Source organism: Strix uralensis, chromosome 1 (assembly GCF_047716275.1).
Source record: "Strix uralensis isolate ZFMK-TIS-50842 chromosome 1, bStrUra1, whole genome shotgun sequence".
Classification (NCBI taxonomy): Eukaryota; Metazoa; Chordata; class Aves; order Strigiformes; family Strigidae; genus Strix; species Strix uralensis.
Genome location: NC_133972.1, coordinates 134,354,084 through 134,793,147, shown reverse-complemented (window position 1 = coordinate 134,793,147; position 439,064 = coordinate 134,354,084). Strand labels below are relative to the sequence as shown.

The window sequence follows — 439,064 nt, the reverse complement described above, 5'->3', positions numbered from 1 at the left end:
GATTTTGAATAATATATTTCTGGTTTTAATGATTAAATTAATTTACATGATCTTTTTTTACATATCTCCATCTTTACCTCCTAACATACATACCCTCAAGCCTCTAAAGTGTCCATCATTTTGATCCCTTATAACTTCATACAGTTCTTGTCCTGGTTTAGAGATAGTCTTGAATAATGATGAATAACAATGATAGTATTCAATTTTATAGGAATGAAAATGGAGTATTTAAATTAGAAAGGGAATTTTTATATCCTATATAGCTTTGGATTTACCTGCAAGTACTCTCTGCATGACATATTTCAACGAGCTTGATCCTACTGCCTCCTCTTAAATATAAATAAGTATGTTTAGTTCTACAATTGCTATTCTTTATAGTGCTTCCTCTGGTACAGTTACTAGGGGTATCTGTATTCATAATGGTTTGTCTCTGGCCACTACACCTGGAAACAAAACTACATGCAAGCCTAGAGTCATAGAATTGCAACTCTGAGGATGTGTGTCAGTGACTGCACTATTTTGAAAGGGGTTGCTTCCCATGTAAATTGTGCACAACAAAATTGCAAGTGTGAAAGTAGAATGAAATTGTTATTTTCTTTTCCTACTCATGAAGGAGTCAAATAGCTGGTCCACAGACAGGCTTGAACCCCCACCTGGTTTAAGCCCTACCCAGAGCTTTACTTTTAATAAAAAAAAAAAAAAACCTGCAGAATTTACACCACACTGCAGTGTCTGCCACCAGTACTCAATTGCCTCATCATCAAAAGATGGTAAATTGGCTGGTTTGGATTTGTAACAGTAGTGTAACTACTGTGAGTCACAGTCTCCTCTTGCAGAGCCAGGGGCACTGTGGGAGTGCCCCAAACTGATCACAATTCACTGTACAAGGACAGCTGAGGGATGCTTTCTGTGAAACGGGCTCTGGAGCTCCCCACCAACCCAGCTGTGTCAGGAAAAGGCAGGCACACCTTCTGCCTTAATGGCTGCTTCCTAAAGGTTTGTCTTAACTGGTCCACACTGCAGCATCCGAATCTTTTGCAGATTGCACTGGGAGTCAGTAAAAAACCCCTGTTGTGCCCCAGACTTGTAAGGAGGAAACAGAAATACAGCCTAGATTTTCAAGCCTGGAAATGCTGAGCGTGGGCATGGCAGGGGACAGGCCATGGTGTGCTCTAGCAATTGTTATATTGTATCTCCTGATATCCTTAAACCCTGTCAAATATTCCTGAGTTTATTAGGGTAGTACCAAGGGGCCCCAATCATGTATCAGAGGTCCATTATGAGAGCTGATACACAAACACATTTAATTAAAAGTTGTCAAGACTTGTATGGACAAACAAAGGGGAATTCTTACAGCTGCTCAAATTTGCCAAGCTACATTCCAACAGAAACTGAGTCAGTATGAGGGAGCAACTGAGAACCAAAAAATATTTCCTGATAAAAATAAGTGGTTCCTCAACACGAAATAGGAAAACAAGGCTATATTTATTACGTTAATGCAGTGATCTAAGTCACATAATTTGAAAAATTCAAAAAACATTTGTATGATCCCTGAAAAATCATATTTATATAGTTTATTAGAAGATGACAACTTTAATCTTTGCACAATTAGTTTCTTCTCCCCATTGCAAACCATTTTTAGTTTCAGGAAAATGATTTTCCATACAACATTCTCAGTTCTTTATTCTTCTGCTTTCAACAGCTTCCTTAAAAGACAGTTATTTACTTATTCAATTTCCTTTCCCTTTTGCACATGCAGCATCTTGAGTAATGACTCACCATTTTCTCTTGGGCAGGTAACAAAATCCTTCTATAGCTTATGGGAGCAATGAATATCATGACAAGCTGCAGTAACTGTATGATAGTTATTGTTCCATGTTTGATGGTAGAATTTCAATATGTATGGGCTCTGAAACTGGCAACTGATAGGAAAATTCTTCCCATTTAGGTGAATGTACCAGTATTTAACTAGCAAAAAATTCTGTTAACGGGGGACTGTTCTCAAATACTAAGGAGGATCATTTCTCACTCCTATCCCCTGCTACCTATCAGAAAAATAAGCAAGTGTTGAGGCAAAAAATCAAATCTTTGGTGTGCAATAGTGTTGTGGGAATGTAGAAGACTTCAGGAGACCAGAACATGGATTTTTGTTGCTGGTAGCAGCACTGAGCTTAACAGTGCTAGTTTATTAGTATCACCACAGCCAATTTAGGGAGCTAGTAGAATTTGCCATACATAATCCTTGGTGCCTTTCAAGGTGAATTGAAAGATGAGTAAAATGGGAAAGCGAGAGGGAGAGAAATGTTACCGGCAGTGGCAAAACAGCTGTGATGAGAGGGTATACAGTACTCTCACTTACTATCCTTAACTTGTAAACGAGCATTCAGTCCTACTGTACTTTGTAGTTATACATGGTTACAAGTGGGGGAAATTATACAAACAGTTGTGAATGCCCCCTGCCATAGTTCCTGCTGCAACAAATTATTTGTATCATTATTTAGCTTACAACAGTACCTATCAATATCAGCCAAAAACCAGGACCCTACTATGCTAGCTGCTGCACACACAGAGAATAAAAGTAAATCCCTCTCCCGGTGTGTTTACACCTGAGGTAAAATAGCAAATGCTTGTTGCCAGGTTGCTTCCTGCAAACCAGATACACATCTTGAGCAGCGTCTAGAAAGAGGAATTGGCTTTTGTCTCATTTGGCCAGCTTTCAGGTGTGAATTAGGCACGTAAATAACTGCACATTTGCATCATGGATTCTGTCTTCACTAAGAAACTGAAGAAGCAGCTCAGACATCTGGTACTGCTTGGCAGATTGTCACAACACTACAGGACAGAGCTACTACAGTGAAAACAAGATATTGCACTGTCTGACTGAAAGGGTTTGTTTGTCTTTTTCTTTCATATCCAGAAGACATCCTGGGAATTTTCTAGGCTGTTGTCTTCTAGTCCATTGGATCCCAAACTGAAAACTTTACAAGGCACCATCTACATAACATTCACTCATGCGAATGAGGGCTAAAACCATAATACATGCTCAGAAAGTCCAATTTTTTTTTCCTCTTTGATAAGTATCTGTATTCAAAATGTTGCTTAGTGATGCCACAAAACCAATTCTGCATTCTTAAAGCAGTGAGCATGAAGTGATACTATAAAGCCCCTTCAGCATCTACTAAAACCTTCCTTTTTCCTCTCCTGACCCCTCAAATATCCAGGAAAGACTAGTAGAATTAAACATTTCACCAAGGAAGCCTATTAGATTAAGATGGCTTTCTTTAAAAGAGTTGACATTATTTACAAACAAGGAAAACAGAAAATAACAAACTCTGACACGTTAACTGTAAAAATCCTATAAAGCAGTCCAATAGAAGTCTGAGGAGCAATTATCAAAAAGCTTTAGAACTAATAATAAATCTTGTTCAAATACACAAGGAAGAGGAAGCCTGTAAGGCTAATAGGTAATGAAGGCATAATGGAGCACACAAAATAAGGCCACAGCAAAAAAGTTAGATGAGGATTTCACATCCATCTTTGGCACGCAGGATTCTTCAATATCCAGGAGCTCAGGCAGAGTCCCACACTGAAACACAATAGCAGATGCACAATGGTATTGCCTCAAATTGAAGTATGAGTAGAAAAAGTTTTTGGTCAGTGACATAATGGATAGTAACAAAACTCCAGGACCAGTGCTAAATGAACTCAATTATGAAACAGCTGAAATAAGCATTACAGGGTGTAACCTCTCACTTAAAATTGCCTCAGTGTCAGCAAACATGATGTGCTTCCAGGAGGTATCCAGGGAATATCAGAGGAATAATGCTGTACTGCACAAAATGCTGTAACAGTGAATAGCATTACCAGGCATCTGGGTAAACCCTGAAAAACTTTCAGTAGTACCTAGGAACTCCGCTCAAAGACCATGACCCCATTATGCCAAGTACTGCAAAAGCACAGAGCAGATTGCTGTAGCCCAAACAACAAGCAGGAAAAGTACACAAAAGCTGCTAAATGAGATACAGTAACACAGACAGACTTTTGTCGACCTTTCAGTTGGATTTCAGAATGCTTGTATTATGGCTTATAAATTAAGTGTTTAACATACACAGGTGAAAATAGAAATGCCAGGGGAAGAAGAATCAAAGGAAACAGGCATTGGCAAGAAAAGGAGCAAACTACAAGACATTGCATCTTCTTGCCTTATTTGTATTAAAAGTAATCTTTCATTGGTGATGAGATGCCCCAGGCAGCATTCCTCTGGCCCTGACTCATACTGAGGTACCTATCTGTAGATGTGACAGCTTCATTTCTTTGCAATTTACCTCTGATTCTTCAATAATATTTAGTACTCACCACAGGTTAGGTTTTCTTAAATTTTTGAAACATGTTAAAAATTTAATATTATGATATCTTCCCTTCTGTCAAGTTTTAAAAGATTACATCATTTATATAGTATCATGATATTATTACATTATTTTCAGCATACTCAGGACCTGGTCCACTGCATATGGTTGGGAGTCCATACTATGATATATTTGAGAAGAGCTGATGAGACTTTCATGAAGGGAAGTAATGTTTCACATATCTCTGCCAGTTCTGTGAAGGAGTCAAGGAGAGGTAGGCGAATCTTGTGGATACAACTACTTAGATCTCCAGAAGACATTCATAAAAACCCCCTTGAAGAGCTCCTAGAGAGAAGAGCTGCTTTGAGATAAGAGGAAAAATCTTCATATAGCTAACTGACTGAGTAAAGGGAACAGCAAATGGTTAATTTTCACAAAAGAGAGGAGTCACCAATAGAGTCCCTGTAGGAGACATATATTCAAGCTTATATGATTTGGCATATTCATAAATTATCATGAATATCATCATGACAATGTTTAAATCATTCAAAGAAGTAAAAATGAAGGCTGACTAAGAGGAGTTGCAGAAGGACTTCACAATACTGTGCAATAAAATGCCAAATAAAATTCAATAAAGACGAATGTGAAGTAATGTCAGGAAAAAAATGAACAATTCTAACTTTATAAAGTGAATGAGAAGCTCTCAGCTAGCTATTACCACTCAGAAACGGAATCTCAGAGTTACAGTAAATAGGTCTATAAAAATGTCAACTCAGTGCCTCACAGTGGTAAAACAAAAAAACAAGCAAAAATGACCAATAGTTTGGAAAGAAATAGGAAAGAAAACAAAAAGATGTAGTGATGCACTAATATGGAAAGCAGTAATCCCAGACCCAAAGAGAGCATAATGGAACTAGAAAAGTGTCATCATTGGCAACAGTGATGATGAAAATTAGGCAATTGCTGTTGGGCAAGGAACAATTAAGTCAACCTGGATTCCTCAAACTGGAAAGAAGATAACCGAGGGGACTGTGACAGGGATCTATAAAATCACAAGTGGTACAGAGAAAGTGTAACCCCCCCACCCCAACCCCCGGGGAGAGATTTTCAGATATTATGCCTAATTGAAATTCTTGTTGTAGGACATCATGGATACCAAAAGTTTCCATGGTCTCAAAACAATTACACTAGTTTGTGGAAGACAAATACATGAAACACAAAGATAAACCTCTGAGTGAGAAAATTCCCATGATCCGCTTTGGAGGCTGGGAGATCACATGTGCAACAAATGCATTACCAGTTACCAATGTAAAACCAATTATTACACCGTTCATCAGATTCATAAACTGGAAGATTCAGAGGAAAATACAAACTTCATTTACCATTAGCTCAAGCCATATATAAATTCACTGTATTCACCCATGCATATAAACTGATAGTATAGGAATCTACTTATTGAAATCCACATCGAAACTAATGTAATTTCAATAAGACCATCTTAATTTTGAAGTTGTTTCTAACACAGTTCTGTGTTAGTGCAAAATTATAAACTTGAACCAATACAACTAATTGAAGCCAAAGTCACTGGAGAATATGTAGGTATTCAAAAGTATGAATTAGAGTCACAGTCATTCACTAACTGCATTAGAAAAATCAGGTCCACAACTTCAGCGTAAGTGGGAAGAACTGCCTTCATTGGAAACTTAAGCGTCTAGGTTCATTCAAAGTAAAAACAAATAAGGCTGACATTGGTGTATCGCATGTAAACATACATACTCAGACAACTGCCTAAGAGCTGGATGTGCATTCAGTTTTGCTTCACCTGTGACAACATCCATTCCTCCTCTACTAGACACAGAACTACACCTAATTAAGCAGCTGAAAAAAGAAAACTGCATTGTGCCAATCTGTTAGCAGGCAATTTCAAAGACCCTGTGAGTAAAGTACCCTATCAAGTCTAGCAATGGTCCCTCCAGCTGTAGAACATTTCAACCACTATAAGAAAACACATTTATGTTCCACTCATTAGCCAAACAAACACAGAATTTCAAACTTCATGTTTGCCAATAACTCATACATGTGTATACTGCAGCTCAGAGGTGGAGTAGCTCTGAATGACTTTTAAAGTGTAGATGAGAACAAAGACGTAGATAGATGTAGAAGTTGTGGAGGTCAGGGGATGTCCCAGAAGACTGAAAGAAGGCTAATGTCACTATCATCTACAAGAAGGGCTTAAAGGAGGATCCAGGACATTATAGACCCCTCAGTCTTACTTCAACCCCTGGGAAAGTTATGGAATGAATCCTCCTGGGGGCTATCACAAGTCAAACGAAGCATGTGATTGGGAAAAGGCAGCACTGACTCACCAAAGGCAAATCCTGCTTGACAAACCTGCTCACCTTCTATGACAAAGTAACCTGCTCAGTTGATGTGGGGCAAGCGGTGGACATTGTCTACCTGAATTTCTCCAGGCTTTTGAAACAGATCCCCACAGCCTTCTCCTAGAGAAACTTATGCATTACAGTCTAGACAAGTGGTCTGTGTGGTCGGTGGGGCACTGGCTGACAGGCTGCACCCAGAAGGTGGTAGTAAACAGCTCTTTTTCAAACTGGCAACCTGTCACAAGTGGAATCCCCCAGAGATTGATGTTGGGCCCAACACTGTTTAATAACTTCGTAAGTGATCTGGATGATGGGATCAAGTGTACCCTGATGAAGTTTACTGATGATACCAAACTGAATGGGGAAGCAGACACTTGGGAAGGGAGAGCCACCCTGCAGGAAGACCTGGATAGGCTGGGAGTGTGGGCTAACAAGAACCTTATGAAGTTCAACAGGGACAGTGTGAGGTCTTGTACCTGGGAAAACATAATCCAGGAGTGCAGCACAGACTGGGATCTACCTGACTGGGCAGCAGCTCTGTGGAAATGGACCTGGGGGTCCTGGTGGACAATGACCTCAGTATGAGTGAACAGTGTGCTGCAGCAGCAAAGAAAGTCAACAGGATGCTGGGTTACATCAACAAGGGCATCACCAGCAGAGACAAAGAAGCCATTATCTCACTCTACTCAGCACTTGTCAGGCCACACTTGGAATACTGTGTTCAATTTTGGTCCCTGGTATACAAAAATATGTGGACAGGCTGGAGAAGGTCCCGGCCACAAAGATGATCAAGGGACTGGGAAGCCTGCCATATGAGGAAAGGCTGAGAGAATTGGGCTTGTTCAGCCTTGAGAAGAGAAGGCTTATCACCATGTTCCAGTATTTAAAAGATGGCTACAAAAAAGATGCAGGCTCCATTTTTACAAGGAGTCACATGGAAAAGATGAGGGGTAATGGGTACAAGTTACTCCTGGGGATATTCCCACTGGACATAAGAGGAAAGTTTTTCACAATGAGAACAATCAGCCATTGGAATAATCTCCCCAGGGAAGTGGTGGATTCCCCAACATTGGATAATTTTAAGATTCAGCTGGACAGGGTGCTGGGCCATCTTGTCCAGACCATGCTTTCGCTAAGAAAGGTTGGACCAGATGGTATCCTTGAGGTCCCTCCCAATCTGGTATTCTATGATTCTATGATACAGGAATGGTGAGAGAAAGGGGCCTATATTGCTTTAGAAAGCCAAGGGTCTGGAGAAGCATTGGTTTGGTGCTGACCTATCAAGAGGAAACAGGCTCTTTAGCAAGAGTTTCAGGTAGGATTCTTCTGTGGAACAGAGAAAAATTCTCCTGTCTGACACACTGTTTCTATGTGGCTGTGAATTCAACCTAACACTGAAGGAAGCTATGCACTCATATCATGGAAAAGGTGCACTGGTGCTGGCTTTGCCATGCTTCCTTCCAGGGAGGTGCTCCCAAAGGAGGGCCATGCAGAGGGCCTGAAAGGGCAGATGGTTCTGCAAAGACCAAGTGGTCCTCTGTTTTTCTTCTGGCATTCCAGATACATCAGTATGCAGAAAGGTCAGAAAAGATGGCCTCAAGACAGCAAAGCAGATGTGCTTACAGGGCAGTGCAGGTGCAGCAATTCATGATCTTATGTTCAAAAGAAATATTCTAGAGTTCTGTCACCTTCAAAACCTTTCTCCTCTTTTCTTTCAGAAATATCATTAGTATAAGATTACAACAACACATAATACTAAATTGTGTCTTTCTTTGAAATGCCTGTGTTCCTGTTAGCTATGCAATGAAATTGGTTTGTGTAAGTCTTGACACAGCAGAACTGGACACAAAAATGTAGTGAGGCATCCACAGACTCCTATTGAGTATGTGAAGAAGTGGCATCTGGAAGCCTCTGAAATGCCAGACGTCAAGGTCAAAGCAATAGAACAACTACACACAACATACAGTGCCAGCAAAGAAACAACATTATGCTAACCAATAAGTAACAGGTACAGACATAATCAGCATACATCCTAAGCACCCTAAGCAAAGTTAATGGAAGCATCTGTGGAAAAATTATAATCAGAGAAAATTTAACTCCAAAAAGCAAAATGTCTTTTAAGTAAATAAGTCTCATGTCAAAGTAAGGCAGTGCCAAAATGATCAGTCAGAGGAGATGAGTGGGGGCAGGAGGTGGCAGCTTGCCATCCAGCAGCAGGGTTACATAAAAGTGCTGCTCTGTGCTTTGGGTTTTCTACAAGGTTTTTATGGGCACTTATGTGCCTAATTAAAAAAGATTGTGAAAGACACCAAAATGGAAACACTCTTCTAGGCACACTTAAGCAGGGGAGGAGAAACAGTAAAAAAAAGAAAAGGAGATTGCAGTTGATGTCTTCTTAAGCCACAATCCTGGGACTCCAAAATGGATGCAATCTGTCCTCTGGTTTCTACACTTCCTTTCCATTGATGGCAACTCTGCCAAATCACAGGAGAAAGTTAATGGCAAAAAAGATCATCTGTTTCTTCCAACTGGTTTGTTGAGTACTTTAAAAATTGGCAGCCTGAAAACGTTTCAAGCCATAAGGGGAAATATTTCATGTACCCACACATCAAAGTGTTTCTAAAGACTGAGCATACATCGTTCTGAACATGTCTCAGGTGATCAAAACAGAAATGCATTTTTAAGGTGCTGCTTACAACCAACAGGCAGTAGGTCAGGGACCACAAAACTGGTAGATCAAACTGAAGCATTGACTTTACAGCTAAATGAGAAGCAAAAAGGGTTCTCTGGGGGGCAGTGAGCAGAAGGAAATATTAGGTGGGGAAGTTACTGGTACTATAAGCAGCAGAAAGGAAATCCTGCTAAAAGAGAAGAGTTATAGTAAGAGACAGAACTATACATCTAAAAGGAGAAGAGGAAAAAAATAGGGAGGATTAAATAATAATCTACAAGAGATAATTTTTGTTATTGTTTTAAACTCAAGGCATTGCAAGGTATATGCAAATGGAATGAAGTGATCTTTGGGAAAAGATGTTTACGTAAGGATGATTTGTCCTGCTTTTTGCTCTTACACTCTAATGGGAAAATTGAGCCCCAATTAATTTGAATGTTTAATTTTAATCCAGGGTTGCAATCCTGCTAACTATCAAATTTTCATGTATTTGGAATACTGTGCCTGGTCTGTCTTTCAAATACTGTTTTCTGTGCTCTGCACTGAGGGGAATTTCACCCAAACATTTTCTTAGGGAGACTACAGTCAGTTTCATAGTTAGCAGTGAATTAAAATTTAGTATGTTCTGAGAAGTTTCCCTTACCTTTCCTTTCTCTAGCTTTCATTTCCATTATAAAGTTATGGTCCCACAGCAGTATCCAGCATGTTATATATACAGATGTCCTTTTGGAGTCCTCCCCTTCCTGGAATCTGTGTGTCAGCATGTAAAGCCACCACACACTCTTCAGGACTATGTTAGAGAATATGGAACAGGTGGAACAATGCGGATGTGCTAACTTTGCCTAACAGTCCTGCACTTAGCAGTGCAGATCACCCTGTGGTGAAATAATACAGCATTATGTGAAATAGTACTTATAGGTCTGTCCTGTGCAGTCACCCAAGGAAACAGACGTGATAGAATTGTATTTATTATCAGGTTACTCTCTTTTCTTCATAGAATGGAAATAGCCTGGAAGCATGATAGAAAACAGAAGCCTGATTGACTCAATCTCCTATATGAGTGCCATGTAGCAGATTTGCATTGCTCCTGAGCATTCTGCTGAGACACTTTAATACACGAGTTTGAATGGTTTCACAATGCAAACGTTGAGTTCCAAAATGAGCAAAGTGACACAAGTAGTAAGGACCTGCAGCGTCAACCACCAAAAATATTCTTGACACTGGAACTGTGCTGGTAGATTAAGAAACAGAGGAACAGAGTTGAGTCAGCTCTGCTGAAAGCCACTTGAGAGCATACCATGTTTAGCTTTCATTACCTGCTGCACTGCTGATTTAAACTGTTGGTAAACATTGTTTTCAGAACTCAGAATTGCTCCCAGGCACTGCTCCTTAGATAACATTTAATTTTGCTGCCTTTCTAAAACAGGGAGAATTTAACACCTCAGAAAACAGTCTAAAAGTGGTCAGAATGGATCAGCACAAAGCAGCTGACCAGCTCAGCTTGGGCTTCCACTCTGCACTGGTTGCATTAATGATGCTCAGAGTATTCTTAAAGCTTTTGTACAGGTGAGAGTAGGTACCAGAAGCAGCACAAGGAAAATACTACAGCTAATGCACTGGAAATGAAGAAGAAGGGCTCTAGAGTGAAATACAGAAATGGATCCAAGCCAAACATTTTGAATCCAAATTGCTCCAAATGTTGTAGGGTTTTTGTTCAGATTCAGTGGTTTGAGAAGCATTTGCCCCTAGATGGTTACTGGAAGGAAACCAAATCATCAAGAAGAAACTGGTCTGTGATTAATTTTGTTCAGCTGCTCAGAGGTAGACAGTACTCATACATGTGAAAGAAACAGACTGAAGAGGGAAGCAAGATCCTGGACATACACAAAATGTTGTTTCGTTTAATGAGGCTCTTCTTTTTCCAAAGGCATATGAGCAGGTGTATAATAATGTTCCTTCACTCTGTCACAGTAGGGCTTCAGTGGATTTCAGAGGATTTGAAATTTAGGATGGTACAAATAATTGTGATGGTCAGCAAAGTCCCAGTAGAGCACAACAGGAGTAGTAGACATGAGAACACATCTGACAGTCTAAAACACATTACAGTCTGTACAGTTACTGAAACTGCAGAGCTAAAACTGAAAGAGGCTTAGACATACAATACCATTGCGTGCATTTATTTTTTGTTCTTCATTCAGAATAAAAAATAGCATAAGGCATGAGAACTAGCAGGCATCAGATATCCCACCTCATATCCTGCCCTGGCAACTCTGTCACAATTTCCTCCAGCTGAATCACGGTCTCAGACATACAGATGGCCTGCAGAATTGCCGTCCTCACCTACCAAGGGTAGTGTGATCTGCCAAAGAGAAAAAACACATGATTTTTCCTGTTTCTGATGTCATGGCTGATCGGTCTGCACGGGGGGAAAGAAAATGCAACCCGCACCCAGAACCCAAAGGCACTGAGAAGCCTATGTGGTGACACCAATAGCCAGTAAAAGCAGCAGTGTCTGTACTAATGTTGCTCTTGGGGTCTCCTAGGACCATCTTCTCCTTCCTCACTTCAGGCTGCAGTTACACTTTATGCAGCTTCCTGCATTTCTCCTACAGGATCTGAAGCAGAATATGTTGAACACGCTACAGTTTACGATATCTGCATTACCTGCAAGCATGCAAATATGTCTGTTGAATACACTTATTATGTGTCTTGCATGGAGAAGGACAAAACTGGATGGTGAAAGTTTCCTTTTCGCTTTAATATTTGTGAGACACTGATTCTCACTCTTAAGAATTATCTTTCAATGTTTGGGATGCGGAGCACTGCAAACCAATGTTCTAAGTCTGATTTGGTGTAACCAAGTGGCAGAATAACTAATACATGTGGGCAGAGCCAGGGTCCAGAACACTAGCCTGACCATTTCTGCACAACATTATATTTTTATTATACATACAACCGAAGTTTGGTCTAATGGGCGTAACAACGAGCCTTGATCCCAGAACATGAGACCTGCCACCATGTTCTACTTGTTACCGGGAAGGCTTTGGTCCATAGAAGCTGTCTGTTTATCTAATCTCTGCTAGCGCTAACACAGTTCACAGACCAAATTCATGTCAGCTGACAGTAGGGTGAGACAAGCATCAAGAATCTTAGACATCTTTACCTGACATTGAACATTCTTCACCATCAACAGCTCTTTCAGTTTTTCCATATGTCAGAGCGGTACAAGACAAAGCCAATAGGTATCAGCCCTACAATATTAACAGACCTGTGAGATCTGTCTCCCTCTCTCTTCTACCTGTCTTACCTTAGGAGGAATAATACGGGATATAGCTCTGTCTGTCCCACCATCGTTCTTACCATCACGATAGACAGTGATGGGAGAAAAACTAGAGCTGACCTTCCTTTGCAAGGTTTAAAACCACAAAACTCAAGACAAGCAGGTGAATGGAATGGAAATAGTATTGTCCATTGCCTTGTATCCCTCTTGTGTTATTTGGCCCACACGTCCACAGCTGGTGTAAGGGCTTTCTGAGAGGACAGGAATGTCCATGCTGGTACATTATCCCTGTTGTGAGACAGGAAAAAATGAGGCTCTGGAGCTGTCAGATCCTATGTCCTCTGCAGCATTTTAAATGAAACAATTTTTCACTCTCTGAGTCCTTGTAAACAAGTTTTATAGTGCTTTCAACTTGAGTCTATCGCATGTTGCTGGAGAATTGCAAGTGTTTAGGATTTAAACCCTTTTCTCTGAACATCAGGCTGGAAGAACAAATAAAGGCTTTATCTCTAAAAGCTTTCAGAACCTTCCAAAACAAAGTTCTTGCATTTTTCAGTACAAGCTGGCATAAGACACCTGGTGAACAAATTGCTCCCTCAAATGAGAAAAGCTCAAATGAAAAATAAATACAGTTTTAAAGTTCTCTGTTGCATTCATCTTTCCATTTACATCCTCTGTTCATAATTGCAAACACTTCAGGCACAGACCTGTCTTTTCATGCCTGCACTAAGTGTCTAATCCAAAGTACACCACCATTAATGCACAGGCTTCTGTACTTCAACAAGTTTAGATTAGACCTTATATAAATAACTATATACAGAGAAGTGCCTAGCAAAATATTTGGAAGCTTTGACTCTTTGAACTTTGCACAATTATTGCACAATAATCCTCTCTGCTACCACTAGGCTAGTTCTTCCACCTCTCTCAGTGCCCTCCTATGCATGTATGTGCCATAGAAATGTCCCCATGAAACTCACTGCAAAGGAAAGAGGCAGTGACTGTATGTTCACAGGGAGTTTGAAGGCTCTGCATGAAGCACGTATAACGCATATGTGCATATAATGCATATTCTCCAGCCAAAGTCCAGAAACCAGTTCATTGACTATGGGTTTTAGAGCATGCAAATCTGGACAGGATCTGCCCTGCTGAATGTTGTTTTGAGAACTGCTCATTTGTACTTTTATTTATGGAGCTAGAATACTGTATTGGAAAACCTAATGAACTCCATACCTAAATCTTGGAAAAGTCTGGGCAACATCTGGAGGCAAATGTCATTTCCCTTAGTGAGTTCCCCGGACACTGAATGGGGACACTGTGGTGGGTTGATCCTGGCTGGAGGCCAGCTGCCCACCAAAGCCACTCTATCACTCCTCTCCTCAGCTGCACAGGGGAGAGAAAATATAAAGGCTTATGGGTCAACATAAGGACAGGGAGAGATCATTCACCAATTACCATCACAGGCAAACCAGACCCAACTTAGGGAAAATTAATTTAATTACCAATCAAATCAGAGTAGGCTAATGAGAAATAAAAAACAAATCTTAAAACACCTTGCTCGCACCCTTCCCTTCTTCCTGGGCTTAACTTTACTCCCAATTTTCTCTACCTCCTCCTCTCCAGCAGCACAGGGGAATGGGGTTGTGGTCAGTTCATCACACGTTGTCTCTGCTGCTCCTTCCTCCTCAGAGGGAGGACTCCTTACACTCTTCCCCTGCTCCAGCGTGGGGTCTCTCCCATGGGAGACAGTCCTCCACGAATGTCTCCAACATGAGTCCTTCCCACAGGCTGCAGTCCTTCATGAATTGCTCCAGCATGGGTCCTTTCCATGGGGTGCAGTCCTTCAGGAACAGACTGCTCCAGCGTGGGTCCCCCACAGGATCACAAACGCTGCCAGCAAACCTGCTCCGGCGTGGGCTCCTCTCTCCACGGGGCCGTAGGTCCTGCCAGGACCCTGCTCCAGCATGGGCTTCCCATGGGGTCACAGCCTCCTTCGGGCACCCACCTGCTTCGATGTGGGGTCCTCCATGGACTGCAGGTGGATTCTGCTCCACTGTTAACCTCCTTGGGCTGCAGGGGCACAGCCTGCCTCACCATGGGCTGCACCACGGGCTGCAGGGGAATCTCTGCTCCAGTACCTGGAGCACCTCCTCCCCTCCTTCTTCATTGACCTTGGTGTCTGCAGAGTTGTTTCTCTCACATACTCTTCTCTCCAGCTGCAGTTGTGCAGTTTTTTTCCTCCTTCTTTAATACATTGTCTCAGAGGCACTAACACCATTGCTGATGGGCTTGGCCTTGGCCAGCAGTGGGTCTGTCTTGGAGCCAGCTGGCATTGGCTCTATCAGACACAGGGGAAGTTTCTAGCAGCTTCTCACAGAAGGCAACCCTGCATCCCCCCCACTACCACAACCTTGCCACACAAGTCCAATACAGACACCAAATCCAAGTGGCTGCCAAACTGGCAGTTTGTGTCCATGTCCTGCAATTCTACAAGGAGTGAATCAAAGTAAGCATCATGGGCACAAACTCAACTGCACCAAAATCAATGCAAAAACTCCTACTGGCTTCGAACATTCGGATCTGAGAGAAGGACATTCTAGGAAGAGCGTATTCTTGTTTACTGGCAAAGTTTTTTGTTTCTTTCCAGAAACAGAAACATTCTTAGTGTGACACCTAGTGTCAGCAACAAATGTTACAGACCCATCAAATGCAAGAGACCACGGAAACAACTAAGTCAACTACACTGAAAATTCAAGTAACAAAAATTACAATGAAACGTTTTAAATATGAACTAACATCTAAAATAAAGAAAATTCGGGGATGGGGAGGGGGGAAAGTTTGTATTTATAAATAAATCCATTAAAATACATAATGGGCATCCTCTCTATTCAAACCCAACTCTGACTTTATTATTTCTCTGGTCACCTCAGTGTATCTAGTTCTCTGGACTCTGCTTATACAGCACCTACCACAAGACAGTCAAGTTTTATGGAGTATTTCAGGTGTCATTGTGGGATGCAAACCCATACCTGCTGGCTTGAAAGGGCACAAAAGAAACTACAGTGAAGCAGACTTTAGATGTCAACACACTGACTTGAGCTATTGTTGCGTTTGTATATTTTTAGGTCCTCGTGAAACAAATTCAAACAGGAAGCAAAGATAATACAAGGATTATGAGATGATGTTCCAAATGTTAAATTATCTTCAAAATCAAGTTACTTGCACCTCAAGAAAGGTGTGGGAGAATGCCTCTGTATCATTTTTCAAGTCAGCAATTCAGGAAAGCCATTAATTCTAAACAGTAATTACAATTGATTATTAATCAAGGTCTAGCACTTTTGGCCTAGATATACTGTAAATATGATTTGTTACCATAATTATGCTGACAGGTTACAGTTTTACCTTACTCTATCTGCTTTAAGTCAGCTTTACTAATGTTCAAACTCAGAGGATAACATTATCTGAAAGTGGACTTGATCACTGCTGGTGTCTTATGACCAATTTTTGGTAAATGCATGCCAAATACAAAGGGAAGTATAAATTGTGTGCCAAAGTTTTGCAAACTGGAGGCTAATCTGGAAGTTAGGCTTCTAGAAGCTGAGTGATGGCTGGATTTCTTGATTTAGCAAACTGAAACATTTATTCTAAGGAGCAAACTTTAACTTTTTCTGCAGAGAAGAATTATATCTTGAAAAGGCACAGTGACATTCACTGCTATCTCCTGGAAATGCTTCTGAGGTACTCATGCTGGAGGTATTCAGAGCACTGTCAATGACTTAGCAAAGTGTTAAAACCATAGGGAGATCACTGATCTGATGTCAGTTCTCCTACATAACGAAAACTTCCTTCCAGAATAGGTATTTTCCTTAAAGTTTCCATTTTTATAGAATAAAGTTTCCCACAAAAGATGACTGCAATAACAAGTCCCTGTGTACTTACACATACCAGCTCAACTGCTGAACAACTGTAGAGAAAGCTCTTACGGCAGCAAACTTAATCCCATTAATAAAAGTTCTATTGATAAAGGTACCCGTACACAAGCTCACTGCTGTGATCATATTGATCTGACAATTTCATTTTATGAGCAAATGTAGTTAGAATGCAGCAAAAGCAGCAACCCTCTACAATATCACTACAAGCATTATATAAAGGGAAAGAAGCAAAATATGCTGTCATATTTGTAAATTACATACATTAAATATACGTATATATCTATCTATATCTGAAAGTGGATATTTTCTTTTTAGCTGCCTCATTGTCAGGTCATTATTTCCTGATTAGCTGGCTAAGTTCTTGTAGGGATCATGATTTAAAAAGACCTGGAGGAATGAGTTCAAGGAAGCTGTTCTAGACACGAAAGTCAAGGCTATTATTAAAATGTCTCAGTGCAATGGAGCCTGTGGACATAAAATCTATCTGCCCAATATTTGATGGTGGCACTATTAAAAATGGTGAGAGCAAAAGAAAATCTTATGTCCTAGAATTTCATGGAGCTCACCTTTCTTGCACTAAGGCAAACAGATACCTTCTCACCAGGGTCCTTTACCACACAACACACAGATCCTCCTCATGGATCTGGTTTCCTACAGCTAAGAAGAGCAAAGCAAAATCAGGACAAAAACTGTCCACACCATCTACTGCTGCCAGCCTGTGAGGAGTCCACCAAAATAATAAACCAGTCCCAGAATCTATGGCTTTTCAGCATACCTTGGCATGAAATTGTGCTTTCCCTCTGCAGGAACTGCATGGGTTAGGCAAGCCATGCTGGTAGCGTGTCCTAGGAGTCTTATTTCCAAGGGCTGGAGAGAACACCAAGTGCTGGGTATCCCCACAAATAACACTGATCCCCCAATACTGACAGAGCTTTCCATCACTGTCAAGGTGTGGGTGTGAGAACTTTTGCTTCCTTCAGTGTCCTCATCACTCCAGTGTTAAACAGGTCAGGAAACCTGTAAAGCAGGGGCATAAAGAGATTTATTTTTTACTGGTTGCTCCCAATGGAGGCTGTGATTCCAGCCAAAACCTTTTATTTAGCTGTAAGAGAAATACACATACTCATTTGTGGAAACTGATTTTTTCAAGGCTATTTTAATTGGAACTGGCTTTGAAAAAAATAGAATAAGACCATAGCCAAAAAGTACTTTGAAAATGTTAACAACAGAAGCGATCAATTTCTGATGAACTCTGAAAATATTTTTACTAGGTTTAAACTAGTATGTGAGATGGTCAGCAGAAATTAATTATCTCAAATTATTAGGGAACTGCTGGTAACCAATAAGGTGTCTGCTTCCTCTGTGTAACACATATAATGCCCACTGCATGGGCAGTGTGGAACACATTTACTCTTTAATTATGGTTACAACAGATTTATTCTGATGCATCAATGAGTAATCAGTCCTCTGTTACCTGCATGAATTTGAAAGATTTCTATGGCTAGTAATGAAATCACAGAGCAGAAAAGTAAGATCTCAAAAGGGTTTGTATTTTCTCATTGTTATGAAGATTGTGGAAGGTAAATGAATTCTGACTTGAAAGTTTTCTCTCTCTTAACTATTACCATAGGTGAAAGTACAGCCAATACAGTTTTTGAATGCTTGGATGCAAACCTAGAGCTCAAAGAAACAGCTCAAATGTTACTTCAAAATCTACCTCACAATAGACAGTATTTTAACACAGAATATTTCTTTTAAGAGAGCTTCTTCTTAGGGAAAATAAGGAGATTCCCAAATGAAAGGGTTCAGTCACAGAAATACCACATGTCAGTGATGTGAATGAAGAAGTTATTCAGAAAGCATACATGCACTGGTAGTGAGTAACCCCTTATACCACTTAGTATATATGATGACACACATTGAAGCCTTTATTCATTAACTCAGTCTAACATAGGCTGAAATATTTTCTTAATTTTTTGGACTCACTCATTAAAATCAATGTTAAAGCCCTAACTGAGTAAAGATGCTGCATCAGGTCCCCAAAACATATGCTTATCTGTAAGAGTATGTTTAAATCTCATTAAGTGTTCTTTAGAACCCACAGTGTGGCTAGAGCATTCACTCAGTGACTGAAATATAAATAAATGTTCCTGACATACTGTCAGGAAGAATGGAATATATATTTTACTTTTTCATTTAGGAATTTTTAAAAAGTGTTTATACAAAACCACCATTATGAGCAACTCTCTAAGACTTCTGTACTTTTAAAAATTAAACTTTTCAGCTTTTTCAAATATTTTCATCATTGTTTCCAGATATTCCTCTTCCCCAAACCTGACACTCATCATGAATGATTTTGTCCCTTCCCAGACTGCATTTTTCAGTTAATTTCCTTCTAAATTAAAACAGTTAACCAGTTCTACTGGTGTTCTAAACTGGCACCAGTTTGACATTTCAAAATACAAATGTTGCTTTTAAAAAAATTTGAAGCTCAAGTGTCAGGAGCAGAAACCTATAAAGCAGGTTTAAGAATCATAGACTAGTTTGGGTTGGAAGGGACCTTAAAGATCACCTAGCTTCGACCCCCCTGCCATGGGCAGGGACACCTCCCACTAGATCAGGTTGCTCAAAGCCCCATCCAACCTGGCCTTGAACACTTCCAGGGATCGGGCATCCACAACTTCTCTGGGCAACCTGTTCCAGGGTCTCACCACTCTCACAGTAAAGAATTTCTTCCTTATATCTAATCTAAATCTACCCACTTCCAGTTTAAAGTCATCACCCCTTGTCCTATCACTACATAATGTGTGGGGCTTGTGTGTGGCAGGGGTTTTGGTAGCAGGGGAGGGGCTACAGAGGTGGCTCCTGTGAGAAGCTGCTAGACACTTCCCCAGCTCCAAGCTGGACCTGCTTTTGGTCAAGGCTGAGCCAATGAGCGACAGTGACCACACCCCCCTCTGTGATATTTAAGAAGGGGAACCTGGGAGGAGGAGTAGTGTGGGAAATATCTATGCAAACACCGAGGTCAGTTGAAGAAAGGAGGTGGGGGAGGGACACTGGAGCAGAGACTCCCCTACAGCCCATGGCGGTCCATGGTGGAGCTGATGCCCACCTGCAGCCCATGGAGGACCCCATGCCAGAGCAGGTGACTGCACCTGAAGAAGGCCGGGACTCTGAGGGAAGACTGCGCTGGAGCAGTCTGTCACTGGGAGGATTGCAACACGCAGAAGGGACCCATGCTGGAGCAGTTCATGAAGAGCTGCAGCCCATGGGAAGGACTCACATCAGGGAAGTTTATGGAAGGCTATCTCCCATGAGAGGGACTTCACACTGGAGCAGGGGAAGAGTGTGAGTCCTCCCCCTGAGGAGGAAGGAGCAGCAGGAACAACAGGTGACAAACTGTCACAACTCCCATCCCTGCCCCCCTGCACCACTGTGGGGAAGGAGGTGGAGAAATTTGGAACAAAGCTGAGCCAGGGAAGAATGAAGGAGTGAGGGAAAGGTTTTTTTGAGATGTGGTTATATTTCTCACTGTCCTACTTTGATTGGTAAATCAGCAATGGTGGTATTCAAATTAAATTGATGTTCTTTCTTCCCCAGTTGAGCCTGTCTTTTGCCCGTGACTATAATTGGTGAGTGATCCTTCCCCATCCTTGTCTCTATCCCGAGCCTTTTGTATTTTCTCCTTCCCATCCCTGAGGGGGAAGGAGTGAGTGAGCAGCTGGATGTTGCTCAGTTGCCCTCTGGGCATAAACTATGACACATGCCCTTGTAAAAAGTCCCTCTCCACATTTCCTGTAGGCCCCCTTTAAGTACTGGAAGGCTGCTATAAGGTCTCCCTGGAGCCTTCTCTTCTCCAGGCTGAACAACCCCAACTCTCTCAGCCTGTCCGCATAGGAGAGGTGCTCCAGCCCCCTGATCATCTTCATGGCCTCCTCTGGACTTGCTCCAACAGGTCCAGGTCCTTCTTATGTTGAGGGCCACAGAGATGAATGCAGTACTCTAGGTGAGTCTCATGACAGAAGAGTAGAGGGGAAAATCACCTCCCTTGACCTGCTGCCCACGCTTCTTTTGATGCAGCCCAGGATACGGTTGTCCTTCTGGGCTGCAAGTGCACATTGCCAGGAACATTGCCATGTTGAGCTTCTCATCAACCAACACCCCCAAGTCCTTCTCCTCAGGGCTGCTCTTAGTCCATTCTCCATTCAGCCTGTATTTGTGCTTGGGATTGCCCCGACTCAGGAGCAGGACCTTGCACTCAGCCTTGTTGATCTTCATGAGGTTTGCACGGGCCCACCTCTCAAGCCTGTCAAGGTCCCTCTGGATGGCATCCCTCCCCTCCAGTGTGTTGACCGCACCACACAGCTTGGTGTTGTCAGCGAACTTGCTGAAGGTGCACTCAAATGCCACTGTGCATGCCATTGACAAAGATGTTATACTAAAACTTTGTCTAGATCACTGCAGGAAACTTGGCATAAAGGTGACTGATGTCATGTTTATGTTTCTTAATAAAAAGATCTTGATGATTTGATAGTATTAAGTTACTTTAGTACTGCTATGATGTGTTCATACTTCCTACTTGTCCCAGGACACTGTCATCATCCACAATCCAACATACTTTCCCTCTGAAGGGTGTAATTTTGCATCTGTGAAATGTTCTTCTGTTAGCACCACTTCCTTCTTCCTCAATCCCAGAAAAATCCTTTTCTAGAAACTCTGTGATGCCCCAAGACTAGAAGGATCAGCTTAAATGGAAATGGGCAAGAATATTAGCATTCTTTAACTTCTTGCTTTCCAAAGAGATGGAGCTATATTGCCTACTGCTATCCCACGCATAACTGACCAATAGTTCAAGAGGAAAACAAAGGATTTCCAACTGTTGCATTTCATATACGGGTCCCTGTTGGATGTTCCAGGATATCTGGGTTGACATCATCATAGTTTAGTAGTAATATGATTTTAGTCTATCCCTGCTTGATGAGTGAAATGCTATTTCTTTTTGCACTGTTGAAACTACGAAATCACCCAACAATTACATTCCCCCAGGATGGATCAGAAAGTGCCCATCCAGTTTGCTGGTTAACACTTTGGTTGCTCATCCTGGAACAAGCTACTTTTAAAAAATCCGCTCACATGTAAATGCCAGTTTTCAATCTGGGCAAGAATTCAGTCAGAACTGTCCTGATCCAGTATTAGTCCCAGGATAGTGTGCCTGACACATCTGCAAGATTCTGTAGGCAGTAGTCTTTGCTCTGCTCCCCAAAATGCCATCCAACCTTTGATGTGTGGCCTGTCAATGAATGCTTCACAGTACTTTCCATCTTTTTTTTAACAGCTTCTTTCTTTGAGGCAAGGATGAACAAATAGTTTTTGAGTTTTCAGAGATGGTCATGCAACAGCCATAGAAGAGAGACTCTCTGCATATTATGGAACTGTGAAAGGTCTATCCACAGTTTAGTCCACAATAAGTTACTATTGATTATTTAGGAATTTCAAGCTATTATTTAATACATTAATTTTGCCCCACTTTTGTACAACCTGTCTCTACCACAGACCAGAATATGCAAAACATCTTTAATCCTATACCAGAAGCTTAAATGGTGAAGGAGCATCCCCCTCAGACTTGCATCAAAGCTAAAGCCAGCCACCTGTCCTTCACAGAAACAATTATTTATGAAAGAAAAATTAAATAGACGTTGATCAAGAGTTCGCTTAAGCTAATGGTGCAATGGGACATTAGTGTGACTAATGGTAACGGGCCCTCTGGATGAGTTATGTGGTAACAGCACTCCAGCTGCTTTGGCTTTGCAGAAACCAGTCAGATGGCTGAGAATCACTTTTCTGGTCTTTCTACAATTAATCTCTGTTGAATGAAATAACAGATTAAAATTATGAGCAGTTCTGAAACTAGAGGGGAAGGTTACTACTATGTCTGTGTTAAGCATTAAAGTACCTTACAATCACCTTGGCTGTTTAGAATTCAAATAATCACCAACTTCTCAAGACTTACACTTAAGATTGCATTCACTTGAAACAAAGGCCTGATACAGCAATCCTCATTCAGCAAAAGGCCACTGTAACATACAAGTTGTATCATGAACATGTCAACTAAACATAACTATGCCCCAAACCTCTTCACAGTTATTAGCAATGTAAATGCTACAAATAAAACCCACAAGGCTATTAAATTACAATGCTATTATATTATATTGCTAGCATGCTCTTGATCATTTTCTAACAAATTATTTTGAACCAAAACTGCCCATTACTTTTCACTGTCCCATATTTCTGGCCAGCATCTGGGTTCTCAACAGCCCAAAGTTTCATTTTCGAAAAGCCTTTCTACTCAAATCTCCAAGTAAAGACTTCAGGAGTAGGACTTCTTTTCAGAGATTTAGGGAACAATGAAATGTGGTCTAAGGTATGATCATTCAGTAATCACTATGCTGCAAGATGCTGATGATACAGATGAGCAAGATAAATACCCTGCTTCACAGATAACAGATGTCTAACCAAAACTTTTCTGGATTACAGTATAGATGGCTGACAAGTAATGGTGTGAAGTCAGTACATTCTGAAATAAAAAAATACTGAATTTTTAAAGAATTACTGAAACAGTGGAACAAATTCCACTGTAGTTTAGCAACAGTATCTTATTCCCCAATGTGCTCTTACTGAGCAGAAGCTTGAGTATAGTCTGATTATATATACAAGGGAAACGCTACCTTCATGTTCAGTAGAGTGGTTTTGAAAGAAAAGAGTTCATGTAATCACCATTTTATCATCTATCCAGAAGTATTCATTTGTATTATATCCTGACTCTCTTCCTTCCTGAAAACAGATGAAAAAGTGGCAATGGAATTAGGACAGATCTGGACAGGTTTTTAGAAATATAACTAGAGAAAGAAACAATATTTGATAAACCTATAGTGTCTTACAAAACTTAAAGTGTTGAGGTTTCAAATTTTCCCCTGTTAGTCACTGAAAATATAAAAATATTCATGCAAGAATGTAGAATGGAAAAGATGTTCAATGGTCTTTTATTCAGAGATCTTATCTCGCCATAGATAGTTACATGATAATGCAAATAGGAACATACCTAAATAGACTTTCTGGTTTCCTTCCATTCCTGTTCTGCATGAGGTTTGCTTTGCCTCTGGGTCGGGTCTTACACTGAGAAATCACTTGGGAAAAACTAACCTGTCATTGCTGCAGAGGGTTTTCAGATGAGAATTTTCAACACACTGGTGCATTTTACCTCATTTTACATAGATGAAAGTGCCAGCAAATACAAGGCAAGGATGAGTTAGGTCCGCAACACACCTGCTATGTTAGACCGTCGCTCTGGAACATTTCCTGGAGAGAACAGCAGCACAATTGCACTGAGCCAAACACAGACTGCCTGGGAAGCCAGAGTGGTTTTTAGTGCGACCTGCAGCAGCACCTGAAAGTTAAAATTCTCTGGCAGACCAGCATGTTTTCCCTGCTGCTTCACTGAAAAAGAAGGAAGGATAAAGGCTCAAATTATATTGTAATATGCTGAAAGTTGAAATCTAGCATAGAAAATTTTTTTCCCCATGCTTCAAACTAGAAGGAAATAGGGGTGCATACAGAATATATGTCCTCCACGGTTTAAATAAATGCAGCTCCATGCTGCCACAGCCGAGAGCTAGGACTGCCCTTGTTAGCTAGATTAAAGCAATACTGAAAATCTCTACACTACACCGTAGTCACTCTTGCATGTGCAATAGAAGCATGACATGATAAAGATTAGGGAGTGATATTAAACTATCTTTGTGCCTTTCTGCTCCTTTTTCTAAGTACTAATGAGAAAAAAGAAAAAAAAAAAAGAAAAAAAGACTCATTCAAGGAGACTGATGAGCAGAACAAAACACCTCCCCTGCTATACCTGCTGTTCTCTTTTCTCTTCCTCATAGCAGCCCTAGACAAGGGGAATCCAAATGCCAATTCAAACCAATTTAAATCTATCTGACTATACAGGTCACATCGAGTGGAGCAGAAAACCTGGCCTTGTATTTACTGAATTAACCTAGAAACAGACTGCATAGCCAAAGCAGCCTGGAATCAGAACATGATGCCCCATCATTCCTCCTCACACACCCCATAGATGTTTTGCCCACAAAATTTGAGACATGCTGGGGACAATCACGTATTTAGATACCTATACAACATTGTGCTCAAATGTAACAAGAGGCTGATCAGAAGAGCATAGATTAAGCCCTTTCAGTATCTAAGTGCACTTCATCTATGTCATGCAGTTCAGGAATGATCAGCTAGGCAAAGTCTACCAAGTCTCAAAAGTATACCATTAAACACCAAAAAGGAAGAGAGAAGGAGAGGAGGAAAGACAGAACCACATAACTAAAAGGGCTTCTTTCCTCACTGCCTCAGAATACATGTTATGTACATGTACATTACATACAGTAGAAAATTAAAGAATTTTATTCTAGTGAGGGGGTCTCTACTTCCCACCTTTAAGGTCCATTTATTGGGTAAAATCCCAAACACTTTTCTCTGGTTTAGCTAGCTCCCTGCTAGGATGCTTCCACAATTAAACCTTCATCTTGAGCTGTCTTTCACTGAACAGGACTAACTCCAGCATCCGAATATACATAGACAGTCCACGAGATTCTTTCAAAAATGCCCCTGATCTTGACTTGCCTCATTGACATTTACCACCTTACTTTAAAAATGCTGATGTCCCTGGGACTGGTAAACAAAACTATCTCCTATAAGAATGGTAAACAGAATATGCTAATGGTTTCCTGGTACTTCAATATAAACAGTTAACTCTGTCCTGCCCATCAGAGCAAGATTCAGTTCTGAGTGCCTTGATTTCTTTAGATATTTTATGTACCATGTTTAACACAAGCTATCCTTTCCTCAAAACCAGAAATGACAATTACGTGTTCCATTAATTTTACTCGATATTAATATGATGGCAGCCAGATAGCTTGGAAAGGAGAGTGGATAGAGATGGGTATACATCCCTGATACTGACTGAAGGAGTATTACCTTTTTAGAGGTAATTCTAACCTCCAGAAAAAGCCATCAAGAAGGATTTGTTTGATTTCAATAGGAAAGAGCCCAGCTCCCTGCCAAGCTGAGAGAATGGGGTGGAGAAGACAAGAACTGGATTTTTGGATTCTTAAGGGAACACTTTCATATCTCAAAGTTCATAGAAAGTTTTCAAGAAATAAAACAAGGCCCTGAACTTTGATAAAAGAGAGGCATATGGTGCCAACTGACTGTGATTTTTATTCTTATATGTAAAGGCTGAAATGTTCAGTTGAAGCTTTGGGCAAAACCTAAGGGGAGGGGGGTGGGGGCGTGGAAGGAAGATGTTCAATTGCAGAGGCCTCTGGGAGCAGTTTATGAGGAACTGCCTTGGCAGTAATTCACAGTAGCCTGAGTGCTGAAAAACTGTTTTTTGAAAAACTCTCTCAGACCATGTTGAGAAAGCACCAGAATGTAGTAAATGCTTCTATTGATTTTGCATTATTAAATCCTGAAAAATAACCCACCTTTGCATGATATCTAATTTACTTGATTTAGTACGTTAATAATTCTGTCCCCAAGACTGAAATGAAAATCACAGCGATTCTTCACTCTGGAATTAGATGTCTGCAGAGGAATTAATTTTTTCAGATTATGTAAATTATTTAAGAATGTTAAAAAGCCCTGATTTTAAACTGTTAAACTGCTTCACCGTTTCCACTGATATGAGCTGCTATTCTCTTGGGGACTACTATTTTTGGGTCCTGACAAAAAGTCGGTAGGAGGCAGTGGAGTCTAAATGATGGTGAGGTTTGGAGTGGGGCCATAATGGGCCTTAGAGGAGACAGGTCTTAATGATGCATATTGAAACTGGAAGATCAGATGTGCATTTGGGACACTGATGACCAAGTGAGTGTTATATTATTGCATGTGTTTGTGCATTTGGCATCCACATTAAAATACAACCAAGGTCATAAAATCTAAAACTTTTAGATTGTACTCACCATATCTCTGTAGCACAGATTGTCAGAACTGAAGATGACAGTCACACACTCTGTCCCTTAATGCAGTAATGTGACTTTCTCTCATGTAGCGTATCTCTGTTTGGAAGCATACTGAGTTAATTATTACACCTTTAATTTGTAATTTAAATCTGTTGGGTTTGCATGCAAAAATCACCTAGCTTGCATTCAAGTGATGGATACTCTACTATAACATAAAATAAATATTATCAAGGAATTAATGACTTTTATGTTGAATCCAGTGTTCAGAAACTATATCCTCATGCATTTAAACCTGAAATCTCTTAAGAGAATACATTTAATTTCCATATCTGGAAACCAGTTGTGTTTTTTTTCCTGTCTCAAATACAGTAGAATAACTTTCAAGTAGAAAAGAATCGAGTTCTTTAAATGACTGCTCAACTCTCCCTTTCCGTCGTGCTTCACTACTGACCTCTAATGAGCAGTAAGCATATTGCCTGGATTCCTTACCCCTTTACAAAGAAATGCAATATTAACACAAGTTCTTCCTCATACAAGTTTATCCTTTCAGAGTAAGCAGAATCACTTGCAAGAGTTGCTGGGTTAGATTCCTGTATATACTATTATCCTATTATATACATATAATACAACTGGGAGATGGTATTTTTTTAACCACTGTGAACTAGTAAAATTTCAAAGTTACTAGCAGACTAAAGGCAAATCTGCAGACATAGGACACGCCACTCAAAGTCTGGAGTGCTCCTAGATTCAGGTTTGCAAACCTCATGTGAATACAGTGAATACAGTGAAGCCCCAGTGTTTGTGAGAAGCACCTTTGTAATATATTGCAAAAATAGCACACTGTTGAAATAGTCTCACACACCTCTGCCTTGGTATGTGCTTGACTGGTCAGGAATTTTGGTCCTGAGGAATACTGCACACTGCATCAAGCACATGACATTGAAAACCATATTACATTTTCAAAGTATAACATAGACTTCACACGGTTAACATGTTTTCAGTTTTAATATTAATTTTAAATGCATGTCAATTGTATTAATGTTTTAGCTGTTTACCCCTCATCCTACTTCATAACATAGTTGTTACCATGTAATTTGACAGTCTTGTAAAAATGTCTACATTTTTGTAAAAATGTTTACTATTTTTATAATGTCTTCTAAAAATGTCTACTGCTCTTCGAATTGCAGTCCTTCCAACTTCAGCCTACTAAGGTTATCATATTTTTGCACTATGCAACTATCTTTACATGGTATTGAAAGAACCTCCATTCAAGGATAAGAATAAACCAGAAATGTTTCCATGTCCCAAACAACTTCAAATATCCAGTGACTGACAATATTGTCTAATTATGGACATTTCTCCAGGACTCCCATATCCTTTCATCCAGGGTTCCAGGAGCCAGGAGAATTTCACTAGCTCCTGTCGTTTGTAGTCAGTCTAATACAAAATTTCTATTTGTAGCGACTGAGCATTTCAGTCCCCAGGAAAAACACAGTATACCTGAAAACTGCTACAAGGTATTTCCTAAATTGCTGTCTTTGTGACAATAATAACATTCACAGGATTTAAAAAAAAAAAAAAAAAAAAAAAAAAAGAACAGATAAAATTTTAACAGTTTCAGCTGCCATCAAAAAATCAAAGGAGGACATAATATTTCCCAAATTAGAATAAGAACTCGTTTTTAAGAAGAGACAGGGGAATACCAGTGCAAGTGAATTACAGGGACAGTTGGGTGCTATGAATTTCCAAAGAAAATATTGTGAAATGAGGGTAAAGCTGCACTCCCTCCCAGAGGGCTGTGGCCACAGTTCATTTGGACCAGCAACACACAGCAAGCTCAACCAAAACCAGATGCTGCTTTAAAAGCCATTTCACAACAGCTAGCGCAGAACAGCTCTGCGTGCCGTTTTCTGAAGTATTTGTATTCTGAAGTAAGCAGTCCTAACAGGGTATTATTCCAGAAGTGCTATTGAGTTTTAATTTCACTATGTCACTGCATAATAATTTCCCCCTGTTGAGGAGGCCATAGGCAGTTTTAAACTTATGCATAGATTGAGGATTAGTAAAAGTCATGGAAGCAGCAGCATGTTACTTACACCCCTGGGAAAACGACAAACAACACTACAAAAAGACACATATTAATGAGCTCTCTGCCTACATAGCACTGAGAACAGACACTGAAAAAAGCTGAATCACTCACCAGGAGCTGGGAGCACTCTTTTCCCTTGGTGCTGCCTGTTTAGGAAAGGCAAGAAGACCTGGATGGAGATTTTTGTCAGAACTATCACTGAAATTAATGCTTTCCAATTAATGCTGCAGTGTTGCACCACACGACTGCAGCAGTACACTACTGTTACTGTCACGGTGTTATGGTCTCTGTGCTTCAACAACAAGGCATCACCAACACTTCATTCACTGTTTGGTTCCTTCACAAGGTGGTGGGAAGCTCTTACCCATCCACTGAACCTAGGCAGGAACTGAGTCACAGTTATGCTTCTGGAGCCAACTTCGGAAGCTATCAAGTCTGCAACCTTGCTGCACTCAGCAGGAGCTTAAACTGGCAAAGAGGGAATCATGCCTTTCCTCAACCTCAAATTGAGTATCACTGTTGAGTAGAAATCTCTTCAGAGGAACTTCAGGAAGTTTTCTAACCCCTATTCTGGAATAGTTTGGATAGAAAAGAAATGAGTGAGTTTATGGAATTATAATTGCAAATGTGCAACTTTTAGAATTTGAATTATTTGTTTCTCTTCCTTAGAGACAAAAAACATACCCACAGCAGAAAACCACTATGGTTGTAATTACTTTCAAAAACTTCAAAATCAAGTAACTAGTATAAACTGAAAAATTAACACAAAAGAAGTGTTGGATATGTGCAACATATCTAATCATTAGGATACAAAGAGGACAATAACTGCTAACATAATTTTTGAAAGTAACAAAAACTAATTCTGCCCTTACTACAAATAACAGCTCTGTATGGAGAAATACGTAACTTGTATTACAATGTTTTAACATTTTTCTAAATAGACCATGAAAAACAGAACGGTTAATTCCCCTTTTGTTTTTAGAGACAGCTTAATAGCAATATAATGTTTTTTTGTATTTCTCCAAAGCTCGAAATTTTGTCAGACATAAAGGTGAATATTTATGTAACCAATCCTAAAGGCATTTGTATTAATATATTAAAAAAGCTCTTGATCAATAGCCTTGAGCAAGATACTTTTTTTTCTCCAAAATAAGTGACACTTCAACCCTACTCTTATTAAAAAAGTAAGAAGTGCTATGTAGGTGTCCTAAAATGTAAACACATGCTTATCTAGAATAAATAGGACTTATTTGTTGCTATGGAGCCAAAAGATAGACTAATTGACTGGGTAATGACTCAGGCCTCAGCGAGATGCTGAAGAGTAGATGAGATGTCAAAATTCCTTGGAGGGAAAGAAAAGGTGATATATTAAACACTGTTTGATATTACATAAAGATTTTTATTGCAGAATGACAGAGAATGCACCTATGAATGCAAATGCAACTTAGGGATTTCAGTGCCTGCCCCATGAAGAATACATTCTGTCTGTTAAAGCTCTTAGTTACGTATGTCAGATCTAAGCTCAAACTAACTTATGTTATTAGTTTTGGGAACCGCAACCAGTAATCACATAAAGGAGAGCTTCACCCCAAGACAGAGTTATAGGGTGCAACCTGGGCACTGTCAACAGTCTCCTATATAGTGGGGCGGTATATCAGTCCCTAGAGAGGCTGTTGCAAAACCTGCTCTGCTCTCAGCCGGTAATAGATACAAGTCTGTTTCCATTTCTAAGGTATGAACGCTGGCTTTTTGGTTCACAGTTTTCCATTTAGCGTCCCCATACAAATCCCAAAACACTGGACAAAAGGACTTCCATTATACAAACCAGAAATAAATCTGGAAACATTGCTTCAGGAAAAGAGGTGAGTTAATGTTTAATTAACAGCAGTGACAGAACATTCTCAGGATCAAATGGAAATGTAAGAATACCTCTAACTTTGAGAGCCAATGATCACAGAGACTGACAAATACCTTTCTCTACCAGAGCCTCCCCTTTGCCAGTCCACAGAGGCAGGCAGCTCCACGCAGCACCATCTCAGACAAAACCTTCTGCCTTCTGACAAGAGTCTTTTTCTGATCTTTGAATGTAAGCAGCCCAGATCACCAAAGTCAGGCAAAATGAATCCAAGCCTCCTCCCTTTTCTAATCCCCAGGAAGTTCAAGAATATTTTCCATGTTTCTTATGAACCATAAACACCATTCTTAAGCAGAAACCTGAACGTATTGGCATAACATTTTTAGCAACAATAGAAGTCCTCAGGACTCTCTGCTGCGGGTCAAGTTGTGTACACTAGGACTTGGGCATCTGAGTACTGGGGTTCTGAGTCCCAGACAGGAGACAACTTGGCCAGCAGCAAAGAAGCCATTGTCAAAATCTGGACTGAGACAAAAAAAAACCCACTTCCACTTCCTATTAAACCCTCATTTGCTCCATCACACTTCCCTTTTCCTGCAAAAGCATTACTAACAGCCACAACTGGAAAGAAGAAAGAGTATATCTAACACAAATGTTTGGTACACGATAATGAGAATTCATCTCATTATTTTATTTTGTCTCCCTTAATGTTATGTTATAGCATAAGGGTAATTTCTTGACAGGTGAATTACATAAACATTTATTTTAAAAATTTCATTTCTCTAATTAAACTGCACTTATCCAATTACCCATTAAAGCGGTTTGTAATGCAAATGCACATTTCTTACATGGTATTCCAAAGCAATGAACTGGAAAATGACACCTTGCCAAAATGGCACATTCACACATCTGATAATAGAGTTGAAAGTCCAAAAAAAAAAAAATCACCCAAAACCAAAACCCAAACCAATGCCCAAACTAACTCCAGTAGTTTAAACCAGCTTTTGTCATTATTTCAGAATCCAGTAAGGTGTCTTCAATTCAACTTTCTCTTGAACAAAACAATTTTATTCTTTACCAAATGCTGGTAAATCACAAGCCTGAAGAACACCCCACTTATTGTCCAAAACATCACTAGAGGAGCTCTAAAGAGCAGAACAACCAGACTTATCTGGGACTCGTTCAAAGGACACTGAAAACAACCTCCCAAATCACTCTGCACTGATGGGTGCGGACAGACTTCAACAGGCTCTGACTGTGGTGAACATGGTGTGGGGCCAGCATGTCGCAGAGAAATCTAAGAATGATGAACCAGCTCCAGGCCATGGAGCAACAAAGCTGCATTAGTGCAGCTCTGTGCCCCAGTTATTGTGCAGTAGCAAGAGTCAGAGCTCATTAGCTCAGGAACTGTGCTAAGCTCATTTATACACACGCTGTCTTCAAAACTGAGCTGTTAAGTCTGTGAAATGCTGAACTGTAGTTGTGAATCTACTAGGTCAGACTGTATCTGCACTTTATGCCACTTCTCAGTAAGCAGATGCCCCCTCTGATCTCATTCAAGGTCTGAGGAGTGCAAAAAATTGGCTCTCCAACCTAAACATCATATAGATAGTTATACCTCAGAAAAGAACCTGACCTTTTATCCCTATGCATACAACAGCCCCATTTAAAACCTTTCCACCAATACAAAATATGTGACTACAACAGCAGACTTTTTTTTTGTCTTTTTTTTGGACAGTATAGATACTCGAAATAGTCTTTCAAAAAAGACTTTCAGACTATCTCAAAAAAGACGAGACTTTTAAATACAATGGCTGAGTGTACAGGGATATGTGCGGGTATTACTGTACAGATCTTCTGTGATGAGTGTCTTTTATAGATTTTTCACATTCCCTTGTGTGATCTGAATCTGTATCTGCTTTATTTTGGCACAAAACCAGAGATCACTCTTTGGCACTTAGTTACACTGACAGTCAGCTAGGAACTGTTCTCATTTACAACAGCCTTCTGAGTATTGCCTACAGGCCACTTTTACAGGTCTGAGTAGCCTCAAATCTCCATGTTGCTGCAATAACTGTCTTCTCAGAGCTACTCTTTGATTATACAAGTGCTATGGTCACACAACACTTAAGAAAGTCTACCCTAACCCAATCCTATTGGGACTGCACATTCTCTATAACACCACTGTGTCACATCTTACACAATGATCTGCTTTGTACCTTCAGGGGGAAGAAACACAAGATATACCAGAAGCTCAGTGAAAGTCTGCCCATCATGATCACAACTGTGATCACGATGGTACTCTAATCCCTATGCAGGGAGATTATAAAACTTTTTCCCAGAAATTCCTTCATCTACCCCAGTCACACAACAGCAATTAAAAATAGAAACAAGATACTTTCAGTGAACAAAAGATACAGCATATAAATATCATTCATATGAGTGCTAGAACAATAAAGATGAAGTGCAATCTGTTAGAGGTTCTCTTCTAAAAGAAAAAACTCAAGTCCCCACTCAGAATTGTGCTTCTGGATTTAAGAAGCTAAACCACCTCCCTGCTCACCTTTTCTTTACTTACAAATGCTGAGAATCTTATCAAGCATGGACTGTCCTGGTTTAGCCAGGATAGGGTTAAGTTTCCCCAGCAGTGGGGGGGGGAAGCTCTAGCCAGTTATTCATATGCCATGCTGATGTCACATCCAGGCGCCAGAGCGCGGGAAGAATCGGTGATCATGTGGGTTGGCCCAGCCGGTTCTCTCACTGCTGTATCGGTATATACCTTGCTCTGTTCATTGTTATCACTGTTACTCTTATTGTTATTGTTGTTGTTTGCTGCGTTGCTGTTGCACTGCTGTATTAAACCTTTCCTTATCTCAGTCTCGGGGCTTTGTATTTCACTCCCTTTGTGGGGGAGGGGCAGCGGCCGCGTGGTCTCAGACCCCAGCAGGGATTAAACCATCACAATGGACCCACACATTTGCTTGACAGCCAGCTGTTCAGAATGTCTCTGGTGACTTTATCTAGGTTGCAGGTCGACTACGTTGTCAGAGGCAAAGTCATCTGAAGTGTCTTGAGCAGGCCAGCTTTAGTCTAAAAACAGTATACAGTCACATCTTCACTATCCACACCGACCAGTTTGACTCAGCTTGTCTATTAATCACATTTACCACGTTTCTGCCTCATCCAGCCCCTGGAAAATTGAGAGCTGGTAGTACTTAAGGAAAAGATGAGTGAGGAAAGAAGGCACACAGTCATATTTCTATAAAATGTGCACATTTATGAGCCATACGCTCAATAAAAGGACCAAAATCTACTGTGTAACAGAAGTATGGTCATAACAGCATTCCTAATGCTATCTGGTTTATTGAGCTACAATTTAGCCACAAAAGAATTGCGCCCATGGGTCCACTGAGTCATTATCTCAAGTTGGCTCTTTTTTCACATCTGTTTCAGTCCAGCAACATATGTATCACACAGTTCTGCTCCAGTGCACTCTGACGTGATTAATTTCTGTGACATGATCTCTGCCATTGCTACCGGGATTGTGGTGTTCAGGTTTGTACTGCCTGCTCAAGTAAGAGAAAACATTAACTCTCTGCACTGCAGCACAACTAACTACACTTCAGACTACTCTTCCTGCAAATTAGCTCAGTATCACGACCAGGCAACTGCAAGTCGTCTTCCTAAACCTGACAATAAAAGTCCCTTTCGTGCTGCAGTGACTGCCCTTAGTTCACTCTGGCCCCATGCCAGTCCAAGCCCGTAGGATCTTGTGGACCAAAACAGATCCTCCAGACCCTCGGACCACAACTTCTGTCCTCCAGATGAAGGATACAGAACAAGAATGCTAGACTAGACTGCTACCATTGGGTTGCTCTTGTTTATTCAGAGAGGCTTTCATGGTTTTTTGGACAGAACTCCATAACCTTCCCTCAAAATGACAGAAAAATTTTGTCTGGAAGTGAACTTTGTTATTTAAATTTGACAGGATGACCTCCATTCTCAATTGACAATTCACTGCCTGTTAAGTCAGGATTACTCTAGCCCTGAAACAAAGCACAAAATTTGTATTTGCCCTGTCATTAGTAAAAAATATTAACCTAGCCAGAACATCTAAAGCAACAAGAAAACAGTATGGTGTGGAACTAGGAATAACTAACACAATGATTTATGTAAATTGGGGTAGACAGAGTAGGTTGTTCCCCTTTGCCTTTGGTGCCAAACAGCTAATCTTCCCTCACAGCTCTGATGTTTCTGTCCAGAAGGATTAAACATATTAATATACAAGCCTATTGAAAACATTTAGAGTTCTTTCAGTTATTTCAGTTTAAAATAAGTAAGTGCTCGACAGGAGCAAAGACCAAAAATAAAGCCAGTGGAATACCAAGATTTTCCTGCAGTAAAAAATAATGAACAGAGTCTCGCTGTCTAGGGAAAAAAGTTACATTTCCAGAAAATTATGAGGTTCCTAATGAAAACAGGCTTCTATTTTGTGGAATTGGAAGTAATGAATCACCTTTCAAACTAAAGGACATCCAATTTAACATAAGAGGGATTTATATTAGTAACATTACCTTCCCTACAACATGAATATACCACATACGGATTGCAAGATTTTTTAAGGGGCTGGATGATTAGTTGGCAATTCAAAAACAGTCACTTGCTGAGCCAGCTTAAGGTAACATGAGCACTCCAGGGTCCCATGTCAGGACATAACCTGATCACCTACAAAGATTAGAAAGGAATGTTCCTCACATGCTAGTCCTGAGCAGCTGGCTCTGTGTATCACAGATCTTGATGCTTGTTTTTTAACCTTTTCCTTGAGTAGAAGTTTATCAGCATTTCTAGATTAGGTACACAACAGAATTGACTCTGTATGCCAAATCCTATTCTCTTATCTTTTTACTATTATGTGCTTCTTTGGTGAAAAAGAAAACAGTCCTATTATACACTTCAATATGCAGATGCCTTCCAAGGTTATTTAATTTACAATAAATGTTTTGCTTCCAATTTATTTTCATGGTCCACCAGACACTGTAAATGAGCACGTTATACAAAATAAAAATGCATAGCTTTACACTCAGGCAAATAAGCTCAGCATCATAAAGTTATTCAAATATATTTAAAATATGAAAGACTTTCTTGATTATAACTTGTGTGTATATATTTCTTACATAATTTAACTGGATTTTACTTACTAGATAACATATTTAAAAGCCACCCTTCAATGCTGTAGGCATCATAGATAAACTTTTAAAAGCTACCCATAATACACAAGCAAGATAATAAATACTCCTCAGACCAAATCAGATTATTCACTAACAACATAAAGTAAACAGACCTTCCTACTCCCCGTAGCTTCCATATTGCCACTGGCAACACCAACTAAAAATCCAGCTGCTCACAGTCACAGGGGTGAGCAGAAGGGCCAGCTTTGCAATTGGTCCAGGATGCTCAGGTATTTTACAGACCCTGGTACAGAAAAAGGAAAAAAAAAGAAAAATACTTCACCTGCCACTTTCTCTTCTTATGCTAATAATGCCTTAAATTCCTCCTTTGGCAGTATATGCTAGCATGGGATGGGAAACATTCCCAGACACACGTTGGCATATGTATTTATCTGTAAGTCAAAATGAATACTTTACCATCCATTTAAAAACTTGTGAAGATCTATGAGAAAGCATTTATCCAGAGTCTGTTTTTAGAAAGACTTTAATACACACATATATATACACACATATACACACTCACACACAAAACCATCACATACAAACATACATTAGGATTACATACAATCTATGTTTGAGCCTGAGCTATTTTACACTGTACAAACTCAAAGATGGTATCTATACACCACCTTTTGAATGTGAACAAAATGGCTATGGATAGCTAGAGAAAAGAAGGAAATAATTTTTAAGACTATGCTCCTAACAATGTTGTGCTCTACTGACAACAAAGCAGACATACCAGTGACAAGTTTCCCTCCTTTTCCTTTTTCCTTAATGGGGCATTTAAATCAAATTACACAGGGGACCTGAAATAAACACACGTCCAGTTTTAGAAAGAGAAAGCAACTAACAGGTAAATCAATTTTGGTAGTGAAAGATGATTCTTTCAGCTAAGGGAACATTAAAATAGGAAGAAGCAAAACTGAAGAGGCACACTCCCAGATTCCTCCCAACAGGTACAGTGCTACTCATACAAGAGGACTAAAAACCACTGGAAATGCAGTGTTCCTTATCTGTAACAATAGTTCTACAAGGGCAAGCTTGCATCTACTGAACAGGCAAGCAAAAGGTGGTTGATACAGTTTAAGTGTATCAGCTTTTTTGATAATTAACCTGTGTCACCTCAGTTAAGGTTAACTGTCAAATAGGCTGATTCATTTAAACCGTATCAGCAGACAAAAGCTGTCTGCTTATTTAGCAGAAGAGTAACTGCATTCTGTAACAACAAAAATACTAATAAAACACAGGCAAGAGGGCAAGGGAGGACTAAAACGAGAGCCTGGAGAGGGCTGAATTGAAATATGTGGAGGTGGCAGCAGAATGACTCACTTTCAAAATACTGGGAATCATTAAGCATTTGATCACTGAAGGCAAAGTTCGCTATGTCTTAAGATACCCCTCCTTCACCACAGGATCCTGGGATGAAGCAAAGCTAAAAGTGGGCAGACCCATCTGAAGAAAGACACTCCACGCATGCAAAGGAGTGTTCTGGTTTGACTTGACCTCTGTGCCGTTTTCCCCCATGGGGCAAGAAGGGAATGATCTTCCAGGTAGAGATGCAAACATCATTTCCTCTCTCACAGAAATAAGACTTCAGAGCCTTACCTGCTTTCACAGAGACCAAGATCCTACACTTTCCCCAACAGGATCCCTCAGCCCATTTCTGTCATGGCATTACAGTCATGTTGCTTCATCCTCTTCTTCTGTTCTCCATTAATCCAAGTGGAAATGGCAGCCCACTAGGAAGAAGAGAAACAGCCTTAATCTGTTCTATACTTGGATACTACAAGTGGAGAACGCACATAAATAGGGATTCAAAACATGGACTCAGCTCTGCTTGTGGGGCTAAACAACCACCTCTAGGCTGCTCAAATTTGTGACATGAAATTATGATGAGAAACCCCATGAACTTCTGGAGTAGGCAGACAAATACCTGTCTTACCCTTGTGCCACAGCAAAGGTCACTGATGGGCCTGATGGGCCTATTTGTCTAATGGAATATTAAATGTTCATTAATACTTTTGTTTGGATTAACTAACCACAGTGCCCTCAATCTAAGTTTCTCCTCATCTTCACTGCATGTGAACTTGTCAGATGCAGCTTCTTGGGGTCCCACACTCCCTTTAACATCTCAGTGTTTTCCCCTTTCAAAGCAACAACCAACTCTTCCCCAAGATCCTGTTGGACACACTGTGTTTGCTAGCACCACATTAATCTCAGCTATGGGTATGTTCTACTTTTCTTAGTTCTTATCACCTGTCCTCCCCATGCGGAGCAACTTCATGGAGTTAGGGACTCTGCTACCTTATATTTTTCTGGTATGTTTCACATGATACCCACATTCCAACTTATGCTTACATTATGTAAAAATGTAATTAAGAACAATTAAATCTATTTAGCAATGTATATTTGGTTTGGATATGGGTTTGAGCAAATAAAATTTTGTTTGGATCATATTCACTCACCTAAGCACATAAAATTCCCTAACTCTATTCTTATGACCTTTCCTTGCCTATTTGTTCCCTGCATCTCCATCCTTCTCCACTCCATCCCAAAGTCCAAGTACCTTTCCATTAATAAAATATTTTGCTCTAAATGTACCAGCATGCAAAAGGTTCACAGGCTGTTTTTCTAAATTAACATTCATGCCATTTTAGTACCCAGCCATGAGTAAAGCAAACAGGTTCTTGAAATAAGATACCTTCTTTTCAACATTAGGCTTAACACTTGACTAGACCAGTTAATGTGTTGTGACAGGCATTGTAGGTTCATGTTACCATCTTCCTGTACATCTGCATTTAAGTTTCACAATGCAGTGTAACTGGACCTTCACAACATCACCTTTCACCTATTGGCAACAGATAATGGCATGATTTGTAAAACAGTTTATTACAAAGAAAGAAATGGCCCGATAAAATCAGAAATACAAAGAATGACTTTGCAAATGAAAGTCAGTGGAAATTTTACCACTAACAAATGAGTTAGTCTGAGTTTGCAATAGAGAAACACATAGTAAGAACTTCGAGGAAAAAGCATCAGAATTGTAAGTCTTTACCCTAAAGGAAGATATAATGGTAGTTTTCTCTTACACTCCCCAGGAGAGTACAGTCCAAAACAGCTAACATAATTTGAAGACCACAAATCTATGGCCAAAGACTTTACAGAGGTAAATCAGATTTTACTGAAACCAAGAAAAGCTACAGTTGGTATGATCCAGCTCTACAAGCCACTCAATACTATCCTGGAGCCATCACAGGAACTATGCTTCTGAATTTCACGCAGGAAACAGAAAAGCAACAACACAGGCCAGATTCTGTCGCTACCATTACTCCATTAAGTTATTTCACATTCACATCGCTGTAGCAGCTATGAACAACAGGAACTGTACAATCCCAGTAAAATATAGGCTCTCCCCCAAAGGAACTCGTACGTAAGGCAGCATAGAGGACCACATACGGACGGTCAAGGAGTACCAGGAAACAGTATCATCCTATTAATGACTGTGCGCCAGTCCTCACCATGGGCTAATTTTTTTGTGGGCAAAAGAGTTTTAAGGTGGAATGAATAAGAAAGAAGAGCATGGCAGAAAGTACACCAGTGCTTATTATAAAATTTAACATATGGGCAAATGAAGTCAATTTCCTAACTGATGAGAAACAATAACTTCAAGCCTGATATGGAAAGTCAGATATCAGACAAATGACAGGCATCTGTCAGCTTGTGGAGCTGGAACTTGCTCACGCTCTGAATGTCAGTCTTCTATTCTTGACTGTGTAATACACAGATCTTGGCACCCTGCCTCCACTCCACACAAAACGAGGGAAGGGAAGCTGAAGGCCCTTGAAAATCATGTAACTTTAGCATGTGTAATATTGGTAGATTCTGCTTGAAGTCCTTTTCAATTTATTTTTTTTTTAACTTGCTATTTTAAATGTCAGTCTTCCTGGAATTAGTCTTAAAGTTGACCAGCTTGACTAATCTGATGAAAAAAGGAGCAGTCTTGAAGTTCACAGCCATGAATTATTGAGTGAATGACAACCCTTCAATACAACTGATTTTCTATATCCACAAAATAGAAAATTTTTCATCGGGATAATGGCGTGCTTCCACTACAAAACAAAGTCACTCCTCATAATCTACAGGATACACTATCATGACCACCACACCTACAGGATACTCAAATTGTAAGGTGAATTATTACAACCTGCTCCCCAGAGGAAGGCCAGATGGAAGTGACAGCTGGCAACTTAACGCCCCACAAAGAACTTCTGCAAATCGGCTCATAACAAACACGTGTATTCTAGCTTCCTGTTCCCATTCCCTTCAAATCAAACACCTCTGGCTCCCATTCCCCACCTCTGTCGGCTTTTGAACTTAGCCTTTGTTCCTGCCCAGTTCAGACTGCTTAATACACACACCCATAACATTTTTAATATTTACATATTTCATCACAGCAAATATTAATTACATGCATTTAGTCAAAGACATTGCTTCCAGTTTGATTGCAAATTTCAACAGGGGCAATAAATGTCCTCTCTGGAAACACTGTTACAGAGAATAACAGATAAATAAAGCACCTTTTTTCTGAGAAAAAGGTGCCTGCTCTGCCTGTCTTGGCTGTGTTACATCAAGCAAAAGAAATCATGCATTTCTGTCACTGACTTTATTCTTTTGATTACCAAATATGTATCCCCAACCCCTACACCGTGGGAGGACAAGATTAATAATACAGTAAGTGCACATATTGCTGCACTGAATGTTCAGTACAGCCAAGTGTCTTCTTAAGTTAGGCTGCACCTAAACAAGAGTTAGCATGCCTAGCTACTTCAAATAAATGAAGCAATTGCCCTTTCAATTTAAAAAGTTTGGCAAGAAACTGGGTTTTACTTGTCAGTAAGTGCAACCAAGTATAAATCTTACCAGTCCGGTATAATTTTTTTAATAGAAATTTCTGAAATTATTACAGTGAAATATACAGAAGTATTTAAACAAACAAACAAACAAACAAAAAGGGTTATTTAAACAAATGGTAAAATGAACCACTCTTGGAAGTGTTCTGCTCCAGTAGGAGGGAGACACATACCTGTGGGAAATCGAAGCAGAGCTAATGGAAGCACACAGCTGGCAGAAAATGCTTACTGCAGAACACTTTAAAAATCCACAACTTAAGAAAGAAGTATTCAAATACACTATTTAGAGTCATGCACAAAAAGCTGCCCAGAAAATATGCAGGAGAATGTTCATTATCTATCTCAAAGGAGTCATGAAATACAGTGAGTTTTAGGCCAACTCCACTCAGATCTGTCCATGCCCTACTCATATCATCAAGCTTCGAAGATTAATGAATAAAACACGGAATATTTTAACTCTGAAATTCACTTGCCTAACGAATATAGGGTAGTGAGTGTGCCAAGATGCTATGATTAAGTTATATTTCTTCAACTGCTCCATGTATCACTGAAAAGTGAAAGAGGCTTAGAGAGAAATAGAAGTAAACTTTACTTCACGAAAATAGCAATCTTAAATTATGTTCTTTTGCCTTGTAAAATGAATGAGCAGGCGAGGGTCCTGCAAATGCTAACACTAACTGATATATCTAAGAATTTGTCTCTATACTAAGAAGTTACAGCTCTTGTCTGTGTGTGTTTACCCTTGGCAGATGTAGTCTCTAGAGGCTGGGATAAAGTCTCAGGAAGTGTGCAAGCTCATGTTGCAGGATATGCCCCCAGAAGGATTTGCAAAGATATGATCATGAGCAAGTTCTGGCATCTGATCAGTTCTGGTTAACCAAAATTTGTAATTTGGAAGAGAATACTACTCATCTTATTTGCTACCTTGCCCCTACACTACAGCCAGACTGAAACTAGCTGCAAGGGATCCCTAAGCAAGTGCTCTGTACTGGAAAAGCCTCCTACAGGGAAAGTTCTAGCACTTATAGGAGTTTTTTAACAATACTAGCTACTGTCTACCTATTTCCTGCAGCAGCTTTCAGGTTTTAAGTTATTTTAAACATATCTAAGTGAAGCTTCTTCATTTTATTTCTGGAATGACTGAGTACGTAAAAGACTCTGGAGGCTGCAGTACATTTTGTATGTTAATAAACTTGAGTGGTATTTATTTATAACTGAAGATATAAAGTTCATTAGAAAGGACTCAGTTCTTTAATTTGCCAACAGGATGACTGCCAATCAGCAAGTATGTGCTGGCCAGCCATGCCAGAACATGCCAGCCTTACAGCTCTGCACTAACCAGACGCTACACATTATCTGAACATCCCATGGGGATGATCACAATACTCAGTGGAAGATGGGAGGCTACTCAAGTGGAGGTGGGAGAGAGTTTTGGAGACAAAGGAAACAAATCTCTAGGAATTTAGGCATCGTGTATTCTGCTGCTCCGGATAATTTGTTTTCTTTTCTAATATAGAAAATTCACAAAATTATTATATTAGAAAGTGTGAAGGTAAAGCAAGGCTAGTTCAGACATGGCATATGGGGTAAGCAGCTATGGATGGTGGCTGATTTGATAAGAATATTCCAGGTTGATTCTGGAAAGCTGCTAAGTCACTCACAGTAAAGTACGATCCATCAGGACAACCTATTAAGCGCATTGCTATTTCTGTTCATATCTGCACATTCTCCAAGCATAAGAACATCCTAATTTATGACTAATACAGGTTTTTCTGTTTTAAACAAACAAAACTCCAGAGATCAGCAATTTTTGCAGTTCAGATAGCTCATTTAATATCGCTGCTTTGCTGCAGCCTGTACAGCAGTTTTACCAAATGCAATTGTAGGCTAGAGACCATTTTGATGCTTTCCCCTTTTTGCTACAAAACTTAGGTTTCTGGAAAAGAGAAGGCAGTACACTGGCAGGAAAGTACCTTCTTCTTCTTACTTTTCTTGCTAATTTCAGTAGCAGGTATGATGGCAAGTGCTGGGAATGGCTGACTAAGCCTCATTCTTTTGCTGCCACTCTAATGAGGATTTTATTTTTATCCAGGATAACTGAAATAATACTGATCCTGCTTTGTTGGTAGTCTTTACCTACAACAACCTGTGTTTTGGACTATTTGAACGCCATCAGTTGCTTTCAATCCATCTGGAAGGTATGACTTCCAGTTTAAAGGTCTTTCAAGTCTGGTTTCTGATCGTCCTTCCAAGAATACACATTACAAGTAACAGTTAAACTGTTACAGGTGCACAAAGGAATGTTTGCTCTTTTTTTCTGAGCCTCTTACACTGTAGGAGACAAATCCACACATTCCTGTGCTGGTGCATAGTGACATGACAAAAGGCCTCACTTAAATTCCAAATAATCTTCACAGTTTATGCAAAATCTAATCACCAGATGCAAAATTTTGGTCTGAGAAGTTTGTTTCATTCTCAACTGTAATTACACTCACAGGGATCAATTTAGCCAAATCAGACCAGGCAAAATCTGCAGTAAAACCTTCAGAATCCAAGCAATGCCGTAACAAATCCCAGACTACCAGGCCATACTACTGATCCAAAGGCCAAATGCTATTTGAGTTACTCACTGGGGAGATTGATACAAATCAGCTGAGAGCAAGGAGAACAAGCTTTTGCCCTAGACTTTATAATAGATAGCCTCTATTTTACCTAAGCAATTTTGAACTAAACTTCACTTCAACTTTAGCTTTGCCTGAACTAGACATGTTTCACCTGGCTCAAGTTCTTTGTGTCCCTCATATTCTGGATAATTGCATCTTTCTGAATACCTCTCCAACAAATGGCTGCTTTCCATTTGTCACTATCACCAACTATTTAGAAAAATGTTCAAAGTTTATGTAAGAATGCACAATCTAGTAACAGGTGTCTACTGCCATAAAAGTATTGTTAAAATAAATAAATAGACATAATTCCTTCTTAAGAATAACCAACTCAAACACACCTTTCTTTGCTTCAGATTCAACTAGCTATAAGTGGAACACCACCACAGACAATGCAGTTGTTTAGGTTTGAATAACTGCGACACTCTTTACCTTCTCTTTCCTCCCCCTCTTCCCAAAACATCTGGTTTTCTGTAAGTGGTTAGTGAATTTTGGCTGACAAATGCCAATGGCTGGATGTTGATTCTCTGTACTGCCTGTAACCCCATTAGAAACCAGAAAGCTGATCAGCAGTTCAAGTGTCAACTTGATAATCCAGAAAACAAACAGCAAAACCTGTTCATCACCTTCTTTGCCCTAAGTTCATCCAAGGCACATTTTTGAACGCAAAGTCTGCTGGTGAAAACATCTTCTCCAGCTGACTAGCAAGGTGCTTAGTTCACTCGCCATGCATGAAAAAAAATCATCTGGACAATCAAAAACCTTAAAATTCCAAATACCAAAGTTTCCTATTGAAAATCTTAGACTATCTTAGAGTTTTTAACATATTATTTTTATCACGTCCTAAGAATTCCCCACCTCTTTTCATTGCAATGTATTGTCATAGAAATACTTTTCTCCTCTAGTTGGAGAATGGGCTTTCCCATAATGATCAATTGAAACTCACTTATTTCTGAGAAACACACATAATCCAATGGACAGCTGTAATTCAATTAAAATGATTAATATATGAATGACATAGCTCAGGAACACCAACAGAGTAACATCGAGCCCTCTAAGTCTTCAATTATTCTTTTATACTTTTTTCATACAAGAAATGTCATGGCCTATTAGGAGTGTAACAGCTGACTTTATGACAAATTCAGATAAAAACTATGAATGGAAATAAATCTGCCAATAGAACACACATCTTAAACTCAGAAAACCATAGCACTGAATTTGGCACAAGTGAAGGGGGATTTAAAATGGCTTATTCAGCTATGATATAGGAAGTGAAAAATATAGGGCTAAATTAATGGTTGCTTTAAGTAGATGTCACTCATTCTTGCATATTAATAATGCCTCTTGTACTGAGCATCTCTTCTCCCTGCTACAGATAGGTCATATATTTGCACTTCTTTTAGAAATTAGGAGATTAGAGACTGAATCATCTTCTTGTGTAATTGTTTCATTGCTGCTTCTGCTTATCACCTTGGACATGTTTCTTTCTGTCAAATAGCAGAGTCACTGTGCTATTGAATGAATCAGGCCAGGAAACCAGCTGTGACCACATTAATGCAAAGGTATTTATGGAAACGAAATGCACAGTGAAAACACTCATTTATTTTCCAAGCAGGGCTCATTAATCAGTGGCATTCTTCTAATACAATGATTTATGATATGCAGTATCATTTAAATTTAGTTTACCTGTAGTCTCAACAAGCAGTCAATTAGGACAGTTTGGAGTAGGGGTAAATGTGAGTCTTGCCAAGAGGAAGGATTTTTTATTTTCTGTTTTAAATAAGCCTTATCCAAGTGGAAAGATTCCTACTGACTGTTGTGGGATTCATCTTATACCTCTTGCCTTATGTGACTTCTGTTTTTATTCCTCCTGTTTTTTTCTGGCTTTTCTTCTTTGCCTTACAAACTTGCTCCTTTCTCATTGTTACATTCTTCTTCTGCCCTATTTCTTTTCCTTCTACAAACAAAACCAATTATATTTATCTTCTTGTGGATTACTGCATACCCTTACAATGAACTAGACATGTAGCTCTAAAACAATGGAGCAGATTAAAAAAATTACAAGCCATTCCCACTTTGTTTACTTTTCTCTTTATCATCTTTCCCAAAATGATGTTTTAAAATTTGCTTCAATTTTTATTACATTTCAGATCAGAAAGGATTGTCATATTATTTGCTGCAACAGTCACCCTGGCAAATTTAAATCAAGTTAAGCATTACTGTCTCTAGAATAAGTCTCACCAAACTCTCCCAAGTGTCTTGAATGGTACAACATGGATCACATAGCTTGTACCTGAATTGTCTTCAGGTGATCCCAGTAGGAAAACCAGGTCTACTGCTTTCTGCTAAGTATATCTGAAAAGCTGCTTAGTCCAAAACCATGCATGACGATCAGAGGTATCAGGCAGAAATACAAGAAAAAGTTTCTCTGATGACTAGAGGACAATAGCCCCTCATCTAACGTTCTTCTTCAATTTAGAGTTATCTGTGGACTGAGATGAAAAAGTCTTCTTGCTACAGAAGATCAACAGAAACCTCTGAATAACAAGATCATGCAGAAGGCTAGTGATCAGCATGAATATACAACACTGCTATGAGCATTTGTATCTCCGTGTGTATATTTTAATCCTTCAGGAAAGTCTTCTTGGAAAAAAGAGCGTACAAGCAGGTACTGAATACACCAAATATGAAGCGCTGGCAGCTGTGTGCCAATGAAAACAGAAGCAAGGAATTTTACAGTCCATTTACAGTCAAAAATTTTGGTCATGGTAAATCATTAGCAATATCCTTCTAAGTGTCAGTGCTCACCCAATTGCTTCAACATTTTTAATATCTCTTTTCTTATCAAACTGCCACTTCCCATGGTATAGCTTTAGGAAACTGTATCCCATATTAACCACAAAAAGTTGTCTTATTTCACAGTAATTACTACTCACAAGAACATAGTCACACAGGCAGTTATTTTCTACTAATTATTATATTTTTGGTAATACCAGTCACAGATCATTGATTTTTTTTCTTGGTTTCCTTAGGACGACTTGTTCCTTACATTGTACTTTCCAATTTGCTGAAATGTTAATAATTCATCCTGTTAGCTTTTCTGTAATAAATTGTACATGTTCATGAGTACGCTTGCTCCTCCCTAGCAGCTTTTGAACTTGTTTTGCGGTTTCAGACTCACTAGACAAAAGGAAAGCATCTCAGAAATATTAAGTACTTACACGTCATGTGAAAATAAGACTTTGGTAGAATGCTATAACCAAGTGAAAAATTCAGATACTCAACTGTACTAGATACCGATTAATTTACATGAGAGATACCAAGAAGTAGGCTTTGTTAGTTTTGATGTTCACAAAACCAGTTGCTTTTACTTCAACTGACTAAAGTACCCACTCTGCCATCCTCTTACTTGACTAAGCACTTAAGTTCAAGTCTCATTCAAAATTAATGATTAATGCTCTTCAGTAAATTATTACTTCTGGTTAGCTTCGTTGCTTCACTCAGTTCACAACACAGCACCAACCTTTGTTTTAGGAAAAGCCTTCTCCCTCCACACATCCATTTGCAAAGCCTCTGATTTCCAAAACTGTTTATTTTGATCTGAAACACTGTATTTATGATCAGGACTCAAAGGTGGGTTTTGCTTTTTTGTTTCAGAGTTTTACCCTTACGCCAAACTGCTATGTAAGTAAGTCTCAATCCAAATCATTAAGTAACAAGAGGCGTCCTGAATTCCTGTGAAAAAGAGGCTTATTTTGTCACCGGCTATTTTAAGTATTTTAAAAGCTTAAAAAACCCTTGAGGGTTCATCCGTTGATGTACTTCAAACTCCTTTACCACGTTGGTTGAAAAGGCTTTCTCTGAAAGGCTTAACAAGCTATTTCCCCTAATTTGGGCATTTAACTGGACGCGTTATTAACGCTTGAGCACAGCGGAGAACGGTTTAAGAAACGGGAGAGGCTGCTTTAAGCAGAGTCTCCGTACAAATAACCCACCCCCGCTCAGCCGGCTTTACTTTCCCAGCACGGGAGGGCGGCGGGGAGACCCCCCACCCGCACGGCGCCCCGAGGGCCCGGCCTCGCCCATCGCATCACCGCCGGCTTTTCCCCGGCCGCCGGCTCGAAGCGCCGACCGGAGAGCTGGGCGGGCCAGGGGCATCCCCACACCCTTCCTGCTCTCCTTTTCCTCACTGAGCTACAAAAGCCCGGGGGGCGTACAACACTCCTCTCCGCTCCGGCAGCCGCCACCTTGCCCGCCTCCGCTCCCCTCTCTCCTGCTCAGGGCCCGGGGCCCCTTTCCCTGCAGAGCAGCGAAAGGAACGAGGCGGCTCCCTCCGGCGGCGGAGGGCGGCGGCAGCCGCTGACGAAGGGCCTAAACCGGTCGCCACGACGCGGTCCCTCAGCAGCGGGGGGGGGGTGGCCCCGCCCCTTCCCGGCGCGCGCGCCCGTCCGCGCGTTCGAACCCTCGCGAGAGGCGGCCGCCGCTCGCTCCCGCGTTGCCACGTTCAAAGGCGCCGGCGGCGGGGACCGCGCCGGCCACGCGCGCCCGACACACCGCCGTCCCGCCGCCAATCGGAGCCGAGAGGCGCGCCGCCTCGTTCCCGGGGCGCTCCGCGATTGGCTGGCGGCGGGCGGGGCGGGCCGCGGGGCGCTCGGCGCTGCGCTGCCGTAGCCGCAGGGCGCTCCCGCACGCGGCGCTCAGGTGGCGGCGGCGGTTTCTGACTCGTTCTCGCTGCGGCCCCGCCCCGCCCCCGCCGCGCGCGCCGCCCCCCCCCCCCCCGTCGCTGCCTGACAGGAGGTGCCATGGCCTCACGCAAGAGCTCCAGAGGCGCCGGTGGCAGCCCCAGCCCCGGCTCCAAGAGAGGTGAGCGGCGGCGCCGCTGGGGGAGTGAGGCCGTAGCTCTGAGGGGGAAGGGGTGGGGGCTCTCCCGCGGTCCCGCCGGGGCGGGGCGGGCCGGGCGGTACCGCTGCGGGGCGGCGGCCGGAGCCCTGGAGCTGGGGGAGGGGCGCGGGGTCGATGTCGCCCCTCACCGCGGCGGGGGGTCGATGTCGCCCCTCACCGCGGCGGGGGGTCGATGCCGCCCCTCACCGCGGCGGGGGGGAGCCCCCGGGCGAAGCGAGAGGGGCCTGCGCCTTCCTCTCCGCCTGCGCTTCCCGGCGGGCTGAGGTGCAGCCTCCCCTCGCCCTTTTGCCGGCTCGCGTGGGCCGTGCTCCTCTGGCGGCCTGGGAGCTGGCGGGTGGGGGGGAGCAGGGACAGATGGCCGAGGTCTGTCCCTCGCATTCCCGTCGTTCCCCTTCTCGGGAGTTCACGTGGAGGAGAAACTCGCGTGGCCGGGCCTGACCGGTGGGGACGCCCCTCGAAAGCTCCCCAGAAGGGTTGGGGCAGGTTGTCTGCCCGAGGCGGGTCTTGACATCTGTAGGCATCCCGGGAAAGTGCGCTCAGACCTTTTCCTCGTCCAGAAGCTGGGAGTAGAACCGGGATGCTCCATATCGGATGCTAGTGAAGCCGTTGTTACTCTTGTGTTCAGACTTGGATGTTGGAATATCTCCTCAGGCTGACCTGTTTAACACCACTGGTCCGAAGTAGCATTACATGGTGTAGCATTAAGCTGAGGGTTTCTGTGAGTATAGAAGCAGGGAGGAATGATCTTGGAAAAATTCAAGCAGAAGGTTTTTTGAGACAGCTCTCCCTACCTTCCCTCCCCCAATAAAGACCACCTTAGCGTATCTGACGATTCATAAACTACTATGTGTGGACAGTTTAGGTAGGGAAAGCTTTATGTGCAGTACCATTTTTAAGCATAGCAGAACATGCCTGAAAGAGGAAAAAAACTATGTACTTCTGGAATCACTATGCAACCATGCACACTGCACTAAAGAAAGGAAGTGCTTTTATCAGAGATTGAATGTTTGCTCATTCTAAATAATTTGGTTTTGAGCTTGACATGCACAGAGCTCCAGTGATGAAATGTGGTGACGTCACTGAAATATCTGTTGTTCCTCTTTGAATATAGCAATAATATGAAGAATGGTGTTAATGAAAGGATGAACCATATAGTTTACCTATCACATGATGAATTAAGAGGAAAAGGTTTCAAGTCTATTTAAGCATGAAAAGTTTAGAGATGATATTACAATGTTCATAGAAGTGTGGGATTGGTTGGTTTGTTTTTTTTGTTTTTCAATTGCTAACCTATGTAGTAGAGTCTATTTTTGCTTGGGGTGGAGGTGCTCTGATCATCATCCAGTATTAAATACAGATTTTCAATTATAATGTATTAAGAACATGAGTCCTTGGTATAATTTTGAATACTAAACATGGTTCTGTTAATCTTTTAAATATCACTTTAAAGGTTCATCAACATTTGAAAAATAAATTTATCAGGAAACTGAATCTCTGACTTAAGTATTATGTAGGTTTTTATTTTCAGCCTGAGTAAAATTGTATCTCTTTGCATTAAAAGATTGTGTATCAAAAGGTTTGTGTAATTGCACCAGGGACTCTTTATTTACTGTTATCTATGAGGGGATGAAGCAGTATGAGTAATGTGTTAGGCACTCTCCTAAGATGTAACCTCTTAAATTTAGACAAATGTTTTGTTAGTTTCAGCAACTCTTAGTTAGAATTCTTTGGACAACCGTAGAAATTACAGCATGAAGCTGATGCTGTTTTCATAGTTGCAGCTGCAGAAAGAGGTAATGGATGATTACTCCTGTGTGAATAAAGGAACAGCTAGAGGAGCAGCATCTTCAGAGCAGCCTGTAAGCCTTCCACAGTTGAGTTGTGTGAAAATCTGATGAGGACATAATTTTGAGATGGCTAGTAATAGAGACTGTGAAGTATGGAAACCTCGAGTTTGAGGTGGTTCTTGATAATGTTGTAGTATTCACTTTCACAGCAGTTCATGGCAGAGGATGTGGCTTTTTGCCAAGGTGTTGCTCATAGCTCTGAAACCACTAAGTTGACAGCTCATCTAAAAATCTGTGCACTGAAGACAATGCCTGCATCTGAACGTAGTAATCTGCTTTTAGGTTTCCGCATCAGAAAATCTTGACGGTAATCTTACAAACAGATTATGGCTGAAGTAGTTCTAACTGTAGTTTATATAGGTGTTTTCAGATTCACTGAAATGTCAGATGTGGAACTAAATATTTTTTAGAAATAGAACTCTAAGTTTTACTTTCAAAAATCATATACTAGAAGCTGTCAAATCAGTCCTAATAAAAATAAATCTTTGTATTTAAGCTTTGCACTGCTACTGATGGATGCTTCTTTGAAAGTGACATTTGCAGAATCGTATGAATACGCCAGTGATTTTATTTGGAGTACAGAAGTGAAAACCAGGTCATAATTTGACAGTTTGGGGATACTTAAAGAGGGAAGCATGTGTTCGTTATTATCTTTACTGGGAAGTTTGGCTTCTTGTCACTAGCCTACAGAATCCATTGTAAAAACTCCAGCCTCTCTAAAGGAAGAAAATAAATTTTAAACAGCTAGATGAAGTAATAGATACTTACAGGAATATTACTTAAAGCTTCATTAGATGAGTGAGTTTTGGTACAAGAATAAATGCATGTCACCTGGTCATGGATTAACTCCCTCAAATTTCATGAGATAGGAAATTTAGAAATGTCTTGGGCATTAGCAGGTGGTTGTGGAGAAGCCTTCCAGTAAGAGTGAGGATCAGCACCCCAGCTACTTTTGGAATACAGATGGCTGAAAAAATATGAATTAACTTTGTAAGCTATGCTTAATGGTAGATGATTATAAGGCATCTATCATTATGTTGCTGTGTGGGTGTCTCTTGTCTTATAGTACATAAGCAAGGACTTAAACATAATTCTCACTGATCATATAGTTATGCAATAATTGCTGTCTGTTTTCTTTGTATTTCTAATGACAAGTGGGAGAGTAGTTCTCCAGTAAGCTAGGCACTATACAAAAAACACATTTCCATCACAAGGCATCGTCTATATCTACAGACAACTGTATTTTTTATTAAAAAAAAAATAAATCCTATCTCTGCTAGTTCTGAGGCTGTATTGTCATCACACAGATTGAAGTCAAGGAACTCTACTGTTGCTTTGATAAATTTTCTTTAATCTCCATAATAATGATTGACATTATCTTCTGACATCTCTTACTTTTCTCTGCAAGATTCCAGAAGATTTCTGATTTCACTTTTTCCTGTTTTAAGTATGTAGTTTCCTTATATATCTAAATGCAAATGTATTGCCAAGCTTTTAACTCCTTTTACTCATCTTTTGGACCTTCTAAGGTCCCTTAATCTAATCCCTTCGTTAATTTCTGTTTTTTTCAGCTTTCTTCAAATTCTTTTTTTTCTGTATACATTCAAGTTGACCCAATGTCCTTATCCAAATGCAATGTTGTGCTAATATTACTTCTTTTTCAGTTAACAGTATCACTTCTAGAAAGATAGTTGTGCCTCTTAATTTGCATGAACTTTGACATTTTATCTCATCTCTGTTGTAAAGACTACTTTATGGCGTACTTTCTCTGGGTGAGGCTCTCCATTAGCTTTTTAATTTACCTAAAGAGCAGAGAGAGTTCATCAGCTAAACAGGTCACTTTTTTCCTGCTGAAGCTCTTTTGTTGGCTCTCAGGAACATTGAACTTCACATCATTGTGATGTGGGATTGCCCGTGCCTTCTCTGGACTCTCTCACCTACCCAGCTTGCTGTGATATAACATCTCCTTTTCTTACTCTATGGATTCTATGTAAATATGCTTCCATCTATCTAAAAATCCTGTCTCTCTAATTTCTGCTTTGAACTACTGGACAGCGTGCTTGCTTTATGCTCTTGACTTTACAATTGTATAGTGTACCATCTGATTTCTTGTGTTACAGTCTATCCATTATCTCCTTCTTCATTTTAATTTTAATCCTTAGGAAGAAGGGTATTAAGGTGTTGGAGGTCATAAGTGAGATGTAAACTTGGGATGCTCTGTGGGGCTTAACAAATGTTTTGACTGGTCTGTCCAAGTCTAACTCCTAAGGTTTGCTGAACTAATACAAATTCTCATGAATTCAGTTAATGTGCCGCTCGGTGCTTTGATTATTTAAACTCAACGTTAGAATGTTTTCTTGTAGCATCTTTGGTATTCAGGAGTATACAATGGAATGTTATTACTTTTTTAGAGTTGCTGTACAACTGTTGCAGACAAATGAGAAATTCTTTGTGTCTCACTGGTGGAGTCTTTAAATACTGTTTTAGAAATGTTGCAGTGATTTCTTCACCAAGCTTATCCTATTGCCTAATTTAGTTGATTACAACTAGTTGAAGATCTTGAATTTTTACCATTAGTGCCTGATATTACTATTTTTTTAACAGTTTGGCACAGACTGGTAAAAAAAAAGTCTTCTTATTTGAAGTAAGATGGATTTAACCTGGAAAGTTGATTATGACTTGAGAGACTACTTCTAGATCTCAGAATTTTAATGGCGTTTGTATACCTGGTATCTAACAGATAACTACGGCTTTCAAAGTATGAATAGCTCATGTCAGTGACAAAGTATCTAAATAACAACTGTGTATGTTTCTTCCCTAAATCTTCAGGAAAGCCGAAAATATAGTAAAACAAGTAGCAAACCCGTGAAAATGCAGACAGCCACCTCTCTGTGATTCATCTGTCTGCCTTGTGTCTTGTTCAAGGTGGCCTTTTTGAAAAACATTTTAACTTACTGTAAAATAATCTGCCAAATGAAATAATGGTAGCAACAGTAATGATCCAAACATTTGTAATTTACATGGTGTGTTGCACCAGTGCCATCAGTGAAATTAACTGGTTTTGTTGGTTCCCCCCGCTTTTTTCCCTTTTCCTTCCCCTCCCTTCCCCTCCCTTCCCTCCCTTCATTTCTCTAGAATTAGAGTTAAATGAGCTCTAAATCCTGGAAAGGCAACCCTGTCATCTCTTAGGTTTATCTGTATGAAACTTTCTATACTCCATTGGCTATTGAAAGGTATGGTAACTGACTGCCAAGGTCACTCTGCAATGAAAAACGATCAATTTGAACACAGTATATGCTTTTATGACTTGTTTTTCCATATTGCCTGGCATTTGGATTTCTTCCCTTTGCTTTTTCTCAATAAAGTATTATTCCAGGTTTTAAGATTGATACCTAAGTGTAGCAGGATTGACATAAAACCAAAGAGAGCCTGATACTTTCCCTCTATCAGTACTTTTTCTCCCTAAGAATTCTGGAGCACTGGGAAATTCCTTTTCCTGCTTCCAGAGGTGCTGCCACTTGATAAAGAGATCAAGGAAAGTTCTGTCCCTTTTGATCCAGTGTGGGCTAAAAGATATTATTCATGGTGCTTCAAATATGGAGGAGCCTTGTACTTAACATCTGCAAGGATGTCTGCATTCATATACTTTTTGAGCATTTCATTAAGAGTTTAAATGGTATGTAAGAGAGGTAACGTTTTCAATAGCCTTTTGAGGCTAGAGCGTGTTTAAAATACTAGGTGGAGAACCTGAAGTATCACTAATAATCTCAGGGAGGCAGAAGGTTGGAGGAATATATTTTCTCAGATTTTGGTAATTACTCTCAGAATGCACATGAAAATTCCTCATCAGAGGTGGTAGCTGGTCTAGGTTCAGACTCCAGGGATGAATAACATATTGGGGGATTAAGGATTTAATTTTTTTTTTTTTTAAATTCAATTTTATAGGTCTGCAGTCAGTTTAATCTAGTTTGAGGTTGCTCTGCAGTCTTCCTCTTTTCAATTCCCCTTCCCTATACCTGAATTAGTAGCTGTGCAGGTGCTAGGTGAACCACACCAGAGAACTGATATACCAAAAGCTGACTCTTCTTTTTCCCCAGACTGGCTGAGTGCACAGCTTTACAAAAAGTCATTTGGGTAGAAGGGAAGAGATGACCATGAGTGGCTGGACATCAGGGGTGGGTGAGGTTGAGTCTAGAGTTTTGTGTTTGATCATGTCATCGTGGAGCCATGGTGTGAACATGGAAGGTGAATGGTTTGGTTGGATATTCTAATGTAATGGCTGGATATTTAAGGCTTCAGTAAAGACAACATTTGCTAGCAGTAGAAGGCGTGTATGTTAATATTATTTCTAATTACAGAGTGCATAAAGAGGTGAGATTTCAATATTGCTGTTTCTTTAAACTGAAACCCCCTTTACTGATCACCTGCGAAAAGAAAAAAGTTCATTTTCAGCTGGACCTTTCTGAATCACTTTGAAACATGTAATAACTGTTCCTGTGCTAATTCTTATGTTGAATTCTTCATTGTAGAGAACTTGAGCACTGAAGTTCTGATTTACCCCAAGTGGTTCTTTCCTGATGAAGATCACAAACTGGTAATCTGTGTGATAGCCTGCAGCAATCTTTTTCCTAACTGCATCCTACGGGCTAGCTCTTTGCATGAAAGAGTTTTAAGCTATGCTTTGAAGTGGAAATCATAACATTATTGCGTGTCTTTAAGCACAGTGAAAATTAAGTATGCAGATAAGCATATACTGAGTTTGAACAGACTGTAGTATGTGTGGTTCAGCTTTGTTAGAACTTTTTAAATGAAACAAATTTTAGTCTCCTTCAATTGGAGTTGCACTATTACTATGCATGTACCTACGCAGTGTAACAAATGCTAGCAAGTTATTTGTTTGAAGACTTCCTTTATAAAATATTTAACAGCTAGGGGTTTTGTAACTACTGAGTAGTGGTTTTCTTGTTTTACAATTTTATCTCCTGGGGTTCTGTTTGATAATCGACAATTAATTACTAATGTAACATATCTCACTTTCTTCACTTTTTACACTAGTGTTTTTTAAGGTGGTTTTTTTTAGTATTACTAAAGAAAGTTCACATAGTTTGTAACTGTGGTGTTATTTTTTCCATAGTAACTGGAGGACACAGCTACATCTTTTGAAGCAAGAAAGTTGTGAAAAGAGCAATACTCTTTGCAACTGAGATCTAACAACATACTTTAACAAATATTTGTAAGACTGTAGGTATGAGACACATAAAAACTCTTTTGAACTCTGTAGGAGTTGCAGATGCATAGCACCTCCATGAGCTAACACCTGATTAAATTGACTTAGTATAAGACTTGAACCTTTGATAAGTTTTAGGCATTAAGTAAAGGATTTGAAAATGTTCTTTTTTCTATGAGCAGAAAGCTGTGAATAGCAAGAGTTGTAGGTACTTGCATGGCAACTAGTTTTATTTGTCTTTATATGAAACTCCCTCAAACCATGAGAAAAACTGAAAGAACTGAAACGATATCATCTGTTTTCTTTTTGTGGCTTAATTAGGACTTGTAGCTGAAACAAATTGATGTGACCCACATTACAGGATAGGAAAATGGAACAAGGAAAAAATACCCTAAAATTGATGGCAGCATGCTATACACAGATATGAGGATTTTCAACCTTATGTAACAGAAATTTTTTTAAAGGTCACCACCAGCAGAATTTGCATGTTCTGGGTTTAAGTATTTCTTGTATTTCCTCTCCACATTTACCTTTCCTGAACTCTGCTCTGGCCTAAATACAACCAAATATTTAATTAGCCTAGAAATTTTGTAGGACTATTGACCTCATTAAATCATTCAAATAGAAGATAGGTAGATCGTATCATTTTAGATCTTCTTATTTGCAAATGTTCTGTGGGAGAGAGCTGGTTAATCACAACAGCAGCTACTAAAAATCTAAGTCATCTGCACAGTTAAAATTGGTATTAGTTTTGTCTCCTCGTCAGTGTTCTTGTGATACAGATAATGTTGGTCCTGTAGCAGGGACAAACTAAAATTTCTTTATAACCTTGTAGTCTTAACCTTGAACTTCTTGGCTTGATGTCAAGTCAAGTAAGCTTATAAGAGGCAAGTTCTACATTGAGTTTTGGACATTAATTCTATTTTGTGTTTGCACATACATAAAAACAAAACTTGAGAAAATTGACTAAAGTGTTTGGAGAAAAATATCAGAATGTAGGAAGGTGTACTTTTCTGTACAAATCTATTTAGATTAGGTAAATAGATAACACAAAATATTTTTGTACCGTCTTTACAGGACTTTTGTTTTTTCCCAAAGTGCTAACTCTCTAAGCCTGTTATTGTACTATTTTTTAAGTTTGTGGATAAAAGGTTGTGGTTTTTTTTTAAAAAAAGTAATCCAAACTATTCAGATAGTATGTGATGGATGCATTAAATAGTGCTTTAAATATGTTCCTGTTGATAGTCAGTATTCATTATAAAATTTTTTGAAGTTGTAAGCAGTGTTGTTACTAGTCATTTAAGCTGTGTGCACATCTGTGTGTATTTTTTCCTTGTAATAAATCCTAATTGAAGAACTATTAAAAAAAATGTACCAAAAAGAATAACCCAAAACATGTCTTGGACAAAATTTTACTAGCTTTTGAAAGTAATCATCTTTCTAGCATGTTTAGAAAAGGAGCAGGTGCAGATTCAGGATTTTTTCTTATTAGCATATATCCCTGTATTCATTTTTACCTCCTCTGACTTCAGCAGTTATGCTTAGATAAACAGAACTCCAGAGGAAAGTTGTTAGCAGCAGCAGCTCTGTTACGGTGGCAAACAGCTGGTCTCTCCAAATCTCACTGAAAAGTGTGGAGCTAGCACTGCAAGTAGAATTCACTGTTGTGCTTTATTTATGTAAAGTGCCTTTGACAAGTCTTACAAAACTCTGCAACCTCCTAGGACAGAATTTCTCATTAAGTTTCTTTTTGTCTTTAATTCATGACTGGTTTCTCTTAGAGAAAAAAACTTCAGTTTCTTTAAAAAAACAAAACAAGCTAGTCCTTCTTGAGATGTTTCTTTTATGAATAGATTTCTTCTGAATACATTTTCTGGGTTTTTTTGTGTATATATGTCTTAGAATAATCATTTAAATAGAAAGCAATCAGGATTTATTCACTGTTTATAGTCAGAATAAATGTAACTACATAAGAATAATAGTTTCAAAAAAAACCACCCTGGGAATGATTCTTGGCATCAATCTGCCAGATGATAATCTTATTCTTCTTTTGTGCTGGATTTTTTTCTGAAGAATAGTTAATTCTGATTTAGCAACAAATCACTTTAGCTTGCAGGTAAAAAGCTCTTCTAAATATTCTGGTGCTTCCTGTGAACCAGAAAGTTATCTGTAGGCTTAAAAGTACTTTGAACTATAACAGCTTATATTCAGAAATGGGCTTTTAGAAAGTATTGACCATCTCTCTTTATAAACTGAATTAAAAAAAATCTAAAAACCTACATGTATCTATTTTACTTGAAGTGCGTTTTCAGATAGTAGGATTGCAGATCTGATTCTGTGTAGAACAGGGCTGGAAAGAGTGGTTTCTTACTTCGTGCAACACATTAGTAAATTGGAGCTCTCACCCAGCATAGAGAAGAAAAAGATTCAATTCCATTTTCTTCTTGAAGAAGAAAAAGTGTCGTTGACTTTCAGTGTCGCAGCTGCTATTTATGGGGTATACTTGAACAGGAGTGAGAGCGTATATTTTAAATTCTGGTTGTTGAAACTGTTCCAATGCAATGTGAAACAGATTCAGCCTGCTGAGAGTGAGCATGACGATAGGCCGGTTAGGTCTGGAGTCCCCTTTCTTAGCTAGAAAGGAGGGGGAAGAACTGGGCTTTAGTGTCTGTTCTGTGGAGCTCCTCTCTTACAAATTGCTGTTGTGACCAGTTAAGGTTTGGCTGTGCACAAATAAACAGCTTCATCGTGAAGGACTAAAATCTCTGTTCTCATACCCTTGGGTATACTTAAAAATGTGTTTTAGACCTCTGAAGAAATTCAAACATTGTTCCCAGAGGAGAACTGAAACTCTGATCTTTCACATCCTGATTAAGTGCTGAATTTGAGGAGATGGTTCAGTGGAATTGCTTCCTCTATTGAGGGTAGGAGATTCCTTTCACTAGGGAAGTGCAACACAGCACTTTTGATTCTAGAGGGTTTTTACGTATTTTTTGATGCATCTCTTTTTTTCTTTTTTTTTCCTTCTTTCCCCTCCAGCAGGCCACCTTCAGCATCTCTACTATCAGCCTGCTTAGCTGTCGAATCCTGAATTTATGACTTTGCTCTTGTTTTCAGTATTTATGTTCTTCATTGATTCTTGTATAGTAGGATGCTTTACTATGATAAATCTTGTAGGGGTTGAAAATTAAGGACCATGAAGGTTTAGGTGAGGATTGATTATATGTGAAATAAGGAGAAGTTCCTCAAACACTGAAGTAAAAATTTGTGAATTGGCAGCAGGAGAGCAAAAATTGCCTTTCATTTGGCTAATTTATTATTTCAACTCTAACTTCTGGTCTATTTGTTTTCTTTGAATTTACAGCTTTTTCTGTGCCATCCATTTCCCTGTTCCTAACTAGTAAGTTTCTGATTTAGTTTATTAAAGTCCTTTGATAATGTGCACAGGTATCTTTATAACCATGTAGACAAGATTATATAAAGTACAGAGCAGAGATCTACTTTTTAATGAGAATAATAATTAATAATGCTACTTGGTTTTCGTTAATTTCCATTAAGGTTGCAGTGCTGACTATTTCTTAGATACCAAAAGAATCAATTTTGTATCACAAAGAATTTATATTGAATTTATTAAAAGTAAACCTTTACCTTAAACTTCAGATCTTATCTCTGAAGACCCTGCTGTTATGATCGTTTGTAAAACAAACACAAATTTCTGAGTATGGATATTTGTGAAAATATAAGGTTGGATTATTTTATAAGTGATACTGTAAGTATTTTAGTAAAAAATCTCTATTCTATATGTGAAGTAAACAGAGAGAAAACAGTAGCCCCGTCTCCCTTACAAAACGAAATAGTTTGTAAAAGCACATCAAAAGCACAGATTTGTCCATTAAAAGTATGCTATTCCACCCTTGGCACACTGAATGAAAATTAAAGATGAAAATCTGTTTTACTTCAGCGATAACACTTGCGATCATTATGGTGTGTGAACTTCTCAGAATGGAACAGTTCAACATACATGCTTACTGAGTCTAGATTTTAAAATACATATGAAAGAAAGTGTGTATATACATACACATATATGAGCTATAGCTGTGAGGGGGGGGAAAAAAAGCTCATATTTTAATAGGCAGGGGGAAACAGTATCAACAGAGAATGCTGTAAACTTCCCTTTAATAGATATTTTACTGAAAATACTTGTTACTGATCTCACCCAAAAAAACTTTGTGTAAAAATGTTTAAAACAATTAACTGCAATTTCACTACTGAGAATGGCTTGCAACAGTTGTTTTATCATTAATCATATCGGAAAAGATAATTTGGCAAAAATGTCAAGTGGTAGTAGGCCATGCTCATACAAGAGAGGTGGTTTTCCGTTGCACTGCTACTAGTTCAGCTCTGTTGGTGGTAGACTGTTCTATTGTAACTTATTTTAGTTTTTGACTTCTCTCCCATATCTGGTTTTTATCACTCTGCATTTTGCTTTTAAAATTAGCATGTTCCGAAGGCTTCCTGTGATCTAGCTGATTGATCATTTTTACTTCTGAAATGCAATTTTTAGATATTTCTCTGAGGTCAGTGTCTTGCTGGGTTTCCTTTTACTGTGCTTTTCTAATTTCTAGTAACTGCCTGCTGGTGTGCACCTTTCTCTTTATGTGATAATCCATAATTGCTTCTGTATTACTTCCTACTGCACGTTTGTGGGAAATAATTACACACATTAGTAAAGCTTAACCTAATGCTTTGAAGCCTGCCTTCATTTTTGTGTTCGTAGTTGACGTTATTTTTTCTCTAAGCTTCTTTGCTTGTGCTTTGGTAGTGATCTACAGGTGAAATTAACATTGCTAGTCTTGATTGTCAATTATGCTTCACGCTATTTTGGTTAATTTTAGAGGAGTGCATAGTTGTTGCAAAACTAACTTGAAAATAGTTTTTAAATTTGAAACAGTTATACAAGTGAGGTGAAGAATAATAATTTTGAATGTTAGTGAAGCAATTTGAGTTGCTTCAGTAAAGAACCAACAGACAAACCCGTAGTCATAGCATTTGAACACAGTAGAACTAGACCTCACAAGACGTCTGCACTGTTGGCTTAGCTATCCTGATCTTGAGTTGTATTTTAAATATATATCCATTAAATTTAGCCTTTGTCTCTCACAAAACTAACAAATTATGTTTTTGGTATTTTGAACTATAGCATTCAGAGACATACATATGTAAGCTGTATTTTTCAAGTTGCGCTTTAATATATGTTGTTCACGGGGTGTATAATCAGTTTTGTGGCCCTTTTGGTCCATCTTCCTTTTGATGAGTCTGAAGAGTTTCCCTGTTTTAGCTGTAGCCTCCTCTTTCAGGAACAAAGATGTTTGTCATTTCTTGGGAAGATATGTTCTTGTAATCAATGGACTTTTTTTTTTTTAAAGGGCACAGGATAAGGCTGTGGGTACTTGGTTAAAGGTCAACATATGTGTGTTAGTTCAGATTGGAAGGGTACATTTGGAACTGATTTCTTAACTGTCTCCACTCACTTTACCTTTATGTCTTCTGCTGTTGTCCCTGAATATATTAGGGTTGAGTGAAATGAAACAGAAAGGTATGCTGCAACTGCTTATGGGTATTCAGCCAGGTAAGATCTAGTTTGGAGCAATCCCCCCAAAATACGTATAAAGTGGACTTCAGGTTCTCAGCATCAGTTGAGTGCTCCATGAATCCACTTGTAGTAAGATCTGGTATCTGCAAATGCAGGTGCAGCTGAAGTAAAGTTGCAACAAACTGCCTAATCTAATGCTTGTCAAAACACGATAGGTTTTATATGCAATAGACTACATATCATTGCGCATAAAATTATTTCCCTTAATAACCTGTTGATTTCTCCATATATTTGGTGGGTTTTACCCTTCGTTTAAATTTTTCTCCTATCTTGCTCTAAATTGCTTGTGCATCAAATAAGTTGCTGAAATGCACTAGTCAGGAGGTCTTTCTTAAAGCATCTGTTCTGTTTGGTGTATTCAAGTGGCTTTAAAAACAGTTAAAAGATCCACTAGTTACAGAATCAATGGGCTGTAGTTCCTTTACATCCATTTGAAAAGTCTTAAACTCGGATGTTATTTCTCACTTTTTTTTTCCCTCCCTTGACCTATTGGGAATTGCATTTGGTAATTAGCTGCTGGGTATTAAAATGACAGGAGGTATATGTTGTTTTCCAAAGTAGCTGTAAGATTCTACTGTTCACTCCATCTACGCCCGATGAGTATGTTATTTAAAGAAGTGTGGGGGAAGAAGGGCAGAGTGCTAAGTCCTCAAGTTTTTATTATGGTTCCTGTTAATGAGAAACAAACTCACGTTTCTGTCTTCCTCCCACCCAAAAGGAGTTAGCTTTTGCTTGAAATGCAGTGGGAAAAGATTGCTAAAATTGAAGATGTAAATAAGTTGAAGAGTGTGTTAATGGATTTTTTTTTCCTCCTTTTCTGGTGCTTAAGAAGAGTGTATGTTGACCATTAATCATTTGTGTTAGCTTTAAATAGTGCAGGTAGTGTGCATATTGTCAGAATTTAAAGGAGAGGTGAGTGAGATGAGTTAGTCCTTTCTGGAAAGGGAGGGCAACAAAGCAAAATCAACACCTCTGCTACTTTTAACAAATACGCAATAGAAGTGTTGCCTGTTTGCTAAGTGGTTTAGCTTTATGGCACGTGGTATATTGCACTCTAGGGAAACAGGCTTTGCTTTGGCAAAACTATCAGTAACCCTCCTTTGGGTCTGCTAGAAGCAAATATGAGGTGTACCAGGGGAACAGTTCTGATCTCAAAAGCCTTTGGCAAGAATGCGTGTGGTTGGTTTCAAGTAACTCTTCTAAAAGACTCAAAACTACATTTTAGAAATTAACTGTCTGTTATTCTTGAAGTAGCTAGCAAGTTTCAAATGAGCAGTCTCTACAGGATACTCGGGAAGCCTGGTAGAGGAGTGCCAACATGGAGAAAGTTTTTTGGGTGAGGGCCAACTTAACAAATGCAAGCAGGCAAGCTTTGTGTCCAGACTTGTGTTTCAGCTTATGCTGATGGATTTAATGTCCTTAGAGCTCAGGCACTGAGGCATACATTGCAGCAAAAATTCTACAGTACAATGTGCTTGGTTTCATTTGCTGCTGTGTTTGATGTTGGAGGATTAAGGGGAGGGAAAAGGATCAACTACCCAGGATGCTCTGTTAGGAGGAGTAAGTGAATTTGATTGTCGTCAGAACTAGATTGCCATATGAGTTCTGAAAAGCGCTTGGCTCCTGAGGATAACTGCTCTAAAAATAGATCTGGAGGAGAGGTTTCTCTTGGGTCCAGTTTCGGGTTCCAGCTGAGCTGGCTTTAGGAAACTTGTTTGCTCCTGTTGCAAGACTACAGTGAGGATAAATCATTTCTTATTCTGCCTTCAACATTAATTTTTGGAGATATCGACACACTCACTCTCTCTGTGGAAATCAAGCACTAATGTTATGGCTGACGACACAGGTATTATCCTAACCTTTTTGTGAACAAATGGAGAATGCGTGGTCACAAATACTGGCTATGTGTGATTTTGAAATCAGCAAAATAACTGGCTTATTGTGGTATGTTGGTGTTTTCTAGGCAGTTTGCTGTTCTGAGACAGGCTGCCTCTCTGATTATACGTTCTCTGGAGTAGAGGTGTTTCATGAGTTTACGGCAGGTGGTTAATTGTAACAGTTTTTGTTTGAGTAGAGTACACATTAACATGAGACATTGTTTTGTCTTCAGATATCTGACATTAAAGTTATTTTTGAAGTATGTGAAATTAATAGGTGTCTTTAACATAAGCTAAAGTCAAAGGAAAAAGGTTTTCATACATTTTTATCTAGGTGTGACTCTTAATGTGAGGTGGGTGAGGTATAGGACATTAAAAGATTTGCCATTGAGGAATAGAGCACACTTTAAGACTTTCTGATGTCTGCATAAAGACATCTGGTGGTGTAAGCACAGGCTTACCAGATATGGCAAGTGACCTACTTCTGACATGGCTGGCAGCATGTGCAGGGAAAGGGCCTGTATTGAGAATTAACTGTCTGGGATGAGCTCTAAGCCAGCATCACTCCTTACAATGTTTTGTTCTGACCCTATGCGTAGGGTTACCTGTGTAGACCATAGGTAAATTTTACGTTACATAACTTCCATTTATATTGAAGTGTTGCCTGATTCTTATGCCATGGTTGAATTTTTAGCAGACTTTTTCAAGAACTTTGAAAATAATTTTCCTGTAAGATAGGAAACCAGAGCATAAAAATGTATCTTTGTGACTGTTGTGAATGATATTTTTATAGCAAAATCTTTTTTTGAGGCATTTGCATGAGAAGTCTTTTAGTCTGGAAAAAATATGAACAGCTATGCTTGATTATTTAAATAAGTTGTCTTTTCTTTCATTTTCCTGTTCTTCTAATAAGTAAAGCCCTTTTCTTCAGAGGCAGCTAGCAGTAAACAGTAGAAAACAGTAAGGTAAGAGTGTGAAATACAGTAAGATTCTCCTGTTTGCCTCTTCTAATACCTAGTTTGCTCTAGAACAAAGTTGTAGTCTGGAATAATTTAAAATGTTTTTAGCTTTAAGGTTTAATTTTAAATATATGTAAAGCTTCCATTGACTGGCATGGAACACAGGAGTAGTGAAGTTTTGCTGTTACATAATATAATTGTTTATTTCTGAAAATTAACATTTCTAGCTCAAGAGTACTTTAAATAATTTTCATATACAGTTGATCCTATTTCTGAATGTACTGGTACATGCTGCTTGTCTTTGCCTCTATTTTCAGGCTACCTGTACATTTTTCCCACAAGAGAGATGTTATGATGAGTTATGTATATGGACCTTGCACTTATGTAATTAGGGTACTGTACTGTAGCAAGCAATACGTGCCTGATGTGAGGCTAAGTTGTCTCAGTTTCTCTCTGAATATTGTTGGACAGCCTATACCAGCTCTGTGTTTAATATAGAAAAGAAACTAAATAGTTGGTATTTGATCTTTGTACAGAGTAGTTTTAATAAAAGAATAATTTTTTTTCACTAAAATGCTGAGCTGAGTAAGAGCTGACATGAGTCAGTTGTTTGGTTTGTTGGTTTGTTTTTTTTTTTTTTTAATTGTTCTGAACTCGTAGCACAATGAATGTAATGAAAGGTTAGTTTATTACAGCTTGAACCTGATTGCAAGCAGGGTCTGAAAGTACTCTTATATAATATCTGTTACAGAAATAAGTCAGTCACTGATTTCTCATGACTCATCTTTCAGAGCTACTCCATTTTATTCTAAAAAACAACCACGTTGATATTTAGCTGTTGAGAGTATTTTTGTCTATAAGCGTTGATAAATACATCAAATGTTACTTGCAAGTAGTATGATAAACTCCCTACCTTATTACATTATCACAATATTAATGTAAAAGTTCTTCAAGTATTTCAAAATATGTAAGGAAGAGTTTTACTTCAGTAACTAGGACTGAATGGGACTGAAGGGGCAAAGGCTGGTGCTTAGAAGAGAGTGGAGTGGAATATAGGATGGTAGACATGAAGCTGCAGCCGAGTGCCAGTCTTGCAGCGACGGTATCAGGAGACAGAAGAGCAGACCTTGAGCTTTGGAGAAAGGCCACAGGCATCTTTCTGGATGCACATTTATTTACTACATGTATCTCTCTTTCCCTAAAATGGTCCTAAAGCAATGGACCAAGCAATTTATGTCTTCTGTAGTGGTGATGCCCATTTGAAACCCCCTACTCATATGCCACGTTGAGGGCTTTCTTTTCCCAGTGGTTTGTCTATATCTACTGCATTTTTTATATACACTTACTTCCCATATGTGTAGTTATAAATGAAGCTGTGATTTGCATTAAGTCTCTGTGTCATCCTTTTACTTGTATGTTCCATAGGACTGGAAGTCTGAAGGTACTCAGCATGTAATGAATCTCTGCTTGATTCTAAGCAACAGGGAAGATACTTTTAGCTGATGGAGTGTCTGAACTTGGAGTCTTACCCTTAATATGGTTTAGATTTAGAGTCTTCTTAGGCTATTTGAATGTTGATTCTGTGAGCCAATTCAACTAGCTTTGAAACTTGCTTCAGAAGAAATGTTCTTCCAAACTGTTTCTGCTGGTCATATTGCCCTCTGGTGGCAGTTTGAGAACTGTTGGCACAAATGCAAAGCATCTCAAAAATTTTAAGCTCTGTATAAATATACACTACAGGGGAGAAAGGGGGGATTTCCAACTAAGTTGTTCAGACAAATTACATATGGGTTTTTGGTACTTGGTTGGTTTTAGGGCTTTTACTTAGACAATCATCGAGCTTCCCACTGTAATTCACAGTGATATGAAAAGAAGTAACAGTGGTGAAGTTTAAAAAAAAAAAAAAAAGAAAAAAAAAAAAGAAAAAAAAAAAGAAAAAACACAACCAAAAAAATGTTACTCAGCTGTCTTGTATTCTGTGTACTCATAAGAAACAAGATTTATAATTATATCCTCAGTCATAATTCTCTAACTCATACAAATCCATTTTTTCTACTGGTTTGCTTTATTTTAACAGAGACTAAGCATGGAGGAAGCAAAAATGGAAAGAAAGAAGGCCTCTCTGGAAGCTCATTTTTCACCTGGTTTATGGTAATTGCTTTGCTGGGAGTTTGGACATCAGTAGCAGTTGTCTGGTTTGAACTTGTAGATTATGAAGAAGTTCTAGGTAAGAATTTTAAATCTTAAGATGATTCTAATAATTATTATGATATGTATTAACTGGAGGCCATTTTAAATTTCTAGATAGCTGATTTGACTACAGCAGTATTTGCAAATGACCTACATAATAAGAATAGGCAATGTAGTTCAAAAAGTACGTTTTAATGCTGAACTCTATTATGATGATAAAATGGGATTCTTAGACTGAAAAATTATTATTATTAACATAGTGCATTTATTAAAGAATTGAAGAAATCTCCAAGGATAGATCTGGATCTCTTTGTAACATGTATACTATAGATCATTTGAAATGTCAGCTAAATATGCATTGTTTAATTTAAGCTCTCAGAAACTTGCAGCAGTGGTTGAAAGTGGGCAGCTAATGTTACCACTCCTCTGATAGACTGTGGTGCCTACAGAGTCAGAACAACTGTTCAGTCACCCTCTCATGAATGACCTCAGTTTTAAGGTGGTGGTTGTATCTCAGTAATGACAATGTTAAGATAGTATTGTTAATATAATATGTAACAGTGAAAATTAATGTCTCACATGTCCATAGATAGAGCTATTGTCCCTGATGTTGCAGGATTCAACGTGCACTTTTGCAACTGCTGGTTTTACAAACTTTACAGCTTTACAGATCTGTTGGTACATGGTTTTTTGATCTGGACTGATTTTAAGAGAAGCTTCTAGTTTGAAATTTAATTTGGTCTAGTAATGCAAATAATGGTTTCTATATTTTTACCATGCATGCAGCCAAAGCAAAGGATTTCCGTTATAACTTGTCAGAGGTCCTACAAGGTAGGATATTAGAGAAATAAGCTTGGCTAAAAATTTTGGTTTACTTTTTTATGTTTTTAATTTTTTAGAGAACTACTGTTCTTCTACAGTGACATGAAACTCAGTCATTTCTCATCTGTCTCATTCTTCATGGTTTTGAAGAATTCTTATTTCTAGAGAATTACATTTATTCCGACATTCTGCTGTGTTTAACCGTAAACTGATAAGATCCTTTCTAATTGATTGCTTCTGTACAGTGGTGATGGCCTTATTTTTGTCTATTCTAGACACAAGTTTGAACTTTTTCTTCCATAAAACTGTTCTCATTTTCTAAGTATCATATTAAGAACTATATTTCATTTATTTTAATGGCAATCAAGTTCTGCCTGCATTTAGAGAACAACAAGTGTAGGAATAAACTGGAAAACTATGAGGACTTCAAGTTCTTCTGCAAACTGTGCAGTTTCAATCCTATTAGAAGTTATGTCTGAATTTTATCAAAACTAATTAGATAAGCTCTCTACTGATTTGGTGATTCCAGGACACTTCTAATCCTGGATACCACGATTCTGTGCTAAAAATTCTTTTTGAATAGAAACTGGGTTTTCCTTTTGCGTATGCTTAGGGCTGGTAGAGCTGCAGTTTCAAAAATAAAAGTGAGAAGTCTGATGTATTAGTCACTTATAAAAGGATGGACAGCTCTTTTGTCTGCGGTGATTGTTAGACAGTTAATACAAATTATGTATGTTTTTCCTTTATTCAGGAAGTAGGTTGCTTACCTTCCATTAAACTGGCACTTAAAATTACATACCTATCTCTTTTTCCTGAGAATTTAGAATGGCAAGAAGCATATAATCAGAAAACAAATAGTGATTATTTGATTAATTCTCGGTTTACTATTTCTTTTCTCTCAAACACGTTGAATGTTCCTTGTGAACTTAAATTTTATTCTAAGCAGAGCATGTTCACGTAAAGCACATCACTTAATTACAGATTTGCTTTAAATCTGCAATCACCAAAATAAATGTGTGGAAAAAAGACTAATTTGTGTTCAGTCTGAAGTCTAGGAAATGCAGAAAGGAACTTAAAATATTTGTAATATTTCCCAGGAAATTTAAAAATACGGTTAAGAAGAGCACCGCTAAATAATTTTAAAAACCCCTGGTAACAGCCTGGCATTGACAGTCAACCAGTGCACATTGACAACGCTGTGCTGGAAACAAACTGCTGAACCCCTAATTCTCTCTTCTTCCTCTCTTTGCACTTCTAGGCAAGCTTGGGATATATGATGCTGATGGAGATGGAGATTTTGATGTGGAAGATGCTAAAGTATTGCTAGGCAAGTACAAACACAGGCAGAATAATCTATTAAATTCAGTTTTCATATTCATATCTGGTTTTTGTTTAATGTCAAAACAGAATTTCTGTTTTTCCTAATTGGAGAACTTAAATTGGTTTAATTGTAGTAGGTTTTTTCCTTCGTGCAAGTTGTAGGATTAGGTGTGCGACTTGGTGTAGCAAGTTGTGTTCTTTTTCTCCTAATATACCAATGTAAGTAGAAATCATCCTGTAAGTAATCAAATGCTTTTGAAGTTAGATGGTTAATGTTGCTGTATTGACTGTTGAAAGAAGGTTGTGATTATTAATAAATTTATCAGATGCAGGGCTTAAGATGCTTCGAGTTAAAACGCTTATGTTAACATGTTAAGTCAGGTTCATTTTAAAATTACTTCCAAAAGGCCTTCGTACTACATAGATGACTATTTCTTTAGCATATTTTTGTACTGGCTTTCCTCTATTCTGAGTTCTCCACAAGTCTGTTCGTTTTCTTTGCCCTTCAGAAATCCTACATGACATGTCTTTTTCTTCTTTGATGTTGAAACACTGGTTTTAGGCTTCTGTTCCTTGTCGTTTGGGAGAATGAAATTTCTCTTTGAAGAGACATAGTGGGCAGAAAGACGATCATTAGACATGCTTTGTGAATTGCCCTTCTACCTACATCTAGTAAAGCACTACCATCTTCAATTTCATGGTCAAGCATTGGATAGATACTTCTTGCATACCTGATGTTAGAAAGTTTAATTGATTTGTTCAAATGTAAACCTATTCTGAGCACACAAACCTCGCAAGTTAAATAAACAAAACAACAAAAAACCCTAGCATAGTAATTGATAGCTTGAGCAGAGTCAAAGTGGAATGTCTCAAACTAATCAAAGTTATCAATAGTATATTAGGGTGTTATGGCTTGTTGTTTGAAACTCATACTTCATAAAAATCAGTTTATTGTCAGTTCATTTTTCTCCACTTATGTTTGTAGAAATAAGTGAGTCTTTTTGGGGAGTTCATTTGTTTACTCCCTTCATGGTCAAAGAAAACCCATGCAATCAAAATTACTGAACCAGTTTGCAGTGGTGTGAATGTGAGAGGCACTCAGAAGAATTTGTAGTGCTCTGAGTGACTTCAGAGCTACAAATTATGTTAATTACAAACGGTGAATAAGATAACACTTTGTATAGTTACATTAGCTGGGTCACGTCAGTTGGATTCAGACTGCCAAGGTGGTAGCCAGAAACATGCTGCTGCTTTGTTACGTGTCTGTTTTATGCAACTTGATATAGCTGGGAATTCTGCCAGTACATCACAGTGTTTCTATTATAAGCTTGTCTTATCACACATTTAAACCTTATACTTTGAATGTGACATTAAAAGGTCACAGATCAAAAGTTATTTTTATTATTTTTGAATACTTGCTTAGAAATATGATTTAACCTCATTTAAGTTTATTTTCTGCAATACAATGATAAATGGTAAATTTTGAAAAGTTACATGACAATGATAAAAATTGTGAAAATAAAATATATTTTTCTACTAACTAGCACATATTATTAACTGAAATTCCCAGTAAATTATTGTGTTTGCTTGTATTCTACATTTAAAATGCACTAAAAAATGAACACCACTATACAGACTGAAATTATTTCATTGATGCAGAAACTAGAAGACTAGATTTCCCTCTTGAGGAATTTGTCTTCCAGAACTAAGTCTTTGTAGTAAAGAAAACCGTTTAGTAAGCTTATATTCAACTGCATTAGGGTAACTTTCTAAATACTGAATGCATAGCTCCTTTTATCTTTTATTTGTGAAGATTTTGTTTCCATGTATGCTGTGTTTGAAGAGTTGTTACTTTCTGGGATTTTTCTCTGGGTCAGACTACCATAATAGCAAGTGGTTTCTCTGCTAGTTTAATATTGACTTAAAAAGGAGATACTACTGTTTGATGTTTAACACTAGAAAGTCATATGCTTTTTTCTTTTCTGTTCTTTAGCTATTACTAAACTACTGTATATTGAAATTGTGGCATGTACAGTGGTTTAATGTTGTCCACTTCCATAATCTTTAGTTTTTGCTACAAATTTAAAGATTTCATTTGCTTAATAATGATAAATGTATTTTAAGTTAATTTAATTTAAAAAAATACTTCTACCAGCATGAGTTTATTTTATATTTCAAAGAATGGTTTAGTAGCTGATAACTTAGTAGTTTTCTGTACTACTTGGTCACACCTAAATAGAAGAATTAACATTTATTATTTTATTTCTTGTATGTATAAGGTATGATAGGGTCTGTTCTTTTTATTTGTTGAAATCAAAGGAAGTTTGTTGATTAAGTTCTCTTGAGGTATTCGTGCAATTTTAAAAACAGTGTGCAAGAAGTGTGGTCCTTGCCCACCCCCCCATGCCCCAGGTAAGGGGGGGGGGGGGAACCCACCTAAAACCCAGCCAACCAACCAACCCCAAATATTTATTGAGTTAGTTTTGTATCCATTTCTAAAAAAATTATCCAGGGTGGAAATGCAAACTTGTTGAACTTAGACTACAGTTACCTTGCAGATGCTTTCTTTTTCACAGGTATTTGTGATGTTCTGTTTACTGAATTCCTTTTGGTAATGGGAAGAGAGGCTTCTTAATCTGCTCCTTTGAAGGCTGCTGTTATCAGTAATTCTCTTCCCACTTTTTGTCCACTTCACTCTGATTGTTCTTTGAAGGAAGTTATTCTACTTAGGAGGAGTGTTATACCTCTGTACTTGCTTTAGTACAGAGGAACAGTGGTTGTAGTAGTATTGCCAAAAAAAAAAATGCATGTGTAAGGAGTACCAATGACTGTTATAATAAAATCTTTGGAGCCAAGCCATTTGTTATACTTCAGTCCTTTTTAACAAGCAACGATACCTTGAGAAATGCCACTTAAATGGCTGCAGTAGTTAGTACCATCTTGGAACTGCAGCTACAGAAAGTCAGCAATATATTGTTCATGTGCATTTAGTTTAGAGTAGTCTGACTATGCAGAAAATGGAAAAACAGCTAACCTCTTTTGTCAGTAAACAAGGGGTAGTAAGCATTAGAATCCAAGTTTCTGTGAATGAACTTTTTTCCCCCCTGGTTTGCCTACAGTAGAAAAAGATGTTTGCAAGTAGTTTGACAATGATTGCATTTTCGGAAAATTTGGGGTGAGATAATAGGAGCTAGAGGAATGCTTTTGTACAGTTCAGCTGCTTAGGATAAGTTTCATACTCTTCTCTCTTTTTCTCACATTCTACTGTAGCACCTTCAAATATTCTTGCATATGCTCATTCTTATAAAAGAGATGTTTGCAGGGTAAGAAAGGCTTTTTCTTGTTGAATAAATGTAGGCAAGCCCTTCGCCCCTTTGGTTGTGGTAACACTGTGGAATAGATAAAGATTTTGACTCCCTTGATCGCTGATTTAAATTGTAATGTTTAGACTTCTCTTGAAATAAAGTAGTTATTTCCTGTGAATCACTGATTTAGCGTGGTATGGCTGCCTGATTGGGCAGTTCCATTTTTGTCACCATTTTCAGATACTTCTTACCACGCTTATGTGTGCTTATCAGTATGTGGATTTTACTTTGAAAAGCAGTTCTTTTTGATTATGGGGATGAATGAAGACCAAAAATAATTTGAGTATTAATTAGTTTAGGTTTTTTTATTTTAAAAGAGATAAATATATGTAATAACGTGTTACTTTCTGAAACTCAGGCTGAAGTGTCTTTTTTTTTTTACCCTTAGATTCAAAAGCCGTTATATTAATCTTGGATAGATTTTGTAAAGAATTGTAAAGAAAAGATTTGGGTTTTGTTGTGTGGTGGTTTTTATGGTAAAGACTGTAAGATGTATTCTTCCAGTTTCTGTGGTTCCCTCTGGTGTCCTAATCTTTTAAAAAGAAAATATCCTGCTGTACTCCATGTTATATTTTATAAAAATAATTGCCCAAGAGTCTTATTCTTGACTTAGTGCAAAAACAGGGGCATCTATATGGTTCTTCATGTGCTTACAGAAATGCTGTCTAAAGCCTGGGGTCTTTTCTGAGTGGTGGTTTGATTGTGGTTTTTTTTTAATGCCAGATTCTGGCAGAATAGAATGGTACAAATAATTATAATTCTGTGTTTATAACTTAAGAGGGTTTTGGGGGTTTTTTAGATTTATGTTTCTATTCTTAAATTGAGATTTCATTCTTCAGTAAATATTCTTACTTTGGTTTATGTCTTTACATCTTGCTTGGTCCAAATTTTGAAAACAAATTAGATGACTGACTATCGTGCATAAAGTTAAGTCTATAAAATTTAATTTTTATAGAACTAAGCCATGGAAGAAGTTGGAGAGGGATATTTATAATACCTTGATTGCCTCCTGGATTCAATCTGTCATTTTTAAACCTTTGGGCTATCCAGTGAAAAATTAAAGAGAATGGCTGGTCACTCAAGTAGAGGTTCTGGACATCCAGGTACAAGGATGTGGAACATCATGGACTTGGAAGTTTCCTCAGAATTATCAGTGATACTTTCACTATGTCCTGTAAGAAAAACGTGTTGAAATGTGTTCAATGTCTCTGCCATGAACTCCTTTATCTTGAATGTTTCATTAACCTGCACCTAATATTGCTTTGTAGTCTGCATGTGCAACACGTTCACTTAATTTTATGTCTCAACAGTCTGTCTTCACCCTTAGCCCACTTTTCTGCTTCTTCTTTCAACACGAAGGTTTGTTCTGGTTAGAAGTGGGGGAAATTCCTCCCTCTCCTGCTTTAAAGCTTACCAATAATTGACATTTGTCATTGCTTGGTCATTCTGTTGTACTTTTTCCAAATGGAAAAGTTGAAATGTTATTTAGTAATAACTGTAAAAGTGGATTTTAATTACAAACAAAACAAACAAACAAAAAAAAAACCCAAAAAAACAGGAGGAAAACCAGAGAGCATTAAGCATGGCTTCTTTGTATTTTACAATCGCCAGTTAGATCAGTGGGTCTTGTAGCCCAAGATAGCAACTCCTGGTTTCAGAGAGTTTAGAAGTGATGAGCTCTTCACTGCTCTGGCTCTCTCTACTGTAGCTGTCTTTAGTCTGCTTTAGATTTTCTATGTAACAATACAAGCACCCTTTATATTGGCTACCTATTCATTTTATCTAGTGTTCTGTGTATCCTCAGGTTTGGAATTAATTCCTGAGGATGAAGTGTCTCATGTAGAATACATATCATAGAAAAAAATTATTGAGAACCATGTCAAAAGAACCCAAACAAGCAAACAAACTGCAAAATAACCCCACCCCCCCCAGCAATTAGAGTCCTCACTTCTAAGCAAAATCAGAATTCTGCATGGTAGAATAAATGTTATCCTTAACAGTATATCTATGACAAGTTTGTTTAAATACTGTTTGCTTTTAAATGTTATTCTCAGCTATCAGTTGCAAGCTCTCAAATTTGAACATGGTGGTTTTAAAAAAAAAAAGGCAAATTGGATGATTTTTAAGTAGTGGAGGATTACTGTTAAAAAAAAACTGTCTAAAGGTAAATGCTGTGACAAGACAACTGAATATAAATGGATTTGGTTTTAGAACTGGGAAGAAGGGAAATCAAAACTGCCACCTTTTTTTAAGATTTTGGCATAATACTGTGCATGCTTATTGTCCAAATTATAGTCTGTACTTTGAAAGACTCAACTTTCTTAACATCTTTTTATTTCCTAATTAGCATTCCTGTAAAGACTGCTGTCTGTGACATGAGATGTCTTTCACAGATCCTCCTTTTACAGTTTCCTCTTTCCACCTAACTTCTGTCTCTTTTTTTTTCCTTCCCCCTCTTTCTCTTTCTTTCTCTCTCTTTCCTCTATTCTTGTGTAGGCCTGACCAAAGATGGCAATAATGAAAATATTGATTCCCTTGAGGAAGTCCTTAATATTTTAGCAGAGGAAAGCTCTGATTGGTTTTATGGCTTTCTCTCATTTCTCTATGATGTATTGACTCCTTTTGAAATACTAGAAGAAGAAGAGAGCGAAGCTGCAGATGATGTTGATGGTACGTCACAGAATGAAGGGGTTCAGGGAAAAAAGACTTGTGTTATTTTGGATTTACAGAACCAGTGACTGAGAGACTAATTTGATTGGCTTTCGAAAATGTCCATGAAATCATAACAGGAATTTATGGCATTGAGGGGAAACTCCCAAATGGACGCTATAAAGATTGAACTTAAGTCAGTCATGCAATGTAGTTCACTAGTTGAAAGCCTTTCAATGACTTTTCCATTTTTGTGACAGGATGACAAATACCACACAGTTGTGTAAATATGTAGAATAAAACATGTATCTGCGGTCGTGTAGTTGGTTTCTGTATGTGCTTCAATTTGTGCATTTTGTGCACAAAACTTACAAAGCTAAGTGTAATAACCTCTACTGTTAACACTATAACATTTGTCTTTCTAGCAAACATTAACTGAAGCATTTTGTAACAGCCTTGATTGTATTCTAGCATGACTGCATTATGTAAATACATACTTATATGTTAATCCTTAATATAGACATGACAATAGTTCTTCTGTGGAATATAATTTTAATAAATAATTTATTTTGTGATTCACTGATTTCTCAGATAGATTTTTTTTTTTTATCTGTTCAAATAAAAGCACCTCATTTGAAAGTGCTTGAAAATTTTACAGAAACATTTATTTCTAAGTTAGCTAACATCTGTTGTATTCAGAAGATATGATGTCATTATATGGTTTATTCCCACTGATGTCTGTTTTCAAACTAAGTTTTCACTCATTTTTTTTGATATAACAATCACACCACAAGAGCTGTTCTAAATTTGTTTGAGGTTTTTTAAGGTGGGCCTTTCATGGAAGTGGGAAGCTGTGATTATGTACTTCTAATGTAATACTGAATATATTAAAGACTAATTGGAAATTAGAATTTAATGTCTTCTATTCCTTGCTAAATTCAAGAACTTAATGCAGTTTTGCAAATTATAAACCAGTTTCACAGGAAAAGGATTACAACAGTTATTCCAAAAATATGTTTCATGTACATGAATTCTGCCTGCTATCATAAGGTTATTGGTAGAGAAAGGGGAATTGTAATTGTGTTCTGCAGTTTGTAGCAGGTACTAAAAGCTGAAACTGAGCTGTCATTTTAATACATGAATAGTGTACTCAATCAGATTATTATTAAAACTATATGAAATTGTTTATTGTGATACCTTAAGTTTGTATCGGTTTCCCATATAATGTTTATACTCAAGTTTTAACACTAGTGGATGCAGGCTGAAATTTAACCTGCTTTTAAACTAAATGAATTTTCAATTGCTTTGGCGTGGCAGTTTTAAAGCAATTTAACATGCCTGTTTCAAAAAAGCTTTCCTTAAATCGTCCGACTCAGGGTTCTACTCAATCTTTAAAAAGTAATAAAAAAGAAAAAATGTTAATGTTAAGCAAGCGAAGTGGGGTTTTTTTTAAAAAAAAACCAAACTTGTGAAGTGTTAATACTGCTGCTTAAGATTTACAAATGGAATAGAGCAACAAGAACATTAGTAACATTTTCTTCCAAATATTTGAGGATTAGTACATAAGAAGGTTAATAACACATGAATTTAATGGTTTTTAGGATGAGATATATGAAGTATAAGGCAAAGAAAATAAAAAAAACCCATACATTATGAAAATGAATGCTAGAGTATCTGTGGAATATTACTGAGAAGTTTCTTAGCAAGTGGAAGAAACTTCCAAAGTATTTGAGACATAAGAAATGAACAAGCTTGGTTTGTTTTGTTTAGTGTTTTTTTCTCTTTTAATTTTAGAAGCAGATTTGAATTAGAAATGAGTTTCCTCACTATTGTGAGATAGTATCTGTCAGTATGAATTAGAAAAATTGTCCTGGAACATTGAATTCTGTTGTAGATGGTTCAGCAATGGAACTAGATAGCCAAAAAGAGGAGGAAAACATCTATTATGAGAATTCTGTATCATGAAATTTATACCAAATAGTTAAAATACACACTGATAATCTGATGAAGTTTAAAGTGAAATAGAGATAGATGTTTTGCTTGAACCATGAGAAAGCTGCAGGCACTGAAATGGGTAATGGTCACATCAGTAAAGAGTAAATTAATTTCACTTGGGCTAGGAAGATGAAATGCAGGCCAAGAAAGTTCTGATTTGATAAAATCAACCTTGTTGATTTTATTAAGTGTGTAAGTTCTCTCAAAAATAATTACAGTGGGAATAAAGAATTTGTGGGAGGAGAAAAAGGGGTGGTGGGGGAAGACATAGGGGAAATGCTAACAGTGACTTACTTGCTAGAGTGTTTAGTTTCTGGAATGTAGGGGTTTTTTTTCGGAAGTGTTCACTCTTGCCTGGTGGCGTTCCTGTTGAGTTAACAATTAAACCCTCACCAGTGGTGAGCAGAGCTATTAAAGCTCTCCTAGAGTTAGGGGTAGCAGAGTTTGATTTTGATGTATGGCATTAATTGTGATTGCAAGCAGGACTTGACTAGTAAGGGTGGTAATAAGATTTAGATGAGTCTTCAGTTATATCAGCATGGTGTCTTTTTTTTTTTTTAATAAAAAAAGCATTTTAATAGCAAAAAGGTTGAACTGAGTATGATGTGCAAATAAACAAGGAAAACTGAACTGTGTATCAACTCTTGCTTCTAAGTCCACACAAAGTGTTTGAAATTAGTTGAGGAAATTGAAACCTAAACTTTTAGTTTGATTTTTGGTGACTATCAATTATGTAAAATACAGTCAGTATATTAATGTTTTAAAAAAAATCCAGAAAACTTTTAAAGTGGTTTTAAACTGTAGGTAGAAAGCTGTAGCAACTTTGGCTTCTGATATTATTTTAGAATAATTATTTTAGAAGACAAAGCTGCTGATTTCTACCTACTGTTTTTGTTTTGAGAATTTAAAATAGGAGCAAATTAGTAGCAGTGTTTTTAATGAGGAAAATACATTATTTAAGTGATAGGAACTTGCTAGGTTTTGTAGCTAGTAAAGAATGAAAATTGAGTGATTTTATGTTAAATTGGACATGGAGCTTTCATTAGCTCCCTTCATATTCCTTACAGGTAATTTATATTAAATTTTACAGAGCTTCAGAAGTAAATGTTTGTGACTAAAATTATAGTCTTCCAGATTGGCCAGTGGAAATATGTGGAATGTTTTGCTTTTCTGTTTTCTCGTGTTGGTAGATGTTTGATATTTTAACTGCCAGTCTTCAGCCGAAGTTTACAACCTTCACACTACATTAACCTTTGTATCATAAGATCTTGCTTGCTTTATTGTGTTACTAATGTAAAGAAATTGTAAGGAAAATACCCTTAATACCCATATATGTGTCATGGCTGAGAACTTATGGAAGGTTTGAACCCCAGATTTCTGTGACCACCTTCAACAATATTTAATTTGGAAGTAAGACAGTGTTTAGGGGGGGGGGGGTGGGTGTGTGTGTGGAAATCACAACATTCATAATATACAGAATAACTTAGAATTGAAAAGAATAAACAGAAAATTGTTTGCTTATCTGTTGAAATTCATATTGCAACAACTTTTTGCCAATACTTCCCCTGGTGAGCTTTTTTGAGAGCGTGTTCAATCTTTCACTCTTGAAATTTGTTTCAAGGTCAGTGAATAAGGCTTACCATCTGTAGGTTTCATTTTATGGTAATTTTGCATTATTAGTTAGTCTCAGTTGACTGTCCTTAGAAGAAATTGAATTTTTATGACAGTTATTCATACAGATTACAATTGGATGGAGGGGTGGAAGAAGAATGCATTGAAGCGTTGGAAGGATTTTCATTTCATTTCATGGTCAGATGGGGGGGAAAAAACCCACCTATATTGTAAACGTGATTTGATTAGTATTTGAGAGCTGGGGGAAAGCCATTATGTACAGTTCAGTCATTTTGGATAGATGCATACTATTTTCCCTATTCAGTTGGCATCAGTTAAGCAGCTATCATAATGATGGCACAGCAGCATGAAATACATTAAATATTGTCTTCCTAATAGTCAGTTAGGATGAATTCCTCAGCATAAAGGCAAGACTTGCTTGTTCGTTTCTTACATCTTCGCATACAAGATGCAACATATGCATCTGTGACTTCAGAAAAGAAAATGCTTTCTGGCCCATGTCTCTGATTTGGATTTTTCCTCTAAAATTAGGCAGTTAAATAAGCAAGAGATATTAAAGCAACTTACTGAGAATATATTGAGAGTTTTTCTTTTTTTTTTTTAATGCTAGTTTAATGAATTAGAAAAGCTCTCTTGTGTTTGGGAGGGTTACAGGCTTTGGTATGCCCAGTGCTCTGCATACAGGTAATGAGTTCAGTTTAAGGTGAGTAGGTGCTAGCTTTCTGTCAGTAAGCTATTTTGTTTAGCAGACCTTGTATATCCAATGTAGCATATTATAAATGCAGAATAATAGTAATAATTATGTGCAAGTGCATACACAAACAGTGATATCTTTTTCTGACTTGCAGTTGTTCTGGAGAAGGAAAACAAAAAGGAGAGAAAAAAGATTAACTGTTTTGGCTTATAGACTTGTATTTCTCTTTTTAGTTCTGCAATTTTACCATCTTTTGTTAACTTTCTGTGTGGTGAAGGGGGTTTTTGATGGGACCTCGTGAATTCAGGCAAAAGTCTAAACATAAGCCCTAATGTTAAAAGCTTGACACTTTCTGTTCTGTTACCCAGGCCCAAATTGCAGAAAGGTAGCAAGTTCTGTCAGCTGCTTAGTGCTAACCTTGACCATATGCTTTCTATGGTAAATGCAAAGTAGCCTCTTCCTCTCTCACATGTAAGTGGATAAGCCATCTTAATTAGCTTGCATTTGTTAATGATGCTGCAGGTTAAAAGGGTTTATGCAGGTAGATGTTGTGGTGAAATTGATTTACAGGAATTTTTCCATGTGGCAAAGCCTTTTCTATAGCAAGTCTATTATTTTCAGTATTACTAAATGAATAATGCAAAATTTGCATATGCAAAAATAAATGTCAGTTTTCTCAATATATTGTTAAATATGAGAATGTTATTTGTCAGCATCTGTGGAACTGCTTAGAAAGACTGAATGCTTTGTGTCATCTATTATGTTTTTTGCCAATGCTTATCTTTCTGAATAAAAATAGTATTCATATATTTTTCTTTTCATGCTGAAATTCTAAAGCTGTGTTCTCACTTGGAGGTTCTTTTTGTGGAGGTTGAAGATTTTTATGAGGAAGAATAGAGGAAACAACTGGATCTTGTAACAGAGTTAAAATGCTCTGTAATATTCTAAGTTTCAAAGAATCAGTTAAGATACTAAGTTATCTACCATTAAGCGTTATGTAAAAATAACCACTTGGACATAAATAATTAATTTTTAGTATGACTATGTAAAGCATTTCTTTGGCAAATATTGGAAACCTATCTGTCTATGTTAACTTTGAAGTCTACTTTTTAATTCACTGACTCCAATAGTAGCCATGTCTGACATTCCACTATAACCACATATGTGGTTATAAATTCTGTATTTATTTTTGTACTGCCAGCACTGGACATTTATGTTTCAGGACTGAGTGGAAAAAAGAATGAACTTAAAAACTAGCTCAAAAAGAGTGCAAAGACACTTGAATTGGAACTTAGAATAAGAGTCCACAAGTTTAGTTCCATGATTCATAAAATTCTGGACGTAGGTTTGTGTTCCCCAAGGCTGTAAGAGCCTAAGTCTTTGCCAATGAGTTTACTTAGATGGCAGATTTTATCACGTGCTCCAGGACATTGCTATCTTGGAAAAGTAAAGTCTTTTGCACCCGTGTCTTGCTTCAGCCTATTTGGGGTTCATAAATGAGACCTCCCTGTGCCGTAGCCATTGGGGGAACCCATTCCAGATGGAAATCAAGATGCAGCAGGATTTCTGTCTTGTGATTATTACATAATATTAAGATTTTGAAATATATTATTCTACATACTTTTCCTGTAAATGGGTCTATTCATAATATGTTACAGAATCACCGAATCATCAAGGTTGGAAAAGACCTTGAAGATCATCCAGTCAACCATTAACCTAACACTGACCATTCTCAACTACACCATATCCCTAAGCACTATGTCAACACCTCCAGGGATGGGGACTCCACCACTGCCCTGGGCAGCCCATTCCAATGCCTAACAACCCGTTCTGTAAAGAAATACTTCCTGATATCCAGTCTAAACCTTCCCTGGAGCAACTTGAGGCCATTCCCTCTTGTCCTATCGCTTGTTACTTGGTTAAAGAGACTCATCCCCAGCTCTCTGCAACCTCCTTTCAGGTAGTTGTAGAGGGCGATGAGGTCTCCCCTCAGCCTCCTCTTCTCCAGACTAAACAACCCCAGTTCCCTCAGCTGTTCCTCATAAGATCTGTTCTCCAGACCCTTCACCAGCTTTGTTGCCCTTCTTTGGACACACTTGAGTAATTCAATGTCCTTTTTGTAGTGGACTAAACATGATTTACAGAATTGTCATGCATTGATAATTTGCTGAGAATCTTACACTTTTCATTGTATAAAAGCAGTTTGAAACAAATTACTGCTTGCCTGAATATTTAACAAGTAAAATATCAATAATCAGTGAACAAGCTATTGTGTAATCTTTCCATGTAGTGCATATATTTCTATTTAAAAATAATTTCAAATATCTGTATGATAATTTTTGTGTATACAGATCTTCGTAAAATTTTCTGTTTTCCCTGTCAAAGCAAGCTTTTAAGAGTATTTCTTAAAATATCCAGTAACATTTACTATGAAAAGAGGGGAGGAGCTGGAAATTTCAATATGGCTTTGTGCAACTTTGAGTACCTTTTATTATTTATATTTTTATTTGTGCTGTGGTGTAACAAAGTTGAAGTCTATTCTTCCTTTTATATGAGAAAATCGTTTACTTATTCTTCCACAAACTGCTTAGAAGTAATAAGATTGAATAATGAATATAGTCAAGTTAGAACTCTGGACTTCAGCAATGATGGTAATCTGTGAGAGAAGAGTGTAAAGAGGCTTTCATATCCCAGGTTTGTAAGGAAATTGATCTAAAAATTGTATTTCTACCTGGCTAACCTATTTTTAAGAAATTTTGGCCATAATGTCAATGTTTGATATTTTGAAAACATGTAAAATAGAAATTAGACGAAAGTTGATTACAATAACTTCAATGGCTGCATTCTTTAAATCTGTGAACTTTTTTTTTAGTGTAGGATATGAGGGTTTTATTTTTTAAGAATAAATGTTGAGATATATTGATGCAGTTTGGGTAGTTACTGTTTTCTGGAAACCTAAGCTTGATGTTCAGATGTCCAGTGTAGATGCTTTATATGTCTGAGAAGCCTAATGTTGAGACATGGGAATATCTCTTCAAGTTTAATAAGATTATGAGTTCTAAAAATATATTTACCATAACTTTTCTTAACTTTCTAGTTGGATTTTGGGTAGCAGTGCACATGACTTGTTAAGATAGTTGTGTTTATGGGGTTTAGGTCTTATGCCACAGCAGCATGATGGTGATAATCCAATCTCTTTTTATGGTATTAGAAACATGAAGCTAACTATTATCTGTATTTTGGGGAAGGATTTTGCCTTCATGCGTCTTGTGGAACTAGGTATAAAGCACAATCAAGATGCTAAATGAAGTTTAGCTACAGTGTGGAAAGAGGACAGCACCTGACTTTGGAGAATAAGGGTTTTTTTTTTTTAAGAAAAGTCTTAGCAGTCTTAAATAATCTAAAGTAAAGCAGTATTTTAACTGAACTGAAATGACAACTGCTTTTTGGAAGATGAGCAATACCTTTGCCAAAATATATTTTCTATTGGATAAAGAAACATAAATTGTAATTCATTGTAAGAAAATACTCCATTAATATAACCTACAGTACATATGTACTTGAAGATCTTTTGCGTTAATATGTTTATTAAATATTTATAAAATTGTATTGAAAAATGAGTTAGTGGGTTTGAGAGAACTGACACAGTACCTAGCAGAGAAATCAATTGGGATGTTGGTCATAATTATGTGGCATCACACTGTCTGGAGAGAGCTGAACTAGCTCTAAGAAGTTAAGAAGCATCTCAAGTAGTGTGCATCTGGTAATGTACTTTTCTTGGATTAATTAGTCTTCCATCTCAGTACTTGTGGTGGTCTTGCTACTGAAGATGCTTTATTATTTACAAGTTAGTATTTGGTATCTCTCCATAGCATTGCAGTGTACTATGTAAAGATAACTTTTTACATAGCATGGCAGATTGGAAAATTTTATGTCATGTTTGTTGAACATCACAGATATGTTCATAACCTGTTTCCATTTTGCAACAAATCAGGTGAGGAGCCAGGAGGGGTAGCCAAGAAAAAAACTAAAGTCAAAGGTATTTTTAATGTTCTTTTTCTTGTGGAACTTTACGCAGATAGTGATGTCTGAAATGCATGCGCATTGCAAATACAGATTGCAGGTTATAATAATGTTTACTAATACTAGCTGTGTTGGCTAAGTGTTGTCTAATGGTGCAGCAAACTATTATCCTCCCCATTTTTCAGTAAGATTTTTTTTGCTACAGATTGTGATTTAATGGCAATGTGAGTGCTTTCCTAACTAGAGATTATATTTTGTTTGTGCAAATTTTTACAACAGTTGTCTTGTTTGGATTTTAAGTAGTTTATGATAACTTCATATTCTGCATGTTTAAAAAATGTTCTTGTGTATATGCAGATTTTGCTCTGTGTGAAATCCTCCTTTAGTTATCTTTCATGTCTTTCATGAATTCATGATACGATTACTATATCGTAATTGAACTTGAGCATCTTAATTTCTGCTTAAGTCTGTACTTCCAATACTTTTATCTATTTCCTTCTTATGGGAGGAGAAATTTAGATAAAGTTAATAACTTCCCCTTTAATATTATTTGCAGGATTGATTGCAGTGATGATACTTATAAATTTTCCAAAAGCTTATACTAGGATAGCTTGCAACCGATTTATGCCATATATTTATTTATAATTGCGTTGCTGTATAAACAGGACATAATGGTCTGAATGTGTTGAGTGCAACAGAGAGACTAAAAAAGCTAATTAGCCTCATCAAAACACCAAAGTACCAGATGTACTTCAGGTGCTTAACTTTTTATATGTTCTTAGTTATCTGCACACAGCATTGTGCTGTGTAAAGAAGTCTCTGTTGCATTAAGGACACTTAGACTTTAATGTGTTTTTTCTAGCAGTATGTGAAAAATTCATGCTGTTTGTAATACAAACTATTATTAGGAAAAAAGTGCATTTGCTGAGGGAAGCTCTCATGCTTATATGAATGTGACTTAGCATCTTGCATGCAAGTTGAAATTTTTAGAATTTGTTCCACATTGTGCTTGGTATGACTTGGTTGCAAATTGTGTGTTTCCAAGAATGTAATAAATGGCATTTAACAATTCATTCCTGAGCTTTGGATTATTTTTCAATGTTTGATATGAGAATGAAGAAATGGTATGATATATTTCAAGTGCTTTATCCCAAAAAAGAGTTGGAAGGAAATGTGATGTTACTCCTTTTAGACTAAGCTGTGTGATTGAATTGTTCACTCCACAGAAATGTTACACAGCAAGAGGCAGATGTTACAGGACAAATGTTGCGTGCCTGCTTTTTACCTCAACAGACTGCAGTTTCTCTCAAAAGTTTAAATAAAAATAGAGCTGTTGTATTTTATATATAAAATATTTATTGCTTTTTTAATAATGTGGGAGTATTAATATTAAAATTAAATACAAATATTGCATACAGAGATTTAATGGAAAAATTTCTAAATTTTATTGAGTTAAAAATTCCTTATTCTGGAGAATAATGCTGGTATTGACAATTTTTTTCAAAACTGTGGGCAAAGTGGAAGTAAATACTGAACATTTAAATTTCAAGGATGCTGTTCTGACTGTTCTTCTGATGTGTTATCTAGATACCATGTCACAGCCAAATGTGAATTGAAATAGAGAAAATAAGTGCAAGAGAGACAATTCAAAAAGTAAAACAAACAAAAAAGTGTTGCTAATAATGCTACATATGGAAAAGCAAAGATTTAGGAATTAATTTACAATTGTTACTTTGTTTTCACTGAATATGGTCAAACCAAGTTAACTTTTTTGGAGTTTTTTTAATTCACTAGGACATTGCTGTTTCTTCTTAATTATTGTGTACTTATTTCTTATTTTTGTAAAATATATACTTCAGATATATTTTTAAGTCTTGGCTTAATCTGAGGTAATGTCAGTAAAATGTTGTAATATACATTAGTATTGTTATAACACTTTCATTTGTAGTTGTAGAAAGTTGAGAAAATTGTGAAAAAAATTTCTTTTGGAGGTGCTCTTGATATTTATAGATCTTACAGTTGTCATACCATTGTCAAAGATTCAAAATTCACTATGATTTTCATGCTCACAGACAAAACTGGTTTTACCATTCTGCAGAAGTTAGTTAACAGTAAGATAACAGAGGCATGGTTTTCACTAGATTAATGCTTTATTCGGATGCCGGTGCAGAAAGCTAAGGTTATTGGCTGGCTGCATGGTGTGAGATATTGCTAAAATTTGAAACTAATTTGTTTAAATTGCTTAAAGCTTATATAGTTAATCATACAAGTTTAAATTGGCATCTAACAAATATTAAGGAAGAATTCGATCAAGGCTTTTAGATAGTTGTTCATAAGATGTTTTCTGATCCAAGAATGGTTCTCTTATTGAACATTTCCTCTTTTTTAAATGAAAAACTAAAAAGTAAAAGAAGCTATTAAAGAACCGCTCAAGAAATTAAGGGAGAAGCAGGAATCCAAGAAGGAGGAAATCAAAGATGAGGAAGAAAAAAAGAAAGCCAGGAAAGGAAAAGATGCTACTGATCGAAAGGACAAGAAAGCTGTTGATACGAATAAATTAAAGAAAGATTCTGACAAGGCTAAAAGAGACAGAGGAAAGGAAAAGGAAAAAGGCCTAGCTAAAAATGTAAAATCCAAGGAGACTACAAAAAAATCAGCCAGTGAAAAGGATGGTACTATTCAGGTGGGAAAAGACAAAGAAACAAAAAAGATAGTTAAAAACCCATCCAAGGAAGACAAGAAAGAAAAGAAATAAAGAGAGTTCTGGTTCTGCTAATGAGGAACAGACCTCAAGAATGAGAAATTCAGCATATTTATATGAATGTGGTAAATACGGCAATAAGAAGATAAGGTTTTCTGGAAATAAGTGTGAACAAAGGCTATATATAATAATTTTTTGAAAACTGTTAAGCGTGTGCTGGCATTGTAAACACAAAGCAAAAATGTCTGCTGTGAAACTCAAATATGTACATATGTTAATATGCCTGGTTAACAATGTGTATTGAAAATGTCAAACTGATGCCAGTTACTTCAAGCATACTCTTATTCTGTGGGTTTTTTTTCCTTTCTTTGTTTCCTTATATTAAAATGCTATTTTATTGATGTGGGAATGAAAGTGTAATGTCGTGTATCAAATGCAAGTTTAAAGCAATATTAAGAGGATTATCTGGACACATGTAGTGGAAATCACAGGAAGATATTTCTGTTTCACTAAAACAACCAAGAGGAGCATTGATAGAATGTATTGTCATAGGAATTTATCAGATAAATGTAAATTATTCCCTGCTAAACTTTTTTCCCCTAAGTAGACCAAGAAAACTCTTTCCTACATGAACACTCAAACCAACTTCAGTGTTACATTTATTTATGAGACTTTAGTGTATATCCAACCAAAACAATGCAACACTTTTGTTTATTGATCCTGTGACAATTCATTCTGCTTTCTTCTTTCCTTTATTTATTTATTTTTTAGCTATCTTTAGGTCTGAAAACTTGATTCATTGTCACTTTTTAGATAACTGTGTCCTGATTTTTCTGAGTTTTTCAAGCCTTCTGGTAATGAATTAGGCCACCACTAATGGGTTTGATTCCAATCACATTTTAAGAAGTGATATGCTACTACTACTACTGTATTCTGGTTGAACTTGATTAGAGAACAGCTTATGTATTTTTGTAACTATTATTTTCTTCAAACACTTTTCAAGTACGTGATACTTCTGTAAGCAAGCTCCTGTGTTTGCTCTTATAGCTTCTGTATTTTTAGCACCAAGGAGCGATTTATCCAGCAGTCTCGTAGAATAAACAGAGTTACAAAACATTTCTGCAGAGATATTTCAGTATGTTATTGAATCTATACTTGCTTTCAAGTTTATGTGGGAAAGGAATAATTTCTACTTTTACTAGACAAATAATATTGCTTAGTATATTGAAATATTAATTGCACAATAAAATTACACAAGATTCAGAACAAAATTTGAAGTTACAGTTGAAGATTTTATTATTGTTATACTGCAGTATTATTTTAAAGAAAACAAAATTAAGGAGTGAAATTGAGCATGAGCAGCATATGCATGTGGGTGATGGTGTAAGATTAAAGTCCTGAAAGTTGATTCTGTTTGTGGTTTTGCTTAAACTTTGTGTATAACAGTTGTCAATACACTTACTTCAGACTTTTGATACAGCACATACATGTCTGTAAGATGTTTTGATCCCTAGAGGTATAAGATGTGGTAAGAGGATAAAATATAATCTGATAATCTTATTTTCCTTTTTTTTTTTTTTTTATTAAGAGGAAATTTATGAAAAATAGTTCAAATGAAAGCTGTAAAAAATAGTACAGTAGCTTAAGATTCTAGCTGTGATAATTAACAGAGATGATATACTGAGCTATTTTCTAAATATATATGTGTGAAGAAGAAGGGAAAGTTGTGTGTGTTGTGAACATTATAGTGCTTAGCAAAAAACTTGACAGAATGAAGATCTAATAAATGCACTTGAATAATGAGCATTTTCTCTTAGGTTTCAGTGATGGTAGACATGTTTACTCATCTTTGCTCTGATAAGTGTTAAGATACATATTTGACAGAGGAGCACTCAAATCACATGAACAGTGGCACAGTGGTATACTGCACATCACTTCTTATTTTCTTCCCTAGTCGGACAGAAGTTGTAACTCTGGGAGTGAAATTTCAAATGAGTTGCCTTCCTGATTAATATATTATTGTATCTGTAGCCCTGGTTCTAAACTATCTGGTTCTAAAAAAGTTTGTTTGGTTATTTTGTTTTTTTCCAAATAACATTTTATTTGAGCAGCACTCCAGGCTATACAGATAGCCACACAATAAAATGAGATTTTTTGCCCCAATGATCTGTTGTGCTGTTGTACATCTCTATGAAAAATTATTGTCATTAAACTTAACATGGCAAGTTACCACATAAGCTCAAAAAATGCACCACACAAGTAAAAACTGAGTGCAAATTTATTAAAAAGATGAGAGAAAATGGTATCTTGAAAAAAGTAAATGACTTACCATATTACATACTCAACAGGATTGAATAGGAATCAGTGATAAACGCATAATAGAAGTGTATAAAAAGCTTGAAAACAAAGTTGAGAAATGTGCAAGCAAAACAAAGAAATATTCTTGCTAGTCCCATCTTTCCTTTTACACACTCTAAGTGCTTGTTGGCTGTGAAATATTGATTATCTTTTGAAATACTTAGAATCCATTTATTATTCATGAAACAAAGCAAGTGGTCGTCTGGAATTGGAGATGTGGGTTATTGGAGAACATGAACACTTATTTAAAGAGGTCTATATGTAAGGGAAGTGAATTGTATTTGTGAAAGCAGGGTTGCTGTTTCTATGTTTCCAAATTCTGAAGTGTGAGACAGTGGCTAATATAAGTAACCAGGTTAGTCTCCATATGTAGTTAAAGATAATTGTAAGAGGAAGTAACTTCTTACTCTTGTAGCCATTAATATTACTGCAGCAAAAGATGAATGTAAGTCTTAATATTTTTTAATATTTCAGGGTTATTTTAATGACACAGAAGAAAATTGGTAAAAAAATTTAAGTGTAAATTTGGCTTTTTTCTTCTAGCTTCTGGTTTTGACTCCATAGTAGCAGACTTTTAGTTACAGTACTTTCAGATACAGCTTAACTACTTTATGTGATTTAAATAATATAAAAAGGTGTAAGTAGAATTAATTCTGTTATTCCTGTTCCCATTACTTTTATAGAGTAATGGAATAAATGTTTTCTCACGAGTCAAAATAATAAAATCTTTAGTGTACACAAAGTTGTTTTGAGGCATACTAGACCTAATTGACTGCAGTAGAAATCTAGCAATTATTTTTTTAAAAAAAAAACTTTACTGGCTTGAAATATAATACTCATATTGTTCTGGTTAAAGTTACTAAAGATTGTTATCATTACAGGAGTGTTCATTGTAGTGTAGCCTCTGCTTTCCTAAATATTGTTTTTCTCTTGATTTCTGTGCATATAGCTCTTGAGAAACTCATTTGTTTGGGGCAGTGTGTTAAGAAGGTAGTTTTATCTTAATTGACCTTGGAACTTATACCTAAATATGAACCTAGGAAAAATTATGTAGGACTATAGGAGAATTACATTTGGTAGTGACTTCAGGCGATCCTTATTCCAACATCCTGCTTAAAACAAGGTCATCTCAGAGGTATGACCAGGTTGTGCTGGCTGTTACCCAGCGTGGTCTTTAAAACCTCCAAAGATGGGAATACACAACCTCTCTGTGCAGCCTTTTCCATGGATTTGACTGTCATGATGGGGTGTGGGTGTGGGTGCATGTGTGTATGTGTAAATTTTTCTAATATCTAGTCTGAACCTCTCTTGTTTAAGTCTTGCTTGAATCCTTCATAAGGGGTAGTTGAGAGGAGGATTAGGCTGATACCAGTACATTCTTTCTTAAGGATGTAGTGTCTTAAGATGTGGCATAATCTTTCAAGGCTATGAATTATCTTTATCTACTACCATGGTGTTGATCATTGCTGTTATTGGTTGCTTTCTTTTAATTGTGTTTTGATCTAGAAAAACTCTGTGGTATAGATAATAAGCATGTGACTGGTGAAATTCCACCAGTCATACTTTTTCTGTGGTAATTTAGTTGTCAAAAGAAACTGGAGATTGAGATCACTTTATTCTGAAGAACCTACAGTTCTCTTCATCAGATCTTCTAAGAGTTAACACATGAATTTAAAATACCTGTTCTCATTCTGAGCAGCATGTTGTAAAGTTCAAATTAGTTCTTCATAAAACCTAAAAATGCTGATCACATGAAGCACTTTTTGCCCAAAGAGAAAAACAGTGAGGAAAAACCTGCTGCCTGTTTTTCTCCTGGATACTGAATAGATGTTGAGAATAGCATAGTCATTTGTTCGGTCACTTTGAAATAAAGGCAAGTGCTTAAATTTCTGTCCCTTCTTTCCCCTTGTGTGTTTGTCTTCAAAACATTTGTTTACTATCTGAATACACTTTAGTCTTTGTATATATCACTGTATATCAGGACCACCCTGTAATTGTAATTAAGTGTTTGAATGCATTTTGGAGAGTTTAACATTAGTTAATTTAATTTAGTTTCTTAGTTTATAATTGAATCAGATCAAAAGGAGCATAAAGTTAACTTTATAACTGAAAAATGCAGGCCTTAAAGAAAGATCTGTCCCAGCACAGCCAGCATCACCAGAATCTGAGGAGACCATCCAGCCTGCTGAGAAGTCGTATGTGGAATCAGGTAAGGCCTTCCATAAACCATAGGTGAAACAATGCTTCATTTGAATTATAATTCAATTTCCTCAACATGTAAACTCATTGTGTTATTTCTTTGGGGAGAAAAAGGAATCTTTAATCACTTTTATGTGCTGCTTATCCACTATAGTTTATTTAATGGGAATCACTGTTCATAACTTTTATATAATGACTGATCATGAAAAGTTTATAATTTAAATGTATAGAAGGCACTCTTGTCAGCTTTCATGATTACCACTGGAACCACATCACATCAGAATAACTTTCTGCTGATGTACAGTTGTGGTTTTGATACACATGCAACAGTGTACCCAGTCAGAATAACAGCAGATTTTCCACCTTAAACAAAAACAATGACAAAAAAAAAAAAAAGTAAGGAAAAAAAAACCCCACCAGCAACCAACTTTATAAGGTTAATCAAATATTCACTTTTCTACCAAAACCAATACAATACAATAAGTACAGTTTCTGGTGTTGAAAACAATAATTTAAACATTTTAAAAGCCACATAAGTATTAGTAAAATTTACTAGGTTCGAGAGGAATTCAAGAAAAGATGTTTTTACATGTCAGACTTCAGATACGTGATTCGCATTTTAGTGTTATTCAGAGAATACGTATTTTTTCCTGTTCCTTGAAGAAGCTTATCTTGATGTTTATGTGAACCTAACACAATAAGCCACAAATGTGGGGCATATTGTCAGTAAAATAGAATATAGAATTTGTTTTAAAAGACTTGCATTACTTAAGTTATCATTTATAAAATATATTGTTAAGTTGTTATTTCCTTTTTTTTTCCCCATAACTGATACCATTTTGGATATATATTTGAAAAATGCAGCTATGATTTGGCTTTGTGCTGTTGAGTTTCTCAATTTCAGGACATTTATACGAAGGCAACACTTCATAGAAATCCCTGTTATGTCCTGGTCCGGTGTGTTAGATGACAATCACTTGTCCCTGAACTCAGTTTGTGATTTATTCTGGTATGAGTTGCCAGGGGAAGACCTTGATATTGTAATGTTAGTATGTATTTTCCCTGTTTATAAAGTCAACAAAACACCTCTTCTGCAAGTGACATTTTGTTGTCAAATATGACATGCTAGTGCTGCTGCCTAGATTGTAGGAAAGTAATGGATAAGAGTGTTAGTAAAATAATTATAGAAGAGAGTTCTTGGTTTAAATAGTTATCTGAAGTTATTAATGTTAATGTCACTGAGAAAAAAATATGTGCAGAAGATCCAGTGTAGATAAATTCTTCCATTTCATCTTCAGAATGGATCTGATGTGATTGATGCAATACTTTCCATATTGAAGAGCAGGCAAAATGAAATTGTTTCTCTTAATTGCACGAGTTGCAGAGGTGCACCAAGTCAAACTCTATGGAACTTTATGGAATGGACTAAGAACTTTATGGAGGCTACTGAAAGCTGCAAGCCTTGAGCTAATGTTTAGACTTTGCCATTTGCACTTACCTTCACTGCAATTTGTAATCCTTTTAGAGCACAAGAATGCTGACGTAGAATTGGAAGAGGAATTTCAGTCTGTTCTTCATGAAGCTCTCCATTCCCAGCCTGGTAATACATTAGCACTTAGAAATCACTGAAGAGTAATAATAATACTGCCATAGGCTAGATGAATCTCGGAGTCTGGTTTTGGTATGCACTTAAAGCACTTTTGCCTGCACAAAGCATTCTACTCAGCTAATTTGTCATTTTCAAGAAAATTCAGAAAGTTCAGACACCAAATCTTAAAACTGTGGTCTCTTACCCAGGGGTGTTTGGCAGCAGTAGCTTAAATCAGCCAGTTGATAAAAACTTTCTCAAAATACTGTGTAGAGTGGAAGAATGGGTAAACAGAGATGGCTTTTATGGTGATTCTCTCCATGAGCAAAGAAGGCACTGGCAAGTCAGTGCGGATACTTTGGGTTTATACTGCTGTAAGGTACAAACAAGTCATCTGGTCGCCCTCCTCATCCCCTTCAGGGACTAGTTGAAAAACGTGAAGGGTATGCTGAAGACTGAATATTTGCTGATAATAGAATTTACCAAAGAGTATGTATTCTCTAACAATCTGTATTATTGATCAGGAGAGAGACACGAGGATGTAGTTGAAAGTATAAATGACCAGTGGCAAGTGAAGGAAGAAATACCTGGAGAAACTATTGAAGCACCTACAACAGATGATTTGCTCAGAGAATTAGAGAATGAAATGCCAGAAGCATATGAGACGCCAGACTCAGTTCAGAAAGGTATCTGAATGACTAAATATATTTAAAATTAAATTTTGCCAAAAATAAGGATAGACGAAAGGAAATATGTCTCATTAAAAACCTGATTCTTGATTTCTACGTGCAATACTTAGCAAATGTCAACACGGCAAGTATTATTTAGCAGATAAATATTTTTAAAATCAAAATGGGATATTTTAATGCCATGTGTTTTGGAACCCAGGTAATTATATATTTTTGTTTACTTACTGTATATTGGCTTGCAACCAAACAAATTAATCTGTGCTCCAACTATGCATATTTCCCCTCTGTAGAGGGACTTCTATAATATCTGTATGGAGTCTGCTTCTCAACTTTCTAGCTTATTAAACTAAATTTTAAGAGTTTATTAGCACAGACTTTTGTAGACAGACTTATTCTCACTCTACTTTCCTCTAATGTGGATCTCTTAAGAGAATGTTATATATGAACTATATTGCAAGTCCTGCTGAGAACATAACATCATATAAAGAAGGTGCTCATAATATTCTGTTATAGGGTGTGCGGTATCATGTATTGAGTTAAAAAGTTTAAAGTGTGTAAATACATGTTTGTTTCTCAGATGCCGATCTTTTGGCAGATGAACTTGAAGTGATAGAGCCTGAACCATATGAAGCTCTAGGTATAATTTTGTTTTTCCAAACATGGTAATATTGGTTTTCTGCCTACATGTAGCAAATTGTATGAGAAAGCAAAATGGAAAAGGCTAGACTGGTTTAGTAATCCGTAATTTTGAATTTTTTTTTTTCTCCAAACAACTGTTTTTTGATTGTCTTGGATGTTTTTACTCTGACTGAGATGACATATTTGCCATTGCAAATGGTTCTTAAAAAGAATGGATGATAGGTATGGAAACTTTGCTTTCATTTGTGCAACAACTTCATTTTTAGTTTTTTATGTGTTTCTGTCTTTGTGTATGATTGGATCTGGATAAGCAAGAGATCTGTGTTTGTACAGTCTTAAGAAAGAGAGAATGAGATATATTGCTTATATTACTATCTTCTTATAGTCTACAATGCTAAGGTCCTTCTAGCCTGTTATTCTTGTCATTAGTCAGAAACCTGTGTTCTCACATAGAACCTGTCACCTTTCAGAAGCATCCAGTTTGTAACCTTCCCTTCAGGACTGATTGTTTCTTTATGGCAGATTATACTATTGGAGAGTGAGTCAGCACCAAGGACTTTGTTCTGAGCTATCCTTGACACTGTCTTTCTGCACACCCTAATTCATCTTTCAAACTTCGTGAAATTTGGCCTGGACTAATCCAATTAGCTTATAGTTATCTTCATATTGTTTGATACTACATACAATGGCATTAGCTCATCTTTCCCATTATGAAGAAACATTAGGTGGATATTACAATTTCCCTGCTATCTGATAAGTATTTTCTTCTAGATGATAATAACGCTTCTTTATAATACACGCAACCTCATTAGACATTGATTTCTTTTTGGACTAGGCTTCTTACCTTTGGCTCAATGTTAGTTCTGAACTTCATAGTTTTGTTTGATGCCAAATAGGAAAGAAAAATAATTTTATTTGTTTGATACAGCTAAAACTGCTTATTCCTATCTTCTTGGGAGATTACTGCTTTCCAGTTACTGATTTAGAATCCAAGCTGCAATGCTTCCAAAGTAAAAGGATAGTTACTTTACCTTCAATACCATGTGTTGTCAGGTGTATCATACTGAGTGTATTAATAACATCACAAAAAATTATAGTGACAGAAGAAAATAATCCATGTATTTAGCTATGCAATGAAAAGAAGTAAATTGCTCTAAATCTGTGATGCCAGAAGTAAATGTACAGATTTCTCAAGGTGTGATTTCTGGCTCTTATCTTGTCTTCTGTCTTGTCTATCTCTTATCTTGTCTTCTGTAGATCACCACCAGTGGTCCTCCTGTAGCTACTTTAGAACTTTGAGGATAAGGGAAGATTACATTTTTTTTAAATTAATATTAGAAGATCTATTAAAAAATATTCATGGAGACTAATGGCTCTCATGGATATAGTTTTCATACTGAGGGTATAACAGAGGACTGACAGGTGACCCACCACTAAGAGGTGGCCCAACACCTTCCATTGGATTGCCATGTGTCAGGTTGCACGTGTCTGTAAGGTTTTAATTTGTCAGTTTTCAACTAGGGAGCTACACTTAACAATTGACAAGACACACCGTGGATGCAAGTTAAAATAATTGAGTATTAAAAACACTTCATATTTTTAATTTCAAACTTTATTTTTCATATTTAATTTACAGTTTCAGATGAATATGTTATGACTGTGGAAGAGACAGTAAGTGATCCAGAAGCACCAGGTTTGTATATTTTAATGAGTTCAGATTATAATATAATCACTTACACTTTTTTAAACGTGCTTCAAAGTAATGCGTCGTGTTGACTAAGTCACAGTTTTATTTTCAAACCATTTTTTGTGTAGTTTCAAATAAGCCTGATTTTTGCAGCTGTGTTACCATTGCAGTTGTGAACACAATACTCCACAAATCCAATCCACAAATACTTACTTAAATATCTTGTTCTGTCCAGAGTCTCTCAGTCTAATCAATGGATTGTCAAAGACCTACTTGTATTCCTAATTTTAAGCCCAGATACAAATATGCATGAATTTATCTTGTGTGACTTAGTGTAGCTCCTGGATGTGTTTTACAATGCAGCTGTCACTTTCAAATCAAACATTGTAGTATTAACTCAGTATGTTTAGTTCTGTTATTCTTGAGCTAAATATGTGATGTTTTTAACTTCTCTTGTGCTATTTAGCTGTTGCATGAAAATTTGATTAGAATATAAAATATGAAATATTTTTATTTAAGGTGACTCTGAGCTAATGCTAGAAGATGCTATTGAACATTACACAGGTACAGTCCAAAGTCTTACTTATTTTTATTGCAGTTTTATTGAATTGTGGCCCCAAACCAAGACAAAAAAAAACCCCAAAACATTGGAACTTATAGATAGCATTGGTTCCTTAGTAAGTTATTACATCTATATTTTTATTTACATTCTGAAAAAATACAGAGATCTACATGTAATACTTTTCTGTACGTCAGCCAAATGGGCAGAATAATATTTTGTGGGTTACATTTCCAGGAGAATGGATATTTGTATTTTAAATTGCATATAAATGTTTCTGTGAGTAAAAAATAAATTGAATTTGCCAGGGACGTTGAAGTTAGTGTGGCAAGTATCAGAAAAAAAGTAGTAAAATCTTTCTTTTTTGAAAGCAAACAAGCTATAACAAGTGGATTCCAAAATTCCACTGTAGAAGTCTGCTGTATATAGAAATGATTTATGAGTATTTCAATTCTGAATTGTAGGTAATTTGTAGATTATTTCATGAACTGTATAATAAAAGCCTATTGATAGTGCTTTATCTTTTTAAAGTCTATCTTGTGATGCCAGAAAATGATTCGGTTCTTTTCACAGGATCTTTTAGAAATCTTCACCTTTGTTGAATTCTTACTAACTTTAATACAGTATAAAATACTATAGTTTAGAATATCTCTTTTGTCCTGAATAAACTTGACACTGTGTTATTTGTGTGTATTTATTGCCTCAAAATTCTATGAATTTTCATATTGATTTTTTTTTTCTTTAAACAGAGAATGGAGTGCCTGAGGATGATAATGAAGACCATGGTATGACAACTGCTGTATTTAGTGAAATGACAGTACCAAAGTCTTTCGTTAATATGAAAGTGAAATTACTTTGTCTTAAAATTTTCTATGCTGTCACATTACTTTGCAAGTTCTCAATTAAGGGGTTTGTTTTTATTGTTTAACCCCATATGTATGTAACCAATCAACAGTCCTTAACACTGGAGCAAGTGTAGAATATGCGTCTAGGTTATTTTATTACCTTGACATTAGCTCCAAAACTGCAGTTCACATCCACAAGAAGATTCACTTTAAAGCTTCAGATGCAAATGTCTGAGAAATGAGCAGATGTAGAAGCTTCTCTTTTCTAGAGTCAGCGTGTCTTCTCCATCTCTATCAGATGTGTTTCCCCTCTTCTGGCAGACTCTCTGATGTAATATTTTCTCCAATCCTGGTGCTTTCTAGAATTCTCAGAAAGCTGAGAGGGCAGTGCCAAGATGATTGTTGGCCAGAGCAGTTGAGTTTCTTTTCCAACTCTTGCTTTGTAAGACTTGGTTCTTAACTCAGATCAGCAACCAGCTCTAATAAGATTGCAGTTCCTGTAATCACTTCTACCTTGCCCTGTTGTCGTGGTTTGAACTTGATTGGCAGCCAAACACTACGCAGCCGCTCGCTCACCCTCCCCCTGCCTGGGGGATGACGAAGACAATTGGAGGGATAAATGGAGACTTGTAGTTTGAGATAAAAACAGTTTAGTAATTGTAATAAAATAAACCAACAACAATAATTGAAGGTACAAATGGGTAATGCACAATGCGATTGCTCACCACCCACTGACTGATACCCAGCCTGTTCCCGACTAGTGATCCCGAAATACCAATATCCTGCAATTGCAATCCTGGCAATGAGAGAGAACCCCCTCTTTCATGGCCACCCCTTCTTTATATACTGAGCATGACATTACATGATATGGAATATTTAATTGGCTAATTTAGGTCCAGTGCTCTGACCGTGCTCCCTCCTGGCCTCTTGTACACCTGCGCACGGGCAGGACATGAGTTGGAAAGTCCTTGACCTCTTAGCAACAGCTGAAAACATCAGTGTATTATCAGCATTCTTCTCATACCAAATCCAAAACATAGCACTATTCTAGCTACTAAGAAGAAAAATTAACTATATCCCAGCTGAAACCAGGACGATGGTGTTGGGAGAAACTGAAGGCCTGTGGTAAGCTGCACCCACTTTGTCTGTCTAGCGTATTGAAAGGAGGAACCATTTCTTCATACCTTCTGCAGTTATTGCTAGTGCTAAAAATTCTTCAGTTGAAATGAGTGCATGGCCCCACAGTGAAGTATATAAATGGATTGATGTAATTACATGATGAAGAGTTTTATACAGTTTGTAGCAGTGAAACTAGAAAAAAAGGCAAGTTTGAGATTTTTCATCAAAAGTGAAAAGTTCTGGATTTTTTTTTAAGACTATGCTGTAAGAACTCTTTTTTTAAAAAAGATGGATGGGGAGCCAAGTGACTGTTAGTGCCTTTTAAGAGAAAACAATAGTATAAAGATTTATTTTTTTTAAATCTTATGTAAATAATCTTTTTCTGATGTGGGCTAGTGCCTATTAAGATAATGAAATTATCCAAAACACTGGATGAACATTGAACTTTATTTCTAAAATTCACAGTAAATGTATATTGAAAATTTAGACAATTAATGGATAGCATTTTGTCTGCTTTCAGACATTACCTGAAGTAATAAATATTCTTAACCTATTTCTTCTTCAGAGTTACAAAAATTAAACTGGCTCTTTTCTCAAAGATTAGGAATGTAGGTGAATTATTATAATTGTACAGAATGATAGCTTTCTTGTTGTCATCGTAGTTTTCAGTATTTCATCTGTGTAGAGAGAAATGCTTGAAATTTCAGCATTATGTTCAATTTGGTATTTGGTTTATGTCTGGAATTTCTAATACAAGCTCCAGTAAAGGTTCACATATCTATTCAGGCCCCAAAACTGGAGGAACTCTTTGAGAGTTTTGCATTTATCAGTAAAGAAATGAACTGGATGCTTAACCAAATTTTTAGGGTACTTTGTGCATAGGAACCATCCAGGAACTTTATTTTTCTTTCCTTTCAGAACCAAAACATGAAAAGCAGACTGAGACTGAAGATACAGGTATATACATATATATATGTATGTATATGTGTGTGTGTGTGTGTATGTGTGTGGGGTGTATGTATACTCCCACACACATCACCCCATGTATATATATTTATATATATGGAACATATTAGAAAATCTTTGTTTTGTATGTAATTAAAGTAGAAATACCTGTAAATAAATGTTATTTGGAATATAAATGCTTTTCAAAATCAGAGAAATGTTTTGGAAAATTTAGTATAAAAATAATTAATCCTGCTGTTTAAATACACTGAAATATGTAATCTGTGTGATCTTCAATCATGGTATATTGCCAATTATGGCAAAAGTGAGTTACAGTCTGTGTAGTTATGAAGTTAGTTTTTTGACTATGAACTGGGACACCTTTTAATTATACCATCCTCAAGGATTCATCTTTAAGGTCTCAAGTCACCTGGGGTCTCAAGTGACAGAAAGTGGGACATATGAGGCTTTTTGTGGACATCTGGAAGACAGTAGTTCAGCATAGACACTCAGCTTTGCTGCCCGCTGTGAGCCTTACTCATAACCTTCTACCCAGTGCTTAAGATCATTCAAAATTTACAGGCTGTTTATACTAGTTTGGTTTTGATGCTTACTTTTTGCTAGTGTCTTTGTCTAGTTAGCAGAAGTGGTTAAAAAATTGTCTGTTTGCAGTCTTCTCTCTGGGTCCCATATACTTTTGTTGTCTTGGAATACCAGCTCTTTTGAGAGTCAACTGAGACAGCAGATTGAAAAATGCACAATTATTTAGTTTAGAATGAAGTCAAGAAATTCTCTAGTGTAAATAAATTGTAAGTATCTCTTTTGTCACATTTGCGATCATAAGCTTAAGAGGACAGTCAAATGAGTTAAAAGGTGCTATATTGAAAGAAAATAAAAATAATTTATTCTTCTGTGGAATCCATAATTTAAGTTGAACTTGCTCATTGTGCTCAGGAATGGGAGTAGGACCCACCAAGGCATTGCACATTTATCCAAACAAAAAGACTTTTAAAGTAGAAGTTTGTAGGGTTTTTTGGTTTGTTTTTTAATGTGTGTAGCAGATGGAGTCAATGCTGCAAAAGGTGAAAGTGGGGATACTGATTATGCTTAGAAAGATTAAGGAGTGTTTTTAAAATTTCAGTTTTTAAAGTTACTGGGTCTTAATCCAAACAACATCTGTTCAAAAGGTGCAATTTTGAAATATTTACCTAATGAATACAGCAACTCTTTAGTGAAACAGGGAAAGAAAATTTAAGAAGTAATTTCTTATTTCCCTCAAATTCATCAAATTTCCTGTTTGTTCACAGTTAAACATGGTGTGCTAGCTGTATTCTTCTGTGTTGTATGTAAGTTTCATCAGTTGAGGGCTTGACTTCATTATTGCTCTGAATTTAATGTTTTCTTAGCTGGTGAGGACCTGGAGGAGGTGAATGAAGCCACAGAGCCAGGTATATATTTTGTAATTGTGACCTTAAAGTGGTTTGATGAAATATATGCATTTTGAAATCCAATGTTAAAAAACAACAACCGCTGATTATATACTTTTTATACTTTCTCTTATAGATGAAATTATTGAAGATACTGATAAAGAGCTGTCAGGTATGAGTTTTTATAGTTTGTGAAAGAAAACATTTTTTCTTCCATTTTTATTTGTTAATATAATTAAAAAACAAAAATTGAACCAGAGAAATGTGCTATATAGAATCATAGAACAGTTTAGCTTTAAAGATCATCTGGTCCAACCCCTACACCTTCCACTAGATCAGGTTGCTCAAAGCCCCATCCAGCCTGACGTTGAACACTTTCAGGGATGGGGCATCCACAACTTCTCTGGGCAACCTGTGCCAGTGTCTCACCACCCTCACAGTGAAGAACTTCTTCCTTATAACCAAGGGCTGCTCTCAAGCTCTTCATCCCCCAGTCTGTACTGATACTGGAGATTGTCCTGACCCAGGTGCAGGACCTTACATTTGGCCTTGTTGAACTTCATGACATCTTATGAAGTACTTACGAGCTTCAATTTGAGGAATGGATTATGTTAATGTCTCGCATTACTACTAAAAAAGATTCAGTTGTAAATTTTTGTTTCTTGTGCTGGTGTCAGAGAATTTTAAATGACTACTGGGTCAAATGTAATTCAAAGACTTGCTCTGAGAAGGTAAAAATATAATTAAGCAAGATTTTTTTCCAGACATGACATGACATGTGTATAGGATTTGAGGCTATATTTATTTAGGTTTTCCATTTGAAAAATGTGTTCTAATATAATTAAATGGGGAAAAAAACATTATTGTTTTACACAAATAACAATTGTAAACAAAATCACTTTTAGGGGGTGTAATAGCACTGGAAGTCAGTAACAAAGAGGAGCTAAACTTTTGGACATGAAATATATTCAGTACCTTTTTTCTACTCTTAAGTTAACTTAGTTGGTTGTTCGGCAGTTTGTCTTCCTTTTTGTTTGATACTAACTTGATTGGGTGGCTGATGGGGAATAAAAACAAAATTGTGAACATACTGTGTGTAACTTTCAACACTTATTTTCTTTGTTACAGTAGAAAGTAAGCATACAGAAGATGTGGCCACTGAACCAGAGCAATCAGGTTTGTATATTATCTTTTGCATAAGTTTGCTACTTTAAAAAAAAAATCAAAAAATGAGAATGATATATGTCATAGAATAGAATTCTATACTGAAAAAAAAAAACCCCAACATTCGTAACTTTTTCTGCAGCTTTTTTCTTACAAGGATAAACAACTGTGTCGTTTGATTCTTGAGGTTTTAATGACAATATTTTAGTAGCTTACAGAGTACTCTTCAGTTTAGAAGCTGAGAGTGCTCCCAGTTCAGAAAAACTTACAGCAATAAAAATGGCCATATTAGGTCATGGGAAGCTAGTCAGTAGTGCATACTCAAGAAAGAGAGTATATGTAAAAAGAAAGAAAATAAAGTGGAATGTCTCCCCAGCTTTGAGTATTTTACCTATGGGCTTTCCAACTCAGAGAATTTATTTCCCTCTCTTTGATTCTGTTTACCGTCTGCAGCCAGCATCCTGGCTATTCTCAGTTCTTTTCCGGTGAGGCTGACTCCCTCCATGCACATACCTCTCTATTCATGCAACCTTCATTCTATAGCACTTGCTATTACCTTTAGTAATAGCACTTGGTCCCATGTGACATGTCTAATTTAAACATACATATGAAATTAAAAAGAACTGAATTTTGAAGTAAAATATTTCACAATTACAACTGAGAACATAGTAAGTATATGAATGTTTTCTAAGCCCAAGCTGTAGTAGCATGTGAAACTGTGGGAGATTTGTGCTTTGGCTAGTACAATTTCAGAATTTTTAAGTATCATTTTTGAAACTATACAATCCTGCAGTTTATTCATTGGCCTACTAAAGTACTAATACTTCCACTGGAAAAATTCAGCTGAGGAAAATTTGCATCTTACTTCTGCAAAAGTAGTATTACAGAGCACTGTTGATAGGTCACTCTTTTGAGCATAAGGGAAAAATATTCACCTTTTTGTAAATGTTTAGAGAACTGTCCAGTTTGAATTGTTTGTACAATTTTGACTTGCATAAATGCCTGTTCAAGATGAGGATTATTCAAATTATGATTTAGTGGGTGAGTTAATCTTAAATGTTTGGGTTTTTTTCCCAAAAAAAGAAGCTATAGCTACATGGAAAGTTTGCAAACAAATTACTTTGTGAAGAGGAGTGAAGGGATATCATTATTGTCATTTAAAGTTACTTCCTGTTTTTTAAGAAATAGTTTTTGTCTTGTACTGGATAAATGCTAGTAATAATTACTGGGTTATATAGAAGCAGTCCAAATAAAACTGAACAGTTTTAATTTACAACTTTGATTTTAATTATTTGAGACAGACCTAGAAAATTTTGCTGTTAAGGGAAATATAAAATTTCAGGGCTCAAAATATGTGCATGCTTCCTTTCTAGAGTAACTGATCATGTGTGGTGATACTGTCACTTCTCTGTGTATCAGTCAGATCTATTGGAATCCGACTGTGACGCACTCTTTGGGCACTGATCTGGAAGCAGGACTATTTTGTCATGCCATCACATTTTTCTTGACATAACTGATTTTAAGAACAAGAGCACTTCCAGCTCTTCCATCTGTTGCCTGACAGTAGTCAACACAGAGTTTACCAAAACCATTTCTTCTAAATTTGAAGATTGCATATTGTTACATTTAATCTGCTTTTTGGACTTAATTGTTACAAGTTGCTAGTTTGTTCTTTGTAACAAAGTAGTTGTATTGAGTGAAACACTGGGTTGTATCTCTGTGCAGTAAATCACAGAACCTGCAATCCAGGAGCCTGGAGAGCTGTATTATTGTTTTGTTCTCATTAACCTGAGCACCTTTGTGGGTTAGTTAATCTTTGCAATATGCAGAAGCTCTTACGTGGTGTGGTGCCCAGGTAGTTCTGTGGGGTTTTGGTTTTCCTTGCAGGAAAGGAAACTTGGTTCTTGGGCATACCAAAAGCATCCAGAGAAGTGAAAAAACATGGGAGGTCTTTGTGGTTGCCCAGTACAGATTGGAGGCATGGTTTAGTTCATGTTTTAATTTACATGTTGAACCTTAACTGAGGTGGTTTGAAATACTCACATCAATACATAACTGTTGTCTGTGACGTCTTTCTGACCTGTTTATCATAACAGCCACATGGTGTGTTGAAATGTTTGAAGCCACAGGTGTTCATTAATAGATGCCTTATCTAAAAATGTTTTGTTTCATAATGAATATGAAATTTTTTTTAACCAAAGCTTGTAATCAAAGTAGGAAAAAGCAGTAGTTACCTTTGACAGCATAGGCAAGAAGTTCAGCAAAGGTAGTGTTCAGTTGGATTGTTGTGCTTTAAGTTGGAACTGCAGAACAAGAAAAGATGTTTTCTCTTAGAAAATGTAGCTGCTTAGAGTTAAAATAACAAAAAGGCCCTTACAGAACTACTGCAAAATTTCAACAGTAGATAATTCCACTGCACAGTGTCAGTTGTATTGATATGAGGATATTGAGATGATCTCTTGACTTACATACAGTATTTTAAAGCTAAATTCGGAATCCAAGTACCAACTTGAAATCTTTTGGTTTTGTGGACCATATTTCTGTTACTTTTTGTGCTGTAATTAATGTATCTATCTTGCAGCAGTAAATTAATTTCCTACCTTCACAAAAAAAAAAATCTTGTGTATTGTACAGTTGTGGATGGTTTTCCGAATATTTTGTTTAGAATCATAGAATCATTTAGGTTGGAAAAGACATCATCCAGTCCAACTGTAAAACCAACACTGCCAAGTCCGCCACTAAAACATGTCCCTAAGCATGTCTAACATCTTTTAAATACCTCCAGGGATGGTGACACAACCACTTCCCTGGGCAGCCTGTTCCAATGCTTAACAACCCTTTCGATGCAGAAATTTTTCCTAATATCCAGTCTAAACCTCCCCTGGTACAACTTGAGGCTGTTTCCTCTTGTCCTATCATTTGCTACATGAGAAAAGAGACTGACACTTACCCCGCTACAACCTCCTTTCAGGTAGTTGTAGAGAGCAGTAAGGTTTCCCCTGACCCTCCTTTTCCGCAGGCTAAACAACCCCAGTTCCCTCAGCTGCTCCTCATAAGACTTGTGCTCTAGACCCTTCACCAGCTTCGTTGCCCTTCTCTGGACACGCTCCAGGACCTCAATGTCTTTCTTGTGGTGAGGGATAGTGAACACAGGTGAGGTCTCACCAATGCCAAGTACAAAGGGACAATCGCTTCTTTAGCTGCAGGTGGACTTTCAAATAAGATGGTGGAATTGAACCTAGTTGTCCACTCTCATTTTATTGTGATATGAAGAGAGTTCATACTGTTTTTAAACACTGTTAGAATAAAACAAGTTATATTTTATTGAAATAGTATTTATTTTTGATCCTTTCAAAAGGTTTTTTAGATTTATTGTTTTTAACTTCAGTTGTTTTCAAAACTAGTGCAACACACTTCTTAAATCATGAGATTAGGGTATGTTAGGTATGTTAGCTGACAAGGGCTTGTTAGCTCTATCCAGGTATATCTTGTGGAAATAATAATAGCAGCACTGGAAGGAGCAAATATTTTCTTTTTCCCTTCATGGGGAAAAAAGTGAGAGAATCAATCAAAAATTATTTATTCAGTTATTAAGCACACGAGTAACTATTAGAAGTGGTACCATGTATATGATTCTTCCTTTAGGAAGTAGAAAAGGAAAATAAATTGATCAGCACAAAATCTGCAACAGTGTACTCAAGAACCTTCAGTAATTTGCGTAGTTATGTGGAAACCACTTTGAAGGCAGAAGAACTATTGTTTATCAGTTTTGGTAAAAAGCTGATTGTGTCAGCACCTAAAGTAGAATTCACATTGCGTCTCTGAAAATTGAGAAAAGAAATGGGACATAAATAAACTACTGACCAGGAATAAACATTATTAAACACTATTAAGTATTTTTACCTGCCTTTTTTGGATGTGAAAATTTCAGTTTGAAGGCAACACTATTCTCACATTTTCCAAGGATTTTATTTTATTTAATTTGTGGTAGAGGATTCAGTATGGGAGGTTTTTGTTGTCAGAAGTCTTTTCTCCTTTGTTCATGCGATTTCATTTCATCAGGCATTCAAAGCTAGTATTTCCTGTTATTTCAGCAATAATAATATTAAAGTTCATTGTACTAGAGACTCAAGAACTCTCTTCTGAATGAAGAACACCTATGTGTTCTCATGTGCACTCTTTACATATATAAAAGATTTATCTATGTAATAAACATAACTTCAGTTATTGTAAAAGATACTCAGAAATGTCACTATAGAGTCCTTATTCTCAGGTAGTATAAATTCATGCAACTTCATTTAAAGCATGGTATTGGTTTGTAATAAGGTTAGGAGTAGTTGTTTGACTTTTATCTGAAACATAGGAACTTACTTGTTTTGGAAAGAAAACAAGAGACAGTTCAGAGGATTAATTTAGTTGTCAGGAACGTTCTCATACAACCAGTGAAGAAATCAGGTGTCGGATTTGAATATGCTGGAGTGCAAGTCAAAAGTTTTTTGCTACCTTAAGGGCATATCACAAAACAAATAACAGTAGGCAACTGCATCTTTAGGTATCTGTATGTACTGTTTTCCAATTCTCCACATTTACTTCTAAAACTATTACCAATGTTACTTTCCAGCAGTAAGTTATTTTAACTACAGTTGTAGGCTGTGTTTCTGTAAACTAATGCACTTGAGTGGTATGATAGGCCAACTTGAAATATTACTGATGTAGGATGTTTGGCTAACCCTGTTTTACACTGTACATAAATTGCAGTGGTTGTGGTTGAGTGATGCTTGTTGGAGACGTGTATTTTAAGGGAGACATTACAGTTTTTTGGGATACATTTACTCTTTGTATTTGAATTTTGATCCCTCTTGTATATGTTCAGATTTAAAATATTTAAGCGTTGTTTCCCCTTCCCTCCCTTTCATCTTGTATCCTTGACATTTTTATAACCCCGCATTTATTTTACCAACTGCTGAAATCCCTTATGTTTAGAGAGGTTTCCACTTTACAACTTCGACCCTTCCTGATTCCCTGGCTCCTCTTTTCCAACTGTATGTGTCCTTGACTTTTTTTTTTTAAAAAAAAAAGATAAATTTGTTTTAATGTATTTGTGACATGGCCTAGATTTCCTTTACAAGGTAAATGAAGTGCCATATGATGAGAAAAAAAAATGCTGCTTAGATAAATATTTAAAAGTTTACATTTCCCACCTTATACAGCAACTTTGTGTATATTCACTATGATAGCTCCTAGAAATTATAGCTTTCTCAAATTAACTAGTGTTATACAAAGTTGCATTTTTTAGCATTTAAGATTTTTTTTTTGTTTTGTTTTAGAGTAAGTTGTGTTTTGGTTGGTCCTTTAATATAGATTTCCCCTTATTTTTTCAGATACTTAGAGCTTCAAAAGAAAAGTCCCTACATCAGGAGGACCAGCCCTAACCATACGCTACAAAAGGGGAGCAGATGCTTGTAATAGATCTTATGATGTAATTACCAAGCAGTTCAGGGTTTGGGGAACAAACACTAAGATATTGTAAATGGGTTGTAGCCAACTGTCATTTTAGTAAGCTTTTTTAACACTTGGATGTTTAATTTACATTCTTGTCTGATTTTTTTTTTCTTGGTCAAGTTTAGTGAATTCATTATTTTTCTTCTGTGTTTGTGACAGAGTTGCAACTTTGAGCTGCATTTCATATGTGCTGTTCAAGCAATTGTTAATCTATTTATAACGTAGCAGCAAGTACATTTTTTCAGATTTTAATATATATCTTTTGTTGTGGATTCATACAGTATGTACAGAGCAGTTTGGTCAAATGAAACATATAATATTATGAATTTTTAAATGTTTTATAACTGCTGATACAGCATACAGCCTAACTGCATTTTATCGAAAACACTAATCAGGCGCACACTATGCTGTGAAGTTTGACTTATATCTCTTTGCACTGATGTTATGTCAACAGTTACACTACATAAATTTCAGGTGATTTTTAAAATAATCTAACAAGATACAAAATGTATGTTTAATTCATATTAATAAAAGGGCAGATTACTAAATTACTTTTTTCAGAAACCCTTTAGGTGTGAATTAGAACTCTTTATTTATGTACATTTGGGTTTTTTTAAAGCAAAAAAGCCTAGAAACTACATAATAGCCTGGCAGGGAGTCAGTGTAGATTGCAGCAAAGCTGAGTTGCCAGAATCAGGTAGAGCTCAGTAGAATTCTTCTGGTTTGCCTACCAATATAACGATCTCAAAGCTGGGTTTAGTAAGCTTTATATTAAGTGAATTATTTAGAATAAGTCAAATTTGCATAAATCCTTGACTTGTAAATTTTATTTTCAATTTAATTTTTTTTAAAAAAACCCCAAACTTTAAAAATTCAATCTTAAGAAAAAAAGGATATCAAAATTTAAGACCTGTGATCGTAAACGCTCTTTTAAATGGTACGTCTGAAATTTAAACTTCGAGTGATTTAGAATTTTAGTATATCAGGTGTACTTTTTACCTGTTCTGTGCTGCTGTTCCACAATTATGAAGACATATTTTATTCTTCAGCATTTTGCGTGTGTTCCTTTTTGGCTCAGGAATAATTTCTGTGATTTTAGGAAGTTGCCAAGCCTGATATGGGAGCTTAGAAGAAATACAATAAGATAAGTTTTTAAGAAGAAAAATCAATTTGGTAACCCTAACAATGGTTACCTTTTGTTTGACAGGGAGATGTTAAATTTCTGTGACACTGTTTTGAAGTCAGGTTTTTAGTTGCTTACATTTATAGTGAAAAGGGCATCATATATGCTTGCCTTTTTTTGTTTGGGATTTCAGTAAGACTCCATGTAAGTGAGTGTTACATCTGATGAACAAACACAGATGTCCCAAAGTGATTTCTTCAGACTTTTCAGGAAAGCAATAATACTCTTAGACTGTGATGCAGTTTGGGATGGGATGTACTAGTAAAATTACCTGTGATTGTGAATTGCAGAGCAATAATTTTTACAAAGCCATATTTTATGAGGAAGCTTGGGAATAATTTTAGAGTGGTGAATGGAGAACTTTTTATATAACAGTGGCAGCCTATTCCTAGAATTGTGGGACTGTGAGAGTGTATTATGCTGTGATCAAATTTTAAGTATTTTGTACCTGGGTATGTGATTTTATGTGCTTCATGTTTACAGAAATATGCCAAGCTGAGCAAGGTCAAGCAGACTATTAAAAAATGTATATTTAATCTGTTTTAATGTTTGGCTGCAATAAAACACAGAAGAATATCTTTGTCTTTCTAGTGTCATTATTTCCCAAATGTGGTAGATATTAACTATGGGGATAAATATTTCTCTCAGCCACTAATTAGTGTTATTATTTTTCAAAGTAATAATTTTTAATATATAAAATATATATTTGAAAGTATTTACAAGGAGGAAGAAATCTAGCAAGCAGAAGTAATTTTTATTTCTGGATGGTATTATGTGAAGGAAATGGGCATTACATTAAGGTCTGTGTCTTCTGAAGTTGTTTATTATAGAAATATAATTGGAGTATTGTGTAATTGGAGTATTAGCTATTCTGCAATCAGTTTGGCCTGAATTTTGCCCATGATACTTAACTTCTATTCATAATATAAAATGGATGAGATATGACTCTTTAACAAACATGAGGCAAGTATGATATTTACCTTTCACAGAGAAATAGTCTAGTTCATGGTCTGTAGTTTAAATCAGAAATCTAACAAGGTTGTTGTGTCTGTACAGTTCTCTGTTTGAAAACAAAAATCTTCCTTGACCTTTCAGTTTTCAAACACCTCCAAATTTTTATGATGTTATATTGCTGAATAAAGAACTGTAGTTTAAGAAAAAGTCAAAAAGATTACACTTTCTTTGTATTTTCACATTGCTATGTTGCTTCTTGCTAACTCCACAATTCTATGAAATCTTGGGTTCAGTTGGTTTTTTTTGGAAATCGCAGGAAGAAATACCAGTAAGGAAAGCAAAACTTAAATAAGAGTGGGATACTAAAGTTTTATGTTATTACTGAAAATTTACTACAATTTTAAGTGACTTTTTCACATTCTGAATAATTCAAAAGGTGTAATATCATGGCACCTCTTTCTAAGAAGTAAAGAAAATGGGTAAGATTGGATATAGGAAAGATACTGAAACATGTCGTGTTTTTACTGAATATCATTGTGTAATTGTATGTGTTTCAAAAATTATATATATGTAAATAGCAAATTGTATTGTACATTTATAGTGTTGATTTGGATTCATGTCAAATCTACAAGGTTTGAAACAAATTTTGAGTTGTGATTTGGGTCATTGTCACATGCATTCACAAATATTTACACACATTGTAATATGAAAAATAATTTTTTTCTTTATAGTAGAAACCTTCTTGGGAATACCTGGTGCATACATTACATGGTGATGGCAGTCCTAGCCTGTAGAGATAGATCAAAACAGTTTTGTCTGTGATTTTGATCTAGATTTGTTTTGCTGGAAATAGAGAAACTGAGTAAAGGATGAGAGTGGTTTGAAGAGCTAAGACATTTACTTTCTGTTTGAGCTACAATTGGTTTAAGTTGATGACAAAATAGTCTCAAGATTTACGATTGTATCCTTGTCTTTGAGACAGGACATTTTTAAACCTTTATCAGAAATAGCTTAATTAAAACCATTTGTACCATCAAAGTAATCTAGGGATCAGTGTGGAGGGAACAAAGCATTATGTGCTGAATATGATGCTGAAGTCAATTCTTAGTTAAGTATGGTGAGAGCTGAGAGAAAAAAGATCTTCAGAGCTAACAAGATCAAGTTGTGATGAATTTCAAAAGCAGCTACATAGAAGGAGAAGCTGGAGTATTTAAAGATCATTGGAGAGGCTGTGGTGAAATCAATGGCAGCTAATTTAGCAGAATACAGGTTGAAAAAAGTCTGAGGGAGAGTTACATAATTGATCCTAGTGCATTAATGGGTATAGAGATCTGTAGGTTATATGTTGCGTGAGCCTCAGTAATAAAGAAATGTGAAGCTGGACAAGAAATGGGAGATAGGAGCAGGCTTTAGAGTGATGAGTTCATAGCTTGTTCTTCCTGTGATGGAAAAGAAGTTGTAGAAATAACATGAATGTTCAAGATGTGTGGAAGGGGATCACTGAGTGACCTAGAGGGAGTTAAGAGAGAAGAGGTCATGTGAGATTATCAGTGTTGCTGATAAGGGAAAAGATACAGGGGAAAATGGGTGGCTAAATAGCATGCTGTATCATGGTTCACTATCCTGTAAAGAGTTGTTCATGTGCTTTGAGTTGGTAAATATAATAGAAATATGACTATATAAACTATTCTGTGTCTCACCTGGAACTATGTTACTGCTCTTTTTAAAATACGATATTTCTGATGACATACACATGGACATGACTGGGTTTTTTATTGTGGTGTGTCCAAAAAAATAACAACAAAAAAGCTAGTATTTTAACAAGTATTGGACAGCACTTTCATTAATATACTGTTATGGTAATAATATTCCTTCTCCAAGTTATCCCATAGTACATAACTGACTCTATCAATCTTTTTTGTAATTTCTTTCAATTTAATAGACAATCTGGTTTTTGTGACATAATTGAAGAGGTGAATGACTTTCAATGTGACCATATTTATTTAATTTACCATACCATAATCAAGTTAATACTCATTCTGCCTTGTGCTGAATATAAAAGTCACGTCCACATGTTCAGTAGTAGCAGTTGTCAGCTTGTAGTAAAGGGTGAAATTAGAATGTGAAATGGTTTGATTTCATGTGTGCGCATAACCCAGTTTCTTCATGAAAAAAGATGGTTTTCAACATTTTTACATGGTGTATTTCATTCACAATATAATGCTTCTAAGCAGTCGGTTTAAAAAACTGTGAAGATTGAGTATTCTGACAAGATGTCTCTAACTGACTTGGAAATTAAAGAAAATGTTTTTTCTATGTATAAGAATACCTCAAAATGAAAGAGTGTATGTTAGAGAAGAAAATAACTACAAAGCTACCTGACCTCTGTTTTAGTATTCTCTATTAAGTTTATTGGGAGGAAATATTGGAAGTTTATTGGGATGAAACTGTAAACAGAATAATAATATTAGAATTGTGAGATAAGATGCTTTAAACATTGCAGAGTAGCGCAAGATCAAAAAGTGTTTAGAGAGGAGAAAAAGAGGAGAGGACAAGCCTGCCTCCATATGTACCACCTTCATGATATACACATATATGCTTTTGGTACAGTATGTAGTCGGTCTTTCATTACAGATTGTCTTGTGCTTAGTTAACATTTACCTGTGCATTCCGATGTTTTCAAAACACCTGGGTTCAATTATTTTAAAAGTTGAAGTAAGACAAAAGCTTCCAAGTCCCCAAGTCACTTCTGAAAATGAGACCTAGGTTCCAGGTTGATTTTCATGTTTTTTACATTTTAATGAAAAATATATATATATATATATATAAGCTAGTGTTCCCAAGAGTTTTTAATCAGTGAACAGGTTTTTTTCTTGCAAAATAGCTTGCACTGTGTGTATTACCAACGTCTACCGAATATCTCAAGGGGAAAATTTATGAAGTATTTTGTGACAGAAGCAATAATCAATACTTGAAGCATCTGCAGAGAAAGACCCTATATGTAACTATATAGTTCAGACAGTAGTCTGTGGTTACTTCAAAAAATAAAAATGAAACAAAAAGTCCTGTTAGACCAATTATATTTTGAGTATAAGCTGTAATTTTCTTGTATCTGTTTTTTATCATAAACTGTTAACAAAAATTTATTTCAATTAAATTATATTTTTAATATTCTAGGGAAAAGTGAAAAAGCAACTGAACAAGACAAAACCGAAAAAGGTAAGTCTGAAAGTAACGTTCTGTTCTGAAATTCAGAAGCATTCTTTCTGGGAGAACTGGTTTAAATCAGATTAAATAGTAATGAAGCTTAGCTCCTGTACAGTTTATGTAGATAAACTGGAGTTGAATAAACATCCAGAGTGCATCTGCTTTTGTAAGTAAACACACAGTCATTTCCAAAGCTGACATCAATGTGTTCCCCTCTTACATGGTCACAGGCTGCTGTTAAAAACTTGTACTGTTTCAGGAGTAAAATGTTCAGTGTTGTACTCCTAGTTTAGGACTCCAGAGGTCACAGCTTCACCAGGCTCCTCCAGCATCTGTGGGTGAGAGGCAACCTGGGCTGCCCGACCCCAAGAGCCGGGTTCAGCACTGCCTGCTGGGCTAAGCTTGGGGAGACAGGTGACACTAAAATCCACCCTTGTCAGCTCCGTGTTTACACAGTAAGGGTTTCTGTCTGGCTTAGTTTAGGTAGGAACATGCAGAGGCAGGTTTGGTGGAAAAGTAGTGAGGTTTTGCTAAGAGCACTGTTGAATCTGTTCTCCCTGCCATGACATTGGTGCTGGCCCTGTGCATTCCCTGTCACCGCATGAAGCTTGCACAACCTCCCTCCCTCCCTCCTTCATTGGGATCAAGGTTTGTATCTGACCCTGGTACAGCCCTACAGCTGGCAAGACACAGAAACCTCAGGGCCTGTGCCTGCATTCTGTTCATGTGGGTATGGCCTACAGACTAGTGCCTGACCTAAGTATCTCCAGCATTACTAGATGGAGGAAAAGGGGTTCAGTGACTCTACTGGTGTCTACTGCTTCTTTTTCATTCTCTGTTTCCATTTTCCTATGTGGCTGTTATTTCATATTTGAGTACTTAGCAATGCTACTTTTTTTTATCTTTTTGTAAGATTTATTGGGTTTGGTTTTGTATATTTCTATTTTAAATATCAGTTACTAGAACAGGCAAACTAAACATTTAAGTATTAACCATGTTAAATGCAAGTATTACATTTAAAAAATAAATATACTATTAGCCAGTTTACTCAGAAAGCAAGTCAATTGTATCCACATTTTCATTTCTAAAAGGATAGATTTGGCAGGAAATAGCTTACTGCACTGGGCTTGCGTACTTGATAGTAGAAAAAAACACCATTGTGTGCTGGTTTTATTGACCTGTTAGAACAGGAGAATATCATGACATACAGTAGCCATCCAGTATGAGTAAAAAGCATTCATATGTAAAACTACTAGCTTTGTAAGAAAATGAAGATGTACGGATTTACTACTACGCAACTTGTAAGAGAACTTTATGACTTGAAAGTATGACAAGGTGGAACCACTTTCCTTTTGCACCCTAAGTGCTGTGTGGTTTTGTTTCTTAAACACTGAGCAACTAAATAAATCCTTCTGCTGACTCCTGCCGTTGCACATTACAGGACTTCTGTAAGCTGGAAAAAGGGCGGGTTTTGTTTTCCAGGTTAAATTGATAAAATTTTGCATCCTACAGGGAAAAACCTCTGCATTTTTTTATGGAATTTGTTTATAGCTAAACGGCTTGTGTGGTTTTCATACAAGTTGAATTTTGTGGAACTGTTTAAGTTTTCATAGTTTGAGCTGTTTTAAGTTTTCACTTTCAATAAAAGTGTCTAGCTATAGATACTGTAGTCATTAGAAAGTGGTTTAAAGTACTATTGAATTTGTTTATTTTAAATTACCCTAATAAGATGCAGCAATAAATCGATGAGAGAAGTATTTAAAAAAAAATACTCTAATGTGACTCTCTAGTATATGTAGAAAACTCAAGAGATCTAAGGAGTTGGGAATTTGAAAATTCATTTTTGGCTTGGATTTAGGGATCGCTTGTGATTCTGACAGTGCAGAGGGATGTATGTGCAAGTCTGCATTTGTTTTTAGATATTTGGACATATAAGCTCTGAAAGGCCTTCTGTACAGAAACTATTTACAGCTTTCAATGGATCTTACAATATTAACATGTTTCACTGCTGCAGTTTTCACAGTACTTTATTAGCAAAATGTCTTAAAAATTCTGTAAATTTCAGTTTTTAACAGTATTTCATCAAGTTTATTAAAAGTCTCACTGAAACTTCTGTATTAACACAAACTTCTCTTGGAAACTCCTCTAAAGAAACAAAAACTAAACTAATTTGGAGTGTACTATTACTTCAAGTTTTCTCTATTATATTTAATTGAGAAGGATTGTTTGTCTTCTTCATAAGAATGTGATCAGACCTTATATTTAAGCAAGTAATTTAAATGGGATGGATATTTCAGGTGAATCTGAGAAATAACTCTTTAAAAATGTTTCACAGGTAGTACCATCCGGGGCATATATACCACATCTGTAAGACATCTTTTCTTATGAGGTGGTTTTAGTTGTTTTTGATCATGTAAGCTAACAAAATTTAAGTTTAAGTAAGTAGTTTAATTTTTCTACTTGGACTTACATTGGCATATATTGAATATTTATTTATATTGGTGAAGAACGGATATAAAAACCGGAACAATCATTTTCTGCCATGACTGTGTTTCTTTTATAAACTGAACATCAGTGTAGGTAATTACAATAATAATTTTCACTTTTCAAAACTGATAAAACATGAAATTGAAAATGAATGCCATTTGGTTGGAGCATTCAGTTGTGTTGCAGCAGGGACAGAGGTATACATAAGTCAGGGTTAGGACAAATCTCATTCCACAAGTGGTCCTGCAAGTGTCATTCTGATAGCAGGGTCGACATTCACCTCAGATTACTCTAGGTATTTACCTTTGGACAGTATAAGTAGGATTCCACAGTAGAGATCTAAGCTGTATAATTGGAGGCTAAAGTGCTATTCTTCTGGCTAAATGTAGGTTTTTGCTGTAGGGTGAGATGAGTTGTCCCCTAAACTCCGTTGAGAACCTTAACCAGAGCTCCACTGGCTATAGAAAGAGCTTGCATGCTTAGCTCACCTCCAGAATTGTCAGCTCAAAGTAGGTGGGCTGACTTCAACCCTTGCAAGCTCTACTCTTAAGGGTATACATACTACCTATTGATTTACTTACATATTTAATTGTAGCCTGCATTAAATATGAGCTGTGGGCAGCATGACCAATGCTGTACTTCACAGAAGTGTAGTTATCAAAGTCGGAAACTGCTGTATAACACCATGCTGAACTATGCATAGGGCATTAGAATATTAGTGTGTATTTTTGTACAGAAAGTCAGTGAAGAAATTCATTTCTGGTCTTGTACAAGGATTGCTTGATTCTAGCCTTTGAATGAAGCCAGAAGACTTCATAATGAAACAGAGAGGTGCATGATGGAAATACATGCCAAAAGTAAAATTATAATTCTGCAATTGTTTCTTACGATCAACATCTAACCAACCAACATTAATTTCACACAGAAAACCCTGTAGAATACTTTTTACTGCAAGGGAAATCATTCTGGAATAACTGCAGCTAAAGATTTATTATAGTCATTAGATTCCACAGCTTTATTAGTCCCTAAAATGCTTCAGTTTTTATTGTCTGATTGCTTCCTCAGATAAGTTGATTATAGAGGTTTTGCCTGTTCTACCAGTACAGTTTAGAAAGATCTTTTAATTATTGTGGTGCTACTGGCTTTAAATTGTCTAGATGCAGTTATTTGTTTTTATACCTTCTAAGTTATCATTTATAGAAGCCCATAAAACAAGTGGATCACTTACACTATCTGTATGTCACTTAATGAGCTTCCCAAACAACAGGACAATGACAGGAGATTTTCATCATCATCAAATTCTCATTCAAGCTCCCACTGAGAGGCAGCACAATTTCAAAAACTAATCTGGGTAATGATATGGGCCGAGTAAGAGGAGGGAGGACAATTACTTGAGCAGATTTTGAATACCAGGTAAAAGTAGTTGGTCTACTAATATATATGTATGTTTTTCAGCCCATAACTGAAACTTTGAAACTTGGACTGGGAAGGTCGGAGTATTTGAGGGAGGGGACAGGAGGAATTAGTAAAACAGAAAGTCACAAAATTAATTGGAAAACTTCTACAGACCATGATTGTTGGTATCTACTTATCGCTGTCTTTTAAGGCACCCATCTACAAGTTGCCAAGAACATTATTACTGAATTTGTATTGCAGCAGGGATAGGAGGGTGTTTAGAAAACAAAGCCTATAACTCCCCTAGAAACTGCTTTCTTAGATTTTGAGTTTAAGATGGAGAACTGGCAGGAAGAGCCTTTGCTGCAAGTAACTGTGAGACTGCATCACATGAGGAGATTTTTATTTCAGATTAGGTTTAGCGATGGCACCCCCCACTTGTCTATTTTTGTCAAGGTGGGAGAGAAATAAGGAGACATCATTATATAGTTATAACATCTACAGTTATATAGGTATAGCTTTCCTTGAAAACTTTATTTAAAACTTAAATAAAACTGATCTGCTAGCAGTAAGCACAGTATACAGTCGGTGCAACAGGATTGTTCCAGTGAAGTTTTGAATTCAAAAACTGGGGACCGTGTGTCCTCAAAGTGGCTGTGAAGACCATGGTTTGTATTGAATCCTTATGCCTTATGAAGTAATTAACTAAAGACCAGACTCCTAGCTGCCTGCTGTTTTGCATGCCAGTAGTAGCAGAGGCAAGATAGAGGAAGCCACCAGGAATGCTCCCTTAACATTATAATGACAATAGGAATAAATAAATAAATCTAATGACAAGAACTAAACCCCACTTATGAGGGGGTTTGTTAGATAGGAAGCAGTGTCCTTCTATCCTCATGTTCTCTCCCCATGCCGTCTGTCAGAGATTGTGACGTTATTGTCTCACCATTTCTGAGGAAATAGAAATTTCATTAGAAGGCATACTTAACAAGAAATACTCATGCTAATAGTGTAATATGGACTTTCATAATCACAGAGGAGGCTACTGCCCCTCTCCATTGACTACGAATCCTACAGCATTAGTTTCTAAACATTAAATCAAGATGGTTTAGCCTATGTGGAAGGCACCCTTCCTCCCAGACTTCCACATTAGACCAAGCGGGATGTCAGTCATGGCTATCAATGCACAGGATAGGTTCAAGGTGCCAGCTGCAGTGCAGCAGGTAAGCCTGCCCTCCCACTCCACCACTTTTCCTAGGCTCTGAATATAAGAAAGGGAGCAGAGGACTTAGGAAAGGGAATAGTTAATACTGAGAGCAAAAGGTGGAGGAAGAGGAGAAAAGGACAGCAAGAACAGGTGGAAAACTGCCTTAACTAGTCCCAGTTGAGATTTCTTCCTGGCCACAGTGGCACATCAGCTAACAAGCCCACAGTGGTGTCCTTCTTTCTGACGTGTCTATTGTGTCAGAATAAAGTCACAGAATTATAGAATATTGGCTCACAACTTTTTACAAGGCACGGGAGTAAGACATGATTTGTGTTAAGTGTATGAAAGTGCATACTGGTTTTTAGAAATAAACACTAATTGTTCTGGGATTTTTAATAGCAGTGTGATATTATTTCCCACTTACCTTGCTCAGGAAAAAACTGTACATGTATCCTTTGATCAGAAGCTCGGAGTATGTGAGCAAGGACAGAATAATTCTTGCTATGTGTTGTGCTAAAAGTACCTCATTCTTTAAATGATCTTTTCAGAAAACAACTAGTTGAAGTCTTTACAGTGTAGTCAATATCAGAGACCCACTTAAAAGTAACTTACTATCTGTTAAAATGCCAAGTGCATGGTGTATCTTTCAGATTAAAAAAAAAAGTGTATTAATCATGAAAGATAATTAAGATAGTATTCAATATTTTTTTCCAATTCTGGCTAATGAAGTATTAACTGTTTTGAGATATCAGGCTGATGTCTAATCAGTCAGTTTTTCTTAACATGGCTGATTGGTTTGTATTTCAGATGAAAATGTGAATAGAGAACTGACTCTTTCCCACACCCCACCCCCCCACCCCTTCTGTGGAGGCCAGAGAGGATTCATTTACTGTATTACAGAAGTATTATCACTAGTTATTTCTGATATAATATTTCTGCCAGCTCTGTATTGCTTTGGACTTATGGTCAGATGTAATCAATTTTTTGCCATGTACGAGCCATTTCCAAATTTTTTTTTCCTTGTTACTTCATGTAATTGCTTTGGATGCACTTACCGCATTAACATAATTGGCTTACTTGGCATTTTACACCAATTTTAAGCCTCGTGTTCTGCTCAGTTATACAGGACCATACAGACATTTGATCATTTGAGGACATTTGACTAGAAATTCTAGAAGAGTTTAATTACTTGACTGTTATTTCTTTAAGCAGCTTTTTGCATTAGAAGTTGTAAAGTATCAAGAAATTATATTTGCATTATAAGTCTATGAATAAAATCAACATAGAAGTTGCAAAGTTATTTGCCTGATGCTGTTTATCTGGACAGTTGCTTAAGAGAAAAAGATACATCTGTTTCAGATGAATATTTACAGAACTTTATTTTTTTAATTTACAGAACTTTATTTTTTTAATTTACAGAACTTTATTTTTTTAATTTATTAACCTTTTGTTTTTACAGAAAGAGCTAGTAGCAGCACCGGTAATTGAGATTGCTTTCTATCACAAGGCACTGTTTATAATCACTTATAGCTTTTTCTGAAATTATACCACTGAGATGAAATTTTGCATTGGAAAAATTCCTTTTGGAAACGCCTTTCTAAAAATTGGTTTTGGAAGCTTTCAAGGAAAAGATTCAGTAGCTTCACTTTGCACTGATTTCTTTAATCTTTTAATTTTTTTTTCCCCAGCGTTTGCATGAAAAAAAGCTTTTATTGCAAACTTAGTGTATGTTTTTTCTTCTTCAAGAGCATGTAGTATTGATGGCTACAAAATATTAGTTCACACATGCACATGCTGGCTAGTAATCAGTGGAGAGACTTTGCCCACTAAATTTCATTATCCATCCCCTGCCTAGTCCCTGTTTGCTGCTGTATCTCCACTCATCTGAAAGCAGATGGCATATTCTGGTCTAGATCTTTGGACCTGAGCAGTTTTTCCTCTGATGCTATTCCTTTGCAATTCTGAAACTTTCTGTGAGATCAGGTCCTGGAAAAAAGCATTGAACCGTTTCCTGAGTCTTTCAGTGTTCACACTACTGGCTTCCTAAAAGCCTGCAGGAGTAAGAAGTATTATCAATGAGTGAGGAGAACAGCCTGGACGAGTCTTGGTTCCAGATGAAGACGTACATGTGGCTGTATGTGCTGGTGTGGTGTCCAAACTGTATTATATACAGCGGTCATCTATACATTCAATGGGAGCCTTGCTTTGTGCTGAACTCACTTTTTAGGCTTCACTGATGGTAATGACTAGATTTCTGAGATTACAGCAGGGTTTAGGTGACTACATGGAGAAACTTAAATTTAGTTGCCTTTATTTTAAGCTGTCAGTGCATTGGTGACATTCTCAAGTGATGACTAAATGAATGAACTTTTAGCTAGAAAGTGAAGAGCATCAGGTACTGCTGTTGAGCCAGGTAGTTGTATTGCTTCTTGCTCAGGCTGTGTTAATTTCCAGGTAGTTAACACAGTGCTGCATCATGTGTAGAAAAGGTGAAGTGTTTCCCACAGAGGCATACTTATGCTCTGTTGGCACCATTTGGTATGGGGCATATGTAATTATGTGACGACAGAGAGGTTTTGTCACTTGAGTCACTCTCATAACTGCGTATAGCCCTAATCATTTTCTGAACTATGCAGCAGAGATGGAGAGTGGCTGTAGAGTAGATGGTCAGTAACAAGGATTTGGGACAAGGGAGTTTAGGGGAAAAGACCCTTGAAGAAGGGCATGAGCAACAAGTGTGTGGAAGAAGACATACCTAAGAACAGGTTGGGGATAAATAGGGAGAGCTGGACTGAGGAACAGATTGTGAGCAAGTACAGAAATGAAATGGAAGAATAGTGGTAGAGCATCAAGGTTGAGAAGGGGAGAGGTTGGAGAAGAGGATAACAGGAGAAGGAAAGAGAAAGGAGATGAACAGAAGCTTAATGGTTGAGTAGAAGCTACAGAACATAAAAAGCATGATTGTTAGACAAATGAGATAATCTACAACTGATCCATTTATTTTTGAACTTCAATATTCTGTTGCTGGCATTGGGCTAGGAGCAATCACAGTCACAGTGATCACTGGCACGGCGAGCTTCTGGGGGAATTTCTTTAATTAACAAATGAGAGAATGGAATTTCCCTGTGTAATTATAGTCTTGGCACTAAAGCACATTAATATATAGCAGTATATTATGGAAATTGTAGAAAATAAGACTAGGTGGGACCCTGAAGCTTACTTCATCTATTCTGTTGACGAAAGGCCTTATGAACTGTGTGCATTGTTCCTGGCAGTTGCCTGTACAACTTGTTCTTACAAATTTCCAGTAATTGGAATTCCACAGCTACCTTCAGCAACCTCTTCTACTGTGCTTGCTCAGAGATATTAGTTCCAGATGTTCAAGCCAAATTTTCTACTGTAGAAATTTTAAGCCTTTTATTCCTTGTCCTTGTTCCTCTATCCTCTATGGTGATAGAGAAACAATTTATTATTTTCATCTCTGTATCTACTTTTCACAGAGTTGTATGTACCCCTCTTCCAGTGGCAAACTCTACTACTACCTTTTTCTCCTTTGTTCCTGCTCATTCAGATGTAAATGTTGCCTCCCCCCAACAATTAAGGACAAAATATTTTTACACCATTGTTCAAAATTATGTGATTCAATCACCTTTAATCATTTGGTTACTTTTCCTTATTTGTCACGATGCCCTTGTGGTCTGAAGAATATCTAGAATTGCATTCATTATTTTTCAAAAGGTATTTTGTCCTTTGTAGAAAAAGACTGTCCCTGCTTTTGATGATGACAAGATGCCTTTCAACATAAAAACATAAAATATGCCTGGTATTTTAGTATATAAAATAGCTATTTCATCATCTTTCATTGGATGACATTGCAGGCTGTTAAGTTTACTGCATGTTTAATACCATTTAATACAATACCACTTGCAAAATATTTTCCTCTCTTCTTTTTTTTTTCTTTCCTCTCTTCTGTATCTTAATACAGAAGGGAGATATGAGATTGCTTATCATCACTGACCATTGTTTATTCTCCAGCAGAAAGAACTAGCATGGTTTCTTATAAGATTTCTTCTGAGTTTGCTGCTTTGACAGTGGAAACTGTTTTCTCTGAGGGAGTCTTCAGCAATCCTATGACAGAAATCCTAGATAAAAACCCTAACCTTCCATAGAAGGTCATTATTGAAAATCCTCAGTATTATTCTTGCAAGACCATAGTATGATATATAAAATAATTATTATCATTTTAATACTTAACCAGATTTAGACTATAAATCACGCTAGCAGCTGCATGATCCTGCATTACTTCAGCTGCATGGTGAAATCTGTAAGTCAATGAAGAAAAATTACATGTTTTTTTCCTTTGAAAATAGATAAGTTACCTTCTTTATAACATTGAATTTAATATATTGGGTCACATCTGCTAAAAGATTATTACACTAGAAGGAGGCAATGGATAATTTATTAAAATACCGCTGCAGGGACATAGCAGGCTATCTGGTTAATACAGAGGAATTCTTGATGGTTACACTGAAAGCTCCCTGGTGAATCCTTTAACATAGGAGTAGAATGGAAGATGAAAATGATGGCTCATTATATAATGTTTACTGTGTTATATTGGTGCCTAGCAGCTGAATAATATTTATGTTAACAGCTCCTTTCCAGCTTTTCATATTGATCTCCTGCTGGTCTAGAGCTGATATATAATCATACTGTAAATGGGAAGATAATACTTTTTTGTAATGGAGGGTGGGAAAAGGGTTGTTCCAACACATCACCAAAGTCAGATACAATGGGAAAGATGTCATATCTTTGTGCCACAGACTTGTAAGATTTTCATTCACTTCTGAGCTGTTTCTGTCTCATCTCCTTGTAAACTCAAAGGAATTGTGGAAACAGTGTCCCACAGGCAGTAAGAGTTTCTTGGTGGGTAGGAAAGCTTCTTTCCTTTGCCTCGAAGGAGCCTTGCTGTTGCCATGTTTACTGAGTTTGAGAAGGATCAAATGACTCTATGTCTTTCCATGAATACTGAAAGTTAGAAAGCTGACAAATAATTGTCCTCTCTTAACTGAATACAGAGTTTCTGTATCCTTAGACAGATTTTCATACATGCTGTAGAACTTAGAATTGACATTTTAGTTGTGTTTTACATAATTTCTTGTATGTACAGGCTCCTACTTAGAGAACAGGAACAAACCAAGTGTTTGGTGGTGATGTCCAGCTGGAAGCTCACCAGATCATGACATACCTCAGTTTTCCTGCTAACAACAAATGACAGTTTCACATAGCAGCTGTGAGCACAACCAACCTAAAAAGTCTTCAGGGACATTTGCTTTTATTGGCTCCTTGGGCTGATCCTTCTGGGTTCATCCACACCTACTGTTGAGCAAGCCAGCCTTAGAAATAACAATGGTTTCTTGAAAAACTGAGCAGACATATTTTTTTTTAGAGAAGGAAAAAAAAAAGCAACAACCACAAAACCCAACAAACCTTTTGCATGTTATGGATTGTTCTTTTCAGGCCCAGTGACGTTATGTCAGAAACCTCTGACCGTACCTGTTAGTCACTGTGGACTCAAGGTCTGGGGTAGAGGGATCCTTGTTTTCATGATGTGAGCTGGTTCTCTAAGTTTTGCTGGATTCAAGGGGTATGAACACTTGGAACAGAGCCAGTGCTTTGCTCCTTAATTGTTGTCATCATTAACTGCATGAAAATGCAGTAAAGTCATTGCATTCCTATGAAATGGATAATATTAAAGTAAGACAGAGCAGGACTAGAATCAGCCACAGACTGAAATGCATTTCTACTATGTTATCTATGGGGAATGAACAAAAGACATGAAATCTGTATTACTGTATTAAAAAAAAAAAAAAAAAAAAAAAAAAGCAAAACATCTCTTTGGTCAGTTCAATTCCATAACTACATTCCATAAGTGCATAATTGTGTGCTTGAGTATAAATGCTTGATTTCAAGTCACAGGGTACAGTGAAAACCTGAAGTGTTTAGGGGAGCAAAACCAATATATTAAAGTATGCTATTTGGTGGTTTATCCTGAAAAATAAGCAAATTCCTGTATATCAGACAGTTTTTTTCCTCTTAACTTCTTGGTAGCTAATGCCTTGGAAAATTACAGTCACTTCTATTATAAGAAGGATCAACAGGGATATTATAATCCTAATGCACTGCTTCTTTAGTACCTTTCCTTTATAGATCTTAATACATTTAAAGCTTCGTATGATCTTTGTGAATAATTAAATGGAATTTGGTAGGATACCTTCAATCCTGCTTAAATTCTATTTCCCCCCTGACCCTGAAAAGCAATAGCTTCTATTTAACTGTGCATACCAATGCTGCAGAGTAGTTTCTAAAGGTGGTGTAAGAAAAGCTCTTGCCATGTAGAACTGAGATCATTGTTGAACATGACAGTAAAAGTCTTACACAAAAAGAACCAAAGGCACTCAAGGTTGGCTTTTTTTAATCTCATACAGAAGCAGCTCAGACTCATAAGATCCTCTAATGCTTGGATAGGGTTAGTATTGGTTTAGCATTAACTAAGGCATTGGTCTTTCTCTGGGGTTTAACATAAACAAAGTGATTTGTCTGTCTAAAGCTCTGTACAGAATCAGAGTCTCAGAGAGAAAGTATCATTTAATGAATCATGAGCACAACTTCCAATAGCATGTGGTGGCTCTTGTCATTCCTGAACAGTGCACCTGAGAACTTGGGAAGCAGAATAAACCATGGCTAATTACAATACCTTGTTTTCCAAAATACTTGCTACAGCATTGCATCAGTCCTGTCATGTTAAGCTGTATGGTGTTTGGGTTTAGCTTTACACATACCAGTCACAGTATTCCCTGTTTAAACTTCTGTGAAGAAAATAATCATTTTACTTCTTTTCATGCTTTTAATGACTTTATGTCTATAGAGGAGAAAAACCAGTAATACATAGTTTAAGCGAAAATATGTGCTACTAATTACAGATACGCATAACTAGTAGTTACTTATATCAGCCAATATATCTTTCCCTTACTTGAGTCAGAAAAGGTTTTTTTTTTCCCAGTGAAGTGCAAAAGCAAAGTTTAGCTGTAGCAAATGTGGAGAAAAGCAGTTATCTGCTGTCATATCCTTCAGTAGTGTATTTGCATTTTTTTAACATCTAGTATACTTAATGCAACCAAATAGACATTGTTTAGGAGTGAACTGCTATGAAGTAAATAGCTGTTTAAATTGACAGAGTTTACTTAAATTTGCTTCAAATGCAATTTACTCTACACAGTTTACTTCAAGACTGGTTTGCTACGTACTGCTGCTGCTCTGCTCCAGTGTGATAGCTTGCTAAGCTGTGGAAACTTGATAACTTAAAGTGGTCTTAATCAGACATTTCAGCATTGAACCTGTTCTCAGCAGCAAGTTGTACTACATGACTTTTTGAGTCCCTTCTACCCTGAGTAACTATGACTTCTGTCAACTATTTGACAGGCACAACTTTAGAAATTACTAACATGTCCTGGTAATGATATTTTTCATAATACCATATAAATATGGAAAAATAACAGTTCTCTTTGTTCTTCCATGTCAATTGAACCATTTGGAACGAAAAATATCCTTGACTATATGAGATGAAAAATGCTGTATCAAAAACTTGACTGCAAAGTTATTCAGTTTGAATGACTGAAAATTGCTTTTTCATACAGGAGTTTGTGATTGTAATAAGCAAGAAATCAATTTCTTTTCAGTGTATTTTGAAACTGCCTTATTTGAAAATCATGCACTTTACCAGCACAGTACTAGTTGCTAGTTTAAGGTTACTCCAAACAATTGCTGTGAAATACAAAAGAAGTAATGAACTGTGTGTTTTTTAAATCTTCTAGCTAAAAAGAAGAAGAAGCCAAAGCTCTTAAACAAGTTTGATAAGACCATTAAAGCTGAACTAGATGCTGCAGAAAAACTACGTAAAAAAGTAAGTTTTGAATGTTTCACGCAGGACTGTAGGCAGTGAACAAAAATGCATAAAATAAAAATTAACTTAGAAAAAGAAAACTTTTATATTACTTTCTGTGAAATTAACTTTTTAAAATTAAATATTCAGTGCATGTTTGTCCTTCAAGTTTCATTTCTGATGGATAGTTTATCTTAAATTTTTTAAAGTAATAAGTGTATGTCTGTTTATGTGTGTTTGCTCACCTTTAACCTTGAAAATATTCAGCTTAACTGTTGACTTCCTATCACCAAAAAGCTGCTTAAATTAATCACATGGAACAGGGTTAGTTCTGTCCTATCACTTGTCTGTTTGAGTACTGAAGTCAACTATTATCAGAGAACTTAAATCATATAAGTGTGTTAATATGGATCTCTCAGTAAGTGTTCATATGCTTCATAAGCATTAGGTGCAAATCTTTGTAGTAGTCATTTGGTCAGTTGGCTGACACTCTTTTCCTGCCTGTGTCTCTTGGTGGGTTGCAGACAATCATGCTTGTCTTGTAGGAAACAGGATAAATTTGCTAATAAATCAGACACATGTAATATTTGAAAATAGCAAGACAGTTGTGCATAATAGTCCAGTCATATTTAAAAAGCTGTAAGAGTTGGAAGTGGCAGGAAGATCTGATGCCAGATTTTGCCAAGCAGTGCTTAGCTCAAGTTTAACAGTGCAGCCGGTTCTTCTCAGCTGCCATCCTTACTTGCTACTTGGCATCAAGCATGAGAATACCGTAGTTAAATTCAGACTTTGTATGTGACAAGGAAGAGACACAGAGCACATGTGAGGTGTCCTGAGGGACATCATTAATGCAAAATATGTGGAGGAATCAGCCATATATTATGGATGAGTCTACAGTATTTCCCCTAGAAGAACCGTAGTTACCATACTGTTCAGGTGAGGTATGAAGAGAGGAAATGTCCATGTATGTCTAGAACTTCCTTTCTGTTCACTGTTATGTTCAGTTTGGACTTACTGTTAGCAATAGACTCTTTATGTTTTTATATAGACAGGTTATTGTCATCTCAGCATTCTTTCCAGTCAACAAAGGGAAAGTGAGTAAAATAAAATCAAAGCTATTCATTTTAAACATGGAAAGCAGATAATATTGTTTCATAAATAATGACAACTAATTTCTCTTAAATAAGCAGGCAACCCCAACAAAAATATGAGTGAAAACAGATTCAGTCTGCATTTTTTTGTTTTATTTTTGTTTTTTAATTGGGAAAACTAATGTGTTATTATGTCATGCATCCTTCAGCATTTTTATTAGATAGAATTTCTGATAAATGTCTCTACTTTTCAGGGAAAAATTGAAGAAGCTCTAAGGGCCTTTGAAGCATTAGTGAATCAATATCCACAGAGTCCTCGAGCAAGATATGGGAAAGCACAGGTACTAAAAAAAGCCATAAATGTTAAAAAAGACAAAATAAACTTGTTTTTAACAATAAAGTTCTAAACCTCAGTCAGACTTCATTTATAATTTTATGGATGTTTCCTAGGGAAAAAAAAGAATTATGTGATCTGTCATATTGTATCTGTTTCAGTCCTCTATCCTTCCCCAACTACTTTGGGAGCTTTTGTCTAACTTTAGTCTAGTGGGAAGTATCGTAAATAACACAAAAATAAGATACATCCTGTAGATTTCATGAAAACTGTCAGATGAACAGTAAGAGATATATCACAACTACTGTCCCAGTGCAGGAACAACAGGCAGAACTTAGCTGTTAGCTTGCCGCAGCTGGTAAATCAACACATCAGTCAGCTCTGGGCTAAATGCTGCTTTTTGCTTAATGGGACTAGAGAAGGGGATTTGGAGTTTTTATAGAGAGAGTGTTAAAGGATAAAGAACAGAAATTCTTAGGCAAGGAGGCTTAATTAGCTTTTTCTTGTGGAGTGAGTTCAGTTTCAGGTGTTCCCCTCCAAAAAAAAAAAAAAAGCAAGCATCAGAAAATAAGCTCTGCATTCATAATACTTTAGAGCCATGTTGGGATATCTCAGAATAGAATAATCCTTGTATTTTCATAAATAGTAGGGTAATCCCACTGCATTAGGTGTAATAAAAGATTGCTTGAACTCACATTAATCAAGATGAGCAAAGTGAAGCCCTCACTGTGGACTGTAGAAGTGAATTGTGCTGTTATACAGTTAATGAGGCACTTGAATTGGAGTCACAACCAATTTTCACTTAGTTAATAGTAGTCATGCTAAAGTCAAAGCTATGATTATCCAAAAAACTATCACACAAGCACTTTGATACACAGCAGATCGAATACTTTAGTGCTCTATATGAAGGATAGTCTGCTGAAATATTTGCCTTCTTATAGTAAGTGACCACTTTGGCTCATATAGGTGATGGATTTAAACTTTTAATATTTCCCTTTTTTAATGAATCTACTCATTATATCTAAGAGAATATGCTTCCTGCCTCCTCATTAACTCAGTCTTTGTAGGGAGTAGGGCAGATCATTGAAGCCAGCTGTGAAGCTTATTCTCATTCAGAATTCCCCCCTCAGTGACACAACTGCATTTGTCCCTTTACAACAATTTGTAGTCACCATCTACTACTTTAATAGTGCTTAAAAGGTCATGCAGACCAGGATCTGAAGTCATAATTAACAAAATTTCTGGGAATGTATGAAAGCAACTATAAATTAATTTCCATTTTCAGTAGCCTTTGTAGGTTCATACTAGTCATTTTACTGAACACTCATATGAATAGGACCAATAACAATTTTATTGAGGGTAGTATATGTAAGTTGAAGCTGTTTGAAGGAATGGGAAGATCATGGGCTTCACTTAACAGATGAATTATTCCTAGGATTTACATTGTAACACAGTATTACTTTTAAGTGGGTATTTATCCCAACACAACGTATTCAAATTTGCTATCCCTTGTCACTAACTAAACTGCAGAGAAGGGTAGGAGTAAAGGTCAGGAATTCAGAGTGTACTTTTCCATTTCTGTGAACCATTATGTGCTAATTTTGTAGATTCAGTTTCTAATAAGACATGAGGATTCATTTTTCTGGATCTTTTAATAGCTTTAAAAGGCAACTGTTTTCCCCCAAATTCTGCAAAAGATGTCATCATAAAAGTGGTTTTTAGAAATTTGAGCAATTTCTGATATGATTTCTGGACCTACACTTAGGTCAGATGAAAAATATTCTACAGAGATTGTTAACGTCTTTAAGGCTGAAAAGAGCAGTAGATAAGTCTTAAACCTCCTTATTTGATTTATAGTGTCTATATTGGTGAATTTATGCAGATTTTATGCTGACAATTTTTGCCTCTTCTTCATGTAACTTTTACTATTCTTTGCCGTACAATTCCCTTGAAGAAAGTAAAAGCAAATTTCCTAGTGAATGTACCTCAGAAAAACAAATTATTGCTTAAAACTGATTTCTGAAGTTATCTCTGAAAACCAGCTGATCAGCTGTTTGTCTGAGTAACCATATTGTTTGGTATTTCCCATACTCAATTTCAAAGTAGCTCAAGGGAAAAAAGAAAAGGACAGAAGTGCAAAAAGATTCCAGACACTGCAGCATATACAGCTAACACTGTTGAAGCTGTTTCATTTAATGTGTATGATTGATGCAACAGTGAATTTAGGTAGACCAATAAGAGCTTCTGTACCTGCAGTACTTGCGATGCATCTATGCCTTGCTCTGCTAATTGACTTAAGAAAGAACATAAGCCAATAAAAATAGAAGTATTTGGGAATTCAAAGTAATGCTTTAAAAATTCAACATTTGAGATACAGTCTTATTTTTTTCAGCTGTGGAAACAAATTACGAAAATGCCATACTACGAGTGAAATCAGTCATAGCTTCCATCAGCTTCATAAAGCTGTAATTACACAGTAGAGATCTCGTATATCCTTTGGTCTGCTTCTGAACTTGATGAACAAATTTTAGTTCTGAAAGAGTTGTGGGGTAGATATTCTATCAACATATGCAAGAGTTAAGCCGATACCTAATTAGTTTTCTAAGAAAGAGTGTAAATAAATTTGTTTCAGAATATATGAAAATGTTTGTTGGTGTGTTTTGATCTGTGTATTGCTGCCAGTGTGAGGCTTAGTATACAAATAAACCATAGGCAATTTAAGTTTCTTCCATATTATTAAATCAGATTGCTTCATTTATTTTCAAAGGCAGAAATTAGGACTTCTACAAATATTAACCAAAAATCTGTGTTAATGTATGTTTTAGGTGTAAATTTTCTCTTACTTATGCTTTCAAACAGTTTGCAGGAAACAAGAATTAACAGTAATTCTAATCTGCTTTACCGTGAAGCACAACCAAATAAGTTTTCCATTGTTATGCCAAAATTATATAAAGATAATTCTAAAAATATTCACATAGTCTGACAGTTACATAATTTGCCTTTTAGGAAAACAAAGTTGTTTTTAAGTCTAATGGATTATTATGTGTTCGAATAATGGTTTTGTGATTCTTTCTAGTCTGAAGATGACTTAGCTGAGAAAATGAGAAGTAATGAGATGCTGCAAAAAGCTATCACCACCTATGATGAGGTGGTTAGTCTGCCAAATGTCCCTTCAGATCTGATAAAACTGAGCTTGAAACGAGAAGCAGACAGGCAGCAGTTTCTTGGTAAGATTTGAGGGTGGTGTAAAAATTATGTAAGCTGTGTGAGCAAGACTTTCAAAAGATTAGTAAGGACTTAAAAGTGCCAATTCCATTGAGTCTTTGGTAGGACTTGTGTTCCTAATCTCTTAAATGCTTATGAAAAATATTTTAAAATTCTTTAAAATATTTATAGGGAACTAGTGTATATAATTGCTTGGATGATATTAGTGCCTGTAGACAACAGCATACTAGGTGCTATGAGAAGCTATGATGGTAGGTGGTAAAAAATTTTTATTGAGACAGAAAGAAGAAAATGTCCTTTTTTACTGAAGCTGAGGGAAATCATGAGGGAATTAATGACATATGCTGAGTAAACGTACCCAGAATAAACTTTCAGTAAACATAGAAAAAAATGGAATTTAGTTTAGGGAAAACATCTGAAAGTTTAGATCTCAAGTCTGTGATGTATGAGAAGTGCTGATTAGAATATGAGGCACAGTCAGCTTTGGTGGAGAAGAGTTCTGTTCCCATGGGTTGAATTTTAATATCCACTTGTTTTGATCTTGCTGTTCCTCAGGAAGACCTAATCTAGGAGGCCAAGGAATGTACTTAATTTTAAGCACATAAAGCATGATTAATTTAATAATGAAAATATAGTAGAACTATTGCTTAACACTAGAAATGCATTTAATGACTTAATCAATTAAGACTAGGTTTATTTTGATATGTTTACCTATTATCTTCGAGCACTTTGACATCTGTGTATGAAAGAGCAGCCAAAGCTTAAATGTTGTTACTGCTACACTGTGAACAGTTCTCCACTAGAGGCTACCATAACACTGCACAATAGGCATTCGCAGTGATTTCCTGAAATATACCTTGTACGGCTACACCCCCGGTGACAACCAAGCAGCTGAATATACTCCCATCTGCACAAGTGGGTTTTTTTCCAAGTTCTGCTTCTTCATCGTTAGTGAAAGTGGAACACCTGGCTCTGACTTACGTTTTCTTAGATGTTATGTAAGCATCTTACTACTGTTACTCATATCTGTAGTTGTAATTCAGTCTTGTTCAATCAAATTAGGTCGCATGAGGGGTTCCCTGCTTACTCTGCAGAAACTAGTTCAGCTCTTTCCCAGTGATACTTCATTCAAGAATGACCTTGGTGTTGGTTACCTCTTGATAGGAGATAACAGCAATGCCAAGAAAGTATACGAAGAGGTGAGTTTCCATTTCAACCAAGGAAAAGTATTATTTGCATTCATATGTTCATTTGAAAGATTGCTTGCTTTTAACTTTTTTAGTTGTTAAACATTTTGCATGTCAGGTTTTGAAGGGTTAATATAGATAAGATTTTTTTTCTAGTGCAGTTCTTAATTATCTTCTAATTTTAATTCGGGTTTCCAGATACTGCCATGCTAAATGTTTTTCCTCAGAGACAGAGAAGTGCAGATATTCTTCATATGCCTAATAATATTTGATTTCTTATACCTTCTGGTAGCTTAGTTTGGAATATATTGACAACAAATATACATGTAATGTATAGTATAAAAAAAAAGTCTTATCTGCAATACATGGGAAGCAGAAGTAAGCCTGTTTCTTTACAGGAACACCATCTCTAACCATGTGATGAAGTAGTTTGGTACTCACACAGCTATTTAACCTTTGGTTTTGCATGATTTTTGCAGGCAGCCTAAATTTGTTTTTTTCTTTCATGACACATGTTGTGTGGATTTATATTCCTATCTTATACTATCTTATACTGTCATTATCAGACTGGGGTGACTTCACCGCCCGGAAGGACCACTCTGCTCCTCTGATCTAGAAACCCTGTTAACATCTGGAAACTCTGACAGATGCAGAGCTTGACATCACTGGTAGAGCACAAGCTGTTAGCACCTGATCAGAGATGATCTTGTTGATGTTGGCACACTTGCTGCAGTGCTTGTTTAGTACAGGTGTGGTATGGTAATTGGCTGGTTAGGTAGCCTGAAGATGAACCAGCATGACTAGTACCACCTCCTGAGAATAAAGGCCCAGTTTTCCATCCCCCACATCTGGGAGTCTGAGGGGATTCTCGTCTCAGGTGGTTTCTCAAAGAGAAGGAGGACGTTCAACCACATGGTTGGAAGCAGGAGCCAAACCCTGATAAAACCTTTTTTTTTTTTTTTTTTTCCTCAAGCTCCTCTGGTAGTCTTGAATGTTGCCAGAATAATGTTTGCTTTGTTACTTTGGCTACTTTGTAGGTCCTTCCATAAAACACTTTTGTTCAGTAATTTTTGGCCTGCTGTCAAAATTTCACAGAGAATTGGAAACATCAGCTTTTAAAGATAGAATATATTAACTGAACCTGCTTCTCAAGCTGCAAGGAACTTGAAAAAAAGCAAAAATGTATTCCTTTTGGGCAAGATTTTCCTTTGTAATTTTTCAGTATTTTGCTGCAGACAATACAGTTGTTAGAATTTCTCAATATCAATAATCACAGGATGTTTTATAAATGGGAGAAGGTTATGAGTTTACAGTATAATTACTTTGATAATGAGTTTGATATACTTCAGAAGAAGTGTATACTGTTCTGATTAAGAACAAATATGCAAAAGAAGAACTGATCTGCTTTTAATATATTGTTTTCCATGCATCCATAGACTTTATCCAGTGTAATCACTCTGTTTTGAGGTTCACTAACCACTGAAATAGATCATAGTGATGTGCTGTCCTTGTAAAAGAGCAACAAATAAATACCTCTTAAAAGGAATCGAATTTATTGTTTTTAAAAATCACATGAGTTTTGTCTATATTCAGGATGAATTCCAACACAGTAATGTAATTTTTTTTCTTTGTTGTAATTAAGGATAAATTTACATGAAGAATTTTAAGAAAGGAAATATAGCCAAAGAAACAGGGAGAAGCTCATGTGTACCTGCTTTTATTCTTGGTTATACTGAAGGCTTCTTACATGATTTTCAGCACATTGCTTAGGGGCCATATGGTCTGCTCTCGAGTGCTTTGCTCAGCTGTTGCAATGCACATTTAAACGTGATTGGCATATGGTTTGGAGCTCCTACCATAGATGCTTAGGTTCTGTGCATAGTCAATATAGAGATGGGCAAACTGTGAAGAGTGGTTCAGGGGACCTCCAGGAGACATCTTCCTCTTCCCATGATGTTTGAAAAACATGGGAAACTTCTGTAATATGAATAAATCCTTCTTCTCTCTAGTGTAGGACAAATTAGTGATTTGATAGAAAAACATAAGAGAGCACAGCCAAGAGCATGAACTCAGTGCTACAAAGTAGATGCCTCCAATATTTATGAATCCTGGATTCCAATTCCCACTGTAAGGATGTTCATATATTTTATTCAGTGCTCTTTAATGCAGAAGACATGGACATCTAGGAAAAGAGCAGAGCTCAGGATGCATCCTTAAGAGAATGTACCCCTTGTTCGACTAAAGGCTCAGCTTTTTGCTGGTTCCTCTTTGGTCCCATTCTTTTTTTTGTGGTTGTCTAGCTTTTTGTGTATGTGGTACTTGTTTCTGCTCCTCGGGCATTTCCCAAGTAGTTGAACAACTCTTCTGTGCAGAAGAGTCTAGACTCCAAATTTCCCATTTCTTGGGCATCTGCTAGATTCTTGCTTCCTCCTGGAACATTTTGATCTTAATTCCATGTTATTAGTCTGTTTTAAGCATGGGCTGAACACATGCAACCAGCTGGACCCTTCACAGGCACTGTCCCCTACATTGGGATTACAGTATGTGCCATTTCAGACCAGACCAACTCTACCTTGCATCATGTCCAAGGAATTGAATAGATGCCCAAGGAATCCTAGTGAAAGAAAACTTTCTGCTTTACATTTAGTTTACTTATTTTCCATTCAATTCTTGTTTTCCATTCCAAATTTGTTATGTCTTTGGAGCTGTTGAAGTGTTATAGTCACATTTTTATTTCAAAAGTCTTAAATACGCTATGTTCCTTCTTTTAGCTACAGAAGTGATGTGTATAAACACTGAACTTCAGATCAAGAGAGTTTGTACTTAACAGCTGTAGTGTGGTATAATCTAACTAACACAAAATACACTTTTCTGGTATGCATTTGCCAGAATTTATGCTGGACCACAGATGGAAAATGGTGTCCAACTGGAGAGGATTTCAGTTTTGCCTCTAACATTGCACTTAGGGACACAGAATCATAATGTTGAAAGTAGTCCTAGTAGAATTCAAAGCTATTTTTATTTTCAAAGAAAACATATTGTTAAAAGTAGTCCTAATAGAATTTAGAGCTATTTTTATTTTCAAAGGTCTACAGATTATGATAAAATACAGTGGAAGAGAACTTTATAAGATCAGTTACTCTGGTAATAGCACTTTTTCTGCCTGCCATGCTGAGGCATGTCTGCATGGCTCAGTGCAGCGTTATACAGACACGCATAAGCCAGCTCTGATTGAGCTATCTCAGGTACCAAAAGCAGAATATCCACATTAACACAGTACTCTGCCCTGGCTAATTAGCCATTGATAGCCCCAGAGGTTAATTTCTATATTCATGATTAATATTTAATGGGCGATGAGCAGTTTAGTAAAACTTATTTCTAAACATAATTAATATTGCATGCAGCAACAGCAACAGAGTAATACAATTTACATTAAATACTTCCAGTGTAATTTCTGCTGATTGTATCTCTTCGCTTCTCTTCAGGGGCTCTGAATGTAGATCATGCCTTAATGCAACTCGGCATAGTTTAAATGAACCGTAATACAGAAAATTCTATTCTGTCTTAATTAATCAGATAGCTTTATCCTATAGTTAAAGGAACTGTAACAAAATTATATGGCTAATAAATATTTCTGTCAGTCATTTATTTCACCCTGCAGGTACAGATTCATGGATCAAAATAATTATACACAGAACTCCGTAGTCAAAATGAGTAAGATGCATAAGGTAGTAACGTATTCTTATAGTAGGGATCAAGCTCGTCCTTACTATGACTTGCCAGGTTCACTTTTTGCTAATAATTTGTCATATTATGGACTTCAGATAGATTGGTAAATTGATTGTTCCTTCATAGTAGCTCTTCTGCAAAAAGGAATAAAATGCTGCTATTTTTAACCCATAACATTTTATATGCACATTGCACTCATTTTAGTTTTGCTTGGATGTAGTTTGTATGTAATAAGGTTTGAGAAAGCAGAGAAATTGGCCCAGAGAACTTGTTATGGTTTTGCTTGTAATTAAATTGATTGAAAAATTAGGTTAGACAGTGACTGGAAAAGGCAGAGGAAAATGGCTATAATGTATGCAGACATTTTATCCATGGCATAAGTTTAGTAGCTTCAAAAATGGCTTTAGGCAAGAGAAATTGCTCATCTGTTGTTTTGTATGTAGCGGCTGTGCTAAGTTCAGTATTCAGCAGGTATCAGCCTCTGCAATTCCGCTGCCAGGCTCTTGTGATGATCCTCACAGACTGAGGATCTGTCCTGATAAGACTGTCCACCCTTATTTAAGGAGAGAGGAGGTATAACAACAAATTAACTTGACCATGTAATTGATACCACATAGAGCTACAAATGATATTGAATATATGCATCATAGAAACGTGGAGTAGAAAGTAGATCAAGACATTCTCTAATTTTCCCCTTGGCTGAGGCAGACCAAATGCACTTAAATTATCTCAGTAATGTTAGGTATATGTTTCAGAACTCAGGCCAGCCAGCTTCACACCTCCTTTCCCTGAAAGACTTCCCCATAAACTGATCCTTTCCTACAGCTGTCCCTGTACTCACAAATCTTTCTCTTGCACAGTCCCCTGAAATATCCATCTCCAGATATTTGCCTATAGGTTTTCCTTTCCTGCAGCATTAAGGCAGGCTATAACTTGGACATTATCTGAATCTTGTTCAGGATACATCATCTTTTAGCTTAATTCAGCATGCTAGGTCTTGGTCAAAGAGACCATCACACAACTGTAGAAGAATTATTTATCCATCACCTTCTGGCATGAAAGCACATCGAATCACTACTGCATTAGACCTTGCATTACCATCTGATAGCTTTCTCTTGGCCAAGCAAGTGTAAGCTCTTCCAGAGAATGCTCTAGTTCACCACAGTGCTGAGAATGCCCTTTGTGTTCCCAGTGTCTGCGCAGTCCCATTCTGTGATGCAGGCTTCATCTTACAGCGTCTTTCTCAATTGTACTCACTGTGCTTTGCAGTGTAATATGTTTTCTCATGCCAAGACTAGTTTGCCACCAGTATAAACCTATCTGATTTTAAACTATTTCAGGTATATTTCTACACTATGTTTCCCATGACTGTTTTGTAGGTTCTTTCAAGAGCAGCTGCTTTCCTTCAGATTAGTCAAACCTGGGATAGGTAACTTAAATGTTAATAAATGGTGTTAATTCTGTAATGTAGCATACTGTAACTCAAGAGAGAGGGTGGAGAAAGGCAGACAACTGAAAAATAAAGCAATTGAGAGATTCTGGTTGGAATAATTTTACTTCTGAGACTTTAAAGTTTGACTTGTAATAGATTTTTCTGGAGAAGCACAAAAATGAATGTGGAAAAGAAAGTACAGCCAAGCCAATAATTTATCTGAGAGTCAGCGATTAAAGAAAATGTCATTGCATCACTAAATAGTAATATGTGCACAGGTTTGTTAATTTGCATAGATCCATACATGAGTATTTAATTTATTTGCTTTCAAACAGGTTCTAAGCCTGGCTCCAAATGATGGCTTTGCCAAAGTACATTATGGCTTCATCTTGAAGGCAGAAAACAAGATAGCAGAGAGCATACCCTATCTAAAGGTATTTTTCTTTTCTCACTTACAGTAAATATTTTACCTGTAAAAAATAAAATTGCAACATATAAAACATGTCAAGGTAGAAGCATACTAATCACAAATCACAGTTTAAGCTATATGTTGGAGTTATATTGCTATATCACTGCCTATGAGCTGGAACAAGCTTGTACATTGAGAGTCATCAATTCTTAAACATTAAGTATTTGTTTTATTGGTGGTTAACTCTAAGTACACAGCTATGAGTCTCAAACTGCTTTGAGTTTGGCAGTATGCTGCAAACTTAAGGTTCTTGAAAAATCCAGAGGGCTTGCATATACTTCTGAGTGTTTGGGAAGAAACACCACAAAATAAAACCTTAATACAGCTTACTGAAATGCTTGTGTATATGTACATAGAGTCAGGGGCAAGTATCCATCTCTGAATACACTTCTGTTTTGGAGGGACTGCGGGGAGAGAACATGGCATTTGGAAAACTGATAACATTTCCCAATGTTTTTTTACTGAAGTATTCATTCAGCCTGAGTTCCAGATGACTATGGTGGTTAGATTTGATAGCCAATATCATAGCCTGTCTCTTGCATAGAATTGGCAGCCTATTTACAGCAATCAAATGAATTATTTTAGAAGTCCTGTTGAAGTTTCTCTTATCCTTTTTCCTTTTCTTTTTTTTTTTTTTTTTCTTCTATTTTTTAGGAAGGACTCGAGTCTGGTGACCCTGGCACAAATGACGGACGCTTTTATTTTCATCTGGGTGATGCCTTGCAGAGAATGGGAGACACAGAGGTACACATTTAACATGTTCTTGCTTTAAAGCTAAACCTCTGATGGACTGCAGAATCCAAAAAAACTTTTAAGCATGGGCTCAGTGTTGAAAACATGAGTAGTCCTATTGCAATAACAATCCACCATATGTGTGTAGAGGTCAAGATAAGCAACAGCAAAAAATCTGCCATTGGTGTGACAAGAGAGTCTCTTAGCATCTGTTGCTTTAGAACTAACCTAAACTTTTAAAGCTTGCATGAGGCAGTTTAAACTGAGGGACCAAACATTCTTCAAAAATGCAATCAAGGTGTTTTTAGAGTCTGTTTTCTGCTCCTGCCACTTACAACAAAGACTTTAACCAGAGTTAAAAAAAAACAAGTACATGTATATCACTGTATGGAAGTTCTCTCATAGCTCTGTTATAACAGTGTTTTGTAAACCTCCCTTCTTCCTCAAAGTGACCTTGAGCACCAATGAGTATGTGATAAAAGACCATAAGAGGACTGAATGTGTGGGCTGAGTGACAGTATTTGTTCAATAATTAAAGTAGCAAACAGATCAGAAAAGCAGAGATTTGTGCAACAAATCTGTTGCATGCCCAACAAAAACAAACATATGCGACTGAAAACCATAAGAGTTTCCAATTCATTAATTTAAAACCAAATTTAATGTAAAAGCTAGATTTAAATGTATGAATTAGCACTATTGCCATGGTAGGGGAGCAAAGGGCTTTTGTTGAAGACTGTTATCAGTAATGAACTTTACTATGGGCGTGTATTTAAAAACAAACAAAAAACAAGCCAAAAAGCCCTACTCAGGTTCCTGGATGGGAAATGTGAAAATAATAAGAATAAAAAAATCATAGTGGAACTGCTTTTTAAAGAGTTATCTAGTAATAGGTCTGAAATATTAATATCTAAAATACTGTAAAGTATGCTGGCCTCTTGAGTATCTTGGCCCAGTTGGTCAGCAGTTCTCCAGGTGGAGTATAGTAGCGCCTATGTTAGTGATCTTTCTTAAGCCTATTTCATCAGGTTGGTTTTCTTTCTTTATAAATCACGGAACTTATATTGCAATACCTTATACATACATTAAAATGTAATAATATCTGTGGGTTTAAGTTAGATTGCCTTCTCTGAAAGTACAATAAAATATTCTTCCAATGAAGTTTCTTGAATTTAAAAGTTCATTTACAAGTGAGAATTAATAGGCCTCATTCTGTACGTAAATACACACACACATACAGAGCGCCGGCTTGCATGCACTCTGTCTCTCTCTCTCTCTGTCCTTCTCTCAACAGAAAACCGAAAAGGAAATCCCTGTATGCTTTTGTGGGATATTCTGGGTTAAATGATTGTAATGGGATGCTCTAGGCTCAATGTTTGACTAAAGATACAACACAGATGTAATTAATGTATATCATCCCAGTCTGCAGGATAATCATGTGTTAATATTTATGGAGTTAATGGTCAAATCTACTGTAGAAAAAGTTTTAATCGATGACAAATGAACTTCTTGGCATAGAGAAGACTTCTAAATTTATCAGTGGAAAGTCCACTGTTAAGCTAAATTTTTCTTACTGACCTTGCTAGACTTGCTGAACTTCAAGATTTAATCAAGGAAACAGATCAATATTTACGGGACATGTGAAATTACTATCACTGAAGGTTTGTTGAAGGTAGATATTCATCTATTAGAGCTAAATTAGGAATTATGAATGTGGTTTTGGTAAGTGTTAGGGAAACAATGTTGAGTATGCCCTTTCCAACTATAATTTGATAAAATGCCAAATTGACTTAAAAAAAAGATAAATTAGAACAGTGGAAGGTATTATAGAACAAAGTGCTGTTTACACAGAATGTATAAACTGAGTGCCTCTCAGACACAAACAATTTCCTGGAAAAGAAGCTATACTGTTGTAGCTGTTCTGAATAGTATAGTGGTCATTACTTAGTCTGTCCACTGCCAAGATCTGCATGTGAAAAGAAGGGTTTCTCATGGAAACTCAGGACTGGAAAGGATGACCGAGGCAACCTAACCCTACTTCATGCTGTCAAAGGCAACCTCATAGGACAATTCTTCTAACAGATAAGGATTAACAGCATTATATATCGTGATTATAGCTGATGGCTCTTAAAGAGCAGCAACATTCATACTCATCAGTCAGTGGCTGAAACAAGTAATTCATCCCCCTTATCATTTGGGCTAACTCCAGACATTGCAAATGAATGCAGGCAGTGACCATGAATGATCTATTGATATCCCACTGCTATTGCAACTTACATCTTGGGGAACATACGTTATAAATCATAATGCTTCCATTTCAGATACTTAACTAAGATAACATCAAAATTTAAATGTATACTCTGTATTACCCAAAGGTAATTCTTTTTTTTTTTTTTTTTACCCATACACAATTTTACAAAGCTTCTCTAGAAAAATAAGATGAAAGCTTACATATGGTCTACTGTTATTCTGTTCATCCACACTGTTTTTCTGTACTTCAGATAAATACTGTAAGGCAACATTCTATTGCAGCCTTTCCTCCCTACTTTAAGAGGGTTATAAAGATCTGAGTGCCACATTTTTTAAAAGCTTGAAGAAAATTTGTAGACTTTCAAAAAATAATCTATGGTTACAATATAGAGACTTATGTAAAAATGTGAAAGCAAAGCCACCCAAAGTAATTTTTTACCTTATATCTGAAATAAAAAATCTCAAAGATGACATCTGAAAAGTTATAGAAATAATCCATTACATGAATTTCCGGTAGCCTTTTGTTTTCATGACTGACTGACTGCTAAGGCTAAGTCTTAGTAAGTCACGCACTATTCTCATGACTGATTTGTACCCAAAAAAATTTTGCTTGTCTTTCTAGTTTACTTGCTTCAAGGTAAACATAAATAATAAGCTGACATGAACTGTTCTCCTAGAGGTGTGTTTATTTGATTGTATGTTTCACATTCCATTAGACCCCATACATGAAATGATTATTCTTTAGCTTAAGAGTTAGTACTGTGGTTTTTGTCTCAATAAGCATTTTGTTTTAGCCTTCATGTCGAATGAGGGCAGATTAATGGACAACTGTCATGCTCAGGAGGTAGAATAGGAGAAGTTACTCTCTTTGAAAAACAAATAACAAATAGTCACACAGGGAAACTACCATACCAGAATACTGCTGTGGACAGTGTTCATCTTGTCCAGATGTCATGGTTTAACCCCAGACAGCAACTAAGCCCCACACAGCTGCTCTCTGACTCCCTGCTGATGGGATGGGGGAGAGAATCAGAAGAGTAAAAGTGAGAAAACTCCTGGGTTGAGATACAGACAGTTAGGTGAAGCAAAAGCCACATGTACAAGCAAAGCAAAACCAGGAATTCATTCACCGCTTCCCATCAGCAGGCAGCTGTTCAGCCATCTCCAGGAAAACAGGGCTCCATCACACTTAACAGTTACTTGGAAAGACAAACACCACTACTTCAAAAATCCTTTCTTTCTTCCTTCTTCCCCCAGCTTTATATGCTGAGCATGACATTGTATGGTCTGGGGTATCCCTTTGGTCAGTTGGGGTCAGCTGTCCCAGCTGTGTGCACCCCCAGCCACCTCACTGGTGCGGTGGGGTGAGAAGCAGAAACTCTCTGTAAGCAGAGACTCTCTGTAAGCACTGCTCAGCAGTGACTAAAACATCCCTGCGTTATCACACTGTTTCCAGAACAAGTCTAAAACAGAGCTCCATACTAGCACTGGGATATTAGCACTGTGAAGTGCTCTGGACTTACCTCCTATCTCCCTACTTAGCTGTCCTGTCATACCCTTTTTTTTTTTTTTTTTGTGCGTGTGGTCTAAAATATTGCAGCCATAGCAGCAATGCTAGACAGGAAGGAGGCAGCTATATATACCCTTCTTTGTGTATGGTTCATCACAGTGCTATTCATGCTGGATCTTGTCTTTCCAAGCATCCCATTTTCTTCCTTTGCAGAACCTTGTTTTGCTGCTATATAGTGGTAAAGCAAGTTCTGGAAAGGGAGAGTAAGACAAACAAAGGTCTGGTATTAGCCTCAGTAGGTTTCTACCATGTGAAATAAAGGGAAGGGTCAATAAAAATTAGTAGCATCAGCTCAGTTCTGGTGTGGCAACAAATATTTGAAGAAATTCAAATGCATATATGTATTAGATAATTATGTAACAATTTAGATCCACAAAGTCAGCACTGTTTTCATCATCACATCATCTCCATTGGCAGCAGAAGGCAGTCATCTATAATACATAAGTAGAGAATTGAAACATAGAGAAGGCAAGGTTGCCAAGATGACAAACAATTGGATATCCCAAGTCCAAGGAGAGCACTGATGTTACTGACCCATATTTGGTGTGAATGGTTGTGAGAAGGTTATCCTATTTTGCTAATGTTGAATTGGACAGCCTTGGCTGACTGATGTATTTTGGGATTATTAGTTGGGATTGTTTGGTTTGGTTTGGTTTGGTTTCTTTTCTTTAAGTGTTCGTTACTACATTACATCAGAAGAATAACCCCAGCATCCAAAGAGACAGTCTGTTACCTTACCAAAAAAGCATGAGTTACTTTTTTTGTGCGTGGGAGCTTGGCTGGTAGGAATTTGATTGTTAACACTGCAATATTTTAGGCGTACAAGTGGTATGAACTTGGATACCAAAGAGGTCACTTTGCATCAGTTTGGCAGCGCTCCCTCTACAATGTCAAGGGACTGAAAGCTCAACCTTGGTGGACAGCAAGGGAAACTGGTTATACAGAACTGGTGAAGGTAAGGCAGTTTGTTTCTGTGTACTTTGATGTTATTTTTTTTAATAATGACTATAAGGTATTAAGCAGAGAAAATTCTAATCTATGAAGTCGGAATCACTGCCTGTGAGTGCCAGACACCAATCTCAGACTGAGCACAAGTTTTAACTAAGATACTATAAAATGAGCTCAGGCATTTTCAAAATTGAGAATGGGAACAGGATGGCTGAAATGATTAATAAATACAAAATCTGCATGGTAGACAACAGTAATGTCTCAAGTGCAAAATGACAGCAAACTTTAGTAATGTCTGGGATACCCATTGTGAATTTGTAATTAGTCAGGAAAGGCTGTGTCCTTCATCCCTTGTGTAATATTTGGCGACTTCTTTAGAAGTTTTTAATTGCATAAGAGAAACAAGTGTAGACTCCCAGTGATGGATTTAGCAAAGATAACAACATAGAATTTAGGTTCTTTAAAGTTTTTTATTTAATGAAAGACAATTAGTCTGGCTATTATTCATAATAATAGTTTTGTTTCAAAAATAGCATAATTTTTATTATTTTATTTTAATTTTAATAATTTTAATTATAATTCCTAAAAAAAAAAAAAAAAAAAAGAAAAGGGGAGAATAACCCTTTTTTTTCCCTGTATGTTTTAATATTATTATGTGGTTTAGCAAAAATATTCTGCGCAAATAATCTAAAAACATAAATGTTTATTTGCAAGAGACAGGTTCCTTCAGAGTGGTTGCTTCCTTATACTTAGTTACATAACATGTTAAAAAACCTACTATGAAAGGATGATTTTATTTTAAAAAAGGAAAGAAACTGAAAAAGGAAGATTACTCCTTGTTATGCTTTTGATGGCAACATAAATAAGGCTGGGAAATTTAGATTAAAGTATGATTCTCCAGTGTAATCTCAGTCACACAAAAAAGGCAATTAGCTTTGTGGACTAGCATTTGGGAATATTTTAAATGTGCATGTATTGAACTCATTCTCAAGGAATGTGTAGGAATAGATACTCCCTGCCATAAAGGAGATGGAGAAGCTGGGAACTTCTTATCATACTTTTGCCCAACAAAAAATAAAGAATATATATTATTTTATTGATGTTTTAGAGCTATCTGCAGTGACGTTTTACAGTCTCTTACATGTAAACCATTCAAATTCCTGAGTCACAGATGGCAATGGTCCCTTCACCCTTGGGATGAATGGCCAGGGCTCCACTTTGAAGGGATTTTTTCAGATGGATTAGACCATATATGGAGGTCTTGATTTGGATCAGCATCCTACATGACTCCTAGAAGAACCATTCAGAAGACCAACAAGGATAGAAATTCACCCTGACCTCCACAGCACAAGTGCCTCTCTGAAATCCACTCATACCTCTTCAATCCAGTCATTTTGTGCTATGTTTTTTAGCTGTTCTGTTAGCAATATGTCATTGAATCTGGTCTAAATTGTGGCTGTTAATTTACTTACATAAGTGTCATAATTTGGGGGTCATAAGATTTACATTCTTCAAGATAATATTCATAGTTGAAAGTATAAACTCAAAATATAAGTGAAATGCATCAGGAAAAATATTTGTATTGTGTTTCCCTTATAACTCAAGTTTTCAAAAAAAGCGGGCTTGATTCTAATAACATACGATGCTGCAAGCAAAATTTGAAGTAATATTCTCTAGAAAGTGGAAAAAAATCATTGAAAACATTGGCTTTATTAATTTCTGAAATACCCAACTTCTGTACATGCTTTAGTTTAAAAAAACATTTTTTTCCCCATTCCACAGAGCAAAAACCAATCAGCAGTTATTTCTTACTGCTTCGTCTCATTAGATTCCTCTTACATCTGTGCAGGATGTGTGGGAAATGCTACCAAATCCCAATGATAGAATTTGACATGGAAAACTGCTGTATGAAGGGCAAAGCACTGGAGGCCCTGACCCTCTCTCCCTGTGTTTCACTACTTGTTGTTAAATGTGAACAAGCTTTTTTCAATATCTTGGTAGCTTAACAGAGCTAACTGAACATTTATTTGTGGCTAACTAAGACAGTGCTAAAGCCAGACTGGCAGCTTGTTTTGGTTCATTCTACTAACTAGCACAGCTGTGGTCAGTAGCATCTTATGGCAGAGACCTGGCTTGATTTTGTTATAAAGAGTCATGTGATTTCTTGGGATTGGAGATGGGGATGTGAATTTTGACAATGCCTTGCTTTTTCCATAGAAAACCTGAAGAAAAAATTGTCTTTTTTTTTTGTATTCCCATTTTAATAAATTCTTTCTGAGGGGCGTTCAGGTCACCTAACTGTAGCCATACAGACACGAGACATATTGTCCATACTAGTGGTCTATTTACAGGTCAAAAAAGAAGTATTTCCAGAGGATGATTAATTTTTACTATGTTAAATAACTATCTAAGGATGGCATGTCTTCCCTTCTGGTGTTAACTTCCCTACTGCTTTACTAAAAAAAGAAGCCTAGACAACTAATTTAGGCCTGATGTTTAACTGCCTGATAGGTAAGATTAAAGACAGCCTCATTCTTTATTTACTTCACTGTTACCTACTTGCCTGGATGTCTTAAGGAAGAGGGATTTTTTTTAGTTTCTAAAAAAACCCCACAAAGTAACACTTAACAGGATGTGTATTATGGTGGTAAATCCTGGTTAGTGCTACTGTGATAAGGGGAAGTGGATCTTTGCAACTCTTTAGCTGTTGCTCATTAATGCTTGTGTATTTTATAGTTTCCTTGAAAGAATAGGAAGGGACACCTGATTTCTTAGGGAAAAGAAGACATAGGTTTAAGTAAGGAAGAGTGTGTCAAGTGATTTATATAGAAATGTTCTGTTAATGTTTCTGATCTACAGTATTTCAGGCCTTTGGATTTGGAGATAGAAACTCCTTCTTTCTTGTTTGAGCTCAGCTAAAAGGAAACCTTACTTTTATCTTTGAAAACCTGTCCTCTTCCTTTGGGGCAATTAGCTTTCCATGAATGGTCTTGCTGACTCATTGCATCATTCTCTGGTACCTTTTGTAGAACCTCAGTATAGGTTCTATTCTGGTGCTCATTTAAAAAAAAAAAAAAAAAAAAAAGGTACAATGCTATTGAACCCTAGAGACTTTTCACCAGTCTGAAACTACTACATAGGTTAATGGCCTAGGTAACTTCTTCCTTTCCTCATGTTTGTCCTGTGACTTTTTGGAAGGACCCCGAGGATGCTTTGCCAACAATGTACTACAGTGAATAGCTATAATGTACTACAGTGATTGATTAAAGTAGATCTTGTATTGTCAGTTTTCTCTGGCTTAGATTTTATTAATTAAAAATTTAAAGTGCAGCAAGAAAAGCGCAGAGAATGAAAGTACTGGAGCAGCACATATCCATAATATTTTCTGGAGAGTGACAGGTAGGACTTTAATGGTTTAGCTAATAATAGCTAAACATTCATATATAATGGAGAAATTAAATTGAAATATGCATTTAAAGTGTGGCTGGATGCTTTAAGGGGAGCCTTGCGTTGAAAAGAGCAGATGATGCATACACATGCTGATGTTCAAGCACTCTGAATGACTGGATGGGTACAAGGAACCCATTTTGAAAGGTTTAAAATATTGCCCCTTACTTGGAGGTTATCCCCAGCAGAGATACGGTAACTGATCATGAACACTCTCATACTCTGTTTCAGTAACAAAGTGAAATAGATTGAAGTCTTCACCATTATTTTATTTTATAGTCCAATGAATTAAAATGGACATGTGTTCAGTACTCACAGAGGGTAGTAACCTCTCAGTCTCTGCCTGTGTCGTTTATGACCATGCATTTGAAAGGGTTTGACAGCACAGAGTAAAGATTCTTATAATAGTCACACATAAAAATAAACCAATATTTGGAAATCCCTATTTAAATATAGTAACATCTTTGGCAATAAAATCTACACTATTGCCAGATGTAAAGCAACTGTAAACTTCCATTATTGTTAGGAACTGTATTTAAAAAGCCATATGGAGGTTTATGGGAATCATCTGCTAGGAAACAAGTACATATGCTCCCAATGCTGTTTGCCACCTGATTCTTCACTTAAAATCGGGATATTGCACCAAATATAATATGAATTTGTTGCTCTAACCTGAGGCTTGAATCGCTACATATTATTGACTTAGTCATTATGTTTTAATGGTGTTATGAGTTCTTACCATTCAAGGTATGCCTAAGAGTCTGTAAAATCAGAGAGATCAAGGCTGAGCTGTTTGAACTACTGTAACCCTCTGCTTCCTTTTTACCTAGGAGTTGCCTATCACTTATAGTAAAGCACTGTCAGTGTCTTTTATAGATGGGGTCCAGGTCTTCAGGAGTATAGAGACGCTATTGATTTCAGTGCAAGTTATATCTAAAACCACTGAGGAGCTAGTTCAAAATCAATGATATGTATTCAAATCACTTCATATCCAAAATGTTAGGGAAGGAGTCTTAAAATGCAAGGACAAACACACACCTTTGGAGGTTAACTTTCAGCCTGTGGCACTCACGAAGGATTAGAGGTGACCAAGCAGCTGTTGCCTGCAACTCCTTGGACCATTGGTGCTCTTCATATATCATCTTGTCTGCATGGTTGAATGCTTCCTCTTACCTTTTTTCAGATGAGGGAATAGGAGGAGTTTGAGGAAACAGAGAAGCACTTGTTGTATCTTTTAAAATTTCCCAGTTTTGTTGATCTGTATCACTGTAATTTGAGGCTTGTGCAAATGTAAGTTATTCTTTTCTTTCTCTTCTCCAGCCAGTGCAAAATCAGGTACTCAAGCTGGTATTTCCTTTTGTAGATACAGTAATGTTGAATCAGTACCAGCACTGTTCACTATTCATCTCTGATCGGGTGGAAATTTTCAGTCTTGTTTTGTACCCTGCATTTTGGAAAAGTCAGTTTTCCAAAGATATTCTAAGAAACATTTCTACTTAATGTTAACTGTTAAACAAGTGTTATGGAAACCCATCAATGAGAGAGAATAAGGTGAATTCACCAGGAAAAATGATAAGTGCTCTTCCCCTTTACTGATGGATGAGAGAGAAAACAATTTGCTAGGAAGAAGTACTGTAATAACAGAAGTGCAATCCTAATTTTCATAGGTCTTAGCCAACCTAAAAATGTTCTACTGGGAGAAAGTTGCCGTATTATAGACAGCATGTTCTAGCCATGGCTTGCTGAGCCTTTTATGATGTATCAACATACAACCTATTTTGTGTGATTAGCTTGTCTTTTAATTGAAAAAAACTCAAGTGGAAAATGCAACTTTTTAATTTAAATGGGGAAGGCTGATAACCATATGGAGTTTTAAGGCTAAAAAGGGGCAGTTATATCACCTGGTCTCACAGACTTGAGTTTTACTCGGCTTTACACATCATATAAAGAGGTAGTGTGGGAGCACACCTTAGCCTATTTTCAGTATGAAATTGATTGAAAATGTCTTACAGAAATGCTTTGCTCAAGAGCACAAAGGAAAAATGAAAACCATTCACCCAAAATAAGGTTTAGCAAGTAAAGTAAGCAGCTGGGAAATTGAAGTCACTTATCCAGGTCCATTGTGACGCTATGGGTTTTTCATTTATATTGCTTTAACATTAAAATGACTTATTGGCAGAATAAAAGGCTTTCTGATCTATCTGATTTTTACAAATATAATGTCCTAAGGCAACAGAGAACGGAATTTTTAGTTCTACAGTCTTGTGGTTTTGCTATGTATGGTACAAGCAGATTACACATTTTTAATGGTTGTATCCATAAATCATCACCTGGCATTTCAAGTCATATTCGATCTTTTCCAATAGCATCAGCATATGCAAGTGAATCTTTGCAAACCTTTCTGAAGATTTAAATCATAACTGTCAACTTAAGTGGCCTGTTTACATTTGTACTGTTTGAACTGTGATGTTCTGCCAACACCTGGAGTTCCAGGTTATGGGAGTGGTTTTCTAGTTGCATGAGTGCTTCTAGGTAACATGTGCTGTCTTTAAGAACAATACTCTTCCTAGCTTGCAATGCAAAATGATCTGTTAGAGGGCCCTTTGGCTAATCAAAAAGCAAGTCAAAGTGAGGCCTAGTCTGAAAAGAGGCTGGGGATTATTGAAGTTTCATGATCCAAATGTAATTGAATCTGAGGAATACTGTGGAAATTGTTTTTCCTGCCTTAACGTGTCAGAAGGGAATTCAATATAAAGAAACTTGATAATGATGATGAACACTCTTTTAGTGCTTTTAAATTAAAAAAAAAGTTAATGTCAGGGAAAAATAAAAAAAGTACTAAAGCCCAATGTAGTAAGTTCTCAGTGCAGTAACATGGCTCTCACAACAGTCCTTAGAAAAAAATTGGAAGCTCATTCGGGATGAGGGGCTTGCTGTGATGGATAAAAAAAGAAGCCTCTTCCTGCCTGAAGATGAGAATCTACGAGAAAAAGGAGACTGGAGCCAGTTTACCTTATGGCAACAAGGTAAAACATTTTCTATTTCTTCTCTTTCCCCAATTTCACTTTCTCAGATTAATATAGTGTAATAAGGAGTAGCAACACAGTTTTTTCCAAAACCATTTTTGTAATCACTGAATCTGCAGAAGAAGGGAGCTAATAAAATAGTGTCTGGGACCCCTGTGACAGTGAACAAGAGTTCTTTATTCTAAACCATGTTGTCCCCAAGAACTTCTAAGAATCCCTTGAGGGTAATACTCCTCTTCTGACAAGGCTGCATTTTGCATTGTAATGCATAGTACAGATAAGCCTGAGGGAAGACAAGAATGTGGGGGGAGGTGCATCCTCAATATTGTGTTGTCAGCTAGGTGAGATCTATCATTCAGAAACGGTATGAGCAAAAGAATATGAGCTTTATTAAGACTGCTGCCCTGTCTCTGAGCTCTGCAGTGAGAGCTCCAACTGTTGGAATGACCTTAAATTCTTATAAGACTCTGCATTTGAAAGAGTACTGTAAAATAAAATATGAAAAGCAACTTATATCAAAATATATTCTGGTGTTAAAATGGTACAATGTTGGTGGCATTTTTCATCTTTTCTTCTATGCAGCCTCATCAACGATTATACTTTCAGAATCATGTTTAAAAATGATAGAAAGCCCGGTCTTCACAAATAATTTAAAAGCAAAGATGTGCAGGCTGCTCTGATAGTACAACATGAGAGTACTGCTGTTTCACGATCTGTAAAATGGGAATTTTACCTGTCTTTCAGTGTGAGCTCTTTGACAGCTTTGTTGCTCTCTGCAAAGCAGAAAACAGGGAAATGTTTGTTCATTGATCTTACCAATGCTTTATTCATTATTTTCACTAGGAAGAAAAAATGAGAATGCTTGTAAAAGTGTTCCAAAAACATGCACTTTATTGGAAAGATTCCCAGAAGCTACTGGCTGCAGAAGAGGGCAGGTACCTAGCAAACTTCTTCATTTTTGCAAATTCCTAATGCTGGGAGCAGGTGATTTTGAGGAATGTGTATAGAAGGATGTATGACCTTGGTATATTTAATGGTGCTTCAGGCACACAATGAAGTTAACAGTAAAAACATGCCCAGTTTTAGCCCTCAGCAAATACAAGGTGAAATATGTTAGCTGAAGCCTTTCTATGGAATCTTTAGTTTGAGCTATTTTACCTTGTGTGCACTGGCAGTTCGTGGTAGGTGAGTAGTTATTTGCAATGAGTCCACCAATAGGTAATAATTTACTAAACCTCAGCCCTAAATGACCTGATCTGACTCACAGCTAACCCTCCTTTGAGAAGGAGGTTGGATTAGGTCCTTTCTAATCTGAATTTTCCTATCATTACTTCTGTCTGAACTTTACAAAACTACTTCAGTGAGCCAGTGAGCTCACTGTGATAAATTTCACCCATCTACCCCAGCCTGACTTCATTAGACAGGAGAATCACCTCCTGGAAGCCGAACAGTACTGCTGTCTCATGCTTCTTTCCTAAAGGTAAAAGAAGGAAATTTTACATCCATGAGCTGTGGCCTTGGGTGCCAACAAAAGTTGTTTCAAGTGCCTGGTCTACACTGACTACTCGGCTACAAATTAACATCATTAAATCATGCAGTATGGATCAATACATATGCAGCTGAATGAATGGCCCAACACAGATATCCTGTGATTCTATAGGACAGAATTTTTCATTATTCTTTTTTTTTCTTTTTTAAGTTATTATATTTTCTCTCTAATGACTGACTACATGAGGATAACCTTCATGTTGAAAAATTAAGGACGCAAAAGTTGGAAAACACAGTGCTAGCATAATCCTAATTCAGAGCCTTGAGAGTAAGTGTTCAGTTTTTTTCACTAGACTCTTGCTTTTGATGTGCAGAAGTACACTTGATGGCTAGTGTTGTGGCAATGAACAAGGCTATTGTTTCATTGATTTGTTGCAAAAGCTGGTTGCAGTGAATATAACTGATGAGAGAGGTCATCACACTCAGTGTGGCTAACAGCAAGAAAACTGTTTTCTGTGGTGTACACAGCCAAAATGGATCTATCCCAGAGAGCAAATTTGCTTTGAGAGCTACTATTTTGTTCATCATTTTTTGGCACCCCACATGTTATCACCAGGACATGTTTGCAGAAGCATTGTGTATTCACAACTATAGCTGTAGTCATGTGTTTTGAAGATATAAAATGTAAAATAGTGTGAAAAATGGTGCTCTAGAAGTCTTATGTCCAGTATTACAGTATACCTAGGACTATTTTGGTCTTAGGCTAGCTATGCCTTAGATTGTAACTGGTAAATTAAATTAAAAATATCACCTAATCTCTATGCATGTACTGAAGGACTTGGATGCAGTGTGAACAAACATAATCAGGAAATTAGGAATTCTGTGGTAGATAGATCCTTTGGGTTCTTTGGGCACCTTGTGTATTGACAAAAATAAAAAGAAATGTAAAATAATTCACAACCTTTTCAATGCTGCTGAGAGACGGTGTAGAACAATAGCGAGTAATCATATTATTAAAAATTATATAGTTCTTCTTAAAAATAACAGTAAACTAAAAGTAGCACAGGCAGTTTTAATTCTGAGCATTTCTTAACTCTTTGGAGTTGTACTTTACAACCATAGTATAAATCATTGGTAGTTCACAACTCTGTAGTACTTGAGTACAGCACATACATATAATTCACAGACATATCTAAACTGATCTGCATAGTCAGATAAAATACATGACAGTAGTCATTCTGCACTGCTGGTACATGATCATTTAAAAAATTGTTTCTCTAGGATATTAGTAACTATTCTGCATAGGCAGTTATTTGCATTGCATTAGGGTCTGATAGAGCAATCAAGTTAACGCATCTCAGTGTACTGGTGGGTTGGAGCATTTGTGTTCACCACGGCCACTGGAGTTTATCACTTGCTGTTGAAAGAAACTGCTGGTAAACTGAAACCTCAGATGGTGGGAATGGCTAAGACACTAGACACACACTGTCTTCTGCTGATTTTCTTACAGTTGGAGAGCAAGCAACACCTTAAACCCTAAGACGTATCAAAGTTATCCTATCCCAGCTGGATGTGCAAATTTCACAGTTGAAAAAATGCTTCTTGCCACTGTCATGCGTTATTCGCACTTTCTGTTTGGTGGGTTGTTGTAGAATCACAGAAAGGTTGAGGTGAGAAGGGTATCTGGAGATTACTTAGTTCAACCCCTTGCTCAAAGCATGATGAACTAGAGCAAGTTGCTCAGGACTGTGTCCAGTCAGGCTTGGATGCCTCTAAGGATAGAGAATCTACAGCCTCTCTGGGCAACCTTTTCCAGTGTACAGTTAAAAAGTGTTTTCTTATGTTTAAATGGAGTTTCCTGTATTTCAATATGTGTCCGTTGCCTCTTTGCCTTTCACTGGATACCACTGAGAAGAGCCTGTCTCCGTCTTCTTCACTTCTTCCATCAGGTATTTATATACATTGATAAGATCCTGCCTTGAGCCTTCTGTTCTCCAGGCTGAGCAGTCCCAGCTCTCTCAGCTTCCCCTTGTATGTCAGATGCTCCAGTCCCTTAATCACCTTTATAGCCCTTCACTAGACTTGCTGCAGTATGTCCATATATGTCTCATAGTACGTAGCACAGAACTAGACCCAGCACTCGAGTCGTCTCACCATGAGTTAGAGGGGAAAGGATAAAGTCCCTCAACCTGCTCCCAAAGCTCTCCCTAATGCAGCCCTGAAGCCTGTCGTCTTTGCTGCATGGGCACATTGCAGGCTCATGTTCAAATTATTGTCTGTGAGGACCCCACAGTCTTTTTCTGGGAAGTTGCTTTCCAGACAGTTGTCCACCAGCTTGTATTGGTTCATGGGGTTATTCCTCCCCAGTGCAGAACTTTACACTTCTCTTTGTTGAATATCATAGGATTCCTGTTTGCTCCTTTCTCCAGCCTGCAAAGGTCCCTGTGAATGGCAGAAGAAAAAAAAAAAAAAAGCCATTTCTCTCCAATTAACTGTCATCTGCAAACTTGCTGAGGGTGATGCACTCTGTCCCATCATCTGAGTCATTTGTGAAGCTATTAAACAGTGTTGGACCCAGTATTGAGCCCTGGGGTGCACCTCTGATAAGTGGCCTCCAGCTGGACTTTGTGCCTCTGATCACAACTCTTTGAGCCTGACTGAACTGCCAGTTTTCAATCCACCTCACTCTCAGCTTACCTAGTTTCTATTTCATCAGTTTGTCAATGAGGATGTTTATGGCAGACAGTGTTGAAAGTCTTACTAAAGTTGAGATAAACAATATCCACTAATCTTGCCTCATCCACCAAGCTAGACATCTCACCATAGAAAGCTGATAAAGTTCAATTTCCCCTTCATAAATCCATGCTGACTCCTCCCAGTCACCTTCTTTTTCTTCATGTGTTTGGAAATGATTTCCAGGATTATTTGCTCCATCACCTTCCCAGGGATCGAGGTGAGCCTGACTAGCCTATAGTTCCTCAGATCCTTGCCCTTCTTGAAGATAGGAACAACATTTGCTTTCTACCAGTCCTCAGGGACTTTTGCTGGTTCATGACCATGTGGATTCACAACATCATCCAGCTCCCTCAGCACTCACAGGTGGATTCCATCAGGACCCGTGGACCAGTTTGTTTAGTTTATTTAAATGTTCCCTAACCTGATCCTTCTTCACAGAAGGTAAGTTATCTTTGCTCCAGTGTTTTCCACTGGTCTCAGGTGCCTGGGATTCCCGAAGGTCAGTCATACCAGTAAAGATTGAGGCAAAGAATGCATGTAGCACCTCAGCCTTTTCCATAAGGCACATAATGCCTCAGCCTTTCCCGTGTCCTTTGTCATCAGATCTCCTGCCACATTTAGCAGCCAGGCCCATGTTTTCCCTAGACTTCCCTTTACTGCTGATGTATATGTGGAAACCTTTCTTCTTGCCTTTCAATTCAATCTCCAGATTCAACACCAGGAGAGCTTTGACTTTCCAAACCTCATCCCTGCATGCTCAGAGAGTGTCTCTACAGTCCTTCTGGGCGACCTGACCCTGTTTCTACCTTCTGAAGGCTTCCTTTTTGTGCTTCAAATTTTGTCTGAGTCACCATGCTTCCTGCACATGGGGATGAACCATTCTTGAGCTTGGATGAGGTGATACTTAAAAATCAACCAGCGGTCCTAGACCCCTCTTCTTGACAGCACTGTATCTCATGGGATTTTTCCCAACAGATCCCTGAAAAAGCCCAAGTCTGCTCTCCTGAAGCTGTGGGTAGTAATCCTGCTTTTTGTCTTCCTCCTCCTCTCATGATCCTGAACTCTACCATCTCATGGTTGCTCCAGCCAAGGTTGACAGTGACCTTGACAGCCACGTTGTCATCTGAGAGGGACCGGTCAGTCTGGCTAACACGGGCCTTGTGTCTCCTGAGATGCATCCTTTTAAATGTTAAGAGTGTATGTAAGTCTTTCCATAGGAAAGAAGGTATTTTTCTGATTGTAGATAGGAGATAATTATTTCCAGGCTGAAATATGAATACTGATTATTTTAAGCAAAATGAAAAATATGCACTTTTACACACACACACACCGCACAAGACATTTTTTTTTTAGTATTGAATGCCTTCAGGACATGAGAAAGTGCAACTGTTGCTGAGACTCTAATAAAAGGTGACATTGCACTTTTGGCCCATCATCAAGGATGAGAAGTAGTGGAATCCTGAACTCCTATCAGTGTGGTTGTGAAGCTGAATATGTTGAAGGCATGCCTTTCTCTTCTTGCAGATCAAATATTCTATCATGCACCCAGGGACTCATGTCTGGCCCCACACAGGGCCCACCAATTGTCGGCTAAGGATGCATTTGGGCTTGGTGATACCTAAGGAAGGCTGCAGAATTCGATGTGCCCAAGAGAATAGGTATGGTTGGGGTTTTGGGGGGTTATTTTTTCCACCTTCCTCAGGACTGAAAAAGGGTTGGGCATGTAATAAAAAAATTTAAAATGGGGTGTTTTATGGATCAGGAGGTGTATTATATTTCATTAAACAGGCAATTTGCACCCTAACTCTTGCTACAAATATCAATATCAGTTCTTAAACAATACCAGAAGAATCTTTGGAGACAAAGCTGCTCTCCTCTGTTATGGCATGGAAATATCAGTAGGTTTAGTTCACAGAGTCTATGTGTTTACTTTTACAATGCCAGTCTAATATAGTTGCCAACTGAGTTCCTCTATTTGTTTTGATTTTGAGGGGACTTAGAATTCATTGCTTATTGAGCAAAAGCTAAAGCTAAGCTGAACCTCCATTTTCACCACCGTGACAGAATACTCTTGTATTTCTGGCAGAAGCCTTCTTCCTAGCTGGTATTTGTTAATAATTCAGTTAAAAATATTCCAGCTGAAGTTGATTTCAAGATGGAGACATCAATGAAGTGTTTGGTCCAATGAGTTACACAAGTAGCAAATTTCTTTAAAGTGCATTTTAAGTAAGAATTCTTACCCCTTAGGGAAAAATTATGATGCCTTGAAGACCAGTTTTGTCTCTGTTTGGTGCAAAAAACAAAATAAAGAGCAATAGCTTATGCATTTACAATCAGGGCATATACTCCCCTGGGAAATATGAGAAAATGTGATACATTTTTGCATGATATTATTAAACATAAACAGAAAAATATATATTAACCATATTGGTTTTTGATTACATACTTAATTTTCTGAGACTTATGTGAAATTCTAATGATGCTTAATGATGCAATATGTATTTTTTTGGAGATTCACTGTCTTGTCTGTAGCATCTGAGTGCAACAAGTGTTAATTTTGAATTCTTTTCATGGTAGTAATGTACAGATATATCTGATATTGAGAAATTAAATGCCACTCCTGTGTGACTGCAATATGTAGCAAAGATTTTTCTCATAACATTTGAAAACAACTACAAGAAATGTTTAGAATTTTTGAGAAGTATCCAACTGTTAATAACCAAAATTGTTGTCACAATAGACTCCTGCCAACATATAGCTTATTTAATAATCTGTCACAGTCAGTGTTACAATCTACACTACCTACATATAGGTAGTGATGGACATTTGCTTCCAGCATTCCAATCCATATCCAAAATAAGTTGGGTTGAGGGAGAGGTAGCTAATGGACTTAGAGGACTAATATAGAGACATGAAGTCTTTTCACTTTAGGACATTGTGAATTCAAATTGGTGGTGACCGAATGGCATTACCATTAGGTGGCTGTTTAGTAGCCTGCGTGAATGAAGTGGTGGTTTTGATCTGCTGCCAAGAGAGTAGGTGTCCCCACCTCACCACCCATTATTACGGCTGGCACCCTTCTTTGTCTTAACCCGAACAGAAGGGATAGTCCTGTGGAAAGTGAACTTAACTACCTCCTTGGTAGCAACACTGTCAAAGTCAGTGTGTCAGAGTGGAGAAACACCTGTTGCTGCTGGTAGCTGCAGACAGAACACTGCAGTGTCTGGGCTCCTGGATCTGGCTCAATCATTCAGGTGCTGACTACAGCCTGTGCTGGACTGTGTTAACTTCAGTTGCTTTTGGCAAGAGCTATACATTCAGAATCAAAGACAGGATTTTCCCTGAAAACACTGAGAGTGTGTCTTCTACTGGCAGTGAAAGGGTTTTTTTACATCCCTTCACCTATGAAAGAGGAGGTGGGTGAACTGCTTTGCAAGGGAATGGTGGCAGGAGGAAATCCTACCTTGGGCATTTTCCATTCCTCCCTTCCTGGTGATTCAGAGCAGTGGCAAGCTTGTGGTTTCAAATAGGAGGTCTGGTTCAAATATGAATGTTAATGTAGGTCAGGCCTTTTCTGGCCTCCTGTCCCACTACTGTGTATATGAGATAAAGAACAGAAACAGTGAGAATTTTTTGCTTGGTTACCTCTGTGCCACCCAGTGGGGGTGTTTAGAGGGGAAATGTTACAATGGAACTCATTCTTTGATGGACAGGCAACTCAGCTCTGTCTAGTACTGTTGTTTTACTCCTTCACTTGCATGAGAGTCTTTCTGCAGCTGCTAGGAACTGGTACACCTCAGTGCTATTCAGTACAGCTATAGCAATTTTAGGTCCTTGGGTCATTTTGAAGTCCCAGCTCTGTAAAGTATAGGGTGCAATGCGCAAAAATTGGTAGGTAAATAATATCTAGTTATCAAAACTGAACATCTCTGTCAGACAAGGGAATCACGTTTTGAAATGAAGGTGAATTACAGAAAAGAATTACAGCCTTATGCAGAAGCCAGTCCAAGATCTCACCTGTAACGTGTGATGTTAGAGCCATGCAGGTGATATAGAAACTACCCCAAAGTGGCTCAGCACCAGACCAGAATAATATCGTCCCTATGGTCCCAATGTGAATTGTTTCTCACACCGTGAAGGCTTCTAGAAAATATTTATTTGCATGCTAATGATGGGGTTTGTAATCTGTTCAAAAGGGGCTAATAGTTCTGTCAACTTTGTGACTTTTTCTTTGTTGTGCAAAACAGCCCATCCCATTATGATGCAAATGATAGATCCTGGGTTTTAACCTCTGAAGCTGCTTCATCTGGGTGCTTGGATTTTTTGTTGTCCGTAACTGAGCTGCACTTTCAGGCTATTTAGGGCAGGATTTTTCAGGCTTGGTTTATTTTAAAAAACAAAAAAACCACCCCAAAAAAAACCACAAAAAAACCCCAAGCCCAAAAAACTAACACCGCAGAACCTAACAACCCCACCACCAACAAAAAAAACACCAAAACAAAATACCTCTCAAATAAAAACAAATCCCCCACCTCTCCAAACAACCAAAACCCACACACACACTCCAAAAAAACCCAGTGTCTGCTTGATTTTCGTACCGCATTATAGCATTGCAAGTGGTTGACTCCCATTGACTTGAATACCAATGTAACTTTAGTGTGGTAGCAGAGACTCAGGGTCTATATGGCATAAAACATTTTTGTTACCAGATAATTGACATGGTAACAGAAAAAACACATGATCATAGCTGAAACCTGCAAAAGGCTCATTATCTGGGCCTTCAAGGCTTACGTCTGTGTGCAAGCCTGTGTGAATTTTTTACTGTTATGGTTTCTGCTTTATCTACTCTTGCTTAAAATATGTTTACATGATCATTTCAGTTGAAATGCTCCTATTTCAATTTCTATTTCTCTTCAGAACATTACAGCACAACCCAAAAAATTTCAGTGGTTAATTTTTGCTTTTGTTGAATTTAAAAATTAAAAATACCAAGATGACTTGTGAGTCTAAATCTCACTTTCACCCCATTTTTGAAAAAAAATAAAATTGTTTCCTCTGTGAATGAGCACAGTTGAATGAGCTAAGCAATGTATTTTCATCTTTGATGGGAAGACCTTTGTTTCTTTGCCATCCTACTGTTGGTCATAGTTCTTAATTCCCCTTAAGGGCATCCATCCTCTTGGACAGCTTCAGCTCCTAAGGAATCTGTTAAAAAACTTGATTATGCAGTCATTGTAGAGTGGCTTTAGGAGGTAACACTTCTTTGACTGTTGACTCGACTGACTGTTATTCATCCAGTCTCACCTGAAAGGGTATAATCAGGTGCATGCTTTCATCCTGCTGCAATGCAAAATAAATTTGCTTTCCTTATACCACTGCCTGACCTTACAATAGACAAAACATGAAACACATAATCAGCTACTGTGTCTAAATGCAGTGGGTAAGACTGAGATCTGAGGGGCAGCAACAAATGAGTAGCACCGTGACTTTTTGACATGTTGTGACATTATCACTAGTGATCACCGATCAGATGCTGATTTTTTGCAGTATCAGGACTGCCTTTAACCAGGCGTTAAAGCTCTTTTCAAAATTATGAATCCAGATCTCAGCAGGCTGGAGAAGCGTGCCAGCTGAAACTTCATGAAGTTCAACAAAGGCATATGCAAAGCCCTGCAACTGATAACAGCAGATCAACACCTTGTGACAGTACAGACTGGGTGATGACTGCATAGAAAGCAGCTTTGTAGAAAAGGGTTTAAGGGTCCTAGGGGACAAGTTGGACATGAGTCATAAAGTGCTCTTGTCTTGATGAAGGCCTGTGTACCAGACTGTTATTAAGTACATAGGAAGCAGTTTGAGGGGAACAATTTTTTCCCTCTCTTCTGCACTCGAGACGCTGCCTCTGGAGTACTGTGTCCAGTTTGGGGCTCTTCAGTACAAAAAAGTCATTGATAAACTAGAGGGACTCCAGTAAAGAATGAAAAATATTAGGAGACTGGAGCATGCAACACATGAGGAGAAGCTCAGAGAGCTGGTTTAGAATCTGAAAAAGAGGAGGCTAAAGGGGAGCCTAGTTACTGTCTTCAACTACTAGTGGGTGACTGTGCAGAAGACAGACCGAGACTCTTTCCGGAGGTGTGCAGTTATAGAATGAGAGGTAATGGACACAAATGACAGTGAAGGAAATTCCATCTAGATAGAAGGAATTTCTCACAAGGTTGGTGAAACAAAGGAAGAGGTGGTGGAATGTCCGTGGTTGCAGATATTCAAAACTCCGCTAGTCAAGAACCTGAGATATCTCATCTAACCTCAGAGTTGGATCTAACTTTGCAGTGAGACTTGCTGTGAGCAGAGGCTTGGAGCAGATGCCCTTCCAAGGTTTCTTCCAACCTAAATTATTCTGTGATTCTATACTTCATAAAATTGACAGAAACTCTGATTCTCCTGCCATTTAATTCTGTAGAATTCCCTTCTACATTGCCTCTTGCCATTGCTTTTAAATCTGGTAATTTTGTTAATTCTTCAAACAATGAAGGTGCTCATATCCAAGCCACTTGGAATAAACTGTGTGTCCCTTTTTGTGCCTAACAAAGGTACAGATCTTGGAAGAGTACCACTGTTAAAACTTGACTCTTCCATGCTGTAATGAACACTCACCCAGGGTATTTACATCCATTCAGTGATGTGCTCTGCCTAAGCAGAACTTGGCAAGCAGAGGGGCTTTAAGTTATGTGGACTCATCCTTCCAGTTCAGTTTTAACAGTATAGTTAACCCAGTGTACACTATGGCATTACAACCTTCCTCTGAAGAAAAGCCTTTAGACTCACTGCTGTTAACATCCCTGAAATTTTAAGCATGATCAGGGCCTAATTCTGTTGTTCTGATTTTTAGAAAAAGCAGATTGATTTAATGTAATTTGTTTTCAAACCATATGACCATATTACTGGTCATTCCCTCAGTTGCCATCACTCATTATGTATGTATCTGATTAGAAAAGGAGACAAGTTGATACACCAGTATTATACCTGCTCCCTGCTTATTGGACTCAACTCAGAAGTATATAAGTAACAAATATTATAAATGTCTGAATTTGTATGTGGGGATAACTATGCAGAGTGAGGAGAAACAATCACTCAATAATACAAAGGTCCATCAGACTGATCTTTCTGTAGTTTATTTCACTTAAAACTCTGATACGCCAATCTCTTTATATTAGGTAGTGAAATCCTGACTGTGCAATATATACTGTTTAAATCATTGTCATATGTCAAGGAGCATCTTCAGAGCTGATATATAGCTGTCCTGCTCCATGGCACTTCAAATACTGCACTAAAGCATGTTCTTTTTTTGTGTTGCAGAACCTGGGAAGAAGGGAAAGTTCTTATTTTTGATGACTCATTCGAACATGAAGTATGGCAGGATGCTGAAAATTATCGCCTGATATTCATTGTGGATGTGTGGCACCCTGAGTTAACAGCACAACAGAGACGCACCCTTCCTGCTATTTAAGGGGTTCCTTCTGATGTGTGGAGCAGAAGAGCTTTAACCCCTTTAGAGTATGCAGATAGGATTAATTTATCCAGCATACGAAGAATACAAGTATTGTAAGGGTTAGAAGAGATAAGGATGACATTCTGCAATCACAGAGGACTTGATTTTAAAAAAGGAAAAAAAAGAAGGGAAAAAAAAAAAGCCATGTTTTGTTCATACTGATACAGCACTGATATGTATTTTCTTCTGGCTGCAAGTTTGAAAATACAGATCTTGTCAGCCAAAGAGCAATAGGTCTGGATTTTCAAACTGAGGAATGTGCAGATGTTTTTGTCATGGACCATTATGCGTACAAAGCCAGTCAGTCAGTCACCTGCCTGACCAGGTTCAGGCACAAGTATTGCAATTCTACATCTGGGAAATACTTTCCAGACTTTTATCTGGGAAGCACCATGTAAGATATTTACAAACATATGCACACAATCAACTTTGAAAATCAGTATGCAGTTGTAATGTTAGCTGCTTTAGGCATAGAACATGTCCCTGTGTTATCAACTGTAGATAATGTGAATGGGTTATGTGTGTTTTGTATTTTTTTCTACCTGAGTAACTGTATTTTTCTAGCATAATTATGAACAAATCTTCTTTAATCAACCACTATTTTTAAAAAAACCAATATATATAAGTGCATCTCTAGCTATCAGCAGAAGGAAAATACTATTATATATGAACAGATTTCATTTTTGCCAAGTGTGGCCTTCTCTTGCCTTCCTAGAAATGCAAACAGAAACTTGCATAATCAGCTGCTTAGTGAAGCTTTGTTCTTCTAAAACAAAATAGTTCTCTTAGCAGGCAACCTTCAGTTTGATAATGTGATTTTGGAAGATGTTGAGCAAATGTGACATCTGTAGTCTCAGATCTTAAAGTGCTTGACAGTTTTTAGGATTATGTGGTGAACTGCTGTTTCTCCTATCATTGCAAAAGTTTGTGTTGTGATATCCATTTTCTACCCAGCAGGGGTCTGGGGCACCTCCTTCTAGGGGCTGCTCCTAGGTTACCCTTGGGTGGTCATTCAGCGGGAAAAAAATATGTGAAGAATTTCTTGTGCTTTGGGCAGAAGGACAAGGTCTAACTTGGTTTACTGCCAGAATGTAGAGGAGACAAAGAGCTTCAGGTTATTAACTTGTATTAACTTCTGCTGCCAGCATCCTACAGAGTGCTAGAATGATCCTTTAATTAACCTAAAAGTGTTTTCCTTGTCTTGAAATGTATGGCATAATGATGAAGTAGTCTTATCCCAGTACTGTTTACAGTATGCTTTGTATTTGCCATACAGAATTTACTATGTGGTAAAAAGGCCTATTTTCAAGAAAGAAAACTGATTGGATGTTTAAACAGTTGGCTGGTCTTTTGGGTCCATACCGTTTGATGGGAGATGGAGGGTGCAGAACCTTCCATTGTTAACTTCTAAGAACACTAACAGGAAAGAGCGACCTGAGGTTGCACTGTAGATGTTTATGGCTGGCTGTTCTCTACTCAACCGCAAAACCAGCTGGGCGTGGGTAGGTGTGCTAGGATGCTCAGGGCTTGTCAAGAGCAGTGGCATCTTTACCGAGGGTTGTGAGAGTCAAACACTAAGCAAGGAGACATCGAAGTTACTGAGTCTCCATAGTTTTGGCTTTGTTGTCCAAAAGACAATGAACAGTCATCTTATTTGTTTAATGCTCAGTGGTTTTTTACTGCAGAGACTACATCATGCTACCTAAGTATCGTGACCAGAATACCACATTTGCTGAAGCAAAAGACAGATAAGAGCTGTGCATTCCCATAAACTGAATGCTTTTCAGATTTTCTATTTTACTAGGTAATTAAATCTTATAATGCCATGTAATACATGGTGATTGCACCATAAATTAGTATAACCAGTTTCTGGAGGTGTGCACTTTAATTTCCTTTTTGACTATTAAACTGATAAACCCTCTCTAATCAAGAGTCGGTTTTAGACAGCTATGATAATTAGGCTTTAATGTGTTGTCCGTATCAAAAATAGCACTGTGACTATACACAATATACAAGAAAGCAACAGTTCTCAGTTAATCATCATGAAAACTGAAAAGATTTATAAGTATCATGCTTAAGAAAATATAAAAATGCTTTTGGAGAGCTTTAGGAGAATCATGGTGCAAAGGTGGAAATAAGGTACTCATTATTGTGGGGGGTAAAATAGTAAAAAAAAATTTTAAATGCCCTAGTAGTTGTTTAGTCAGAGGCTGTATTTTGTATCTTTGTAAAGTGATTATCAGTAGAAATTATAAACTATTTTGTAATTCTCTAAAATAAAGACATAGTTTGTAAAGAAGGAATCAAGAACTGTTTAAACCAAAATTTGTGGTTTAGAAATATTTTTATTAATGTTGCATTTTCATTTCTATAGCTCAGAGTAAATACTAAAGGAGTAGTAAAAGCTTTGGAGCTTTGTTTATGAAAATCCATGCCGTCCTTCAGATTGTTTCATTGTTCCTTTGAAGGCTCATACTTTATCTTGTCCATTTCCAATTGGTAAATAGATAAAATTGGCAAATAGATAAAAGTAATCTACCCAAGATGTGTGTGTGCTGGAGTAGCACTGTTTATTAAATTGTGTAGTGATATATTGGCAATTTAAAATCTTAAGTGCCTTGAATATGGCAAGGTGTATTATGAATAGCTCCTGCAATATTGAAGTGAATCTACTCTATGCCTACATGTCAAGGAGCTGAGAGCATCTTTTTGTTAGGTACAGTTAGTGGATTAGTTACATAGGGAGGAGATACATATATATATATATATATATAGTAAACTACAGAAATTATGTAGCGAATAAGTGGTATATTATTTTAGGTATTCCTGTTTGCCAACCGGTATTTCACCTTGAAAAAGCTTTTCAGCATTGAAAATGCCAATGAAAGAAGTGAATGGAAATGTTTCTTAAATGGAGAACCATTGCAATTTAAATATTTTTTTTTCCTTAAATTTATTTACAGAGGGAAATGACAGAAAAGGGCAATATAGTCTCCTGTTTGTAAGGCAGTACGTACTCATCACGATGTTAGGAGGTGGATTTCTCCCTGCCTATAGTTGCCTTGCTTGCAAGCACAGAATCTGTATAAGATCCTACAGTTAAATACAAGCATCATATGGTTATATACAAGGCATCATATGTATTTATTCATGTCACAGATAAAAAAAAAAAATCTAATCCTCTGAAAGGATTAATCCTCAAGGACTGGATTTCAGTGATGTTTGCACTTCTTGGGCAGAACAAGTCCCACTTGAATGAACAGTGATTGTAACAGACATCACAAAGATGCAATGGCAGTGGAGGTAAGAGTATTAACAGAGAAAAATTGTAAACCAAAGTATTTCTTCATTAATGCTGCAGTATAATGGCCAATGTCTGTCCTTTTTTGTCTGTTTGTTTTTTTATTTTCTGCTTTAAGCAAGTTCTCTGTGACAAATTCAAATGCCTGTGAGTCTTTGTGAGCCCAGAGAAGGGAAGGGAGCTGTGTCCTGTTACCAGGAGTTGACATCCTAATTTTCTGTAATAGGTGGTAATGCCAGGGGAGGGGGAATAGAAGAAATCCCAGAGATAAATTGGCTCAGTTGTCTTACTTGTTTAATGTTCCTGCAAACTTGTGCTTCTTTTTCTGACTCCCGTGTTGCCTTGCTGGGACCATCCACTGCCTTAAAGACTTGCTCTCTATCATGGAGACCAGGCTTTGTATCAATGACATGCTGCTGCAGAAGGTGGTTAGTCTGAATGAGGCTATTCTGTACAAATACTAGTGGGTAAATCCCAGGTGTGTTGATAGGATCTGGCAGAATGTCCTTTCTTCCCTCTGCAGGCATAAAATGTTGTTGTAGATAAAGGCAGTATTTTGTTAGTCCATCTGTTAGGGCTGACCAGTTGAACTATATCATCACTTCAGTGTATTGCTTGTGTATTCAGTGGATGTTCCAGAGGCACATTAAAAACTCTTGTGCCCATTATCATCTCATTTTATATATATGGTTTACACTGCTACTTTTGATGTGTTGGTGCCAACCGCTTGTTCTAGTAAATTGTCAATGTATGGCAATTTAATTGAAGACTAAAGGTGTGTACAGTGGTTGTAACCATTTTAGGAAATAAAGTCACTGCACATGCAATTTGATAACGATTTTTCTTTTATTTCTTTAATGTGGTTTCCATTTCAATGAGGGGATGGGACTCTCTTTGCAGCTAGAGCAGAGAAATAACAAACTGATCTTTGGCATTTCAGTTCTATTCTTCCACATTTCCTTCTAGCAGAAGCTTGTACTGAATAATTAATTCTAAGTTTTCCTTTTTCATTTTAACCATGGTCCGCATCTGCAATCAGCATACCCTTCTGGCTACACCTTTCACTGTTTGCGGGAGGGAAGAGGGTAAATGGCTCTGCAGAGCTTTCATTTGCCGTTGTGACCCAAATGAAACAATCTGGATTGAACCATTAATCACTGGTGAATGTGTCCAATGGGTCTCCCTAGCACCCCCCCTTCACACGCACACACACATGCACACGCACATATCTAATAGGCTCCCGAGTTACCTGTGGAAAAACGCATTGTTAAAATTAAATAATTGCATTTCAAATTGTGCGCGTCTGCTGCCCACACAGCTCATTCCACTTAGCTGACAGTTTTATAAGGGCTTCAAAAGTTAAGAATAATTTTTGCTAGATGCTGAAATGTGACCCCCCCTATAAGCAGCATGGATGGGGCAGTCACAAAGTGTCATGTTGAATGGCATTATGCTGTCACTGACTTTTTTTCTTTTTTTTAATGCAATATCCTTCTGTAAAACTTGGGCACTCTGTAGATGCTGCTGTTTCTGCTCTCTGAGACAGATTAAACTGCTGATTACAGTGCAAAGTTTAAATTTGAGATGCTTTTCTTTAAAACACACTTAACCTTTGCTTCTATAAAACTGAGCATCCCTGCTGGAGTCTTCAGGAAAACTACAACACACCCCGGTTTCTTTAAACAGAGAATGCAGTCCCATCATTTCCAATATTTTAATGTCATAAGTCAAAAAAAAAAAAAAAAAAAGGAAATTCTTTGTGTATGGCAGACTCCTGTGTCAATAGAAATGTTATTGTTCGTTGGCCACATGGACAGATGGTGGGTGACAGTTGTTACTTGGTCAAAAAACATGAAGGACTTGTTCTCAAGCAAAACGCATGTGTGTGTATATGTGTGGTGTGCTCTGTGGGTTTCTGGTGTGGTGGATGTCAGTTAATGTATCTCTGTGTGTTGGGCACGTGGGAGCTCAGTCCAGAGCCAGCAGCGGCTGGGTGTTGTCGCTTTCCCCTTGGTCTTCGTGTTTCAGTGTGCCGGCTTCCACCACAGACTGGGACCTGAAAGCAAGAAGACACGCATGCTAGTGAAAGCTGCTGCAGAAACACTCACCTTCCTGGAGTCCCTTTGCTTTGTTTTATGATTTTTTGCTTTTGTTCATTTTCATCTTTATGGCTTTTTAATTATTTTCTGTGGAGCACATAAGGAATTTGAGAAGCATTCTTTTAAATATGAACAGGGACATGACTTATTGCAGATATCAAATGCCTTCAAAATATTTACTGCTTAGCTACTATCCATAATGCTGAACACACTCAGCAACTTAAAGACCTGATCCCGAGAGGCTGTGAGATCTGTTGGTGCTTAATGTCTTCCTAGGCAAAACTGCTTGTGCAATTGCTCACTGGAAAGCAAAGTCATTTTACAAGTGCTTGCAGGAGTGAGTCTCAGCTTGTACTTGTTACAAATCTCGAGAAAGACAAGTATATAAATCACGTTTTACTGATGTAGGGGTTTAAGGGGTAGAACTTCCACAAGTTACCCAAGGTCAATGAAGAAGCCAGGATTAATATGACAACAAGGGAGCTTCTGGTGTGCCCAGTCTTGCAATTTATCTTTATCTCCTTGTCTACACCTTTGAAGGAGAACTTTATTCAGGGCTAGTCCATCTGAAATTAATGTCTGTCTTCAAGTTTGGAAGTGTAGTTTATCTTGTGCTGCTAATGGACAAAATACCGCCAACAAGTAAAAAATGAGTAAACACTAGAGAAAGTGGAGCATCATGATTTCTTGCAGTGACAAAAGCTGAAAGGTCTTAAACTAGTGGGAAAATCCGAGACTATTTTATTTTCTGAGGTCTGGGTGCTCCAGTGTTAACTCACTGAGCTATGGAAGGACAAACTGATAAGTTTATTGTTACAGAGATTTGTTATCCTCCATTTTCTCTGGTTTGAGCTAGGAGTTGCCTCCCAGTTTGGAGTGGGCAATGAGCTTTAGTGCAAAATCATTCTGGAGTCAGGAACTTTTAAAAAGGGAACTTTTTCAAAGGCAGAGCTAGAATCATCCAGCCCAGGCGTTTGCATAGTGCATAGTATTGTCTTACAGACCCAGTTTTCCCACGGATACCTTTTAGACTTTTGGGTAGCTCTCATTCCCTACAGGATGTGTTTGTAGTTCCCAGTTGTTCGTTATGGTAACCTCAGTTTAAGCCTTAGCTATTTCATGAGATTAGATATCACCTCTCTTTTGATAAGAATCATTAAAAATTGAATCCTTTGGTACTGCAGCAGTTGATCAGGACTGAATACCATGACTGTGAATATCTTGTACGATTATTTTTCTTATTCGTATGCCTGAAGCTTTCATTAAAGCATAATAAAAAATTTTCATTAAAAAAAAATCTCCAAAGAGAGATAACAAAAACTGGATGCTCAATGGGAATATTTTATGACAAAATTTTCAAAGAAAATATGTTTGCCCAACGTTTTCACTGTGTATTTTTTACAATAATGTGACATGCATAATGTTTATGACTGCATTTTAATATAGAAAAGCAGCTGATTCAAGAGATTATGTAAAATGACAATTTACGTATTTCTAGTATGTGGCAGCATAAACTAATCATGCGGCTTTGAAACTGATACAGAACGAATTCAAATCACAATATCAACAGATCATTTTTTTTTCTGGATTACCAGATTAAATTATTATTAAATAGCACCTGATTAATACTTGTCATCAATGTATGGTTTCTGTCTGACCCACTGCCCTACAATGAATATAAAAATTTGCAGATCCATTACAATATTTGCCAGCATAGAGCAGAAAGTTTCTTCTCTAAGTCAAATGTGAAAAAACTTGCAATTTTGCCTTTTGTGCCTTTTGTGATAACGGCTGATTATCTCTGCTCTCATCTCACTACACAAAAAAATTGTCTTGCACCTGTAACAGCAAGATACCAGTTTCTCACCCATACTGTACTCAGATGCACACCAAGTTGGGAGCAACGTAATCCTAAACTCTGTATGCAGGTCCCACGCGGCTCCTTTTCACACAGAACCAAAATAGCTGGAATATCGAATAAATGTGTTGCAGCCCACCTGACCTCCAAATTCAAGATGCCAGATGATTCAAATGCTATGCCCAGCCCTTCTGAATAACAGATTTTAGTATCTGCTAAGCTCTGCAGCAACAATCTTTTTCCCTTTTCTCCTAGAAGCTGTTTGGTCCCCTGTCCTAAAATAAGCAATTCAGACATCTATCTGAACGGCACAGTAGTGATTTGAAAAATCATTGCTGTTTTCTAAGACACCACAATAAAGAACTTGCTGTTGTGTTTGGATTTCCATTTTCCAGATGCATCAGTTTTTCATTTGCTGAAAAATGTTTCCAGTTTTATTTGTAACTTAAATTGTATATAGGAAAAAAAGAAAATTACTCCGTTCTCAACAAGATTCTAAAATGCTTTTTTCATATTCTTCATTTATGGTAAGTATTAAAAGTGTAGTTGCTCAGAAGAGCATTTTGGCAATATATATTAATGCAGGTCACAGTCCAATGTAATAGCTCAGTGTGAGAGAGATGTTTTACTGGCCTAGAACATCCTGGAATATGTATTTTATAGCTATACTTTATTTAATGACAGAAATTATTTTCAATAGGCCCCTATTGCATAAAGCATTTTCAACTCACCAGTAACTATATTTTGCAGCTGTAGAAATTAATATAAGACAAATACTGTTTGAAAAAATGCACCCTGTATGTTGATTTCATCTTGCTTTTGTGTATCTAACACACATACTCAGTTCAAAGAAAGCAGTCATATTCTAGGTATGTGCAAGTTTACACAATATTTAAGGGGTTTGGTATGCTGACTGGTATTGAACCTAGGACTAAGACTAGTTTCTGTTTTAAAAGTACTGCTACCTGTTTTAACTGCATTAACATTTTCTTCAGAGGACTTTACAATCATGTTTCAAATTTTTAAGTAGAATCTGATCATGGTTCTTGAAAAGTGTTTGGATATCTAACTCCACCTTAATCTCATTGAAAAATAAATTGCAGTCAGGCACCAAAGTACCTTTGCCCTGACTAGTCCTTGTAATTTACAACCATCTTTGAATTAAAAACACCAAAACACCCTCTTGCACAATAGTTTAAGCTATTTTGATACAAAATAGTAAATGAGCAGTACAGAACTTCCCTTGTTTGGCAAGCTCTGTTTTAAGCTTTGACCCTGTAAATGCTGTGGATGCTATTCTGTTGGTACCCTATGGCAAGTGGTTGTTTATGGCACCAGACAAAAGCATTTTTATTTTGCTGTCTTTCCATATCAATGTGTACAAATACCTGATGGGATGGAGTAGAGAACACAAAGCCAGACTCTTCTCAGTGATACCCAGGGACAGGAGAAGAGGCAGTAGGCACAAACTGAAATACAGGAACTTCCGTTTTAACATGAGAACAAATGTTTTTACTGGGGGAGTGAACAAACACTGGAACAAGTTGCCCAGAGAGGTTGTGAAGTCTTCATGCCTAGAGATATTCAAAATCCAGCTGGACACAGTCCTGGGCAACCTGCTCTAGCTGACCCTCCTCTGAGCTAGGGGTTGAGTAGAAGATCTTCAAAGGTCCCTTGCTCAACATTTTTGTGATTCTGTGCCCACAAAAATACCAGCTTCTCTGAACCATCCTAATTCATGTTTCTCTGTCCTGACAGGGCAGTGATTTTCTTTCCAAGTTCATTATGCCTTTGAGATGTCAACTTTGACAGTGTGGATGACATTCAGCTGCTAAATGTAGGTATCTACTGCCATTTAAGGCACCTTAGGGTATCCAAGACAACTTTCTATGGCTGACTGTTTGACCCAGGATTTATAGAAGACTTACAGAGGACTCATGTCCTTCTGGAGTAACAGATGGAGGCCAAGAGGACATCACAGTGCCTAGGATCATACAAGATGCCTATACTTAAGCAGCAGAGCCTCAACTGTGCTGCTGTTTCTGAAGGATGAATGCAACTAGTTTGTAATGTTCAAGACATGTCCAAGTCCTTTTGACCTGGGCCAGATACGAACTAATCATCTAAGCAGGATATAGTAATTGCATTGGCCTTCTCCTCATATCACTACATTTTAGTTTTGTGTTGTGATTCATCTCACCATCAGACATCTATCACTCTGTGCTATAAATGACAGAGAGAAATAGACCCTCTCAGGGTACAATTCATCTGATCTGTTCTAAATATATGGTCATATCATGTGATTCATGGGTTACCTACATTCGGGTCCCAGTTGTGATGAGTTCTCATCTGTTAACACCAGGGGGAACAGGTTCCATGATTTACAAGGAAATGTTTCCTACGTATCATAGCCACGACTACCTCACACTATATTACCTTCAACACTCACCTGAAATGTGGCACAGGTCCTGCGTGTGCTGCAACTTTGAAGTATATTTGAATTCAAAGCCTTCTGGTTTTCTTCCTTTCTCAGCTAAAAATTCTCAATAACCAGTCTGGAAGATGCTTGGGTGTGGAGGATCTGGTTGAGTTAAATTTTAACACAGGTAGACAATTGTTTGTATCACACAGATAAGGTTACTGTGTAAGGCCCTGAGCTGACAGACCATATGGCTGTCTGTCTTTAACATGATACATGCAGGAGAGAGACTTAGCTCCTGTAAAAGTACAACATGATCACTGTGGGCTGAGAGCTGAAGTAATTAACAGACAAGTCAATGCCCATAGACTTTCCTAGCCTAGTTTCCAAGGCTACATAACCTTGCTTAGGAGAGCAAAATGAGAATGGAAAGAGAAATGATCTCTCAGTCTCACTTCTGAAGCCTAGATACCATTTGAGTGTGCTCCATTTAAAGCGTTAATCAAACTCCCCATGGTTGTTTTACTGTTCAGCAAGAATATTTGGAAGTCTGGAAAATCAACACTGCCCAGCTGTTTCTCCAGCATGTCAGCCATATATTTCAAATGACAGAACTGCATAGGTATGTACATCAATACCTAAGAGACAGATGGCTTTATGTGTGTGGTCATTTTAATGCAACTATCTCAAATTCAGTCAAAAACCATGTAAGATGACTGGATACAGGCCTTCTAGCTGCACTGATTTCAGAAGGCTTTTGTCAGAGTACAGCTGGAGTCAATCAGCTCACAGGAACTGATGTCTGTTGGGTATCAGTTTTGTTTCCCATAAAAAATAAAATACCAAAATCCTGCACTGAGCTAACAGTAACTGCCAGCGTATCATGACGTGCTTGCCTTAAAAGATGTCTTCCAGTCCTCTGATCCCTCCTTTTATGCTTTACATCACAGCAATGTTGATGTGCTGCAGCCCACAGGAGTGAGGACATATTACATTTTTGCTGGGCTTCCTTTGGGGGATTTTGTGAAGGAAGGAGGAGAGTGGCATGCTTTTTTCCCCAAGTACAGGAGGCTTTAAGTTCTCAGAGTGACACACTGCAGCCAATCAATCAGATCACATCCTGTGACTCTATTCATCTACTCTTACCTCCCATCTGCTCATTTCCCTCTAATTCCCTTCCCATTTCACCAGCACCTCAGGGCTGTTCATCTCCCAATTATTCATTCTCTTTACAGAACATAATAAGCATTTTTTAAAAATCATACCTGTGAATTTTTGTATTCACAAGGTCTGAGGGACATTTCTTTCTCTGACCTCCTCCCTCCCCATCAGACTGCAGAGGAGAGTGCAGCAGTCCAGAGTGTGCTCTGCCGTATGCCTTCATCAGGTGGGAAAACCAAGGATTTCCACCCCACCCCACCCCCAGTATTACAGAAACAATGTGCAGGTGTGAAGTAATTGTGGTAAAAGGTACTATTTTATTATTGAAAGCACTTGAAAATGAAATGCATGGGCAAGGCATCTTGAAAGACATGTATGCTCCCACAGGTGGTGCAGGCAGATGCAGGCAAGCTCTGCTCAGTGGTGCACAACTCCAGCACAGAAGCCATGAAGTGTGACTCTCTGCCCAGGCTAATAAGCCCTGCTGAAATCTCTTGCTAATGCAACTCTGCAGATTCTGCACTTGTGCTGGCTCACAGCTCTGCATTAAGACAGTGTGGTGTTGTGCCACAAAGACCTGCCCAAAGGGGCAGCTTTGATACACCAATAGCAGCATTTCAAAGAGGTGAAGCAGCGTCCGTGTCTAGGAGCACAGCTGAGCTGGGTAAGTGATCCATCGACGTGGTGAGTCAGGGGGCAAAGCAGCATGAAAACTCTGGCTTAACCTTAGTGCCAGTCCCGTGCTTAGCCTACAGGACAATGGTGACAAGCTGCTGTGCTTCCCAAACAGGAGCTGGCTTTGTGGCCACCATGGCAGCAGTGACCACCTTCCTTCCTGATGGTTAGTACATCTAAGGGAGAGGTCTCCAAGCAGTGCCTTGGCACATCAAATCCAAGTGACCATGGCCCAGATCTGTGCTTAACTGCATGTGTGAAGTCACAGTGAGTGCATCTACACCACTAAAGAGGCAGCTGCTGCAGAGTGAACCCCAGCACAAGATGCCTCCTCCTCCCTGTGCCCACCAGCTCTCTCAATGCCCCTCCTTTCCCGACAGCTGCCCCCAGCTGCATCTCCCCACGGCAAACCCTGGGCACAGCTTACTGCAGGGTCTGCACCAAAGAGTGGTAGGGGTGACACTGCACTGCATTTGGCTCTAACCATGGCCCACATGGCTGTGCTCCCTGTCCTGACCCATCCCTTCAGCCACACCCCAGGGAATGCAGCCCATATCCTTTGGCACTTGCTGTAAAAACAGTTCTCTGGTGTTACAACATAACTATCAGCTTACTGTAGACACTCTGAACTGGGAAAGCATACAGAAATGCTTAAGTATTTGGCATAGCACATCATGCTTTAAGGCCACTGAGACCCAGAGGAGAGGAAGAGCCAGGCACTATGCAGGGCAAATGGAGCCAGACTCCTCTAGCAGAGGCTATCCCTGAGCAATACAGACAGGAGTCAGTCTGTGCCACCAACCTTGAAATTAGACTGCACAGCTTGGTCTTTTTTTCATCAGTGTGGATGTGTCTGATGTCTCCTGCTCCTAAGTGCTCTGAGCTTCAGTGTCAAGATCTTGCCTTGGTCACACCGCATGTTCAGGGTAGAGGAAAGGCATGGGTGGGAGTTTGTCCTCTCCATTTTCTTTCTCTGCTACAGACTGACTCCTCCAAATGCTTTTTTTCATATAGAAGGGATAGGAGCACCTGTTTCAGACAGGAGTTCCTGGAAGACCCTTAATTCCCTGGGGTGCAATATGTCACCTAGTCATGGAACCAAATAAACACAACACTGCAGCAGCAGTCAACATCAATTTACAGCAGATTCAGCAAAAGCTGCTAAGAAGTGTGCAAGATATGATATCCAAACAAAAGAAGTTTAGGCCAGGTAATGAAGAAAATTTTCTGCTCCCACTTTATGAATATTATACACACACACACACACACACACACGGACTTGTCATCACCATTCATGCTTTTCCTGCTTATCCCCATTTCCTTGCCCACCAAGCACTCTTTCTAGCCCAACAGCTTCCAATCGCTTTGCTCAGACACTCCCATCCTTTACACCTGCTTCATCTTTCAGTCTGCCTTTTTTGCTCCTATTCCACTGATTCCAATTCCCAATATCTCAACCAGATTTGCCACCGAGTCATGGCCTCTTCACTGCTGTGTGGCAGTGAAGGCTAAGGCTTGGGCAACAGGCCCAAGCCAGAGTTGACCTATAGATGAATCCTGTATATTTTATAACTGATAACCATTGTACTAGTAGGTATTGTACTAAGTTATAACAACCCACTTATGCTGATGTAAAAAGTGCTAAAGCATTAAAATACTGAAGCCTGAACAACAGGCCCCAAGCTGAAGCTGCTAACTTAGTATGTAATCATTAACAAAGTATGTAAACTCACTAGTGAAAGATGCAGCTTAGAATATAATCAGTAGTGAGGACGAAATGCTGAGAGAATGTATCCAACTTCCCTTGTTTAGCCTTGTTCAAGGCTGAGAACCCACATATTTGGCCTTGTTAGAAACTCCCTTGGTTTCCCCCCCCAAGCCCTGGCCAGGCTTTGGGTGGAATCCAACAGGAGAATGAAACCAGAAATTTTCCACTCAAAACAAAGGTGCCAGTTATTTTGGCTTGCCGATCTCTAGTATATAAGGCTGGACCTGCTCACAGTGACTTTGGATGCCTCACCTACAGACACATCATGTAGGATATCTCACTTGCCAGGAAAGGCTCTCCAAATCCTCGCTGTAACCGGGGCTCCCCAGCGTCTGCAGATCTGGATGATGGTAAAGTATGCATGTATCTTTCTTAATCACTATTCTCTCTCTCATGTAGTAATGATTTGATGCATTACCCTGTATTTTCCTATTTGTTGCTTTAGGTGCATTATTCTGGCTTTTCTTACTGCATGTTTTCTGTATTACTCTGTTACATTATTTGGTTATCACTAGTAAAATACGCCTACTCTTTTCACTCTGGTGTCTGAGTTTTAATTGGTATCCTTAATCAGCAAAACAGGCAGTAACAGGGAAGATGGAGCCCCGAGAGCAAAGGGTGTCATACCAGTCTTCCTACTCGCCTGTCCTACATCAGAAGTTTCCTGTCCTTAACAAGAACAGCACAGCAGCATGAAAGCAACCCTGCAGATGTACTATTTAGGCTGGAAAGTCAAGCACCACTGCAGCAGGAAAAGGCAAAATGTAGGTTGTGGGAGCAGCAGTCACTCGGCTGAGTACGTGGGGGCGTTGTGACCCCGCATTGTGCCCCAGCCCCAGGAGCACGCACTGTTCTTTCTCAGAGGGCTCTTTCCTCCCTCACTGCTCAGGGTAGACAGTGCCGAGCTAGTAAGTGGCTATTTATTTTGCTTTCTTCTAGTGGTTCAGCATGTGGCTCTGTGACACATTTGCTGCATATTATTCCAAGCCTGCTCTGAAGGTAGCCTTTGTTAATTCCCTCCTGAGCTTTTCTGTGGGGTTCATCAACACGGTACTTGTGTGCCTCTTAAATGTTAATTCATTTATTGCCATAGCATGACTGTGAGGGGGGTTTTTATTTCCATTTTGCATGTGGAGAGCTGAAGCACAGTGAGATTAGGGTCCAAGTATTTCTCTAATGTGGGGTGCCCATTTCCCAGTGCCAAGGGTCTGATTTTGCAGAGCGCTCAGCATTACATGGCAGCTTTACGTTCAGAGCACATGTCCCATTGATTTCTGTTGCAGGTGAGCGCTGAGTATTTCTGGAAATTAGACCCCAGAGTCTATAGCTTGGCAGGCTGAAAATAAGCAACGTGCAATCTCACCATCTGTGTGAAGTTTGGTTTAAGCGACTTGCCAAGCTGACACAGGGGCTCGGGGAGAGAGGGGGAGTGGGATCTGCTTCTCCAGGGCTGCACCCAACAGGCATAACCGAATGATCATTCCTGGTCTCCGTCAGCTCTCCCACTAAGCATTTGCTTGCCCACCAAGTATGCTTCCTAGTCCAGCTGCTTCTAGTCCTTTATGCCTGACCCATCTTTCAGTCCAGCCTAGGGCTCCCATCCCAAATGACCCCTGTTCCCAGTATGCCAGCTGGATTCACTGCTGAATTCTCATCTCTCCAGTTCTCTTGCCAACAGCAGGGAAGAGGCAGCCCCAAGAGCATGGGGTGTCAGTCTGCCAAATCCCAGGTCCATGTCTTGCTACAGCCTGGCCTAGTGCAGAGAAAGTTCTTGTGATCACAAGTAAAAGCTGTAATTACAAAAGCCCTCTGCACCCCGTGGCCTAGACCGGAGATGTGCACTGTGGGCATTGAACCATCAACCTGAGCTGACCAAGTTTATTTATTCTGGGAGGTCAAGCCAAAGCATGAGGCAATCGTTAGGGTCATTAAATGCTAAAATTAAATATGTTTCTACAAGGCATGTGTGACTTGCCTTTTCAAATGCTTGTAACTCAGCCAGATGTAGGTGGATTTTTCACAGGGCAGCAAAAGACATAAGCAGTGTAAAACCATTTGTTTTATTAAGTGTCATGTCTCTAATATAAACTACTAAACTTCTGGCAAATTTATAGCCAGCTGAAAACATAATTTACAATGCAATATTTTAGGCAGCCTGAACAGCGCTGGTTCTGCCATTCCCACCTCCAGCCTGTGTTTGTGCACCCGTGCACTGGTCACTGATAACTGAGTGCTGTAAATAGATGAAAACCGTGCTGCCAATGCCCTCAGAGAGCAACCCATTTCCTGCCTTGGCCCAGGGGACCCCCAGCACCAAGCTACCTGTCCCTCCTGTCCTTGGTTCAGCTGTGGCTTTGCGACTTTGATCTCCTCCTCGGCTTCTCTCACTCCTGGCTCCTGAGGATATTCTGCACCATCTCCCCTGCAGCCTCCCTGGGACCTGCTAACGTGCCAGATCCACCAGCTCCTTTCCATTTCTCCCTGACGTATTAGCAGAATTCCAGTCAAAAGCTATAAAACTGTCCAACAGCTAATAATCTACATTGCTAGATAATGCATACATTACATGTTATGCATGTCCCTGGGACACCTGCTTTACTATCAAAACACGTCTCTTTAATAATCTGCATATGGGAGAATCACTTCCACAGAAGCATTCAGAAATTCTCTGTTGCTTGAAATAAGTCATAATAAAACAGTGACTATAAGTCTTTCACCATAGATCTCACATTTTATAGAGCTACTTTAACTGAAAGCTTACAAAGAGTATTTCCCTTTTCCCTCAGCACGTGTGGAAATGCACCCCAGCTACAAGCAGAGCAACCCAGGTGCCATCCATGAGCAGTGAGAAGTTTTCACACATTTTCATACCGATTTTTATTTGCTGGTATTTTACTGCTTCTGCAGTAAATTGGTGCTGACTGTGAACCGGCATAAAACATGACCCATAAAAGCAGAAACATATGGCAAAGGAACATTAAGGTCACACCAAGGATAACAACTAGAAAGGTCTGCCTTGCACAGCCCAGCTGGGCATATGGAGGAACCAGTCTGAATAAATAAAAACCTTACATAAGTCACCCCCACGAATGACCCCTTTTGGATCTAAAACTGTTCCAGTTGGCATTAGTGTATACCAGTTGTGATACCATTCCTTCTGGGAGCAGGATCCCATTTCTGAGAACCAGCAATTAGTTTCAGCATCAAATTCATTTGAAGATCAGTCTTTTTGAAACCACACACATCAGGAGGCAATAATGGCAAGCCCTAATCTGTACTTGAAAATCCTTTCACTCTAATCTAGGACGTAAAAATCCACATGCTCTGACTCAACAACGTGGGGCAATGCATTCCAACAGGTTTTTTTGCTGCATTTTCAAAATGCCTAATATGGGGGCTTTTGATGAACCACTAGGCAGGTCATTGTATCTTTAGTCACTCATATTTCTACTTCACAGCAGGAAAAGCTAATGGTGTCCTGATGCATGAATTGTACATTTTCAAAATTAGCGTGCTTGGCTCTACTTTTGAAGTTTTACTTTAAAAGTTGTACCCTAACTCTGAATTTCCTGAGTCTCTAATGAGCTTGACTTGGTGATGGTAATGTTCTTGCAATCCACGTTATCCTAAGAATAATTTTTAACACCAAATTTGATTAAAGTCATCCTTAATTAAACTTTGATTTTTTAGCACATGTTGTTTGGCTAGAATAAATATGTAGATGTATGATTCCTTTCTCTGCAGGGCAATTTTAAATTGCACTAGGTTTTCAGACCTGTTTGCACTGGCAGCAGGTTAAAAGCGAGTGCTCTTTTGATGCCTGGAAGGGCAGAGAAGGAACAGTCAGCTCCCAGGCTGTGCTTGGTGACTGCACAGGGAACAAGCAAAGGCAGAGTACAGTCTTAGTCCCTTGGACTGAAGATCAAGTTCAGACATCAAGAATTCACTCAGATGCAGCTGCAGAAAGCCAGATATTGTAAAGAAAAGCAAGTCACAGGGAGGCAATGTGCTATTGCAGGTTACCCAAGTGGAAGAGTAGGGTGACACCAGGGAAAAAAAGAAACTCTTCAAAGCACTGAGCTCCTTCACATCTTCCCCAGTCACTGAATCCGTCTCTCCAATTGGGGATGCTTGCTCGATGAGTTAGGTACTCAAATAGCTACGGGAATCCTTCTCCCACTGTGGCTGGCCAAAAGACTGTGCCCTGTTGGCACAGAGATATGTGGAGAACAGTCTGACTCTTTAACTGCTAGACTTAACCATCCACCATAACTATTCATTACACTGCACACCCAGATAAAACCTCCAGCTGTTCCCAAAAACAACAGCTCGTCAACAAAAGCCAGCACGAGTGCCTCAGGCAAATGCTTTGCTTTTGTGTTAGCTCCCTGTTGACTAAAGCAACCCAAGGCCCCTTTCTGACCATCAGGGCTCACAGAAGGTTTGGCCACAGCTGAAAGGGAGGTGATTTTCTTCCCTGTGTTCCGAATTTTCACACCGTTTACACTGCTCTCGAATCTCATAGCTCGTAAGTGACAGGCTCCCTGCCTGGATGCAGACCATTCAGAAAAGATAGCCCAAGACAGGGGAAGTTTGTGTTGCCATTGCTGCTCCCAAAATTATCAAATGGAGGTGGCCAAGCTCTTGGACTGAACTGACTTTGCTATTACTGTGTTCATGCTGGTTTGCATGTTTATTACTTTGCTCATTTTGAACTTCACTGAGCTGAATCTTAATGAACAGATATATTCTGAATGGATTTTGTTATTGTTGCCTTTTTTTTTTTTTTTCCCCTGGCCATTAAGACTCATTATGTGGAGTCATCAGCTGTTTTGCTTTGTTTCCCATCTGCTCATACAGAACTTGAGTTTTGGGATTTTTCCCAGGGTGTGAGATAATACTGCAGATGGGAGTGCAATTTCCACTGTTTTCATTTTGCCCCAGTGGGACTCTCCGTGGTCACTGGTGGAAAAATGACAATTGCGCTGGTTTTGATTAAAGATTTTCCACATTATAGAAACTTGTCAAATCTCAAGCTTTTTGAGATCCTGTTGCTAACTAGAGTCAGTGACATTTTTTTCTAAGAGGATTTTCAATCCTTTCTCCATCTGCAACGCCTCCATTCTCTGAAGTAAACAAAGACTCCTTTTTGAGAACAAATCTTGTACAATTTCAAGTCACAGGGAAAAATTACCCCTGTGATTGGGGAGCTGATAACGTTCTGGTCCCATAGTTGTTGAGGGGAGCAGAAATTGGAACCTAATGAGACTTTGAGGGGCAGGTCTAGTCTCCTGTGACCACCAGTAACCACCTCGTATCAGACTTGTCACTCATGTATCAGTTAGGTTGTCATATTGACAAGCTGTTTCAGTAACTCACTCCCCTGATGACTAGCAAACTTACCTAAGTTGTCCTTTTTCTCAAATACCTTTTTTCTCTCCCCAGTTTTTATCCCCTTTTGTATTTGTAGAGCATGATCATATCCATTTCGACCTTTGCTCTGCGAGGCTGAAAAAAACCACTGTCTTCCATAGTTTCTTGCTGGCAAAATATGCTCTCCACACTCCTCATCCTCCTTGCAACTCTCAGGTGAACTTCTTTCAATTTATATTCATCTACCCTGGTGATGGGAGCCAAGGCACTGCTGTCAGTCCTGAAGCCAGTGTATGGGAACATAGATGCTCCAGTTTCACTCCCTCGCACTGCTGTTTGGTGCTACATTTTCTCCTGGTCTGTATTTTGAGACATTTTAATTTTCAGGTGATGACTTCAGTTTGGTTTCAGTCACATCTTGAAAATTACCTCTTTCTTCCCCTCTGCATTCATTTTCTAACATAGATTAAGTGGCTACAAAAGTATTTTGGTCAGTTATTTTCTGATTCAATTTCTTGGCATTTTTCTTCCAGATCTGTAATTCCTATCTTGATTTCTCAGCATCTCTGTTACTGAAATTGCTGGACACTATTTGGAGTAGGTTATGCCCACGGTGGGCCTCTCTCTAGGTGTTGGATGGCAGTACTACATTTCACTGGGACATTTCTGGTTTTTCACAGTGCAAGACTCCAAGCTATTCTAGCAGTATTGAGCTCTGAGATTAAGAAAGTTTTAACACAGCACTGGCCCAATGGCAGTTCTAGTGAGGACATGCTTCCATGGCTTTACAGCAAGAGGCAGCAGAACCAAGAGGGGCAACCTACAACCCTGCACCTTGTCACACAGCAGGACGGTTCTCCGGAGGGGGAACAACAACCATCCACACAGCCTCTGGGGTAAATCCACCTCTCATAAACACTGCCTTCCCCTGCAGCTAATTACTGGACAGGTAAACCTGCAGTGATATATGGGAAGTCAAAGAGAAGACCCATAATTTTTCAGCAAGGTTTTTCATCCTTAAATTACAGAAACCCAAGGCTCAGTCTTCATATATTTACCCCTTTCAGAGGAACATAAGCGTTAAAGAAAAGGTCAGTCACCTTTTTTTTGTTAAACTCAACATTTCTGCATAGAAATACTTACAAAATTACCATGTTTATTCAAGAGTTTAAAGATTTTTACGCTGTGAGTGGAGGAGGAGAGATTTTTAATGAAACTGCAAAATTGCTTTCATAAGGGAAAAAATGATAGGGCAATTGTGAGAGAATTATATTGAAGATGAAGACTAATGCTAGAAAATCACCTATGCCTAGTGTAAACCTCCCTGAAGTACACAGGAATCTCATCCATGGCCTGAGACTCTCATTGTATTGGTGATGTATGAACCTAAAGAGGCAAGGAGGAGGGATATATAAAGACAGCTAATGCTGGTAGAAGTCTGTAGACCTTTTAATAGCCCTTAGGTATAAATCTGGTCTAATAAATCTTATAAAGCACACAATTATTCTTCCTAAGCATAGGCTTTTACCTCAAGTTAGGCCAAACCATAATTTCAGGGGAAGAAGAATCAAAGCAAATACTCATAGGAGAAAATCTGTTGAAGCTGTGAACTTTTCACCTCTAACAGCTAGTAATGGCCACGGGGTACAAGATCAGATGGTTCACTTAACCGCTAAGGTAACGAAATTAGGCTAAAAGTTAGATCTAGTCTGCCCAGAGGCAACATGACAAATTAGATTCATTCACTCACCATATTTGTATTAATGCACTTTTGTATTAGTGAACAGATTATAAAAGAAGGCTTTGCCTTGAGGCAGGGTTTTCTGGCACTGAACTCATTTTCAAGATGAGGTTCTCCCCTGAGGGCATGATAAGACCCTCCCTTCTTTGCAGTCAAGGATCTAATCCTCAGCAAAGATTTACCTGTGAACAGCTCTTAACGCTTCAGAGCTTTAAAAACTGCAGATTTCTTTCTGTGAAGCTACATAAATTGTATATTCTTGATATGTTTTAATAATAATGGAATATTTAGTTAACATTTTTCTAAAATCATTTGGTGTGTTCCACTACTAATATTTAAATTAAAAAAAAAAAGTTCTTTTAAAATCAGCTTTCTGGGACAGGCTCTGTAAATTCATCCAGGCTCCCAGTCTTGGATGGCAGTCAGTACTGAGAACTGTTGACTATGAAGATGGCCACTCCTCTCCGTGCTGTGGATGCAACCGTGCAAAGAGTCGTAGCCCTGCGGTCTCCTGGCCCTGTGAGTCGTGGGACTCACAGCACTTAACGTCACCCGTACGTGGGAGCGTTTCCCACACGAGGATTTACTTTGCAGCTGCAGCAACCTGGCATCCCTCTGACCTGGGAGGGAGCTGTGAATCAAGAATCCATTTCTTTTTTCTTTGAAGATGAAAGACTTTTAAAATTAGTTGCATGACATTATGACTTGTCTGTGTTGTCAGCTTTGATTTTGCAGTGACAAAATGATGGCCACTCCCTGTCACACATAGTGATGTCGCGTCTGTGACCACCACACTCATCAAGTGGCAGCAGTGAGTGAAAGCATCACTGCGATCTGCATGGAAAGCAGTTTTGTGGAATGGGGCACAGAGGGTGAGGCGAGTGCAGATGTTACGCTCCTGCATGGCAGCCAACCCCGTCATCGCTCACTGCAGCTGGTGTTGGCTCTGCCGTACCACCCACAAACCTGTGCCAGGTGTCCAACCCTCTTCCACCCATCCCCGCAACCAGTGCAAATAACTGAGGGTGATACTCTTGAGAGGTGTAATTTTAAGCATTCAGAGCTGAATGCACAACCACTAGATCTAAAATCAAGGATCTTAAAAGAGCAGCTCTGCTGCCTTAGCAGAGCTGGACAGAAAGAGGGACCAGAAGCAGCGGGAGGAGACTAACCCATTTTCCCTTTAGATGGCAGTGGTGTTCATCGTACAAAAGCTGCATTTCCAAGGAGGTAAAACCCTTATTGATAACTGGGGTTAGCAGCAGGAAAGCAGCAGCAAGTAATAGGGACCAGCACTGAAGTGGTGCTGTTGGCCACACTACGCCGTACTTTCTGTAATGCTCTGTGCAGGGGCTCATTAATTTCCCCTTGTTTTCGTGCACAGTAATCAGACAAGTAATTACGGTTCCACAGAGAGGCTTCCTCTCTCACACCACACCGTGAGCACAGTCCAGGGTGAAGTGCCTCTTACTGTCAACGTGTGCCAAATTACAGCCTCTCTCCAAGCCAGATGAGCCCTTCCTGCTAGATTTATGCCAAACCTGCTCATAGAGCCAAATAACAGATGATTTCAAAGGCAGCACTAACCTTTTCATGGGTTTGGGTGAGGCCTCCCTCTCCAAGTTGGAGGATGCGTGCTTCACATGCATGGCATTGTAGGAGGTGTGGGTGTACTCGTTTTCATCGCTGTAGTCGGGACCAAGTAATGTTCGAGCCCATGTCCCCATGTCGTACGGAGGAAGAGTCCCCCCAAATTCAGAGGGCAGGCATTCAGGGTGTATTAGCTGGTGAAGGCTGTTCAGGTTGTTACCATGAAGAAAGATCTTTAACAAACGAAAAGAAAGTTCAAAGTCATCATCAATTCCTTACTTCATTAAGTACAATAATAACAGCACTAATGAGGTGTGGATCATCATTAGTTGATGCTGCAGTTTCAGGTGGGAATTTCTGAAGCGCTCAGGGCTGGCTCAGGCAGGCAGGACGGGGGGATTAGCTTTGGGGTGTGCAGCTGAAGAATTAGTCTGGCACTATAAACACTTCTGAAAACCCCCATTCTCTTGCTTTTGTCACATGACACTTTCACTTTCTTGAGTACCAGATCAGGGAAAGTGGAAGTTAGGAATAATGACTGATTATTGCTACTGTAAGAGGATAGAGGCTTGTACAAAGAGCAGTTAGAAGAAAAGGGAGATAGTGCAGCTTACTGAAAGAAGATGTGAAGAGTAAGTCCTCAGCATTTGAGAGGGCAACCCAGCCCTGCACCCCAGGAATGATGTTTCCCAGGGGTGTACCATGTTGTGCCACCACTTTGCGCTGCTTCAGCAACATTTGTCTCTCTAATACCTCTTTGCTTTCAGGCTGGTACTACCCTTGTCCTGCCTGGTTGGACACATACCAGGGTGGGCTCTGGGGCCTCCTGAGGAATGATCCAGTGGTTGTTTGGTAGACTGCAGAGAACAAATGGCTAAGCTGACTGCAGAACCACAGTTCACATGGGTTTCAGTGGGGAAGACCTGCCTCTTCTGCAGTGTGAGCAAACAGTTTTCAGGCATGGGCATTTTTTGTGGAAACGAGTGAGTTACCATCATGTGAGAACAGTCAACTTGCTGAAGGAATGAAATAGGAAATTTTACTCCCACAAAAAGAGTTGAGCTAAAGTTTCCCTCACTGCAGGTGACCTCAGCCAGGCCTGATCATCCCTCCACATTGCCAATTCTCTCTATCCCTGAGCATGTCCCGTTAAAATGTATCTATGCTTTGTTAATGATAACAGCTTTCTGGTCCCTGGCTGAGTTATTGATTCAATCCAGACCGTTGCAAACTCTAACTTTTAATAACAGCTGCAATTCTCTGAGGCCAAATGAAAAATGCAGAGAGAAAAAGAAGGAAGAAAAGAAACCAGGCAACTATTCAGCTACTCCAGCTCTGAAGCTTCCTATCCCCCTCGTCCCGGTCTAATTACCCTTTTCCTTGTCTTGTCTTTGAGGAACGGTTTGATTAGCGTGTACAGGGCATGGATGTACCAGGGCTGGTTGACAAAATGGACTCCTCCAAAGCGGGCAGGAAAGCTGTCCTGCAGAAAGAAAGAAAAGGAAGGCAGTTAATAGATGCAGTGCTTTAGTCTGGCAGTCAATAGGATGAAAGTCAGAAGAAGTCTGCCTCTTTCCAGCTGCAAACGAACACTGGGCTTGCTGGGAGGGGGCAGGAGGGAGATGGAAAAAGAAAGACGCCTGGAAACGTTTGCATCAGTTTCCTCTGTTAGCAGATGCAGTCCCTTCTTCCCTCCACGCACTAATGCATCAATTGCCGATGATTTAAAGTAGGCTCTCCAGCCATGTTGCCTGAACATTTTTTAACTCCATCAGGGTATCTGACTTGGCAAGGATGGGAATTGAGAGGGGGTTGATGAGCACCGGTCTCTTGAGGGGAAGCTTTCTAATTTCTCATTGTGCAGCGTAAGGCAAGCCGCCGGTTCCCACGCACATTGCTGCACACAGCTCACCTTTTCACCCTTTGGCCTCCCTGCCTCCCCCCTGCTAAAATCATCATTACAATGGCTGACCTTTCGGGGTGAGCAAGCAGCATATTATGGGGAGGAGGATGGGTGGGAAATGCTGATAAGTGAAGGTGTAGCGAGAGAGCACCATGACGGCACCATGGAAACTGCCGGAGCCCAGCGCTCACTGCCAGGCTGTGCACAAACACCCTCAGCATTAACATGCAGGTAGCGTCCCGCCAGGGAGGTGTTTGCAATAGCGTCCTACTCCGCTCAGCCAGCGTGGCATACTTAATAAAAGAGGAGGTTGCTGGCATGTCTTTAAAGGTTATTGTATATTGTGATGGGTATTTCGCACCTACACTCTCATCTAACAAATGTCAGTCAGTCAGGGAAGAGCCTAGGATTTTTTTGCATTGCATAAATGGTGGGATGACCGCTGCTCCTGCGAGCAAATACTCTTCCACTGAGAGGAGAGGTGCCTGTTTCTCCCCTGTGAAGGGAGATTCTGATGAAGCAGTCCTCATCCTGCATTTGCCCCTATTCCCTACAGCTCAGTATGTAAAGACAGAGCATAATCAGGTCTCTTCCTTCAGGGCATTGGCTTTGGGACTCAGGCAGGTTCATTCCCCCCACAATTAGCACAGAGTGTCCTGGGGCTTTCTCCAACCTTCCTCCAGAGCATCAGAGGTTGAGCACAGCTGGTGGGGATATGGGGTGGATTTGCAAGATGATATGGAAAATCCCTTTATACACCTGCTCGGTATAGCTTCTGAGCTGCTCCAAGGTCATTTTTTTCCCCAGATTTAGCACTATGTAGGCATCCCACCACCTCCTACCACCCAGGGCAGATTGGCAGGACTCTATGTTCTTTAGCACTGGCCATGGATTGCTCTGGCAGATATCTTAAGCCATACTCGTGTAATGTTTGTGAGCGGCCACAGACATTAAGTGATAACTTTTTCTTTTGCTCTACAGTGGTATAAGCTGCTTACACCTCCAACATGTCAGATAACCTGAAACCATTACAAATCTCAATATTGGATCCTCTGTGCAAGACTAGTGGGTAGTCAGGCCAGCACACAGGAGGCCAAGCAGTGTAACATAACAGGTGATCTAGTTTTACATACCAATAAACTATGAGCTGAGATTTTTAAGACTAGCATACGCTCTGTTGAGGTGTTCATTCACGGTAAAGATGACTGTATTTCCATTGCTGCTGGAATATTCATTAGAGTTCAGGGGTTCAGCTCTGTGATATCAACTACTGCAGTGCTGCAGGTTGCAGAGACTTCAACTGGGTTGTGCTGGGAAACAGTTGTAGAGAGTCTAAGCCCACCTAGAAAAAAACTTTCACCAACAGAATTGTAAAGTGAAGCCCAAAGTGATTTTCTACCCTGTGGTAACCTAAAATTGAGTTTTACAGCAGACCAGAGCCAAAAATGCCCATCTCACACAAAATTTGTAGATTCAGTTGCTTTCTTCCCACATGGGAATGAAAATTTGAAGATTTGAAACTTTGCACAGAACATTCTAAAAAAAAAAAAAAAAGAAATATTAGAATGTTCTATATATTTTTTTTTTTTAATTCTATATTTGTCAAGCCAGCTGCCATCCCACAAACTGTATTTCTAAGGGAAAAGTTTTGGACTCCTTTGCTCTTTGGGCCTGAGTTGACACAGCTGTCCCAGGTTGTACCATAGCAGCATAGGTCAGTGTAGAAGATACAGTCTGAGTCTGAAGCAAAAGACAGTGAAGAAATGAGAGATGGGAAACAGGGGAATAACTATAAGACACAGAGGTTTATACTGACCCAAAAAAGAAAAAATATTTTGCCTTCTCACTGGAATGCACAGATGATATTAATCACAATCTTCAGTGAGAAATTTCGGTCAGACTTCATTTCCAAGGGGGAACATGAATGTTTTAGAACATGTTGACCAGCCTTAATGATACCACATTACCCAGAAAGGTCTGAATGATGAGAATTATAGGAACCAGCCAGAGGTTTAAAGTGGCAGACTGCACCTGGAAAATGTCGGCTAAGAAGAAGGATGTACTTTCCTATATAGAAAATGAATTTTATGCCCACCCAACATAGATTGTTGAGTCCAAAAACTAGATTCTGTCTGGTACATCAGTAGATTACATGTTACAGGAAAGCCCCTCATATAACAGTTTTATATAAAGGCAATTTCTTTCTCTTCATTCTGAAGGTACACTCAAAAATGCACAGAGACCCATGAAAAGGCAACACGATGGCCAGGGAAAAAGACCACCAAAGAACACCTTTTTGTGGGTAACTTTCTGCTAATTTTTGTTCCTTGTCTTATTAAGCACAATAAGCTCAATTTGACCTTCATCCCTCAGTCCACCTGCATTTGTAAGGCTGTCAATTAGAACAAGGACAAAGACATTTTTTTTTTTTTTAAACCAAAGAAATTTGATATGGGAATCATCCAGACACTGTTTGGAACCGCAACATACCAATTTTGCACAAGTCCCTAATTAGAGCAGAGCTGTCTTGGAAAGAAAAGCTCCCGTCTGGAGGTCTGCCTTGTGCAGTTCCAGGAAGATGTATGAGACATTTCCCACACCCCACTTAGTGTCTCTGCTGCTTTCCCTGGGGCAAGGTGAAAGTAGCAGAAATTGATTTTCTGCTGGAGAGCTTTTGCTTTTAGGAATTCTCTTTTGATTTCTCATGTCTTGTGATTCCTTGGGAAGGTGTATTTTATAATGAGGTACATTTTTTGGAGCCTACTGTGAAAAGGACCCTGGGATCATGGAGCCTTTTCTTAAACTGATTCCTTGTTAAAAATACCCAATCCTGAGGATATATTTACATTTTATTCCAATGCCATAAATAAAAATATAGCATGCAGGAATTGGTCTAATTATTTCTACTTTCATTTTATCTGAAAACCAGACTGGACATTTTACTGTGTTGCTCAGAGATGAAATTGCAGCGTGAATAAATACATTCAGTGCAGTGCTAACCTAGCTAACTTGCTACTCAGCAATAGCAGGGAAGAAAGAGTGAAAGGACTCCAGATACCTGCTTGGGCAGCTAGCTCACTCCAGAGTCAGACCAGGTCTTCTCCATTGGGACCTGAAGTGAACTAAAACAAGTAATATATCTAACCATGCTGCAGTGGCACCGTCCTGAAACTGTAGGCAAACCTAGAGAGAGAAAATCATCCAAACACAGGGTTTTAGTTGTTCCTGTTGATTGAATGAAACCTTTCTTTTGCCTGAATTTTCTTTTTTTGACTTTATGTATTTGCTTCTTTACTGCTTTAAGTTATTCCCCTTCGCATTGTCCTCAAAGAAGAGAAAAAAATGAACACCTGAGTGCCACAGTGGAGCTGGCACAGACACCCCAAAATCCATACAGACCTCAATACCTCTTTCATTTCAGATTGCAGAAGTGTCTCCAAGCTTGCAGATCAGAGGAAAATGTTATGGAGATCATTGTTTTCCTTCTCCACTCAGACCGCCTGCTAAGGGGAATTTCTGAACTGAAATGAGCCTGAGACCTAAAACCCTCTGTACATAATGTTCTGCTGAATAGCTCGGGAGTGATAGCTACGAGGTGAATGAGAGACAATCTTTCATTATTTCTGCCTGCTCTTGCCTTCATGACATCTATTTCTTTTGGCATGAGTATGCATCAGAAACCTTTTACTGTGTTGTTGTTTGGAACTGCCTGAAAGCTAAAATCAAGATGATCTTCCAGCAGCTCACACACTAAAGTGTAGCAGAAAAGCAAAACAATCTTTGGAATACCAAAATTAGGAATAAATCCAACCTGGTGTTCAGGGTCAATCTTTTCAAAACGCATTAATTGTCTTCATAGACCAATGACCTGAGCTTAAAAAACAAATTATAACATATTTCTAGGTTATGGGACATCTGAATTTTGTGACACAAACATTTTTAAAATGCTTTCATAACTTCTACCCCTTGCAGTCAGAAAAACAAACACACATCTTGCCATCCAAATGCACTTTAATCTCAACCATACTTGCCAGTTTGCTGGAAATCAAAATATAATCCCCTTTGAAAGAAAATAATTTCCCTTAGATTCAGGAAGATTTCAATCAATCATAAACAAAACTGTTTAAACTGACAGGTCATTTAAACTGAGGTTAAAAACAGCATCTTCATGCCTGTGCACTTACATAATCAATCCCCGTGGTGGATTAAAGCTCCAGCTTCCACAGACCGTACTAATAGTTCAGGAAGGTTTTATTAATAGTTCAGTGATAGTTTCTCCATGGAGAGTTTCTGTGAGTGTGTGATTTTAATGGATTGGCACGATAAGGGAAGGAGGCTTTCTGGTCTCCATCTCTGGATCCAAATTCGGGCTCTGAAAGAGTGGCAGTGGTTGAAAGTTGTTGTTTTACAAGTTTGTCAGGTATTAGATAGGTTCTGTCTATCAAAAACACATCCCTGAGTGTGTTTGAATGAACACCATGTAACTCCCTTGGTGCAGATGGAGCAGGCTGTCTTATAGTAGGTGCTAGGAGAGAAGATAAAAGTGTGCCCCCCGTCGCCACAGCTTCAGCTTCTAATTTTAATGCAGCCTAAGAGATCAGTGCTTAGTTAGGGAAATCCCATGGGCAGGAGGTGGTGGGAGGCAGTGTCAGGGCTGGGGGCTGCAGGGACCCTGGGACTGGGCTGCTCCTGCAGCTCTCTGAGCAGTCCCTGGGGCTGTGGGAGCCAGGGATGCTCCCACTCACCCGCTGTGGAGCCTGCTCTGAGCCCGGGCACATTTCAAACCTCCGTCTGGACAAGTTGCTCATCTTTATGTTATCTCTTTTTGCTCCCCTGTGTTTTTGAAGAGACGGGAATGCAAAATTAATGTTGCCAGTGGCAATAATTGCAAACTCGTTTGCTTCTACCTTGGCATACCCTCAGAGTACGCAGGGCTTGGAAATAGCTGCAGAGTAGGGGAAAACCATTAAAAAAAGACATTAGTGCTAGCAGTATGGCAGTGCTGACCTGCTCCAATATGACTGTAAAAAGAATTCTTGCAGTCGTGAAGAACTCATTGATTTTGGGTAAGCTGTGATTATAACTGCTCACACCAAAACACTCTCTTTTCTTTGAAGCATACAGTAGCGAAGGACTGGAGAAAAATCACAAGAAAATATGAGTGCTTGGTTTATTTTTACACTGCATACCCACATATGTAGATGAGTATGCTCTGAAGTACTGCTGTCAGGGAAATGAAACTGAAAAATGAACATTGGGATGCATTCTCCTAGACATTTTTCATTATGTTTGTTATCTCTCCCGCTACACTCGATAACTTTTAAAATTCAGTCATTTGCAGTGGGTTTCTCCCAGTCATTATTGCACATTAGTGAGGTCCTACAGAGCATCTGTTCATGGGTGTTGGCAGATGGCACCAATAAATCAGGTTATAGAACACAGATTTGCTCAGTAAACTTTGATTTGTCCTGATAGAATCATGCTGTCATATCATCTGGTCTAACAAAATAACTTGTAACCTTGGGGCAAAAGGGGGATTTCTTCACTACCTTTTTACAAGAAACCCTTTGCTGAACCAGTTCAGAATAATTTAGGAACAGAAAATTTCCCAGAAACAGTGACTCCGTTGGATTGACACCATATCCCAGTGCTGCTTTTTTGGTTGGCATGTGCCCCTGTTGATTTAAAAGTGTTTCTCATACTTAATGTAAAGACTGAGGCTCCCTTCAGAAAAAAAAGATAGATAAATTATATTGATAGAGAAACAGCAGGTTTATTCAGGGGCTTGGTTGAAGAGGTACAGAGAGAAGAGATGAATTTGAAAGGTGATTAAAAAATAATGATACAAAGAGCACTGACACACTGATTTGGAAGTAGCCCACACATGTGTGTGACCAGGGTGACACAGTTTGCTCTAGATAGGTCAGGTTAGGTGAGACCAGATCAGGGAGTGTCTGGTGGAGCAGATAGAGTGAAAGTCACATGCTAAACTAAGGAGGGGTAGACTCGGTCACAGAAACAGGCAGCAGCATGGTAAGGGACATAAATTAACTGGAGGCTATTTTTCAGAGTTAGTTTAGGAATCTGCTATGCTCTTTGCAGCCAGCTCTAGCAAACTGGGATAAATTGTCTCCAGTGTCCTAATTTTTGGTGTAAACTGTAGCTCAGAAACATGTTTATATCCAGCTCTCTTAAGTGAGGGTGACTGCAAGCTGGGTTGCTTCTATTCCTGTATCTCACTGAACATGAACGTCTGAAATTAGTTGTGGGGGAAAGGAAAACACAGCAGGAAGATCATCAAAGCTGAAAGTTGTTTAGGGCTTAATTAGAAACTGCAAAATGTGCTGGGCACAGTGCAAGCTTGGCCTGAAGGCTTCCTGGATGAACACAGGTGCTGTTGGCTGACGTGTATGACCACAGGTCAGCGGTGATGTTTTGCTCTCCCTGAGATACGAAGTCCTTGGCTGGCTGCAACCTACAAGCTTTGGTTGTTCAAAATCATTATCATCAGAAAGTCTCTGTGCAAACATCAGGTTTCTGAGAGAAGTGACCTCCCTCCAATCCTTTCCCTGACACCAGGACTTAAAGAAAAGCTGTTTGTCTCCACTTGAGCCATTGGTGGGTCATGTGGGTGTGAGTGGCTCTCAGTGTTGCGTGTCTGATAAAGAAGTATATTTTTCCTGTAGCCAGATTTTAATGCAGGACCTTCTGAAGCAAAGGGGCCACATGCAGAATAAGCATATCCAGCATTAAGACATTTTTAAAGACAGACCCCCCCCTAATTTCCTTGCACCTGGAAAAGAATCCACCCAGGAGCACTGGGGTTAAAAAGTTTGCATGGAAAACCTGACCCAAAAAATGTTCTATTTTTAATATACAGTTTTTGGAAAAGAATAACTTAAAGATTTTTTTGAAAGTAATTTTTAAAAGTTAAGCTCTAAACAAAATTACTTAGTGCTATTAACCACTGTAGCCAAAATCTGCTATTTTCCTTAGATGAACTAATTTAAAACTCTCTCTTCCTAGCTATTTCCATTTCCATAGACAGGCCTTGCACCCATCCTGAAGGGCAATAGATCTGTAGTTGAAAGCACAGGGAGTGAAGGAGTTAGGGTAGAGAAGAAGATGACACCGAGGCAAGTCCACTAAGATTTAAAAGACTGTTGAAAGGAGAGTCAAGTGCATGCAAAAAGCCAGTCCTGAAAAGGACAGAGTACAGCACCTTATTTCTTGTACAACACCGGGATTTTAAACAAAAAGCCCTGTACAAAGACTGCCTCTTTAGATATGCATTATTATGCTGAGAATCTACATCATGTAAGTAAAACATTTCTTCTATATCTTCTTCACATCGCCACTTGCTCTATCTACGTATCTGCTCTCTGCCAAAATAGCCCTGTATCTGAGCAAAGGGGCAATGAAGGTCAAACTGCCATGGTGAGGACAAATGCCCACAGCATTAGTTAAAGTCAGCCAAAGAAAAGCAATTAAAAAAGGTCTTGTGGCACTTGCCTTTCTTCTCAGGAGACTTATTGACTTTGCAGAAAGGCTTTCCATCTTGCCTATGAAAGCGCTAAGGTGTTACACAGAAATCATACTGTCGTATTACACTTGTGTGGTGATTGAAAGCTGATGATGGAGAAAAGGAGATTTTGTTATTTATAGTGCAAGGCAACCTATTTGGCGCTGAACAGAAGTCTGCCGTAGCTTGGCTTGAACAAAACCTGGAATCGTCTTAAAGCTTTTGCATGTGCATTCACGTATAGAGTGGCATGTAAAGGAGATTATAAACTCTTATTGTTATGTGATTAGCATGGGTCAGAAAGCAAATGATCAAGCAAATTTTTTTTTGGCATTTGTTGACTGACTGAAAAACAATTTAACAGGGATGGTTCCCTTTCCAGTAAATTTCTCTGCATCTAGCAAAAAGTTAAGAAAATCCTTTGTGATGACTTCTCCATACAGCTCCTTGAAGGTATGATAGTCTTCTAGCACCCATATTCTCAAGGCTATCTGCCAAACAGAAGCTAGATTCCCATCTTATTCACTAAGAATTTCAGGTTTTACCCTAATTTGTTTGAGATTGGAACCTCATTTTAAAATAGATTTCCTTTCACTTAGCTCTCACACAACCCCTTTTTAAGACAATTTCTATGGTGTCTGTCATCACTGGTGAATGTAGTCTGATGAGCGTCCCTGTGGTGAAGATATTTTTTCAATTCTTTTTTCTCTTTCAACAGGAGTGTGTCTGTGGGTCTGTGTGTGTGAGGGTGGGTGAGAAAATCCCGTGACCTCCTTTGTTTTAAAGGGAATCAAAATACTAAATGCCTGTGCGATGGTGGAAACCCAGCTCTGGGGGGATTCAATATGAGACAGCTCACACTGCATAAACACCTGACAGTAGCAGCACCTTTGCTTCATGTACAACCTCTTATTCTTCAAAACAGTAGAAGCCTGGGAGAAAAAAATCTTTTATTATTTGCGTGATTCAGTCTCTGTCCTTGTTCCAATCTCTTAGTGAGATTGCTTAGTTTTCTTATCCCTCTATGCTGAAGGGAAACTTTTTTCATGTATTTGTGTTTCACAAAGTCCCACATAGTCACAAGGGCTGATTTGGCAGGAGCAGACCAATGTGTCAGGTCTGCAATAAAATATAATCTCTTTGTGTCTGCCCTTTTGTGATCTCTTTCTCTAGTTTTGGGGTTTTTTTTTAATAATGGAGCAGGCTTTAGTAATGAGAAACCTGACCATAATTGAATGTCCTTGAAATAAGTTTTGAGAAAAAAAAATATGAGTAATGCTAAAGATACATGTGGAAAAATGTAAAGATACATGTAAAGACACGTTGTGGAAAACATATTTTTAGGAAAGCTGGTTTTACAGTGGCAGACGGCATTTTAAGTTTCATGACATTTGTACACCCTGCATTTAAGAAACAAGTTATTAAGACCATTTTGCAGTTAAGAGCCTTATACTATACAGTACAGAGAACACACTGATATTTTTCCCCTGTGGTCATAAAAGTAGGCACATATAGCACAACCAATAGCTAAGACTGTCTGATGCTACATTTGCAATTTGTTGTAACTTTGCCAGAGTTGTACATTTTGGGCCCAGAAATTTCAACAGGGAGCTAAATGTATTTCTATGGGGACAGTTTTGGGGGCTGGAGGGTGGGGGTGAGGAAGTTATTTGAGTGTTTCTCAATGAGCTTGGGGGGAAAAATATTATTTTCTACAATTGAAATATACTTTCAGATGCATATTGTTTATGCATTTCAAATCGTATACAAATGTATGATTACTGGAGGGTGGAGATTTAAAGCTCAAAGCCTTTGGGGCATGGACCCAGCCTTTCACATGAGGTTTTCCTAGTGTACATCATTTTACTGGCACAGTGAGAATTTGCAGCTCTGTGTGTGCATATGCAAGAATTCATTCACGGAAGTTTGGAGGTTGAGACGTTTCATAAACTGGACTAGTCATAGTGATACCCTCTTGCCTTAAAAGCCATGATCAGTCAAAATCCTTGAGTTCACTCTCTATGTTCTCCCAACAGAGTGGCTGCAGCTCTATGGGTGGGAGGCAGAGCTCTCCCTGCAGTGGTTGGTCCTCAAGGTACCATAAAACACAGGTGGAGTCAGTGCCCCCTGAAGCTGTACCTTGATACTGGGATTTTTTTCCTAAGTGTGTGACTTTGTCATTTTAATGTTCTTTTTTTCTGTGTTCACCACCTAAAGCAATGCTAGCTGACAGCTAGTGCTGCTCATCACATAATCACTCAGAATCCAGGGCTTTTATCAGTCTGGCAGAGTTAAATGCCGCATAAACTTTGTACTCTTTGCTACACAAAATACATGCTTATGCTCTCTGTAACAGCTCTCTCATTTTCACAACACCACTTCCCTTTCAGTTCACACTTCTTATTCCTCACTACCTTACTTTGTTGCAACCTTAACTCTGACTTCGAAACAACTTTAAAATATAGCAGCAGGAAAATTATTTCTCCTGTCTGTGTAGGTGCAAGCAAAACATGGCACTAATCAGTGCAGCTTTCCAGCCTTTTCATTATCATCAGCCAAGCATGGATATCAAACTGCGGGGATAGTTCCAGGACACTACTTCAGTCCTGTGACCTCTTCTATATTATCACCTGCTCCCACTACAATCCCTGAACAAGAGGATTCTGAGGGTTACCAGTTAAGTTTACTGCCCAAGTAGTTCTTGCACTGCCTATCCCAAAAGGTTATTCTTAATTGTGTTTTCAGGCAGCACAACATCATTCTGCAAGATAATGATTCCTCCATTCTCCTGTTCCACTCTTAAAAATTTGTTCTGATTATTTTTTCTAATGCCAAGAGCAGGGAGGAAAAAAAAAAAAAAAAAAAAAAAAGAAAGACTTATCTGAATTTGCTAAAACTACAGCTAGCAGGAATGCATGACCCCATTTCTCACCCACCTCAGATTAAGAAACCATACAAATTTTCCTCTTCCTCTTTCTTCTCATATTGGATTAAAGTCACAGATTAAGTACTGCTACATGAAGTCTTAAATGAACTAGGCTTTTTCCACCCAGAGACTTGGAGTATGCTGTGTCGTGTCCCCAGTGGTCATTAAATTTGCTAGGTGGATACAGGGCAGTCAGTCTATACCTTCTTCTTTGAAGGCTTCCCCTTGAGAACTCTTTTCACCTAAAGACATGAAACAGCATATCCTCCTTGTTAAACTCCAAGCATTTTATTACTGCTCCCTGCTTGAGTACCATGGCATTTGCAAATCAGTGGGTGTCATTTACCTTGAGTTTAGCAAGGCTTTAGGCACGGTGACCCATATTGTCCCTCTAGCAAATTGTTTGCAGAGGTGTGGGTGAAAAATTGATCAAGTTGCTGGGATTCAAGCATTGAGATCGGAGGTACAAAGTCTATCTCATGGTCATTTGTTAATGTTTTTTATCTGGGGTTGACACTGGAGCCAGTACAGCTTAATGTCTTTATAAAGACCTGGGTGACGGTAGGGAGTAACTAACCCTCAGAAACTTTGCTGATGGTACCAGGCTATGGAGTACAGCTGATATGCTGGAGGTTAAGGCAGAGAGTCCATATTCAGAGGGATCCTGTCAGACTGGAGAAATGAGTTGCTGGGAACCACATCAACAAATGCAAAGTGTTTTATCTTAGACAGAATAACTCCATGCAGCAGGACAGGTCAGGCACTGAACAACTAGAAAGCAGCTTTGAAGAAGAGGACCTGGGCATTCTGGTGGGCAAGTTGAATATGAGTCAGCAGTGTATTCATATGGCAAAAGTGACCAGCTGTGTCCTAGGCTGCACTAGCAAATGCATAACCGGTGGGTGACGGAGGTGATCCTTCCCGTCAGCATCTGTGAGGCTACATCTGGAGTGCTGTGTCCATTTCTGGGCCTCCTACTGCAGGAGAGGCTGACATACTGTCATGAGTTCATCAGAAGCTGCTGCGATGGCTGAGGACTGGAGCACATGGCATATGAGGAGAAGCTCAAAGAACAGGGTCTGCTCAGCCAACAGGAGAGGACATTAAGGGGGAATCTCACTGTTCCCTGCGACTAATTAACGGACACCTACAGAGATGACAGCCAGACTCTTCTCAGGGAGAAAAGACAAGGTAATCAACATGAGTTGCTGTTGTGGTGGAAAGCCAAACCACACATTAGGAAAAAGTTTCATGGCAGGCAGTCAAACACAGGAACACATATCCTGGAGAGGCTGTGGAAACCCCATCTATCTGTGGAAATGTTCATATCTCAGCTGGAAAAGACCTTGAGCAACGTGATCTAAACTCAAACCTGGATCTAACTTCAAAGTTTGCCCTGCTTTAAACCATGAATGGGATCAGATGACTTTCAGAGATCCTTTCCAACCTTAATTACCCAATGATTCTGTGGTATTTTATATGTGTGGGTATATATGCATCTGAAATTGTCAGACTGTTCCTGCCCTGCAATTTACTTAGTCATGTTCCACACTTATTGCTGACTGATCTCTGGTTACTCAGGGCTTCAGGTTGCAGTTTCCATTTAAAACTGAACCTTTTATCATCTTTAAAATATACCACAGAATTTATTATAGACTAATGGGCAGGAAGGTAAGGCTTATTTATGATATACTTTGCCACAAAACCCATATTATGAGCATAAATGACAGCAATAAACAAAAGAAAATAATCTGTTCAGACCAGAGGAAAATCTATATCACTAATTCCCTGCATTGAACTGTTGTTCCAAGAATGATTTTCTTGTTATCAGGAATGTGCTGGGTGAACAGAAGTCATCAGAAAAGCTGCATTCCCTATTAATTGCTACAGTATTTCACACATGCCCCAATGCATATTAATCCCATTTATGTCCATCAACTTAATTAAAACCCCTCCATTATTAAAATCTATAACTGACAGAGAAAGATATCACAGTTTAGGAAAGAGTGTTCATTTATGCTGTTCACTGGACAGCTTTACAGTAGTGCTAAGTTATTTCTGGTAGGATATAAACAATTTCTGCTGGAAATCCAGCAATTTGGAAAACACTTGGAGATTGCAACCAAAGCCAACATTTGTCTTCAGGCATTTGTGAGAAGTTAATTGTACTGCTTTGCAGATGCTTGACCCAGGATTCTTTTGGGTTTTTTTTCCCTTTTCTTTTGGCATTGACACATTTTTATCATATATATGCACTAGTGTTCTTATACAGTACATCTTTGCACAAAAAGTCAAGATAAGGGCCACTAACAACACACTTATGCAGATATTACACTAATATATTCCCCACCTCTATTATGGGTCTGAGAAAGTCGGTTCACTGCTTATTGGTACCATCACCTCCAAAAATTTAAGACCAAACCCTTAGCAAACTTCCTTCTTTTTTCCTCCTAATTCTCTGCTTCAGGCACTATATTGTTTCAATTTTGAGTTTAAAACAAACCTTAGACACACTGTGTTGTACAACCTGGAAGAAACTACTCTGTTAAATAGGCTCTGCTATTTGAGCTGGTGCAGTTGTGAAGCACTTCAGCTTATGAAAGTCCGCTCAGTGTGAAATCCATCACTGAGTGCAGCAAATTCTTCACTCAGGGTGATTATTGAACAACTAATTTTCCCAAGATTAACAACAAGGAAATATCCTAAACAGAAAAATAGAGAAGTTAAACACCTTGCCAGCACCAAAATTCTTTCAGACCACAGAAGACAATTGCAGTCATTTGCCTAGTACTTCAGTCCGTATCCATAAGCCAGAAGTGCCACTGGAGAGGTGGCTTAATTTCTGACAGAGAAGTTCTGAAGCACCTTGATTGTTATAAATATTTTCCCATTAACTTAGGCAGAAGAGGCTAATTATGGAAGATTTTTACAACAGTTTGAACTCTACTCTCAAGGTAAGGTGAAACGTGTCAGATGTATGTTTTTAAACACACCTTACAAAGAAGGTTGTAAAAATAAAATTATGTTTGTGATTGATAGAAAGATAAAAAAAGTTCTTCAACTTTTGGAATCAAATTCAATTTGTGTGAAGATCACAGTTAGATTCTAGGAAAAATCATTCAAGAAAGTGTTTACTGAAATACCAAAAATCAACTTAGGGCAAATCAATTAGCATTTCTAAAGCAGTGAAGGACTTGCTTGAAGTTTGAGGAAGTGTGCTGGTTTTGGCTGGGATAGAGTTAATTTTCTTCACATTAGCTACTATGGGACTATGTTTTGGATTTGTGCTGGAAATAGCGTTGAGAATACAGAGATGTTTTAGGTATTGCTGATCAGTGCTCACACAGAGTCAAGGTCTTTTCTGCTTCTCACACCGCCCCACCAGCGAGTTGGCTGGGGGTGCACAGGAAGCTGGGAGGGGACACAGCTGGGACAGCTGACCCCAACTGACCAAAGGGGTATTCCATATCATATGACGTTATGGCTAGCAATAAAACTAGGGAAAATGTTGGCTGGGGAGCCGCTGCCTGGGGACTGGCTGGGCATCAGCCAGTTCATGCTGAGCAATTGTTTTCATTTGCATCTCTTGTCTTTCTTTGGTTTTATTTCTCTCTGTTATTTTCCTTTTAATTACAATTTTTTGTTATTATTAAATTTTATTTACATTATTAAACTGTTCTTATCTCAACCCATGAGTTTTCTCACTTTTACCCTTCCAATTCTCTTCCCCCCATCTCAGTGGTGGGGGGAGTGAGCGAGCAGCTGTGTGGTGCTTATTGGCTGGCTGGGGTTAAACCATGACAGGAGGTTAGATGTCGTTTTCATGCTGTGGACATGAAAAGAAACCCACAATGTCTCTGCAGATGACATTGAGGTGGGAAAGCAAAACGCTGTCAGTGTGGGAATCCACAGAGGCCAAGACTGAGAAACTCAGAGTGGACAAACAACTCATGCAAGATAATATGTGCCATTTGTAAAAGGATCATGACACTACACAGGCATTTACAAGCATCAGCATAGATCTGTAGAAGAAGGAAGCAGACTTCTTCATGGCAGTCATGGAAAACAGCACAGTAGAAGGTGGATGGACTGTCTACCTGAAGGCACATGGGACACGAAATGATTTTCCATGGTGTTTAGGTGCATCAATATCAGCAAAGACAAATCACTGATGGTAGGAGTCAATGAAACTATGTCTTATAGAGGTAAACCTTATTCCACTATAGAATTCTGTCAGTAAGTGTTTGGATAAAGAAAAATATTGAAAAATATGGAAAAGTTAAAATTTATAATAGTACCAAAAAGAAAAAAAGATGCTTATAATTGAGATAAAAAGATGCCACCTTCTGGATCTCAGAGAGTGAATTTATTCAATGGATGGACAATTGTTGACAGCAACTGAAGAGGAAATAAGGATGCTTTCAGGAAATACGGGAACTCTCAACAGAGTATGGAATGGAGACAAAAGAGTCAGGACAGTCCATGGCTCATCTACTCAGGAAAGTTTCTCTTGCCATATTTCAGGCTACAATAAGAGAAGCTTATTGCTCTAGGGAGAAAAATATAACTAGGAAGAGCAAGTGAAGGTAGTGCTCTTACAGATTATGTAAAAAGCAAGCAAAAATGTTGAAATATTTCATTTGCATATGAATGACCTAAAAATGGCATCTATTGCAATGTCTCTAATGAGAAACTGAAAGGGCAGTAACACTCTGGGAGGTGACCTTATGAAACTGGGGCATCCATTTGTGCATGATCATTATCTCTCTAGGAAACCATTTTCTCAGAATGCCATTGGGTTTTGCTCAGAGCCAGAAGTTTTTTGCTTGGAAATACAACACATTTGATGGTGTAAACAGTATGAAGTTATGCATAATTTATGTTAGATATGGGGGAAAAGTGTAAAAAATTCTGTCTGGAGGCTTCAAGCAACTCAGAAAACACAACAAATTCTGACATAAACTAAACAAATAAGTTGTAAAGTGTACAGATATATTCCAGAGAATCCCATGGGAATGCCTATCCCAGCAGATCCCTCAGATAGGGGTTGCGTAAGGAAATTTGCACCTAATCCAGCTGCCTGCATGAGAGGGCTACTGAGAAGATACAATGCAGGAGGGGTAGGTCACAAACAGATCTGTAGTTAACATTGTGAAATTACAGTGATGCATGAGAGGTCACATGAACTCTGTAAACAAGACGCCTGTGCTTGTCAGGCAGCTGTCAGAGTCACTTTGGCCTCACAGGTGTCTTGAGACAGATAGAGCAAAGTGGCAAGTTCAGTGCGCTTTGTGAAATGATCTTAGCAGTGATAAAGTTGGGAATCAGTCATGCCAATGTGCAGTGTACTCATCCTGGATGCAGGTGACACTGCTGCATCAGATGGACACAGCAGAGGAGAAGTAGGTGGAGTAGGATTCCTCAGCTGAGGTGCAGGACATGTGACAGCAGGAACTGAAGGACCTGGCCGTGGCAGAAATGGATGTTACATGGATGTTACAGCTGAGATCCAAGGGTCCATGTGACAGCATGGGACAACTCAGGAGTTAATTGAGCACTGTTAACTGATAGTCTCAGAGATTCTGAATTGCCTTAAGAATTGGTGATGGTGTGCTTCAGAAGGGAAGTTGTGGGAAAATAAAGAACTTGCAGGAGGACCCTAAAATAACCACTTGGTAATAAATGATTACTGATCCCTTCCCCTCTTCCATCAATCTAACTGTGATCAGTTTATTACCCCCACTGTTGCTGTGCTCACACCTTGGAGCAGTAACATGAAACAGCACTTTATTTGTATCTCCTTCAAAAGTCGCAGAAACAGCCTCTTCACCCTTGCAAGGGACAGAATAAGGTGTCCCACACTGCTTATAGAGACCAGATTGGTAAGAAGCAGCAGTAAGGAAGAGAAGACAAGACAAGAAGGAGGAAGAAGAAGGTAGGAAATGTGTTGTCCTCAATGGCAATCTCACAACCGGATCATTTATCTTGGTTTCATATGCCCTCGTCATAATAGCAAACCATTTGCTCATGGAAAAAGCACACTCCAAAAGGATAGCTGACAGTCATCCAGTCACTTCACAGCTCTACAGGGTCTTATTTTTAATCCTGTTTCTCCATTCTTTGAAAAACATTTTGATGTCATTTGTATAGTTAATTCTGTCCATTCTTCTAAAAAAAAAAAAAGAAATACCAGAGAAATAACCAAGCATCCTACAAAATTATAAAGCTAGTAGTACCAACAATTGTAGTAAAAATAAAGCACAAATGTAGTTTAAATGGTCTGGAATCAGATACCGTGCAAGAGAGTTTTTAACACTCATGGAGTCATGTCTTTACTATAAGTGTATCAGCCATGCTCAATACCAATGACAGCCAGGGATACGCACAACCCTGGTGTTTAAGGCAGGAGTGCAGGACACAGCTCCCTGCAGCAAGTCCGACCCCTCTCCAGGATCTCCAAGTTATGCACCCATGTGGGTAAGTTCATAGGGCCAGGTCCACCCTGTGTGGCTGGACCTGTCCTATGTTTGTGGATACACACATATGTATGCTACACATTCCTACAGTTTCTCTCTGACCTTCCCTCTGGCCTCTTCTGACCTCTTCTCTCTCAGCTGCCAGTGTGATGCTGGATGAGCTGTTGGACACTGTTTCATTGCTCTGCCTTCTGCTGCGTTTTCCTTCTCCTTCAAGAAAATCCATGTATAGTAGCTAAGGACTATTTGTTTCTGTTATGCTGCAAACCTTGTCACAATCTTCAGATACAAACTGCAAACCACGACCTAATGCTAAAGTTCTTGAAGCGCCTTTTTTGTGCCTTTTCTTTCCCCATTGTTGCCATTTCTTTGCCCTTCCCATCTTCCATAGTCCTCTCCTGGCTGAACTAAGTTTGTTGAAGCAAAATCCTGGACAATATATTTCAATGTGCATTTTGTCTTTGATTTTGATTGACTTCCCATGTGTTTTTAGAGCCACAGGTCAAAAATTTCATTGCTCCCTGCTGCTTTATAAGGTATTCTTCTAAATAAATAGTACATACCACAGAAATATCTGATCATCCTAGCAAAACATGAAGCTAGCAGCGCCAGTTAGAAGCTGAAGAAAACTGCACCTGCTTGTGTGCAGCAATTTTGTGTAATTCTAAAGACATAGAAACAAAATTAAAAGCCTTGCCTCTGCTGAGACACAGTAAAATTTACTGTGAAGTGAAACTCAACACATGAAAACAAGGATGCAATTCTGAAAAAGCAAGAGAAGTTATTGTCCCATCACTGCTAATAACCTGCTTGAAGCTTCCGCTTACCTTCCCTCATGGTAGCTGGCCTTGTGAGGGTCCCTATAGCATTACAGATAAAACTTTCCAGGATGGCCTAGGTGAACCTGATGTACGTGCCCTGAGCACAGCTGCAGAAAACTACAAGATGAGGTGTGGATACTACTATATGCCAATCTCTGGTACTCCTTCAATTGTACACATATAAAATTTGAGTTTCTTAAACTGATCTCAGAATTGTGGTGGGTTAACAGCAGCTTCACTGTCATTTTCCCCTCCCTCAAATAAAATACGGTAACATATAAAAGTCTTATTAATTTATATCTATTCAATCATATGTTTATTCTCTAAGTTGTTCAGAAAATATCTTTTTATGGGTTTAAGTTTTTTAGAAGCCAGATAACTGAAGAAAAGATTAAAATCTAGCACTTGTGTATTTTACATACAGAAGGTATGGACGATGTTTTCTCTATTTAGAAGAGGACCTGAATATAACACTTGTCAGCGCCTGAAGCAGTGAAATTTGCTGTGTAGTTTTTTTCTTCCTGATGAGTGTCTTGACTTTACAGCAGATTTTAATGTCAGTAGAAACTGTAGCTCCACAGTACACTCCCAACTCCAATGGCTTCACGATACAGAATTTTTTGTCAAAACTTCTGAATGACTCTGGCCTCAAAAGTCTAAATCCACTGAGGAGAATTGGGACATTTTCCATCCAATTCTAATTTCTGTCTGATTTTCCACACTAAGCTTTGGATCAACCTTGTGATGCATATGTTCATTTTATAATACGTAATACAACCCAGGTATGTTTTTGGTGGAACTGGCAGCATAAGAGGGAAGATTTCAGCCATATATTTTTGCTGTGCCATGCAGCATTGTAAGCTTTGACTCCAGACATGCTGACATATGTAGCAAGCAAATAGATGGGTTTGCAATGGTGAGCCAGGGAGGTGAAGAGATGGAGATATTACTTTGTATATTAAACATATTGCAGCGGCTGTGTCTGCAAGAGCTTTGCACACACACCCCTAAAGAACCTGATGTTTCTTTTCATACTTCGTGGTATCTGACTTTGAGGAAACAACTGCAATATCATGGCAGTGTATTTTAAAAGCTGCCTTCACTGTCATGGGTTTGGGACAATGAAATAATCTGACATTTAAATGGCAGTAATACTGAATGCTGATTGTGTGTTATCTTGAAGGACCACATTTACTAGTAGAAGCCCACAAAAGAGAGTTGGCAGGTCATCTTAATATGAGACCGCCAGGGGGAATATTCATCACACAATATGAAATGCCATCAAACATGCCTGACAGGTGAGTCTCATGGTAGCTTGACAGGTTGGACCTTTGCATGAGAATCTTCTCACCCTTTGCTTTACTTTTCATTGAATAACATTATACATTGAAAACTCTGCCTTGCCATCTTTGCAATCCCAACCCCTCTCAATTGCACTCAGTGATCTCATCTGAAGCCATGTTTTAGAAGACTTCTCAGGGTATCTTCCTCTCTAAGGTTACTACCAGCTGCTTCTCCTCTCATACTCCTTCCTTTGTTCTTTTGTTCTTCAAAGAAGAAAGATATTCTTCAAAGGACATACTACTCTGGCAACATTTTAAGGTGGACCTCTACATCTCAACAATGACCCATGTGCCCTCAGGTTTGGTACATGAATGTTACCTGGTATTTTGTTATCAGAAAAAGCAGGAAATGCAAGAGGAGGAAATTCCTCAAGTCCTACATCTGGATCTGAACATCACTTCCTTCTCTTCCATCCTTTGATCTTACTTGCTGTGTTAATGATAGGCTGCTGACACCAGTGTGATTGTCTTTTTTCTGCCTCTGAGTTATTAACAACAGGACAAAAATTCAGGAACTCAACACATCCTTGCTCAAATTCCATTTTTGAAAAAGCCTTTCATAAAAGCATTGGAAGGTGCTTACTGAGCCAGATCCAGCTAGCCCAATATTCTGTCTCTGGCAGCCATCAAAGACGGACAGCCAGGAAGGAGTACAGAAACAGGATAAAATCTGGTATGTTCCCAGGGTACTCTCAGTCTCCAGTTAACATCTTTCTGTATTTGCTCTTTTCCTCAAAGATTTTTCTGTCTCTAAAGACATCTCTTCTCTAATGACAATTCAGTCATGATTCTCCATCCTAGTAATCTATAGATGAAAAAAAGAATCAACTAAAGTGATGGGAATTTTGAAGACTATTGATACCTTAGAAGTCCAACTTACCTGCCTGGGAATAGATTGGAAGGTTTAGCTTTCTCCTATCGAAACATTCCTTACTAAAACAGAAGGGAGTCTGCCAGCTGCAATGCTGTGCCTGGAAGTCAGGTTTTGTTAGGAGAAGAGGAAGGGTTTCATGATTTCTGTTTCTCTGGTTTTGCCTTGTCAACATATTTTACTATTGCCTCAGTCAACAGCTCATTACTTGCTTCACTGAAAGACTGAATTTTCCACTGGAAAAAAAATAACAAAAAGCATTTCTGTGGAAGGAGTCAAGCCTATTATTATCCTGAGAGAATGAATCAGGACCCTAAATGTCGCTGTACAATGTCCTTCTAGTTGCTCCCTCTTCATGTCTCAGATCAGGTATTATCTTGTGTGTAACTCCATGTGTGCTCCAGGAACACTTCAGTTTTAGCCAGGGAATTTTAACAGGCACTCTTCAGATACTAGTGAATACTGTGAGAGCTCTGCTCTCCCATGCAGTGCTTAAGCAACAAGATTTAAAAGCTTGTAAAAAACAAGAAAAGCGCAGGATCTTTATGATCAAGTTGGTTACGTTGCTGGATATAACAGATAAATTTGCAAGTCCTCCTTGGAGCTGAGAGCTGCTAAGCACATTTCGCAGTGTGACAGTCACCTCAGGACCCAGTGTTGGCAGATCTCCTTGGAGTACCTGAGAACCTGACCTGGCTCAGTACTCTGTGTTGAACACTTACAAGTACAAACTTGGGATTTTCCAAAACACTTGCTTGTTTTTCATTAGAATGACATTTCCTTTTTAACTTCACCTCCAAGCCTGAGACATGTGGGCTTTCTGAGGTGAAAAAGGTGATGAGTGATTGTAAGAAAACAATTTGCAAGGAAAGCAAAAACAACAGCACTTCATCCAGAAGCACTTGCCATTCTGTAACATTCTGCAACAGTACTTCTGGATCTCCTGATACTGCCAAGTGTTTAGCAGGACTCAGTACAGAGAAAAGGGGATAAAAAGGGTATTAAAGCTTTCTCAGTTCACCAAAATATGACGTATTTAAGAATCCCTTACAATTTATTACACTTAGTTGTCTAGAGTGAAATGCTGACTCTGAAGAGGTCATGAGGACTACAGTATGTTCTAGAAGGTATAATACATCCCTTATTCCAGTGCTCTTTATTTTTGTAGTTGTCTTTACTCCTGGGAATGCAATAAAATGCATTTTCTAAAAATTCTGTAGTGTCAAACTAATAAACACTATGTGTTTACAACTACTCAACTTATTTTCTGTGCAGTACCAAAACAAGTGAAGATAGAAGCAATCAGTCATAAAAAAAATAAAAAAAACTATTCCTTTAAAACAGAATGTCTCATCCATAAAGCCCTTTGGTTTTAGGAAAAAAACAACTACCCACAAAACCCATAAAATCTAATTCAGCCTCTTAGTGGAAGCAATTCACTGCAGTTATTCAGAATGGTGGAGGGTTGCAGTGTTTGTAAAAGTCCATGGCAAAAAAAAAAAAGATTAAAATCATCAAAGAGGTACAGTCTCCTCTTCTTGCATAGGATATACTGACCTATGCACAGCCTTCCTTTAGAATCAAGATGTGAATATCCTCACCACAGGACAACCCCCTGCCTGGGGATTTCTCTCTGTTGCCTGACCCACAGGGAGTACTTAAATACTCCTCTCCCCTAGCCCTGGGAACACCATCTGTTCTGCAAAGTAAACAAGCAACAGACTGGGAAACCACAGGAAGTCTTTCTTTATAAACACTTAACCATTCTTACATGACCATTTAATTGTTTAGATAGGTAAACAAGAATTGATTTTGCTGACAACCTGACCAAATTGTAACCCTACATCCCTCAGTGAAAGATGTCTACTCTTCCATCCAGTGCTATCTAGTTTTTAACATTGGAAGGTCATACAATTTGGTATCAATTTGTTTCAGGTAGTAACAGCTGGACTACAACAAAAAAAGTATTACTGTTGGAGGAAAATTTCTGGCAACATCAAGCATTTGCTGTCTGAGTCAGAAGTTGTTCAGGAAAGCTGCAGAGCTACACTGACATGATGACATCTCTAAAGTAATCTATATACTCACAGCTCAGGAGGGCTTCTTAGCTCGGGTGTTTGTCACCAGAGTGGCCACCCAGATTGCAGGGTAGTACTAGCAAGTGGAGGTGACACAACATTTGTCTGCCTCAACCATAGAGACAAGGCCCAGGTGGCCGAAATTTATTAAGAAAGCAATTTATTCATTAAAGAAACAAAGGATTAACTGAAATACCTTGTATTTATCTGTTGAAGCATCTTGCCAAAAAGAATGAGGGAAAAAAATCAAGCAAATGCATAAACCAAAGTATTTTCAACTTTTGTTTTGAACTCTGACTTCTTTTTGATATGTATCTTCAGTGTGATATAAAAAGGGGGAAAGAAACATTCCAAAATGACACAAAGCCTTTTGCAAATCTAACAGTGAACTGGATGTTTTCTGTTTTGGTTTGACCCACGACAATTGCTTTTCCAACTTTTATACTGGGACAGCAACTTAGAAAATCAATTTGTTCGTCTCTAGTCATTAAGTGGGTAATGAGGCATTCGGTGTGGTTCATGGCCACATTGAATAAACAACTTATTCAATGTCATTAACATTTTCAGCATATGAGCTCATGAATACCCAATAATACTGTTCATTTTACAGTGCAGGTGAGACATCTTCAGTGTTTCACAAATCATTGTCAGAATTCAAGATAATCTTCTACTTTTATTGACCATTTTAAAGATTTCCTTATGGCAAAATCTTATCAAAACAGTCTGGACAAGGTGGTCTGATGATCTACATGTCTTTTTGGCCAGTGGCGCATTTGCTGGATTGCGTTGAATTGTCCATTAAAGTAATGGAGAAAAAGCAGGTATACCAGGAGGGAGTATGTGCATCATCCTGTCAGATGTGTGATTTTCACAGAATCACAGAATCATCTAGGTTGGAAAAGACCTTGAAGAACATCTAGTCCAACCATTAACCTAACACTGACCATTCTCAACTACACCATATCCCTCAGTGCTATGTCAACCCGACTCTTAAGTACCTCCAGGGATGGGGACTCTACCACCTCCCTGGGCAGCCCATTCCAACACCTAACAACCCATTCTGTAAAGAAATGCTTCCTAATATCCAGTCTAAACCGTCCCTGGCGCAACTTGAGGCCATTACCTCTTGTCCTATCGCTTGTTACTTGGTTAAAGAGACTCATCCCCAGCTCTCTGCAACCTCCTTTCAGGTAGTTGTAGAGGGCGATGAGGTCTCCCCTCAGCCTCCTCTTTTCCAGACTAAACAACCCCAGTTCCCTCAGCCGCTCCTCGTACGACATGTGCTCCAGACCCTTCACCAGCTTCGTTGTCCTTCTCTGGACACGCTCGAGTAATTCAATGTCCTTTTTGTAGTGAGGGGCCCAAAACTGAACACAGTAATCGAGGTGCGGCCTCACCAGTGCCGAGTACAGGGGTAAGATCCCTTCCCTGTCCCTGCTGGCCACACTATTTCTGATACAAGCCAGGATGCCATTGGCCTTCTTGGCCACCTGGGCACACTGCTGGTTCATGTTCAGCCAGCTGTCAATCAACACCCCCAGGTCCCTCTCTGACTGGCAGCTCTCCAGCCACTCCTCCCCAAGCCTGTAGCGCTGCTGGGGATTGTTGTGGCCCAAGTGCAGCACCCGGCATTTGGCCTTATTGAAACTCATCCAGCTGACCTCAGCCCATCGCTCCAGCCTGTCCAGATGTCTCTGCAGAGCCTCCCTATCCTCAAGCAGATCAACACTCCCACCCAACTTGGTGTCATTTACAAACTTACTGAGGGTGCACTCAATCCCTTCATCTAGATCATCAATAAAGATGTTAAACAGGAATGGCCCCAAACCCAAGCCCTGGGGGACACCACTCATGACCAGCTGCCAACTGGATTTAACTCCATTCACCACAACTCTTTGGGCCCGACCATCCAGCCAGTTTTTTACCCAGCAAAGCGTCTGCCCATCCAAGCCTCGAGCAGCCAGTTTCGCCAGGAGAATGTTGTGCAAAAGTGTGTCAAAGGCCTTACTGAAGTCAAGGTAGACAACATCCACAGCCTTTCCTTCATCCAATAAGCAGGTCGCCCTGTCTTAGAAGGAAGTCGGGTTTCTCAAACAGGACCTGCCTTTCATAAACCCATGCTGACTGGGCCTGATCATCTGGTTGTCCCGCACGTGTTGTGTGATAGTACTCAGGATGAGCTGCTCCATCAGTTTCCCGAGCACCGAAGTCAAGCTGACAGGCCTGTAATTTCTTGGATCATCCTTCTGATCCTTCTTATAGATGGGCATCACATTGGCCGTTTTCCAATCTGTCAGGACCTCCCCAGACAGCCAGGACTGCTGGTAAATGATGGAAAGTGGCTTGGCGAGCACCCCAGCCAGCTCCTTCAGAACCCTCGGGTGTATCCCATCCGGTCCCATAGACTTGTGTATGTCTATGTGATGCAGTAGGTCACTGACTATCTCCTCCTGGATTGCGGGGGGATCGTTCTCCCAGTTTGTCTTCTGTCTGAGGAGGCTGGATTCCCTCAGTACAACTAGTCTTGTTATTAAAGACTGAGGCAAAGAAGGCATTAAGCACCTCAGCCTTTTCCTCATCACTCATTGCCATGTTTCCTCCTGTGTCTAGCAGGGGATGGAGGCTCTCCCTGGTCTTTCTTTTGCTGTTGACATACTTATAGAAACATTTCTTGCTATCCTTGACTACTGAAGCCAGATTAATTTCTAGCTGGGCATTAGACCTCCTGATTTCCACCCTGCATAGCCTCACAGCATCTTTGTAATCACTGTGAGTGGCTAGCCCCTTCTTCGAAAGGCTGTAAACTCTCCTTTTCTCCCTGAGTTGCAGCCAAAGCTCCCTGTTCAGCCAGGGTGGCCTTCTCTGTCGCCGGCTTCTCTTACAGCACCTGGGGACCGCCTGCTCCTGTGCCATTAACACTTCCTTCTTAAAGAGCACCCAGCCTTCCTGGACCCCTGTACCCTTCAGGACCATCTCCCAAGGGATCCTGTCAAGCAGGTGCCTAAACAAGACAAAGCCCTTTGGAAGTCCAGGATGTCAGTTCTGCTGCCCCCTCTCCTGGCCTCCCTAAGAATAGAGAACTCTATTATTTCATGATCGCTGTGCCCTAGTCGGCCTCTAACCGCCACATCATCCACCAGTCCTTCTCTGTTCACAAAGAGGAGATCCAGCAGGGCACCTTCTCTGGTTGGTTCTCTCACCAGCTGCGTCAGGAAGTTATTTGCCACACATTCCAGGAATCTCCGGGACTGGTCCCTCTCTGCTGTGTTGTATTTCCAGCAGATATCTGGGAAGTTAAAGTCTCCCACAAGAACAAGGACAAGCGATCGTGAGTTTTCTCCTAAGTGCCTATAGAATATTTAATCCACCTCTCTGTCCTGGGTGGGTGGCCTATAATAGACTCCCACTATGACATCTGCACTGTTGGCCTTCCCCTGATTCTAACACAAAGACACTCCACCCTGTCTTCACTATACATGTGCTCAAAATTTTGGGATTTTGCTGCATTATGTACATGTCTGTCATATTAAAATGTTCCAGGCATCTTATTGTCACCTTGAGGATGAAATTTAATTAGACACAGTATGGAATAATGTTAATAATTAAACTCATAAGCATATATTTTACATGAGAAAGGTGCTATATCCTGCATAAAATTATAATTCAATTTCCAGACCACTTTTTCTACAATAGCACAAAGGGACTTAGATTGGACCTGTGATCCGTCTAGTCTGGTATTTTGTGATAAGCTCTCTCAGTTGCTGATTTTAGTATTGATACCAAAAATACAGCTATTATTCACACCTGTATAGCTTATATATTCACAATCTGGCCAGACACCCTTAGCACAGTTCAGGCATATGACTTGAATGCATGTCAAAGGGTAAGTCCTGTTCCTGTGGTTTAACACAGAGGAGCTGCAGACTGTGAATTCCTGGGGTTAAGCAAACGTGCCTAACCAAACACCTCTGAAATTGGAACGCAATCCTATTTCTCCCTTTGTTTTCAGTTTTGTAAAATAAAGCATTAAACAAGACGTGGCCCATATCAAGTAATGGTGAATAGAAATTGAATAGAAAACACTTCTCTAGCTTGAAAACCAAACTGGAAACAGGTGAAAATACGGCCTGGGTGTGACTGAGAGAGCAGAGCCAGGGTCAGGTGTCAGTGGCTGACCCACATATTTTGGCTGATGTTTAAAATAAACAATCTTTCCAAATTATTTCCCATCCCCTCACATGACAAGGCTAAAGTCTTTCAAGCCCATTTGTAAATCACTACTGGAAACTGTATTTGCTTGGCCAAGAAGTGGAACTAGATCCTCCTACCTAAATAAAAAATATAAAACTTCCTTTATTCCACAAATCCAGGCAGAGACCTCAATGAAAGTTGAGAAGACTGTAAGGCTGGGGAAGACTCAACACTTGAATGTTCCATTTATCTTAAGAAATCAGTTCCTAATCATAAGACCTACTGGAGAATCCACTATCATGTGGGTTCCAAATTATTGGAAAAAAAATGTATGTTTTACTTCTTTCCCAAAGCAGCAAGCTAAATAATTTTGAAAAAGATGTACATCTGAAGGACAGAAAGATGTAATTATTTGTATCTGATTACATTTTCTTTGCTATGAAAGAGGAGTCAACCATGTTTCCTCATCACAAAAACTTTTGCAGGAGACTTAAGTATTTTTAAAAATGTAGTCTAACATTAAACAAATTTTGGGTCAAGAGAATTGACACATTTTTGGACAAAAAGATGTTAAAGACTTTGATTAGCTTCTAAGCCAAAGGTTCTGCTGCCACTCATACCTTTCCAGGAAGTTTACAAAGAGTTTGCAAAACTGCTGGAACTCCACAGAAATTAGAACAGCTTCAAAACTGCTACCTGCACAGTTCCTTTTGGCAACTACTTGATCGTAATGTGTCATATAACCTCTATAGAGATACAAGAAGACTATAAGACCCATCCTTGTATTTATTCTATGGCTGGAAGGATGGACTTTACATGGCCAAATGCCACATCCCCTTCTCATTCAGAAATGTAATAAAGGCAGCTTCATTTTGCTCATGTGACAGAGACATATTGAGGGACACAAGGGCAAAGGCAGACATTAGGACCCAGGGAATTAGGATGTCAGAGAAGGAATTGTCAGAAGATTTTTATCCCTGTTTCTCTCATTTCTCTGAGAGGTCTATAGCATGAACTGTTCTGAGGCTGGGGTTGTTCCTGGTTGGATGGTTCCACTTTTGATTTAATATACAGGAGTCCTGTTTGTAGAAGCAGCAAAGCTTTGCTGTCTTACCTGGACAAACTAACTATGAAATAAACTGAATTGGTGTAAATTGGTTTAACTAAATTGGTGTAAATTTCTAAACTGTTATTTTAAAGTTGCTTGGTTAAATTGACCTGAACAATCTCATAATCCCTTTGGCAACTAACCTTGACTGGACATAAATGCAAACCTACACTCAAGAATCCTTCATCCCCTTTTGATATCAGAATCACCTGTCCAAACATGTGCAGACATGGGATAAATTTTGCTTTTGTAACAAGATTATCATAAGACTTTGAATTAATTGAGCTGGTTATCACTTGACAATTGTACCATCCCCTGTTGAGTTCAATTTACAGTATAATGAACACATACCTAAACATCTTCATTTTCCTTTTTGTCATGGCTGTTTTGCTTTAAAAGATATTTTGCCTGGGAGACTTAATATATTCATAATAATTTTCCAGTCTATATTTTACTTAAGACACAAACACCTAGAAACCCTGAGAAAAATCTAACAGAGGTACTGGTTAAATGGATTATTTGAGCATGTGTATTTTATAACTCACTATTCTCAAAGACAGCTCAACAAGGAAGTTTATCCTCAAGCCTCACTAGGAAAAGGATGACACATGCCCCAGGACAGTACCATATACCTGATATTTAGAAAAATAGTGACTTGCAAAAGGGAAGGAAATGAGCCAGCAAGACAAGTCTAGGGGTACCAAAGTCATGCTTACATCTCACCACAAAGTGCGTTCCTTAACTATGCATGATGTAAATTACTAAGTCCACCTGATGCAGTGTGGATGTGTCACATCACATCTGAAGCAATATTACTTCCTTCACATCTCTCTCATTTAGCTCCCTACTAGTTCTTAAGTTGATTATCATAGAAATCTTCTGTCCCTTCTCTTGCAGTGTAGATAAACTATTCTGTGAACCTCCTCTGACTCACTCTCCGATTTTAAATGACTTGTTTGTCCCTCCCAGCATCTGAAGTTCCTTTAGCTGTGTCCTGCACAGACATGGGAAGACCTCTGGATAAGAAAAGTGCTGAGTGCTTTCACTCTGCATCATTATTTTCTGAATTAGTAGGCATAGTTTGCTCTGTGTCAGTTCAGTCACCTTCATGCTAGAATAATGGGGATTTTAATTACATGATGTTAAACCTCTCACTCTGATGTAGCCATGTATTGGAAGGCTCATCATCAATTCAGCAGTCGATTGAGGAAACCTTGGATAATGAGAGTTTATTAACCCAGGTTAATGAGCCTCAGGCAAAAATGAGGGATTTTGTCCAACTGAAGAGGAGCACTGAACACAAATGTGGCTACACGAGCAGAACTCATCCCTCTTGAGATCTGCCCAGGAAATGACAGAGCATTTGGAAGAAATACCAGTGACTGGATGCTGAAAGCAGAACATCTGTGTTCTCAGGAGTTAGATTTTTTAATCATGTCCTCCAGATCTCTGAGGAGGGGTAGATATTCCAGCAAGGGCACTGGCAAAGGGGAAAAATGGCTGTCGTGTTGCTCAGAGAGGCAATGAGCATTGATGGGTGTCTCTCAAGAAGTCCCCTAGACCTTTCTCCAAGGGTGTCTCTGAGGGAGTCCTTCTGTTGCCAAAACTGATTACGCCTCTGCTCCCAGCAACATGTTGCCAGTCCTCCCTGGACTTCATACCCTGTCCTAGGTGCAGAGAGCTGCCAAATATTTGTGGTGCTGAACATAAGCAACAAACTATTTGCCTCTCTTGGAAGACAGCCCTTCGATAAGACACTGGTCCCATCACATAAATTCACACAGGTACATGTTCCCATAGGATGATGCGACAAGGATAGGGAAAAGGGAAAAATCCATGATATCTGAAACAAGCATTTACAGCCACCCAACTCCCCCTTCACTTTGGTCTCTCATGCATGTCTCCACTCCTCCTGTTCTACCCTGCCCTGGCAAGACATCAATAGATAAGGAGGTGAGAAGCAACACATCATTGCAGCAGAAAGGGCAGTTATTTAATTAGAGCTATGCATTCTTAATTAAAAAGTTTGACTATGGAATTGCTTTGGGTTGGGAAATTTCTCTGCACCTTTTTGTATAGCTGTTAATGAAGCTAAAATAGTGAAAATATTATTTCAGAAGTATTTGCTCACTTGCAAGTAACTGTCATTCACAGCTAGAAAGACAGCTATTAGCCAATGGAGGAAAAATGCATGAACTTCATGAACTTCAGTGATGCAAAATATTCTTCTTTCCTGTACTAAATGCATTACCCAGTGAAATTATAAATTAGAATCTGCAGTTCAAAAACGTGGTAGCAGAAGCTTTCTGTATTTCCACTTTTGCATCCAATCCCCTGTGTACAAACTCTTGAGAAGAGCAAATAGTTCAAAATTACTCACTAGGTGGAAATTCTTGGTCCTGAAGTCAGCAAAAGATTTGCCCTTGTTGTCAGTTCTGGGAATTCATGTAAGCAGTAAGTTTACTCATCAGATCTTGCTGTTGACAAAAATCAAATGGATACAAAATCTTTAAGCTAGTGGAGAGAAGAGAAAATGGTCCAAGAGAAAATGACCCTTAATTTTCTGAACTAAAAAATAGGAAGTTTCTATTTCATATTTCTGCATCTATTGCAAAATGTAGCTCATGAATTAAAGTATCCTACCTTCTTCCCTATAGGGCATCTTATCTATATTCAAAGAAGGAAAAAGGACTGCTTAAAATATCAAGTGCTATGAAATATATGTAACCTTTGAAATGAAAACAGGTGGGAAATGGCCTGAAGAAAGTTGAGTGCATATTATTCATAGCTTCAATATATGTGAAACTGTAAAGCTGTGATTCAATGAAAATAACAGTAGCTATGCCAAAAATGTATCTGCAACAGATATGAGTAAGTTTATTGCAAAGTCTATTGTAAAATTTCCACTGTGCTGCTTCTTCAGAAGGGAAAATCTTGCAGTTCTTGTTAAAGTAAGACCTCCACTAAATAAAACATACATACATACATACATGCATACATAGAAATGGTTGCAGGTTTTGTCCCAGAATTAGAACCTTAGTCAACTGGATAAAAAAAACCTATATGATGACAAACTGAAGCTCTGCAGGGTCACGGGTAAAACCTTACCTGCACAGGAAAGTTCTCATTTGTGTCTGTGCAAATGTTACTATGACAGAAATGCATCTGTGTATTTGTGAGGATGTGCCACTTTCAAACGATAGCAGACCCCAGAGGGCCTTGGGTTTCTGGTGAGCATGAACTGAAGGGGCTGATCCACACCTCCTGGCAGTCACACAGCAATCCCAGTAACGCAGAGGTCTGTGAAAAGCTTGCTGGAGTTGCAGCAGGACATCAATGCTGGAAGAGACCTCCATCAAGCCACCATCACCTTATGTATATGCATACATATGTATACATGCCTATATTTATAAAAAAAAAAAACTAAACAGAGTGGTGTTTGTAGCTCAATTACTGCTGTCAAGAAGGTTTAGAAATGCACGAGAGATCAGTACTAGATTTGCAGTGTAGGGTTCCTGCAGTAGGATCATGACTGCGAAAGAGGTCTTGCTTTTTACCCCTCACAAGATTAATCCACAAGGTGGAAAAACACGATTGTTGCCCAGAGTTGTAAGGCATGTCAAAAGCTTCACAAGCCTATGGGGTGACCATCTTGTCTGTAGTTTGGGGTATGTGTGCAGGTTGTAAAGTCATTTTCTGGCTCCCTATGAAAGATCCCTGCAGTGAGTACTGCTGGGAGGGAGGGAGGGAGGGAGGGAGAGAGGAAGGGAGAGAGAAAGGGAGGAAGGGAGGAAGGAAGGGAGGAAGGAAGGAAGGAAGGAAGGAAGGAAGGAAGGAAGGAAGGAAGGAAGGAAGGAAGGAAGGAAGGAAGGAAGGAAGGAAGGAAGGAAGGAAGGAAGGAAGGAAGGAAGGAAGGAAGGAAGGAAGGAAGGAAGGAAGGAAGGAAGGAAGGAAGGAAGGAAGGAAGGAAGGAAGGAAGGAAGGAAGGAAGGAAGGAAGGAAGGAAGGAAGGAAGGAAGGAAGGAAGGAAGGAAGGAAGGAAGAGGGACTTTAGAGGTTTCTGTTGGAGGATATGAGGAACAAAATAAATACAGTACTTGTTTGTGACACAAGGAGTAATATCTAGGTCTAGATTAAAAAAAACACTCATGGCTTCACATCTATTGATGAATTTTAAGAAATGTACCTTCACCAGAGTATTGACAATTCAATTTATAAAATCCAAAGGTAGGTAAAGAGCTAAGGGTATTGATTAAACTATGAACCAGTATACCATTTCTATTTTTTATAGCTGCAGCTACAATAAACATATGTCAGATTAAAGTTTTAACCAGTTTGTTACCACCACCCACAGAAGGCTTCAGACCAGAAGGTGAGGGAAACTAGTAATTTAGGAATAGAGAAGCATATATGGCCAATTACTGTGGGGTTTGAGATTTCAAAGGGGGAACCTTTTCAATCTCAGTAAGTAAAAGGGTAAATATGAAGAAATACCAGTTCCTTAGTGTCTACATTATGTTAAGTGGCTTATGAAGTTGTGGGCTTTTTAACTGTAAGAGGCTGATGAGCAGAGAGCAGGGTACTGCAGCAGAGAGGCATGCACACAGTTATCCTCAGACTTTGCTCTGGAGCTGACACTGCTTTCAACTCCAATTAGCTAACTCAAAATCATAGCCCTGGTATTTTTTTTAAGAGGACCATTATGTATGAATACACACAAATTGTACTAAAAAAATTATGATTCAGTAAAATATGGTCCTGGGAGCTTTTGGTACTAGAAATACACTCTCAGGAATGATGAAGGCCAGCCAGTGCTAAGCATTCTTGCCAGAACAAGCTCTGGGGAATGAGAAGAAAAGACCTGACTTTTCATATGGATGCTACCTACTTAAAATATTGCTGGTATTTTCCTTTGAATGTAGTGACAAGATCCTTTTGGCTTCAGATGCTAACTGAGAGAGTGAAAAAGGGAGGCTAACCCTTCCTGTTTCAAAAAACACTGTTTTCCATATTTAAAACTATCTACAAGGCATAAATATAGGCCTTGTGCAGTATTATAAATTATTAAAGCTGACTAAATGTTTAACTGTACTTGGAGGCTTCTTGCAGGCCACCTGACAGGCTTTGGTGGCCCTGGTGGTGGAAAAAGGCAGGTTCCTTTGCTGAAGGATATAGGGTGGTACAGTAGACCTCTGTTTGTGCTCCCCATCCCAAACCAGGATCACTACAAGAATGCCTGAGTGATGCCCCATAGCTATCTCCACACAACCTCTTAAGCTTTCTCCATCCTTTTTAGTCTAACAACCCTGGAGCTCCCTTGTCCCTTCTCCAGCTGCACCACAGCTCACAGGTCTTATCACTCCAAAAATCCCATTCACGGTTATTGCTAATTCTGCATATTCATCTCAGATCACAGCTTCCCAAAATTTCACAGTATATACCAGACCACTCACCCTCTTTGCCCCCAAAAAACATCCAGAGCATCACCCAACTCCAAATCTCCTCAGTTCTTCCAACCTCCTGCCCCAAATCTCCTTCTGCCCAAACCCTCCAACTTCCCAGGCTCTCTGCTGCCACCCCTCACTTCTTCGTGGCCAGGACCCCCAGCTCTGATCTCCCAGCAATGATGGCTGCTCAACCCTACATCTCTGGACCCGGCAATTTTGATTGAGCCATCTGCCAACATCTGCACCCACTGCAATGAGCTGCCATGACTGGCTGAGTCCACCTTCCTCCACCACAACACCTCCTCCCTCAGCACCTCCCCAGAGGGAAAAAACCCAGCTCCTATTTCTTGCAGAGATTTCTAAAACCTAGATACAGGCTTTGTCTCCCACAAATGTACTTTAAAAGGATGCAAAGAACAAAAAAAATCTATTTCAGGAAAACCAGATGTATTTAGACCCTTTATTTCCTTACTTTTACTCTGCAATTAGATCTGGAACTTCCTTTTTTATAGGATTTGGAAAATAAAACTGGAGAAAATGCATATGTAAATTTTTTCCTCTTTTTTTTTTTTTTTTTATTTCACCTTACCTCTGTTTGGCAGAGAGATTAAACCCAAAGAGAACATTTTTACCTTTATCTCCATCTCTTTAGCCCTGTATTTGAAAGGAAGGTGGAAGAGGTGAAAGGGGACTAAGATCCAAAGAATTAGAGGTTACTTGATCTTCTTTGTAAATAATTGCAGTACCATTGACTGAGTGCCCCGAAGCCCAGTTGCCTGCTGACAGACTGCTGCATTAGCAAAAATTTATTTTGTTTTGCAGGAGTCTTTAAAATCATCATCGGTTAAATACAAGGCAGAGTGCAAAACAAACTCACTAACAATCCTTGATGACACACAGTCACTTTCCACCCAATCTGAACAAATTCTTTTTCCTTTCCACTGGCACCAGGGGTGTTACCTCTATGGTGTTGATCAGTCCTTCCTTTCTCACGGAGGGTGGAGTGTTATTTGCTTCATTCTCACTGAACCGGTTTTTTGCCTATTGAGATTTCTCATTGCAATCAAAACGCGGGAAGTTATTTCATTAATCACTTTATTAGTCCTGTTTTCACCTTTGAAAAAGACACTTCATTCTCCTCCATTTATAGTGCACTAATTCCTACAAGGCACTGTGGAAATGCAGCTATGGCTCAACACCCTCCTTTTACGATAGAATAGCTGGATGAGGAGGCACAAGGACAATCTGGATAACAAAACCCTGCTAGGTACCTCACTTAGACCTTTTCCTGTTCAAAAACTCTTTGTTCCAGTACAGGAACATATATGCTTCCTTGTAAATTATATGTTTGCCCCTCAGCCTCACACTGCTGTCAGTGTTAAAAAGATGAACAAAAACCAGGGTACAAGGAAGCTTACAGCAGTAAAAGTACGCTGTGAGTTTGAAAAGCTACTGGGTGGAACTGGGCAAGTAGGAGTCCTTGTTTTTCAGCCACACAGAGCTTTAAAGGATAGAATGAAGCAAGGTGGAAACCTGGTCTGGACTATTGCTTAGCAAAAGCCACTAAATTTTCAGCAAGTGATTGCTGCAAACTGCCCAGTAAATCCAGCTAGGGATAGTACACATCTTCAAGGAAGCCTTCAAACCTTCACTAGCATAGCTCAGATGGTGGAGGATCTACTGCACTCCTAAATAAGATGCTGTAGTGGTTGATAGCACACATCACTAAGTAGAGACCTGTTTTCTGGCCTGAACTGGTCTTTCCGAACATGAGCCAGCAGTGTGCCCAGGTGGCCAAGAAGGCCAATGGCATCCTGGCTTGTATCAGAAATAGTGTGGCCAGCAGGGACAGGGAAGGGATCTTGCCCCTGTACTCGGCACTGGTGAGGCCTCACCTTGATTACTGTGTTCAGTTTTGGGCCCCTCACTACAAAAAGGACATTGAATTACTCGAGCGTGTCCAGAGAAGGACAACGAAGCTGGTGAAGGGTCTGGAGCACATGTCGTACGAGGAGCGGCTGAGGGAACTGGGGTTGTTTAGTCTGGAGAAGAGGAGGCTGAGGGGAGACCTCGTCGCCCTCTACAGCTACCTGAAAGGAGGTTGCAGAGAGCTGGGGATGAGTTTCTTTAACCAAGTAACAAGCGATAGAACAAGAGGTAATGGCCTCAAATTGCACCAGGGACGGTTTAGACTGGATATTAGGAAACATTTCTTTACAGAATGGGTTGTTAGGCATTGGAATGGGCTGCCCAGGGAGGTGGTGGAGTGCCCATCCCTGGAGGTGTTCAAGAGGCGGGTTGACATGGTGCTTGGGGATATGGTGTAGTTGGGATCTGTCAGTGCTAGGTTAACGGTTGGACTAGATGATCTTCAAGGTCCTTTCCAACCTAGATAATTCTGTGATTCTGTGATTCAACAGCTAGATTAAGGGCTCTCTACTATCACTGAAACAATGTTCTGAATCTGTGGTCTTCAAATCAAACTGTACCCATTTTGCAAGGGTCAGGATGAGGGGTTTTTTTCCAGCTAAAGCCTGGAATCAGCAATAACACCAGACTCTTCCGTTCTCACTCATCACCACTTCATGGGAGTTCAGGCAGTGTGCAAGTGGCAGTAAACTAAAGCTTGCTATTTCCTTTCTTCCTTGATTCTGCTGTGCTAGTGGGACCAAATAGCAACACAGCACTTCATCCTCAAAGTAAGCCTTGTTACTCTGATTTGATGAGGAAGAATATGATTTCTTAAACGTCAACCCTTCACTCTGAGCAAAAAAGCACCCCACATTGTCACTGTGCAAAAGTAAGCAATGAGCATCTCTGTACAAAGAATTCTTTTGACTGCATCCAAAGGAGGAGGGAGGTGGTCTTTAGCAATGAACCATTGTAACTGAAAATAAACAGCATTTCTATGGAAAACACTTAGATGTGGACTTGGTGAGAAGGGAAGTGTTGGAACTGCTTACAAAACCTTGCTTAGTGCAACAGATGCTGTGTGTCATTTGGCTCAGAGAGGTTGTACCTCTCCATCCATGTCTCCTTCTCCATCCAACCTAAGCATCCCATTGCCATCACAACCATATCCAAAGCAGCACTCTCTGCTGTAAGGTCAGCAGCAGCAGCTGAGTGAGGGCATATGTAAACCTTCAATTCTAAGCAGCACTGGCAAACAATCTTGTGATTTTTAAAAATTCCCTGAAAGCCTGAGCTGCTGTACCTGTGATATTACATTAAAGCTTTTCATTAGAAAAGGAAGAAAATGGCTCCAGCCTTCATGGCAGCAGATACAGTCTTGAAGACATCAACTGAATGCACCTCAGAGACTAAAAACTTAGACTGCATATGTAAAAGAAGAGTCTTAAATTTTCTGTTTGTACTTATATCTCTATTTTTAAAAAAAAAAAAAAACAACAAAAAAAAATCAACCAAAAAAACCCCATGATGCTAAGGAGATAAAAGAGAGGAAGGGTGTGGGGTTTTTTGATGTTTCCAGAGGGAGGCTGTAACTACTATGGAGCAGCTGCCCTGACTGATAGTCTCTTGCCCACGTGGAGGAGAGGACGTGAGGTTTCCATGAGCTCCTCAAAGAGAACCAGGTGGAGCACAGTGGCAGCAACAGGGTTTTGGATGAAACTCTCTCCCTTTTGAGTCCTGTGGTTTGTACAGACCTGCTGCAAAGAAGTTGGAAAGCACTGGAAAAGACTGCGTGGTTTTCTGCCAGAGCACAGCTGGGGAATTCAGGGGGCTTTTGCTCTTCCTGTGCTTTGGGTGCTCCATGAGACACTGGAGTAATAGTGCCACAGTCCAACTTTCATCTCGTGATCATGGTCACCACTTCATCTGGCTCCAAGACAGGGAGTGTGGGGGTTTGCTGTAGAGGGTGAAGGAAAAGGCTCTGCAGTTTCTCCCTCTCTTCGCATCAGCAATGCTCACACACCAGCATTACGACAGGACAATAGACCTTCAGCTCATCAGCTCCTGCCCCACCCACCCTGGTTGGACAGCAATCCACCAGCCCTTCATGCTGTCCTCTGCAAAAGAGGCTATCAGGATGGCAACAGTGCCGTTTAGGAGCAGGTGATGGATCAGTGGCAATGACTGAATGCTCTGTGCTTTTGATTCACCAAGCTCTGCTGTGGTCATGCTTAGATAAGCACAAGGAGAAATACAATCAGCTTTCCACTAAATTTTGGAATTTACTAAATTTTTACTAGCATTTCATTTGCTTGAATATGTTTATTTTTATCCTTCAGGCAAATATTTCTGCCTCCTGTGAACCTTTTATGTAAATCAACGGAGGCATTTGGCAAGCCATATCAAAACTGCAGCTTTACATATCACTGAAGCAGAAAATAAATGGAAATAATTACTGATGCCTCCAAGTACAGATTTGTTTCAAAATGAAACATGTAGCTCAGAGGAGGTGGGCAGTATATATCTAATGATTTCCTGTTAGCTTACATAGCATTGGCTCAAACATTTTTATTTCATTCGGGGATGTGTTTTTTCCCTCTTTTGGGGGTGATCAGAGAGAGGTGGTGCTTGGTTGTTTGCTCATTTTAAGCATATTGAACGGAATCAGATCTTTACTTACTTAAGAAACCCAAAAGATCATATCTGTAAATCCCTCCCTCATGCTAGGAATTGGAAATAAACTGATGTTTGAAGGAAAAAGGTATACACTGCTGTGCCAGTAACATCACTAACAGAGCAACTGCCTGAGTAAACTGTAGTTTCTATATGATGGACTTGATCATTATTCATAAGGGTCAATACTAATATGTTTTTATTTATTTCAGTATAAACCAGTAATGCATGTCCTGACACCACTGAGTTGCACTGACAAGAGGAGAACTGAGTCTTGCAGTGCCAAAGGCTGCCCCTGAGCCACCGCCACAGTCCACCATTGGCTGCATCCCAGGAGAAAACTTAGGAGCATTTCTACTTAGGGTCTTTAGACTCTTGGAAACTAATGTTTTATCACTTTTACCATGACTAGACCGTACATGAAGGAATCACTGAGGAAAGATGCAAATTTTGCTGCTTCTGAAGCAGGAGGCAGGCATGCAAACCAGACCAAAGACTTATCTGGCCCTGTATCCTCTGTCTAGACCAGCAGCCCTACCCTACACAGTTGCTGAGAGAAGAGGAGGAACAGGAAAATGTGTCTTTACCCAACACGCTCTCACCCTTCAGTTATTCTCAGCTTTTAAAGTCAGATGTGATTCCAGTCTCCTTAGTCACCCTCACTGGATTTCTCCCACATTAACCTGTCCAGTGTCTCCTGATATCATGTAACATCCACATATCGTTTGAGACAAGAACTTTCAGGTCTACAATGCACTGCAACAAGAACTGCCTCTTCTCGTTTGTTCGAAACCTGGTTCTTAGTAGCTTCATTTGCTTGTACTAGTGACCAGTAACAGGTGCCACTAGTGACAGTAGCAAAGTATCAGCCCTGTGGTCCTTTAGTTTCTCAGAGCAATAGTTCCCAGACATCAGTTATTACAGCCCCACTGTTAAAATTTAACCCACAGACAAGGGGTTTGTTGTGAATTCTGGTTCAAAGCTTTGCTTCTGTTGCATCTAGATTTTAAACACACCATCCACAACTGGACTTCTGTGGGGGTCACACCGCAGTTGGAATTGCTATGGTTTCACAAGCCCCAATTTGTTTATTGCTCTCCTGCCTGCACCCCCAGGATATAAAAATATACAGAAGTGTTGTATTTTAAAGGCCAAGTTCAGTTTTATTTAATTTGTCCCCATTTTTATTTTATCTTTTGCTGCAGAGTGAAAATGATTGGATTTTTTGGAATACCACTTCTATTGCATTCCCATAGCATCTCAAAATGTGCTATAGTACACAAGTCCTGGAAAAGTGTATAGTATGAAAAAATGACCATCCTTTCTACCCCTCCACATGTTACAACTCTTTTAAAGCTTTTAAAGATAGTGAAAGTATTAAACACCATCTGAGCTTTGCTTACTGTAGATAGAAAATCTCTGAAGAGACAGTACCTTGAAGTTCAGGCAGAAATTATCTGAGAAAGAGCAGAACACCAAGAATGTGGGAGATGTGGCAACGAAAGAAAAAGTGAAATGGCATGTTTTCTGATGTATTTAGCAAAGCAAACTACTGCAAATATCCTTCCAGTACTACCTCCTGACAGGAAGCTTATCAATGTTTGATGTGTTGCTGCTGAGCTCATTTACATAACTCTGATGCTGAACAAAAAAGAAAAAAAAGATGTGGCACTAGCTGTTCTGCTTCATAAAATCTCCCGTCATGGCAGTGTAACAATACTTCAGCTTGTAAAGCTCTGCTGTGCATTAGTGATTGGAGACATGCAGGGGGAAAAGTGAGCTCATGACTGAAGGGGCAGAAAGGTAGATAAAAAGAAAAGATAAATGATTTTAAAGTTTGTGGTTTACTGCATTTAGCATGTACAAACGGTATTTTGAAATGTTTAAAGGCTTCAAGATCTGCTTCACATATGACAACAGTTGAATAGCAAAGAAATCAGAAGGGTTCAAAGTCTTCACCTGTGTCACATCTTCCAGAGCTGTTCCTACTGAAGTGGTAGCTTTCTCAAAAGGATGCAGTATACACAAAAATCAACAGATGTTTCATCTTTAGTGAGATGTTCCTGCCAAGAGTTATTCCACATCTTCTTTTATTGTGCCAACCAGCCTAAATTCAAAGAGGTCTGCCTTAAAAACACAGACTCCAGGGTCTGGGGAGAGGTGGCATGAAGTTGCTCTCTGAGCTTGCACACAACCTCCCAAATATACAAAATGAGGGAGACATTTTGCCTGTAGTTACCACAGTCATGTTAGTAGTGCTGGTGACATATTTGGGGATTCACTGTGCTGAAATCCTTGATCACTTGCCCCTGTTCATGTGAGTGTCATGGATACTTGCTGACTTGTCCAGGCAATTTGAGGAGAGTCAGTATGAAATATTGCTGCTGAGGGAAAACTGCAGCCTGACAACTAACTGTATGGAAGCACATTTAAGTCAGGTATTTATTTTCAACAATGTGCATGCCCATCAAAGCACTCTGCTGTTTAAAGCAAATTTCTGAAAATCATGTTCTGATATTATTACAGAATTTGTACTATGTAAAGTATCCAAATAAAAAAAAAATCTTCAGACAACTAAGTTGCAAGATCTCCTATAAGCATACAAGGTTATTTCCTGATTTTATTTTTTTTTGGTCTAAACCTGGAATCCCACAGATATACTTTCTGCATCAACTTCAAAGAAAAAGAATGCACTGCTACAAAGTGTTGGTTTTTTTCTTTTTTTTCCCTATATACACTCAAAGCTGAGCAATCCTTAGAGTTAGATACCAAATAAATTTACTCAAGTTAATAGTAGCATTCACTTATTTTGTTAGTTTAACAAACTGTCCTGATCTTATTTGCCTAGAATATCTTTGCAAACCAAACAACATCAAAATGGTGTAAGCAGTCAAAGTAAAATACTTCAGACATTTGAATGGATTTTATCAGACATGGCAGGAATTTGCTAGTAAGGTTATTCATTCTCAGGCAATGCTGTTCAGCCATAAGTAACCTCTGGAACAGAGAAATCTAAGCTATTTTCATTGTCTTTTAAGACAGTTCAAATGGAATTTATTTGCCTTCCTTACTCAACAAACTGGATAAGAGGTCTAGCCCTTTAAATGCTGTTCCAGTTTTAGAGGAGAGAGGCTACAAAACAGGGGTGCTTCATTAAAATACTGTAGCTGGCACCTCTCAGAGGCACAGGAAAAGAATATTCACTGAGTAAGTAACACATTATAAATTATAATTGAGATTCAATTCTCCCAGGGAGAAGAGAAGGTAACTTGTCATTTGAAGTGTTCTGAGTTTCAGAGAGTAGACTTGGAGTTTAGAGGGTATAATGATATCATTAAGAAATGCCCTTGCAAAGCAAGCAAAATTATACTGTGCTGTTTCTTGAAAACCACAGGAACTCTTTATTGTTCTGTCAGCAGCAGTTCAAAGAGCTGTGACCCCATTAACATTCACTCAGGCATGTATAACAAATTGGAGGAGGGAAATTTCTCGAATAGTTAAGTATATTTTGTGTGTTTGAATACACAACACTGTTAGCCATGGGAGCTCAGCACCACAAAATGCACACCTTGCACATCTGGTTTACCTCACAGTTTTATTTATCTTTTAATATTTAGAGGAGAAAGCAATATTAAAGGTAGAGAAAGAGGAGGGAGATTGGGAAGTGGAAAAAGCTAGATAATGGCTAGCTGATTTGATGGCTGCAGTTGAACTGATCTAGTATTTGCAGTCACTCTGCTACGAGCAGAAATTATTAGATGACCAGAAGACCCTTTGAACTCACATATCCCTGGCAAAGACTGAGTAGGAATATGTGGAGTGATACATTATAAACATAAGCTAGAATCTTGCAGAGAAACCAAATTTCTCTCATTTTCATTAAGAGGCAGCTCTTCTGGCCAAACTATTTATTTATTTCTGTGAGAAAAGTTGTGGGCTTCTTCCAGAAAATATTGACTTTTCATAGAAAAGCTTAATTGCAGAGATTCTGATGCAGTATCTGACCAGAACTGCAGCTTTTCTGCTTCTTTAGTCCTTTGTGAGTCCAGCTGTCCAAGTGGCTCTTCTACATATGATGCTGAATGACCACAGACAGTCTCCATGCTGCAGTGATCATTGACTCAGCTTAAGAAACGACAGTGGCCAGCAACAGCAACTGAGGTTTATCTGGTTGATTTTGAGTGTAAAAGTTTTCTTTTTGATATAAAATGCTTCGAATTTGTCTGCAAATACAAAGGGTTATTTTTTTTGTATAGACAAATGATTAACTTTTTTGTTCAGAGAGAGTGAGTAGTAGATACTGTCTCCAATGTTAGCAGAAAGCCCACCCACACTGATTAATTGAGGTACTTTATCTGTACCAATTCATTAATATGAGTTACAGTACAGATTTGGGAATCTTTATCTCTTTAGGACTGTGCCCTCACAGCTTTTCTTACACTTAGCAATAAGTTTGATAAATGTTATCAAATAATATGATAAAGGAAAGAACCATCACAAGGAGGTTAATGATATCTGTGCTATACTGAGGAGATGTTTTTTCCTGAGAAACTTTTAAATTCAGGTTCTTTACATTTGTAAATGATGCCAAATAAAATCAAGATTGCCAGTGGGACTCTTCATGAAACTTCACACAGAAGTTAGAGTAGGACCCTTTGTAACTACTGCAGATGTCCTTTTACAATGATCATTTCCACCAACCCACCAGAAACCATCTCTTCCAGATGTTGAGCACTCATGCTACTCAGCACACTTCTACTAATTCAAAGCTGCTTCTAAATTCTCTTGGAAAATAGAAGAATAAGATTTTTATTAATCTATAAGCCTAGGTAAGCTTGAATTTTATTTTCAGTTTATTGAAAGTTCTGCTGTTATCCTCTGTAATTCTTAAAGAGCAATCTACTATTTTGTTCATCACATATATATTCATGCTTCTGCCTTTCTTCTGAAAAACTGTCAATTTGATGACATTCTAAATGTATCTGCTATTTGAAGAATATTTGCATTGTAATTGTATTTGTGTTAGCTAACCTTCTTTTTCTTAGCTGCATTTTCATTGAATGTAGATTGGAGTTGATCAGAAAGTCCCCTCTGAAATGGAAATTATTTTTCTTACACTGGTTCTACTGTAAACAGTTTGAAACAGTGGGAGTGTGCTCACAGCGAAAAGCAGAATTCACATTCATATGTGTCTACCGGAAAGGGATGTAAAACACATCCTGAAAGAATCATAAGAAGGTTTCAATTATAGGGCAGTACAGTTACTGGAGGAATTTTCACTGAAATTCTTTTTTCCTTAGAAGATGTCCATTTGTCAAAATCAAAGCTTAGTGGGGGGCATGGGGTAGAGAGAAAGGGAGAAGGAAGGAATTTTTCACTTGATTTTTCATCTTTCCTTGAAAGTTTGTGATGTTTGATATGTTTCAGGTTGACATTTTTGCATCAAGAAACCCCTGCTATTCAGGAATGCTTGTTTCAAGTGTTAAACTCTACACAGTTAAGAAGAGACATAAAAATGTTTGAGAACAAAATAGAGTACTTTAAGATTGTAATTTAACAAAAAGTTCTAACTGATGTGCAAAATTTCCAAAAAGTGCTCAGATGTTGGGCATATTTTCTGCAAGCCTGGAAAACTCTTTGGAAGTGGAAAATCACTTCCTGCCACAGTGTAATAGGGGTGGAATTACAGCCTCCATCAAGGCAATGGCAAATGTCCCATTCACATCAGTTGGGACTTCACCTCAAACTTACTGAAAATATTGCAGTCTCTTTTGACCATATTGACCATACACATTTTGACCATACAAATATGTACAAAAAAGTATTGAGGAATTTGTATGTTCCCTTGTTTAGGAGGAGAAAATAAAAATAGACAGGGCTTTAAAGACAATTGTTATGTGTAGTAGAAAAGTCCTGTTTTTCTGCACATAATAGGAGTCAAACAATTAGCAGGCAAACATTTCTCAAAATCATTGCCTTTCTCCATAATTTTAAAATGTTACTGTCTGAAGTATTTTGTAAAAAATTTTCACCAAAAATTATTACTTTGCCTGGAGCACCAGAGTGAACAGTGTGAACACAGAGTCCTGGCGAGAGACATCTTCTGCACATGTGTGAGCCGAGCTGCTGGCTCTTGCACAGCAGCAGTCAGAGACCCATGGCCGGTTCCACCGATGCAGCACATCCTTGAAGGCATGTGCTAAAAAGGGGACTGTGAGACGGGGTGTAAGGGAACAACTGATCTTACACTGCCACAGCTGTTTTCCCAGGGGACATGGATTTAGAGTCCTGCAGTTGTTAGTGAGGGTCCAGCATGAATTGTTTCCTAAAGAAAGCAAAGTCCTTATCTACCTGTGCTCAGGGGATAATCCATGCCACATGGCCACATGTCGCAGTGTACAGCCATATTATTACTCCTCTCCCTACCCACATATACCTCCATTGCCACTCCACATCTCAAACAAAATAATACCCATTCCATCTCTGTTGGCACATAGCTCTCACTGAAATGTCACTATTCCTGTATGTTTCTGGTCTAGCCTTGTATATACAATCCCTTTTATATTTTTGCATAATTGCTTTATATAGTTCTTGTAGCAAGAAGGTATCTGTAGTAAACACTCTTCAGGAAGCTTTCACTCAGTTTCAGTGCTAAAAATAAAAAAGTTTTGGGGACTGTAAAAGAAGTTAAGCTGTTATTACAGATGCATCACTTCTGAAGCTCTATGAAATTACTGAGGACAGGGACAACGTACATTAATGCAAGTACATTTGGTCACCTTCACATTTTATGAGAGGAAGAAAGGCTCAAGATACAACATCAGCTACTTATGCGTATGTTGGTGGGAAGGTTTGAGCAGGACTGGTGTTAGCTCTAGCTGCCTTATTACTGGCTACCAGTAAGAAACAGCTTTCTATTCTAAGCAGACTTACTGCAAAAAACTTTCCTGTTTCCTCGATGAGGCTGAAAGAGTATTTGCTTCCTGTCTAACTCATATCAGCAACTTAATGAGAACTTTACTAAAATGTAATAACTGGCATTAAAAAAAGACTTTCCACATAACATATCCAGCCTTTTGGGCTGTCCACATTGCAGCTTATCCTTTACTCACAGCCAAAAGTCCCAAAGCCTCCAACTGGCAAACATGGCTGGGCTGATCAATTTTACCAAGCAGTTAATTCCAGTTTTCATATGACCAATGTGCGCCTACAGCCTACTATGCTTTTCCTTTCCCTTGTTCCAGTCAAATTCCTAGATATGATAGGCACACAATGAGCATAGGCCTTCTCTTGCAGAGAGCAAAGTCTGTTTATCTACTCTTTTTTTTTATATATAATGAGTCAATTCCTTTTCTTGTCTCCTAAAATTTCAAAGGCACCCTCACAGACATCTCAGAGAGTACTCACACTATATATCACAACAGCTGCTGGAGACAGATAGCGTGAGCATTTCTGGAATGATTAAAACTGACCTTGTTTCAATGGATACTAAGTGTTCATCATTAGTAGTGACTTCATGTTCAGCAGTTCAACAAAGTCTCTAAAACGAAGCACATTCTAATATTGAGGAAAAAATTAACTAGAGAACAGATTTGGGAACTTTTGAGACAGCATTTAATGGAAAAAAATGGTATGCTTTTTATATGCATATATTGGAAACAGTTTCATCCAAGTATCTGTGTAAATATACAGACTTAGATTTCATACAAATCAAAAAAGATTTTTTTCTAGATGTTTGGGACAACCCATTGCATCTTATAGCATGTGCTAAATTCTGATCTGTAGCCATTTTCCAGATGCTGAATGTCATCAGATCTTGAAACTCTCTTTTCAGAAACAGTTAAAACATTCTTAGTGGGAGGAGTTCTCTATTTTCTTCACAAACCAGATTTGTCCCTCTCTGTAGGTAAACCCATGTTTATATAGCTAATCTTGCCTCTATGAATATAAGCTTGAATTATTAGCAGGGAGTCTAGTTTGGGAAGCTACAACATGTCTTTTGGACGTATCAACACCCTGTGATTATGACACAGGAACATCCTGCTTTTATATTCTGAGGAAATTGCCTGTCCTCTGGTAGGCCACTACTAAAGAAATGGTTATCTGTTCTCAAGGACCCAGCCTAGAATATCCTCTTTTCTTCAATTTTCCTATCCTGGGAAAGATAACAACAAGGCTTTTGCACAAAATCCAAAATCTAAATATTTCCTTAATTTTTTACAAGTCTTTAAATTCTGGACATAAAAAAAGAAAAAACAGTCTGCCTTCAAGTAGGTTTCTTTCTAAGAGGGGAAGGGAAAGAAGGACCTATTCTCAGCTGCCATAGATCAGTATTATTCTGCAGAGGTACACAGAGCCCCAGCCAGTTACACTACTCCAGCAACTGGCCTCAGTTCTCTGCTGATTTTTGTCTTTCAGATTTTGAACCAGGAAGATTGAGAAGTATCTGAACAAATGAATGAGTGACTTCTGAGTCTGCATTTAGTCTCCCAGAGATAAACAGAGTCTACACTGAGGGGCTTTTTACATGAGGTGCTAAGATTTTTTAACTTGTCCTTGTCCAAGACAGTGTATGCATGTGCCGATATATGGTTTTACTTGCCTAGTTTCTATTACTGAGGATTTCGTCTGTTCTGTCTTCAGTAGTCAATGACAGAGAGTTCTCTGTTTTCTGTTTAATATGACCTGTTATAAATACCTGATGAGACATAACGGCATCATAGGATATTTATAGCATAGACAGACTTCTGCCTACACTACAGATTTCTGCAGAAAGGCTGAGCTAGAATAAGCCTTTTTAGAATGTTCTTCAGTTTGTTATGATGTGGATTCTCACTCTAAATTTTCAAGTAAGAGCAGTATTATTTTCAGAAACTATGGAAACATTTATTTGTATCTTATACTTACTATGTAAGGCATCTTATAGTCTGCATCTTTCACATGACTCATAAAGAGTTCAATTGGAAGTACTAAGTCAAAGAGATCACATCTACCTTGGGTTTCAGAGTACAAATGTGTTTAAGAAAAGAGAGGAGTCAGTTCCTTGCTCCAGGGTCCGAGCCGGTGAAGGACAGACAAAGCTTGCAGGGCAGAGTGTTTGACAAAGTCTCCAGATGCATGAGGACTGCCCGGGCTCTGTTCAGATCCCCAGTTTGACTATGACAAAGATTTGATCATACCCATAAAGCCAGGTCATGCTGATCAGAACTACTGTTCCATTGTCTCAGCTTGATTTCAACTTTGAAAAAGCAAGAAATTATAACAATTAAGAAAGAAATTGCTTCTTGCCACTCATAATGAAATGGAGTGTTAAGTATTTTGATTTTCCAGATGAAAGTTTTTGAAAAAAACATATTTCCAGATTTTTTCCAGAGACGTTTGGAAAAACATTTCACTGCAATACTTCTATTCTAAAAACATGGCATTGTTCCAGAAAAAAAAAGTTTTTCATTGGAAAACTTTTATTGGCTCTAAAAGCTCATATTTTTCACTAAGATTTGGAAAAACAAAAAAATAAACAAATTACATATTTGCCATAATAATGAACTAAACTTTTTTTCCTTCAAGATCTATATTCTAGTCTGCCTTTTGAGCATATCTTATATTTTAGCTCTTCCTTCTGAAGCACAACATGAAAAATACCTGATTGGATAAGATAGTGTCAAGAGACAAGTAATCTGTTGCTATAATTTAACCGACATTAAGTTTCCTGATCCCACATAATCACAGTAGGAGGGAATTTCAAAAAAAAATTTAACATATTTAAATCTATTGTTCATATTAAAGATCAAAAAGCTTCATATAATTCTAAGCAGGCTGAGTTTTCCCTATTCTCATTCCAGATTTTGAAGTGGGATAACCTCCAATAATGTCCAAACAAACTTGTTAGCTTGATTATCTGACTTGATCTCAGCATCAGAGTTATTCCGGAAAAATGTACCTTAAACAATTTTCTAAGAGATGCTTATAAAATTTTCCCTTATCTGAAGATTTGTTTTCAGAATAATTTTATCAGTACCAGTATCTGATTAGGGTGTTAAGTCAAGTATCATTGATTTCCTTTCATTTCCCTCACCTCTCAGAAATATCAGTTTCCGGTTATTCACTGGATGATGATAAACTGAAGATAATTTAGAAGAAAAAAAAAAAGAATTTTAATGGATCTTCTAATGGACATTGTTGGTTGTAACTTCTGTCAGGCTATTACCAAAGAAAATCTGGGGACAAATGCCTGGTTGCTGATCTTGTTGTTCCCTGTTGTTACCGCGATTTGCTGCAATGATTGTGAAATTTGAGTCAAAGCCCTGTTGAACTCTAAAGATCATTCCTGCAGTGATTCATCATTGTCACAAGGTAGGCATAGGGCTTTTTTTAAGAGTCACTGTTCTTGCCTATGTGAGTACAAATGCATGTTACAGAATTATCAGAGAAGAAAAGAATATGGCCAGGATATAACCATTCACCTTACTTCTTTCAGTACCTTGAGACAGCCCTGGGGCAAGTTAGCCTTTATGTTAAGGCAGTACTAGTTACGCTGGAGTGCAAAACTGATATTTGAATCCAGCTTGCTGATTTGTGCTGTAAAGCCACTCAGCTGGGTCTTGGTAGTCAGTGGCTTTCTGGCTTTGTTTTCACCAAAGCAATGGCAGGTGAGATCAGACCTTATGCTGGTCTGAAAGTTTTGGAATATTTGTGGATGCTGTTGGAGAAATTGTTCCATTTCAACTCAGAAGACTAGCTGGGGGAATTTCTATATAGATATGAGCATGCATGTACACAAACTTCAGTACATAGCTCTGGTGTTGGATAAGGTGGAAGCAAGCAGTGGTTCCCTAGGAGCACCCTAAAATAAAGAATCCTGTCTGAAGGAAAAGCAACTACACCCTCTGAGCAAAACCCAACCAGCATTAAAAAAAAAAAAGTATGGGCTTTACTGGGCACCCAGGCAATGTTCACTGTAACACACGCACTTCAGCTGTAATTACCATGTTTATTAGAGCTCTTCAAATGCAGTGGTCAGTAGCAAACATACTGCATACTAAGAAGGATTGTAGTGGCCATGTTTTACATGCTTTACCTGCTTCACGATTGCAACACAGGTTTCTTGCCTTTGCCATTAGACTCTGATGCTTCTAAACTGTTATGCAAAATGCCAAAAGATCAGTCTCTGGTTAACTTAAGCCACAATTAAATTTTGTCTACCATCACAGGATAATTATAAGATCAGCACTACACACAGAGAAGTATAACTTCACAGATGAAGAGAACAGAGGGGAGAAATGTGCTGTGAAGGGGAAAAGCTGTTCACATTAAAAGAATAAGGATCAGAAGTCAAAACTCATCAAGTTATTGGCAAAATAGGTTGGGCTTAAATACATCTCCCCACCTCTCCATCCACATGGCAATCTTCTCTTTAATGTGTTAGAACTCAAAAGATCAGTAAGGTCTAGGAAGGAGTACGGTATGAGCTCAAAGCATACAGTAGCTATTGCCTTGTGATAAAAGACAGAGCTCATTAATTAGAGATGGTTTAGGCACTAAGAACACATTTGTCCTTGTGATGTTGTGGCATAATGAGAATTGCCATACTGTACAAATGTTGTTTAGGATCTGAACAACTGTTGCTTAAAGTGCAAACATCAGGCTACTTTTAGGTCATTAAATGAATAACTGAGAAACAGAGTAGGTGTCCAGCTGAGTTAAAATGAACTATTTTGTGTGATGCAATACATACAGAAATCCAAACAGAGAAAAAGTAGTATTGAGCAAAATATTCTTTCAGCCATGTGGTGATGTAACTCATACTTCACCTCCCTCAGCATTTACAGGCTTTGCAGTATTTGGATCTGAGCATCCTATATAATAGCAACATATTAGTCTCTGCAGCCAAGTTTAGTAGATTTGACTAGTGTTGGTCTTACAACACAGGATGAATTAACATGTGCACCTGTGTAATGTTTGTTCGCTGCACTTAGTGATAATGCACTGTAGCAGCAATTTGGGGAAAAAAATAAATAGAATACAAATGCAAAGAAAATAACTGCCAATATATTTATTGGCTTAAAGCAATTTGAAAGAAAGGAAAAAAACAAATGCGTAAATTTAAGACTTACACAGGACTTAATATCAACAAAATCTCTTCTTCAAAAGGAGGACTGGGATAGCCATGTAACCTGCCTGTATGAGGATCTGTACATGCACAGTGCCTTAGCTGTGAGAAGTAACAAGGAACTAAAACAATCCTGATTTTTTTCAGACATCACCTCATGAGAGTAGAACCTGACTTTTCACTTTCAGTGACCTCCAGCACAACTCATATTGTGACTCTTCTTTTTCTGTATGTAGGTCTTGCCTGCATTTCAATTACATTTTACATAAATTTTACATTAGGATAGTGGTAGTTCTTTTAAAATAATAATAGAATGAAGTCTTAATGAAAGTACTTCAACAGCAACAATGAGAGCCAAAAAAAACCCCACCCCTAAAAAATCCCTACCAACAGTGCTTGCTAAATATGTGCTTTATAAGCATGACTGACTTGCTTCTAAACCTGGTAAATCAGAGTGCACATTACAGCTCTTACAACTCATCAAGCCCCACCAGTGGTTAGAAAAGTCTAGTACATGTTACCCCAATTTGTATTTTTTAGAGAGCGCTGTATTTCTACTTATGATGAAGACAACAGTAACTTTAAACAAGAAATTAAATGCCCACCTACCAACAAGAAAGGCAGCCTTCTTAAATTGCCCAGCACAAGATGTCAGGCTAATGACACAATCATAAGATCAGTTTTAGTACTCCCAGACTTTGGTACTTCCAGAAACATACTGTTGTCAACAACTGTAAATAAACTGTGGGCAGAGAAGCTGGCAGTGCCATGGTCAAGAATCAGACGGGATGAAGGTTGGACTGGCCTCTTATTGGAGAGTTGGAAGTGCAAAATTTGGCTAGGCACAAAGACACCTTGCTAGAATTTGGCTTCCTTATGAGTGTCACTTGGCTTTAATCCTCCTTTTGACTGGAGGGGTTTTTTGAACCACAGAATGTTGTTCTGTGAAGGAAGTCAAATGACGTGATAGTATCAGCAGGAGAAGATAAGGTATTGTCTTAGGGACTAATTGCGCAGCTTGACTTTCTAATTTGTTAGAATAGATGAAAATTCTCCACAACAGGCTTAAAACTGCTGGCAGATTTTTCTACTTCATTTTTGAATAATAACATAAAGTAGAGATAATCATGATCTAATTGTAGACAATTTGTTAGTCAAAAAATGAGTTGAACAAATTGTTCTTTCTAGTGTATGAGTTAAAGTTCAGATACACACACACCAGGAAAGATTATTCCTGAGGTATTTATGACTGCAGGATACCTGAAAAGTACTAAAAGTGAAATGGAAAAACAATGACTTACAAAATCTCTCCTTTTTAAGTATGGAACTACATGAAACATGTGGTCCTTGAGCAACCTGGTCTAAGGTTAAGTCAGCCCTGCTTTGAGCAGGGGTTTGCACAAGGTGATCTCCAGAGGTCTTTCCAACTTAAATAGTCCTTGGATACTGTCAAATGCCCACAGTTAATAAAGTTGTGTCAGAGTACTTCAGACCTAAAAATCCACCTCAGGTCTAACATCAGAGGTGGGCTCAGACTCTTGTGGAAAGCACTGAAGTCCTCTCTGAGCACCACAGTTTATCCTCATCCTCAGCTTGTCCCATCAGGCCCCAGGTGCCTTATGGTCACTTTCCACTTAAACCCATACAGCACACTGTTTTAGCTTGCTCCTATTTATTTGCAAGCACCAAGTGGATGCGCAGCCCCTGAACAGTCTGAACCATAATGTAACAGGATCCTGTGTGACAAATGAAGGCAGTCAGAATGAGGACTCAACAGGGAGCCTGTCCTTACTCTTCCTCATTTCCCTCCAACACAAATCCATACACGTGAACACGACAGCACCCTTCCATCTGCTGGTCCCTTCTCCTGCCTCCCTCCCTCTGCATACAGATGTGCTTGCATGTGGGCTGCACACTCCAGAAGGCAGATGCTGCTGGATTTTAATCCCCCTGAATCCTCTGATGGATTAAACCTCAAATCTCTAACCGTCCTTCTTAATGCTGCAGTAAGTAACACACATACTGGTTACACTGATTTACAGCTGAAATAAAAGCAAAAGACAGTCAAAATGAAACGTCTGAAAATCAATCTATATGCTGTGAGTAGAAGGGACACTAAAGCATTCTGGATTATTTTCTCCCACCATCCTTCACCCTGCCCAGTGCCTGCTGAGGCAAAATCACTAGCTGCAGCAATAAAAGTTGCAGGTACATGTATTACTTTCCACCTACCTGTAACCCTTCAATGGCCAGTTTGAGAATAGATGGTGTAAGCTTGGAGGCTTGTTTAAAGGAGAAGTTACTCCAATCTATAATTAGAATGAAGCCATTTATCTGAAGCTCCTGGTCTTCGATGAGCACTTCCAAGGACAGTAGGATAGCCCGAAGGATATCTATAAAGGAGTTTCTAAAACCAAAGCAGAAAAAAAAATCAATGGTTGCAGTAATGTTCAAACCTCAAGATATTCAGGTTTGCTGTGAATGGGACATGAGCAAGGGATGATGATTTGTTCTGGCAAAACTCTTCTAAAAAGAGAGTTGTTTCAGAGGTATCACTAAAGCGCTCCCACTCTAAAAGTCACATTCCTCTGCTTGATGTGATAAGTCCTGCACACTGGTGGATAAAATAAACCCTGAATTAGACCTTTTCAATTCTTCTGTCATTTCTTACAATAGATATTAGCTAAGCCACTCTGGGAAAATATTTGTCTGTGAAGAAATCATAGAATGGTTTATGTTGGAAGGGACCTTAAAGATCATCTAGTTCCAACCCCCCTGCCATGGGCAGGGACACCTTCCACTAGATCAGGTTGCTCAAAGCCCCATCCAGCCTGGCGTTGAACACTTCCAGGGATGGAGCATCCACAATGTCTCTGGGCAACCTGTTCAGCATCTCACCACCCTCACAATAAAGAATTTCTTCCTTATATCTAACCTAAATTTACCCTCTTCCAGTTTAAATTTGTTACCCCTTGTCCTATCACTACACTCCCTGATCAAGAGTCTGCCTCCATCTTTCCTGTACACCCCCTTTAAGTACTGGAAGGCCACTATAAGGTCTCCCTGAAGCCTTCTCTTCGCTAGAACTAACAACCTCGACTCTCTCAGCCTGTTCTCAAAAGGAAGGTGCTCCAGCCCCCTGATCATCTTCATGGCCCTCCTCTGGACCCACTCCAACAGGTCCATATTTTTCTTATGTTGAGGTCCCCAGAGCTGAACACAATACTGCAGGTGGTGTCTCCCAAGAGCAGAGTAGAGGAGAAAATCACCTCCCTTGACCTGCTGGCCACACTTCTCTTGATGCAGTCCAGGATACAGTTGACTTTCTGGGCTGCAAGCACACATGTCTGGCTTAGAGTTTTCCATCCACCAGTACCCCCAGATCCTTCTCTGCAGGGCTGCTCTCAATCCACTCATCACCCAGACTGTATTTGTGCTTGGGATTGTCTCAACCCATGTGCAGGACCTTGTACTTTGCATTGTTGAACTTCATGAGGTTTGCACAGGCCCAGCTCTCAAGCCTGTCCAGGTCCCTCTGGATGGCACATCCCTTCCCTCCAGTGTGTTGACCACACCGCAAAGCTTGGTCTCATCAGCAAACTTGCTGAGGGCTCACTCAACCCCACTGTCCATGTTGCAAATAAAGATGTTAAACAGCGACAGTCTCAATACCAATCCTTGAGGAACGCCACTCATCACTGCTCTCCACTTGGACATCAAACTGTTGACCACAACTCTTTGAGTGCGACCATCCAACCAATTCCTTATCCACCCAGTGGTCCATCCACCAAATCCATGTCACCAATTTAGAGACAAGGATGTCATGTGGGACAGTGTCAAAAGCTTTGCACAAGCCCGGGTAGATGATGTCAGTTGCTCTTCCCTTATCCATCAACACTGTAAGCCTGTCATAGAAGGACACCAAATTTGTCAGGCATGATTTGCTCTTAGTGAAGCCATGGATGCCAGCTATCAGTTTAAATCCCTGCTCCTCTGGACATACTTCACCATTTTTTTTTGTTTGAGGTTTTTTGTCCCCTTGTTTTCTTTCTATTGTAAAGAGGAAAATCAGAAAAGGAAATAAATCGGTCCGATATTAATAAAAATGATATGGTTACAGCTAGGCTCCCTGGCTTCCTGCTTGAGTGGAGGAAATGATCCAAGGCTTTGCACAATAAAGTTTGACTGTTGCCTTATTTCTGCAAACCAAATGCAACATGGGAAATAGCTGCATCCACTCAAAAGGGGAACCCTTTATTAGTTAGCAGCTACCAATAAGCTGCCTGCAAGGCTTCCCTCAGCTCTGGGAGAAAAATTAGAAACCATGGAGGCCCTGAAGGAGATGGCAAGTGACAGAGAAGAAAATGTTGAAATGGTTTCTTTAATGCAGAAGTCTGTACTGAGAAGCCTCAGTCGCTCTCTACTTCCATCTCATGTATTTTACAAAAGTGTGTTGGAAAATTTGATGACTTATTCCATACTCCACTTAATAACTTATTCTACTTATTCCAGCTGAGTAAACTGAATCAGGCACTCTCATCATCTGTCCTTCCCATTAAGATGATTTACGAACAACAGATTCTTTTAGAGAGCAAAAGCAAGTAAAGCTTCAGAAAGTACAGCTTAACCTTCTGTAAAATGAAATTGTAACATACTGATATTGAGGTCTGCTTTACTTCTGCATAATTCTCAAATTTTGATGAGATCTGAGGTCTATTATAAGGAAGGCTCCCACCATGTTCTTCCATGGAGATTTTCATTTAATCCTTTTCTGCTGTTTTCTTTAATTTAAAATAAGTCATCTAAGCCTACAAGAGCATTGTTTCAAATTCTGCCTGAGAGAAAAAACCTATGTGCAGTCAAAACAAACTTTTCTACCGTCAAGACCTCTACCCCTCAATGGCAGCAACACATGATGAATTTCTATTAGAAGTAAATGGTGAAGTGTTTTCTTATTCTTTCTCTTTTCTCTCAGCAGGTTTCAAGTGGAAATGTACTTTCTTTCTCTAAAGACACAGTCCCTTGAAAAAGCTGTTTCTGATCTGTGCCTCTGCCTAAGTTAGAAGCTTCTCTGAAGTATAATTGCTAAGGCAACTTGCAGTACATAGAGCTTAAAGATATTTAACTTTGTTGTTGCTGGATGCCAGACCACCCCTCCCTCATTTGCAGTAACAGGACAACATTGACCTTTCCAAATTGTATGGGGAAGCTGTGCTAAACAGACAAACTGAAGGAGTACTTTCCTTAACAATGTAAGGTGAAGACATATCAATTGGATTGGCAACTGACATTTATTTTTAGTCTAAATTTATTTCAAAAAGCTGTGGTATGAATATACTACCCACTGCCCAGCTGACTTTCAAACAGCAGCATCAAATTACTAGACTTTCAGTGACGAAAAAAGCGATTGAACCCCTAAATCATATCTACTTAATATATCCTACTCTACCCAGCTCTATTCATGGGGATCAGCACTCTACAAGAACTGCCCTGTGGAAGCTCCCAGAGGTATGCAGTGGCTCCAAAAGTATCCTCACACACATGCCAGCCTTCTCTACTCGTTTGTTGGTATCTACACAGAATGATGTCATCCATGGATGGGCTTTCTGGCTAGACTGGGGAAGATGGACTAATCCAGAGCTTGATTCAGTCCCACAGTTGCAAACCTTAAGATGAACCTTGATATTACTGTTATTATTAACAGTATTATTAACTTGTATTACTGAAAGTGAGAAAACAAGGACACAATGTGATAAAAAAGGGTTTCATCCTTCATTTGTGGGAAGAAGTTTTCTTAATAGAACATTCAAACTTGTATTCATTATCCTGCTACCTCTGATGCTTTTAAATGTTATGTATTGATTTCAGTAGGGTTGTATGGAAATGGTGCATACCAGTTATCTTCTGTAATACACTTAAACTCTAAATCACAATGAAATATTTCATTTGATTGAGCACAAAATCTTCCTCTCAGACTCTCTGCTGAAGAATTCCAATCTTTGTTTGTGTGTCTATAAATTAGATCCACAATAAATTACCAGGTTGTCAAACAATTAGTCACCTGTACTTCCCTGTACTTTCAAGTAGAAAATACTTGTCTGGGAGATATGGTACCCAGTTTCCTTAGTGTGTAACTAATCTGGATGTCCCCTGCCCAGATCCCTGCCCCCCTCTATGTATTTGCAGTTTTAAGACATGATGTAGGAAATAACTCAAAATTAACACAAAGACATTTTTCTGATAAGTACAAGGAGACATGAAAGCAGCACACAAGTCCTCCAGGTGGGCTGTCTGCAGGCACACTGTTTTGTGAATGCAGGGTCTGGATAAAAATCAGACAGAGTGCCACTTGAGGCCAAAGCCCTCTGCTCCCTAATCTTGAGGCTTTGAGACAAATCATTCAGCTGTGTGACTGATTTGCATCCAAATCATTTTCTATGCATGAACACAGAACCACTTTCTATTAGTCCATCTCTTTTGTTCCTTTGTTTAATGTTCCCTTCCCTACTCCAACCCCCCCTCCCCACAAATTTAACCCTCTCACACACACAAAAAAAAGTGAAATAAATTACTATTACACAAAGGGAAATGTGTAAGGTGCTGTTAGGATTCAGCATGGAGCCTACTGAAGTGAGCCACTAATGAGTTACAAAAGATTTGCACAAGCCCCAGAAAGACAAAAAGGAGGAGGGGGGAGAGTGTCTATCTGCCTTGGCTGAATGGAAAGGTACCACAAAAGAGGCTCATCAAATATCCTTTGGAAAATGGGAAGTTAGCCCAACAGAAGCTAGTGATAAGGAACAATAATGTAAAACAAAAAATGAAGATGGTTTAGCTGAGGGATTTGGTGAGGAGATTAGCCAAAGGCATAACATGAAAATAAATAAGAAGAAATTACTTAATTATAAGAGGTGTAAGCAGGGTGTGAGAGAATCAAAAGGCTCAGTGGAGTACCAGGGTGCAATGGGAACAATTAAAGGGGATAAAGACATTGCAGGGAAATTAAATGATCTATTTGCATGTCTCTGCCACCAGTCGTTTCGAAGAGATACATGGATAATAAAGCTGAGGGACTGTTGGAAAATAAGGGGTCAAATAAGACACACTGCAAAGAAATTATACATTTTGGAGAAGATAGCATCAGTAAAGGCTTTTGACATTACTCTGTCTGAAGAGTTAAGCAGTCTCTGTTTTAAGCATGGTAGTGAAATTAATTGGATTATTCAGATGGTTAAAAGTATGAACATACAGAAGTACTGACAGCTGAAGACATTAAGATTGTCTGGTAGTAAGCAAAACCAAGCTGTCACTAAAAATCCTGACTGTCCCACAAGACAGCAGGCTAACAAAGTTTGGACCAGTGTCATTATCTTGGCAGTTGCTGACAACTTGCCTTAACTTGCCCTATATTAGTATGAGGTAAGAGCCTCTCTCCTATAATACTTAAAAGGTGGCCAAAGCTGCATAACATTTAGGAAGCTGCAAACATGTCATAGATACAAATTAGGTAAGAGAGTAAGAGACCACATCTCACTTCGTTCCCTCCCCACACAATAAATCACCAACAGAAAGCAAAAATGCTCTCTTAGCTTCTAATAGGGAGGGAGCTGGCACTGCCGTGCAAGGAGGATTCTCACTGGGAGTAAAGCACAGAAGAGAAAGAGGAAAGAAGAAGGGCCAGAAAAATATCTTCAGGTTGCCACAAATTATGAGCTAATCAAAGCTGAAGAAGCTGGCCGCACCTTGAATACTGTGTTCAGTTTTGGGCCACTCACTACAAGAAAGACACTGAGATGCTGGACCAAGTCCAAAGGAGAACAACGAAGATGGTGAAGGGTCTAGAGCACAAGTCTTATGAGGAACAGCCAAGGGAACTGGGCTTGTTTAGTCTGGAGAAAAGGAGACTCAGGGGAGACCTTATTGCTCTGTACAACTACCTGAAAGGAGGTTGTAGCGAGCTAGGTGTCAGTCTCTTTTCCCAAGTAACAAGTGATAGGACAGGAGGAGATGGCCTCTAATTGCACCAGGGGAGGTTTAGATTGGATATTACGAAATATTTCTTCACCAAAAGGGTTGCCAAGCACTGGAACAGGCTGACCAGGGAAGTGGTTGAGTCACCATCCCTGGAGGTATTTAAAAGATGTGTAGATGTGGCACTTCGGGACATGGTTTAGTGGTGAACTTGGCAGTGTAAGTTTACAGTTGGACTCAATGATCTTAAAGGTCTTTTCCGACCTAAATGATTCTATGATTCTATGAAAGGCTTAGAAAGGAAGACATGAACAACACAACAGATCAATGTGGGTGGAGGAGGGAGAACCCAGGAAGGAACATTTTTAATTGTTCTCACACACAGCCAAGGTATGCTGCTCATGGAAAAACCCTTGGAGTCCAGTCAGCACTGGGTTTTGAACCACTGTTCATAAATCATACAAAGTCATTTATTTCAGGAGATTAAATTCTGCTTTCTGCTCATGAAGTATTGATAAGAAGGCCTCAAGTTCCATTAACGTGTTCTTAGAAAACTTTTGGGTTTTTTAATGCATATATTTATATTAGAAATTTAAAACTCACCTCTGCTGAAAAAAACCACTGGAAATTAGTGACCTACAGTCCTTGGAGATTCATGTCTTGATTCAAACTCATGATCATGAGTAGTTACCCTGCCTCTCTGGCATCAGAGATAAATAGCAGTCAGTCCAAGCACTGCAAGACCTGATCTTCACGTTTTATGACCTTATGGTGGAGAAAGGCCCCTTATATGAAGCCACACAACACAGGGCAGACCTTGGCTGAAGAATAACCAGGAAGAATAACTGCAGAATTGTGAATAACCGTGGTGACTCACTTGACTAATCCTGCACCAGAGAAGATGAGCAGTCACACAGAGGAGCTCACAGCTGACTCATGTGCTGAAAAGGGCTTGTTTGTCTCATCTGTCTGAGGTCTGAATAGCACATATGTGCGCAGAAATTAGCAAGGCTTGTCTCCAATCCACAGAGAAAATGGGTTGCATTCACAACAACTGTTCACCACAAATATTTTGACCAGTCGTAGGTAACCTTCTTCATAGAACAATTCAAAGCCATTTAAACTCATTAGCTGCAAAATATGAATAATTCACCAGCACACAAACTGGAGAAATTCCTACACAAAAATATGAGATTTTTTCTTATTTTGTAGGGTACCAACCCCTTCTTTGTCATGCTCAAGTTACAGATTTTTTCATTTCTCTGTAGAACCAGAATATATGTACATAGAACTCCTACTGAGTAAAACACAGGTTGCATCAATTTAATGTTATATCTCCAAATTATTCTTCTGTCACATCCAGTGTAGCTATCTTTGGTTGTTCCAGTATGTCAGCTTCAGACAGGCATGTCTCCTGTTTTGTGATGAAAAGATAGCAAGTTTTTCCCCACAGCATCTGTGTAAGTCTTTAAATAAAATTTCCAAGTAACTTTACATCCAGGATAACAAGCTGGATAGACAAATGTACTGATTTTTTTCCTCAGAAGTGCTTAGTCCAACAGTGCACTGGATACAAAGAATAGCATAGACTAAGCTGAGTCCTGAACTCTATATAACAACATTAGAAATCCACTGCTTAGCTTATAACTGAATGGAGGCCAGCCACCCACAGATATCTGGCTGACTTTGAATTCCTACTTGGAGTGAGCTGGAAGCCTCTGCCGTTGCCAATGAAGGAGAAATGTACCAGCCTGCAGAAAGAAACTACATCAGTTTATTCTTTTATCATGCAAAAATTGCCTCTCAGTGGCTTTCTTTAAGATATAAAAATATTCCCCTTGTTATATTTCTGCTGGAGATTCTTCTATATGCAAGTATTATGAGGTTTTTTGCTGTCACTTTCCACTTCAGTTGAACTCCATAGCAACCAATAGCCCCTGAATTACACGCTCCGCATTCAAGTCTGTGTTACGGATCTCCTCCTACATACACTCATTCATATTGTGGGTACCCTTATCAAATGAATACTTTGTCCCTGATGTTAATGTGACTGTGCAAGGACCCTTTCTTATGTGTAAATTGGCTGAAAAACAGGGACCTCTGCAGCCCCTGTGATTGGGGAAGGAGAGTGCAGGTGGTGGGGCTCTTTGGACCCCTGGTAGGACCAGCTTCCACCAAAGACCTACACAGGGGAATGGGGAAGTGACATCTGCTCTTCCCTTTGCCTCAGCCCAGGGATGTGTCACACCATTTAGTAGGGAATCAGCCCAAGATAAAGAATAAAATTGTTACACTCCTGAGAGCTCAAAAAAATCTCTCCCTGAGCTCTCCAGAAACTTGATCTCAAATGGAGCAGGCAACCAACTGAAACCCATCACAGCACAAGATCAGCAGCTGCTCAGAAGGACTCCATGTGGGTGCAGTGGGGCAGCCCAGCCATTGGGCTAATGGCTTGGCTGGGCTCCAGTCAGAGCACTCAGTGCTATGCAGGGTGAAGACTCTCAGAGGTAATATGCAGCTCTGCTTTGCAGCCTGCTGCTGCATGGAAAGATGAGAACTGAAGCTCAGGTGCAATATGACTGTTCCTCTGGCTGTGGATTTGTTTTATTCCTTCAGGAGTTAAGTATTTCTGAGCTACACACTGGTGATTTTCTTGCCTTTTTAGTACCCAGAGCAATATCATGCTTGCACACTGTGAATTTCTTTGTTGAGAAGGAATAAGTGACAATCACAGGTAGTGTGTTATGATACAGTGGAAATTATTAAAAGCCCTACACTACAACCCCTAAATGCAATCAATAAATCAATTCAACAAAGCTACTGCAGTAATCTGCCTGGATAGTCCCAAATGCAATATCCTCTGCAAGGAACATGGGGAAGATGGACAAAGAGTACATCCCAGCATGAGCACAATCAGGGAGTCTGTGGTGGTTTCAGGTTAGTGGTCACCAGTGTAAGAAATTTAGGAGATGACAGATGGGAACAGACTGATGGTCACAGCTCAGGATACTGTTTGAGAGGTAGTTTTTAATCTCATATCGTGATCTTACCAATGTTGTGATACTGTTCCCTCAAAGTACAGCTCTAGTAATAATGAACAAAATGAACGCTGGTACATGAATGGCTTATGGTTAGAAGCATTAGGACTGATGAGCTCTGTTTTATTTTATTCTATGTGCTTGCACAGCCTTGGCTCTGTAATCCATCCTTGCATCACACTAAGCTATTTGCTCCATTTCTTGCACCATTGTGTTCTACAAGTTAAGTTTTCATTACAGAAAAGGAAAGAATCTTCTTCTGAACATTATGAAGCTACTGTTTAGTCACAGAAAGTAATATATAGCTCCTTTGTTCTGTTATTAGAAGGTACAAATGGCACAACTGGTTCAGTCTCCCTGATGTCATGTTTTCTCTATGTGATTCCACTATATCCTCTCCACCGATATCTCCACTGCATCTTCAACATCTTTCCATTTGAAATAGCCCTGGACTTTTTGCTCCTTCCTGATGCATTTACCTCACTTGTTCACAATGCTAATGAATTCCTTTCATTGCTCTTTTTTTGGAACAGTTAAATTTTTTACATCCCCTTCAGTTCGAGATAATACAAAGTGAACTCAGTATTCAAGGTGAGTTTGGAATATCAGCATACATAAAAAAATGTTATGTTTTCCTATTTGTTCTCCATCGCATTCTTAATGCAGCCTAACATCTAATTAACTTTTCTGACCACCACTGCACAATAGCACACTTGTTAATTGTGCTGTCCATAATGACCTGAAGTTTTTCTTAAAAGGTTAAAAGTAATTGAAAACCCAGAAGAAACTGCATAGAGTTAAGAGAGAATAAAGGATCTGCATACAAGATGTGGCCACATATTAAAATCCAACATGTTCTTGCACTGCACTTAGAATTCTTTGCATAATAAATACTGCTTTTCTAGGTCATTCTAGAGTTGGCCACAATTTTTGCTAATCTTTACTAAACTACACAACTTTCGTTTACTTTTTGTCACATCACCACTTACCTCACCTACATCTGCCAAAAGAATATTACTGCTGGGCATTATGGTAACCTAATTTTGCCTCTTACAAATCCTATTCTTTGTCTGAAGTATCAAGGCCACTTTTATGTGCAAGGCAAGAATTCACCCATATATTTATTAACTTTTCTGAAAAGACTTTAATACAAACTTCATAAGAAGATTTTTTTATTAGCTAACTAAATGCTATATTTATATATTTTACCTTAGACAATTTTTAAAAAATTTTCTAATTGTTCCTTTGGTTGCAACCAGTCATTCTTACAGCAGCCCTCAATGATGATTAGATCAAATAATAAAGTTAAAATCAAATAACTGCTCACCAGTGTATATATTCTGCAAGTGCTGAGTTCAGAACTACAAAAGTCATATTATTGCTTGTGGATATTCAAACAGCACCTGGTTACTCACAAAACACTCATCAGTCCAGAAAGCTTTCAAAAATGTAGCAGAGTGCCTGCAAGTTAATTCAGAAACTCACTTTTGTCTACGTCTGTTGGAAAGTTTAACTGTTCAGCTAAGAAGCAGACTCCTTCTGTGTGCTTGAAATTGCAGTAATAAACTTTCAGCTGGTAAGATGACAATGAACCCAAAAGGTATGCCTGAAGTCACCTCTTTCCTTCTAGTACTTAGGCTGAAATTTCTGTGAAGATCTAAGGCCAGAGAGAAATCTGGTCCATCTGAAATTTTTAGAGCCACAGATAGTGTACAATTGGTGTGCTTGACAGCTGAGAGTCAAAACTTGCCTGTGAAAGCAGCCCATATTTGGAAAAATATTCTGCTGAAGAGTCCCTTTTTCTTGTGTATGGAATTATGGAAGGTACATTTGATTCTACAGGCTGAAAAAAAAAATCAGAACAAATCATAGGAAAACTGGAAAATTTAGTCCAGATTGTCAGGAGCAGATTGTGTCAGGCTCAAGGAATGACCATCTATCCAGTAGGAAGAGCAGAGTTGAGGTGATCATGGTGAAAAGCCACAGTAACTGATCCTGAGCTATGGGTAGCACACTGTACATGAAATTCCAGACACTGTGTGCGAAGATGACAGTCATGCAGTACTATGTTCCTAAAAAAACCCATAACATAACAAATAAGAAAGATACAACATCTCAGTGGACTTTATTAAGGCAGCATGACATCCTCCTTGGCCTGTGTGAAATGAATTCACACATAGAGGCAGACTGTTGCAGACCTCACAGCCGTAGCATGTCTAGAAATGGTTCATATGAAGATGGTGGAAAATGGCTTATGTATCTTCATTGGCGAGATCATCCTGTGGTACTAATGTATATCTCCACATAAAGGTTTATAAAATAGTTTTGGTGTCACCAGATGGTATAATGGACAACCAGAGAGACCATGTTTTATTTCTCCTTTCAGGAGGAATGAAAGAGAAAAGCAGAGCAGGTATAGGTAGTGAGCAGCAATGCCACCAATGAAAACAAAGACATAATTTGCAAAGAAAGCAATTAGAAACACCACAGTATCTAGACTTACAACCTCTCTCCAGTAAAAATGGAATTTTAACTATCATAATAAAGAGGATGATAAAAAAAATGATGATCTTATCAAAAAGCTTGGAGAAGCTCAGCGGTCCCTATGCCTGTCTGGTGGAGAGCATATTAGGGTTTTGCTAGACAGCAAGAACAGACTGATGAAGCCATGTGGGATATCATCAACAAAGGCAAATAATCAAAGCTGAACCTCTTCAGAGATATTAGGTAAGAGGTTATCAAGACTTGAGAAGAAGTGTCAAAAAATAGAAACACAAGTATATCTTAGTAAACACTAAAATGGCTATTAAATCAGACAAATAAGCATTTACCTATGGTTATGCCTGTACTTAAATCTAGGCAGTGAAAGTGGCAGACGTTAAAAAGATGTACAAAAGTGACATTAGTCACAAAAAGTGTTATAAATTATTTTAGTTGGAGCCCTTCAAGGCCAATAAAAGACAGACATGAAAATATTCTAATCATTTCTTATAAGCAAATGAAAAGATGTGTCAAGCATTATATATCAAAGAGGTTTCCCACTGGAACAATAGGCAACTTTGATATAGCTGACAAGATGGAAGAACTTGATATTATTGATGTAGAAATGATCATTTGGGAACTCAAAACAGATGCTATGAAGATTCATAAGACAGCGTTCTAGGAAAAATTAACTGCAGATCTCTTCAGAAACAATGATGAAGAAAATTCACTATAATGATTCAGCTGAGCAGGGGAGAAGGACCAGAAAAAAATGAACCCGTGTAGATTTATGAAATAGAGAAGACTGTTAAAAGTGTATGGGATCATGGTACTACCAGCCACAAAGAAACTGCTTTGCACAGTTATGCTGAAAAGGATATGTAGTGCCATGAATCTCAAGAAATATGCACAGTTTTCACCATAGTCACTTTTGAGTGGATCATATTTCATGCAACTTCACTAAAGAAAGTGAAGGACTGAATAGCAACAACTGTTTCCCCTAAGAAACCATATCTGTAGAAGACTCCAGACTTTACAGAGTCTTTAACAAGATCAAAATGTGATGTGATCCAACCAACAATGAGGAGTCTGGTCAAACATTACCAGTGGAATTACAAAAAAAGTATATATTCTTATTCACATTCTCCAGTTTTGTCTCAGCCTTCATTGGGTATCAGACCTGTCATGTGGAAAACAGCTGACAGAAATTGCTTTGGGAGATCTGGTTTCCATGGACATATGACTTCCCAGTATGTCAATCACAAAAGACTGATAACAGAATGAATTTTATAAGTAGCTAGTAGAAAGCAAAAGTTATGGAAGACACTATCAGTCTGAATCATACCACACTGTAGTATAAACCTTAGGAATTTAATTCTATAGGCAGTATGAGTGACAACTGCTTCTGTAATGACTCCAGCAAGTGAAGCAATTGCTCCTTTTGAAGCAGAATTACTGAATACAGAAATCAAGTATCATCAGCATTATACTAGGTAGCATTACTAGCCTTTTACCAAGTGTATTTTTGTATGGATGACAGCAATGGAGCAAAAGAGGTCTGCCTAAAGGAAGATAAAAATCTTTTTCTGTGGATTTTACTACCACTTATGCAGAATAGGTTGGGTAAGTGGAACAAAAAATGTTCAGATCCGGAGACAGCTAAAACCACCTGATGCTTTGCAAGTGAAGAAGGGAATTTTCCTGGGATGTACGGGGTTTCTTTGACAAAATAGTCCTTTGGAATGGTCTTTTGTTTGGTTGGGTTTTTTGCCTTAAAGTTGCAAAATATGATTTTCTGAGAGAATCACAGGACAAAGGGAAAAGAGGTAAGCCTGGAAGGACTCCTCTGAATTTTTTCCAAAGCAGCAACCTGAACAAATTAATGAGACTGGCCCAGCTCATTTAGAAATACAACAGTGTTTACACTGGCTTTCTCAAAACAGGTGAAGTAATTATGGAACAAAAATATTAAAATGCAGGCTGCAAATTGAAAATTAGAAGCTGCCAGGGTTACAGTTATTCTCAAAATGTCTCCTGTGCAGGATCAGCCAACAAACTAAGCTATAATAAATTTTTAACGTATGATTTCAAATACCATAAACACAAAGAGAAAAATTAAACATAGTTTAAAACTCTAAGACCAGTACTTCATAATTTTTTAGTACTTCATTTTCTGTGAATGCAGTGGCTTGGTACATAATTTCCCTATTTTTTAAAAAAAAAAAAAAGAAAAGAATGGGCAATCTACCTGAAGTATTTAATCAATGCTTACATTTCATAACTGGGATTTGAAACCTTAAATTTCTGCAATAAACTCTGCCTTTTAACCAAAGTTACTAATTCCATGATCTAGCAACATGAAGGCATTATCCTGGATGGGACAGGATGGATTGACAGCAGCAGTGTGTAGTAACTGTTTAAATTGAGATCCCAAAGGTGGCAGAAATAGGATTGTGGAGCCTTGTACTGAATATATGGTAATGGTGAAAGGAAGCCCAGACTGCTATCCTCTAATTCCCCGAAGCCTGTACAATTTTTTGGTACATGCCAATTCCCAGTAGAGTACAGATTAGTGTTGCAAGTGCAGTATGGTCCTTGCCTTGGAATAGAAATGTTATGTTACTTTGGCAGACAAAAAAAATTTCTCAGGAATTGCCAGTGAAAAAAAATTTAGGTGATTTATAAAGTATTAAAATTCAGTTGAGTTGAAAACAGAATTTCATGTGAATTGCAACATTAGGAATTCTGAAAGAAAATTTTTGTTAATTTCTTATTACACATGTTATCAGCAACCTCCTAAATCACTCTAACCTCTGTACAGTGAAGTGTACTTACATGTGTGCATGTTTAGTCCCTGCCTTCTGGCAACCACTGTTTCAAGGTCTGATGATTCTGGTGGAAAGGGCTGCATTTTAGGTTTCCTAAACAACTGGAAACTGTACATTGATGTACAATGTTTTATACTCTTTTATTTCTATTTGTATTGCTTTTTATTGTGAAGCTAATGTAATTAATTCAATTTTTTTTACACTTCTATTAAGACTTCTCACATAATCAATACAGAGGATTACTGAAGAAATGTGGTTAATTGAAGTCACTACTCTACACTACTCATTCAATTATAAATAATTGTTCATGGAGAAACACGCGTAACAATTAAGTACAGAAAAGAGTAGACAGCCAAAATTTTTGTGCTTTTGAACTCAATGCACAATGATGTCCTGCCAGACCTCACAGTGATATTTGTAGGAGGCAGCTCTCAAAAAAGTTAGCTGGAACAGCCAGGATCTTTACTCCAAACACAAGCAGTAGTGATCACTTCAATGAAGATACAGACAGAAGGGAGGCTGTGTTTTGTCAAAAGTCAGCAAAAAAGAGGCAGAAAAAGGATCAGCAGACATTGCCACAGCACATGTAGTTACATGGCCTTGAGAAAAATACTAGAAGAAAAACTTCAGTATTAGAAGTCTTGAACAAATAAATCATCCCTTGTTCTTTACTTCCTCTTGTTTTCTGGAAAAGAGTTGCATGCAGTCATTGGTACAAGCTTGTTTACAAAGAAATACTAATTTTTTCATCTATTTCTTCCTGTAAAAAACCTTTATGGAAACAGAGTCACAATTAATTTTCCTTGGGATCTAACTGGTTTGATATTAAGAAAGTGAGGGATTGAGTATTACCACAAACATATTATAACTTATTGGAAGAGCTGCACTTTGAAGTCTTTTTTAAAAGTAGTAATGCCTACATTTCAGGAGATGGCATTGGAGGTGCTTGTGTCATAACAGGCAAGATATGACCTTTGGAAGAATTAATATATCAAAGCTGTAATTTGTTATCATGGGAAGGCTTGTTAAAAGTGCAGGGTTTGTTAATACTACATTGGGTGTCCTTTTCTGTCTGTCACTGCCTTACAGTTTACACTGTATTGAAAGGGGAAAATCAGGCAGGGAGAGTTCATTCCTATAGATCTAATCACAGCCTTATGACACATTTATTACAACAGCAGAATTCATCTGCTTAAAAACAACTGTGGTACATACTTCTCTCTATTCTAGCCAATGCTTTGACTTCAAAAAAATGTTACTAAAAGACCTTATGGCAATATCAAAGAAAAACTACAAGTGATAAAGTCTTCGCAAAATGAAACCCAATATGCTGCAATTAGTTTTACTCCACAAAACCACACAAAAAACAGTGTTTCCAGCCTCTCTGTGTTGTTTTTACCCTGATCTGCCAGAACTGTTGCATTCAGTTGACTTAAGCCTGGTTAAGATTTTGCAATTTTAGTATTAATCAACAGTGCTTAACAGTCAAGCAAATGCACTGGTTTCATTTCTGCAGAAGAAGTATATTAAGCCATAAGGCACTTAAGAAAATGTCTAACGTAAAGCGTATGAATAGTCTCACTGCTGCATTTTATCTCCATAGTTGAATTTGTTGGGGTTGCTCACATGCATGTGAATATATACATTGCTAAATCAGATGTTATGAAAAAAAATTTTCTTTGCCTTCTTGCTTTTTGGAAATGCATGAACCCTATGTGCTTTTGAAAGAATTAGGTAAGGAGGTTCCCTGGCTTCAGCCATGAAATCTTCTAACTCATAGTTTCATGTAGGTCAGAAAACAGACTATTAGTTCACCTATTCTGACCTAGTCATGTGCCCTAGTTTTATTTAGGGCCCCACAACATGACTGTAGGCATGAATTAGGCCATTTTTCATTCTAGAAATAGGAAACTGCATGACAGAGTACAGCACTGGCACAGTGGGACCTTGTGCAAGCAGGACATTGATGAACACCTTCCTCCCCCCTGCCTGGCTGCAGCACTTCACCCCTGCACTCTGCTGCTCCCCGGGTCCTGACCAGAGACTCTCCTCAGAGGACACACTAATTGAGGTACTGAGCTATAAATCATACCTGCTTCATGATGATGGGCACTTCTTCCAGCGTAACTATTTCAATCTTTTTTCCTTTGTTTCATTTTGCATTATCCTGCCATGCTCACACTGGAGTAATTTGCCACATGCAGAAATGAGTCTTGTCCAAAGTTTGTGTGCCCTTCTTAATTGTTTGGCACCACCAGCTTGGCAAATGGTTGTTTTCTCAATGTACCATTAGTATAGTAACCCTTCTTATCTTTCTGGGTACTTTAGGATAACAAAATAACCATGTTTTTATTGAAGATGCATTTGTAGACATTTATAGTGAGCCATAACCTAGGCCAGGCTTAGGTGTCAGCCAAGATATTTATGTTCCACCATACCTTTGGGAGATATAGAGCTTCTTCAAGGGAGAAAAAAGTAAACAAAGGGGTTTGTCCTGTGCTCCCTGGTGTAAGAGCTGGACCAGGGCTGAAGTCTCTCTGTGGGTCAGGGGGGGGCCAGTTCAGGTTTCCTTCTGTATCTTTTGGGAAGAAAGATTAAAGAAGACCTTGTCTTCAAGGCAGTAGTGTGACAAGTAGGAAACATTAAGTTATTTCTTCCCTGTGTCACTGATTCACTGTCTGACTGCAAGCCCCCCATCAGGACCTGGGATGCAGCCAGCTGCAAGCTGCCTGGCCCTGCCTGGCTGCTCCAGGGAACCACCAATGCTCCCAGCCCCCAGGAAGCCCCTGACCCCCTGACAAACTCTTCTTCATTTAGTGAAGGTATTCAATGCTCTTGTCCTTTTAGATTGCAGAATTTCTAGGGTGGGGGTTAAGGCTTGCTTTATTTTTTCATCCAAGTGTGTTAGGACCCAGCTTATGGCTGATAGCAAAAAATAAACAAATTCACGTAGGAAATTGGTTGCTGGTGAGCAAAACTGGCCAGTATGAGTACAATGGCCTTTTAGATACATCATGCAGTAAGTGGTCACCCAGTTCAACAGCCATGGTCTGGATTGACTGGACAAGAGTTCTGATGCAGTAGCATTTAAAGTCTGCACATTTTATTGTGTTTGACAATTGCCTGTAGGTTATCTCCCTGCATTATATGTTAATATAACCTTTGCTACTCACTGTCTTTCCCTGACTCTAGTGCAGCTGAATGAGATAACACAGTAAACTCCTTGAAGTTCAAACCCACTCTACTAAGACAGTATTTTTGACTTGCTAGGTCCAGCAGTATTCAAGAACAGCATTTAATGTCCAAGAGATTAGATACTCAGCTGTGCCAGAACCATATTCCAGTGTATTTCAGAGTTAAGATAAATGTGGCTTTACTCTAATTAAATTTCTTTGAATGTAGGGATGTGACTGCTGATTCGCAGGGCCAGCAAGAGCTCTGAAGGCCCTTTTTGTGCTGTCTCCTCAACAGCAGCCAACAGGACAGGCCATGTGGCTCATGCATTGACTGGAGCATTCCCTCCATGAACATGTAACCAACACTATGTCTGCACTGAGACGTTTCACAAACAGCCACACTCAGTACTTCAGAAACTTCCTCCCATGGGAAAATTCAATGCCTCTGAAAGTAAGACAGGCACAAGAAAGAGCCCTTCTCACTCACTGCATCTGCATACTACTCCTGCCAGAGCACCTGTTCATTGATATTTTCCTGAATTCTTAGCACTCCTTTTATTGGGGTCATGTCAGAAAAGCCCCACTGGAGGGCTATTTCTAGATGGGCTACCTACCTAGAGATTCTGCAGTTTTCCAAATCACAGATAAGCATAGAAACCTTTTCACAAAGTTAGGACACCTGCATTATTCAGTGATTTCAAACAGATTCTCATCGAGCAAGAAGGCTGCAGTAGACCTTGGAGACGAGTTTTGTGACCATTATCCTCCTTAGCACACAGTGAGTACGAGACACAGCTCCACTGTGGGAAACAATGACACTGGAACACCATAAAATATCAGAACTATCCATTTTCAAATATAATAGAGGCATAAAACACCTAACAAGTATTCAGAATCCCAAATGGGAAGACAGCTTTTTCACAGCATTTCTTATACACAAGACATTCTGCTGGACTTTTAGATACCAGAGGTTACTGATATAATGTTTATGTTCTTAAATTGCAAGATATCTTAAAGCACCTTCTGAGTTTATCCTCCTCAGAGGCTTTTGACAAAGTAAAATGAATCCTAGAAATAGGGGACAGCATCTCTTACATCTCCTGCACTGTACCATCACAAGTTCTCCTAGCTTGTCTTTGACTTCTTCAGTAAAAAATTCAGTGATGAGGAGTCCACAGAGTGCCTCGGTTAACTGTTCGGGTCCTGAAACATCTTAATGATTGCAAAATGTTTTCTAATTGTTGGAAATCTAATTCTTCTGAAGATTACTTAATTGGGTTTTATTCTGTATTCCCATCTCCAGGGAGATGGGGATCTTTTCACCATCACCTTTTATTAAGGTAAACTTTTATATATAGGAAAATTCATATCCCATCTCTTACTGTCCTCAACTTTTATTACATTGTCATATTTTCCAGACTTCTTGTTTTATTATTCTTTCCTTGACTTAGCTCAGATTTGTTTCTTGTGCTAGTACTTAGGTCAGGTCAGTTGAGGTGAATAAAGGTGAGTAACTGCTGGTGTCCTGCAGACAACATTCCTGTAATACAGCTCACAGACATTGTTTCCTCAATGGTATCGCCTTACTGTATCATTCCATTTGTAGTTCATCCTTTACCCCCAAATCCTTTTGTACCTAATCAGTATTTTCTCCATTAATTAACCATGAATATCTTATTTAACAAACCAAGAGTTGAGAAAATCCCAGCAGAGACAAACGTGTCAGCCAGGACTAAACCAGTAATGGCAGGTATGTCTCACAAGGGTCCTTGGCTTTTAAGATGGAGTCTGCATCTGATATGCCTCTTTTTCAAGCAAAACCCCAAATGATCCTGAATTACTTTTAAATGAATCATATAAAATGTTCTCTGAAAGAAAGTGAATGTACATCTACCTGTGTATACATTTTAACAGAGAATAATAATAAGATGCTGGAAAAAAGAAAAGCATTTGTTGGCAGCCACAGCATACACAAATTGCCATTTTCCCCAGACTTGCAAAGTTCTTTTATTCAAACAGAATTAAAGGCTTTATCAGAGTGAAAGTGAATTTAAATTGCAGTAGCCAGCTAAAAGTGACTTACATGTAAATGAGAACCTAAGAAATGGAGAGGTTTCCTACCATCTCTCCCTAGGTCAGAGTTTATTCCTCCTCCCTTTTTATCTCAATTTCCAAATGAATATTGCTGTGCATTTGGAAGCAGGATTTTTCAGCAGTCTCTTTCTCTTTCAATATAAATCACATTTCTCCTTTTGTACTTACAAAACAGATGGGTAGGATTATCCCTGGGAAAACAAGGCAATGCATTCTCATTCAGAAACCTCGCAAAGTGAGAACAGCTTAGAGGATCACAGGTCCAAGATAATAGGAGAGGATGAATATGCCTTAGACAGGGTTATCTCACTCTGGTGTGGATTTTCCTGGTCAGAAATACCTATACAAAAGAAATTCTGTGTGCTAACACATACCCTAGCACTCCGAAGTGGTATAGGTACCACATATACTCTGTAGATTTATCTGTGCATATTTAATATACATGACTGCTATCACTTAAATTTGCTGTGAAAAGAAGCCAGAAGGAAGGAAAGAGTGAAAGGTTTAGCACAGGGAAGAGGAATGCATGTCCCTGATCACACTGTAGCAGTGGCCTTGTGCTTGTTACCACTTTTTTTCACCTTTATTACTTCATTCATATCTGAATGTACGGAATTCAGTTCCTCTGCTGACATGGTATAAAACCTGAGGAACTGAAATTATGGCTTTCTGGAAGGAAGCACAAGACTACCCATGGGAAAGAATAAGGAAGGCGTGGGGATGGCTTGTAACTTGAACTCAATGAAGAAAACCATACTAGTCTAAAAAGGTGAAAAAAAAAGTCTCGAGCTTCCTGCTTTGTTAATTCAGACCATCAACTGTATGTCTTGAAAAGTATATGAGTACCTGTCTTATAAAGTCTACTGGATCAAACCAAAAGTTCCTCTGGCCCCAAATCCTTGTTGTGACAGTGGCCAGCAGCAGGTCCCTAACAAGGGGTTTAATACACAGCAGGTTGTCAAGGTTAAAATGGAAAACATACTAATATTCCTCTGAAAAGCAAATATTTCCTCTTATGTATACTGATACATTAACTTCAAAAATATGGCAGTCAATAGCTTAGAATCTTACAGATTCAATCAAATTCTGAATTTTGGCCCTCTAAAGATGTGCTATGGGATATTATATATATAGTCCATATGCATTTTTCAAATAGATTGTTATTGATCTTATAGCATTATAACATTACTTGGTGCTGTGATTTATACTGTATATGTGAAAGACAGCTGACACCGCATGTCTTGATGCATGCACAGACACATGCCATCCACTGAGTGTCTGCAATGGGAAAGTGGAAAGGGGGTAGCATATTTCTATAAAGAAAAAGCACCAATGAAGATATTTGCATATTACCTTTCCCTTAAAAATTAATCTTTACTGATGCAAGTTTGCTCAGCACAGGCGGAAAATAGGCAGCTGCATAGGAAATAGTTCCAGCAAGAGGCTAACTGGCTGGCTTTGCCCTCTGTCTCCCACTACCAATGGACCCTACAGGAAGTTTCCAGAGCTGAAATTATCATGGTCCGGGAGCAAGGGATAGCTGCTCTTTCTGCCCCTGTGGTTGCTGCACTTATTAAAAATAAAAACTGTGAGTGCTATCAGAATTTAAGACAAAACTTTCCTCTTCCTCAAGGAGTGATTCCATTTTCTTCTCTTTAGGAATAAAGTATTCAGTCATGGCATATTAATTATGATGCTTCACCTCTTTTAGTGGCTTACCCATGTCAAAAGAGGCAAAATATCTTGTACAGAAGAGTTTTGACAACTCAATCTTCAGGCTAGTTTATTGAAATGTCTTTACTCCTCCATCCTTTCCCTAGGCCTCCACCTCTGTCTGGTCTGTTAAATTTTTAGGTGCCAGTGGCAAATGAGTGCTTCTACCACTTCCTTCCTCACATTATCAAGACCATCCCAGAGATACATGGTTGGGGCACTCTCCTCAGTGCAACTACGAGAGCTGATGTCTCTCTTGTCCTCCAGCCTTGCCAAGGAAGACGAGCACCCTGAAGCAGGGTTACCATGGTAGCAGGGTAGAATTTACCCCAACAGGTTATTCAGCTGTTTCATGGAGCTCAGCACCCCCTAAACCATGCAGATCTTGTCTGAATTCATGCTGTCCAGTGTAACTCCACTGGGATCATCCAGCCTGCTAATGGCAGCAGTTCCCCAGCATCCCTTGTGCTGCTTTGAGGGTGCTGGAAGTGGAGGATGCTTAGTACCTACAAGGGTGTGGTGAAAAAAATGACTATTTTTATGTAAAACCCAATTGATATAGAGGCTTGGAGTTCAGAGGAAAGAGTCTAAAATAACTTATGGCCTGGGGAAATAATATATCAAGAAATTAGAATTTTAAAATTTCTAATGTATTTAAGGATTCCAGCTCAGGATCTCCACTCTTTTCTGACACTTCTACTGCATGTAGCCTATTAAATAGGTAGTCAGAGAATTATGGTTTCTTCCTCCCCTGACTTCTGTTCCTGCTGCAATGCATGAATTTGTCTTAGCTCCTTTTAATTAGGTTGGCAAGTTAGAAACTGATCAGAATACCAGATATTTAGAAAACTTGATCTAGGAAAAGCTCCGACAAAAAATATTCTGATCTCTTCCTATGAAGTCTCACCTCAAAAAACTCCTATTTGTAAGAACATTCATTCGTGATCACCAGCTGTTCCCAGGGGTCAGAGGGATGAAGAACCAAGTGGGATGTCATATTGTTTGACTTCATACTATTGTGTTGCTATAGCTCTGCTATAATGTTCTTTTGCAGAACCCAGCTGCGAGGATGACATACATGGCTCATGTAGGAGTATGGGTCATTTCCTAGAGACAAGGGACAAGTGCTATCACAACTGTATGCAGGTTCTCTTTTCTGCCACCCAGACATAAACCCTCACACAAAATTTGAGTCTTTTGACACAGTCTGGGAAGGAAGGGTGGGGTGTGTGCATGTGTGCACATGTGTTTGTTGTGTATGTGTGTGTGTGTGTATTTTTCTTAATCAACGGTCCTCTCTGGTTTATAAAGCTTGGGGATTGAATTTGGTTTCTTTTCTCCATGGCAGGCAGGTGGCACAGAGCCACTTTCCAGTCTGTCCTTCGTTTCCCTTTGTTATCCCACAGGCCAGTTTCAGCAATTGTCTGTCTCACCCACTAGCACTGTCCTTCACAGCTCTTCAGTCAGCCCTCAGCCCAACTTAATCCATTCACCTTCTCTTCCTTCTCAATATGTGTTCTATTGCCTTAACCCCCACCACTGATTTTTTTTTCCTTTCAGTCAGGCTTCTCTCGTTCTTCAACATATGCTTCATAACTTTCCCAGCTGTTGTTTTTCAGACATTTTCTCTCTCTTCCTTGATTCCCTTCTCAGCTCTCCCCAGGACTGCCATTTGTGTATGTCATCCTTCTGTCATTCATATGGACTACAATTGCCTTCCCATACATGGCTTCCATAACAAATGGTACTAATTGAATTAAGTTGCCACCTCCAAACAAATTAAAACATTACAAGACAGAACTCCTTTTAATCTTCTTTGTCCAATATTTAATTTGCACATCTGTTACTCCTTGAAATGAATATTCTGCTTATGCTACACTTCCTTCCTCTACTACCCTGAATTCTGCTACCATTTCAGACTAGGTCAGTAATGCAATATTGTAATATAATTTTTTTTTAATATAGTGTGTTTCTAGGCTGTTTATTGGTTAATGCAACGCTTGAACCACAACCTCAATCTGTATTACTGTAAGCATCTCCCAACACAGAAGCACTATCTCCTAGCCAAACAGAGACTTGCTATGTAAAAATCATTCTGGTGTTAGGGCTGGCCATATTTCAGCTTCAATCTCTCATAATAAACAGCTATGAGGCTAAGTTATTGCCACACTTTGCCTGTGACTATAAATCAGTCTCAACAGATGTTTATTCCTTCATATTCTATTAAGCATCTGAGATTATCCTTGAAATATATTGAAATAATCAGCATTTCAGACATATTCATTTATACCGACAGGATATGCTGATGATAATATCTTTGTAATTACACCACTATGAGCATTCTCAGCAAGGACATCATTTTTTCTATCGTGATCCTTTAAAATATTTATAGCTGTTGGTTTACCACTATGTCAGAGTATTTCCTTGCCCTTTAGCCTATCTCAATACACTTTTCTACGGAATGGTAAGTACCTGGCATTTGAGATTCCTTGGTTAATAAAAGAGAATTTATAGCTAGCAGCTGACTTGGGAATATATGTTGTAAATAAAGCAGCAGTTTTTTTCCGTCTGACTTACAGAATTTTTGGAGTTATGTGACAGCTTCTAAGATACAAAAGTCCAGAGATGAAGACAGAAATTAATTACCATTTTACTGCAAAAGACAATGGGCAACCTTCTGTCCCCTTACCCCAAGACCCTATTCTCAGCAGAACATGATTGGAGATAGCCCTTCTGCTAGCTCTCTGCACAGAAATAAATTTTACTCTGGCTGAATGATCTTGAAGGAAATATCTTTCCTTGGAAGATTAATGAACACCTTCTGCTGAATTACTTGTTCGCCCAAACCCCCATCTCCCCAGTGTACAGGCAGGATATATTAGAAAGCAGTAGCAGACCTAGGAAGAGCTGCAGCAGTTAGTGAAGGCTTTCCTCAATCCAACAGCCAAAAAGGAACTCTCATCTGACTTATTTAAAAGCTTCAGTTTCACTAGAGGTGCATCAGAGGAATGGGGGCTTAGGTTTGGTGAGACTGCTGAAATGGAAAAATGTGAGAAAGAGTATTCGTAATCCAGCACATGGCACATTTGTTTTTATGTGAAATCCTGGTTCAGGTCTCATCAAAACTCTATGTTTGTATGTACACATGTACTTGTTTTACCAACTGGGATATTTTATGATGCAAATTATTTAATAAAAAAAGTTCCTGACAAGATCAGTTTGACATCCTTATCTGTCTTTATCACTCTACGATTTCCATTTAAAAATTAGGTGCTCTGTAAACAGTGGTATATGTGAAGCCTTTGAGGGTTTGGGGTGAGTTCACACCTTGTAGTTGGATTATTCTGTACCTCTGAGGACTGAGCTCTGATCAAAGTGAACAATGGCCCTCCCCTGCACGGATTCTCTAGTGTACAGTAATATAACAACATTTGTCCTCTCCCTCAGTTTGGAACTAATCTTTTTCTTTTCTATCCATGCTCTCATTTTCACTTATTCAATACCTCTGAAGCTTTCTGTTCTGTATCATATGTGATTAACATTATCTAACAGATCCAAAATATACTATGCAGGACCTAGAGAGAAAGCAATGGCATCATCTCGAAGAAACCTGTCTAAAAAATAGAGCAAGATCAAACCAATGCAGCACATGTCAAATGAATGAAACCCTAGCACCATGATAGATCTCAGCTAGTTCTTTGGCAGTAAGAATTATCATTCCTTGTGTTTTTTTCCTAGTCATCAAGCAGGTTTTGGTCAAAACAATAATCATTATATTTTTCAGCAATGTAGAAGCAAAAATAAAATCCTTGCCAGTGAACTTTGCAGATGTCACAAAACCTATGCAATGTTAACTGATGAGGAGGACAGGTTTAGCTCTGCAGAAGAGTGTGAATCACATGCTAGACTGTGCCCACATTATGGATGAGAATGTATGACACATTTACCAGTGGTGTTTGTATTTTAGGAAACAGTGACTTGGAAGCAGAGTTGAGCTGAACATGAGCTCAAAATGTGATAGAGTAGCTAAGAAAACAGCAACAATCTTATATCTAAAAAGAAGGAACTACTGAACAGAAGAGATGGTGTTACCACATGATGGTTTATTAATGAAAGTTTGTATTCAGTTCACCCACCTGCACATTAGCAACAATGCTAGAATGATAGGAAAGGTCCAGAAAAGAATGATGAAGTGTTAGCAACCTGGAAAATCTTCCTAATTCTGAGAGTAAAGAAGTTCAATCTATTTAAGCTTTGGCAGTGTAAATATATTGCAAGACATTAAGTTAGTGCAATACTTTGCAGAACATCATCTCTGTTGTGCTGGCTGCCCACAGGTATGTTCTTTACCCTGTAGACAACACAAGGTTGTTTTGTCCTTAAGAAAAAGAGGGTTAGCTGTTTTACATTCACCATGCTTAACAGTGAACACAAGAACCACTGCTGTAGAGTAGCTAATGTACTATCTCCTTGTTGCCTGACAGTAACTTACCCTACAGTGCTGCATCCTCAGTGAATTCAAAAGTAGGTTAAAAGATGACATGGACACAACACAAAAGTACAAACATGGGAAGCTGTCATATATTTGTAGTCCCTTTAAACTAATACAATCCAGCAACTGGAATTTGAAGCTGGAAACATTGACACTGGAAATGAAAACCCAGTTTTCTAGAGATGTTAGATCTATCAATTATATTCTTGAAGATGAAATACCAAAAGTTTCTAAAATCTCACACAGAAGTTTTACCTTTGATACAGGGAATCCATTAAAAACATCTTGGATCTGATTTGTCCAAGCAGTCACATTACATAAATAATGACATTTCCTTTTAAAAATCAATATATTTGTAAGACCAAAAAATTTTGAGGCTGCTTCTTTCTCCTTGACATGTGATCCCTAAAGCCACGATACTCCCAGAACTATAAATGGTAAGAATGTCTGGAGTGAAAATCAGTTTATGGATTATAGCTATGCTGATTTTAAATGATTCTTTATAAATCATCCCTTATAAATTATGATTTAATCATAAAGGAAGAGAAGACACAACCAGCTGCAAATGAGATTAAAGTTAGGAAAGGCATGCTGAAGGCTGAGCTCTTGCATGTCAACATCACAATATCATATGAATTGGTTGCATTAGCATTCAGCTGAATTGTAAGCTTGTAAACATCTTACGATCACTGAAGACACATCTATAGAAAGGTTGCCCAAGATACATGTATGTAAGATATACACAATGCCTGTTTGCTTGAGGGTTTTTTTGTGAAATATATAGGAATATCTATTTCTTCTGGTCAATAACCTGCTTCCCTGCTGCTTAATAGGACTTTGCACTCATAATTTCCTGTTCCTTAACAGCTTTTGCTCTTACTGATGCCTTTAGACAGTAAAAAAGGAAAAGGTCATCCCTCTATTTACTTACAGCCCAATTCCTGTCCCAAATTCTTGTTGTACTTGGAGCACTACAAAAGCCCACAGAAATGATACTTCCTGTCATTTGAAACCATGGAGGAGTTGAGCCTCAGTGACTGAACAGAGGTAAAATTTGCAAGTGATTTTTAATTTCACTGAGGGGACTTAGGAAAGTATACCTTATCCTATTTGCCTCAAGCTTTCTTCTTTGAAGGTTAGAATTACTTTTTCAGAAACAAGGTATCTTGCATGCGGAATCGCTTTGGTTTTTACACACACACACACATATTCATGGATGCATATTAAAGGGCTTGCTGAAAATTTGAGCCAAAATCTGACAGGAATCAATGTTCTGTCAAAATCTCATTGCAGGAGCCTTAGACAGCAGCACTCAGCTTTCCAGGAGCAGGATGTGATGTACAAGGTTAATCGCAAGGATTCATTTTGTTGAGGAATCAGAAACCCAAAGCTGGGTCTATATAATACCTAAATCCCTTAATGCAACCAGCAGAGCCACGTCCTCTAAAGATGATACTTTCTATTAATTCAAGATACCTTTTCATTCATCTTTCTTTACAGGCCAAATGCTAAAGGAACAGGTTTTGTGACTGGAAGAAAGACAAGCTCACAGTTCAAAAAGAGAGGAGATAGATAAACTGCTGACCCCTTTGTAATCAATAGGACTTTTATCACTGGCTTCACTTTTCGATTTGATCAAATACTTTTGTATATGTAAAGTTACATTTCTGTAACTTTTTCTGTACATTTATTTACCAGATCTGTACACACAAAGGAAATTAGAAACACTTCTGAACTCTGTGTTCACATGGAGATGAAAGGTTTTCCCAGAAAATAATTAACATGAAAAATTGCAGGCATATGTATATTGTTCTCTAATAATTTCTATAACATAAATTCAAAGCTCCAATCTATTGACTCCTAAGGATGAGACACTTTCATGGACAACTTTAGACCATGCCAAGACCAAATCATACCTGGAACTCATCAGAATTTATGACAGTCAAAACCTGAATCTGAATTTTGTTCTTTCATCTAATTTTTATCAAAAGTCAGCAGAATACATGGCAATCCTACATCTTTTCTCCACATTTCCCCATCTCATAGTGAAGGCAGGGAAAATGGAATGGAATGACTTCTGACGAAGAGGACAATGTCAACATGATATTCCTGGACTAGTCCCTTTCCTCTGTATCACTTCAAATAGGTAGTGAAAGCTGACTAATCACATTAACATTTAAAGACATCATTTTATAATAATGGCTGGGAGATATCTTTGTTCATACCGTTCTATAAAGAAATGACCTGAACAGAAAATACACTTTGCATGAATCTCCCACTTACCAGACTAACAAGCATACTGTAATCAGAATGTGTAGAAATTACAATGCACTTTGTGGAAATCTTATACCATGGGCTGTAATTCCTGAAATGGTTAAAACAAAAAAACCCTATCTCTTAGGAAGTCTGGAGACAGAATAAATATGGTCAGTTCCTTCTGCACCAGAAGAGCTACGAGAAACCCCATATGTTTTGAGACATTTGCTGTCAACCTGTTTGGCTAGTCTATGATATTACTGAAGAAATTATATAATAGGCATCAAAGTATTTATAGCAAACAGACACTATCTGGTGAAAACCTGAAAATATTTATGGAAAAAAACCACAAACTACTTATCTGACATACTGATATACTCTTATCTCTCAATGGTGATATGTCTGAAGAATGAGAGGTGATCAGATCAGATGAAAGTTTTAGTGAAATGGACTCATGGTTACAAAATACTGAAAATGGCCTTGCTGCTTCAAGTATGATCACAAATATTCCATTACAAGTTGAGTGTGAGTGTACGTAAAAAGATAAGGACACTATCTACATTTACCTACTCTGATCCCAGTTGGCTGCAAAAAGCAGAAGAATCTTCCTGCCACAGTGGTCGCGATTTTCCAGTACTCCTGGAAACCCATCTGTCAGAGCCCGTTTGATTCCTGGATCATCAGCCTTGAAGTTTTTGAACATATCCAGATTTAATTGGCGGTACTGGAAGTACTGAGCCAGCAGTCTGAAGGCCTCAGTTTGGTGAAACTTTCTGGCTCGAAGAAATCTCAAGATGAAGGCATCATCTGTACGTAAAAACCCAATGTCAGGCCTTGTGATGATCATGTCCCTGACTTGTTGGATATCCTGATGCAAAATGTCTGGGTTTTCATTCAGTTCCAGGCGGGCTTTCTCTATAGTCTCTGGACTAAGTCCAGCTTGTAAATGGGTCATCTCTGCAAAAACCTCTTTTCCAAATCCTTAACTTCAGATATTTTAGTAGGAGAAGTGCTGATCCCATTCAATGAATGGTCTGCTGTGAGAGTGAGCCATTCAGAAGTTTTTTGCTATCAAGTTGATATTTAACAAATGAAAGGGAAAGGCTTTTCTTATTCTTGCAGAAAGTAACAGGCAGTTCACATGTAGTATAATCCATTCAAAGGAAAGTGTTGTTTATTCCATCACTTACTAAAAGAAAAAGCAAATATATTTTAAAAAGATTAAATATATATATAAAGCTTACAGGAATGCATTTCTGAACTTTATATAGCAATAAAATTGCTTTGTGTGCTTCATATGTAAGAGGATACTGGTCAAATAATTTCAGAATGGGTGCATTTAAAATAAGGCAGTCACTGACATCTTGAACATATATATTCAAGTTTTCAGAAAGGCAATCTGATTAATTGACAATTGATACTAAGCTGTATCAATTTGCTATTAGCATACACTTTGCAAAGTTGTCTTACATAAGTGTGGGAGTTCCAGCATCTCATAACTTCAAGCCCAGTATGACAAAAGCAAAAATAATAGTAATTTTTTTCCACCCCTATAAGGAGCTACATTTCAGCTTTCTAAGTATGCAGATTTTCACTTATCGTATTAAGTATAACAACTGTTTGTTTTGGTTCTATCACCATACTGTCAGCTTGTAGCTTTCTTTGCATTAGGCCCTGAGCTGATTGTAAAACTGATTTTAAAAACCCCAGAACCCCACCAACATCAGGGGTATTTTCTACTTGGCAAAACCTCACTCAAAATATTTCCCATTGAGACTTAATACATCTTTATGGGAAACTTCCCATGAATAAAATGTTTGATGAATCTAATCTGTCAGGGTTGGTGTTTTAGTTGAAGAGACATATATTTTATTTCAAATTCTTTTTTTCTGTATCTTGTAACTTTCCTGACTACCTAGTTCTGAATTTCATTTTCATTTCTGTACTTTACCTAGAATTTGTTTTTACAAGTTTCAGAAGAAAAGCTGCTTAAGCTGTTATGTATGAGCAAAATGGTACAGTGAATCTCTTACATTTCAGTGACATAATTAGCAAGAGGCTGTCATCGAAGTCTGTGTAGTTACACTTGTGTGAAATAAGATCAAGGTCTGTTCCAATGTGAAATGTGTGTGAAGAAAGATCAAGATCCATCCAATTTTTCAGGCATCACAAAAACAGACAAGCAAACAAAAAGCCCCACTGCTTAACTGATGTTTTTCTTTTTCTAATTTCCAAAAAAGAAAAATTGGTTTTAAAAATTAAAAGGGAATCCCTCAGTGAAAAACATACTTTATTGTATTTGAAGAAAGCTGTTTGGAAAGTTATGAATTATTTATAGCAAATCAACCATTTCACTCAGCTACTCCCCTGGGTTCAGCGTTCCCATATCAAACAAAGAGGAGAGCAGCACCCAGAGCATTTCTTCATCCAGGGGCTGCCCAAAGTGACATTGCAGGACCTGGAAGTCAATCAGCACAAGGGATGCCCGAGTTCCATGTTTTGTGAGTTTGCATGTCATTGATAAAACCTGCAATTTAGATGCCACAGCTGCAGTCCCATGATGAGATCCTGAAATTTGAATACAGAGAGTTTCTGAATATTTGCTTAAAGGACATTTGTGGCGGGAGATAAGCTTTTCATTTAACAGCAATGTGCATTAGACTTGTCTGTGGGTGATATAAAGGAGAGTTTGTTAAGCAGCCGCCTCCTGTATTCACTGTGGAGCTGGAATTGAGAAGAGCTACCTGCAGGGCAGAGTATCCGGTGATTGATCAGCCTGGGAAAACTTGGGAAGGCAGAGCCGGAAGGAAAGAAGGCTGGCTGCCTTTACAAGGCACTACAGAGTGCAAATGACTTCAGAAAAAAAAAAAAAAAAAAAAAACCAACCTGAAGTTTTCAGGGATAATCTATCGATGTAGGTTATTCAATTCAAATCAAGAAATGAGAGTCATATTAAAGATGGACTGCACATATAAAAATAAAGTAACAGTTATTTGTTTTGCTCTTGCTTTTAATAGACCAAATTAGGATAACTCTGATGGTATCAACTGAATTCCACTGATGTAAAATTGATGTACACCATGGGAAAACAGGCCAATATTTTGTGCTTGAGATCTCAAATTAATGGTGGCATTAGCATATCCTTGCTCTGACACTGTCACTGGGGGAGTGTAGTGTAAGGATTACTTCCCTCTCTAGTTTTAACTATGGAATCACAGGATGGTTTGGGTTGGAAGGGACCTTTGAAGATCATCTGTTTCAACCCCCCTGCCGTGGGCAGGGACATCCTTCACTGTGTCAGGTTGCGCAAAGTCCCATCCAGCCTGACTTCCACTGATGGAGCATCCACAAATTCTCTGGGCAACCTGCTCTAGTGTCTCACCACTCCCATCATAAAAAATTTCTTCTTTATATCCAACTTAAACCCATCCTTTTTCAGTTTTAAACTGTTAGTCCTTGTCCTATTACTACAGACTCTAGTAAAAAGTCTCTTTCCACCTTTCTCGTAAGCCCCCTTTAAGTACTGAAAGGTTGCAATAATGTCTCTCCAGAGCCTTCTCTTCTCCAGGCTGAACAACCCCAACTCTCTCAACCTTTCTTCATAGGAGAGGTGTTGCACCCCTCTGACCGTTTTTGTGGCCCTTCTCTGAACCTGTTCTAACAGGCCCAAGGGCTTGTGGCAGTTAACTGTGACTCCCCAGTGGGTTCATTGTTTTTCTGTGAGTTTATGGGAGTAAAACTGCCCCTTCCTCCTCTCCTTTTCTGACTCCCACCTCCACCAAGGTGCTTCTTTGGAAATAAGGCAAATTCTTGAATGGTCAACTGCAGTCTGCTTCAGAAGAAAATGGGATTAGACCAAGGAGATAGTATGGCCCTTCAGATTTTCTTGTAGGATCCCCAAGCCTTTAATGTCAAAAATTATGCTACCTATTTTCATTAAACTTTCTTACTGTTTTTACCTCATTTAAATGGATTAGCACCCTTCATGCCCAGGACGATTCCAAGCTAAGGGAGATAGGATCCTCTCCTGTCAGATGATGTTGCCAAAAAGCAATTTACAAATACTCAGTCTAACAAAAGATACATTTTTTAATGCATTTCAGAGTTTTTCTGATAGTCAGCTGAGCTATAGCCATGGGTTACAGCTTACAGGACAGTCTGTATAGATTATCCTGATTATCAGCTGGAACAGGCTGCACTAAAATACTTTATTGATGTAATGTTATATATTGCAAAATAATCCAAAATATGTATGAACAATGTTGTCACTATCTGAATCATAACACAAATCATGGGGTTAGTAATCCACTCTAACACCATTGACTTTACATCAGTGAATGATTTGGTTCTCCCACTGTTTACCTTGACAATAAATTTAATGCTCCATAGCTACACAGTTTAATTGTCATTGTGCTTTCTCAAATGGTACTGATTTATTCTCATTCCCAAAGGTATAACAGAAGCACCTTCTCCATTTTCACCCCCTCCCACACATGGCAATTTCTCCTTCTCTTCTGGCATTGTGTACAGCTCTGATCCATCTGTCAATTTTTCAGAGGTTTACATCTTTGTTCTGGTTTGTTGCGGTTTTTTTCCAAATGAAGATGCCGGCCTTTTTTTCACTATCTTGAATATTGTTGCTGCTTGTTGGCACACTAGCCTCTTTGTCTCAACTAGTCTCAACAGCTGTTTTTCTCTGTTGTGACTCTTTGTTCCCAAAGGACTATTTGCTCTCCTAATGTCTTTTCACAGCTACTTACAATAAATCATCTCTCCAAAGAAACAAAACCCTGCTTTAAATGATGAAAAATAATTAACAGAGGTTTGAAACACAACATATTAATACAGGGGGAAAAAAGGGAAATTTCCACCAAAATTGTGGTGTCACATGCCATTATTGTTTATTCATTTTCACTCCCAATAAGAGAATGACAAAGGACAGAAAGTGGCTTTAGGATGGGTAAAATACTGGAAGTGGGATACAGTCTTCCGACAAAGAGCTTATATTTTTGCCTGACTCTCAAAAATAAAAATTAGTTGATAAATAAAATGTATAACAACACTTACTAACTAACTAAAAAGAAATGAAAATAATAGCTTAAGGAAGTATATATTGCACTTTACATCCAAAGATCTTAATATGCTTTTCTGTTCTCTCTTCAGTGACAGCTTCTGGATCAGCATTCAATCCCTATTTGCTCTACATCCCCTGGAAAATTGGCCAAAACCTTCTCTCAGTGATGATGACACTTGTCGGGATCATTTTGTTCCTGCCTGCTTAGCTGTCTCTGCAACACCATTTGCCTCTTGAAGCACTGTCCTCATGTTCATTTGGCCCTTCCCCATCCACTTCAGTTCCAGAAAGATTTTAGTTGCCTCTGTCTACTGTGTGCTTTCCATTCAGTCCAAAGCTATATCTCATGTGAAGTTTCATTACCACAGCTTTCAAATGGGAAAGGCACTAGGGTTTGATCCTCAACTGGTATTAATAGGCATCACTGTTATGATTTGTCTCATTATATAATTCCTAACTCCTAGCATTCATACAGATATTAGCTGCTAAAATTATGCCAGAAAAGAAGGGAGTGGGCAGGGAGGGAGGGAAAATGGTAATCTAGAATGATTTCATCTCAGAGTGTGGGTGTCATCTCATTAAATTGCATTTTAAAAAATATTTTGATGTTAACTGTGGAAAACATCTTGGAACTATGTTCTGCTTAGCAGGGATTGCTCCATAAGGACAGGGGAGGATGAATCCATAGCTGTACTTACAGGAATGTCTCCTATGGCACTTTGTGGCCTTGTGCTACCTTAGTAGGAACCTGCACAGGAAATGGAGCACTCAGACATAGAAAGGGACATATCCTAGCTCCATGAACTAATTTCAAGAGAGTGGTGAGAAAAACTGACTCTCTCTTGATCTTGGCTGAGAGATTCTGGCATCCTCCACAGACAGTGGGGGGAAGTACAGCCCTGAGTGATATGCCTGAGATCATGGAGGACACGTTTTACAGAGCTGGGAACAGACCATATGTCTCCTGAGCCGCAAGCTTACACATTAACATCTGGGCAATCTTCCTCCCCTGTGCATAATGCTCTGTATCACAGGAAAAATGTGAAGCCATGCTGCTCACAAGGAAATGGAAAGGTAGATTGCAATGTTCCCAGTGTCCCCAGTGTAATCCCCTTAGGCTTCAATGGCACAATCAGGGTCCCAGAAGGGTACCATTTCTTTATATTTTTACAAAGTGTAACCCCCCTGTGGGGGTTCCCAACAGGTCTATCTCATATACCAAGTCCAATAGCCTGACTGCTGCTCAGATTATTATAGAATCACAGAATGGCTGAGATTGGAAAGGACTTCTAAAGAGTATCTAGTCCAACCTCATACTGGTTTCCCAGGACTGTGTCCCAAGGAGGGACACTCTACAGCCTCTCCAGGAAACCTGTGCCAGTGCTTGGTCACTCTCACAGTAAAAAGTGTTTCCCGATGTTCAGAGGGAACCTCCCATGTTTCAGCCTGTGCCCATTGCCTCTGGTCCTGTCACCGAGCACCACAGAAGAGAGCCTGGCTCTGTCCTCTGCATCCTCCCTTCAGTTATTTGTACACACTGATGAGATCCCCCTGAGCCTGCTCTTCTCCAGGCTGAACAGTCCCAGCTCCCTCAGTCTTTCCTCATGTGAGAGGTGCTCCAGTCCTTCAATCATCCTTGTGATCCTTCACTGGACTTTCTCCATAAGTCAATGTCTCTCTTGTACTGCGGAGCCCAGAAATGGGTACAGTACTCCAGGTGTGGCCTCACCAGTCTTGACTACTATGAACAACTCCTGCTTCCCTGCAGCCCTTCCCTAAGGGACTGGGTTCTCCCAGTGAACCTAAACGACTTAAATATCACAAGCCTTTCTCCTTCAAGTCCTCATGATCCTGTAAACTTTCACTAGGGAATTGTTCCTTCTCTTCAATAGGAAAATAGTGAATGTTTGTGACTGTAACAGCCATGTGGGGAATTTGATGGTTTCTCACAGTTTCCCAGGATGCAATCTCCTTGCTCATGTACAAAACCTAACATTTGTTTCAGTTCAGTAAAAACAATACATCACACGTTCCTACTCCCCTCCTATTACAATCTTCTTGTTAGCTTGAGTCAGTTACAGGTTGCCCTCGGGCCACATCTAGCTGTCCAGCAGTGTCAATTTAGCCATGGCACAGCACAAAACACGGCAGCAACTCAACTGATCTTTGCAGCTCTCTGCACAGTATGTAGGGCAGGCACGTTCTCAACACCGACCTGCAGTTGTCCTGCTGTTGCTACAAGCTGACAGGTATGAGGAGAGACTGACAAGATTGTCGAATAGACATAAAATTAAAAAATTGCCTCATTATCTTTTGACCTGAAATGTACAAAACTTATTGCCTACCTGAATATTAAGGAATGGGACCACATGCCAAGGAGGATAACTTAAACAACTTGCAAATAAAAAAGTTAAACAAAACACCCGTGAACTTAATGAGATTGCTTCAATCTTTCTTCAAATCATAGTTGTAAAGTTTTAAGTATTCACCAACCACAGATGAACTGCAAATCCCTATGGGAACGTGAGGCATGTCCTGTGGCATGTCAAAGAAGCAGCAGGCTCCGAGAGACTTCCATGTCAGTCATGAACTACTCCAACTGTCAACACGCAAAAAGCATCCTGTACAGTATTGGACAAAGAGGACACTTTTCCAATATTATAGAAACTTCTTGCAGATGAAATTATCAGCAGTATACAAAACATGAATTCTGATCCACAAGTTTGATAATTAATCTATGTGCAGAAATCTGAAAGCATGGGATCATAATATTGGTGCCTGAAAATCCCTAAATGCACTGCAGAAGTTGTGTTAAAACATCCGCACAAAGATATGCAAAAGAAGGAACAGAGCATATTATCAAGATATTTAGTCCTACATCTTTAGTAACATGAAATGCATCTAATTTTACAGTTCTTTTGCTCCACATTTTAAAAATTAAGTTCTTTTTTAAAAAAAGGAAATGCAATGGTGATGCATTATTGCCCTATTAGTGGCTGACTTAGTTCTGTTTTATACATGATACCAGAAAAAGGTATCCATAATCCTGTGGGGTGGCAGTGGGGGAAGAAGGGAACGGCAGGGGCGGGAAGGAAGGCAGGAAGTCAGGAGGGAGAAAGGGTGGCAAGGAAGGAAGGAAGGAAAGAAGGGAAGAAAGAGCAGAGGAAGGTGATAAAGGAAAGAGGAAGGGATTTCTGCATTCAGAAATTCAATAAATTCTCCTCGTTTTTTCTCTCCTATTGAAGTCTGAGCACAGACACAAAGATCTGCACACAGACACTTCTCCCAAAACTGTAGAAATGAAGTTTATTATAATTTGATATTACCTTGTGGGTTTGTTTTCTCAGTGAAGGAACATATCAGACTTAAGGAGTTTATTTCTATAAATCCTATTGAAGAAAAAAAAAAAAAAAAAAAACAACAAGCACAAAACCCCCAAACTGTTTGGAAATTCTCAAACTAAACCCTCAGAGCAGCTCTAGTATCAAGAGGGAAAGGACTAACAACTCATCTGCAAAAAACTAGGTGAACTTTTGTTCATTGAACTTCTCACTCCATAAAAGACTGATGTTGCATCTTTTTTGTTTTTTCACTAGTAGGACCCAATTGTCATATTTTGTTTGTATATGTGCCAGACACCACAGCAATGGTCTGTGAGAGAAAATAATACTTTTTTGCCAAACAAGAGCACAATTGCTTCAGTAACTGTACACTTAAATTAACAGTTACATTAGTTTACAGTCTTAGATTGAAGGAAATATTCTCTATCCTTTTATGAGGCTGATCATTTGTATTTTAACTGACATGGTCCTCTTTTGGAAGATGAGGAGGCTGCTGTTACATGTTTCAATGAAACAGTCTCTGTGTTCAAAGCACATAGAGTTTAAGGAATTATGACCCAGTGCTATGGGGTGGATTCTGCAGTTCCTCCAGGGCTAAACTCAGTCACACCACTTAACACTACTATTCAGCAGCACTCAATGATACTGAGTATAAGAGTATCTGGTCTCTGCACCAGATTTTAACTTATAAATAATGATATAAAAAAGTAAGAAGGTTTTTGGAAATGGTTGCAATATCTTTCATTGTTTTCCATCTGCCTTACAAGAGTCTAATTTTTAGAAAATACTCAGTAGTTTTCAGAGCTGGATGAGTCAACAGAATTCTTAAAATAATCAGCAGCATTTTATAACAGATACATATCAGACGTGATTATGCTGACAACACAAGCTGCCCCTGTAAACTTCAAGCTGGGATACAGACTGCAAACCAGGGAAAGATCTATAAGGTTATCTGACTTATCATTACATGAAAAAGTAAACCCTTACCTTTGCTATGCAGTGCATGGCATAATGCCGTTACATAATATGTCATTTAGATGTTCGCACCGCATTAACTTTTAGTATTGGAGAAAATCCATGTTATCATCTGATTACTCAGAAAGCACATGAAAGCAGCCTTTCTGTAATTTAATTTTTCCTTCCAAATATGATCCAGTTACTGTTTAGTGATGGACAATGAGTAGCCATCTGCTCCTTAACTTCATTATTCCTGGAGCTTGTTTAGATTGAGGAATCAGCATTTTGAAAAGGGAAATCTCCCTTTTTCCTATGACCTTCCCACCCTCCCAGGATTAAAACACTGCAAATAGAATTAAAGTCAGGCCAGTAACACACATGGGGTTTCTCCAGACTTTATTTGCTTTGTGTTTATTTTCTGTGTGAAACCCTCTCTGAACACCCTCACTGCTTGCAGAGAAAACTTAATTCTTGACTTCCTGCAGCAAAGGATCCACAGGGCAGGAGTAATTCACCCCACTTCTTCCCTGCACCCATTATTCATCACTGTTTGCCATTGGGAAAGCAGAACATTTGACTGATCCGGCACATTCCCCACTCCTCTTAATCCCTCATCCTCCTTTGAGTTGAGTGAACCTGGTCAAAACAGGCATCAAGTTGCTGAGGAGCAAACAGGTATCTGCTGCTGTTTGGCAAGCTCCTATCTGTTGGCACTTGGCTGGAGTCCTTACTTCTTCCCTTAACTCTCAGTTTTGAGCCTTTCCCCTCTATCCCTGTCACCTCTCCCCTGCTCTCAAATTGGATCTGGACTTTCCTTTCCAACTTGTGCTCTTTCCCCTGCTTGCCCAGCTCCTGGGCTTCTGAGCTGATTTCCAGCCCCCATGCCCTCTTTCAGGAAGGATTGAGGGTGGTAAGGAAGAAGGAAAACAGAAGGGGGAAGAAGGGGCAGGAAAGTGAGGAATGGGGGGAAACAGGGTCAGGGGAGAAAGGAGACAAGGGAGCAGGGCAGGGAGTACAGTAGACAGGGAAGGCAGAAAACAGGAAGGCAGGAAGCAGAGAAGCAGGGCAAGGAGAACTGGAGGCAGAAGAGGCAGGGTAGATAGGAGGCAGGAAGCAGGAATCAGGGCAGGGAGGAGAGGCAGGGGAGGCAGGGGAAGCAGAAGAGGAAGGGGAGGTAAGGGAAGCAGGGCAGGCAGGGGAAGTAGAACAGGCAGATAAGAGATCAGGGCAAGGAAGGGAGGCAGGACAGACAGGGAGCAGGGGAAGGAGGTAGGGAGGCAGAGAGTACTGAGGTAGGACAGACAGGAGAGGCAGCCAGGGGAGTCAGGGACCAGGTTAAGGAGGCAGGGAGGGAGCAGGCCAGGTAAGAGGCAGAGGAGGCGGGGAGCAGGGCAGGCAGGGGCAGCAAGGAGTGGAGACAGGGGATATGGAGACAGGGGAGGCAGTGAGCAGGGGAAGGAGGCAGGCAGGGAAAGCAGGAGGCAGGGAAACAGAAGCAGGACAGGCAGGAGAGGCAGGGAGCAGGAGGCAGGGCAGGCAGAAGGCAGTGCAGGCAGGGAGTTGGGCAGGCAGGAGGCAGGAAAGGCAGGGAGCAGGGCAGACAGGGCAGGCAGCAGGCAGGGAGCAGAGCAGGCAGGGCAGGCAGCAGGCAGGGAGCGGGGCAGGCAGGGCAGGCAGCAGGCAGGGAGCAGGCAGGGAGCGGCCCCTGCCCGCAGCGCGGCGTGGCTGCGGCCGGAGCTGTCCGCCCGGCGGTGCTGAAACGCCGCAGCCCGGGCCCGGCGGCGCAGGGGAGGGACGGGGAGCGCCGACAGCCGCCCTGCTGCAACCCGAGAAAAGACAAATCCAAATACCTGCACAGCGCCAGGCAGCCTGCCGGGGGGCGGCGGGGGGCTGCGGGGGATGATATTTTCCCCCCCCTGTAGGTGTCCTTGCTGTTGAGCTGGGTGGGTGAGAAAGATCTCCCGGCTCCCAGGTTCAGGCTCAGATCTCTCTAGAAAACTGTGAATGAGCGAGCGCCAGCTCCACGGGGCTAGGATTTTTTTTTTTTTTTTTTTTTTTGGTAGGAGGCGTGTGCACCAAAGCCTGGGTCCTTCCACTCGGCGGCTGCCGTCCCCCTGGGTCCTAAGCCCTCCTGCCGCCCGCCCGGCTGTCTCCCGACTGTCTCCCGGCGCTCCCGGGCTGCGGGCTCGGTAGGGAGTGGTGACAAAGGAGATGCGGGCTGCTGACAGCCGGGAAAGCAGCAGCACAGCCGGTCACGGCGAGTTTAGCAGCGCGGGCTTTCACCTGGTGCCATGGTCTTCACGGCCTTTTTTCTCACATCACCCCTTTCCCAGCGAAACTCGGGGAGAACACAACCTCCTGCGGCATTACAGCAGCCACAGAAAGGGTAACCTTAATGGGCCATGTATTATAGATGGGCTGCCTTAATGAACGTGGCAGCATGGGTTTGTAAAAGAAGTTCGTCTGGGTCAGACTACAGGTACATCCAGCTCCAGGCGCTGTCACCACCAGCAGCCACAGGGAATGTCTAGGGAATAATATAAGAACAGGACAAGCTTCACACCTGAACTCTCATGGGCCCTCTCCCAAGCATTTTAAGTTGAGGGATTTCCCCAGCAATGTGGTGCCTGTGTTTTTAGGATGAATTTGTCCTCCTTGAACTTTCGCAGTGTCTCCTAGAACACTATCCATTTCTAGATCATCCTCCCATAATGTCCTTTGGCAAGGAGCTCCACAGATCATCTGCCTACTTCACAAACTATCACCTCTCTTTTGTTATAAGAATATATAACACTAGCTTTTGCTAGTGTTGTAGAAAGGACAGGAGAGGGGAATGTCTCTCATTAAATTAGGTCCTGAAAATCACTTTCTTTATGAGCTTCATAAGACCTGTGCTAAATTGTACTTGGGAGACTTTGGGTGACCTAATGGCCTTGACAACGAAATTCACACTCAGCTGCTCTTATCAGTAAGCCCAACTAAATGTACCGGTGCATTTCTTCTGCTACCCCTGTACATTGTGGAGTATAATTCCTGGGAAGTGGTGGATTAAAGTTGGCTGACTGTCTTGGTCTCTTTGCTTTGGACTGTATTAATTACTGAAGGATATTGTATAGTGAAGAACTGGGTGATAAATGATAAATATAAGGAACAACTTCTACATAAGAAATGGCTAAGCAGAGTAAGATTTTTCAGCATGGAAAAAAAAAAAAAAAAAAGATGAGTAAGTGTAGATAAAATAGTTGTGTGGTTTTTTCATCATTTCTAATATTTCATAATAATGAGCAGCATGAGGAAGATAAACTGGAACAATATCTCAATATAATTTCCAGTTCAAGGAGTAGGAGAAATGAAACCCTCTAGGGGCTAGCTTTGAATCAAACCAAAGGACATACTTCTTCACAAAATATTTAGTGAAGCTGTAGAATTCATTTCCACAGGAATTCAGACTTCAGAAAACTGTTGGATGTATCCATGGAAGAAAAATTAACTAAGGGCTTTTAAACATGAAGTCATGACCTCTGGCTCAGGAAGTCCCTGTTCCACAAATTGCTGAAGGCTCGGGTAATATTTGGGAAAGAATGATTGTGTTCTTGCCCTGCTCTTATTCTTTGCCTTAGCCATCCACTGCTGATCACTGCTGGAGATAGACACTGGGCTACACGGACCTTTGATCTGACCCAGTACTGGCTGCTCTTATATTCTTATATACAAAGTAGACTTTGAGAATATGAACACAACAGGAGCACTTTCAGCTTTGCTTTCCTTTGATAGGGGAAGAGCCAGTGGTTTTGTTCTATTTGAAAGAGTGAACATCCAGACAGAATTACTTGCTTTTTAGAGGAAACCCCACAATATTCATGAGCAAAGGCAAAAGGAATCTGTGGGGAAGATGGCTTGTGCTTTCAGAATGATTCCCATGCACGACCATTAAGTTAACCCGCAGCATGTTCAAAACTGGAATATGAGGTATTTGCATCCTGTGACCCAGTCACATTGACTGGAAGAGATGAAGCAACAGCTCAAAGGCAGAAAGTTCAAAATTCTCACAAGAGCATTTGTCCCAGCACTTGATGGGAGAGCATTTCTAGCTCCAGGGAAGTTAGTAGTCAGTTAGTAAGTAGTCTCATTAGATCATTATTTTCTGCATAAAGATCAGTTTGGAAATAAAACAATAAGAACTCTGTTTTCATAATCCTGTTGCAAACTTGCACTCTGGCGCATATGATAAAGATTAATGTACGAACTACTGTAACTATGCAGTACTTCCCTGGGAATTGTTAATAATATTAAGTGGAATGAACATGACTCTATAAACCAACTGCCTTAGGCAGTCAAATGAGTTGCCAAATTTGAAGTATGCTTAATATTTAGGGATTTAATAATTTTATTTGGTTTGTTAATTGAGGCTGTTTTTTTCCCCCTTAGTGTTGCTGTTAGGTGACCAGTGTCTGCCGATCCACTGGATGATTGACATGTAGTGCAATGTTATGGTAGAAGCAAGTCTCTAAAAATATTACAGCAGGGCCTTATATTGATCTCACTGCAATTATTTTCAGGTTTCTTTCTCATCACCAGTTCATCACTTCTTCATCACTTTCTTTCTGCAAAGGCCACTCTGTACTCTGAGAGCATGCTTCAGGTCTTCTCATTCTTTGCATTGTCCCAGTCATTACACTTCAACTTCAGTTATGACCTCAGAAACGGCAACGTTGAAGGCATAAAACCTTCAGTTTCATAAAGGTATTCTGGGATATTAGGAACTCCCTTGTTGATGTTCACAGGCTGGAGCTGCATCCCTTGCTCATTTGCAGTGTTGAGTATGCAGAGCTAAGGGGAGAAAAATGTGCCTGTAATCACAGTTTGTCACTGAAGGCATTAGAACTGACTGAACACGTGGAGGGAACAGATCAATTTGGGAGGGGGAGGATATTTTATGCAGCCTTCTCTGAAAGTAAAACAGAATTTTGATATTGAACTTAATGTAACCTGGACTTCCCTGTCATCACACATATTGATTCTCTGTTTTAATGAAGAGCAGTGAAATAACAGACTTGGAAAGAGAATGCATATTTTCACCACCAGTAGAAAGGATCCATGTACATGAACTATAAAGGAAGACATGAAAGTGCAGAGTGGCCAGTTGCTCCATGGTCTAAGTATGATAATTTTTTTCTGCTGAATCTACTCTTTTTGCAACAAAACATTTTTGTCTTCACCCAGTGACAGCAAGAAGCTGTGCCATGAATCTAGGAGCTAGTCTGCACATTTTTGCACCTCTGATATTACTTTCTCATTCATACAAAGCCCAAACCCACAGAAATATTTTAATTCATGACGGTAAGGAATTTTAACCCTAAAAAAAATCTAAAGAAGCAGAAACCTGCTCTCACTCTGTTTTCAGTCTGAAACAGATATATATCTCCATCACACAAAAACATACTGATATTCAGCATCTTATAGGGTTAGTGTTTGTGAATGGTGTGCATATATAAGGAAGGGAATGGATCTTTAATATAATTCAGTATATATCTAATGTAATTTACTTTTTCAATGTGATTTCTCCAATATTTAAAATGTTCTTTACAGCTTGTGAATAGAGAATTTGAGAAATAATATAGGATGCCTCTGTATTTTTAAATTTTCTTTTATGAACAGTTTGCTGCAAGTTTCTAAAATTAACAGTCAATTTTAATAATTAATTGGGTGCTCATTCTTTTTCCCTAATCTACAATTACCATCTGGTTTTATTTCCTTTGAAAGTAGCTGCATTGCAAGCCCCAGTAGATTAAAAAATAATAATGCTTAAACTGCTTAGACCCAATAAATCATTATTCTTAAGGGAGAGGTAACTCTTAGATCACAGTTCAGAGGGATTCACGTTATAAATCCTCTCAGGTTTCCTGAACCTTTAAAATATTTAAAAATTTATACCCAAGAATGCAAAACATATGCAAATGGATTGTTCATATGATTTATTTAACAAGAAGGGTCCAGTTTTTGCCATTTTTACTCTTGATGGAGAGAATTCACTCTTTTGCTGAGTTCACATGCAATTGCCACTCCTGCCACTCTCAGAATAGTGTATAACTGGAACACGAACAAAGTTTTGGCCTTGACCATGTAGATGGGTGAAACTGAAATGGTCTCAACTCCATGGGAATTCTGTGAGTTGGTGAGGAGATCCAGCACAGAGCTGGAGGCCACCAGTAGAAGTCAGGCATAGTTGAGCTCTCAGAATTGCAATCCAGAATTTCCCCCCTCAACTCTTGCCTAACTCTGAACCCATCTAAATCCCATAGCTGGCTTATTTTGGGATTGTGGAATTCCTGGTGTAGATCCATGCTGAGTAGGTTAGTACCAAAGATCAATCAATATTCAAAAACTACCAGTATCCCTCTGATGGCCTGATCATTTGCGTGTTGGAAACGCTGACTTTAAGTCCAGATGTGCTGTATAAGTGAGGGGCAAATTTGGCCTCATGTCTTTAATCAGTTTAACTTGGCAACAATTGACTGTGCTGACTTTAGTGAGATACCTGTGATTTAAATCACCTGGGGACCTGCTCCTATTGAATTCAATTACTCACAAAGTCAGTGCTACTCTGTCTAAACAATAACAGCACTGTCTTGCTAAACCATTAAGTGTCCTTTTGCAGAGGGATATAAATTATGAGATGTCATATTTTGCATAGCTAGTACCTAAATGATATAACCTTTAAAGAACAGCATGGCAAAACAGCCTTATTGCCTAAGAAAGAGCTAATGTTCTTCCTGATGCAGAAGCAAGACAACCTAAGGTAGTCAGGCGTGACAAAAAAAAGCTCCCAGTCAGGCAAGTGGTCCAGAAAGTAAATGAGTCCAGCAAGAAAGTTTAGGATGCCTGTTACAGGATTAATTCAGAAAAATCCTCTTGGGAAAAACCTGGCTGTTTCCTGGTGCCTTGCTACATTAGGAGCAGTTTGCACATAAGAAACACTTTAGTCTGAATTCTAATATACAGATTTCAGGTATGATTTGTTAAAAGCTTAAAACATGTATGCTGTTTAATGTTAATTCTCCAGTGTGTTAACTTCAGGGTTCCTTAATTTCCCGAAGACTGTTGTATATTTTCCTCAACTTGCAACTTGCTCCTATGCATTGGTCCAAAATAGCTTTAACTGTTAGCTTAAAGTGCAAGAATATAACTTCTGAAGTGACAAAAAAGGATTTGATGGTGGGTAGTTTGACTGGAATAGTTAGAGATGAGGGGAATAATAGGATACTCATATGATTGCCTAGTTTGTTATGTGATGATTTATTTCTGAAATATTTTCAAATGAATGATGTACATAAATGCATGCAGCTTTGGATGGCAGTGACATAAATCAGCAACAGCAATAATGACTGTGAGCTCTTGCATGTGTAAACAAGCATATGTGCTATATAAATTCAATTATCTCAACGTCACTGAGGATATAGAATAATTTCACATTTGTGACTGAATAACTGCAGAGATTTTTGTTGGAAATAAGAACAGATGGAGGACAATCTTATTCTGGATAGCTGAAGTCTGTTGAACACTGAAGTATATGAATGTATATGCATACATGTACAAAAATAGAGGCAAGCACTATGGCTGCAATCCTCAGCAGATATAAATCAACATAACTCCACTGACTGTGGTGGAGGTGTGCTAATTCACACTAGCCGGCACGGGGGTAAGTGTGTGTATATAAAACAACTATTACACCTGTCAGCGGTCTGATGTTTTACATTACCACTTCATATAGGAATGTAAAGGATGCAACAATCTGCCAAAGCCACTCCACAGTACGGTTTTATCCCTCCTGGGATGCAGCACTGGAATCACGGTCTAAACAGCAACAACATCATCTTGTAAACATTGGGTATGCTTTAATGTCATCGGGGAGCCCAAGCACAATCCATCCAGAATATATATCAAGCAGAGGGGCATACAGCAATCATGTACTTTTTAACAGGCAGGAGGCTTTTTGCTTGTCATAGCTGGTGAGCCCCAAGGGAGGTTAGACTGCTGCCATCCTGATTCCCAATATATGCTGATTCAGTCATTAAAATGTGCATTCATCTTCCTTCTCCCAAGACCTAGCTGTGCACAGCAGGTTTAACTAAATTGCCAATAAGAAAGACTCTTAAATCATCCGCAGTCCTGACTGGCAGACTCACAAGCAGATGCAGCAACCGATCCCGAGGCAAACGGAGCCTGTTCAGCCGCAGCTTTGCACTTCTGTGTGTACCAGCTAGGGTTTTTTGTAACCATTAATGAGCGAGTACATTGAAGAGGGAGGGAGGAGGGACAGAGGAAGAGTGAGAAAAACAGTTGGGAAGGTGAGACTATTGGAAAATTCTCATTACCTTGTCTGAGGCGATACCCTCTCTGCAGCTGCAGGATAAAAGGAACAACCCCTTCCCTTAAGTGCCCCTAGCTTCAGGGTACGGAAAACTGTTAATCAGCCTGTTCTCATGCAGCAGGGACCTGCAGGAGGGCTGGCTGGAGAGGTGCCAAGGACTGTCACTTCACACATCCTGAGAAATCTCCCCCCCTACGACTCAGATTTTAATGCTTTGGGGGGGTGTGTGTGGGGGTGTGTGTGTGTGTGTATAAAAGAGAGAGAAAATGTATTCCCTTGTCACTCTTCCATGTCTCACATACACTACTGCAAATACCTACTTTTTCCTATGTGTACACATGAAATGTGGTTTCAGTAACTGTTTGCAAAAGTGCTAGAAAGGAGACCTGATTCTGGCAGCAAGCCTTCTCTGTCAAGTATTGTTGGAGTCTGTCACGGCTGCCAGATCATCTCTGGAAAGTCATAAAGTCCCAGGCACTCTTTAAACAGGTGTTCAAGCTCGGTTATTGCCTAACTAGCTGGGCACAATAGGCCTTGCTTCCCCTTCAGTAAAAGGCCAAGATTTAACTTTGGGCTGTGATTTCTGGAGATGACTGTGTCTGGCTCTTCGTGATACAGGACTTACCATCAATACCATGAACATGTGCAGTTTGCTTCACACTAATGCTTAGGTTAGACTATTTGTCTGTCACTTTTCTTACGATGTGGTGCATACTATGTCTGCATTGGACAAAAGTCTAGAAACTGTCATTAAATTGAATTGCGTCTCCATATATCAGACATCTCATTGCAGAACAGAGGCTGGCCAAGTCCTGCTGTTGAAAGTTAAGTGTCACAGGCCTGCAGCACCCTTCAGGAGGTGTCAAGTAGTCTGCATGGGTGAATAACCAGATGATGGAGTGGCTCAGCATGGGCACTTGTGTGCGACAGAGTTGCAGACTCCTCTCGCTTGTATTTTTTTCCTACAGAACTGAAGTGTAATGTGAAAAGACGGTAAGTATCTACTTGTCCTAGATGTTGCTGGAAACCATGTGTTTCTCAGCATCTCTGAAAAGCTATAGACAAATGTAAAAACCCAGGGGAAAACAGCAGGACATGTAGGACTCAAAAAATCCCTCTTGAATTCCAAATTAATCTCCATAATCACATACGACTGTGAGAGCTGAAAACATTAAAATATAAGAAGAAATTAAATGTCTTCAAAAAGAAGTGCTGAGGGACTTTAGATAGAGGGCTTCGCTAGCAAAGAGTTATAAATTGCCAGCCAGTAACTTGCCTGTAGCACAATCAGAAGGAAGACAAGTTCTTTAGATCTCCAAAGAAATGACTCCACTCTAAACCATGGAGAGGGAGACAACTGGTGAAATGTATGTGCCCAAAAGAGACCTCATGAAGAACATATGTCAGTATAATTGGTGTTCTAGTGAGGAAAGTATCGGTAGTTAACACCAGTTCGTGGAAAAAATATTTTGCTTCTTTTGCACCATCTTTAGTGTGAAAAGCCTAGTTTGTTTTGGGAGAAAATATTTCTGCACACCAGGAATTAGCACTGCATTAGCACCCAGTGTCTGCTGACTTTTACAGACAAATGTTCACCAATACCATGGCAGATCACTGTAAAGGATGCAGAAACTACAAAACAACTCCAGTGATTTAATTTTGTTTTCTACCACAAAAGTTCTGTGTCATTTTCTTTAAAAAATCAGACACCCAAAAATTGAATTGAATATGTGTTTTTTCCATAAAGAATTGATGAGGTAACTTGTTAAAAATTAGCACATTCCCTAAGAAATAATAGATTTAAGCCAAGAAGTTGGTGCTTTATTGTTATAGAACAAATCAGAGACTGAGGGCTTTTTCTGGGTCCATTTTGGAAAATAATGTGGATAGAGAATGCTAAAGATTTTGAGCTCCGTTTAAAAAGAAGGTTTTTTTCCTTCATAATTTCACAGCTAGATCTTTCTTTTCTGTTGGTTACAAAGCTCTCTTTCTTTTCAGCTTGAGTTTATTTGCTTTTCTCCCTGTTTGTTTTTGTTTTTTTTTTTTTTCCTGAACATTGCCCTTCTGGGGTACAGGACAGCTACAAATCCTATTGTTTATTTATAGAGAGTGATCAAGTTTCTAGCCAATTTTAGTTTATTAGGCCAAGAAAACTAACTTTGGGAGGACACGTCTCTGTTGCACAATGGGCTTGCACTGTCTGGGACTGTGCAGGTAGGGCACAGCACTGTGCAGGGAACTGCTCCAGGCCCACAGGCAAGATAAGCACGTTTGCATGGCTATATTGCCTTTGCACTCGCACAGAAGAAAATTCCTGTCTCCAGCTGTAAGACAACCCCAGTAGCTGATTTGACATCTATCCCCATCTGAAACTGTTCAATTCAAATAAGGAAAATAAGTGATATTTCACATTATTTCTGCTTAGTGTCTCTCACAGCAACACAAACACATCCCTGGCTTTACTGACTATACCAGGAAAGGTATTTTCCAGTTGTGGAACTTGGTTTTTTCATGACCACAGTACTGGAGGCTCCACAGTCCTCCTGTAATCAGCAAGTGCCCCAGGGTCTCTCTCCTTCTCTGTCATTTTCATCTGAAACTCCCAGTTTGCAGAAGTTCATGTTATAAACTCGTTAAGTGCATGACTTTGCACATTATGCAATTAAATTTCATTCCATTTCTAATACTCTATTCTCAAGGTCATTTAGTTTTTCCTATATGATATTAGTCTGCCTCTCTGTTAAGCTTTGTGTCATCACTAAACTTCAATAGTACACGCCAACTTCTTATCCCAGAGTCATTAATGAAGATGTTAAAAAATCAATCCCAAATGTTCAAAGATTTCCACTAATGGCAGTTCTTTCCAGACCAATTATTGGTTCTCTTCGTTTGCTGATTCTGAACTCACATTTCTTGCTACTTTCTTCATTTCTATAAATAATAATTTCCTGTAAGGTGTTGTTAGCTTGCTACAGTACAGATAGATGAGATTTAGCTGTGGGTTTAGTGGGGTTTTTTCTGTATTTTTTCTGTATTTTACACAGATTTAGTCATCCTTGGTATCAAAAAGTATAATAATCATCCGACCAAACTACTAAATCCATATTATATTGTATCTTGGTCTTTGTTTATAATTTCCTGCTTTTAAATATTCACCACTTCAATATCTGTGCTGATCTTACATCTAATTCAGATTAAATTCTTGATTCTGGATTATTTTCCTCACTCGTTCATATATATGGGTAGTGTGGTTGCTGTTTTCTAGTCAGATGGTACTCCTCCATGCTTCATTAAAAATTCAGAATCTTTTTCAAATTTCAGTGTGTAAATTACCTTGTTTCTTGAAAGAGCATATTGAGTATTCTTACATCCAGATGTGACCGTTTCTGTCTGTGCATTCACTTTCAATAGCCATTTCACTTTTGCTTCCATCCCATCAATATCATACCTCTTACTGCAAAATGAGGCAAAATATTGGTTTGCATCCGGATCCATGTCATTATTGTGTTTCATATTTAGCCCATCCTCACTACACAGTGGACTCATTTCCTTATTTATTTGTATGACAAGAGATTTTCACTAATTGTTTTAATTTTATTTGCAAAGTTTCACCTTGGTTTTTATCAGTCCATACACCTTGTGCTTTATTTTTACAAAAAGCATGAGATTACACTCCTTTGCCAGTTCCTAACAGCATACAGTGCTTCCCTCCACTGTTACTTCTAGTGCACTTCCTCCATCACTTTTTTTTAATAATCTTCAGTGAGATCAATGGTCTGCAGTGCCTTGTTCATGCGCTAGAGCTACGAAAGCATCTGAAAACCCACCTGGTCTCAGAGGCAACTGTAGCTGCCTTGGCACAACAGAGAGCAGCAGGGACCCTCAGCTTCCTCCATTCCCCGTGTGTCACCCCATGGCTCCCAGAGGGGGGCAGAGTGACCAAGCATTTCTAGGTAAGGATGGGATGACATGAAGGATGGTCTCATTAAAATCAGTCAAAATCTTTTCAAACGTGCACTGGCATGTCTGAGCTTTGCAAAACCTATCCCAGAATCAACATTTTCTCTTTGCTGCTCTTGATATTAAGATACTTAGCACAGGCATATCACCACAGGGCATGAGAACATGTTATGTACAACAACTACTACATACGCATTTGGAAACTGCTGGGGGAACCCATTGGCGTGGCACATTTGAAGCAGCAAAATTAAATCCCTGGTTTATATTCAAGGCTCAGAGGGATGGCTGAACATATGCCATGAACATATAAAGTTGCCACCTCTCAGCAGAGAAACCCTAACATACGGGATATGAATATACTCACTACCAATTTAGCTTATTTCCTCTGACTTTAAAGCTCAATGGAAGAGCAACATTTCACAGATGAAGTGCTCTGAGAACACACAAACGACTGTTCCAATATCCTGCTACCTTGCCATAGACTTATGAAGTGCATGAGTTCTCAGTGTAGTTTCTGTTAATTCAGTGCCTATTATTACTACTTCTAATAGTAAAAGGAGAATCCTGCAGTACTGACACATCAGTCCTGGGATTGAGGAAGTCTGTATCTTATTCACATTTATCTCATATATCTGCTAAATGACAGTGAACAAAATTATTCTGATTGACTTAAATTTCCTGCTCCATAGACTGAGAATGGTAATGTTAGCCTAGAGCATGGAGATGTTATAGGTCCTAATGCTTTAATATGGGTAATGTGATTTCTGAATCATCAAAAGAAGGTGTAAAGAAGACCAGAATATTATTATGGCAAATAAGATACAAATCTTTGAGGATTCAATTATATTTAACTTTTTTGAAAGCCAGTGTTTTAACTGTTAAACAACCACTTCTGATTATTATAGGACACAAAAGCAAATGCTGTTGTGTCCTATAATAGTCAGAAGTGACACCACAAAACAAGGGTTTGAGACAGATACAAGATAATTTCTAACACTTTAAACTGGAATGCAAATTTCTTAGCCTTGAAGCATGGCAGCCATTCAGGAGTTTATTTTTCTGGCTTCGAAATCTGAGTTGTACTTAGCTATGGGATCTGACAAGTTTCTCCTGCCTTACATCATCTCTGCTCACCTGGCAGCACAGAAGAAGGTGTCTCACACTAACGTTGTCAAGCTAAAGCTCCACTGAGAGGACAGTGATGAATGCTGGTTTAAGTCTATTTAGCTTGTGTTGGGTGGGCAATGGATGAAGGCCAGGTATATGAAGCAGTAAGAATTATAAACTGAAATGAAAGGCTCCACTGCATATAGTTTGATTCTTCGTGTAGTCAAAAGGAGGTTTCTTGACTAAACAGTGATTTTTTCCTAAATCAGCTTTTCTCCACAAGCCCACATGTCCATAAGATGTTTGTCTTCTTGAATTACTAGCACTGGCAGACAATGCCATATCTGTACTAGGAGGAATATGGTCTAGGGAAAATGATAACAATTCTGCAAGAAAACAATCATCCTTTGACTTATATAACCCTATGTGCCACTGAATATTACAGTGACTAAACTCCAGCTATGCATGCAGGCTCAGTGTATCATTCCTTAGGTGAACAAATTTCCACCTCAATAAGATGAGCACAGCCAACACTATAATTGCTCAGTGAGTGATTTTTAAACACTTTTAATGCTGCCAAATCAAACCCAATTTCCTCCAGAACAAGGCCGCTCATTGATGCCCCTTGAAAGATATTTTCATGACATTTAGAAGTAGGTTGTGGATCAATACAGTTGTACTCTGTGGGAATATTTTAGTACATCACATGGTGTAATTATCCATGACCACAAATACACAAAGCCAGCCATCACTGGCCAACTGAACATGCGGTAATTGGAAGTCTAGGTGCTCTAAAACAACGAACAGCACCAGTTCCTTAGATAATCACTGCTTTTGGATTGCCTTCTTGCTGTGGATGCCTTTTTGTTGTGGTTGCAGCTAGGATGCAGGGCTTTATTCCCTACTTCCAGTTTTGAGGCATTGCTCATATTCCATGTGCTACAAGACACAGCCTTTCCTCTAAATCTCATCAGCCTTTTTCAGTAAAGGGAAGTGCAATGACTGTGTGTCACTGTGTTTCAGGTCCCTCTTGTCTTTACTCACTCTGCCTGGAGACCTGCAGGATTGCACCCTCATGAGTGCCAGCTGCTGGATATTGTGACACTTCCAGGACAGGACACCCTAAAAAGAAACATAAAAAAGGAGGGAGGAGTTTGTTTCATTAAAGCAGCCTAACACCCATTTTTTATTGTGTTATTTATGTTAAGTATGTATAGAAAGCCAAGTATGTATTAAATAACAACGTGTGTTTTAAACAATAAAACCTGATGTATTGCAAAGCAAAGAGAAAGGCTTCCCACCTGTGCAAAAGGAATTTACCTAGACACAACACCAAAACCCTGCTTCCTGCAAAGGTGAGAAGAAAAGAAAGCTTAAGTTCAGGAAATGCTTTCACTATCAAAGATAACTACTCTTTAGCTAAGCCTTGACTACTGCTACATGTATTGTGAAACAAGGAGGTAGTCAAGCCAGCTGATCTGTCAGAAAGATGAAACAGCTACAGATGACAGAGTCTGTCTGGATGGGGTAGATCTGCCACTTTTCTAGTGTGGAATATGTCCAAGGGATTTTAGGTATTAAATCTGCTAAAGCATCTACTGAAAAGGCAAACACATTTTAACTTGAATTGGTGTTTGCCTTGTAACCAAGATGTGGTTAGGGACTTATGGGCCAGAGAAGCCCTCCTCTCCAGCTTTAGGCTCTGGATTGCTGAGCTCTGGATAGGAATCCCCTTGGTGTCAGGGTCCTGAGCACACTCCCCCCACTTGTAGGAGCCTATTTGACTAAGTTAAGGCATCTCATTGACTGAGTCCAAAGTCAACTCTCTTGTTAATAAGAACTATTGTGAAGAAAGCTAGAAGCAATGTCCTGCACTTCAAGCCTTCCCATAGGAGCTGCTTTTGAGCTGCAGCTCTTTAGCTTGGCCATGCCTCTGCTACATTACAGCTCTGTGTGTCCAGTGTAAATACCTCCTCAATCCTGACCCTGATCCTGACAGACTGACCTGACTTCCTGCCTTGACCCTGGACCAGTCTGATCACAATGGAATTGCAGGGCTGTCACTGGACTAAGGCTGACCCTGATCACTGTCCCTGGACCTGATCCTGACCCTGTCTGTCTAAACTTCCTGACTTCTTGTTGGGGAGGTCACAGACCCTGCCTGCCTTGCTGTCACCCTCTGCTCCTAGTTCCCCTTTGCTTGCAGAGCAGCTTGCCCTTGCTGCTCCATGACATCTGGAAAGCATAAATCCACATTCTTTTTCACAGAGAATAGGTGGGTCCAAACACATCCCAAATCATCCCAGATGTCACTATCTCAGGCTCTGCGGCTGATTCATGAGAACAGCAATGCAGAAGAGTATCACAGACTCACAAAAACATTGTTTGGAAAGGACTTCTGGAGATGACTGACTATTCCAGTCTCCTGTTCAAAGTGGCACCATTGCTAACATCAGGTCAAGTCAGCTGTGGCTTTGTCCATCTCAGTTTTGAAAACCTCCAAGAATGAAGAGTCTCTGTACAACCTTTTTCAGTGGTGCATTACTCTCCTAGTGACTTTCTCTCGTAACCTCAACCTCCCAAGCTGCAATTTGTGGCCTTTTATGGTTGCAGTTGGCATGATACTCAAATGTCCCAGGTCCTCCTGGACTGAACACTGCTGTTTATCATGTCAACCTCTGTACCTAATCTAATGTCATCCACATATCAGCTGAGAGTACACTTTCTATCACCATCCAAGTCTTTGATTCAGATGATCATATGGGCCTCGGTATCAGCCCCTAGGTTACTCTATTTATTTTTTGGTTTTCATCTTGACATTGAGCTTTTGATCACTACTCTTTGAGCCTGATGATCCAGCCAATTTGTAGCCCACCTAATAGTCCATCCAACAAACCTTTCCTTCCAGCTTCCTACTGTTTCATCTTGCAAAGAGATATGCTGTGGGAGATGGTGCCAAAAGTCTTAATAAATTGTTCTCCACTCATCTACTAGAAAGAGGATGTCAAGTGATAAGCTACAGAGAGTGATTTTATTCTCCTAGTCAACTGTGCCACAGTTGCTCACTTACATGGCTAGCTATGGTTACTCCTTTCTCCACTATGCCCTGGCTCAATTACTGTCCCACAGGCATTTGTGCCCACAGCCTCTCTAACACACAGACACTATGTCTCTGCTTTGAGTTGGTTTTCATCATTAATCACTTTTAGTCTTTCTAATTTTAAGCTACACAGCCCAGTTTGAGCCTCAAATCTCTTACTGTGAAGCCATACAGCTGCTCCCCCATGGTAAATGGAAATTCTTCATGTCCCTCATTTTTGTGATTACTTAAGATTGCTGTGACCTGCTACTAAAGTCTGACAACTCCTTTAAGCCCTGTCAAACCTCTCTTTTGTCCTGGACACTTTCTGTTGGTTTGGTTTTTTTTAAAAAAAAAACTTTTAAAAAAGATTTATCATTTCTTTTTAAATATGCCTGGAAAATGAGATACTTGCAGTACATTTATACCTTTCCAGCAGACTGCTGAGAGTGTGGGCTGCATATAGCAGGCTACCATACTATAACACATGAAATGGTCCATCATACTGGGTACCTGCTGGAGGCCTGAGCTGAGCATAGCCCTGGGCATAACATCTACTGGAACTGCCTTTGATTGATCTAAGCATCAAATCACTCATGGATTTTGTTTGAGAGATACCCGGTTGTTCCCCTCCAGAACAGATCCCAGGACAAATCTAGCCTGCATGCTGTGCTGCTGGTCAGGGAAATGGGACCCTGGAGTGAAACAATGAGTAATCCAATCTGACAGGCTAGTGACCTGTTGACCCTTAGATAAAGAGCTCATTGTTGATGCTGTTAACACAGGGAAAAGAGTGATCCAAATCTTCTTAAGTATTTCCAGTAGATGGATGGTCTGTTAGGGAGCAAGACATCTTGACTGACATCTCTTGGTGAGTGAAGAGAAAAGACTGCATTGGCCAAGTGTCACTTGTATTTCTGTCATAGGACACTTAAGACATACTTTGCCAATTTGTCATTGCTGTTATTTTGCTCAAAGGCTCCATTAAGTGTTAAGTAAAAGAAATAACATAATGCTGCTTATTCTTTTGGGGTCAAATGAAGTCAGAGAACTGCAGAGTTTACTTTTGATGAGGGCTTACTGCAGACTGGTATGGCTGAGTTTTGGAGCATGGGAAAAATAGTAAAAGCGAAAAAAGTCGAAGTGTTCCCATACAGTATTTCTCATGTAAAAACTCTAGGTAGAACCCTTCATGCCACTTTCTTTCTGAAAACTTTGTGACAGACTTTAATAATGCAGAGATGGTTTTTGCTGAAGCTGTAGGACCTCATCAACATACCTGAAGAACCTGACCAGGGATTCTCAAGTCAGCAATCAAGCTTACAACTACTCTTTCAGGAGGAGACAACGTTACTTGGGGGAATACCAGGCAAATTGCTCTGAGGGGCTAATGGTAATCCTCAAACTCTGGGTTCTGGCAGCACTGAATACCAAACCAACACTGAATACTAAACAGCAAGTGATACAGCTGTGGAAAGGGAAGAGAAAAAGTGCTACTGCAGAAACACAAGTGTCATATTGCATACTTCAGACTATGACAGTCAAACTGTTGTTAGGAGTGAGAAACTGCTGAAAATCTTATATAATAGACATTTATAACTAATATTATCACTGGATTTCCTAAAAGTAGGCTGTGTTCCTTTCAGGCAAGCACATTCAGTTTCTACCTTATTTCTTGTACTCAATGAATCATAAATACTGACTCAGAGAGATGGAAAATGCTTGATAGCTGTTTCTTTTCTGCATTTGGAATAAAGCAGGAGTATGTTTCCATTCTATATGATATGATGGATAAACCATGTCTGTGACAAAGAAGGACGAGAAATCTGCTAAAGAAGCCCAGATAATGTAAATTAAAGAGGAAGTGGGCAAGGATCTTCCTGAGCACATCAATGGTTAAACAACTCAAAGAATATAGCCCTACAAAAGATGGAAGGATTATTAGCCAAATCCTCATATTTAAAAGAGATTTGAAGACTTCTGCATCTATAATCTGGTTAGCCTATCATTACCACCATGCAGAACAATGGAGTTCATCTGAAGCAATGCACAACAATACTTAATAAAAACTTTTAAAGAAAACTACATCTTTTAAAAGACCATGGTAAAAAACCCTAGAATTTTCTCTTTTTTTCTTTTTTTTTTTCTGAAAAAAACACCAAACAACAACAAAAATAAAAGAGGTTCATTGGTTGATAAAGGCCCTGTGTTGAGTATGTCAGGGCACACTACATCTTGACTAAAACTTTACACCCTGAGAATGAGGCTCCCTCTTCTGACGTGATGCTTTGCTACCTGTCCATGTCTCTAGGAGACATCTCTTTGAACAGATTTGCACTTTCTGTCTAGCCTTGAGGAAAATATAGTGAAGAATAAAAACGTCTTTAACAATAACAAACGCCTTACTATTCTACACAGGAAAGGAGATGAAAAATTAGAGAAGAGCTATGCAGGTTATCACAGAAGGCTGCTACTCAGCTTAACTCAGCTCAGCTCAGCTCAACCAAGATCAACAGTGTCTCTTTGCACTGTCAACACTGTTCGCACTTACATGTATTTGAATCTCCTACCTGTATTTATCAAACAAGCCTTTTGTTTTGTGTGTCAATAGAGCCGGAATCTTCTTTCGGGATTATTTCACTTTATTGCTATAGCACTTCATACAGCAGCTAAATATAACCCATAGTTAGGTCTGATTCAGCTGCTCTTGTTGGACTGTTTTTCCTACCAGCTTGACTGCTGAACTTCAGGACAATTTCGAACCAGATTAATGGCAGGCAGTGGTTTAAGGTTGACGACACACTTAGAAATGGCAGAAGTGCAAGATTCTTGTAAATGACAAATTCATGCAAACAGTGCAGCTTATTGAGGAAAAAGACTTCCAAAGTAGAGAGCAGAAGTCAGCTGTAGATTTTACAGGCCTTTAAAAGCCAGTGATGTTTTTGAAAGATGGGTGGTCACTGTGGAGGCAGTGCCTTTTTTTTTGAAGTTTGAATGGAGGTAACATGAGACTTCAGATGGGGACGGCTCAGCAACGCACCCCCACAACTCACTTTAAAAATAGTGGCCAAATGCTGCATTTGTCAAACATCTAGGCAATCTTTTAGTTAAGCCATACACTTTAAGGCATCTTAAGATCCAGTGTAAAGAGCAACAAGCAGGGATGTGCTGATATGGCCTCTGGATCTGTTCCTGGAAGAACATAACTCCATATATATTTTTCTTAAGAGCATGGAAAAATATGTGAGGAGAAATTGACAGTGTATTCACAAAGAGAACAGCAGGTTCTGAAATTAAACTAGTTGATAAGCTTTCAGCTCAGAAAATCAAAAATCTCCTGTGAAGTACCATTAAAAACTGCTACAGCACCAGTTAGTGCAGTGTAATCCAATCAAATGAACTGTAGGACATGAACATGACAAAAAACTTCTTCCCTCTGTTACAAAAATATGTGCTTATCCCACTACTTTCCTGATATTGTCATGGCACAACGCATAAATGGATTGGACAAAGAAGAAACATTTTGTTCTCTTCCTATCTGCCACAGAAGGCTTTGCTTTGTTAAAAGCAGAAAACACCGCACATTAATATGCCATTCCCCACCTGATGCCTGTCCAACATCCTTATTTGCAGCAGCTAAAGAGCAGCTGCACCTGCCTGTATCTGCAGTGTATCTTTGTTGAAAGGATTTTAGATGACTGTGTTGGCAAACACTGGGTCGACCAAACCTAGCTGTCAGCATGAGGTAATAATTGACATGTAACTCAGAATATTCAAACATATACACATTAGCAGAAGCCATGAAGGTAAGGCATGCATACTAGCCACAGAAATAAACAGCTTGAATGATAACATGAAACACATTTATGACATTCTGGATGCTTCTACCTCTGTCTTAAATACAAGGAAATCGAACTTAATGAGTTCTGACAGCTTTCACAAGTTAAGTCTGACAGGAAGCAGACTAGAAATTTCTATCTTATATTAAACATATAAGCATGATAGCACCCTACTAACTGCTCCAGGCCTATTCTTCTCAGTTTTCTTTGTTTTCTTCGATGTTAAATGTTGCCAGTAAATTCCAGTATGAGCAGCTTGCTGCCACTTTTAACACCAAAGTGACTATAAAAAATAGTCACAGCTATACCATTATATAGTTTTAACTGTTTCATAATAGATAACTGTCCAGTATGGCATTTATTATACAGAGGTGCTGCTTTTTCAATATGGTGTAAACTTGTACAACACCCAGAAAAGTACTAAGCAGGGATGTGCATAGCAGTGCATGCAAAACCAAGCATCAGCTGAGACACTAAAAACTACATGCACATTTAAGCTGAGATAAATTACAATCCTGTGAAGGCTGCTTATCAGTCCTCGGTCACTGTGAATGATAACCAAAGAGAAAGTATTATCTATCATTCTTTCAACAGCTACAATAAGAGATGTTCTGGTATATTGTGCTAAAATATCATTGTGCCAGGCTGTTTTCAACAGTGTGCTATTACCGGTGGCCTCACAGTCAGGGACAGGTGGGAAAAGAAATTACTTATGACAGGCTGCTCCAAAGAACTGCCCAATTGCTTGTAGCAACAGTGAACACCCTCTGCTCCCTGGGTTTCAGAGTGGCTGCTATGAATGCTGAGTTTCACAGGACAAGATACAAACCTTGTACCAAAGGCACAAGAACTGGATATAGAAATGGGGTTTAAAAGACAACTTTTATTTGCATTCATTAATCTGCTTATGTTGAGAGACATCAGTTTTCTTCTTATTTATGATAAGACTGCTTACTAGATCTTGATTTCTTGCAAGCATTAAATCAATTTTATTTCATTATGCAAGGTCTTTGGGATAATGTAAATAATTTCAAAACAAAACAAACGCAAACACAAACAAACAAGAAAAGAACCTGAATACTTCAGGTTGGTCCCTTTCTGTATTGGTCCAGTTTTACACTTGTGGTTTATTGATTTGATCACAAACCTGGTGTAAATGATGATAACACAAAGATGAGGATGTCTGTTCCATTTTCTCGTACCAGTTATTTTCAGAGTCTGTATGTTAAAAGAGAAAGGGAGACATATTACTTTATGTTACCACACCAACATCTATCTCTCATTATAGAAATTATTCTGTCATTATTTATTATGGAAATATCACTTTTATGGTTAGGTTATTAGAAACAGTAATTGGAGCATGATTCATGTCATAAATTTAGTACATTGTAGATGAGTAGTTATATATATTAACACTTAAAAGAATCATTACTACTTAGCAATAACAGAGGAGGTGCAGGACAGGTTCAGTGAATTGATGGAGAACCGGGAAGATTTGATACTTGAGGCAAAGGCCACTTATCCCAGTCAGCCACTAATCCCCAGGAAGTACTCTGTGCCAAGATTGTTAATATAATTATCATATTTTAAAAGACATGAGAATGGTTTCACTTTTGGGTGAATGAATCCTGCATCTTGAACATGTTGAAGAATAGATGCAAGGTGTCACACAAAGACACTGTCAATTTTCCTTGGTTTTACATTTATGTACTCTTGAATAGAGCTGGCTGAATACTAGCTGATGTTTAAGGCATCTACATGCCAAGTTCAAAGATTTCCACTATTTTGGAAAGGCAAAATATATGTTTGCTTAAAGGTTGCAAAGCATTTGAGTAAGAATCAATAACCAGTTATGATCCAAAGATAATTTGTGATGCTCTGTAGATTAGTTCTGTGCATTCATTGCTAAACATCTGGAGAATGGGGATCAATAAATGCAGAAAGATAAATTTAACAAATATCAGTCATTATTCAAATTAGCAAAAACAGTTACAGAAGATTATGCAATCTCTAGAAAAGGAAATATAGAGTAAATAACCATATAAGACGAAAGCAGAGCAATTCAGTTTCAATGAATACACAGCTACCTGTGTCAAAGGCCTGTTGAAGTCAATGGTAGTTTTTAGAACAGTATTGCACGAATAGATCTTTATGGTAAATATCATAAACCCCATTGATCACTTTTGTCTCAGGACCTAGCAAATGCTGAAAAGGTCTATGGTAGGATAATGCAAAGGTTAAAGCTATGAGGGGGACTATGTACATTTTAAAAGGAAAAGCTACAATTAAAAGAGGCAATATGATGAGTATGTAAAATAAGAAAATATATCATGAAAAACAGATGTTTGAACCTGTTTTAGCCTTTAGATTACCACAAAGACAAGAAATAGTCATACTGAAAGGCAACAGACATAAAATACTACAAGTACTCTGTTTTCTACCATTTATAATTAACCTGTGCATTTTATTGCCACAGGATACTACTGAGGGAAGTAGCCTAGTAAATTCCTGAAAAGAGCAGCATCCGCAGCTCAGCCTGAGATGACAACATGGTAAGAACTATGAATCCTCATGCTTTGAGGTATCAAGCCAGGGTCAGCTGGGTCTCAGAGAAAAGTTCTCCTTTTGTGGCCCAATAACGAAGGGAGCAGAACCCCTACGGTCAAAAGGCAGATGTTAAAACAGAAGAACTGCTTCTTTGTAATGGTATCACAGCTTTTGTCTCTGGTTTTACAAATCTGGAGGACAGGATTTGTTATGTACTGGGAAGTGTTGTATTAAAATGTCAGCATGCATGTCACGCCTTCTTAGTGCTTGTGATTCATATTCCTATAAATCACTAGAAAGACAGGAATATTTTTATCTTTTTATTTATCTCAGGCTGTTGAACAACTGAACGGCTCTGAGGATTTTTCATTGAAATCAAGTTAGCTATGTATCACAAGTTAAATTGAGCTTGCATCTTTTAATCCAAAAGCAAAAAGTATTTTAAAACAGATTGTAAATTAGTGGTTAAAAAGAAGATGAGGTTTTAGTTATTCCGAATTATATTCTGAACTCTGAGTAAGAACTCTTGTGTAAATTCAGACAAGTTATTTAACTTCTACGCATCTAAACTTCCCCACATCTGCCAAATGGATCTGCCTAATGAAGAAGCTGCTAAATCATTGTGCATTTTGTGTTCCAGACATGAGAAAATGTTATGTAAATGCAAGGTGTTATTACTGAGCATTGTTCTGAAGCTCCTACAAATGAGTCAGATTTCTCTAGCTGTCACCCCACATCAAATAAATGTAATTATATAGTGACATCATAGCTAGGGACATCTTTCTGAGTGAAATTCTTCTAGAGAGTTGTCCCCTGGCATCCCAGATACAGCTTGGCATATTTACCCAGGTTTATAGCAGGAATTATGGTGGACTGTTCCTTGAATTTCTCCATTTGTTTGTGTTTTTGTCCGTCTCTCTCTCTTAATCTCTCTCTCAGGTCACCTACAACCATTTCTCAAGGACCACTTGGGCCAGTCACAGGGTGCTGTTTTCACATTGCACGAAGCAGCACCATGGATGGTAGCTGAGCTCAGCCCAGGAGCTGCATTCCTATGCTGTCTTCCCACCAACAGCCAATGCAGTTCCTTAATAGTGAGGGATATTATGTCAGTGCTGATGATTTTAGCAGTGTGCATCACTCAAAGGTGTTCTGCAACATGTGTGCTCCCAATTACAAAAAAGGGAATTGAAATAATAAGCCTCTGTGTTACTCAGCAGATTTGATTATACCTTGCTGCCATGCCTTTTGAATCCATTCTGGTTCTTTTTCTCCTTGGAGAGAAATCTTTGCCTGCCTCCACACAGGTGCTGGTGATGCTGGAGGGTGCATTTGGGCAAGCAAAAGGAGACTCACAAGGCTTGGGATTACTGCTGGGAGCCAATTTACTTCTATCTGTCCAGGCTTGCTGCAGGGTAAAGGACAGGATGAAGGTGGCACGCAAGAGATAATCAGAATAAAAGCTCCCAGGAACAGTACCAACAGTAACAGATTGTGTAGAAAGAACAAACACAGGGATACTTCAGGCAATGTGCATGGTGACATGATGCCTGCAACTGCAGATCACTGCTATTCTCTGTGAGGAATGTCAACTCCTTGTGTTCTGGATCAGGCCTAGAAGAAAGATCTTTCCCACAATAGATGAAAGGAATAACAAAAATGCACTGAAAATCACCTGGATACAAGAACCACTTTCTGTTTGTGGTGAATGTTATGATCCAAGGAGTAGTGTTTTGTTATTTCTAGGTTACTCTTTTTATGTCTATAAACCAAATAACCCTCCTAAGCACCAGTGAAGTTACCAGGAATTGTAGGTGCCCTACTCCAATTTGTGAAAGAAATGCCAAATGTAAGCACCAGTTCCGAAATTTTAGTTCCAGTATCTTGTTCAAGCTCCAGGGCTAATAGCCATGGAATTGCATATTTTCCTTCTAGCACAACAGTCATAACATAACAATTCCAGCACAACTTTCTTGTTCAACATGGTTCGACCTCAGCCTGAACAGTGCTGCTATGGGGGGAAAATAGTTCAGATTCTTGTGAATCATTTGCTCAGATGCTGAGAGAGCTGGAAATGTTGTTGATGATATGAAGTGGACAGGAGAATAGATTCCCTCATCTATTTCACACAGCTGATAAGCAATAATGCCCTTCAGTAGCTCCCCAGCTGGCCCAGGTTCAGATGACCAGCACAGTAATGAAAGTCTCCATATCCTATTAACAGTTTTCAGGCCATCCATAGTTCATTGAAGAAACGTCTGCTCTGAGCTGAGATGGATGGCTTCCTCTGTAATGAAAATAGAGTGAGAGGTAAGATTGCATGAGGAAGACCTGCTTCTATTTCACCCCTATGCAGGTGGAATGATACTTGGAAGCCGGGGGGAGATTTTTGTTAAGTATCTGGTACCTTTGTTTCATGTAACAAAGGAAAGACAAATGGTAACACATTCATAATTCTAGCACCAGTTTTGTCATAATAAGACAAAATGGTGCCTGAGGATTCCTGAGTATCAAGCAGATGGGCCATCCATTATTTTCCTTCAGGTCAGGGGTCACCCTAAAACGAGAGTCAGCAATCATTTTGCAGGGTATAACAAACCCATTTTTTTGTCTGCTTCTTAATCCCAGAAAGCACTACTGTCCTCTACTTTTGTCCACATACATTATCATTTTTGTCTATTATCTGTGTCCCCAGAGACCTAATAGTCTTTTCTTCAGTGCAGCTTGATCTGGAGCAGCTGTAAGCTTTGCTGCAGGCAGTGTCTGACAACTGCTTGCCTCTTGGTCAGTGTCAGTTCCCTGGGGGAGGACAGGCATTCACTTCATTATTAGAAGCGTGGAAAAAAATCCTATATTCATTTAGATCCAGAATAAATTCGTAATATTTGGAACAAAGGACCCATGTTCCAGTCCAGCTGGCAGTGCTTTTACATTGCCATTCTTCAAGGCCAGCTCCTGCTTAAAGCATGCATTAAGGTCATTTATTTAAAAATAATGGAATGTGCTGCAAAAGCCCTTTTTTCCCTCTGTCAGTCTAAATTTCACCTTCCAGCATCTCTCATTGATCCTTGAGCACTAAGACTTTGTGTGAAACAGCACCTTTGTAAAAGTAAAGATTGTTCAATTACAGTACTTGGTAGAAGAGAGCAATAACAAACAACAAGCCTAGTGTTTTTTTCAAAAACAGGCCCGAGTCTTATTTTGTCATATAATATTGTGTTCTTATTCTGGTGTAAGGTGAGAATAAATTACCTCCTTATTACTGGGATAAAAATGGATGCCAATGAAAGGTTTTATTGTTAGCTTGCTGCAGGACATCCTAGTACTTTACATGATTATCCCAGGTAAGAAGGTGCTCTTCAAATCTGTTCATGTGCTTTTCCTGCAGTTGTCCATCACAGCTGTTTATGTTCCCTTCCATTTGAGACACACAAGAAATGGGCACTGAACAAGATGTCTCCTTTTTTGTTTCAAAAAGGAGCTAACTCTGAAAAGGTGTAATATTGTACAGATTTAGGATGAAATCTTGACCCTGTTGATGTTAACAGACGTTACCATTTACTTCAACAGGACAAGAATCTCACTGGCAAAATACAGCTACTATTTAAGTCAGATCATCTTCTTCGTGGATTCTAAGGTGAATGACCACATGGAGGCTCCTTCCTCCAACGACCATGCAGAAAGACTAACCAAGATCAAAGTGAAATTCACTTCAGGGGTAAAATCAAACATCCGTGCATCCTTCGATACCAACTTCCAAAAATTTAGGCTGAGATTTATCTGAAGCAACTAAAAGATAAGGATGAATTCTGAGTGTCCAGAGGATGATTCATCCTTCCATCCATACCCTAGATGGTGGGCTTATCTTTAACCTTATCCTTGTCCTTGTCCTCATCCTCATCATAGTTTATGATGAAATGAAATCACATCTGTGACTTTTTTATTAGCTGGGTAATGTTAAGCTGACTTTTGAATTAAGTTTCTTCAGCTTTTCAGAGAGACCTTGTGAAATAAGCTAACCTTGTAGGAAGGTAGAAAGTTTTGCTTACACTACTATTTTTTTATATAATCATTTTGGTAACAGAAGCAGTAATTTGAGAAAAAAATTCAACAAAAATATTTACTGGTACCTTCTTTAAAATTTGTATTTGTGCAGGTATCATGGACGTTTTGTATAAAAAATACTTTTCTCTTACTTTCATGCATGTAAGACAACATTGTCGTAAGTAGGACCAATAGCAAATGTAGTAAAAAGGTTGTAAAATAGAGAAATTTGCTACTAATGTGCTAAGTATTCTCTATCATGTAAGTATCCTCTCTTTGTTAATCATTTTATTGTAAGTTGAGAAGAGCTGGGAGTTGAGAAGAGGGTGGGAGTATGGAGAGGACAAGAAAGCATCTTGAGGATCCTTCTGTGGAACCTCCAACATCTTTCCTGTTCCTAGCTATCTTCCATACCACGTGTTGGTCTTGAATAAAAATTTTTACTCAGAGCAGTAAAATTTTTCCTTGGGTCTGGAGTAATAGAATAAGGCAGTTTTTAGTGCTCTGAAAAGATAAAAAGGGAAATATTATGTTTTCTGTCATACCATGGGTCATAACTGTCATAAAGTTAGTAAAGGCTACTCAGTATTTTTATTATTTGGCTAATATTGACTAGTTCTAATGATAACAATAGAAATGTTAGTAGTGTTTTACTGGAATTGCCTTTAAAAAGTAGTTACCAATTGAGACCTTTCCCCGAACTGCAACTACAGTGGCTAAAAATGAAACATATTTGGGGATTTATCTCATATTTCCTTCTTGTTGAATAGTGTGGGCTTGGCCTGATTCCAAGTCAGCAACAAGAATGGTATTTCTTCCAGGGGACATCAGTTTGCATTGACAATCAATAAACTTAGCTATTATCAAGTCATAATAAAATTTCTTGTGTAAAAATGTCAAATGTGTCTCACTTTTCAGTATTTCTGAGGAAATAAATCCTTACCACCCTCTAGAGAAATGTGACCCTTAAATGCGCACCCTGCATTTACATAGATGATCGAGAAGCTGAAATAAAACTTTGTAGTGTGACTTCTGGAAGTCCCCCAAATAATTAAGTCCCTGTCTTGTTTCTGACTACTTTTGAAGTAATGCAGTCTCAGTACTTAAATCAACTTTGTGATCCTACTTTGTGGCTTCCAAAAATGGATTTTTCTGATATTCGGGGGCTTTTAACTTTTTCTGTTTACTTATGATGACATATTCTGAAGATTCTGTTGGATCTAGTATAGCCAGTCAGTTCAAATGTCCTGCAACAGCAGATGTGTCACTACTTTTAAGTTTTTCCCTCTCAAACGCAAATTCCAAACCCATTTGAAGACATTTTGCAGGAAGATACTTCAAGCTGTAAGGTGAGGATAACTATTTGGGAGGGACTGAGACCAGGCTTGCCGTCTCTTCATCATTTACAGCTGTTTTCCCTCAACGCACATACTTCACTCTAATTACTGTTAATAGGAGCTAGTTGTGCAGTCTGGGGAAGTCTGAATTAGTTGCTGTTCATTCAACAGAGATGAAGATGTTTGTGACTAAATAAAACCCTACCATTCTATGTCTAGCACATAGCACTAATTGGACCACCACCTTGACAATATTGTAAGGGGAGGGCGGAATTTTGTCTTTTTTTTATACAGTCCACATGAAGGTCAAGAAGACTTGCAGCTGCTTCACTCTGGAAAACACAAGAGTGGCTTCCTTCCCTATTCTTGCTTCTGTCTTTCCTTTCCCCTTTACCTTCCACTTTCAACAGCAAGACATGGGAAAAAAAAAAAAAAAAAAAAAAAAACCCACGAACAAAAAAAACCAGGAAAAGAAAGTTGGAAAGGAAAACTTTCAATGGCCTTAACTTCTATGCATTATGCCCCTGGGGGAAATAAAGCTCATCCCAAACACCTGCAGCCCTGAAAATAGGTAGTCTTATACATGGATGCTTGTTTCTGCCAACTCAGGTTTCAGAGTTCAGGCACATACATAACTGAGTTACAGCTGGAGCATGTATTGGCAGATCTATAGTGGCTGTTGGGGTGGGCTGCTGCAGCAATAGGCTGTAAATTGGTATGTCACTGTAAGTCAATCATATGTCTAGGTCCTAATTTGAAACAATATTTAAATCTTGTTTGGATATTTGTTTCAATCTCACCTTAGCTCCTTTTTTTTTTCATAATCTTGAATGTCTTGTATATCAACTTATGTTATGTCTACAAAACCTAATGATAAACTGAACAAAGAGTGCTTAGACAAACCTTATCTCTGGTTTAACTAACTGATACATAGTTTGCCCTGAAATTAAATCAGTCAGTTTGCTGAAAGAGATAAGATCTGAGACAATATGTCTGTGCTTCCCTTGGAAACATAGGATCACTCTGTTAATGTGCAGCTATAGAGAGCACCACATCATTTCCTTTTTCCAACCTAATAAGATATTGCCAGTATCATCTAGGAGTTCTCCAGAATAATATATAGAGAGAATGAATTAACCTGACCTTTTTTAAAAAGATATTTGTTTATTCTTGCTTTACTTTGTCTTTTCCCTCAGCCTCCTTCTCTCTTAATTTGTATGGAAGAAAATAAGCTTTTCTGTCAGCAGTCCTAGTTCTCTTTTATAAAGGTTACATATTGTTAATGTCTTGACTGAGTTCTTAATGAAAAAGTACAAAAAAATTTTGCTAATAAACTGGAAGAAACCGTTATTACCAGAAAGGTAATGATATGTCTGGCTCCTCTGTAGATTTCTAACTTCTCATAACATGAAATATACTACTAATCTATGTCTCTTTTCCCAAAATGCCCTTCATTAGAAATAAATAGCCAGCTTCATATGAATAACAAAGCATCCTGACCATTTCAGAGCATATAGTCATTGTGTTTAACTGGCTCATTTCTTCACTCTTTGTAGTTTTTAGATCATATACTCAGTTTACTGGCCTAAATATGTAGTGACCTCAAAACAAAATCAGCCTTCCTTCAGTTAGACTTCCTTCAGTTCCATGTAAAGCCTCCTGTAAAGCCAGTGTCTCACAGCCAGCTCTGAGGACTCTCCTGAAGGTTACACCTCTCACCAAGTCCTTACAAGGCACAACACGCTGGCAGAGCTGGCTCCTGCAGGGTTTCCCTGATCCTGACTGGAAGCACCCTCTTAAATTGGTCAGGGACATATAGGTTTGTCTATACTGGGAAATGAAAAAGAGCCAGGGCACAGACTCAACATATGTCCATGATAACTTGTACTGTTTAATAGCATGCTCCCTGTCACACGTGGCTCTGGCCCACCCATGAGAACTGCAGTCTCCGTACATTGCTGAAATGCTTTGCAAGATGACCCAGACCATGGGATACTCTGTATTTATATACAGGTGAAGATTCCCTGCAGTTTCCTTATTTTACTTTTAGGGTGGAAGAAGGAGGGCAAGCTACATAGATGTGACCTGTGCACTTGCTCTCAGGGTGAGAAAAAGACTCTTGGACCTGTTCAGTTTAATACAGACCTTGTCTGGGGACAGGAAGGGGAAATACAGTGAACATATCACTCTCCAGTCAACTACGTATTTCATACGGGGGACTGCAGCAGTATTTAGTCTTTTTTCTTGCAACCTACCTTCTAGCAGCCCAAAGTCACCTGCAGTGTACAGTCCTGCAACATACCCAGTGATCCCACCACCACCTGCAGTTCTCTGCTGGCTCTACCACCTCAGTGGCACTCTAGGCTGTCTTCATTTGTTTCAGGAAGATTTAAAACCCAGTGTTTTGCTGGGGGCAACATTTCCATAGGGAGTTGTTTTGATATTTTATCTGAAATAAAACCAACCAAAGCATCACTTTGAAATGTAGAAATTATTACAAGGAAGTCTAAATCGCAACAACTATTCAGTTTATTAGAAAGCTGGTTTTTTCCAAACACCATTATATTGGATTTTTCAGTTGTATATATACTACCATTGAATTCAAATGTTCAAATAGAGGTATTTCTCACAAAATGAAAATATGGATCTCTGTGCTGCACAATGAACAGATACAAGAATACAATCACTGATGTCACACTTACGTGAATGATGCAGGGGGAAAGAGGAGACACACTGTGTACTTTATTATGATCAGGTAACCAGTTCTTTTTGCCTAAATCTGTCTGTAATCTTACTGTTCTTATTTTGTTTCCCTTCAGAGTGATTAAACTGCATGATTTAGGATATGTATCTAGAAAAGAAACAAATGTACAATGTGCCTGAAATTCTGACATCCATATACCTTCTCTGGAGCTGGCATCTGCTACAAGAAACACTGTGGAGGAAAGGGCAAAAGTAGGTGCTGAAATATCATTATTTGGTAACCAATTTTTGCAGTACCTGACCAAATTCTTGAAGTAGCCAGTGACCTTATGGAAAAGTACTGTATTTCAGAGAAGGCATTACATACTATGTTTGGTCAACTCTGCTTACCCTTAGTGAAATGAAACACTTTCAAGGCCCAGATGACCATGGACATCAGGGGTCCAGCCCTACCTCTGAATCAGACCACTGAATCAAACTTCCCTTCTCCTATACCCTGGTTTTCATGTGAAGGAGTGCCCAGCATACAGTCTGGAAGGAATTGGAAGTTCAAACTCCATCCAGGACCATGACATGGTTACTTTGAAGAGGCCAGAATCACCATGCATTCCTACCACTCCATCTAGATGCAAACTTTCCATTCATCTAGAAAGTCAGGATCCCCATTACTGCATGATATTAGATTTTATCCTGTTCTAGCATATTTTAAAGTAGAAATGGTCACACACATGGTCATGCCTATGGTGACATATAGTAATATGGTCACTTATGTTAGAAAGGACTTGCAAATATTGAATAAGACTTGAAAGAAGCAGGTTCGAAAGGCAAGCTGAAGAGAGATCCAGTCAGCAGATAAGTCTCACCTGTTTTTTCAGTTCATGCCCTGGCTTTTATCACAAAGATAAGAAATTTCTGCCTGCTCTTCTGCCACCAGCCGCCAATCCCCTGAGCTGCTGCAAGCTAATCCACCTGCTCCATGTCCCTTCTCACCAGCTAGATGTACAAAACACCACTGGGAAAATGATGCTTTCATGCTACAGAAACCAGCAAACCAGAAGTAAAGCAAAGCACAGCTGCTGCCTTGAGAAGCCCCAGCCTGAACTCCAGGCTGAGCACTCATCTTAGCCACAGGCTGCAGAGCAAAGCAGAAGCAACAAAAGTGAATTGCTCAAGGGAGAGCAAAAGTTTGAACATGAGGCAAATGAAGCATGAAAAATGAAGCAGTGAACCAAACAATTATTCACCGCTACAAGAAAATCCATTAAAGAAAAACAAAGCCATTTACAATAGTGCAGCTGAGGGAGGTAGAGATGAAAGCATGGAAAACAATCCCCCCTGAAATCTTGAAATTCTCAGACTGAGGAGGAAAAGTAGGAGGGGAACCGAGAGAAAAAAAGGAATGGGGGAAGGAAAAATATCAAAATGCAAATTAGCAAGCTTCATTAGTGGCCTCATTCCAAAACATGCAAGGAAAAGACTAAACAAGAGCTATTGCCTTTCTGGGCATGGTGCCACCTCATCACACACAAGGAGAGAATCTCAGATGACTGAGGTGGGATACCAAAAGATCATGGAAATGGTAAAGTGAATGGTGAAGAAAGGTTTTATTCCCTGTAATCATATTCAAGATACTGTATTGTATTCAAGATTCATCACCACTGTGTATTTCTGTGACTGGGTTCACTAACAATAAATATAATTGAGGTGTGTGTTTGCTGTGGTGTTCTGTTACTAAGTAAAATTTTGAACATGCTAATTCTGCCAAGTGGCTTATTCTGCAAAGAAGCTCCTGCCTACTGCGTGGCAGCAGTACCACTGAAGACAACTATGGGCACATCCAGTTTTCCAGAACTGTCTCCTGTTGACCCCCATTATAAACAGATTAAGTCCTAGAGACTTTTATTTTCCCACATGATACTCACATATGAGAAGATGTTTTGGGTAGTCCAGTCACTATTTCATGTACCATTGATCACGGTACAAAACCCATGGAAGTGTACACAGTGACACCAAAATCACGTATGTAACACATTCTGGGATGTCATATTGGGCAGAAAAAATGTGCAAAGGAAACAAACTGTCTGTGATCCTTGGATATATAGTATTGCCAGTCTAGAACACAAAAACCATCCAGTACCTATTATGTATAAGCATGAGTTATTGTTTCAAACACCAGGAGGATTACACTTTATGCCTGTTATGTTTACTGAATCCTTCTGATTTTCGAACACATTTATTCATAATTTGAAACTTTGCTGTCTGACTAGGAGAGAGAGAATATTTTTTCTATGGCCTAAAGCACAACCATGTGGATCCAGGAGCTGGGGCTTTTCCTATAACCCCAGATAGAGTGACACTTGCAAAAACTGGTGAGAGTCAACAACATACAGGCTATGTATAGGGAATGTGGATATTCATCCCTACTGCAGAACGGTGCTGGAGGGGTAACAGCAGACCCTTGTGCTTGCAGCAAGGTACACCTAAAAAGTGAAAGGGCAGGCTTTAAATACAACATAGAAGATTTAGAGGTGAAGAGTATGATTTGGGTTCATTTTGCTGAAGAAAGATTACATTTTTTAAAGTTTGGGAAAGACCAGTTTGCATAAATAGCATCAGGCTAGGCTGTTTGCAAGAGCTAAATACTATTAGTTGCTATGAATGTTAGCCTAAGATTAACACATGTGAAAGCAAAATCTATATTTGGAGTCAGCTACCAGTTAAAAAATCATTTAAAATTTGATTTGAACATAGGACTTCACTATTTCCCCGCTAACAGAGGCAATATAACTTAACTAAAACATTCAAATCCAACTAAGAGATCTGAAATGCGTGAAGCACTCAGACGTTTTAACATCTTTTTAAAAATAGAGATTTTAAATTTTGCCATTAGTAATTCACTTCTACTCAGGCTCATTCTCCTTTTTTTCCTTTTCTTCAGATGTCACACATGTTGCTTCTATTCAGGACATTTCTTCTGCAAGGCCTAATAGCTTCTTTCTCCGATACACTGCCAGCAGAGCATTTATGTATTCATCTTTTTCATGTTAGGAAACATGGTCAGTGTTGCTGGCCACAGGCAAATTCTGTAGCATATCTCTGCAGAACATTTTTTTTTAGGATTCATTGTCACATTTGGCTCCAGATTCCTGACACAGTTTACTGAAGCATCCCTGAAGCAGACAAGAGCACAAAAACTGCCGTGGTGGATGAGACACATGGTCCATCTAGCACAGCATTCTGTTTCCAACAGGGAAAAGCCCAGCTGCTTCCAAGGAAGTGTCTGTGTGGACTATGTCTTTGGTGTAATCTGCAGGGAGCCTTTGACTAGCTGAATGTGTCCTCACACTGAAGCACAAGGTTGTCTTAAACTCTGATGCAAGAGGCTTCACTCACTCATTCTTTTTGTGACATTAATTTAAATATTTCTTAGAATTGTAAAGATATGAAAAAGCTGAGAAGAAATTCAAAGCTGGTTCTGGAGGCCATCGAGCATGTATCACCTGCCAGCATATCCTACAGGTGTCCCCACTGGGCTCTCTGATCCTCCAGCAGTCCTGTGAAGAATAGGTCTGCTTTGTCTTCTCTCTAATTACAGTAGAAGTAGAAAAAAGTAGACTACTGGTGTCAGGAACATGAGGTTTGAGAGCTGCCACTGATGAAGTTGTTTTTCTCTTAGACTGCAGAACGTGGACAAAATTTATCAAGGTTGGAAATAGCAGGTGCTGCCAGACAGGCTTCAGCCTATTCAGCCCAGACTGAGCAAAGCTGCTGGGTTCAGTCTGCTGCTGGTGCTCTTAGCAGCAATGCTCCATGCCTTAAAACTCCGCCTGTTAGTGTACATATATCCTGCTTTTTTACTAATTCTTTTCAATACTGTTTATTTTGTAGGGAAAAAGGAGTATATTCACCTTGCTTTGTTTCCAAAACTACTTGAGGATACAGATCACAAAGGATGATAGAAAACCGCATTACATATTGCATGCTCTTCCTTTCCATATCGTCTGTACTAGAAAAATGGTGTCGACGCTCTGATAATTATATCTGGCTTTCATATATCAAGATTTAGCTATGTCCTACAGCTAATAATAATTTCTAGGATTTAGATCACCAAGTGAATATGAATAGTTACACATAGTCAACATTTCAATCACTCTTCCATTTGAGCACAGGGCTTCTCTCTTTATTATATCTGTAGAGGCTCTTACCTGGAGGTACTTCCTGACACCACCAATAAAGATATGTATTTACACTAGATACAATGTTTACTCAACACACTTAGATGCAAAAAATCATTTATGTGTATGATACTGATCATGGAACATTGTTTGGTTTTCCAACTGTATCAAGAAGACACAAGTCAAACTATTTGTTATTTTTAAGGTAAAAATCAATTCACTTGGTTAAAGTCTAGCACATCTGCTTTATTAGTGATTTCTTTTAAGACATAGCCCAATGGACTCTTTAGGAACTAGGTTCAATATTTATTTCAATAATATTTCATCAGTTGATTTTTACTGAACTGGCTGAACACTGGTACATTCTCTCATATGTCCTGAGAGTGCATTAGGAATATCACCTTAGTTTCTAAAGCTAAAAGGAGTTGCACATTATCTACCACAAAAAAAAAGGAGCCCATGAGACTAATCATTTGTATACAGCCCATTGAAATATTGATAGTTTTGAATACAGTATGTGGCATTTATTTTTAGAAATTATTGTATTAGAAAACCCATTGTATATTCATGAATTACAAGATTGTACAGAATTCCCTGAGCTGAACGTTTGGCCCCACAAAAACAACAACTCCAGGACCTGCAACAGGAGGAACACAAATTGTGAGCAGTTCGAGGCTGATACAACAAAGCTTACTCTGCCCTTCTCTGACAAGGCCAGGCAAGAGACATTTCTCATTGGGAAACCAAGTGAGTGCATTGCTCAGACACAGCACTGACCTAGCTAGCTCAGCATGCTGCCAAGGGGTCTGCCTGCACTTGACTGCACAGGTGTATCCTCATGTGTGACTAGAGAGCACCACAATTTGCTTTGCTTTTGGTTAAATCTTTGCTTGATTAAAGGGACATGTATATCCTTATTACCACCTCTTAAATCCAGAGCTGGGCACAGAGGTACCCAAGCTGATGCTTGCTGTATTGCATCAGCATCTCCAGCAAATGAAGTGTGAAGGAGGAGATTGTGGGAAGGACAAAGAGTTACTTTGTGGATCAGCAAAGCACAATTGTTGCTGAGTTGGGATGGGCTGCAGGGCTGTGCTAGAGATTGAAGAAGCATGAGTGTAGGGTGCTTGGGAATTTCCTTTTCTTTCCCACATAATCTAGTCCTATTTCTCTCGCATTTCTTGAAAATAAATGGTTTCCTTAGATTCAAGACCCTCTCATATTCAGGCCAATACAGGCACAGAGAACTCCAACTGAAGAGTCCAGAAATTAAAACAGGCAGTTCTCCCCTGCTCTGCTCATATCATCTTGGCAATGTGACTTCCAGGTCATCCTTTTCTCATTGAAAAAGGAGATTCAACTCCAATAAATACTTCCCCACAGATTTCTATGTCTTGAGAAGAAAACTACCTCCTTGTCTCCTCCTCCTAAGCCAGGGCCCTCTTTTATTTCAGTCCAGCAGGTGAATCCTGCAGAGCTCTCCCATGGAGCACTGCTGTAGCAGAGAAAAGCTTTTTCCCTTTACACAGCTCCTGCCTTGCCCTATTCTGCCAAAGAACCACAAAGGTAAGGGGAAAGACATTTAACTCTTGAACATACTCTCTAGTGTCATTCAGAGCTTGTTAGTGTGTGCTTAAGGGTTACTATATTTTCTTAAATTGCCTTAAAACTTTAAAAAGCTTTGAAAGGGATTTTCCTGTATTTTTCAGACAGGTGCTCTCTTCCACAGGCTTTCCAGGACTCTGCAAGAAAGGTCCCCTTCTGTGTTCCCAACAATGGTTTTTATATGGCTTTCCTTTCAATACAGTATATGTACAAAATCTTAGCACCTAAAATCCAATCCTGCTATCAAATGCATTCATTCACACAAGAGGGTTGAAAAAGACCCAAGTTTTTCTTCATAGTTAAGACAAAATTGTTTATCTGTAAGGGTTATCATATATTAGGGCAAAGTCAATTAACCCAGTTAATCAAGGTGTAAAAAAAAAAAAAAAAAGCCAATCAAATTGAAATGAATTAAAGTGGTTTTGAACCAAAACAGCAACTCATATCTAAAAACTCTTCCTTCTACCATGAGGGTCTAAGTAATGCCCAGAAACTTCATTCAAGATAGCTTGTTACTGGAGAGCAAATCAAAATTATTAAAAGCAGGAGCTAAAAGTGACTAGTTCATTCCTTAACAGAATAAAAATCAACATCATTAGTTATGAAAAAAAAGAAAGATGAGCTCATAGCACTAGCTGTAGCATAAAAATTGGTATAAAAGTTCTAACATCAGAAAATACCAGTGAATGCATACAAACACAGCCATCTCAAAAGTCTTCTGAATTCATGGAAGATGACAGAAACATAAGGTCTGATGTTTGACTTCCTGGAGCCATAGGTGAGTACGTAAAGGTGAGTTTCTGTTGACTCCTTGAGAAATGTTGGGGAGGAGAACATGGACTGTTCCCTGTTCTCTCTTCAAGGTGCAGATTTGGCTTGTTTTAGCTCATTTCAGCTTATGCTGTAGCTGATGTTATTTGTTGTGCCTGAAGAGGTATCTAACAATTTATAAACAACTGCCTGATTAAAAAACCTGAGTTCATCCCCATATTAGGGACTGATGGGTGGCAAGGGCTACCTGTTAACCAGGGTTGGAGGTGAGCCAGCCAGTCCATCCCTTCTGCAGCAGGTGCCATGGTCGGTCACTGTGAGTCTGAATTCACACTTGTCTTTCTTAGAGGACCACAGAGCTGAAAGTTATCTGCACTTGTGTTTGTCATTTGAAACAAAGCCAAAACTGAGGCAGCAGAATCTAATCTTTCAAACATGACCTTAATCCACTCCTGTAGTTCAAAAGGTTTAAAATTAAAGCTTTCCATTTAGATCACCTTTACTCCCAAGTAATTTTCATTCTTCTCTGGGGTTCAATGCCCTTAATAATTCAGTCTAGTTAGCCACCCTACAAAAGACACAGTCACACCTCTAATCTCTGCCGCTGCCTTTCTTAGCAAAACCCTGATACTAAAAATTCCAATAGGTTGTCAAGCCTGGATTTTTAGACATATTTCAATATCTAGCTAGCCATCATTCCAGTGCCATTCTGGTACTTAAATTCTCTTTTAGGAGCTGTAGTATTGCTTCAGTTGAGCTTTATGTTGCTTTCAGTATAGATGTGTTGATTTGCAGAGGACTAAATTATTACCTGTAGTAACCTGTAGCACAGCAAACCTCTAGACCAATAGATCCATGAATCTATTCTAAATAGTTTTGTAATTTTTATCCTAAACATCCTGAAATCTTCTATTTTTACCCTGAATGTGCCTATCCTAAATAAAATCTAAACAAAAAAATCCATTAATATTCTTTGCTTGCAAACTCCTCAGAGCTACCAGAGCACCACACCTAGGGCCTTTAAACTGAGCTGGAAAGCAGAGCTGGCAAGCAAAATTCTCAATCCTATTATTCATCAGAATTAGCTAATTCACCAAAATCAACCTGCATTACTTTAATCAACCTCTGACAGGCTTTGAAGGGCAGGCAGGCCAGAGACAGGGCTCTTGCCAGTGTTATTACTAAATGTCTAGCTACTCACAGCAGCCCAAGCTCAGGGGCCTGGATGCCTTCACCAAGAATGCCATGGTGTCTGGGTCTCTGCATCTGCAGCCATCCACTATCCTAACCCTGGACTTGGGAGGCCCAGAGGCTTCGCAGCTCTGTATCAAATCCCACCTGTCTCCTGCCAGGTTGGCAGGAGAAGAATGGGGTAGCCAAGGGCGCCTTTTGTCCACCTGTGGTGTTGCTGGTGGGACACTGAAAAGGCAGGTGTCATGCAAGACTGTAGTCAGGAGTTCCTGGGGTGCCTGGCTCTGTTTTAGTCATACAGATGAAGTGGTTGAGATCCCAGGGAACACGTTTTATTTTGGAAACCAGAGTTTCCAAAAGAAATACCTTGGAATTTCTAGTCTGAAAACAGTTTTAAATTTTCAGGTTTCATTCTACTTCCAGGCAATAAAACTGCCTCCCAATCACCTTCACTGGTGACTTTTTTGGAGTTCACCCTTCAGCTCTGCTTGATATCGTAATACCATTAGCGCTAATGAGCTCTCCAGCAAACATTGCATTGTTGTTCCCTTACCTACCTACTTTGAGAGGAATAAAGGACTGAAGATGCTGTGGCTATTAACTCAGAGCCCTGCATTCACTTACATTTTTACTTTAACTATCTCTATTCACTGTAAATTCCCTTCACACGCTGTGGTGTCAAGAACACATTATCAGTTTTCCACTGATCTCAGTTTCTCAGGTGCCTGTCACTGCATGTGTTGTAAAATCAGCATCTGTGTATACATGTGGCCAGGCTTAGCAGCTGCTTTTACAGGATAAGCTGTGATATATATTCTGTATCTGAAATCAGATGAAGCCCCAAATCCATCAAACATTTTGTTTTAAAGAAAGGCTATGATGCCATTTACAGCAAACTTATTTCTTTATTAACAGTTTCTCAGCATGCTTCCCAGCTTCAAATTTTCTGGATCTGGGATTATAATTCATTCATTCACTCTAAAAGAAACACTCATTCATTTTGTATTATGATTGCTATATATAATGCAATGCTACTACACAACACTGCTACTGCCTGCAGCTCTCCAGCTGTCGGGGAAAAGGAGTCACCCTGGCAGGGCAGTCTGTCCCAGACTGGCCACCCTGGAGTCTTGCATTAGTGTCAAACTTTGCACAAGACTTTTCCTAACTTTCAGATCCCTGGTCAGATCTGAAGATGAACAGTCAAATGGTAATGTTTGTCCTCTGGCAAAGATCCCATGGAAGTCAAAGAGTGCCCCTCCACAAAAGTGCTATCAATATTCATTGTCTCTGTTGGTGCTAGATAGAATGGCTCCAAAGAAGAATTAGGGTCCTCAAACTTCTAACCTAAGTGGAAAGTAAAAAGCAAGCTATCCACAAAATCAGCAGATGGTAAGAGGGAGATAATAATGAGTGGTGTCACCAGCAGTGGTTGCAGCTCAGCAGCCGCCACAGCATTATTGAGTGTTCGTTGCAGAGCAGTCGGTGTGACGGTGAGCCAGCCTGAAAGGAGCCGTCAGCTCCCCGCAGGTCAGACTCCATGCCTCATACAGCTGAGCCCTAACTACAACCCCCACATGACAGGGCTTGCAATATTTTCTTCCCTCCCCCTTGACCTCCCTGGCTACTTATAGATCAGTGACTGCTGTTTCAGGGATTCTGTAACCTCTGGCAGGATTCAACAGTGTGAGGCCTGTAAACGCTTGTCTGGCAAGTGTGGAAGTCAAAGGTGCTGCGATTTTGGGATAAGAGTGCAATGGTAATTTCAACCACACAGAAGAGCAGAAGAGAAAATCAATACATCTAAATGGGGAAAGGAAAATGTGAAGAAAGAAGAATAATTCTCCAGATTCCCTGCAGATATGACAAACACTGAAGAACAGGACTGAAGTATACAGCCTAAAAGAATTACTATCTGGAGTTCTGTCAAGATTGTCCCCTTAGGCTTTTCCTGGGTCTTTCTCTCTACAGCTCAAAATGGCATCGACAAAGGAAAGTACAAAACACTTAAAGACATATTTTGCTATCTACAGTCTTCCTTTCTTATCTTCTCAAGCTACACAGGAAAAGCAAACTGTTATATCTTAATAGGATTTAGGCTACAAGATTTCAAGTCATCTGTTCTTTCTCTAATTCATACTGTATGGTCAGTTCCTGACAATGCTATAGGTGCAATTTTCACAAATACTCAGCATTGGTCTAATTGCTCTCTTGCTGAATTCATTGGAAATATCTGTCCTAAAAATAAGAAGTTATACAAACTGCTTGTATTAGAGACAAATATGAGGGCTGGTATGAAGGGTAGGTCACCCTGTCTCTGATTCAGTCACTTTCTTTCTCTAACAGGTCTGACACATATCCTGACACAGCATGTAGAGCTAAATCTGACCCTCTGGAGTATGGCTAACCCCATGCTTCATGGCAGCCATACTGGTATAGGTAACTCCATTGCATTTTCTATATATGTTTTCAGCAAGATATTTCAGAAAAATCAGGAAAGTCAATCTGAGTGCTTCAGGAGAAGACAGGAATCCTGGAGGCCAGTCACACGCAATGCAAGTTGCAACAAGTGGCAGGACTTCCGACAGAGGTATGATTGTAGTTGCCTGGCTAAACTTCAGACTCACCATTGTGTGAAATCACTAGTGTTCCCTGCTACCACAGCTGACAACCCTTTGTCTGCAGCTGAAGTGGCCTGTCGGTCCCTGGGATCCAGTGGGTCCAGTCAGAAGACATCACAGGCTCCGCTGGGCTTACTCTGCTTGTTTTCCTCCCTCAGGAAACAAAAGAAGGAAGGGCCCTGGTTTTTATTTTGGTCTCCTCCCATTGTCCAAGTAATATCCAGATTCAGGAGCTTGGAAGTTCTTATGTCACCTCTGGTTTAGAAACAATTTAGTAGGCAAAACCCACCAGCTCTAGGATCATTGCCCTGACTATGGATGCTATCAGCATGCCTACAGCATCAAATCACTCACACAACATCATTGATTCAAAGACAGAGGGCAGCCAAAGCTGCAGTCCTGGAGCCAGTGAAAGGGATTTGAAAACTCAGAGTAGAAAGCTGGGAATAGGTCAAATTGAATTACTATGGAAGAACATTGTATTTTCACATCTATTTTCTTCACTTATAGGTAGTTGTTCAATTTTCCTGTGCAGTTTTTGTTGGCATGAAAGCTTAGAGTGGTGCCAGAATTTGATAGTGTACCCTTACTCTGACTATATTGATCTGCCCACGGGCATAAATACACACATGCATTGGCAAGTAAAATTCCTCACTTCTGCACACAGACACCAAACTATATATGAAAAACTGCTGGTTTTGAGATTGAATTTCCTGTACAACAAAGATGAATGTCAGAGTTGGTCTGTTTGCAGAGCTTCAGACCAGAGGCACTATCACTGTTAAGCTTGTGGTGGGATGTTAACACATCCTTTAGAGCAAGACCCTCCAACCAGAGCTCTACCAGGAAGCAAATGAACCCAAAGAGCCTGGCTGTTCCCTTCACAATTGGAGGGGAATGTGCAATACGTAACATAATTACCTGGAAACAGAACATTTGGTCAAAAAATCTTCCAAATATATCTGATAGATCCAAGTTTTAACCTTTCGTCTATTTTCTGTGTTCATATGCTCTCAGTCAGGGGTGAATACTCTAAACTTAAGGCTTGGGGACCATTTAAACAGGCAGGCTCTGTCTCCTGGTCTGTCCCTTCTCTGAGAGATTCCCTGGGAGGTCCAAGATCTCCTTCTGTTTATGGTATGTAGAGAGTTAATCACTGACTCACAAAGGCTGTAGGGAAGAAGTTATTTATAAAAATCGTTTATATGTGTGGCTAATGCCTTTTTCAGAGACCTATTTTGCTGCATAAATATGACACATCACCAATCAGATGGAAGATAATTGAAAGAGGGAATTCTTTCACCTTGTATTTTCTAAAAAATGCCATTGCTTTTTATGATACCTTCCTTCTTATTTAGCCTTCCAGGACTGTCCTTTCATCACAAAGTTCCTTAAGGACTGCTAGGAAAAAGAAATCTCTCCTTTAGCCTGTCTTCCTAGGGCAGTGAATCTTATGAGGTCCTGTTATTTGTCTGTTCTTTGCCTTCCTAAAGACCCTGACTAGTTTCAACCCAATTTAAAAAAAAGGGTAGAAGTCTTCAAATATATTTATGTTCTCACAAGCTTTGTGAAAGTCAGCAGCTGAGTAAAGGCAAGACAGACAAATTAGTGCCATCAGTGAAGGAAAAGTTGCAGTGCAAATGTGCAATATTAGCTACTAAGGGCAGATTCAAAAAAAAGCCATATGAGTGGGGAAAGCTTTAGTGAGAGCTAACACCCTACCACACATGGGACAATTTGATTGTATAAGCCCCTTGTTTACACAGGCTTAGTTTAATATCAACTAAAATAACTTGAAGATAGTTGTGAGAAATATTCTCGTTGCTCATGACTGGTCTTGGTGCAAGGCTCTACACTGGTGGTTTATGGGGGAAAATGGAATAAACTGGAAAAACCAACTGACCCAAACCAGGAAAGGATCTTCAGTGCTCTGTGTCCAACCAGGGGTTGAGCAAGGAAAGAAGGGAGAAAAGGTCTCCCCACCACAGCACTGGCATTGCCTGAGACAACTACAAACCAAGGCTCTTGATCTCCCTTACAGACCCTCTGGGCTACCATGGCTACAAAACTCCTCATCGCACCCAAGAGGCACCACGATGACCGTTCTCTTTTCAGCATATTGGACAGCCACTACAGTCAACAGTAGGATTTGTCCTCAGTGCACACTCAATGTTATAGTCCTAAAGACAGACCCATCCCACATAGTTTGGCCCCAGCAGAAAACAGCACATTAAGCTGTCCATCATGGCCTTAACCACTGTCCTGCTGCATATCCAGCCATCCCTGTCCTGGGTGGTTGTCTGCATTGGGCTACTGGAGAAGTCCACCAGGGGATCTGGCAGAGCTCTAGGTACTGACATGAGGACCCACTGGCCATTCATCAAAGGACCTTGTTTTAACTGCTGTAATGTACGCTATGACTTCACCTGCCCCTAATCCACTTGCTACATCCCCTCCCCCATGTTTTCTTGAAGCATGGTGAGTCAGCAATGCCTTCCCGACCCAGCTGAGATGAAGCAGAGCAAGTGACCTTGGATGTGCTGATAGCAGCAGGAAGAATAATCATCAGCATCATAGCTCAAGGGCATCCAGATCCTAGTATGTGACACAAATGCAGAAATCAGGCAGACTTAAAACCATACCTTTCTTAAAGTGCATTTGGGAACTTTGTCCCGTTCTGTGGCTTTTGACTGCTTTTCATCCTTTCTTTTAAGGGCTGGTTCTTGTTTACACCATTGAATCATCCTTATGTTTTCACGCTGGGAGATTCTAATATAGTTGTCGTGTATACTGCTCACACTCCAGATTGACTTTTCTCCACCTAGCAAAAGATGCTGTGATTTTATTCACACTTTCTGACCTTGGGTGGATGCATCAGACATCTGTTCAAAAACATATTTTGCAGAGACCCGAATCATGACACGGATTTCCTCGTGCTGTGCAGTCCTCGGTTGTGTTTGAAAAGCAGACTCTAATGCCACTAAGGGACATAGGCATCTAACTGCCTTTTTAAGATCTGAAGTCTGAAAAATACCTCTCAGTTGTCTAGCACCTATGTTTCTGCCAAAGATGTTTTCCACTGCTAGACATAGACAACTATCTAATTTAGACATCCCGCAAAAGGCCTGAGTACTGTGGTGACTAGGGCTGTAGTGCCAAATGCTTAGGTGCTCACCTCAGGTGCAGAACATACAGTTACTTACATACCCAGAAATCCTGAAAAATTAATGTGGGAGGATTCAGTGCTAACTCACCTAACTCATAGCCAAGCCACAGCAGTCACAAGGTAATAGTAATGCTCACAGCCCAAGATTGATAGGAATTGTCAGATCTGGTCTTAGAGATGCTGAAGAAAGAGCCAGAGCTGATGAAAGTCCTTTTCACCCAAGTAGTTTAGTGGGTTGGCCAGACACTGGGACATCATGGGTCAAAGGACACTTATTTTCAAATCCCTCTTTTGCCTGCAGATATCTGATACTTCTCTCCTAAGCAACTGGTCTCATTACCAGACTATATAACCACATTCATGAATGTGACTCTCTGTCTTTCAGTTGAAGTCCTTCCAGTCTGAACAACATAAATAAATAGCTTTTGTGCTGGAACTGAAGCCATTGGAAATACTCCACAGTCTAGAGGTTGGAGTTCTCAGTTAGGATAAAGTCCTAGATGTGCAGCCTTGCTCCAATGAATATTTACATATTGTACACAAAATACAGCACTGTTGCCAAGAAAAAAGGAGAAACCATCACTTTCTGACCAGACTACACCCTGCCAATTTAATTGCGTACCTAGAAGAATAGGGGGAGGGAGAGATTTGAGATGATCAGGTTCAAGTTTCCTCAGATGTAGATAGGATTTGAGCTTCAGGCACTCTAACCTCGTCGGGTTAAGCAACAAGACACTTACCAACTGCTGAGAGATCTGACTTTTACTGCTTTTATACATTGGTTACTTACCCTGCAGCTATCTAAGGTCAGTCAGGGTGCCAAAATCTGCCTTAGGCTTTTTCCACAGCTCAGCATTGCACAGAAACCTTTTTCACTTAAATTCTGTCAGGCTCCAAATACTGTTTCCTGAGGAATCTAATCAGTTCCCAGAAACCTTTGTGTGGTGCATAAGCTATTGCCTATCGTCAGCCAGTGTTTCGCTAGCACTTGTAAAAATAACAGCATTAGCAATAATAGCAATTTAATATAGTCCGTTCAAATCTTTACAAGTGGACGCAGTAAATTTCAGAAAGATTTGTAAATCAATGCACCAAGAACAATTCATCATGACTCTTTAGCAGCATATGGAAATTTCAAGAATTTCTACTCATGCGATGCAAAACATAGTGGATCTAGACTAGCAGAATGGATGCAGAGATCTAAACAGATTAAACTGGTTAAAAACAGGAAAAGGAAAAATTTGCAATGACTCTTTTAGTCATTTGTCAAGGTGTCCCCATAATAAACTACTATTGTTCTTAAAATGTGATTCCCCTTCTTCCAGGGATTCCTGTAGCAAACAAGGTAGCAAGATCACCCCTGTTCTTCCTGGAAAAAAAACAACAGAAAAAGGTCATGTGTGTACTGAACTGAGGGCAATAAAGGAGTGTTGAGTGGAGGTAGCTTTTTAAGTGCTCTTTGTGGACAGATGTAACCCTGTGGTCTGGGGAAAAGTGTCACTATGTATGAACTGGAGTAAGAGGCTGAATGAACAGTCATCCTCTGCCTGGGAACGTGCCCAGGGCAAATGTTAACATTTCAGTTAAAGCAAAAGTAGTATCTGTAGCAGCACAATAAAACGTTATTATTCTCATTGTATAACTGCGTTTTGACATATCTCATTCTAATACGTCCTGACTGAGGAGTTTGCCCAGCCAGCAGCTCAGCGTATCCCAGGCAGCAAAGCTGAAGGAGACAGGAGATTTACCAGCTTAGGTGTTATTTAGAGCTATTGGAAGTCATTAGTCATCTCCACAGGGTAAGAGCAGGGGTGAGATCCTGCACCTAAACATGTCAGTGGAGGGGGACAGCAACTCTGCCTGACTCGACAAGGGCACTCAGTAGGGGTTTTCCTTGTCAAACAGAGTTGATCCCCACACTGGGGGAGGAGCCTTATGACTGAAAATGGTTATTCAGCGAGAAGCAGGCCTGGTTTCCTACTGCAATTACTGCAATACAGCTGATAGCCTCACATGAGGGATGCTCTGCCTAGCACCCAGAGAGCCAACATCATGGGGGTGATGCTTTCAAACCATATCGCTTGGAAGTAGTGTTTGGAAGCAAAAATGTAGTGGAAAAACATAGACAGTAACGGCAAGATGTTCATTCACATAAGCCTGAAACACCTCCTTGAGGGGCTAGAGATGGGCATCTGAGGGAAACTCTCTGGGTCTTCACAAAACACCAGAAACCACATAAATTTAAAGCATGTAGGAGAACATAAAAAGGACATCCACAGGATGGTCACCCAGTGCAGAGGACTTGGTGTTTGTGAACGAGAAAGTGTTACGTATCATGAAGTGACTTATGCTTTCCCATGTTTTGCACTGATTATGAACACCTAACTCCTGGACACAGCCCTAGTTTCTGCACATATTGAATGCTGTATGGTTGTGTAATCCTACTCCCATACGTATGGTCCTAACTCTTATTAACCACAGTACAAAGAGCAATAAAAAATTTCCTGCTTTGGAGAATGCTGCACAAGGTGAGTAATGAGTATCTGTAGCATTTTATAAACTCAAGGATTATCACACCAGATTGGAAGGCCTCTTTCCCACTAACCTTCATAATTCATGAGAAACTTTCCACAAACACCTGGATACTGCAGTTTCCCTTTTTTTCATGAATTAAGCATTTTTTTTCATTTAATTTCATGTATTAAGCATTTGTACACACTAAGAGTTTGTATTTGTAAAGGCCAAGGTTTACCCAAGTAACTGTGAGCAGCTCTAAAGATTTTCCTGTACTAGATTGGGTTAGATGTCCCTTCACTATCTTCTTGCAAGAATCTGTCTTATTGATAAATCAGTAATCCTGGATGCTGATCATGACCTGTTACATGAATGTCTAGGCATATTGGGGTTTTTTCCTCAAATTTTAATTCTCAGATGCTTGCAGTCTGCCATGTTTGCTGGTGACCTTTAAATGATTTTTCTGTCTCAAATACTGAATAATCTAGAGTTACCTCTCACTTGCCATTTCTTCCTCCTTGGATTTTGTACTTTTGAAAGTGGTATTTCAAAAACTGTTCAGGATACAGACATTTATTTTAGCAATTGCTTTTCTCCTTTTTCTTCTACAATGAAGAATGTTCGTCCTTTTTTTAAGTAGCATCAGAAGTCTAGTCTTGCTTTGTCTCAGATATGCTCTCCTGACATATACTGAGCCCTGTTAAGAAGGCATGGTTTCAGATGATTTATGTTTCAGAAGAGCTTGTTGATTTGGGGATTGCTGTTATTTCCCTTGTTGTCTTTCTTCCCTGATGGCAAGTCTTGCATCTCACCTTGCTGGGGCCCAGCGAGCTGGCCACTGGGGCTGTGCACCTCACAGACTGTGAGCCAGGGGACAGTTTGATAACTACCTTGTGTTTCAACCTCACGGAGAGCTCAGACTCTCAGGCACAAGAGGTTAATTGGAACAGATGTTATTTCAGAAATTGCATGATGCCCAGAGATCACATCTTTGCCTCCCTAAGCCTTTTTGGTGGTGTTGGACTGCGTGATCTCTCTTGTTTTTCTCACACTGGGCTCCTTTTCATCTTTTGAATCACTCCAAACAATGGCAATCTTTACAAATACAACAAGCCCTCCTCTTTATATCAGGCGTTCTTCCCTCTAGGGATACAAGCAATCTGAGCTGAAGCAAGAAGTAATTAAGGCCATTTTTAAAAGCTGTGTGTTTCCCCCTGTATAGCCTTAACAAAAGTTGTGTCTAATTTATACTTTGGTGGTGTGTTTGTGCTCTCTGCTGGTTTTGACCTTTTCCTTTGAAAGACGCTTGTATAACTTCAAAGAGGTCTCAGATTTACTTTAAATGTCCCCAAAAGGGATGATGTAAAAACTTTTTGACTTCAGACCATTCTGCTTCTCTCGGAGTGGGAAACAAATAGAGACTTCCTCATATCTTTGAAAATCTGCTCTTTGCTGGTTTGAAAGGATGCCGCAGAAGCACCTCTGAGATTATGTGCACAATTATGTCCCAGTACTACTTCTGTTAGTGGGAATGAGAAAAAAAAATGTTAAAGGCTCCCCCTCCTCCCAGTGAATCATGTCCCAGAGCTCATTATTATGAACAGCAGATAGAGAGGTAAGAGATGGAAACTAAATCTGAAATCATAAACTCATTAGCAGACATCTATGACCATCTCCCCTATGGCCATAAATGTGGGCCATCAGGTATTTCTGAATAACTGTTGAGGTCTGAAATGTCCCATAGGGAAAACAAACATTTCTTCACTGAATACTCCTTCTCAGCAGCTTCACAGTGAGATTGAAGTTATACAAAGGAGTAGGTGTAAGCAAAGGGACAGAGTTGAGAAATATTTGGGGGCCATCCCTCTTAGGATAAGACTTAAGTGTTGGCCAAACTATCCACTACTGGCTGTAAGGTGCTATTACTGCAGTGCACGTTTTGTGTGACCTCTTTCTTACCTGTCAGTATTGATTGAGCTTTGGGTTTAATTGTTGCTGGAAAGTCGAAGCCAAGCTACAACTCGTATAGAACCGGAGGAATTTCCTCTGTCATTTGTCACAAACTTTCAGCCAATATGTGAATGCACTTTGTCACCACATCTCTTCCAGATGTTCCACAGGTGACTGCATCACATCATGGCTTATTTCCAAGCAGCTCTGAAATTTGGTGTCTGACTGGGAATGTGGGAAATCTGTAAATGTCCAAGACAAATCTCTCAAATGCAACTCATCAGGACAGAGATATCAACTGACAGTTTTTTAGCATTATTACCTTAATATAAACCCTGAATTACTCTACTGGCTTCAATGAGAGTAAGAAACAGAACTTCATAGAGCCTATTCATCTTGTGATCTGACCTTCATATTTTCTTGCAAACCTGTTGGACTTGGACAAATCCTCAGGTTTTTTGGAAACCCTAGGTCTTTTTCCAAGGATCATTTGCAGTCATCACTTGAATTAGTTTGAAGTCATGTACCTAGAAACAGAACCTAGGCATAGATAATAATGTGGCCTTCAATTAGGAGTCAGTAGACCTAAATAAACAGAAGATAGATAGAAACCACATAAAATCAGAAAAAACAATCTTATAAAGTTTGAGTTCCTGTATCACAGATAATTTTGAAATTTTGAAATTATTTCATTTTGAAATAATGAATGTCTTACAGTTTGAAAGAATATATGTAGTCAGAATAATTACAAACCAGCTGTGCTCATAAAGTTATCTCATTGGAACCCAACTCCATAGCTTATATTTGAACAAGAGAAGGAAAACTGGATCCCATTCACAGTTTTATGTCAGAGGAACCCAGCTTCACATCACTGAATTTACCAATCAACTCCATTACTTTTTGTACCATATATGATACCAAAATGAATGCACTCCTGCACAACAGAAAAATCAAGCATCATACAGAAATGACACTGCCACACGGATCACTTGAGCTTATGAAAACCTAGGTCCTTGCATCACTGAAAAACAGAGAATTACTATGTTGCTTTGTGTCAGAGAAGTACATTGATGCAGTACAGCCAAGAAAACTTTGGAACATATTTATAAAGATTTCCCTTTGTCCACATAACTTTGGATTAGCAAATACACTGTCAGAGGGACTGTTACAGAGAACTTTTGGAGAAGACCAACTGCACTGGGATGAGAATGCTCACAGACTGAAAGAGAAGAAAAGGGTATTCGGTATCTTGCTACTCCTAGTAATAATAGCGGTTAGGTTGGCTTCTCATAGGACTCTTCCTAATCTGTGTGACAATATTATTGATATGTGACCTATATGTCATTCCAAGACTTGAGAGAGGCTAACACCATGTCTTATTATGATGGACTACAGTTTCCAGAGTACGTTATAACTCCAGGTTTCAGAAGGACTAGCTGAGATCTACCAACAGGCAGCACTGGAGTGAGAAATAGTTGAAGCCTCTTCCAATGATGTAAATCCAACCAAGAGCCATAAACCAGGGTCACCAAAAAAGCCTCTTTAATCTCTTACTGTCACATATTCTCTCTCTTAACATCGTCTTTTTTCTTGACACTGCTCTCTCTTTGCAGTGAAAGTTACTTTCCTTTAATGTCAACATTCTAAACAAATTTATGATAACAATCCTAAATCCCTCTTGTAGGAATCTGTCATGGGTTCTTAGTAACATGCAGTATTCCTCACTTCTGTTCACCAAGATGTGTGAACAATAGTTGCAAAGTAATCTCTGGCACCAGAATAGAAAAAGAGAAAGAAAAAAAATGTTTGCAGAAAATTCCTCAAATACAGAATATTTGTATAAGCATGCATATGTATAAGATTTGCATAAGCATGCATATCTTCAAAATATATATATTTATTGTATAGGTAAGGCATCAAGATCTAGCCTTGATTAAAATCCAACAGTGAAAGGCAGATGCATTCTTATCAAAACTAGTAATGTTCAAGTTCTGCTGTTATTTTGTTGTTGCAAATTAAAAAAACAGTCCATAAATGGCAAAGTCAGTGATATTTTGGATATACAATAGAAAGAAAAGAAAAAACCCAAGTTGTTACAAATTCCTGTCTGCATTCATTGGAAATCTCTTGGAGATAAGTAAATTATAAACACTAACAAAATATCTGTGGCAACACTGAGCCTGGCAGTTGTTATTGAAAGTAGTTTGCTGTGGTGCAGGCATTATTATACCAATATTATGGCTTATACTTCTTATAAAAGGTTTTATTGTGCAAAATAGCAGATGAGGAAGAGGCTTCCTGTAGCTATTTAAAGTGAAAGCCCGGAGAGATTTTAAACGCAATCAAACAGAATACACTTACTACAAACTTTTAGAGTTAAAAGAAACTGTGTCATTAATGGTATATTTCAGGGTTGACTTTTACAGATGTGGTCAATACTCAGACTAACAATGTTTTTACATACTCTGCTTCTGCTTGAGAGTTGTATCTGTGAGTTTGTTAACACTGCAAAACTCTTGCATTAGTGGATGGAAAGTAAAGCCACTTCCATGGCCTGTAGATGCTTTAGCATCTTCAGTTATGGCAGTGTTCTTGTAAGTGATCACTCCTGTTTTGGTGTATCTTCACAAGCCTCCTGCCATGGGAGATAGGTGCTATGCACAGCCCAGGACTTTACTGACACAACAACTTAGTGGACTCCAGAAGAGAATGCTGATTGCAACAGAAGTCTAAACCCCTTGAAGGGTAAATTGTTGAACGCTATCTGAAAGGAACTATTGGTGATCACAGTGGATGGGTTGACCCCAACAGCCAAACGTCTCTATGTGAATGGGAAGATTGCTATGGTCACACTTGATCAAAAACATCTGCAAAACCCACAGTACCAAAATTCCATAGCTGAGCACAGCACAATAACGCTGATGCCTCCTCATGGGGTAGCTGGGTTAGCCACAAATAACTAGGATCTGATTGTTCGTGTGATTATATTAAGTCTGGAAGAGATTTCAGGAAATAATTCTGGTTTACCTGGTGCAACAATGAAAATGAAATTTTCTAGAAATAAAAACTTAGCAGAGAGAAAATCTTCCTTTCAGAATAGCACTAGAAATGGCATTTGAAATCACTTTTGAATCCCCTTGCTATCTATGATGGGGAAGCTTCACATTTGAAACAACATCTCATGTATGACGTGGGGGATAAAAAAGGTGAATGATAAGTACAGACATGAATTGGACTGAGTACTGTGGCAAAAGATGTTTTGAGTTTATGGGATGACTTTAAGTCTGCTGGTCATTCTACAGCTTCAAAAGTATTCAAAAAGTTTAACATGGCCCCAAAAAAATATAGTGCAAAAGAATTTGAGTTTTTTTGAAGACTATGTCCTGTTTGCCGTAGAGGTAGATAAAAATAAAACTAGAAAATAAAACTTGAGAGGTCATGTAGTACAAACCTTATGCCCCAGGGCAGCATCAGCTTTTTCTTAGAAGACTTATTACAGAGACATTTTCTCATGAACATACTCTTCCCATATGCTGCTATCTTTATGTCTAGAAAACTTTCTCTAGTGTTACACTGACTTTCTTTTGCTGCAGTGTCAGTGTATTACATGCCCTGTTCACTGCAGACATAGACATCAGGTTATTCTCATCTTCACTAGAGTTTTTAATGTACTGGAAGATTGTTATCATTAGCCCCTATGATTTTTTTCTTCCCTTAGGGTAAAGAACCCCAGTCCTTTAAATCTTTCGCATAGGCCATGAGTTCCTATTATTACAAAGAAAGCCTTGGTGAGCTCTGGGGACATGTACCTCTCAAAAGAACCAACACATAGAAGTGTCCTCATTCCGCAAACCAGAGTTGAAGACCTCAGTCACATGCAGCCTGGCCCATAGAAGGCCATGTGGTCATAGGAGCTTTCTAAAGAAAGAAACCTGGAATTGTTGAATGGAAGCAAGGCAGCTAGAAACAGAAAGCTGAAAAAAATGTTCCTGTGTTCTGGGCCACAAAACTTCATCCTGTGCCCTATCAGCATGGCAAGATTGCATGGTAGAATTAGAAAATGCCATCATCAGCTACACCCCTGGTAGAAATAATCAAGAGTGTGTAACTCAGTTAACTGTTTAGACTGAGAGAGGGTAACAATAATAAATTATTTAAGTAACATTTGTAACTAAAAAATGACATGCTTTTTATTCCTATGTTAGTCTAGCTAAGGATTTGAAATATTCATTTTTCCCCCAGTCCAGGTTTCTCACTGCCAGGCTGCATTCCCGTGATGTTAAGTGATGTGAAAGGTTTACCTTTCCTCAATATTAAACAAAATCATGAGGTAGCGTTTCTTTAGTGTAATGTGTGATGGCATCTCCCTCTGGTAATGCGATTTATTATACCCACTCTACATTTTGCAGAATGATGCATGTGGCCAAGTATCTTTAATGAAAAGTGATGCCTGGAGAAATGTTTCCCCAGAATAGAGTATAAAAAGCAACTGCTGACCTCTCCCCATCTATGGTGATGCATGAATTTCTCCAACACCCAGTGAAGCATGGAGTTACATTTTCTATATGTAAAGTGAACTAGGATTTAGTGTTTTTCAGAGATCCAGTGATACTTAATATCCATTTTTCACATACAGAATGAGAAACCTGAAGTCAGGGTTCCTTGATATCAGATTATCAGTGGTGCTACCATTTAATTATAGATGTTTAGGCAAGAGAGATCATTGCCATGACACAAACTGTTTGATGAAGCTGAGTTTTATTGCTGGTCCCTGCAATGCCTTGCTTAAAGGCCTTTGAAGAAGCAACAGTTTTCTCAATACAAGAGGACAGTTTTCTACACAGGAGTGGAGATGTTCGTTCCTATATTTCTGATGTAGAAAGAATGGAATCTATCAAATCTGTACTGAACTCCAGTGCAGAATTACTGATTGATGGAGGGATTGGACTATGGAGAGTCCATCCCACTCCCGCACTTTACCTGCAGGTGTCGTGGGCCCAGCCCACCAACTTCATACTGTGATATATCCATCCTTGTTGAACTGCCCATTAATATACAAAACCAACTTCTGTCAATGTCAAGTGAAATGTAGCCTGGTATCTACCTACGTAAATCACAGCTGAAACAAATGTCCGTTTGCATACTGGTTGTCTGTGAGGGTATAAGAGGTGAATATTGCACTCCTTAGACAGACAGACCTCTTTACAACTATCTAACAAAGCAGTAAGACTCAAAGACCCAGCATTAAAACTTCTATAGAGCGATAAGAAGTTTGTCTCATTTTAGAGAGATATATTATTTGATTGTATGCTGTTTTTTTCTTCCAAGTGTGCAAAATCCTTCCACTGGAGTCTCTTATTCAACTCAGTATATGCGCTCACTAAACATGTATTTAATGAAATAGAATGAAGAATGAGAGAAAAACACCTTTTTTACCCTAATACAATATTCCTCCCTTTAACAATATATTTTCTCTTCTGTTTTTCTCCAGGACCATGTTGATCCATCTATTACAGGCAATCATTTGAGCTCTGAAGCCCTGTTGTTGACATGAGCAAACTCTGCCAGATGTTTGAACATCAGCTTCTACATGATCCTGCTTTTTCCTAAGATGAGTGAAGTTGTATGTGTCCAACTTGAGATTTAAGCCTGAAATTCTTTTATGTCAGGTACTAAGCAAGAATGAGTTTTCGCGCCTCTGTTCAAAACAGGAAGAATGCAGTTAGATAAACTTATTCTCAGAGGCTTTGTGCCAAGTAAACTTAATCTTGTGGAGTTGTGTGGTAAAGCATCTTGTTTCTAGCTACAATACAAAGAAAAGGCTCTCCTTTCTAGCAGTAAGGAATTTTTTAACTCTTAGAAGAGGAGAGAATAAATCTCTTGGCATACACTGAGGACAGGCTATGGAATTTTCTTTGATCTGAACTAATGGCTGTATCTGAATTCCTCTAAATTAAGTGATCCAACTTGGTGTATTTTTACAGAAATGATGCAATACAATTAAGCTCAAGGTCCCTTCATGGGCAGCATTGTATTAGGCAATGCTTACAGTCTAGTAAGACATAATTGTCTTGAGCTTCATCCACCTTTTTGCCTTAAAAATATCTCCAAGACTGTCTTACACCCAATTACAATTACAATAATCTGTTACTCACTATTGTTTGGGGGAACAGTAATATGTTTTATTTTCAAAGACCTTACTGATATTCTTCTTAGATTACAAAAGCAAACATTAGGTAAGTAATAGGTTGGGTCTTTTTCCTCCACAAACATAAACATGAGACAAAATTTCTTTGGTGAATCAAAGCAAAGAATCTCTCTCTGGAGGATATTTGATTTTGTTTCTCTAGAAAGGTTCCCAACCTCAGTATTATTTATCACTGCATCATTGTACTCAGTATATGGAGACAACATCAAGGTTATTCAAAATGGTTTGTGTGTTTAGTGTTTGTGCAGGGTTGTTACAGCAGCTTTTTGTCTATGTAAGGCTGTCAGCTGCACATTCCATTACATTTACTTTGCAGTGCAATAAAGTAGATTTTCCTGTCCTCCAGTGCTTTCCTGGCTTCCAATCAGAATTCCTATACTAAAGGTAATGTAGCAGGTTTATCCTGATCATAAAGTGAATATACAGAGGGTGATTTCTGCTGCATGGAGACTGTATTCATTTTATGGGAAAGATAATGCATATAATACTAATATATGAATGCAATGCAGTATCTAAAGATATATATCCTCAGGAGGCAATTTATCTGAAGGGCTGTTTTTCTGCTGTTCATTCATTTGGGGGAAGATGGTATTCCCAGACTGAAAATGAAGCAAATGAAGGGACTTCCCTGGTGCAAAGTGATGGATGATGATTTTGTTGCTACTGTCAAGAGATGCATTAGACTAGGTTTCTCATTCTGAAAATGCTAGATGAAAAGGGATTAATTTCATGACCATTTGGGAGACTGAATTTCCATTCTTAATTATAAAATGATGCCCTATTATAATTTTCTCTGAGGTACCTTGATGATTGAAGCTGAGTTACTTGACTCAGGGACACAAAGAGGTTCCAGAAGGCCCAAAGGCAAAACTTGAGGCACACGATTTATATAGCAGGATGTACCATACTATGAAAATCCAAGCTCCTTTCACAACAAAAACCCAAGGCAGACTGCTACCCTGGCCCTCCGCCTCCCTGCCTGTCCTGTTAAGAATGGATTTTTGTGAAACAGCTGCATGTTGGGAATTGGAAAGCAAGTACCATGATCCAAAAATATAATCCACCTGAGAAACTGTGGAATAAAACTTCCCAAGTCTTTCCTTGATGTGTGACCCTATATTTTTCCAAGACTGACATGTGTTTTTATATGAAATATTTTATATACAGCATCACTAATTTTTCTACCCAAGACAATCAGTTTGCACTGTTAATCTGTTAACCCTTTGCTTAGAAAAGGGCTGATGCCCAGGTCGAAGTTCTCTGAAATCAGATAAGACATCCATGGTGGAATTCAACTGACTAAATACAGTATTGTTTTAGAGACACTAAGCTATCCTACATGGCCTCCAGCTGCTGCCCTAGCAGGCTGCAGACCCATGGGCCCAGTGTCATCCCTGACAGTACTCTGTGGATTTAAAATGGCATGAGACATGCCTGTCTGAACACAATTGAGCCTGGTTCTCATAAAAATAGTAATGGGTTTGAATGAGGGGTGGTGTTGAAGGGGGCAAAGTTCAACTCTTTGGCATTGTCATTCCATGTCACTTGCACTGGCATCATCAGAAACATGCTCAGTTTATGTGATATTCCCTGATGAGAAGTGCTGGTGAGATCTAAGGCTGCAACTCATAAGTATGTCCTGACTGACAGCTGTTTTGTGGTTTTGAGGTTTGGGGTTTTTTTGTTAGCATTAGTTTGTGTACCAGAACTGCCTGAGTGGCAAGTGACAGTTGTGTTGTAAACTCGAGTAAATTATACTAACTTATCACAGTGAGTTTGTCTCTAATGTAATATGATGCGATGCAAGGATCAGCCAACATAACTGATGCTCAGGTCTGGATTTTCATGAAACTGATGGATATGGCTGCACTTCCCTGAGAGCCAGTGATGGATGAGGTCAGGTTTCACTAATGTTCTCTGATGCATGGTGCTACATTTCTTTAATATAATCTAATCCATGTCAAGGAGTACCCTCGACTTCATTTGATATATAAGACTGTGTTTTTCCTTTTTGGACCTAATGGGAATACACAGACACTTTTTTCAGCTGTGCAGTCACAAGTGATGTTGTACTTCTCTGTGTTCAGAGAAACTCATTCTCATGTATCACTATATATTAAGGAGTTGCAGGTTTTTTTGTACTACAGTAAAACCCAGCTACATGCATAAATAGCTTTCAGCAAAAAATGAGGTTGCTCCATCATTTATATCAGTAACACCAGCTCACAGGCAACATCTTTTGTCAGTAGGACAGTCTCATGCAGGCCTAAATAATAGAGAGAAAAGTAATCTTATTAAACATTTTACTGCACATTAGCAGTTTCTTTGGACATCCAGAAATAATCTCGTATGTTTCTTAGGTTAGAAGGAGGGACCCCTACCATTATGTAGCAGTTATTCTCTGCAGCCTTCAGTCTTATTCACCATCTGCTACTGGTAAATCTCTGTCATTTAGGATGTTTTACATTATCAAGCAAATATTGATTCTGTTTATATCACAGGAAAAAATATCATTGTGCATTACTGGTCTCAGGCAAAAAGAAAACTAATGCAATAAACTGTATTACTTTTTCCTGTCTCAGACTTAAATAGCTTCTTCAAAATGCAGTTTTCTTTGTTCAATTCCTATCAGGGAATTGAGGCCTCAAACACCATTGGGTACCAGAGAAACACAGCTCCACATGTTTCTTTTCACATAAAAGAACAAGTGATGCATTTTACACACAGTGGCATTGTAACTCTGTTTCATCTGTTGTGACCCCCACTCTCTGTGTCTGCCAACAGTTATCTTGAATAATGGCATTTTTATAGGAAAATTGAGGAAAAGTGAGTAAAAATTAAGTAGTCCAAAACCATATCTATGTCTGGTTAATACCCAGGATCTTACTATTGTTAGGGTTTATTATAGATTTAGCCTATAGTAAAAGCTTTTGAATAAATTTTTGTGGTTGCAAATCCAACTGACACCTCCCTTTGCCCCTCAAGGCCTGGGTCTCATCACCATCTGATGGTGACATCTTCACACCTGTCTCAACCTTCTATGTAGTTGTGGAATCTCTGCCCCCATAGGACTTCCACTCAGACCTCTCTATGCAATGAATACTGACTACAGACTTTACACACATCTTTACATTTCTCCTGCTAGATGTCTTTCCACTGGGTGTTTTAGGTTGACCAATATTTAAAATAATATTAGACAGTCTTCCATTTCATGTTAGTCCACAAGAATCCTCTGAGTTCAAAAAGGATGCACAAAATAGATGCCCTTATCCATTTTGCAGTTGCCTCAGGCTTGTAAGAAATTATATTTCTTTGGATGCTGATAAATTCTGTTCTCTGGGGATTCAATTGAGAGAGATGCCCATACTGTGCAATACAGTGGTTGGCAAAGTTATATGAGTTAGTCCCAGACAATCTAGTTCTGGAACAGCAAGCAATTTAGTCATGCAGATATTGCATGCTTAAATAACACTGCTGAGGGCTGGTTAACAACAAATGAGATGGAAAACACAGTTAAAATAGCTCTACTGCTTCCAGGCCCATGTTAGTATCTCTTTCCAGTGCTGCATCATGTCATGCTGGTGTGGCAGCATGTACAAATTTACCCCAGGTGTCTTTGCACAGAATTCATGCTGGGTATATGTGTGATGGTTTAGCCCCTGCCGGGGTCTGAGACCACGCGGCCGCTGCCCCTCCCCCACAAAGGGAGTGAAATACAAAGCCCCAAGACTGAAATAAGGAAAGGTTTAATACAACAGAGCAACAGCAACACAACCAACAACAACAATAACAATAACAGTAATAGTGATAGCAATTTTGCTACCAAATACAGCAGTGGGAAGCACGATGTACAAAACCACGAGTGCACCGCGCTCCCGCGCCAGGAAAAATGTGACCTGCCAGGATGTGACATCCGCATGGTATCTGAATAACCCGGCTAGAGCTCCCCCCCACTGCTGGGGAAACTTAACCCTATCCTGGTTAAACCAGGACAGTATGTTTCTTTCCTGTCTTCGCATGAGACACCAGTGATGATACTCATCACTGTAAAGTTACCCAATTCTATAATTATGTCTACTGGGATGAAATATAATTTCACTTGGATGTTTTTATCAATTCTTCAGAAAATTCCAGCCTCATACAGCATATACTATGGAAAACAACTGTGTCTCACACTTTATTGGAGAAACATAGATCTACATTTCTGTTTATAGTGTAAACAGAGTATGTTAGAGTAACCCAACCTCTTTGGATGTAGAAAAGGATCCACATGACTTTAACCAGAGCAGTCAATCAATTGTAGCTCTCTTCAGCCAGGAAATCACTGGTGTGATTTCACTTGCATTACCTTAAGCTGTGCATCACTATGGTTATTAATTAATTTCATAACCTCAAGTGCACACAATTGCTACATACCAAGGTTCTCTTAGATGCACTGTTCTGCTTCAGAAGGGGGTGAAACAAGCTCTGTGTATGTTTCTGCATCTCACCTCCTCACATCTCACTTCTTATTGACATTTGTCATCATTTGGTCTGGAAGGAACCCAAGTTTCAGCATTGTTCTCAGGAGAAACAGGCATGATGTATCACTTTACATTAGGGAAATCCAGTTTTCTGCAATAGCTTTAAATCAAGGAATTCACATAGAAAATGATTCATGAAACAGAGCTTTCCTGGAACAAACAGCTCCACGAAGGAGGGTTTTACTGATTAAGTCTGATGAATGATGTTCTGGCTTTTATATCTACAATGATCTGTGAGAGCTGGTGTTGTGAAAGAAAAAGGTGCATCAGGCTGGGCTTCTTAAGAGACAGTGATAAATGTGATTTTCTCCATATTATATGAATTGTAGAGGAAGTTTTATTGCTGTGAAAGAATTCAGGTGGGGGTTTTTTCTCATATAAAGTGCTATGTCAAGCTATATTTCTTGAATTTGAAAAGCACATACAAGGTCAGAATAAAGAAACTACCAGTATTTGCTGCTGGCTTGTCCCAGCATGTATGATGATGATGCGTGTTGATAACGCATTTAGCAGGACATAACTCCAACTCCTTCTCGGCGTGACGGAGCAGCACGGCAAGGGCCGCGACACAGGTCCTGCCCCGGCAGCGGCAGCAGCATCCCGGCGGCGGCAGCAGCATCCCGACGGCGGCTGCTCCATTCTCCCGGCTGTGCTGACCTCTGCTGGTGCTTCCCCGAGGCACGACGTTTTCCCGTTCTCACTCATTTTCAAGCATCTCGCGTCATAGTAAAAGCAGCGATGCTTTTCTTTCACGAATCCGGTCAGTTTTTTCGAAAGCATTTGGTCTGTGATGCGAAGAAGCGATGAACTCAGTTTCTGTTGTTGGCGTGCTCTGAGGGGCAGAAGCACATCCTCAAGCTCAGTTCTTCTTCACTGCTCTGCTCCTCAATCGTGGACTAAAAGCAAGAACTTCCCACTTTCCTTTCCCCAAAAATCCATCCTCCCATGTGCTCTGTGATACCTCAAGGCAGGGAAGCAGGGCTTGAGGTCTGCTGTGAGCCAGGCCCTCCCTCCTTACACTCACCTCCATTCTTATTCAAAGTATATTTTACTCCATTTTTAATTTTGAGAGTTATGTTTGTTGTATAATGATTTGGTCATCTGTGTCAACAGCTGTGTTATCACAGTCTCTAGACTTTTCCAGTTACTTCAGTATAACCCTTCCTATTCTTAACAGAGCGGCTTTATTCAGTTGAACAGGCCTACTGTTTCATCTGGCCTTTTCATTCATGTGATAGTTCAAATGTTCAAAAGAACAAGATTCATCCCTGCCGAATGGTTCCTCTCTGGCAAAATGTTTCAAGGCTCTGCATAGACACATTCAGTGTGTCAGACATTTTCCAGGGTCCATTTTCAGTATGATTCGTGTCATTTTCGCTCCAAGTACACAAAGAACTGCCTTTCAATGTCTGAAAAACAACTCCTGATGCTTCACTGGGAATTCTGCATGTGTAAGGCTCAGATGAAGCCTGAGCAAGGGCTGCAGGTTAAACCCCAGAAGGACTTTGACACCTCTACATGGACTTAGCTTGTGAGTGCATGTTGTCCCACACCTCTCTTCTGAGTAAGGCGCCCTGACCATTTCAGGGTGTATGACTCAGTATTTTGGACACACCTCCTGTAGATGCCTGCTATAAAACCAAATTCGATTCCTTTCTCCACTTGGGAAACTGAAATCCTCATCTCCCTTCAGCACAACACAGTGAGGAGATGGGTACCAGGTCTCAACACCTTTTCTGCCAAGGTTGTTCAGTGGTGCAATGAAGAATTCAGGATTCACTATGCAAAACAAAGCTGTATTCTGTAATCTAGTGGTTACCCATTAGGTAATGCCTACGTGTTTTAATGAATTTAGTGCTTCAGGATTTGACCTCTAATTAACATCATTGTCCTTTGCTGTTACCTTTGAGTGTTCCATTTTATTTTTGGATATTCTCGTTGGGCCTTCCTTCACAAGGAAACAAGGAGCATTATTAGCATGTGTTAGTTTCTCAAAAAAAAAAAAAAATCATTTTTTTCATTTTGGTCATTAATGATAGGATAAAAGTAGAATTATAATCCTAACACTAATAATTATCAAATGGCATTTGTATAATGATCTGTTCCTAAATTATAACCTTGTTTGTCTTTCAACCATACAATTGTTCTTTCATTTCAGTTTCCCAGAAAGAATGATCTTTCTCCCCATCCCTTAAGTGGCCATCCCTTCATTCATTTGTCACATGAGTAAGGGGAAGGCTGAATCAATTAATCAAAGGTTTGCAGAGCAACACTAAGCAATGTAATGGTTGGTTAAACCTTGCTTTCAATGTAGAATTCAGCCTTAGAAATTTCAAAGTAGGTGTTTTCTTTTTACAAAAACAACCTTGAGGCTGAAAAACAATTTTTCTTTTAATTCTCTTTTGGCATCACCCTTATTCTGGATCAAACTGAAGAGCTTCAATAAAAATCATGTCTGTAACCTCAGTTTTGAGGCTTGCCTGTTAAAACATGATTCTACCACAGGCTGTGTTTGTACTTGTAATTTAGTGCAAGGGTAAGGAAAGGGCAAGAAAGAAGAAAACTTCTAGAAGGGTTAATTGTTATGTAAATAGCAAATCCTTGTCACAGCTGTGTACTAATGTTTTATTACAATGGTTTATTGTGTACCATAGCAAGGTCCAGGTCTGGAAAGTGGTAGCCAGCCAGCCCCTTATCGGATCTCCAGTTAGAGACTTTACTAGAACTTAAGAAATTTTATCTGGAAAGAGTAATGTAAAGTAAGGAGGACGTTGCTTCAGAGAGTGATGAACAACTGAGGACAGTGTTGACAATTGGGAAGATGGGAAATAGAAATGGGATGGGCCTTCCTTGAGTCTAGAGCTAGAGGAAGGAAGTTTTGGGCAAGAGATGAGATGGAAAACTTCTTCAACACAACTTTGATCACTACACTGAACTCAATGCCTGAGAACTAGAAATGTATAGAGAAAAAGACCAAAAAGCAACTGAGAGAAGTATCTTGAGCAGTCCTTTCCCAGAAGGGAAATCCATTTGGATCCAAATGGATGAACCTGAAATATCTTGCTAAAGATTTCATTGGACTTAAATCCCTCATATATTATGCACTTGATCTCAAGCAACAGCAGTTTACATTTAAAACTAAAACATTCTCGATTTCTTTATCGTCTGAATGCAGGAAATTATTTCAGATGCCACTGAAATGCAAAGTTATGTTCCCAAAATGCATTTTGAGAGCTGCATTAGTCTACTTTCAAAAAAAAAAAAAAAAAAATGTCTACTCAATTTAATGGTATCTGATTTCAATTTTCTTCTGTATAGATATCAGGAGCTAAATGCCATATGTACCTGAATCCACTGGCCCAAATCACAGAGAGGACAGAGCATACAGACTGATCACAATATCACAGTCTAAAGCTGACTGTAAATAATATTTCTGTATTTTTAGATAGGCCAAGCTTATATTTAGCCAGTAGTGTTCATCAACAAGTCATGATACACAGTAAAAGCAAGAATGATCTTTATGCTCATTTGCTTTCTGGAATTAGAGAGGAAATGATTTTTCATGGCTCAGTAAAGGTAGTGATAATTACTGACATGTTTATAACAGATCACGGAGAAGGTGTTTGATAGTGGTTGATTGTCAAATGTAGGACCACAAGCAAATGAATTGAATCAGAATAATAATTATGTGTTGTTTCTAAGAAATTTGAAAACAGAGAAGATGACAAGGTGACTGTTGTACGATGAAAAAAGAAGTACCATAAAATCAATTAGTTTGGAAAGCTTCTCGAGGAGTGTCTGTCTACTGTTCTGCCTCAAGACTGGATGAAGCACTCAGTCATTCCTGACAGACATCCATCTTACCTGTTTGTAAAAGACTTTTAGTGATACATACTCCATAACCAGGAAACCTATTCTTGGGCTTTAACAAGATAAAGGTTTCCCTAAAGTCTAACCTAAAGCTACCTTGTTGTATTCAGGCACTCCATTTCTTCTCCCTACCCACCTTTGAGACAAAACAGATTTTTTTTTTTTTTTTCACCAATATTTTATATTTTCAAAACTGTTATAATATCCTGTCTCTTTTTTTCCCACCCCTCATCATCTTGTCTTCTTTAGGCTATAAGTCTCACTTCACCTTATCTCCCATGCTTCACAGACTTTTGCCCTTTCTTGTTGCTCTTCTCTGAGCTTTCTCCAATTAGCCAAGAGAGTGCAATACCTGAATCTGGACACAGTGCTCCAGCTGAGGTCTTAGTACAGAAAAAAATCATAGTTCCTACATTTTGCAGACTTTTCTCTAGTTTGCAGTATATGCTTGCCTTTTCTGTGATAACAGGGCAATACTGAATCATAGTCAGCTCACAAAACCAGACCCTTTTCTAGAGAACCAATACTTAACCGATCAAGGTTAAAGTAGTTAATCTTACCCTATAAGCATCTTTTAAATTACTTCTATCCAAACGCAGTATTTTGCACTTTTTTCTATTGCTTTTATTCTGTTTTCACTTCTTTGCTCCAATCTATTAATACAATTTTTCCTGTCAGTTTCTTTCTTCCCCTAGTGCTTCCCATCTTCACATTATTTGAAACCTTAAAAAAAAACATGTTAGTCCTTATTGGATCACCCAAACTATTAATGAAAATAGTGAATAATAACAGACCCTTGCAAAATTCAACTCTATATATCCTTGGATTTGGGCAGAGAATTGCTCAGCTAACTAAACTCTAAATAGCGTGTTTTCTGGACAGTGTTTTATCTACTCTATACTACGTACATGTAAATCTTGTTTTCTTAAAATGACATGAGAATCGATGTCAAAAGCTTTGCTAAAGTCACTGTATATGATATCCACCATTTCCACTTACTTATAAGGCCTGGTGTCCTACAGTAAAGTAAATGAGATGGGTTTGATATGATTGGTTAATGACAAATCCCTGTGGATCATTCCTTGTCTTCTTCTTATGTTCCAAGCACTAATAAATACTCTGAATATTTGTTCCAGTATTTGTAAAAAAGTCAAAATTAGGCTAATGGATATGCTTTTCTCATTTTTTTAAAGCTCTGAGCTCTGGTGTTGCAGCATCATAGCCATCTTCACAAATTCTCAAGGAGCCATAGTTGGGAGATCCCATGAATCAGTTCTGTCAGTACTCTAGTATGCAGTTCACAGGGCCCTCTAGTTTGAAAACACCCAGATCTCTAAGTACTAACCACTCTGCTCCAGTATTGCTCAAAGTTATGTATATACAGCAACATGACAGAAAATGATGTATAATGTATTTTCAAAATTTCATCATATGATCTCAGTAGGATAAAAGTTTCATGCATTATCAGTGACATTATGGTTTCTCTTTCAGTTAAGAAAACGGTGAAAGATTTGGTTTTAAAAGGACTACTTTGCAGCCATCGATTTCAGTCGTTTCTGATAGATGTATATAACTTTACAACTGCAAAGAGATTAACTCCTGTCCACCTTCTGTTTTCATTACATTAATGGAACTGTATTAGAAATATTTTAAAATTTTGTATGTGAGCTTCAATCTAATGTTCCAAACTTCGATAACATAACATCAGTTTGCAGCACATATTTTCAATCAGATTTCTTCTGCTGCCAAAGAGTTTCAGAATTACTAGAGATATTTCATTTTGTTAACTCTGAAAACAAGTGTAGACACCTGTTCCCACAAGATGACTGTCTCCACACCCTGCAGATAAAAGGGTCACAGCACATTTTCAAGTTTTATGAGTCACTACATATGCTGGTTGAAGATTTCCCAGATGCTGTTCTTAAAGACAACGAAGATACAGGCTATAATTTGAGAGCCTATATAGAAATACATGCCTTTCACAATGTGTCAGCAGTTTTTTACAGTGTGATCATTAAAACTGAAGCGATCTGATCAGGTACGTATTGATGCTTATGACCAAAACCTTTAATTGTAAGACAAGTTGCAACAAAGAACTGACAAGTTCTTTGCTTGTAAATGCATTTCTTCTCTAAAAATACAGACAGTTGGGATATGTTAGTGATCCAGTCTTTGTCTGGAAATCAAAATGATTCATGTTTGACTAACCCTTAAATGCTAAGGGCTAACCATAGGTTTCTCATTCCCTTTGAGACCATACTGCCCTCAATAACATCAAGAATTTAGACCTCTGTCTGATGATTCCTTAACTTAGACAGTACAAGACAACAGTATTACTTTTAAATTCTGTGAGCAATTTTGGATATGCTGAAATTAATAACAAAAGCCTTTCGTGAAGGCAGGGCTGTAATCAATGCCTATTTGTGAAGCTAAACTAATACGAGAGAAGAGAAAGACCATTGGTTTCATTTCTCTGTCTGATGTTTTGATAACACCATGGCATTAACTTCAGCAGAGCTGGGATCTGAAGCTGAATCACAACACTGGTCACTTGGGTTATTTACAGTAAGCCAACAGGAACAAGTCACCCCATTAAGAAGCAGTGCTTATTGTTTCCAGTCTTTTTTTTTCACATCACCTAAATCTTCACATGTGGATTTTCCTTTCAGGCTTTCAGTGTTTGAAGTTTATGTCTAAAAGTGTTCATAAAGCAAACCTGAAAATAGAAAATTTTTTTTTAAAGTGTTTAAAATTTCAGCCAAGCAGAACAACTGTGTGTGATGGGGGGAGGGAGAAACATGAAAAGCTGCACAAATAGTTGCTGCCATAAATGCAACTTCAGACCACGTCTTCACTGTGAAAGGCCAGTGCTGTGAGGAGCAAAGGCCAGGTTTTGGGGTGGCTCCTGCCTGCACTTCTGTGGGCTCAGGGCTAGTCTGCTACCAGTGCTACCAGTGCTACCAGAGCTACCAGTGTCCGTGTGGTGTGTGATGTACTCTGGGCCACATACGGCCCTGAGGTGTCTCCATGACTTTGGGGAAGAGGAGGTCAGTTCAAAGTGCTAAACCATTTGTGTAGGGTGATCCCATGTCCTGGGGAGACACACATTAATGTCCCAAGGGCAATTCATCTGTAAGTGCTCAGCTGCCACCTCAGCCAGGAGCTCAGAGGGTGAGTCTGAAATGCCACCGCCATCTATATGCCCCCAAGTATGGCTTGCCTGCACCCCAGAGTGAATGAGGAGGGAAGACTGGTTTCTCCTCCAACCTTGTCCCTGGGCATCCAGGCTGGGGTTGTCCCCAGAGAGTGGAGAGCTCAGACCTTGCTCGTGAGAGGCTGTAAAACACATCATGGACGTACCTCCCTTCTGCAAGGGCAGGGAAGCCCATCACAAAACAGTGCTTTTCATTCCCCACGTTGCATGGGACAAGATGCTGGTGAGTCAGTAAAAAACAGACCATTTTGCTCAATGGCCATCTCAATTTTGCAAAGCTGTTGGCAGCGCTGCAACATGCCGAAGAGCTTGTCACTAAGCTCTGCGCACATGAAAGGTGGGTTCATTCCTGCCCCCAAGGAAACTTAATGAAGGCGACCTTAAATGCCTTAAATACCAACTCAGAGCTCAGGCACCATCTGGAAACAATGAGCTGGTAGAAGCCGAGGTGCTGATGCACCGAATTAACACAGGGCCCAGGTGCTGACATGCTACTTCCAGCTCTCCCTCAGCCTCGGTGTGTCCCACATGCAGATTTCAGCAACGGGGATGCTGCAGTCTCAGGGGCTGCTGCGCCAGAGTTTTCACTGCAGCTGGAGCTGGGTGAAAAGTGGTTAAGTTTCAAAAAAGGACATTGTTTTCCATTTCTGCAATATATTTCTGCAGGATTTTTCAGTTCCTAGGTCTTTTTCAGCATATCCCTTAGTCTCATGAGTTTTCTTAGCTTTGTTCTTAGACTACATGTTTCCTTCTTGTGTTTATTCCCTCTTTTGTTCCATTCAAATGTAAGATTTTTTCATTATTTTTGCTTTCCATTTGTTTACTGTATTTTATTAAGGTTTTTTTTTTCCCCTACTTTTTCTCTTGTTTCATCTCAGTCTTCCTCTTCTCATTTCCATTCCCGTATTTACATTTCTCTTTCAAGGCCCAAGTTCTATAGCTCTCCTCACATAATCCCTGGACACACTGTCCAATCCCCATATCAATCCTTTTTCCACTTATAACCTTTTGTCCTTTTACTGTTTTTTTCCCTTCCAATGCACATTTTCTCCCCCCTTCTCACATCCAGATGTTTTTCCATCTCTATCTCCAGCTGTGCAAATAAATGACTTTTTTGTTTGTTTCAAGGAAGTTCGATCAATCCTGAACAAAAGTACTCATATTTTTCAGGAAACTGAAACTGCGTAAATGATCATTTTGGTGTATGTTTCAAGTAGGACAAACTGAAAAATTGATGAGCTTTATCTCTGAGAAATTTTTAGTTAATAACAGGTGAAGTAAATTTGTAAATGCTGGTGTGACAAAAAAAAATCAAAGCATTTTAGATTTTGGGGGTGGAGATGAGGGCAGGGCATGTAACTTTCCATTTCTTTTTTGGCAGGAGGACTTCTAACCTAAATAACTCAAGCAGATCTTACTACACCTTTGAAGCATATTTCTGTTGATCAAAACTAATGTTTTGGGACCAAAATCATTTTGGCTAAAAAATTTATTCTGGCACTAATTTCCATGTCCTTCTTCCCTTTCCAGTACGGCTAGGTGCAGACAGCATGGAGGCATGGTGTGCCTTTTAGTTGATATTTGGATGTTACTTTAAAAAAAGAGTTGATCTCTTCCCAAGCAGAGAGCATCAGCTATACTTTCTTGGGTATCCCAGTCCTCAGCTTCCTGAAACAGCAATTAAAATATATCCCAGCTGGCTTAAAAATCATGTATCACATCAAAAGCACAGAAGCTTCTTACTATCAACAGCAGTTTTTTAAAAAGGGGACAAAGGCGTTTCTTCCAAATGTTCTCCCGCACTTAAATACACAGAAGCAAAGCATTAGTCTCAGATGAAGGCTGCAAAGTGAAAAACAGCGGCTGAGGATGGCCAGGCTCTGCCCTCTTACATGCAACACAATTTCTAGTGATTCAACCAGGAGCCACATCTGGGTACCTGGGAGAAGAATCTGGCCCAGGCACGGCCCCGAATGCAGTGGTTTTTCTGTCCATTGTGCCCAGATCACAATTAGCAAAAAGATTTTGTGGGAGAGGAGGGGATAGAAGATGAAGCTGCCAATGAGAGGATATTCTTCCCTCATAAATCCCAATGCATTGAAACACAGATTAGACCCCTGCTTTCTTTTTAACCAGTCCCTGCCTAGAGTTCACTCAGTCCTGAAGGTTGCTGAACTGTTCAGCTCATGTCTACCCTGAAGTAATGAATTGGCAGGCCTGTTTCTAACGGTGATTAATGAAGCTTTTCAGAGGCAACCCATTATTTGATCCAAAGTTAAAATAGTGGGTCATCATTAATCACTACAAGACATAGGCTCACAGATTCATAATTCTCAGCAAACCCATTTCATTAAGGGTCCCACTGTTTCTTTTGTTAACCCGGGGCTCCCCTGTCTCCCCACCCTTCAGAGTTGCCTTCCTGGCACTCCATTTCCAGGTTTGCTCAAGTAGAATGTCACATGCTCTCAGGGATATTTTTCAGGCCCTGCAGCCTTCCAAAATTACATCTTCTTTCAAATTTCAAAAATTCCTCTTCCCATAGAAAAATGTCTCTGATTATCAAATATGAGCCAACATTGGCACCCAGTGGCTGAACAGATTAATCACAGATACATATTCCCTTGAGCCCACCTTTTCTATTCTTCAAAGACAGGTTTTCTTCTGGGATGTATGTGGTACTCTTACACAGCCTTCCAGCTCTAGGCCATCTAGTCATGGTTGTGAACTAGTTATGCTAAGAAAGAAGAAAAACGCATGTAGTGGCTGGTTCTCCCCGCTGCCAGGGCCCATCAAAGTCACCCCACAGAAGTCACTAGGTGGGACTAACATCACCAAGGTATGCAGGGTGAGGAGCTCTACACTGACTCCCGGGAGGCCACGGCACCCACACAACAATGTTTGGCACCCAGCAGACATACTGGCTCTGCCCCTGCAGGTATCACCTGCTTGGAGAAGGGCTGCACCTGAGTTTGTAAGTCCTGCTGCTCCACAGAGCTCCAAGACACTCCTAATGATATGATTGATGGCATTAGGAAAGGTCATATTGAGCCTTTTTTCTCTAAATTATTAAATCCCTAGAGGTATTTAAAAGACATGTAGATGTGGCACTTAGGGACATGGTTCGGTGGGACTTGGCAGTGTTAGGTTTATGGTTGGACTCAATTATATTAAAGGTCTTTTCCAACCTAAATGATTCTATGACATAACCCTTTTCTATTACATTTATCTTCCCAACCTTGCCAATGACTTGTATGGGGAAAAGCAATGACAGAAAACTGGATGGTGGCTGGCATGTAAAGGGGCAATCCTGAGCCATTACTCTTGCAGATGGTGCATGGGAGGTACTGACTGCCTTATGGACAGTCATTGGCAGCACTTTGTCACAGCCTAGAGTACCTAATTCTTGGTACTAGCCACCTTGCAAGCAGCAGAAACATCAGCAAAGGGTGATCCAATATCTCCAAAGGTGGTTCAAAATCAGAAGGTAAAGAATAGAAAAGAACTTTCCAATAGTTTTGCAAAAGCCGCATTCAGCTCTAAGAAAGGTGAAACATTTCATTAGCAAACAGAAAAGCAGTTCACTGAATTAATGTAAAAATGTTAAGACATGATATTAAAATGCTTTCATGCATAGAGTGTATATAGCCTATATTCAACAATTCAATAGAATAATATGGTAGTTTGTACATGAGTGTAACATGAAATTAAAAGATGAAGTTCAAATAAATCATTTTTTGTCCTGTAGAAATGGACAACTTGACTTGATCCCATCAGAGGAACAGCTGTGGAATAGTTCCTTTAGTCCTTTTAACAAGAACCAGCTTCTCCACTCATTGAGTTGAAAATGTCTCATCAGCTTTAACCATAATGACAGTGGAATAGGCTTCCCAGGGAGGTGGTGGAGTCACCATCCCTGGATGTGTTTAAGGGTCATTTGGATGAGATGCTGGGGGATATGGTGTAGGGGAGAACTTTGTAGAGTAGGGCTGATGGTTGGACTCGATGACCGCAAGGGTCTTTTCCAACCTGAATGATTCTGTGATTCTGTAATCAGATGTAAAAATTAAGGCACAGAGGAGTAAATGGCTTTTTGTTCAAGGCTATTAGAAAGCTATTTGAAAAATCATGAACTGCTCTCCCTGCAGGACAGTGCCCTTTCCAGCACATATGATGACCACACCCATACGACTGTAGTGTTAATTAGTGAGACACTGTATTCAGGTTTCAAAGAGTGCTTTACAATACCCTAACCCATTTGAGAATCCATCTTTTATTTTCATTCCTACCCTGTTCCATTTACCTCCAACCCATTAAGCAATATCATAGACATGAAAGAGAACAAGATGACTTCTACTGGAGATACAAAAGTTGCATGGGATTGAAACCCTATTTGAACATAGATGTTCATTAGCTTACAAAACCAAACACCTCTGTACATCAAAAGGAAAAAAATGTATTTCACTAATAGCTTCCAAACAAGATTGCATTACAGAAATCCTTCAAACTCAGATACATAATTCTGAAGAACTTATCACAAAGGAAATTAAAGTTCTGTACAAGAAAAGCCATGTTAGTTCATTTTTCTTTCAGTCTGAGAAACTTGATTCCCAGCAAGCACCTTCCATACTGCAATCAAGGCTGTAAGCTACAACATAGAACACCACAAACAATGAAAGATATTTCCTAAACCTGCTCCATGGGCACACTGAGTAGGGCTGCTGAGAACATGATCAGCTTTTAAAAGAAAACAACTAGCATAAGAGAAACCAATATCCATTCTGCCTGCAGCCTTGCAGCTTGACTGGAGAGCTTTCCTGGAGCTGGAAGCTGGTAGGAGTTTGACCTCAGAGAACAGTGCCCCAGTGTCCCACCAGACCAGAAGTCCTCTCCCCGGGTAAGCTCCGACCTGAAGATTTGGTCTGGCCCTGCAGGAATCCCAGGAATGCGCTGGCTATGACCGCTCAGCAGGGTGCCGCTTTCTGTGCATAGCCTCCTGCCCCTCCAGGACATCATCCCTCCAGAGACAGCAATGTGCAATGCCAGACGTTTGGGTGCAAGCAATTACTTGCAATCAGATATCAGGTAATGAACTGAGGCCAGAGCTTAGACAAGGCGGCACTGTGTGTGTACAAGCCTGTCTATGGGCATACACAAAAGGAAACATGACTTCTATGCAGAAGTGTCCCAAAACACCAAAACTTTGCCTTCAAACCACCAAAAGGGCCTGCTGTGCACACAGGCTCCCCTCACCTCAGCCCCATCCTGCGTAGGCTGCTTTTTAGCATGCAGCTACACGTGCCTCCACATCTCTTCAGCCTTCGCTCACCGCCTCAGCCTTTCAGCAACACCACATTAATGGCAGTCGTGGTGTTAATGCGATATTGGCAACAGCTCTCCGGGAAATCCAACGGCACTCCCAAACACAGAAAGTTCCCAAACTCACCCTTTTTTATTGCTGGTGATTTGGCACAGCGTCTGCTCAGCCGCGGCTGGCTGACACGTTAGCCACACCTCGAGGACACAGCTCTGCGGCTTGACGTTGCCTGTACATGTGTTCAGAAGAGGTTCTTCCCCTTACGCTCCGCAAGCTGACAGAAAATTCCCTTCCCCCTCCCCCATCCCTTTATTTTCACAGGCTTTGCTCACGAACTGATTGGGAATACTCAGTGGGAATATATTCTCTGTAAATAGTTTCTTCTTCTGCCTGCCTCCTCTGTGCAGTCAGGAATGTGGGATTTATGAAGCCAGAAAAAGACTATTCAAAAGAAGCCTGTCTCTTTAGCACCAGCAGTTAAGACATTCAGCCAGGCTGAAGCAGATCTCAGTCCTGTCCCCTTGGCATTTATGCAATCTACGTTAGATAATGAAGTAAAATCAGACGTGATCTGAAGACCACCTACTCGGCTGCCACCCACCCTCCCCATCCACCCACCACTGCTGTATCGGCCGGAGCTCTCTCCCCTCTCCCAGCCGGCCCTGCCACACAGGACCCGGCAGCAGGAGCAGGAGCGATGCCACGGCCCTGTGCTGCAGCCCAGGTGGTGCTTTGCTCCCCGGCAGAGCCTTCCCCAAGCACTGCAGCTCGCCCCTGGCACACGACTTGGCTGCACCTCATTCGTGGCCCTGTTACCAGACTCTCTAGGCACACAAAGAAGTTGGGAAAACTTCAGGAGTTACCCAGTGCCCACCCTCGGGCGCGGACCACGACATGCGTGCCTAGTCCTGCGGCAGGGAGTACGGGATGCCGGTGGGACTTGTCCTGCTTTGCCAGTGAGACAGCCCACGGAAGGCAGGGAGGCAGGCTGCGAAGAGCAAATTAAGACTCTTTGTTTTAACGAGCTCTGGCAGAGGCTAAGGGAGCAGCTTTCCCCTTTTTTTTCCGAAGGTTTCTTTCCTTTAGGTGGCAGTATGTGTTTACAGCTCCCCGCAGCACCGCCGGCGCTCCCAGCCCTGCCGCCGAGCATCCTCTGCCTGTGCTCAACCATCGCTGGGTTAATTTTCCAGAAAATCCTGCACAAGCAATTAAAATGTTAATGTTGTGAGGGAAATGCCTCCGTTGAAGTAAACTCATTCGAGAGTCAGTTGTGCTCGGTGGAAGGGGAACAGTCTATTGATTTTGAACAAGGTCATATCTCATCAGACTTGCCACCTGGATTATTTTTGTTTGCGCTGATCAGCTACCGAGTCCTTGATTTCACAGTGAGTTTGAAATCACCTTAATGAAGCAGAAATTTGAGGGGGAGATGGTTTCCCTCCCAAGACTTCTCTTTATTACAGAAATGTGCTCCCTCACCTGTTTATCTCTGACCACCTGCTCACCTCTGTGTTTGTTAACCTTATTTCACTAAAGCAGCAATAACTGATGCAAAACTCTCAGTCCTGGCAGCTGCCAACTAAATTCACACCTTACACAGGGATTCGTGCCGCAGACAGCCAGCAGTGCCTTCCCTCAGGAGGATGGGAATGCCTCAAAGTGGAATTCTGTTAAAAAACAAGGAATTCAGCAGTGACATTTGTGTGCGCATAGGGTAGTTCTGCATTGCGCTTTATTTATAGAAGAAAGGACTATAATAGAAGGAAAGTTGTCCACTTTTTTATGGCAATTCCTGTTGATGGAGGCTGCCTTGCACACAGAATAACTAACCCCATTATGACAAGGTATGTTCAGTGAGAGTGTGTTGGTATTTCATTACAAGCAAGAGGCACCTGGGAGAGAGAAGCAGAAGCACCTGAAGTCTGATTTCATTTGCAGATTCCTTGTGGTCTCTGCCGAGAGCTTGTAGTCTTTCTCCCTGAGCCAAAGGTCTTATGATGCTCTTTTCACAAACGTGGTCACACTGGAAAAGGTGGATGTACTTTCTCATTGTATCTAAAATAGGTTATGCTATTTCTATTGATACAGGCTATGACTCTCTAACCCAAATGCTAGGGTATTTGCATGCTTAATTCACATGTCTAATTGCCATAATTGCACATGCTCATTAGGCAATTTTGTGTGCAAATGCTGAGTTAGGCACATAACTAGGCATAGGGTTTGCAGTGTGATTTGGTTCAACACTCGTGGAAAATTTGTGAACAAATTAGACATGCAATTGAATGCACATTTTCTACGCTAAGAAGTTGGGCAGGGCCTGGCACCAGGCAGACTGCAGTCTAAATGAATGAGCAGAAAGCACTGCCTTGTGAATCCCAGTGCAAGATTGAGTCTTTCATCCAGAGAAAAATCATACCTAAGCTGTCCTTCACATTATCCAAAGATTCACACCGTGCTTTCAGGCCGATCTGGAATACTGGGAAGGAAAACAAATTTAACGTTTATCTGAGGGGGGGCAGGAGGAAGACCAACAACAATCATGAAGCTCTAATTTTATGATCTGATTGCTGAGGACGAGTAGATACAGAGCCTCTCTGTCAGAAGGGAGACAAAGCCAGTCTGTTTCTTCCTATATTCCCATAGAAGACACAACAGTGAGTAACCCAAGTAGCTCAGTGTTAGCAATAAAGGATACTAGCACGGCTTTAAACCAGCACAGCTGATTTGAGTTAGAGCCCACCTGTGGAAGCATGACTACAAGAAACCCCAACTTTCATGGTCTAATGTTTGTAATTTCTCTCTCTCACCAAAGATATATGTTCTTTTAGTAAAAAGCACAGAGGGAAATAGCCCCAAAGTAGGAATTCAAGGCACAGAAAGACTGAGTTATGGTTTGTTTAATCCTTCAATTTTACCCTTCCTGAGCCAGTCTGCAAACTCTCTTGCTCTGAATTTATGACAAGCAGGACTAAAGGGACTGTCTATAGATTAACATTGACATTTCCTTTGTGCATTAATCCTTTGAATCTCATTTACCATACATTTCTGCTGAATGACATAAAAATGATGATTTTTTTATTACTGAGTAAATTATTATGAGGCATATTTTCACCACCATTCAGGAAAATACCAAATGGGAGTCAGGGTTGTCTTTTTACCTTTGTCTGTATGGTGACAACATGGGCTCCCTGTGAGGGACTGCCTTTTGGAGGACAACAAGTGGCAGCTCCATCCTGGAAACTCCCATGAGCCGAAAGCACAGCATGCCACAAGGTCAGGGACACTACATCAGCTGTAGTGATGAGCCCTTGAGATGGAAACACTCACAACTGGGACCTCCTCAACTTTGCCAGGGCTGCACAGAGGCAGTCCTCCCTGTCCAGGATAGAAACTGCAGCTCTGGGTGTATGTCACCTATCACGGCTCCTTGCCCAAAGTTCTTTGGTAGAAAGCATGCTTGCTAGGCGTAGGTACGCACCACAGCATTTACCCACACACCATGAGACTCACCCGTCACCAACAGCATAGCCTGACACATGCAGTTTCAGAGGAAAGAAAAGTTGTGATGGTCCTGTCTGTTGTAAGCTGCAGGTTTGCATTAAATTTCCTTAGGGTTAAAAGTGTGAAAAAGCTTAAGTTGACATAGTATAAGAATACATACATCACAGATATAGGTATAGATATAGATGTGATGTAGATACTTAGTTACTGACATAGATACATAAGTATGTCTAAGCTGTGAAGTTCTCCATAACGTGTAGTTTTATGATATGAAGGCTTTGGTGAAAAGACCAACTTAAGAAGTTTGGCCCACAGCACTCCTGCCCACCCCACCTCATGGTCTTCCCCACAAGAAAGGATATTTTTAACCCAGACAAGTCTGGAGAAGAGATGTACTGGCATGCATGAGTTGTGGTGTAGAGCTGGAAACAAAAACAGAGTCTGAAGGAGGCAGGGCCACTGAAGTCCTCTTTGTCAACAAAACTAGTCTCATCAGGGAGAGGAGAGGAGAGGAGAGGAGAGGAGAGGAGAGGAGAGGAGAGGAGAGGAGAGGAGAGGAGAGGAGAGGAGAGGAGAGGAGAGGAGAGGAGAGGAGAGGAGAGGAGAGGAGAGGAGAGGAGAGGAGAGGAGAGGAGAGGAGAGGAGAGGAGAGGAGAGGAGAGGAGAGGAGAGGAGAGGAGAGGAGAGGAGAGGAGAGGAGAGGAGAGGAGAGGAGAGGAGAGGAGAGGAGAGGAGAGGAGAGGAGAGGAGAGGAGAGGAGAGGAGAGGAGAGGAGAGGAGAGGAGAGAGGGAGGGGGGGAGAACCTTCTTGTGTTCAAAGGTTTAAAGAAAGCATGGAAAAATATATTCAAAAATTGTAGCTGGCTGGGAGAGGAAGGAGGGAAGGAAGGAGGGAGAGAAGGAAAGAAGGGGGAGGGAAGGGAGAAAATACATCTGTGTAATATTGCATGTGTCTATGGTGCTGGCAAACATTGACATTAAGATTCCATGTCTTATTAATATAAAATCTTCAATTTAAGAAAAAGCCTAAACCACACAGAACATATAGAAGTTGATATGATACAGTAAATGAATGTGAACAGGAGAAAAAAAACACCCAAGTGAAAATTCAGGAGCTAAATACCCCATCCTGCTTTATAGCACACACAGCAGAGTAAGCCTAGGAAATATTCCTTAGGCTATAAAATTGCACAAAGGACTAGAGTGTCCCATTTTTCTTTTTAATTTAAAGAAAATAGCCAGAGCCACTGAAGAGAGGGAATTGACCTCTTTGGGTCTCTCACTTTCTCAGAGACGTTTCTGGTGAATCAAGCCTGCACATCGTTCCTGGAAGAATGTCCACAGCCTCCACGCTTCTTGCCTCTACCCTGGAAGCCATTGCTAGTATTTCCATTACCCCACTGTATGTGAGACCTGTCCACAGCCTTTGTCAATGGCAGAAGGTCAGAAGTCTCCCAAACTTAGATATCAGCATATAATCTCCCATAAACTAGACACAGAAATTTCAAAATCCATATTCCTGAGTGATGGGGCATGTCATTCCCCCCTTTCTGCTTCTTTTCAAGGGGTCACATGCAGTTTGGCCTGTTCAGCTTTACAATCCATCCATTTTAAAAACAATTAAAATAATATAACATTGATTTTATTTTTTTTTAAAGCACCACAGCCTGCAGGAGTGCTAAGTGTGAATAGCTCCTTCCCATACAGCATAGCATGTAATACCCTCCTGCAGTGGGGACCGCAGCCACTGAACATCCCCACTTTGAAGGGATGCCCCGCTTTCATGACACCAGGAATAGGAACAGACAACGGGTTTCTTCTTGGGAGCAAAGAAACACTGCAAAGCCAAGCACCATGCCCAAGTTGCTCAGAGATGCAGCTATGCCCAGCCAAGGCCAGGCTTAGCTGGGAACCATCTCCCAGTGCCAGCTGTGCCTCAGGTTATAAATCATTTTGATTTTCCTTTGCTAAGGGTTTTTTTTATTCTCTCTCATGAGGAGGACAATCTCCCTGCCAGGGTGGCACAGCCCAATAAGAAAAAAGCCTCCCTCCAAATCCGCCGGGATCCTGGGCACGCTGAGGTCTGCACTTATCCTCGGCTCTCAGAGCAATGAGGGTCCTTCAGAGCCAAGGCTGCGCCTGGCTGTAGGGGGAGGCAATTATCTGCCATAAAATATGGGAGGCAGAGGGACAAAACAGGCACACACACAGTGACAATGCAGGGCCTGATCTTCAGAAGTGTTGAACACTTGTGAGGCAGCGAACACCTCTGGCGCTCCACGGCAGGAGTTAAGAGCATTTGGCACTTTAGGAGACTTGCTAAGCATCCCCAGGAATTGGAAATGGGGGTTTCTTGGGGGGGGGGGGGGTGTTACCTGTGGTCAGAGCCTCAGATACTGTGAGATCCCTTTACATCTAATTAAGATAAATTGCAGAGAAATATACAAAGATGCATAATTCACCTGCTCTTCGACTGATTTAAGTGTATCCCCACAGGGAACTACACCCATTTAACTAAAATCAAGTTAGAAATCAATTTAGTTACATTAGTGCATTTTCGGTATGGAATAGTCCTTAATTTGAACGGGAATAAAGACCCACTATGGGCCGATTGATTCTGTTAGGTGAAGGAAAAGCTTTTATTCTTGATACAACTACAAACAAAATCAGATTCAGAATGCTACAGGATATTGTATATGGAAACATTAGGAACTGTGGGTATAGGCTTTTCTTTTTTCACAGGGCTCTGAACATCTTCATTCCTGTGATTTCAGGCATCCCCATGCAGAGTTATGCCAGAAAACTCTGAAAAAGGGGGTAGTTTCCCTTCCAAGAACCATGGGGGCTCCCTTTCAGTGACAGAATAGTGGGTCTCAGAAAGGTCTTTCCAATTTAATGTGTGCGGTCAGGAGACATGGGAGAAAGGAAAAGCCTGCCTTCCAGGAGCATGCAGGTGGGAAATTGAGAGGGAAAGGATTCAGGATAAGAAACCCCATCTCAGCTGGCTGTGTGCCTCCCCAGGCAGGGACAGGTGCCAAGCATGGTTTTGCAGGGGGAAGGGGAGGGAGCAGACCTCCTGTTTGCATCCAGTGGGACCTGGCAGGGAGGAGGTTTCACAGGTGGAACAGCTTGAACAGCACAACCTGTCCCCAGGAAGAGGATTGAAATGTGCCTTCAGCTTCCTTAGCTGACTCACTTTCCCCCAAGGCACAGATCATTCAGATGGGGCTGGTGGATGCACTGAGGGAGCCTGGGGACACTGACTGGCCCTGAGGGCCTGTCTGCAGCCACCTCTGGTTAGCATACCTCTGGCTCCTGTCTGTGCTCACCTGAGCGCCCAAAGGAGACTCTGCAGCTGTTGTGCCCCATGGGCTTTCCCATTTGACCCCACTGCCTGCCCACATCTCAGAAACATCTGCGTGTGTGAGAAATCCGGTGAGGGAGAGGGAACAGAAAACAGGGGTTTTCCAGTGACGATGGTCTGCTCATCCCAGTTACTTAATTTTCACTATTGTCATTTCTTAGACCACAGAAGATCTCTTGCTAATCTTGCCCCTGCTATCTAGCTCCTGACCTTCAAACACGGTCCTAGGAGCAATGTTATAAAAGATATATGAAGTAAGACTCTAGGTGGCACTTCAGGCTGCATAACTGTGACCTTGTCTATCAAGACACGCAGCATTTAAATCATAAGTTTAATCAGGTAATCCTTAGGCAATCAAGATGATCAGCAAAAGTACGTTAGCACTCTGTAGTCTCTGCAGCAATTCCCAGTGTGCCTTTCCTGTGTACCCAGACCTATAGTTCAGTTCCACTTCACCGACTGAAATCAAGAGAAATCTCACTCAAGAAAATGAAACTACTCTCTGGAATAAATCAGAAACGGGCTCGTGGAGCTCTTGTAAGACTGAAAGTTTGGCACCTAAACAGAAGCAAGAAGCCTAAATATATGTGTGAGCCTAAAATACTAGAGATGAGTGTTGTAGTAAAAACCACAGGAAATTCAGCAAAACTGTGCCACTCCAATACCTGCAGAAGGGATACACAGGGTGTATATTTTGGTTCTGTTGAAAGTATTCATTGACTATTTTCTGTAGGTTTCATCTGTACAGAGCTAGCAATATTTACTTTTCTCCTCTCTCTAAGACCTGATTTGGCAGCACATCACTTGTCAGTGGGTGCCTTGGACATGTGCTTGCTTGACAGTTTACTGAGAATTAAGCAACAGAGCAGCAGTGAAGCATGCTCCAACATCCTTTTTGGAATTGGGGACCAAATGCAGATACATTTCTCAGTGGACATCTGAAGGTGTTGTTCCACACCACATTTATCTAATGTCAAAGTTGCCAAAGAAGGACCCTGCCTTTTCTCACCCACAGCTATTTGTTACTCTTTCCTCCCTCCCATTTATCACTCCTAAGTGTGCTGATACCCTTTAAACTAAATTAGTGAAATGGCTGGTATTAGCAAAACCAGAAAACCTCCTGTTGATCTGTTTTAGACCACAACATCAGAAATAGATGCCTTAACGTAACTGTGGGAGGGGACAGGAAACTGCAGTAGGGGAAGGAGAAGAGAGGGAATGCACTCTGAAGGACAAGGACCTCTTCAGACTGCTTTCTTCTTGCAGAAATGTTAACAGTGAACAGGAGTCAGCCATTACCAAAAAAATAGCCTGCTTCTTCCTAGCTCCTCATCACTGGATCTGTGTTAGACTAGTTCAAGATTCACCATTGGGAAGCCCTGTAGGCTGTCTGAAAAAAGGCAGGGGGTACAGTGCGTGCAAGAGGTGCAGGTCCCCCTCTGCATGGGGTCCCCTCCTCTGCCACAGCACATCTGCAAGATCTTAAATGCAACACAGCCTTTACCTCGCCACCCTTCCTGTGCCTTGTGCAAAGCCCTCAGCAGGTTTCACGTACCTGGGAGGGGAAAGTCTGGCCCTTTCCCCTCTGGGCTTTGCTAGCAAGCAGGAAAGCTGGGCCAGCTGCTCCAGAAGGCCTGTAACACCTTTTCCCACTGGGCCAATCCTTCCCCATCAGCTGCTGAACAGGCAGCGGCCAGTTGGCAGCTGCAGGGGACTGAGGAGCCTTGTAAAGGGTGAAAAGTGAAAACAATAAAGAAGGTGAATGCCAGTCAATTTGTTGAGGATTTATACAGTGAAGGTCAAGTTTTGACAAACAATTTTTCTTTCAAAAGTGGTGGACCCAGTTCAGAGAGGTTCCCATGGGAAACTTCCCTCCATTCTCTCCTAGGGAGAAGCAGCCTAACCCACCGAAGCTGGGACCACCATACACAGGTTAGATATTCCCAGGTAGATGAAAGTATGAATATACAGAGCAGAGAGAATGAAAGGGATGCTGTATTCATTTTTTGTCGGGTTCTCTCCCCTCTACATCTGACTCCAGCATACTGTGGCTGCAGAAACATTCAGCAGTCATGGAACTGGGCAAAGTGAGTTCACCTTTCAGCAATGGGAACATCGATCAGTCCTGCCCTCCCCACCTTAGCTTCTCTGTTGCAACAGCATCAGAACATTTCACCATTATTTTACTGCTCACTACTCTCAGTTTATTACCCTCACAGTTTAACCTCAGTTTACCCCACAGGGATGAAGGGAAGACATATTCCACCCATTGAGCAAAGCTATGGACAAGCTTCACAGCAGCCTCAAGAGGCATTTTGGTCCCTAATGCCCAATGAGGGCCAGGAAGGCTGGTGCTGAGTAACACTGGTGCGTAGCCTATCCAACCCACTTGTGGTCCTACAGATTGTGTGAACAGACCTGGTACATTCTCACAGAGGAGTCCCAACACCCTGGGGTCCCTTGGCCAGGTTTCTTCCAGACAGCAGGAGCCCAAGGGGATGCAGTGTCACCAGTATCACTCTACCCACCAAGGGAGCAAGACAGCCAGGGCAACCAACATCGATGCAGACTGCAGGAGAAGGGGCAACAAGTCCACAGGAGGGGCCCTGATGTCACCCTTAGCATCCTAACTACTGCATTGAGGCCACCGAGGAAGCAGCATGCTGGTGTCCAGTTGATGAGACAGTCTGGCACTGCACAGCATGCCCAACACTGAGAGTGGGGAGCTGCCATTCCCTCAAAGAGGGGGAGAAACACGGACTACATGTGGCATGTATGAGACACCACATGTGGGACCAGATCCTGCTTCACAGCACTGGGCTGGTGCAATACCCATCTGTGAGCTCCTGAGTCAGTCAGTCCCCTGCTCCTACCTTTGTTACCTACAGAATGGCTCTTCCTTCAAATCTCTTATTCCTACCGTTTCTCTTTGAGCCTCAAACAACTCATTTTTAATGCTTGCTTATATATATGGAAGATGTAACCTAAAAATCAGGGGTTTGTGTCCTCCGGGCCAGCTCTGGACAGTCATTTCATAATGATGAACACCATTAACATCAGTTTGTCTTAGAAGACACTTGGCAGGGGTTTAGGTTCACCATCCGCAAACAGTATTATCTTCAGTGACGTAATCAGCCTGGCGGAGGAATTGGTTCCTGGGACCTTTGGCATTTCAAGTGAAGTAAAGTTATACAATTAAACTTCAGTTAGGAAATATCCATAACTTACCAACAGGGGAGAGCAGTTAAGAGCATTACCAGCTGTCAGCACCTGGGAAACTAAATTGAATGGCCAGAGCACTGAGATATGAAAACTGAAGAGAAAAATCACATGTGCCTACTTTCTTTACGGCTGCAATGTCATAGGTCATATGTTGTGCTAACCTGTAAGAAATAATAGGAACGTGGAGATAAAATATAGCTCCAAATGTGAACTAGGGCATGGCATAGAAGTTACGCAAGGACAAACAGATTACTAGAACTCTGAAGTATAAAATCACTGTCTCAGAGACTGCTCTCTCTACTCCTAACAACTTCATAAGCTAAACCAGCTGTTGCAAATAACACTGTTAGATTTTTAAAGACATTTATTTCCTTGACTGTAAATAGAAATACAATTTCTTTAAACTAAAAATACTCTCCCATGTAAATTTTTTTAAAAATTGAATTATCAATGTATGTAATGTCAGCCTTTCAGAGCTGTGTGATATTTGTAAGATATTCCTGAAAAATTTGCTGTCATTCTTACAAATTTATCACTCCCTTCCTGAATATCGTAAATTATTTGAGCAATGTACTGCAAAACAGAAAATAAAGAAATAACAACTAAAATGGTTTGGTGGACTTTATGTGCGAGGAACTGCAGCCTCGCACATAGGAGAGGAGATCTCTTAGCCCAGGTTTATTGAAATGGGGATAAAAAGGAACAGCAGGGGTGGGTTCAACCTATATCTGAGAAGGAGGATGAATGCACTGGAGCGTCTCTTGACTGAGAGACTGAGGAGCCAGAAACACCTCCCACCCCTCCATGCAATGGAGCTACTTGTGTTCCCCTACAGCAGCAGATGTGGGACATCTACTATCACGTGTGTAGGGGTGATGTATCATCACTGTGTCGCATCAACAGTCCGATTTGGAGGGTCGGTGCAGGACACAGCCATTTGGTGTCTTGCAGTGAGAGGGGCCGGGCAGAGTACAGGAGCAGGTTTGGAGAAAGAGGGTAGTAGAGAGGAAGAGACTGGTGGGAGCTAGGGTCAAGACTAGTGTGGTGTGAATTAGGAGCCTGGCTAAAAGCAGGAAATGTTCACACTTCTCAGAAAGCTTTATGAGCAGTGATAATGAAATAGCAACCCCCAAAGCACTTACATTCCCATTCGCTTTTCTAATGCATCCATTTGAACAGTAGCTCCTGTTACAGGTTGTTCCTGCAGAGCGATGAGCAGAGTATGCGTGTGGCCCGAGAGGAGCACAGTGATACTCTCACAGTGGTGTACGCCACCAGCAAGTACCAGTCTCTTTAATGAGGCCCTCCATTGCTCCCTGCCCTGCTGACTGCACACCGTGGGTGGCACTGGCGTGGATGCATTCGCCAAAATGCTTGCTTCATGTCAGGGAGGTGCACCCATTTGTAACTCCACTTCCCTGGCTCTGCAGATGCCTCCAGCCACATGTCACATTGAGGGGGAAGCAATGACAATGGCTGAGATGAAGCCTTCAAGGCAATGCTGACTCACCTCCATCCAGAGGTTGCATGAAGCACCCAGGACTCTCCCTCAGTGATTCGCAGCACATGGGGAAACATAGGTGATAGGTGCAATACCTTCCTGGCCAGCCATATCTTTGAAATGCCATGGCCTCACATAACGTTGCTGAAACAAATACAGCAATTAAAAACCTCTGCATAAGAAGTCCAGTTCTGCAAACACACAAACGGGTGGCAGAGTGGTGGCGATGCCTAGCATTGCCTGGTAATCTGTTTTCTCAGTGTTAAGTAATGGCCACATCCATAAAGAAGCAGGAGAGGAAAGGGAGGGAAACACAGGAAATCCATTACTGCCATAAAGGGAAGGAAACGGAACAGGAGCCTGGACCCAAATCTGGATCCTCCTGGATTTCTGACCTCCTGCCAGAGTAAGATATTAGAAACCAATACCAGGGGTGGAGTGCTGGTAACCGCTGCAGTGACTCATTCCCTTGTGAAAAGCAGAGCCACCCAGACAACTGGCCCAGCGCATCGCTGTGTGCACAGCCTCAGAGAGCTTGCCTGGTCACGTAAGCAGCTGGCACAATTCTTGCGATTAACAAATAATGCAGATAATTTAGCCAGGCTACCTGAGCACTATCCCTATTATTGTCTGATAGAAATGGAAACAGAGTCTTCCTGATGTGACTTTTAATCCTGAAAAAGCACGTAGTACTACATGAGATAGCCAGGAAATGAAAGTCCAGATGGAAAAAGATTAGGAATTGCTCTTTGAGTTGGTTAAAAATCCCAGCTGACCTTATTCGGTGTTCAAGCACAAGGAGAGAGAACTCTGAGACAGGGCAACATTCAGGCTTTCTCCTTCCCCCTGCCTATACTGCTGTCGCCCATACCCAATTCTGGTCATGTTCTGTGTTCTCACAGTTCCCACACAATCCCACCCTTGTACTCCCAATTCAGGGACGAGGAAGCTGTTTATCACATCATTCCGTTTGTCACATTCATTTCAGACGATGATAATACCCAGTTGTAAGTAGCACATTTTACATCAGCAAATATTGCAGCAGTTCTTCTCCAGATGGGAAACCAAAGGCTTAGGAGGGTAAAAAGTCTTTCCTTTGGCCACCTAGTGAGTTACTGAAGTCCCAAGTTCCAGTGCAAAATTAAACATCGCTGCCTAGGCTTGCTTTTAGATTTAGCTTAGCAGTATATCTCTCTGAAGTCCATACTTGAGAACTATGCCTAACAACTGCACCTAAAATTATATTTTTCTTGCTGGGAGAAGGTGGGGGGAGATGGCGGTTCATGACTTGGTACTGTAGTCAGTCACTCAAAAGCCTGTGTGCTTTCAGCATTTGGCTAATCAAATTTCAGCAGAGTGCACGTAGCACTGTATCCAATCTGTCTATTTGTAAAACTTGACAAATTTTTGGCATCAGAGATAGAGAATCCCATTCACCACCATGTTCCCCAAACTGAGAATTTGCAGCCTGATCAGTATAGCCTGCCTTCATGTGCCTCACATGTCTCGAGGAAACAGTTTTACCTGTAACTGCATCTCCGAACACCAGTGGGGAAGGTCTTTGGTGTGATAGACTATGTCCTTCCTGCACATCTTTTCTTTCTTCTCCTTTCCTGCATCCACTACCACTAGCCATAGGCAATGCTATAGAGATGCATCTTGACATTGAGTGTTACAGGGGTTGATATTACAGAGTTCCTTCCGAGCTCAAGGCTGGCTTGCTGCATGTTCTGTTTGTTTCTTGAACCCTCTTAAAGCCACAGCTGGGAATTTTAATAGCTTTCCCAGCTGCCTGTCTGTGATGGGGGAAGACCCAATGTGACCAAAGGCCTGATATGACTGCACTCTCACTCCGAGGTAAAATTCTAAAAATTCAGTGAAAGTAAACGGGGATTTTGGATTTGAAACTACACAGCTGCTGAGATGAGCTGTTGTTTAATTTTGGTGGCACCTGGTAGTTCAGTGTGCACTCCACCTAACCCATACCAGAATAGGGCAGTTTAGGAGGGCTGCTCCGGAAAGTCCCTTCCGACCTTGCTCCAGGCCCATGGGAATACAGCACATCCTCACTGCCCCATAGCATCGCTTCCTATTCCCCCAAGTCCCAAAACTGCTCAGCAGCCCTGGCTGGTGTGTTTAGCCTGCACTTCACAGCTCCTGCACTCGCACTGAATGTTGACATGCTCTAAGTGTCCTGAGTCTGATGCTACAGTCTGCTGCAATATTATTATTATTATTATTGTGGAGAGGTCGATTATTAGTATTAATCTGTGGGTTTACTTTCTTGGCTCTTCATAACAAACAAATGAGATTGTGATCTATGGATGTTTCCATTTCAGTGTCTCTGCAGCTCTACTGCAGAATGCCATCATCCACACCTCTGATCCCTGTGAGTCCTGTTAGCGCATCTTGTTGGCAGCAGAAGTATTCTTCCACTGCAGATTTGATCCAAAACAGCATATTCCACCATCTGCAGCTAGCTGCTGGTGTCCAAGATGTAGCGAGGTGGTTGCTTTCTTTATCCAATAGCATTCACCAATATTTATCTTTGGCACCAAACACTGAGGCTATTTTTGTTTCTGCCAAGTCAGGTAACATGTCTTTTGTTGCAGGCACTTGGTAATGAGCAGTTTGTCATACTTTGATGAGGTCGCTCAGGCTTACGCGAATGAAGCGTTTGCCCATGTGGAGGTTGGCTCTCAGGCCACACACCCGACCGGAGATGCGGCAACTGCAGCACTGACGCCATCTCTCTCTGTTTGCTGTATTAGCTGCTGCTTCTCCTTCGCCCTTGGTGCAGTGGTTGCACAGGTGCCATCCTGGCTGAATCACAGTCTCTATTTCAAGGTGAAATATGCCTGGAAGATATCCCAGTACTCTGAAAATATCTTGATAACCTTTCAGCAGTCCAAGCCACAGAAGCAACACAGAGCAATGCCTGCTCTGACTCTTCATGGGCCAGCTTTTCTGCTTTGCCTGTGTGGTTCTTACCACAGCTGTTGCACCCAGCCTCATGTGCAGGTTATTGTCTATTAATGATTTTTTCCTACCTGGTATCTTTCTCTGGAGATTATTTCTTCGCTTTTTACTTTTCTTCTTGCACAAACATCAGTGCTTCTCCTTTTTTTCCCTCCTTCCATCCCAAAAATGCAAGCTGGAGCAACACTTCATCTACTCTGTGGCTGTGAATTGGTGTGCACTTGTTTTCTACATAACCAGATATCTCCCAGCACCAGGATAGGCTCTTCAAGCAGCCTCACAGAGGCTTCTGTATGCTTCTTTCAAGCATACCACAAATTCTTTTTTTTTATACACAATCTGTTAACAAAGGGGTCAGCCATTTGCTTTGGGAGCAATATTCTGATCTATGATTACCTTAGGTTCAGTTACACTCTTTGAGGAGATTCTTTACCTGTGTTTTATTTAGGAGAGAGGGAAGGTTGGAAACTGTTGTGATTTTTTTCTAGATCTTATATGAGTCCTCCTGATGTTCCTGAAAGCCACTGCAGTATGTCCATGATTCCTACTAGCATGGTTGTTGCTGGTTTGTTCTGTTTTGTTTCTCTCCCTTTTCATCTCATTTTCCCACTATGATCCAAAAAGCATCCAGTTGATAAATTCATCCCCTTCCATATCTATCTTCCCAAAGATGGGAGTCTTGGATACTATTCTTGTTCTTTCTTTCTCCTTCCTATCCCTTTTCCTTGTAAATAAGCATGATCACAGGCTTCACTTCTGATTACACAGGTAAAGGAAGAAGATCACCTCTGAAATCATGCTCTCCACAGAGAGGAGATGAAAAGTCCTAATGAGCAAAAATGACCTGGAAAAAAGAAAATGGAAGAACCGTGAATTGCCGCCAGCAGCTCTGCTGAGGACCCAGCCTACTTGCCAACAACTGAAAAGCTGCTACCAATTGTAGGTGGCTAAACCTGGGACATTGTTTCAGTGTCTGCCAAAATCAACAGTAGGCCAGAAGACGGCACATAGCAGCTGCTGGACTTGTCTTCCAGATCTTCTGACAAACTCTGGCCAGTTCCCAATCCTGTGCCTCAGTTTTCCTGTCTCTGGAACGGGAAGAGCTGCTACCTTTTGTTACAAAAAAAGGAACACACTTTATGTATGTCAGGAAATTAACAAACACAGCAGTGGGAAGGGATCGATAAAACAGATTGTAATGATGAAAGAGCTAAACTAAAAGTCTCTTCAAATGCCTCATACACAGCCAAGGCTGGAGGTCAGCAGAAACCAAGGAAAAATATCCCTTTTCCATAAAAAGTACAAAGCATTCAAACCATTTGCATCTTATCAATAAGGAATGCAATTACATGAGAGGGAAAGAGGTCCAGTTCCTGTACTGTAAGCCTTGATGCCTCTTTTTCCTTATAAGAGAGCATAAAGCTCTTGTACAGGGATAGTTTAAAGGGACAACATAGACACTGAACCCAAGACCCTGGCCTGGACTCCATCTGGGGGGTGGGCAACTGTCTCCCCTTATTTGTCGGTCACCATGTCCTTTATTGGACCTAATCTCAAGTACATGTAGATATCTATTTAGCAAGCTACTTAAGTACTTTTCAGCTGTGTTTAAGCATACTTTGTTGAATTAAGGCATAAGACATTCAAAACTGTAACTATATAGAAAAGAACATAGCCCCAAATATATTTAGCAGTCTAAACAGATTTTACTGTACAACATGAACTTCTGGCTCTGCAGAGAAGTGCTTGTTTCTATCTCCAGCTGTTTAAAAATTAACCTTGTGTACTACATTCAAAATTGTTTCTTTCAGCCCCATGCCTGTACATGATAAGCAGTGGGACCACAGGGCACCCTGTTGCATTCACAGATCACACAAGACCACATCCAACCTTGGTCTTAGCACAGTCATGACCAGATATGTCTCCATGTGTGGCTATGCTGGCTTCACTACACACAGGTATGGATCTTCAGCCAGATTCAAGGAGAACAAATTATGAAGCAAAGCCATTCTCCAAGGTGCTGTACAAACACTGGAAAGAAAGAGTAGCTTGAGCCTAAAGAATAAATATGAAACGTATACCAAGAATGCTAAAGAGGATTCAATAACATTAATGTTCCTTAGACCTTTCCACATGATGCTTTATAAATTAAGACTTTTAGCCAGCCTTGAATCAAAAGAGGTATCAAGTGAAGATGAACCAAAGAATGGGCAAGGGGTGGTAAGAGGAATGTATATTTTACCTTTCAGAGAGGAGATTCTTCTTCTTCTTACTACAGAACAAGATCAAATTTGTTTAATCACAGCGTATAAACACTTGGTTAAAAAGCAGATATAGTGTGCCTGGAAAGAGGTTAATAATTTAAGTACACACAATTACTGTATTTGTAATAAAGTAGCTTTATTTCAGATGATAAAAGACAGGCGGTGCCCCAAGGCACAGTTCCTCTGGAACTGAATCCATGCCCATGCTCAGGTTCAAACTTACAGGTGCAATGAGCCCCTTGCTTCTATGTAGTGAATGAAGTTTGGGCAAGAACTAACCCATTTTGAAACACTCAATATCAGGATTACTTTCTTTCTATTAAGTCTGTAAGACCATAGTATTTACTTCTTTCATTCACTAGGTGTTTTGCTTCAGGTATTATAATCAGTAATTAATCTTTACAGTAAACTTCTTTTAAAATCAGTTCCGTACAATATTTTGGATTTATTTTCTGGAACTGGTTCCTTGAACTCTGGTAGATTCCAGCTCATGTTTGGAGTCAACAGAGGCAACAGGGCTGCTTCCAGAAGAATTAATTTGCAGCGTTTTGTGAGCAGGACGGAGCAGAAGAAGAGCAAAGATGAAGTGCAGACTTTCACAATGACATACACATTCATGGGAACCAAGATTTTTGGAATTCCCCTCATAATATTTCTTCTTATAAATGCTTTAAAAATTAAAATCTTCTTAATATATTCCTTCTCTCCCACTTTCAGGAACAGTTACTACCACAGATAATTTCTTTAGTAGGTTTATATCTGACTGCATATTTCCAGGACAAAGGCTTTGGCCCCAGTTGTCCAGGAATCTGCACATGTGCATTGGTCACAGGCAACTCAGCGGAACTACTCACATGTAGAAACTTATATTTAGCTATTTATCTATGCAGTTTTTTCAGGTTTAAATTCTTTTACTTAGGACAGCTGGACTTACAAATCTGATGTTTGGATGATGGGAAACTATTTCCTCCCAAAGACAGAAATGCTACTGATAGATATTCTGACTCCATCTTCTTGTGAGAGTACTATGATTCCTCAAACCTAAGTATCTTTTACATAATTGAGGTTAACTTAATAGAAAAGATCATGTTTTCTCGTTAAGTGGTATAGACCATGTATAAAGAAAACATACATATAGAAAGAGAGGAAATAGTGTGTTGACAGCATTGTTGTCTGTGGAAATTACTGCCTGTACCCCTTCACCAGTTTGGGATTTAGTTTCTAATCCCTTTAACAGGCTTTCCCAAATCCTGAGTAGTTTAAACTATTATTTAATATCTTCTTTGCCAGGAAGATTTTCTGTCTGTGTCTGTGTCTCTCTATGTACATTATATTATGTATGCACATACACATAATATTATTATTCCCTTAGTAGCAATTAAGCAGTATAATCCACCTCAAAGATATTTACAACAATTTAAACTACCCTGAACCAAGGAGTTTAGAGGATTAGAGATGAGATTTAAGCAGTTACTGAGGGGATAAATTTTACACTTTCTGTGTACTACAGCGCCATTTGACTTTAAGGCCAGAGAATAGAGCATTTGGAAGTGACTGAAGCAACGAAGGAAATGAATCAAAAGTTGAGTCAGGTTTAAAGCCCAGAATAGTTTCTTTGTTGAAATCTTTTAACTTCCATGCTTAGAGGACAGTAGACAGCTGAATCCTTGGACAAGTTTGTCCAACTTCCTTGCGATCTCCCTCACCTGGTGCTTTGAAACAGTCAGTGAGCATGTGTGCACTCCTGTACGTCTCCAGCACTCTGTGTGCCAGTGGGGTGAGCAGGCAGAACAGGTCTGGCTTACACTGAAAGCTCTGCTATGGTCAGTAACACAGGGCATACTCTGGGACAGAGGGCATAAACTGGCACTGAAAGTTCAAGCCACCCTGGATTTATCAAGGGAAAAGAGCACCCAAAGATAAAAATTTGGCTATGCTGAAGAAGCAGAGCACTGTTGTTTGATTTTTTCTGATGCCTGTGTAGCGAACCAACACACCAGCGTTGCTTCATGTTTAAGGGCACACCCTGTCATGTATTTATATCAACACATTAATGGTTTTCACTCTCAGACTCCTCGGCTGAAATAGTGTTTTGCTGAAAGTGTCTTTGAAGTAAAACTCACCCAACGTATTTATCTCCTGCACAATCCCTGGGGCTCTTTCCTCTCATCTACCTTGTCAATGAAGCAAGAGTAAACACTCTCTGAAACTGCCTCTCTTCTGTAAGTAACACCTGGGATGTTTCCCATTTCTTTCTCTCTCTGCTAGTGAGAAGCTAACACTAAAAAGTAAAAAATAGAGAAGAATTACTGTTGCCACCTGGTGAGCTAAATGTACATCCCACATAATTCCCCAATAAATCCCTTCCATGATTCTCAGAGAGTTGTTGGGGTTTTTTTCCAAATGTGTTTATTTATGAGTAATATCTTATGTACAAAAATGCATCAATCACTCTGTCACACCCCAGGTGTCGGCTCATATTATCCACTCCAGAAGAGAGCAGCAGAGTCAGAGTAGGAAAAGGAGCTATCTGGAGGGAGTGGACTTTCTGAGCCGTCGGTCTCCCAGGTGTGACTTTGCCCAGCAGCCCAAGGGCAGCCATGCCAGCAGCCCCGTGGAGCAGCCCCCAGCAGCGGTGCTCCTGCTTCCTGGAGATCCACACTTGATCATGGATGGAACAAGCTCTCTGTGATCTCCAAATGCTAAGAGGAAATGCTCATTACTATTTCTCCTTATGACTGTAGTTACTTTGCCTAATAAAGAGACTCATTAAGGGGAATGACCTATTTGCAAAGCCTGTAAAAGTCTTAATTTGTGTGTGTAGTGTTTTTTCTCTTAAAAAGATTTCAAAATACCTTTAAGTGCCTGCAGCAGTGCCATGGGACAGTGAATTGCCATGTTCACATGCTAGAAGAAAAAACAATCTTTGGGATATGGCAATGGATTTTATGTTTAAAGCGCTCAGAAGGTTATTGCATTTAATGGGGAGTGGGGACGGAAATTTCAAAAATTATGATAAATAGCTTGCTGTAGCCCATATATAAATTTCACCTGCTGACATGGTTTAGTGGGCAGACACTAATACTACCCTCGGGAGGAAGAAGGAAACCAGCGCTGGGACAGGAAGGGGTTAGGCAAGATTTAAGTGAGTGTACAGGAAGCAATAAAGGTTGTGGAGATTTAGCTCAAGTCTGGTGAGTGTTTGATTGAATCCTTGGTTAGGGAACAAACTTGACAACATTATCTGTTTTTGTTGTAGGAACAACTGTTCACTTGTCTAAATCCTGCCCTCAGCACTGATATATATCAGCCTTCAATTTACTCTCACTTCCATTCGAATCACAGTAGGAATCAAGCTCATCCCCCCTGCTCCTATGCAGATGGCATGCAGAGAAGACTATGCACAGTTTGTTTTAAGGGTGTTGTTTTTTTTTTTTAATTGAATTAGGCCTGATTTGTTCTTCCATTTCCTGCCTAGGGTGAGTTTAGCACAGGTGGTGTCTTCCAGGGCAGGGCGGACAATTTGGGTGAAACCTCGAAGCTGCCTGAACACGCCGTGCTTACCGCTGCCATGCTGAGCCCGCATTTTGCAAGCCCAAGTTTGGCAAGCATCAACACCAGCGGGGCCAGCCCCGGGAAGGGCTCTGGGAGCTCAGCCCCGGCCGCCGGCAGGGGAGCCCGGCCAGCCGCCTCTCAGCAGCTCGAGCCAGCATCAGGTGCCAAAGCAGATCAGATCAGAGGTCCAGCTAGCCTGAAATCCGGCCTCTCCTGCTCGCCAGGAACACATGCAGAAGAACCCCCCTGCAAAGGACAAATGCCCATCCAAAAACGTGCCCAGCAGTCAAATTTCACTGCAAGTGGGAAGTACTCACTGTCACGAGCCCTGAAGCAGAGATTTGAGTTATTAAAATAATATTACATTAAAATATGACTTAATAGATTAACTTTTACCCTGGATAGTTTAACTGTACATGTAGGTGGTATCGACTGCAATGTCTAACATTTGTTAATCCTGCTAAGTTCTTTACCTCAGTATTTTCTCAAGGCCACAGCAGAGAAACTGTGTTAAAAAATCATTTGCTGTTTTAGATTTAAACCTGTTGCTTTTATTTCCGAGTGTCTCTCTGATATTTATTACAAGAGAGGGTACACAGGAGTGACCACATGACCCCTCGGTACCATCTATTACTTTATATACTGCAGTGACATCTCATACTTGCCACCTTCCACTACTCAACCGTCCATATCTTTATCTCAAAGTGTTTCCATACCTCTTCATCACAGGTTTTGTTACTTTTCTCTGGACTTAAAAATATGTCAGCCATATAATCTTTTATGAGGTGAAACTACCCTTACCTAAAACCAGCATTCTAGCTGAGGACGTGCCATTGATCTTTCCATAAAAAGGCATTGTAATTCTCACAGCACTATCCTTTATGCCTCCCTTAATAGGAGAATAACCTGTTTCTGGGAACCTATTCCCAGCACACATCTAGCTGGAAAGAGGTTCAGGTTCTCTGAGTTTTGACCAGAACTCTTTATGATGCAGCAGAGCCCAAAGCTACATCTATCAGTGGGGTCACCTTTGCTATACACGCACGTAAGGCTCTGCCCCGCTATCTGCATCCTGCTCAATGCAAACTTCAGCTGCCATGCACGGCCTTTGCTTGCCTGCCCAAAACAAAACACTGAGCACCATTGTTGGCTGGCCATTGTCCCCCATGCCACAGAGGTGGCCATGGTGCAGGGCCAAGCAATAGCAGTGGCTCCAGGGGGCCCAGGGCAAAGGTGGAGGTTATGACCCCTTGTATATCATTAGGCAATTAGCCGGGGCCCTCTCTAACCTCGCAAAACACAGGGCCCTGGACAAACTGTCCTCCCCTAGCCAACTATGGCTGACCCTCCTCTACCCATAGCTACACTGAAAGTACTTTGACACCCTCTCAGGTATTCTTCTGTTCTGCATAGGAACAACACTATTCTATGTTTTTCTTTCTGCATCTTGCAAACTTGCAAGATTTTGAGTGTCTGGAAGAAGACCTTATTCCAAGAATTTCATAGACCTGGAGGCGAATCAGCACTCTGAGAACCGCCATAGAAACAGGCTGGGTATTTGTAGGTTTTGTCGAAGGTACTATCCCATCTCAGGATCCTGCTATCAGTATCAAAAATTGCATGTTTTTACCCAAAGGGGCTTTGAAAAAGGGGAGGCCAGAACCATGTGTGAAATGAGAAGATACGGAAGGGAAAGATTTAAGGATTTAGACATAACTGAACCTAGCCAACTCAGCTACACAGACCCCATTGAGGTTTTTCCTGACTCCCTCGAAAATGTACTCAGATTTGGTCATAATAAAATGGGCAAATCTCAAATGTCTTTTTCTAATTTTACTTCTCTTTATATTTGCAAACCCAGTCTTAGAAGATATGTGCCCAGGTATGCCTGGTACATTTCTGATTGTACACTGAAAGGTTAGGTGGTCTGAATATGCTGTTTCTGAGACAGTGGTGCTTTTTCTAGTATAATTGACACCAATGTCCTTTGCAAGAGACAGTGAAAACAAAGGAAAGGGAGGATAAAAGGAAAGATGAAGGAAGGAAAGAGGAGTCAGTCTGACAGAAGAGGAGAAATCAGAACACCAGATGTATGCTATATGTATAGCATTTTATCAGATTACTCTGTAGCAATAGTGCAATTTTATGTATAAGAGAGTACAGGCCTTTCCCTCTCAAGGCTATGGTAAAAGAGAAAAAAGATAGTCTTGTTGTTAAGGTAGAGACACAGAATTCAGGAGATCTGGCTCCCATTCCTGGCTCTGACACAAACCTTGTGTAAATCACTTAATCTCTCTGTGCCTCTGTTTCCCATCTGTGAAACAGAGATAACACATCCTTTTTCTCACCCCAGTCTGTCTTGTCTATTTAGATTATCTGCTTTCCTGGGCAGGGAAAGCTTCTTACTGCATGGGCTTGGGTTTTCAGTTTGTTTGTCCTCAGTGCTTTTTGCTGGATCTTTTAAGACCAGAGGGAACCACAGTGATCATCTGGTCATGACCCCTTATATGAGACAAGTCCCGGGAGCTCCCAGAATTAATTCCTGTTTCAGTAGCTGTGATAGACAACAGAATAGATTTTAGGAGAAATATATATATATATATAAATCTAGAAGAGAAAAAAAATCCCCAAATCAGTGTAGCTTTTGGTAAACAACTGATTAGTAACCTTCACTGGTAAAAGCTAGTGCTTTATTCCTTGCTTGATTTTGTCTCGACTTTTTTCCCACTACCAGAATGGTGCTTCCACTACTGGCTGTTACCCTTGCTGAACTCAAAAGTTCTCTCTGATCAATGTGTATGTATTTATGGTAGGACTTCTTCCTAACTTAAACTATGCATGTAATCTAACCTAGCTGTCCAGTGATGGAAGAACCTGAATATGGGATTTCATCCCAAAGATCTTGGATACTTGTCTTGGTATAGGACAAAATGGCCTCTGAAGGGGTCTATATTGACTATGCAGGGACCCTGGATAAACTAATTATCCTTATTTGCACCTGTAGGATAATTCTGGAGCAGTCACATGATGTTCTCCACTTTTCTGCTTGACATAGCTTTTCTTTACAGAATTTATAGTCAAGATTCATTGCCCTTCATGATGAGAGCAATTGTGATTGTAACTCAACTTTGGCCAGGATTGTTGCTCCTGTTAATGTGTATTCAGTCCCTCCTTTCTCCATCATCACCATACACCAATAATTGGTGAGATCCAGTGAGATAAGTGAATTTGAAATATTTTCAACAGAGAAAAGAATTCAGTCTTGAGTTTTTCTAACCTGGACAAGCAAGTGCTCTAACCACTGAGTAATTGAATAAAAGACCTTTTCCTGTGGTCATGTGTTAAAGGAAGGCTGCATCTGCTTTTGTGTTTTGTGCACAAGTTGATCCTTCAAGTATGCCACAAGCACACTCCTTGGACCAAGCTCTGTATGGGAAACAGGCAGACAAATGTATAGTTATGACATTGATACTGAACCACTCAACCCTGTCAGGATTGAGGTGTCTTCTGGGAGTGCACAAAAGCAGAACCTCAGTTGCCTTGGAAACTTCTCCGGCTGAAAATCGAGGAGATTAAGGCAGTTCTGGGTAGCCACTGAAGTGAGCTTTCAGGATTGCCATTTTAGATTCAGATGCCTAAACTCCTCCTAACTTCTCTCTTTAACCACTGAGGAGCTGGCCTCTATTTAAATAATCAAAATGTCAAGCCACACAAACATGTTACAGAAGGCTAAATCTATTGCAACAAAACTGTAAATTAAATCACCCCATTTGAAATCTGATTTAAAATGATATCAAGTTAGTTTGACAAGAACCATCCTGATTGTCATTAATTCTATTGCCTTCTTTTAATTCCTTATTACTCAAGTACCCTATCAGCCATTCCATTATTTTGCCTGAGATCGAAGGCAAGCTGACAGGCCTATAATTACTCGGGTCACTGCATTTACCTTTTTTAAATATTGGCACAACATTAGCTTTCTTGTAGTCCTCTGGAACATCCCCAATGCTCCATGGCTTGTTAAAAATCAAAATTAATGGTCTGTAGTGCTCCTTGACTATCGATCTTAAAATCTTGGATGCAAATTATCCAGATCCACTAATTTTAATGTATCTAACTTTAGTATCTGCTGTTTAACACATTCGCTTAGTTACTGCTAGAATGGAAAGCCTTTCATCATCATTCTGTCCTGAATCATCTGGCTTTTCCCCAAATACCAAACAGAAGTATTGATTCAACACTTCTGCCTTTTCCGTATTATTATTGAGAAGTCTACCATCTAATAAATGGATTAAGACCATATCTAGGATAGACTTTATACCTGACATCCTGTAAAATTTCCTTTTGTTCTGTTTATGCATTTCTACTCATATCATTTTGCTTCCCTATTGAATTTTTTATTTTTGCCTTGAACTTCTGGCATTTGCTATATGCTCCCTTTCTCATTTTCCTCTTTACACATTTGTTCCCCCGGTTTAGGGACTCATAACAGTTCTCTACTTTATGAAACTGACCCTTTGAAAGCCAACGTATATGTGTTTGTGTCCATTAAATTGAAAATAGGATTAGGGACCTGTCTATGCCTTTCTTCATCTAAAGCGCTTGAAACTTGGCCTCATACACAAGTCCATTTTACCCAAATCTGTATTTCCCTGTATTCTTGGACAATCATTTTGTTAGGTGAATCAATCAGTATTTAGCTTGTGATCCAAAACTTCAGCTGCTGAATGCTATTGAATAATTTTCTGACATTACAGGAAGAAATGAAGTGAAACTGGGTTCTTCCTAAAATTTCAGACACATACTGCTGACACGTGTAATAATTGTTTGGAACCAGAGGTGGCAGAGCTTTCTGATTCCACCGAGGAGACTCACACCCTCCTCTTGCAAAATCTCAGGACTCTTCTACTACGTGAGAAACGAACCTCCACCAACTTCCTACAATGCAGGACATGTGCCATGCAGATGAGCAGCTTTGATCTCATGCAACAGCGAGCAGCAATGCTTATGTAGACATGCCTTTTTTTAAGCGCTTCATAGGAAAAAAAAATACATTTGTTTTCTCAATCCAGTATTTGAGACAAAATTATTATTAAAATTAGTTGTGAGTTGGGAGAAAAAGAGGATTTTTCAGGGGAAGTCAACAAATTCTGTGTTGGACTTTGTGCAGATCCCTTAATGTCATTATTGTGTATTCTAATAGGCTTTACCTAGAGCATATATGGACCAGACACCGAGAAGGAATCAAACCGTATTGCTCCCTTCAAGTCAACATTGCTGTACTCATTCACCTTGCTGAGATGTAGCACTAACTGTTTCTAATAAATAAGACTGATTCTTTGCATAATCAGCTTGCTGAATGACTGGGATTGCTCTACAATTCTGTGGAAAGCAACCAGAAATTTCTCCTGCTAGTACCTATAGTGATGATGGAGGGTGTAATTTCTTTCTCAACATTAAAGCTACAAAAGTGTATGAGAGTACATCCCACTAGCAAGGGGTGTAAGAGCTGCAAGGTTCCAACGACTTCCAATGACAAGGTTCCAACAACTGCAAAAAGGGTTGCAAAAGTGAAAATGAAATAGCTCTAATTCAGAGAAGTTCAGAGTAAGAGAGAAAGCTCCACCCTTGGCCTATCCAGACGTATGCAGAAGCTACAGTGATTTCCAAAGCGTAACTGATCTCACCACCCTCCACACTGCAAAAACTAATCCCATAGCAAGCTGATTGTGGAGACGAAAATGGTTACTGTGTAAATAGCTGCAACTAATAAATCTGAAGCAAGGCAGCACCATTTAATAAGTCAATAAAACAACAAAACTAACTTACACTTCTGGAATGATATTACGCACACTAACTAAGCTGCAGAAATTCCTTGGAGGTTCACAACTATATGAACGAAACCTCAACCCCATTGAACTCAAAGGGAGTGTTCGTCTACGCACTTATACAAAGAGCAAAACAAACTTCTGCTGACAATACTTTGTTATTTAAAATGACAAACATACACAAGGAAGAACAAGTCTGATGTTCCAGAGAGGCGTTAGGGCATGCCCACTTGCATCAAGATGCAGGACTGGAGCCTTATCAGAAAACTCCTCAAGGCAAAGACATTTCTTCTTTAACCACTTTTAAAGCATGTTGCAGTTGCAGTTATTTCTGAAAATGAATGAAGAATATGTTAAAGCACAGATTAAGCAAATAAAGACTCAGAATCACAGCTTCCTAATGTGTAAGAAACCTCTTTTACAAGTGAGTGCCAAAAGCAAAAGGTTGGTAGCTTGCCTGATTTCAGAACTGAGGGACCTACAGGTGCTGACAGTTGTACATCTGCTTTGCTTGTCTTCTGATGGACAGGAACCAGCTCCAATTCAGGAGCTCTGTAGGCACAAATCCAAGGTAATAATCTCAAAGTGGCCCAGCTGTGGTTCTTGATCAGTTCAAGTGCATTTTGCACTCATGATCAGCAGCAAGACCCTACAGCCATGGGGACTTCTGAGTAATCTCAGTTCCCAGCTGTGGCAATAAGCAAATCATCAAAGGATGATAAAGTCAATATTGCTTGGTTGCCTTGGGAACCAGACGAATGCCCAGACCCGTTCCCTTTGGTAACAGAGTGGGGAGATAAGTCATCACTACCTCCCTCCTATGAAGCATTCGCAGAGCTCCTGCTCCCTGAGGTATGTGTGATGCATCTTGCAGGTTTTGGAGAGATTAACATTTCAATGCGTGGCTTGTGTAATCAGAGCTTTGGTTACAAGCTTGTTATGGTTATAAGCCATGCTAAGAGGCAGGATATAGTTGTTTGGGTTTAGCACCACAATAATGCAGCTGCTCCAGTGCTGGCCACATGTGGCCAGCTTGGTGTGTGGGTGAAGCGAGGTGTGACTGCCTGCACCCATCAGAGTAGACAAAGCTGAATGACTCAAAACCAGACATTGGATTAGAGCCCCATATATCTGACTCACAGATTTATCCTTTAACCACCAGCCATTTATCAGAAAATGTTCCTGGGTAAAATATTTAAACTGTATTCTTAGAATGGGAAGGGGGCGGGGGGAAGAGTCGTCTATTTTAAGAGAAACCTCAGTGATCAGCTGAAGGACCCTCCCAAGGCTCAAAAAAAAAAGGTTTAAACAGCTCTAATCTGTTTTGACCAGCAGCATCTGAAGAAAGGCAGACCAATAATCCCTTCTCCAGAGTCAAATATTACCTTGTGTTAGTGCTCTGTCTTGCACTTATATCTCATTCTTCTAAAAGCCACTTCTATTAAACTATCCAAAACATGAAAACATGACACATACATAGAAAGAAAGGGTCCAAAAAATCAGTCCTGCAGCTGTTGCAAGCACTTAAACATTTCAACAGTGTTTAGAAATGTATGCCAAACTGGAATTATTTCTCTCATAATATTATGCAAAGAACTCCAAATTCATAAATAATTGTGTAGCATCACTCAGAAAGCAATATCATACAAAGGTTATTTGCCATAATGTTTTTGTCCAAAGATCTCTCATTAATGACAGTAGAAATCCAAACATTGACATTAGTAGAACTTCTCTGATGTTATGTAACTGAAAGATATCATAACATTCCTCTGTCACAAATCACCATCAAGACACTTTTCAGAAATTACAGTAATGTGTCGTTCTCCTCTCTTTTTTAAATTAATTTCATCACTGATTGGAAGGGTAAGACATATAAAATGAGAAACAATTCTTTAAAATTCCTATTGACACCTAAAATAAGAACATCTTCATAAGATCTCCAGAAATTTCTTCAGTTAACATATGCAATTAAAAAGAAAGGGAAAAAAAAAAACCTAAATTAAGTTAAAAGAAAAGGGAAAAGATTCTCCTGAGGAAAAAATTTTATGTATCAATAATTCCAACAAAGAAAAACAAATGCAGATTTAGGAATACTGAGAAGAGGAACTTTATTTATACTGATTGGGGAATATAAGGATGACAAACAGAATACATACCTCAAGACCTCAGATACCAAAGTTTGCTGCCCACTGCTGAAAAGGCAATCTCCAGCTCACAAAAGACTACCATAGGTACGTTCTGCTGGCAGGCACTTCTGACATTTAAGGAAACATCTTCCAAATATAAAGCAGTAGGTGACAGAAAATACACATTATTTGAGCCTTCATCTGAAAATCAACAAGACGCAGACCCAGAAGATCTGTTGAATTTCTAAATATTTTCTAATCTCACTAATTCCTTGTTAGTCTCAAAGGCAAAAGATTACCAACACTCAAACTGAACAAGAATGATCTAAGTGCTATTCAACAGGGATTCAGCACACTCTCTCCTTGAGGTTGATTTATGACTGGTCATCTTTGCTTTAATGCCCTAGAAGTCTGTCCTACATAATATGTGTTATCAAGATTGAGTAAATTACAAAAGAAGCATCATGCATAATTCTAATTCTCTTCTCACAACAGGATGTTTATTTCCTGTTTTGAGATAGTAAAAAGGATTTCCAGTTATCATATTACAGCAATTTACAAAAAATGCCTGTAGGCAGGAAGTTCATGAAGAGTGAAACTGGCTCATAACTAGGTTAGCACATGTGAATGGACTCTGAAATGTAAATTTATCTTATAAAAAATAGAAAAAAAAGAGCATCAGACAGATACACCCAGGTATTAAACGAACCAAAGGTCACAGTGGCATGATTAGTGCCTAGAACAAGAGGTCCCTGGTCTGGGCTGGAACGTCCAGGCACCCATTGTGAAACTAATTACAATAACGCTAAGCTAGTCTTTTAAATAAATAACTCTTTGTGTCCTAAGGAATAAAAGAGAAAAGACCTCATCTTTCAGTCTCCGGCTTTTCATCAGTCCCTTTGGGCAGAACTGGATCCTCACTCTGAACTCCTGCAGATGCCCATGGATGTTCCTGAGGCTGTTTGAGAGCAGGATTTGGCCTCTGGTGGACTTCAAGCTACGTTATGCACTTATAGATAAAGTTCAGACTTGCACAGAGGCATGAAACCTACAGAAATCTTAAACCCTGGAGAGAACTGAGTGGTACACTCTTCAGAAGATGCAGCCTGATGACTTGGTCTCTGAAAGTGGGGTGGCATTCAGGGAAATGTCTTTGTGCTTAAATATCCAGTCCCTTTTGGAAGGTCCAAACTGTAAAGGCAGAGATGTGGTGGGTGCTCAGAGCATGCTGTGCCTGGTCTACACTTAGCAATTGACCCCAGATGGCGGCACAACAATCCTAAACTCCTTCAGGATGTGGAAACCCAGAGCCAACATCACTATCTTTGTAGTCCCTTTCCTCCCTGCCTCCATCCTTCCTTCTCCTTTCCTCCCAGCATGTCCTCAGGTGGGAGCACTGGGCCCTGCTGGAAGCCAGTTCCACAGGCTGCTGCAGTACCAGGTAGGGTGTCCCTCGGGACTTCTCTAATGTGCATGGGTGGTGTACGCAGCCACCTGCAGCCCTGCCTCCTCTCTTGCCAGGTTCTGCCCTGGACAAAGAGGCACCCCCTCACTGACAGCAAAGATAAAGAAAATTATCATCAGGAAATGAAATTCCTCAAGCTTCAAATGCATGTGCAAACGAATCATTAATCAGCTGTGTGAAGGAAGGATGGATGCTCTGGTGAACTGTAGGCATACATGTAATTTGAAGGTGCAGTGTAACATCACAGATACCGTTAATTAGAAGAGCAGTCATCCTTTGAACTCTGAGCTCCGTTTTCATTTAACTTCATGAAACCCACTTGGCACGTGGCTCACTGATCGGGGTACTTGCTGTTCTGATGATTACACCAGGCCCTCAACATTTTCACAGATGTTCTCCAGGAACACATGCCTGGGAAACTACAGGGGAGTGTTTAACAGGTATGGAGAAAGGCAAAAAGATAATTCACTAGAACCAGGGAGGCATCCATCTTTCAACAGGATGAAATTAAATACACAGACAAATGTCACTAAAAAAAACTCATCCTTTCCAGAAGTTGATTCTCAGCTGGTATTGACTGGGAGAATTCCATCATTTTCCAGAGAGGCACCTCAGACCCACCTGGGTATCTGACTGAAAGAGTGTGACATATTAGGTACAAGCCAGAGAATCAAAGATAGATTCCTCTCATTGAAAGTGATGTAAACCTGGAGTAATACCACTGATGTCACAGCTTAGTACCACAAATTGCCACCACTGTGTTTTAAAGAAGAACTTGATATTTGATCTTTCTTTTTCACAAATCCACCTAATATGGCCATCAGGCATAGTCAGTTCTTTTGTCTTTGCCATGCTGCTCCTGCTGTAATTAATCTTTTTCCAACCACCCTATTGGCAATTTCCCTAATGCACACATCCTCCCTCTCCCTCCCTCCCTCTCTCTCTCTCTTCCAATTCCTCTCTGCTGTGTACTTCCCCCTTCCCAGTCTTTTGGGAACACACCATCTCTTCAGTTAGCCTGTGAGCCAGATTGTCTTTAAATTCTTCTTATCTAGGCACAGTAGTCTTTTACTCAGATGTATCTGTGCCCTGAATATGGGCTTGGTTACTCAAATGGTGATATAAACTAAACCTAGGCTTCACATTAACATTAGTACTAACATAGCCACTTGGCAGTGTGGGTGTAAGTAAAATCATGTTAACAGACTTTAAGTTCTGACCGGAGGGGTACATGTTATTATTTTAAATAATCTGTCATTTTTTTCCATCAAAACAAAACTTTTTGGAAGTAACTCGTTATGAGTTATGTGAATAATATGAAATTAAAAATCATTCTTTGATACATTTTTAGCTCTCAAATTGAACTAATTTCAAAGAAAAATATTTCCAAGCAAATAAAACTACAGGCTTTTTCCTAGAAAATACTAAGATGAAAATTCTGGCCAGTATAACAAAATCAGTATTTAAAACGCAATTTTAGTTAACCCCAACAGGCAGATCCTATTGGAAAAACATCTTCCAAATAATCTCTTCAAGAGCTAGGGGCAAAACAGTCTTTCAGTTCTGGGTTGCTTTTATTATGTCTTGTAGCTGAAGTGAGGACTGGAGGCTTTTGCCTGTACTGGCGGGTCAGTGAACTCCTGGGCGGGAAGCGAGAGTGGCCAGGCAGCCCTTGCTCACCCCTGTCTTGTGCTCTCACAGGTGCCAGAGTCTGGGGGGTTCAGCAGCCACTGTCACTGGCCTCTCTGGCATTGTCTGTCGCTTGTCCTTGCCCAATGAACCTTTGGGTTATATTAACATTTGCGCTCCTTGTATCACAATGGCAGGGATATCTGTGTTTGTACAACCCACCTGGTTACACAATCTACTGATTATGTGATTCTTCACAAAAATAAAGAGGCGGGAATCACAGAATCACAGAATCAACTAGGTTGGAAAGGACCTTGAAGATCATCTAGTCCAACCATTAACCTAACACTGCCAGTTCCCATCTACACCATATCTCTCAGCACTATGTCGACCCTACTCTTAAACACCTCCAGGGATGGGGACTCTACCACCTCCCTGGGCAGCCCATTCCACTGCCTAATAACCCGTTCTGTAAAGAAATACTTCCCGACATCTAGTCTAAACCTTCCCTGGCGCAACTTGAGGCCATTCCCTCTTGTCCTATCGCTTGTTACTTCATTAAAGAGACTCATGCCCAGCTCTCTGCAACCTCCTTTCAGGTAGCTGTAGAGGGCGATAAGGTCTCCCCTCAGCCTCCTCTTCTCCAGACTAAACACCCCCAGTTCCCTCAGCCGCTCCTCGTAGGACATGTGCTCCAGACCCTTCACCAGCTTCATTGCCCTTCTCTGGACACGCTCAAGTAATTCAATGTCCTTTTTGTAGTGAGGGGCCCAAAACTGAACACAGTAATCGAGGTGTGGCCGAAGTTTAAACTAAAACTTTTAATAAATTCTCATAATAATAATAGCAAATAGACAGATTGATATGTGTACTACAGCACTTCCCCAAATTGATTTTCCCCTTACAAAGCAACCCCCTTGCTTTCCTGACACAGCTTCTGTGATGACAGGTGTATTCTCTGAATGCCTGTATCAGGCCTGTGAACCGTCTCAATCCTCCTATTCCTGGTGGAAGACCCATCCCTTCTTGATCCATGTATCATACCATGCATTGCATGCCCTAATAGTACAATTAACAGTAGAGACACCAGGGTGGAAATTCGGTGTGCAGACAGCTCATCTCACCCACAGTCAGCCAGGTGCATGCTCCCTGGACACTGATGCAAGTGCAGTCACTTTTTCACAGGTGCTCTTTCACCCAGATCCAGCTTCAGGAGCCAACAAAAAATATGGTCCCCTGGGTCACTTGAGTAGCAGGAAGGCAGACACACCATTGATATTCATGTAACTGTGAGATAACGCTGTTCTTCATGACCAAACAAGTTAACTCCAGAAAACCTTACCACACTACCTTCTGTAACCAACTGGCACATCCCACACTGATGTTGATGGTTGTCCGAAGACTGGATAATGGCCAAGTAGTGTTTTCTTAAGTTTCAATTCACACACTCAGAGGCAGACAATGAACATACTTCTGCCACTGATGTTCCCAGCACAATTTGAGTGTTTTATTTCCTCAGTGGTAACCATGATTTTGGTGGGAAAAGCAGCAATAGTAAACTTCATGTTCTTCTATCACCACAACTCTGACATCTGGTTTGCGAATGATAGTCCAGCCAGCAACAGATTTGCAGAGATGTGGTGTAAATTACTGACAGAGAGGATGATGGAAATCTGCCTCAGGACTTCCTGAGGGTGTAAAGTCTGAAGTGTCCTAGCACTGAAGAAGGGAAGTCCCTTGGAGGTCCTGGCCCTCCCAGATCTGTAGGACAGGCCTTTCTGAGCAATTTTGTCCTTGTGCTCCTGCTCCACGATCAGTGGTTGGTGCATAAGGACACTGAAACCCTCATGGCTGCAGTTGGAGGTCCTCAGGTGTAGGAGTCTGGGCCGCGCTGGGGGGAAGTTAGTGCAGGCAGAAGAATGCAAGGACGAAGACAAGGCCAGCAAAATAAGGCTGGCAAAAACACACAAGATAGCAGATAAGTGAGAAACACCTGTGGTCAGCAAAAGCACACAAGTCTGAGCAAAACAGGGTATGAAACAAGGGAGTTTTTGGCAAGTTTTGGGCTTTACGTGCCAATTGCAATTAACCAATGCAAATGCTTGTAGAGGCACATGAACAGCGCGTGTAGATAACCTGTAGCCTATTAGAAGATAGATGAGTGCGTATACAGAACTTAGTAGGATATAAATGTAACCAGGATGGGAAAATAAAGATGGACGATCTGATCATCACAGTGGTGTTGTGTCGTTCCTGTTCCCGCACAGAGAAATAAGGACCCTGGCTAATGGTGACCCCAACACCCAGGTGGTCTGTGTGTATGAGCTCATCCTCTGAACACCACCAGAAAGCTCTATACCATGTCCCTTGCTATCTCTCCATGCCCAGCCTCACAACGGCTTTGGTCTCTCCTGTCTCGTACCACCTTGGCTCTGCTGAAGGCAGAGCGATGGGATGAGGTTTCCTGCCTGTAGGGTCAGCACTGCCTAGTTTTCTTCAGCAGTTCCACACAGAGGAACAGGCAGTCACCATTAGGACTACAGTGTGAAACACTTCAAAGGTCTGCTTCAGCTTTTCAGAAGTCTTAGTACTGTGACAGTGTGGCCATCACTAAATGGGTTATAACTCAAGAGAAGTATAGCAGAGAGGACACATGCAAGTGAGCTTGAATGTCCAGACGAAGGTAAACCCTGTGGTAAAGGGGCAGTGGTGCTTTTCCTGCCTCCTATTTGCCTCTTCCCTGCTTTCCAAGTTTCTTTCATTTACTGGTTGTCTCCCATGCTTCAAATTAATTTATGCAAAGTGTCGACCTGTTGCACTTAATGGATTTTTCTGAGCATTTTAGGGAGATGCAGAGACTGCCTTCATTCAGTTTGTTCAACAATCTTACCTATAACCTCTTCCTAACAGGTGTTCAATGCATCCAAACAGGATACATTTATCCTGAAGCTTTCTTGCTGCTTTAAACAAAACCTCATATTCCCTCTGCCTTCCCTTTCTCCTTCCTTTGATCCATCCCTTTTTAAGCTTTGTTTGTGCTATTAATAATCAAGAGTTCAGCGCTGTCAGCACATTCAACATAGTGGAGAACAAAGGGCAGAAAACAGCCCCACCCAACATGAGTTTACAGGCTAATGAAGGCAAACAAAACCCTACACTTGCCTGGGTGCACAGGGTGGCAGACTGAATGGTAACTTCTGGGCTGGAAGGGGGGGCTGTCTTTTAAAAAGCACATTTTAAGTGGACTAGAGTCTGCTTATTCAGAAAAGAAACGAGTTTAAGGGGAAAGTTCCTAGAAGTGAAAATGAAAGCCTGATGAAGCAATTTTTGGGCAAAGGGACGCCAGACAGATGGAGATAGGAGATGGGTGGGTGCAGAATGTAAGTGAGGAGAGATATGCAGCTTAAATAGCTAATCAGTAAGAGGGCAAAGGCACCCAGACACCCTGTGAAGACACTCTCATAAAGAACTGGGGACAGATGGAGCCAGAGCTGTGCAGAGCCTTTGAAGGGGCAGATAAGCAGGTTCAATTTAATGGGGGAATGTGAGAGGTTGTAATTGAAGAGCTCAGGACACTGAAGATCATTAAGAATTTGCAAGGAGAATTGAGCACTGCATGAGGAGCTTGGAAAATCCCCACATTTGAAGGTTTTAAGAACAAGATAGATAAACATCTGTTGGAAATGTTGTAGATGTGGCTGATCCTGCCCTGGGGCAAGTGATAGGCCCGATGACCTTTTGTGCTCCCTTCCCCTTTTCTATGTGGGTGTGGTAGGCCAGGAAGATAATTTGCCAGATGGTAAACACATTTTTGTCCAGACTGAAGCTGAATAAGGAGTACTGAATAAGTGATTCAAGGGACAAGGGGGTCCCAGGCTGCACAACTATGCAAAGGTACAACATGAAAGCTGGAAAGGAGGAGAAAGAATGAGGTTACTGCACTGTCTTTTCTGCTGAGCGTCAGCCAAGTATATCAATGGGAGGGGAATAAGAGAAAGAGGAGATAAAAAAATGGGTCAAAGATTGCAAGTGTAAATTCACGGTTGTGTTCGATATGATGAAATTGTTCCTATGAAAACTATTGTATTGTTGAATGCCACTGTGTATTCACTCACAAGGCCATAAGTATGTCTTTCCCAGACTAGCTATAATAGAGATCTTCATGTCTCTACTCCAAACAGACAATGCCAAGGGGGTCAGCAGAAGCAAGAAGCAGCACTTTACTCCAGCTAGTCTGCAGGTGAAGTGGAAAGGAAAGAAGAGTCAGCAGCAAAACAAAGGAATCGTGTATTGGAACACACACAGAGACACACTCACAGAGATGGCAGCGAGAGAGGGTTTAAAGTAAGAGAAGGGAACAAAAAGATATGCCTTTATAATAGGAAGACCCTCTTTATTGACAAGACCAACTGCACTAAAGTGAACTGAATGAAACTTTTGGTTTAAAAGACAATTCGGTGTTGCAGAGAAAATATTTTCTATGTTTTTAAATGTCTCTGAATGGAGTCCAAAGACTGCATCCAGAATGAGGAAGAAATTGAGGTAGTGAAAATGCATGGATGCTTTATGGCTTTATTAACTTTACCTAGATTCACATGCTTCTTGTATTATTTAGAAAAGATGAGTCAAGTTTTAGACTATTAAGCAAACTCTCTGTGTGTGTGTGTGTGTGTGCATATGCAGAGATTTTTTTTTTTACCTGCATCTATCAAATGCCCTTGAAGAAACAAAATGTAAACCAGATGAAGACTGACATTCCTTCAGTGGGATACAAGGACACATAACAACTGCTGAGAAGAATTGGGCAGAGAAAGTACCAGTTCCAGAGCTAGACTATTAGACTGAGGAATCCCTCCTGGTGCCAGGCATAAGGTTTGCTCCTGAAATGCAGGGTAGATGTTTAATGCCAGGAACAGGGTTTAGCCTGTTCGTGGTCCCAGTAAGATAAGGACTTAGAGCCTTCAGAGTCTGAACACTATCATGACCATCTGGTGAGAGTCCAGTCATGTCACTTTGCCAAGGAGCCCAGGGAATTCATACTGGTAATGGAGAAGGAAGCAAAAGAAAAGATAAAAATAGAATCCAGTTGACATAAAGCTGAGTTTGAGTTGATGAAAACATAGTAGCAATGTCAGAGCCATGGAAGAAGAATAGAGACAGAATGGCCAGGCAGTGGGTCAAAGACAAGGAGATAGCCATCTGAGCTATCAGCATGGACAGGGGAATGGTCTGCCAAGGGATTACCAGACGATGAAAACAACAACAGGCTAAAGACAGAGCCAAAATAAGAAAGAATCACTGAAGGACTGGTCATAAAGGGAAGGCTGAGAAGGGGGGGAAGCACAGTTAAAGATGTCTGAGGAGAAAATAATCAATGAGAAATTGACTATTTGAGTTATCATTGGTAACTTGGTAGTCACTGACAGACTGGGGAAGATGAAAATAGCATGAAGCCTTGGCAGCAGCCAGAAAAGGTCATGTTGGCCTTGACAAACACCTTGTTAGTGGATGAAGGTGCCTTATTTCAGCCTCATAGCCGAGTAATGGATGGGAGATTCAACAGAAGTCAAGTGGTAGCAGTAAGAGGCACTTTCACAAAGTTTGAAATCAAAGGTAGATAGAAGTTGCTGAGGATGGAAAAGTCTAGATTAGATTTTAAAAGACTGAGGGGATGAGAGGTGGGTCAGATGACAGAGGAAAAAGAAATTTAAATGGTTGGAAAGTAAAGTATCTGTGACCTAGAGGATAGGGATGAGCCCAACACTTTCAGGTCTTTGTTCATGCCTATGTGTGCTATTTATTAGCATTTCTAAAACTGAAAACCTCCTCAGTCTAAGTAGCGATAACCTGTAGAAGCTGATGAACGGATGACAGAAGAACTCAGGGCTATCACTACTGAAAGGAGACTGCTGGCACAACCAGCCAGTCACAGCAAACCTCTGCTGCTAGAGCACAAGTACCCTTTAGGTGCCCAGCTTCCACATCCCATCTGCATAGCTTTAAAAACGTATCCAAAGTCCATCCAGAATGACTTTGAAAATTATGTCCCTGCTTCTATGCCAGTATCTTTTGTTATACAAGAAGGAAGGATCACAGCTTTATGACAGTGACTCACCACCTGTACCTGAATGATATTTCAGCTACTTTCTCTGCCTCCATTTTTCCCAGCAGTAGGCACAATATAGCGCTAAGCTCACTGAAAACCAGTAGGAACTCTCATACAGAGCTAAAAAGCACAGATCTCACACTTCCATGTGGCAGCAGCAAATTTCTTATCCTCTGTGCATGTGAGTGTATGTGTATGTGTGTATATATATGTGTATATATATATGCATGAATCATAAATGATCTATCATTATTAATTCATTACATATTCATTGTAATTACCCTGCTTGTGATGAATTCATTTGGTATTAATTTAGATGTCATATGTACAGTACTTTTGTAAGGATTGCCCTATGATTCAGCCTTAATTAATCTATCTCTAAAGCAAAATGCTAACAATCAATTCACATTACTGGGATGCTTAGGCTGTCGGCAGGAGCACGTTTATTATGATTATTATTATTTATGGACACAAGGAAGAAGACATTACAATATTTGCAATCATCTATGTGTTCCATACAGTAGGATATTTTGGTCCCAATATAGCTATATATCTGCGTGGCCTTGCTTAACTGATTTGTCTAATCGATTTGTGAATGTCCTTATCTTTAAAGATGTCACCTTGTATTTACAATCATTGGCAGGTCATTATCCATAAAGATATCTCAACTCATTTATTTCTTCAGCAATGAATCCTTTTACTTAACCACTGTAGACCAAAATCTCTTTTCACTCTCTTATGCTCCTTTTTGGGGGTGGAGGAATTTATAAGAAGGTATCAAAGGTTTAAAAACAGTCCATGAGACATTTGTATTCCAGAATGGGACTTATGTAAATAATGAAGTGACACTCAATTTAGAGAAGGCTTTATTACTAAAGAAGGAAATCTTATTTTAATCACATCTTGATTCAGTTGAACTCCAGTTCAGTTTTCTCAGTGCCATAGTAAGAACACCAAGTACAAACATTGATTACAGTAAGATATACAGAAGCATCAAATAAGAACAAGCAATATTTCTGTTTAAATGTACCTCGTCCTTCACCATAAGAAAGCACTAAAGCTATCAAAATGGAAGCACTTTTAGAATAGCTAAGAACTATGAACTCTGTTTAAATTAAATGTAAATAACTAAAACCAAAGTGAAGCTGCAATACATAAGAAATGTACTGCAGGACACAATGAGATATAGAATTTCTGTTATGTATAGACTTCCATAATATTTTCACAATGATTTTGGATATATGATTATTCCTTGTAGCCCTTTAGGTACTTTCAATTTCCAAATCCTGGGAACGGGATGCTTATGCCTGCTGAGATCTTTTTTCCTAAGTTTTGTTTTCATTTTCCTCTGATGCAATGTTGCATTTTGTGTAGAGGCAGTGAATAGCTTATTGTAAAATAGAGGATTAATATTAATGCACATTCTTAACAGCTTTTATCAGGAATACAGTGTGAGCCTCCTTGAAAGATTTTTTTTGTCCTTTTCTTGGGGTATGACAGTATGATGTATATGATCTATCATGCTCATTTCCTTCACGCATTCTTAGCCCTACTGGAGCAGCCTTAGAGTGATGGTAATCTTATGAAAACTCAAAATGATTTGTTTATTACTGAAGGTTTATTTAAGGCTGTCACCATGACCTATATCCATTAGTAACCTCAAGAATTCTTAAAGGGACACCAGTCCCATTACCTGCTATTTTCAGCCATACTCCATGATAGTAGAAAGCTAAGGTTGTTGCTTCTAAGAGCTTTTTATAAATTATATTGCTATCCTTCCCTCCCCGTCAACCTTCTTTGTTCTATAGATCTCTTGCCTGGAAAAAAACTTTAATCCCTCCCACATCACTCAAGCAGCACATATAAGGGCACTGAAAGAAGGGAAATGAGGTAGCTACATCCGTGTATTCCAGTGTATTGACTTTCAGCAATTTGACTCTACTGGTGAATTGTTTTGAATAAAAAAGAGCACAAGCCCAGATTCACTCAGAGGACACAATGACTTAGCTCAGCACCGAAGTCCACTACCTATGTGACCTTTGCATTTACAAGTTTCCACCCTAATTCACTTAGAGACAAGTCACCTAAGGTACCCCCTTTCTTCCAAGGGGGCTGCACAGCCACAGGACATGTCCCTGTCCTGCCTCCCTAAGAAGGTCTGCAAGGCCCAGGGCATGATCACAAGAGGACTTTGTACAGCAAAGGTAGGGAAGAAAATGGCACAGTTCCTTGCCCTCTCAAGGCTTCACATTTAGTACCCTATTTGTCATTCAGAAAAATATAAATATTTTTTCACACTGTTTTGAAGAATTACATTTTTGCATTCCATTTCCCCAGATGAAGCCCTAAGTTATGATCCCTCACCACTGCAGCCTGCCCTGTCAAAGACATCACACTCTGCATTTCACTTACATTCAGATGGAAGCTAGGGCTACACAATCCTTCTGGCATACCTTTGGGCTGAATGACTGTTCCAATCCATGACATCCAAGGTGCAAGTGAGGCAGCAGTTTCAGTTTTTGTGAGAAAAGGCCAGGCACTAACCCCAGAGAGGACCTGCGGCCATGAGTTCTGGGTAGTGAGAGGCGACTGCTCCCCATGTGAGCACAGTCAGTAGCTATTTAGGATCTCCTCTAAGAATATACAAGGGTGGGCCTATCTTACAACGTATTATAGCTATATTATGTGTAACTATATTACAACAAAGCAACATGGCTGCCATCTGCCCTTTGCTGATATACTCAGGGAGTAATAGAATTAGGTTTAGGCTCTTTTCAGCTTGAGAGGCATTAAACCCATGTCTCAGGGAAAGGCCCTAACCACCAGGCCATTGCAAGACAAAGAGTCTATCTCAAGACTACAGCATAGGAATGGCAGGGTTTTCTCCTTTCATCCAGACAGGTGTTATTTTTCCAGAAATAAACCCCAGTTATGTATTCACAGGATCAGACAATAACTCAGGAAGGGACCTCAGGAAGTCTCTGATTCAAGCTCAGCTCAGCTATGAGATCAGAGTAGGTGGGCCAGGGCCTTATCCAGCTGGTTTTGAAAACCTCCAAAGGTGGAGATTACAGCCTCAAGTGTGACCTGTTTCACTGCTTGACCGTCCTCATTGAGGAAAAGGTTTTCCTTATACCCACCTGAACCTCTCTTACCCTAACATACATCCATCACCTCTCACCCTCCTGGCATGCCCCTCTGTGAAGAGCCCGGCTGTGTCTTCTCAACAATGTCCTCACAGGTACTGGCAGGCTGCTAGTAAAGACAGGGTTTTGCTCCTTATGTCCAGATGTAGTCCACAGCAGTCAGGTTCCTGTGAAGCAACCCCAGATCCTTCAGTCTGTCTCCACAAGGTAAGGGCTCCAGATTCCAGCCATCTTGGTAGCCTTCATCTGAACGTGCTCCATTTGATTGATGTCTTTCTTGTACTGAAGGGCCTGAAACTGCACGTGGTGCTCTAGGTGCCATCTAAGGAATTCTGAGCAGAGGGGGATAATCACTCCTGTCCCTGTACTGGCCATGCTGCTGTTAATACAGCCTAGGATACTGTTGGCCGCCTTTGCTGCTGGAGCACACTACAGGGTCATGTTCAGCTTGCTGTCTGCCATGGCCCTCAGGCCCTTCTGAGAGCTGCTCCCCAGCTGGAGCGTCCCCAGCCTGTATCACTTCAAGGCGATCCCAGGTGCAGGACTTGGTGTTTGTCCTTACTGAATTTCATAAGGCTCCTGTTGGCCCATTCTTCCAGTCTGTCTATGTCCCTCTGGATGGTGATCCTGCCCTCAAGCATATCAGTGGGTTCCCATTCCCTCCCCTGCCCCCCATTTTGGTGTCATCTGCAAATGTGACAAGTGCACTCTGTCATCTCCTCCAGGTCACTGATAAAGACATTAAACAAGACAAGTCCCGTTAAAGTGCCCTGTAGTTCTTCACTTGTTACCAGCCTCCAGGTAATGTACAATCCATTAGCCTCTACCTTCTGAGCCCAACCATCCAACCCAGCTGAGTGCTATAACCACTCTGTGGTTTTTGTTCCCACCAGTATTGCATACACAGCTGCAGTGACTCAACTTTGAAAGAAAAAAAAGAGAAAACTGGAAAGTGCTGTCTTGCCAGCTACCCCATGGTCTGCTGTTTATTATGCCCTTCCAAGCCTGAGTTTAGTCCTCATAAAGCTGATGAGGACTTTCTTACCATGCCCTTGTGGTAGGAAATTATGTAAAAGATGGGCAGCACCAAAGCTAGTCATTGTTTTAGGCACACCTAGCTTTTCATGATTCTCCCAGGATTCCTAAATGGAGTTCACAGACCCATCTGCCCTAAATTTGGACCAGGCTGAAGCTTCATGCTATAGAAGGGTCATCATCTCCACAGAAAAAACACTTCTGAGCACACAGGGAAATCAGAAAAATTCCAGGTTAAGGATAGGCAAAATCTACTGGCATTTTCCATGGATTCATCCCTACAATTTCCAGTTCAGCATGTTACTTTCTAGATTTCCTATTCTCAGGCATCTAATTCTTCTGCATTAGATAAGGGATTCTGTCATCTAATCTGGGTTATGAATTCCCCAAGATGATAAGATATAAAAGAGTAAAGGTTTACTGTATGAGTTCACCTTGTGAATGTAGTTCAAAATTACAGGATTTACCTCCATAATCCAGACTATCTCAATTAGCACATATGCTTTTCCTGTCTGGCTATATCAATATATTTCCCTCAGTAATCTCCCCTCCTGCCACAGTGTCTTTTCCATCTGAAATCTCCCAGTTTATTTTACCTTATCCATGGACCTGAATATAATCTGCTGAGGAATGAAAGAAGTGCTATTAAGATATATTTAATGTTCTACCTGGGAGAAAACAGAAACCTCCTTCTCTTGCCTTCTTTCTTGTAGAGGGAGAGAAAAATTTGCCTTCTCAGAACCTGACATCACACAATGTGACTCTTTACACTTATGTCCTGGTGTAAGCTTGATCACAAGCTTGAATCACCCCTTTGCTTGGTCTGTGAACTTGTGTGTCTCATACAAGACAGATGTGAACATGCTGTGGCACAAAAAGTCAATCCCCAGAGTCAAGAGGCTGGATCAGTTCAAGTCTGTAGGCTGTAAAGCTGTACATAAGGAAGGACATGAGACACCCAAAGAAGTAGTGAATAAAACCTCTTCTCAGCCCCAGCGGAGGACTGAAAGCTACAGATGGGCTCCAGAGTCCTCTACATCTACACAGGATTCAAATTTATATCTTCCATGTCAATAGAAAGTGCCCTGAATATCTAGCCTTAGGGGCATTAGAGGAGAGCAAGGAAGATCTCTAGTACATTCTCTTTTACCAGGAATTTGAAACCTGTTTTACATAAAACAGAAATACAATAAACTCAGCAGAAGACCTCGTGCTGTACAAGGAGCCTTAACAGTCCTGAATGTCACCCATGTGTCAAGCTCAAAGCATTGCTGTGCATCCAAGTCACAGACATCATCTGGCCAAAGTGTCCCCTAGGAATATGCCCATACCCTAGAATTCACTTTGGCTGGTCAGCTAGCAAAATAATACAAAACCAGCAGCATGAAGGATCAAGGTGCCTGACAGTCATTTGCCTAAGAGTTATGAATGCCCACAATGTGAATTAGGGCCCAAGCTTCAAAGTACCTTTGGGCACAGAGGTCCCTGGAAGCAGATGATAAGCAAAGTAAACCACGTAGTTTTAGGTCTACAGACCTGTAACAATACTCTGTAGCCATGTAGAACTATATCCCATCTACAAGAGCTGGTCCAAAGAATTTCACATACAATTATAAACTTTATTTAGACCTGTAGAACTATTTTGTGTTAGTCTATAAAATGGACCTGTTTGCAAAATTCAAGGAAGTAATTAAAACAAAATCTTTTACAGATGTTTCTATCCTAATCCTTTTTTTGTACTAAGACAAAACTTTTGGCTCATGTAGTGCTTGTGTTCCTAAGGTGCATTGATAGAGTACACAATTGAAACTAATCCCTACAAATGTTTAAATGTCCCAATGATATCAATAAATAATGAGAAGTGGGGTTACTTTCAAGTAAATTACTATTTGAGTCATCCCAAGTTCAGGATCCAAAGGTACAGAGACAAAAATGAGGCCTTTTCTATGCTGTGTCTTCAAAATCTCCATTCTCTCTGATTATAAGGGTATGATAGTCCATATGGTGAGAGATGATTTTTAAAGTTTGCAGATTTCACCCTTCAACTGTTGGGAAACCCGTTTTCTTTTGTAGCAAGGCAAAGCATCATTTGAAATTCTTCCCGGATAAGGAAACTTAGACTCACTTTCAGCTGTAAGAAAGCAGCCCTTCTTTGGGACACTACAATTCCAATCACAGTAAATGGCCCGCAAGGACCATCTGTTGCTCTGCTGAAATGCTTGAATAAGAGGATGAAAGAAGAGGAGATCGCTGATAAATTAGAGCTCTCCTGAAACATCTATGTGCATAAATGTTACATCTAAAATCACTTACTGCTGTCAAGTGGGGGATAAGGAACGCTTTTGGTATGGGTGGGGGGAGCACGGATGGAAACTTCCAATGGAGTGCTATGTTTCAAAGATAGGAAGTTAAGAGTGCTGCATAGAGCTGTGTGCATTCTGACTATCTTCCTATAAGCTATGACTTAGCTCAGCTCAGCTGCAAATTGCTTGCGTAGATGAAGAAATCACAGTGTGAAATCCTATGCCCAGTGCTTTGCAGGAGGTCAGACCAGATGAGCATAATGGCCCTTCTGGCCTCAGAATCTATGGAGTCTACTGAATCTTGCAGAAGGTAATGTCTGTGCAGGCAAGAAATGTGAAAATCAAATACATAACACTGTATGTTAAATGGGATCTAAAACTAACCATTGTAAACTAGTCAGAGGTTATTTTTTATTTGCTGAAGCATATCTGTACATATGCGGCAGATGTAAATTAAACTGATGTGTAGATTTAATCACTCATCAGATTTGTCCAAACTATAGAGATTATTCTATTGAAATCCTATATATTTCTATATTTTGGAACAAAACTGAAAAGAAACAGCAGCGTTAGTAGGTACTATCAACAGAAAGGCCTTTCCAAACCACCAGCATCTGCCTCCAAACACTAACTGGCTTGCTCACAACTGAAATGCACACAAGAAAGATTGGCATCTGGTAATGAAAGTATTGCTTCCCGGCTATGTTGGGTAAACACCATTTTGATTAAATCATTTGGGGTTTAATAAAGAAGAATGGGTGCTGCAGAAACACAACAGAAGTGGCTGGATCCCGGTCAGGCGCAAGATAGATAAATACACGCATATATATGTGTGTATGTCTGCATAGAGACACTCTCTTGTGAATGTTTTTGGCTGCCATGTGCTCCGCGGAGCCCTGGGCGGCCGGGCCGGGGGAAGCGCTCAGCGCCCACGGAGCCAGCGGCCGCGGGGCGCCCCGGAGCTGGGCCCGGGGAGGGGGCGGGGGGGAAGGTTCCCCCCACACACACCTCGGTCTCCCGTGCCCCAAACCCCTTCGGCTCGGCAGAAAGCGAGGCGGCAGCACGGCGGTAGCCGCCGGGCCAGTAGCCGGTAGGTGGAGCACAAGGCTAGAAACTGGGCTGGGGGAAAGCGCTCGCGGGGCTGCGAAATCGCCGAGTGTTTTGGTTCATAAAATGCATAAATCCTCCAAGATGAATAATAACAGGAAAACGCAGTGGCTGTGCGCTTCCCACGAGGCGAAAATTCTCAAAGTCCCAGCACCCGTGCTGGGACCGCCTGTATTTAGCCTGTAATTCAGATTTGGACGGCTGCTCTGTAGGGAGTTTGCCGAGATTTCTGCACCTTCTGCGTGTTGCTGTCTCGGTTTCACTCACCTCCGTGGTCCCAGGAAAAGTGTCTTTCCATCGCCGTCCTGCACCTTAACAGTATAGCGTGCAATAACTGCTGCTTGGTGCTGTAAGACCTAGCGTGCATTGTAAATGTAGCACCTTATAAAGTCTGAGAAACTGAATAGTTCAGTTTTTTAAAAGTGTGTTAAAAAAAAAAAAAAAAAAAAAAAAAGGCATTTTCAGGAGCCCTTAAAAAAAAAGTTTTTAGACAAATAACCCACGAGCAGAGATAAAGCCCTGAATTTCAAGGTCCTATAACTCTTGCAGAAGCTTCATCATCATTGTCACAGCTTACGTACAACATTGATTTTTGTGTTATTATCCAGACCAGCCAGGACATAATGTGTGAACATCTACCATCTATTTTTCCACTGGCTTTTATTTCTAATGTGCCTGAGACTCTGAGCAAATGCGAATTCGACCCCCTTAGTTCAGTCGAATTTATTATCCTTAAGGGAGGGGGACCGAAATCACAATTGTAAGTGCTCCCTCCGCTCACACACGCATGCACGCACACACACACTAGATGTGCTGTCTGTGCACCACTCCCCTATTGTTTTCACTGTAACTGATTTTGGCACCAGCTCTTTAGCACTTTGGAAGGGCCTTCATTAGCACTGGGACACTGTCCAAAAGGAATCCAGAAAAATCAACACATGGCTGCTCTTGTTCTCATGATAAATGACAGCTTTGGCTGAAAAACAACAACAGTAAGGAAGCAAAACAAAACCCAAAAAGCAACAAGGGTAGCCATAATGTGAATAGGAGAAGTCAGACATGACTAACTCAGCCTGGATGGGGGAACGGGCTTCGCTGGGAGGGGGCAGGGGATTCCTCCCTCAGTACTGTATTAAAAAAAGTGGTTTGGCCTTCACGCTGACATGGGGGGGTTCACTCTCGGAGGAGAGAGATGCAGGGGAGCAGGGAAAGACTAGGACGAGACAACACCGCTTTGGTGACACGAATGAAAGAGCACCAGCACAGTGGGCTACGGAAAATAAAATGTCTGCCATTCTCAGGAGGAGGAAGAGGGATCCCTGTCCCTTATATAAAGCAGAGCTTACAAATGCAGAGAATGTATTAGGCGGCTGTATTAACCCATTTATTCCCCAATGGCTGTGTTTACACTCAAATCCTGAAGTGCTTACTCAGGCAAAACTCCCAGTTGACCTAGTCCTGAAGGCTTTAATCAGGAAGTATGCCCAGTGACTTCAATGGGAGCTTTGTCTCAATAACTATTCAGGATATGGCCCATAGGGATCTTGAAACTAGAACTAATTGAATTTTTTGCACGACATGCCTTTTCACTTGAAAAGAACCCTTTTTATCCAAAACCAATTCTTCACAAAATGCATCAGTCATTTTTCTTTATTATTGGAAATTTTCTATCGTATTTTACCAGGATGCTCACAGACTTTTTACTTTGCACAGTTACAAAACTAAACCAAACCCAAAAACAAACCAAAAAGAAGCCTGAAAAAACAAAATCCTTATAGAGATTTTTACTCTTTCACTGAGAAAAAAAATTGACAACCAAATAGTTTTGAAACAATGTTGGTGAAAACTGCGGAAAACACCTAGAGAATGTCCAAAGAAAAGGTAAAGCCCTTTTTTAAAGCAAGGAAAATGAGCTTATTAAGATTTTGTTGTTCCTATTGTTATAAACCCATTCCTTGCATTTAGATTTCTTCTGTTAAAAACTGTGATATACTACCAGTGAATACACAAGTTTGTATATACAGTTATCTTAAATCACCACAGACAATTTTAGAGGCTCCATTGTGGAGCATCTAAAAAGGAAACAAACGTCAGCCCTGACCTGCGAAGTCTTCCATACGCTTATGGATATGAGCTTAGCATACACTTAGCATATGAGCTATGGGGAGTCCTTCAAGTTGCCCAAAATTCAACAAATATTTTAGAACAGGCTGACACCCTGTACAGAAAACAGATGTGGAAATAAACACCATGAAGAAATTTTTGATGCAAACGTCCACAAATCTGTGAAAAGATGTACAAACCCTCCACAACTGTGACAAAATTCTCCTGGAACTGCTTAGAAAGTGGGGTTTGTGCCTTTATTTTCATGTCTGAGAATAGACTGCTTTTCCAAAAATGTATTTCAGGGTCTGGAGTCCAAACCAAGAGAGTTTTAAAATACATTTTGAACCTATGTTTGCAAATGAGAACATCTATTGAATGGGGGGGGAAATCCCATTTTGCAAGGTGCAAATCTGCTGTAAATAAACCAAAGCAGCATTTTCCAGAAATCCTTCATGAGCTTTGCACACCACGTGTCTCATCCAAACTTGGCACATATCAGATGGCTGGTCAACAGTGACCCATGAGAATACACACAAGACCCTCACACATCAGCTGCATTACAACTTGTTCATTACCACGCACAGCATCCCACATTGATCATGAATATATATCATTAGAAAACAAGCTGTACACTGATGAGAGGAGTTTGGAAATTGTCCTGCTTGAAATTCACGAGGAGTGCATTTCTGATAGATGCTTAGGCTGTTGACTTAATATGGTTAAAACCTAAAGAAGTATTTTATTGGAACTTGCACCTACATCTCTATCCATTCAAAAATATTTCGAGAAAAGCCCTACATACTAGTTTTGATTTTGCTACAAAGCCAGAGGCCTAATGAGGTTTGCTGAGCGATCCCCTCTGGTCTCTGAATTTGAATAAAGGTTTTGAACAAGCTTGGGTCAGGCATTTGTTCTGAAACAACATGAAATAGCACCTCTCAGTGTTTTCAGATGAGCTTCAAGTAAAGCTAGTTCTTTGCAGGGCTACAACTGAAACAAAAATTCAGGGACACTATTAGCTTAGAGCCGATACTTTCCCTTATCTCCCTTGCGAAGAAGCTAAATCACTGGGAGCAATCAGTTGAGCGACTTCTAAATTCCCCTTCACACCCACCCAATTAAACTTTTATCATATGGGTTGATCCCATGATATAAAACACAAGTGTGTCTTAATGCAATTTGAAGTCACAGGCAGCCTTCTGGGAGAAGGGCAGATGCCTGATGTACCTTAAGCTGATGTATTGGATGCTGTTTTTTCCTGCTTTATGCCATTAGTACACTTGTTCACCATCTCCCCTACCACATTGCCATCAGGGAGATCTAAGCTTGGCAGCAGGCTGGGATCCCTGCCTCTAAGCTGAAAGAGGTTGAGCTATTTGCAGAAATAATGCTTTCCAGACGTACTAAACAGCACTCATCTTTCCAGATGGAGGGGCATTAGTGTTGCTTCCAGCCATCTCTTCACCTTCTGGTGTACTTGCCACTCCTCCCGTATGCACCACGAGCCTTATGCTTCAGATACCTCTCCTGCATGCTGAGAAACTCTGCGATCTGCCTGCACCTTGCAGCCCTGGGAGCCAGCTGGAGGAGGGATATAGCCCATCCCATTTTAGCGTGGGACTCCTATCAGATGGGAAACAGGGAGCTCTGACAGGAGCCAAACGTTCAGGGACCCTTTTTCCCTCCCATGGTCTGTGTTTCTACTTAAAGGATTCAAAAAGGAGAGGATTTGGCAGGTAGAGGGTCTGCTGAAGATATGTGCTGATGGCAGCCAAGCTAAAGGATATATATATAGAGAGAGAGAAACTCAGCGATGAAGAGGTAACGGCCCCATTGCTAAACTGAAGCTTTTAATGGTCCCACAAGACCTGCAGACTGTCTGGTCCAACGACTAAGGGCTAAGAGCCAAGCCTTGAACATGCAGATCTTGGATCTGTGGCACACCAGGCTACATCAACCCTGACGAGGTCATCTGGATCACATGAATGCTTCAAGTCAAACAACTGAAAAAAATTTATTTTTTCTTTCTTTTTTTTCCTTTTTTTGTTCTTCATGTGAATCCCCAGTGGAAGAAATCCACCGAACAAGCATGTTGATTTTGGCAAAGGCACACACAGTCACTCTGTTCTAAAGATGAGCTGACACGTGCAGATTCACAGATTAGCCATTTCTAAAGGTTAATTAAATATTGCCATTGTTTTCCAAGCTATTAATGTATGTTATTCTATTTTTCTCTGTTAAAGAACATCTGGGTTTTGGAGTTAAAAAATATGCAACCCTCTGTCCCCCTTTGAAAAAGGTCTTAAAAAACACACACAGAGTGTCTCCTTTAAAAATATGGCATGACCATCTTCAGAGTCACATTACAAAGTTGAGGAAAAAAATCTCTGAAAAAATATTAAGAAAAATGTTCTTCCATAGATCAAAACATTCGATGTGCATTCTCATCTGCGTCTCAGAACTAGCTCACACACAGTAAAAGAACTGTAGGAGAGGGTCCTGGTATTAGTCAGCCCTTCGTTATTTGCTGAAGTTACTGAAAGTGATTACATTCAGATATGTTCCTGCTCCATCCTTTGGTGCCAGGATGTATGACAGCCAGTTTTGTTTACAGCGCTGGCACTGCTGGGTAAATGAACTGAATCTGTACAGCTTTCCTTATCCCTGTCCTGTGTCCCTCCTCAGCAGTTTGGACTCAGTTTATGAACAGATTTGAGCTGAAAGAAAGAATGAGCGGGATTAGGAGAATGGAGATGTAGAAACCTAACACCATGATTTGGTAGAGGTTTCTTGGCAGGGATGTAAATGACTACAAAAGATTCAAGGCAGTCCTAGCCCTAGCGAACAGGTTTGGAGCAGGAGCAAAGGAAAGCTAGCCGTTGCTTGCAGCTTTGCTCCACTGTTGCTGTGATACTTGAGACAAACCAGCTTCATTCCTTGCACCAAATCTCCTTCATCACATCTTCAAGCCCAGGCGTTAGGCAGTCTGAAAACCCAAGGTGATAACATTAGTCTCCTCTTTGCACAGGCGGTAACAAACGCTTAAGATGTACAGAAAAAAAAGGAATCTAATCCACTATCTCTTGTGCCTCCATTTACCCCTCTGTCAAGCAGTGACAGTCATATACAGGTAATTCTCAGGTGCATCAGGAAGTTGAAGTCATTAATGTTAGAAAAGTGCTTGGAAATTCTTAGCTGTAAGGAACACAGAAACATAAAAAAATTATTCTAAGAATGAGAATGTGATTTTGCATATTAGATGGCTCTTCTTCATCAGCCGGACTTTGAGCTTCAAATTCACGCTATCTGTACTAACCAAAGTCCCACGCAAATCCCAAAGATATTCACCATCCCTGATGCTGATTCTGGCCCCAGGAATGTTTAGTGCCCAGTCATCAGCTAGTATATAGTTTTGCCAACTTAGTGGCAATGAATGAACTAAACCTGCTGATCATACAAGCCACAGACCCGTGGTAGTCAAACTCATGTCCTTCTGCTTCACCTGATAGTAACTGATCCCTTTGTCACCTCCTTTCTAGGATGGCAAGCTGTGGTGGATCTCTTCTATTTACCTGATCATACCAGCAGAGGTGGAGGAAGCCCTGTGTTGTCCTGCATCCCTCTATAAGGGCCAGAAAAGCAAGGACATAGCACTGATGGTGGTAGGTAAATCTGTCTTGAAGCAAGACCGAGCAGTTTTTATGGTGTGCTTACCATACCCTATCCTGCCGTGCACTCAGCTATCTCTACTCGATACCACCATGTGCAGTGAGTTTCCCCAATCCACTCCCCAGTGCTTTTATACTCAGTCCTTCCTGATCCTGCTGGGATCACAAGTCAGATGAAATGAGGATAATTCTGTTATTTATTTCTGTCATGTTCTTCTTGGAAGGCTTGATGATTCCTCCTAACGGGCATTTTACTAGTTGACAAAAAGTTGTCCATATTGCAGTGCTTGTTCTGACCTGCGAGTTAGCAAACAATAAATCTTAATTACACTTAAATGCCAGAAATCTGCAAAGAACGAGGCAGCATTAGTCAGCTGTGAATTGGTCCTGACTCCTGCCTCTGCTTTGGCTGGAGATGCAGCTGCAGGAATACATAAATTAGTTTTTGATTTGTTTGTGCCAGTACAATCAGTTGTAGCTGTTCCTTAAGAGCATTTCCAGTATTAGTGGGCTTACTGGCATTCATCCTATTAGCATCTCAGATGCAGGTGGCATCTGGAAAGTTTTATTTTAAAAGACTTTTCGTGTTGTACTTAGGTTAATAAGAAAGCGTTATTTTTAAATATCTCGGCAGTTTTCCAGAGTGCAGCTCAGTCTCATGACATCTGCTCAGTGGATACTTGTTACCTTTGGGTTTATTGAAAGAAACCCTCTGAATAACCTTTTTGTTAGCAATCTGCTTTATAGGCCCTGCAACGGAATAGCGTTGGAGTGCAAATGGAGTCGCTAGCAGAGGGGATTTTCTATGGTGTAACAAACTTTTTGACATTCTGGCGCTTACATGTCATAACGTTCAATAAAATCGCCCAGGCCTCCTCCTCATTTCCCTCTTTGTGAGATTCTACCATCTTTATGCAAGAACTGGAGCTCAGTTGACAGCCCAGCTCAGCTCAGCGGATGCAGTGAAGTTCCCACTTTGGAAGTGGGGATCTGGAGAAGATTTTACTGCAGAGGTATAGGCGGACCTATCAATCTATCACTTAGCATTTTAAACACTGCAATAAGGCCAATCTTAAGCGACTTCTCCTACTGTTCAGGAGTGTTGACAGATTACACCAGCTGAGTAACAGCTCTTTCCCAACAAATGAAAGGAATCACCAATTCCATTTCCAAATTTCACCCATTTCAATATTTAGCATTCAACAGGAAAATGATTCAATGGAAATCCTGTTGGTGAACAAAAGGATTTCATTTATACTGAGCACAGTAAGTCCCACTGCCAGAAAGAAAAACATATCCTTCATGAAATTCACTTTTATTAATAGCTGACAGAGCATAGCTGGTAAACCAAACTAGCTATTCAGCAACTGCCATAAATTAAACCGAAGCAGAAGCTGTTTTTACAAAAGGATCAGCTGGAGCTCAGGCTCCTGCTTGGTGACATCATCCTCAATGCACTAAGGCAAATTTTACAGATTAAAGAGCAAGAAAGCTACAAACATAAACCAAAGTGAAAGAATTGAAATGGTCTTTTCCTGTGAAACACCAGCATAAGAACTAAGTGTCACTCTGAAGACTTAGTGCCAAAACCTCTGACTCAGTTGATTCTGGTGTGACTCCACAGAAATCAAAGCAGCAAAAGTGCAAACAGAGGCTGAGCTGTTTCACAATCCCTAAGTGTTTTACAACTCAGTGTTGTTTCTATTGCAGCATAAGGCCTAGATCTCTTTAAATATAGCTGAGTAAAAATAAAGAATAACATTCTCAGAAGCTGTTGCAGGTCTTCCATAAGTACTAGGAAAATGCAGGCATTCTAGTTGATGGCTGAGCTGGAAACTCCAGATTTACAAGTGTTCATGGCATACAAACTGCAGAAATCAGACACAATCTTAGGAGGCTCCTAAAGGTGCACCACCTTTACCAAAATATCGGAATAACCTTTACCAAAATATCAGAATAACTCAGGAGTCATAGAAATGTTGGACAGAGCACCATCTTCAGTCCAAGGACATGGACTGAAGTCATAAAAGTTATGTTTGGGCGTGGTACTCAGTAGTTTTCTGGACAGACTTTGGATTTAGGTTCATTTCTAAAATACACGAAGAAAATTGAGTTAGTGTTGGAAGAAGGAACGTCACCAGTCAGCTGACACCAGTGTGAAGTTGTCATTTTTTTGCAGGAGTCTTTTCTTCTGGTATCAAACCTGCCTTCAGGAATAGTTTACATGAGAAAGTTTAGAGAAAAAGTTTAGAAGAGAGAGTTGAGATCAGCCGTGTGGTTTAGGTGATAGCTACTAGAAAGATGGACTTCAAAATGAGGTAATATACAAGTGATATAAGAAATATTCCAAGAGATATTTTAAAAGTCTTGGAAACATTCATTCCAGATACAAAGCCAAAGTTTTGTCTCTGGCCGCTGGGCAAGAGCTCCCAGAAAAGACCAAGAATAATTAAATAAGCAGGTGGCATGTGCAAATCGGTTCAAACCAAGATGAACAAAGGCAGCTTGTTTTAAATACAGAGAAATGCCTTTGGTAGCAAGGTCAGATCAGTCAATTTTGGACTGCCTATAAAGAAAACTTTCTTCACTTGGACAAATACATTTCCTCCTCTGTTTTTCTACACTGTGTCAGGATCCCTACAGATGTAGGGATCTGTGTCTCTCAGTGCTACTCAGCCAGGCAACAGCAGTGTCGTCAGGTGCAGTGACTCTGGGTCTGGACAGAGCATCTGGCTGCAGAGCTGTGAGATCAGGTCCAGGCAGTCCAGGAGCTGGATCAGAGGCTGATGACCATCTGTACTAAGTCTGTCAGCCAAAACTGTTTTGGCCAGTACAGAGCTGGAGAATGATCACGTCTTTGTTTCTTTTTGATCTTTCAGATTACCCTGGGAATCAGGGGAGCTACTGGAAAAGCATAATACAGGGCTCAGCAGGAGAAAAACAATCCAGCAGCAACCCTGGACCCATGCCTTCTTGGAGCAGAAGCTCCTCTTCTTGGAGGCAAGCAAATCTGTTCTGGAGCCTTCCCACTGTTGTCTCCATATACAAAGTCCATATTTACTACTTATGGACTGCTTCCTCAGGAAGCTGCTGCATTTTTTTCAGGCTCCTGGAGATTAAGGACCATTTGGATTTCTCAGGTCTGAGTGTGAAGCCTTCATGGAGATGGTCTTTCTTAATATATGTCTGTCATGACTCTGTGAAGAGCCATCCTGCTGAGGTTTGAGATCAGAATGCTGTTCAGGCCACTTCTGTACCTCCCACCTCCAGGAAATTTGTATGTAATTTCATAACATGGTTCCTAGGCCAAAGATCTTTGACTACAAAGGTGGTAAAAAAATTGTCTCCCAGTGTGTTAGTGAGGCAGCTGTGATTAAGGTCCTTATCAAGGAGAAGCTTTCCCATGTATTTTTACATTCAAGCCACCAGGCCAGTTCTGCAACAAGATGTGGCACCAAGAGTTTCCTGTCTATCCAATGTCTTATCTGAGAATAGGCTGACTTGACTCAGAGCTAATGAGGTTGCAGACTAAATCCATAAGGCAAATTCACATATATTAGGCTGACATGAGATCTAATTATGGGGTGTTGGAATCATTTTGATACCCACAGGAATAAAAGCACTTGTAATAAAGGAAATGTGCCAACAGGGAACTAAGATTTTACTGATCTGGAGTTAGTCATTAGCCCCATAGGCTGAGAACGAATTAGCAACAACTAATGGGAGGCACAGAGTTGTGCATATTTATATGATCTGAATGACATGCATTCTTAGATGGATACCTGCCACTGCTGGGCATTTTATAAAGATAGTCTTGTTTATTAGGAGATTAAATACCAGGATTTTTTCATACAATTCTTTGATCCCATTTGATTAACAGACTGCTTCTAGTCTACTCTGCTCTTTCTTTTTTTCTTGCCTGTTGGTCAAGAATTGACAAATCTGAAAATCGGTACAAACACCAGATGGGACAATCTCTAGTTTTTGTTTCCATGCCACCAATAGCCATCGAGGGTAAGGAAACCAAGCAAGACCCATAAACACACCTACCCTATTTTTTATTTTTGACTAACTACACAGAGAAGTAGACAGCCCAGGGCTGCTACTGTTTTGAAAAATCCACACTTGGGTATAGACATCTTAAGTGAGATCCACTCTTATACAGGCCTGAAGAGCAACAGCACACTTACAACTGCTCCTCAACCTTCCTGGGGGAGGAGAGGTGAAAGGCAGCAAGTTCTGACCTGCTCCAGGAACAGGGGCTGGAGCCAGTTCACAAGGAGACCCACAAGGAAAGGTGGAAAGGGGGAAAGGAACACATAAGTGCATTTCCAAAATCAGAGCAGCTTCTGCCAAAAGCAAATCTGTCAGCAAGATCCTTTGAAGAAAATGTGCAGGTAAGAAACATTAACCACTCCTGGAAGATAAAGAGTGACATCACATTTTTCCTCTACATAAAAATCTGTTCCTATATACCTGACTTTGTAAAGCATGCCTAGAACTCCACCTCTCTTATTATCCTCCAGTATTATTCCCCTCCTTTCTTACACTCACCCACTTGTGGGGAAAAAAAAGACAAAACACTCCATTAATGGAAAACCTCTTCACTTCGCGAGACCCAAGAAATGCACACTGTCCCTGAATTCAGCTTCAAGAGACTAAAGAATAAGGGTAATTCATATTCATCTTCCACCCATCTAAGTCTCCCTTCCTATCTCATCTTGGATGCCTTCATCCTTAATTTAGGTGTCACAGTGGTCAGATGGTGCTCTGGCACCACTTCTGAGCCATTCTCTGTGAATTAACAGTGATATTTGATATAGGATTGACCTCTAACAACCTCACTCAGAGTGAGCCAGTACCATCTAACTCTATCAGAAGTATGCCCAAAGTTAAGGGCTCTGAACGCAGGCTGTTACTGGGGATCCTACCAAGTGATTTTGAGTACCAGCTTGAGTCACCACCATATCTTCAGGCTACAAGTCTGTAGGTACATCTCTGAACATGGCTGGAGTGTACCCTTCAAAAGATACTGAGATTCAGATACCAGGCAGGCACTTAGTCTTAGCAGACTATCCACAAGAAGGCTATGGAGATAGCAGGTGGATGGGGTACAGCACAGACTGTGTTTATGACATCCCAGATATCTGTTTTTCACAGTCCTCTGAAAATGCCAAGCCCAAAGGAGGGTCATCAGCATTCATCCCAAAGTGTTTAGGTAGCACTGAGTCTCATTTTATTTTAGCTCTTCAGCTGCAAATCTGCTACAGCACACCACCTAAAACACCTTTTTCCTTTGCATTTTTTTTTCCTAGGCTGACCTCGAGATGTGTAGATAGGGGACACGGTGGCAGAGGAACAACGCTGCGCTTATCCGCTTCCTGCTGCTGACAAGCCTGGCTGGGTTTACCTAAGGCTTGACCCCTATCTCTTCTGCACAGCTGCCCCAGCAGATGCTGTGCCCATCGTGGAGATGTGCTACTGATCAAGATAAAAGGAGTAAGAATCTATCTCAAAGCACTTACGTATAATTAAATAAAGAAGGCCATTTCCTGTGCTGCTAATCTGGTGCCTTTCAAAATCACTAACTTAACTTTTTTTTAAAGTTGCCATCTTTTAATTCTCCTGGGTCTCCTCTATAGTTCTCCTACTCCTTCCTGGGAAGGGGTGATCCACTTCATGATACGACAGTAGCTCACAGGGCTGATTAAACTGAACTCCATGCAACACAAACAGCAATTTTTCATGTACAAAATGAAAGAATTGAACTGCTCTCCCTTTTGAGTTTTGTCTGGGTCAGGATACCCAATTAACCTGCAGGCTCCTGTACTGGCAGTTACCTGCTCTTCACTTTGAAATTAAGTCACTCTCCTGTTTTGGGAGCTCTACTGCTCTGGAAGTCTTCCTGTCCTTTAATATGATAGAACAAAGCAGAAGTAGCTACCGTGAAAAAATGAAAAAACAGACTCATTCAATATGGCCTCTTACTATACACTTTAGAGTATCACAGTCTGAAGTTCAATAACATCTTAACTGCTTGGCCACTAAGAGACAAGGTATTTTAGGACTCTAATATCTGATGAGTATGTACAAAGTCAAGTCTCTAGATTGTACCTTCCCACTCACAAGAAATCCAGGGTTTAGACTTTGCAACCTTCACATTTTTTTTTTTTTTTTGGTGTCATTCTTAGTCCCAGAAACATGGTCAGATTACATACCTTGCTGGGCTTACCACATTAGGTACCAGATGCTTAATACAGTTTCCCATGGAAAGCTCTAATGTTTGGTAGTCCTACTTTTTTCTTTTTTTTTTTTTTTTGTTATAAAAAATTGAGGAATTTGTATATTTATCAACATGAGAGCACATGAGAATGAAGCAGTGAATGTGACTAAGCTGACTCTTACCGGCAATAACCATATGAAATGGCCATTGAGCATGTGAGGAGGGACTGTGCACAGGCAGCGAAGCCCAATCTTTTCTAGGCATAATACAGCCCCAAAGCTACAACCGTGGTGCTTGACACTTGAAGTGCAACAGACGTCTGACCACAGTGAAGGCATCCCATGCCTTTACTTTGGACTGCTGATCTGTGAATGTGTCTGTTGAGCAAAGCCATAGGCAAAAAAGGGTTGGATGTATCTGAGGAAGTGTCAGATGCAAGGAGCATGTGCTGCACAGAGCATAACCCGTATCTCCATCTCAGTTAGCCTAGATGGGCATGTGACTGCCATAACTTGTCAGAACCCATCTTCACTGCACCCTACTTAGAGTCACCGGTAGTACGTGAGTAGTCAAAATCTACAGAAAACCGTATACAACTGATATTTCTCTGCTGCAAAGTATAACACAGAACTAAGTTATTTACACACTGAGCCTGATTTTCCCTTATCTTATGCCACAAGCAGTCTTTTACATTTGTGCAAAGGGATGGTAAACCACCACCAAGTCAGCATGGTAATAGAAGGTGTGAGAAAATGGAGAATGAGGTTTCTGGCTCACAGAGATCTACGTTTTTCTATGTTTTTCCTTTCTATAAATATAGACTTAGTCAGAGCTAACGTAAATAGCTGGACATTTTGGGAATGATGGAAATCAGTAAACCCAGTGTTCTTTACTCTTCCTCAGTCAGACTTAATTCAGTGCGATTTCAAAATATGTGCACTGCTTTGGAGCTGACATTTTTGCTCCAACTTTAATTTCACACATGTGTCACAGAGTAAGGCTATGGCATGCCATAAAATGCAATTGTATGTGTGAGAGTGTCCTGCACTAGCTGCAAGAAGGCTGATTGCTAAATCTCCCAGAAACCTTAGCTTTTCTGCATCCCAGAGCTTCTCATCATTAGAATTCCCCAGGTTTCCACCTCCTTCCTCAACAGCCATCTGGCCTGTCCACACTCCAGCTGCAGTCAGACATCCCTCACCACTTACACCTGATCTTTTGACTCTACACACCTGAAACAATTCTCGCTCAATCTATCAAGCAATATAAAATTAGACAATCAGGAAATCTCTTCCAAAAGCTATGAACAAATTAACCAGCTTAAAATCACCACTCCCTTTTCATGATATCCTGGGCAGTATTAAAATGGAGGGCAAGATTTATTTGAGGAAGAAAGTGCAAGTGTGTTTCAATACCACAGTGCATTCTGACAGAGTAGTGTGTGTAAAAGTTTGCACTTCTTTGGCAGTTGTTCTTTTGATGCTTGCTGTTGGGATATTTTGATGGAGAACTCCATCGTCACCTCCTGCTAGTTAGCGGATCAAAGTTTAACCTGCAAAGGAAGGTAGTGTCTACTCAGAAGGGCATTGCGGAAAGGGAGAGTAGCATGAGAAGCGCTCATGTGGCAGGTGCTGAGTGTTTTCAGACTGTCATTGAACAGTGGTGGGACGTGAGACTGGGAGGAAGAAGCTGCTACACTTTGAGCCTACCTTGTCTTAAAGCTTAAGTACATCCATCTTATAACACAGACCTTTTTTTTTTTTTTTCCCCACTCCTGTTTTCTCCTTCTTTATTTTCCATATCAAAAGGCAATGCTGGATTATTTTCAGTATTTTGTCCACAAAACATTTGAGGAAAAAAAACCCACACCTTTTTTTTTTTTTTACACAAGCCTTTTCAAACTCTTCCAAACAGCAGTCTTTTGTTATTTTATAGCTTAGTTAGGTTAGAAAGGGCTGTTCTATATCAGCAAGAAATCTGTTACAGGACAGACGCCAGAATGATTACAAAAGATGGGTAAACCTCAAAAGCCTAAAATCTGGTTTGGTTTCCATGAAGCTGAACCTCTGGGGATCATTGCTTCCTGTTGGGGAATCTGGTTTTGGAAACAACAAGAACAGGGAGTATTGTTTTTAATGTTATTTTCTGCTCATGGTTTTAGGCCAAATTTGAGAGTGCAGAGGTGCTCAATTACTTTAATGAACAAATACAACAGTTTCACAGCCTGGAAATAGATTTGCCTGTGGGTTGTTTCCCATACTCAATTTTATTTTATCATTGAATACAGTGGCCTACCTCTAGACCTCTGTTGCATGGTAGACCTATCAGAGCTTGCCAAATCAAGAAAATCTGACTCATACTACTTTTGTCACTGCCCCAACAACCACAGAAACACACTTTCTGTTAATATTTTTTGTGTTTCTCATTAAAGGCCAGATTCTGTTCTTAATACATGTTAGACTGCCATTGACTTCCATGGAGCAATTCCAGATTTACATTGATCATCATTAAGAGTTGTTATATCACCAGGCTTATAGCAATAACTTAATTAAAATTAGTTTTTGCTGATGTTACTCCTTGATTTTTTCCAGTCAGGTAAAACAAACCTTAAAGGAGATTTCTTCACTGGTCAGCCTGCACGCTGCCTCTCAGATCTTTCCCCTCTCCACCTGCCTGTGCCCAGTCTCCCCTCACCAGTTCCCTCTCACACACACTGTTTTATAGTAACGGGGTCACTAGAAAACATAGAGTTCAGCACTATAGAAGTGGAAACAGAAAGCAGCCATGGGCAATTAACCAGGGCTGTGGCTGCTTATGTTTGGTTCCTGCTTCCATTTCTGTTTCCATGGAAATGGACATCAGATCATTAGAAATAAAGTAAATTTTCTACTTCTCACCTTCATATCAGCTGGGCTATACAATCCAAATAAATCTAAACTTATCTAATTAAACGTGAATTTAGAAATCTTTTCATTTCATTGAAATAAATTGACAAAAGCAGCATTGCTTTTGAAGTACTCAGATGCTATTGGCTGTCCTTTGGGAAAGGAGTAGGTAAGTTTGCCCACCCCTTTTTGCTTTGTAAGGTATGGAAACATGCAAACATCCATCCTACCCCTTGCTCTGAGCTCCTGCCTGCCCATTAATATTGTTGTGCTGAACAGTACTCATCACTTGCCCATTAGGGGTCATTTAAGCATAAATGACCCCCCTTACAGAGACTGTGTGGGTTAAAGACCTCTTCTTTGTCTGGCTGCTAAAGCTTTGAGGTTCATTTGTATTGCAGAGCAGCTGCATAAAAAAAGGTTCAAGCCCACCTTTAAAGGTCATATGGTCTCAGAGGAGGAGCTCTGACCTAGGAGGGTTTCCCAGGTGAAAAGCTCAGGGTTTGGGAACAAAGAAAAAAAAAGTGGGTTTTAAGCCTTCACATTCCAGCAAGAGACTGAGAAAGATAAGACTTGTGTCTTTTGTAAACAGATACATTAGAGACTGAACACTTGATTCCTCCTCTAGACGTGAAGCTGATCTGCAAAGCTGCCAGACCTGTAGAAGGGTAACAATAATTTTCAGTTTGGCTTATGACGCAACAGATCAGACAGCCAAAATCTCAAGGGCCAGCTTCAACAAAAATGTCCCAGGTCATGAGTCAATATTCTTCCAGAAGTAGCAATTGCCCTTACTGGTCAGAGAATGAAGGCACAACTTGAAACAACCTGCTGGTCTACCAATGTGTATCGCCCACTGGAAGATGCTTCATGCTTTTTTCTCAAAGCAGCCCTCTAATCCTGTTAAATCAAATGAACTAATAGAAACTTGCCGGGAAAATAGCACCAAATAGTATCTCTGCTTGAATTGGCATCGCACTTTGCAATTTGCAATGATTGAAAGCATAAATATCATTACTGTATTAATGCAAACTCAATGCCAATAAATGGCTTGTTTTCTAACAGGGTCCATATTACAGCAGGAATTCAAGAAAGCTGGCTTTTCCAGCATCTACCAAAGTGTTAATATCTGGAGTCCAGTAACAAGAACAGTAAGAAAGAAAGCAATCAAAGTGGATCTATATGGGATGGTAGATTTAAACCGTTTAATTACTGTAGCTGTAGCTGGCTATTGCTAATGCATGGATCACAAAAGCTTCACTTCTGTAGAAATCAGTCATGCGAGGGAGATCAGGAATTACAGATACTTCACCAATGTGAGGGATTTGCCCTGGTCCTTTAAAGACTTTTCCTCCAGTGACAAAAGCCTCGTGCTTGATACTAATGCACAGTATGTAACAAATTTACTTTAAAGAAAAGTAGCCTGTAACCTAATCATAGTCAGTCCTAAAATATACTTCTTTAAATGACTCATATCAAACCGCTCTGTCATGACGTACATCTCTTTTAAAATTTAAATCCATCTCTGTCGAAGATGCTAGCATGTCTTGAGGAAGTAGTGAAAGCTAGATGATGGGTAACTACATGCTGCCAATGGTAAAAGGTGTGATTTTTCCTCGAACTTCAAACTCTTTTCCTGCTATAATCCCAATCATTATGGTTGCTATCACAAGCACGAACACAATCTCCAAGACAAATCTATCTGTACCAGTTTCCTTCCCCAAAAGGCATTGCACATGCTTTTAAAACTTAGAACACACAGGCCATTAAAACTGGTGTGATCACCCACAAATGAAGATGAATCAGGATCTAACTTCACAGCAGTGGAGCCACTCACAAAGTACTGGGAAATTAGAGCATTACAGAGTGAATGAAGGAGAAGCCTACTAAGTATTATTTGGGTTTGCACAGAAATACATGCAAAGGGCAGGGAGCAAGGTGCAAAATATTTAAGGGGCACAGTAAAAGCAATAAAGTAGCTGGAATTGTGGGTTGAGGTCTAGTCTACTGTAGTAGGGTTGCACTGACAAGACTTCCTAGGGGTGATGTAATATATGCTGATAAATAGGTAGGTACAGGCCATATTTATTCAACAATTCTAATAAAGCTATACAAGGCAAGACAAATCATACTTTTCTGAGCAAATTGCATCTATACTTTAGCTTTTATTTCAATAGTTTAAAGAAAGAATCATATCCTTAATCGCTGTTACGATCAAGTCCCTAGTTTAGATCTTGTGTAATTGTCATTTTGTAGAATAGATCCCCAGAGACCCTTCAGCTATGTCTATTAGTTTTATTCATACCATAGGAGACTTTTTTCAAGTAATAAGAAAGATTTAAAGTGGATGTCTCTTAAAAGATAATAAATACCTGGAGAAGAATGAGAAAATACATTAAAGCTGAATCACTGCTGTGTCACACCAATTTTCCCCTTTTACTCTCGAGATCCCACTGAAATCAATGAAGTTACAGTTACTTAAATCTGTAGGATTATATGAGTGAACCAGGTACATCGCCTTGCAATAAACAACTAGAACTATCTGGCAGACTTGCTCAGAATCAAATATGTCCCCTTAAATTTCACACTATTTTCACAATCTTGTAGCAGCAAAGCAAAACAAGAAGTTCACTGTGCAGTCAGAACAAAATCTTTTCTCTCTGGTCTAAGTATTTAGCCAATACAGTATCACAGAAACATTGATTTCTGTTCCCAGCCTAAGAATCCTCCTGATAGTTTCATACAGAACCAAAGACCCAACACAATCTCTTCTTTTATGGCTAAGAAAATGCTGGGAGAATCGTTATCCCTGGGAAAGATTTCTCTGATAGACGAGGAAGGACTGTTCATTAGTGTCATGAATGATGTTGCCTCTTTTTTATGCAACTTGCATTCACTGATGCTGGCACTGTCAGAATCTCCAACTGTGTGCACAATTCAGTTCATCGAACAAGGCGGCATCCTTTCCAGATACACTCAACGTGCGGTATTATGGTTGGGAAATTCATTCCACAGAAAAGAAACATGAATTATTGCAATTCTCAAAAAAAAAAAAAAAAAAAAAAAAAGGCACAGTCTGTGCCTTCTTTTTCCATGCTATTAGAGAGATTATCAGGAAAAAATAAACACAGCAGTTGTTCGAGGTCCCACACAAACAAAACAAGGACTGCAGGCCACTCCATACACAGTGCTGAGCCATTGCTCTGTTTACTTGTAAGATGTAAAATAACACATTTTTCAATTCTTTTTTTCTTTAATAATTATTCAGTGCTGACAGACCAATTTTGCAAAATTTTAAACAGGAAAAAAGCCCCAAATGTTCACAGTTTTAAGTACGCTCTGTTCTCAGCTCCTCAAGCTCAGACATTTCCTTTCGGTGTATTTAGTGTGACTGCGACATGTCAATTTGTCTTCAGGGAATGGCTGCCTCTCACTGATGCTGAATGTAGGTAGAGGCCAGTCCCATGCTCCTGAGTCACCTGCAGAGCTCAAGGTGCATGAACAAATTACATCTGGTCCCTAAGCAGCAAGAACCAGATCCAAAAAACCGAGCTATGACACGTGTTTATGTATGTGCCTTGGTGCTTGCCATATGAGAGAGCCTGGAGCTAACGGCAGGGGAGCAGATACATCTACTCTGAGAAGCACAGAGCCCTGCAGAGATAATAGCTCACGGCCCGAGAGCTGGGTAGGTGCTTTACATCAGTAAAGCTGACACAGGGCAAAAAGCCCAGTCTTCTCCCTAGGGCTGAGCTGGTACCGGTCCCAGCAGGGTGCTGGGGCAGCCCCGCTCTAGCTCAGCCAGTGATCAGCTGAGCAGGTGCAGCTGCACAGGACAGGCAGGGTTTGGGGATGAGCTGATTCCTGTACCCCCTTGACCCCCTTTACCCTCACCTCCTCCAGCAGACAGGGGAAATACACAGCTGGGGCACAGGCTTTTTAAGATCACAGCATTTGGCCCTGATCCACATAGCTCCAAGCCTGTACTTTAAAAGCAGCAGACTGAGCAAGGAGCTATCATAGCCTACCTCTGGGAAAACTCTGAGGATGGGTGACAGGAGTGCAATTAAAATCCCTCTTCTCTCCAGAGCTTAGTTATTTTACATTGTGCATTTTCCCACTTTGGATGCCTCTTTCAGAAAGATGCCTCTTTCCTGCAGAACTGAGCAGGGTCACACAGGGTGGTCAGAAAAAGAACCCATGTCACTGAAATCATCTTTTGTAACAGTTGAATAGTCTCCCCCAAAGTGCTCTGTCCCTTTTTCTACCTGAGGAGATTTCCTTCTCTCTGCAGAGAGCTCTCAGTCACCCTGTTGATAAGGCATTTGAGGTGTAAAGACCACCCTTCCCTTCTCTTTACAAAGCAGTCATGCTTTTTATAGGAAATATATATTTGTTGAATAAGAAAGACAAAACATGATAAGAAAGAAGAAACATTTGACCTGATGGTTAAAGAAAGACCAGATCTGGCAGAGCGCAGCAGGCAGCTTCGAAGTGTCCTTGTAAGACTGAGCCCTGCAATAAGATAAGAGGATGAACGCACCATTCATGGTTTCTAATCCGACTTAAATGTCAGATAAGTACCCTGCTGCACAGCCTGGTCAAGGCAGAAGCACGGGTTAGGCATGTTCCGAAACCGCGTTAGATGCCTTGGGAACTTTAATAGCAAAGACTGAAGGACCTGAACAGTCTAAGTGCCTGTAAGACCAGATGAGAGCTGAACATGGGTTCAGGGAGCTTTACACTCAGGTCCCTAATGTCCCCCTGGTTACATTTAATGTGCCTAATTTCCCTCTTTTATCTGGTTCAAGATGCAGCTACATTTGGAATGCAGACGTTGCAAGGAGCCATGTTCTTACAGGGAGTCCTACAGAAATGAGGAGGAATATCCGATAAGCCACTAGTGAATCACCCAATAAGGACTTCTTTGGGTCCTTTGAGATAACTGCCAGCTTTAAAAAACAAACAAACAATCCAATGAACATATAAATAATCCATGTACAAATGGAGTGGACTGGAATGTGGAGCATTCATTTTTCCATTATCAGCCATCAAAGTAAAGGGAAGGAAGTGAATAAATTATGTGCCCAAAATACTTATATGGAAACCTTTTCAAGCTAGATATAAAAGGCAATTATTTATCACTTCAGGAAATACTCTATGCATCAAGCAATGACCCCAGGTTGGTGTCAATGCTTACCCAACAGGATTACCATTCAGAAAGCTTTATGGTTACCACATAAAGTTTAATCAGTGCATTAAAAATAAATTAAAGATTTGCTAATTGTAATGTAATTAGCTTAATTTAATTACATTGCTCAGTGACTGAGAATTTTATTGTTATTGTGAGATCTTCTCTCATTTGGGGCCTTAAGTTAAGTGGCGCAGTATTGACAACCATTTCCTCCCTTAATATTCAGCTTTAGGAATGGGCTGAAATTTTACCTGAATATTGCAATTTATCACAATCAGTATCATCACAAATTACAGAAAGCATCCAGTAACATGATAACTTCTAAACGAAGTGTCTGTAACCAGGGCAGTAGCAGCCTCGGCTGTTAATTTGTCATATTTCATAGCCAGCCTGACACCCTGTCCAATTTGCTTGTAAGCTTTATCACAGAGACAGCTATGTGAGCTGCCTCTGACTATGAGCAGGATGGAGGAGATGGATGGAAATTCAGCAGGGGCAGCTTGGCTCTTTGGATTCCCTGGCTTTGCATACAATCTGGCTGCAAAATAAACGGCCCCATGTCTTGATGATGTTTGTTTTCTCCATTAAAATCCCTCCCTTCTTCTCTGCCCTCCCCACTTCCTCATTAAGACAACCAAATTTTTTTCTTTTAAGGCTCCCTGATGACCATAATCCGATGGTCAACATAATTTATTAGCTGTTGTGGGAGTTAAAAGAAATAAGAGGGATAACAGTACTCAGGGAGCATCGTTACCTATCTTACACAGGCTCTCAATTCCAATCCAAAGCATGTCATCCTCTCAAATGACCTGCAAGTTTTTCCTTTTGGGCAGAAGTTGTGCAGCACTGTAAAAATGGCCATGAATATCCCTTCAGGAAGTTGGTCTCTCTTCTCCTTTTATCTTTCAGATGCTCTGAGGCCCTCAATCAATTTGCACTGATTTAGGCAACATCATTCAATACATATTATCAATTTGATCTGAGGAGAATTGTGTGAAGAGTAGGTCTTCCTTTCTGTTCCCGACATGCCAAGCACAACAGCGCACAATGCTACAAAACCCATTAAATGGTTTCTAAAAGACCAACAGGTGTTAAAAGATGCTTGGACATACAAAATGCAAGAAACCGCATTTTAATTTGTCTAACACATCAAAATCAGGTTGGCCAACTTGGAGTGCAGACAGATCAAATGCCAGCTTGGCTGGATTTTGTTGATAGCACCAGATCTGGGAACATTTTTTTAAATCCCTGGTCTGGGTGCACACAGGACCAACCACTCCATATGATATCAGGGTACAACCAATACCAGCCCAACACCCTTGTTTTTTTATGGAAAAGAAAAATAAGCCTCTCCATGAGGCAGGAGGTATTGTGCTCCCTTCTACTACCTGCTCCATCAGGCGAGCCCGAAAGCCTGCCCTTCTCCTCCTGTTGATGGCTGTCCAGCCACTGCTGTTGGGCTGTAGACTCCACCTGAAGACCTAGCAGCCGGGCTCTGCAGAAGTCACGTCTGCAGCCTCGATCTGTCCCTTATTACAGCAGCAACCAAGAGAGCAACCAGAGGGAAATTATCAGAGAGCATTCCAGTCTTTACAGTTGAGCTTCCAGAGGGGCTATAAAACCTCAGACACTGTTGGGGAGTCAAGAGAACACAGAGAGCTTGTGATGCCTGCTGTTAATAAGAGGAATTTGAGAATGGGGACTGTCCAAGCACACTGAGACTAAAGGAGACGGAAGAATGAGAGGACAAAGAATGAAATAAGGTAGGAACCCGTCAAGAAAAGGCACAGCTGTAGAAATGGCAGAAAGAAAGAAGACAAAAATTTAGACAAATTTTCAAGTTTGAAGGAGCTTAGTCGAACCAAGTGACCATATGTCAGTCTCCTGAGGTTTTGCCTATCATGTTGAACTCCAGTCCCACTGATTCTGTAGGATGCAGTCTTCAGCACACAGCTACCACTGTGAGTGAGTCATTTGGTACAGTTCCTGTGGCAAGAATCCCAAATGTGTCAGGCCTGGACTAAAAAGCAAGATGGAGAATGAATACACCTGAAGGCACATTTGGCACTTTAATTCTGAGCAGATATCACTTCTAATTATAGCCAGCCTTATGCCAGCTTACTACCGTTCAAGCGCTTGTGGTTTCACGCATTGAGTGCCAGATTTAATCCATTCAAGGTAAAGCGCAAGAGAACCAATTGCATTTTGCATGCCTTCTACCTGAATGATTTGCTTTGTTGTTCCCAATTTGCAGTTTGACTGGAAGATTTGCACCCCTCTGGTTAGTTCTGGTTGGCTTCTCTGCAGCCACAGGGGCATATTTTTCAGCTGAATGAAGCCCAGCTGGCAGGCTCAATTTGCCCCACCAATGAGTCATTTCTTTCTCTAATTTCACCTGCATGAGAGAATTGCAGGTTCCTCTCCTAATTCCTCGAGTTCAAAATTGTTCCTGCAAAAAGAAGGCTCATGCCCACCCCAGCACATGGAGCTGTAACCCTGCTTGCCTGGAAGACAGCGGTAAAACTCAAGAGAAAGTCACTAGTGAACATTACTTACATAGTAAGTTTAGTTAGGAGAAGCCTTTCCCCATCTGATCCTGTATCAGAGTTTGGTCTTATATGGTACCTAGTGCTTCATAAGGACCAGTGTTTAGCATCCCACAAGGGTTGTTTTCCAGTATGATGTAGAGCTTGGAGTGAAGGGAAGCTTTAATACAATCATGCATCAATTTTCTTTCCAAGCAGCACTGTGAAACACAGAACAGAAGGAGGATTGCCTCTTCACCCCATAAATCCACTTAAGCTTGGATTATGAGCCATATTCACCCAATTTTTGCTGAGAGCTTAAGGCAGCACCATGCTGCTGTTGGTCTGTGGGATGCTAGGAAGCTGAGGCAGGATTCAGGAGGCTCCAAACTTCCACAAGTGAAACGGCTGCTGCCTTCGACATGCGGGAGTGGAACAGCGGTAGGTCTGTGTTGAGCCACACTCTAGGTCTATGTATGGAAATAGATTAAGTGTACAGAGCACAGACGGAAAGGGTTTGTTTTAATAACTAGTCTCATGCTAGTAGCTTTCAGAGCATGTGTTTTTTAGCAGCTCTGCCACATTGAGTTGACAAAGAAATAAAAGGGAACACTTCCCCCCACACAAATCTCTATTGATCCGAATATGGATCTTGTTTCAAGATAGAGAACAACTAGCACTGATGCTGTCAAACAGAGCCTTCTGGAATTATTTCAGAAGCTCCACTTTCCACCCTTCTGCCTCCTTCCCTTCCTGCTAATACAGAGAGAGAGAGAGAAAGGGAGGGAGGAGATAAAAGGAAAAGAAAGGAGAAAGATAAGAGAGAAGGAAAAGAAAAAAAAAAGAAAAGGAAAGAAAAAAAAGAGAGCCAGCATGGCTGCTGGCAGGCTGTGTGAAACCTCTGCACACGTCACCTGCTTGGAGCGCTGTCCTTCCCTTACCCATCCCTGATGAGCTGGCTCAGTTGTGCAAGGTAGCTCCTAATTACCTCTCTCCTGGTTTCTCTCTTTCCCCCCTGAGGCCGGCCTTTCCAAGAACTAACTGCACATGCACACACCTGGCACCATGAGATAGGGAGCCTCACCATGGATACCGGCCCCCCACTCCCAGTCTGACCCACGCTCCTGGGATTCCAGCAACTATCTCCAGGATGCTGCGAACTCCAGATGTGCCTTACCTAGTGCCTGGAGACACCATGCGCAAACGCTGCTTACAGCTGTTATTCTGCACTAACACACGCATACACACATGCAAGCACAGGTTCTGGCTATGCATATCAAGCTTCGAGAAACAAAATAAAACAAAATGGTAATCTTAATCTTCTCTTTAATATGCTGCCCCATGCCAGATAAGAGCAGCTGTGCTCGCACAATGTGTCCAACTGGACATGATAAATAGCCTGGGAGAAAAGAAAAATATGTACATACACACACACAAATGCATACGTACATACGTGCTCTAAGTAATTTAAAATACGCTTGTTTTCAGAAGTGGTGGCCTTCAGCCCACAGCTTCCTTTATTAATAAAAGGGTTGATTAGAAATAAATATGGCCTGTCAGGGTTGGAATTGTACACAAAATCCTAGAGTAAATATCTGCAAGGGTAGCCCGAAGGGTTAACCTTACCAATGCACAAATACTGGCTCTCCTCCTGTTACAGTTTAAATGCTGATTGGAAGGAAGAGATCATTCTAGGTCAGTATGTCCTTTACATTGTGAATAGCTTGACAGGGGCTAATAAACTCCCCTGCCTATGGCACCGATAATTTATTATATATTTCTAGGCATCGCATGCAATTTTTTATTTATACTTGTACAGTTTGTTGGTCTGTTTTTAAAGAGGTGAAGCAGGGCAATCTGGGTCAAGAAATATGCTTAAGCCCGAGGATGCAGATAGCTCCGCTCTCCTAGTCTTAGCCTGTGGTGGAGAATAACAGCCTTGTTGCTGCTCCCTGAGCTGCTGCAGGGATTTTGCATGGCAGCCGGGCATTGCAAAGAGCCAGACTGCGGGCCAGCCCAGCTGACTTCTTGCACAAGGATTCGATGGGTGCACACACGAACACCCCTGCACGGCCCTCTCGCGCTGCGAAGCAAGCCCAGCTGATTTATGAGGGACCTCTTGAATTGAGATAATTGCAAAACTAAGAGATTTCAAGTTTATTTCCTGAGTGGCTGGGTGGAGGACCACTCCTCCGCAGCCTGCTGTTGAGGGAGCCGTGCCCCCGAGAGCAGCCTGCCTCGCTCCTGCCTTGCACTCGCTGCATTTCACATCGATGATGTAATTCAACTGCAGATGAGGTAACCCTGCAAGTTGCCCACGAGATGGAAGAGGTTACCATATGATCGCTCAAGTAAACATGCATCCCGGTCCCCCCCGGACAGTGGCTGACAGCTGCGCTCTGCCGACGCGTCGCGACACCCGGCTGGTGGGCTGCAGCGGCCCCGGGGAGCCCCCGGCCCACAGGGGCTTCATGTCTCTCCAAATGCAGCAGCCGGGCACCCGCCACATGTGTGCCACATACCATGCGCAAGCATACCGGGCGATGCTTGGCTTTCAACCTGTCTGATGGGGGACCCTGTCTTCCCGGCAACCCTGCAGCCAGGTTCACCGTTTGGATGGCTTTTCCTCTCCCTGCACCGGGGTTTCTAAACGCATGTGCCTTCCCACACCTCGGTGAGGTGGTTCATCTCTTCCGCAAACGCTGGGGAACGACTTCCTCCTGCGGTTGCAGGCGTTAGACCTGGGGGAAATCCCTCCTTCCCCTGCCCAGGGGGTGCAGGTGAGAGGAGGGGTGTGGGGGCCACAGGGCAGCAGTGCAGGGAGCTGCCTGGGCAATCCCCACTGGTTTGGTTTGTGAGGGCTGACGCTTTGTGTGTGTGCGCTTTGCACAGGTGCTGTTCCTAGAAAGTCCCCTAATTTGCAAGCAGCGAGAAAAGTGACTTTTGTGGTTAGGTAACACTGATGACTGCGCCCCCCCTCCTGTCTATAAGCATATGCATCAGAGGATCTGCAGGTCTCTGCTCACCCAGCAGGCTTAAATCAAAGCCCCAAAACCCAAACACCATGTCTTCAGGGTCTTGTATCATTGCCATTTACAGTACAGCATAGTCTAGGAGCCGTACTAGCTCTGCTGTGCTAAGTAATCCTGGTGCTGATCCCTACCTGGGCGCTGGTCAAAGCAGACCAGTGTGATGAACGTGAGAAGGAGAAGGAATTCACAGCAAAAAGAAAGAGCAGGGCACAGGTTTGTCAACTGCCTGAGCCCAAGGCTCTTCTGCAGCCTGCTCAGTACCAGAATTTCTCAAAGCCTCCTTGTGACTAACAGGGTGGCTGGGAGGAAAACATACCACAGCTCCCAGTAGCTATCTGTGCCTCCACAGACCCTATTTAACTTCACAGAGCATGTCTGAGAAGTTCATTTTAACAAACTTTATCTCAGCAGCAGCGGCCGCTGATCTGGAAATCTGTTCTGGGCAGACCTCAACCCGAACTACATGTGACAAGTGACCCAGGAGGGCTAATATGTCATTAGATGCAGGAAGGCAACTAGGCTGAACGTCTTCTGCTCCATTCCCAAGTTACAAAGCTCACGTCCCTCGGTCTGGCCAGTCTGGAGGCAGTCTAACTAACCACCGGTAGTAAGACATGCCTGTGCCAAGCATCCGAAGGAAGCTGTTCCCAAAGGAAGCTGTTCCCCTCAGCCCTGGGGATATGAGGATCAAAGAGCTCCTGGCAAGAGGGAAAGGCTTTCCATCACGCTCTGCTGCATTTATTTCACCAAAAACAAGAACTACTATGAGCAAGCCCTGGAGGAAGTCATGTCTCTTCTTCTCCTGCCTCCCAGAGCAGCTGCTTATACAAGGAACAGGTCAAAATGAGTGACTGTTATAACTGCAGTATATGAGGGGACAGAAATCCATTACTGCTGGTGCTGAGCTCACCTCACTACACAAGGGCTGAAGCCAGAACTCTTCCTCCTACCGTGAGCTCGCAGGACTGACAGAGGGACAGACAGATCTCCTAACGTCTGCCCAGAGGAGATTCAAAGAAGCTAAGGGAGAAGTGGGGCCGCATCACATTTCCCTCCCTGCATCCGAGCTTGGAGACCCGTCAGACTCTGCACCAGAAACCCTGCAGCAGGGCCCCGGGGAGCTGTGCAGTGGGACGTGCATTGGACTTCAGACATCGCAGCTAGATTTTTAAAAGATGTGGCTAATTTTATAAGCTCTAGTGGTTGCTGTCATGCATAATGAGGTACAGTTAATCATATCCCTGCCTCATGCTGTAGCTGGATCATCTGTGCAGCCTCCTTTGCAGGGAAAAGCAAGGTGCAGCAGGTTTTACACTTCCCTCTCTCAGGCTGGGTCCTGGTCATCATTTGGTGAAACACCAAGCCTGGCAGAGCAACGAGCTCCCTCTGCCTCAAAGGCGTCTGCAACAGCAGCTGGCAGAGGCCTGGGGCATGTCTGCCATGACAGACCCCAACCTCTTGTTCGAATGCCACCTGCGCTGTTCAGACATACTCTGGGTAGAAGGCAACACATGGCCATGTCGATGCAGTCCGGGTGGCCTGAGGTCTCCTAGAGCAACGTGCAAGCAGCTCAGGTGGCATTCACCTCTCCGAGCCCTGCCTGCAGCGTAAATGTCGCCATCCAAGACTGTCAGCGCCCTTCACGGTTTGGGGGGACAAGCAGGCCTCCTGTGGGCACAGCCACCTCTGTTTGAGATATTTATGGCTCGGGACAAATCACCCTCCAAAGGTGCCATTTCCTCTCTGGTGGCCGTAAAGGATCTCTAAGATCATTAGCTCGGACCCATCCCCTGAAGAAGATGCGTGTTTGGTCTGGGTGACATGGGTCCTTGGTCCTGGGGCGCAGAACCCCAAACCTCTGCTGCCCTGCCTCAAGATGCAGCTTCCCCTCCGATGGCTCAAATACAGGTGCTGTAATGCAGGCAGGGCATTATTTACAGCAGGAGCAGATAGAGAACCAGCAGGAAAAGAGTTAAGAGAGCCAGGGCTTGTTGCTATCCAGGAACCCAGGCTACCTCACCTCCCAGGATAACCATCAGCCAGCCCTTTCTCAAGGCTTTTTTGGCAGGCTGCATTGTCAGAAAACCACCTGTTACTTGGGAGAGATTCAAATGCATAATGAATTAAAAAAGCATATTGTGTGTTACTATCTAACCCCCAGACAGATGTGTTATTTAAGTGTGGTTATGATCTGTGCTGTTAATTTTAAACAACATATGATCAAAGATCATGTCTGGCTTTGTGCTTTGCTTCCTTTCAGGTTCTGGCTTGTGTGTCCATGCCAGGCAGTTGTGGTTTCTGTCATATGGCAGGAAAAGCTTATTTTACATGCTGCCTAAATTTATATTTTATAGCACATTAAAACAGCCCATCAGAACTAAGTTATCATATTGTTTATAATGGTAAGTGAATTGCAGCTGTGGAAAAGAGGGCACCACACGAAGGGATTTTTAGGCACACCTACTCCCTACGCTAAGGACTTTCAGCCATTTTAAGGACAGCAGCAGGCTGAAGCACAGACTGAAATACATAAACCACATCACCGCTCCTGTGGGAAGGCTGGAAAACTGTTGGAAATGGCAGTCCTGCCAACCAATCAGTCCAAAAGCACCAGCCGGGTCCTCAGCAGACAGGGAGACACGCTTAACAGATCATGAGATTTTTTTTGAAATAATACAGTTGGGGTTCTTTTTATTTGCTCCCTGGCCTGAGCCTTCAAGCTTTGCTGCCCAGCTAGAGTAGTTAGACATCTGCCCTGAACGAATAGGTAGGTAAATAAACAGATGAAAAAAAAGGAAGAGCAGCTCCTTGTGATCGCTCAGCTCTAAGAGGTGAGGCTTTAACTCAGAGGCAATGCATATTTGAAGACATCAGGTAACGTTGCAGGAGCTCTGGCACACTCAGAATGGTAGAGGGATAAATCTTCACTTGATGTATGTCTAACTACCCTGCTTTCCAAAAAACTACACAATTTAGGGCAGATGTAACACACGGACAAAAAGTTACCCTTGCTGCTTCACTGTGTAGAATAGGTGTTTCATCCCTGTAGCATTCAAGAGAGAATCTCAGTTCAGACTTTCCATCTAAATCTATGAAGCCTGTGTGGAAGTGGGGATTCATCGTAAGAGAACTGAGAGGGAGAGAACTTGTTTAACAGTTGCAGACACAGAGCCAGACTCAGCCCTTATCTGCACTGAGGTAAATGCAGGGACACTGCCATGGCAAGCACATGAGTGCAAGCAGAGAGCAGCCGCTGCCGGTTGCCCACCTCCGAGACATGTTGGGGCTTCAGCCCTCCTTTCACTAACAGCCTTCTGCCAGGCTGCAGGCAGCTGCCAGGCTTTGACCACCCTCCTGGAGAGGTAATAATCCTCTGACTAAACAAACAAGTTACTCAGCTCCTTTACAGGAATCAGTCATCTCTTCCGCCCAGGTGTGCTGGGAGGGCTGCTCTGACTCAGGGCCAAGGGCAGTCTGCCCCTGCTCTACACAGCTCAGTGATTTTGATGCGGGTCCCCTTCCCAGCCTTTTCAGCTGCTGAGAGATCATTTTCTGCTGGTTCAGAATTTCTGCTCTGCCCACTCCAGGCCCGGAGGAGATTTCCCACTCCCCCAACACCAATGTGCTTCCCACCCCATGCAGAGCAGATCCATAAACCAGGCTGGCCACTGCCTGCCACTGTCCCCACAAGAGGCAGGCCAGCCCCAGATCACAGCCATCATGGGAATAAATAAAGGGAAAAGACACGAACTCTCCCCCTCCCCCTCCAAGGCTGTACCGAGACACACCATGGTGTCTCTAGCCCAGCAGCCTCCAGCTGTGGTGCTACTGCTCTCCAGCCATTTGGCAGAGGTACCACCTCTCCTCCCTGCTGGGGAAAACACATTGCCCTGAAACCTCTGCGTGGAGGGGACCCAGGCAGGAAATATCTGTGCTATATCTGTGAAGGCTATCCCGACCTCTGGGAGCCAGGCTGAAATGCTGTGGGAAGACTAGGAGGTGAAGCAGCGAGCATAGGTTAAAGTGATCACACTGTGCTGCTTTAACGTAAAGTACATTCTGCTCCCGGGCTGCTACTGTTAGAAAACCTGAAAACACCCCTGCCCACACAGGCAGTACTGAACAGGAGAGCATGAGGGGTAAGAGGGGATTGACTGAGAGAAGAGACTAGAGCTGAGGAGAGGATTTTAAACAGCACAAACTCATTTCATATGGCTGAGTGCTGGCAACACTAAGAGAAATTCAATGGATTATATTGCACCAGAGGTCAGGATATAATTGTCCCTTCTGGCCTTTAAAACCTCTGAATGTATAGAGGAACCTTGAAATGACCAGATTCCTCAGGAATTTGATTCCTGGGGTTTATTTATTTATTTTCTTACCAGCTGCCAGACACAGCATGCTCCTAGACAAATAAGGAGGTGGTAGCTATGGTGGTGAGTATATCAGTAGTGCTAATCTCTCGCAGGGCTTCCTGTAGAATTTCTATCTCCCTCAGAGGAAAGAAGGTTGAGGGATATAAGACAGTTTCATCTTTAAAAACTAACAAACGCGGGGCTATTTAGAAGTGAATAGATGCTACGGAGAACAAGGGAGAACTAAGCAACTTAGTGTACGAGTATTCTCCTAGTAGATCTTTTTTAAACAGCACTTGCCCAACCCCCATATTAAAGAGCTCTCTGTTGTCCTTGCAAAGGGCCAAAGAGCTAAAGATAGCTCCACTAATTGCTACTTGCCTTTGTCCCTTAGCTCTAGAGATTCCCATTTTCTATATTATTACTTCATCATTTTAATTGTGCAAGAAGCTTTTATGCATCACAGATTTAATTAGAATGAAATAATAATAATACAAAATACAAGCAGTTACTAGTATCCAGGTAGCATCATTTTTAGAGCAGGTACTTTGCAAAAGAGTATTAGCCAACACTTCTGTCTGCACGTGCTCATGATGGGCGACCTCATTCTGCAAACTGGAGACCTGTCCTGTGACCTGCACTCACACCAAGGGGCCATACCCAGCAAGTGCATTGCTGTCTCCTGAGATGTGCACTAAAGAAAGTAGAAAAAAGTAAGTAGTAGGGGGCTGCTCCAGCCCTGAAACAGCCTAGAAAGAGAAAACCTAGAAAGTTAAAGGTGATTTACAGCCACTGTCTCCTTCGCCACACCCCTGGAGGTACAGGGCACAATCTACTCTCTAACTGACATCCACATGGGGAAGCAACTTGGAAACATCTGACCCTCTGATACTAGGCACAGACATTCAAGAAGACCAAATTACCAATGTCATTCATTTGCACCTTTCAACTTAATGATACCTTACAGGGAAGGAAAATTCAAATTAAAAATTGAAGCTATTAATATATCTTTGAAAATGGTAAGGGAACAAGATTAAGACCAATAGGAGGCCACTAATCTTGGCATACTTCTGACTTGTACCCTTTAAATCATTGTAATACCTTGTTCAAATTCAAACATAAATAGGATTTTTTATGAAGGCATTAGTGGTCCTGTTGCATCAAAAGACATATTACATTTTACAGTTCCTAGAGCTGAGAATACTCACTCCCAAAATAGAAGGCCTCCTCACCAGATGATCGTAACACAGATAACAAAATAACATTACATTGAAAAATACAGCTGTAGAAAGTGAAATACAAAGGCAGAAGAACTTCTCTCCTACACCTTTTAGTAGGGTTCAAGGAGCTTACAAGGTAAGTAGAATGCATTTTGCAAATTTCTAGTGGAGATACAGTATATTGCAGAGTAACCACATCCTCTCCCTTCAGCTCCTTCTCCCTTCCTGGTGACTAGCTGCAGCTCACACGTTATGTGACAAGCAATAGCCAAGGACAGGCAGCAGGAGGGAACTGTTCCCAACCAACGAACTGCATCTTTAAATTTCTTTCCTCCCCCCTCCATTCTGCCTGCCTGTCTCTGTGAACACCTATTTCCCTAGAAGAGAGTGGGGGGACCCAAACAAGCCCTGAAGCAATCCCAAATTTCCTTGGTAAGGGAAAAAAAACTATTCTCCAGAGATCAAGCCTTCAGTGAATCATTTTCCACTGCTCTAACATGTCAAATACTCCAGTGATTCACCAGTCATGGAGCTCTGATTCACCTGCAGTAAACAGGGCTGATTGCTTCCCAGAAGCACCGTGGATTTGCATCGCTCTTTAAAGGTTCCACTTCCTCCACACAGCCCTGTGCTTCTCACCTCCGTGCCACCGCCACCACCCCCCCGTGTCACAGCAGCAGCCAGGGCAGCAACAAGGAGCAAAAAGCCCAGGCTATTGGTTTTAGTCTGAGGCGCCGAGAGAGAAGACAGCCTCGGGTAAATGAACAGTGAGAGGAGAAGTTAGGAGGGATCTGGAATCTTCTCTCGTTCCTGTTTAAGCATGAAAAAGGGAAGGTCGGAAAAGAAGGGACAGGAGGGGGTTGGTATTTATTTGTGACTCTCATTGGGTTCATCTCCCTGCCAGCACAGGACGCGGTTTCTCCAAGAGGGAGCACCAGAAATAGAACTGACATTACATCTAATGAGCTTTTTGGTGGCATATTCATTAAGCTTGTAGAAAGGGTAAAGAAATGCAGGAAGCTTAGTCTTGGAAAGCCTCCAACTGGACCCCTTTGACTCATTAAAGGAGGGAGTAAAATGAACCATGCCCCAGGGCAATCGTAAAAGAATAAGCAGGAAAGCAGGAAAGGGTCAATTCATTAAGGACTGGGGGACCCCGCAGTCCCGGCTGGACAGCAAGGGGCTGGGGCCGTGGGATGGCCGGGGCGCGCTGGAGCCCAGCCGCAAGGATGTCCGCTCGCCCTTGGCCTGCTGCTGGAGCCACCAGTGCTTTGTTCTGGCCGAGCCCCAAAAGGCAGCACCTCCCCAGCTGCAGTGAGGGCACCTCAGAAAACCCTCACCTTATGCCGGGAGGCTCTGCCTGCCCCCCACAATTGCCAGGAGTTCCCGGTTCACCACCACCAGCGTTCCAGTCTCCATCTCTGGCTCAGACTGGCCTTCCTCCCTGCCGAGGGGAGGGGGAAGGGGGGAAAAGTCACACAGACCCTCTTGAGCCTTGCAGGGGCAGGGGGGGAGGGGAGGGGGAGGCAAACTCAATTGAGCAGCTTTGCGGGGGGCCCCAGATTTGCTCAAACCAGTCACGCCAGCTGCAGCCCAGCCATGATGAGAAAGGAGGAGAGACAGTGCGGCAACTGCTTCCACCACCCCAAGGGAGGAGGAGGAGGAGGAGGCCCAGGCTGCTAAACTGACACCAGAAAAAAGTTGGCCACGTTTCTCCCAGCCACGGAGGAATAGCGCAGGCAAGTCAGATGTGACCGTGCTACAGGAGCCAGGAGAAAATAAAAACAAGTGACAGCTGACTCTTGAGCACTTTTGTAGGGGGTGGGGGGGAGAGAGGGCGAGGAGGGAGTGAGAGACCTACAAATACTGGGGGAAGGGCAGAGCACAGCCCAGGAGCCTTCTGCAGCGGCAGATGGAGAGGGAAGCTACCGCTGATTCCTGCAGAGTCAGGGAAGGAGAGACAGCATCGCACCGAGGTGATCACATGAATAGGGAATGAAGGCACAGAACAAAGAAGGGGTTTCAGGGAAAGGGAGCGGGAGCCCCTGCGCAGGACCCCCAGAGCCTGGGCATCCCGGTGCGGTGCCCTGGAGTGCTGTGGCGGTGGGCAAGGCTGCGCTGGAGCTAGGGCACAGCCAGCCGAGGCTGCTGGAGGACAGGGTCAGCGCGAGCAGAGGAGGGACAGAGGACATGTTTGTGCAGTTACTAGGGGGTGAAGCTCAGCAAGACCCCATGGAAGACGTAATTCCTCAGACCAGGACTTGAGCACATGGTGGGAAGGAAAATCTAAATTCCTTGTTCTGGGCTGGGGACTTCTAACCTGCTGTGGGATGAAGCCGCGGAGGCTGTGAATAGTGCTGCCTGCCTTTCCGCTGGTCCTGAGGTCCCCGATGTGCCGGCGATGATTGTTATGACAGTCATTCTCGCTGTGATTGGCACCTCCTGGTTAGATCAAGGTCACTGTTAGAACACATCTTTTCATTAAAATGGCCAAGAGCCTGCCAATGACCACAGGCCACGGCTAATTAAGGGAGGACCCAACAGTCCCGTGTGGGTCAGTAATCAGGGCTGATGCACCCACCCCAAGGGGAGCCAGTGGAGCAATCCTGCCCCCAGCACCCTCATGCCAGGGGAGGACATACCCGCTCCTGACATGCCAGGCCACCCACCACCCTCGCTGCTGTCACACCAGAGCAACAGCATCACCTCCTCTCACACAGCTCATAAGAGGCACAATAGCATCCTGGGCACCTGGGGACAGCCCTTGTGTCCAGCTAGGTCATGGGTCCTCAAAAGAGGAGGGACAGATGACAACAGGCTCCTTTCAACACAATCAGGTGCACATTTGAGCCCATATCTGGGCTTTAGATTTGAAGAAAATACTTTTACAAAAATGTCTAAATATGACTACAATGTTATAATAACTAATTCCTAGGACAGTATGAGGTTGGTGCTGCGCAGGACTTAGCAAACATGCTGAGGTCATCTTAGGAAAGGACACTGTGGCAATGGGTCCATGCTACTTGTATAAATCAGGAGCTCAAACCCTGACACAGGTGGGATGCAATTACACTGACCAAACACATTTTTGGTGTCAAACACTGAGGTGAAGCCATACACTGCCAGGGACCCCTATAAATATTAGTGTCTCCTATTTTACACACATTTTGGATAGTACCTGCCCACCGTCTTAGTTTAGCTAAACAGTATATCAAAAAAGTCAGTTTCTTCCTCAAATAAAAACAGAAATAAATCTTTCTTGAAAAGTCAAGCAAAACTCTTATTCCAAAGGCTACTAGTGTCTCTCAGTCCTGCATTAACAGCACTTCTGTTCAGATCCTTTCCTAGGGCTCTCTTACTTTACTTCCCACTGCTGAATGATAGAACAAGATTTTCTTCATCATGGGAAATGGGCCTCTGGGCTGCCTCCAGACTGCCTCCAATGTCAACCATTTACTTTTGCTATCCATCTACTATCTCCCAGCCACACTACTTTGTGTTCTCATGTGGCCAAACTCTTCCCAGTTCAACACCATTTGCACCTTACGGAGGGGTTGTGCTAATCTCAAGAGCACTACACGAGCCTCCTGCAATGCAGTTCAACACGAGCTTGCTCGCTGATGCGCTTTCCCCTGTTTTGGCAAAACATTTTCACTTTGTTCCAGCTCAGAATGATTTGGAAATCTTGACTTCTCATGCAATGTCCAGGTGTGTCTCTCTTGTTTTGTGCCTGTGTAGGCCCCGCACAACTTTCCATCTAGAGATAAGAGAGAACCAGTTATCGGCATTTGATAACACAAATGCATGGGACATCACACTTTTCTGGCCCAGTGAATATGGGAAAGAAGTCTGACTCCCTAAACATCTTCTGATATACCAGACACCTTCAACAGCTTCCTGGCAGAGGAGGAGAGGGAAGCTCAAACTCCCCACGCAATTTGTTCTCAGGTTAAACAAATGCTTTTCTGCCTTTCCATCAGTTTCTCCCAGTTACTGCGGTTTATAACTTACCATTAGGCCCTATGCCTGAAAATAGTTTTGCAGAATATCCAGTGCAAATGGAGTCTGGCCTTAGCAGATGTTGCTTGGCACAAGGTAATTAAATAATGACAATAATGACGTTTAATTTTGTCTGTGATTATGGGTGAATAGCAAAAGACATAGCAGGGACTTACTGCCTCGCACATAAGATGTGATTTTCATTGCAACTTTTTAAAAGTGTACTTTAAAGAATTTTTTTTCAAAATGGCTATGAAGAAAGGTAAGCTATGTGTAATACAGTAAACAATTCACTCTGATCTGTAACTGCCTAATCCAGGCCAGGACTTTGAGAAACCCACTACAGTGACACTAGGCACCCACTGTGAGAGTCAGTCTGGGAGCTAGACAGCTAGGAAAAACCACAGCTTTGGTCTGTGTCCAGCAGCCTAAATAAAAAGTTTCCTTTGCATGCTTTGCATTCATCACAAAAAAGCGCTAGGTATCTCTTTTATACAGTAAATATACACTGTCACAGAAATGTATCACATTAAAGTTACACTGGTAATAACTCAAGCACAGGACGTTAAAAATGAGGTATTGTAATTATGTTATCTCAGATTAATTCCTCCTTATGACTTGTGTTGTTCACGCAGAAATGTCAATCCCAAGCATAGAGAGAGTATGTGTTGCTTTTTCCCCACTCCATTAAAACATCATAGAGTTGACTTTAAAAATAATGATTTAGGTATAAATATGTATGTTTAGGTACATAGGTGTATGTATGGAATTGTGACTGTTTCTTTATTTTACATTTTCTGTTTGCACTTTGATGATGCTCAACATGCTTTTCACTAACACGAGGGTGCTAAAACTGAGATTTTTCTGTTATTCACAGGACTCCAGAGGCTTGGGCTTAAGTGAAGTATCAAATGTTATGTGTTCACAATGAACTGCAAGAACTCCCAACACTATTAACATCTTACAAGATAAATGATAAGTCAGAAAAAAATGAAACTTGAAAATACAACTCACCTGAAATACCTCTGTGTTAATATCACTAGGAGTTTAACAGCTGCATCTCCTGACTTCAGTATTAACAGTCCTTTTCTAATAGCTTCCTATGCACCCAGTCTTCATGGTGCTGTTTAAAAAAGAGAACAAGAAAGAGAGAAAATTGAGCACTGAAGTTCAGCACTCTCAGAGGGGAATACGGTAGGGAGTAGCGAATTTCGAGCAGTGCTAATTCCCATGCTGCTAATTGGACAGAGGCCATTTCCTGCATGCTAAAGTCAAACAGGACAGGAGCATATGGGCTTTCAGAGAGAGAGTTGGGCCTTTGCAATGGAAAAGAAAACACACATTAATAAAAAGCACCCTAGAATCCCTGCAGAATATTGGTGATTGCAGAGAAATTGCAGACAAATTACAAACTTAAAAGCTATATGCACAGATGCTGCTCCTATTGCTTCTGGGAGAACTGCACCTTTGAAAAGATGGTGCTTGTTCCTTGGGGATATGCCATTTTCAGCACCCAATATTCTCCCTTGGCCCTACTGTTAAAATAGGATAGGGGTTTATTTGTTTTCTTTATTAATTTTTAATTATTTTTCACTTTATCTGCAATTCATATAGGTTTCAACAGCAGGATGAGATCCTCCTTTGGTAAGCTTTTCTGAGAGCAGCCAGTGTAGCTGTCAGGCCTGAAGGAGGGTTGCATGCTCCTTTATGTCACAGAGGGGACAGACCTGCCCTACAGAGCTGAAAGTCTTAGCAGACCACATGAGCCAGCCAGAGTCTTTTTTCCAGCTGTGTCGTATTCAACCAAGCAAAACATGTATCATCAATGGGAACCATATCAGGACAAGTTTCAGACATCACCTGGTCTTCTTTAAACACATTAAATTCAAGCACAAAAGACTTACATGTCTTGCAAAATGAGTTTGGGACAGGCATAGGGAGGTCGTGCTTCAGGGATGTGACAAAGCTGGGATCCTAGGGGTGAGAAGGATGCTCTTGGAGGAGATGCTGATTAGCCCACTTCCCTGTATCTTCCTGCGAAAAAACTGGTGTAGGGCAGGGTCAAAACCAAGGCACTGACAGAGCAGCATTCTGATCCAATGTGGCAAGGACGATGATGGTCCAAAAGAGTCGATTTTCTTCTATTAGCTGCTAATCAAAAGTGTCTCTTTTACTTTGTTTGATAGTTTTTTTTTCCCTATAGATATCTCTCCTACACAGCCCCCTGCCAAAAACAGATATGCAGAAGGTGCTGTGCAGGGACCGAACGTGGAAAATTTCAGCTGCCAGAGCGAGTGGTTTATAAAGTCAAGAACCATGTAAAGCCAGAGGGACACAATGGCTCTTGAGACGGATCTGGTCACAACGGGCAGCACAAGCTCCTCTCAGAGGAGGAGCGGACCTGCCGCATCCAGCTTCTGCCTGCAGCCCCAGCTGCCGAATGACCGCCTGGTTTTGTGGCTGCTGGGGCTCCCTCGGTGGCTGTCACACCTGCTCTGCCCACCCCTCGGAAAGCTGCCAGAGGAGAGAGCAGACAAAGGAAGAGCAGCACAGCTGGAGCCGCTGGAAGCTGCATGCTATCTGGGATTGTGGTTGCGCTCGCCCAACACCCCTATTCCATTGGAAGTGTCTTTCCTGATACCCTGTGAGTTCGGCTCTTGAAGCTCCCTTGTGTTTATCACCTGCCATCACTTTTAAGGCATTACTGCAGAATTCCTTTGTTTTTTTAGTACTATTGTTGCTGCTTCTAGCTGGTTTAGCCACCGCAAACCATACATCTTCATTGCTGGCTATGCCCACAAAACGCAAGCACTTATGTGGCCTGCCTTGATGGCCCCAGTTGTTTGACTGTCCCAGGACAGAAGAGTCCTCCCAGAGCACATGGACACCAGAGCAACAGAGAAGGGGTTAATAAAGGGTTTAGTACCAAGAGGCCACACAGCAAAGCCCAAGTTAGAGCCAGCTGCACCCCTCCCCCTGGCCTCCATGCTGCTGCAGGAGCCCTGGCAGTGCTGCATCACTCAAGTGCTTCTTTCCCCACTGAGCTCCTGCCCCATTTGTGTGATGTAAAGCAATCCTTTTGTTTCCTCTTTAAGACATTAGCCTCAGGGGCCATTACAGGGAAGAAAGGTAGCTGGGGCTCTTTTATCTGAAGGAATCCATTAGGAGGAGGGGGGGTCCTTTCCTTCCTCCATGCCCAGGGAGCAGCTCCTGCCTTTGCACTGTTCCAGGGACATCTCCTCACTGCTCCATGGCCACCTCCTCCCTGATCCAGGGCCACCTCCTTGCAGCTCATGGCCAGCTTCTCATCCCACTCCAAAAAATGGGTCAAATGCAGCATCACCATGCAGAAAGCATGAGTCTGCTGCTCAGCATCCCCCAAGTGAAATGAAGAGGAGGATGTGTTTTTAAATACACCTCAGTGTAAGACTAGCTTTCTCTTTGCTGACAATTTGTGTGACTGAGGGGTGTTCAGTGCTCTGACATGTCTTTGTGGCTATAGAAAGCAGAAACTCATTTGTGCTTTGTTTATTCTTGCACTGAAAGCAGCAGTTCCTGTGCATTCACAAGACTCCAGGACTTGAGGCTTTAAATAATAACCCCAGATATTATGAGACTCTTAATAAACTTGAAACCACTGAAATAATAATAAAGAAATGAAAAAAATATGACAGGGAAACTAATTGGGTAGTGGGGAGGAGGGGCTCTTTTTGAGCATACCCTTCGCATTTTCCCAAATCATGAATCACAGAATAAACATTTGCTCTCTACAGTGCATGCCACCGAGACCAATGAGGACCTATCTTAGGCTAATATAAATTGCCCAAATTCCAGTAAGACATTAACAGTAGATATGAGCCTGCCCTGCTTTACGCTGCAACCTCACCGGAGATCAAGCAGCCGTGGTCAGCCCAGAGCCAAACCAAGCAAGCCAGCGCAACTCAAGGGCAGGGTGTATTTACCCAGGCTTGGTGTTAACTGCTAAGACCATTATGTGTGTTTTTACCGCAGATAGGAGCTGGCTTGCACATCAGTGATTCAAGACAAGCAGGGTGAGGACACCGAAATAATCCTAACTAAAGACGGTGTTCAGCACAAAAGATGCAGATCAGGGTAGGAAAGGTGCCAGCCTGCCTCCCTCCTGAGGGATAGGATGCTTTTGAAAGCCCTACTCAGAACCCACCTGCATCCATGCAGGGGAAAATACCTCTGAAAGCCTCCCCCACAGACACAGTCATGATGGGCACCACCGAGTAGCTGAAAATAGAGGGAATTAATGAGAGCAGCTGCGGGGGCCATGGTGGGAACATGTGTGTGAGAGGAAATACGTGTAAGCCCACAGCCCAGGATGGCGTGAGCAGGAGCATTACCATGTCTCCTTGTCAAAACTACTGGGGAGAGAAATGTCAGTGTGCTAAGAGCAGGGGATCACCTCCCTGAGCCCTGCCCTGCCCTGTCCTGCCCTGCCCTGCCCTGCCCTGCCCTGCCTTGCCTGGTAGCTCTGGGAGGGAGGCGGACTGTGAGGGAAAGAAGGAGGTGCAGGCTTCCCTATCCAATGCAGTTGCTTTATGAAATGTGGGATCTTGGGGAAAGGTGCATGGGCGGATGCGCACTCCGCTTTTCAAAACTCAGTGGTCGTGTGCACCTTGAAGCCACACACTCAAATGCCAAAATATTTTAAGTTCCCTCGGTACAGCAAGAGAATAAAAAAATAAATGGAGGAGGACTCCTGCCGGGGAGCACACATGGGAAGGCCAGTGTACCCACTGCTGCCTGCTCCACTGGGTCTCCCTCTGCTCTCTCATAAACGTCCTCCCCACTTGCCATATGTCACACACTCCCTCCCCAAACCAGCCGACACAATTACACTGGGCCTCGGTGAGGCCAGGGAACAGCATCACTTTCCCGGCAGTCCTGTACTGTTGTCGATGGCTGGGGAGATAACTGACCCCCAGCTACTTCTGTCACATCCAACAGAGAACAGGAGCAGGGACGAGTCTGGTTGCTCAGGGTGGGAATGGACAGACAGGCGGAAACACAAAGGTAGCAGGAATGGTGTGGCATGAAAAATATTTAAACGTTTGTGATACTGCAGAAGCTGTCCCCTATGCTGTAATGATGCTACTTCAGTATAGGCTAGTGCCATAAAAATGAGTGAAGACATTTGGCGTTGCTGGTAGGGTGGCAAGCACTAACCTAAGCAGCCCCTCCAGTACGGTTCAGGCACCCAGTTCCACAGCTAGGGTCTGGTGTCCTACAATATAAATTCATCTGCAAAGTGTCTACACCAATCTAGGCGAATTTACATCAGGAGAGGGTCCTACAGCAGGTGTACACTTTGTATTAGGGCTTTGCAGTGAGAGAGAAGGTGCAGGAAGGGGGAGATGGGTGGCTCACACACACCTTACCTGCAAAAACAGCCTCATGGGGAGCAGGGGCTGGCGAGCATGTAAGCCACGGGGCAGGCCCTGAGCAAGTCCAGCGACGCCTGCAAAGACGTGTTAAAAGCAGCTTGGTTTCCAAGCCTGGGCATACCCCTGTGGATTTCCTGCAAGGAAGGATAGCAACTAGTGAGCCCGTAGCTGCCCATTAGTGCGACCTCCAGGCTTCACGGTTCTCACAGCTGGCCACCTGCCCCTCAGCACTTCAGGGGACCGTGACTGAGCTTGACACCACCTTCATGGTGCCATTAAGTGGGTGTCTGCCACCACGGCACACGTGCCGGCCGGCTCCAGGGAGTTACCTCTGGTGCTGGATGCAGCATAGGTGCCTTGCTCATCCTAGGCCGATGTTCCCGGCACGGCTGGGGAGCAAGCAGAGGTTTATCACCTCCAGTCAGGGAGGACAGCTGCTCAGGCCTGCCCGGGGTAGCTTTGCAGAGCATCGTGCTCAGCCACGTAGGTGTGTGCTCCTTGATGCGTGCAAGTCAGACTGATAAGAGCCAGGGAGAACTGCAAGGGATTACATTTTACATGCAGTTAATACAAATAAAACAGGTCATCTTTGGGCAAATTGCAAACAAGGCTCATCTTTCTCTACCCGGAGAGTTACTGCCAACACTGAGAAACTGCCCTAACAAAGAGCTCCTATGAGACAGTGGAGGGATGTGATGGAAACCCCACCATTTGAGATGTGATTGACTGGACAAAACATTGAAAATATGATGGCTCCAAGGCTGCCAGAAAAATACATCAGAGCTGATCTCATCTATGACAAGTGTATTATGTACTTATGGATGGATCTATACAAAACCCCACATCTGACCCAGGGTCACAGGCATGAAACAGTGGGAGTCACTGTAAACACACTTATAATTATTTGGGAATTTCTTCCCTCCCTTCCATTCATTAAAGAAAATTATTTTGTTTCTCTTTCCACTTCTTCACTCACGAAGAACTTGAACCACAGCCTATCAAGGTTTGCAGGACTTTGTGGGTTTTGCATCAGACTTTAAAATTCAAACCACTCACTGGCAGGAACCAGCTCTGCCAAGATGCAGTGAAAATGTAATCCTTATCCTTGGGAGCTGCTTCTATCTCTTATTGGTGTGCAACCAATAAGCAACAATAACAGTGATGTTTCTGACAGTCCTTGTAGCCTCACAGGCACGTCTTATGCCGGGTGCCTGTTACACATTGCCGTCCCAGTCCTGTTGCTTCATGTGCAATTAGACTCGATCTTGGGAAGATGCACCCAGGGTTTTTGCTGATCACTGTTCTGTGCAGAGGCTGTACAATTTGAAGAGGATGTTGTGCGAAGGTCCAGAGGAGTTTTTCGATTGCTCCCTGTCCCAGTTGCAACCGATTCCCAGGGCAGGGATTGGCCCTGCTGGGAAAAAGGGCTCATACAGCCCAGTTAGCCTCACTGGTGCACTGGCACATGTTGGTAACTAGAAAATAAGTAATGCTCAGAATTTGTTTAATCCAGTGTGTTTTAACCTGCTTGGGTGTCAGTTCTGGGGTCTGGCCATGGATGCTCCCAACCCTCATGAGAACGGCACTTTTTCTGCAGGAAAAGTGGTGCTCTCAGGAGCAAGTGCCTTGGGCTGAGGGGACCTGTGAGAGGCAGGTGGGCTCCCACCAGCCTTCCCTTGGCCCCTTCACCTCTGCGCTCACAAAGGCAGGAATGTTGTTGTTCAACCCAATCTCTGGGCACCGTGGCCACTGGCGCTGAACCACCTTGACCTCGACTTTATGTCATTCATTTCTCCTCCGCTGGGAAATGGCTCTCTGAGGCTTCAGACCTCTGATGCTGCTTACTCAGGCTGTGATGCTGGTATCAGAGCTGGCAGCAGCTCAAGAAGGGACTACAATATTTTATTGTGAGAGTGCTGTTCTGCTGAACCCTGCCCCAGAGGCCAGAAGGATGGGTGGATAGGGAAGAGGTAGGTGGACCTGGTACTCTGCCTCTCTGTGGCACAGGGGGCTCCCACCCCAGCGGGTGTTGCAGCCGAAGCACCAGTGTCCAACAAGAAGGGAACTTTGCTTGCACTTCACAAGTGGCTGCATGAGGGAAACGCATCACTATGGAGCAGGGAGAAGATGTTTTCCTTGGCTTGGCTGGGAAGGGCAGGAGTCAGGAGTGGGAAGAAACCCTCCTGACAGGCATGAAGGTAGACAGGGGAGGGAGAAGGTAGGAAAAGCAGGAAAGTTCAAGCAGGAAGGCAACATCAGCAGGCAAGCAGCATAACGGAGGGCACCTGTTGGAAGAGGTCCAGAAAAGTTGCTAGTTACTCAGTGAGTCAAGAATGTGTTGAGTCAAAGTGTATTAGGAGATAAATCTGGTGGGCAGAGATGGGGGTACCCGTATCTATCTTGCCCTCAGAAACACTTTAGATAGTGTCTCACAGTGATTGCCCTGACAGGCCAAGAAACTCCCTGCAAATTGCTATATGATCCCCAGGACAGCAGTGCCCGCAGCCAGGACTGATTTGTCAGGGTGTGGACAGTGAATGGCCATAACAGGAGCCATGGAATTCCCCCCTAATTCAAGAGGGGAGGTTTTTCCCAGGAGGGTCCTGGCAAGCCCCTCAAGCCACCCCATAGCACACCACTGAGGCTGGCTCAGTCCACAGCTGCCCATCCTTCACTTGATCTCCTTGAGGACAGAGCCCTCAGCTTTTGTGGGTGTTTCTTCAGCCCTGACCAGATAAAACCCAAGGTGCACATGAGATGAAGCTGTGACACCCATTGTTGGGAGCAAAGTGGCTGCATCCATGAGAAGGAGGAAGGCTGGGGCTGTAACAGCTCACCCCATGAGCAAACACCACACTGAAGGATCGGGGTGTCCAAGGATCAGGGTGTCCAAGGTTTCCCAAGGATTTACGGCTCAGCCATAAAACTGTGCTTTGGGGCGAAAGTCGGCAGTGTGGGAACAAAGTTGTGTCATTATTGTTCATCTGCAGATTTGCCTTAGCCGTTTCTCAACCCTCATCCTGCTAAAGGAGACTGCGTGTGCTCTCAGCTGGGGTGATTGCATTTGAGCACTTCATGGCCAAAAACCCCACGCATGCAAGAAGAGGTGGAGAAGGAGCTGGTACAGGATCAGCATTACGGAGCCCTTGTGTGCCCAGAGGACTGCTCCACACTGAAAGAAAACAATAAGTAACAGTGACTGACAGCAGTAGCAGCGTGCCCTGCTGCAGCAGGCTCTGCAGAGGATGCCAGAAGGATTTGCAGGGTGCAGGCTCTTGCAGGCAGGACAGTGTTTTGGGGTGCCCAGGTGGTGCCCAGCTCCACGCTCTGCGGGCAGGCGCTACCGCCTGCCACCGTGGCAAATTAATGCCTCCCCTCACCTCCCTCCCTGCTTCCCACCCGCCCCTCACACCACCTCGGTGGCCGCCGGGGAGGGGGCCCAGGGGGCACACCCAGTGGTGTGGGGACGCAGGTGCCCGTCACCTGCTCCCAGCACCAGCTGGGGGAGAGGAGGATGGGGTGAGCTGCCTCACCCCCCTCATCCCCTTCCCCTGCCTGCCTGTGGGAGAGCCTGGGCCCGGCAAAAGGGGAAATGTGTTTCTAAAAACCACAGCCATTTGCAAGGCGAATCAGGTGGAGTCCTTGAAATCGCTTTTTTTAAAAAAAAAATCGATAAAAGGAAACTGTGCTGCGCCACAGCCCAGGTGGGAAGCAGCAGGGGAGCCGCCTTGGGGTCAGTAAACCGTGGTGGCAGGCGATGAACCGACATGCTGAGGCCATGTGGTGGACACCACTGCAGCGGTTCATACCCTCTGCCACCCCGGCCACATCTGCAGGGCCCCCACCTCCCCAAAAGCTGCCTCACTTCAGCTCATGCCGGTCTGAAGGCACCTGAGCTGAGGCAAGCAAGGGCTTCCCATAACTGTGAGCCATGGCAGGTTTCGAAACCAAAACCTCTCCAGTGCCTCCCTGCCCCCCCCATCTCTCCCTTTCCAACTTCAAGCTCCTTTTTCTTTCGGATATAAACCCGTGCTGAAATCGAGTTAAGGGAGGCCTGGGCTTTTCCTTTTAAACAGATGAAGTGGGGGGTGTTGCGGGGGAGGGGTTGCTATAATTGGATCACTTACTGTGTGACTAATCACAGCCGCCGGTAACCACAGTGACTGTGGTTTTAACCTTACTTGGTCATTTGCAAACCACTCGGATGACCCAGACATCTGCAGCAGGGCAGGCGGCCGGGGTGTGGGGAGGGGGACACGCACCCCTGCACCCCCTCACCGGATGGGACTTCGGCACTAGTCCTTTCCCTGCCTCTGTGCGGGAGGCCTCCCAGACAGGTGCCGGGAGGTTGGGACCTCAGAGCAGGCAGGACCAGGGGCTTGCGGCAGGGACGGGCTTCAGCCAACAATCTGGCTCCAGATATATAACTGGGGGGTTCCCCAGATGCACCATTCAGGCTTGGCCCATCAGACAAACCCACGTATCTCCACACCTCCGAGTCTGGATGTGACTGATGGCACCTGCGCTCGCTGGGAAGGTGGCATCTGACAACCTGCACCTCAATCTATTTCTGGCAAGGGTGCGACGACTAGATTACAGACAATAGAGCAGATTAAGTTTTTATTCTTATTTATTTGAGTAAGAACAATCCTTAAAAGCCATTATTAACGTCCTTACCTTTAATCAGCCAATTGCTGGGAGTCCTGGTAGCCCTGCTTTTACCATGTGAGCCGGTGAACCTGAATGTGGTTCAGGGCAGCAGCGCCTGGGCTGCCACCGCTGCTCATCAGGAAGCTGAGGTAGGGTGAGGTGTGTGTCAGGGCATTCTCCTTTCTCTGTAATAAATTCAGGGCGGCAAGGTGAGGCTGGGGATCCCCCACCTGCCCCATGCAAACACAGTCAACCGGGAGAGCCGGGTGGCTGCTGCTCTCACTCGTTTTGAGCCAGCATTCAATTTCTCAAAAGCAGGACGGAAGGAAGCAACAAATGGGAAGGAAACGGGCCTGCTTGTGAAATCCAAAACCGGATCGGTAAGAAAAACATCATAAATTATGGATCCCCTGGAGCCGCCGGCAGCCTGTCACTGTGCATGATCTGTCTCCATTGTACTTTTCTGTGTGGGTGAAACTGTTGTAAACTAACACAGGGCAAGCTTTTTCTGCCGAGGATCACTGCCCGCTGCTGGAAGAGTCCTCTGCCTTCCAGCACAAACAGCCCATTGCGAACCAAATGTTTCGTGTAACCGATAGCGGCCCCAGTGGACAGGCAAGCCCTTGAAGAGGGTGAAGGGGAATGAGGGTTTCAGCTGATCCTGCTCACTGGAGCTTAGCACCGGTGGACGCGCCAGCTGCAAGGACGGGGACGGGCAGCCTGGGCCAGCACAAGGCCGCCCATTGTTCCCCAACACGCTGCTGGGAAAGACAACCGGATTAGGGGAGTTGAGCAGCAGTGCTGCAGCGTGGGACACCCGTGCTGGGGAGGCAAGGGGGCTGCTCCCGGCACTCAGCCCCCAGGTCCCAGGGGCTGTGCTGGGGGTGGCTGGGGAGCACCCACGGTACGGCCGGCCCGGAGCAGCAGGGGTTAAGGGGAGTGGGGAGGGGGAATTTCGGCCCCCCAGCAGCACCAGCCTGCCTCGGATGCCAGATGCAGGCGGGCAGGGGGAGGAGGGGAGCGAGAGCAGAGAACGAACTCAAGGTCAAACGGCGAGGGGAGGGGGAGGAAGAGGAGGTGGCAGGGAGGGGAGGAAGGGTGTCCCCCATGCGGGCGGAGAATCGCTCTTTATCCACCCTCCTTCCCCCCTTCCCACACACCAACCACAGAGGCAGTCTCTCATCAGGATATTTATGAACACACGCACAAATGGGAGGCTGAGAGGAGGCAAAAAAAAAAAAGAAAACAAACCCACCACCAACCACCCAACCCTCTTCTGCTCATTCTCTTTCTTCAAAGAGCAGATGTGCTGTGGCCTGCAAACCGAGAAGGACACTCCCTTGCTGTTAGCTAATTTAGGCTGACATGCTAGGTTTTTGCGGTTTGAAACGAAAAGTTTAGTAATCAGCCACTAACATTAACCAACACACCTCTCACACAACCGCCCGCACTAGGCTCGGGCATCGTTCGACGTTACAGGGGAGAAAAAAAAAAAAAAAAAAAAAAAAAAAAAAGATTTGTTTTTTTCTCTTGCGGGAAAAAAAAAAAAAAAAGGCAAAAGGCTCGGCAGCACCGAGGAGCCAGATAGTGCCGCGGCGCCTGGCTGCGGCAGCACCGGCGAGCCCCCGGCTGCAGGAGCCAAGCCAGCAGCCCGCTTTCACAGGAGCCCAAAAAGTAAATGAACAGCAGCGGCGGCGAGGAAAAGGCTGTCGCATCGCCCTGGTGCACGCCAAACACACGCCACCCCCATGGATTGGAGGAAATAAGTCTTTCTAGAGGGTTTATATAATTTTAAGGGGTCTTGTTTCTCCTTTTAAGCCACTTTCCTGCTTATTTTCTCTATTTCTGGCCACGGTTCAGCAGCTCATCAGAAGGTGGTCTAGCCCCTCATTGCAGATTCAAATGCATTTCTGTGCCAAATTGACCTGCTGTTATCCCCCCTTTCAGCTACTGTAACCAACACCGCACAAACAATGAATTATGAGATTAGAGTTACAGAAAAATGGCCTCATTCTGCAGATGTTGTGTCTGGAACCGGCTGCTGCGTGCCCTCGTGTTTGTTGTGTCATCCTTCTCGCTCCCCCTCCTCCTCCTCCTCACAGCCCCACCTTCGCCGGGTGGCGATGCGTGCCAGGGACCCTGTTATGCGAAGGGTTAATTAGCAGCTTCCAACCCTGCCCCCCCAAAAAATAAAAGGAAGGAAAAAGAGGGGCAATGGGTGAGAGAGAAAAACAACACTGATAGGAGAATAGCCATTGTATAGACAGAAAAGCAGATAATTGATCTGGAATAAAAAAGGCAATAGCAGAATTATTTTAAGATATATTGGAGTTTCACGCGGGAACTGCACGGTGGGGACAGTGTGATGCTGCGGAGGCCAGAGAGGGTATGGGGTTTCTTTGTTGTGTGTGTGCTGGGAGAGGCGGGGGGGTGTGTGTGCATGTGTGTGAGTGTGCACACATGTGTGCATGTGCTGGAGCCAGCACAGCACTGTCAGCTGCTCGGCACCACAGCAGCTGGTACCTGCGGACTGAAGGCCCCTGCATGCAGGATGCAGCACCGCAGCCTTGAAAATACATTTCCGAACTGAGGAGCATCAGGGTGTTGTGGGGTTTTTCTTCCACAGTCGATCCAAATTTTCAGGTTGAAGAGTGGTGCTTTAAAGCATGTTTGGGGATGAGAAAATATAATAAAATAAAACAAGCCCCTAAAACTCTTGGTGCTGCTGAGAGTTTTCCTGTTGACTTCAGCTGGGTAAGGAATTTACCCAGGAAGCCAGTGACTGATGTGGATCGAGCCTGGTGGATACACCTCATCATTCTTCTCTTTCCTGCTATGCACGGTTTACACAGCTCAATAATTATATCTTACGTGCAATTTTTAATGCACATTAGGGAATGATGAATGGAAATAAAGGCTTTCTGCATGCTGAAGGGCCAAGGCTGTGCTCTTGGTTAGTGGTGGGACAGTTTTTTCCAAGGGAGTAATTGATTTGGAAAAAAAATGCAAGTGTAGGTCAATTGAAACCACTTGCCAAGTTCATCATGGTTTTGGAGAACGGTTTTGACAATTAAAAAAAAAGTACTCCAGCATTTCATCTGGGGTTTTCAAATGAAAGCATCTACAATTTTCAAAATGAAAATAGTTCTGTGTTTTAAAATTATGTTTAACTTTGGAAATTATTTATATTTAAGGACTTTAAAAAGTAAAACAAAATGAAATAGTCTTCTTTGGAGTTAAATTAATCTTTAATTATTTCCTGTGTTGCTGAGCATTTTTTCCAGTTCACTGAAACCTTTTTTTTGTTGTTGCTGAATTTATGTGAGAGGGAGAGCTGGGTGTCCCTAGTCTGCCTGGCTCTCTCCCCTGGCACAGAAGGAGGTGTAATTGCTGGGGAAGGTAATTGCCCACGCGGTGACAATAACTCTCTGTTCATCGGGATGCAACCAGGGATCCCTACAAAACCACAGGTTGGGTGCCATGGAAGTGGGACAAGTACGGTGCTGGCCAGGAGAGGGAGGAGGGCCACCAAACCTCTTCCTCCTCCTTCACTTGGTACCCAGCCTGAGGGACCCAGCCCACATGGGACCCCCCCTCTGCCTCTCAAGGAAAAGCCTGGAAGTCATCTTGCACTGGAAAGCCGTGAGTTTCTGCATCCAAGAGCAGATGGCTCCTTGTCCCAAAGTGGGGCAGTCCCATGTCCTCCAAGGAAGACACAAGTGTCTCTCTGAATTGCCTCGGGTTGCATCCATCCTCCCACTGCCCCCCACGGGCACCCGCTCCAGCACGCTGTGGTGCTGCCATGTGCCTTTTTAGTAACTGGGACTGCCGTGACGCTCCAGAGGACGAGAAAGCACAAGGCAGGAATAGGAGGGCGGCTGCAAGAAGAAGCCCCATGGAGATGCTGCATCTGCTCCATCTTTTTCTTTTTTGCTAGTATTTTAATCTCACAGCTAAAATGAACAGCAAGTTGCAGAATTTGGCTTGATCTTTTGTGTTTTTTGCAAATTCTCAACCTACCATCTCATCCTGTCGTGCTTCAGGCAATGTTTATTTTTTCCAGGTTTTGCTTGACACCAGGCTGTGCAGGCAGGAGCTATAGGTAGGAGGCTCCAATACATTAAAAATACTTAGTGTTCCTTGAGGAGAAACACATGTTTCTGAGATGCTTCAGTCCTGTTAGGCAGCAGGTTTAGGCTCCTTTTCTCCCTGTGTCTCTGGTCTCAACTTCT

General features: G+C 40.2%; 2 protein-coding genes and 2 long non-coding RNA genes across 15 annotated transcripts; 1 reads left to right on the top strand and 3 right to left on the bottom strand.

Annotated features, from left to right (window-relative positions):
- Positions 1-11,554: 11,554 nt before the first annotated feature.
- Positions 11,555-23,397, bottom strand: LOC141948955 (uncharacterized). Its single transcript, XR_012630605.1, has 2 exons — positions 23,333-23,397; positions 11,555-11,757 (listed from the first exon to the last, which is right to left on the bottom strand). It is a non-coding gene; the product is annotated as an uncharacterized LOC141948955 (long non-coding RNA).
- A 13,140-nt stretch (positions 23,398-36,537) lies between these two features.
- On the bottom strand, positions 36,538-45,941 carry LOC141948953 (uncharacterized). The gene is made up of 3 exons (XR_012630604.1): positions 45,668-45,941; positions 37,407-37,540; positions 36,538-36,607 (listed from the first exon to the last, which is right to left on the bottom strand). It is a non-coding gene; the product is annotated as an uncharacterized LOC141948953 (long non-coding RNA).
- A 2,129-nt stretch (positions 45,942-48,070) lies between these two features.
- On the top strand, positions 48,071-163,668 carry ASPH (aspartate beta-hydroxylase). Of its 10 annotated transcripts, XM_074881947.1 has the most exons (28): positions 48,095-48,237; positions 54,653-54,717; positions 65,917-66,066; positions 66,816-66,860; positions 68,110-68,178; positions 89,708-89,797; positions 91,313-91,387; positions 91,900-92,061; positions 92,642-92,701; positions 94,340-94,396; positions 94,910-94,954; positions 95,699-95,734; positions 97,832-97,870; positions 99,265-99,306; positions 99,422-99,457; positions 100,414-100,461; positions 111,266-111,307; positions 124,256-124,344; positions 125,669-125,755; positions 128,825-128,975; positions 130,036-130,172; positions 135,657-135,755; positions 136,445-136,534; positions 141,157-141,294; positions 147,625-147,760; positions 148,604-148,695; positions 153,509-153,642; positions 159,344-163,668. In XM_074881947.1, exons 3-28 carry the CDS (start codon positions 65,988-65,990, stop codon positions 159,492-159,494), a joined length of 2,229 nt encoding a protein of 742 aa, XP_074738048.1. In that variant the 5' UTR covers positions 48,095-48,237; positions 54,653-54,717; positions 65,917-65,987; the 3' UTR covers positions 159,495-163,668. The 10 variants fall into 10 exon arrangements, with proteins under 10 accessions (XP_074738015.1, XP_074738023.1, XP_074738048.1 ...); XM_074881914.1 differs by lacking the exon at positions 54,653-54,717 and having other exon boundaries at positions 48,071-48,237; XM_074881928.1 differs by lacking the exons at positions 48,095-48,237; positions 54,653-54,717 and adding an exon at positions 59,450-62,849.
- CLVS1 (clavesin 1) lies at positions 163,665-274,604 on the bottom strand. 3 transcript variants are annotated; one of them, XM_074881968.1, is made up of 7 exons: positions 274,172-274,604; positions 271,350-271,412; positions 263,516-264,138; positions 235,133-235,307; positions 182,894-183,004; positions 181,519-181,754; positions 163,665-164,893 (listed from the first exon to the last, which is right to left on the bottom strand). In XM_074881968.1, the coding sequence occupies exons 3-7, from the start codon at positions 263,902-263,904 to the stop codon at positions 164,806-164,808; spliced, it is 999 nt and encodes a 332-aa protein (XP_074738069.1). In that variant the 5' UTR covers positions 263,905-264,138; positions 271,350-271,412; positions 274,172-274,604; the 3' UTR covers positions 163,665-164,805. The 3 variants fall into 3 exon arrangements, with proteins under 3 accessions (XP_074738069.1, XP_074738078.1, XP_074738088.1); XM_074881977.1 differs by lacking the exon at positions 271,350-271,412; XM_074881987.1 differs by lacking the exons at positions 271,350-271,412; positions 274,172-274,604 and adding an exon at positions 270,517-270,625.
- Between the last annotated feature and the right edge of the window lie 164,460 nt (positions 274,605-439,064).

What these genes read in the sequence shown, in the direction of transcription:
- ASPH (XM_074881880.1), top strand. Translation starts at nt 65,793, where the DNA reads ATGTTACTCAGCTGTCTTGTATTCTGTGTACTCATAAGAAACAAGATT. An exon ending in AGATGCTAAAGTATTGCTAG is followed by an intron (nt 68,179 to 89,707) that starts GCAAGTACAAAC and finishes TGAAAAATGCAG; the next exon opens with GCCTTAAAGAAAGATCTGTC. An exon ending in AGACAGGCAGCAGTTTCTTG is followed by an intron (nt 128,976 to 130,035) that starts GTAAGATTTGAG and finishes CAATCAAATTAG; the next exon opens with GTCGCATGAGGGGTTCCCTG.
- CLVS1 (XM_074881968.1), bottom strand. Translation starts at nt 263,904, where the DNA reads ATGACCCATTTACAAGCTGGACTTAGTCCAGAGACTATAGAGAAAGCC. An exon ending in TGGCCATTGAAGGGTTACAG is followed by an intron (nt 183,005 to 235,132) that starts GTAGGTGGAAAG and finishes TTCTTTCTGCAG; the next exon opens with GACAGCTTTCCTGCCCGCTT. An exon ending in TCACCCAAACCCATGAAAAG is followed by an intron (nt 164,894 to 181,518) that starts GTTAGTGCTGCC and finishes TCTTGCTTTCAG; the next exon opens with GTCCCAGTCTGTGGTGGAAG.